This window comes from Phalacrocorax carbo, chromosome 27 (genome assembly GCF_963921805.1).
Source record: "Phalacrocorax carbo chromosome 27, bPhaCar2.1, whole genome shotgun sequence".
NCBI classification, from domain to species: Eukaryota; Metazoa; Chordata; class Aves; order Suliformes; family Phalacrocoracidae; genus Phalacrocorax; species Phalacrocorax carbo.
The window spans coordinates 1,164,810-1,719,379 of record NC_087539.1 but is presented as its reverse complement, the minus strand read 5'-3'; the positions used below and the strand labels follow the sequence as shown (position 1 = coordinate 1,719,379).

The following is a 554,570-nucleotide window of genomic DNA, read 5'->3' as shown; positions in this document are numbered from 1 at the left end:
GGGGCTGGCGGCAGCGCGGGCAGGGACCGGAGCCCACGCTGGCATCTGGGTGGCACCGGGCATTTCATTCAGCCCCTTCCCTGGCTGAGACTTGGGAGACAGCAGCTGTCAGGCACTGGCCACCACACACACACACAGGGCTGGCTTTATTTTTTTTTTTATTATAATACAAGTTCAGGAACCTCCCAGCTTAATCCCCACCAGATAAACTAACAGCGGAGAGATTTGGAGTTATTGACGAAGTCTTGCTGCTCGGGCGAGATTAGAGCTCGGCTTAATCTTGTAGCAGGAGGGTTTGGGGATGGTTTAATCAGAATTTGTACAGGAATAATCCTGTCTTTAAACTCGCCCCCAGCCCAATCCCTCCCAAGTTGTAATCAGGCAGGAACCTCTCACATGAAGAGGCCTTGGCGGGTGTTTCCAGCCCAAGTGATGCAGGAGGAGTCCCAGAGATGTGAGCCAAGGGCAGGCGGGTGCTGAAGACCCCGCATGCACCCACCCACGGCACTGCCACCGCCTCCAGCCATTCCCGGAGGGGGAAACTGAGGCACTGACCCCAGCAAACCCTGAGGCTCCAATTCTCTCTCTCCCCATATGTGGAGACTCAATATAGGTCTCTGCAAAGGCTTAAGCTTGCTGGATTTGGCCACGTGCCCACGAGATGCCCAAACCAGTGTCAGCCCTGGAATTACCTGGAGGCTGAGGGGGACACTGGGATGTCACTTGGCCAGGAAAGCATGTCACCCCCCCTGGATGATGGAATGGGCACCGAAAGGCGGGTGGCACCAGGACCGGCCCAGCCCTGAGGACTAACCCAAAGCTGGAGGCTCATCCTGCCTCCCTCAGCCCCACCATGCTCTGGATGGGTCCTGAGCCAGCAGCCGTGCTGGGCTATTGGAAGGAGATTTCCCAGGCAAGCAGCCCTGCACAAACCCTACCTGACTCACAAATAAACATTAAATCACCTGCAAACGAGGTTGCAACCAGCGTTGAGAGAGCCGGCTGCAGGCTTTTGCCCTCCAAACCCTGCCACCGGTGCTGCAAGCTGCTACCTTAACCGTACCGTGCCTCAGTTTCCCCACCCCGGCTGCCAGGACCGCTGGACCCTTGTGCAGCGCCAGCGCCCGGCGGGGACGCGGCTGCTTTTGTGTCGTGCCGGTTCTTTCAGGGAGCACAAAGACGGGACACGGCGGCACAGATGGACCCTTTCAGAGGGGAGCGGGCTCCTTTCTCCGTCTGCCGCCGGGCTCTGCCTTCCGTCGCAATCCCCCTTAATTGAATCCGCACTTTCATAGCTCATTACCCCCCTGATGGATTGGATTAGCCCGGGCTGCAGCTCGCCAGCCTCTGCGGGGAACAGTTGGCTGCTCGGCGTCCCCGCGGGGAGCAGGAGAAAGGTGCGGAGGGGGCCCAGCGGGCTCCCGGCCGTTAGCTGAAGCTCAGGGGCAACGGGCGCGACCTTGGCTTGCCTCTCCAACTGCCGGACCCAGCTGTGGTCCGGCAGCACAGGCATCCCTGCCCGCTCGCCGTGCCGTGGCCGGGGCGGAGGCAGTGCCGGCAGTGGGTGCGTGGTCCTCGCCCTGCTCCCACCCTCTGCCCCACAGGGTGTTGGACCCCCCCGGGTGAAACACTGTACCCTTGTTTTTCCCCGGCAGTATTTATTTGATCATCGGAAGAGCATCCCTGGGATGGCAGGGATGCAGGAGGGATGCAGGAAGGATGCAGGAGGGATGCAGGAGGGATGCAGGAGGGATGCAGGAGGGATGCAGGAAGGATGCAGGAAGGATGCAGGAGGGATGCAGGAGGGATGCAGGAAGGATGCAGGAAGGATGCAGGAGGGATGCAGGAGGGATGCAGGAGGGATGCAGGAGGGATGCAGGAGGGATGCAGGAGGGATGGGGGGACCGGCTCTGGATTGGAGCATCAACAACCTAAACCTGCGTCTCGGGTGGCTTTTGGCAGCACCAGAGGAGAGGGGGCTCTGCCACCCGAAACGCGGGGCAGGACGCCAGCACGCGCCGATCCCCCCCCGCCGCCGCTCGCGTGTCCATATGTGCCAACGGCCGCTCGTGGCCCCGCTCCCTCATTAACCTCTGCTCCGGGGGTGCACCCCCAGCCCAGCTGCCAGCGATGCTCCGCGCCCCCTCCCCGGCTGCTTGGGGAGGGGCTCTGCTCCCCCCCGTCCCTTTCAGCCTCAGGATGAATCTCTGTAAAAGGAGGATTTAGCGTACCTAAGCCCTGGCTGGCCTCCTACCCCGACCGCGGCAGGACGCGACCCACCTCCGCTGCGTCCCCGGGTGGGCTGGGGGACAAGGGGAACACTGCCCCAGGGTCCCTTCCAGCTGGTTGCTCACGGGACCTGCCGTGCAAACGTGGGCTGGGTTGTTTTGGGTCTTTTCCTCAGTTAACTTGCACTCAAGGCTGGGACAGGGGGTTTCTGAGCCATGCACAGGACATCTCCCTCGCCATGCGGCTGAGCATCGCAGCGCGCACGGAGCCGTGCCGGGGATGGGGCAGAGCGTGGGGCTCATCGGTGCGGGGCATTTCTGCTCCCCTTAAAGCCTTGAGCCCCGGCAAAGGGAGGTGGCCGTATCCGCACCAGGCTCTTCGTAGGAGCACCCCAGCGGTGCTTCTCCAGCGGCTGGCGGCGAGGAGGGATGCTGCCCGGGGTGCGGGAGCGAGCCGAGGGTCAGGGCCATACATCCAGATGGAGATCCCGTCCTGCCAGCTCACACATCTGATCGTGGCGGATAAAAAAGTGCCCGCGGCATAAATGGTTTAGCATATTCCCCTCTGCATCCTCATCCTCTTAGCAAAAGGTATAGCCGGGCGCTCCCGGCAGGCTCTCCTACCAGATGTGGCCAGAGTCCCATCGGGGTAGTTAGTGCCGTATCGTTTACGGGAGGGGATTAGAGAGCCTCCACTTAGAGTCACGGTCCCCAAGGCCTCTCGGATTAGGATATAATGCAGGAAGCTTTGCCTTACGGGGGCTCAGATGGAGCTGTAACCCTCTTCATCCTCACTTTGCAAAAGCTCTAATGGCTGGGAGCTGGCGGTGGTACCCAGGGATGCGGCTGTCCAGAGGCCTCCGTTGTAAAGCCTGGGCTGCCTTGGTCTGTGCCAGGATAAATCCTGGAGGGATCTCTTCAGAAAGCTCAGCTATTTCCAAGGGTGGGAACAAGGTGAGACGCAGCAGATGAGCTGGTGCAAGGACCTGTGTGTGACGGAGCATCCCTCCAGCCAAGACCCTGAATTTTCAGCATTTCTCCTTCAAAATGTGGGGGACCTCTCCTGCCTCTCCCCAGGGCAGTTCACCTTGCCCTACCTTGCCAGGGGTAGGAGAAAGATTCAGACACACACGTGCAGGTGTCCTGGGAGAAGCTCGGGGTGTCCCAGCCGTCCCCCAGCAGCCTCTCCAGAGGTGCCTGGCTCTGCCAGCCCTGGGGACGTCTCCCAGCACCCCGGGTATCTCGAAGGGAATCCCTCCTTGTCCCAGTGTCTGCACGCCGGCTCATCCAGGTGTGGTTCATCTTGGCCTCGCATAAACCTCGATGTATGGAGCCCAAACCAGGCTCCAGGGACGGATGAAGCACTGCTGCCCCTGGGCTGGCAGCGCAGAGGAGGGATGCTGCGATAGCCAGCCTTTCATTTCTCATCCTCCCGGTTCTCTGTGCCCAGCACAGCACAGGAGAACATGGGGAAAACATGCTTATGCAAGCAGCTCAAAATCACACCCGCAGAGCTGTGCCCAGGGTCCGACTGTCCTAGTATTGGTGTAAGTCAGGAGCATCTCCACTGCAGGGCCAAAGCAATGCTGCCTGGAGGTTTTGGGTCCTGGCTGGCCTGGATCAGGCAAAGAAGCCCAAGCCCTGGCCCTGGTTTGCAGGGGGCTGCTGCACCCACCCCTCCCGTGTGCAAGGAGGGGGCACCCGTGGCCAGGCAGTTTTAGGGGGAGCCCAACCCTGCAGGAAGCAGGGGGCCTCCCCGTGAGCTCAGCTGCGGCGAAGGCACCCAGGCAGCCCACGAGCCCCACCGAGGGAGGGCCAGCATCCCCCTCCGTAACTCCCCGGTGTGGCTGCGCTCAGGTGGGGGATGCGACCGCGCAGTGTGTCGTGTGTCCCCCCCCCGAGAGCGAGCGTTGTCCCCGTCAGGCACAGAGCTGGGGGGGCCCTGGAGTCCCCGAGCTGGCAACAGATGGCTGGAGGCAGCTTGCTGACACCTGCCCCTCCTCTCCACCCCTCTCCTGCCCTTCCCTTTCTTCTCCATTCGTTTTGTTTGATTTCCCAACACTTTGGGTGAAGCCAGAGGGTCCCGCTGTGCTGCCCCCCTTGGCCGAAGGGACCCTGTCCCGGGAGCTGGACCCAAGGGCAGAAAGATGCCGAGGGACGTGCTGGCCCCATGGAGGGTGATGCTGCAGAGGATGCTGTGCTGACTCTGCCAGCAGTGGGCAGGGAGTTTGGGCTACTGGGAGCCCCACTGATGGCTAGCTTTCCTCTGCTCCACTTGGCCTGGCTGGCTGGGTATGACCTGGAGCCTCCTGGCCCTGGCAGGCTGCTGCCTCACACCCTACGGCCTGAACCGGCAGGCAGGGGGACCATCAGACCAGCAGATACCCACAAAAGTGCCCACCTTGTCCCTCCTTGCTCCCCCATGGCTTGCTGCAGCCGCGGGGAGGGTCCTTCTGGACGCAGACAAAGTGCAGAGCAGCTCCCCAGCATCACCTGAGCATCTCCAAGCACTGGCCAGTCCCCCAGCGCTACACCCACCACCACGGCAGCAACCGGGACCGGGGTGGGAGACTTTTCTCTGCGAGATTTTGTCTCCGTTGACCCCAGAAATGGATGCTGGAAAAGCAGCTTCCCAGCCCCTGGGTGCGGCGCTGGCAGCGACTGTGGGGCGCAGGGGACCTGTGGGCAGGGGACTGGCTCTGTCCGTGATGCCGAGGGGCACCGGGATCCTTCGAGACAGAGAGCTTTGTCATCAGGGAGGCTGGTGGCGAGGCGGGCAGGAGTGGGAGTGGGCTGAGGCATGTGGAATGAGGAGGAGGAACTGGGTCCTGTGCCAGTGCAGCCCTGCAGCGAGCAGCAACCACCCCGCTGCCTCTTGATAGCTCTGGTGAAACCCTTCAGGATGGGTTCCAGCAAGGACGAAGGTTCCCGGAGCTTCCTCATCCCACCGCCGAGCCATGCCCTGCCCCGTGCAATCTGCCCCTTGCAAACCACCTTGCTGTGAGAGCAACTACCAGCTGGCACAAGGCGCCTTGGCCAGGGCCCTGAGCTGCCCTGCAGTGCTTGAATCTGCAGCTTAACCCCCCACAGGTCCTGGAATCCGCCCCTGCCGCACCCCAGCTCGGGGCATGGGAGAGGAGTGACGCCCACGCTACCGAGAAGGGAGCCGACCCGCACCCATCCCAGGTCCCTCTGAACCGCCTCTTCCCCAGTTTCCCAGTGCATTTCTATAAATCAAGCTCTGGCATGCCCCCCTCCCCCGCGGCGGGGTTTGGGGGTCACCTGTGACCCCTGGCAGATGGTGCGGGGACTCCCACCCCTTCCCCAGGAACTGTTGCAGCCGGCCATCTGTCAGGCAGCTCAAATCTCCCCGGTCCTGCCTGGGAGCTGCCGTGCAGCATCTCCACCCGGGGACCCCGGCTGCCGCCTGCCCTGCCAACGCAGGGGGTGCAGGCAAGGAGAGGGGGGGCAAGCGGCTGCCCGGAGCTGGTGGCTGTCCTGCCTGCTGCCCACCTGAATCCGGAGGGGGGGATAAGCAGGAGGGGGCTGAGCATGGAGGGCTGATGGGATCCCAGTGCCCTGGGGGAGCTCCTGGGCAGGGCTGGAATCGTTGGGCAGCTGGCAGGGGTCTTCTCCTGGGCACGGGACCCCATTTCCCTGGACCAGCCTGCGGGGGGACAGTGAATGGAGTTACAGTGGGTGACATCATGGGGGTCCCGATGCCAAGCTGCCTGTCCTGCTGCCCAGGGGGCTCTGGATTTGTCCCCCAGAGCCCAGCGTTGAGAAAAGCACCTGGAGCCCTGAGCAGCCCCAGCTCTGGGTGCAGAGCTGAGGGGTCTCAGGGGCCCCACAGCCCCCAGAGAGAGCACAGCTGGGTGAGGAAGGAGGATGCACCTAGCGCAGACCCTCATTTCCTCGTGATGGTCCCCAGCGAGAGGCTGCCTCTGGGACAGAGGCCCAGGGGCCCAGCAGCTCGGCCGTCTCCTCGGTCCCCGAGCGGGGTAGTTCCTCGGGGCAGGACCCCTGAGCAGCCCCCCAGGACCCAGAGGTGGCAGGCAGCGAGGCTGAGCCCGCCGCACCCGCAGAAGCTGGATGCAGGGGTAGGTAAAGGAAGGTCGGGGACAAGTTTTGGGCACTGCGGTGGAGGAGTGGCGCAGGTGGTGGCACCGACCCTGGCCGGCAGAAGCTCGCTTTGCCCAGTATCCTCACCCCTCCAGGGTCCCACACCAGTAGGCTCAGGGCAGTGAGGGGCCTCTCCCTCAAAGCAGTGGAAGCAAATGAGGATGAGAACCCTGTCTGTTAACATGCCCCAGTCCTGGGGACTCTCAGCCATCCCCTGTCCCCTGGGATCCCCGAAAGTGGCCGCTCCCCAGTGGGGTGCCCTCCCCTCGGGCAGGCTGCAGCACCGCTGCGAGCTGCAAGCACGACTTTGCGGCTGCGGGACCAGCTGCCTGCATGCAATGGGGAGGGGGTTCAGCTCTGCAGCCTCCCCACCTGCTCCCCCACCTCGGGCAGGGCTCCTGGAGGGGTGGGGGGATCGTCACCCATCGGGCTTTGCTCCGTGCCCCTCACTGCATTACCCTTCCTCGGGAGCTCTGGGGGTGGAGGCTGCAGCAGGAGGGGAAGGGTCTGCACCCCGACCTGCTGCACGCCATGGGCTGGATGCGGCCCTGGCAGCACCCAGGGTCCCACACCCAGCCCGGGCCAGTGCCTGGCACAGAAGTGATGGGGAGGGGGAGCTGCTGATGGGGCAGAGGGTGGGCTGCACGGCGAGCAGCAGCTCTGGCACGGAGGAATCAAACGCTTCTCCATCCAGGGTCAGTGTTTATTGCGTTCAGGGGTGCTACTTTCCACTGCAAGCGTCCCCCTTCCCCCTGCTCTTCTGCTGCGACTGGGGAACACGACGCTTGATGGGAATGGGGGGTTCCAAGGCTGCTGCCTCCACCCCCTCGTTGCCTCCATGCAGGGCATGGCCACCACCATCCTGCCCAGCTCCCTCCGGTACCCTGCACTGGTCCTGCAGCACAGCCGTCCACCTCCCACAGCAGGAGCAGTCCTGCCCAGTGCCATGGGCCCCTGCGGTGGGGCAGCCCAGGGCCCCAGAGTGGGGCTGCAGTTGTCCCCCCTCCTCCCAGCCTCAGGGCGAGATCACGTAGGCAGTGGCGATGTACTTCTTGCCGTTGCCGTAGGTGGACTTGGTCCAGGCGTAGGTCTGGATGCTGAGGCTGTAGCCGCCCAGGCTCAGATGACATCTGTGGGGACACAGACTGTGTCATAGGTCTGCCCCATCCCTGAGCCCCACAGTCGCATCTCCGGGACGTTCTCAGTGTCTGCCCACCAGCCCTGCCCCATCCCTGAGCCCCACAGTCGCATCTCCGGGACGGTCTCAGTGTCTGCCCACCAGCCCTGCCCCATCCCTGAGCCCCACAGTCGCATCTCCAGGACGGTCTCGGTGTCTGCCCACCAGCCCTGCCCCATCCCTGAGCCCCACAGTCGCATCTCCGGGACGGTCTCGGTGTCTGCCCACCAGCCCTGCCCCATCCCTGAGCCCCACAGTCGCATCTCCAGGACGGTCTCGGTGTCTGCCCACCAGCCCTGCCCCATCCCTGAGCCCCACAGTCGCATCTCCGGGACGGTCTCGGTGTCTGCCCACCAGCCCTGCCCCATCCCTGAGCCCCACAGTCGCATCTCCGGGGTGCTCTGTGCATCCCCACACCAGTGCTGCTCCCTCCCCAGCCCTCCCACCCGCGATGCCCCAGACCTGGGCTGGGCTCAGGGGCCGGTCGGCCGCTGCTCAGGCTCAGGAGGGCACTGCTGGCTCCACGGCCAGGGGACAGACAGACGGATGCGGACAGCTACAGTACTTACGCCCTCCCGGGACGCGCAATGAAGCACAACGTGTACAGGCCAAACTCGAACTCGGGGCTGCAGCCGATGAAGGCAGAGCCCACCTCCTTGTAAAAGCCATCCCAGCTGAACTGCAGCCCCAGCACGTCGGGGTAGGTGTCCCACTAGAGAAAAGGGGTTCGGGGATCAGGCCCCTGCCTCTGCTTGGCTCCGGGCGCAGCAGGGCAGGGAATTCAAGCAAAGCCAATCTGCATAAGAAGCCAGGCATCCTCACACCCTCCCCGGGGACAGATCCAGAGCAGCTTTCAGCTGGCCTGAGTAGCTTCCAGGCAGAACCCCCCAGTCTCAAGTGGTCTGGGAGTTCCTTTTGCCTATTGCATCGTCTTTTCTGGGCCTTCCCACCCTGCCTCCATCCCAGGGTCCACACAGGGAGGCAGAGGGGACGTGGTAGGGTGAGCATCTGTGATGCTTCTGATTCACCCCCTTTGGGATGCGGCCGATTCGGGATGCCCCCCGCTGGCTGCGGACCCCGCAGGATCACTCACCGGCCCGTTGAAGTTGTGGCTGAAGTAGTTGACGATGCCCTGCTTTTCAAGGAGGTAGAAGCGAATCCAGTTGTGAAATCCAGACACTTTCCCTTTTTTCACCTCCCCTAAACACAAGCGAGACCCTGGTGTGAGCCCCCCCGGCCCAGCGCTGCCCAGCACCCCCCACCCCACCGGTGCGGGCTCTACCTGAGAAGACGTGCTCAAAGCCACTGGAGTCCCGCTCGCCGTTGCCTCTGGAGTAGAGGCCGAACCACATCTCCTTCAAATCGGCGACAAACTCCTGCTCGGAGCCGTAGCGGTCTGCAGGCAAGGCGGCATGGTGGAGGGGTGGGAGCCGTGTCCCGGGATGGGAGCACTGGGAGAGGCAGAGCCGGGGTTCCCCCCCAGCCCTGACCCAGTCCTCTCCCTCAGGAGCAACTGGGCTTTGCCCTGCTCAATTCTCCCATGTCCTGGCAGCTCTGGAGAGCCCGCTCCCGTGCTCCTCCAGTCTGCATCCTCCCAGGTCATCTCCCACCGAGCTGGGGCTTTCCTTTTGGACGCCCAACGTCCAGGGACCCCATTCCCCCTGCCCAGTCCTGCCCCGCTCCACACTCACTTTTTTTATGGAGGAAGGCGAAGAGTTTCTTCATGAGCTCGGTTTTCATCACCTCCCTGAGGAAGTTGTCCTGCTCCCACAGCTCCTCCGCCGTCACATCCTCCTCCCTGCCAGTCACCCTCTGGTAGTTGTCCAGCAGCTTAATGAAGCTTGCGTAGGTGGGTTTGGAGAAGAGCTCCTCGTTGACGTATTTGTAGAGCCTAGGAGAGTGCAGAGTGCAGGTCCCCTCCAAAACCAGCCCTGCACCCCGCGCCTGGATGGAGGGTCTCGGCCATGGTGGCCCCCGGCCACCCCCCCGAGGATGCTGGTGCACACTCACGGCTGCGGGGAGCGATCCTCCTGGTCACCCGTCTCGTCGGGGGAGGCCTGGTACTGGGGGTTAATGGCGATGTCAGTCGGCCGGGCTTTGTTGTGATCTGCCTTGTAAAGCTGCTCGGAGATGTGCCGGAGGTCCTCGTCGGTGATGGCATCCCAGCTGGTGGAGAAACCCTCTGCAAGGAGAGGCAGGAGGCTGGCAAGAGCCGGCAGCAGCTCCTGGGGCTGCAGGTCAGCTGCCCACGGGGAAGCGAGGGTGATGCAGCCCCTGATGCTGCACCGATGCACGGGCGTCTCGATCCTGGGACACCGTGAGAGGCGGCTGCTCAGCACGGAGGGTCCAGGGGTGCAGGGGTGGCAGGGGGGTCCCAACCCTCACCAACCCCACGCCGTGGGGGGCAGGCTGGCCACAGGGCTGCAGGCACAGGACCCTTCCGTTAAGCGGCGGGTGAGCTGGGAAGCATCACTCCCCATCTCCCAGGCACAACGCTGCTCTTCGCAACGCGCCTGCTGGGATCAGCCCCATCTCGAGCTCCCACATTTTAGGTGCGCGGTGACCAGGGGGTGCAAACACCAGCTCGCCCCTGCCTTTGGCCGCTCTGCACCTGCCTGCTTCGCCCAGCTCTGGTGACGGGCGATAACGCTGCCGATAGCAGGCAGGCGACGCCGGGGCTCTCGCTGTGCCCTCTGCTCAGCAACGACGCGCAGCGGCTTGGAGCGGCCGGCGACGGGGCGCTGCGGGCACGTACGCGGCCGCAAGCCAGCATGACACCCCGATGCCATTGACCCCCAAGAGCCACGGCGGCAGAGGAGCGAGCGGCCCCGAGGGGCGCGGGGTGAAGCCGGGCGGTGGTTTATCGCCCTCGCTCAGCAGCGGAGCTACTCACCGCTGGCGCGGGCGCGCGCTGACTCCTCGGCCCATTCGGCACCTGCGTGGAGCCAGAGGGAAGGAAAAGGAGCTCAGAGTGATGGGAGTCACGGGCCGGGGGCTGCCCAGGGCCGCACACGCACAAAGGCGCAGCGGCACAGAGACGTGCTTGCAGCCAACCCCTTTGCACCCCGTGGCTGGGCTCCGGCAGCCTCGGGGGGCAGAGCGGCCCCTGCAAGCCTCCCCGTCGCCCGAGGATGCTCACCGGGTCGGCAGTGCCAGTAGTAATCCTCGCAGCAGTTGTGGTGCCTCTCGCACTCGGCGTTGCAGTGGCACTCGTCCTCCTCGCTGTAGGGCTCCCCGCAGCGTCCCTTGCAGGAGTCAGGGGCTGTGTACAGGTCTTTGGGAGAGAGAAACAACGGTGTGGTCAGCAGGACAGACTGACCACCCTGCCCCATCCACCCCGCGAGCTGGGTCCCTCTGCCTTCTGCCCACGCTCCCCTCCTGGGAGAGCCTGAAGGACCAGGCTCCTACCCTGGAGCTATTTGGGATCCTTTGTCAGGGTTTGTGGGCGGCATTTTGACCGGCTGAATCCTCAGGTTGCACATGGCCATGGGTCACGGCTCTTCGACCGCGGACATCCACCACGTCGGGGCCACTTCACGCCAGGAAACACGTTCTTGGCTCCCACCATTAATTGCTCCTTCTGATTCACCTGTTTAATGCCAGGCTTCGCAGGAGCGCCCCCGGTCCTGCTCTCTCTGGGCCACAGGAGTGCCACATTCCAGACACCCTTATTTGCAACCTGACCGTCACCCTTTCTGCAATGCTGGGAAAACTGGGAACTGCTTCCCGAGCTATTTACATCACAAATGTGTCGTCGAGCATGTGCTTCATTACACATGGTGGCAAAGCTAAAAACAACGCAGCAACTCAAGCCGTGCTTCGAATTGGGCAAGTGCCGTGCCTCAGATGGACGACGGACACTTGCTGTCAAGAAAAGAGGGGCTGTAGGAGACCAAGGTGTTGGGTTTGTACTAAGAGACAGCCCGGAGGCTGCAAGCTTAGGGAAGGGGAGTTATTCTGTGCTGCCCATCAGCTCCTGGCGGGAGGAACGGGGCAGCCCGGGCATGGCTTTCTCGGCGTCCCTTTGCTCCAGCCACAAGGTGACCATCTCCGAGGACGTGCTGACAAGCCCTGTCCCAGCCAAGCCGCCAGCCTGCGAAGCGATCCCTGGAGGAAAGGGTGGTGCTTTCCCTGGCAAACTTGCAATCACGCAACATCTTAAACACCTCTGGGTTGCTTGCCTTGAACTCCGGCAGGTGAAACGTGCCCTCGGGGCAAATCCTGATACGGCAGCGCTGAGAGTGACCTCCCAGCGTCATGCCTGCTGGCCTCTCTCTGCACCCACGTTGCTTGCGCTGTGGTCTTGAATTTTATCCAAACTATTTGTGCTTTTCAGAATCACATCATCAAGGTCCCACATGTGCTGACGAGAGAGGAAGAACCTCTTCCCCCCACCAGCTGACCCAGCCCGGGCTGGTTGACCGTGCTGCAAGGGCACGTCGCTGACTCCCGTTTGGCTTCTCGCCACCGGGTCCTTCCTCGGCAAATCCACTTTAGAGCAAGAGGAGTAGGAAGGGTTGCTTGAGGTGCTCCTGGAGGCCACCCCACCTTTGCTCCTACTGATGCAGGGAGAACTAAGAGGGGCTACAGAGGGAAGGGGCACCCGCGGTTCGGGTGGTGAGTGATACTCGTGGTGTCCAGACACCCTGGCCTCACCAGTCCACGCAGAGGAGCAGGTCTGGAGCTCTGACGCGGTTGGCAGCGAGATCCCTGATCCTGGGAGGGTACCCCATTCGCTCCCAAAGCGGCGGCTGGGGTAAGAGAGCCTGAATCACGCACGCACCCCGTTTTCCAGCAGCAGTCCCGGAGGGATTGTGCAAGGCAGGAACTGCCCGCGCATCAGTCACCGCTGAGATGTTCCCAGTCCTGGGGCACGTGCTGCCGGAGCGTGTCGCAGCAAAGCACCAATACCGGGGCGTGCAGTGACTCAGGCGAGGCCGGGAGCCTTGCAGAGGCCCTGGGGGCGCGAGCTCAGCATCGCCCCGTTTCCAGCGGGGCTCGGCTGCAGGGTGCCGCGGCTCCTTCCCGCATGGGGAGCATGAGCAGGGCACGGGCGACGGCCGCAGGAGGACGCTTCTCCTCACACAGGCGTGAGCTTAAATACCTGCGGAGCAGCTGGCCACTCGTGATGGTCAAGTTTAGAGGGGCTGCTGGAGGTTTTGGAGGGAGGAGGGCTGCAGCCGTGGCATGGCGGCCGGAGCAGAAGGACGCGGCCAGCAGCGCTCCGCACAGCGCATCCGCACCCGACGACTCCGTCGGTATTTGGCTGGTCCAGCCACTAGATATTTTCTGGCTGCACAAAGCCAGACAAATATTTCTTTCTCATTTTTAGCCCTTCAGCCAGATCCATCCCTCCCCGAGCGCAGGTTTCTGGACAAGAACAAACCCATTTTAATTTCTGCCAAAAAAAAGATTTGACCGAGAAAACGCGGGCAATTTCCTGAGCAGCTCCGTTGAGCAAGGTGTGGGGAAATGTCTGAGACATGACGGAGCCCTCCCAGCAGCTCTCAGCTCGGTTTCGTACACGAACGTGAGCTACGGCTCGTGTCAGAGCAGCGTCCGTGAGTCCCTGGCCTGCCTCAAGACCTCGCTGCGCTGTGCAAACCCAGACCGAAGATCAGCCCTGCCTCTAAAAGGGCCCATTTGGAGGACAAATGAACGTGCAACAAAAGAGCTATTGATAGCCTGAGCTCCCCAAATATTAATTTACACGCTCCTGGCCCCTGGAACCACACAAACCCTGGGTGCGAGCTGCCTGTGAGACGATGGGGCACCATCTCCCCCAACGTCCCGCCTAGCCGAGGATGAGCGCAGTTATCACACGGCGGAGCTGTTACAGCTCGGACCGGTCCATCGGGGCGATGCTCTGGTGCTGCGGTCCGAAGCACGCGCCGAGGACAGACCACGACACAAGCCACGGTAAGCCCAGTTATTCCTTCAAGCAAGAATAACCTTGCACTTGCATTAAATAAGAGGAGACCACGGCAAATCCTCCTGCTTTCAGGGCAACGGGTTTGCAGCAGAAAAAGCTCCTCTTCTGCTCTGGCCTTGCAAAACTCCTCACCATTAATCCCGAGGGGAGTCACCTGCTTCTAAACATCAGATACAGCCTGCTGGCAGCGTCAGAAGTGACGAAACTATTGCAAATAGATGACAGTTCACATTTTGTGCAAGAAGATGGCAATAAAGCGATCTAATCACCTGCAGGATCCTGGTCAATCGAGAGCCAAAACCTGGTGCCCACAGACCAGAGGCTCCTTGTTGTAGCATCTGCTTTAAAGACAGAGCTATCCTTTATCATCTCCCCAAGTCTGTCCCCTCTCGTAACAACCGCAGAGTCGTGAAGGGCAAAACACCCGAGTTCATGTTGCATTTTCCATCGCATCTGACCGGCTCCTCCGCTCACCTCCAGTGGCCACGGGGGGGGAAGGGTGGATAGGTATTAGAAAAATATTTCCCTTCGTCCTCCCGCAGTGTGGGAGGATGGAGGAGCCAGAGGAAGGCGGGCTTGCATGAGGAAAACACACCAAGATGCACCAGGAAGCAACTGGTGGACAAGGCTGAAGACCAGGGGAAGTCTCAACCCATCAGAGAGAAGGACAAGCCACCCTCACCACGAGCTGAGTCCCCCAGAGCTCGAGGAAGCCCTCCAGCATGAAAACATCCCTCACCCTCTCCCCTGTGAAGCTCTGCTGGATCCATCCTCGCAAGGAACCAGCTGCCCCAGTAAAGCCGAGCTCCCGGCTTATGGCAGCGCCCTCAGCACCGCCTGCTTCCAGCCCACCATCGGCCCCTTCCCATCGGATGCACCGGCTGGTTTAGCCCCTCCACCAAAGCAAAGCTCCATTACTCACTGCCAGACACGCAGCCCAGGGCTATTCCTGCCCCGACAAGGAGGACCCAGGACTTCATCGTCCCGTAGACGGCAGGCTGGGCGTTTCGGAGCGTCCCGGAAAGCAGGTTGGGAATGACGGTGCTCCCTGGCACTCCCTGCTATATGTGGGTCCCCTGGGAGCGTGGAGGGGAGGGAGGAGCATGATGCTACTGAGGGCTTCATGGGCAGGCTGCGCCCAAACCGTGCCAAAACTTAATTATAGGCTGCCCAGAGTGGGAGGAGGGCTGGTAAATCCAGTATTGCTCTACTCCTCACATGCATGAGCCCCAGGGGCGGTTGAGGAGCACAGGGAAAGCTTCTCAGCAGGGTCTTTGCCCACCTAGAGCCCAGCAGGTCCATCAGAGGTGTGAGCTGGTGCCACAGCTTGGTCCCTCGATGTGCCACATGCTCCCGTGCAACCGGTGCTAACTGGGGGCAACTTTCTGCTCCCAGGTTAAATGGGAGTAAGGATCCCTCCTGCCTCAGCTGCTGTCTCTGGAGGCTGTGCCCCCCTTAAGGCACAGACCAGCCTTGGTGGAAGCCTCCAGGTCCTCCAGCAGCACAAGGAAATCCCTGAGGCATAACCACAAGCCAGGCTCCAGCGTCAAGGCTGCTCAGGGAGTTGGTTTTGTGGGCTATCCCAGTGTGGTCTCAGTCCTGGGGCAAGCCCAGAGCTGGTCCTTCCCCACCCTGCGTGGGATTGCCCTTCTCCAGGGAGCCTCCACGGCCCCGGGTAATGCCGAGGGGCACCTCAGCCCATGCCTGGCGTGGTCACCAGCCTCTTCCCTGCCCACAGCAGGGCCAGCCCCGGCTCAATTCAGCGCATCCCAGTGAAAGGTGTTCCCAGGTGGTGGGTGTTCTGGTGTACCTGGCAGGAGAGACAGATTTCCGTGCTCCCACACCCCAGGGGGGACCCAGCTTCCACTGGTTCCCAGTCCTGGAGCATGTCATACATGCTGACCAGTACACTCAAAGGCACGGGAGTGACCGGACTGGAACAGGTCAGCACCCATCCTACCTCCAAGGGCACCTTCACGCTGCCTCTGAACCATGGAACAGCCCCCCTGTTTTCAAAGGGGCATCGCAATCGTCCCTGAGCGGGTCTCCATGCGCACCCCTCCACTGCCCAGCTCAGCCGCTCACGGGGCTGCACTCAAAACCGCAGCAGGAAAATAATCCGGACCTAACTCACCATCCTTCTTGGCTCAAAACCTGCTATTTTCCCGTTCTGGTTTGGAGAGCAGCGCACCGAGGTGAGCAGGAAGGAACCTCCTCAACCCATTTTGCTGCTGGAGGACATTGGGCAAGTTCAGCTCTTCCCCACGCCTCCCCATCTCTTCCCAGCCGCGGTCCCGGCATGGGCTGACCTCAACTCATCCATCAGGGAGCATGGTTGTGTTCTCCGCAAGCATCGCCCTTCCTCGTCTTTCCAGGAAAATAACGGAGAGACCAACAGCGTGCGTTGGTGCTGCACCTGCGGGTCCGTCGCAGGCACTGCCTGGTTTCTGGCTTCTCCTCTCGTGGTGACGTGGTTTCTCACGAAGCCTCATCACAAGCCTTGCCCAAAGCCCAAACGATTTACACCGGCCACTTCTCCGCTTCCTCACCGGTGCGCTGTGACGGACCCGCGGATGCCCAATGCTGGCCGGTCCCTTGTGCTCCCTGTCCCTCTGGTTTGGCCAGGCTCTTGCCTGGTGCAATGCCGGGAAATTTCCCTGGAGCCTCTGCAGCCAGCGCCGGGCTCCCCTGGGCTGCCTGCCACGGTGGCTGCCAGGCGGCCACCCTTCCCATGTTTTCATCACCAGAAGCAGCAGGTCCGGGACAGGATCTCCCCACCAAAGGAGGGGATGGCTCCCCTCCACCTCGGCGGGTGATAAGTGACCTCCAAACACCACCTGAGCCAAGGGGAGGCAATTTCTAACCTCCACCAGCGGCCACCTGCCATTCATCCTACTGACACAGCAGCATTGCAACAGCCTTAACCCCCCCGGGTGCGTTAGCTGGCACACGGGAGCCGCGTTTGGTGTAATAAGGACCAGGTTTGGCTTCTTTCTCACCCCTCAGTCATTTCCTACCCTCCACCCCGGGTTGGTGACCCTGCTGACCTGTTCTACCCGAAAGCAGCCTTGTTTTTCCTGACCTCTTCGTGCCACCCTGTGCTGAGGCTGCAATTCGAGTCCATCAACTGGCTCATGCACAAGCCAATCTTTCCCCAGCTCCAGGCTGTGCCTCAAGCCCTGCTGGGGGTGAGGAGCTCACATCAGCGGGGCTGGGTGTTGGATGGGTGGCTGCAGCCATCGTGCACCCTTCTTGCCCCTCTGAGATAGCCGGGAGCTGGAGCGTGTCCCACCACGCTCAGAGAGGGAGCTGGATGCCCACCACGGAGGAGGATGGAGGTGGAGCCCATCTCTTCTTGCAGAAGGTTGCTTTCCCAGCCTCACCGTGGAGGATGATGCCTTTTGTCTTGGGCTTCACTGGGAGCGTCAGCTCCACCAGCAAAGATGTGGCACAGCGTGTTTCTCCCTGTTTCTCAACCACACCTTCCAGAAGCTGGTGGCCGGGTGTGGGCACTCCCCACCTGCCATCCTCACGCACCCCCGTGGTCCAGCACATCTTGTTCCCATCTCTACTTTCCAGCAGTGCTGGACCCCCAGGCACCAAAGCCCTCCAAGCTCCTGGGGACAACCTGCCTCTCCTTGCCCAGTCTGATGGTTTGCAGGTCCCAGGACAAGAGCAGGTAGGTGTGTGCGGGGCCAGCGTTCCCTCTCAGTCACTGGTGACAGAAGGCTGTCACCAAACCCTGTGACACGGTTCAGGGTGCTCGCCCATGAGGGGTGTTGCAGGAGGGTGGTGAGTCAAGCACCCTTAGGCTGGCTCTCCATCACTCTTGCATTAGAGATCCCGGCTTTACCCATGGTCTTGCTCGAGGAGGCAGGCATCCAGCCTCTTGTTTTTGCATGGTCCAGTGTTTTCTACAAGCAGGACGACCTGACACCAAGCTTCATCCCCATCCCCTCCTGCCGTCCTCCCCTCTGCTTCCCCCTGGACTCACTGCCCTTTTCCAGAATATTTCTCCAGGATTTCCCTCATCCTCGGGACATCTTGGGGCTTCTGCACCTCATGGGAACAGCTGGTGGGGCTGGACCTTCACGCTCATGCTCTTCAGGAAAACACAGCTGGTGGAGGATAGGGGTTGGGGAGGTGCACGGGCTGTGGTGAGCTCCCCAGCGGGATGCTCTTCACAGCCTGCACCGGGGAAAACAGACAAGGGCCAACTTTTCCACTCCAGTGGAAATTTCTCCAGCGGAAATTTCCCCAGCCAAGCCAGCCAACCGGGCCAGCAGCCCGCCTGCAGCCAAGGAAGGGAAAGCCCCGAGACACATCCACCGGACCCGGCCAGCCAACCTGCAGCTGAAGGTAATCTGCAGGCCCAGAAACAGCTGGAAAACATGCAACGCCAGTTTAACCCTTCCTTCTTCCATGTCAAGGCTCCTTTGGTCCTTTAGGGCAACACCCTGGGAAAGGCGGCTGCGGGAGGAGGTCTGGGCTGCTCGGTTTGGTGCCAGATGCCAAGGCATCGCCATCGCCTCTCTGCTTTGCCCTGGCGTGCCCGGGCACGCACGCTGCTGGGACCATGCACGGGGCTGGAGTCAGAAACCTGGGAGGTGCCAGGCGTCAAAACCTGCTCCCCATCGAGCACGGCCGCTCCCTGCCTTGCAGGGAACCACAAAGCCAAGCTTTGCACTGGGTGGGGGGCGGACCCGGGGGTCCTGGGATGGATGTGGTGCTGGGAGCTGCAAGGAACCCGTGCTCTGTCTCATAGCTGGCGGCATCGCTTGAAACATGAGGTGTGATGGGGACTTTTATTTTAAGCAACCCATTCATCCGCATGGCGAGATTGAAAAGAGCAATTAATACAGCAGTGCTCTGGGCCCTTGTAGCCCAGCCGTAACTGGGGCAAGGCTGGGGGGGCTTTGGCTGGGGGCTCTGCGCTGTGGCTCCGTGGTGTCCTGGCTGGGGCACAGACCTGCCAGGGGCTGCGAGCCTCCCCCCGCGCTGGTACCCTGCGAACGTGGGAGCTTTTTAGGGTCTGCGACCTCCCCTGAACCCCGTGGCTTCATCCAGGCCTGCTCAGAGCGTTAGGAAGGTCGTTGCTAAAACTGCTCCGTGCGCACACAGAGATGCTCTGGGGGGAGCGATGGGGGTCCCCACCCCGGGGTCTGTCAGCTCTGCCTCCTTCAAAGACATCTCGCCCAGACCCCTGCTCGCGGCCCAGCAGCAACTGGTCATGGACTGGGAATGGCCAGAGCAGATCACCGTCTCCATCACGAGGCCACCACAGCTTCCTTCCACGACGAACGCTCCTCTGCCTCCGCGCCACGGCTGTACGTGCCTACCCCCACCCCATCCATGTGGGGAAACTGAGGCACGGAGAAGGCTGCGATTAGCCCAAGGTTCGGCAGCACGGGCTGGTTTAAGCCCACACAGTCCGAGGGGGACCAAGATACTTTCCCCGTGGCTGCTGGGGTCATGCGGCTCCCAGAGGCTGGGACAGGGGACACAGCCAGCACCTCCCACGGGACGCAGAGGACAGAGGGAAGGGCAGGTCCCCCCTGGGGCTGCCCCCAGGATCCGTGGGGCAGCACAAGCCAGACCCTGAGCTCAGCCTGGGTGTCTGCACCCTGATGGAGACAGACGTGGTGTTCCCTGCTCATAGGGATGCTCTGGCTTGAGACCCTCCAGGAGGAAGGGGCATCTTCCAGCCCAGCACCTCCAGGGCAGGCTGCGTCAGGAGGCAGCCAGGGCTCCTTCCTCCCCCCTGGCCGGTGCAGGGAGTGAATCCAGGCTGCTGCACTTAGAAGAAAGGGGAGTGCAGCCTTGCATACAAAAATACCTCTATTGCTCACTCCGCTGTCCGTGGCCGTCACCTGCCCGCAGCCCACACGGGCTCCGGCTGCCTGGCGGTGCCGGACCTGGCGCCCGCAGCCGGCGGCACAGCCGAGCACAGCCGCTCCAGCGCAGCCCCGCGCCCGGTGCTACCGCGAGCAGCGCCGTGGGGCTGCCCCCGCCGCCGGCAGACAGGCTGCGGCATCCCTGCTCCGGGCCCCCTCCGGCCCCATCAGGACTCCAGGTCGTGGGAGAGCCGCAGCAGCTCCTTCTGGCTGTCGATGGCTTTCAGGTGCTGCAGGTAGGCCCAGGTGGAGACGGGGCTCCGCACACTCAGGGACTGCTCCGAGCCTGCCGGGGAGAGCTGAGATCAGGTCTGGGCTCCTGCCTCCGGCTGACCTCGCTGACCCCCTCCATCGCCTCTGGCTCAGCTTGTCAACCCGCTCCATCACTGCCGGCTCATCTCAGGGATCCCCCTTCACTGCCTCTCGCCTGACTCACTGATCCACTTCCACTGCTGCTGGCTTGGGTCATGGATCCCCTCCATCACCTCATCGAACCTCTTTATCACCTCTGGCTCGGCTCATGGAACCCTCTTATCCCCTCTTCCTCAGGTTGTTGAAATCCCCTCAGTCGCCTCTCCCTGAGCTCACGGACCCCTCCATCGCCTCTCCCTCAGCTCACAGACCCCCTCCACCGCCTTCCCCTCGGCTCACGGATCCCCTCCACCGCCTCTCCCTCGACTCACGGACCCCTCCACTGCCTCTCCCTCAGCTCACGGATCCCCTCCACTGCCCCTCCCTCGCCTCACAGACCCCTCCATCACCTCCCCATCAGCTCATGGATCCCCTCCATCACCTCCAGGCACCCGCTGGAGCTGAAGGAGCAGGAGCAAGCAGGGACAGACTTGCTCCATGGAGCAAAGTGATGATCCAGCCTGCTGCCTAACAGCTAGAGTGCTCCAGACGTGCTGGAAGTACTCCGTGACTCTCTTCAGCACGAGGAGTTGCTGACTGGTGCCTCCAGCTAAGCAGCTTGGGACCCACGGGCTTGCACCTCTCAGGACTGGGAGCTCAGCCTCCGTCCCTGGGTACCCCGAGGCACCAACAGCATCCAGACCACTTTTCACCCACTGTAGCCAGGCTGATGCCCTCAGGATGTCCCCACGGGACCCCTCTCCCCAGGGATGGTGGGTGCATGCTCCCCCGGGCCGGCCCCACCTAGCCCTGAGGGGTGGGGGTCTCCCAGCGCAGGGGGTTGGGGGGCGGATGGGTGAGCCCCAGACATACACGTGGAGATCCTGACGGCCTTGGGGTCCTCCGGCCGGTGCGGGGAGCGATTTCGCAGCGGGGAGAGCGGAGCTGGGTGTGGACAGAGAGCAGGAGCTCAGCCCCCTCCCCAGAGGAGCGCTGGTGCCCGGCCCCATCGTTGCCCCCACCCAGGAGCACTCACCGTGCTCGTGGCTCCGGCAGCGCTGCAGGACACGCACGGTCTTTGCCATCATGTGCTGTGGGCAATGCACAAAGGTCACTTGCTGTCACCTGGCCCCATTTTGCTCCCAGGCTGGTAAAACACAGTCCCCTGCGGCTTCAGCGGCGGCTGTGGCTGCCCTGTGCCCCCCGCGAGGGGCCGGCCAGGGGTCCTGGCTGCCGCGGGGGCCGTGCTAATGCCGCGGAGATGCGCTGGAGCTACCTGCATCCCAGGGGGACGGGGGGACAGCAGGTCCCCCGAGGTGGGGGTCCACGGGGAGCCAACCCACCCCACTCACCATCTTCTCAAAGTTGATGAGGTTTTCGGCCAGCGTGCGATTGCCCTCGTGGATGAACGTCATGTCTGTGGGGGGGATTTGGGGATCAGAGTCCCGGTCCCTGGGGAGGGCTGGATGTGTCCAAAGGGGTCCCTGCCACCCTGGTCCAACCCATTCCCACCTGCACCCCCAACAAAGGCCCCGCAGGTCGCAAGCCGAGGTACCCACCTTTGAGGAGGAGGGGCACGAAGGGGATGATGGGGGGGCTCAGCTTGGCGACGGCCAGGCGATAGACCCTGTGGTTCCACGATGGGTCCTGGGGGTGGAGCGGGGTCTCAGCGCAGGGCAGGCAGGGGACGCAGCCCTGGCTGCCGCCTGCCCCGGGGGCAGGGGAGAAAGCGGGGGCCGCACCTCCACGGCACAACTGTGACCTCGCACCCTCTGGGCAGCGGGGGCAAACCCTGCCGGGAAGGGGGATACGGGGTGGGAAGGGGCTGCTCTCACCAGCATCCGCTCCAGCGCCGAGTGCAGCTTCCGGATCTTGTGGGGCAGCCTCTGCGCAGAGAGAGGGTCACCGCTGCTGGCACGCCGGCTCTCCCACCCACAGAGACCCCCCCAGCTCCCCCGGCACCTCCTGCTCTCCACCTGCCCCACTGCACCTCGGTGGGCTCTGCAGCACCGCCTGCTCTGGGTAGTCATGAGTAATAGGCTTGGAGTCTGTCGCCACTCCGGTACGGGGGCTTTCGGCCCCCAGCTGGGTCTAACCAGACCCAGGGGCTGATCCTGGCCCCCTCCTTGGTGGGAAATGCGCTCCCTGCCCTTAGCAGCTCCCTTGCTCAGACCTTATAGGTGCAGGGTCTACCCGGACCCCAGCGCCTGGCCCACCCTTGCCCGAGCCCGGGGACCCAGACCCATCACTGCAGACCTCGGGGGACCTCACAGGGCTGGCAGCAGCCCGAAGGCGGTTACCTCCCAGGTCTTGGCCAGGCGGCTGACGGCTGTGTTGCTCACACCAAACATCACCGCAAAGAAGGAATTCAGGTTCTTCTGCTCCTTGAGGCTGCAGGCGAGGACAGAGTCAGGCGAGGAGGCCACCACCGGCTCCGTCTTTGCAGGACTGGGACGTGGGCGGCGAGGCACTCACTGCGCGGCCAGCTTGATGAACTTGCGGAGGAGCTGGGCTCGCCTGCCCACCTCAGGGCAGAGGCACAGCTCCGTGGCCACCCAGTACTGCAGCTCGTTGAAGCGCCGCATGACCCGCTCTAGGTTGGCCGTGGTCACGTCGTGAAACTTCTGCGGCCCGACGATGTAGTGGATCATTTCCACCTGCAAAGCCCAACGCAGTGGCTGAGGGGTGTCCCAAGAGCCACCCCGGAGGCATCTCCTGCCCCGGTCTGGGGTCTGGCCTTACCTGGTGGATGCTCTTGAAGAGGTTCCAGTCGTAGTCGGTGAGGTAGCTGGCCAGGTCCTTGGAGCTGATGAGGTCCAGGGTCTCCGAGGAGCTGACGTGGGGGCCCAGCTGCTCAGGGTGGGGGGTCTGTGCACAGGACAGAGGATGCCTGACCCCTCCTGCCATTAGCCACCACAGCAGGGAAAGCAACACCAGCCCCTTCCCCGGCACGGACACCCCCAACCCTGAGCTGCTATGGAGGCCACAGCCCCAAACCCTTCTTGGGGGGCCACCCCGAGACCCCCCTGCCCCGCGCTCACCAGGGTGCCCAGCTCCTCCACGCTCACAGCAAAGAGCCTCTCATTGAGCCCCAGCGCCGTGAACACCCCCACGGCGTCCAGCTGCAGCCCCACTTTATCTGCGGGAGAGAGGGCGGTCGGTGCCGGGACGGAGAAGGGGGCCAGATCCTGGATGGCCACGGGGCACTTGCCACCCTGGCACGGTGGCAGCCCATGGGAGAGACGCCGAGGACGTGGTATCCCCGGGTGAGCCCGCTCACCTCCGGCCGAATTCACCTTCACCAGGATGTGCTCCCCATCCCGGCCGAGCCGGGGGGCGAGGGACCGCAGGATGTCCCGCACCGAGGCGTTGACGGGCAGCACCGTGATCAGGCATGAGTGGTCCGGTCTGTAGATCTCGTAGGGCACTACGGGGGGGCGTGAAAGGGCTTTAGTGTCCCAGGCGCTGGGCAGGAGACAGTCCCCGCCGTGCGAGGCCGTACCTTTGTCCTGGGCTCTTAAGGCACAGCCGCTGTTCAAAATCGCCTCCTCCTGGCTTGAGAGCCAGTTCACCGAGCTCCGAGCCTGCGGCCAAGGTGGGAGAGAGCGGGGAGGATGCCTCCCCAGCGGCCGTCCCTCCTGCTGAGGGCCCCCAGAGGGCAGGGGTGACCCGGCTCTCCCCCCTCCCTGCCCTGGTACACCCCCAGAGCTGCCCCTACCTTGGGCTGGGGAGAAACGCTGCCGTCTCCATTCTCCAGCCTGCAGAGAGAGGATGAAGGTGCTGTTAGAGCCCCACAGCCCACCCCTCGCGCTGGAGGCAGAACCGGGTCCTGCAGCCCCCAGGACCCAGGCCACCACCAAGTCCCCCGAGCACCCCTGCCCCACAGGGCACCGGGGAGTCTCAGCAGTGTTTGACACCCGCCCTGCGGCTGGGAAACCCCCGCGCTGGGGACGAGGTGGCCTGAGGGCTGCTGGCATCCCCCCAGCCCTGGCAACCACTGCTTCGCTGGCCGAAAGCTCAGCCCCACGAGAAGTGCAACCCCCCGTGCACATGAGGGGGGCACGATTTGGGGACGTGGGCGCCAGCAGTGGCACGGGGGGTACGGAGGCAGGCTCTGTTTCAGATGAGGACACCCCTCCTTCCCCGGGGGACTCACGCTCGGGGCCACCGGCGGTCCTGCGCTTGCTCCTGGACCAGCCCGCCCAGGCGGGGGTCTTGGCTCGCCAGGTCCGCAAGGTTCTGCAGGAGGAAGGTCCCCGGTGGTCAGCACGGGATGTCCATGGCCAGACCCCCCTGGGGACATCCCCCCCCGCCCCTCGCCCCGCTGCCAGTACCTGCAGCAGCGCCGTGGTGCTGCGGTCGCCCTGCAGCAGCCGCCCGTAGAGCAGCACCCACTGGCTCACCAGCCGCAGGATCTTGCGGCGCTTGTGCAGGGAGTAGGTGGCCTTCTCCTGCTCCGAGCCCTCCAGCGGCTCCGCGCGGAAACTGGGACCAGTCAAGGGCACCAGCACGGGCGATGCGGGGCTGGGGAGTGGGCAGGGACCCCCATACGTGGGCACCCAGGACAGGATGGGAGATGGGGATGTGCCCCGGAGCCTGGGGATTCAGGGCTCCCCTGGCCAACCCCTGAGGTCCCACCGGGGTGACAGGGACCAAGCCGAGCGCGCTGGTCCCGGGCAGGGGGGTGGGTGGTGCGGGACAGAGACCGCTCCCCCCCCATAGCTCCAGCCGCAGAAGGATATTGGTGCAGCAGGGCTCTGCAGAGCTGCGAGGTCGGCATGAACACGGTGTAGGTCAGCAGGAAATCCCCCAGCAGGGTATCTGGAAGAGACCAGGCCACCATCATTCACCCTTTGCCACGTCCGGCGGGTTGGGGACACGGTGATCACAGCCAGGCGGTACAGCCGCTCCGGGAAAGGGGCACCCGTGCCCTGCGTGGGGTTGGCCTGTGGTCTACCCCCATGGCGACTGTGCTCATTGTGGGTCGCTTTTTGCTTCTAAACACCACAGAAAGGGCTGGCAGGGTCGCGGGCTTTGGGGATGAAAGAAAATTAAAGGTTTTTGCTAGAAGTGCAGCGATCGGCGGAGAGATACTTCCAAGGCAGCCGCTGACGACACCAGCTCAGCAGCTCTGATTTTTTACCCACTGGGGACACCTCCTGGTTCCCGTCTCACCCAGCTTTGCTCCTCTCCGAAGGCAGAGGGAGTTGGAGGAATGTGGGACAGCAGGGAGAGATGTTCTGGGCCCTGGAGCTGCCTCCCTCTCCTGCCCTCCATGGGGGATTTTAGGGCAAGAGGAGCAGCTTTTGGGGTTGAACACTGGGAAGAAGGCAGCCTGCTTGGTGCTGGGTCCTCCTGCCAGCCACCCTGCCCATCTCAGGGTGGCTCTGGACTGTGGTCCCCAGACCAAGGGGGTGACCCCCCCCCACCTACCCACGGGGTCGTAGAGCGTGGCATCGAGCCTCATGAACTCCAGCAGATGCTCGAGGATCTTCTCCGGCGTCCCGGCCATCACCGAGTACCTGGTGGGCAGAGCACCAGGCACATCAGGGAGGGACGCAGCACCCCCGCTGTGGGCAGGGCCACCACGCCGGGCCAGCGGGCTGCTCGACACAGCTGGCCAGCATGGCCTGGCATCCCCGTTCCCTCTCTGGGGACATGGTCCTCCCCGCAAACTCCCCCGAGGGCAGCCGGAGAGTGGCAGAGGAGGAAGAGGGAGAGGCAGCATCAGCTGGCATGGCTGCAAGGAGGGACAAGGACAGTCTGCTCTCACCTGCTGCTCCGTGCCGCGGCTGGCTGGTTGCTGCCACCCTGCAGGTTCTTCTGCAGGACCAGCACCACCTTCCCGTGCTCCTTCAGGCGCATGGTGTTGGCCTCCACGTCCTAGGGCGAGGAACCAGCCATCAGCCCAGCTCGGCTACGCCTGGCTGGCTGGTTGCACCCCAAAACCCCATACCGGTACGCAGAGGGGCCCCCTCCCCTGCAAACACCACGGAGGGTGGATGGTGCGCCCCGGCTCGGACCCAGCGCCCCGCGGGCCCCCTGCCCACCTTGAGGATGTGGTTGAAGTCCTGCTTGTCCACGCGGAGGAAGTGGCAGTTGTCCTCCCGCAGGATGATGGTGGCCGCGCGGGGCGCGTCGTTCACCAGCGCCAGCTGCCCGAAGTCGTCCCCCTCGTGCAGGGTGGCCACCAAGCCCTGGGTGGGGGCGCAGAGGGCGAGGGATGGGGTGGGAACCCTTGTCCCCGCTGGCAGCCAGCGATGTGGGGTGTCTGGAGAGACCCGCTGCCGCAGGGACACACCTACCTTGCCGTGGGTGACCACGTTCACCGAGCCCTTCCAGATGATGTACCACGACGTGCCTTTATCTCCTTGGCTGAACACTGCAGGGAAAACGGCAGCATCCAGCGGTCGAAGAAGGGGAGCCCCCCAAGCACCCCTCATCTGTCCCCTCACCCCGAGCCCTCAGCCCAGGCGAACGCAGCGAGTGCCTGGTCCCCTCCATCCCTGCTCCACGGAGACGCAGCAGGAGCATCCACACTGAGGACAACGGCTCCAGTCGTCCTCCCTGGGCTGGGGACCCTTTCCCGGGGGACCGGCCAGCCCCGCGTGGCTCCTGGGGCACACGATACTCACGCACGGTGCCTGCTCGCTGGTGTGACTCGAACATGAGCACGGACGCCAGCTCCCGCTTCACCTGCGGCAAGAGGCACCGGCCCTTAGGGTGAGCCCAGCCCGGGGCTGAGCGAGGAGGGGACACACGCGGGATGGGGTGGGAAGGAAGCCCAGGGATGCTCTGAGAAGACCCGAAGAGGATGCCCAGCCGGGAAGCGATGGGATGCAGGAGGATTTGGGGACCAGGAGCAGTTTTGGGGGGGACACACGTGCCGCGGGGGAAGCAGGGCGCAGCCACACTCACCGAGTTGGAGAGATGAGCCACAGCTTTGATGTGCAGGAGCTCCTCAAATATGAGCTCCAGCTCATCCTCCGTGCGCTGGGCAGGCCTGGGAGGGGAGAGGGGGGTGAGCGGCCGTCTGTGGCCCCTCTCCCTGCCACATCCCGGGGTACAGACACCCCTCTCCAGGCACAACCCCCTGGCCAGGCAGTCTTTCCCTCCCTGGTCTGACAGCCGTGGAACAGATGCTCGGATCAGGTCTCCCCATCCTCAGCAGCCCCTTTGGTACTCCAGACTCCCCTGGAGCAGGGTCGAAATGAGCCCCGTGTCCCCCCTGGCCCCTGGGGAGCACCCAGCCACTCACGGCTTGCGCAGGGCCATGGTGAGCAGCGCATCGGGACCCAGCTGGGCCAGGAAGGCCAGTGCCTCCAGCAGCTCCTCCGCATCCCGGAGCCCAGCACTGGGCTCGGGGCTCAGCTCCAGCTCAGCAAAGCGGTAAAACTGGGTGTCCTTGTCCTGGAAATGCCATTCCTGCTTCACTGCGGGGGGAGAGCACGCGTGAGCTCGGCCGTGCACCCGTGGGAGACACACGGGGTGCCACCTGCACCCACGGGAGACCCCAGCAGCCCCCAGCGCACCCCGTCTCGCCCTGCGAGACCCCGCCGCCAGGCGGGGGGCTGCCACCGCCCGCCCTCACCGTGCGTCAGGACGCCTCCATCCACCAGCACCTGGCAGATGCCGACAGCCTGGCTGCGTGTCTGGACGGCGAGCCCGGCGCTCAGCAGCCAGTCCACCAGCTCCTTCCCGGAGCAGCACTGCCTGCAAGGGGAGAGGGCGTGAGAACCACCCAGAAACGGGGCTGCGGCGCCCGGAACCCCAGGTGAGCCCTTGCCCGGGGTGGGCAGCACAAGTCCTGCCCTCCTCGGAGCGCTGCTGGGGTCCTCGGCAGCCCGCGGTGCCCCCCGGCGTGGCAGGGGTGCTGCTGGCCCACCTGTGGTGCCGCAGGTGGTGCTTGTGGTCCCGGATGAGGCCAGGACGGGTGCTGGTGAGGTGGGTGAAGAGGAGCTTCCCGGCTCGCCAGATCTTCTCCGAGGATGCCTGGGGGTGGACGGGGATTTTACAGCTGGCAGGGGAAGTGGGGAGGGCACGGGCAGCGAGGCACGGACCCTGACTGCGCTGGCACCTCACATGGTCAGCCGTGCCCCCAACACCCTGCCCAAGGTGTGACACACCTGCACGCCCGCCCCAGCACCCGGGGTGTCCGTCACCTGCCCCCAGGAGCAGATGAACCCAAGGGAGCGAGCACCCCAGAGACGAGCCGAGGACCCCACGATATGGGGGTGATCCAGCCTCCCACCCCTCACAGCCTTCAACACACATTTATCCATCTCCCACCTCCCCAAACTCAAGTCCTTATGGATTTTCCCAGCCCACCCACCTGGGTAAGGCTGTGGCTGTAGTCCAGGGTGGATTCAGTGTCCAAAAGTGGGGTCTGGAAAACCAAAAAGAAGGAAGTTGTGGCCTTGGGGGGCTCTGCCATGCCCCCCCCTCACCCCAGGGAGGGTCCCACCTCCCCCAGGGCACAGTTCAGCCTCAACCGCTCTGCGCCAGGCAAGGAGGCAAGCATCCCTGCGTGCTCACCAGAACTGATCTAAAACCAAGGCAAAGCCTTTACTCTGCCCCATCCTTGCTGAAAACAGACCTGTGTACTGGGGATCTAACCCCCAGAAAGCCCCCCGCGGTTATGTTTAACTTCAGAAAGGGAAGTGCATTCAATGAGGGATAAAAGAAGGAAGTTAAAAGTAAAATCCTTGCAAACAGGGATCAAAGACATTGTATTTGAGACACAGAGCTTGCCACTGGGGGAGAAGGACTTCAGAAAGACCTGGGGAAGCTGGCGCAGCCCCAGGGGAGGGAGAGGTGTCCAAAGCCTGGGGGTTTTCCTCCGGCTTTGAAGCCAGGTTCCAAACAAAGAGGATGGAAAAGGTGCCAAACTCTGGCGGGTTACGGGAACAGCCCAAGGAAGCCTTGGGGAGCTGGAGGATCAGCTTGCAGAGGACATCAAGGACTGGGCTCGTGGCTAGCCTGTCCCACGGCAGATATGGGGAGCAAGAGCTCTCATGGAGGACGATGGTAGCGGAGAGCCATGAGAAACGTGTGCTCCAGCCCTTCCCTGCAGGCAACGTGTTGGGGGACGGGTCTCAAATCGCAGCACGGCCAGAAAAACTCATGCGAGAAATCCTGAAAAGTCAGGTGCAACAAACCACCGGGACGCGAGGGCCCCGGCGCCCAGAGGGGCACGGCAGCACAAGAGCCGAACTGGTCAGGGGGATGTGTAACCTCGCGCTTCCCTTGGCGCCAAGCAGGTGGCGAATATGAAGTTGTTTTTCCAAAGGATTTTAAGGGAGATCCTGGAAATGATGGACCAGCGAGGCAGAAAGTCACCGAGCATGTGCTGGGCATGGGGAAACAGCACAGCGGGTAAAATTCAACGTAGACATGCCTAAAATAAGGCATATTAGAAGAAAACGAGCCAAATTTTCCCTTGCTCGTGGTCAGAGGATCTGAGCTCAAGCAGGAGCCCGTGGCAGTGACCGAAAACATGAACTCAGGCCTCGACAGCGGTAAAGAAATGCAACTAGTGGGATGGGTGTCAGTGGGAAGAGAGCAAAAAAGGAACCCTTGCTGATCCACAGCGCACCCGGTTCACCAGAAATTCAGTGCTGCCTTAGCCTAAAGGAGAAAAAACGCGTCTCTTGGGGATGGAAAAGCCCCGTCACCCACCGAGGCTTTTGCTTTATTTAACTTAAATCCGCACGTGATGGGTTGATCCCAGGCTGTTTTCTAAACCGGTTCCTCTATGCCATTTACTGGTCCTAAAATAGGTCAGGGATCCTAAAATGGCTGGGGAGTCCCTCCTGGAGCGACCTCTCACCGCACCGTCGGGAGTAGCTGGGGACCGTCTCCGGTGTCCCCGGGATGGACCAGCTGCCGACCGCCACGGCACAGCCCAGGGTCGGGCTCGGCTCCGCCGGGAGCGATGCCAGTCCCTGCCAGGCCACGCTTGAGTCTTCAGATTCTCCACAACCGCTCGTCCCTCTGGATATCCCCCATGAGCAGGTGCTTTTTAAATTCCTTATGCTTATTCTTCTCCCAGTTTTTTCCCCTCGGGAAGGGGATGCTCCAGGTAAAAGCAGAGCAGCGAAGGGATGAGCCGTTTCCCACCCCAGCTGCAGCCCTAATCCCAGTGCAAAGGCGGCCACGCTCCCATCCAGGTGCTTCCCAGAGGGACAAGGGCTCCCTCACGGCCAAGACTGGCCCTGAATAAACAACCTTTCCACCCGACCGCGTGTGCTGCCTAAACCACAGGCTGGGGGAAGCCGAGAGCACCCGTCAGACCTGTTCTCCACGCGCTGCCCTGGCCGAGGCAGTTAATGCACTTCAAGAATTAACACCGAGACAGGGTGAGGGCCATCCTTCCTTGCGGTGTCTTCACCTCGAGGGGAAGGTTTTGTGGTCCCCCCTGTTTGTTTCTGGCTGGTAAGGTGTCTGCAGCGCTCCGGGCTGCTGTGGAGGTGGTGGGCACTCAAAACACGGCGTCATCTGGGCCAGATCCTCCTCGATCTGCTGGTTCTGGGCTGGTTGGGAAAGTCCGAGCAACCCCAGCAAGACGGATGGCCAGATGAAAGCCTCAATTAAGGAAGCCAAGGGCAGGAGTAATTAGCTGCAGAAACCTTCTTTGCAAATGAATTCAAGGACAAAACCACCCACCAGGAGCTGAGTGAAAACCAAAGAGCCCTGGCACCTCCTGGCCCAGGCAGCAGGGTGATGGAGGCGGACACCCACTGCTGGGTGCTCGGATGGGTGCTCTGCCCTGTGCTGCCTGCTTGCCTCTCCCAAACCCTGCCTGCTCACACCCTGCCCGTTTCAGGCTGCTCCCTCATCTCCTCCAGCCCTTTCCACACCCCCAGGGCTTCCCCATCCTCCTCTGGGACAGCCCGGGCAACTGGAGCCACCAAGCTGCCCCCAGCACTTTGCAACCAGCTTACGAGAGATTCGGGGAGTGGATGGAAAACAAGCAGCTCCGCGAACGCAGCAGGTCCCTGGGGACGCTCCCGACCTGGCCACGCTGCCACTGAGGCTGGGACATCGTGACTTACTCATTCTGCAAACTTTCCTGAGCCTCGTGACCGCCCCATGGAACAGGAAACACGCCGGCAATTGCAGAGCAAATGTTTGCAAATAGGAGCCGGGCTGCAGCCGGAGCGTGGAGCTACCTCCCATGGGACCCGGAGGTCGATGTCACCCCCTCGGGCGCAAGCGAAAGCTGCTCCGGTCCCCAAACAGCCTCTGCCGTCACCCCGTAAGCGAGGCCTGTCCTTGAGGCAGAGAGCCAGGACGCGCCACGGTCCTGCTGCAAGCTGTGCTCACAAGGACACCCAAGGAGACTAAAAAAAACCCTGCCCAAGGATGAGCGCTCGGAGCGATTTCTCCCTCCTGGGGTTTTCTCATTGCCAGACCAGCTCTGAACCACATGCAAAATCTCATGGCTGCCCCCAAAACCCCCTTCCTGAAGCATCCTTGCTCCGCAGCTCCCGGGTCTGGACCCACAGGACTCCCTGCCCACCCTCACCCCCGGCCTAATTGTCACAGCATCGCGGCCATCGTCTCCAAACAGCTTCCTAAGGAGTTGCCTCTTTCCATCTTCCTGCTTACGGGACACGCGGGCGCTGAGATCCTGCCTGTCTCCAGAAATCCGGTAGCAGCGGGCGGCCGGCCAAGGCCGGCAGCGACCGTTCCGCGCTCGCGCGCTGCTTTTGTTTGGGATCCCAAGGAAAACAACAGGAGTTATTTCAGGCTTTACAGCTCCGGAGAAAGTCCTCGCCCATCCGCAGCCTCCAAAAGCACGGCAGCCAGCCAGGGGCTTGCTGTCCCCTCGGGAGCATCAGCGGGGAGGGAGGCGTGGGGGACCCGCTCTGTCCCCTCCGACATCTCCAGGGATGCGGTGAGAGCTGGCACGACGGCGCTGGTACTCCAGGAAGGGTGAGGGACAGAGCTGCTTGGGGACGCTGGGCTGCGGTGTCCTGCTGATGCCAGGGAACGGGAGCCTGGCGGCAAGGAGCCGAGCTGGAAGGGATTTGCCGGCACCGGGATCAGGCAAACAGGTCCCCAGGAGGGATGAGACAGAGCCACCGCGTGCGGAGGAGATTCCAGGAGCCGTAGGCATGCAGCGATGGGGACGAGGGACATTATTGCTGCTCCAAGGCACAGCAGACGGTTCCCTGCTGTGCGACTCTCTGGCACCTGCCCCAAGGAATGGGTGGACTGGGAGCACCCACAAACCTGCAAAAAGTGGGGAAAACACCCCCTTTCCCTGCAAAGATCAGATCCGCTCCCCTCGAACGGCTGGCGGGTGTCCCCACGCACAGCGGAGCCACCTGGGGAGCGGATGCTCCTGCCACACCGCATGTGCCACCGCGCTGCCGGCTTTCATCAAATTTATCCTAGTCTGGCAGTTTCACACAGTCCCGCTCCGGCCTGACGCTTTCCCCACCTCCCTGGCTTTTTGGCGCTCAAAAATCCTCCCCGTAATTAAGTTCCTAAAAGTTCCGTGGAGAAAAAAATCCGGAAGAAGGAGAAAAAAGAGAGGAAAGTGTTCTTATTTGTGAAGGAGCTCGCATGCTGCACAGAAATGATGAAAGGGGGGTCGTTCCCTTAAACTAATTTCACTTTTTTCCTTAAAAACGTACGTCTGAGGTCAAGCAGTGTGGGAAGGGGAAGGTCACAAAGCTCAGCTGGGGCAGATGAACAGGCTCCAGGGTCATCTCCCAGCCCGAAGGGGACAAAGAGGAGACTGAGAGCGGGGACTAGGTGCTTTTCACACCCTGGGGACCCCCAGGAGACCCCCCAGCAGCTCCTGGCCTGGGGACAGCATGGACCTGGGGAGGAAGGACGTGACGCTGAGCATCGTCCCGCTGCTGAGCAACAAGTGTCTTCTGTAGAAACGGCTTGACCCGGCGGGGAGGGAACGTTTTGAACCCTGCGCGTCGCAGGGCCGCAGGGAAGGTCTTTCCTGTTCACACGCTCGGGGTTGGGGTGCGCTGCCCGGGCGCCGGGCGCTGGAGCACAATAGCACCGGGCTCGTTTCATGCCTGGCTGCCAGCTCCACCTGGAGAAGGGGGTTAGGGCAAGTGGCTGCAGAAATACGCTCCCTGCACGCCTGGCCTCGCTCCCTGCACGCCTGGCCCCGCAGCCAGCAAACCCGAGGGGGGGGAGCAGGGTGCGGGTCTCGGATCCCCGCTGCCAGGCCAGCGGGGGAGGCAAGGAAGGGCCAGTCCTGCCCTGCAAAGCCCTGCTCAGGAAGCGGGGCTGGAGGTGGCGATAAGCCCAGGGTGGGGGGGCCCCAGCTTGGCTCTCGCAGTGCCTTCACCCAACCCTGTCCCCCCAAACCCCTGCGGCTGCCCAAGCAGAGACCCCCGGCGCAAGGAGGGATGCTGAGAGGGGTGGCAGGGAGAGCCGGCAGCGCGGGGGGCTCCTCGGCTCGGGGTCTGTCTCCCCGGGCTCTCGGGGGCGGCGGGGGTCCCCGGCAGGGCCGCCCCCCTCCCGCCCAGCCCGCACTCACCCAGCGGATGCCCTGGATGCGGGGCAGGCTGCCCCCCTCACCCTCCAGCCGGATCTCGTAGCTGGAGCTCCGGAACAAGTGCATCTTCTTGAGGAGCACCGAGAGCCGGTTACCGTCAGCCCCGGGCCCGCCGGGGGGCGGCGGCGGTGAGGGGGGCCGAGCAGCACCGGAGCCCGGCTCCAGCCCGGCTCGCCGTGTGCTCGGCCGGCTCCGGGCTACCGGCGCTCCCGGGCCCCGCCGCGCCGCCTCCCCGGCCGCTCCCGCCGCCGCGGCCCCCCGCACCTTCATTGGCGGCGGGGCGAAGCCATGGCGGCCGCAGCCCCGGGGCTGCTGCGGGGGCTCGGCGGGGCTGCTCGGGGCGGGACGGGACGGGACGGGCGGGACGGGACGGGACGGGCTCGGCGCCGCCGCCGCCGCCGCCGCCGCCGCCGCCGCCGCGCCGGGCTGGGCGCGCCCCGCCCCCGAGCGGGCTGGGACCGGGAGCGGGGCCGGGGCACGGCGCACCCCGCCCGCAGCCCCTCCCCGGGGTCCCGCGGACCGACCCCTTTCCGCCCCCTCCCGCCCTCCGGAGCGGGACCCCTCCTCCTCCTGGGGACCCCTCCCCGCCCCACCCCCCCGTTCTGGCCATCCCGGGAGGGGTCCCAGCCCGCACCCCCACCCACGGGACCCCCCACCCAGTCTGAGCCGTGTGCGTCGCCCTGGGACCCCAGTCCCTGGGACCGGGGCGTCTCAGGAGCCCCTGCCCTTCCCCTGCGCACCCCACCAAGGCCCCAGGGATCGGGGTGTCTCAGGAGCCCCCACCAAGACCCCAGGGACTGGGGTGTCTCAGGAGCCCCCACCAAGACCCCGGGGACTGGGGTGTCTCAGGAGCCCCCACCTTCCCCTGCGCACCCCACCAAGATCCCAGGGACCGGGGTGTCTCAGGAGCCCCCACCAAGACCCCGGGGACTGGGGTGTCTCAGGAGCCCCTGCCCTTCCCCTGCGCACCCCACCAAGATCCCAGGGATCAGGGTGTCTCAGGAGCCCCCACCAAGACCCCGGGGACCGGGGTGTCTCAGGAGCCCCTGCCCTTCCCCTGCACACCCCACCAAGACCCCAGGGACCGGGGTGTCTCAGGAGCCCCCACCTTCCCCTGCGCACCCCACCAAGACCCCAGGGACCGGGGTGTCTCAGGAGCCCCCACCCTTCCCCTGTGCACCCCACTAAGACCCTGGGGACTGGGAAACCACAGGGACCCCCCTGCCCTGCCCAGTCCAGCAGGGCCCAGTCTGGTGCAGGGGCACAGAGGTGCTGGAAAGTGGGAGGTGATTTGTACTGGGGAGGTGGCCCTGAGCCTCCGACCAGGGAGGACAGAGGCGCAGACCTGGACCATGGCCCAGCGGTCCTGGGAGTGCTTGTGCTGGGGCTTTTGGCTAAAAAGAAAGGGGTTTCTGCCAAAAGGAACTTTTACTTTTGAAATAAACCCTGGGGTTTTTTATTAAAAAAAAAAAAAGATGTGAAAATATATATAGTTAAATAAGCCCCAACCAGCAAAGTGATGAGGAATGTCAGCTGGAAACAAGCAGTTTGGATACGCATCCTTGACACACTCCTGCTTCCTCTTTTGATCAGGCACCCCAGGGGTTTAGGGGGCCACGCCAGGCTCCCCAGCACTGTCACTGCTCAGGGCCACCCCACGTGGGCCTGGGGAGACAGGCTCTCCTTGCGTGGCCTTGGGCAAATCCTTGAGCAGCCGTGCAGGACGGGGACAGCAATCCTTCCTCCCACCGTCTGCTTCGCCTGCGCCTGCTCGGAGGCAGAAAAGGCATTTTCCTGGAGACCTTGAGGCTTCGGGCGCCGCTGCAGCCGCTGCGCTCTGCTGCAAGCAAGGATCACAACAACCACCCACGCGCAATTACGGCGCCGAAGAGGCTCGCGCTGAGACCTGTCACCACTTACATCGTGCCCGGAGTCCGCTCTCGTGTGCGGCTATTTGGTCCAGGATCTCCAAGCCAAAGCAGGGGGGCTGCTGCGTAACCGTCCTCTGAGCAAATCCCTCCCAGGAGCCTCGCTAAAGGGCTCCCGGCCTGTTTCGCTGGCAACCCAGTATGGCTACTGGTCTGAGTGGGTCCCAGCTGGGCAGGGAGAGACGGAGCAATGCAGGGGCTGGATGAGGCTGGGTGCTGCCTGGAAAACACTTCAGCAAGGGGCATTTTAAATGCACGGTGGAGCATTTCCCCGTCCTACAGGTCCAGTTTCCCAGCTGAGGCCCCACGGACAAAGCAGTCGTGGGTGAGTTGGATGGAGGCGGCATGGCCTGGGAACTCGGGACACTGTAGAAATGGGTGCAAAAGTACACGTTTGATTATTCTGCTGTAAAAGATGCGTCTTCTGCATCCCTGTCTTGAAGATGGCACAGTGGGGTGCACGCGCAGACCATGCCCGGGAGGTGCAGGCTCCTCCTGGCCCTTCGCACGGCGTTTTTTCTGTATTTATAACATTAAACGCATTCCCCTGTCCCAGGAAACCACCCGTGCCAAAAGCTGATCCCCCCTCAGCCCTGCGCCGAGCCCCAGGCTGCAGGCACGGACCGCAGAGGGGAGGTGACCTAGGGACGGTGGCACAGGGTCTGCCCCAAAGCACGGCTGCGAGTGCTGCGCCGGTGCCTTGTCCCAGCGAGCCAGGGCTTCTCGCTTCGAGCCCCAGCTTGTCCCTCGGAGCTGTGCGCGCACCTCCGCTGCCCGCGTGTGCATCTGCCCTGCCCGCCCTCGCATCTCCTCCGTCGGGCCGAGGGCCCTGGGAGGGCTCCGAAGCTGCTGCTTCCCAGGCGTCCGTCCGCTCTGGGTGGCATCGGGTGTGTAACACGCACAAACTCTGCACTAAATGAGACTGGGCTCCCAGCTCAGCGTTTTCCAGCCCCTCCCAGCCCCTACGGCCCATTAGAAAGGAAATCTCCTTGGCTGCAGCCCGCTCCTGCTGCAGCCCAAAATGGGGCGTTGTGGAAGCAGAATTTGGTACTGGCAAAGGCGGCTCAGGGTTCAAGCAACCTCCCTCCTGCTCAGCTGCCTGTTGCTGGCTGGCAAAGCCCATCCGGGAGCGATTCCCGAAAGCTGGTGCTGCGATGGAAACGCTCGCAGGGCAGCGGGCCAGGGTACGGCCCCGCCGCTGCGCCGAGGGAGGATGCTGGCCCGGCCGCTGCAGGGAGGAACCTTTGGAAAGCTCCCCGGCCTGATGGAAAGTGCTCTGGGCTGCCTTGAGCTTTGCACATCAAGGATTCGCTCACCTTTGACAGGCCCCTGGGTCTCTGCTGCCATGGGCGAGGGAATCCTGCCTTGCACAGACATGTCCCCCATGCAAATTAGAGCCAATTAAGGGAAGGAAGAAGAGGTCTGAGGAAGGCAGAGGCTCTCGGAGCAGCGTTTCCCGGGGCAGCCCCACCCGAGCGGCTGTGTGCGGATGCAGCACAACGCACCAAGGACGTGACACCTGCCTGGGCCCCACCAAGGACCGGGGGCGGTTCCTCCCCCTCTCCCCACATCTTGGCTAATGCTTCCACCACCCCATCCCATCCCAGTTTAGACCCAGCGGTGAAGGATGCCCCGCCACCCTCACCAAAGCACTCTCCCTGCCCCTTTGCTGCCATCTCCTCGCTTCCTCCCACCCTGCATTCCTGGGAACGGCTCCCAGCCCTGGCGGAGTTTAGAAAACTTTTCAAGGTCATGGCTGGTGCAGCTGTGCTGGCAGGGAACGGCACGGGGCAGCCCCGCTGTGGGACGGTGCGTGGGGAGCCGGGGCGGCAATCCTCCACACGGACCCCGCGGCCGCTGTGTGCTGCGGGTGCTGCTGGAGGTCCGAATCCCTCGGGAAATGGGGCATTAGCGTCCCATCATGGGCCGATGGGTGGTCCGGCATCTCCAGGGAGGGCAGCTCTGGAAACTCTGATCTGGCTCCATCCAGCCCAGTGTCCTGTTTTTACTGGACCAGTAAGATGCTTCAAGGACGGGGTGTGAGGGCATCACGCAGCAGTGCTGTACGATGCACCCCCGCCGGAGCCAGCGACGTAGGGCACGGGGTGTCACTGAGCTCTGCGGGATGGCGCTCGCCCCATGGCAGACGTCCGCGGGCCAGCGACGGCCAGCGTGGGATCCCGCTGCCAGGCACGGAGCAACCCAGCATCCAACAACCCTGGCTGCTCCTGCTGCACCCGTGCACTTCCCCCACAGCTTTTCCAGGTGCAAACCCGGCGCAGGAACGGCGGAGGATTGCCGCCGTGCTGCAGCCGCGTGCCCAGCCAACGCGCCGGGTCACCGGCTCCAGCCGCAGGGACACGTTCCCAACAGGCTGCACCAGCTGCCCGAGTCTGGTTAACTTCGAGCAGAGATCTCCTGCCTTGCCATAAAATGCAAACAGAGCAGTTCTGCTTTATCTAACTCCTTATCACTGTATTTAACTTGCTCATTTTATCTGCACTTGAATAATAATTAATCTCCCGGAGCAGGCAGGCCTGGCCCCGTGGAAATGCACCTTTCGTGTTTGGCTTATGGGACCTGCTGGAGCCGGGTGTCTTGGCAGAGGGAGAGTTTTCGGTTGCTGCTCCCAGGTCTTTCCCAGTGAAACTGGTGGTGCTGGTGTCAGCGCGAATGGCTGTTCGACCGCTCAGATCTCACCAGTGCTCAGCCCTTCAGTGGCGTGGGCTGGGAGCGATGCACATCCCTTGGCAAAACCCTCCAGGCTTTGATCTATGTGTTTCAGGACTCAGATAATTTGTAAGAACAGCTGTTTTGGTGAAAAAAAGAAAAAAAAAAAAGATTCCCATTTTTATGGGTAGTTCAGGGGACAAACGATTTAGTGTTGCTTTGTCACCTCCCGCCTCCCTGCAATTTACTGCCCGGCGGTGGTGCCCCTGGCGCGGGTACCTCAGCCCCTGCGGACAGGCTGAGTCCCCCCTTGCAATGCTGGAGCCAAGGGCTCGCTGCTGCTGGTCGCCTCCCTATTGTTCGTTAGCACAAATCACTAATTTCAGGGCTGCGCTGACATGCACCCGCCGCCCCCGATCACCAAGGGACTGCGGTGGCAGCTACCCGGAGCCGAGCCTCCGGCAAGGCGTGCTTGTTCCCTGGGAGATGAGAAGATCCCCGAGGTCTGGGAGCCACGGCCAGCGCTCCCGCTCAGCATCTCTACAATAAACCCCGTCAGCAGGATTGGGAAACCCTTCCTGGCCCCTTCCCAGGGGCTGTAAATCAGAGCAGGGCTTGCAGGGTGGCAGGCAGGGCTGGCGTTTGCTCCCTGGGGCTCACCGCAGCCCTGGCTACCCAGCTCCGGGCACCGGGCAAAGCCGCCTCCCTCGGCGGTGGAGACGGCAGCGGGGCTGGGGGCAGCGGCTGTATTTTGTGGCCGCTCCCCTGGTTGAGGGACTGGTCATTCCCAGGGCGAGCACCCAGACGTTGCCTACAGCTTGAAGCTTTAAATAGCTGAGCATAAATAAAGGTGGCAGCAGAAATAGTCTATCCTGGGGCGATGCGGAGGACCAGGAGGACGGGGTCAAAATCAGGGAGTTTTGCCATGGGGTTGGGGTGCAGAGGCCCTGCAGAGCCCCCAGCTGTGCCCGCACCAGAGGCTTCTGCTTCGATGGGGACCACTGGCAGCTCAGGCCCCTCCAGCCCGCCCCAAAAGCCTCACCAGGCATTTTCTGGGGTATTTTCCCAGCCTTTCGCCTGCGCCTGCAAGACCTACGAGGCCAATTTAAAGCCCCTTCCATCTCCAGGCTCCTCTTGGGTTCTTTCGTAAATCAAATGGGGGATAAAATAGCATTCCAGGAACGCAGCGGGCTGGCCCCGGCTTTCTGTGGGAAAAGCAGCAAACGCACAGTGTCAGCACTGAATAAAGCTCACGAGATGTCAGGCTAATTCTCTTTATAGCTCCAGGGCTGGCCTTTCCCACCGAGGACTGGGTAGCCGCGCCGGCTGGCAGCTCCCAGGGGATTCCCCCGGCGTGCGGCGGGGCCGTGCCAGCCCGGCGCCGCGGTGGGCGCCTGTCGGGGTTCAGGTGTTGGTGGGAGCGGGGCGATGGGTTTGCACGTGCAAGCGTGCGCCGGCGCGCGGGCAGGGAGCCGCACGAAGGGGTGTCTTGCGGCCACCATGGGTAGGTGGCATGGCGTTGGGTTGGGCAGCTGAGTCTGCTGCTTGTCGGCCGTGCAAGGATGGGGCTTATTTCCCCTGGATGAAAAAAAAAAACATCACGGGTTTAGGTTCGATTTCCTGACTGTGCTGCATCTTGTACCATCCCCTGGCCAGCCATGGGATGAGGAGCCATCGAGCTTCCTCCTGCCGTCCCCGAGCGCACACGGGATGGCACGACCTCGTGTCCTCGCCTTTCGAACACAGCTTTGTGCTGGCCTGATGAACAGGAGTTAATCCCTCACAGTTAGGGGCTAAGCTACAGCCCCGCAATTGCTTATTAAATTACAGGTGGGGATGCTGCCCCCAAGATTATTTAATTGCAAGTTTTTTAGTGATGTGCTCACAAACCGGGGTCCCATCTCATCAACACAGTGTGCAGCTGGGGAAGGGGAGGCTGCGGGGAGACCTTATTGCGGCCTCCCAGTGCTTAAAGGGGGGCTGTGGGAAGGGTGGGGGCGGCCTCTTTGGCAAGGCCTGCTGTGGCAGGACAAGGGGGGATGGTTTAAACTGAAGGAGGGGGGATTTAGACTGGATAGAAGGAAGATATTTTTTACTCTGAGGGTGGCGAAGCGCTGGCCCAGGTTGCCCAGAGCGGGGGTCGGTGCCCCATCCCTGGGGACATCCAAGGCCAGGCTGGCCGGGGCTCTGAGCGACCTGGTCGAGCTGGGGATGCCCCTGCTCAGGGCAGGGGGTTGGGCTGGATGCCCTCGAAAGGTCCCTTCCCCCCCAGCCCATTCCATGATCCTCTGACGGACACAGGTTTCTGGAGCTGCTGTTTCAGTCTCGTTGCAAACTCAGGGCACCCGGCCGCCCCCGTGCCCGGCGTGCCGGGCTGTCGCTGCAGCAAACCGGAGCCTGGCATTAAAACCCGAAGGGGCTTTGGCAGATGAGACAAGACGCTGCGAGCGATGGGTTGTTGAAGCACCTGACGGGGCTCGGAGGTGCTGAATCGCAGCACCGGAGGTGGGGAGATGCGCGGGGGTAGTCAATAACGCCAGGGCCGTCCTAAAGAGGAGCCGCAGACACGCGGGGCAGTGAAATGCTGAAGCCTCCGTCCCCTCCTGCGACCGTTACCCAAAGGTAGGACGACTTAAATGCTGTTTTTTCCATTACCCTGCCTATTTTGGCACCGTTCCATGAAAATGAGCAGTAGGTCCTAGTGCATTTGCACGGAAGAAACTCAAGAAGAAATGGCTGAACTCTTTGTATTGCTGATGAGTGTATTTGCTGGCAGATGGTTGTAGAAGAAATCTTTTATATTTATCATCTCTTCGGCTTACTGGGACAAGATAACAAATCAGTGTTGAAAATACGATTCTGGGGAAAATGGCTTTAAATTACTGCTCTCTAAGCATGTTGTTTTATTCTTTAATGTAGCTACTTTATGTATTTCTTTTCCTCAAACTATATATATTTCCTTTTTATTGGCTAAGCCTTTCCTAATTTATATTTTCATTACTTTGATTAATACTACTTCCACAGTGACATTATTATTCCAACGCAGTTTTGCAAGTGTCTTACTGAAACACTTGGTGTTAAATAATCTTCGGATTTAGTCTGCATGATTTGTAATTTAATAAGCAGTTCCACTCCTGCGTTTTGTCTCCTAATTGGCACAGAATTAGCGGCTATTCTGGAATTAACACAAGCTATCGTATGCTCTTTTTTTCTGTTGAAGAGAAAACAGCTATAGGTATTATTTTAGCCGCAGTTGGTTAGCTGAAACTCCAGCCACATTAGCCATTTTAGGATCATGGATTGGATTTACCCTGAGCGGGAGCACGCTGCCATGGAAGTGATGCTGCTCCTTCAGGAAAGAAGGTTTCAGTCTCCCAGGCAGTTGCATGTCCTACTCCTTTAATTATCATTTGGTGAGCGTGAAGCATCTTGTTCTCCCGGTATTTCCATACCCAGTTTGCTTCTTCCAATTCTTCCTGAAACATGATTCCCAGATTTGCGTCTCTGAAGAGCCGTAAACACTTCAGATCTGAGTCCAGCAAGGGCTTATCATCAGCCCTCCAGAACACGATGGCTTTCACCTCCCTTCGCAGACAAAATACCACTAAATCATGAGCAATTAACGTTATGGTTGGTCTGGAGGTGGCAGGTTTCACTTGGGAAAAGCAAGATTAAATAAAGTCCCCGGCTGCGTTGCGTTTGGCAGGCAGGCGGGGGCCGGGGCGATGCCGGGCAGGGTGGGCAGCGGCGCACGGGCAGCAGCGGCCACCAGGTCTGCAGGGCTGCAAGGTGTGTGCGTGCCTGGCACAGAGGCCAAAGGGGCGTTTGCTAATCCAAATGCAGTCCTAAACCCAACCCTAAGCCTACCCCTAGTCCTGAACCCAACCCTAAGCCTACCCCTAAGCCTAAACCTAAACTTAAGCCTAACCCTAAGCCTAACCCTATCCCAGTCCATCAACCAGGGATGTCAGCACCCCTGCAGCAGTGGGTCTCGGTGTGGAGGATGGTCCCAGGAAGGTCTGATTGATGGACATGAGCCAACCTAAGGAAGAAAACCAGGCTCAGGGTCAGTTTCCCCTGCTGCAAACGCAGCACACCATCACGGCTCAGCCCAGCCGGGCTCACGCCACGGCTGCAGCCCCTTGGAAATGTCCAGATTAAGAAGAAAGTCCTTTAGACCCACAGAAGAGACACCAAATCAGAGACACCGAGTCTCTGAGGCACCAAATCACGGGCACAGGCACCGAGTTGCCGGGAGACTGATATGGCGAGACAGGGAGACAGAGAGGCACGGCGCTTGGTGGCACCTGAAGGGCCACGTCCCCGACACCCAGCACCAGCACACCGAATTACACACCACTATGGGTTTCACAGGGAGCAGAGTTGGTCGAGAGCCTGCAGAGCCCACGAGGAGTTGGCAGGCAGCTACGGGGGGGGGGATATTAAGGAAGGATTAATGAGAGGAGAAGGAAAAACAATAGTTTCCCAAAAGGCCATTTTAAGGCAGCACTTGTAATCCTCCCTCAAACCAGGAAGGGCTGGGACGTCCCCATTTCCTTAACTTTTCCTTCTTCCTTTTGCCTTTGAGCCTTTAATATTCATGGGATCTAAAGCATTATTTTTCCCAGTTATTCCCATATATGAAATGCTTCTTTAAACGAGGGAAAAAAAAAAAAAAAGCCTCAAGGACAAATTCTCAAGAGATGAGTGGGATAAAATACCAGCCTGTTCCCAGCTCTCTGAAAACAAACAGGGCTACCCCCATCTCGAATGATTTTCCTCCTTTTGTTCCCAGATCCAGCCACCATCCAGCTTTCCCACCTACGGCACGCTGGGCGGAGGGAGGAGGAGGAAGACGATCCCTCATCCGGTAAATCCGGCTGTTTCCCAGCTGTTGCTGTGACTTTGCAGGCAGGAGCAATAACCAGGGGAAAGACTCTGCTCTAGGCAACCTGGCGACCAGGTGCTGGTGGTGGAGAGAAGGGCCAAGGTCCAAATCTCTGCAAAATTAAGATCCCGTCTAGGGTTGACCGTTTCGTGGGTGGGGCCACAGCTGGGAAGCCTGTTTTGGGTCTCGGGGTGAAAAAATATCATTAGGTTGAGAAATGCAAGCGGGCCAAATCTGAGCTGTTGAACAGGAACGTCCGTATTAGCATCTGAAGCGGTTACTCCTCCTTTCCCCGCTTGCTCATTTCCATCTCATCCACCTTCGCCTGCCGGAGGTTTCCACCCCTTGGAGCAGGACACCCACGGCCACTCGGGGTGGGGATGTCCCCGGGTGGGGATGTCCCAGGGTGGGGATGTCCCAGGGTGGGCAGCAGCCTCTGCTGCGGGCTCCTGCTAACACGGAGCAGCCATAAACCCCTTGGAAAAGGTCTCTGCCGGCTGCACAGGGGCTGGCAGCCATCCCTCCCCTGCCTGTGGCTCCAGCCCCCCGTGCGGTCAGCCAGGACACGAAGCTGGGTTTAACTCAGCCTCAGGCCGCTTGCAAGGCAAAATGAACAGCTCTGCAGTAAACTGGGCATTAAAACACTCGGCTGCCCCCTTCTCCAGGGCTATCATGTCCCCATGTGCCTGGAGGACACAGCTCCCACCTGGTCCTGTAAAAGCAGGGATTCCCTAAGTGTGCGATGTGCATCTTGCCCTGAAACCCGACCCAGAGCAGCCCACGGGGAAACACGGAGCTGCTCCGGCTCCAGCTCCGGCTTATTGTGTTTGCTCAGTGAATCTTTAATTAGGCCATGCAAATTCCAGCAGCTTCGGATCATCCTAATCCCGGAGCCAGCTTGAGGTAGCTGTTGCTTCCAACATTTTGCTGACTGCCTGCCCCTCCTGAGGACGAGGCTGAGGATGCTCCAAACTCATGGACAAGGGTGATGCAGAGGCTCAGGGAATTGTGGAAACCACATCTCCTCTAGTTTAGCATCCCCAAAAAGCTGGTGGTCACCTGGATGCAGGGCAGGACTCTTGTCCAGTGATTGCTTATGTCTCCTGGGCAAGGAAGGAGGTCCTACAGACTGATGACCCCTGGGCACCACCATCCCACTCAGCTTCTCGTCGCCTCCTGCAGATTTGGGGTTGCTCTGTGGATGCAGAGAATCCCCTTTGCTGAGGGGGTGTTGCGGGGATGCTAATCCCGTTGGCACTGCCTTTCCACCCGGGCATCAACATGCTTTTGCACTTTAACACTGAACCGCTCAAAAAGCTGCTTGCTGCCCCAAACCAGACTCTTCAGGCATCGAGGAGCATGCTCCTGCCAGCTGCCAGACCTGCCTTCGTGGTGCTGGCAGGGATTTAAGGTGCAATCGCTTCCTAGGTGCATTTCTCCTGAGCTGGCTGAGATCTTTACCTCGGGACGAGGTGACTCATGCCCCGAAGTGCCCGTTTCTCCCCGCGCCGGCTGGCCCAGACACGCACATCTGCACGGCAGCAGCCTGCCGAGGGTGATGTCAACCCTGCCGGGCGCCTACCGCAGGCAGCGTCGCCGCTCTCATCCCGTCTCTGACGAAGGGACGCACACGCTGCTCTCGTCTTCATCAGCTTTTGGTTGATATCCGCTGCAGCCCAAGGTTCTGCTGCGTGCTGGTTCTCCTCCCGGGTGCTATCACACGTCAGAGCTCACACCCGCACCCCTGAGCCCAGCTCCGCGGCAGAGCCGTCCTCAGGACCTGCCCCGTGTCTCAGCACCTGCCCCGGCGCGGAGCTGGGACACACCGACACAGGCTGGGGTGTCTGGAGGGGCTCGGCGCTGGTCTCCCACCGGCTCTTGAGTCTCGTCTGGTGGATGGTTGTTAACGCAGGAGAGTAATTTCCTTCCCATCAGCAGAGGTGAAGGAGCGCAACAGAATGGATTTCTTTAGAAATCAAAGTCCATTACGTCCACGAGGCCACTTTATTCCACTTTCCAAAGCAGCATTTACTCTTTCCCGGTATTTACCCATTGTCACGTCCTGTTGTTTTCTCTGGGAACAGCCCAAGGTCTCCAGAACCCATCACCCAGCCTGAGGACAGATCTACCCGCTTGTGGCCTCCAGATCCCTCCCGCAGCCTTTTAAAAGACACATTGGCCACCTCTGAGGTCGGTCTAAGCGATAGACCTGCTCCCCAAAACCCGCTCCCCTTACTGTATCTCCCAAATTCCTTCTGGATGACTTTCTGCTGTGGCCTGATCTTCCCTAAAGGATCCATTTGAACCGTAATCATGTAAAAAACACAAACAACACACTTTCTGTTTTTTATCAGGTCAGAGAGGTTTACCTCTACAAAATTATTCCACAAAATCTTTTTGCCTTTGGCACCAGCCGTGCGGGCAGACTCAGCAGAGTTGGGATGACACTACAGAAGTCGTCTCCAAATTTCTGCTGGGTAATTGGCAGAAAGTAGGGGTGAGAAGAGTCTGGGCAGAGAGAACGGAGATGGAGCTGATTTTTCCTGTTTTGGCACAGAATAGCCGACTGGTGTTTGCTGACGCCGCTTATTGCGCTTTCAGGTAGGCGCATGCAGCATCTGAATTCCTGCGATCGCTGCAGGAGGCGTCAGGAAAGAGGGGGGTTTTTTTGCAGATCTCAAGGCTTTGACGCTAAAACCCCACTAACAGCACGTCCCTCCCCCAGCCAAAGGCACCCAGGACAAGCAGCCACCCATCCCAAGGGCACCTGATATTTTATTAGTGTCACTGAGTCTTTCAGGACTGTGCTTGGCCCCGGGACCCGTCAGGCCGAGACTCGGCGTCGCTGAACCCAAACGAGCTGCAAGATTACCCGTGTTTTCACCAGTGACCGTGACCGATGTGCCTTCAGCATCTCAGGCGTGAGGTGTGTGCGGAATAATGTCCCACGGCGCCGTCCAAGAAACGCCGCCTCTCCTCCAAGCCCTGCGGTGAGCTCCCCCGTGAATTTTCCGATTCTTCAGCCAAGAATGTGATAAGGCTTCACGGGTCGGTCACACTGCATAAACATTTTCTCCGCTCCCAGATTCCATGACCTGCTCTTGAACTGGCGGAGCCGAATCCTCAGCCACATCTCTCAGCCCCAAAGCGCGTCAACCTTTACAGGCGTGCAGTGCCTGTCCTCACCATCGCAGCCTCCAAAAAACCGAGGGTCCTCATCATCCTCCCCACATTCTCCGATGGTTTGTCGCTTGTTCCGCTCCACTCAGCGCTCGTTGCACCACACCTGGGTGCTGTGCCCAGTTCGGGGCCACCGATATGATACAGACATCAACGAACTGGAGTGAATTCAACGGAGGGCCACCAAGACGGTTGGAGCCCGGTTGGAAGCTGGAGCTTCTCCATGAGGGAATGGGGCTTGTTCAACGCAAAGAGAAGTTTTGGGGACACGTAACAACAGCCTTGAGCACCTACGAGGAGGTTATTGAGAAGATGGAGCCAGGTTCTCCATGGGGGGCCATGGCAGGAGGCTGAAATCGCAGAGGTTCACAGGGGATATACAGAGATACTCCGTCCTTGGTGGTTTTCAAGCCCTCGCTTGGGTAGAGTGAGGGAGGGAAGGGGAGATGTTGTTCCAGCGATGTCTCAGGCTGAAAGGGAAGGAGGCTGCTGCCATCTAGAGCAGGGACTCCTCTGCGTGCGGGCGCGGCAGCCAAACTGCACATTCCCAGGCCTGGAAAGATCGTCTTGGTAGAGACTAAACCCGGAAAATTAAGGAAAAAACATTATGAGCTGGAACAGAGCAAGTAATGGATTCCCAGGCTCTGGGCAGAGCATCCGTCCCTGCTGTCCTTGGGCGGCAGACGATGCGCCGCTCACATAAGTGCAATTAATAATTAATTTGAAATAGGTGGAAAAAGCCCATTCTCGTCTCCATCCCTGCTACAAGTTTCTGCCCCATGGGTTTAAACACAGCCAAACCCCGCCGGCAGCTCAGAACATGGGAAAAAATTTTTTTAAAAAAAGGGGGGTGGGTGGAGAAGAAGAGAGTGGAAAAGCCCCAAAACTATTTAAGAACTTTTATTAGGTGTCCCCAAACCACAATCCCACAATCGAGCAGGATGGTGCTGGTTGGAGAAGGAGAACTCCCTGAGGGAGGAAGCGAAAGCCGCACAGAGAACGTCCCCAGCCCCACGTGCTCCCTCATCGCCCCATGTCCTCATGCCTCCCACATCCCCCCACCTAACCCCATGTCCCCCTGTCCCCCCATGTTCATCATGTCCCCCCCATGCCTCCATCCCCCCAACCGTGTGTCCCCAACCCATGTCCCCATGCCCTCCATGTCTCCCTTGTGTCCCCGCCATGTCCCTGTGCCCCCACGTCCCTGTGCCTCCATGTTCCGTGTCCCCATGTCCCCCCATGTCTCATGCTCCTATATCCCCCGTGTCCCCATACCTTAACCTCCCCACACCTCCATGTCCCGTGTCCCTCATGTCCCTGTGTCCCCACATACCCCTGTGTCCCCATACCCCATGTCCCCCCGTGTCCCCACTCATGTCCTCATGCCCCACTGTGTCCCCACTCCCCTATGTCCACCTGTGTCCCTTACGCCCCCATCTCCCCATGCCCTCCCATGTCCCCACCCATTCCCACTCCCCAATATCCCCATGTCCCCTACACCCCCTGTGCCCCCACACCCCTCATGCCCTCCTGTGTTCCCACGTCCCTCCGTGTCCCTACTCCCCTATGTCTCCCTGTGCCCCCCATGCCCTCCTGTGTCCCCAGTCTCCTATGTCCCCGTGTCCCCACTCCCACCTCCGTGTCCCCACTCCTACCCTGTGTCCCCACTCCCCTATGTCCCCCCGTGTCCCCCATGTCCCCACCCCGTGTTCCCACTCCCCTATGTCCCTCCGTGTCCACAATCCTGCCCCGTGTCCCCACTCCCGTGTCCCCCATGTCCCCATCCCCGTGTCCCCACCCCCGTGTCCCCACTCCCCTATGTCCCCCCGTGTCCCCACACCCCCTACCTTCCCGTGTCCCCACTCCCCTATGTCCCTCCGTGTCCCCACTCCCCCCCCATGTCCCCACTCCCCTATGTCCCCCCATGTCCCCACCCCCCCCGTGTCCCCCATGTCCCTATCCCCGTGTCCCCACCCCCGTGTCCCCACACCCCACTACCTTCCCATGTTCCCACTCCCCTATGTCCCCCCGTGTCCCCACACCCCCTACCTTCCCGTGTCCCCACTCCCCTATGTCCCTCCGTGTCCCCACTCCCCCCCCATGTCCCCACTCCCCTATGTCCCCCCATGTCCCCACCCCCCCCGTGTCCCCCATGTCCCTATCCCCGTGTCCCCACCCCCGTGTCCCCACACCCCACTACCTTCCCATGTTCCCACTCCCCTATGTCCCCCCGTGTCCCCTGTGTCCCCACTCCTGCCCTGTGTCCCCACTCCCACCCCCGTGTCCCCCATGTCCCCACCCCGTGTCCCCACTCCCCTATGTCCCTCCCTGTCCCCACTCCCTTGTGTCCCCCCGTGTCCCCACTCCCACCCCCGTGTCCCCACTCCCGCCCCGTGTCCCCACTCCCCTATGTCCCCCCGTGTCCCCACTCCCCCCCCGCCCCCGCCGGCCCTCGCCCCGGTCCCCCCGGCCGCCAGGGGTCGCGCTGGCGCTGGGCGGGGCCGGGGCGGCGCGGTGGGCGGGGCCTGCCGCCGGCGGGAGGCGCGGCGCCGGCGCGGCGGCGCAGCAGCGCTCCGATGGCGGTGAGCCGGGCGCTCGCGCTGCGCCTGGCCTACGCGGCCGCCGGCGCCCTCATGGGCTTCTCCGCCTTCTTCACCTGGAGCCTGGCGCCGGCCTTTCGGCAGCCCGCCACGGCGGCGGCGGGGGGGCTCTCGGGTACGCGCTGGCGGGGGGGAGAGCGGCGGGGGGGGGGGCGGACACCGCCTGAGGTAACTCCCGCAGCGGGGCCCGGGGGGTGCTGAGGGGGGCGGCGGGGCGGGGGGGGGGCGGCCTCGCCTCGGCGCTGCTGCCGGTGGTCCCTGGGCTGAGGGGGGACAGGGCGAGGGGGCGAGCACCCGGGAGGGTGGGTGAGCCCTGAGACCCCCCCGCCCGCGGTCCCTGTCAGGGTGCGCGCTCTGAGCTCACCAAAAATCACCAAACGGCCTGAAAACGGAGCGGGGCGAGAGTTCGCGCCCGGGCGGTGGGAGCGCGGGGACGGCGTCGACGCCAGGCCGCTCCCGCCACGCGTTGGTGTTCTTGGGATCTCGGCGGCAAAACTGTGACACGAGGGGGGTAAAAAAGCTCCGGGTGGCAGCGAGGGTTGGTGGCAGGGAGGTTTGAGAGCTGGCGAGGCGGTCGGCGCCGGAGCATCTCCCTTGGGAGGAAAGGCTGAGAGGGTCTGAGGGTCTGTTCAGCCGCAGAAGAGGAGGCTGAGGGGGGACCCCATCAGTACCTATAAATATCTGAAGGGTGGGTGTCAGGGGGCTGGGGCCGGGATCTTTTCAGCGGTGCCCAGCGCCAGGCCAAGGGGCCACGGGCACAAGCTGGAACACGGGAAGTTCCCCCTGAACATGAGGACAAACCCCTTCCCTGTGCGGGTGCCAGAGCAGGGGCACAGGCTGCCCAGAGAGGCTGTGGGGTCCCTTCCCTGGAGACATTCACCCCCCGCCTGGATGCGGCCCTGTGCCCCTGCTCTGGGGGTGCCTGCTCAAGCAGGGGGTGGGACGGGGTGAGCTCCAGAGGTCCCTGCCAGCCCCCACCAGTCGGTGATGGTGGTGTCACCAGGCTGCCGGCGTGCGGCTGTTCCCGTACCGCCGTGCGCTGGTTTTCTTGGAATCTCGGTGGCAAAACTGGGTTTGCGACAGGAGCGGGGAAAAAAGGCTCCTTGTGGCAGCTGGAGTAGGTGACAGTACGTACAATTTTGGGACTTGGGTGGGCTACGCTCCGTTTTGGGAAGCCTTCACGGGATGCTGCTGCGACCTGCCAGGAGCTCCTGACCCCCTGGAAGGAGTTGTTGCGCCCTTAAGAGAGTGACTTTTGATAAAAACTGTTGGGGAGACTTTAGCTCATGGTGTCTGGCTGAATTTGAAACTTGAAATGCAAAACCGTGGTTGGTGGGACATGATAACTGCATCTGTTCATGCTCGTCCCTTAGGAAAAAGGAAGTTTGTGTGTTTCATAACCTCGCTGCTAGCGAAGACAGGATTCTTCTAGCCTTCACCTTGGTCCCAAGGAGGTTTTTGCAACAACGTCTAGAAAACTTACTGTTTGCGGTAGAATAACTTTAATTAACGATGTTGTATAACTCGCAACGTTATACCTTTAGAAGTTGGAGGCTTAAATTGCGTGCGGCCGCCAGAGCAAGCGCTGTGCACTCGCCAGCATCGTTACTGACAAGAGGGTTCTGTTTCAAAGTTACAATGGAAAGCTTTGCTGACTTTCCTGGTCAGTTTTTGGTCTGGTGACCTATAGCTACGTATGCGCTGTATTTTCAGGAAAGACAAGGAAAAAAATGCTAGCTTCCTGACGTTTACACCCGCTGAAAGCATCTGTGCCAGACGCTCCGAAATAGGCATTTGGGCGGCTTGTTGAGGGGCCAGAAGCCGTAAAACGCATCTTAACATCCACTGAAATCAGTGCGATTCTGATGCCTACGTCAGTTATGGGTCTTAGCAGATGATTAGGTTGGAGCCGAACATAGTCCTCTCTCGGTTTGTCAGCTTAGCAGCTCATGAGTAAGAGTAACTGCCTGGAGGAAGAGTAGAAAGTGAAGTTAAATTTTGGGAAGGATCTGGTTTACTTCTGGCGCGCGAGCAACGCCAGCGCCCCCGCGTACCTGCCAGTATTTGCTGCGCTGTGGGGCACGGGGCTGTGGTTGCCTCTCTGCCTCCTCTCCTTCCGAAAGGTTTTAATCCCAGCTGGGTTTGGGATTAAGCAGAGCGCTTCCAACACCTTGCAGTGCGGGGTGGCAGAAGGAAAGCTGGACTGTTGGACCCCAGAAATGCGCAAGAAAATAACAAGCGCTATTTTATGCCGCGTGCACGTGCTGTCTTTGTGTTCACAGAGGAATTTCGGAAGCCCATGTTCTAGGAGGAGCTCGGTGAGAAGGCAGAGAGGAACCCCCTTGTACTTTCTGTGCTGAAGTTATGTAGATTATTGGCTGCTGGGAGAAGGAGGTTTGTGTGTTGGTTAATTAGCAGGTAATTCAAGCTAGTTAAAGTAACGAGGAGCAAGGTAAGCAAGAACCAAAGTCAAGAAAATGGTCATTTGTTAGGTTGGGCTCTGTGAATTTGTGTGCTCTCAAACATCTGTTGAAATGTAGAGTGGCAGCAGGGTCGCAAGGCTTGAGGCACAGGTTGAGAGATGTGTGTTTTGGTGTTAGATGAAGCTGATTTAAGGGCTTCCTGTCATCTTAAATTCATGGCTGCTTTTTCCTGCCCTTCTGCTTTGCTTTTCTACCTCGTCAACGTCTCAATAGGTAAAATATGCTCCAAACATTTGAGGTGAGGCTTTTATTTTAGGCTCCCACCCCTGAACTGAGGACGTGTAGCGTGCTGTCTCACAAACGTGGTTATCCCCACGATGGAGGGGCCAGGAAGGAGTGGGAATAAAACCACTCGTGTATGGGGAGGACCTTTTACACTCATTCTGCTGCCAGACAGATGTAAAAGGCAAGGTGTTCCCTCAGTTCATTGCCAGCCTTTACAAACTGACCTTTCGTGCGCTGGGCGTTGGAGTCTGCACGGGTAGAGCTGAGTGGTCGCTTGTTTAGTTGTGGAGGAGTAGCCAAAAAAAAGAAAGTGATATTTTTTTCCATGCGTTGAAGCGAAGGCGACTTGCTGAAGTAAGATTGTTCTAAGGAAAAATCACGGTGTGTAGGAGGAGGTTTGCATTATGCTTAGACACTGTGGATGCTTCGGTTTCAGGTAAGCAAGGGTGTTCACTTGGCTTGTTTCTGGCAAACTTTGTTAAATCATCCTTTTTTTTTATCGTAACACGCTAACTAGTACTTCTACTGGCAGAGAGCGGCAGGAAAGGAAGTGGGTGAGCTTCTGAAATTTTCCGCTGTGTAGACACTGCGAAGTTAATTGTCAGGCATTGTTTCGTGCCCTTTAGTCTACTAATAAACCCGTTGCGACTCCCTGCACGTCGTACAGGGTAACACAGTGCAGAAAGACGGCTTCTCCCCCAAAACGCGTGACACGGCTCGAGCGCTGGGGCCCAGCGCGCGCTGCTGCAGCAGCTGGCGCTGTGAAATCAAAGCCCTGTGCTGGAGGTGTGCGTGTGCTGCGGGGGTTCGCTGGCTTTAGCACAAATCGGGGGGGTGGGGGGTTTTTTTTGGCCCATATGTGCCTTTTTTCATTCAGAAGCTTCAAAGAGCGATCGGAGCACCTGAGAGTGAGGTGCAGGTCGGGCTGTTGTAGCTGGGAGCTCTGACACCATGTGGGGGTGTGTGTGAGAATTGTTTAGGCTGGTGTATTTGGCAGCTCTGCAGCAGTTCCTCGTTAATAAGCCTCTGATTAAGCCGAGGCTTTGCCTGCCAGCCTTCTCTGCGAGTGTGTGTTTGTACATGTTTACCTAGCTTTAACTATCTTTCTGGTTTTGCCATCACCTCCTGTGTGTTTGTCATTGCTTTTCTCTTGCCTGGGCTGGCGAGATGGATTGCAGCCTGCTGCAGCTTTTGTTGACGTGCCTTTGGTTTGTCAGGGCCGTGTGTTTCAGGATGTTTATCCATGTACTTCCTCTCTGTAAGGAGTCCTACTGATTCCTGTCTCGTTAGAAATCTATCTCTTTCTCTTTGTAATCAGTTTATTTATCTTTTGCTTATCTTGTAGAGGACCTTTCCTGCTACATGATACATTGAAATCCACCCTCCGCTGCTGCTTGTACTAATTTTCACTTGCTCTGATACCTCTCCTATAATTTAAAGAGCTAGATATTTGCTCCAAGTTCTAGCATTAAAGTTCTGCGGAGGGAAGATTGCCACATACTGATGAGCCTGTAACTAGAGCCCTCAGTCACCTCTAGTTATGAAACCAGAGACATGTAATTTAAGGTGCTGAGCAAACTACCTTTCCAGTCTTTCCTGTTTGCTTTCATAATATACACCACCCCCCCCCCCCCAATGCCTAGGAGAATCAGCTCACTAATCCTCAAACTCTTAATATGCCTCTGGGCATGCATACTTGGGAATTTTGGGATCCTCTTAAATCAGATACAGACCTCGTGTATCATATCCTCGTTTTCAGCAGAAACACCCCATCGAGTGCTCCTGATAACCGGAGGGACAGCCACTTAACCGACTAAACACAGGATGCAGAAAGTCGTTCCTGAGTTAATACTGGCTGTCTCGGTGGTTTGCTGTTTAATTTTGAGCTAGTCACAGTGGCTTTTGTAATTTACTGCTTGTTTGTATGTTTGACCTTCTCCCCTCGCTGCCTTAAATTAATATTTTTTTGTTTAAGTAGGCCATGAATCTCTAAGCAACTCTGACGTTTTCATTCTGCCAGAGGCAGTTTAAAAGAGAAGAAAGCAATTAAATGTTTTCAGGATGTATCCAGCCCTTTCCTCAGTGGCTTTTAATGTTCTTGTGTATGTATCTTCTCTTTTTTTTTTTCCTGCTCCAAAGAGTCTTTATTGGCTGTTTCCAAGCTGCTCTGATATTTTTGGCAAAATATAAAGCTTGTGCTTTGCGAATATAATGTGGACCAGATATTAAAGCAGCTGCAAAGAAGATGAAACACAAAATGTACTTTTCTGACATTTTAAAAACCTCTGATAAGTGAAAGTAGTAGAAGCTGGTTTATGCTGAACACGGTATCGGTCGCATACAAAAGCAGCGCTTCCCTGAGGACTCCGATAACCAATCTGACTTGCATATATATGTATACATAAATGTATGCAGGTTGGCTTGTTCCCTACCCAGGGCTGGAAAAGCACGGCCAAAAAGCATCACAGTTCTGGAGAAAAGCATCCTTAAATGTTTGGATTTGCATATAGAATACTACATGTTGTTCGATTAAGGTTTGGCTCCTGACTGCTTTGGTCCATCGTCTTAAGAAAGGGAGAAAAGGCCGCACGTGGCTTAAGCTTAACCATAATTTAAATAGGCTGCGAGGAGAGAACGAGTCCCTCGTAAGTGCTGCCGATGTGCTGGAAACTGTGAGGTTGGTTTCATCTTAAATGCGAATGGGAGAGGCCCGGAGCATCTGAAATCTGGAAGTCTTGTTTCCTGCTTCTGAAAATGGCCGAGCGGAGCGACTCGGCGCCGAACAACCAGCCGAAACGCCAGGCTCTCCTCGCACGTGCGCGGCCCGGTCTGCCTTCCTCCGAACCGAAACGCCCTGGGATAGTAAAGCCCTCGATTGCACGTGCCCAGAGGGAAACGCTGCCAAGTGAGAACCGGTTTTCACTAGAATACTCCAAAGGCTCCTCTCCTTCGAGAGCTGTTTGCCTAAAATATTTCAGTGTTGATCCCCAGCTATTTTGGCAGAAGAGCTGCTCAAGAAAACCCATTTTTAACCTCTTCCAAAAGCAGCTGAGGCTGAGCTGGCTTGGCTTTAGCTCCCGGAAGAAAATATTTTACCCTTTCAGGCAATCAGTCAGGGCAAAGTTTTCAAAAATCAGAAATGGCAAAACGACCTTAGATTGGCAAAACTGGGGCTCGTTTTAGAGTAGGTATTTCTAATGCTCCAGCTGGGGTAACAGAGCGTATAAAAGATTGTTTAGGTGGAAAATGACTGAAGGCTTTGTAAGCACTCTGAAAAAAGAAGTCTTCTAATTGCTCACCATAGACTTCATATTTTCCAGGGCTATGCAAGTAGTTTTTAATACTGTTTTTCATTTTTATTGTCATCTTGTTTGCCATCGTCTTCGCCGGCCATCATCAACACGTGTTTTGAGCTTCGGAAGGCTGCAATGAGAACGGTTCTTGGAGAATAGCTTCTGTGTGTACGCGTTCGCTTGGGTTTTTTGGCCTCTGTTGCACATCTGTTGTTTTTTTTCCTAGAATCTGTAGCGCCCGTAGTGTTGTACCCAGTGTCCTGCCGCGGCGTGCAAACGTGGCCTGACACGTTTGGCCTCTGGCTGCTGTGACCTCAGGGAAGGCAGCTGTGCTGTTATTCCCCGTCAACAATGCGGCTTGTTTTGCTGGGACTGAAGACTCGGGCAGTGATGAGCAGGGGGCTGAGAAAACCTTTTGTTTGTCGCAGGTTTTTTTTTTTTTGTTGTTTTATGTTTGGAGAAAGGGAAAGTTTTGTTTCACTTGAGCTAAAGTCTGCCAAACTTTTGAAAGAGCTTATAAAAATATTTAGATATTAGTGTTTTTCTGTACCAGGTTACAGGAGGACGAGCCTGCTTTTGAACTTGCCTTTTAGAATTTATTTAAACCCGTTCCAAGTATGCTGTAAGTTTTTGTACTTTAAATACGAATCTGTCTTGCCAAAATACCTGTTAACTTCTATTTAAAAAGACTGCCTCTGTCAGTGTTGTTGCAGATGCGCTCACGGTTGTTTGATCGGCCGGTTTCCTTTTCCTGGAGCTTTGTGTACTTGGGATAATTAGTTTTTGATTCAGAGGTAACTTTCCCGTTGCTGTACGTTGCAAATCCCTTGATTGTGGCTTACGGAGCAGCTCTTATTTTAGGGTCATTCCAACCATGAAGTGTGGGGTAAATCCACCAAAGCAAATGTTTCTCTGAAATGGGCGCAAGATTTTTTTGATGATATTTTAAGCGGGGGATGTAACTGGAGCCCAGAACCACCGTTGCTTCTCCAGGGCTACGTCTGCAGGTTCAGGTTGTGCCTCTGTGTAAGGTGCGATTCCACTGGAGACCACGGCTGTGGTTGTGGAGGAGGAGGGGACTGGGGAGAATCGCACTGAAAAATCAAAACTGGAGGTCCTGCAGTTAATCATTCCAGACTGAATGAGACAAAACCTTTCTTTCCTATTCCAGTAGAGCCTGTTTCAGCTGTGCAGCGAATGAGCTAGCTGTTCTTCTGTTACCTCCATATAGCTGATAGGTTTGTGTTAAACCTGCAGACCTTTTGCTCTCAAGGTCTGCAAAGTGAGAAATTTCACGTTAATTGAAAAAGACTAGTATGGTTTTAGCTTCTCTGTGTGATAATGGAAGCCTTTTCTGTAGATCACTAGAATTAATTTGTTCTTCTCACCACTTAGCCTATGTACATTGGTGAATAGGAGGTGATTTTCTTTTCCTGAGCCCAATTTAAGTTGAATTAAACCCGAGTCAAACGCTCCATTCCATCATTCACGGACACTTTTCATCTGGGGTTAGTTACAAATAGCGTGGGTGTTTTTTTTTTCCTGCTGAATGTCGCGTGTAGAGAAGCAGTTTGCTTAAAGAAGGCTTTTTAGCAAAGGCACATGCTCTCATGTATTAAACGTTTATTTAGTGATAACTGTAGTTAGCGATATACTCTGCTTAAATGCGATTCCCTGCAGTAAGTGTTTGTTTTTCTCAAGTGTTCAGACTCGGGGTTCGATTTGCCGTGCCCTACCGTTACGTAGCTTCATCCCGCTTGGGATGCCCTTCCTATTCGCCTGCGTTTGTCGCGTCTGGATGGTGGTTTTGCTTCCTCTGGTGGCTGTTCCCTAGTTTTGAGCAGCGCTGGCGAGGTTCGGGCGCCCACCTGAGTGTGATCGCACAAGCTCTGGGTAAGCGAATGAAGCAATTGAGAAAGCAAGTCCTGTTCTCATTTCTCCTACCTGTCCCTGAGTGCCTAATGCCAAGGCTTTTATGCCAGCATTGATGTTTTTCAGACAGTGTTGTGAGCTTATTTAACTGGTTGGAATTCTGTTCTGCCATTTTAGGGGGGGAATAAAAGAGGAAAAAAGAAAAATCAACTGCTGTGCAAGCTGGGTAGCCTCACCAAAGGGTCTGAGTGCTGTGGGGGCGTAAGGGAAAGGAGGCAACGTATGGCTGGAGCTGGAGGAGACTCCTTTCCCCTGTTTTGCGTGGTAACGAACATGATGTTGGCTGAGCCGCCTGTAAAAGGATACCCTCTGTTTAATGACCTTGTGACCAAACTTGGGCCGTCAGCACGTGGTGAGGTTGTCAGGAGGCTTTTTTTTTTGCTTAGTCACGTATGAGGCAGTTACTCTGGATGTGAAGAATTAACCAAACGCAACAGTTTGCCAGACGGCTGCCTTTCAAGTGCTGCGTCAGGCTGTAGAGTCAGGGGAAGGTGCAGGGTCGGGCCCGGCGGTGGGGCGAAGATCAAGTGACAGCTCACGTGCTGCCTCTGCTCTCCCCACGGAGACCTTTCGGAGCATCAGCAGCACTTTTGGTGTGGAAACGCCAGCAACTTGACTCAGCAGTTTAAATAAATTGTGCCAAGTCATCTGAAGGTGCCTGAGGGGAAGCAGCTTGTTTTGCTGACTGAAAAACCCGAGTTCCCCATTTCTCTTTCTTTTTAATAAAAAAACGTGGGTTGAACTCGCTAAAGCACAAGCTTAAAGGTAATATGAAGTTGAGGAAGTGGTGATTTGATAGGCTTTTCCACCAAATCCCGTGACAGGCTGTTTGAAAAGCATTGCCAACGCGGTGGTTCTGCATCTGCAGAGCTGCACGGTAGCTCCCGCCAGCACAGCGGTGGTAGCCTGTGCGGAGTCAGTCGTGGAAAAGCAGGACCTGCAGCTGACTTGATGAGAGTCTCAGAAATAAAATCCTGACTGCCAGGAGCCAGAAAACACGCCTGGGTACGGCGGGTCCGACCGGACAAGGCAATGTTCTCATTCTGCCTTTCGTGTTCGCTGTGATAAAAAGTCCGTGAGCTCCATCTGTCTTGGATATCAGCACTTCACCCTCGGGTTTTTAGCTCACCCTGAGTGCTTTTGCTTTCTCTTTCATGGGGTTTTTCTTTTGAAGGTTGTCCCTTTTCCACCCACCTCTTTCATGGGCCACCGCGGAGGGTATTTTAACTTTCTTTGCCCCATCCCAAGACACTGAAGAGGCAAAAAAGCACTGCCAGGGTTCTCCCGTCCATTCTGGAACTGACTTTGTGTATATTCAGCTTTGTTTGATGTGCACCTGCAGTGCATCCGTTGTCCGTGTGTCCGGCGAGGTCAAAAAACCTGCTAGCAATGAGCTGAAAGCTGCTTGGGAGGCGCAAAGCAAGCCCGGCGGGTTTGCGGGGCGACTCTTGGCCATGCTCATCCATCCGTTTTGACGCAGTTGTTTCCCTCTGTGCCCATAATATGTTCTTTTAAGCCTTGGGAAGCGTTGTGTGTAATGACCGTACCCAGTAACAAACGAGCTCTGGCAAGACTTGCGGCTGTCCTTAGCATTAAACTGTTTATCTTGTAGTGGACGAGGCTGGTGTTTTTTGTCCTTTGGTGTTGAGAAGTAGCTGCAGAGGGAGGTCTGTGTCGTTGCAGGGTACCGTATAGAGCAGCCTCGTATTTTAGCAGTGGTGTCTTTTTTTTTTTGAGTTATTTTTTCCCCCCTACTGCCCTTAAAATAAAATCTGGAAAGGAGGTGGCAGTGAAGGAGAAACACCAGCCGCTTAGTTGCACCAGCGGAGGTTCGAATTTCAGAAGTGCCGCAGAGGTCTTTGCCGAAATGAGTCAAACGGTTTAAGTCTGTGAAGAGGCACTAACTATAGGTTGAGCTAGCGGCTTAAGGAGATTTAGTCATACTCTTCAGCGCTGCGACCTCAACAGAGGGGCAGCCTGCTATAATTGGAGTTGACGTCTCTGGCAGCTGGGGTTGTATAACGGGGAGCGACGGTTCTGGTGGGCTCTAAAAACTTCGCCAGGCTTTGGGCATGTGAACGGGCAGCTCTTAGATTGTCTCTTCCAATTTTTGTTTTCTGGAGTTTGGTGGAAAGGTAGCAGCTTTTAGAACGAGATTAGGGAAGGACGCGTTGTTTTTCTCTACGTCCGAGACTGTTCACAGCTGTTTTTTGGATGGTTTCATCCCTTTTTTCCTCCCTTTTGACAAGGGAGTTGAAGCTTGGTTATGGACTAGTCACCTAAGCCTAGGGAAATGCCTTTTGCTGTTCCTAGTAAAGACGTAGTGAATTTGGCTGTTCTTAAAAAAAAAAAATATATATAAAAAATAAACTGTATGTGCTCAGATATTTGCCTGGTTATGTAATCCAGATGTTTTGGGCCAGACCCAAAAGTACCGAGTTAGGTTTAGGCCACCTTAAAACCTCAGCGAGCGTGCTTTGCTGTAAGGGGGAATTGTGTGGGTATGAATCATCTGGGAGCTGAACTTCTACGCCCTTTTACTTGAAGCATTTGAAGTGTTTGGAGGGGATTTGTATAAACGTACTCTTTGTGACGTTAACGAGGGGTACATCGGGGGCTACGTGACGCGAAACACTGAGTACTGGACGGGTCCTGTGTATCTTCACTTAGGTGTTTAAAATCAGCGTCACGTAGTGGTGCTCTTCATCGTCTCCATGCGTAAAAGGGGCTGCCTGGCCCCTCTGGAAAGGTGCGCTAGCTCTTGCCAAGTGCTTGGCTTGCCACGTGTGATGTCCTGAAAGCTGCATGGAGAGCTAAATAAAACTGCACAGAGCATGCGTTACACGGGTCTATCCAAAACAGGAAAACGAACGAGTTATTTGGGGGAATCCATACAATGAACGAAGCCCTTTCTGCGCCAGCCCACAACCAAGATTGGTGTCTTCGAGCCTGTGCGAGGGCAGGGGTCCGGGGTGGCGGCGGAGCGCGATGCTGGCACAGGCAGCCCTCTGTTCTGGTATTTCCCCTCTCTTTGCGTGGGACATGGCCACAGGGCGGTTCGTGGCGGGGGGGTTTGATGAGATGTACTTTTATTAGACACCTTTCTGTGTTGCAGTGTGATGCATGGTACTGATTCCCCTTGCTGTCTGATTGAGCAGGTGTTCTGGCGCTCTGGGCCCTAATCACGCATGTGATGTATGTGCAGGATTACTGGAGGACCTGGTTAAAAGGGCTGAGGTTCTTCCTCTTCATCGGGATCCTCTTCTCAGCTCTCTCAGTGGTGGGATTCTGCATATTCCTTGTTCTGGCCATCACCAACCATCAGTGTAAGTACTTTGTTGCAGTAGGCAACTGGGAGAAATGAATAGCGCTGCTGGGATTGCTGGGGTTGGAGTGGAAGGAATAGAGGAGCCTGGCGAAGCAGAGCTGGGCTGTGAGCCTGGGGGTGCTCCTGCCATCTCTTCTGAGAGGTGTGGAGAGGCTTTTGGGGAGGGGGTACAAGAATGCCGTTGCATTTCATTTTTCTCCTGTGATATCCTGATGACACAAGAGTAATTCTGCTGCCTGACGAGTGCCACTCCCTCGGGGCATCTTCTCATATTTGATGGCTGCCCTGCTAGGCCTGGTCTGTAGCGCTGCTGGCAGGCAGTCCGTATTCCAGCGTTGTTTCCTATAGGAACTGGAATTATTTCTCTGACAAATAAAGGGAGTGCTCTTAAATGTTGACTCTTCAGCGCTCATAAAGCAGGAGGGTGAGGATCCTGAAATCCAAACGCGAGTCAGCAGGGTGAAAATGCCCCCTACACTTGGTCGGTGTATAAAGCTGCGTTGCCATCAAATATCTCACGTTGCCTAAGGAGGGTTCACGTAACTGCTCTCAGCATTCGGTTGGCAACAGACCAAAGAGAGAAAGCTTGGGGTTTGTGTTGTTTTAGAAGTGGTCTGTGTTTGTTGCTCGCTGCATTTGGGCTGATAGCCGCGAAGAGTCCTGTTGTGGTGGTGGGCAAGCTGTGGTGGGGTCATAACCCCCCAAAAGCCCTTGGCTTAGCCTAAATACAATCCCCATGGAGATTCGAGTGCTTCAGCCTAGCGGAAGGGTATGAAAATACTCGTACGCAATCGTTAGAAAAACAAATGTAAAAAGGAAAACAAATATTTTTCATCACCTCCTTTCTTGGAGACATGAAGAAAACTGGTTTTGGAAAATGTTGGTTTTATTTTTTTTTAGGGAAATAGTGGTTTTTTAGGGAAAGCCCTGATTTTGGGAGTAACTAGAACATCTGCGTAGGTTATTTATGTATGGAATGTTTAGGACTGGTACATTTAATGAGTGGGATTTGCTGAGCGAGTATTGTTTTATATATTCTTCCAAAAAATTGTCTTTGCTTTTTAATAATGACCTAACAGCTTGTACTTAGAGGTGGAACTGTTTTAGGCAATAGGTTATGTAAGTGTATTTCAAAACTGTTGACATCTCTAGAAAAAAAAACAACCCTGAAGGTTGAAAATAAATATGAAAACTGCTGACATGCACTCAAAAAGCAGAACCGTACCCACTTGACTTCAAAGTGGTCCCTAAGCAGAGGCAGTTTCATACTAGATAAAGAAGAAATGTGTCCATTTGCAAAGCCTCTCTAAAAAGAGCCTGTTTGTGCCACTCACAAATGCGTGATCATCGCAGCACCGTGGTGAAGGCCTGCAGTGCCGGTTGAAAGGCACAATATAGTATATTAAACGTTGGTTACAACGATGGGTAAAAGCATTTTTAGAAGGAGGATCTATTGTATTTCCAGTTTTCCCCCCCTGAGATGTGCAGATTTCCTCTCTCCCTGCCACGGTGGGGGAGAAGGGAATAGTAGTGAGGCAGGGTGAGAGAAATTAATCACTGCAGGGTGAGGTCCTTTTCTTGAGCCGTGTGTTTCTGCCATCCAGGAACTCACACAAACTCCATCCTTTGGGCCCTAAGCAAGGAGAGTTTGGGGTGGCTGAGTGGTGACCTGACAGCTCTTGGGATCTGCCTCTCAGGAGATAATAATCACCTTCTCCAGACTGACCAGGCTAATCTGGGGCAGAGAGGAGGAAATCTTAGTCTGAGTCAAGAGAGCTGGGAATAAGGCACTGGCTAAGCCTCGCTCGCAGAACATCATCTTTAGGTGCAGGCTGAAAAGCTCACAGGAACTGGGGGGGGTGAGCTGGCTTCTTCCTGACCCATCTGCATGAGGGATAAACGGGATTTTTAAACGTATGTGTATCCTTTTCTCTCCTAGCCCTGACTGATCCCAGAAGCTACTACCTGTCGTGCGTCTGGAGTTTCATCTCCTTGAAATGGGCCTTCCTGCTCAGTCTGTACGCTTACCGGTACAGGAATGAGTTTGCAGACATCAGTATCCTCAGTGACTTCTAACGCTTGGACTTCAATCCTGTCTGAAGGTGCTGGATGTTTGAGTTGCCTCCCAAAGGCATGGTACACGCAAGAGATGTACGAGAGGCGGCGAAGGAACCCACCCAGTGCTGCTTGGTTTGTCTGTCTGCAGTAGGGGTTTTTCCCAATTGCTTTTACTCAACCATTTGAAGTTTGGCTAACGATGTCAATCTAGTCTTTCTGTAACTTCCCTGGGCGTCCCTGTGTCTGGTAGCGAGGTGAAAGACTCCATGTGCTTACACAGAGCAGGCCTAGAGCCACTCCGTGTTGTCCCGAAGTCCAGGGGAGCTTTCGAGCTGGGGGGAAGCCCTGGGCCCTCCCGGGGGCTGTAGGTTCAAACCTCGTGGATGCAGCACCCCGACTTCTTGTCCTTGTGGGGGCATCACCAGCTTGCTTCGGGCGGGTGTCCCAGATGTGTGTAGCAAAGAACCCCGCTGTGTGAAAGTCATCTCCTTTTGCACTGCTCTGCTCCTCAGAGAGGGGGAGATGAGCCTTTCTTTTGCGGCGGAAGCCCCTACGTACCTTCCAGCCACTACCCCGCATCTTCCAGTGTTTTCTTTTTACACATTGTACACAAAGTCAGCTCTCTCCTGTGGTCTGGATGAGCCCCAAGGGGCAGGCCAGCGGCAGAGAAGCACTAGTCATCTCGAGGCTCTGTCAGAGGTGGGGAATGCTGATTCTGGCCGCTATCCAGGATCATTTTAAAAAGGAACTTAATACCATATTTAACACTCAAATTCATAGCACGTAGAATCGGGTGTTTGGGTGAAAGATGTGCTGGGCAAAGGCTTGCCTACCTGAACCGCTGGAGAAACATGAATAAGATTCTTCTAAAAAAACCAAAACAAAAACCCAAACAAAAAACCCAAACCTTTTTGTAGGCAGTACTGCGTGACCTCGTCTTTGCTCAGCTCCCCCGTAACAGTCAGCAGGAGGAGAGAGGGGAGGAGACGTGGTACCCAAAAGGAAGGAAGGTACCCAGAGCCAGCTTCCACGGTCGCCACCGGCAGAGCGCAACCGTGGATAAATGGCTGGGCTCTCGTGCAGCGCCTTAAGAGGTGACAGGTCTGCGCTTGTGGGCTGGAAACAGCTGGGCTTGACCGGCACGTCTGTTGCCTGCTGGCAGCGAAGCCCTCCCTCTGCATTTCAGCCATGCACGGCACTGCTCTGACAAACCTAAAACCTGAGTGGGTTTAGTGACCTCTCTAATCCCTGTGTTTTGCTCGCTGCCAGCAGCTACCCTGAGAAGCTTGAAGCTTTCAAGCGTTTACATCTTTCCTTGTTAACTCTGGGTACCCCAAAGGTTTTGAGCTGCTGCTCTGGCACAATCCAGGCCGCTGTTTTGCCCCGTGGGGCAGATGGTGCTGACTATTACAAACTGGAAATGGCAACTGCCACGAGTAATTTACAGGTGGGTGTGGAGAGAGGCAGGAGAAGCCCCCCCTCCCCTTGCAGACCGATGGAAGGTGAGCAAGGCAGGTGTTCGAAGGCGTCCCCCAGCCACCGCTGTCCTGCCGCTTCTCTCGGTGCTGCTGGAGCCTCCCAGAAGTGCCTTTCTGGCAGAGGGTGGGCGGCAGGCCCTGCTCAGGGCTTTGTGGCCAAGCAGGGTGCGAGTGGAGGGTCCTGCGTGCTCCGTCAGCCCAGCTTTCTCTCATGCCGCGCGGAACTGGCAGTCTGGTTCCGTGCAGCTGTCCGCTGGGGAGTACCGTGGACTGTCCTGTCTGTACCCCACCCTAGCGGCGCGCTCTGCCTCGGCTGCGATCCAATCCCTCTCCACGCTCAAAGGCTCCATCCGCACCTTTGTTGGTTTGCGTTTCGCTTCGGAAGATGGTTCAAGCGCACGGTAATTCATTTGAGCCGCTGAGGGGATTTTGGAAGTGTTTGACGACACCTGATGGCGTCCTCCTGTTTCTTGGGTAGGAAGGTCCTCGTGCGACTTAACTAGGTCGAGGAACATCTTTGGGTCAACGTGTAAACCGAGGTTATAGCCAGCTTTTGCCGGGGGATCTGCTGGAGTCACTAAACATAGATGGAGGCCGCGAATGTGAAATGCGCTTACTTATGAGGTTAATACTCAGGCTTTTAAATACTCCCGTCTCCCTTAGCGCTGACATCAGGCTGCCAGCATGCCTGGCAGGGGATGGAGTAGCTCATCTCGCTTCCCTGCCCCAAACCGTGGCAACCACGGCGCAGTTTGCCAGTGGTTTTAGCGTCGGTCGTTTCAATAAGCCACCTCTCACGCTTCCCCAGCACGACGCTGCCCGCGCGCTTGCTGCGCCGGTGCGAGCCCCAGCTCCCATAACCGGGCTGCGGCGTGCTTGGGACGCAGAAATGCTGACGCTGGTCGGACTGGTGGAGCTCTGCTATGGCCTTACAGCCAGACGTTGTCCCCGTGTCGCGGAGCTGCAGAGCCCTCCTGTCTGAGCGCCGCTGGCACCTCGTAGCAGCACATCAGGGGCTCCTCCCTTGGGCACGTGTCCATAAGTCCTGTCAGCTCACGACGGTGTTTTTAAAAGCTTATTTTTGTGACTGTAAATTTGCCCACAAACAGCTCACTGAATCTAACCCCTGTTTTCTCCCCTGACATGTTTTAGCTCTGGAATTTATACTTGCATCTCGGCTTTTTAAAAGATGGTGTATGTAAATATATAATATATTTTTACATTGTTTTTTGCTTCGTTTGCACGCTTGGTGTAAGATCTGGTCCTGCGGTGGGATGGTGTAATTCACAGTGGGGTTCATTTGCGTGTATCCCCGTGTCTCCTTGTACTAAACCACACTATAACTTGTATGTGACACCGGAGTAAGAGCAGAAATACAGCCGTCTTTCTCACCAAACCAGTGTCGGGAGTGATTTTCCCTATCGAGTTAAATTCTCTCTCCCTCTCTCGATGACAACCTGGAGGAGGAGGTTGTGGGAAGGACAGGGGTGAATTTTGTACAAAACATTTTGCTTTTGGGGCTGATGTGGAGCCCCAGCACCTAACCCTGTCGTGCCAACCCGCGTGCATCTTCCTCGGCACCCTCAACATCTGGATCCACAGGTAGCGGTGCCTGATGTGTTCCCCCCCTCGCCCCAAATCCCATCGCGTTTTGGGACTTGAGCACGCGGGAGTTTCTGAGCAAGTGATGTTGTTTCCAGCCCCTTTATTTGAACTACGCCGTGCGCAAACGGGCGGGGGGAAGGGATGCTTACGGGTGGGGGGCGGCTGGACAAAGGGCTGCGACGGGAGCGCTCCTGATCTCCCAGCCCTTGCCGTCCCCATCCCGGGCGCGCCGCTGCTACTGCCTGCAGAGCCAAAACTCGGCCACCTTTTTAGCAAACCTGGCTGCGACTTCCAGCCTTGTCTTCGCCCCCGTCCCTAAACCCTGACTCTGATTTGCAGTATTGTGTTTGAGCCGCAAGTTTTCCCTCCTAAGAGACCCCGCGAAGGGCGGTTTGTGTACCGGGCTCTTGATTTCCTGCGGCAGCCGAAGCCCGGCCGCGGAGGTCAGAGCATCGCTCGCGTACGCGTCGCGTTGCTGGTCGCAGGATTAGGCGCGGGGTGGGGGTTGTGGAGCCCAGCGGCGCTGCCCCTTGCAAACGAGGCCGTCTGGTGGCTTGAGAGAGCTGCAAAGCTGCAGACTTCGGTGTAACGGGGAAGGGTGTGAAATAGTCCGTGGGGAGGGGATGTCTCATGTTCTGTGCAAAGCCATATGCCGACTGCCCGGGGACGGGACACCGACTTCTGTTTTTCTCCTTTGGGACACCCAGATTTTATTTTTACTGTTGGAATGAGACAGTCCTGCTCTCTTTTAGCCTTCTCGCAGTCCCTCTTACCCTCTCAGCAGCTTGGTCTTGCTGTCAGCTAATTAGCCTGGTGGTGAGCTCAGCTCTCTGAGGCAGCTCCTCGGTTTATTTTCCCCTGTCGGCCTCTGATTTCTCGTGCCTTGTCTGCAGCCTGAGGAGAGACAGCGCAGGCACTCGCGTACCTCCCCTCGCAGGTGGGTCAGACACGCTTCCTCCAACTGGACGGGGAGAGGTTTGGATTAAGCCATTGCTTTCCTAAAGGATGGAGAAAAAAAAAGGACGCTGTAGCCTGTGAAGACCCTCTTTGTGGGATTTGAGGCGTCGCTGGCCGCAGCGAGGGCTTGGTGACCCTCTAGGTACGGGCCGAGAGAGACGAGCAGGGTCGTTCCTCTGCAAACGAGTCCTGGTAATCGGTGCGTGTGCCTGGGCTGGAGGGGGGACGAACGCCCCGCTGCTTCTGCGAGCGGCAGATTTAGGGTCACAGAATCATGGAATGGGCTGGGGGGGAAGGGACCTTTCGAGGGCATCCAGCCCAGCCCCCTGCCCTGAGCAGGGGCATCCCCAGCTCGACCAGGTCGCTCAGAGCCCCGGCCAGCCTGGCCTTGGATGTCTCCAGGGATGGGGCACCGACCCCCGCTCTGGGCAACCTGGGCCAGCGCTTCGCCACCCTCAGAGTAAAAAATATCTTCCTTCTATCCAGCCTAAATCCCCCCTCCTTCAGTTTAAACCATCCCCCCCTTGTCCTGCCACAGCAGGCCTTGCCAAAGAGGCTGCCCCCACCCTTCCCACAGCCCCCCTTTGAGCACTGGGAGGCCACAATAAGGTCTCCCCGCAGCCTCCCCTTCCCCAGCTGCACAACCCCAGCTCTCCCAGCCCGGCCTCGCAGCAGAGGGGCTCCAGCCCCCGGAGCATTTCTGTGCCCCCTCTGGCCCCGCTCCAACAGCCCCGTGTCTGTCCCGTGCTGAGGAGCCCCGAGCTGGAGGCGGCGCTGCAGGGGGGTCTCACGGAGCGGGGCAGGGGGGCAGGACCCCCTCCCTCGCCCGGCTGCCCGCGCTGCTGGGGATGCAGCCCAGGGCATGGCTGGGGGTCGGGGCTGCCAGCGCACGTTGCCGGCTCGTGTCCAGCCTTTCCCCCCCAGCACCCCCGAGTCCCTCTCCGCAGGGCTGCTCCCCGTCCCCCCGTCCCCCAGCCTGTGCGGGTACCGGGGGCTGCCCCGACCCCGCTGCAGGACCTTGCCCTTGGCCTTGCTGAACCTGCTGAGGGTCTCACGAGCCCACCTCTCCAGCTTGTCCAGGTCTTGCCTAAGTCTAGCTTGTTTCATGCCATGGACAGGGCGAGGGTTAATGCTTCGGTGGTGTCTAACCAGGCTCAAACCAGTGGGGACGATGCATTTGCTCTCGCCAGCTCCAAGCGTGAGTAAGCACTGCCCGGCCTCTGCCCAGCCCTCGGCGGAGAATCCAGGGAGCAGCGAAGGAGCGGTGGGCTGGGGGGGGACGTCCTGCGTGGAGGCATCATCTGTCCTGCAGCCCCAGCGCTGCCGCCACACGCTCTCAGCGCCTGAGCAACCTCGCCTGGATTCGCACGGGAGGTGTAAATCCCTGCACCCGCAGGTGAGATTCCCAAATCCCCTCTAGCTCTGGGCGCAAGGAAGCTTCTCCCCGTGCTTGTGCTGCTGGTCTTAGGCCTGTCCGAAAATGGGATGAGCCATTAGCTCTTGCCTGAATGCCAGCGGCGGTCTCGGAGCAAGCTGCCTGTCCCCCCGTGTGGTCTCAGCTGTAAGCGTGCTCCAAGCAGGCTCCTCCAGCGCCTGCGCTTGCGGCATTCGCCGCGGGCAGGCGAGGGGGGAACGGGAATCCCGCGCCTCTTCTTCCTCTTAGGCTTTTGGGAGAGAGCAGGCAGTTTTCGGAAGCTGAGCAGGGAGGGGAAATGCAACTTAATTTCTTAAATTTAGCGAAGTTTGGCTGGAAGCTTGGTGGGAACCGCTCTGCTCTTCCAACCAAGCACCTGCCACGGAGGCGGCTGCGTGTCCGCGCTGTGGGCTGATGCCGAACCTCGCCGCAGGCTGGGCGTCGCGCTGAGCGAGCCCCTGAGCGGCTCTTCCCCTCCCCATTCCACCGGGTGGCAGATGGCTGGGACCAGGACCCTGCGCCCCCACCCGTGACCGGGTCCCCGGGGTCAGCGAGGTTTGGGGTAGGGGAAAGCCCCCTGCCTCTTGATTCCTGATCATCTGTTTTCTGCCGCCCCCGCCGGCGAGCGCGGCGGCTGGTGGGAGGCCGCAGTAATTACAACATTTGGAATAAATTTGGGAAGCGCTGGGACAGCGTCTCCCCTTTGATGGTTTTCCTGCAGGAGGGGAGAGTCCAAGGCTCCGCAGCCCCGCGGTTGGGAGCGCCAGCCGGCGTTGCTGCGCGCCGAGCTCCGCTCCCGGCTCCGGTTACAAATGAAATGAGTTTGCCGGGCTCAGCCGCATCCTCGGTGGCGTGGCTGGCCGCCTTCTCCGAAGGGACCCGGAGCGGCTTCGCTGGGGGCTTCTGGGGTGAGTGGCGAGAGGTCTTCTCCGGGGAAGGGGAGGGGGCAGGAGGGGTCCCCCCCACCCCAGCTGCTTTGGTGGCAGCACGGGAGGGAGGGATGTGGGAGATGGGGGCTAAGCCCCCCGCCTGGCTGGGAGCACCCATGGGTGCAGGGTGGGCAGTGGCCGGTGGAGGGCAGCAGTGGCCCGGCCATGGCTGGGGCCTCCCCAGGAGCAAGATCCCGCACCCCCACAACACCCGCATCGTGGGGATGTGCCTCCAGCTGAGGGTCTCCTTGGCGTTGCAGTGGGAGGACGAGGCTGGACCCCTTTGGGGACCGCCAGCTCCCACTGCGGTGACCCCGCTGTCCCGGCCCAGACCCCGATTTTCTTGCAGGCTGAGGTCTGCACAAGTCCTTGGTTCCCACCTACGCTCTGCCCCAGGGTGACAGGAGGGTCTGGGGAGGTGATGAGCTGCGGCCAGCAGCCACCATAGGCTGGTTTGGGGGTCTCCCTTCCCTCGCCGGGGTCTTGCAGACAGCTCTGGGAGCTGCTCCTGCACCGGGAGGTCGCTCCTGGCACCGTTCCTGGCTCCTTCGCGCTGAAATCCCAGCTGGTTTTGTTCTGCTGAGGGGCCACTGAGTCTCTGCCATCGACAGGGAGGTGGCGAGGGCTGACAGCCCTGTGGCACACGCACCCGGGGACGCCACTGAGCCCTTCCTGGGATGAGGGGATTTCTCCTGCTAGCCCTGTGTCAGGTCCAGCGCTGTGTCACCACGCTCCAGGCTGTCCCCTGGGCTGGGGAGGCCACGGAGGGGCTCAGCACAGTCCTGCGGTGCTCAGGGATGAAGGTACCCACTGGGCATCACCAGCGCTGGGTGTCACATCATCCTCTCTGGGCCTCCTCTGGGTTTGTAGCTGCAAAACTGCCTCTCAGGGGGCTGCAAGGGCCAAAGCAGAGCAGGTATGAAGGGGAGGGGTCTCCCTTCTCTGCTTGGGTTGCAGTGGGGAATCCAAGCCCTCTGAGTGGCAGTCTCCCCCCGCCTTATGGGGTGGATTTTGCAGCTCGGTGGGTCCAGACGCCCTCCAAAGGGAGGGTAGAACAGCCCTCGACTGCCCCGCTCAGGAGGGGAAAAGCCGCCTCCTCTCCCAGGGAAAGGTTTCCAGTCCTTGCTCTAAACCAGGCAGGGCAGGACCCCAGCCCACATGACCTGCTCGTCCCTCTGGCGTTAGGCTACGAGGGGAGCAGAGGTCCCGTGTGGCTCTAAAGGGCCAGAGCAACCCCGCGCAGACGCGCGTCCATCATCTTGCCATGAGAGCCCTGCTCTACCTGCTCCCCAAAGTCCTGGCGATCCCAGCCCCGCTCTCAGGGTAGACCAGGCTTCACCATCCAACAGGACCTTTTTCATGCAATGGCCCAGTTTTCACTTATTCCGAGGAGCAGCGGCGTTCGTGTCACCCGGCACCCGGCCGCCTGAGGAACTCTTCAGAAACTGGGCAGCATCTGCTGGATTTGGCACGTGTCTTGGGGCTCGCAGAAGACCTTTGGGGTTAGAAGGAGCCTGCTGTGAAGCACAGCTCTGCCTGCAGCCCGCTGTCACGCCACCGGCGCGGGTCTCCAACTGCTTGCCGAGACCCGCTGTCGGGGTCTCGGCACCCTCCCAGAGGGTCTGTTGCTCGCCCATGTCGGTGGCCCTGATCCCACCTTCCTGCCTGAGCAGCGCTTGAAGATATTCAAAGCAACATTAACAGAAACAACAGATTTTTTGCATTTTAGCAATCTGCTTTCAAGATGTGGGGAAGACGGAAGCGGCGTTTCAAAGGCTTCGAGCGCTGCAGCCCCGCCAGACGTGGAGGCCGCTGCAGATGAGCCTCACTGGAGCTGCTGAACGTGGGCCTTCAAAGGTGGGTCTGGGTGGGGAAGGATGCTCGGTGCCTGCTGGCCAGGGTGACGCCATCCTCGGTGTGTTGGGTCCATAAAGCTTGGCTCTGCGTCCTCTAAGTGGGCGCCGGGGCTGCGCTTAGGGGTGTCCAACAGCTCTAAGGCACGAGGCAGAGCCCGGGGCTCCATGCAGCGGGGGCGAAGGGGTCTTCTGCCATCCTTGAGGAGACCACGGATGGTCCTAAGAGTGGCTGGGCTGGGAGGGTGGTGCCAGGAGGGACCAGCCATGTAGGCAAGAGGGTCATCGATCTGCCCAGGTGCTAGGTCCCTGTTCCCTCGGGGACGTCCACCATCCAGCTCGACGGTGCCACGTTGGGTCTCACGCTGCCGCTTGGCCAAAGCTGCGCTTGCAGCACCCGTTGCCTGCCAGTGCGGGTGCTGAGAAGGGGGAATGCGAGGGAGAGGGGCCCATTTTACAGGCCTGGCAGGAACGGGGGACCTCAGCCGCGCTCGGCGGCACCGCTCGGCAGAGCAGCCCCGCCGCGCAGATCCGCCCGGACGCGGGGTTTGCTGCGAGCGCGGTCCCCGGTCTTGCAGCGGAGCCGGCCCGCCCTGCGAGCAGGGAGCCGACTCAGCACATATTTGCTCTTTGTTTACTGGCTGTTGCTTGTAAAAGAAAAAAAAAAAAGAAACAAAAAAGAAGAAAATCCCCCAAATACCATTTTAATAACTGCAGCCCTCGCACGCAACGTCCTCGTCAGAGCAGGAGGGAGCTGTGTGCCGTCGTGCGCTGGCTGGAGCGAGATGTAGCAGGCACGGGGTGTTTCTGGACGTGACTGCGAGGCTGGGGTAGCGCTGCTTCGGAGGCGTTGCTGGATGAGGCCAATAGAGCCATGACCCAGCGGGCGTGGGGCAGCCCCGGGCACGGGACTGTGCTGGACGTGATGGGTAAAGGGTAGCAGTGGATGTGGTAAGGTGGGGTGACCGTGGACGTGGCAGGCGGGGATAGTGTGGGTTAAAAGAACGGGTTAAAAGGATAAAATAATGCTAGAAGGGACCTTTTGGTAGTCTTTGGTCTGGTGCCCTCCTCACGGCAGGGACAACTGCGAGGTCTCACTGCATCCAGCCCCAGTTCTGAGTGTGGGTTGGGAAAGGGTGGGGAGGACAGGACAACCTGCCCAAAGGGAAGCACGGCAAGGAGGAATCCCTGCAGAAGACCTCCTCGCTGGAGCGAGCAACCCCAGAGGTGTCTCCTTGCTCCCAAGCGCCGTACCTCGAGCTGGGTGGACGCTGGACTCACGGACGCGAGCCCAGACCAGGTCCTGCTTCGGCACTAAGTCCTGCCAGGGTGATGCTCTTCCCAAGGGAAGTCGTTGTCCTGCCTTGGGCTTCTCACGAGCCGCCAGGCAGAGGTGGGTTTTGGTAAAAATTAGCAGTGGGATTAAAAGCCCCCAGCTGAGCTGCTTTAGTGTTGGGATAAGCTGACCGACGCACAGACGGAGCTGGGAGGCAGCCATGGTCGGGGGGGGGGGGCTGAGCATCACACGCAGAGCTGGGAATAGTTATTTTTAGGACATCTTTCAGTTTGGAGAACAACCAAGTGCGTAAAATGATTCAATATGGTTCCAATATTTAACAAGGAGGCTGAAAATTGCCGGGTTGAAGTGGAGTATCTAGGAAGAGCCTTTGAGACAATATTTATGGCGAGTGGTGATGTGCAGCCAAAGGGAGCCTAAACCACAGCTTTGCAAAGAGGTTATCGGATGGTCCTGGCACCTCCACGGAGGTTACTCTGCAGTTTGGAGCTGGCTGGAGGGCTCTGGTCCTCTCCTGGGACAGCCCGTGCTGCAGGCTTGGAGCTGAGCTGGGCTGGCAGCAACTTTTCATGGAAGGGTCGTTGCTGATCCTCCTCCTAAACCAGGAACGAAAGAGCAAAGAAATGAAGAAAGGGCTGAAAAGCCAAGAATGAACTGGGAAAATCATAGCGGATCAAAACACGACTGCAAAGAAAGAGGCAAGCGGTGACATGGGTGCCCTTCTCCTCCTCCTGCGAGCGCTTGGGCTGTGAGATCCTCCACCAGATCCTGTTTACTCCACGCCTGATGTGGCTGGAAACATCTCGCTGAGCCAGCGCCGTGCCAGGACATGTCTCTTGGCCCACAGCTCCTTGACACAGTTCAGTGGTTTAAAGGCCTTGTGGGGGAGAATTTATTCTGGGAATAATTATATTAAAAATCTTTGTGGGTTGGTAGCTAGGGCCCGAAGCCGAGGGCTCCAAAGCTAAAAATCAACCCTCAAAAATTAAGAATTTCTCCCTTATCTGCCCAGTGCCGGGAAGGTGGGGTTGGTTTGGGCTGCACGTGGTAGGGGATGTGCAGTGTTTGGGCTGGGCACCCCACAGCCCAGCAGGCCGATGCACGCTCCTCCTCCTCTCCAAATTGGGTTTATTGCTGTTTTTCCACCTCGGGGAAGATTTGCTTGGTGGGGTGGGTCAGCCAAATTCTGGTTGGGAGGCAGCTTCACCCAGGAAGGGGACTGGGAAAAATGGGATGGCCGCAGTGCAAGTGCCAGCGGCGGCAAGAAGGCTTTGTCAAGGGTTTTATATTTCTAAATGCTGAATTTCCATTTGATCTTGTTCCATCGTTTGTTACGTCAATCTTTTAATACATCCGGGTCTCGCACACCGCTAGCCCGACCCTCCTCTCTGCTGCCAGCGCCCTGGCGCTGCGCTGACTTTGCATCGCTAGCAAATTGCTTTTACCTTCCTCCTGGCTTTTAGGGACACGAATACCTTAAGGAAGCTGGTCCCCAACCAGTCCCTGAGGCACCCCAAGCTGGTGGGAGTCCTTCTTCCACGGCAGCCCCACGTCTCCCCTTTTAGCCCATTCCTTCCCCAGGCCAAACCCCCTTTTCCCCAGTTTACCCACAAGTGCCTACGGAGCAATTTATCAAGCGTGTTAATAAAGCCCAGACAGAGGAGATCTACTGTACTGCCTTGGTTCAGAATATAATTTTTGATCAAAGACAATTACCGAGTTAGCCCAAGGTGAGCTTGTTCTGCACCGTTTTAATCCAATTATCTCCCTATCTTTGATAGTTTTTGCTCTCCAGATTTCCTCCAAGCCCTGCACGCCGCCAGGGTCGCGCTCCCTTGCTTCTCTTGCCCTTCCGACAATAAAAGCTCCGTATTTACTGTCTTTACTCGGTCGGTTTTATTTTCCAGCAAGCCATGATATTTATTACAGATGGGGGTTTCAGTGCTCCAGCACGCCGCGCTCCCGCGTTCGCCTTCGCCTCCAAGGTGCTCGCTCCGTACGCTCCTCCTCGAGCAGCACCCTTCCTGTGTCCTCATCCTCCTCGCTGAATCGTGGAGTTATTTGGGGAAATGTCTAAATTATCTTTAAGCCCAATTCCATCTGCACTGCGCAGATGTAATCTCTTTTTTTTTTCCCTCTCTTTTTATATATACACCTAAAGGACTTTCTCGCTGAACTTCCTTAGCCAGGTCTAACTCAGCCTGGCTTAGGACAATTCTGGCTTTATCCCTACAGACGTCTCTAAGAAAGAGATGTTTTCTCTGATTCTTTTCCTTTCTACAAGTAAATGGAACTTTTCAGTGGGGTTTTCCCTCTCTCCATCTCAAAAAAGTGGTTCCCTAGCAAAACACCGTAGCTAGCCATTCAATTTAACCCAAGCCAGCTCACCATCACGCATTTCAGATCACACGTTATCATGGCCTCCCTTGGAAGACAGTCCGTTGCCCATGTCCCCCAGCTCACGGTGCTCTCTCCAGTCCTCAGAAAAACCAGAACTTCAGTGGAACCTTCCTCGTTCCCCTGAATACACCTAACCCTGCGGTGCTCTGCCTCACAGGACACGTTCCCTTTTACGTTACGGCCGGTTTCAGGTGGCGGAGGAGAAGGTCGGGAGCCAGAGGCCTCTCGTTCCTCGATGGGGAGGAATCAACCCTTTGGCAACTGAGCCTGGGCATTCAGCTGTCCAGGCAGGAGGCAGCCAGCCAAGCCCAGCCCTACAAGCAACCCAGCTCACGACGAGGCGGTGATGTGGCATCTCCTCCTCTAGGAGTTTTTCCGCCAAGGTGATCATCTTCCCTCGCCCCCCCTTTCATCCATCCCTGCTCAACTCTACGTGCCCGCACTCGCCAGGGTCTGTGCTTAGTGGCAGCAGCACAGAGACCTGCAGAGAGCAACAGGTACGGCGGAGCGGCAGGTAGGGCTTATCTAGCAAGGCAGAGCCTAGGGTGAGCCTCGGAAGTGTCTCTGTTGCTTGGTCTGGAGAAGGAACCATTGAGAGAAGACCTGACCATGGTCTTTGGGGACTGATTTACGGAGGAGAGGGACGATCTGCTCTTCTCGTCTGGCTGGGAAAAGAAGTGATAGGGTTAAACTACAGCACAGGTGTAGGTTAGGTCTTGGGAAGGATTAGTGAGGGCAGCGGGTTGCTGGTGTGGGCTGCCCGGCCCCCTTTGCTGGCGGGACAAACTGGGTGGGCGTTTGCAGACGTGGCAAAGGAGCGACACTGATCCATCCTGGGGACAGAGGAATACATGGGGTGACCTCTCCAAGTCCTCGCAGCTGGAGTTTTCTATGCCTCGACCTGTTATTCTAGCCAAAATTGCTGAATTTGAACTGACTGGTTTGGGAGCGGATGCCGTGGGATGCACCAGCGTAGGAAGTGCTCGCTGGAGACACGGGGTAGGAGGGTCTCCGTGGCCAGCCCCGCTCCCCGGCCAGTGCCTTTCTGCCTGTTGATGCTCAAATCAAGCCCGTAGCAGCCCTGATCTTTCCGCTGCCTCGGGCTCCTCTGCCCGGGACGGCGCGTTCAGGTCTGTCCACGTTTCCCCAGCTCTGACGTTATTTCTCCAACCGTTACCCAACACCTTCCCGGCCTTTAGTTCTGTCCCTCCGGCAGCCACAAAGCTTAAGACACGCTCATAAACCCATCTGATATTGACTGTCTCTACATCTTGGGCCCTGCTCAGGTTTGACACCGGGTAACCCCGTCCCAGCGCAGCGATGAGATACAGGCGGAGGTGGGAGGAGAGGGCACGGCCCCGGGGTGTTGGTGCCATCAGCTGTGGGTACCGGGGGGGCCTGGCTCTGCAGCCCGCCTGTACACGTGGCCCTGGACGAGCGGCTTGATACCTTCCTGCTCCGTGCTGTGCAGCGCATCCCTTTTTTTATTAAGCCCCTTGAAGTCATCTCCAGATTTTGCAGCTCATGCCCTTGCCTTTCCCTCCTTTAAATCTTGCTTGGAAGCTTTTAGTTGATACATTAGCCCAATAAAGCCCAACAATTGGAGAGAAACCCAATCCTACCCCCCACCCTACCCCCCTTCTCCATCGAGATCAAACGGGTTTTAATCGGAATAGAATTTCCTTTGACAAAATGAGTAAAATCTGTCGCTCGCATCCGCCCGGCCAGCCGCTCCTCAGCCCTGGGCTGTGTATCTGTGCTTGGTGCCGGAGCTGGAATCTCCCCTTTCTGCTCACCCCGGCTGGACGGCCCGTCTTCACGCGTGGCTTTGTCACTCCTGAGGGGTGCCGGGGTCCCGCTGAGCCGTGCCGGGACCCCTCCCCTGCGGAGATACAGAGGGCGTGAGCACCAGCCCCAGCTGCTGGAGCATCCCGGCTGCCCGTCCTGCAGAGCCCGGCGTCTTCGCGGTGTGCTCGGGGACAGGGATGCGCCCAAGCGCCGTGGATGACTCGGACATCTGCTCTCACGACAGCCCCGTGGCTGGTTAGCAAAGTCCCTCTGCAAATGAAAGCTCCTGCCATGGCGCTCAGGAAATGGGCCTCAAACCCGACTCCAAAGCACCAGCAACTCGTTCCAGCCGCGGAGGGGAGAGTTTTCTTTCATCTCCAGCCAGGAGTTTAACCGGCCTTTCATCTCGCCCCAGACAGGGCTTTGAAGGCTTGCAGGGTCCTCCCACATGTGCTGCTGGGGCTGGGAGTGGTGTCAGCTCTGGGACCGGGAGGGAGGAGAGGGTGGAAAGCAGCATGGGAGAAAAGTGTTCTTCCCTTTGGGAGATGCCCAAATGGGGTGACTGGAGGGGCTTCTGCAAACCACCTTCACCCCGGAGGGTGATGAAGCGCAGGGGACCCCCATGGGCTGGAGCACGGTGGGACGTGGTGTCCCACGGGTCTCCTAGTGGGGTTGAGGTTCTGCATCCTCTTCCCCAGGCATCTTAAAAGAGGTTCTGGAGCTCCACAGGATGGAGGTGGAGATGATACCCTCTGCTTCGCCAGGCTTTTGGCAGGTCTGCTTTCTGCCCAGGGCTGAAAGGGAGAGCAAAGTACACAGAGTGCAGAGACGGAGTTTGGTTCTTGCTGGCAGCAAAGTATCAGTGCCGTGGGGAAGGGTCCAAGCTCCCTCCATCCCCCTTCTCCAAAGCCCTTCCTCCTGTTTCTGGCCCTCTGTGACTTCCCTGGTAACAGACCAGGGCTCGGGGTGATGGTGATGGAGGGTGATGCTAATGTGTCTGGAGGCTGGGGGTGGGAGCGGGCCCAGGGTGGCCTCTCCCATCCCACCCAAGCCTGTCCTAAGATGTTGCTCGTAACTCTGCTCTGCCACGCACGAGCCCGCCGGGAGCCGTGGGAAGCCACCAGGCTCTGAACGGGAGCTACTGAATCGCGCCAAGACGCTGGTGGTTTGCATGAGCAGGGACTCTCACGCAGAGCCGTGTGAAGAAGACCCAGCACGTTGGCTTTTCTGAGACCCCCTTTTCCCTCCATCCCTTGGGTTGGCGCGGCTCCAGCTTGGCCCACGGCTCGAAGGGAGGGGATGCAGAAAAGTGAGTCAGCTTTGAGTGCTTGCAAAGTTGCTCACATAAAAATAACGCAGCGTTCTTTGGGATGTGCATCAGCGCTATCATCCGTCTGGCTGGCTGCTCTGTACTTCTGTGGCCTTATCCTGCTGGTAGGCTTTGTGGCATTTAATAACAGCCCAAGGAAAACTGCTATAAAATGCGCGCACTTGCTGGTGTCTTCCTTTTTTTTGCTTCTCTGGTTGCCCCCGGGAGAAAACCACATTTCCCCCCTCCCCCATTTTCACTCCCTCCCAGTTCCTGAACCTGAATCTCAGGTTGATTTGCTGAGAGCAGGCGCCCAAGGGAGCAGGACAGTTTGGTCACTGCTTGGGAGAAACACCAAGTGAAACGTCTCCTCCCACCCGGGGAAGACGCTCTCGGACAGGGATCCCCTGGGGCAAATTCAACCTCTGCCCTTCTAACACCTGCTCGCACAGATTTTTCCAGAGGCTGTTTTGCTCACAGATGAAACAAAACCTACCATAAATGTTTGCCTTGTTGCTAACAGCAGTTTTGAACTTTGCTTTCCCACAAATACTTGAGCTGCTGTTGGAGGCTCGCGTGGCGCTCTGCATGGGGCAGATGGAGGTCAGGATGCCTTGGACTTACTGGATCCTCTCCAGCTCTGCGCAGAGAGAGGTAACCGCACACACAAATACATATTTGCTTCAGACGGATTCATTTTAAAGCAAAAGACTGGGTTTAGTGCACTAGGGGAGAAAAGAGTCAACTTTCTGGGCTTTATTGGGGTTTCAGAGTCTTGCACGGGGGAGAGCGGAGGGATGGTTTCGGAGCAGGATGGCAAAGTCGTGGCCAGGCCCAATGTAGCTCAGGGGAAAAGGTGTGTGGAGGATGGATGGGTAGACGGCTACGTACGTATGGAGAGGGAGTTACAGCTGGATGCTGGACGATCTGAGCCTCAAACAGAGGGATGGGCACGGGGTGACCCACAGATGAGCCATCCTGAGGGTCAGGAAAAGGCAGAAATGGGCTGGGCTGGAGCCCAGGGGTGCAGCTTGCAAAAATAAGAATGACTGTATTTCCTCTCCTGAGCCCCCACGCTTCAGAAATTCTGCTTTTCGGGGGTTGATAGCTGCACGGGGGGGCTCTGATGCCGTTGCAGGGGGGAAGCAGGCCTGGAGGAGGGGGATTAGGCAGCGTTTACACATTCAGAGAAGATTAAACCATGAAACTCCCTAAGAGCAGAAGGCGACCCTTTGGTTTCCCTTCTCACAGGCTGGACCGAGGCTGTAGGATCTCCTGGCTGGAAGTGACTCACCGCAGGAGTAGCTGAGCTGATGCACAGCGTGATGGAAAGAGGCTTCCTGCTAACCTAGCCACAGCCGTCAGGATCCTTGCTCCATCCAACGGTGAGTCACTGGCCTCTCATCCTTGGGTTACTGGTGCTAGCCCAGGTCCAGCGGGGAACTGGGAAGCACTGGGATGAAATGCAGAGCTCCCAGTCAAGCCTTCGCCTGCAACGTGCCCACAGCGCATCTTGTTTCCTTCCCCTCGAATGCGTCAAGCACCTCTGTGGCATCGCAGCGCCCCGGTCACCACCCAGACCTGCTCACGAGCCACAAAGGTCGGTGCCTCCGGCTGGAGAGAGCCGGGAGGAGGTTGTCCTTGGCCGGATGGGAGCAGCGGCGCAGGGCGACGCGCGCGGGGGTAGCGAGGCGGGGGGCGGGGGGGGGGCCTGGCTTTGCACTGGGAGAAGGAGCTGCACTCCTGGAGCCAGGGTCGGGTCCTGCAGGCAGGCCTGCGGAGCCGGGGGGCTGCGGTAAGCGGGGACGGGCACCTCACAGGGTTTCTCTCTGCCTGGCGTTTAAATCCAAGGCAAGAAATTAAAGGCAAGAACGACAAGAAGGTTTTTATTTGCTCCTGAGGTGCAAGACAACAACAAGGAGAAGCACAACTACTCGCAAGCTACAAAGATGATGAAGCTGTTCTCGGTAGTGTTGGGTGACACAGCCAAACACCTCGCATCCGGGCAGAGGAGCTGCTCCGAGAAATGTTTGCCGAAGGGCTGACGTAGATTCAGGGTCAGCAGGCAGGGCTGGGTTGGCCGCTCGCGTTATTTCTGTCGCAGGAGTACCTCGCTATAGGGCTCTCGCTCCCTCCTCCCAAAGAGCCTCTTTGCCTGCAGAGACCGCATTTGCCCTCCCCATGCCATCCCCTGGGGCACCGCTTGGTCAGTTATCTGCTGGCCACGGCACGCGAGACCTCCCCTGCCCCATCATCTGGGGCGCCCTCCCAGCGTGGCTTCGTGTCCGCGAGGCATCGCGCGGGACGCGCCAAGCAGCGGGGTCCTTTGGGGGAGAAACCTGGAGTAACTAGGAAAAGCAACTGCTTTGTGATGCTCTTTCGTGACTAGGAGGGAAGCCGATCCTAGGGGGATCGATCCGCTTCGGCGCTGCCTGGGACTGGTGTAAATTCAAGGGCAGAGCAAGGTCGCAGTCACAGGCAGCGCCTGGTCTCCCGGGAGGGCTGCCCGACCGCCTCCGTTAGCAGCAGTGGCCGGGGAAGGGCTCGGCTCGGCCGCTGTGCCCCGGCGTGAGCCCGTCACGCTCGGCTTCCCCCCAGGGCTCGGCTCGTGCAGTGCCAGGGCTGGGCTGGAGGCGGCTGCGGTGGGAATTATTCGGCTCACGGGGAGAGCGGGGAGGCTCTTGGCAGCGAGAGCCAGAACATGGCGTTTTGCTCCTTTGATGGCCAGATGGAAACAGATGGGGAAGAAAGGGGAGGGAGGGGAAAAAAAGCCCCAGACTTTCACATGTTAAAATTAACTGGAACGGGCTGGCCGTCGGCGCGGGGTGGTGGTTGGCATCTGTGGGTGGCACGCGGGGCGTCCCTCCGTCGCTCGGCCTCGGTGCCGGGGCTCGTCCCGCCGCCCCATCCCGTGGCTCCACGCCCGGGGAAGGGGCGAAGCGAGGCAGGAAAGCACCGCAGCTCACACCCGCTCTCACCAGCAACACCCCGTCCGCCACCCCGAGTCCCTTCTGCCCCCCGCTCAGGGAGGGGTGGAGGGGGCGCGTTTTGGTGGGGAACATCTTTTAGTTCTTAAAAAGTTCAGCAAGTTCCAGGAACATTATGTCACTTTGACAAGGAAATGAATTGCGAGGCCATCAATCAAAGCTGCAGGCGCACAGATCAAAGGACCCCGCAGCGCTCGAGTTCCCTTTTACAGCCAGAGCCCTGCACGATCCCCCTCGCCCATATTCCCTGCGGTTGCTGCAGCAACAGCACGCTACAGCGGATGCTTCGCATTTTTATTCGCACCACACATGTTTCCACTCTAACGCTGCAATAACTAGAAAAACCTGCGAAACCAAAGCTGCTTCCCCAGCCTCCAGGGGCAGCGGCTATTCCTGGCTCCCTTTAATGTTCTCAATTTATTAGCGTTATCCTCCTTTTTTTCACGCAGGATAAAATAGAGATTATTTTTGTCCTCTCTAACAAAGAAAAGGAGCTTAAAAAAAAAAAAAAAAAAAAAAAGAACAAAACCAAAACCAACCCCAAAACCTCCGCGTTGAGGCTCGGCCTCTGATTTTGTGCCCGGAATTATTTGCAGGCATAATCAGGTCCTTGGCCATCAAAGCGATGGTATTGACAGCACCGGGCTCACACATGGCCCGTGTTATCCCGGTGCAGCCCCAGCCCGTCGCAGCGGCGGGCAGGTTCGCAGCCCCGTTTTACCAGCCTGCAAACTGGTGGAGCTGGAGGGTGGAGCTGGGGGTGGGGGTGGCACGTCCTCAGCCTCCCTGGACCAAAATGGGATTTGCACCCAGACCGTGGTGTAAGTCCTGTCCCACCACGGGCAAGTCGTGGCATCTGCGGAGGTTGTTGGGGTGGCGCCCAGCTCGCCCAGTCGCTCCTCGTGATGCTCTTACAGCGGATGCAGCCCTGGTTTATGCCACACCCCACAAGAAAAATCATGGCTTCAACCCCACAGAACCCAAGGATGCAGAAACCTCCCGGGCACCTTCCTTACGCCCGTGGTGGCGGAGCATCAGCGCCATTCCGAGCTCTTCCCCAGCGTGCGTTAACCCGAAGACCCCATCCAGCCCCCCGAGACCTCCCATCACAGCCACCCAGCTCGGTGCGGCTGATGAGGTCGGGGCAGAGCCTCGTGCTCCGGCTCCAGCTCAGAAAAGCCAAAAGATGTGACATCACCAGCGAATAAGAAGCAGATTGATAAAATGAAGGGGATTTTTTATTATTATTTGAGGTATTAAGCGGTTGTTCCCCTGGTGAGCGGGACCGAGCTGGACCTGGGGGCACGGCAGTGCCACGCTGCCCCTCAGACCACCCACCTCTCGCTCCAGCGGACCGTCCCCGCGGGCGTGCGGCAGGCGGAGGGAGGCCGGGACGCCTCGGGGGGTTTGCGCGAGCCTGTGACTTGTACTGAAGGGAGGTCGGTCCGCGTCTGTGCCAAAGCTCGGCTCTCCTGGGAGCAAGAGGGAAGCCTGGTCCACCATGGGGACAGCGCGGCGGGGCGCTGGGACCACCGCGGGGTTTGGAGAGGTCTTACGGGGAAGAGACTGGGAGGGCTTGGTTTGCAACCACGCAGGTGGCAGAGATGGGTCAGACCCCTCCAGGACCGGTGAAGAGCATCTACAGGCGGTGTGAGGCTCAGCGGCAGAAATAGGCTCGGCCTGACCGAGACGTGCTTTCAGCCCACGAAAGGATGTGGTTTTGAGGGGACGCCTCAACCCTGGCGCCCACCTCGACCCCACAAAAGCGCTTCTATTTGAGGTCCTACAGCCTCTCTGAAGGTATTGGTGTGCCTCAGCCCTGCGTTCCCACGTGATGGGCTCCCTCGCCCTCTGCCCGTGCGTGGTTTGGTAGTGTCCTTGCTGTCTTTGTTTCACCTTTTCTTTCTTTCCAAAGCGCTAACTGGCCCCGCAGGAGCCCTGCAAACCCCCTTCCAGGCTCAGACCTGCTGAGGACACCCCGGCGCTGGGGACATTTCCTGCCCAGGCCGAAGAAAAGCTGCTCGGGAAGGGTGGATGTGGGTCGCGAGAGGGCAGGGGAGGACCAGGAGGGGAGGTGGGCAGAGGGAACGGGACATGGTGGCGATTCAAAGCTCCCATCTGGTGGCTTCTCACTGAATCAAGAGAGCTAGGCTTTTTTTTTCTCCACATATTTAAGGTCTGAAATTTTCACTGATCTGTCAAAACGAGCGCTATAAAACCCCCAGCTAGCTGGAAAAGCAAAGTTATTGAAACCAGTTTGGTGACTCATGACCTTTCCATGAAAAGTTTATATTAATATTCCTCCAAAAAAACACTCACTGAAAGAACAAATTGAAACGTTCAAGGGAAAAATACTCTTGCCACAAAACAGCCAAATCTGGGTAAAAAAAAAGCCCGCTCGAGCAGTGCGGGGCGCTGAGCTGATCCTTCCCGCAGATCAAAGCTCATTGTGTGGCTCCTTTTTGCTCAGGGATCTCAGCAACACAACACCGAACTTCACTTCCTCCGTCCAAAACCATTTGCCAACGAAATTAAATTAAACGTACTTTTTAAAAAAGGAAAATAATAATAATAATAATAATAATAATAATAATAATAATAATAATAATAAAAAAAATTAATAAAGAACTAAGCCCAGGCGCAAGCCCGTGCCCCAGCTGGTGTTAACTGGCAGCTCCCCAGCCCTCGGCAGAGCTCCGCCAGCTCCTCCAAGCGAGGGCCCTGGATCCTGCCTAAATCCTGCCCTCCCTGGGGTATTTTTCCCTCGCCCTTTGTTTTCGCTCGCTTTCCCAGGCCCCTGTGATCTATTGTCTTTCCGCATTATGAACATCTGACATTCGTCGCTGCCTCGACAACGCTCGCGTGTGAGCAACGCGTTGAGCCGATGCCCTGCCGGCACCGCGGGCTTCGGTGCGGAGGAAGGCGCAAAGTCACCGCGCTCCGTCCCAGCGAGTCTCAGTATCAGCCTGTTTCTGAGCATCTTTTCCTTCTTTCAGCAATAGCGGGCGTTTTTCAAACGCTGGCTCCCGTCCGCGGCTCCTGCCACCCCTGACGAGTTGACGTGAGCGGAGGGAGGACGGGGCTGAGCCGAAGCTTATATTCAAAGTCCTCATCCTGCATCGCTCGGGTCTCCCTGGGACGGGGCTGAGGTGGCTCTTTGAGGTTGCCATTCCACTCAGGCCCCCACCCGGCATGAAGGACGGGCGCGAGAAACCCGTGGAAGCATGCGAAAACACACGTTTCCTTAAAATAGACAAAAATCCTCTCTACGGTGCCTGCGTCCTGAGTGAAACGGCAGCCTCTGCGTGGGTGTACGCAGGGAGGCGCGGGGCGGGAAGGGGTTTTGCCGTGAGCGCTGGTGGACAGCGGGATGCGGGGATAACCTTGTAGCTGAGCTTGAATTGGGGTTTTTCTACTGGAAACGGGGGTAGCTTGCTTGAGCAAAGTTGGCCGAGTCACCTGCTTTTCTTCAGCCCCACCTCAGAGAGCGGAGAGGACATCCTCCTCCTCTCCAGGCTGCAGGGAGCGGCTCAGAGGTTCCCGAGCAGAGGTTCAAGAGAAGCCTGCAGTACAACAGTATCGGTTACTCAGGATGAAGATCACACTGACAAGACGAGAATATTAGTTTTTTATCTGCAGCAAGGCACACACAAAAAAAGAAGGTCGTTGCCTTTTAAAGGACTTTCTCCTGCAGCCTCCTGGTGATGCTCAGCCTGAGCTGCCGCATCCCCATCACTGCCAGTCCGGGGTTGGTGGGGACCCCTCCGCCGCACGGGGCAGGCTCAGCAGCGCGGGAGGACTCTGTAGTACGCTATAGATGTCCGTTATATATATTATATATGGGGACTTGTTACGTGCCAGAACAAGGAGCTAATTTAAAAAAATATCTAAAATATCTATATAAAATATAAAAAATATCTATACAGACACAGGCGCAGGTCAACTCAACAGTTCATGGTTTATTGATATTATTTTAATGATTTTGATGAATTACTGACACCGCTTTAAACTGTATTGTTCCCATAATACCCCTTTGTGCTCTTATTATGAGCCAGAACAACAAAGCGTGATTTTAGCAAGGGCTGTGGCGCCCTGCCGGGGATGGACCCCAATATCCCCAGGGAGCGTTGTGCCAGGGCGCCAGTGTCCCTCCGAAGGGGCTGAGGGCGAGAGCTCCCGGTGACAGGGAGCAACGCCAGGGGAGCGTGGTGGGCAGAGACGGCTTGGAGACGAACGCCGTGGAGAGGCAGAGAGGGCACAGGCAGGAGATGGGCGGGTTATAGGGGTCCCCAAAGGTGTAGGGTATTTTTAGGAGTCGTGACTGGGCATGGGAGGGTGGTGGGTCACCAGTGGGTTCCAGTTTCATGTGTCGGTTCTTCTGCTGTGATAACAGAGGGTTGAAAACTATCCAATGTAAGAAAGGTCTTGGGCAGGATATTTTATGCCTTGGTGGTCTGAATCTGGACCTCCAAACTTGGCTAAAAGAGGATGCAGCTCTCGCAGCATTTCTGCAGGGGGGAGGAAGGGCCTTGGTAGGCAGGCTCAGGCGTGGTGTGAGGAAGCGACGCTGCTTATAGTGCTTGATTTCCTGGGGAAAGCAGGGGCAGAACTGGCTGTGGCTCCAGCCTGGACCTCTTCCAGCCCCTCTATCTTCAGTAGCTGCCATATTTATTTGAAGGGAATTTGATGGTGGATGAGTATTGGCTTCCATCTGTGTAATAAGGGCTATCGTAGACCACCAGAAATGTAGACAGTGGAAGAGGGATGGGTGGGTGGATGGATGGATGGATGGATGGATGGATGGATGGATGGATGGATGGATGGATGGATGGATGGATGGATGGATGGATGGATGGATGGATGGATGGATGGATGGATGGATGGATGGATGACTGGGCAGATGGATGGATGACTGGGCAGATGGATGGATGGATGACTGGATGGATGACTGGGCAGATGGATGAATGGATTCAAACTCAAGTTCATTTTGAATTATGCCATTTCTCAAGAACAACATGGATGCCTATCACTGTTGCTTCTTCCCCTGGACTCCGAGAATACCTTGTATTGCTCATTGAAACATCCATCGCTCCACATTTCCACCTGAATCTCTCATAGATAAGAGTCTCTTGTTCCAAACTGGACAAGTGAATATTTCTGACTGGCTTTTGCAGGGTCAACTGGGCTTTTAAAAAATTTTAAAAAAAGGCTAAAACCCAAAAAAGTCTGCCCTGAACTCCACGGCTGGTGCTCACGTTAGCATAGGCAATGTCCCCTGACATCCGGGCAGCAGGCAGGAGCATCTGTGCCGGAGGGCTTGGGGGTGTCGGTGGAGGAGGGAGGAAGGAAATCTGGAACCCATAAGCTCCACTGATGTTTGCATTACCTTGCACGGCTGCATTGGTCTGTGCCTGGTCCGCCCACGGTCCCCCTCGCCCTATCAGCAAGAGCCATTCCCCAAAGTTATTCGAACGCCCTCCTCTCCGTAGCCCAAAGGAAAAACCAACCGAGCTCCTTGGAGGGCTCCGCAAGGCTTGGGAGGTTTGGGGAGGCTGGAGGGTGGATGCTCCAGGCTGCACCTCTTGCGTGGGCACCGGCTGCTCTCCAGGCCGCCTCGCCGATGTGCTGTGGCCGTCGCACCTCGTGAGACCCCGGAGCCCTTTGCCTGCAAGGTGCCCAGAAGATGAAAGAGGAAAGCATGTGCCCGGACTCCCCCGAAGGCAGCCTGGTCACCAGCGAGGAGGAGGGCGAGCGGCTGCACAAGAAATGCCTCCGCAAGCGCGGCCAGGGGGGCAAGGCGGCAGAGGACTGCGGTGCCCCGTCGCCGCAGGGCAAGCGGAGCAAGCGCAGCCCCGTCCCGCAGTCCTTCGACGACGTGCACACGCAGCGCGTGATCGCCAACGTGCGGGAACGCCAGCGGACCCAGTCACTCAACGACGCCTTTGCGGAGCTGCGGAAGATCATCCCGACGCTGCCCTCCGACAAGCTGAGCAAGATCCAAACCCTCAAGCTGGCCGCCCGCTACATAGACTTCTTGTACCAGGTCCTGCAGAGCGATGAGCTGGACCACAAGATCACCAGCTGCAACTACCTGGCCCACGAGAGGCTCAGCTACGCCTTCTCCGTCTGGAGGATGGAAGGGGCTTGGTCCATGTCGGCGTCCCACTGAGCCGGGGTACGTATCGCCACCTCCCCGCTGACGCCTCCGCACATCCCTCGCTCCTGCATCCTCCGTGCACCTCCCCAGCCCGGTCCTGCGGGGGAAACGCACGGCAGCCGCCCCCTCCTCGCGCTCCACGTGCAAGCGATTTGCTTTAACGAACCCCAGACGCTGCCAAGGCCGGCGGTCGGAGGAGTTGGCGATTCCCAACCTTGCCGGGGCCGGTAGGACGTTGCAGGGGGCCGAGCAGCGGAGCCCTGAAGCAACTGATCTCATTTAGTGGGGTATGGTCTGGGCAGGCTAGTGAAAGGTTTAAAACGAGGGCTTAAAAAAAATAAATAAATCTGATTTATCCTCCCATGGTAACCCGGGAGGGCACGTAAATCAGCAGACACCCTCCTGAATGTGCTTGGGTTAGCGAGGTGTCAAAACGGCACGAGCAAGACCGGCGGCAGCCCTGCAGACATCGGCCGGTGGCTGCTGTTGCTCCCACCGCGCGAAGAGCCTTGTGCTCGCCTCTCGGGCGAAACTCGGCAGCCGGCCCCCGAAGCCGCTGGGTGGCCCCGGGGCCCCCATCCTGCCGGGCTTTCTCCTCTCCCGCTCCTACAGCGCTGCAGATAAGATGGGATCCGTAATCCCCCCGGCTCTGTAGGCATCCTACACTGCAGGGACTACAATACTGCGTGAGGGTGCGGGGGTCTGCCCGCCCGCTGCACGGCACCCCTCGCTTCGTGTGCTCAGCACCAGCCGGCCTCCACCTGAGCATCTTTTCGGTCACTGGCAAAGCTGCTGGGACGAGAGGGGAATAATCCTATTTTCACTGCTTTAGGTCTCGTTGGGCTGGGAGAAAGGGGGCACGGGGGGAGATGGGTCACGCTAACGTTCCCGGCAGCCCGTGAGCGGGAGCAGAAAGCTCCGGAGGACGTTCCCAAGCTGTGGACTTTGGGGGCACTTCGTGGGCGCCCAGCCCAGATCCCGAGAGTCCCCGTTGTCCCCTAAGCAGGCTCAGGGCTATCTGGCTTCCCTCGGGCACTGGCTAACCCCTGCCTTGTGTCGGCCCCGGCGCCGGGGGTTAGAGACCACCGGGTCCTCTGGAGAAGCCAACTGCAAAAGGACTCATTTTTCTTGCACCCACCACTAAGGGCTGCGACGTGGAAAACCCTTTTCTTTATATTTTTCTGCCAGCTATCTGAGGTCAGCCTTGTGCAACCTCCTTACGTGCCATTTCTCCTCCTGGCCAGACTTACTGAAGTCCCAGTTCAGTGCAGGGACCCGCATGCCCGCGCCCAGCCGTGGTCTCCCTGCAAGCAGAAGCAGCGTATTTATAACACGAGACAGGCCAGACCCTGTGGTGGGAAGTGCTGAGCGGGTGCAAGACCCTAATTAAAGACACCCCCCCCCCTCCAGCTGGGGCAGGGAGCTGGTGCGATGCTGCAGGCCGGTGTGAGACCGCCGGTCCCTGCCCTGTCACGGCACAGCCTGGCGAGGACGACGGGCTCCTCGTGCCTCCACCTTTAGAGTGTATTTTGGGGAAGCCATAGTGCAAAAAACCAAAAGTAATCTGCTCGCCACCCTGGTCTCACGTTTCGAAAGGCCAGAGGGAGTGGGAAAGGGAGGAAAGAGGCCTTTCTGAGACAAAATAAATCACAGCAAATTCCTGCCAAGTGGCCCAAGCGATGCCCGGGACCCTCTGCCACCGCCCACATGAGCACTGCTGACCTGCCTGCATTTGGGTTTTGCCACTTAACCGCCCTGAATTTCAGGTCAGATCTGCGGATATCGGTGCAGCCGCCGGCTGAAGGTGTTGACCAGCTCCCAGGGGGATTTCATTTAAGGTTGTGCTACATTTAAACTCTCGTTTTGCTGCAAACCTTGCTAAGAGCTCTTCTAGCCAACAGCAAACCTGCCAGTTGCCTAAATCCGTGTATAGATTTCCATTATTTGGGGCAGACAATAATTGTTTAAGACCTGGATGAGAAAGACAGCCCTTGCTAGAAGCCGGATTGCTGCCCCTTAGCCGTGGCAGGGTGCTGCCAGGGACACCGTCCCCTTTGGGACAGCCAGAAGCAAAGCGTGTGGTTACTTGTTCTCACTTTGAGAAGCCAAGAAGCTGCCAGGGACGGTCGGGATGCTAAGCCTCCCGAGCAGAGCAAGCCCGTATCCCTCCCCAGAGCCTCTCTCACCCTCTTCTGGGCATCACATTTTAGCAGCCCTGTGAGTTTTGCAGTAGGCAGCTGGGTTATCCTGTTTTGGGGGAGGCAGGGTGCTCCGTGCACGCCCCCAAAAGATGGGAGCTGCTCGGCACAGCTTGGCCCCGCTCCTGGGGGTCGCAAGAGAGGTGGGATCCGCCTGGCGGGCGCGTGGGTTTCTTTGGTGGGTGGTTGTTAAGGGCTTCGGCACTGTGCTGACGAAGGCCGTGCTGTGCGCGTCGTTCAAGCCCAGCTAGAGGCATGGCCACCTTGAGGAGATGTGGGGGTTTTGAGTGCCCTCCCCATCGCCCCCAGACTCGAGGCCGTTGCTCTCGGCACACGCGCGGCCGCTCCCGGTTGCGTGTGGGGGCTGACGTGCAGCTCTGCGTCCGGACGTTGACTTGTAGACCTGTTTATTTAAGCCGAGTGCTTGGCAGGAGTCGCGCTCCCATGATAAACAGAGGCATTAAAGACCCTTAGTGATCTTAAAGCTGTCTCTGCTAAATGAAAAAGCCTCCGTGTAAAATCCCTCACGTCCTGTGAGCGCGGTACTCTCAGTGTGCTTAGCCTTGCTGGTTAATATTCATCCCGAGCGGCTCCGGTGCTTGCCTTGAGGCAAAGCATCCTTCAGCTGAATAGATAATAATCTGCTTTGTGCCAACCTGCAGCGGTATTCGGGTACCAATTAGCATCTCCCAGCCGGGCAGGGACGTAAGGGGAGGAGGATTTGCTAAGCAAAGACCGAGAAGAGGGAACAGCCACAGGGGAAGCGATGCCGGAGTTGGAAAGGTTGCGTCTCTCTCCCGTAAGTGAATTAACCCAGCGCTTGCAATGGGACTGTAATTTTATAATGTAAAGCAGCTAATGGCTGCTGCGAGCGCCGGCGTACTGGTCTCCACTGAAACCCAGCCTATTAAATATCAAAGGGCGCTGGAATAGCGGGATGTGGATATGCCCTTGTTAACCAGGAGACATCATCCGGGGAAAGAGGGATTGAGCCCTCAGGCAAGAAAAATAATGTTTGAAGTCCCCCAAGCTCATGGTTTTTCAGCACAGTCTTGAGCACATTAAAATGGTTTCTTTTCCTGCTGGAGGAGAAAATGAGTCTGGAAGCTGAAACTGCTGGGGGGGAAAGACTGGTGGAGTTGTAAGGGGTGATATTCCTCGCCCTTCATTTGTCTCCCTGGATTTATTGTCTTTCTCGCATTGCCCTCACTTAATTGTCTATCCTGAAAGACCTTGGATAAATCTTCCCTTTGGGGACTGTTGCTCTTGCTTGGAGTCTGCTTTGTCGGGTGGATGTTTCATTTTCTTTTATTTATAAATACGTCTCATTGCACGGTATTAAAGCACCAGGGTACTAAAGGAGCTTGGGGAGAGCTCCCTTCCCTCTTCAGATCTGCTCAGAAAATACATTTAAAGCAGCATCTGTTTCAAAAAGCCGAGATCCCTCTGCAGCCTGGCGAGAACGCACAGCCCTGGCCGGCTGAGCTGCACGCCGCCTCCGTCCGTCCTTTGAAAGCAGCGAGAAGTGGGTCCATTCGCTCCCTGCTGGTTAAACTGGCCAAGCTGGCTCAGGGTACCCCGGGCTGGCTTAGGGCAAGCCCGGGCGCTGGGCTCCTCCTTAGCCAGGTCCAGCGGGCGAGGAGTGGTGCTGGCAGCAACCACCTCGCTTTCACTTTTGGTTTGAGCTCCCAGAAGAGAAGAGGAGTTGCCCAAATCCTGGGAAATCCGTGATTTCTCTTTTTTCCATTCGGGTCAAGGAATACGCCACGTACCAGCCGTGCCCCGTGCTCCCATCCACGCGCCCTGGCAGGACGCTTCTGGGATTTGCTCCTTGATCTGGCGTGGAGAAGGTTCAGGGGCTGCTCTCTGCCCCACAGGCGCAGAGCTGGGGCAGCATTAGCCACGGGGTCTGTAGGGTGCACAGGTAGAAGGAGAGATGTTTGGTGCCTTGAAGGCTCCAGCTGGGGTGCCCTGGGGCAGGAGAGGCTGCCCTAGGTGAGGGATGCGGGACATCCCCCAGGACCCCAGGGCTGACCTCGCGCCCTGGCTCTGGGTAAGGGTGCGGGACTGGGTGGGCTGGGGATGCTCAGTCTGACCACAAGCAGCTCACGCCGTGCCCGGGGATGCCCCGACTGCTGTGTAGGATCAAGGGGCGGCATCACCTTGATGTTCCCGGAGCCCAGCCTGAAGCAGAGAGAGCCACAGGCTGTGTCCAGCCTTCCCTCTCCAGGTCTCTTGGCATGAGACCATCCAGCACAAGGACATGCCGAAGAGGAGACTGGGGCTGCCGTTAATTTCACCATCAGAAAAAAAACCTTTTTCTAGCAAAAACTTCCATATTTGTATTAAAGCCAGAAGAACTCAACCTGAAACCTGCCCGGGGGGACCGGGTTCCTCTCCATCGCAGGAAAGCAGGTTCTCAGCACTACTCAGGATTAGTTAAAATTAAAACAGAGATAAACCTACAGAGCCAGTCTTCACGAGCATTAAAATGTCTGCTGGTTTACGATCCCCACGAGGAGCCGGGCTCGCTAGATCTCAGCTGTGTTCGCTTAGCCCAGAGGAATGCCTTTGAAACGAGCCCGTATTTCATCGCCAAATGTCATGGGAATGCACCTGGGATCTGAGGGGGAACGAAGGAGATGCGTTAACGAGACGGGCTTTGCATTTAATTTCCTTTTATAGGGCTGTACCTGAGCAGCGACGAGGGCGTTAATGCAGCGGAGGGAGGGAAGGGCAGCCGTCGGCCGGGGCGCTGAGGACAGGCTCGCGGAGCGCTGTGTGTCCCGGCTCTGGGGTCTGCTCCACGCCAGCCCCGGGAGCCTCCGTCCCCAAGCCCTGCGCGCTCGGGGCAGGGCCGCTCGCCCACGGAGGCTCCCGCAGCCCTTCGGCCGCTTTCAAAAATCACACCGTGAGCGCGTTGTTTGGCGTCAGAGCTTGTTGGCTTGAGAGGTTGATGTGCTGTGGGGCGAGGGGAGGTTGTTAGCGTTCACACGGGCTGGGCTGAGAGGCTCGTGGCTGTGCTTCCCACCACCCCGGCCACCCCTGCGCCGTGCCAGCCTTGCTTGTGGCAGCAGGCATCGCTGCCCTCGAGCACCGCGGATGCGTGCAGCGCCCGGCGCAGACCTTTCAGACCACGGTCCCAAAGGCACAGCAACGGGATGCGTCGGGCTGCGGGGTTTTTTTCTCCTCTCTCTGCCGCCTGGCTCGGGCAGGCTCCGTCCCATCTGCAGAGAGGGTGGGCAGGGGCTGCCCCCAGCAGCCTGCCGGCCCCTGGCCGCATTACCTCAGCCAGTGCCCAGGGGTGAATTACTGGAGGGCTTGATTTATTCCTCTCCAGGCTCCTCTCCAGAGAGGTAAAGGGCTCAGCTATTGCTCAAGGAGGGACTACAGAAGCAGGCGTCAAAGCAGGGGGGATGAAATAAAGCCGGAGACCTGGGGGTGACGGGGAGGAAGCCCAGCGAGTGCCAGGGCCAGCAAAACGAAGCCATTGCCCTACAGGGCTTGATTCCCCTCTTCCCCCTCCCCATGCCTGGTCCCTCAAGACATGCTGGAGCCGTTTCCAATCTCCTCCAGCCCTTGCAGGAGTCGTTTGCCCCTGCCCAAGGTCCGGGTCCGGCTGCCGGCTTGGCTTGCCCTGCTCTTGTGCTCGGTTCACCCGCACCACGGCCCCTGGCTCCAGGCTGGCGTCCGGCATCGGCTGGAGGCGCCCGGAGGCTCCACGGGGTCCCCTCTGGCGTCACCCACCCTGGGGACAGCCTGTCATCCTCCGGGCTGGAGAGGGACCAGTTCATCACAGGATAGTGCCAGTCCTCCCCACGGAGGGGGCGGGGTGAGTGGTTCGGCTGCTTTCCTTCTCCCTCCTCCCGGAGAAGCATATTTGAGGTAAAAGCTGTGATTTTAAAAATGTTTTTCTGAACGCTCCCGGTCCCGGGCTCAGGTGCGAGGGCATTTCCCAGCACGTCCCATGCAAACGCCTGTGGCTGCAGGGAAGCCTGCGAATGCGAAGCACGAAGGCTCAAAGGCCAGCAACCCAACGCGGCTCGTCCCCCCGCCGGCTTCCCAGCCGAGCGCCGGGTTTTGCATGATTTTGGGAAGCCTGGGCTGGCCGTACCGAGCCAAAACCTCGGTGACTCGGCAGCTGGGCTGACCCTGCCTGTCTCCCTTAGGTCTTCCGCCTCCGCCTCGATGGAAGCAAGCAGCAGCTCAGCAGCACCCGGGCACCCAGACCCCGCCACCCCGCTCTCCTCCAGCACCCGAAAAAACCGACAGCAGCCTCCCCGGCGAGCAGGAGAGCGCGAGCCCCGTCCCACCCCGCCAGCCCCCTCGCCCGGGGCTGCTCTGACCCCCTCCAAACCCCGGGGCTGGGGCAGAGGGACCCGAACCGGGACCTGAACCAGGACCCAGGTGGTTTTGCTTGGAACGAGCTTGGTTGGATGCTGTGTATGAAACTCTTTTAGGGTGTAATTTATTTTTTGACTCGCAGGTAAGAAATAGTCGAGTTACCTACGCCGGTAGTAGCCGCCCGCTTCCCGAGCCTGCAGGGACGCCGATGTCCTCGGCTCAGCGGGCTCGGTGCTCCCCGCGCCCCCCCGCCGCCTGCAGCCAGCCCCGCAGCCAGGACGTGCAGGCAGCTGCCTTCTGCCAGGACCAGGCGGGGACAACCCCTCTCGGGGCGATGGGAAAGGCTCGAGCCGTCCCTCGCTGGCCTGGTGCTCACCGCTTCCTAACGCCTCCCCAGGGACACGAAACCGCAGCCACCAAGGGTTTGGGCCTCTTTCACGCCGCTCTGGAGGCCCGCACCGCGCTGGCACCACGCTCTGTACTGCTGCCTGGCGTGCAGGGTGGGTTTTGGGGGGCTGCTGAGCCCCCCAGTGAACCCCGCGGCTCACGACGCCCTGCGGACGTGCCTCAAAATCACCCGCCCTGTTCGAAGAACCCAATTTCTTTGAAATTATTGGAAAACGAGGCTGGAGACGCTGAACGCAGCCCTTCCCTCTTCCTCGCGAGGGTGCGAGAGTTTGGGGACCCCTCGGGAGCGGTGCTGCCCTGGGGGGATTCAGGCTCTTTTGGGGGGATGCAGAGACGCTGGGGGGGGGATGACGGAGGGGCCTTGGGGTTTTCGGACAATCCCGTTAAGTCCAGGGGGAATTTTCCAGGGTTCAAACGTCTTGTTTCCTAAGGAAATGGTGCTGCCGTAAGCGCGAGGCAGCGTGGCCGCGCGCCCGCCCCTGCACCCTCCGTCAGCGCTGGTGCTCGGCCAGTGGTATTTAAATTGGGCAAAAGAATCAGGTATTTTTGCTCGTTTTAGCAGAGAAAGGGAGGAAAAAAACTCCCTGTAAGCGAGGCTGCAACACGCGTGTAACCCAAATACCCCATGTGGGAGAGAAGCGGTACCAGTGACTCAACAGCAGAGTTTCAGTTAGTGATCACGCTTTATTACACACCAGAGAATCCAACGAGAAGCGACAGCAAGGCTCAGACTACCTTTTTCTGTATAATCTTCAATTTTTATGTACACTGTGAGTGGATTCCCTGCTCCGGGGAGCTGACCGCAGCCTTTAAAAAGACCTGAATGTGCTTAAAAAAATAAAAATTCCATTAAAAATAGGGTTGTGGATGGCTTCATTAACCGCATCAGAGGAAGTATTTTACACGTGAAAAATGAAACCACCTTTAGAAATATAATTTTTTTTTTCAAAAAAATAAAATGTGCTTTAAAAATAAAGGGGAAATACCTCTTTGTGAAGCGGAGACTCAGGCTTCCAACCCTAATTTTTTTTTAAAAAAAGCGCTTTTAAGTATCTTTTAAGTATCTTTAAAAAAATTATTTTTAAAGTAACATGTTGTTGAGTCTTTTTTAAAAAAAATCCTTATCTCGACTTATTTTAAAATGAGCAAAACATCAGCCCTAAGGCCCGAACAACAGTGTGAACGAAGAACTTTGGGTTTTTCAATGTCATGGTCATGGTGGTTGTTACCAAAGACACAGAGTTTTGGGGGGAAAAGCTCATTGGGGCAAGGAGGGACGGATCTGGGGGTGTCATGGCCGTTACCGTCACGAGTCTTGGGGGTCATCCCCCCCCCCCCAAAACCCCGTCCCCACGGGCCGGTCACCCCAGCAGGACACCGGGCGTCCCGCAGCGGCCGCCGCACCAACCACCCACCCCATGGGCGGGGGGCCTCTGTGGGTCCCGGCGCCCATTTTTGGGGGGTGTGTGTGTCCCGTTCGCCGCGGGCGATGGGACGGAGCGCGCTCAGCGGCGCGGCGCGGGCACGGCGCCAGGGACGGCTGCAGAGCCCAGCTCCAACCGCTGGAGAAGCCCATCGTCGGCGTCACGGTGGGACGTTCAGCTCTTAAAACCAGGCAGATGGGAGGTGGGCGAGGACCCTCCCTCCAGCCTGGGCGAGAAGTGACGCACCCACCCAGACCTGGGCGTCCACATCACCACGGCAGGACGTCCACCCATGGGACCCCGCCACCTCCTCCAGCCTCGGCGCTCAGCGGACACCCCTGAAAGGGGTGGTTGGGGGGGAGGGGGGACCTGGGGATGAGGCGGTGCCACCCCACCCTTCCAAACAAGCACGTAACCCCGCTAGGAAAGAAAACCTCGCACAAACACCCGCGTTTCACCACCGCGGTGTTTGGCCCCCGTCTTCAGGGTCGAACCCTCAAGCGACCCGGTTGGGAGCTGGGGCCGGCGCGTCCCGTGAGCCGGTCGGCGCCCGGGCCGGGGGGACGCGACAGGGAGGCGAATGCAGAGGGGCTGCGCGGGGTCTCGGCTCCGGGTTGGGGTTACCCACCACGCAGCGTGCAGAGGGTGACCGACTTGTTGGCCGCCCACCCCAGCCCGGGCTGGGTGACGCTCAGGAAGGTGTCGCTGGGCGCCAGGCTGGAGGCTGGGAAGGGCCAGCCCTTGGATTCATGAGCTTAATTAATCACAGCTTTTTTTCCATTGGTATCTTGCCCTGATAGACCCAGAGGAAAACTGAAAACGTTAAATACTAAAATAGTTAAGGACTGAGGCAAGAGGCCGCTTGCTTGGGGCACGTCCCTCTGTAACAGCTCCCACAGCTGAGCTCACCCAGTTGCCCCCACAGCGCTCGCGCGATGGCAACTGGGGCACCAGCGCCCCTCGGCTGTTGAGCTTCGGGCTGCCCCGGAGGCGAGGAGCGGCCGCGGGCCACGTCGCAGCACGACGGCTCCAGCGGGGCGTGAGTCGGGCTGGGACCCGCCGGGAGAAACGGGAGCGAGGGTGGGACCGAGCAAGGAAGGGAAACTGAGGCCGGTGGAGGGAGAGGTGGTGGTTCCGGCAGAGCCGCGGCACGGGGCCGTGGGGGGCCCGGCTCAGCCGAGGGGTCTGTGGGGTCCCAGCTCAGCTGAGGGGATGGAGCCGAGGGGTCTGTGGGGTCCCAGCTCAGCTGAGGGGATGGAGCCGAGGGGTCTGTGGGGTCCCAGCTCAGCTGAGGGGATGGAGCCAAGGGGTCTGTGGGGTGACCAGCTCAGCCGAGGGGGTGGAGCTGAGGGGTCTGTGGGGAGCCTAGCTCAGCAGAGGGATCTGTAGAGTCCCAGCTCAACCGAGGGGTCCGTGGGGGTCCCAGCTCAGCCGAGGGGGTGGAGCCGAGGGGTCCGTGGGGGTCCCAGCTCAGCCAAGGGGGTGGACCCGAGGGAAGGGGTGGCAGCACCAGCCTTGGCTCAGGGACACCAGAAACCCTCAAGTGGCCCAAGGCTGGAGAAGCAGGTCCTTCCCACCACCCCGCAGCCCACCTCAGGGGGAGACCCACACCATGGAGGGACGGCAGCTACTAATACCAGGCTCTGGAGAAGACAGTGAAAGGTTTTGGGGGGCTTTTTAACCCTTTCCTGCCCAAGCTGTCCCACTGCAACGTGACACCCTCTCTCCTGTCCGGCAAGATGCTGCTGTGGAGGGGTCCCAGGACCACCCTGCAGGGCGAGCGCAGGCACCCGAGCCCCGGCAGCAAGGAGGCGGCCGTCAGGGCAGTGCTGCAGTGCGGCCAGGCCGGCTTCTCTACGTGTCACCCGGCTGTAAGGACACTCACAGCCTCCCCGGTCTCTGGCCGGCACTGCTGGACCCCAGCTCTGGGCAGTCGGAGACACAGAAATGTTTTATTCTTCCAAGGTCCTTTTTTTTTTTTCTCCTTTCTCTTTTTTTTTTACAAAACCTCCTCCCTGTGCCTGCTGGTCCTGGCCGCCTCCCGAGCTCAGCCAGGCCTCTGTGTCCCGGCCACCCCAGCCCAGCTGTCCCCAAACCCCGCAGCACCGTGACGCCCGAGCGGGGACCTGTCCTTGGGGGGGCAACCCAGGGGACACGGGGACGACACGGGGAAGGCTCCCGGGGTGACGAGCCACATGCTGCCCTGTTGCACTATGAGATGGGAAGAAGGCAAATCTAGCCGGACACGGCGTTTTTGGGGGGCCTGACCCTGCCTCTGTCACCCAAGACAGCCTGGACAGAGACAGGCACTGTATTGCTGGGGCTTTGGGCATCCCTGGGGCAGCGGAGCACCAAGCAGAGGGGGACAGGACTTGAGTTGAGCTCAGCTGGAGAAGAGGGGCCCATGGGGGTGCTGGGGGTGGGCTCAGGGGGCTGACTGGAAGACAGCTGGGCTGCCCCCTGCTTTAGGGATTACAGGGGTGGGCACTGATACAGACCCTCAGGTCAGCGGGTTGCTGAAAAGGGCTCAAGGCACCTTGGTAACATCCACACGACGACGTGTTTGATCCCGGCATTCCCACGGAAAGAAGAGTACGTAAGGTTCACATTAGCACACGTCAATTGTATATAGTGCAAATCAGAGCCCCAGCACCAGAGGGTTCGCGCTCTGGTTAGTGGTTAGGATGTCCCACGGGTGCAATCCTGGGCACTGCAGACACTCCAGCCCTTGCTCTTCCCCAGCTGCAAGGTGATCGGCGCATCGTGCACAGCTGTCCAAACGCTTCTCGTGCAGAACGAGGTCATACCCCATCTCACTGTCATGCTCACTCCCTCCTTGGGCCCTACCAGAGGAAGGGGGGCCAGGGAGCCTTCGCGAGAAGACACAGACAGCCCGTCCCTCCCGAGCAAAACACCGGGCTGCTTCTCAAAGGCAGCGCTGCCTGGCCGGGGAGGAGCTCTCGGTGCAGTCCCGAAGGCGGCTCTAACCACCCGCAGCTTGGCCACAACATCCATCCCAACACCCACCCCCTTTCCCCAAGGGTGAGGAAGATCCCAGGAGGAGGGCAGGTCTGCGTCGGGCTGCCAGCGCAGCCAGAGGGGTGGAGGCCTCTCACGCGTGTCCCCAGAGGGGCTGCAGGTCCCGAAGGTTGGGGACTGATAGCACGCACGGTCTAGGTTCGCAAGGCCATGCCCTGCAGAGGGAGTCTGTGGTTTTCCATCGGTCCCGAGCAGGAAGACATCTTCCCGGTGGCTGCAGGAGCATCCTTTCTGGGAGACCTGCCGAGGCGGCAGCCAAAGGTCCAGGCCATTTCAGGACCGTGACTCGGGGAGTGAGGATGACGTGGCAAACGGGAAGCCAGGAGTGAAGAGCGAGCGCTGGGCTCAGGAGAGTCCAGCCACATCCTGGAAGCAGGGGAGCAGAAAAATGTCACTGCTCGTCACTGGTTCATGGGCTCCTCTTCCTCCATCGGCTCGTCCTGTGGCCTGGAATGGAGAAATAAGACACATGAGAAGGAGGAGAGACCTGTGTGACACAACACAACTCTCTCAGCATTGAGGAGCCTTCTGGCAAGCCCAGCATCTACACGGGCCTCCCAGTGCTTCCCGCTCCACTGAGACCTACGTAGACTCTGGCTGAGTCCTGGTGAGGATGGGAAAAGGTGGTGGGCAGGCAGGACCCCGGCTGAAAGGAGGTGATAAACCCCCACGCCTCCAGCCTCCAAGGAAGGAGAAAGGATTTGGTCTCAGTTTCACCTTGTTTGGGAAGAGCCCAGGACTGAATCCCCGAAGCCAGCCCAGGTCCTGACCACGTGGATGCAGGAGCTCACCCTGCCGCCCACCAGTGCTGAATGCTGGGGCCAGGTCTGTGGGGGCTGCAGGATCTGAGCTCTCGAGGGGGAGGACGGTTGTAATTTCTATCTCCCACAGCCCAAGACCTGCTTAAAACCAGCAACGTCCTGGCCTCCCCGAAGCTCATCTGGCTGGGGGGACACGGCCTTTCCCTGCTGCCACCCCTGCGATGGCAAGGCTCGGAACCAGGCACACAGGGAGCGAGGGGCACCCACGTCTCCCAGCATCAGTTAAGGGCATCACCTCTTCTCCACCATCACGGCCACCGAGAGGGAGGCCAAGGCTGTGACCGTCTCCACCTCTTCTGCCTCGTGGTGCTGCGCCTCCAGGAAGGAGCAGCCCAGCTTGGAGGCAAAGCGCTGCACGGCCACCCAGTATTTACCTGCAGGAGAAGCAAAAATCAGGAGGTGCCAGGATAGGGGTGCCTGAGGTCTCCAGGCTTCCCTTGCAGAGAGCGCACACATGGGGCGTCACCCTCCCACGAGGAGGACGATGATGGAGGGCTCCGCTGGGGTCTTTTATGCCAAATGTTCCCTTGGAGGTCATGGGATTTACTGGAGAGGGGAGGAAGTGCTAACACTTGGCCCTTCCATGGTAACTAACCGAGCCCCCGGCCCTGGGACACTCACTCTGGACCTGGATCACCGTTTCCAAGGAGCGCACAGCGTTGGCGTTTGGCTTCTGCCTCATGCTTTCTTCTGGGAGAGGGTCCAGCTGCCAAAGGAAGACAGAGGGGGTCAATAGGAGGGAGCTGCGCCCAGGGCTCGGCCCACAGCACCAGTACAGCCCCACAGCCACGACCCGCTGACCCCCAGCCCTCACCTCGTTGCCCAGCAAGGCTGACACACAGGCCTCGGATGCATCGCAGATGGCCGTTAGGTCATGGCCACCTTCTAGCGCGAGGACGATGGCTCCACCAGCCAGGCTCATCAGCTGCTTCGTCATGTAGCCAAAGCCTGGAGGAGAAGCCCAAGGGGTGGTTGTCAGACGCCCTGCCTGAAACGCTGGGGCCTCGATAGGCCGGTACAAGCCCAAAGATCTCTCCCAGCTCCCTGGAGAGCTGCCACCCCCAACACCATGACCCAGCCCGGGTGGGCGGTGGGAACAACCCGCCCTGAGACAGCGGCGCGGCTTCCACCTCCTTACATTTAGCAGAGACTTTGTAGCCGCCCAGGGGTGGCGGGTGGCCGTCAGCCGCGTCGAAGCCGGCCGACACCAGCACCACGTCGGGTGAGAATTCGTGTGCAATTGGCATCACCACCGTCCTGCGTGGGGAAAGAAAAAAAAACAAATAAGAGGTGTTAAGTGCTGGCTCAGCCTGACACGGACGGAAAGAGATGAGCAGAAACACGGAGGACGGTACCTGAAAGCAGCCAGATACTCAGGGTCACCCATCGGGGGGTCGAGCCCTCCAGTCCAGGCTACATTGACATTAAATCCCTCGCCGGGGCCAGCACCAACCTGTGAGAGAGCAAGGAGAGCAGTGAAGGCCTGGGTGCAACCTCCAGGGACGCTGGGGCAGTGCCCTGAGCAGGACCCACCACTGCCAGGCTCCGGGGAGGCAGGGCTGGGTGTCCCGGCCCCCCCTTCCCTGCGTCAGGGCCATGGGAGCTGGGTTTGCAAAGCTTGCTGAAGAGCAGCAGAAGCTGTGGCATTTTCTGGACGTTTCCCAGAGCCTTGCAGCCATCAGCCACCATCCCCGTGCTGCTGGCTGCAGGCAGGACAAAGCCTCGCTCCGCAGCCAGCTGGGTGAAGCAGGCAGGATCAGGCCCAAAAGGGGAAGGCGCAGACCCACAGCCACCCTCCGCTCAAACCGGGCAGAGCCCCGTTCTGCTGGCTGGCTGCCACCTTCGCCACCAGCGCTGCCCTCCCCGGGCAGAGCTGCACAGACCTCGCAGCCTGTCGGCACGTTTTACCTCGTCTGCGGCCCCGCTGCCGGGGAAGAAGTTGCCATCATCATGACGATGCAAAGAGATGTAGAGAACGTCAGGGTCTCTGTAGAAGATCTGCTGGGTCCCATTGCCGTGGTGAACATCCTAAGGGGAGAAATTGGGAGAGCGCTTTTTTTTTTTTCCAGCCTTGAGTGTGGCCCTACAGCCTGATGGAGCTAAAAGCAACTGGGTCTCTACCCTGCTCCAGGGCTTGGTCCCCCATCTCCAGGATCCGCTCCTGCTCCCCCACCCTGACACGCTGGGGGGTTCCCAGCCACGGTCCTGCAGCCGGTCCCCGAAGGAGGAGGTTTTGCTGCTCTCCGGTCTAGCTCCAAGCCAGAGCTGGGAGGAGGTGCAGACGCCTGCTCCTGGGGACGTCCTGGGGAGGAGCAGGGACACGCTGGGGGACACAGGGGACTTACCCAGTCCACAATGAGGATCTTGTTGAGCTTCCCCTTCTGCTGCAACTGCCTGGCGGCAATGGCCACCGAGTTAAAGAAGCAGAATCCCCTGCAAAGAGGGAGTTGGAGCTGGTTAACACTAGGGCCCTTCCCGAGCACCCTCCTCCTGGCTCATGCCCTCACCAAAGGGCGGGCTCCCCCTCCCCTCTCCCTCCAGCCTGGATATGGGTCCTGGGGGAGGTTAGCATGGAGCAATCAGTGATTTTGAGCCCAGGAGATGTTTTCTGGGGCTTCCCATGCGCCAGCCCAAAGCCCTGCAGCTTCCAACGGGGCCCTTACATGGCGGTGGAAGGATCTGCGTGATGTCCGGGTGGCCGCACGACAGCAAAGCCGTTCTGGGGACAAAACAAAGGCGAGGCGATCAGAGCTGCTGCCCGCAGCACCACACACTGCCTCCAAACCCCAGCTGGCCAGTCCTGCCGCACGGGGACAGCCGGGGACGGAGCCCGCAGCAGCGCAGGGCTGCCAGCTGGCACCGGGCGCTGCCCAGACCCCACAGCCCCGCTCTTGCCCAGCCACGGGGCGATGCACAGCTCTGGGACGGCCACGTGAAGCCAGCCTACCTTCAGCTCCCTGGTGGCCACCTTGAAGGCCAGCTCAGTGACGCTGCCCGCAGCCCAGCGGGCAGCGTTGGAGGAGTGCAGCTCGTTCCAGATGGTATCACTGTCCACCTGGAAGCAAGGGGATCGGTCACACGGGGACAAGGCACCGGTGGAGATCTCAGTCACGGGACCCACGCTCTCTGCCAGCCACCCCGCTCGGGGCCGGGGGTTGAAGTCCTGTGCAGGCTGAAGGGCTGGGCACTGTGGAGCTGGACCGCCTTGCACGCAACGGGGCAGGCTCGCCAGCGGCTCCCTGCTGCCGAGCAGGGTGGCAGCTCCTCCGCATGCCGTCAGCCCCAGCCCCCAGCCGAGCTCTGCATGGAGCATCTCACCCCGCACCCCGGGGGCTGGAAGGAGTGACTGAGGAAACGCTTGTTACCTTCTTTATCTTATTTTATTGTTTAACCAAACATCTTGGTTTGATCAGGATCACGTCAAGGGCTGAGCCAGAGCCGGAAAACTCAAGTCTCTTCTGATCAACGCCATGTGTGCAACTCAAAGGCTCCCCTCTGCCCACGGAGAGGGGCAGCTCCAGCCCCGCTGCCTTCGGGGCACGGGCGAGAGGAGGGCAGGGAGGGGGAGGCAGAGCAGGGAAAGTAGATGCAAACGGGGCTGAGAAGAGCTGGCGCCCAGCAGCGGGGGCAAGGAGAGGAGAAGAACCAGAAGAGGCAGCAGGAAGGCATGGAGTGAGACCCTTCCTGAAAGAGAGAGAGAAGGACAGAGACAGGGGGGAGAGAAGAAGAGAGGAGAACGCAATGAATGGAGAGAAACGAGGGTGGCAAGCTGTGGAAGGAGAAGCCACAGAAGTGTCTGGAGGGAAGTGGCGAGTTGCTGTCCCATGACACCGCTCCCCTCCCTCAGTGGGGGCCACGGCTTGTGGCTTCCCCAAGCCGTCCTGCCAGCTCGCTCCCTTCTAATGCCCCAGGCTCTTAGAGATGGCTGGTGGGGGCTTTTGGTTCCCCTTCCCTTAGAGTAAGGAGGCATAAAGGATCCCCTTTGAAGGCAGGATGCTTAGGACCGTCCCAAGGACAGGGGGAAGTTCTGACACAACATCTTGCCCACAGGCAGAGCGCTCCCACCTGAGGCTACCCAACCGTGGCAGCCCAAGGGCTTTGGGAGCTCCCTCTCCACTCAAGCCCGTGAGGAGGCCCTCGCTGGGGACAGAAGGAACCACCCTGTCCAAAACCGGCCAAAGCAGAGATCGAGCACTTACCCCCACCCCTCCGCAGGGCAGCATGACGAACATCCGCTGCGACAGGATCCCTGCAGAGAGAGGGGACGGCGAGGACTTCAGAGCCGAGACACTGAGGGATGGTGGGGGGACAGGGCGCATGGCACAGGGCTACCAAGGAGGGAGGCTTGGCCAGCACTAGGATCAGCCTCCAGGGGAGCTGCTTGGTGCGGTCCCCGAGGCTGAGGGTGCTCCAAGACCCGGTGAGGATGTGTGGGCAGAAGGCGAGGGCACGGATGCCCAAGGAGCGGTGTGGATGTAGACTCACCTGCCAGCTTCCCGTTGTCCAGTTTCAGGCGGTTGAGGGGATTGGTGCCGTAGAGGAAGACGTGGCGCTCCGTATGGACACACTGCAGCTCTTCCAGGGTGGCCTTGCGTCCCCGCAGACACTGGGGCAGACAGGGTCTGTGACCAAGCTGCTCCAGGTGGGAGACGCGGGCTCTCCCACCCCACACACCAGCCTCCGAGGGCGGAGGTGGCACGCCCTGACGTACGGGTACGGCCACACCTCGTGTCACCTGAGGCGGCAGCTGCAAGGCTGAGCGCTGCGCTTCTTGCATTAGATTTGAACTTGAGCACCCCTCATTTGCAAGCAGAGATCAGGCAGGAAATGCCAGCACCACCTTCCTACAGCTGCAGAGCCCTGTGTGGACCAGTCAGCCCAGCCAGACCAGGGGCAAGGTTTCTAACAGACTGGAACTCACACGGATCTTCCCCGAATTGGCAAAACACGCCGTTTCAGTGGGGATCACGCCTCACCCTACGCCCATCTTCCAGCAGAACAGACTGCTGCTGCCATCCGAAGCTGGATATGGTCACACCAGCGTGCTCTGACCTGGCACTGCCAGCAACGGATAAGTCCAAGCCCTCTCCCAAAGTCTTTGTTGCCTGGATAATGGTGGCAACAGGCTGAGAAGATCTGGGAGGCAAAAGGGATGGAGGCGGGAGCAGGATAAGCTGTCACACCATTAGCAGATGTGCTCGTACCGGCATCGCCCTCCCAGACAGGCGTCCCACACTCACCTCGCACTGGCTGCGCAGCCCTCTCTCCTGCAGACGGGACCAGATGCTCTGGATCCTGCCCGCATGCTCTGGGTGGTTGCTGTTGTCGCCGCAGGAGCACTGGTGTTTGAGCATCACTGAGTCGTAAACCAGCCCTGCAAGGCACAAGGAGGGCTGCTGTCTTGAGACTGGACTGGACACCCAGGCCTCGACGGTGCTGACCCTAATTCAGCTCCTTTTCAGGGGCTGGTCGAGACCCTAAATGCCTGTAACTATTTGGTTTGACTGAAACGCCTCCCTCAAACCACAGGAGCCTCTGTCCCAGCGTGCTTGAAGCAAATCCTGCCTCAGATATGTAAGAGAGCTGAACTTTGCCAGCATCACAGGACCAGGATGGCAGTCAAAGGGCCAGATGGGAAAAGCCACCTTAGGTAAGGGTGAAGGGGCCCCTCGTGGCTGGCTCTGCCCTTTTAGCAGCTAGCCAGAGCGCTCCCAAGCATTTACGGGTCCGGGAGTGACTCGGACTGATGCTAAGCTGCCCCTGGGCATCCCCACCTCCCTTCCAGCTCTTGTTCCCAGCCCCTGCTGCTGCTCCAGCTGTGACAGCCCCGCACAGGGGCCGGGCCGTACCTGTTGTGAAGTGCGGCTTGGCTGGCTGCTCCTGCACCGGCAGGGAGAGCGTCTTGGAGGCCGTGTCCTGGGCAGGAAGGGAGATGGTGGCGGTGGCAGGAGATGACTGGGCCCTGGAGAGGGGCCTGTGCCCCGCATGGATGGTGGGGACCATGGGGGAGTCGGCCAAGGGTTGCCGCTTGAGGAGCTGCTGCTGCACGCGCTGGTAGGAATCCCAGAGGTACGCCTGACGGAGAGAGGCGGCGGTGAGCACGGCATCCAGCGCGAGGCACCAGGGCGGTGGGAGCAGCATCAGCCGGCCCAGGGAAGGGAGCCCCGCACTCTGCACCCTCCCAGGGTCTGGATACAACAGACCCCTCCACGCTGGGGGGCTTGGAGCCGGATTGCAGGAGCTGGGACGCGTCACACAGCATCTGCTGCTCTCTGCTGGCTCAGCCCCGCAGCGCTGCGGCAATTTGGGGGTGACACCCAGCAATCTGGGGATGACGGCCAGCCTTGCTGGCACCAGGGGTGGCTGCAGCTCTCGGCCCTGTCCTAGCAAACTGCCCCAGGCTCGGGGAAACACGGAGGTGGCTCTCAGGTTCTGATTTGAATCTTCCCAGGCTCAGAATGCTACCAGCTTTACTGGGTTTGTGCAAAGCCTCAAATAGGAGACACCAAGGGATGAATTAAAAATTGCTCCAGATTGCAGGGCAGGGATCTCTGCGTGCTGCCTGCCCATGACTAACACTCAAAGCAGTTAAGCCGTGACTGGAGACAGGGACAAGGCTGGAAACTCCACCTCTTACAGCCCACTCCTGAGCTTGTATGAAGGCTTCAAACCACCCCAAGGGCTCCCTGCAGCTTGGGACAGCCAGAGACGCCATCGTCCCTTTTTCCCATGGGCTCCTTCATGGGCTGCTTCAGGCTGGCAGCCCCCACCCTTCCTCAGGGCTCTCCCATCCCTGCCAGCCCTCAGCTACCTGCTGCAGGACAAGCTCCTCTTGAGGCTGCATCATCTTCTGCGTCCTCTCGGGCTCCTTCACGCTACTCCCCGGCCGTGTGGGCTCCACGCGTGCCCTCGCCGGGTCGCTGCTCTCAGCCCCGGCCTCTGGGAGCGTCCCCTCAGCCTCCATGTCCTCCGAGGAGGGGATCTGCCGCAGACGGGGCTTCTCGCTGGATTTAGCCATGCGCTGCGGCCAGAGGGGTCACAAATGAGCCCAGGGAGGTGGCAGGGGCCAGGCCAGGCTGAGGTGGTCGTGGGGGGTGGCAGGAGCGCGATGGATGTGGGAGCCAGGGATGCCGAGCAGCTACCCTCAGCTTGCTGTTACAAGCCTGGGCGAGGCAGAACCTTGCATGCCTGCCCTCTGGCTTGGCCCTGGACATCTGGTACTCACTGCCCAGCAGGTAGGGTTGCCATCTTGCACCCTTCTAGCGTCTGCCTCCCATCACCTCCTACATGCCTGGCCTGGGCCTCCATGTCTTACCTTGCCCAGATGCGTCTGCTGCTTGAGTCTCTCCAGGAACTGGGTGTGATGCTGCTGGTACACCAGTTGCTGCTGGATGGCCTTGGGGTTCTGGGGCAGCGGCTCCGAGCGGGTCCTGCCCAGCGGTTTATGGTGTCCTGGGAGCGACAGGCGCTCTGCCGAGATGAGTGAGGGGGCGAAGGAGATGGGGACCGTTCCCAGACCTGGCACTGCAGGGGAGATGAAGGAGAGGTGAAGGGTGGCATTGTCGGCTGGGCAGACGTGACACCCTGCAGAGCTGGGCATAGCAAGCAGCAGCGCTCTCTGTACCCATGCAGACTGTCTCCAGGCAGCCCTAAAAATGACACTGATCCAGCCCTGGAGCCAAGTATCTGGTAGGCTAGGATGGGTTGTCTTTATGGCTCCCTTCCTCCTGTCCCCATCACTTTGGCATCGCACAGCCAACAGGGGTCTGGGAATTAGATCTGGCTGACTTCAATCATCCTGCCTCAGCTTCATCCTCAATGGGAGAAGCTTCCTTCACTGCAGGTATCACAGGGCAGGGAGAGATGGAGCCAGGAACCAGCATAAAGGAGCCACTTCTCCTTCTGCTACAATTAGAGCAGATTACGTGAAGGGGCTGGGGGGAATAAGTCAACCAGAGGCACAGCCAAGAGGTCTGAGCTGCCCTGCTCAGTGCAGGGTCTGCAGTGAAATCTACTGGCACAAGAGTCTAGCAGAAAAGCAGGAAAGACCCCTTGGAGGGAGGCTTCTGGGCTGCAGGAAAGGCGCACGGCTCCACCCCGGCCCAGCTCGGGCTGGGCAAGGGGCAGCTGGAAGGCAGAGCCAAAGCTATGGCGCTCTCTGCATTGCTGAGGCCATGGTACACGCAGAACTCTCATTTCATCCACGGCAAGGACATGCTTGCGGGCTAGCCAGAACCAGGGTCAACAGCCTGCTTCAACATACTCACGGAACAGTAACGGAAAAATCAAGGCCACTGCACTTTCCCAGCACCCAAAAAACCTGCCTGCCCTGAGCAAAGCTCCACGCTGGGCCCTGCCAGCGCTGACACAGCCTCAGTGCCCGTCACCGAGCTCGACACTTACCTGCCACCAGCGGAGTGTGGGTGACCGAGGGCTCGAGGATGATGACGGGCTGGAGCCGAGGGGATAAGGGGCTCCCAGCCTCGTGCTGCTCCAAGCCAGCTGGTATGAACATGGGCGAGTGCGTGCCTGTGAGGACGGGTCCGTTCAGCACGGGCACCCGGTGTGCCAGGCCGGAGAGGGGGCGGCGATCTGCCTCTCCCTGCGGAGAGGAGGAGGACTGGGTTAGCAACCCACGGGGACACAGCACGGGGAGGGGACGGCATGGCATATCCTCACCGTGCTCACGGGCAGCGCCTATTAATACTCAGGGCCAGTACACGCCTGGTGTTACCCCAGGAACCCCAGGCCCAAAGGAAAGGGCTTCCCCTGCCCCACGGGGACCCTCTGCCCAGTTCTGGGGCTACCTACAACCTGGCTACCTACCCTGGCGCTAGTGGTAGCCGGCAATCCCAGTGTGATGGCCGGAAGGGAGGTTGCACTCTGCAGGGCAAACTGGGCCAGTGAGCTCTCCTGCATCATCAGGCGCTGGGCCAGGGGCGTCTGCACCAAACACAATTTATTAGTCTCCTGCTCTGGCAGCGGCAGAGCTCAGCGAGGGACAAGCAGCTTGGGTGCAGGCAGCAGAAGAGGGTGGCTGAGCCCCAGCTGCCTGGAGGAACGCCTCGGGCCAGGGCAAGGGGTACTGGGGCCCAGTGGGGAAAGCACATACACCATGAGACGAGAAACGCACACTGCGAAGGAAGGCAGCGTGTGCCGTGAGCAGCACTGGGCCAGACACAAGATCCCACCGTGCAGGGAGAGCAGGGTTAAGGGCAGTTCCTGGGCAGCGGGATTGAGGGCTGGGGTCCCCAGGGGTGGATGCTACCTTTGCCTGAGCCTAGGATGGGAGTGGGAGATGAGGGCACCCGACCCTGGGGTCACAAAGCCCCAAGCTGCAAGACCTCTGGCTGGGAGGCCGCCGGAGCTCACCTCGTGGGCCATGCCGGAGGCAGCAGGAAGGGCTCCGTGCTCGGCGGGGAGGCTGTCGTTGGGCGAGCTGCAGCCGGACACGGGGGTGCTGCTACTGCTCGGGGAGGAGTCTGCACAAGGAAGAGAAATGGGCATGATGGGCACAAGCACCCAGAAAATGGATTCACAGCCCCTGCCCCAGCCCTTCATACCCCTCCCTCCCTCTCACCGCTGCCCACCGCCCTCCAAGGGCCAAACCTCCCTTCGACTGCACGGCACAGTGGAGGCAGAGCTGCCCTCCCAGCATGGGAGGCACCACACCACAGTGAGAAAAGCACGACCAGCCACATTTCTTCAGGACCTTGGACCCACTCAGCCTTGTAGGTCAATCCTGGGCCCAAAGAGCAGCAGGATACAGCTGTAGCAACATCCTTTCCTGGCTCACCTACCCCTGCACCATCACGGCAGAGAGTTCCCTCCAGGGGCTCTGCCCCAAGCACCGATAACGTGCCGAGCCCCAGAGACACGACCTCCAGGCAGATGTGGTGCAGGATCCTGGACAGAGCGTAGCTGCTCCAGCCTGGCCCCAAGGTCTCTCCAAACCCCCGAGGTATCACCGCCCAGGTAAAGCCCTCACCAATTGCCTCGGGCGGCCGCCTCTTCAAGGAGGGAGGAGCGCTCTCCTTCCGCGTCAGGGGGTTCTTGCGTCGGTCGAGGCACTTCCTGGGCTTGCAACGCACCTTCAGGTTGGGCTCAGACGCTGCAAGCGGACCAGGTGGTTAGTCCCGGCCTCACTGCTGATCGGGGTGAAGCTGGACTGGCTTTGTGGGGCCAGGCCACCCCGCTTCTGGGCTCCAGCCACCCCCTGTGAGCGAGCTGCGAGGGTATCGCGGCGGGAGGGAGATGGCATTGCCCCCACGGCCTTACCTGTCTTCCGCAGTGGAAAATGCTCTGGGGGTTCAAGAGAAGTGCTGGGGACAGGGGGCAAGAAGGTGCTGAGCACAGGAGGGGAAGGGCCCTCGGGATCCAGAGGCTCCAGAGACCTATGGGGAGAAGCCACCTTGTTAGAGACCTTTCCCAGTTGGCAGCCACGTGCCACCCACACTACGCCCTCCAACACAAGGGTGGCCCGTGGGGCTCTGCCTTTCCTGGGCGTATACTAGCTCTTCTGCCAGTGGCCAGAAAGGCTTGTCCCATCCACTACAAGCACCTACAGAAGGGAACCAGCTGGTGGTTTTGTCTTGTCTTGGGACAAAAGACAAGGAGCCTAACAGTACTTTTTGGGTCAAGAGTGAGACAAGCCATCAAAGTCCAACAAGGTCAGGGAAAGCAATGTGGGAGCTTCATCCACCTCCTGCAAGCAGTTAACACAGAACCAAGCTACCCCACCCCAACAGACATTAGCTAAACAGTATCTCTACAGACCAGGAAGCAGAAGATAACGGTAAGCTCTTGCCCAAGACAAATAGCCACCTTTTCTGGGTCCCAAGCAGATGTCCTGCCCAGGGCAGGCCAGAAGATGCCCTTGTTTTACCTGTACGGCATGGCTGAAGGGTTGGGGTTGCTGGTCCTCTCCAAAGCTGCCTGCTGCTTCTTCAGAATGACCTCAGCCAGCTTCTGCTTCACCACTGTGCTGGCCACAGCACCTGCAGAAAGACCAGCAGTGACCACACAAGGCTGACAGCCAACGCAGAGCACTTTAAAGGATCCCTGCAGGCATGAGCGGCCCCATGGCTCCACAAATAACACCGGGACAGCTGGAGACCCCCTACAAACACATAGACGCTGTGGAAGCCCTGCGGAGATGCTTGGTGCAGTTCTCAGGTCAGATTGGCTCAGGGAGAGAAAGGCCAGCTGGGGCAACCAGGGTTTCCCAGATGGTCAAGGAAGCATCCCTGTCGCACCCTCAGCTCTCCCACATCACCTCAGGAGCCCAATCTTTTTGCATGCACCCTGTTGAGCACTGGGAATGTGGCGGGTGAGAGGCAGAGCATCGCCAGCGGCGCGTCTCAGCTGCGGAGCTGCCTGCTTCATCTGAGCCAGAGGGAGCAGGTATAAGTTGACACCCACAGCATAAAGAGGGCATGAAAGCACAAATGTGGCTCGTACAGCAGCGACAACACTCCCGCGGCTGCATGGGATCCTTCTGAAGCCTCTCCAGAGGCACTGTGCCCTGAGGCTCTTCGAGCATTGGCTACATGCTGATGATTTCCAGTCGATGGCATACAGCTCAGTCGTCCTGCACCTCAGCCCCCCCACAGCCACACTCTGCCCCCCAAAACAGGGACAGCTTGCATGAGGAAGAGAAAGAAAGCACCTCCAAACAAATCAGGGGATAGCTTTGAGGCTCCTGAATCTCTTGATGGAGCTGTGCTCTTACAGAAGAGCATGAGACTTACCATAACCCGCTGGCAGACAAGCAGCCGCGACCCGCATTCAGCACCTGGCTCCACTGTGGTGGTGAAACACCCACACACAGAGGTCTGACTGCTGCAGGGTGCTGCAGTCACCGGCTGCCGTGAGCCTCCCATGGGGCTTCCCACCTCGGGCTAGGGCCCGTTCCCATGCTCCTACCCATGCCAGGCCACGTCCCCCCCCCGTCCATTCTAGCAGGAACGCTCTGCGCTTACAACGGGTCGCTCCACACTCCTGTGCCAGCATCTGGCACCTCCGAGCACAAGTTATCGATCAATTCATACTATTAACTCCCAGATCGCATAAAGCGGCCGTCACGCTCAGCCACGCCGAGCCAACCGCGTTCGCAGGAGCTGCCTGCTCAGGAATGGCGTGGAAAGGGCAGGCACTGTGTTTTCAGCATCGCAATGAGCCCCGTCAACCCCGGGAACCGCGGCAGAGAAGCCTGTGCTCCGCAGCCACACGGGAGCGAAGGGAAAATACCAGCGTCCCAAGATTGCTCAGGCTGGACGAGGAGGCGGACAGTAGGCTCACGGACACTGGGGCGGGTGCAGCGCATCCAATGCACGCTGCAGCTGCATCTTTGGGGTGCGATGCAGAGCTCTGCGCATCCGAAAGCTCAGAGCAAGCTCCCTGTGAGCTCCCTGCGGCGACTGGCACTAGATGGCGCAGGGAGATCGCAGCCGGCCAGGGTTTGCAAACCTTTCTGCCCAGCGTGGAGGGGAACCCACTAGCCTCTCCCCACTGCCACCAGTGCTCCAGCCTGGGCTTGCAAGCTCAAGAGGCAAATTCACGCCCTAGCCAGTGCAGTCACAAGCACCAACGGCTCGGGCAGCGCTGCTGCAGCGGCCGTAGGGCACGATGCAATGTTAGCATGGAGATCTGTCGTGACCGGCTGGTTGGCATCGCTAGGAAGGACACCAAGGACAAACACCAGCTAAGCCCGGGCCAAAAAAAATCTCTTGCCAGCTGCTTAGTGCAACTTGCTGGCATTGCCGCTTGCTGCTCAGAAGGACTGCACTTCCCCACAGACACTAAGTTGCTCTCTTGGCCCCAGGCAGGCACAGAGCCCGGCTCAGTTTGATGCACAGGACAGAGATCTCAGTGGTGTGGATGCTATCACACGCCTTTAGACCAAGAGAAGGCAGAGCTTGGTCTGGATAAGGGCAGAACCACCCGCTGAGCCCTCTTCTAAAAGCCCCTCTGATCTCCCTCCCTCAGTGAGCCGAGTCCCCCAGTTTTGGGGACTCGGCCCCTCGGGCAGGTACGCGGCACCCGGTGCCACACGCCGGCAGACGCACGGAGGCTCTTACTTCGCTTGCTCTTGTCCTTGTTGAGGATCTGCCGCAGCTCCTGCTCCTGCTGCCCAGGCTCGGCTTCGCGGTGCGGGGACTCCATGGTCACCTGCGTGGGGAGAGGGACATCAGCGCCAGGAGACCCCAGCCTCGCCCAGTGCAGACCAAAGCCCTCTTACCCCCTCCCCACACCCAAAGCACGACTGCACGGTGATGGAGCATGTCTGCAACGGTCCGTTATGTCATTTTTGGAAACCTGATGGGCAGCCCTGGCCAACAAGAACGTGTTAACTTGTTTCATCACAGCAAACCGGACGCATCTTTGTCTCTAGAGACGCCCTCCCCAGGGACACTGTACAATTCAAACAAGTCCGTTTCAACTTGATGCCTTTCATGGTGTTTTGACATATCTGTAGCTAGGGCATGTTGTAAGACAACCAAAAATAAAAACCATAGTTGACTAAAAAGGGGAATAAAGGAAAAAAAAAAACTCTACTAGTCTTAAAAGTTTTGATCTTGGTGTTTTCCAGAGCTGAGGTTTTCAGAGTTGATCCCGTTTCCCAGGGAGGTCAGAAAGCATCACATCTGCACAAATGCCTCTAAGCACCCATCAGTCGTGGCAGCAGCATCTCAAACTCTCCTTGTGTGGACCAAGCTGATGCTCAAGCCCCTCCCAGAAAGCCTCAGCGTGATTCCCTCAGGGCTTCCAGACGAGGCAACTGGGACCAGTGAGCCCGTGCCAGCCACCGAGAGCAGAGCTGGTGCCCAGGGGCAGAGCACACAGGACGTGAGAGAAGCAGACGAGGCTGGCCTCGTTTAGTCCCGACAAGAGGTGGGACAACTGCGTCTTCCACCACCCAAAGGCAGTTACGGAGCAGATGGAGCCAGGGTCCTCCGAGGAGCGCAGCAAAAGGATGAGCAGCAACGAGACAGATGTGCCACGAGGAAAATCCTGTCTATGGGACCGATTCCTGCCATGAGCAGGGTGCAGCCCTGCGACTGGGACGTGCAGGGGTGATCTCCGTCCTCAGAGATGGTCGCGGCTCGCCTGGATGTGGTCCTCCACAACCTGCCCTACCTCTGAAGTCAGTCCTGCCCTCAGCGGGGGGCCTCCAGAGGAACCATCCAAGCTAAATCTTGCTGTAATTTCGTGACAATGCAGTCTGGCACCAGAGGCTGTGCAGGGCAGGGGTGCTATTCCGGGTGACACTAGAGAATTTCAGTGAAGACTTCCCAGAAAAGCAAATTAGCTTGTAAAGTGAGTAAGCCATGCCTTTAGGGCAGAGAAACAGCGGTGGCCAAGCGGAGTGGCAGATCACAGACACCAGGCATCCTGTCCAGTCGCTCTGGCTCCTCGCTCAGCACACATGGTATGCAGCTGAAAACATTTCCCTGCTTCGCACATCCCAGGAGGCCCCAGCCCTCCTGCTGGCCTTGGCAGAACGGAGATTTGGCCTGAAAGTAAGGCACGAAACCCCCCCACCTGACTCCCTGACTGGTCACCTTGCGTCAGAGAGGTCTCAGGGCTGGCTAAAAAGCACCACAGACTCTCCACCTCAGGGGAAAGAAGGAATTCACCTGGGAAGGTTATTTTGGGGATGGGATTTCCAGCCTATTCCTTCTAATCCCTGCCAGAGACGGGAGCTCAGACAAAGCCAGCCCCGACGCAGGGCGCTGCTGGCAGACACGCATGGCACCATGAGCTGTGTGCTTTGGGGGCAAAATTAATTCTTCAGAGTGTCCGGTCCTCACCCAACTGCTATGGAAAGCGGGTGCAGGTCCTGCCCCTGCACCCCGGGGTGCCCGTACCCTCACGTGCTGGTGGGCGAGCTGCTCCACTTGCTGCTGGTGCAGGCTGGCGAGGAAGAGCTGGTGCTGCAGCTGCTGCGTGTGCTTCAGGGCCAGCAAGGTGGTGTCAGAGCCGGGCTTGACGACGCGCTGCCCGATACGCAGGTCCATGGGGGCGGTCTGGGGCACCCGTGGGGAGGTGCACGGGTTCACAGCAGCTGTCAAGACACAAAACGGAGCACAGGTCAGTCCCAGTCCGGCTCAGACTGCCCCGCTAGGTAGGTAGGGAAAGCATCGGGATGGGGCCCGGGTGTACCCCAATGCACGGGTGGGCACTGCGAGGAACGTGTCCTGCCATTGAGAAGGGTTTGCCACGCACCACCTACTGCCTGCAAAAGCCTCCTCCATCATCCGGGCAAAAAAAATCCTGTAAATCAGACACCCTTGGAGAGTCTCCAAGGTGCTGCAGGCATCTCTCCCTGACACCACAGCTGAGAATTGCTTTACAAACTTAAGGCGCTCCCACCCTGCCTGGATGCCCGGCCTCCCCATGTGCTGAACCCCGCCATCCTCATGGGAACACCTAAAATAGTCCCAATTACACAGAGCTTCGGAGCGCCCACCGAAGCAGGGGATTTTCACCAACCAGGTCCTAAAGCCTCGCTTAGTTTATCCTGCACGTGCCACGGGCCAGTGCAAAGCAGAGCTGGTTGCCTCCAGCTGTGACAAAGAGCAGACAAACCCACAGAAGAGCCACCCAGCCGAGGGATGCCCGCAGCTGCGGTGCTCCTCCTGCATCTCTGCAGCAGGATGCTCCAAGCAACGCAGCGAGAAGGCAGCGAGCCAGCCAGGCACAGGCAGAAAGGGGATGAGCGAGCGTGACAGCAACCGAAGGACGCACGGACAAGCCCTGTCGCGTCCCACAAACCACGCGCAGCCAGGTGCAAGGCAGCCCTGGCCGCTGCAGCTTTGTGCTTTGCCATGGGAAAGCTGGAAACATGCAGGCGGGCAGGAAATTGAGCATGAAAAGACGCTGCAAGGGGGATGCTCTTGCAGGACGCAGGGCCAAGGCCACTGCAGCCTGAGAACTAATTGCCTTCCAAAAGCAGTTTCAATTTAAAAAAAACAAAACAAAACACAAAACAACCACCTAATGCAAATGTTATTTTATAGACGGAGAACCGCACCCTGCGCTGCTCAAACGCCAACCTCAGCGGCATCAGGGAGCTTGTGCTGATGCGTGCGATATTGCAGGAGAAACCTCTGCAGGCTCCTGGGCCGTAACGCAGCATTTACCCAGCTCTTCCAGGGGGAAACCCAGCAAACTCCCAGCCCAGCCCGCGCCTTCCTGCAAGGCAAAGGAGCACGAGCGTGTTCACCCGAGGAGGGCACAGGGACTATTAATAACCGCAGGTGCACATCCGTGCAGATGACAGGGTGCACGGCCCTGCTGAAACAGGGCCAGCTCTGGCTTCCCTCCGTGGCCCCGGCAGGGAACACTCCCTCTGGCCAAGGGCAAACGCTTGTCGGCACCAGCTCAATTCTCCAGGACAGAAATGTCCCCGATTTCAACCCATGTTGGAGAAAGAAACGTTGTTCCCAGGAAACCCCATCGCAGGGTTTATCCTGCCCTCTCTATCTCGCTGATAACTGCCTGGGATTTAATTTGTCTCTGGCTAATTGGCTCTAATTGCTGCACCCTGCCTGCCCCACCGTAACCGGCATGATACGGAGGTTGAGGAAGATTAACAGCCGCAGCCTGAAAGCCGCTGAGCTCCTCTGCTCCGTTATCACCGAGGCCTCGGGGCTGGACACGGTGCGATGCCACGAGGTGGGCAGGATGAGACACGCAGCCCCCTTTGAGGGTCAGGCATGGCAAAAGCAGATGAGCACATTTCAGCTGCGTTTTTATGAGATAACAAGAGTCCAAGTGAAGTTACCCTAAGCAGGAAGACCCCAAGTGTTCTCTCTATGCGCCCTCCAACACCTGCAAGAAGCCAGGAGGTCCCAAAAAGGCTGTCGTCCTCCATGGGGCTGACAATTCACCCCAGCACGACCCGAAAGGCTGCAGCGCTTGGTCCCGTCTCCTTGCAGCACGGTGCCAGCACCAGCACCCTGGGAGGCCGTACCTGCCTGCTGTTCCAGATACCTCCCAGCTTCAGCAATCCCCAAAGGGCCTCAGAACTTGCTAAACATCACCGATTTTGAAGGATGCAAGTGATAAGCTGGGCTGTCACCTCCTGCTTCTCAGCTCATGGGTGTTCCCACCTCCCCGTGAGGAGGAGGAGGATGCCAGAGGAACAGGCGCTGGCCAAGCCCCTCAGGGATGCTCGGCAGGAGGAAGGCTGGAGGGAGGCAGCGGCACGACATGCACAGTGCTACCCGACGGGCCGGGCTGCTGGCAGCCACGCAAGGACAGGCTGTAACGAGCAAATCTAAGGATGGGAAACGGGGACTTCTGACAGCTCCCAGCCGAGCCAAATGCCCGCCACGTGACGCTGCCTATCTGCAGGAGCTTGCTGAAGCTCAGCCACCCCTCGGTCCCCTCCAGCCAAATGTCACTGTCCTGCTGTATAGCACGAAGGGGCAGGAGCTTGGAACCGCAGAGGGGCTGCCGGAGGACCGCAGCCATCAGGCTCTGCTTTGAGACACTGAAAAGGGCTGTTTACATGCAGAAGCATCGTTCGGAAGGGAAAGCGGGACTACGAGGAGGAAGAGACCAGCCCACCAAGCCACAGCCTCCATCCTTGGAGCTGATGGCATCCAGAGAGTTGTCACAGCTCTCTACTTGCGATGTGAAAAACACCCATGGGGAGCTCCCACCAGCCAACGCTCAGCAGCAGCAGTCACGTTCTCACCTCCCCATCAGCAGCATCCTCGGGCCCGACGCTGCCCCTCCAGCACCTCCATGGGGCAAAAAGGGGCAAGAAGGTCTTGGGGGCAACCGCAGGCACAGGAGGGGGTATTACAGGCACCTCTGGGGATGGAGGGGGAGACACGGACAGCAGCACAGAGCCGAGGGTGAAGGCACTGGCGGGGTCGCTGGGAATCTCTCTACCTCATTTGTTTTAGTCTTTTTAAAAACAAACTCTGAAGCAGCGGAAGAGAAGTGGGAGGGAATGCGTCTGCTGGGGGAGAGGGAGGACGGGCAGGCCAGCGGCCAGCAGCCAGAAAAACAACTCCTCAACACTCGCCCAGAGCCAGGAAAAAGGCTGTCGAGCATCCCCATGGCCAAAAGGCACCAGAGCCAGGGGGAGCAGCCGCCAGCAGAGGCTGCGCGGACCCTCCTCCGGCCACGGCCCCCCAGCTCTGCACATCGACGGTGCATGGAGCACCCCGCTACGCCAGTCCCCGCTCGGCTGGGGACGTTTTGGCAAAACGGGGCTGTCCAGGAGGCGGGAGAGAGGGAAGATGGGATGAGAAAAAGGTACCATGGGAGCATGGACCAGCCCGAAGTGCCCCGGGGCGACACGGGTGTCCCAGCCTGCGCAAAGCCCCCGCTTACAGCTCCACACCCGGCCAGCGCAGGCTAAAGCCACAAAACTCAGGATGGTTTTTCAGAGCTTAGAAACACGATGTTTTACACTCCGAGTGCCAGGGAAGCGAGGGACGAGGACTGGCTGAGGGCAGCGGTGCTGGGAGCGCAGCCCAGCCCCTGGGCAGGAGCCTCGGCCGCTCTCCCCATGCTGGGACGCCTCTGGCGTGTGGCACCTGCGCACGGCAGCTCCCCGGGGATGCCCTGCATCCCTCCCGCTCCAGCCAGACCCCGCCAGCTCCAGAACCCCTTCGTGAAGCCCTTCCTGCCCTGGGAGCTGTTTGTTTCAGCCGTGACCTCCCGGTGCAGCTTGAATTCATTTGGGGTTTCATGCCGGGACCTGCGCCAAGAGTTACAGTAAACAACTCCCCTCCCCGGCAGCCTGCGATGCTCACACATGATTCAGGGGGCAGGCAGCCAGGCAAGCAGCTCCTCCTCTTCCCCTCACCCAAAGAAGGCCAAAAGCACGGCTCCATGACGGCTCTTGGGGGGCGTCTGCCCTACTCCCCAACCCAGCCCAGGTCCTGCCGGTTCCTAGCGGACCCTCGTAAGCCACCAGCACCACAGCCTGTGGCCACAGAGGGGCTGGGATGCTCCGCTGGCCCCGTGCAGCCTCAGCGGGCTGAATCCATCATCCTGCCCTCCTCAGCCGCACGGCCAGGAGCGGGGCCGAGCGCTGGGGCAGGGAGAAGCGAGCTGGGAGCACCCACCCAGGGAAGAGGCGGAAGGTTTCTGCGACAGGCTCCTCTCCCGGCTGGATGTCCAGCTGCCAACATTTTTTTGCGAATTATTTTTAGTTCGCAAGAACATTCGCATGGGAAGGCCGGCACTGGTGGCAAGCTCATCTTCGCACGAGCGCTGGGGCTGGCAGGGGCTCAGCAGCCACCATCTCACCAGCAGCAGCGTGCTGGGACCGGGGCAGTATTTGCAGAGCAAATGGCTTTGCACATGACTCTGCTATTAAAACGCAGCAAAACTCAGCCTCTGTGCACAGATATCCCTCTCCTCCTTGCTTCTGCTGAATAAATCAGTAATTGCAAAGCTCCTCTGCTCAGCCCAAACAATTCGGGATGTGTTTGGGGTGTGAAGCAAGGCAGCATCAGCCCCTCTCCTGGACAGGGGGACACAGGGAGCACCTGCTGCCTCGTCCCCGCTCGCACCACACGGCCCCGCAGTAAAGCAGAAGCACCCAGGCTGTCCCGGCGTTGCGGCACCGAGCGATTGTTTTTCTGGGTCACCTCGCGCAGCCAGGTCGAGGGGAGGAAAACACGCCGCTACGGCAGCGCGCGGGGAGGAAGCCGAGGCGAACCGCGCCGCGGTCCCGGCGCGCGGAGGCGACTGCCCCGGGGCTGCCGAGCCCATTGCACAAACCGCTCCGCGCCTGGGCAGGTAAGAGCCGCTGCCACCCTGCCTCCACGGGAAGGGGAGGTTGCAACACAGCGAGAGGAGCTTCGGTGCGGAGTCTCTCCCCGGCGTGCCCTGGGAAAGCCTTCGGCGGTACGAGCACGAACGCAAGCTCTGTGCTCAACAACCCGGCACGGGTTACCGGCGTTTTCCAGGCTGCAGCACAAGGAAAACAGCCGAAGCGCTCCAAGGGCCCGCGTGCTCGCCGGCGAGAGACACGGAGCGAGCGTGCAGACGGCGACGGGCTCCCCGCTTTGCGCACAGTCAAGCGCCTCTTGGACCCCTGCTAAGCTTTTGGCCAGGGTGAAGCGTGGTGGCAGCGAGTTTCCCAGGCTGGTGGTGGTAATCCAGTGCTTGTATCGCTCTCTCCCCAAAGGGGAGATCACTGGTCGTGCTGCTGCTCTCAGCCATCCAGCCACCCCCCCCCCCCCACTCCCCCACCAGAGAAAAGCGGCGCAGAAATCTTTGCTTTGGCATTTCCTGATTTTTTTATGTTTTTAAAGAGGCAATATCAGCCGGCAGCGAAGAGCTGCGCTTATGTAAGAGGGAAATAAAGCACGAAGCAAACAAACCAGGGCAGGGAAATTATTAAGGAGCAAACCAGTCGCATCTGAGCTACGCCTTCCCGTGCATCCCTGCCTTCAGCCCTGCCTGCCATGAAGGCAGGCGGCCGGGTCTCGCGGCACGGTGCGACCGGTCCATGTGCCAGCACTGCCCGGGAAGCGATCGCACACAGCGAAGAGCTTTGTCTGAGGCTGAGCAGCAGTTAAAGGCAGGTTTTGTTAGGTGTTTTGTTTTGTTTTAAACCCTTTCCCATCTTATGTTGATTAGCTGTGAAAGGTTCAGAGTTCAGCCGGGTTGAAGAATGCGTGTGATTAAAAACATTCCTCTTTAATAAAAGGAAAAGGTCTTCTCCAGAGCCACGCACAAGTAACAAAAATTAGCTGGAGGGAGTTTGTTCAAATTAAAAACACTTAAATAAGAAACCACACAAAAAGGACTATGTTGAAATAACATTAAGATCACAAAGCCAGAACTCGAGAAATAGGAAATCCCAGAGTCGGGGTACCTTGCATAACCTCACCCTGGCCCCTGGGGTGTATGCACCAAGACGCTGGTTTTAATTACCGGGCTAAACAGTATGCTCCCCTCAAAGACAAGTTAAAAAAAAAATGACAAAACCAGCATCACCCCGCTATCTCTGCCCGGCTGCACCAGTAGCAGGGACACAGGCGCTGCCGTCGGGTCTCGCAGCTCTCTGGGAGATAGCGGGAACCCCGAGCCGGTGCTCCACGCGCCCCCCTGCCCCCCCTACCTCCATCCGCTCTCGCGTCCCCGGGGGGCTTCCTCGCAGGGCCCTGCGGAATCTGAGCGTTTGGGGCATTTTCCTCCTTCCTCGCCTCGCCGGGCGGCTGCCGGGGGAGCGCAGGGGAGCTGCCACGCAGCTCCGGGGAAAGCCCTGCGCCGCCGTCCCCGCGCCGAGAGGCCGTACACAGTGTCCCGCATGAGCCATAAGAGAACAGATGATGCTCAGGGAAGATGTAATGTTTGGAGCGGTCAGTTGCCAAGTTGCGATAACTCTTTATGGAGCATGTTAACTGGGAGTTTCAAGGGCTTTATGAATTGGCCAGATGTGGGTGGATCCCTCTCCCTTCTACCAGACATCAAATTCCTGCTCCACAACAAGAAAAGGCCGATGCTTCTCTAAGAAAAGCCCCCGAGAGTTTTTCCACAAGGGTAAAACCGTATTTTTCTACTCTGGTTTTTGAAAACTTTCTTCTGCACAAAGTTTCCAGAAACAAATTTGAGACAGACGATGATGAAAGTTTGGCAAAGTCGCACGTGCCCCACAGAACCCTCTCCGCAAAGCCACGAACCGAGGTTAAAAGCAACACACCTGAAACCACCCAGACTACGCACATACACCTGCGAGCGAAGCACATTATTTCGGTATTTCAAGCACATAAAGCAGAAAATACTCTGTTCGAGCCTGTAAACGAGGTCCACGTTGGCCTCGGGAAGCAGATCAGGGCGAGATCCTTCCCCTGATTACTCTCGCTGGTTATTTGCAGCTCGTGACCTTTGAGTCAGACATTTAATAGCCCTCCCTGGAATTTTCTCCCCACAAACGCGCGTAGTTACATTTTAAAACTCATGACTCCGGGACCCAAAAATCTCATGGTGCGCCGAGGCCAGCGTGAGCTACGGCGACACGGAGCAAAACCCTTTGTACCTGGATCTACTGCTATATTTAATGCCCTGTGTTGCAACCCACACCCGCTGGTGTGGGTGTTCCCGTATGTCGATGTATCTTATATTCCCATATATCAGAGTATCGGTGTTCCCACCCAGGCCCGTTGGAGGCACGGGATCACGCTATACACTCCCACAGCATCCATACAGAGCTGAAGGCAGGACTCCGCGGCCAAAGGAAGAGGTATTATGTACTAATGAAACTTCAGCACTAACGAAACGTTCATGGAAGCGGTGCAGTTGCATCCGCAGTGGAAATCCGGGTGCCTGTGCTCTCCCTGAACAGGGAGCCCCCTCCGCGCTGGCCCAGCTCTGCCCCGCAGATGCGAGCAGATCCACACAGGTGTGTTTAGGAGCCTGTTTCAAGGCAGCTTTTCCACATGCCCTCAAATCCGCATGTTCAGATTGGCCTTGAAAGCATTCTGCCTGCAGGGCGAAGCTGGTCAAGAGGATCCCAAGGTAACCCTGCATCACGCTCAATTACCCCAAAGCCCCGAACCTTAATACCAGACCCAAACTTCCCCACAGGTGGTTCTCAAACCACCAAACAACTCCTTTCACGCTCACATCCAGCTCCCAGAGGAGCTGGAGGAACTTGCAAGCTTGCCAGGGGCTCAGCTCCCTGGATCCTGCCCCTCTCCCAGGGACAAATCTTTTAAAGCCTTCAAAGCACGCAACCATGAATGTGCAGAGGCAAAACCTGGCGATGGGTTTCAAGACTAAATTTGAGACTGTTTGGTCGCAGAGGACACACGGGTACCCAGCCATAGGAAGAGCCGGGCACAGGCAGGGCTGAATCACACCACCAGCAGGCAACACAGTGGCCACTGCTTCACAAATAGCTGCTTTCGATCCCAGCGTAAGGGATCCCAGTCCCCGCCGGCCGTTCCTCAGTCGTGCCGCGGTACACGGCACCAGCCGCCATGCCTACGCGGGCAGGTATACGTGTGCTTGTGCGTGTCTAAAGCAAGTAAGTAAATAAAAATAGTGTTTTTACCGGTTTCTCTGCAGAAGGATCAGGTCCCTGCGCCACACGGTTTGAGCGTGGGCAGCACGAGGTGCAAGGTGGGACTGAAGAGCTGCAACCGCAGCCGGGGCATGAGGCCAGAGGGACAGCAAGTGGGCTCCATCCCCGCCACGGCTCTGGCACAGCTGGAAACCTCTGGCAGTCATTTCCTGCCAGCAGTTGCATCCTCCCACCCCCACCGGTTGTAAACCCCATCCCAAATAGCAGCACAAGGCCCCTGGGGGAGGATGCTGTGCGGGGGAGTGCAAGGTATCCCCAGGAAACCTCGCAACAGCTGCTATTTCCTCCGAAACAGAGGGAAATTCATGACCAAAGGGCTCTTTTTGAAGGAAAGCCAAGGTTGCCTGGCAGTGCCTCACGCTCCCCAGAACAGCGTAGGCAGCTTCTGCTCACAGAAACTCCTGAGATTGAGGGAAAAGTCCTCCCCTCCCAGAAGAGAAACATCCCCCATAGCACAGCCCACCCCGCTGGACTCCTTCCCCTCCAACCACCCTCACCTGGTCGCACAGCCCGGACAGGGTCTGCCCGCTACTCCCTGCTCGAGAGCCACCAGCGGCAGGTCGGCATAGCCCCACGCATCGCGCTATCCCGAGCCATGCGATGCAGAGGCAGAGCCGTTCCTCCTGGTCCTCCCCCGAAGCCTTTCCCTGCAGCCAACACCAAGCTCCACCGCTCCTCCTGCCCCTCCGGCCCCCCAAACGTGCCCCACGGAGGGCTGCTACGGATCTTCACCGCCCGTGCCCTCTCTTTGCGGGCACGGCTACGGGAGCAGCCGGAGAAGGGGCGAGGGTTTGCGGTGTGCTCCTGAAAGCTTAAATACTGCCAAGGCCCACAGCCAAAGTCAAACACGGATGACAGGCAGCAGCTCCAGGCAAGCAAGTCCCCTGGCTCTGCCAGCACTGGAGCAGCCCAGTGCCTTCTAACAGTCCCATCTTCTCCCTCGACCAGGCTTCTGGCAAGAGGCAACAGTCCAGTCTAGAGCCCCAGCATCATCGCCCTGCCTACCGCCAACACAGATCATCTTTGGAGAGAGGCTTTGGCACCAGCCCGAGCAAGATAAGCTCCTCCGGGTCTCTGTTCTCCAAGCAGGTAGATGCCAACAGAGGCAGAGCTGCACGGCAGCCCCGCGGATGCAGCCGAACGCTCCCGGGAAGCAAGCGAGCACCCTCTCGGCGCAGGACACCGCGTCTTCCCGCACCGGGTTTGATTACATCAGCATGAGAGGATGCGGCCTCCGTGCCAAGGGAAGCAGAGGAGAGATCAAACGATTATACGAACCTCTCCTCAATTAGCAGCCGTTTGCATAAGCGGTGGAGAGCGTTCCCAACTGGTTTGGACAGCACGCCGATGGGCCCGTCGGCACCTCTGCCCCGCACCACGCTGCTGCCCGCAGCCCGCCTGGGGGCTGCCGCAGGGGGGTTCTCACTGCCGCCGCCCCTGGCACGCACGGAGCTGCTGTTGGGAGCACCCCGCCGTGGCACGGCGCGCCTCGTGGGCACGGCGCGGAGCAGCGCCTCCATCCACTTGGCTCGAAACAACAACCTGCTTCGTCTCGCACCGCCCGCGAAGGGTCACCGCTGCACGGGGGCTGCTGCCACCAGCGCTGCAGCTCAGCCTACATTTTTATATTTTTAATTGCTGTGTGCAACACAGCAAGAGCCCAGCTTGACTCATAAGGCCCCAGGGAAGAGCTCAGGGCTCCACAGCGGTGTCTTGCTTGATCTGGAAGTGCTGAGACAAAAAAGCCTGGACTCCCACAATACCCACACTCAGCGAGTGACTACTCAAGGGGACCTGCCCATTAATTGGAGCCTCTCTGCATGCTGCAGAGAAGGAAGTCTCTTTGGCAAATGCTGGCTGAGATCCAGGGCCGGGCTGGAAGACAGATTCAGCCATGAAAAGAAAATTAGAAATACCTCAAACCCAATACCATGCAGAGAGCAGGAGAAGAAGGAGCTGGGAGAAACACCGGCAGCCCCAGCTCTAGGGGAATAACACACATCCCAGGGAAAGGGGCACAAACGAAATTCCCCGTGCAGATCTACGGACTGCTCAACTGCCACCAGCAAGGGCACACGCGGCGTTCACGCCAAGCCTTGCTCCAGTGCCGCCCATCAGGTGTTTGAGCAAGCAGGCTCCCAACGCCGAGGGGACTCAGCTTCGCCCTGCGAGGCCCGGCGACGGCGCGTGGTGGTCCCCGACCCCTGCCCACCCCATCGCAGCGTCCCCTCGAGCCAGTGCCAGAGGTTACCAGCACGCAGAGCGGAGACTCAGGTTTTAGGGCGAGAGCTATTTCTGTCAGAGGAAGGAAGCCGCAACCTTTTCAGTTTCCTGTACAAATACTCTTCTGGTATCTTTTGCTGTGGGCTGTCTGGCACTGCCTCCCATACCTGGGTGCTCATGAAAAAGCACGGCCTTTGGTTCAAAGCTGGCATCTGTGCAGCTGGGAAAGGCGCCGGAATCAAATCCTTAAGGCAGAGGAGGCTGAAACGTGCCTGGATCCAACAAGCCCGTCTGCCACACCAGTGACAGCTGCCCTGGCGCGTAAATCTGGGTTAGCACTGGTGCATGCAAGCAGCTGGGGGAGATGCTGGGAAGAGATCCACGATGTTGAAGCTGGGGAATGCCACCCGGGCTGGAAAAGCTAAAAGAAATGGCACGGCCAAGTCATCAGGCAGGATTTCTGGGTCTCCACAAGCTGGAGGTGAAGAAATGCAAGGAGGAACCAGTGTCCTACATGCAGCCGGAGCCTGCCCAGGGAAAAGCAGTCAGCAGGGAGAAACCTTGGAGGAGGATGCAGGCCAGCTCCCAGCTGACGGCTGCAGAACACGAGTGCCCCGAGGCAGCCAAAGCGCCTGGTGGGGACGGAGGGTGCGGTGGGGTGTGTGTGCGCTCCACACTCATGTAGCAACACTGCCCAGGGTGTTTAACCCAGAAAGCAGGGTTAAACCTGCCGCTGAGCCACTCAAGCATGGCCGGGGAAAAGAGGAAAATAAATAAACAACCCCCCAGCGAGCCCAGCGCCGCACTGTTAGCCTCAATGAGGAATCGGTGCACGTGGTGGGATTTGAGCCCTCAGCACCTCTCAAGGCCAGACCTGGTGTCAGCTCAGCAAAATCACACACCTATCCAGGTCCCTAAAGCTCACTTGACAATCAAACGAGCAACGGCGCCTGGCTGGGTGCATGCTGCGGAGCTGAACTGGACCCAGCTCTAGATGAAAGGATGCTCACGGTGCATCTAATACAAACCCATCTTTATAAGCCCCCTGTCACGTCTGCAAGGGATGCTGCCCACCCGCTTGGCACACTCACCTACAGATGTCATCATGTCCCTCCGAGTCCTTGGGGGTCAACGCAACCGTTGGGCTGAGCCCTGCGAGGCGGGCTGGGCCGATGGCATTGGGCGAGCAGCACAACGGCCGCGGCGAAGGGTGGCGGGAGCTCTCAGATCTTTTCTCCCAGCGGTTGCAAAGCCAGGCGCGGTCGTGCACCACACCCTTGCAGTTCTCACGGGCAAGTACGAGCCTTGGCAAAGCGCTCTGCTTGCTGGCAGCCAGCCCCGTCAGATTCATTAAGCGCAATTAAGCCAGAGCGGGTATTTCTCCCCCCCCGCAACCCCACTTTGGGGGATATTGCTTTTAGACAAAATAAACAGGGAGGCTTTGCGTGGGCTCGGGCAGGTGGCTGGCACCCAGGCCCCACGCAGCAGCAGGTGGAAACGCAGAGAGGTCTCTGTCGGGGAAGCAAAAGCCACAGCGGAGCGGAGAGGATGGGCCACGATGCCCGTGCCACTCCTGCACGTGCCCGCTCCAACCCCCTTTGCTGTGGCAGCTGCTGGAGGCGAACACAAGACCCTCTCCGCTTTGCAAAGGGGAACACGCAATAAGAGAGACCATAATGAAGCACACATCCCAGCTTGCTCGTGTTTTTTTAAAAAATAATGGGGGAAAAACTCCTGCCTCAGCCTAAAGTGGTATTTTATTGCATCAGCTCCTCCAGCATCATTTCTGAGCTGGTTTACAGAAGAATTGCTCCTCTGCTGCGTTCTCCACGCTCACAGCCTCCCTACAACCACAAAACCATGGAGGAGGAGTGAGGCGATAGAACTGCCCATCTCCTCCTCCTTCCACACAGCCTCCGTCTCCTCGCTTACCCCACCGCAGGGTGGCCAACACCAACGCACGCAACGGGACGCGCGTGGAAGGCTCAGACCACCAAGGACACACAGGCGAGGTCGTTTCCCCGACCCCCCAGGGACAAACAGCACTTTCACAAGCCTGCACATCATTCACATTTTTCGTTAACGCAAAGAGCTGGCTCCGACAGACGCCAAGTAATTGCTCCATCGCCCCGGCACTGCCTGACACCTCCTGCCAGCAGCAAAATCCGGGAGCTCCCAGTACTCCTGGCAGGTGACGTGGGCTGGTCCCGACCCGGGGCTTTGTCAGAAATGTTTGGTGGCTCCAAAGCGGGGTATGGAGGGTGTCCCCGAGAACGGCACGTGACGGGTACCACGCGCGGCGGATGCGGTTCGAGGAGGGCGACACAACGCAGCCGCGCTGCGTCCCGATCCACTTCGGGACAGGCAAAGAAGAAAGAGATCCTTAAAGCTTTCTGCTCCCCTATGGAAACAATCAGCGGCGCTGCTAAGTCTTGAGGCTGTCCCAGGACAGACTGAACGCCAGCACACGTGAGATTTGAATTTGGACCTTCTGGCTGTCCTGGGGTGATCCCAGCCGAGCTGCGATCCCATTCAGCAAGAGATGGGCTTCTCCCAGTTTGGCTGCTACCCAGAGTGACAAGCCTCCCAGTAACACTGGTAAAACTCTCTCTTATAGTCAAACCCTCAGAGATGTGTCACGGGCAATTTCTCCACCTCTGAAGGACAAGAGAGGTGTGGCTGCACTCCAACCAAAGAATTTTGCTTCAAATGTTTGGGGTTTACTGGTGCTAAAGGGATTTAGCCCGAGCAAATTAAGATAATTTCCCACCTTAATTAATTCTGCTTTCACTTCCTGGCACGTGGGAGCCCGGACTCCTCCGGCGCAGCGAGGAGCCTCGACTTTGCACAGCCACAGCAGTTGGAGCTGTGCAAAAACACAGGAAGGATTTTGCAGCATTTCTTTGTCATCATCAAAGCCCTGTCCACGAGATGAAGAACTAAAAACATCCCAAAAAAAGGCCAGAACCCGCTTTCATGGCCATATTTCTCTATCACAAAGCAAGAGGTGACCTTCCCCATTCCCTTTCCCCACGACACCACTTTTAATGCTTTCAGAGCTCCTGAAACCATCCCTGTTGAGGGGCCAGGGGTTATCTTCCGACGCCCTGCAGCCCTACCATGATACCTCCACACACATGTCCCCACCACAACACGGTGCCAAAGGTGTTTATAACACCAGGATCCCACTTTGCCTTCCCAAAATACCTTACGTTGCGCACCGGCAACCTCACCACAGCCTCACCCCGCCACTGGGAACACAGGGCGTGGGTGCAGCATCTCCCCCAGCACTGCTGAGCACCACGAGTCCAGCCACGTCTGCGCGTCCACTAAAAGCCACGCCGCAGAAGCATCTCCTCCGATGGAGCGCCGAGCCCCCGCCTCGCACACGAGGACGCGCCTGAGCCCACCGGCTGCCAGCGAGGACATGGGACGAGACGCACCTCCGCTGCCAGGACCGCAGAGGAGGGGAGACCTCCGGGACGGCTCAGGCCAAGATGCGTCACCCCCCTGACCTGGGCGGAGCAGGACCGTGCTTCGAATAGCAGTAATCGTGCCTATTGCACAACTGCCAGCGAGAAAAATCCCCTCCCCTCCCCTCCCTGCCCACCCCACATCCCTTTGAGGCAAAAAGGAAGAAGGCTGGAAACATCCTTCCTCTCCTCCGGACAATGCGATGGAAATAGCAAGGGAGGAGCGGCGGCGGAGGCAGCCTCGGCTCCGCGAGGATGCAGTGCCTGGCCAGCAGCAAGGCGCTGCACGCAGCTCCCGGCTTCCTGCCATTGTCCCAGCCAGGGGCCGAGCCCCACGCGGCTGCCCGCCCCGTACTGCAAACCCAAAGTCGCCTCTTTGCCCCAAAGGACTGGCCCCGAAACGCAAACCTGCTGCCACGTCCAGGAGGGGCGGCCGCAGGTACAGGCGCCACCTTCAGCCGGGACCCCCAGGCACAACGAACGGCCAGGTCTGGGGTTTAATCCGAAATCCGCTGGCGGCCACCAGCTGCTGTGGAAACAGGGTGATCGCTGCGCGCAGCCCTGCAGAGGGGCTGGAAACCAGAGTCCCTGCAACAGGCGCAAACACCACGATAAAATCCACTCCTGAGACCGGTGGGATTTTCCACTGCGGGGGGGGGGGGGGGGGAAAACCACCAAGACAGCAGAAGACACTTTCTCTGGGCCCAGCCCGGAGGGTGAAACAGAGCCCCTGGGGAGCAAGTTCCACCCTAAATTCCTATTTTCTCCTCCAAATGGGAGGTGCACGTGTTCAGGCTCCTCCAGCACGGACGTCAGCAGCCAGAAACCCTGCAAGGACCAACGCAAGCCCATCCTGCTGGAGGAGGGCTGCTGACGGCAGCTCGAGTAGATGAGGGTGGCAGAGGGACCTGGCCAGGGCAGAACCACTCAAAGTTATGAACCAGCCCCCAAACTTGGGATTGCGACTCAAGTCGGTACCAGTATTGTTATTCACCTCCTGTTTTGGAGGTCTTTGCAGGTTATCACTTGCAGCCCTTTTTCAAGATCAAGGTGGTGATGGAAACTGGTTTTCTTTTAAAAAAAAAAAACAAACAAAGAAAAAAGGAAAAAAAAGCCCATATATACATATATAAGGCTTGAAATGCTTTCAGGACCTGAGCTGGGCTTTCAGGACCTGAGCTGGGCTTTCAGGACCTGAGCTGGGCTTTCAGGACCTGAGCTGGGCTTTCAGGACCAGCACCACCCAAACAAGCATCACAGAGCCAGCAACAGAGCCAGACCCACAAACCCTTCATCGCTCCCCACCACCTCCACAGCCTCAAACGGCCACAGCAGGGAGAGAAACAGGAGGAAGAGGATGGCCTATGCCTCACGTCCCTCGCTTCTCCCCACCACCACCCAGCCCTGTGACCCTGAAGCGCGGGCTCCGCGGAGCCCACCGGAGCAGGGAGACGAGCCCTGCGCAGACTGGCTTCTTTTTACCTGCCAAAAAGCGGGGCCAGGCACTCTGAAAGCCCGGGCTGCTCGCTGAGCTGCTGGCGTCGCTCCCGAAGCCTGGCCGTGCAGGCAGCACTCCGGGCAGAGCTGCTCTGCTCCCTGAAGGCTCCCAACTACATTTTTGCCCCGCTGATGTGTTAAAAATAGAAAAATAGAAAATAGAAAGCATCGGCATTATTGTCCTGCAAGCAAATATAGAAACATTACGTGCTCGCCATTAAAAATCTATGCAGCGGCGACTTATTCTAATACAGACACATAGGAAAGCTCTATTTCTGGAGCAAATAACTTGGGAAGTCAGCGCAACAGCCTTAAGACTATTTGTTATACTGACGCACCGTGGCATTAAACCCTGGTGGTGAACTTGCCTTCCCCCTCCTCTCCTCGCTTCCCTGTTTGTTTTGGTTTATTTTTTTCTTTTTTTTTTTTTTTCTTTTTTTCAGGCTTTTACGCATCTGCCGCGGGCCGCCTGCCTGCGCTGGCCTCTGAGAAGGGTGCACAGGCTTGCACGACACTCCCACAGAAGAACATACTGCCCCGGTGCTGCCCTCACAGATGGGAAAGGAAGCGTGATCCAATTTGGGAGTGGTCTTGTCACCATCCTCACTTAACACTTTCCAGCTCTAGGGAAGCACCGCTGCAGGAACGCGGGGGATCGCCATCCCTGCGGCACGGGGAGAGGGGCTGCGCAGAGCGGGAAGCTGGAGGCAGCCGGACTCTCCATCCCAGCTCCGGTTCCCAACAGGTAAAAGCGGTTTGCATGCTCCTTCTGCAAAAGCAGTTTGCGTGCTTCCTCCTGAAGGAAAAAGCCACCGGTGACCTCAGTGGCAGGAGACCTGCTGAGCTTCCCGTCCCCCCTTCCCTGCTCCTGTCCGTCATCCCTGCTGACTCTGGAGGGAGGGGGGCCTCCGCCTGAACCTCATTCTTGGAAAGGGAAGATTTCTACGCAAGCTCGGCCTTTCCATGAGTGTTTGTGCTAACACACTGGACCGCTCCCACCCAGCTGGGACCGGGCTCTAGATCCAATTTCATTTCTCAGGAAATCACACGGGAGATGAGGAATGTGTCGGGTCACTTCCAGCTCCAGGCAGGAACCCTGCCTTCTACAAAAGCAGCCCTAGGAGAGAAAAAGAAACCCATCGGCAAGGGCATGCCTGCCCTTCCAACGGCTCCCTGGAGAGGTGCCTAATGCGGAGACGCACCAGCAGGACCCACCGCCCAACACCGAGCCGGCTCTGCGGGCTGCCACGCTCCAGACTCCCCTCGCCCCGCAGGCACCCAGACACCGACCCACGTGCAGCGCCGCAGGCATCGCTTAAGGGATCGCTCAACTCCCAAACGAAACAGCCTCCGGCCTCCAGCCTTCACCCGCCTCGCCGAGGGCAGCAGCGCCCTGAGGGAGGGCCTGGGAGGAGGCTGGGGTTGAGAGGTCACACCATCATCCCCAACACACGGCAAACATCTCCCGCTCATCGCCTCTAAGGCGGCGAAGCTGTAAATACGCTCCTGCAGACGCAGCGAATAGACCAAGCATAACTCACTTCACCCCCCTCCCCTTCTCCCCAAAACAAAACACACACCCAGAAACAGAAGGAAACCAGTCAGGAAAAACCCAACAGTAATTCAACAACTATTTCAAGCGTTTTCATTCCCAGGAGGAGGCTGCCGTGCTCTCTGCCACATCCCCCAGCCGTACCGGAGCTGCCCGGTGCCCCCTTGCGATCCCGTGCCAGGTGCCGGTGGGCCAGCCTGCCGGGGCCATTCCCTCCTCATTTCAGACCGTGCGCATCTCAGCTGGCATCCCAGCGCGAAGGCAACGCCAGATTTCTCTCTGCTGAGCCAATGCACTTGGAAATGCATGACGACTTCAGCAGATTAATTGGAAACACAGCCTGGGTGTTGCAATCCCAGGAATGACTCCAATTTCAGGAACAAATGTTTTCATCTCTAACTGGGAGCAGTCACCCAAGTGGAAGGGCGCATTTTTGTTGCTGTAGCTCACCCCTCCCCTGGTGCGCGGGCGGGGGGAAAAGCGCTGCATCTCACCCCGACGGGGCTGCTGCGCCGGCGCTTGCATCACCGGGGAGCTGCGGCTGCTGCAGGGGTTCCTGACGCTGCCAGCCGGCACCCGAGAGGGGCAGCCCAAGGTTCTCCTGCGTCGATCTCCTCCTGCAGCGCTGCATCATTCCTGACAGGGTCTGCAGCCTCCTCTGGCAACAGCAAGAGGTGGGAGAACAGGATGGGGCGTGGGGGTCCCCTGCTGCAAGTCATCAGCTCCCCAGGGATGGCCGTGGGGCCAGTGGAGCCAGCACCACAGCTCTACAGATCAACAGCTAGCTCTTCCACTGGGTCCCGCTGCAAATCCGCACGCATCACGACGGCAATGTTTCCAGGTGGTTTCCCAAAAGGCTACTGCCCCCCCCAAAGCCCCGGGAGGACCAGCTCCACGGCTCCTTCCAGCAAGGCTGGAAAAGATGTCCTTTCTCTGTGTGACTCTTGCACCTTCCATACTCACACAGGGAAACTCTCACCCCAAAGAGTCCCAAACCGTGCTTCTGCTGAAGGACAAGGGCTTCGAGAGCTCAAGGATTTGATTTCTGTGCCCACAATATCTGGAGGTGACTCTTCTGCTCTACATCCAACGGGTGGCGACAGCCGGGACCACCGTGCCACGCACCCCTCAGCCATGCTGGAGGAGACGCTGATGGGCAGCTCAACTCAGCTCCCAAAGTCAAGCCAAGCAGTTTGAGGAAGAAGGGACATATTCCCACAGCAAAGGTCCTGGACTGAACTTGCCAGAGGCTGAAGATAAATCCCCGTAAGACCATTCACTCCATCTAGTGGCAAGCCATTCCCATACTTCCATATTATTCCGCCCCCCCGCCTTCTACAGCAACAACTCTCCCCTTTCCAGGAGTTTCAACATCAGTTGCCATTTCTTTGCTCAGCCGTGTTTGCTGCCAACCTCCCATGCTCTCTTAGGTGGTCCCTCTGCAGCCATCACAGCTCTTGATGTTCTCCCTTTGCTGCCAAAACCAAAAAGCTCTTCTGTGGCGCAGCAGCTGTGCAGCGGCTTCCCCGCTCCCGAAGCTTAAGGTGATAAGGGAAGGAGAAGAGCTGGTCTATCCACCCTTGGAGCCCTGGCAGGGAAGTCTGCTCTGATATCCTGCTGCCAGGGCTCCCGCAACCCAAGAAAAACTGTGTGGGCTGTGGAAAGGGCATGTAGCTGCCGCTGGAGGGAAAAAACATGGCAAGCTGGGAGCCCAGGGACAGGCTCAGGGAGCAGCCAGCTCACTCGGCTCCGGCGAGCCTGCCCAGGTGGGTCAGCAAGCACCCAAAAGGGAAGGAGGGACTGGCTCCGGAGGTACCGCGGCTGTTTTTACCGATCCCTGTCTCTGCTGCGGACAGACGTGGAGCAATGCCTGGGTAAATGCCTGATTTGGCGAGCTGCAGCAGGAGACGCTCCTACAGCGAGTGGCGGGGATCTGGAACTAACAGCGAGCAAGCGCAGCCTAGATGGAGGCCATGATTTCAGCTAGATAAAAAGTATTTTAATCTTCTCAGATAAATCAGCTCCTGCAGGCTTCATTTCTGCCAGCTTCACCTCCTCTCCCAGCTGTTTGGCCTCCTCTTTCAGCAAAGCCATGCCAGAGCTGAAGCCTGACTCAGGAGCGGGTGCATCCAGCAGCAAAACAGCCCTGAACTGCCCAAGCCCTTCCTGCCTTGCCCCAGGCTTAAATCCACCGACCCCAGCCCCAGATCCAATCCCCTTCTTAGCCTGTGCCTCACAGAGCTCTTTTTTCCTGCCTGAAAGCCACAACTCCCAGCCAGACCTTTGGGTTGTGATTTCTATTCCTTGCCATAAAGTTCCTAACCCTTTTCTTAGTGCAATAAGAACTTCTAGACACAGAGGAGCTGCAAACACCCCCTCCCGCTAAGCCACCGCCGCCCCCTGCTCGCGACCGTACGCACCATGCGGTGCCACTCGCTGCTCTCACCCAGGTCTCCTGCTTCCCGCATCAGCCACCTTCCAGCCACGGCAACTTCGGCACACACTTCAGTCGAGACTCTTGAAAACAGCCCATCAAATGGCTTCCTAAAACACAAATCTACTGGAAACTATTCACCCGTGACCAAAGCCTCGCCTCAAAGTCACAGAAGTCATAGCTTTTCTGCCGTTAATTTAGATATTCTGTCAAAATAAAACCATCAGTTTTTGTAATGAGATACCATTTACAGAGCATTGCTCATCCCAGAGCCTGCTGTGAGATCGTTATCCGGGGTATCCCTATCTCTCTGACTAGGAGATCTATGCTAATGCTAAGTACCTCAGGAAAGCAACCAGCAGCACATAATTGGGAACCTCTCCTCTGAACCGGGCTACCGGTATCAGACTGGTCGGGGGGCAGGTGAGCTCTGGCCAAGCCTCATCTCTCATTCCAGGGTCCGGAATGCCAAGAGCTGCTGCGAGGAGATGAACATGGAAGTCGCATGGACAGGGGGGAAAGCCGTGGGGTTTTGCAAGGATCTCCTCTGGCAAGCAGCACTGCTGGGAGGCCTCCCCCACCGAGCCAGAAGATGGCAGAAGGGAGGACATGCAGATTTGTGCAGATACAGCACACACCCAAGCTCAAACCAGGCCTAGCCCACAAATCCTTCTGCAAGTTTCTCTGTCCCACCTCCAGATGTGCCAGCACCCCATCCTACACCCTGCACCCCTCCCAGGCTTCTCCTCAGACACACCCTCCACCTTCTTCGTTCGCTTGGCACATTGTCCCAGACACGTCCGCGTGGTGTGAAATGGCCTCTCCGTGCCAGCATCCCAACCTCTCCAGCAGGGAAGCAGCCAAGCGCTATCACTTGTTCCCATCGCCGTCACAGGCTATCATCCAGTCTGGGCTCCTGCAGAAGAGAGCGCGAACCTCCACCCAACCAGCACAGTTACTCATGAGTAAGCTAGATCCAACAAGACATCCAACCCTGACAACAAGGTCCCACCAAGAAAAAAAAAAAACTTTAAAAATCCTCCCAGTTCCTTGATCTTGACAGATCTTTCAAGGGTCCATCATCAGCACGGTTACAAATCCACACCTCAAAACACAAACAGAAGAGGCAGCCAGTAAAACCGACAGAGGAGCTGCAAACGAGACTTACAGATCTTTGGCCAGGGAAGGAGCAGACTCCAGACGCCTCCCCAGGGACTGCCTTCTGCTGCGATTTGACACAAGAAAAGGTCAGATGTGGCACTGCTAGGACCGGTCACGTAAGGTGGACAGGGCCAACACAGAAACCGCAAGCTAACCTCTGCCTCCAACATCGTTGTCTTGGTCCATCAGCCAAAGGAGCTGATGCTTTGAGTCTCCTTTGCCAAGATAACCAGCCTGAGCCTCCTCCTCATCTCTCCCTGCAAGGCAGGTCCTGCATTTTTGTAGTTTTGAGTCTTCCATTGAGTCACTGCCCTTTCTGAAGTAGATAGTACAGTGCTGGCCACAGCATTAAGACCACTCAAGTCATGAGCTAGAGAGGCGATGATGTCTCCTTACTCCTACTTCATGCTTCTTGGCATCACTCAGGAAACACAGACTTGGAGCCTTCAACCCCGTTCAGTTGTTTTTGAGGACTCGGAGCACAGCCACCATGGCACTGCCCGAGCAGCCCAGCACCGCCTCTCTCCTGACAGCTCGGTTCCTGCTCGTGGATATGGATGCTGTTGATTTGTGACAAATACACCTCTACTAGCAAAACCAGCAAGAAGTACAAACAGTGCCGCATGCGCAGGGAGACAGAGGGCAAAGGACGCCCAGGAGAGACAAGCTGCAGCATCTTAACTGCTCGGCCGCATCCACGTCAGGAGCACTCTGCAGCTACAGACCAATGCAGTGCTCCGAGTCTTCAAAGTCTAAAGATTAGTTTATCCTGCCAAGGAAGAAGGTTAACATTCAGCTGCAGTATTTACAAGAGCAAGAGGCACAGAGCTGACGTCTAGCTCCCCGACTCTGCAAGGCTCCTACCTGTCAGTACAGGGCTCCTCGGGTTGCTGCTCGCCCCAGAACTGGGGGTGCATTGCAGCAAGCTCTCTCGGTGACAGACGAGACGCAGAACAGCCACCCCCTGCTTGGTTACAACCCACTATTGGTATTTATTTTAATCAGAGTAACCATATGGTGCGACCGAAGTGCGAAAGCATGTCTCACGAGCCCCTACAATCAGCATGGCAAGCTTGGGGGGGGCAGGAACAGCCTCTGCAGGATAGGCTGGGAGGCGTCTGCAGACAGCACGTGCAGGGCTGGCCATCACCAGAACTCCCCAGCCCCCCACACCTCATCTGGGATATACGTGATGGTGCCCTAACTATCTCCCAGTCGGTCCTGAAAAATAAAACTCTGGATCCTGACTTCAGGGTAAGATCCAAATCCACCAGCTACAGCTGCGATTCATCTGCCAGAGTGGACGTTTCGGTGCAGATGTCTGAGCTGGCTGCAGTGACACCAGCAATAATCCCATCACGGACATCCTAAAACAGTGCGGGTTTTCTGCCCCAGCAGCGCGGCAACGTGTGGCTCGGGCTCAGATGTAAATGCCATCATTGCAGACACCTGAAACTCAGGGAGTTAAACCCGGCCCGCATGCTGCTCCTGAGAAGCGAGCGGCAGCTCCGCCAGCTGCGCGGATCCGCTCTCTCCCGAACCTAAGCGAAGGCCAGACGACTGGTTCAGCCCCCTTTACAGGAGCCCGAAAGCAGAGTCCCCGAAGCGCCTGTCGAAATCCCCCGCGAAGCATTCCCACTGCAACGGGTTCGTTTGTGCCAATTTCACAACTTCTCTGAGACACGAGTTTAACAAAAACCCTTCTTACAAGTTAAAGGAACTTTCCAAGGCTCTGTGTTGCGTGTGGAGGCTACCTGAGAGCCACTGGAAAACTGAGTTCATAGCTTAAAGATGACAGCATCCTCCAGGTGTGCAAAACCCTGGGGTGTAACAGCACTTTGGGGTCTGAGCAGGAAGATGCTCCAAGCACCTTTGAAAGCTGCAGCCAACTCAACCCCAGATGACACCAAACTCCGCCTGGTCCCTCTCCCCGAGCACCCCCAGATTCTGGGGCAGCGCACAGCCCTACGTGTGATTTTCTAGCACAAAACCAGGCCCAGTGCTGGTCCGGCAAGCGCCAAACACCCGCCTAGCTCAGCTCTGCCACCCCAGCAGGACGGGCACAGCCACGCGGCGGGCGTTTGCAGGTGCTCCATGTCCGTACAGGTGTACGAATTGGATGTTTGCCTTCCTGAGTGTTTATCTCCGGGCTGTGCCTGCACACAAACTTATCTCCAAGGGGAGGGGTGTGTTGCTCCTGCACACACTGTTATCTCGAGGGATGTGGGCCTTCCTCCGGGGCAAATGCCGCGTGGGTGAGCTTAGCCGCAGGCCCCACGGCTTGGTACCTCAGTCCCTGGCTGCCAACAGTGGTGCTGGGGCCCGCAGGAGCGCTCCTGCTCCTCTCCATCCCTCCTGCCCTCTCCCTAGCTCAGCCCCAGTCCCCTTTTTACTGCCCAAGCAGGTGATACTGGAAAATGCAGCAGTTCTTACAAGGAAAGGGAGGGAGACGTGGGAAGGGCAGAGCAGGAAGGAAGGAGGGATGGTGGGGTCCTAACGGAGGAGCACTGATCCCCTCTGGACATGTTTGGGGTCTCCCCACAACTCCTCTTGACAGAAGAACATCAGGAAGAGCCCCATTTCAATGTAAATACCTCGTCTCTTCATCACCTCACCCCAGCCCTCTAGTTCACGGAGGGGACAGTTAACTCAGCCATTTCTAACATTCATCTAACTTGGCCAAGCCTGCCCTCACCACTGGACCTGTCTGGGCCCAGAGTGGTCTCCCTGCTGCAGCCCAAGGGCATCAGCTGTCCGGAGAAGGGAATAACTTGCTCTCACATCACCGCAGCATCACTTGGGGCCTCAGTCCCCTCTGCATGCGCTGGCACTGCTTGGCTTCACGGGGTGCAGCCCTACCACACGTGCTCTGCGGTCCCTCTGGTGCTCCTCTGTCACTCCACAACTTTCCAAAACACCCAGAACAAGCTGTGGCAGAGGCTCCCACAACACAGCAGGAGGGAAGGATGGCTCCTGGCCTCCCAGACAGCGTTCTCGGCAGTGCCCAGGGACATTTGCTTTTTTCACAACACCAGGATATTGAGTCACGGTCAGCCTCCCCGAAGCCTGCGCTCACCCATGCAATCGCCCAGCTGCTGGGGCGCACATCGGTGCTCGTCCTACCCAAACCACGGCTCCGTCTCCAGGCTACCCCGCGCACAACTTGCCCCTCTCCCCAGGCTCAGCGGCTCTGAACCTGCCGAAATGGGGAAGCTGGGAAATTCCTCTTCTGGCAGAGCTCCCGAGCGAACACAGCTTGTGTATTCATTGCCTCAGATCTACCCGGTCTCCTCTAATTTGCCCAAGAGCCCTCGGCCTCTTACGCCCGCAAGTTCAGCTGTCATGGGCTGTGGGAAACCTCAGCTTTGCAAATGCTGCATTTACAGTGATGCAACTCAAGACATCTGTCATCCAAAGCTGTTTTTAAGGGGGCGAGGTTGATTAACCAGCCTGGATTAGGAGTTGACCCTTGATGCGGACGGCAGAGGCCAACGGCCCGCGTCGCAGCCTACATGAGCTGTAACCCTACCTCCCTTCCTCTCCCTCCCCCACAGCCCTGGTCCCTTTGCTCACACAGTTCCTGCAATTCCCGGCCCTTGGCTTCGATGCATTGCACAGCTTCCGCCACCATCTGGGCTCCATTTAGGGGAGCTGATGTTTTTCACAGGGCTGTAATCTAAACTTTGGTATTGAGTTTACATCTCGCATACCAGTGTCTCACCACTGAGCCTGGCCACGCAGAAGGGGTGTCTCGGCTGCCAGGCTCTGTCCTACCGCAGGAGGATGCGGCGTGTCGGCGGCTCCACGTACCTGGGAGTCGTGCTGCCATGAATGCGGGAAAGGCAGACCGAGAACTGGGGATCCATATCCACAAACCACCTATAGATCCAGTGAGGCCCCGAGCCTGTGAGTAGGCATGAGCTGGGAGATCCCAAGCAAGCTGGGAATCTGGTCAGCTTCCCCTGGGAGCCCGGGGAGGCTGCAGATGGGAGTCAAAACCCTAAATCAGCATTACACAGGCTCCATCTCTAGCAGCAGGAAATTCTCCTAATTTTTGGCCTTAAACCCTTATCTCCATCCAGACACTGCAGAGTCTTCCAGAAGCGTCAGGTCCTGCAAGCGGTGATGGAGGTTGCTCTTTGGAGGGGGGCTTCTTCCGTGGGGGCAGGGAAGGGACACCAAGAACCGCTGGGAGCAGACAAGCGTCCAGTGTAGCAACACAGGCCTGCTGCTGCTCTGCTTGACCCAGACTGAGCAGATACAGCCTTTGAAGCCAAGTTCTACCTCTGCCTCCACCAGCAGCAATCCCAGACTGCCCACAGGCTGCTGCCCGAGCCCCTGCAAACCACGCCTGCGGAGCAAGCGAGGGAGAGGAGACGCAAAGGGATGCAACACCACCGTCTCTGGTCAGCTGGCAGAGGCCAGCTTGAGGCTTGCCCTTGTGACGCACAGGCACGCTTGTCCTCTCCAGCTGCAAATGGACAGCCCAGAGCACGGCTGCCAACCTCTTTTGAAGCAAAGTTTGATTATAAATACGGCCGAGTTAAAGAGGTTTGAAAAACCATGAGCGTCCCCCAGTTACGCATCACATCAGGTCACGCTATGAGCGAGTCAGTTATGTTAGCGCAAACACCACATCACCTCCCACTTCTGTGGGAGATGGGGGTTGGACAACCCCTTGCTACTGCCACCTCCCTGACACCCTGCCTCATCTCCCATCGCAGTTTCTCACCTCCCGTACCATAGGCTCCTCAGCTCTGTCCCTACAGCCCTAACCAGACAGCAGGAGGCCAGGCTTATGCCAAGCTCCTGCGGGTCCCAAGTCTCACTTGCCGAGGCAGCTGGACCCACGCTCCACCTCTAACAGCCGGAGCTTATGGAGAAGGAGAGCAGAACTCCATTGCATGTTATCTCCGCTGGCCAACTGGGAAACCAAGTTCTGCAAGGGCTTTTCCGGGTGGAGAAGAGGAGGGGTACACCTGGGAAAGCCTGAGTAGCTGGAGATGGGAGCCTAGGACGCAGGGATGCACAGCGGCTTCTGCACTGCCTGGTCCATCACTGCTTACATCCAAAGCAGAGCACAGATGCAGTCAGATCAAGCAGACCACAAGCTGCCGCGCTGTTTAGAGAAGGAAGTGGTCTCTGCTGGGCCAGGGCCCAGAGCCAGGGGTCTTTCAGCAATGCCATACGCAGCACCGCCGAGGCTGTAGGCACCTGCTCTCACAGCAGCCTGTCCCACAGAAGTGAGACACGTCGGGTGTTTCGGGCAGCAAGATCTGCGCTCCCAGGAACGCGCCAGGACACCTACTTAGACTGGGCTACTACCAGACTCCTCTCCACCCTCTTAGGCTCCTGCTCCAGCATATATTACAGACATCAAAACACACAAAGAGTCTTTAGCACAGAGCTCTGAGCGAGCTCTCCTTTCCCAGACCAGCGCCCTATTAAACAACAGCATCTCCCACCTCACATCCACCTATTCGCTCCAAACCAACAGCAGAGTTGACTGGCCAGGCTGCGACAGAATGACGGACCCACCACACGGTTCAGCAAGGCTCCTGACCCAGCTCCAGGCAGGCAGGGCTGCCAGCGACGACCAGCCGCTATCCCAAGATGGACCGCCGGAGCAGCAAGCAAATGAGGGCAGCACACAGAAACCCCAGCTGCACGCAGGCCCGCACCGTGGAAGCGCACACAAGAGAAAAGCTAGCTTCAAAGCCAAAAAACGCAGGCAAGGTGCTGCCTTTGCACAGGGGCTGGCACGACAGCTCCTCTACGAGACACCGGCCCGGCTCTCCAGCCCCCACAGCTATTTACGAACTGCGAGGGCTTGCAGCTGCAGCACCGCCCTCCAGCCAACACATTTTGCCAATGGGCACAACAATTTTTGCAAGAGCGCTGCTAGCAGATCCCAGGCTGTAAGGCTGGTCCGAGCACCGTTGGGGCAGTGGCATCCCCCAGGCACTGCCCTGCGCCCCAGGACCTCGCCTGCTCCCCGACACGTCCGCACCAGCCTTCCTCCACCCTCATCCGCCAGCTGCAAGGTGGGCAGAGCCCCAGCCAGCATCCAGAGGAGCGGCTCTGCTATCCCGCCGGGCAGCCAAGATGGCTCGATCCCAGCAATCCACGAGGCTCAGCCAAAACCAAAAAATAATGTTTTCATACTTTGACTTTTCAGGCAGGATTTAGTCATTTGTGGACACGAGGGCTTGGCGGGACTGCGCTGCCTCCACTTACCTACTCCAGTAAGCAGCTGTTTACGACAGCAGGGCCTTGAAGATGGAAGGAGAGAGAAGGCTTGTGATTTAATCCAGGTGACTAATTCCTGCTCCGTTGAGGAGGCACCCAGCTGATGAGGAAGGGGGGATTTAGCATCCCTGCACACCCATTGCAGCCGGTGCACAGCCAGGGACGGACCCGCTGCACGAGACAAGGCGTCACAACACAACCTCCACCGGCTCCGCAATGAGCTGCCCGGACAAATCCAGCAGGGACTTTTGCCCCGTCTACCTAATGGCTAAAAAATTAGTTATAGGCAGAAAAGCCAAACCCTCTCTGAGTACACTTGCTTTAAAGAGGCAGAGTGGCTGAGACCTGGTCTGTCATACTAGAAAAGCAGGTTCCATCCCCAGATTTGTAAGGGTTGTACAAGCCCTCTTTGCTTATCCCTGCACTGGGACACTCAGAGTCTGCCCGACACAGGCAGGGAGACCTGAAGTTAAGCAGTAATCGATACAGGCTCATCCTGGCTAGCTGGGGGTATCCCTCAGAAATCCTCCGTGCGATGGATCCATGGGTTTGGCCCCAAACTGGCCCAGCCTGGGCCTGACAGGCAAGTCACCGAGCCAGCTTAATGCCTATGAAGCTCTTGGAAAGGCTGAAAAAATTCAGTTTTAAAAAGAAACTGCATTGGCTGAGGATCCATGCTGCTGTGTCCCCCCACCCTGGCTTTCCCCTCTCCGGCACCACGTGCTTGGTGCCACCTTTTGGGCTCTCCTCCCCTGTGCTGCAGCTCTTCGGGCTCAGAGCAAGACCCCCCTGCATCTCAGGAGCCAGTCTTCATGTTCGTAGTGCTGAGGTTTGCCTCCTTACCCCCCTTTCAAGACCCCTCTCCCACCGAGTCCCTGGGTCTGGCCGTCCACAGTTTCACGCCTGTGCTGGAAATCAAAGCATGGAAGAAAACCCTCCTGCCGATGACCAAGCTTGATGTGCCGCCTCCACACCAGACAAAGACAGAGGTAATAAACAGCCGAGCTCACCATGCATAGTGTGGCTGTCCCATCCCAGCATCCTGCAGACCCCCTTCAAAATTCTGTATTTGAGGTGGAAAGGGTCTCTGGGTTATTTTTCCCAACCCAGGATATGCAGCCCTGCATCTCCCCACTCTACTCAAGCTCCCAGACCAGGTCACAAGCACCGCCGGGTGCCGCCAAGCTCTGGAGAAGAAAGCGATGCAGTTTATCCATTGGGCTTTGCAGGAAAGAGCTCACATGGAACTAAGGAAACAGCTTCTGCCACAACACAACCTTATTCTGCCACCACTGTTACGAGCACCTGTTTGGTTCCTCACCCAGGACTTACCTTAGTCCTAAAATCACCTTCCAAGCACCCCAAGAGCCTTGGCCATAACGGCTTCAGAGCAAGCCCAGCTCCAGGGAGCCCCACGGAAGTCACCGCCAGGGCAGGAGGAGACCTTGCAGACAACGCACAATCCTCTGTACTCCTCAGTACGCTCTGCTGGGGCCACAAGCCCAGCTCTGAGCAGCCAGGCCAGCCTGCAGATCTTCTCTAGAGGAGTCAAAGTGCCAAGAGCCCTTGCACTCAGGAGCCAAGGTCTGCTTTAATCCCCTCATTCTTATTGAGTAACAGTAAGGTTTGCAACTGCTGCCATGCAAAGGGCAGAGCCATCTTCACCTTCCAAGGCCTGGCCCTCTAGAAAGGATGGACTTCCGTCTCGCAAACACGTCCTCAGTGCCCGGCGGGACCGAAGCCACCAAGCCACCACATCCCTTTCTCGGTGTCAACGCAGGGCCTTCGGCGTGGGATGAGACAAACTGGGAAGGCAAGTTACGAACACACGAAGGAAGCTCCACCAATGCCTCCAGTCTGCAAGAGCTCGACGGCTCCCAGCATCGCAAAGGCAAATGGTTTATCCAGCCGCAGAGCCAAACCTCCCTCCAGCATCTGCAGAGGGTGCCGAGAGATGGGCAGGCTCTGCAGCACACAGCCTCTGAAAAAATTGAGAGAAAAAAAGGGAAATTGCAAGAAGCTACGAGGAGTTTGCCACCACTGCGTCACGTGTCTAAGCCTGCTGCTTCTTCTGATGAGCTCTGACGACCGGAGGATGCGAGCTGGGAGAAGGACTAGGCTGCAGGAGGGTGGGCGAGGCTCACCGTGTGCTGGCACTTCCTCCGAACCGCTAAACAACAGCACATCTGCTGGCGAGGCCTCCGTTACGGTTAGACAGGGCCTAACTGCGTGGCCTCTCTGCACAGAAAGAGGATAAACCAAGTCTAATCTCAAGTGCCAGAAGACAGGGACAGCAGGAGAGGGAGGGAAAGGGAGAAAAAACTGGCCTGTTCATCTCAGCAAAATATTAGCTCTGGTGCAACTCCCCACCTTAGCGTCAGATTAAAACCTTTTAGGCACGAGCCCAAGGCTTATCTGCTGCTCCCCTCCCTTCTCCCACATTTCTGTTATTAAACCAACTAACACTACTTATCTACAAATCCTGCCTCTTAAACCAGCAAAGCCACACCGCGGTTCCTGCAGTGTCAACACTCTGCCGTGCCCACACTCCGCCGTGTCCCTTTGCTTAAGCGGGGAGCCCAAGGGGATGCCAACAGCTCGCTCCCCACAAACCACGCGCTGTCTGCCTTCAAAGCTCATCCACGCCGCGGGTCCCACCGCGATGCGGCTCCCACCACGATGCTCTGCAGCCAGCGTCTGCATTTTCACACGGCGATCAAACCACTCAAAGCATCCCAAAGGCTTCATTTCCGCAGGAGCCTACAGCAAAGCTGGCGTGGAGCAAGGCTTCAAGGAAAGGGAGCTATTCCAGAGCTGTGCTTCGTAACCAAGTGTGGGATAAAGCTCGGAGAGGCACGCAGAATTCAATGAGGCAGCCCACGGATCAGCAGCACAACACCCATTAAGCCCAGGCCACTGGCGGGAGAAGTTCCTCACCGAGGAGCCTCTGTGCCCTCCAGGCAGACTCCACACAGCAGTTGTACAGCTGTCCCGAATTTGAAAGACAGATAAGGCTCAAATGATTCATTCAGTGTAAACCTTTATTTCTTCTCGCTTACCCAGAAGGAGCCAGCAGCTGCTAATGCTAAACTGGGCCAGCTCCCAAGCGCAGACAAAGGCCTGCAAAAATGGGTTTAAGGAGGAACTGATTGTTCAAAAAGCAATCCTAGAAGAGGGAGTTAGAAAGAGGGAGTGCAGCGCAGCGCAGGAGGAAGAGGAAGCCAGAGAGCACCTAAAAATAAATTTTAAAAAAAGCAGTCAGGCACAGGACAAAGGCCTCGCCTGCACGTGACCGTTACCCGCAGCGTAGGCAGGATGCAAACTTGGTACACAACACTCGCTCCCCAGCAACCCCACGTACAGAGCCTCAACCACCTCGCAGCACACAGCGAAAGCCATGGCCGACACCTTTCGCCCCCAGGACGGGCTCGTTTCTCCTGTGCCATAAACCCCTCGGGTGCAGGATGCTGCTCCTGCCTGTGCCCTAACCCCAGCACGCTGTGCCTGATCCACTCCTGGGTGGGAAACCATCCAAGCCCAGCACAGCTGGCATCAGCCAGCTCCAACAATAGTTTGAAAAGCTAAAGGAATTTAAACAAACTCTGGAAAACAAGATCTCTCTCAAAATGCACTCTCAAAAATAGCTAAGTCCTGCTGAAGGACTAGCGAGGGGTCCCTCTGCATCCATCTAGGCAGCACCTTCATTACATCTGAGCAAGAGCTGGTGGGTAAATGGTGAGTTCCCAGTGAAACAGCCAGAAACGGCTGAGCAGGTAACAGATGAGCCTGTCGTGTGTTTGCTGGTACAACTGGGACTGATGCTACCTGCTCCTCTCCCTTGGCTAACAGGGCTATGGAAAGCTCACACGTCGGCACCAAGCTGGGACCCTGCGTACGGGCGATCAGAACCACAAAGCCCTGCCCCAGCGGTGGCTGTGTCCACCAGGCGCAGCTTAGAGCCTCAGCTCAGGCCCACGTGTCGTACAGAAGGATGCTCCCGTGTACACCTTCAGCCAGCCCACCCGACTAGTCAAGATTCAGAGTCATGCAAGGAAGGAGGAAATCTCCCAGGGATGGGAAAGGCACTTACAGGACGGGCTGAACATCACCAGCGCAGCAGATATCTTCAGCCTCGGTGCGACACTCTGAGAACATCCAGCTAGTTCCACTCCCGGGAAGCCGCCGCTCCGCATCCCACATTCACTTCTGCTTCACTCCTGCCACGCATGTATCTGGTCATCAGTGCAGCAGTAAGATGCATCTGATAAGGCTGCTCATAGATGGGTCAGATGCAATAAGCCACTTAACAGACTCGCATATACTGAGTCATCCCGTCTCCTGAGCCGTTCGCCGCCTCCGGAGCATGTACCGGCTCCGGCAACTCTTATTTGTGCTCACATAAGTGTGGCCTTCTTGTTGAGCGCACAAGTCTGAGGCTGCCGGGCAGGGCTCTGCCCAGGCTGTCCCTTCGAAGCTGCCATGAAACGCAAACAAATCTCCTGCATGGCATAAGTTTGCTAGTCTTTACCCTATGGTCCTTGAACTCATGACTACTGAGTAACGCGGCTTGCTCAGCTAACCAGCAAGCTAAGAATAGAGACCTTGAAGTGAAACCTACTGGGATTGGCAGCTATTTTGAGCGCACTCAGCCGGCGGGGCAGCGTGACATAAGAGGATATAAAGAGGAAACTCTGCACAACAACTCTCACCTCACCAAGAAAGATTTGGGTAACAGAAGGTAGAGCCACTGCGTGTGCTTTTGAGGCAAAGCAAACACTGTGGCAAATCCGCGAGGCCATCTCTGCACCGCTTTGCCAGCTCATTCCTCAAAACCCAAGACACGGGGTCTGTGTTTGCAGCAGCACGACACCAAGCAGGTCGTCCCCTGGCACAGCACGAGCCCCACAGTGCCCTGAGTGTCCCCGGGACCGGCCAAGCCCACCAAGAACTGCACAGCTGGACCCCAACGGGCACCAGCCCAGTGTGGCTATTGCTCCTCCCCACCTGGGATCCGGCAAAACCCCAGCAAACCGCCTGCCGTGCTGCCCGCACCGCCGCCGCGCAGCCCACGTCGAGCAGAGCGTGTTGCCGCAGGTTCAGCCTGCCCAGGCACCTGGGTGAAGCAGGGCTGCCAGAGATCCTGACCAGGCGCTCGCAGCCAGCCGAGCCGAGCCTCAAAGGGAGCTGACGTGACCAAAGCAACCGGACAGAGCACCCACAAACCCCAAACCTTGTCTTTGCTTTCTAACCTCAAGCGGACCCTTGCAGCCCTTCAGCAAAGCACACCCTTAGAAGAAAGGGTTGCGATCGTACGCAGTCGCCAGATGTGTTTAGGAAAGATCTGGTCTCGGTTAGCAACCAACATTAAGGCTAATGTAGGGAAATTTAAATGGCAACACTCAGAGCGTATTTCATTTCAATCCTTAGATACTGGGAAAACAAACATACAAGCTACGGTTTCTGGAAATCAAACTCGCCACCTGAGACCGGTCCCTGCAGCAGCTCTCTGCTAGCTCACAGCGCCCGGTCAGCATGTGCGTCTGAATACTCGCGATGCCAGTACATTCTGCCAGCTTACTCAAAACCTAAAAATATATTTTCTACCATTTTTCAGAGAGGAGTAAGCCATAAGCAGGGACTGACAGTCTTCAGTGCTACATAACTGAATTCCCCACACCCACCAGCTCCGTCTGTTATAAAAACATCCTCCAAAACTTACACGGGGCGTCTGAGGGAACACGGCACCTCCAATTCCAGTTGTCATCCAGACAGCAACTGCTTATTAAGGCCTCTGTCAAACCGCCTGTATTAAACCACTGTTTCAAAGAGGCTGAGCGCTCTGAATAAAGATCACCGGCCGCAGATTTGCTTAACGCTGCAGTTCAATTATTACAGCGGCGTGAGCCAGTGCTGCTGCCCTCTCTGCCCGCCCCACGCCAGCAGGTGACAGCCACGTGGCTGCAGGGACCCACAGAAAACCCAGCCACCCTGGCACTGTGGCAGGGACCATCCCCCAGCGTGGGGAACCCCTCTTCTGGGACATGGCCACCTCCGGCTGGCAGCAGCTCTGTTCTGCAGGGATTGAAGTGCCACCAGCAAAGGCAGGGAGGGTCCAGCCTGTCTCAGCCCCAGAGCAGAGGGGAGCAGCAAGGCCACGAAAGAGGCTGACAACAGGTAGATGAGGAGTACCCGGTAGTTTCATCAGGCTTTGATGCATCCCTGAGCCGTGGAGAACTGCATCCACTCGCAGGCTTGGTCTCTGTGGAAGCAATTTTCAACGTGTACGGACTGTACGGCAAGTCTGTCCACCAGCACCTCCACATCCTCGCTTGGGGACCCCTCTACCACCGCAGCAACGTGTTGGTGCAGTCTTGGAAGAAGGAGAACAAGGAGGCAGGCATGATCCTGAGCATTGCAGAAGCCAGAAGATGAAGCAGAGGCTCCTGCATCCAGGAGGAGTAGCATCCGCAGAAACAGTCAGCCCTCCATCCTTGGCATCCCTGGGACAGCAAGGACCCGTATGCCAGCCCTGCCTCAGCCCTGGGACAAGGGCAGAGGGGCCAGAGGACCAAGGGTGAGCCCACACAGCTGGCAAAAAGGACACAGCAAAAGCTGGGACTAAGCAAGGCAAGGGAAGTGGGAGAACGGTGCTTCTCCTCTGCTCTGCGGCAGCGAAGGGGAGGGAGGGAGCAGGGACACACTCCCACCTCCCAGAGAGGCAGAGACAGCCTCTGTGCTGTGAATGTTCCCACCCTACAGCCACTAGAAGATAATACTGGAAAACAGGCACTTTCACTGGCCTCGTAAGTGTTGCTGAAGGCAGCTAGATCAAGAGAATAGTCTATGGCAGGAACAGAAGAGACTGTTTTCACTTGGTAGTTGCACCCCCAGGCTATGTATGGAAACATATCCTCTGCAACATAAGTGTATCAAGCCCTGAGCAAACCTGGAGAATTTACATGAGCCTTGAAGTTTAGGATACGCATAAAGGAAGAAATTCAGAGAGCAATCCTCGCTTTGTCTTCAGCGATGGCTCGGAAGTGACGTTCTCCACATTTTCTGTGCTGCCCAAGGCTTCGCTCTTACGCAACAGCGGCTTTTGAAAAAGCTGCCTCAGCACCAACACTTGCGTAAGAGATTCTCCTCCTGTGAGGGCTCAAGAACATTTCCCCCCGCCCTCCGCCAACCGCTCCCAGCACCACGTCCCGACTCCTTCCTGCAGCATCAGGGAGTCCACTCCTCCCCGGAGGCTGCCGCCGTGCCTGCTTCCACCCTCCGTGGAGCTGAACTCCAAGGCGCTTGCAGGACCGCGGGATGCTCCAGAGGCTCCTCGGACACGCCGCTCTTTCGGAGAAGCAGATGACCCAAGCGACAGGCTGATATCCTTCCAGCTACAACTGGAACACAAACCGGATCAGGACACCTTCCTATTTTATTTCTATAAGCGGCTACCACGCTCCGTGTGGAGGGGGAGCTGCGGGAGAACTGGGGGTACTCGAGTACAAGGGAAGGTGAAGAAAGGGAATAAAAGAGGCAAAGTAGGAGAGGACGGTGGGAGAGCAGATGGATGAAAAGTCCAGGATCACCTAACGTGACCCAGTGAATCAGTACAGGCATAGGCAACCTTGTCAAGAAGCCCAGCTGCACCGGGAAGCCCTACCTGCTTATTTCATGCCTTATAACATCGAGGCATTTCTAAAATAAACAAAAGTTTGGGTCTTGGTTTTGAGGTATTACTTTAGGATAGCTACAGTAAACCAGTAGAGCTTTTCCGACCCTAAGTTACACACCGCGATGCACAAACAGCCCAGAAGAGCGATCGGCTTAGCAGTGCCAAAAGCTGGGAGCCATGTACGGGCAGCAGCGGCTGCCGCTCCTGTCCCACTCATGGCTAGACACCGGGAGGATGCTCCGGGCAGGCACCGCTGAGGGGGACATCCTGCACAAGTAAATAGTTCTCCATCAAGAGAAATAGGTCTCTTGTGGAAGCCAGCACAGGATACTCCCAGTTTTCAGCTCTTTTTACCAGCTCCTGCGTCTCCATCCTCCTGTTCCCTCCCCTTCGCACCCACCTTCCCGGTGCAGAGCCTCCGTCCCCCTGAAGCGCACGCTGTCATTTACTGCGGCAGAGAGGCCACGGGGTGAGCGTGACCGCGTGCCAGACCAGCAGCAGTGTTTGTTTTGCACTGATGTGAGCAGTATTTTGATCCAACTGTGCAACGCAATCCCGTGGAAGAGCTAATTCTCCTGCTGGCATGCGTTCCTGCTCCTGGAGACAAACACCTCACGGGACGAGGCCTAACGTATCTGCCTGTGAGCGAGCGGGGCGGTTCGTTACGGTGCTGTGGTGCAAAAGGCAAGCCAGCCACCGAGCAGGACTCCAGCCTCGGAGACGCCTTCGTAATTCTTGCGTTGACAACAGCACTGACACACTGAGAGCACCATCCACCACGCTTAGCCTTGAACATGGACGGACTAAACTTTTAGGATGAGGGAAGGTGAACAGATACACGTAATGGATGTGCTAAGGCGTTGAAGCGTAACAGATAGCCACTATCTTGCTCCAGCCCGTCCTCGGGCTCAGGACCTCCATGGAGATCCTCACTTTAGGACACTCCCTCCCTGCTGAAGACCTCTCTGGGTGACAGCATGGCACTGACTCAAGGCTCTTTCCTCAGCACCCTCAGACATTGCCCAACAGGGACCGCAGTGACACGGACATACGGCACTCGTACCAGCTCTGCCACCTCATCGACTCGCTTACGGGTACTTCTGCATCATCCTGAGCATTCACCGCCTTCAGCCCCGCTGTGCCAAGGGCTGATGTGTCTTGGCACGAATTCCTCCCCCAAGGTGAGTCTGGGAAATTTCCAAAGTCAGTTCAACAAGCGCTTGGGTTCTGTTTGCTATTTATAGTTTGGCAACTGGGACAATGCCACCCAAGCATACCAGCTTCGCTTGCTCTGGCTAAGCTCAAACGACTGAATCCTGCACAACACACGGCAGCCTCAGAGCTGCCTAAATTCAGCACGCATTCATTCAGTGTTAGCAACTGCTGCTATATTGGGAAGACAGTTTCAAGGGAAGAAGGAGCTCTCCAAGGCAGAGAAAGAAAACAAATCCTTTGCCTACGTTCTGCAGGACAGCGCTGCTCTCCTCAACTTCCTCGGCTCAGCTTAACGAGACCCAAGTTAATGTTAACAGCATTAGCAACTCACACCACACACCACCGGCCCCTACGTGCCTCCTGAACTGTGTAGACCCCCTTGAAGGCTTCACGGCACCATCACATCATAAGCAAATGTCCCAATTCAGACCTTTCTTGAGTGACCTGACACAGTGCAGGCCCAGCCCTGCTCTTCGGGGAAGGCAATTCAGCAGAGCAGCCCGTACACGTCCGAAGAGGTGGGAGCGGGGCGACCAGGAACAAACCACATAGGTTAGGCATCAACAAAGGCAGGAAAACATTACAGGCATTCAGCGAGGCTGCTAGGCTGCAAGCAGCAGGGGTTTCTGCAGTATTTTTAGGGCAGTCAGAGCAGCAAACGAGAGACCGGCCATGCCAGCCAGGAGCTGAACCGTGCGGGGCTCACAAAGCCTCGGTCACAGAGGGCCGCTCAAGTCTGACACAAGCCCACCCAGCTGCAGCCAGACTGTTCAAACTCAGCAAGGCCAGGACACGCTTCTCTGGCCGCCTGTCATCTCCCCCATCTTACCAACAGCACAAAAGTCAGCAAAGAGGCTGTTAATAGGAAGCCGGCAGAGCCTGAACTGGGGAAGGATGCATTCCTGCCTTCAGGGAGCATTGCGAGGTAATGAGACACAGACGTCGGGAAGGACTCAGCAGCTCGCAGGACTGACTCACCTACCCATCCTGTGCTGTCCCGTCCCGCTGTAGCAGAAAGGAGCTACGGGGCTGGATGGAGATCAAAAGGTAATAAATCAGATCAGAAAAACTAAGGTCTTGATGTCTGAACCAGAGATTGAAGAGGAGATTCGCACACCTCCACTGCAAGAGTCAGGCAACGGGGCAGAAGGAGCTGCCTTGTTTCGGAGCGCTGCCAACACACTTGTCTCTGTTTTCCCCTCCCCAAGGTCCCAGCTGTTAAATACATGATTGCAGGATCTCCCAGACTATCTTAAAAAGCACGTATACCATTGCATCCCACTATTGGAACAGGAAAAAGCCTGAAAATCTGAGCCACAGACTCCAAATACACGATGTCTCCTTAGTACTGACATTTTCAAGCCTCATTTTTCTTTCAACAGTTTCTAAATGGTTAGGGTTTTGTAGCACTGGCTTAGAGGTTCCCAAGAGCTGTTCCTATCGCAGTGCCCCACGGTGGGAGAGCTGTTTGGCTTAAGCCACGTATCCCAAAGCCATCGGTGCGGCCACTCACATCCCTAGAATCACCTGCCACAAAAGACTTTAAGCAACCAGCCTCCCTTCCCCAGACCAGATACAACCCAGGTCTTTACCCCAATCCCCAGCCCAGTGAAGTGCGAACACAGAAAGCAGGGCCAGAGCTACGACACACAAGCTCCGGCCACCACAGGCCTGAATCCCCCACCTCTGCCAGAGGCACAGCACAAACCCAGACCCACGATCTCACGAGGGCACGAAGTTCATCCCTTTGCTAGCCCAGATATAAGACTGCGTCGCACTGAAACGCCAGATCAGAGCTGCACTGGACAGCACCCAGCACAAACCCAAAGCACAAGCCTCTCCCTGCCCTGGGGTGGTTCCCGTCCCAGGCCCAGCAGGATGCGACAAAGCTGTTTAATAAACTACAGGAAAAGACACACTCACATGCACTCACGCAGCACCTCCGCCTTCCTGCTGTCCCAGGACGAGATAAGTGCCTGCAAAGGCTGGCCCTAGCATTGTGACTTGCCCCTTCCCAAATGACACGTCCAAAGGGTTCAGGACACTGTTCAGGACAGGTCTAACCTCATGATCATCCCATGTGCTTACGCCTGCTGAGCTTCCAGCCTCGCTGCAAGCACTTTTGCTGCCATTTTCATGCTCCCACTTCCTGCTCGCCTCCGGCAGCTGAGTAGGAAGTGCTGAAATCCTCCGATCCTCACTGCAAACCAGGAAGCACTGGAGATCTCCTGAGAAAGCCTGTGATTTCCAGGCTGCAAATGCTCTGCAAACATCTGGTCAGAGGTATCGCATCCGGACCCAAAGAGAGTGGGGCCCACCCTCCCCATCCTCCCCATCCTCCCCATCCTCCCCATCCTCCCCATCCTCCCCATCCTCCCCAAGCGTGCTGCTTTGACCATCTGCTAGAACAAACACAGGGCAGAAACCACTTACAGATCATCCAGTTGGGCAAAAGCTACTGCACGGTCCAAATCCTCGGGCCATCCGCTTCCCCTCCTCTCCCACAACAAGCGACACCTCGTCCCTCCTGCACAGCCGCCCTGAGCCAAGCCTAGCCCGGGCGCACATCTCAACACCGCCTCTGCAGGAGCCTCCCGACGTCCCATTACTCAGCAGAGCCTCGTAACATGCCCAAACCCTGGATAATACCTTTACCATGGAAAAAGGTGTGGGAAGATCTGCTTTTTGGGAGCCTGGGGATTGCCAGCAAAGGGCAAATCTTGGACGAGTCACAGACCTGTGGGCTGCATTGGCTCGTACGCTCAGTCTCCAGACACATCCGGGCTACTCGGGGTATCAACAGCTCTTTTCCCAGCGCAGCTGCTCACATCCTTTCTCAACAAGGGATTTAGTGAGAAAGGGGAGATGCCACTTCAGTAAATACACCCAAGGAGGATGCAGCCCAGTGCCATCACTCCTCTGCCCTCAAAGCCTCAATTCCTGCAAGTGTCAGCTGGCCTTCAGAAGGGAAAGGCGACAGGATCAGAATAAAAACGTTCCAGCAAACACCAGGCTCGGGTTTACCACAGCTAAACACCCACTCTCGAAGGCAGCCACAGGTCTGCGGACCTCGTTCGACCCAATGAGTCGGGGACTCATGAGCCTGAAGTTTCTCCCTCAGCTCCGGCAGCTTATCTAGGCTTACACCCACAGCCACACGCACACATTCACATGGGACACCATCACCTCCCGGGGTGGATCAGCTGCTCCCGAAGCCGCCGTCACCTGATGCTTCCCCAGGCACCAGCTCCAGCCCATGGTCTCAGCTGTGGCCGGGGCTACTGGGCTGTCGGATGCTCCCTGGCCCGCAGCCGGGCACGCCATGCACGCAGTATCGGGGCGAAAGCACAGCCAGCGACTCTCCGTCGATACGGGGTGCACCAGCAGCCCCAGCGGGTGCCGCGGGGCTCCAACACCCCCAGGAGCGATCGAGACCCTCCTGCTCTAGACCAGCCGGCTCCCTGCTGTGGAGGGGGCTCCTCCATCCCAGTGCAGCACAGGGCACCCCTTCACAGGGGCGTGCCAGCCCCAGGGGCTTTGGGGAGCAGGGAGGGTGCAAGGCCTGGGAAGGGGGGGCAAGCAGAGCCCTTCAGGGGGCTCGGCTGGGGCTGCCCCTGACAGGGGGAAGGCATCTCCCCCTGGGAATATGGGGGGAAATGGGGCCAGGCCTGGCCCAGGGGAGTCCCCTCCTGCATGGGGACGCGGGACCCGGCCTGCGGGGAGGCCTCTAACACCCCCTGCACGGGGATGGGGGCTCAGCCTGGGGGAGGCCTCCGACACCCTCCCGGGGGATGGGGGACCCGGCCCGGCGGAGGCCTCCGACACCCCCTTCATGGGGATGGGGGACCCGGCCCGGGGGTAGGCCTCCGACACCCTCCCGGGGGATGGGGGACCCGGCCCGGGGGGAGGCCTCCGACACCCTCCCGGGGGATGGGGGACCCGGCCCGGGGGGAGGCCTCCGACACCCTCCCGGGGGATGGGGGACCCGGCCTGGGGGGAGGCCTCCGACACCCTCCCGGGGGATGGGGGACCCGTCCCGGGGGGAGGCCTCCGACACCCTCCCGGGGGATGGGGGACCCGGCCCGGGGGGAGGCCTCCGACACCGCCGCAGGAATGGGGGGCCCGCCCCGGGAAAGGCCCCTCCGACGCCCCCTCCGGGGGTGACTGAGCCGCGCCCGCCCCAGGCCGCGGTGGAAACGTCCCGGTGCCTACCTCGGGCGGGGGCCGGGCTGAGGCCGGCGGCGGAGCCAGGCGGGGACAAAGGCGAGGCCGGCGCGTCCGCGGCGGGCGAGGGCGGCGGCGGCGGAGCGAGGGCGGCGGAGCGGGGGCGGCCCCCGGCCGGGCCGCGCTGGGCGGCGGGGCGCGGGGCTCCCCTCAGCGGCTCGGCTCCACCTGCGCCGCCGCCGCCGCACCGGAACCGGGCGGGGAGGAGCGGCCGGGCCCGGCCCGGCCCACGGCGCGTTGTCTGCGGGCCGCACCGCCCCGCCGGGCCCGGCCAATGGCGCCGCCGCCGCCGCCCCCCGGGCTGGGCTTGGCCGGGCCGGGCCGGGCCGAACCGCGGCCGCCGCCGGCAGCGCCCCGCTCCCCGCGGCCGCCGAGGTGCCGAACCGGGGCCGGAACGCAGCTGGGAACCGGGGCGCACGCGTGGGGCGACGCGGGGCGCGGGCACCGGGACCGGCCGCGGGCGTGTGCGTGGAGGGGGGGGCGGTTCGAGCACTCGGGCCGAGCCGGGGATCCCGCGCGTCTGGGCAGAACCGGGATTCGGGTGCCAAAACGGGGCTCCCTGAGCCGCCCCCCGCACCCTGCGGGTGTGCAAAGGCGGGTCCCCCCTCGGGCTGGAAAAGCACCTGCCACGCACGCAGACCCCGGTGCGGCGGGATGCGCCGTGGTGCCCGGCCGCGGCGCGCTCCCCGGGCCACGCGGCACCCGCAGCCCTCGGGGGCGCGCCGCGGGCGGGCGGCGGGGCGGGGGGAAAAGCCTCGCCTGCAGCCGGAGGAAGGGCAGCGCTGGGCCCCGGCGAGCGCTCAGCGGGATGGAAAACCCGCCGCCAGAACGCCTGAAAGCGTTTGCAGGTGGCGGCTGGAACTGCTGGGGCGGCTGCCTCGGGAGGGTGGCTCCGAGCTGTGTTTTGCTTGGGCACGTGATGCCATCCTCGGTTTACGTGCCTGCTTCAAATGGAGCCTATTTCGGTTCTGCCTTAGCATCGCTCTTTTTTTTTTTAACATCATCAAAGAGTCGCACGGTAGGGTGCTGGCTGAATTGAACCTCCGCAGGGTTCAACGGCTCCTCCCCACCGACCATACCGTGCTTGGTCCTACCGAACCGATCCCGCTGAGGTCAGTGAGCCGCAACAGAAGCTTTGCCACGGCTTATAAATCCCAGATACAGAAAATGTTACACGCAGGAACTTAAGAAACTCGCCTCTTGCAGCAAGAGCTCTTCGGTAAGAAGTTCTGCCGTTACTGCAGCTTTTTATCTTGCTTCCCGAAGCTGCCGGCTCGGGCAGGACGCGTCTCGTTGCTACAGAGAGTCGGGTATGATTCACAGACATTTAGCGAGGAAAAGCTAGGAATTGCGCATTTAAAATCTCTTGCAGCTGGACCCTGAGCCCAGACTTATGAATTAAGTTTTGGAAAACATTGCTCTGCCCTGGATTTCCTTACAAAACCTGAAATCCAGCACGGTCCGCAGCGAGAGCTGTACGGCAGCGCGGAGGACGCAAAGCCGAAAGCACAGGGCTGTCTCTGGCAGATTGGTGCCGTTTCCTGCCCGTTCCCTTGGGACTCGGTCACCAACGACAAGTCCTTTCAAGTGGCCGCATCATTTGGATTTGATGCATCCGGCTGGTAAAAATAAGGGTGGCTCCAGAAAGATACGGGATGTGCAAGCAGGAAGGAGCCGTGAAGCTTGCCAGCCTTTTCTACTGCTATTTATATTACTCTTAAGTGTATTCTCTTTGAAAATTAAATACTATTAATCCAGAATATTATGCGGATCACAGTCTTAAATTTAAGGAGTGTAGCAGCTCTTTAATTGAAGCTGAGCCAAACATTCCTTTTCAGAGAGGTATTTTCAGGTGCTTCAAAATCCACATGAATATTTAGGTTGTCTTTCAAACACCCAGCGTGTAGCCTCCCAGGTTTTTGACACTCTGGTCAGGCTTCAGTACCTCCAATCTCTACATCCCATTGGGACTGGGTGAGTTTTCTTTTTAAAACGCTGATCCTGCAGCCACCCTGGGACAGGCCGATGTCTCGGGGGTTGCAGTGCCGGTGGGAAGGGGTCTCCAGAGGCTCCGGTCCGGCCTCCTCCTCAGAGCACCACCCTCCCCAGCACGGTGCTCGTGGCCCTGCCTCGCTCAGGCTGGCCATCTCCAAGGATGGAGACCTTCCACCTCTCTGCAGAACATCTCCGCTTGTCCAGCCTGTACCAGCAAACCACAAACTGTCCCAGTTGCCTTTTGTCGTGTGGGTGGCACCACTGGGAATAGGCTGACTCTGCTGTCTCGTGCTTGCCCTCAGGTTGTGGTAGGCTGTGGTTAGACCTCTCCTTCCTCCCCTCTTCCCCACCCTAAAACAGAGCGGCTCCCCCCACTTCTCCTTGTAGCCCCCTTGCTCTCGACCCTGACCGTCTCAGCAGATGCACTGCAAATGCGGTAACCATCAGAGCAAGACCCAAACCTCAGGTCGCTCACCCATGGGAGCCCCCGGGAGCCCCCTCGTCTCCAGGAGGAGGGAGCCACATCGTCTCATACCTGATAAATATGGTATTATACAGAGCAGACCTGCTCCAACAGGAGGGACGGCGACTAGCTCGTTCCAGCAGTCCCTCAGTCGCATGCTTGGAAAGACCCAGGGCAAGCAGGAGTAGGGTTCAGATCTTTGTCACTAGAAGCCAAACTGGACCCTGAGTCCCTCCATCCTGAGTGAATGTCCAAGCCACCAAACTGCTGAGAAAAGGGGCAGCAAACACGCTGGCAGAAGGCCCTAACCCGAGGAGAGCTCTGCAAACCTAATTGGAGATAGGCGCTTCCGCATAGCCCCGAGTAAAACTCCTAAATTACATGAAATTGCAGGTTTAAGACACACCTTTCCCCTGCGTTTCCCAGTGACTTGCTCTGCTCTCGGCGCTCTCCCGTCACCCCGCTGTGGGAGCTCACCCACGGGCCCTCCCGAGCGGGGATCAGGGCCGGGACAGGGCAGGTCCCGTTGCAGCTCCAGTGGAGAAAATTAACTCTATCCCAGCCAAAACCAGCACAGGAAGGGAGGAGCTGAGGGCAGGACAGCGGGAGCATCCCCACGCAGCGCACGGTGGGGACCTAGCACCTCCAGGAAAGAAAATGAGCCCAATTCAGAGCGAAGGAGGTGACGCTGAGGGGCTTCAAATCTTGTTCAAAGGCTGAGTGATACCACCCGAGATTTCCTTACTGACCGCGGGGTGAGCCGCCTGCGACGGCGCTTATTTGGCCACAGCTCCTCTGCGAGAGGACAGCTGCGTTTCCAGGAAATCCAAAGCGTGGGGGATTCTCTGACCACTGAATTACACTTCTTTTTTCCAAAGAAGAAATCACTTCAGATGCAGAGCAAAGCCCTGCCTCCTTCCAGAGCGAGGAGGCCTGGAGGAGCCGCCGCTCAGCTGCGGCGCCCGGCATCTCCGGAGGTCAATCGGTGCAGATGCGGTGAGATAAACACCGAAACACGGGTGGGTAGTGGCTGTGTTTTTGCTGAGCTATTTTGCTCACTCTTACGATACCAGACCAGAATATGGGAAGTTACATATCAAGCATGCATGCCTGCACACAGGCTGGCACACAGTTGTAAGCCCCACTTACCAAGCGGTTATTTTCGGCCCTCTCTGAAGCTGCAGCCGCTCACCTTTGGGGCTTTCTCTTTCCCTTTCATTTAAGCCAGTTTTCTTCTGGGTCAGCCTTGCCTTCCCTTTCATTTCCAAACTCTCAAAACCTTATTGATCCCCGGTCTCATCTTGGAAATGCTTGGCAAAAGCTCCTCTGGGACCATGCGTGACCCCCAAACGGCGCCTGACAGAGGTTCACTCCGTAGCAAAGACAGAGGGAGGGACAACGGCTTTTTTACTAACTCATAATTACGGAGGTTACACTTAATGCCTCTCTGATTTGCAAAATAACACCAGAACAGAAGTGCTAGACATTTAAGGTAGTTGCAAATGAATCCCAGGCTGAACCCAGGGGAGGCAAGGGGGAAACCTCAGCGTCGGTGTCAGTGGAGGAAGCCAGCCGGCGGGGGAAGGAACATCGATATCCTTGATGTCGTGAGCTGCCAAAGCGTTGGTGATTTCCCAGGCTGGCGAAGGAGCCAGCGCGTGGCTGGGGGCTGCTGGAGGCTCAGAACCCCACCAGGACGGGGGTCCGTGTGTGCGCCGGCCTGAGCGGTGCTTTGGGATCACTCTGCAAAGCAAAGCGGTGCCGAGAGGGACACAATGAGGCGTAAAGCCTTTCCGGCTGCACGAGCAATGGGAAACCAGGAATATGGGGTAGGTGAGCTGCCTCGGCCCCGCTGGCGAGCACCACGCGGACCCACAGGCATCCCAGGGCCTCGGGCAGCCTCATGAGGATGTTGATGTGCTCCCAGGGCCCCAACAACACCGAAATTGCCATGGCAATGTTTTTATGACTAACAGCTGATTCTGAGAACGGTCAATAACTTCACAATGTAAGCCCCAGCAGGCCCCACTCTGCATAAATTTACATATTACTCAGTGAAACCAACCAAAGGTGCAACTGGTGGGGAGTGTTCTCAGTGGTTTATGTTGGTCAGCAGCAGGAAAAAGGGCTTCATCCTCCCCATCTAGCTCTTTCCCCTGTTCAGTGCTCTAAATTCCCCTAAATTCATCCTTCAAAAAGGCTCAAACGTGCTGGGAAGGGCAAGCTGGGGGTCGCTCCTCCTGAGCCCAGCCAGCCCCATCATTCCTGCAGATTGCTCCCCATGCCGGTATAACCCATGGGAATCTACCCCGGGGCATCCTGGAGGAAGCCGGTGGTTTTCTCTTCCAAAGTAATAGCTCAAATAAAAGGTCAGATTCAGGGTGGGCTGGAAAACCAGAGTATTTCTGGTCTTTGTGTTCAGCTTTGAAATCTGTGAATATTTTCATGTTCACACTTCAAAAAAGAAGCGGCACCCCGGCTTCTCCCGCTACATCCCCATTCAGAAATTACCTGCACACGAAGAGTAAAACCCACCTCCAACGGCAAAGAGATCCCACTGAGACCTTCCTCCATCCAGACGGCCAAAGCTCAGGCTGAAGTTATTGGGGAATTGAATCAGCCATGGAGCCTGGGGTCAAATGAGATCATTCAACCAAGATTATTTTGGAAGCGCAGCCAGTATTTTTAGCCTGGAAAGCAAGGCACCGCTTCCCTTTCTTGAGTCTCTCCTCCCTTAGAGACCGTCGCCAGCAAGGCTGGGGCTCTGCTGCGGCCGGGCAGGGGTACATGTGCAGAACCCACTGCCGGTTGTGAAAGAAACGTGCTATTTTGATCGGTGGAGATGAATGCGCTTCACCCCCGCGCGTTGTGCAACCCTCAGACTGCCGGTGAAGGAGACAAAGACGCTCAAGGCTGCCCAGGCTCGCTCAGGCTCCCCGCGTTCGAGCCAGCTCGCAGCAAGCGGGGAGGCTTCCCGCAGCACCCCCACGCGGGCTCGGCCCCGATGCTCGGAGCTGGAGGAGAGCCAGAAGAAGGTCTTGGTCTGCCTGGGAGGGGGAGGGAGGGTGGGCAATGGCAGCACATCCCAACCGAGGTCTTTGCTGAGCGGCTGGATGTACTTCTCTAGCTCCCACCCATCACACCTCAGTCCTGCAGCAAGACAGAGCGAGCAGGAAAAGGCGAGGATAAAGCTGGGAATGTGCCCAGGGCTGGGGACAGCCTGCAAGCTGGGGGTGTGCTCCTGGCCCCCCAGAATGGCAGGAGCCATGAGGATGGGCATGGTTGGCATGGTGGCATGGGCAGCCCTATTCTCGGCGGCTCTCCTGGCCTCCATCCCCCATCCAGGGGCATCTCGGGGACCCCCAGCAGCCGCCTCCTGCCCGCCCGAGCTCCCCTGCCCGTGCCCGCTGCCTGCGGCCTCCCTGCCCGCTGCAAGCGGGAACGTCTGCAAGAGCAAGACGCCACGTAGGTGGTGGCTGCGGCAGGTGAGGAGTGACTGCGGTTTCGATCAGACGAGAGCGATGCTCCCCGGAGGAGAGCGTCCTCTGACGCGCGCTCAGCTCCCCGGCCCGCCCCAGTTTATGGAGCCGTGCTGGGAACCTGGGCTGCAGCCAGCTGCTTCTGGCACGGGGCTCTCCTAACTGGAGCCCTGGGAACAGCAAGCTCCCCAGTATCTCCACGGTGGCGACCGGGCGAACACCTGCTGTTGCCGGCATTGGGAGGGCTGTGTTCAAGCATGGGGGTCCTGCTGAGGACAGGGAAGAACCTGGTAAAATTAGGGGCACAGCAGCCAGCATTCCCCACCGGGACCGACTGCATCCTTCTGGCTCCGTAATTACCTGAGCAAAACAAGGGCTGAGTGACCATAAGAGGGGACCGCACAGAGCTGCAGGAGGGACCCGCAGCCTCGGGGACAGCCCAGTATCCTCTCCCCTGGCTTTGTGCTGGTCTGTGTCTTCCTCCCTCCATCCACAAACTTTCCATCCCAAAAACATAGCTCCTTCCACGTGCCTCTCCTGCAACCACAAAGCTCTGCTCTCATTTGGGCTGGTGCAGGGCTGTGCATGGTCTGAACCTTCCAGGTCACCTGTGGGCCTCGCAAAAATGTGAAAAAATGAAGGTTTCTCCTGCTTTCCAGGGGGAAATGGTGGTGTGCTTGTTTCAGGTATGTTTTGGCCTCCCTGGGCTGCAGCAGGAGCTCACAGGCTGGCAGTAGGATGCTTTAGCCTCATTATAAAATGCTGAAAACCACCATTTGCTCCCACTCAGTAGCTGCTGACCTCCTGCTACTGCTCCAGCACATAGCATCTGCTCCAAGCATGCCCTTATCTTCCACCTACAAACCAAGGCAGGGTCGTTACCTACCCCAGCGGGCTGCGCGGCAGAGGCGATAACGCTGCCTCTGCTCCCTGCATCCACACAAGCCCCATCACGCCAGAGCGGGGCCACAGCTAACACGGCGCCCAAAGCGGCACGTCTCAGCACTGGTGGGTTTGGAGAGGCGACTGCAAAGGAAACCAGCTCCGTTTCCCCAGACCCTATCTAAAAACCTCCCTCCTGCTGGCCTCGACTCCAGCCTCGTGCCGGGGACACCGGAGAGCCCTGCACGGTCCTACCTCTGCAAACGGCTCGACCAAAGCCACCCGCAGCTGCAAACGCAGCGGGGAGCCTGCTTGGCGCACAAGCAGGGATTAAAGCCTTCCTCCCAACCCCTACTTTTCCATCACAGAGTTTCTCCTTCTCCCCCTCCCCGCCCCGGCCATTTCTTCTCCGCTGGGGATTGATTTTGGGATGCTTGGGAGGGTTTGAGGGCAGCCTGGTGAGCCTGCCAGCAGCAGCAGGGCTGGCTGACCCAGCAAGCAGGTGGGCGAGTTGCTGACTTGGGCACAAGAGCGCTTGATGCCTCTTTTTATTTGCTGATGTACGATACGAGGGCAGCAGCTCACACCCTGCATTGGGCAACGCGCAGCTGGGCTGGGAAGGAGGCGCCGAGCGGCGCTTTGGGGAAACAGGCGGCGGGCGATCGATCGGGTCTTTGGGATGTGTCCCGGGCACTGAAGGGTTTGTGTTTCGGGGTCTCAGCTGCACAAGAGAAGGAAGAGGGGCCAGACCAGGGGCTGAGCAGGTCCTGGCCATGCTGGGCAAGTGTTAGCCCACTCCCCATGCAATTTTGGCCCCAGTTGCGCCCTGCCTGGAAACGCGAGGCACAGCTGGAGCAGCTCGGCGGACCTACTGCTCAGCATTTTAAACTTCCTGACTTCCATTCAGTAAATGTAAAACTATTCATATTTAAATGCAAAACGCTGGCGGCGTGCAGGCGCTCTGCATACAGGAACTTGTATGATACATCGCTTTTCTCCTCCGCGGGCCCTCGTCTTGCACCGCCTCCGCGTACGCAGTGGTGGGTCCACCCTCCGTACGAATACAGCTGGGACTTGGGCTCCGAGGACCGTCAGAGAGCTCACAGCACCCATCCGACAGCCCAAGTGGCAGAAGCCCTCAAGGGGCTGCCACCATTTCTCCACAAGCCCCATCTTCCGCCTGTGCTTTTAACTGAACAATGACATTTGCTTGTCAGCCCAGAAGTTTGTTTTAAATAGACACTCCTTGAATAAGACCTACAAAAATACCTTCACCATCCTGCTGCCGAGCGTGAAACCACAGCTCGGTAAAGAGGAACCATCAACTTGAAAATAAAAAAAAATAATTAAAAAAAAAATTATCACACTTCTGCCTGCCTGTTTCACCCTCCCGTTGCTGTTGGTGCTGCTGCGCGTTGCGCAAAGCAAACGGCAATTAGAGGGAAGGGGCGATGGGGGGGTTTGCTGCAGCTCTGCAGCCCCCGGGCGCAGCGCAGTCCTGCGGCCACCTTCCCCTGCTGCTCTCGTGGGGGTTTCGTACAGCCCCAGGGAAGAGAAAAACATTTGTTTTAAAAACAGGAAAATGTGATTGTAAAACCACAACAATGGGCTGGGGGGGAAAGAGCAGGAGCAGCTCTGAATTTAGCTTTCGAAACAGCCTTTGAGTTGACTAAATGTTTCTGTAGCAAATCCTGCCCGCGGCCCCGCACCGCACGCCCTCTCCTGACTCCGGGAGCAAATGCAATAACTCGGGGGCTTTGTCGTTTCCCTCAGCGCCGGCTGCCAAATCCGTGCCTCCCATTTCAAGCCCCTCTGACGGGATCTGCAGGCACAGACGCAACCTGGTGGGTTCCTCACTGCTCGCTCCCTGTGAAGCAAGGCGCAGCCCAACTTATACAGGAGCTTCTAGAGTCCTCTGCCTTTTTAATAGATCCTTAAAAGCGACTCCAGTGTGGCAATTACATGAAAGCCCATCACCTGTATACGCCAACCGCTACCTGCTCTTGCTTGCCTTTCTCGTTAGAGAAGCTCAGGGCAAACAGTTTCACAGAAAAGGGCTGTATAAGTCTACAGCAGTTTTCAAGTGCCACCACCTGAGCGACTGGAAATCGTTTATTTCCCTTTAAAATGCCCAGAGGGTTTGTATTCAGATAAAGAAATAATAGCCGGCAAAACCGTGTTTTCCTAAACACCAGGAGAATGAACAAAAGCCTCTGGCTTGCTCTGGGCACTGTTCTGAGCTGCTGGGCACGTTGGCATCGGAGGCTGAAACCCCGCCGTTATGGCACGACCCCCCCCGGCCACCGGTCCAGCGTCCACCCTGGGTCCCCGCTGCGACCTGTCCCGCACCTACAGCAAAAGTCTGGCTCCTTCTACCCTCAGGGTGGGTTTGGGAGCATCCTGCGCTCCAAGGTTAAAGCACGGGCGTGCTCAGGGGTTAAAGCCAGCTGGGAAGGGTTTGGGGTCCTGCCCTTCCCACCTCCCCTGGCCCCTGCCGCCCGCGTGCCCCCCGCAAAAGGCTGGGGCCAGAGGGCTCCCCAGCAGGGAGGGGGTTTGGGTGGCTCACCGGGCTCTGCGGGTGCCTTTCCCTTTCCAAGCCTGTGAGGCATACACAGCGGGTCTTTGATTATCAGGGCACAGAAGAGACAGTTGCACCTCATCTTAAAGCTCCTCAGAGCAGGACACAGGAACCACAGGCACTTTCTTGACCTGACACAGGCAGTTGTGATTTTCTCATCAAGCCGGTAAGAAAAAGGAACTATTGATCTGAAGCTAGCAGCTTGCCATAGGTTGGCTGATAGAAAACACAACCGAACCGACCTAGGAGGACAACTTTCCGTGGGCACCGTATCAGTCACACAAATGAAAAACCACACGCGAAATCCCTGGGCAGAGCAGGTACCGTTCGTCTCCAAAATAGCCCGGATGACTCATGCCCTAGAAAAGCTGTTCCCCTCTGTTGACTTTAAAGTGATGTTCAGGTGAAGACATCTAAAGGTAGGTGAGATGAATTCACACCTTCAGGAAAGTCCCACTGTCAAACCTACGTGCTCGGCTCCTCCAAAGCCTAACGCACCCCTGGAGGCACAAGGACGGACGCTGGCTCTGGCACCTGCCCGTGAAGAAGGGTGGTAAAATGTCACGGCAGGTCAGTAAAGATTCAGGCTCCGTATGTCCCGCCGTGGAACGAGAGGCTGAAGAGCGCTGTGTGCATCCAGGGGAAGGCTGTGGGATGACCGAACTGCGATCAGAGGTATTTGCAAGGGGCAATATTTCTCAGGGCAGAAGGACCTTTCTGGTCCAACAGCAGAGCAAGATCTAAATGGAGATAAACAGATTTTGAGGAGAAATAAGGAATATTTAAGGGATGTTACAATCCATCCAGAGCAAGGTGCTTTCTCCATCAATTCAACAGCCTGAAGCAATACCTGCTCTCTTATTAGTAAGAATGCGGAGCTCACCCAAGTGCTCCAGTCCTGGGAGAGGAAACACCGTGAGGCTGGATTGGTCTAGAGAGAGAACACCAATACGTTTTAAAGCTTTGTGACAGCAACCGCACCGTCCCCTTCCTGGACAGGGTCTACCTGAATGGCCAGAGAGCTGTCTCCAGACTCGGCAAAGCAGCTGTGCTACCAGGCTAGGCGGGTCTGCAGGGGAAGGTGGATTCCTGCCTTTCAAAAAGGCTCAGAAAACACATGAGGAACAACCGTGCTAGTAAATCTTTCCACCCAGCAAGCTATGACCTCAGCTGCCATCCTGCCTGCAGAGGCTGGAGGCAACGCTCAGCTCCGTGGTGCCGATTCACCGGCGAACACGTCAGCAGCACAAACAGGCGATGTGGAACGGATTGTATCATGCTGGGAGCCTGCTGAGAGAGACACACTGAGAAAGCCAGGAGCCGGACACCCCGGTGGTCAAGGAGGTGCGTGGGAGGAGGACGTGCCAGCCACTGCCAGCAGATGTATTGAGGTGTAAGAGCATAAGCAGCGAAGTTCCTACTATAGCCAGAAGACTTGTCATAGGATCATAGGATAATTCAAGTTGGAAGGGGCTTCTGGGGGTCTCCAGTTCAACCTCCTGCTTGAAGCTGTGAGATCAGAGTGGGTTGCCCGGGGCTTTGGTCTTGAAAGGCTCAGGGATGGAGCCTGCACAATCTATTCCAATGCTTGACTGTCCTCGTCGGGGAAAAGTTCCTCCTCGTATCCAGCCAGAACCCCTCTTGTTTCCGTTCACGCTCATTGCCGCTCCTGCCAGGCACCACGGCGAGGAGCCCGGCTGCAGCCACGCCGCGCAGGTACCCAGGGCATCACCGCTACCGCTCACACCAGGTCGCTCCCTGAAGCATAACCTCATCTGAGCATCCAAAAGCATCTTCCAAAAGCAGGTCAGGCCCCTCACCTGCAGGAGCCAGGGCAGACACACTGCCACCAAGTGGACACAGACACACGTACAGATGCCCTTGCAACTTGCTCGGAAACATCCAGAGCTCACGGTCCCTGGCAGAGAGAGTGAAGAGAAGCACCTGATCCAAGGTTAATTCAGCGAGGTAAATAAACCCACCAGCTCCTGACAGTCTGGGAGCCCCAGGGCTCGCTTTCACCAGCTTCTCCCCCTAGTCCCGACAAGGTCTGACAGCAACACTTCTGTCAGTGCCTCAGCACCTCTGAAAGCCACAGAGGAGCCCGAACTGACTTCTGAGATCTGCAGAACGAGCACATTCAGAGAGCTAAAGGTGACAACCCAAGATCGGCAAATATAATGAGCTGTGAGGGTGGGGATGCCTAAAACCCCCGGGCAAGAATGTGCCCAAAGGCTGCTGAGCAACCACATCCTACCCTCAGCCAGGCCAGCCCTGGTGGCTTCTGCTTTTGAACTCGCCCAGGTGTCCCTCGTGAGGGAGACTGTTGAGAAGAACAGCTCGGGCTGGCCAAGGCATCACGAGCTCCCCGGGGCCACCGGGAGCGGGGCCGGGGCGGTGGCCCCGCCAGCAGCCTCGCCGCAGAAGGGGCCAGACCTCCAAGCGAAGGGGAGTTTTGCTCTCAGGCTGAGGTCGTGGTTCCACTTTGTGCTTGGCAGCGCTGCTGGCAGCCTTTCCACGGCCTCCCAGCCCTCTGGGTGCCGCGGCAGACGGGGCCAGGTCTGCCAGGGACTCCCCGGCCGGCTCGCAGGCTGCTGCCTCGGCTCAGCCTTCCCTGCTCCCAGGACATGCCCGTATCGCTGCCGTCCCAAAGGAGACCTTCTCCGCTGCGACACTGCTCGAAGGAGCTTCCAGCAGCGGCAGACAGCGGGTGCAAAGGCAAAACCTCTGAGTGTGGGGACATCCCTTATGGCTTGGGTTTCCTCCTGGAGCTGGGGCATGGGCCGGCTGTGGTCAGGGCAGGGAGGATTTCTGGGTGCAGCTACACCAAGTGCTCTGGAGGTGCCAGTGGAACCCTCCTGCGACGGGGTAGGATGGAGGAAGGTGCCAGCAGGGGCGAGGGGAGCAAGCCGGGATGCCTAGATGAGCAACCCAGCGCTGCTCACGCGACACATCACAGAAATCCCAAGAAAGTGAGGGGACGACCCAAGGGGCCTTGGCAGGGAGGGTGGCCAGGAGACAGCGGAGGCTGCTCCGCAGCCGCTGGCAGGGACCCAAGCCTGCCTCTGGCCAGCTCCCTTCCTCTCGGAGAGTTTCCGGGACAGACTTTAACACTTTGCTGGCTAAGCCAAGCCACGGCTTTGGTTGCGGTTGATGGCATCTTTGAAATGGAGCTAATAACTCTGATGGGTTTTTCTGTTATGAGGGAGGTAAATAAAAGTTGGAGGAAGGAGGCTCTGGGAGAGGCATCACAGCCAGATGCCTACGAATTTTTCCTGGGACAGACATCAGCTGGATCCCACCAAAAAGCAACTCATTTTTGACACCGGCCTCGTCAAGGGCCACCTTCCCTTGCAGGACAAGCCGCTGAGGTCCCAGCGCAGCCTGGAGTCACTTGCCTTGGGAGCGGCTCCGGAGCTGCAGCCCTGCGCTGCCTACTCACCCTTCCCACTGCTGCTCCCCGTGCCCTGAGCCCTTCGTAGCCTCTTCAGCTTTGACTCAGGGTCCGTTTCCTTTCCACCTCCTCTCGCCGAGAGCTGAAGGTTTCTTTTCCTCTCCTACAGAGCTATCCCAAAAGCCAGGGGCAGAAAATCCTGCCCGTGCACATTTCCAGCACGCACCCCTGCAGCCGCCCGGATTTTCTCTTCCGACCTTCTCTACTGCAATTGCCCACGATGGATAGGAACGTTTCCAGTAGAGCTATTTTTAAAAACCAATGCTTATACAACAAGCAGTCTAGTTTGAGGTTTCATTGAGCAACGTTTCAGCACGTTGTGGTCCCCGTTACATGGGTGCTGCCCTTGTGCGAGCTTTGAACACAACACCCGACAATTTTTAAGGCTTCCTTTTAACAATTGTAACCTCACCATCCCCATGACCACGCGATTACTCATCCTTCAGATTCAAAGTAATCATTTGGAAATCATCCTGTTTTGGTTAAAAAGAAAAAAAACAACTCCCCACCCCCCCACCCTCCTAATTATGAGATGTGGCTCGTTCTCTGCCATTGCTACAGGGCTTTGGCTGTGCCTGCGATTGCAGGGCAAGGAGCTGGGCCCATCGGCCTTTTCTGAACAGCAAGAACAATTTCTCTAAAACCATCATATCCCTATTTCCCAGCAAACACAGAGAAAGACCAGGTGAATGTGGGCTGGGCATAAAGTTCAAAAATTGCCACTGAAAGAGCTTTTATTTGTCAAGTCTGGAGTTTTTCAGGTTTTCTTTGCCCAACGTCAGCTCCAGACTCTAAGCTCATGCTCAGCCCTAGAAGGGCTTTCTCTGACACACGGGATATCAGCCCATCAAGAAAGAGTAAGAGAGACCTTTTACCCTTTGTAGCCTCCTGGTAGGGAACGTTCAGGTGTGCGATACAGGGCTCAGAAACACCCATGGTAAGGATGACCCCATTCGTGTGGTGTGAGCTTTAACCACCAGGCTTCCTCACTTTACTGCTACAAGTGGTTAAATAACTTAACTGTGCGTGGCTGTGCCTTCAACAGCCCTGCGAGTTAACCCTCTTCGGCCCGCAGGATAGGTAAATTCTGCTCCTTTTGGGTATTTTCAGTCGTCAGTTGAAGGCATTTGCAGTTTTCCTCCCTGCGAGGGCAGCAGCTCTGCCGTGGGTGCCTGTGCTTTCTCGGGCTGCGTGAAGCCTTCCCGGCTGCTTCTTGTGACCTCCCTGTTTGCATGTTCACAGTCCCATCCCTGGAGTTTTCACTTTTTCCTCATTTCTCTCACCTCGGGCTGTTACTTGCGGGCCGCTCAGCCGGTGGCATTGCCTCGATTCCCCACCAAACCCCAGACCCAGCCTTTTCTCTCTTGTCCCCACTCAAGAGTTTTACTGCTTGAACAAGACGCTGCCCCCCAAGGGTCTTTCTTCCACAAGGTCTCATCTCTGGTCCCCTTTAGTCTGGCCATGAACTACAGAGTCCACAAGGCCCCCAGAATTGCCCATCAGGCTCAGCACAATCACAGCTGTTACAAATGCCACAAAAGAGCCTCTTTTTCTTTGAGTTCTTACCTGAAACGTGGACCCTTCAAAAGTTTCAGTCCGTCTAGGACTGCGCTGTTATCCGAGGGTTTGCGCCAGCATCTGGTAACTCAAGCGCAGCCTGTTAAAAAAACCTGGCAACCTCTGATCCAGAAGGATTTTTAAGCAACTGTCTTTTGCTCCTTTTGTCCTTGCATCTTTCCTTGAAGTCTTCAATTACCCCGGAACATCCTCAGTGGCTCGGTGCACTTTGGCACCTGCCTCGCAAGCCTCTCTAGCTGCTTTTCTCACTCAGCTCCTTCCCTCTCTCCTCCAAAGCAGCATTCGGCCTCGCTGCCGTAGGCGGGGAACAAAGACAACCCAAACCAGAGCTCATAACTGATGAAGCTTTAATACAAGAGGAAAGAGTGGGTGAAAGAGGAGAGGGTCTGCTGCATCTCTCTCCTGCTGCCTGCTAACCAACTCTAATTAACTCTAATTTGCACTAACTGTTGGCCGTGATCAGACGGTGCTGTCTCCAGCTGTAGAGAACAGCCCTGAAGCTGCTTTCTTGGCCTTCAAGTGGTTGTAGGAAGCCTGGGGTTGAAAGCCCTCCTGCCGCACGACGTCTACACAGTTCCTGCACTTTCTCACTTCTCAGCAAGATCCCATCACGTGTAGGGCTCAGTTTTCCTTAGTGCTGTGTCGTCTCCCTCTCCTTTCTTTCTGACTCTCGCCCTCAAAGCCAGGAGACGAGGTGCTTGAAACACAGTGGTGCTGCCAAGGTCAACCATCCAAAAGTCATGCCAGATGCTTGTAGAACATGAGATTTGGCATTAAGGGTCCCGATACTGTAAAAGTGTCAGCTCTTCCAATGTGCATCCTGGTTTCTGAAATAACTAGGGCACCCCGAGCATGTGCTCAGCTTTCTCTACAGCCCAGAGAACCAAAACCACTTGCTTTTAGCTGGAAATTCCCAGGCTGGGGTGTGGGAGCATAACGCCAGTTTCAGCACTTTTGAGGTAGGACAAAACTCAACAAGTTCTTCCATCACAGCTTCCCTCCTCCTAACCATGGTGTCATCACCTGCACATCGCTATTTTGATGCAATTTTCCAATGTATTCACAGAAAGAGAGCAAGGAAGTACCGGGGGGTGGCAAGAGAAGAGAGAAGAGCTCTAATACATGTCTTGGGATGAAGAAAGTGGGGAGATGCTCCCTCCTCATGTCCTGGCTCCGGTCACTTGGTCCAGGCCAGGGCTCTGCAAGGCGAATACTGGTGTACAGAGAAAAAGTCATTCGTGTAACGTAAGCAAATGCTGCAGCTATTGTGTATCATCACGGTTTAACGCCACAGAGCTGCCGTGTCAGGTTAGCTCGTGTCCAACAGAGCCGTCCGTGCTGTGGGTCACCGGCAGCACAGCGACCGCGGCGCAGTGCACCCAGGAGGGTCCTGAGGAGCAGCAACGAGAACTTCATGCTTTGAAGGTGAAAACCTGTAACTGAGCATCTGGCCCGGCGGTCGGAGAGCTCTGGTGTCCCGCGAGAGCCAGCGCTGCTCCCCACCACGCTAAACCTAATGCAACGCCTGCCTTTCGCACCTGAAAGAGGGGAGCTACCCCCATCCGCTAGGAGCTCGTCACGTGCCGTGTGGTGAGCAACCGATGCCGGCATGAGCGAGAACCCCCTGCCCTGTCGGCCATTCCCTTCCTGGCCGACGTCCACCAGGAGATCCTCTGTATTAAGCCCTTTGCTACGGCCCGTCTATCAGAGCATCTCTCGGCTACTTAAAATACAAGAGGCTGCACCAGCTGCGGGGAGGGAGCTGCTGGCCCGGGGTTATCCCAGCAGGAGCAGGAATAACACACCACACACCACACAAAAATGGATCAACTGGACTAAAAATCCCTAACTCCCTGCGTGGGTCTGGGTGACAAGGCGCCGGAGCTACAAACACAGAACACACCGACCGTATTTCCTGACAAAGAGTACCCAGGCTCCAGAGCAGGCTGGCAGCTCGCTCGGCAGCTCGCGGGGCAGGCAGCCGCTCGGAGCCTCCTCCTCGCCGTGCCTCGCCATTCGCTCCCCTCCGCCTCCGCCTCCCCTCGTCCTCCCGAGCAGCCCAGGCGAGGGGATGCCTACAAGCGCCCAGGCACCGATGGTGGCGATCGCGGCAACACGACGGAGACGTTGAGCAAAGAGCAGAGGATAAAGAAAGCCCAAAGACACATTTAAACCCAAAAGATGGGTTGGACGAGAGTAGCCCGGAGAGGACGAGAGTACCTTTGTTGTCAGTGCTCATCTGCCCGGTCAGAGCTGGCTGCTGCCCCTTAGGTTTCTCTCTCCTTTGCCCCAGCACATGTGACAGTCCCCAGGCAGAGCAGCTCTTTAGTGTGGTCTGCACCCTGTGTGGCGAGGAGCCTGAGCCCTGCTCTCTAGCTTTCTTCTCTGTGCAGTTTCCATGCTCGGTTTCAGAATGACGACCTCTGATGCTGCGCTGCCTCGGGCAGCGGCTCACTCTCTCGCACAAGTGGGTTTATCTCGCATCCTTTCATTTTACTCTCACACCCAGCTGGGGGCCAACTGGTTTCAAAATAAAATGAAGCTGCCAGAAGCTCTTGGGACTCTACCAACCTTTTGCAAACACTTTGAGCCGTCGCAGAGAGTGGCCTGTTTCCATGAATGCTCCCGCTGGCATAATTGGTCACCTGGGGATTCCCGGACAATGAATATCCCGGGACCAGATGCAGCAAGATGCCCAGTTTTATATCTGGGTGGTGTGGGGAGACTAAAATTGGAGCAGCTTCGGAGCCACCCACACTCACCCAGGAAGGGAAAAATCCCTCCCTTCGAGAATTTACAACCTAAAGCTCAGATTTCCACGTGGCAGCAGGCATCCACGCGAGCGAAGGGACGGTCCCAATTAACAAGGCAGACGAAAAGAGGGAGAAGACGCTGTCGCCCCGGATCTGCCAGCAGGGCAAGCCGATGCCCAGGCGGGTAACGGCCTTGCTCGAGGGCACCAGGGGAGCCTGTAACGAAAGAAGGAATTGCCCCAGCTCGCCATTCAGCATCTCAGAGCACCAGAGTCGTCCTCCCCGCGCTTGGCAGCCTGTCCCTCCAGTGCAGTATTTACTCTGAGCTGGCTGTTTCCGCAGTCATCCCTGCCGGGCTGCGGCTCTGCTTTTGCACTGGTCGAGAGCAGATGGAGCAGCCTGGTCCTCCGCTGAGCTAATGAAGCTTTTTACATGGGCAGCTGTCGACGGGAGGGCCTGGAGGTATCGCTGCTGCCGTAGCAGCCAGACGGCCTGTGGCGGGGCTCCAAGAAGGAGGCCAAGAACAAGAGGATGAGTTCACAAACTATCGTTATTCAGAATAGCTGGAGGCAGAGAACCTGGACCGGTTCTTCTGCTGGGAAGGACACCGCGGCTCAGACAACGTAGCAGCGTCTTTCCCCCACCATGCTGGTGGAAATTAGTTTTCTCCCTGTAATTGCCCTTCTGTTCACAAATTGCTAATGCCTGCTTTTAGTCTAAATAACTTTTATTTTAGGTTCAAGGCAAATGGCAAATCAGGAGAGAGCCCAGGTGAACTTCCCACGAGGCAGAAGACCTCTGTCTGCCTCCCCTGCCGTGAAATGAACTGGCTCCCACTAAGTGATAGCTGTTACCTGGGAAGGTCCGTGGGACTGGAAGTGGTTCCCAGGGCCACCGAGTGTAGGGCCAACATCTACACGAACTAAGTAACGTGGTGCAAAATTGTCCACAGCCATCCAGGCCGCACGTCCCCCCTCCTGGAGTATTCCCTGCTGCTCTGTTATTGCTTAAGACCAAAAGCCACCGGCGATAACTCGGTACACGAACAGGGCAGGAGAAATTGAGAGCACGTGCAGCAACGGAGCCTCTGTTATTCTGGGGGGGATGCAACTAGCAAGGCAAAGCGGGCAGTGTCCCGGGTAAAGCTCAGGAAGACACAAATCCAGCACTGCCTCCAGGCTCCGAGGGGATTCACTGTCATGCATAAGATAACCTGAGCTGTATGATATTCCTTCCCTTTACATCGTCAAGGTATCAGGCGTGCAAGAGGCAGATAAAAGAGTAGATGTCGCCCAACAGAAAAAGTTTATAAGAAATATGGGGTCAAATTATCTTCTTATGCAACATCCCTGCAACTTATAAAAGCTAAAGCTGTAGGACATAAATCAACCACTAACTGCCTGGGGTTAAAGAGAAACTTCCTCTCGTAGCAACCTATTGCATAAGTGCCTTTTAACGGGAGCCCCCATCTTCTGAAATCCCTGTTAGAGAGAGGTTGACTGGGCTATCGGGCTGTTGGCCTGAGTCTTTATGATCCTTTCTGGGCCCTTTTGCTCTGATCCATCTTATTTTCTCTTCCTCAAGCTGGCGAGCATCGGGGAGGAGGTGCAAAGCCAGCGGCAGTCTGCTTTGTGCCGGGGCTACCGCAACGCGCAGCTCAGCTCCAGCTGAGGCTGGTCCCTTCACCATCGCGTGTCCGTTTTCTGAGCCCCGCTCTAAGGACCGGCCACTTTAGCACCTTCCCCTTCCCTAGCACTAACTCGGGCCCTGGAAAATTTCGTAGAGGATTAATGAGCGCTGTTGACCCTTTTTCACGTGCAGTCGGTGCCTGGCGGCTGCTTTGTGGGTGCCGTCCCTGAGGAAGGCTGGCAAAGGGCTCTCAGGTCAGGCACTTGCTTTCCCTGGGGATGCAAGTGGGAAACCGCAGCGGGACCCCTATGGAAGCGCACAGCAGCGTTACCGAGATCACCCTGCAGCCGCCGTCCGGGGGGACCGGAGCGGTGCCGCGGCGCTGGTTCCCCCCCGGCTGTTGGGAGCATTTGCTATAAACCCCCGCCCTGAGCCCAAGTGGGGGGTCCCTGTGGGAGACGTGTTCCCAGCGCAGACATCGGATGAGAAACAGCAGCTCGCGCTGCTCTTTGAGGCTGTTCGGCGTCCCCGGGAGCCGGCCGCGATGACGCATGCCCACCCAGCCACTGAGGCCCAGCAAAGTCCCCGTCCTCGCGGAGGCTGTTCTTGCCTCGCTTCCCACCCTCCACGGCTTCCCCCAGCCCATCAGCAGGCTGAACCAATTTCCACTAGCCATTTCTGGCTGAAACTTGTTTTATTTATATTTTAACCCTTGCCTCGCTCTCCCCTCCCACTAAATAAACCAAAACCAAAGAGAAATCACTGCAAGTGGCAGCCTCCAGCCTTTCCGGCACCATGTTATGCCAGAAAAACCCCAGAGGGGTAGGGAAAGCCGGCGCTTTCGGTGCCCCTCCGCCTGCCGCTCCCCCCGTGCCAGGGATACGTGAGAGCTCGGTGCCAGGGCTGGCGTTAACGTGCTGTTTGTTTGGTGACTGTTCTGCTACGGTTATTTTTAGCTGGTGACGCCCGGGGTATTTCGCTTCAGGATGTCCGGTCTGAGCCTCTTTCTGGGAATCCCATGTTCTCTAATTGTAAACAGCCCCATTCAGTTGCTTGCAAGCACAAGAGGCCCCGACTTATGCAGCAGGGCTGTCAGGTGTGAGTCAAACAGGAAGCCGCTGCTGCGCAGGCGAGCGAAGTATTAGCCGTAAAAAAGTGCCCTCGATTAACTCGCAGGCCCTGGCCCCACAGCCCACCCCTTGCCAAGCCGATTTACCCGGCCGATACGAGGCCGGGGCGTTTGGGATGCTGCCCGCGCTGGGGTTTGGCTCTGCACCTCCTCCATGTCAAGGTTTATTTGGAGGCTCGGCGTTGCCTGTGCCACCCCCTCTGAAAAATGCGGTTTGGGTAACTTTGAGGCCCCAGCTGCTGGTTTTGAAAATGTCAGTGTAGGAAAAGGGCTCCGGAGCATCGGAAACCTCCTTGTGCAGGGATGCATCACTTCAGGGACACCGAGGCGTCGGGGTCTGGATGGTGCCGGCAGTCTCTGGGTGTCGGGGATGGGAGTCAGGAGGTGTGGGAGCACAGGAGGGGAAAGGCTGGAGCCAGGGGGTGGTTTCAGTCTCGTCCCCCTCCCCACGGGACCGAGACAAGGCACTCCATCAACTGGACCTTAGACAACCTGCAACTGACCAAATGACAATTTGGTCTTCTGCCAGAACCAGCCGCACGCTGCTGCCCGTGTGCATTATAACCAGACTCAAACACGCCCCTCGTGCCCCAGCGCCAGGGCAGAGGCTGCAGCGAAGGCCCCATCACCCCCAGTGAAGCTGGTACCGGGCAGAGGGCAACACAGGGTCTGGGTGACCATGCAAGCCTGTAACCCCATGAAAACATGGGCTGGTGCCGTGATAACTGTCAAGAGACAGTGGAAAGGCAAAGGACATAAAGACAGCGTCCTGTGTCTTTACGTTCAGGCATCACTGGATGATGCACATCAACAGAGGTCCCAAAAGCGGCACCAAAAATGTGCTGTTTCTGTTCCCTGTGGCGCTGCTCAGCCCTCCCCGCGGTGCTGGCAGGCTCCGAGCACCCGGGCTGGACACATGGCTCCAAAGAGCAGCGATGACACCGCGTCACTCCCACTCTCCTCCCTTCGCAGCTGCTCTAGAGGTCCCAAACATTAGCAACGTAACGGCGGCCGCAAGCACTATTTATCCCATTTCAGCAGTTCATCCCAGTTTGCCACGTTTGGGAGCCCGAGAAAAACCTTGCAACAGCAGCTGTGTTTGTACAACCAGACTTCACCAGTGCTTGTTCAGCTGAAAGAACCTGGGACCCCTCCAGCATCTCCACGCCACGGACTTTGCTACCTGCACCCCCCCTTGCACGTGGGAGCCCAGCTGCCCGGGGAACAGGGACAGCGAGATCCTCACTCGCGCTTCCCTAAAACCCAAGGATTACAGAGCTCCAGTTACGCAACCTCCACATTAGAAGCAATTTTTCTGCACGTGGTAGAAGTGTCGGGGTGACGCCTGCCTGGCCCTGCGAGGTGCCGTTGCATCCCCGGCGGCTGGGATGCCAGCGGAGGCCGGTGCCTCGCAGCCACGCGGGTCCGCTCAGGACACCCATGCTCCGCCGCCGTCCCCGCCACCCGCTCCTCCCCTGCTACCGCTTTGGTGAGCTCAAAATACAAGTAGAAATTGAGCCAGGTTAGAAAAATAACTCTCTCATGGCTGAGGCATGTCAGGTTGATGGCAGAGCGCGATGTTTTCAAAAGGGGATGAGGGTAGGATGCTGCAAAGTATCTAAATCTGGTAGGAACATGACTCATACCGAGCATCCACAGGGACCGCGGCTTCCAAGGCACCTCAGCACATAGAAAAAGTTCCCGTGCGCAGAGCAGCGCTGCCGGCCCCAGCGAAGTAGGGCATGTGCACAGTTGTGCCCGTCTCTTATCTGACTCATTTCAGTGTCTCAGGGGAAACCCTGGCATTGATAAACAGCTCTCTGCTCCCTGCCTCCGCATTTACTAACCGAAATCTGGAGTCTATTTTTAACCCCGAAACACCCACTGCCAGCGGTGGGGAGCTGCAGCGCAGCGCAGCGGGTCAGCCGGCACCGTCGGGTTGGGACTGTGTCGCTGCCAGCCCCGTTTCTGAGTCTGAGCTGGCTCGTGCTGTTGTTTACCGGGGTAATTTGACTGCGGCATTGGCAGGTTATCAAGCAAAGTGAGACCAAAAAGAGTCACGAAGGCACTTTCCATGCTCGGTGCCAGCACCGTGCCCCCGGATGGGGTATGCAAAACCTAAAGGCTCCAACTTTTTATTTTCCAGCACATCCCCCGAACACGCACGCTGTTTAACCAGCTCATCACCCCCATTTTCTGGGCAACTGGTTTCAGGGGGCAACATGGCAGAGGGGCAAGCGAGGGGGACAAAGCCTCCAGGTTCAAGATGAGCGTGCGTTAGGCAGCAGAAACCAGATTCAGGCCACGCTGCTGTTTGAGGGTCATTTTCTTCTTGTTATTTACTTCCCTCGTGCGCAGGGCTGCGGCGGACACGGGCAGGCGCCAACCACAGGCCAGCCAGGACTAACGCAGGGATGCACCCGCGGGCCTGCCTGCGCCCCCCAGCCCAGCGGCAGGACGCAGCGACACGAAACGGCGAGACCTCGAGGCTCTTCGGCTCTCAGACTCTCACGTTACAGCTCGTCCATCCGGAGACGCTCAGCTGCTCTCTCTGGAAACAGCAAGAGAAGCAGCGTTTTCGTTTCCCAGCCAAACTGAGAGCAGGAAGGGCAGGGGCGAGACAAACCGTGTCAAAGCCCAGGCTGCTGCAGAGCCGTTGCATCTGAGGTGACGCACGTCCGAGCCGGGTGACGAACTGAAGGCTGGCCCTGCCGTGAATTTGGAAGCGACGCTGAAGCTGGGGTTGGCAAAGCCCCCGGCTGCTTCAGGTGTTCGTGGGAGCTTTTTCTGCTCTTTCTGCACAGAAGGAGTGGATCCAGCCTGGCTTTGTGGCCAGGGCAGGACACCTCGTGCTTTCTCTGGCCTGGTTTCGGAGGAACCATGGGTACGGCTTCCAGCTCTCCCGCGGGGAAACACCTCCACTCCCAAACGTTGTGGGAGAGCAGAGAGTCTGGTTGCAATTCCTGCCTAAACAAAGGCTGCCTTTAACAGCCGCGTTGCGTCCCTGCCACGGGGTGACACCTTTCTAGAGCCCCCACACCCTCTGCGAGGGCTTTGGTAATCCTCCATTCTGGGACAGTTTTTTCCGGCTTTAGGAAAGTTTCTGTGGCCAAGGCTCCCAAGCGCCTTTGCTCTTCTCCCTGCACACCACAGCCCCTCCAAAGGGGTGCGAGAGACATTCGGTGGGAGATGCTTTAGATCGCCTCTGACTTCTCCACCCAGCCAGGAGCCCCCTATGAACCATTTTCTCCCATTTTCTGGCTTTTCTCAGAACCTCACACAGAATTTCTGCCTTATTCCTGGGCACCAGCTTAAAAGCTTCAGGTCACCTCTCCTCCAGGGCATTTCACACCAAAGCAGAAAGCTCAGCAGCCCAGAAACAACTCAGGGGGCATCGATCAGACTTGCAACCCCAAGAAAGGGGTCCCCGTTGCCCCATGGGAGATGCCACCGGGGAGTCACGGGCCGGGCAGCCCGCGGTGACGGTGGGTTACGTGCCTGTCCCCGGGCTGCGGTTCCTGCTCCGGCTGTTTCTGCTCCATTGCAGAGATGTACTATAAAACCTTCATTTCCTGACACACATGGGATGAGGCCAAGGGGTCGTGTTTTGGACAACCTGGCTTTTCCATGGCAACCGGCAGTGATGTCACCAACATGCAATGATTGGAAGGGGCCTGGGGAATGGCGAGCTCTCCAGGAACGAGGCGGGAGGGGAGGCCGAGATGGCAGGAGACGCGCTTGCCGAGGGCCGGGGCCGTGTGAGAGCAGCCCGGGCAATGTTTTCCTTGGATGGCCCCGAGCACAAGCTGTGGCCGAAGAGCACGGAGGCTGGAGCCTGGCGCGGCAGCTGTAGCAGAGCCCGTCCTGCCCTCTCCTTCCTCCAGCTCCCATCCCTCTGTGCATCCCCCCGGCGTTTCGTTCCCCTGCGGCTGAACGGCCCCAGCCAGCTCCTCTTGCACAACGCTGGCTAAAACATCCGACCATCTTCTTTCCCGTGCACGGGCATTTGCAGGATTAATCCCCCCACCCTTCCCCTCCGGGGCTCCGAGCTGCCCTGCTCCCCCTTCCCCTGCCATTTCTCTCCCCGCTTTGTTCCTACAGCCGTTCTCCTTCCCATCGCAAATTCCCTCCCTGCAGGGGAGCCCCTTTACGACAGCAAAATAATTAAAAACTTGGCCAGACAAGTATGCGCGGCCCTGACGGTTGGCATCTGTCGCTGTGGGGCAGTTTGAAAGCGCTCATGCAGCGGTGTCCGTCTGTCTGTCCAGGCTTCCTGTGGCTGGAGCCATCTGATACCGCAGAGCTTCACCTCTGGGCATTGCGCTGCAGCGAAACCCTATCTGGGTTAGCTCCTAGATGCTACCAGGGTAAACACCACCGAGTAAGAACATCCCTGTGCGCGTGGAGGTGCCAGGGAACTGCTGCCCCCCTGTTTGAGATACGACAGAAAAGGCCAAGCATCTCTCTTCCACCCCAGAAACCCCTGTGTAGGTGCGAAGCATCAGCTCTAACCCCATCCCTGACCCCTCTCTGATGCTTCATGGGACTGACCTGGACGTGCAGGGAGGGAACAAGGCCGGCGCGGTATTGCAGACATGAGAAATGGGCTGCCTGCGCTTACAGAGCAGCTGGGAAACACCATCCATGGCGGGCAGAGACGGAGAAGAGCGGCCTATCACTGATTTAATAGGTAATAACATTTTCACCTGCTGCATCCTCAGAGCATTCACATGCCTAAAGGTCCCTCTAGCACAGCAAGCAAATAAGCAGGTAAACCTGGCAGATTTGACCCAGGTCTCAGTTTTAACTCCTTGCTCAAGTGCTGAGCGTTTATGTGATACTGGGCGAGTCATTTAAATGACCTGTTACAAATATACCTTCCTCAACAGTAAGAGAGGAAAAAAAACCACAACACACCCCCCCAACCAAAACCACCGCAGCGTTTCACCCCAAGGCACACATCAACAAAACAGCAGTTAGAGACCAGCGAGACTCGCGAAGGAATCGGGTGCTTCGGGACGCGGCTCTGCGCCGAGGGGGGTCCGCAAAAGCACGAGGAAGACAGGCTCGTGCTGCCTGGAGTAACGCACGGCTATCGCCAAGTAACTGCCAAAACCAAATGAGTTCGGTAGCAGGAGGCTTGGCGGCGGCGTGAAGACGGCACAGCGACCGTCTTCCCTGCGAGTTGGCCATCACCAACAGATTTCAGCCTAAATGGAACCATTTTCAGCAAATAGCATCATCCAGCGCACTCGGCCCGACGCGCGTTGGCTCGGGGCTGTCTCTGCACGTCCTTCCTACGGAGACCCAACACCACCAGCACCGTTTGTGGGGATGGGGCGGGGGGGGAGGAGAGAAAACAAAACAACAACACGAAAGACCTTCCAAAAATGTTGCATAAAAAGTGAACACTCAGCAGAGCGAGGTTTCCTGCGCAGTGAGAGTTGGCCAGCGAACGAACAGGAAATCACTGCTTCCTGCCTGCAGAGGAAGCGCCTATCTCATGCCTGTGATCAAAAACAAACAACACTTCAATTAAACAAACAAAGGACCTCAAACTTCAACAGCTCGCAGCCTGGGCCAGCTCCAGCAGTAGGGAAACACATCCAAAAATAAGAAGCTTGTAACCTTGAAAAAGGCCCTCATCCCCTTCCCCTTGCAGTGACGCTGCTCACACTGCGTGTGCAGAAAGCAGAAGGGATTAGGCAACCCCTCGGCCACATCCCTTGGAGGGTGCTGCCGTCCCAGGAGCCAGCCGTGCCGCCCCGGGAAGGGGGAGCGGTGGCCTCCAGGGACGTCCCCAGCTCTCGGGTTTGGTGACGGACAACTGCCGAGAGCCGGAGCCGCGCCTGGGCTCAGCCCCCCGCGCCCGGTGCCGCAAGTGCGCGGGACTCCCGGCCTCACTGAAACAACCCCCTCCTGCTCCAGCCTTTCAGCTCTGAGGAGGAGCTCGAGAAGCATTTGCCCAAGGACAGCGGCAGGGGCTCGGCGCCCTCCGACCCTCCGCGGGAGGCGAGAGCCAGCCCCGCATCTCCCGCGGCCGCAGGGGCTGTTTGACTCTCGAAGCTGGCAGGCGGCAACTTCTTCCTGCGCAAGACCCATCTCGGATGCCCGTGACTTCGTATGGCTTTAAGCCCTGTGTCTGGTCTCTGCTTGTCTCAGTTTTGGTTTGAGATTTAGTTTCACGTACAGGAATGTTTCCTTTCTGATCTGCTACAGAGATTCTTTTTTTTTTTTTTTTTCCTTTTTGTTCTAACGCAGATTTCACTTGTCTTAAATATCATGAATTCAGGAAATGGGAGGAGGGATCCTTTCTTATTACATCTGAGCAGAGCAGGATTTATAGTCCCTGGACTATAAATCATTCCTAGGAGCCACACAGCAACATGATCTCGAGCCTCTCACGATTTCAGGGTTTCACCTCCGTAAAGGGGCCAGAGGACGCCGAGGGCTGTGAAACGCTCGGGAATCCCGCACTGTTTTTTCCAAGTTGCTGAAAACCTTCAGTCTAGCCAAGTCACAGCGGAGAGACTGATCCGAATCCTTCTGACTCTTCCACAGCCAGGCCCTCCCCGTGGCGGGCTGTACTGTCGGCGCTCGGATCGGCCACTGTGCCTGGGAGAAGCAGAGCCTGCTGCAGCATTTATCGAGTGAGTTATGGGGTCTGGGTCTCACCGAACGAATGACCAACACCAAGCACGTGCCGTTTCCCAGATTTAAAGCACAAGCACGAAGACATGGAGGAAATAGTTCTGCTTCAAACCCAAAGCCTCAGGATGTCTCCAACTCAAAACCCAGCTCTGGAAAGCCTAGATTCCCTTCAAAGCCACGTTCTGTCCCCAGAACGAGCCCTTTCCTCCTGTGTGAGACTATCTGCCTGCCAGGTCCTCCAGCCTGGTGTCCATCCAGCCAGGATCTTCCAGGCTGAGCCCCAGAGCTCCAGCATTGCTCATTCTGCACGTGTCCGGCGCTCTGGGCTTTTCCAAAGCCAGGCTGGCCGGAAAAACTGCTCTCCCAGCATGAAAGCGAGCACAGAAAAACAAAAAAAAAAAAAAAAAGAAACAAAAAGGCTGGGGCTGTCCTGGGTCTTTGTGTTCAAAAGGGAGCGCTTTTCTCCGTCTCGCTGAGCGCGCTTGACGACGTGGTGAGAAATATGGTTCAGGAACAAAGGCCGGCGAGCAGTTACCAGGGAGGAGCAGGCTGGCATGAGAAAAAAAAAGAGGCTAAAGCAGGCTGAACCGCAGCGTTACCTGTCTCCCAGCCTGCTGAGGACTAGCAGAAGCCATGGACTGGCAGCCCAGGGTTGCAGCAGCGCCGGAGGGACCTGGTGACCTTCGAGAGAGGCTCCGTCTCCTCCTGTTCCACCCTCCGTTCCAGGGGCGCAGCATCTCAAGTCCTGACACACTCGCTCTGCTGTAGGTTTGCACCAGTGCTGCAAAGCTCAGGATGGGTTTTACAGACCTGCTCGCGTCTGCCAGCCACGGCGCAAAGCACAACACAATCATTATTTAGTTTTTTTCATCAGCGCATTTTGCATTTGAAAGATGCCAAAGCAACAGCGAACTAGATCCGACCACGGGCTGAGGGAATAACTATTCCAGAGTCACCGATAGCCCTGCAATGGTCTTGGACAGCAAATTTCAAGGATGTGAGTGGCCACAAGGGTCTTCCTGTGTGGCCACCACACAAAAACCTCTTATTTAGTGGTTTGTCTGGTGATATTATAACCATCAGGTGCAGCCATCACAGATTTGCTAAATGCTTGCAGCTCAGGCAAGATTTTTTTTTGCCTCACCCGCCTGGTTTGTTCAGGGGGGGAAGAGGGGGGGATGTTTACCTGTTTCCTGGCATTATAGCTGCTCGCTGCTTTTATTTGCTTTTAAAGTAAACTTCCTGATGAATTAACCGAGCCAAGTTAATACATATTTAAAGTGCATCTTCCTGACGACACACACAATGCAAGGCTGTGCCTGTCCAGGAGAGATACCAAGGGGAAAGTGCCACTGGAAATAAGGTCACAGCTGGGTACCTGTCACTCCCCATCCCTGTGCACCCCGAGGGTGGTCACACACGTCGTATCACCTCAATCCCAATTTACCAACTGCTCCAAACGGCCATTTCTACGGGCTTTGTCCCAGGTTTCCCTTCTGCATGTGACAACCCGCACTGAGCGACCCCAAGCCCAGCTTCACCAGGGGAACGGGGCCCTAAAGCCAGGGGGAGGAGTGCCGGAGTCTCCCATAGTCCATCGGGATGCCAAGAAGCTGCGTGAAGTGGGACGAGCGCTGCCACCCCCCCGGTCCCTCCCGCCTTCGCCCAGCTGCCCACTGGCCGCGGCACTGGGGCGGTCGGGGGGAGCGGCTGGGCCGGGGTACAGCGCCAGCGGTGGCAGCAATCACCGGGCCTCGCCAAAGCATCCCAGCAGGGACAAGGCGTGAGGGCCAAGCGCCAGGACGCGGTCTGAATACAGAGCTCCTGTGCCGCGGGAAGGGCCTCTCTGGACGTTTGCACCCTGCAAGCTCTCGTCCGAGTCTTTGTACAACAATGTCTGGTCCTTCCTACTGCAGAATCGCAGCCCTGGCCTGACGGATAAAAGGGTTGCTGATGCTGTTCCATCCCTTGCTGGAAAATACATGCAACATCCCTGGAAAGTTGATTGCTAATATGGAAATGCTGGCCAATTTCCTCATTGTGTAAGTGCCAAGAACACAGATGAGCTCCTGGAGGCTGCTATGGAGGGGACTATGGGCACAGAGGTGGGGAAGACTTTCCGCGGCAGAAGTGGCAGTAAAGTTCTCATCGCCTCCTGAAAAAATCAAGGGAACGCGATTATGCCTCTGAAAAGCTCCATTAAATCTGAAGGTTTCATCTACATTTATATTAACACATGTCAGCTCCTGCTGGAAAAGTGCCTGTCCCAGGCAGTAGCACAACAGCTTTGGAGGTTTCCTCCTGCCGCAGATCTGAGATCTGTTCAGTATCAAGTCTGGAGATGCTCATTTCACCTCCCTCATTCCGCTACTTTAAAGCCCAGTTGTATAAAAAACTCCTCCAACTTAGTCAACGGGATGTAAGGTGAATGTGACCTCTTTCCTTATGCCGATAGGCTCTGATCCTCCCTGGACTAATCCTGTTCTTGTCCACCCAGCCTCGCGTCCGTTCCTGAGCCGTGTCTAACTCCAGCTCCTAGCCCACCTGCACAGATAGCAGGGCGCTGCCCGAAGGTCAGCAGGGGTCTCTGGTGAGAGCAGATGCCACAAGCACGGCTGCACTGGGGTGATGGGAAAACACCCGATGTGTTGGACTAGAAACGCGATTTTAAGGAGAAAAGCTCAAAAACAAAAAGTTTATCTAGCCTACTCGGACTTCCCGTATAACGGACTACACAGGCTCTCTAGATGACTTTTGCACAAGCCACAAGTTCTGCAGGTCTCTTAGAAAACATCCAGTCGTGTTTTGCACAGTTTATATGTTGCAGACCACGGGACAACTTTTAGGTTGTTTATAGCACAAGAACACACCGTGCTCCAGCGGCGGCCCGAACCAACGCAGAATCCCAGTCTCAGTAATGCTTTAATGAGTAATAGAAGTGTTGTTTTATACCTTCTTTGATCGTCCCCTGTTTATAAGGCCCAAAATCATGCTTGGTTTTTAACTGCCATTTTATACTGGCGACAGTACCAGTAGATTTCTTCTTTCAAAGCCTCCTAGAGCCCCTTCAAGGCATTGCTTCCTCAGACAGAGCCCCCCATTGCAAATACGCCCTACATCTATGACAGGAAGCATCAACATTTATATTTTAAAAAAAAAAATTAACTCTAGTGAGATTAAAGGACACAGCTGCTCATTTTATGTGCCCAGGTATCACGTTGGGCCTTACGGGAGAAGCGGGGCATGTCCTCCTGCTTACCCAGGTGGTGGCCAAATCCTGCCCAGGGTCTGTTTCCTAGAATAGAGCCAGCAGTCAGCATCTGACCTACTTTCTCTGTTCTCAGCTGTAGTCTTGCAGTGTTTTCTAACACAGAATCCCAGCCTGGCGGGGGCTGGCAGGGCCCTCGGGAGCTCACCCCGTCCCACCCCTGCTGGAGCAGGCACCCCCAGAGCAGGGGCACAGGGCCGCGTCCAGGCGGGGGGTGAAATTTCTAAACACAAAATCACATTGTTTGCACGTGCTCAGGTTTACCCTGTTAAGCTGAATTTCCCTTTGTCAGCTCTCTTTCCTCTGTTTTTCCTGTCTTCCATGTCCAAGTCATCAGCTGCTTCTCCTAAAGCCCCTACCAGAAGGATTCAATTTATCCAGATGAGAAGCGCACATCAAATATCTACTTTTAGCTGAGATGAACAGTCCCCAAAAGAGGCTCCTCCTCCCCTCTGCCTGCAAAGGGAGCCAAGGCTGAGCAGCTCACCTGGGCTCATCCACCTTAACTTGGATGAATTCCACCCGACAAGCCTCTACATGGCATGAAGGAGCCCAATAAAGCCATTGGAAACCTTCTTAATTGCAGTTATCCCAGACTTTCCTTCCTGTTCTGGGGCAGAAGGCAGAAATTTGGGAAACTCACCTGTAATAGCGCTGTTAGGAGAATTTATCGGAGGATCAGTCATTATGGAGGCTTGCTATGGGCTTTCAGGGACCAATCTTTTCCATGCCCCATCCCAAGGACCTCGGATACCCTGTGGTATTTCCTAGGCTAAGATAGTCTTTCCTACGAATCGTATTTCGGCGCAGGCAGCAGATACTGGAGACAGATGGAGATGAAGAGGAGAAGCTCAAGGGGGGACACCGAGACACGGGGTCATTAGATAACAACATCTGGGCCGTATTTAGTTGCATGCAATCGGCGACTCAGCCTGGGAGTCGTTTCACTTCACGGTGTCTTTGGCAGCGAAGCCTTAACGACGTCCCACCAAGGCCACTCGATCCCACCGGCGCGTTGCCGTTCACGGCCGCTCTCGGCAGCGGCACGGCTATCGCTTGTGGCGTTGTACTGTTAACCAGATCACTCAGCTAATACCGAGCAACCGAGGTTAAAAACAAACCCTTCGGGCCCAGTCTAACCACACTGAGTCACGCGAGTTCAGTGGCAGAAGTCAAGGGGCACCGAGGGACGAGAAAAGCAGCAGAACTGCCGGAGCACCTTCCCCCCCGACAGCAGCTACTGCTGCATCTCGCTAGCTCTCCCCTCCCCTGCTTTTCCAGACTCAGGCGGTCACCAGTCTGCTAAGGAAAACGCCATAACACAGCAACATTTCTCTTAAGCACGCAGTATTTCCCACTTGCCGAAGTCCATCTAGTCCCGGTGTCCTCAGTCCATCCTGTCCTGCGGGCTCCTGCGCCCACGTGCATCGCCTGCACTTACTCTGCACATTGGTTTTCCCCCAATTCCCCTAAGTAGCATGAAGGTAGGGGACACATTCCAAGTTATTCAGCAACTAGAGGAGCCGGTACAAGTGAGAGAGGGGACTTTTTGACCTCAGAAATCATTCAGAGTCACGGCGCCTGCGCCTGTGTTCCCCTTGTCACCTGGCCACTGCAAGCAAGACAAGCCTGCATGACAGTGGAGGCAAAGAAAGGGACCGCTACACCAAGGAGTGCATCAGCGCATGCTGGAGCTCGCAGAACGCAAACACCTCGCAAGGAAGGTTTCATGAGACGAGCGTATTTTAGCTGTTTGCAAAGGCCTGACGGCAAGAGCAGCGGGGACGCGCCAGGAGCGCAGGGCTGGTTTGGTGCCCATCGAGCAGAGCAAGTGTCCGGCGAAGCTGCTCTGGAGGAGGAGCTGGCGGGTTTACAGTGTGCTTTTTTGCAGCACACAGTCCCTTGAGAAGATCTTAAAGCTTCATCTGGGATAGATGCCTTTGTGTCTGTCACCGTCTCCCATGTGAATCAGTTTCAGTTTCCCGGGAGGATGAGACTGGGACCCTGTACTGGAAGTTGCAAGTTAGGCAGCAGCTTCATCACTCGCCCCGAATTCCCTTAATTAACATACATCACGCTGCTGCCGAGACGTTCTGTATTTTGCCTCCTGCTTTTCTGCGCACGAAACGGATCCCTCGGGCAAACCTAGACTCCAGATAACGCTCTGCAACGACAACAGGCGCTGCGCCTCTGCCTGCTCTCTGCGGTCCCCAGCACGGAGCGCAGCAAGCCCCACCGCCACGCTCCCCCCCGGGACGCAGCAGTCGCGAGCCGCCGATCCCCTGCACCAAGCACAAGCTCCCCCGTGCTCCAGCCCATCTCTCACTTCGCCATTTAAAACAGACAGGAAAATTCCTGCGAGGCTGTTGAAGGCAAGAAATGCCCCGGACACCGGCAGGAAGGTCTGCAGCATCGGCGTGACGCAGCCCTCGCCTCCGAAACCAAGCGCCCCTGGATCGTGGAGGTGTCTCCCACCTGGTGCCTTCCCAGGCTCCTCTCTTAGCGTCGCCCCAGGACTGCACAGCCCCAGAGCTGCGGGGAAGATGTCCCTCCCGCAGCCCAGCTCAGAGTCACGCCTGGTTGCATCACGTTTGTTTTTCTTTGCCTTTGAGATCAGGATTCCCCCCGCCCTGCCGAGAGCCAGGTTTTGCCCCGTTTCCCAAGGAGGGGAGCCAGCGGGTGACCCAAATCCAAGCACGCAGCTGGGTGGCAGAGCCTTCTCCAGCACACGGGTACGCCGGGGGCAGCGTCCGGCGGGGACGGCGTCGGCTGGTTGGGTTTCCGAGAGCTGTAACGTTCCCAGCATCTGCTCTTGCGCTACGCGACACCTCCGCAGCCCGAGCGCGGCGAGGGGACCCCGGCGCCGCGGGACAGGCACGAGCGCCCACCGGGAACGGCCGCGTTTGCGGGCGCGGTGACCGCCGGGGTCACTAGCAGGCTACTCACCCTGGCTTTGTCCTTGCATCCAGAGGAATTAAAGCCCTTGGAGATGAGGTCGCATTGTTCAAGATGTGCTTAAGGGAGGCAGCTGCTTTCTTTATATCTCAAGATTCACTAAAGTTCAGGAAGAGAGAGAGAGAAAGAGAGGGGACGGCGAAAGGGGAGGGACTGAGCGAAGGGCCCAGAGGCTGTATAGAATGACAATGGAAGGAAATGCTTTATCAAACCTAGAAAGCCAACCCTGTCCTGGGAACACAGAGGGAGGAAAAAAAAAAAAACAACTTGCAGAAGAAAAGCGAGTTCAGCTGCCCCGGGTTCCTCCCTTGGCAGCGCAAGCCCGCCTCCCCCAGCCCCTCTCTCCTAAACACAATGTGAGCCGGTGAAAGCCGTCAGGCTCAGACACTTTTTTTTTTTCTTTCATTAAACAGAGAGAAGTTTCAGTTCTTTTTAAAAAAAAAAAAAAAAAAAAAAGAATCCAACAACCAAACCCTGCCCGGGAATGGGAATGTGACGCTCTTCCCCCTCCCCCGGCTCCAGCCTTCCAAGTTTCTATGAGTCAAACGTTTGCAATGTGTTACCGAAATGTTACCAAGCTGGAATGCAGCATCTGAGAGGGTTCAGCTAATAAAACGTTTGTTTGTTGGCTGGGAGAAAGTGTCACCGGCAGAGAATTCGCTGCCTCTTCTTCCTTTTGTTTTTCCCATCTGTGTCTTACGCGGAGAGGGTTAACTGGGCGTGCAGTGCCGACACCCGAGGAGGGGGGCATTAACCCAGCGCTCCCTGTCCCAAATGGAAAGGGAAATCGCGCCGTAAAGTGAGAGACCGAGGGAAACAGTCCATCTGATAGAGCAGGTGGGAAACAGGGGGCTGGAGAGAAATTAAATTGTACAGGCACCCTCGGGCACGGCTGGGACAGACCTCAGCTACTGAAGCACAACTTCTCAGACACAGGCTGTGGGATTTTGGGGTCGGAGAAGTACTATTTCCTCATCTAACACTCCTTAGGTTTGTCCCAAGATAGGACCTTTCATCCAAGACAACGACTCACTGGGCCCGACGTCTACAGCGTTTGCCAGGAGCAGCTGCTCTGGATTTGCACACAAACTCCTCAATTTTTTCCTCAATAATTTAACAGCCTAACAAGGAGCACTTTAATTATGTTAACTCACCACCAAAACCTGTGTCTTTTCTTGTTTGGCTGCGCCTGGCTTTAACTCCTGGAAATTGATTACTGTTATGCAGTTTATCACTTTCAAATCTAGTCAAATCCAGTATTTTCCAGTGTCTCTAAACACACCGTTGAATAATGGATCGAGAGGCTGCTGGGTTTTGATGCACCGAACAGACGAAGGTCCTTCGATAGCTCACTGCAGGCCACGCTCTCCTGTCGCCGCTCCTCTGCGACGAGCTGATCTCTGCCCTGCCTGAAGCCATCCTTCCTTTCAAGAATTTGTCGAGGGAAAAGCACACAGATTTCAAACACAAAGTCAGCTGCAATCAGGGAAAAAAGGTCCAGCCTGAGGATTTCATTTTGAATGTGTTCAGAAGAGTTAAGCCAGCTGCACTCCAAGATGCTAAACCCTCTTATAACGCCGGGTAAAGGCTCCGAAAGCCCAGATGCCTGTATCTAATCTTCACCTGGAGTTTTCAGCACTTACAAAAAGTAGTGGGAGCTGGAGAGGGCTTCCTCGCTGGCTGCTCAGGAGAAGCTCTCCAGGGTGAGACTCTGTTGTACGCCTGGTCTTGGCTCCATTCCCACCACTGCTGTCCCCCCGACCCTCGAGGATCTTGGCCACACCATTACCTGCCCCTCGCTCCTCCACCTGGAGGAGAAGCCACTGGCGGTGGTGCAAAGGGCTAGCGGGACCTCCCGCACGCTGAGGGACGCAGATGTAGCATCTTCCACTAGATCTACAGGGGAATTTGGGCCATAGCACGGTAATTTCGCACCTCTGAGTTTCTGAGCATCTCACCCTCACTTGGGAGCACACCCTAGTCCAAGAAGAGCTCACGAGGATGATGGGTGCGAGAAGGAAAGTAGGAGAATAGGGGAGAAGCTGAGGGACCGTCCTCCTTCAGTGCTTGCAAGCCTTAGTCTTTCCAGGAGGTGGCTCCTTCCACCTGGGATTCCAGCCCCAAACCACTTCCAAGGCTTGTAGCCTTCACCTTTCTGAAGGACCTTGTCTTCAGGGTTACAGCTCCAGGAGGAAGACAGCAGTGCTCTTCCTGCCTCACCCATTGCCACCCCAAGCATCCCTCTCAATAACAGCAGCTGGCCTAATGCAGGGGGCCTGGCTTCAGGTTTTGCCTCTGAGGGAAGGAAAATCTCCAGCAGGCAGGAGCATCCTCCCAGGAGCCTTGCGAAGGGATGGGCTCCACCTCTTCCGCCGAAGTTGCCCTGCTTTGTGCAGGGAGCACACAAACTCTCCCGAGAGTGGGGTCTGGGCTCCCCGCCCTGCTCCTGGGCTGGAGGATCATGGTCAACCTGTCCTGGCTATTTCCAGCCCAAGCACAAATTATCCTTCAGTGCCAACTGGAGCAATGTCAGTGGGCAAGAGGGAGCGTGGTGGACCTTCTCCCACCCCTAAAAACCAAGCGATGCCCGTCCCGCTCTAGCAGGGATGTGAATGCCTGAGACTAGAAACAGCTGAAGGCTTCTCAAAAGCAAAAGGTTAGTTTTGCTGTCACAAGGATGAGGGAGAAAATCGCTCATTTGTCCCCACAGCTGGCAGCAGCAAAATTCATGGTCATGGCAACAGCAGGACAGGTTCTGGAAGGGGGCTGGGAGGGATCCGTCGGGCCGCAGAAAGCTGCGACTGAGGGCTGCTTTCTCCCCCAAACGAGAAGTCACATCCTGGGGTGGCCCAGGCGGGCCCGGCCTGGAGAAGTCCCACAGGTGAAAAAATAACGTTCCTGGGATTTTTCTGACTCTGTTCTCAGATAAAAGAACCCGACAACCTGAAAGAGGGAAGAAAAAAAAAAAAGAAAAATAAAAAAGACCATGGGGAAAGATCTGAGGGGAAAGGAAATTGCCGCGGTAAAGATGTGCTGAGGAGAGAGTTTGGCAGTCAGCCACGCGGAGCCGAGTGCCCCCAAACAGGGTCACTCCTGCTCCGGGTCCCAGCCGAGTTTTTATTTTGAGTTACAAACTTTTACCTAGTTGGGTGTTTGCATCATTTGCATGTTAGGTGTAAGGACGCAGAAGGAATTGCCAAAAGCAGAGCTGTTTAAAGGCCAGGCAGCGATAAGAGATACTGCCTTGTTTAACAAAGAGACATTTCCATATCTAAGGAAGTGAGGCAATCCTGTCTAATTAGGAAGACTGACCGAAGCCTGCCAGGAGGAAGAAAGAGGGTGCAAGATTAAAATCCTTGTGTTTCAAGGGTGGAGGAGACCAGCCGGGAAAGCTCACGTTCTACCAACTGGAGAGCCCAGAAGACGTTGTGTGGCAGCTCGAGCCCTGGAAATGGTTACGATGGTGGCTCTAAGGAGGTTCCTGAAGGTTTGTCTGAAGGGTGGCCATCCAAGATAAGTTCTGTCCCAAAGAAGCTCTGTCGCTCTCAGAGGCACCCGAGGCCAAAGGGAAACTCTGAACACTACCCCGCGGGACAGACAGACAGACAGCTGGATGAGAGAGAGGAGGATTTTGGGCGCGTCTGCACCCCGGCAGTCGGAGGGAGCGTTCCCCGCTGTCGCTGGATGGAAAGACCCTTGTCCGAGGACCCGAGGCGCACATGGCTGCTTTGGCACAGGGGCAGCTGGAGTCTCCTGAAAGGGTCAGTTCTGCCCCGAAAGAACAACACGGGCCGTCAGGGAGAGCCGGAGGGGAGAGAGCCCACACGGAGCTTTTGGGGTACAGCGGTGGCACGCGCGTGCGCGGGGCTGCGAGCGCATATAGACACACACACACACACACACACACCCGCTGCAAATGGGGGCGGCGGGTTCACGCTGTAGAAGGAGTCGGAAAGTGGCACCCAGTGGACTTCGGGGTGGGAACGCCCAGGGATGGAGCAGGCAGAGAGCGGGGCTTTCAGAAACCACGCCGCAACCCGTCATCTGAAGGAAAGCATACGCCTAGCTCCTTTGAACTTCTGCAGTTGTGCAAATGCTAAGCCCCAGCGCTCTAATCTGCGCTCGCATTATCCAAGAGCACTTCTTCAAGGCTTTATCATGGAAAAAACAAACCTCTATACATTCCAGTGGGCTCCTGAAATCCCTAGCTATGAACACTGCTCTCTCAAAGGGAAATCTTCACGTAGTCCACAAGCGCTTATTTGCCCTTCGTACCACCGCCTCGCAGGCACGCCCTGCTCATTTAAGGAGGTACACGGAGAGGAGGAATTTCAAAATTTCAGGAAATTTCAGGGGAACTTTAGGCCAGCCCAGAGGAACGTAAAGACATACTTGGAGAATGCTCACACCATGTGGGAATGATGTTCCGGGACACTCCCAGAAGACGCTGTGCGCACTGCAAACTTGCAATCTGCACAGCAGATTGCTTTGGAACAAGGGATGAAATAGCTCTGAAGGGACTACTTTGGCCTCGTTCTGTGCTATCCCTCTTTTCTGCAGATGACGGTCCCACTTAAGCCTGGGATGTCTCTTCTCGGAGTATATCTGACACTAAGAGCCATCCTCCCGAGCCCTGCGTGGCCCAGCACACCAGGCACGGTGGCTCAGCACCGACTAACCCGGGCAGTTCTCCCTCAGCGCAAGATTCCCCCGCTCTGCCATCCCCTGACGCTGGTCCAGCAGCCCAGTAAAGAAGCCCCAACATCCCCATCAGCGGGAGAGCTGGTGGCACGGCCGTGCCACGTTGCCTTCCGCGGTTACGTGCCAGAAGGCCTGAGCGGCTCCGGCGGCAGCGTTTGTTGGCAGATGCTCCTTCCCCGGTGGCCTCTCGAGCGTGGCACAGTCACATCAGTGTGGACAGTTCATTTAGGGCTGGGAAAGCTGAGGCAGCGTAGGGAGGAGAGGAAGGGTCCTTTAGATTGCATAGATACCGCCAGCTATTTCTGCAGCCTTTTCGGCTAGAAACTACTTAAAATTTGTACGCTGGAAAGCTACAGGCTGATGTTTCTGTAACAAATGAGGCCAGGGCAGGTCCAAGATGGTGTTTAGGAGTATAAAGGGGCAAATGGACTTTGTAAAACCTTTGGGTGACAAGGAGCACAAGCTTTGCTGAAGATCCTACTAGGTGCCTGTATCTGTGCTGGACATGCCGTCAGGACCCCATCTCTTCCAGTCAAAGCACAAAGACCTAAGCTGTGCTGTGGGGTCCCAGGCTCTCGAGCTAAGTCAGGTGCATCCCACCTGCCCTGGCATACTTTCAAGAGCTTGGTCTTTGCTTCCAGCGGCCACGAGCCTGCTCTCACATCACCCGAGGTCCACCTCCCCCCCCCGAAAGGTGAATGGAGACGGGGACTGCCAGAATTGCCCTTAGACACTGAGCTGGCCATCAGGGGCTTAAAGCTGGAGGAGCAGCAGCGTGGGTGCAGGCAGTGGATGTGCGAGGCAGGGGGAGGAGAGCCGCCTGGAGCCGCATCTCTCTCCATAGAAGGCAGGAAACGAGCAGGTTTGTTTCTTCAGGAGGAGGAGAGTTACGTATGCAAGGCACGCTGCTAAAAATACTCGGAGCTGTTGAGGACCAGGGCGTACAAGAGAGGTCGCGCAGGAGAGCACACCACGGGGAGCCCCGTGTTAGGGGAAGGCGGTGATGCCTCCTGTGTGGCACTACGGCCTTCCTTACAGCCTCTGCAGCGTATCCTGATGTTCAGGATACCCAAGGGGCAGGACTGGGGTGTCCGAGACCCACAAAACTGGATGTTCTCTGAATCCTGCCCACGTACTTTGGCTTTTGTTTTAGGCGCTGAAGTGAACTCAGCAGCCCAGCTCGGCCTGTTCATTAGCAATTAGTACACAAAGCAATTCAAGCCCCAGCGACGCTCTGCAGGTTCTTCACATCCATATTGCGATGGTGCAGGGAACAGAGATATGAGCCCCCCACAGGTCACCCCGGGGGAGCCGGGGCTCCTGCACAGCACAGAGCAGCACCCAACACAGGGGAGACCAATGAGGCCAAAACCCCTCGACGGGGGACAGCTGTACCCAGCCTCTGTCCATGTGACAAACAGGCAAGATATCACACACCAAGAACGTTTTAGACACCTGACACAGAACAGGGAGGGGACACGGAATGGCAGAGCCTCACACCTCTAACCCCAGGGTAGACCTTCCCTCTGGGGTGCACTAATTGTCTGAGAGCAACTCTAACCATTCCTCAGGGGGTGCTTCCATTAACAACAGTTCAGCCCCCCACAAACCCCACTGAAGAACAAGGGCCAGGTTAAACTCACCCATTTTCCCAGCTCCAAGCTTCTAAGGATGGAGACAGTGGCACGTCAGCATGCACGATGCCCCTCCGCATCACACCACCATCTCCCTGGAGACCTCATCCAACAGCAGACCTGCTTGAATCATTTCATATCTTCTCAAGTTTCAGCTAGCAAAAAAAAGGCATTTCAAATAATTTTTCCCCTTTTGAAAAGGCTGGTCCCTTGCGGACAACTCCACAGCAAGGGCGTGAGGAAGAACTCGCCTGGCCTGGGTCCCAGTAAATCACAGTTCAGAGACAGCTGAACTCCATTTTGTGATTATTAACCCCAGCCCTGCTCCATTTGTTTGGCCTGTCTGAGGCTATATATAGAGATGGGAGCAGGCATGGCCAGGGGACAATTGTGTGCAGCTGTTGAGCACAGCCCCCCACCTTTCCCCCAAAAAAAGGAAAAAAAAATATTAAAAATTCCAGCAAAACAGGAAGACTATGGCTGGGAAATGAGAAGCAGCTGTGAAGAGGAGGGATGAGATGTCATACAGGGAGGTGACTTCAAAACTTGCAGGAAATTCATGAGAAATTTCACAGCCATTTTTCTAATCCACCATCCCACCCATGTCCCGCGGTGGCCCTCGGCTCCAGCGGCAGACTATGAGTGCCAGGGGTAGAAGCATCTCCAGGGTGCAATCAGCAGGAAGACCTACAGGAATGGCTGTTTGCTCTTGTATTGCCATCAACAATCTCTTGCTGTGCCTTTGTGATAGATCCTGATCGCTACAGACAGGTTAAATATCAAGAGCAGGCAGGTGCTGAATCAAGGGAGCTCCCATATTGATCCTGCGCAGAGCTGGTAGTGAAAAGCTTACCACAGCAGTGGTGAAACCTCTGAGCATCACATACCTGATATGTAACCTTGGTGCTAAGGGAGTGAGGGAGAGGGCCAGGATGAAAATTAGAGGTGGAGAAACATGGGGGTGCCTTGCTGAGCCCACTGCCTCCTCACGAGCCAGGGGCCTCTTGGCATAGATGAGCAGAAGATGCTGCCCTTCCTCACAGCGATTCATTTTGGAGCTACCAAAGAGGAATACACCAGGCAGGACAATGCACGCAAAAGCTTCCCTTTGGCCTCTGCACCAGCCTGAAAAGCACCTAACGATTAAAAAGAAATGCTTATAATAGCATCCAGGGCTCTGAACTTTTAGTGTCTGGCATAGGGAAGTTGCTTCTCGGTGTGCGCAGGCAGCAGAAACCTGCTGGAGCTGTAGATGCATTTAGTTTGGGTAGAAGCTGCTCTTCAATCAGCGCCGGCATTTTTACGCAGGTATAACCTACCTGGCTTTTGCTGGGTGCACGTTTCCTTAGGCATTTGTACTATTTAACATCTATTTATTTAAACCGAATGTTTTCCCCTCTAGACTTTCTCTGGGCAGATATTATTACAGTCGAGTGTATCTCACTGCAAAACAGCTTTTATCCGACTCGGTCACACTTCCCTGGGCACATACTTGCTCCTGTCCTCTTCCCACCAACGTACAGACAGACAATCCCCGTCTCCTGTGACAGTAAATTGCAATAAAGGAGCCTCGCAGACATGAGCCTGAACACCCTTAGCCGGGGCATGACAAGGAGGCCGTCCCTCCTAGATGGACATATCCCACGTTCCTGGAGGAGCTCGGAGGTGGAAAGAGCATTGTGGGGGAGGAAAGCCCTTCCCTCTCCAGGGGAGGATGACTCTGAAGCCCTGGTGCCAGCTAGTGTGGTGCTGGCACGGAGGAGACTCGTTGCTGGCCACTAATCTCTTGGCTCTTCATCAGTTGTTCTCCCTGGCTATAACGGCAGCCCCGGCCACAGCCGCTTGCACCTGAACTGCTGCTCTGGCAGATGGTGCATCAGTTTAACGTTTCGCCTGAAGACAAAGCTCAGGGAGGGGAATGCAAGTGCTCAACTCGTCCCCCCTTTTGGATACAGATGTCGGTGTATCAGCTGGCCAGGTAAACCCAGACGCCTGTGTTTACCTGGAAAGCACTTCTTTCACTTTGCTGCAGGTGGTGTCTGGGGTATGTTCCTGGTGTTACCCACAAGCCCAGAACCTTGCTCTTCCACCCTTGCTCGTAGCTTCCTGTTTGCCAGGGGAGTTTAGGGTGAGAACAGCCTGATTCAGTTTTGTTTTCATGCAGCACAGTCTTCTCTTGAGCAAGGGGGAGGAAGGCTGGCTTCACTGAAGCTGTGGTTTCAGCAGCTGCTGGCACCAGGCACCCCGCAGTCAGGTGCGCTGCTCTCGAGCAACCGCACAGGGCTGATTCGGTGAGAAGGAGAAGATGGGGGAGCTGAGATCAAGGTGTTCATCTGCAAAGGAAGGAGCTTCCAACCGAAGTGCTGCCTGCGTGGTAGGCTTGTGGCTAGCTAGCTCACCCCTCCCTGTCGAGGCTCAGAGAGCTTCAAACTCGACCCGACGCTCTTGTTCTGCACCTGCTGCTGCTGAACTGCTCACCCGATGGAGAGGTCTCTTTTTTTCTTATTTTCAGCCAAGCCCAGGCAAAGGTCTGGGATGAAAATGGGAGACCAGTATCTCTCTTTAGAGCGTGTCTCAGGCTTACCACATTTTTCACTCTTCCAGGATGATAGGAACTGTCGGCCTCCCTCCTGTAGGCCCTGGGGAGAGGGTGCTGCAGTCCAGGTAGAGCTCACAGAGGCTGCGCCTCCCACCCACATCTCTAGCCAGGACCCCGGTGTCCTGCTTTGAGTCTCTAAGTCCAGATGATTTTCCTGAAGAGGAAGGGATGAGCAGAACACTCAGAAAAGCCACCCACCCCAGGCAAGGGTGTTTCACGCTCTTTGATCTGTTCGCTCCATCCCTCTGAATGTGCCGTTGGACACAGCACAGCGCAGTTCATTGGAAAACAACCCAGAGGAGGTAATTCAGGCATGGGAGCTGCCTGGAATTCCTCAAAATTACCCCCTGCACACTCAGTTTTGCCCCTGGCTTTATCGTGCCAGTTTTAAGACAAATGCCCTATCCCATCTGAGCTGCTCGGTCCACCATGCTAGAGAACGATGCTTCTCAAGCGTTCTTCTGCCAGCAGCCTCTGCTCTCACCAAACCATTGTGCCCATCCCATCATAAATTCCTGCTCCAGAAATGACTAACTCCTCTTGTGAAACCGGGAGGATGGGGACTCTTCTGAGCATCTTCATCACCCACAGGGGAAGCTTGATGCCTGGAGGGTCATCAGGTGGCTTGGTAATGGGATATTTGTCTTTTGAAACCTCAGGTCCCACATCCCATGTACTCTCTGCGCAGCGGGCATTAAACTCCTCTCCCTCTTCTGCCTGCTTCAGTAATAGATGTTTTTCCAGCTTCCTCTGAGTCCTGAGAGCTGCCGCATGGGCACAGGCAGCCCGTGGGATGCAGAAAATACAGGACAGAACCTGGGTGGTACCAGGAATGTGGACTCAACAGGAGGAGTGAGAGGGCAGAGAAAGGGAAGGCTCTCAGAGCAGCCTCCGTGAGGTTCTGGTGGGCTCCCTGAGAGGCACTGATCCTGATCATTCACAGAGTGAAATCTGACCATTAATAGCTCATATTTTCCCTACCAACCACCACTGCTTCAGGGCTCATTTTCTGCCAGCTGCTCTTCATCCATCTCAGCCAGGCCCTGGGAGAGACGGGACAGTGGCACAGACCTTGAGAAACTCTGGCTCTGTGCAAATGCATTTGAAACCCAGAACTTCTTTTCCGGCCCCCCAATTTGCACCAGTCAGTAGGGATTTAACCCCTTGTTGTTTTGTGGTTTCCACCTCGATCCTGTGTGCAGGCATGAGAGGGAGAATGGGGCGAGAGTGCCTGACTGATCGTGCAAATCCCCAGTCAGGAGAAGAAGTTTGATTTACTGGGGCCAGAGGTACTAAACAGCTTGGCCAGGAATTTGCACTAAACCTTTGACACACAAGACATTTCCCTTTCTGGCCAAGACAAACAAAGGAAGGAAGTGTCTGGGACTTTTAAAGCGACCTAGTGGAGACAGGTAAGGGCAGATAAGGGCTGAAGGAAGAATGGGTTGGGTAAGGGAAGTATCTAGTTTTAAAGATTGGTTTGAGTCCTTAGTACTCTGCGAATCAGACTCGGGGGAAGCGAAGCTGCCCGGGGAAGAACTGCTTGCAACGCGAGAAACAGGCTAAACATCCCTGAAGTGCTGAGTACAGGGTTTCTACTCCCCCTCCACGTTTTCTCTTTTTCCACATACTTTGCAAAGCTCTCTGTGCCCAGTGCTTATCCCACGACTAAGGCTTACAGGCTTCCGATGCTCGTTAGCCGACCACCGTCAGGCTCTGTAGGGTCTCCTGGCAGACGACGCTCAGGTGCGTGGGTGATGTCTGCCTGCACCATTCCTGTAGCATCCTACGATTTCTCAGTTTTATTGCTTGGTGTAAAAGAGTATTTGCCCCTTTCCAGCACCTGTTCGATTCCTCTAACAAAAAGAAGAGCTGGAGCTGTTCCTGCCCTGCAAAAAGTAGAAAAACACTATATGATGGAGGGATTGGAAAAAAAAAAACAACAACACAAACCCATCATTAATGGAAGGATCAGCTCTTCATTAATGCTGTTCTCTGTCCCCATACCGCTTCTACAGGGGACACAAGGCATCCTCAAGCCTCCAGTGCTGCAAGTGGGACCAGCAAGAAGTCTTCTGTGGGACAGCAGTCAGGATGAAGACTGGCTCCTTCTTAGCCGTGGCATCTCTGCCTGGCTCCAAGAGGACATCCTGCCCCGGCGGCTGCTGTGGGAAGCCAGGCATCCCTCCAGCCTAGAAGCAAACAATAAGTACCTTTCCCAATTTAACGTCACTGGTCCCCCAACCCCAGCAGCAAACGATTGCTGGAAGACTGTCGCTGCCGACAGACATAAAATGCAAGGGTTAACCTTGCCTTCATAGGGTTAATTTTACTGTCAGGGTTTCGGTTTCTCCTTGGAGTTACCTGCGTGGCGAGAGCTGACTCCACAGGCCCCTGCACACATCCCTCCATTAACATTTTGCTCTTTGACCTCAACTCTTTCCATTCTCCACAAAACCGCTCCAGTTTCTTTTTAACCCTTTTTATCACTCAGGCTGCAACACAGCAATATCGAGTAGCTCATGGGGAGGCTGCTGATGGTTCCCTCTACGGTGCTGCAAAACGCAGTGTGGATGGAGGGTATATTTTGGCAAGATCCGGGGGCCAGAGGCAGCAGGAGGGTCCTCAGTGCCCGCAGCCCTCCCACGCCGCAGAGCCACAGATCCCGCTCCTTGGTCTTATCCTGTTGGGGTATTTTGCGTGTTGTGAGTCATGAAATAAAACGCCTGTCCCGGGACTGGTGTCCCTGGGCATGGCTGCCAGGGCTCGGCAGGCCCCCTGCTGCGGCCCCTCTGCACCTCCAGTCCGAGCTCGTGAAAACAAAGCTGCTGCTTTCTGGGTTATTTATAAAGCAAGTTGGACAAATAAACTTTTCCTACCCAGACCGGTCAAGGTTATGAATCCATAGTTCTCCTTTCCTATGGGGACCTTGTTTGTAACTCATTCCCGGCAGCTGCTCGGGGCTTCCAGACCGTCAGCTGGAAGCGAGGAGCCTTTCAAAGGGACGAATGGCTTGGCGGAGACGGCTGAAGGCTCCCTGCAAGGACTGAGCCGGGTCCATCCTCGCTTGTCACTAGGAAGCAAAGACCTGCACAGAAAAGCCATCTGTAATGCATGCAAATTCTTCTAGAACCCAGAAAATTGGCTGGAGCACCATCTTGAGGCAGCTTCTGGAAGCTGTGGCCAGACTGGCTCCTGTAACACCTTTCACTGGGCTCGGGGTGGGGGGATGAAGATGGGGGTGTCCCTCTGCGAGCACTGCTTGGGGCAACACGCACACATCATCGCTCAGCCTCCGGCCTGCAGCTGCCTCCAGCCAGGCTGGGGAGCTCCCGTCCCACCTATAACTACAAGGATACAGCAGGACCTTGCGATTCACGGTCCTCGAATAGCAGGTCATCATCCTGTTCTTCCTTCCTTCAGCCGGGTACGCTTGGATAAAGTCTCTGTTACTGGATATTCTGCCATGTCGCCCGCTAATCTGGCAGGTGGCCCCGAGATGAGGGGTTTTTCGGGGTCAGTCTCTCCCTAGAAACCACGAGGGAGCCCCTTGCATCCTACTTTTTTTCCTCCACTGACTCTCATCTGTGCGTTTGTGTCACCTGCGGCCATGGCGTAACTTTTTGCCTGTTTCTCCGCTCTTCGTTAGTGCCCCTCGCCGGCGCGCGGGTGGGGCTACCCGACGGCAGGCAGCGCGTCTCCGTTGCTTTTCCAGAAACGCTTGGTTTGTTATTAATAAGCTTGATTTGTTATCGATTTTTCTAAGATCTTCTTTCAAGAGCCAGACTGCCTGAGTCTGCCTCTATCTTCTGCTGGTTTTGACCACAACGTTATTATCCCACTATATCTTTTTGATAGTGTTTCGGCAGTGCAGAGTGCTGCTTCTCTTTGCTCTCTGGAAGCACTTTTTAGTTCTGCTGATGCTGGAAAGAGCTATGATTTCTAAGATCTTGTGCGTGCCCCGACATGTTTCACAACTCAACGCCGAGCAAGCTGAGCTCTGCAGCGTTCAGCGAAGACGCTGGAATTGGGTTTTTGTGGGGATTTGCTTTCTGTAATCTGACCATTCAGGTTGTTCACAAAGACAACCTGATTTTTCAATACGCCCAACTCCGTGATCAGCTTTCTCCATGGCTGATCAAGGTTTCCTGCACAATGAGTTGACTCTTTGTTGCCGATTCCAGAGGAATTCTTACCAAATACTGCACGGGCTTAGAAAACCTTCAGCCTTGCTGCGCGTGCCCTAAGCTCCAAGGCCGCTCTGGGGACGCCCACCCTTGGCAGCAGTGGGTTAACAGCTCAGGGCGTACGGCTTTAAGGGCGATGCATCTTGAAATGTTGTTTTTCTCTATATGTCCTATGTTCACAATATTAAATACTTCCTTCCCCTTTGGCCCTGGAGGCTGTTCTGAAAGCTGGAAGCCCAGTGTCTGTTTGAGCAGGGCCTCTCTATCACCAGAATCTGCTTATCTGCAGCTCAGAGGAAATTCTGCTTGGCTGATGTGTTCCAGCTCCGGATGAAACGCCTCCTGCCTGCACACGCTGAGAGTTTCATAAGCGAGGGGCTGAGATGCTGTGAGACCGCTTCTCAGGAAAGCCGCCTGTGAAAATAATCAGGGGTTCTCGTTTCATGCAGTCAGCGATTGCAGGGCCAGAGTTGCCGCTGGGATCAGCTGAGCACCACGGGACCCATTCAAAGCCTCCGGGGCAGGAGACTTCAGGACTTGAGCGCTTTAGGGAGCGGGGTTGAGGGACTCAATAAATACTTATATGGAGAGCAACGTCTCGAAAATGAAACATCAAATAAAATCCTGTCAAATGAAATATGATCACAAGGACTGAATTAAGCCACTAGAAAGTCTGGGCAGATTTAAGAGCTCGCTTCTGTTGAAAAGGGGGAGTTTTATATTTTCAAGTGTCTTTGCATCACCTAACAGCACGCCTCAGGGCACAGAGCATGCTCTGGGTGCCGTGCTAAAAATAAACCACTCGGGAAGGCTCTGACAGCCTTCTCAGTGCTTGAGGTACTTTGAACTGAAAAAGGAAAAAAAAACAGAAGAAAAGAAAATCTTTGTGAGCCACCTGGGTGCCATGTGACCCTGGAGAATCATAGAATCATTAAGGGTGGAAAAGACCTCTAGGATCATCAAGTCCAACCGTTAAGCCAACGCTACCAGGATTCCTAGACCATGGCCCCAAGGGCCACGTCTGCACGGTGTTTGAACCCCCCCAGGGACGGTGACTCCCCCACCTCTCTGGGCAGCCTGTGCCAGCGCCTGACCGCTCTTGCGGTGAGGACATTGTTCCTAATACCCAACCTAAACCAACCCTGACGCAGCTTGAGGCCGTTTCCTCTCATTCTATCGCTAGTCAAGGTGACTTTGGCCAAGCAGTTGACAGCACATACAAAGCCAGTGTCTCTGTGGCTGTACCCAGATGTGGGCTACAGCGATGCTATAAACCACACGGAGAGCACCCGTTTCTTCTTGTCTAATGCAACACGCATTTGAAGGCTCCAGCACAGCTGCTGGGGCGGTACTGGCAGATACACGCAACACCGCGCCTTTGCCATGCACCAGTGGCAGTTGTTGGCCGAGATACGTCCTGGATGAGAACAGGCGGGCGAAGCAGAAGCGAAGCCTCCCAGAGGTGCTGCTGTGAGCGGCTGAAAGCAGGTGGAAAACCTGCCGTCCCGGTGTGGTCTCACATGCAGGATTCGGCCATTGGACTTGCCGAGGTGAGAAATGGCCAACTTCAGCTCCACTTGTAGAGAAGTGAGCAGGGAGCTGTCTTCTCACCGGGTGGAAATTATGGTTTATATAAAACAATTTCACCTCTGTCACTTGGTTTCCTGAAAGCTGTTGGAGGAAGAGTCAGAATTAGGGAGTGAAACAGTTTGTTTTCTTTTTCTAGAAGACGCTTTCTTCTTTTTTTTTCTTTTTGTTTAGATAAAAGTCAGGACAAAAAGACTTGGTTGAATTGGTTCCAAGTTAAAGCCCAAGAAAACAAGCTTCAGCCTTCAAGGCCGAGAGGTTCAGAGGGTCGTCAAACCCAGTTTTTCTCGCACAGGAAATCACATCACGCAGTCTCGGTTGTGACTTTGGCCAAGGGTAAAATCCTTCTCAGCGAGGGTGTCCTGACACTTCAGAGAGTTAAGTCCCAAGAGAAACAGCATTTGAAGCATTTGAAGGAATAGGAATTGTTCAGGAACAGGCAATACGTTGGAGATCTGTTTGTAGAAATATCCAGGTTCCATCGCTGGTCGGAAGAGCAGGCGTCCAGGCTCGGCTTGACCTATTTCTTCATGAATTAACTCTTTTAGAAGTGTCTTTCTGTCTGTAGCTACTTCACACTACATTTTTGTTATCTTAAATCAGTTAAAATTGCTGACAGCTTCTTGTTTCAAGGTACTTTAGCTTCCTGCTTGCAATAAAAAAAAAAAAAAAAGAAACAAGTAATTTTTTGTTGTTTCATAGCAATTAAAATTACATTATTTTCCAAAATATCTATAGAGGCCCCCATTCAGTAGAGGTGAGAGGGAAATATCCTCCTGCCCCATCAAGGACCAGTCACATTATTCCCAACCCATTTCTTTAACCTGCTCTTAAAAAGCTTGCTTTGCTTCTACTCTTCCACTTTGCAAGGAAGCCTCTGAAAATGCTCCTCTGCACAGGGCTCATCACTCAGTCTTGGATCCACTCCGGAGTGATTTTATCTGAACTTTTCTTTAACTTGCTCATGTACCATGTGGAACAGTGTCAAAAACCATAAAACTGTATTTACTGCCTCTTCTTGGAGTGCAGCGCTCATAACATCACTGTAGAAGTACATTATCTTAGCTTGGGGTGGCTGGATCTTGCCAAATTACTATTGCCTGTTACTCATTTTCTTTGGTGTTCTTCTTTAGGTGCTGACAAACAACACGTTTAACTGCTTGTTCCACTGTTTTCCCAGATCCCGACACCACATAATTCTCTCCGGATCATCAGTCTCCTTTTTAATAGAAACCTCTGGCATTTTTCTTGCCCATTTTCCATCCTCCCCAGGTTAGTAAGGCTCCCTTCTTAGCTTTCTCCCAGCCATTGAGGGAATTTAATCTTGCCCAGATCACCTGAACGTATATAATGAATATAAGGGCATTTCTAACTTGGTTTTTCCTTAATGTATTGAGATTTCTTCCCTCTTTACCACTTGTCAATCATGATGCTTATCTCATCAATCACCCTTTGAAGTTAGACTGACATATTTCGACCCTTGCATTACCCACTATTAGCTGCTTCTCTTGAGAAAGACTTAGATCTACTGTTTCCTTGGTCTTCCCTCTCCACATACAGGAATTTCTCCGGTACTTACCAGTGAAGTAACCTCCTACCCAATACCCAAGGAAGAATCCAAGGAGTCATGGCACCAGCTACGGTTCATCTCAGAAACACCCAGAATAATGGCTTATCCAGAACTGACCAGGCGCAGATGTCCGACGACCCTTTTCTTTTATTTCCATGGGACTTTCTGTGAGTCCAGCCACATTTCAGAACTTTTACATTCTTTAAAGCTGTGCAAAGCACCGAAACATTTCACTCGGGAGGATCTTCTTGCCTACTCTTGCCCACAGCTGCTGTTAACTAGTCCAAGCGTATCATGTTTTGGTTTTTTCTAAGTTGTGCAGGAAACAGATTCATCCTTCAATATCTATATTATTTTAATTAACACATTGTTTAAATCATCCACTGACTATTATTCTTTCTTTCTACACATTATGTTGCGCTGTCATCGCTTCAGCTTCTCTTCTTTTCCCATTGCTCTCAAAGTTTAGCTCAGAACTAGTGCAGCATATTACTGCTGCAATCTTATCAATCTTATCAAAAACACCACAATTTCTTATTACTTTTGTGCCACGATAGTAGGACCACGTGCCTTTGGACCAGCAGTTGGCTGCTAGAATCAGAGGACCTGATTTTCTCTCGTGCTCTGGCTTTCATTAGTTAAAAACCCTGCAAAGCCCATGAATCCTCTTGCACCCTTTCCTGTGGTCTGGAACTGGGATTTGGTCACAGCCCTTTTGCCAGAGTTCAGGCCATTTGCTGCCTCCTTCGGCAGCCACGAATGCTCTCAACGTGGAAGGCTGCCAGTCCTGGTCATCTCAGGTGCAAGTCACTGCTCACCTGGGCAGCTCTGCTGACCTGCAACACACTCCGAATCCAGAAAACAAGGCGACCCTCCTTGTAGCCACAGAAAGATCCCAAATGCAGCGGGAGAAATACAGAATTAGACAAACAGTGGGTTCGGAATAAAGAAGGCTGGAACATCACGTCCCCTGCCCCAGGCGGTTATTGCTGTGGGAAGAGCTAGGACCAGATAGGAACTCAGATTTCTGCAACGCCTTGGCATCTGAGAAGTGTAGGATTTGGTCTTATTTCTGAGCTATTGCAGCCAGCTGCCTTCCCCACATGTTCTTCTCCCATCTCCTCGTCAATTGTTTCTAAATAACAAACCAGGCACCCTCTCCGTGCCTCTGTTACACTCCCAGCTGAATCATCCTCAGCCCCTTCGAGCGATACCGCTGGGGCCCGGCCATTCCCACCACTGGACAACCTCTGCTCCACAAAGCTCACATCCTCGCTGGTGCTAAGAGCCACCCGAATTAAGCGGCAGGTACCACGCACAGCTCACGGTGCATCAGTAAGAGCCGCTTTCGGCTTCTCCCGCCTGCGCTTGCGAGGTAGCTCTGCACTACCCGGGCTTCGGAGACAGCGTGAAGGCTACAGGCCCTTGCAGGGAACGAGCTGGGTCAAACTGGAGAGTTGTTAGAAGCTCTCTGGATCCCAGCTATTCTGCTTGCTTACGGCAGGGCTTTTGCTGCTCTCCACTGCCAAGCTGCCTGCCCTAGCTCAGACCCCGGTGCTCTGGAGTTTCCCAGCCTCGCTGAGTAGCAAACGCTCTGGGCTTATCACCGCATCAGAGCAGTTGGAAGACAGTTGAGTGTCTCTCTAAGTGCTGATAGAAGGGAAGGCTTTGCTCTTGGAGATAAGAAGCCCTCCCTGAGGAGCCAGGGGCGTTCGTTGGTATCAGAGTGTCTTCCAGCACTTTGCAGACATACCCTTTGTACGTGCGAGATGGTGAGGCGGTCACGTAGCCGGCAGGCAGCGAGGGCTGTGTTTTTGAGGTCAGTTAACTGAACCCCTCGCTATCATCTATTTTCTTTTCCCTAGAATTATTTTTCTCTCGTTGATCAAGCTTTTGCAGTGATCTCATTGGCTCACCAAGCCGTAAACAGACAGTCAAATCCTCATATTTTTGGAGATAGGTTAATTCAGGAGAGATAGGCACTTCAGGAAGGTATTTCAGCCTAAGATTTTGAACTGCTTAACAGCTCCCTTTTTCTGCTCTCTGTGCGTGCTTGAGAAGCTGCCCAGCTCTTGCTGCAGGTTATAGAAGACACAGTTTCACAAGCATCCTCTGTTCAGAGGGGAACCAGGAGTGTCCGGAGTGATGCTACTCACTGCCATCTCCAGACAGAGCTCCCTGTGTCATCCCACGGCAGTAAATCCAGTCTGTGCTGGTCACACATCACCTGATGCTCACGTATCAGTAAAGCAGAATGCCTAGGCCACCTTTCGATAGGTCTCATGCCCAGTATCAGGTAGTTTAGGTGAGTGTAAGAATCAGGGCACGCAGAGAAGCTGCTCCCTGCTGTGCATTCAGAGCGTTTGAAAACAAGGAGGCCAAATATTTTGGTGAGGCAGAGGCTGGTTTTGCACAACGTTGCTCTCCGTTTCAGTATACATTATATGGAAAAAATATGTCCTTTTTCTTTTTAAACTTGCTGCCCTGTCATTTTCTTGGGCCCTTCATAGCTCAGTTGTGAAGAAGGATGAACGCCCTCCACAGGCAGCTCACGCTCTCTGAGGTCCTGGTCTGTTTTCCCTCCCAGTTAACACCCAAGAAAAACCACCACTTTTCCAAATACAGGGGTTTTCATCCAAATAAGGAGGCAGGGAGGGAAATCGGAATATTGTTAAAAATAATCCAGCTGCGAGGCAGAAATCTAGAAGCGGTGCAAAAGCATGGCTGCTTACCCACAGGCTGGAGAGAGGAAGGCCATGAGACCCCCCACCCTGCACATACAGCTCACTGGTGGAAATCCTCTGCCACCTACTGGTACAAATGACTAAATCTGGGGTTAGAAGCAATTACCTTGTGAAATACAGTAGGAGAAAATAGGCATCTTTGAAGTATATAAACCCTTGTCTAGGAAAAAGGTCTATTTTGGTCTAGTAAGACTGCAAACCTCTGCCTATCCTCTAGCTTCTGAACAGACGGAGGCCACGGGCTTTTGTCAGCGTAGCTGTTGGCCAGGGATTTGTACAGCGACCGACGAAGCTGCACGAACCAGACGCCTCTGCGCGAGTGCTGATGCACTGGCCAAACTCCGCTTTTGCCACCCTCTTTCCCTGGAGGAGCGCGTACATCCGCACGCAGAACCGCGAGTAGCGCAGCCCATACAATCTGGAAAGGTGTAACAGCGGCGGAAACCACCTTTCTGCTACCTGTCTGCTTACTCATAGAAGCCTCACCTGTACTTCGATGCCAACAAGGAAGTTAGATGCAAACAACAAGCAAAAGACTTTAAATATTCAGCCAGGACTCAAACTTTGTCAGGGAAATCCTACTGCCGCACCTCTGTATTTTTAGTTTTGGCTTTTGCTGCTCAGCTGAATCTCCTCGAAATGCCCTACCCCTCAGGCACTGTTTTCAGGAGAACAGCATTTCCAGGCTCTGTCTTTTCTGCTTCGTGTTGCAGACCACTGTGGGGGTTCAGAGCCCCTTCATTGTGTCCGAGAATCAAGCCGAGAGTCTGGATTTCTGTGCTTCCTTTTCCTGCTTGATAAAGGACCCTGAGCCCAGTGGCCTGTCTGTATTTCCTAACCAGTTCATGTGGTCTTATAAAGATTATTTATTCTTACAGAACGTGCCTCATCTCTGCTCACAAGCAAAGTAAAATAGCTATTCACTGCAAGTAAAATAGCTATTACAAAGGAAGATGAAAACCAGGTCTCAGACAGACGGTCCTGCCCAGTGACAGCAGCAGGCGGCTGGGGGCAAAGGAACAAACTTCAGAAAAGCAGCTTCATTTCCAAGGCATGGAGGGGGTTGGAGCGCCAAGCTGGTCCAAGCCCTCTGCATTCTTGAGTAAGCAGCAGAGGAATTTTATGACAGACGGTATTTTTCCAAACTCAGGAAATCTCTGGGTCAATAAACCAGGATTTCCTTTCAACCAGCTCAGAGAATTCAATAACCATAGAATAGTTTATGTTGGAAAGCACCTTTGAAGAACATCTTTTTCCAACCCTCCTGCCATGGCCAGGGACATCTTACACTAGACCAGGTAGCTCAAAACCCCATCCAACCTGGCCTTGAACACTTCCAGGGATGGAGCATCCTGTTCCGGTGCCTCACCAGCCTCACAGTAGATAATTTCATCCTTTAAGCTAATCTAGATCTACCCTCTTCCAGTTTAAAGCCATCACCCTTTGTCCTATCACTACATGCCCTTGTAAAAACCCTCCCTCCAGCTTTCTTACAGGCACCCTTCAGGTCCTGGAAGGCTGCTATAAGATCTCCCTGGCGCCTTCTCCAGGCTGAACAACCCCAACTCTCTCAAGCCTGTCTTCACAGGAGAGGTTGCCCAGTCCTCTGATCCTCTTCCTGACCCGTCCTCTAGGCTCGCTCCAACAGATCCATGTCCTTCTTATGTTGGGGGCCCCAGAGCTGGATGCAGTGCTGCAGGGGGCTCTCACAAGAGCAGGATCGTCTCCCTCTTTTGATGCGGCCAAGGGTACGGTTGGCTTTCTGGGCTGCAAGTGCACATTGCCAGGTCGTGCTGAGCTTCTCATCAACCAACACCCCCAGGTCCTTCTCAGAGCTGCTCTCAATCCATTCTCTGCCCAGCCTGTGTTTGTGCTGGGCAGTGTCCCAACGCACTTGCGGGACCTTGCACTTGGCCTTGTTGAACCTCAGGAGGTTCACACAGACCCACTCTCAAGCCTGTGAAGGTCCCCCTGGATGGCACCCCTTCCCTCCAGCGTGTCAACGACAGCATACAGCTCGATGTCATCAGCAAACTCGCCGAGGGTGCACTCAATCCCACGGTGCATATTCACAACAAAGATAAACAGCGCTGCTCCCAGTACCAAGCCCTGAGGAAGGCCACTCGTCACTGGTCTCCACTTGGACATCGAGCCATTGACCACAACTCTTTGAGTGCAACCATCCAGCCAATCCCTTATCCACCAAGTGGTCTATCCATCAAACCCACATCTCTCCAATTTAGAGACAAGGATGTCACGCAGGACGGTATCAAATGTTTTGCACAAGTCCAGGTACACGACATCAGTTGCTCTTCCCTTATCCACCAACACTGCAACCCCATCGTAGAAGGCCACCAAATTCGTGAGGCACGATTTGCCCTTAGTGAAGCCGTGTTGGCTGTCACCAATCACCTCCTTATTTTCCTTAGCATAGCTCCCAGGAGGATCTGCTCCATGATGTTGCCGGGCACGGAGGTGAGGCTGACCAGCCCGTAGTTCCCCAGGTCTTCCTTTTTTCCCTTTGTAAAAATGGAGGTTACGTTTCCCCTTTCCCAGTCAGTGGGAACTTCACCAGACTGCCAAGACTTCTCAACTACGATGGACAGTGACTTAGCAGCTTCATCTGCCAGTTCCCTCAGGACCCACTGATGCATCTCATCAGGTCCCGTGGACTTGTACACCTTCAGGTTCCTTTGATGGTCTCAAACCTGATCTCCTACAGCGGGCAGTCCTTCATTCTCCCAGTCCCTGCCTTTGCCTCCTGCGACTTGGGCGGTGTGGTTTGAGCACTTGCCCATAAAGACTGAGACAAAAAAAAAAGTCATCGAGTACCTCAGCCTTCTCCATATCCCAGGTAACCAGGCCTCCTGTCGCCCTCCAGAGAGGGCTCACTTTTCCCCCTAGTTCTCCTATATAGAAGCTTTTCTTGTTGCCCTTGACATCCCTGGTCAGGTCTAATTCTCTCAGGGCTTTAGCTTTCCTAACCTGATCCCTGGCTGCTCTCTCATTTCCTCTATATTCCTCCCAGGCTACCTGTCCTTGCTTCCACCCTCCATAGGCTTCCTTTTTGTGTTTGAGCTTGCCCAGGAGCTCCTTGTTCATCCATGCAGGCCTCCTGGAGTTTTTGCCTGGCAACTCCTTTGTCAGAATGCACTGCTTCTGAGCTTAGAGGAGGTGATCCTTAAATATCAACCAGATTTCTTGGGCTCCTCTTCCCTCCAGGGCTTACCCCATGGTACTCTACCAAGCAGATCCCTGAAGGGGCCAAAGTCTGCTCTCCTGAAGTCCAGAGTGGTTCAGAGTAGTAGGAGAAGTAGTCCAGAGCAGTAGGAGTTGCTGTTCACCCTCCTCAGTGCCCTAAGGATCTTGAACTCCACCATTTCATGGTTGCTGTAGCCAAGGCTGCCCTTGAGCTTCACATTCCCCACCAGCCCCTCCTTGCTGGTGAGAATAAGGTCCAGCATAGCCCCTTTCCTCATTGGCTCCTCTATTGCGCAGAGAAGGAAGTTATGAGCACATTCCAGGAACTTCCCAGGTTGCTTATGCCCTGCTGCGTTGTCCCTCCAACAGATATCGGGGTGGCTGAAGTCCCCCATGAAGACCAGGCCTTATGAATGTGAGGCTGCTTCTATCTGTGTAATGTGGACCTCAGGCTTGGTCTCCCTGGTTGGGGGGCCTGTAGCAGACCCCCACAACAACCTCACCTCTCCCTGCCCTCCCTTTCATCCTGACCCTAAAGCTCTCGGTCGGCTCCTCACCCGTCCCCAGGGGGGCCTCCCTGCCCTCCAGCTGGTCACAGGCACAGAGGGTGACAGCCCGCCACGCCTCCCCTGCCTCTCCTTCCACTCCGGCACTGCAGTCACAGAACCATCCCACCTCGTGCCCACGAGCACAGCCCTGCAGGTGTGCGCACATCTCTCCGTTCATTCCCCACGCTACGTGGGTTTGCATTTAAGTCGGGCCCCCGACGGAGCCGACTTACTGGCTGGAATTCCTTTAATCTGCTCTTCAGGTGCTCTCCCGCTGCCCTGTGATCCTTCTCCTGGCTCTAGGCATCTATGGATGTAAAAATCTATTTACATCAATTTGATGTGAAATAACTGCTTTGGAGCCAAGGACTCTTTTCAAGCTATCCCAAAGCTATTTGTATTTTTCTGCTCTGCGTCTTATTGCAGCTCTTTTGCTTTGCCTTCCCACCGTTTATCTTTCACAACACCAAGCCTTACCCGGACTTCCTGTTTGGCTGCGTGGTTAGTAGCTTTCTCATTTGCTGTTATTTTTGACTTCCATCCAAGCTTTGTATGATATTAATAGCTATTTCACAGAACCATATTCTTCCTCAAACCAGTCCTAATATTAGCAGGAGAAAGAGCCAAGAACCACTGCTGAGGCCTGAGGGACTCGAGCTCTGAATTTCTCCCCCGTTCTGCCCACAGCCCGGCTCAGCCCCTGCCCCCAGGAGTTAAAACATCTCTCCGTCACCCAAATCACACAGCCCCGTCCCGGCCACAACAGGCAACGGAGAAGCAGCTTGTGCAAGCCAAAGCACACAGAAAAAAACTGCTTACATGAGGATTTCAAGAATTAGAACTTATTGATGGTCTAATTAATGCCTCAGTCTAATCGAGATACAGCAATCACTCACCATTCATCCAGTTACAGCAGCGCTAACAACTAATATCCAAATTACTCAATTTCTATTAAAGGTTGTCAGCAATAGAAAAAAAGAAATAAACACAGTGAACAAAAGTATCTACGCCATTCCTCTAATGATAAATTCTCCCTACTTCCTTTGCATTGCTGCAGTGACTCATCAGCATCCTGAAGGGGAAAATTATATTGATGGGTTTTTTCTTCTTCTTTGCTGGGAAGAATATGATTATGAGGTTGATCATTTCTTCCTCCTCGGTTTAGGGTGTAATTGGGGCTATTGTATATATTTTCTCTTACCCTCCGTACTTGAATCTTTCTTCACAGAGCTGCAGTTCCATCTTACATCCAGATATACCCCATATCCTGTGTTTTACCTATATTTTTTCTGTTACCTTTAAGACTGGTTTCTGTCACCTGCCAAAACCGTGTTCTTCAAGGATCAGTAACGGCTCGCTGCTGAGTTGTTAGTAGCCCCGGGCCCATCCTCTGCTCAGGGACTGTAGGCTGACCCTGCTTAAGGAAGTACATCAGATTTATCACAGGCACAGCCGTTGTACCTTACAGTTACACAAAACCACGCAAATTCAACTGCTAAAAGATCAATTAGGTAACAGCCACCTTGTTGGTAGGCAGTTGCTGTTACGGGTAAACAAGCTACACAAACTACAGCAAGGTTTCCGGCAGGCCAGGACAGATCCAGACAAAACCAGCCCGATAAGCCCCAGTGCCAAGGTCTTACAATCACACAGAGCCTTTGGCCTTTTAACGATAACGGCAACGCTGTATTTACATTCTGTAGCCCAGCATCCTTCTCTTCTGTCGCCTCAGCCCTGCTGCTTTCTAAAAGCTTTGATGCTAACAAAGTCCTTTCAGTGGGGAGAACATCTCCAGGGGCAAGTTCAGATCCTGCTGCTCTGACCACTGGGTTTCCTTTCCCGTTAATCCAGACCCCAGTCCTGTTTTGGGAAGGGAAGGCAGTAGCTTTAAGATAGGGAGACCAGGATACTTCCTTTCCTGGTTTAAGCTTTTCTCTTTCAGTTTTGCTTCCTCTGAGACAAGCTGTTTAATCAGATCGTGCCCAGAAGGAAGTATGTTCTCTATTTAAGGATCAGTCAATAAATTAGACTCTGCACTGCCCAGTGTATCTGCTGCAGTGTGGAAGCGGCGCAGCCCCAGCCATCGCTCCCTGACGGCGACACTATGCTCACAGCAAAAATGAGGTAAGCACACAGCATCCGTTCCTGTAGCGGCTCCCAGAAAGAGTGGCTTTGGGTTGACAAGGTTGGCCCCACGTCTTGTTCTGAACCACAGAACAGCTGAGGTTGGAGGGGACCTCTGGAGGTCACCTTACCCAACCCCCTGCTCAAGCAGGGCCACCTACAGCAAGTTGCCCATGACCACACCCAGATGGCTTTTAAATATCTCCAAGGATGAAGACTCCACAACCTCTCCGGGCAAACTCTGCAAGTACTCTATCATCCTCACAGTTAAAAGAAAAGTTTCCTGAAGTCCAGATGGAGCCTCACGAGTTTCAGTTTGTGCTGGCCGCTTCTTGTCCTGCGCTGGGCACCACTGAAAAAAGCCTGGTGCTCCCTTCAGATGTTTATAAACATTTCTAAGATCCCTTTGAGGCTGCTCTTCTCTAGGCTGGAGAGTCCCAGCTCTTTCAGTCTTTCATCATGTAAGTGATGCTTCAGTCCAACATCTTCATGCTCTTTGCTGAGCCACCTCTTGTTGCATCCTTCAGATGAAGGCACAGCCCCCATTACCTCCCCATGGGGAGCAAAGCAGTTTTCATTGTGTGGTTTTGGCTGGTTCTACTCTCCGTTTCTTGCAGTCCATCCCAGGGCCTTTGTCTTAGGTAAGAAGAGCCAGCAGCCCTGGCTCCAGGCACTGGTAACTCCCCTTTGGAGAACAGCAAGCCAGGAACAAAGCCTCCCAGATGGTTCCCTGAAAACGGGCTGATTGGAACAAAAGATTTACAGGTTCTTTAGTAGCTTGAGCACAAGGGACTTGTTGAGGAAATGGGGAGAGCCCCCTCCTCCACCCCTCTCTTCTTTTTGGTTTGCGTACAGCCAGGAGCTCCTTTGTGCTCCGTGTGGGTACCCCAGGACCCCACCACACCCCTCCACACGCTGCCTTTTCATAACCCGTGTTCTCCTCTTTGTTACAATGAGCAACTGAAGGAGAAGTTAGATGCCCTTCAATACCACTTCACCCGGTATTCGGGTATAACAGACTGTGCTGAACCTACACACGTCCTGCAGAAGCTGACTGTTGAAATCAAGCACCAAAACCAGGCAGCGCTCCTGGGGCTGCAGGCATGCCTGTACCAGCCGAAAGGCCAGAACAGAGCAGCTCTGCAAAGCCATAAGGATGCTGAAGAACAAGAGACAAGAGGAGCATCTGCTGGTTCTTTGATTATCTATGCAAATTATGCTTGGATTCACTACCTTCAGGCCTCTTATCAGGAGGCTGAAAGCTCCCTGGAATGAATTCGGCAGCTCAGCTCCTTGGGATGCATGGCTGACCCCGTACACAGGCCCAGAAAGGCTGGTGTTCCTCTTGGCTCTCAGAGCCCTTAACAGGGAACGGGCAGGAGAGCACTTTGAGGTGGCATTGATACTTGAACTGGGGAGGAGATATTTCCACACTGGGCTCTGAATGGATCTTTATCCCTCCTGCAGTTATTTCTGCTATCCTGATATTGGGAGGAATTCCACAATCCAATTGGAAAGAGCTGTCCTTGAGCAGCTGAATAACTACAAAGCCAAAATACATTTACCCAAGCTACTTGAACAAGTGGATATAGAAAGGTCAATTGGCTTGATACAGAAAGTGCAGAGAAAAGCTCCGATCCTGATGTTCTCAAAGCTTCAGCTCTGTTCTGGCTGCAATAGCCTACCGAGCAAGTCACTGAGATAGTGCAGTGAGCCCTGCAGCAGGAGGCAGGTTACCACCTTCTCTACTGAGCCTTGGCCAAGTGCTATAAAGACACAGTGGCTTAATGCAAAGAAGGAAACAAGAATAACATATTGAAGGTGGCCAAAGGCCTCAAGCAAATTCTTCAGAAACCTCCAGACCTTGACCTAGTATTTGTAAAGCTGCAGTTCGCAGAGTTGTATGGTGCAAGAGACCCAACACAGGATGAGATGATCTACAAGGAGCTGCAGGAGAGAAAGGACAGCTGGACCCCCAAAGGCCACACCCTTAGCCTCTACTGGGGAAAGTTCTTACTCTACAAGAAGTCACTTGATGTAACCTGCCACAAACTTTGATTTGGCTTCAAAATTCCCACGCTGACGGAAGGGAGGAAGGTGGGCGCGCAGAGGCTGACAAAGATGGCCAGCACTGCCACAGCGATCGTGCTGACACAATCCACTGCTTCGCCCAAGAGACCGACCGCCACCTGCGGTGGAATTTGCTGGTACCGATCTAGACCAGGGGTGGGAGCGCCAGTCTGGAGAAAGCAGGCTATCCTTTTTGCAAAGCTAGAAGGCATCAGGGGCTAGTACCTGTCTTTCAACAGCAGGCCCAGTGTCGCTCCCTTGGAGGTGCTGTAAATCAGAACCACGTGCTGATTAAGGCAGCGTGAGAAATTATCTCCCTTCAACTATCAGAATTCTATCATTTGCAATAAAAAAGAAGGTGGCTTCCTCGCTAACTGCTGAGGGGTCTTAATGAGGGTGAAGCACTTGCATGCACAGCAGAAAGATGCTCTCTGCATTAAATGCAAACGCAGCAAGAGGTAGCTGCTGATTAAGGAACATACGTTATATTGGCGTTAATCCTTTGAAGCACGTGCGTGCCTGCCCTGCCTGAATACAAACAGGGGGTTTGCTTTCTTGCGCTGGTACCCACTTAAAAGGAATTACTAGGACAACTTACACATCACTGTTTCTGGGGCCAAAGCAAGGCTTTTCATATTCTTTGATCAGTAAATATTTAAAATTCTTTTCCACATGATTTCTCCTTACAGCCTAAAGCAACCAGCGCACAGACTGCCAAAGATACACCCTTTCTTCAGTTTCCACTGCCCCAGGCTTGTGTTAGGTACGGCTCTTTCCCTGCCATGTCCTACCTACTTGCACATCCCACTGTGGGGGCGGTGTCCTGCCCTGCAGACACCCCCCCACCCTGTCCCAGCATTGCAGACACATTTCCAAGCACTGGCGGGGCCACCCCCACGCCCAGCAGTGAGTGGGGTGACATGCTAGGGTGCTCCCAAACTCCATCTGTCCCTACGGAGGGGAGCCATGGGGACCAGGGGAGATGTACCCCTGCAGGTCCCTCTGCAAATCCCCCAGTTTCTGCTCCAACAAGGAGCAGGCAAGGACCCAGTCTGGGAGAGGATCCTCCAAAAAACAAGGACCAAGGCAACTGTGTCCAAGACACAGGATCTAGGGAACGGGAACATGCTTTAGTGCCCCCTTCGTGCACATCTGGTGTGCCTGAAAGCACTAGAGGCCAGAAACACCCACCTGCCCTGGGGCCCCAGCCCCACTGGGAAGGGGGAGCAGCAGCCCCCAGCTGCCCCATGCCCTGCAGTGGGTCAGAGCTAGGGTGCAAACATGGCAGGAGAGGGCTTCGCCCTCCAGACCCTGCAACCAAGGGGAAGAGAGACAACCCAGGCCACCACACACAGCCCAGGCTATTTCACCTCCTGATATAATACTGGGAACCAAAACTGTTATTCTCCTTCCTCCTCTAGACTCCCGAGCCACAGCCCAGCCCACGATCCTGCACCGCAGAGGCTGCCAGGTTCATTAGCCCTTGGGGCAAGAGCTACTCGGAGCACAGCACCTCAGCATTACAGCACCACAGCCTCCTGTAACGCTACACAGGCTCTAGTTAAAACGCTATAGCACAAATAAGAAGCATTAGAGCACAGAATCATAGGTCACATAAGTCATCATGATTTACTTAACTGCACAGATCATGACAGTTTTTCAGAGCTCAATGAACGGCCGCTTTATAAACTTTTGTACATGTTCCACAAGTCTCTTCACACAGCACTGGGCAAGGTCACATATCCCGATTTGGGAAAGCAGGGACTCCCAAAGGCAAGGGTGCTATTAAACACCCTCATTCCCCTCGCCAGTTTGAGCAGCACTAGTAACTCCTTTAGACTACCCAGGAATCCTTTGGGTTTGCATCTACAGACAACCCTCTACAAGTTTTTCCCCTTGTAACCACAGCATCAGGAAATGTTTCTTTAGGACAAGTTGCAGTCCCCTCCGGCAGTTAGAGCACCGTTTGCCCAGACAAATGCAACACTGCCATCCTCAGGATTAGAGGCTGCACAACCACAGCGCAAGTCAAGAACTGCGGACCTGCGTGCGGTTTGAGAGAATGGATTCTGACAGAGGTCAATTGGGGCGTCACTGCTGTGTGAAGAATAACTTACGGAGTCTTTTCTTAAAAATAAAAAATAAAACACCGTAAAAACTTAGGATCCTTGTACAACTGTTCCACTTCACATGGGTAGAAGACTGGATGCTAGTGAAAAGTGCCAGAGAGTTCCTCTAGCACTTTTTTTTATTAACACTTTGAACAAAGCCTGCTAGTTATTTTCTTCACCAATACTAAATTCAGCACAGCATTAGTTAATAAAAATACATTGCACAATAAAATCCCATTAAAAGTCTGAGTTAATCTGAAAGATAAAATGAAAAGGATCTTATTACATAAGCTGCCACTGCCCGCAGAGAGGACTTGCGTTTACTGTATTCATGCATATTGGTGTGCAAATGCTAGGACGACACTAACTCCCAGGTCCGCTTCACTTCAGCATAGGAGAGGCAAAGAAGTTGCCCTGATGCCCAAGCTGGGTTGTTGACTTGCTTTTGCTCCCAAATCTAGTTCAAGAGAAGTAGAAAATATCAGGTTTGGATTTGGGATTAGAGGTCTAACACTCTCCCTTTCCCAGGGGTCATTCACCCAAGTTTTAGCCACCTCCCAGACAAAGTGTTTCTCCCCCTACCGTAAGATGATGCTCATTAACCATTATGCAGCTTGCGCTGTTACTACAGCGTTGATTAAGTGAGAGTTGACTGAGTAGTAAATCCAGGCTGCTCCCAGAACTAGGTTCAAAAGTCGATTTTCAGTTCTCCCTGAACACCCAAACCACCAGCAGTCATCCCAACACCTCCATGACAGTGCCTGTTGGCACTTACTTGGGGGTGGTTTTGCTGAAGGTAGACCGGACCCTCTGGGACAGGGAGCTAGACGATGGCGTCTTTGAGAGCTGCTGTTCCGGAGTAGTGAGGGGTCCAAGCATGCTCACTGTGGAAAAGGAGGCAGCAAAGTGAGCAACATGAGGACAGCTGAAGTTTTCATTGCCATGCAAGGAACATTAGACATTCCCTAGCATCTGTCAGAAATACTAGACAAATCTGGTATTTCCTGGCACACTTTTCTTTCCTCTTCCTCCATAAAGCATGCCAGGAATGGCTAGCTCCAACAGTCTCGCAAGCAGCTTTGATTGAGGGCCATTGTTTTTGATTCAGCAGCTGCACAGCCAATAGAGCAGAACCTAGGGGTTACCTTTAACATCTGGTGTCTGTGGAGTGGAGCAGGCATTGACATTCTCGATTACATGCCCTGGGTCAATGTTTTCTTGCTCCACCATCACCAGCTGGCTCCAGTAGTCCATAGGCAGCAGCAGAAGTCGTTCTACTACCTACAGAGGCACACAGAATCCCAGACTGGTGGGGGTTCAAAGGGACCTCTGGAGCTCATCCCGTCCCACCTCCTGCTGGAGCAGGCACCCCCAGAGCAGGGGCACAGGGCCGCGTCCAGGCGGGGGGTGAATGTCTCCAGGGAAGTGACCCCACAGCCTCTCTGGGCAGCCTGTACCACTGCTCTGGCACCCTCACCATGAGAAAAAGCTTCTTCACTTTTAGATGGAACTTCCCATGTTCCAGCTTGTGCCCGTTGCCCCTTGTCCTGTTGTTGGGCACCACTGAAAAGAGCCCGGCCCCATCCTTCTGACACCCGCCCTTCAGATATTAGAAGTATTGGCACCCATGAGTAGCCAATGTTACAAACCAGCACACAGCTTTGACACAGCGACACCAGGCAGGCATCGCCTCAGCACCCTCCAGCAATCCGGTCGAGTTCTTTAAATGGGATACTTCACCCAAGTCACTCTTTTCTGCTGACCTACCTTGGGTTGCCGCTTAGTGTCGTGTAGGAGCATCACAGGTTCAGGATCGGGTACCGCATGGCCAACTATTGTGGGGCCAAAGACTTTAGCCAAGTTGGTAACGTCCATTTTAGTCTCCGGGCTCTGAGCCACCCTATATTTAAAAAAAAATATTAAGAAAGAGAATGTAGCTTCTCCCCTTCACTTGTCATACAACTCCCCCATCCCACACACACACTTCAGCATCTGAATAAGCAGGTTTTTTTTCAGAATGAAGACTTTATGCTCACAAGCAGTAACAAGAGTCAATTAGAGAAAGCACCAGTGGCAACATCCCCTTTTCAGAAGTACCGTTTGAACATACCTCTGCAGGTGAATCATGAGGAAAGCTAGGGTGTCCCTGTTGGCCTGAGGAAGCTCACCAACTGCTTGGTACATAGCAGCGACGCTGTTGTCCTCATCCAAGATTTCTGGGGTGGGGGGGAACCAAAAACATTTAGACCTCAGAAAGTGATCCCAGAAGCACAGCTCTAACAGTCCCCTCTAACAGTAAAAGCTCGTGTGAGAAACAAGCCAGAAGCTTCACGTGCCATTGTAATAGTTTTGTATCTATATACAAATATATATTTATATTTTGTAATAATGTATTAGAAGAGAGCCCTTCCCAGCCCATTGTGCATCATCAACACAGCCGCAAGCACGAGGGCTCCAGAGTACTGTGGTCCACCAGTAAGGAATTGCTACTCCTTACCTGCAGCTTCCATAAAAGTCTTGTTTAACCGGAAAGTGAGAAGGGGTTCTTTCAGGCTGCGTAGGAAGTCCTTGAGAAGGCCGCAGATAGCATGGATATCGTCCACTTTACTGAGCAAAGGAACATTTTTTGCTCTAAGAAATTTCTCTTTCAGTTCCCTCACTGTTTTGTCACAGCCAGATATCCGGTAAAGGCCTGTCTGTTAACAGAAAGGATTGCTTAGAGGCAGGATATCAACTGCACGTATAAAGCTGACATTCTCCCACTCCCACCTTCTCTCCACACATGAGCACTCTGCACAGACACTGTTGCTCACTCACGGAGTCACCCACTGAGCAACACTCTACACACCATCCGTAAGAGATATTTGGGTTAACAATTTGCTTCCCTAACACTGCAACCCATTTCATTAGCACCGTTTCACACCTCATTTTCTTTTTACCTCACGCAGCCCTCGCTGCTCGATCTCACTAACACAGTGCACTATGATGGAAGGGATCATCGGAGGAGTAGAAGGGACAAAGTCCACCAAGGTCCCCTAAGAGGCAGAAGGGAAAAAGAAAAAAAAGAGATACTCAGTCTTCAAGACATGGAAAATATTCTCTCAGGAATGCACAGTGAGATCTAGACTTAAAAAGCAAGGATTGTTTCTTCTTTGTCAGCCCAGAGAAGAGCCACGCTGCATCCATCAGCACAAAGCTGCAGGATTGCTTACCCAGAGCTGCCATGTTCAGAGCTCAGCACCCGCCCAGCGTTGCATCCCTACCACCCACTACCCTGGTTACTGAACGATCCATAGCGAGCTCCTTTGTGCTTTGCTGTGCAGCTGAGCAACAGGAGCTCTTCTGGGGAGGGCAGGCTTGTGGGAGCCTAAGCACGTTCTAACTCTAGCCCAGCATTCACCCACTTGTGCTGGCAGCTCAGCCTACAGACCTACCTCTCCAATTCTGACAGGGGTCCCCGTCAAGGTGGGGATACAGGGAAGAGGACAGCGGTCCCGACACTCTGGATGAGCGACCACACGGCAGTCTCTGCACTTCAGAGAGATTTTTCCAAATTTTACTCTCTTTCCACATGGAACACACGATTCTGGCTTGATAACCTAATGATTCAAAGCATACAGGTGGGAAAAGGTTAGTGCAGTGTAGTAACTCTGCAGGAGTTAGACTGGATAACCACGTAGATAACACATTCCCTGATCCATGCAGGTAGCCAGTACGGTTAATATTGACTTGAGACATAACGGCTGGTAGCCTCTTCTTGATAGCTTGATATCACATGCATTTAAAAATGGAAGGTGATGCTCTTTTAAGTTCTTCATGCCTGTAGACATACCGTCTTTGAAACGAAGTCATGCAGCCTCACTCCCCCGTTGCTCTGCGGGGTGCCAGAGCCATCGGTCTCCGATTTGGATTCCAGCTGCTTACTGCCCATGCTTGACTCGCTGCTCCAGGGCTGCAAAGGACCTGAAAGACAGAGGAAAAGGAGCATTGACTGAATGAAATCACCACCCCTGCATAACCTTTGCTTCAGAGCAAGTGCATTATAAACCACAGGCAGCTGCCTGGGTCCTGGAGGAACCATTTCAAGATTGCCTCTGGCCCACAAAGTAGTTGCTTCAGGACTAGGACGAACGGAGACGTGACACCTACCACTCTTCCTCCGGTTTCTCAGACTATGAGGCACAGTCTGGATAGTAGAGATAGCTTCAATTGGGCCACCGTCATTGGGGACCATGAGAGTTGTCTTTGCTACTATGGATTCATTTCCCTGTAATGAGAAATATGCAGTTAGTGACGGCAGCACTGACAGGACAGGGGATTTCCTAGTTTGTTGGCCCTAGAAGCAGGAGTGCAATATGACCAACTACTTTAATGCACACAAACCTAGCTGGAACCACCATACCTGATCCACTGTGGAGCCAATTGATCGGATTTTCTTCTGAGGACCTGGTGGGCCTTCAGTGAACTGCCTGGAAGACCGCTGAAAAGACACGGTATATTTTTGTCTATGAGGCAGGTGTGCTGGTAACTTCGTGTTGTAATAGTTCAGTATAACCAGAAGGACTGAACAATTGTCCACACACACCCCACACGCATTCAGTTCTTCCACAGTAACCATTCTTCATGGCAACCTTGAAGAGGATCAGGAGCGCTCAGTATACTCCTCTTTCAAATAATTTTCCTAGCCGGCTTTATAATCCAATTCAGAGAAAAAGGAAGGAAAAGAGAAAAAGAGAGGGGCAGCTAAGCAAATCCAACTCTGCTAAGCTAAGCTAAGCATCCAACTCTGCGAGGGATGATTTCAGGCCACCCTTTCCTACCTGTGCCTGCTGCACAGCAGACCAGAACAAGCACAAGCTCCTTTACAGAACAGAAAAACCATTAACTTCCAACATGATTTTCCCTAATCTGGTTGCTGTTAATAATTTCCAAGTGCTTTCTCGCACACACTAGGCCACACGAGAGCAAGATATGCGGAACTCCACTCCAGTCATTTTCAGTAGACAAACAACGACATCAGAATTAACTTTCAATCTAAACCCACACAGCAGGACTGAATTATAGTAGAAGCACATCCATCTGAAGTTTGTGATTAGTAGCTCAGACATCATTATAGGTGGCTGTGAGATGGCAGATGGTGACATTGTGTCAGCCAAGGCTAACAATGGAATCTATTTGAAGGGGAAGAATTGAACATACCCGCTTCTCTCTCCTTTTCAGTCTAACAGCTTTCACCACAGACGAATCCCAGTCCTGTGGGAAATACACAACACTGGTTAGCTCAGTGCAAATACCGTACAGCCTCTGGCCAGGGCTTTCATTAGGCTTTGCATTTCTCTGGTGTGCTATTGGCTAAATCAGCTCTACCAGTTTAATACCACAGCTCTCTAAACACATGGGGCTCTCTAGAGATTACCCCACAGCCCTAAGGTTTTGCAGTGGAGGAAAACTTAAGAACTTGGAGTTACATTACCAGTGACTCATCAGTCTTGTCAAAGCTGATGTCTGACAGAATTGAGCCAGATTCATCTATTGTAGACAGCCTGAAAAAATATAAAAAATTAGAAGAAACCTGTGTCAGTTTGGCTTTCAGTCAGCCGTGGTTCCAGAACAATCTTACTGACTCAGAAGAGCTGTATTTCAAACTGGAATAAAAAGTAAAACTCTGTTGATACGGGTGCAGTACTTATCACGGAGGTTCGCGATTGGTATTTGACACTGATGTTGCTCAGACATATGTCGCCTACCTTTTGTTGCCTGAACCCCCTATAGAAACCTGCGGCCTGTTAAGAAAGGCGAGGGCAGACTTCTGCTCTTCACTTAGCTGAATGCTCCCAGATGCATCGCACATGAGCAGCTCTCGAATCAGTTGTATTTGCCGCTCCTGTAAAGGTAGATAACATCAGAAGCTGCCACAGGAAAAAGTGCGTTTAATTACTGTATGAACCGACCTGAAGAGATTGAGATACCACACAGACAGGCTCTTGGAACTTGTGTCAATAGACTGCTAATGGCTGCAAAGCCCATGCTCTGACAGGTAATGGCAGCTCGGCTCCAGACAGCAGCCAGTCGCCTTTTTCCAGACCAAAGCAGAAGGCTACTACAAGGAGCCAAGCCAATTTGTCAGTGTTGAGTTCTTTTACCTCCCCAGGAAAAAAAGTTATCACGAATGTCAGTCTTTATTTTCCATAGATCAATGCAGTTTAATCACCTTGTCTCCACACTCTAGAGAGCTAACCGGTAACAAAGGCATTACTCACCAGCTTTTCACAGTCTGTTTCAGCTTTTTGCCTTCGTTTGATCTCCACATCCACTTGATTGCGAGCATGTTTCAGCTTCACATCCAAAGCACTACGCTCAGCTTCAGTTTTCATGAGAAGATCTTTGTACTTGCCAAGCTCATGCTCCGTTTTCTGCAGTTTTCTCCGATACTCTTCAAAGTTCTTCGCTAACTGAATAAACTCTGGAGACAAGACATGTACGCCTTTAGCTACCCAGGCAAGCAGACAAGATGCAGCAGCCCTCCTTTCGCTGACAGTAGGTATCTATTAATATAACCTGCTCCTGACTGAGGGGTGGAGAAGCCAGCCTTTTGGCAAACCCACCTACACTCTCCATGTTCATGAGATCTGGCAGTTTTTCAGACCAAGCCCTTCGTGTCAGTACGAACCAGAAGAGCTAGAACATGAGACCCTGCATGGACGAAGTACAAGCAGAACGTGACCCTGCCTGTGACTTCGTATTTCTTGACAATGAAAAAACCCTCAAATCTGATTACCTGTAGCAGTCCTGTCACCCATAACATCATCAACAGATTCTTCAGTAACAGCCAATGTTTGTTTGCATGTTTATATCCTTACAGCAGCACAACCCACTTCAGAAGCAGAACTTACGGTATTCGTTTCCTTCACTTAAAGCTTCAGCCTGGCGCATAAGTTGATCATACAGACTCCGTAAGTTCAGCATCGCAGTCTCCATCTTCCTGCCAAGAAACCTGAGCTAAATAAAAAAACTCCAGCCCTTTCTTCCCACCTCCAAACAGAAAACATGTTACCAGACCAAAGAAAAGAGAATCACCTTCAGAATTAACGATTATATTTTTAAGGTGAGTTTTAGAAGCTGCACAAATAAAAATACATTAAGAGTTATGTTTTATGGAGATTTATGCATCTAAATTCTTTCCTAGGGAAAGAACATCCTCACCCCTCCACAGTTTATAGATAGCAGAGCCACAGAGAAAGGCAGCGTAGCTCCCCACTTTATTACTTCAAGTAATCTGCAGTACACCACAGAGGCTCAGAGGCCAAGGCAAGATGAGGGATCCCAAATCATTCTCCTTCTGAAAGGCTGCAGAACACAGCTCATGCCCTATCTACGAATAGCTTGGTACTATATAGGCCACTAAAAATCTGCAAGTTTTCAGAGCTTCACAAGATAAAAATAGGAGCAAGTGTTCTGGGGAATTTTAATACAGTTTTAAATTTAGCTGCATTTTAAGTTACAGTTCCTACTGCAAATAGCTGTTAAAATTCAGGCAGTCAGCACATTTTCCTCAAACAGTAGCAACAACAGCATAAACAGAAGCAACGAAGAGGAAAGTCTCCAGCTCAGCAACACCGAAATTACTTCGCTAATGCAAGAGGTTGCTGGGGCACGCAGGGCAGCCTCGACTAATAAATTAGCACCAGAAGCAGGTGCAGACGTAGCTGGGAGAGGTGCCAGGAGGGAGTACAACACACCGCCGCAACACTTCGGAGCCCACTGGGGAAAGCTCTGAAGTACTCTATTCACAGTTCCAGACACACAGGTATCTCTTTATAGAGATAAAACCGTAGGGACTTTCTATGTTACGCAGATTACAAGGTGTGGGAGCGCTCTCGGCTAAAAGCCGCTCCTCTGTTCCTTGTAGTCAGCTTAATTCATGGCAAGGGGCACTTCAACAGCTCCGTGCCTGAATCACCGGCACCACGACCATTAGCCCCACGCCCGACTCGACAAGCAGAAGCCGGGAATCGTGAAAGGATTAAGGTTGGAAAAGACCTCTAGGGTCATCAAGTCCAACGGCCAACCCAACACCCCCAGGCCTCCTAAATCGTGCCCTGAAGTGCCACGTCTGCACGGTTTTTTACCCCCCCTCCCCCCCCCCGAGGGACGGTGACTCCCCCACCTCTCCGCGCAGCCTGTGCCAGCGCCTGACCGCTCTTGCGGTGAAGAGATTTTTCCTAATATCCAGTCTAATCTAACACAATATCGCCTGGAAATGCGAAGGAACAAGGCCAGCCCGCAAAGCGCCCCCAGCCGCGCTCCAGGGCGCGACCCCCGCCCGGGAGACAGCGAAGGAAGAGACCTCTGAGGAAAGCGGCGCCGGGAAGGGCAGCTCCCCTTCACGGGGCCGCTGAGGGGGTCCCCGCGGCCCGGGTGAGGCCCCGGTGCCGGAGGCCCGCGACCCGGACGAGACCCGGTCCCGGGGGGTCCCGCCGCTCCCCCACACTCACCTGGGCCGCCGGCCCGGCGCGAGCTCCAGCTCCAACCGCCCAGCCTAACCGCCCCGCACTTCGGTTTGAATCGCTACTGCCAGCCAATCCCAGCGTGCTCCCCACCCTCCCGGCCTCTCATTGGCTCTATTCTCTGGGCGGCTGAAGCCAAGCTGGCGCCATGTCTGCTGAGGGCGTGGCCTCTCTGCTCCACTCCTCAGCGCGAGGGCGGACGGGGAGCCGGACGACGGCGTGGTGAAGCCGGTCAGGCGCCATCTTTACTATTGGTTGCTGGCTCCGAGCCCCTGTTGCTTAGCAACAGAGCAGGCCGGCGACGCCGGCAGGGCCTCGGCCCGCCGCAGCCGAGGGCTGCTGCTTCTCGGAGAGCTCAAGGGCAGCCGATGGCGCCGGAGGGGCTGTTTTGGGGAGAAAAACCTGTTCTCAGGCCGAGCCCCGGGTGCGATTTTAAGCAACGCCCTCGGCACACGGCGGGGGTGGGCCCAAGCCCCCCAGGCACTGTTCTGCAGAGCGCCCTAAGGCTTGCGCGAGGTGCTGGATGCAAGCCGTAGCTGGTTCAGAGCATTGCTGCTTCACCGGGAGGCCGTTTCTTAAGTGTTCTCAGATGAAAAACCATGCCTCGACTGATTTTTTGTCTTTGAAACGTCGATCTGAATAACAGCCGGCAATCCATCCCACGGGCCAAAAGGCGAAACCCCGTTTCAGGCCGTGCACAAGCCTTCCATTCCCAGACGTTTAATATGCAATCCGCTAAAACGCAAACCCAAACCCAACAATTACAAGAAGCAAAATCACATAATCATAAAATAACAATTCGCTTTAATCTTTTAAATCTGAAAGAAAACAGCGGGTAATTGAAGAATGGATATTAGCAATTAGAAAGCGGAACTAAGTGCTTAAAATTGCTAAGTGGAAAAGGGAGTTTGTGAGGCAGATTGCTCTCTACCATCTAGCTGCTTTGTCAGAACTGCTTTATTTAGGTTATATAGTCTGCTTTAACTTAATTAATAATAATTAATTCATAATAGATTGTAAAAGGCCTCAAGGTCCTCTGAAGAGTAAACATTAATGAGGCTTCCTTGAGGAAGATAGTCAAAATTATCTATATTTTATAGAGGAACTGAGGCCCAGAAGAGACACGGCTCATCCTCCAAGTCAATGGCGAAGCGAAAGAAAGTCACTGACCTTGATATTTGACCTTGTGGCACGGGAAATCATCCACAAGCCCAATTTGCCCCACTCTAGAAAGCAAGTTGAAGGCTGATAGCTACACCTGGCTCTGCTGAGAGCCTCTTGTGCATGCACAGCCCATCCCAGCACTTCTTGCACACCCATTTCTGAGGAGGTTCAGCTGTTTCCCTGTCAGCCCCGGGGCCTCCCGCAGCTCCTGCCTGTAATTAAATCTTCACAGCTAAATGTCTTTATTGGCAGATCATATTTATAGGCAGGCGAGTTGTTTCAGTGTCATTCTGAAGAGTTAAGGAGGCTTTTGCTCACAAGCAAATTCTCTTCTCCTTTAAATTGTCATCTGCAATCTCGTGCCAATAAAAAGGCACATTATTTTAGATTATTGCCCCTGTGGTGCTTGTAGTGAGTTACTGTGTTAGGTACTGGGCTTCAGTGTTACGCAAATTAGATTTCTTCTGTACGTGTTCAGAGGGCGTACTTCCAAATCCTCCTCTGAAACGTGATGGGTAGGAGCTCGAAGGGCGTCAGGAACCGAGTACCCAAAAAACGCCACTCGGTCCCAGCCCGGGTCCCTAAAAGATTTGTAGAGTTTTTCTGTCCTCCTTCCTGACTGATGCATGATGAGAGCAGTGAGGTCAGAAGCACCTTTCATATATAGCTTTATTCCAAGGGAGAAGAAAGGGAAAAGGATTGAGGGCCTTTTCAGGAGCCGCTTTATTGCAAAGTAATTATATTCTCTTTTGTTTGTGTCGGGGAGGGGAGGGAGAAGCCTTGAAATGTCTCATCTGGGAAACCGTTAATAGAATTTATGCTAATTTGATGATTCCGGCGATTACTGGCGGAAGCACTTCACATTTTCAGGCAGCAGAAATTCTCCTCCAGTTCCTCCTGCTGTCTCGCTCCGTTTCGCCTTTAGCCCATTCGCCTCCTCCAGCCGCCGGAGACTCCCTTGCTGGGCAGAGCTTGCGGACCCCATGATGCGACCCGGATTTTTGCTTACGATGATGCTGATGGGCTCGCTGGTGACCCCGTGCCTTGATCTTTTGGGGCAGGATGCAAAGAAATATGCCCTGGTTCCTCGCTGTGCTAGCAAGCAGCCCTGCAATAACAAATCTTTCTCTCCTAGCCTCATCCTCTGGTTGAGCTTCGCAAACACAAATCTCGCTGCCCAGCTCCTGCCTAATTAACTCCAGAATTGCAAACCCATTTGTGCAGCTTTGTGCTCAGGGGAAGCCTTTATTAAGTTCCTTTTAATCCAAAACCAGTTAGAGCATGATGGTCTTCATGAACAGTCATTCGGAAAAAAAAAAGGGGGAAAAAGAAAGTGGAACTAGAAACTTTAAGGCAGCAACCTTTCTCCAGGGGAAAAAAAAAAGGAGAAAAAATTATCATCAAGAGTGCATTTCTCTTGATGCATTAATACAGCACTGATTTCAGAGAGGAATGATTCAGTAGCGTGAGGAAAATCCCTGGCAGGCTGAGCGGGGAGGGCAGCCTGGGTGTAGCCAGAGGAAGCTGGACATTTTGGGGAATTAACTTCTAATTTCTCGGTCCTGGCCCGAGCCACAGGCCGGCAGATGGCATCACGCTCATGCCGTTGGGTGGGAGCGGGAGCTGCGAGGCCTCAGCCATCGCTTGTCTGTGCAAAATATTGCTCGGCACATCACTGGTACGGTCTGCGAGGAGAGTACCAAAGGAGCCGTGTTTGTGCCGTTGGGCCGAACAATGAACCAGGCTGATCTGTGATCTCCTGCCTGCCTGAATCCGGGATAATTCCTCCAGCAGCCCCTGGCATCGGGGTAAAGAGCACTTGGATGGGATCCGCCAAACCTGTCTGCAGCAGCACGAGGTCCACCCTCTCTGCTCCTCGTAGCAAAACGGTGCATTAACGTCAGCAGAGAAGCCATGGCCTTATCCTGAACTCGTTAAAAAACAATGGGAGTCTCTATTGCCTTCATCTGGCTTTTAATGAATGACCTCTTGTCGCCGGGAGCTGCGTGCAGTGACAAAGGACCTTTGTGGGCTGATATTTATGATTTCATTTAAGCCAGGGAGTAAGCTAAGGGAGAGGGCTAGAAAATAAGAGCTGAGCTGATGTTTCCTGCTTTAAACTCAAGGGATCTTTATCTAGTTTTTGTATTAATACAGTTGTCGTCTCTTAAATATTTGAGCAACTTGCAGCCGTGAATGCTCCCGCACTGGAAGGACACGCAGGTCACACTCGGCGGCAGGGCAGGGAACGACTCCTGCTCTCTGGAGCCCCACACATTCCTCTGGGCCCCAACACCGGGGCAGGAAGAAGGTTTTGCATTTTCCTAGTGCCCCCCTCAAATTGCACATGGATCAAGCACGCCAAGCCCTGCTGTGAGAGCCCGCGACCTGCTTGCGGGGGGCCAGCGTGCAGCCCGGGGCTCAGCGCGGCCGCCGGCTCCGAACTCCCCTCCTCGTGCCAGCAACTTGCCAACACTGATAAATTTTTGCCTTTTCCTTCGGCAGGCCTCGGCAGCGGATTAAGCAGCTGGGCGTCTGGAGTGAGAGCGCATCCCCTCTCCTTTGCCATGCAAACAGAGAAAATTAATCTCCCAGCTTCCTCTGATATTTGGGCTGAATTACAAGCTGGGAGCAGAGATAAAGCGTGGGCAAAAGGAAGGTACAGGTACAGTGGAAAGCCAGGCTGCCTGGCACAGGCCTTTGTCCGTGCATGTCTCATGCATAATTCACCAGCACTGCCTCCCTCTGTCCCGGTCATCCCTCTCTTTGCTTTCACTGCTCTTCTCTAGCAAAAACTGGAAGCCTTCTGTCCAAGCGAGCCCCTGCGTGTTGGCGGCACGTGTGGGTGCAGAAGCACGCTCGGGCACGGGGAGTGAGCACACACGTGTCCAGAGGCACAGCACCAATGTGCGTATCTCAGCTGCAGCGTAGCTCTCTTTGCAGGCTCGCCCCGGGATGAGGTACGGGGACGTTGTCCCCTCTACCCAGAGGCTGAGGGAGCCGGGGTACGACGCTGCCGCAGCCTCGGACCACCAGAGCCCCGCACACAGCCTGGCAGCACCCAACACCAGTCCAGCTAAACCAAACCAGCGCATCAACTTCTGCAAGGACATAGGGTGCGATTTCGTATGCCCATCACATTTCAGCTTCACTAACCACGCTACTTCCCTAAATCCCTCTGATGTTATAGTTGGACAGAGGTTACATCCTTCGGGATACCAACCCCAGCATTAAGAGACACTAACTGCATTTTATTTGGTCGATCATCTGGCGGCTTCTCTCTACTGTTCTTGACAGAACTGTGCCACACAGAGCAGAAAAGCCACGGAGGTTTTCCATAGCCACTGAGAGTTTCTTTCCCAGAACAAAGCAGAAATAACCCCGGTCACTCCTAGCCAAACAGTGAACATAGACACCTGCTTAATTATTTTTGCTTTGTAAATGAAAGCGGTGCCGTGAGTTTAATAACCACTGCTTGGGAGTAATTGGGGCGATTATCCTATGGCCCACAGGGAAAATTGCAGCTTGTTATCTCCAGGGAGTAGCATTAGGATCCAGCAGATAATCAGAGGGTTATTTCTTGCACTTTAGATGACATTTCTTATGGATTTAGGAGTGATAGTGATCAAACCACGTTGTCAGAGCCAGCCCCAAACTGGGGAATCCAGAGGCCTGTGAGCTAAATAGCATCTGAAGCTGCCCGGGACAGCTGCTTTTCCAGCAGGACAGCACAAATGAATGAGAGACCTGCATGCCACATTTGAGCTCTAACACTTCCAGACCTGAGCGTCATTCATCTCTTTTTTAATTTTGTCTTCTCATAAGAGAGGTGAGACCGAGGATGATGCATGAGAGGATGCAGAGGGGGGTATCAGCTCTAACAGATGCTGCCAACCAGATCTATACGCAGCAATAAGGTTGCTTGAGACCTTCCCTCCTCTTGTTTCTCCCTCCTCACTCCAATCAATAGCCTCTGCCTGTCCTCTCGCTTAAGCAGCCCTGAAATTTGAGGCTCGGTCAGGAGCAACACTCGCACGTTGCTGCAGCATTAGGACTTTTGCCCACGTGGTCTCACGGAGACCATCAGCGCTGGGCCTCCTCCCCATGCATTCCGCAGTCGCCCCCCATCACGCAGCTGAGCAGCTCCCGTTGGGGTTGCGCTCTCCCTAAGACGTTTGTGCACCGTCAGGAAGCAACTTTCGGCTCCTGGAGGGTTTCGGAGCTGGGGGAACCAGTTCCAGCAAACTCAGACTTGGTGGGTGGGCAAGATACAGGACAGATCCCGGCGATGACCCCCAAATGCAAGCCCTTCTCTTGGCACCTCAAAACGTGGTCGTCCAGCCTGGCCAGGTGGAAAGAGGAATTTTAGCAAGGCTAAGCCCAGCCATACCCTCTGGTGCGCTCTCTTTTGCAGGCTTGCTGCACAGGAGCATCCCCAAATGCTAGCTCGGGCTCTGCTCCCAGGGATGGGCTCGTGGATGACACAGCAGCACCTCAGCACCCCCACGACGCCAGCGGGGAGGATCCCGCCAGGCCTGGGAGGGCTCTGCGCCGAGGCAGGCTCCACTATCGATCCCCCCAATCAATGCCAATTCAAGGCCTGGAAATGACAGTGCCTGTTCTTAGTCCTCAATTCCCACCCAAGGCTGGGCACGGGGAGGAGGGGGCTCACTCAGAGCTTTAGCAATAATCCAAAGCAGGAGCAGAGGCAGGAAAAGCCTCTCTTTTAGCAGGCGGGTTGTTTAGCAAATTCGGCACATAACAAGACAAAAGGCACAGAGGAAGGAGATCTGGCGGGACTGGACCTTTATCTCCAGCACGTTGGCAGCCAAATCTTTGTGCAATATTTATCAAGGGTGAGCGGGCAGGAGAATTGGCAGTCAATGCATAAGTGAGGAATTAAAACCACTGCCATCCTTATCTCTCAGGCAGATACGCAAGGGGAGGGGGTGGACGGGAGCTGCGAGCCAGCCCAGGGCAATGGAGTTTGAAACTGTTTGTGGATTTAACGAGTCCAAACTTTATTAGCTCAGCTGATGGGGAGCAGAGCAGAAGCACCAAAGAAGGCGAACCAGCACATCCACATCCTCCAGCTGCCAACGCCAAGCACGCTGCCTCCAGGCAGGCATTTCAGCTGGAAGGTCCCTCACATCACTGGACAGGCATCGCACAGCCGGGGGGGCACGGCAAAGCTGCCCCAAAGGCACCAGGTAAGGGGCCAGGGGTCTTTCAAGCTCAGTTAAAATTCACTTTAAACCAGTGAGTTTCGGAGCTTCTACTCTTTCTCTCCCAATTTTGCTCAGCAGTGAGACAAAGGCAAAAGATGCTCTGCCCTCAGGTATATTTATATTTTCACAGTCAGAACCACAGCTGTCTTGTGGAGAGCAGACACTGCCTGGCACTTTGCTGCTACCCCGTGAATATGCCTCACGAGACACAGCCAGGAAAACCACAGGGGAAGGGACAGATACGACCTCGATAATATCCGCAGAGCTCTGAGTCAGTCCGCCGAGGGTTTTTGCGGGCGAGGCGTCCCCAGGGGGGGCAGCTCGGCTCCCTTGGTGGCCAGCCGGGTCTCCCGGCCCCTCGGGCACGTGCGGCTCCTGCAGCTGCGGATGGCAAGCAAAGGGCTGCTTCGTCTCCATGATCCCCTGGGAATCCCCAGCTCTCACATAACATGCTGGTAATTAACTCACTTATTGGCTTTGCTTTTGCTGAGATTGCACATTCAAGATGGGCTCCATCTGCTCCTTGCACAGGCTCGGCTGCCAGGGGGAGGGTAACAAACCCCCCCATTTATAGTGAAAGAAACATGTCATTTCTGTAAACGGGCAACACGATAAGGCCACACTGGGGACCAGCAGCAGCCCTCCAACAACGGCTACAGGTCCAGGCTGCCCAACTCCACCAGCCCTTTCACCACGCACCAACCTCGTGCCAACCAGCCTCCTCCCCCAGGCATCCACCAGCCCTGGACCTGCCTCTGCCGGGGCCGCCACAGCCACCAGCTTCATTCAATTGTTTTAGGGGATTTGCATCTCTCTGTTTAATAAGAAGGCACCAGAAGCCAAGTGGGACCTCATTTTTGGAGATGCTGGACTGCTGCGTGTCAGGTGGCTCCTGGGAAGAAGATCTCTATGCCTGGAGCATATAGTGCTATATTCCCTCCCTGCACGACACAGTTACTCCTGGAGGAACAGCACACAGACACTGAGAAGCAGCAATACCAGAGTAACTCCCAGTTACAGCCCTCCCCAGGCAAGTTCCACCTTTGGCCCTGATGTGGTTCCCATAAATCCTCCCTAGGTTATTCCAGCCGCTGTCACGGAGCTGTAGCAGCAAATCTCAGCTTAGCTCCGAGCAAAGCAGTGCAGAGCACGCGTGGCGCTCGCCGGGTCCCCCAGCACCCATCTGCGCTGCCTTTGTCTCCTCAGCCTTTGAGCGGTGCTTTTCCTCCCCTCTGCTGCAAAGAAACGCATTAGTTGCAACATTGCTCTAATTTGTTTGCCAGCTTTCCAAGAGCAGAGAGGCTAGCTGCTCCCATCGGTGCTGTTTGGAGGATGTTTGCACGCTGGCAGTGTTAACCCTTCGGCTCCTGCGTGATCGCTCAGGCTGCTGGAGCGTGTTTGCACGCCCAAGATACACGAGCTGCCTTCTCCATCACGGCTCCGCAGTGCTCGGGGCCACAGCAAGCACGTGCCGCTGGCCTGACCTGGCACTTACCAGATGGGGGGGATCCGTTTCCCCTTCCAGCTATCCTCAGCGTTCCCTTAATGAGATGAGTTTTGTTGTGACCACAACCAGTGTCAGAGGGAATAAAAGAAAATGTGATCTGAACAGGCTCTGTGGCGGTGACAAGGACACGGGGACAAGCAGCCGCTAGCAAAGCCAGGCCGGCACAGGCAGAGAAACGGGATCAGATGAGCGGACGCAGCACAGGGGGCCGGGCTGTATCTGCACCCAGGAAAGAGCTGGGGGATCCTGATGCCCTGCTCTGCCCATCCCAGCACCTCCCCTCCGTGTGCAAACACACATGTTGGTACCCATGCACAGGCTGGGGCTTCAGCGTGGCGTTTGCCTTTGCTGGACACGTCTGCAGGAACACCGGCGCAGCCACCGACGCCACGGGGTGTTTCTTCTCATGTAGCTCCAAAACAGCTTCAGCTTCTGATACAGAAATTAGAGCCGTGAAGCGAGCGAGGAGCCAGAAGGGATGGCCTCGGGCAGCGCTGCAGGACCACAGGCAACGGTGCAGATCCCTGCTTGAGACAGCCGCGGACCAGCATCCTGTGAAATGAGCTTGTTTGGTCTCTGCCCCACACTTCCAGGCACGGGTCCTGTCCAGCCTGAGCATCGTCAGGCCCTCCAGAGCAGCGGAGCAGCCACTGGGCTGAGCGTGTCCCAGATGAGAGGCTTTTTCTAGACGCAGGGCAAAACCGGTGAGGATGGCAGGAGCCGGCCAAGGGGGAGCCGGTGCATGGGGAAGGTGTTCCAGTGGTTTTGCCTAGCCTCATGCTAATTGCTCAAGCTAATGAAGCCACACGCTCAGCTCAGTGACTTTCTGCAGGGTCTCCATCTCCTTTGGTTTGCGCTGTGCCATTCACAACTCTGGGAAGCTGCAGCTGATCGATCACAAGATTTCCAGAATGGCAAGAAGAGTAGAAACAGCCCTGAAGGGACTGTAAAAAACACGGCAGCCCCGAAGCAGGCGAGGGGAACCCAGATGCAAGGGCGATGAGCAGCAAGAGGAGGAAATCCCAGATATTCAGACCCAGGTGTGCAACGTTGGTGCAACACAGACGCAGCAATACGGCTTTTCCCGAGGCTGCTGGCGAGGAGGTATGCCTGCCTTCCTGCAGGAGACGGGCCCCAGGGAGTTTGTCTCCTGGCCCTTGGGGACGGTTCCCACTGACGAAACCACAGGAGAGCCTGAGCCACCTTCCCCAGCGCTCTCCGCGTCTCCAGGTCCCCCGCACCCGCGCTGCAAGGTGCCTGGTTGTTAAGCTATTCAGCCTCCTTTTTATCCCGAGCGCGGTTCTGAAGGTTTAAATAGAAAGATATCAAAATAAAAGATAATTGTTGAGAAAGATGAATAGGGGGGAGGAAAAAAAAAACCATCAGCACGGAGGAAGTCTTGTCTAATTTCTCACCCACGCAGAGCACAGCGATATTAGTGCCTTCAACTCTGGTTCGTAAAAGCTTTCATGGCTTTATTATCAGCTCCCTGAACAGCTTGTCCTTTTAATAAGCCAAGGCCTCCAGATAGCATATCTGCCCATGGGAGATCCCATCAGGACGTGGTTAATCTGGGCAGAAATAGCACAGAGCATCGTTGTGCTCACCTGACCAAGGAAGCCCTCATCTGAGGCAGGAAAAGGTTAAAAAAGACCCTGAAACACAAGGGAGAGAGGGGAGGGTGGGAGAGAAGAGCCACATCCCTGCCAGGGCCTTGCTGCCGCGCGGTAGCACCCCATTAATCGGTGCTGCTGGGTGTCCTCGCCTTCCCTGTCAGCCCTGCTCTCCACAGCCGCCGGCTTTGGCCACGAAGGCCTTTAATTATCCAAACTGCTGCCCCTCACAAAATTAAATGCCGCTGAGGATGACTCAGTGTTTAATGGACTGGCTGCTCCTCGCGCCGGGAGAGCCAAGCGGGTGCAAGCGAGAGCACAGCACAACACGGCATAAATCAGATGGAGACACTCTGCACGGGGGCGAGTGACCCAGCAGCTCGGAGCAGGGAGGCAGGCAAACTGCTGATTTTAAACAGTTGCGTTTTCACTCAGGATAACCCTGTTGGTAACTCCCGCGAGCAGCAGCTCCGGGTGCTGTGGCTCGACCCTCCACCCAGGCTGCCTTTGACCCTTCACATCTACCGCCGCTTGGGCGACTGGGACATGCTTGATTTAGAAATCCCGTGGTATCACCGAGCTGCTCGTGCTGGGCTCTCGTTTCTCAGGATTTAGATACGGTGGTTTCCTTTGGAAAGGTCTCAGAAGTGATCAGGCATGGTTTAAATGGCAATAGCAAATAGAAGCCAAAAGATACAACACAAAGCTTATCTCCTCCTCCGTTTGCCGACCCGGGACGGCAACATGCTCCAGGCCAGCCAGAGCCAGCGATGGCAAGAAGCAGCTCTGCCAATAGTCTCGTTAGTCTCACCAAGATGCCGAGGCTTCGGCTTCCAGCAGATAATTAATGATGTGCTCATGAATTAGGAAGCCCTGGACCTCTACCAGGGCCTATGTGGAGGCAACAGAGCTGCTCTTGGTTCAGAGCTGGAGCAAAGCAGTGCCTCGAGGAGCAGCCCGGAGCAATAGGGATGGCCAACAGGGACTGGCAGTACCCCCTTCAGCCCCCTGGAGCTACCCCGCCAGCGAGGAAGGCACATGCAAGAAGTCCTAGCAAGGCCTCACAGTACCTCGTCTGAATACAATTTACTGTTACTAATAATGCTGATGGTTATTTCCCCAAGCTAGGAAGTGTTTGGCCTCAAAATGGAGCCTGGAAACAATTTCAGATGAGCAATTTGCAACCCATTAGCAGAGATCAGCTGTGAAGATATTTTACACATCACTCAGCCCGTGTTTGAGAGGAGCTTGAATTTTTCCCCTTCTCCCCCAGAATTTCTGCCCTGAGTGGGATGACGGAAAGGGCTGCGAGGCCAGACGCTGCACCAGCCTGGCAAACCCCACCGACATCGAGGGTTAGAGCAACGCCAGGCTCACAGCGAGGGGCAAGCAATGGCACTGTCCTCCCAACAAGCAGCTGAACACCAAGGTGCTGCCTCCGTGGCCCCGGCAGCGAGCAGAAGGGGCTTTGTGGCTTGCCACGCTGGCGGCCTTTTAATTAAAACTCTCACCTTAAATACACAATGCAATCCTGGAGATTGCAGGGCCAGTCACCCCCGGAGCTGTCACACCCTGGGAAGGGAAGCTGCGGCGCCCAGCACCCACAGTACTTAATAGACCATTATGAATTAAATTGCCTCCTGTACAGCAGCTGGGTGGCGGGTGCAGATAAAGAAGCAACTTGCAAGCCAGGGCTGCCTTAACAGAGGGAGCGATAGCACAGCATAACCCCAAAAAAGCACAGAAAAGCATCTCTTACCTATCCTTGCAAACCCATCCTTGCCCTGCAGATGCTTTCCCAGGTCAGAAGTTTGTCTCCATGCCAGAGATGTACCTGGTGCAGCAGGGACAAACATCGCTCCGAAGGCGAGAAGTAGAGCCCCAGGGCTTGAGCAATGCCTTGGCCGGAGCTCCCGAGGCATTCCCAAGACATGCCAGTGCCTGCCTGTCTGCTGGAGCCCGAGCTGGGAGCCTCAGCACTGCAGCACCTTCCCTTAATTACTTTTTTCCCCGCTAATTGGATCTGTGGGCATGCCTGAGGGGAGCCCTGGCGACTGGATCCGAGCCAGGGCTGAGCACCCATTTTGCACAGGAAGGATGCAGCCACAAGCTCACACAAGCTCACCTCCTCTTCCTCCCCACACCCCACTGCCCACCACTCGCAGGTTCCAGCCCACCCCTCGGCTACCTGCCTTTAAGCCTTGGTGCCTGGTGCCTTGCTGCTATCAGTTATCACCTGGGGCTAATTGTCAGCTCCTCACCCATCCCACAGCCCTCAGCTGGCCACCCCGCCTCTCCTGGCAGGAATTAACACAACCCTCACGCGGCTCCCCGAAAAATAGCGCGGAAATGCTCGTGCTCCCCACGCCGCACTCGACTCCAAGGATGCAGCTGCATCCTTCCTGGCGGGGGGCCAGTGGCAAGGAAGTTTCCTCCAACCACTCGCCTCCTCCCCAGCTCCCGCGGCAAAGGGTCCCAGGGCGTTCAGGGGCCTCGCCAGCCCCCCGAGGCCCCCAGGAAATCCCCTTTCCAGCCAGTGTGGCTTGGAGATGCAGAGCCACTTCACTGGGGTTTCTTGTGCGGTGGAAAGCAAGGGCTTGCAAGTACGTCCATGCGTGCATCCGCTCTGGCCTGAAACCCCATCCCTCCCTGCGTGCAGCCTTGCCACTGCTGGTGGATTTACTGTCAATAAAACCACTGCAGAGAATGACTTCTCATCTAAAATTAAAAAAAAAAAAAAAAAAAGGAGGGGCAGGGAGGAAAAAAAAGCCTTTTTAAATGTCCTTATCCTTTATCCAAGCAGCACATCCTTCTCCGGGTTTCTATCAGGAGCCCTAATGGAGAGACGGCTATCAGCAGGCTGCTGTCGTCCAGGCAAGGAGCAATGCCGACGCGCTGCAGAGTGGAGCGGGGAAGGGAAAGGCAGAGCTGGTGCCAACTGGAAACGCTAACACCGCTCTTCTGGCCTTGCAGCCGCATTCCCAAGCGCTTGCCGGGTCGCCCCTGTGCCCAGTGGTGAGCAGGGAGGGGGCACTGGCGTCCCTGAGCCCCATCTCTGTCCCCCGCAGGTGTCCCGCTGCACAACCCTGGGTTCCTGCTCCAACAAGGAACGGGCAAGGACCGAGTTTGGGAGAGGATGCTCAAAAAAAGGACCAAACCAAGCGTGTCCAAGACACTGGGTTGGGGGACAAGGTACATATGCCTGACCCTGCTGTACCCCAAACCGCCCATGCCCCTGTTAGGCACAGTTCAGGCAGGGATGGCGCACTGGGAAGGCACCTTTGGGCAGGGACACAGCTTGTCGGAATGACCCCGGGGTCTGCCTGTCCCTTTCCAACATCACGCTTGTAAAGGATATTGAAACACTCTTTTCCATTTGACTGCAGTCGCCTTACCGGGAGCAGCGGGCAGGCTGCAGCCTCTGCTCGCCGTGCTGCTGCCAGGCGCAGGTCTGCAGCGGGGTGCACGTCCCCCGGCGCGGCTCGGGTGACGAGGGCACCCTGCCCTCCAGCGCAGTCACGGGGAGCAGATGGAGGTGAAGCAGGGCGGGAGGTGCAGCGGTGCTGGGGGGAGGCTGGGCAGCCCTGGGCAACCCTCTTGCTCTGCCCTGGGAGGAGGGGAGCACCCAGTGCCTCATGCACGGGGAGTGGGGAGCACCCCGGGGACAACGGCAACTTTCTGATGACTCTGTAAATGGCAGAAGGTGAATAGTTGGGAAAGGGGCAGCACGACTTGCGCGGGGCAGAGGCAGGAGCCCCGCGCCTCCAGCAGCATCTTGTCCCCACCGGGGTGAGCATCGTGCTGGGCAGCCAGGCATGGGGCTGCACCCGGCGAGCCCGGGACAGACGCGTGGGACGCGGCAGAGCCCCGCTGCCACCCCGAGCAGGCGTCCAGAAAGGGCTGGAAGGTGCCCCTCTTCAATCCTCCCGTAAAGGACCAACCCAAGTGTGTCTGAGCACCTGCCCTGGCACTGGGGCCACCCGTGGGTGAAGCCTGCGAGGGCAGTGGAGGCCGTGGCAGGGAGAGCCGGGTGAGGGCTGCACAGGGGGCTTGGTGGGGGGGGCTCTGGCGGAGCAAGGAGCTGGAGCATCGCTGGCAGGCGCGGGGGGATGGGAGCGGCACACGCACGCACACACACACACATTACCCACATGCACACGCCAGCAGCACCAACAGCCCCTGCCAGCAGCCTGCAGTCGCTGGTGCGCCCCGCTCCTCCGCCTCTCCCTCCTCCTCCTCCTCCTCCTCCTCCTCCTTCTCCTCCTCCTCCTCGCTGCCCACCGGCCTGCGGCACCCCTCCGCGGCCTCCGGCCCCACCAGCGCACAATGACTTCATGCGGATTATGCATCTGAAGAAATCACCAGCTCCCAGATAGCCACAGGGGGAGGTATCCATGTGTTTGGCAGGGAAGCAGCCTCCTGCTCTCCTTCCTTCTCCCCTTCTTTTCTCCTCGCACCCGGCAGCTGCCTCCTCTCCGGCGATGGTCGCCTCCAGTCCCCCCGCACGGCGCTGAGCGAGGCCCCAGCGCATCCCCGCTCCCACGCTTGCACCAAGGTACCGCCGAGGCTATTTTTATTCCCCCCCTTCTTTTCCGGTTCTCCCGCTGCTGCCGGGCTCGGTGCCTCTCGCACCCTCCGTGCCTGCACGTCTCCCGCTCCCGTCTTCCCACCCAACAGCGAGAGGTGGAGGGAGGCTCGTCCCAGCCCCGGCACCCGCGTCGCAGCGGCAGCCGCCGTCGCGAGGCAGAGCGAGCCCAGCTCCGGCCGCGGCCGCCAGCCCTGATTCCAGGTTTGCATCCTCGATTCCTTCATCTATTTGTCGATGCGCCGGTGCCATTTGGGGGAGGCGGAGGGGGACCGGGGAGGGGGGAAGGTGGGAGGGGTGGATACAGCGGGGTGCTGGGGGGGGGTATGGCACCCCAGTCGTGCCATGGGATGGGGAGGGCAGAGAGGAGGTGGGAGGGGAAGAAATGCAGGAGGCTGTACCCAAATAAATATATATATATATGCACACACACACGTATGTGTGTGTATAGACACAGGCCTGGGGGGGAAGAGCAGGGCACAGCAAAGCATCTGCCCCACGCGAGGGCTGCCGGGTGCACCCCCAGCATCCCTGCGTGGGGATGCCATGGGCCAGGCAGCGGCAGCACCCACAAGGCCACCACGGCACCGAAAACCCACAGGCTCCCTTCTTGGCAGAGTGGCCACCCCGGGGTGCTGGCACGGACCATGATGGACCTGAAGGTGGACGAGGAGGAGGTGGACAGCGGGCAGCCGGTGAGCATCCAGGCCTTCGCCAGCAGCTCCACCCTCCACGGGCTCTCGCACATCTTCTCATACGAGCGGCTGTCGCTGAAGCGCGTGGTCTGGGCGCTGTGCTTCCTGGGCTCACTGGCGCTGCTCGCCCTCGTCTGCACCAACCGCATCCAGTACTACTTCCTCTACCCCCACGTCACCAAGCTGGACGAGGTGGCGGCCACCAGGCTCACCTTCCCCGCCGTCACCTTCTGCAACCTCAACGAGTTTCGTTTCAGCCGGGTGACCAAGAACGACCTGTACCACGCCGGCGAGCTCCTTGCTCTGCTCAATAACAGGTGGGTGCTGGCGCTTTGAGGTGGCCCCAGGTGATGTCTCCGTGTCCAGGGCAGGCCACCACGCGTGGCGCCGGCCCCACAGCACGTGGGGCAGCGAGTGCTGGAGAAGTGCACTCCATGACTGGCGTGGGTGGCATCTCCTTAGGCTCCGTGAGGAAGCGGATCCTGAGTTAGTTCAGCTCTGCAGCTGGATGTGGCCAGTGCACGGCAACGCCGGCAGCTGAGAGCTGCTTCTGGGTGCGTGGGTCCCATGCTGGGCTGCCCTGGATGGATCCGCACGCATGGCTCCCGTCCCCAGCGTGCAGCACTTGCAGCAAGGGCAGGGCCACCCTGGGATGCCTGCGGGGCAGATCCAGCACCCATGGCTCCAAAACCATGTCCTGGGTGCCTGACATGTGCAGCGAGGCCGGGGATGCCTCCCTGCTGAGCATCACCCATGAACCAGGACCTGAGGTCCGTGCCATTCCTTGGGCTGTAGGACTCTGCGGTGGCAGGGTTCAGAGGGAAGGCCCTCGCCCGCCCTCCCCAGCACATCAGCCCATCCCCATGGCTGTAGCATCTCCTTGGTACTGCCAAGCCACTGCCGTGAGCCTGGTGCCAGCAGCAAGGCGCGCTCCCTGCCCGTGCCGTTTGCCAAGGGGCTTCACCGCTGCCCCAGCTCGCGCTGCAGGGAGGGGTTTGCAGCCACGAGAGCAGGGGCTGAGACCCAGCACACTCAGCCCACGTCCCAGCGAGGCCACTGCTGCAGCTGAGATGCCACCAAAGGCACAGGGCAGTCAGATGTGCTGGCCTCAACCGGGGCTGGTGCCGCAGGACCAGCTCTGGGGCAAGTGGGATGGGTTTGGCACGTGGCTGCAGCCGCTGCCCAGCTTCCCCTCGCCCATCGCCCTGCCGCCTCTCACGTGCCTCTGGGTCACTTTGTGCCATTGAATGCTCTGAAAATGCCACGTGCCAAGTGCCTGGGACTTTGATGAACCTGCGCCGGGGTCAGGGCAGAAGTAGCTCGTGTGAAACCCAAATGGCTTTCGCCAGCAGGAGAAGCCACCACAGTCAGGTCTGAGCTTCTGCCTGCTCTTTTCCCTAAGATACGAGATCCCAGACACCCAGACTGCCGACGAGAAGCAGCTGGAAATCCTGCAGGACAAGGCAAACTTCCGAAACTTCAAGCCCAAACCTTTCAATATGCTGGAGTTTTATGACCGAGCTGGCCACGACATCCGGGAGATGCTGCTGTCCTGCTTCTTCCGTGGGGAGCAATGCACCCCTGAAGACTTCAAAGTGGTGAGTGCCCCCACAGCCCCAGCCCAGTGCTGTGTTTCCCCCGTGCGAGGTGTTTGTCCGCCTGTAGCCGCTCGTGCCTCCTTCCAGCTTGGGAAGGACTGGCAGCATCTTCATTAAGGGGATGCCAGGGGATGCTGCTGGGTTTTAGAGGTACAGGTGCTCCCCAGGAGCGCTTCTGCTTGGCGCGGCTGTACAGGGTGCTCCCACGTAGGCAAAGCTCCCCGGGATCACCCAGCAAAGCAGGGTTGTGGATGCTGGGCTGGAAACCTCATGCTGGAAACTGCTGTGCGGCGAGGAGGCACCAGTGGAAAAGCAGGGAGAGCCGCGGCAATGGCCGGCGGGGACCCAAGGGAGCCCTGCAGTCCCTCAGGGCAAGCAGGTCCTGGTGACACGGCACGGCGTTGTGCCCCACCACGGAGGTTGCGTCTCACGCTGGTGCACGGATCCGGCGCACAATAAAGCCTTTATCCCCCTGTGGCTGCCTCTCCCCCATCCAGCTGGGAATTAAACAGTGCCGGCTATTCGGGTGCTGCCTAATAAATTCGGCAGCCAGGGTGGCTGTTCCCGAGCTGGCTCCAGCATGGAGCGTGCGGCTCCGCGCTCTTCGGGGTCCCTGTCCTCGTCCCCAGCCTAGGGATGTCCCACTCGCGTCCCATGCCGAGCAAGGATGAAGCTGCCGAGCATGCCAAGGCACCGGCTGGGCATCCGCGGAGCTGCTGCCCAGGTCCCAGCACAATTCGGGTGATTTTAATCATCTGCAGTTAAATTCCTTTGACAGGCTCTTTACATAGAGCAGTTCTCTGTTGTCAACCGTCAAGCATTTTATTTGTTAAATGGAGGCAAGTTTCAGCCTGGAGGGGGCTGGATCCTCTCCAGTGGGGCTGGCGAGCGGGGCCGGGTCCCAGCCTGCGTGTGGCCACCGGCTGGTTTCAACGCCGGGCTCGTCCCAGTGCGTGGTTGTGTTCTCTGCGCTGAAGCATCCTAGGGGACCCTCATCCCGGCCCCCTACCTTCATCTGTTGGGGTCCAAAGACCCTGCTTGCTGCAGCCAGCAAAAGCAAAATAGACTCGCAGCTGGTTTGTTATTCCTGCCTGGATTATTCCTTGCAAGCAGGTTGGGATGATTTAATGGATTTGATTAGAAAAAGCTGGCTCTGTGCTATATTTATGTTGCTCTTCGGATTCCTCTTGCAGTCTTGCACAGGCAGGTCTGTGTGTGGCAGGGCTGGGGATGGTGCTGCCCGCGCGCGGGGTCCCAGCAGCCGCCCCGTCTCGCTCAGCTGTTTAGGAAACCTTTGCCCCACCCCTGCGTGGGGGTCCCAGGGCTTGCAGAAGCTTTTAGAGGGCTTTGTTTGACAGGTTAATTCCTGCCGCTTTGCTGCTGCCTCCTCCCAGCTCGGACCGCATCCACCCAGGCTGAACCATGCTCGGTGCTGCTCTGGGCCCGGGGGCACTGGTCAGGGCTGGGGGGTGCCAGGGACCATCACCCAGCAGCGCACCATCATCCCCCAAGCCTGCGCCGCCCCAGCGGGGGTCCCACCACCCCGCGCAGGGGCTGCGTTCACCTCTGCGTTTCGGGATGCCCCTTGCACCACCCAGGCTAGCGGGATGCCCCGAGCAGGTGTTTTGCAGCCAGCGCTGCCCCTTTCCTCCCGCTGACATGGAGGAGAAACTGTGTCCAGAGAGGGGCCTTCCCACGGAGGATTTTTGGGCTGCCCAGAGCCCACAGGATGGGGGGAGCTGCCTGCAGGCAGGCAGGGATGCCTGGCGGTCCTCTCCCTGTGCCTGTCCCCGTTGTAGCCGTTTAACTTCAGTGCCGTGGCCAGTGGGGAGAGCTGGGGGGCCGGTGGGGAGAGCTGGGGGATGAGTGGCCGCCCGGGCGATGCTGGCTGCATGCTGATGCCGGCCAGCACAGGAGGCAACGGGAAGAGCCGCGGCTCTGCCGCCAGCGCCGAGGCCCCGCCAAGCCACGGCTGCCGTGTTATCTGGCCCTGGCAGAGGGGAGGGCTGGGGGGAGACGCGGCAAATGCAAATGAGGGGCTGCCATAACCAAAATATCTGGGTGTCAATAAGGCATCGGGGGCTGCCTCCTGCCCGCATGCCCCCTTGCACTGCCGGACAGCGGGAGAGCATCGCCGGGGGGCAGCCGCAGCAGCCCAGGGCCCCTCCCAGTGCTGGGAGCACTTCCCATGTGCCCCCTGTGACGCACCCACCCACGAGCATCCCAGGGGGGCTGTGGGCTGGGTCTCAGCCCCAGCGCACAGCCTCACCCCGCAGCCAGGACAGGATTCCCCAGCACGCAGGGCTCGTGCTGGATGCCGTGGGGAAGCCCATCCTGGGATTGTACAGGCTTTTCCCACCCCTCCTTCATCCTGCGCCGTCACCAGGCCCACGTCAGGGGGTCCCTGGCATTGTTCATTCCCCTCCACCTCCACCCACCCTGGCCAGCGCACCACTGGGGCTGGGTGCTCCCCAGCAGCAGCCATGTGCAGGATGCAGGGATGCTCCAGGGACAGAGGTGGAGCTGACTGCGCTTGGCCTCATCCTGTGCGGGGGATTGAACCCTCTAATATGACCCGGGGGAAGCAATTGGCCCACCCCAGCTCTGCCCGGGCTCCTCACAGCCCCTCCAGCACCACGGAGGGGGCTGGCATCCACCGAAGCTCCCCTGCTGCAGCAGTCCAGGATGGCAGGAGGATGCACAGGGAGGTGAAGCCATATCCTCTCCCCAGCCCCAAAATCCTGGCACGGCCTTAAAGCCCGGAGGGGCAAACACAAGGCTGAGGGGCAAGTCCTGACGTGGGCTGAGGATGTCCCCATCACCGAGGCTGTGCCCAGCACCTCACCCCCACGGGGCCACGCGTGGAGTGGGCAGGGGGCGGCCGCCCAGTTCCCCTTTGCGGGTAAGGGGGAATTGCCCTCACTGTCGCCTCCGTTTCGGGGCTGCGCTCCCCGACGTGCTCGTTAGCAGCAGAGATCAATGTTTCACACGTGCTACTTCATTATTTATAAGCTCCTCTGCAGGAGCGCATGGCCACCGGCTCGCAGCTTGCATTCCCTCTTCTTCCCCACACCCGCAAAGGGGCCCCGGAGCCCTGCTCAGCCCCCGTGGATCTGCTCCTTGCCCAGCAAGGGAAAGGACCAGGAGTCCCGTCTCTGGGCTCTAAACCCCATTTTCTTTCCATCCCAGGGAAAAAGGAGAAACCCAGGGGGTAAGCTTCCTCTCCATGCCCCAGTGTGGCCCATGGGATGGGAATTGGGCCTGCCGCGTGTAAAACCAGCATTAAACCTCGGGGCAGTGCCCGTGCTCGCGAAGCCCCTTTTCGGGGGCCAGCGCAGCCGGGGCTGATGTGAGCAGCCGTGCCTGGCGCAGTGCAATGTGCATTCGCAGCTCTTCCTTCTCACACCCCGCGAGCCCGTCCTGGGGCAGAGCCACGTCCCCAACCCCTCGTCACCGTCCCGCTTCAGGGCACTGGGGCTGAGCCTGGCATGGGAGCTGGGAGCCCTGGGGCAGAGCGCACGGGACATCCTTGATAAACTGCAGAGGATTAAGACCTCTGGACCATTTCCATGAGGCTCCAGGGCTGAGCTGGCACTAGGGAGAATTGAGTTTGACATGGAGATCATGCAGCTGCCTTTTGCATTGGATTCTGCATCCTCTGCTGTGGAAATATTGAGTGCGTGGAGGAAGAGCAAGGGAGAGAACAGGAAAGGTCGGGAGCATCCCCGGCAAACCCCAACCACATTCCTCCTCTCCTCCTTCCTCCCATCCCTGGAGCGATGCAGGAGCTGCTGGGATGGAGAATGGATCCAGCGGCATCTTATTGTGCCTCACTGCACCCTGCTGAGCCTCCCCACCGCCCTTCTGAGCCCCACTGGACCCACCAGACCCTGCTGTGGCCCTCTGCACCCTGCTAAACCCCAATTCATCCCCCTCTGCACCCCTCTGAACCCCCTGCTTCGCCCACCTCACTCCAGCTGGTGCGCGTTGGGGGTCAGCTCCTGCCACCCCACGAGCGCCGTGGCTTTTCCTCCTGCAAAGAGAACGCTCGTGTCGTTCAAACCTGCCCTGTTGGCGGGTGCCAGGGTGGCCTCCAGCACCTATGGGAGCTCTGAGGGAGGGGTGCAAGGGGCACGCTCAGGCTGCTGGCCTCAGGGTACTCAACCAGGGGATGCTGCTGGTCTTCCTGGTCTACCTCGCCCCCACGGGACCCGTGCCCCAGCACCCACCGGGGGAGCCTGGAGTGGGGCCCACAGCACCCCACAGCCCCGTGTGGAGCTGCAGCAGTGACAAGCCCAGGAGCCCCACAGCGAGCAGAGCTCCCCTGCGGCGCAGCGTTAGTGGATAATCATAGAGCCTGAGTGAAAAGCATCTCCAACACAGCTGGAGAGACCGGGCGCAGGAATTACTGATACCCAGATATTTCCTGGAGCTTTAGACAGTTAATAAACAAACCGCATGGGCCCATCCGGCTCTGGAAAAACAACTTGGGGACCACGCGTGGGCAGCAGGGACGGCCGCCGGCCCCAGACAGCATCGTCCTGGTTTGAGGCCAGTCCCCAGTGGCACACCGAGCCCTGGCACCTCCCGCCACGGTGCCCAGCGGAGACGGCACGTTTATATATTCTGTAAGACATGCAAGTGATTTATGTAAATCATTTTTTAAAGCAGCACACGGGCTCCTAAATAACTTATAAGCATTTGAAACTGCTCGCATGTATCCGTTATTTCGGAGCAGCAATTCACCTCCGGCATCCTGGCGCTTCTCCCCGGGGCCCGGCCGTACCATCCCCGCCTGCATCCTCTGCAGATTCCCGACCGGGCTCCCCCTCCGCATCGGCCTCTCTCTGCTGTTGAACAGCAGCATTGTTTGACCCCAGAGGTTGCATCGTTTTCCAGACAAACAAAGCAAACCCAGCGGGACACGGGCTGCCTGGCGTACAATAATTGGAGGTGACGGAGCAGAGGCGTAGCCACGCACGGGACCACAGCCTGGACAGGACCACAACCATCTGCTGTTAGTGACTCGGCTCTCCTGGGAAGCACGGCGAGTCGGGAGCACCCCGACTCTGTCTGCTCGTCTGCAGCTCGGAGGCTTTCGAGTATCATGGTATTTTGCTCAAAGCAAATCATCCAGAAAGCAGCCGCGAGCTGTTTAGCCCTCAGGCGCGGAGCAGAGGCGCCAGCGAGCGTTGCTCCTCTGCCGCCTCCTTTCCCCAGCTTCATCCAAACTTTTCCAGTCACAGCCACTCACGGGGTGCAGCCTGGAGGACTGGGGATCCCTCCGCTGCTTGTGGCGTGGCTCACCCCACGCTGCCGCTAACGTGGAGAGAGCAACTCTTGTTCAAAGCCAGTCGCATTTCACAGTCATTCTGCAGCAGAACAGCGATGCCATGGTGCCACCCCGGCACCGTTGCTGCACGGGAGCGGTGCCGCTGAACCCGCCGCGATCTTGGCCAAGCCGGCGCAGGAGAGGGTCAGGAAGAAGCAGGCCGAGGCCATTGGCACAGGGCAGGGCACGGCGGGAGGCTGTTGCGTGCCTGTGCCTCACAGCTGCTTCATTAGCAGCTCTGCAACAGAGCAGGTAAATCATTTAGCGCCTCAAACCTCTAAGCACTGAACAACATCGCTCCCACCCTCCCCGGAGGGCGATAAGGGAAGGAGAAGGATCTGCAGGATCAGGATCAGGCCCAGGCGGGGGTCATTTAGTCGCTGGCCGTGCCCAGGGGCGATGTCCAGCCTCAGCAGCAACCGGCGGTGGCCAGAGCCGCGGTGCACAGCAGCACAAGAGCTCGGAGTGCCTCAGATGCACCTGAAGCCATTCCTGCCCCTCTTGCGATGCCTTTGCACACCAAGAATCATTAACAAATGAATTATTAATTATTATTAATAAGCTTTAATAGCATCTGTGGCTGCTGGAAGAGATGAGGAGGCTTTTGAGTGCTATCTGGCCGCTCTGGGGGCAAGGATGTCACAGCTGCAGCCGGGGTGCCCTGGGCACGTGTGCCCCACGGATGCCGGCCCCCAGCGGAGCCACAGGCTGGAAATGCAGCCCCAGACCACCACTGGCATATGGTATTTGTCCAAATTGTTCCCCCTCAACTTCCCTTCGGTCCTTATCCACGACCCAGCCGAGCAGCAGCGAGGCACATGGCGCCTTTGCCACCTGTGGGTATTTCAAAGCATCTGCCCAGGAAACCTCCTGGTGCCGTTTTCCGTCTCTCCCCACAAAGGCAAGTGGGGAGAAGCCGGGACAGAGGGGGCCTGGTCCCCCAAGTGTGTGGAGTTGCGCAGGAGGCAGAGATCTCCACAGGGAGATCTGGGAAATTAACTGTCTTGTGGCCTTTTGCCTTGGTTTTAATTTATCTGGCTTTTTATAGACACCTTTGTTTTATCGCCTGCAGAGCATTTGGCCGGAGCCGGGGCTCTCTAAGCAGCAGGCATCACTGCAATTCCTGCAACAGCCATGACTCAAGCAGCTCCTCACCATCGCAGGCTCTTATTTATTTATACAGGCCCCGACACTTGGATATTATAACCTCTTATTTATTTCTTTGGACTTGGTGTTTTTTTGCTGTATGGAGTGTTTGGTGCATTTGCATCCAGGCTCTTACCAGAAGGGCCGGGAAGGGGCGCAGGACAGCGCTGGGGCAGTGCTTCCCACGCCCCCTCCCATATCAGGGATTTTAAGCCCCCTGCTCCTCGCTCTCCCAGCAGCCTCGTGGCCCAGCAAAGCAACAGGGAGACCCAGCCAGAGCAGCCGCGCGCCGGGGCTGCACAACCACCCTGCTTGGATTAGATTAGATTTGAAAACCGTGATGCGTGCAGAGCCCGAGCGAGCAAACACAGCAAGAAAACCAGATAGGAATACAGTTTTTTTTCTCCCCCCTGCCAATAAAACCATCGGCTTGAATCCGCTTGCACAAACCGTCTAAGCAATTGTGAAGGATGTCGGAAAAAATTGCAACCTGCTTATGGGTAATTCGCGATCGGCAGAAAACACGGAGAGGCACTGGGATAAGTGTCCACACAGAATAATCCCAGCCGCCTGGGAATTAGCGGCACCTCGGCAGCGCCCTCCGCATCCCGGCGGGGCAGGAGCCGGCACAGCCCCGGTGACCCCCTCCATGGCACAAAGGGACGCCACCAACGGGAAGATCGCCCACAAAGCTCTCAGCGTTACAAACTGTTTCAATTATAGGAGCGTAAATAGAGCCCTGGGAAGAAGGATAAGGTGGCTGTGGGAGCTGTCACAGCGGAGGCACGGCAAAGGGCCTGGCCGCAGGTACGCGTCCAGCCGCCCGCGGAGGCGCAGGGGGGCCCGGCTGAGCCCCCCCGGAGACCCTGAGCCACTGAGGCTGCAGGTGGCCTCTGTGCCCCAGGGCAGCAGCACCAGCACCCGGCTGGGCTGCCTGGGAAGCATTCAGCAGCGGCAGTGCTGGCCCAGGGAAGCTTTGAAAGATTAATGGAATTTAAATGGAAGCGTTTGGAGAGGAGATAAGGCTCATCTGATATGAAATCATATGGAACAACGGGAGCCAGGGAGGCCCCGGGTCCATAATGAAGTCCACTTAGCGCATTACTCACCATAATGTGCTTTTTATTAAAGTCCTGTGCTGCAGATGCTGGGTCTGCAGCCCATAACCCGGGGCAGGTTGGCGCGGGCACCTGGAGCACCCGGTGCCTCCACGCCGAGCCCTGCCACCAAAAGCCTCTGGGGTGCAACGCGCCAGCCCTGAACAGTCCCAAAAAGGGACCTTTGGTTTCCCATCGCCGTCACGAGCCAGGGACGGGGCTCCTGCATCACCCTCTGCCGCGGCATCACCAGTCCCCGTGGCTGGGGCTGGGCTGCCTGGGCCCGCAGGGACGGGGTGGAGAGGAGGCGGAGGTGGGGAATAATACAGAGGAAAAAACTCCTTTTTAATCATCAATTTTTCTGCATTAGAATGTGACATGCTAATCCACTGTGAAGCGTCTAATCTGGGGGATAAAGGGCCGGATAACACAAGCTGCACCCGGCTTGGCTGGTGGAGCAAGCAGAGGCAAGGTGACAGCATCTGATAAGGGGCAGCAGGATTAGTCCCAGCAGAGATCCCGGCCGCCCGGGCAATCCCACCTTGCTTGGCTGCCCCGACTCTGCCTCTCACCAGGGTCGGGGGGGGGATCTCAGCCGCAGAGCTGTCCTAAAGCAGCTCATCCTGGCCAGAGCAGCAACGGAGGCACCGCAGGTGCCACCACCATCATCTTGGCAGCTCAGGGAGCTGCAAAGCACCTTCGTGGTCCGTGGCACCTTGCAAACCTGATTTTTCTCCCCTCCAATGCAATGCACCCAGCTGCACCGTGGGAGCAGGACAGCCCAGCTGCACGGTGCCCATCTGCCCCACCAAATACCCGTCCCCCAAATCCCGCTCCTGGCTGCTGTGGGGCTTCACCCCATCTCACCCCTTCGCACCAGCCACCTCCGGCCTCCCGGCACCCCAAGGGATGATGCTGACAGCTCAGCCCCGGCTCCACCAGTCCCTGGCAGGGATGGGCAGTGCCCCGTTACAAAACTGAGCGGGTCCAGCTCCCAGGGCGCATTCTGCAACAGCCTCCCCGGGGCTGGGCTGCCACTTGCAGGCCTGGGATAACAGAGCTTGCAATGTTGTTTTCTCCTCGCCTCCTCGGGGATTGGTTTATCTCTATGAATAACTCCATCCCAGCTTTGATCTCCTCTGCCATTAAAGCGTGACAGGCTGTGAAATGTGCTGTTGCTGCCGTCAAATCCCCCTCCCGCTTCCCCCCCGCCGCCTCCGTGCTCCCCCGCTCCAGGGAACCTCCTTTCCCAGGCCCATGACGAGCTGCAAAGCAGCAAGCGGGGCCGAACTGCCCCAGGACAGTGGCCAAACACTACTCCGGAGGCAGGAAAAACCAGGCTCCTTCCACCATCCCGCATCCCTTGCTGTGGCAGGGAGGAGGGCATCGAGCATCCCTGGTCCCCAGCGGTGGGTCAGGATGTGGCGGCATCATCCCAGCACGCGCCACCACGGGGGCTGATGTCACGGCTAATTATAGCATCCCCCGTCCCTCTCCCCCACCAAAGCTTTACCTGAGAGAGGGTAAAAATAACTCCTGGCAAGGGAGGAGCTGGAACGAGCCCAAGGACTCCTCCAGCATCTCCAAAACTTGCACAAACCAGGACGGCACCCCGCTGCGTGCAATACGGGGACACGGCCACAGTTTGTCCCCAGTCGTGGAGTCAGGACACGCTCCCCTGAGTGATGGTGCCACCGTGCTCCTGGCTGCGACCATCCCCGGTCACCTTCACCCCAGCTCGAGTGTCAGCTCTGAGACCGGCGGTGGTAACTGGAGCCAGGGCAGTGCTCGTCCGCACCGCCCCGCACCGCCGCCGGGAACCAGCCCTGGCACTCTCCGCAAGCTGTTTAAGCCAAGCAAGGCAGGTTAACGGTCCCAGCCGATGATGGAGTGTTTTCATTACAGCATCTCCCTCTCCCTACTGCAATTGCTCCCAAGAAGACACATTAAACCTCCCCACGCCACGGCATCGGATCAGCCCCTCACTTGCACCATCAGAGACTGTCCCACAGGGCCCCGGGCAGCACCGCTCACCTGTCACTGCCCTGAGAGGGCTAAACAAACCCCTTCAGGCTCCTCTTCCATTTCTCTTCTTCTCCTTTTCCTCGTACAGACATTGCACTCCCTGTCCCAGAGCTGGGGAACACCAGAAATCCCACCCTGACCTCAGCCAGCTCAGAGCAGCTCCCTGCCAAACCCATCCTCCAGCGCCGGTCTGCTTGCGCCCACAGGGCTGAGCCAGGCCTACGCCCCAAACCCCCTCCCAGCTGAAGCCCTGAAGCCTTTATCCCCCAGCCCTGCCCATGGTGCAGCTGCAGCTTGTCTCCATCGAAGGCAACAGGCTGGGAAGTGACCTGGTCCCCATAGCATGGTGACTCCCCGCCTCCCTGATCCCGTTTCCCAGGATCAGTTTCCAGCTCAGACTCTCTGGGTTGCTCCCAAAAAGCACGACCTTGCTCTCAGCTTTATGAAATTTCATCCTGTGGCTCTGGTACTCGTCCCCAAGGTCATCCTCCTTTTCTCCCAGGTGCTGACAGCGTCCCCAGCTTTGTGGCAACCGCTCGGGTCCCTCTTAGGGCCCAGTGTCCCACAAGGGCCCCGCTGGGAATATTGAGCTTGGGGAGCCCCAGGACAGCCCCTCGAGGGACAACCTGCTGTCACGTCATCGGTCGCCATCTCGGCTGAGCCTGCCCTGGCGGGGCTCCCCAGTGCACGCCTTGCCCGTTACCTCGGCGTCACTTGCTCGGGAAAAGCAGATAACTTTGCACTGGTATCACATCAGATTTGTGCAAGTTTCCTGGTTGCATTTGTTCACCTGGTTTGGTGGTGCCCGTGTCCGCGAGCCAGGATGTGCTTAGGGACGGGGGGGCCCCGCAGTGCCCGTGGGGAAGGAGGCACAGCAGCAGAACTGGTGGGCTGGGCGTGCTCATCGCACCCGAGCATCGGTCAAAACCTCCCGTCCAGCTCTTGTGCATCAAAGCGCTGCTGTATTTAGATGCTCCCCTTCCCCTTGGGCCAGCGATGGCGGCTGCGGTGCTGGGATGGGGCTGGAGATTGGTCTGTGGTCGCATCGGATGCTTTTATGAAGTGCTGAGTGCAGGAAAAAAGCAAACCGCAAGAAGGGGCTGTGCTGCTGCAGGACTGCAGGGAGGAGACGCCTTTGCTCCCGGCAGCCAGCCCGGCCGCCGGCCCCAACCCACCACCCCACGTCGGGGCTGCCTCCCCAGGACCCCCAGCCCCAGCCGGCTCAGCAGCACGAGGCCCGAACGCCATCCCCCAGGGGAAGCGGTGGCTCCTCGTGCCCCGTGGGCATCCAGAGCATGAGGTGATGCCGCTATGCACCGGCTGGGCTCTGCAGGAGGAATCATCACCCGAACCATAGCACTGCCCAAATCCTGCCGAAAACAGCCCTGGCTTGGAGGAGGACGGAGCTCGCGCCGCTCGGGCATCGCCTTCGCCGGCTGCTCCCGTGCACATGCTGCTGCCCCGCGGCACGGGGAGGTGAGCCCGCAGGAATCGCTGCTGCCAGGGCAGGATGAGCACCGCGACAGCCTGGGGACACCACAGCGTCCCTCCACCCTCGCTGGCACCTCCCGGGCGGGCGCTGCAGCAGGACAGCGTCACAGGCATTTTGGGAAAACCTCTGGCTCCAGCTGCCCTGACGAAGAGCCCAGAGAGCCCGGCAGGCATATGGTGGCTCTGGAAACAGCCTGGCAGCCGGCGGGGAGGGCCTGGCTGGAGCAGCCGGCCGGGCTGGCAGGGCCACGCTGCCCCGCCGCGGGGATGGCGGACGCGGTGTGGGTACGCGGCTCGGCGGGTGCCTGCGCACACCCGTGCACACCCGTGTTCGCGGGACCCGGCAGCCCCTCAGGCACCCCAGGAGGCACCGGGAGCTCCCAACGGTTTGGTGGAGCCGTCGATGAGTCTGCTTCGTCCTGCAAGCCGCAGCCAGCCGGTCCCGGGGGACCTGGGGAGTCCGCAGAACCGCCCCTCGCTCCTCCTCTCCTCCTCCCTGCTCCTGATATACCCTCCTCTCTCCGTCCCCTCTGAGCATCCCTCTGCTCCTCTCCCTTGCTCCCGCTCACCTCTCTCTCCTTTTCCCTTCTATTTCTCTTCTCTGAACTTGCCCTTTCCGCCTTCCCTGATCTCCCCCAGCCCCTCTCACCCACACCCTGAGGAACCAACCCACCACTGAAGACCCCCAGGCTGTGGCAGGGACGGGGCCAGGACCCCCACGCCAGAGCCAGGACCCCCACGCCGGAGCCAGGACCCCCACGCTGCAGCAGGGACCCCCACTCTGGGCAATGCCTCTCCAGATATTCTGCACCATCTCCTTCTCCAGCGAGGAAGGACCACGAGATGCTGCAGCCACCAGGAGGGAAGAGGATGGAGCAGACGTGTTCCTGTACGGGCAGGAGGAGGATGAAGAGGAGGAGGAGGACACTGGAGCAGCCACGGACTTCGTGGCCTTTGCCAGCAGCTGCACGCTGCACGGGCTGAGCCACATCTTCGTGGAGGGCAGCCTGGGCGCTCGGCAGGCACTCTGGGCGCTGGCCTTCCTCCTCTCCCTCTCCGTCTTCCTCTACCAGGTGGCCGACCGCATCGTCTACTACCTGGAGTACCACCACATCACGCTGCTCAGCGAGGAGGACAGCCCCGAGATGACCTTCCCCGCTGTCACCTTCTGCAACATCAACCGTGTGCGGGTCTCGCAGCTCAGCCACGAGGACCTGCTCTACCTGGGCCCCCTGATCGACTACGAGCCTGGGATGGAGCTGGGCTTTGCCCCGGCCCGGCCCAGCCCCGGGGATGAGGACGAGCCCCTAAATTTATACGTGTTTTTAAACCGCACTTGCCACCAGCTGGAGGACATGCTGCTGAGCTGCAGCTACCGGGGCGAGCAGTGCGGCCCCAGCGACTTCGTGGCGGTGAGTAGCCCCAAGGTGGCCAGGCACGGGGAGCAGCTCCGGCCGGCGCCGTGTCGGATCAGGCACGGCGGGTGACGCTGTCCCTGCCAGCTCGCTCAGGGACAGGCTGATATTTCAGCCCCATCCACCGGCACCTGGGTGTCTCGCTGGAGTTGGGGGCGGCAGCGGCCGTGCGGAGACCCGCTGGCAGGACGCAGGGAGCAGCCCCAGGGCTGTGCTTGCAGGGCAGGTGCCTGGCACCTCCGTCCCGGCGTCACCACCGCCGTGGGGCACCGTGAGCTCTGCAGCCCGCTGGCCTCACATGCCCCTTGCCCAGGCTGGCAGCAGCTCCGTGGCGTGGAGACAGGCCATCTGCCGGAGGTGGTAGCTGGAACGGCCGAGGAGGGATGGGGGGAGGCTCAGGATCTCGTCCAGCCCCATCCTCTGCAGGGACAGAGGAGGGCTTGGAGGAGGTGCTCGTGCAGGTGTAGGGCTGAGTGCCGCCATCTCGGGGAGCTGGGGCTGTCGGGGGCTCTGTGGGGTCGAGGTGCTGTAAATCTGCAAAGTCTCCTCCGAGTCCATGCCATCCCTGGGCATCGGTGGGGAACGTCTCCTCCTCTACCGGGGCAAAGACAGGCAGTTCCAACAGTGAGAGGCACCCTGTAGGGCAGGAGCCCGGGTTGGATCGTACCCCCCAGCTGGGGATGGCTGTGCTTTGGGGCCAGTGATGCCCTCCCGGCTCCATGCTGTGGTGCCGGCAGCAGTTCGGTGCCGGCAGAGGGGCCCCAGCCTCAGCCCCGTGTCCTCTCCTGCAGGTCTTCACCCGCTATGGGAAGTGCTACACGTTCAACGCGGGGCAGGACGGGAAGCCCCGGCTCATCACCATGAAGGGGGGAACCGGCAACGGCCTGGAGATCATGCTGGACATTCAGCAGGACGAGTATCTGCCAGTGTGGGGGGAAACAGGTAACCCACTGCCCCAGCGGCTCTGCCAGCGGGTCCGCTCGGTCACCAGCAGCTCCCGGGGACCTTCCCAGCCCCTTCCCAGCTCCCCACCCCACAGGTACACGTCCCTCAGGCTCCCTCCTCTTCCCTCCTTCCATTTCTCATCACTTTGGGTCTTTTTCTTTCCTTTTTCTTCCCTGTCTTTGCTCTTCGCCATGGCAACTCCCCATCGGTTTAGACAAGCAACCATCGCTTGTTTATAAATAGAGGCAAACACTTTCCCTGCCACTGTCCCCGGGTGCTGGAGCAGGAGGGTCAGAGGCGGAGGGGACAAGGACATGGTGTAGCAAATGGATGGATGGATGGATGGACACGTGAACAAATGAATTTGCCCAGGGGAAGGGTGGGAGACAGATGTTTTGGTCCCTCTCGCAGCAGGGCTCGGCACAGCTCTGCAGAGTGGGCTACAGCCATGCTCACCCCACTTCTCTCTGCCGCAGACGAGACCTCATTCGAAGCCGGGATCAAGGTGCAGATCCACAGCCAGGACGAGCCCCCACTGATCGACCAGCTGGGCTTCGGGGTGGCACCCGGCTTCCAGACCTTTGTGTCCTGCCAGGAGCAGCGGGTAGGGACTGGGGGGGTCTGGGACGCTCCCTCCCACCCTGCAGCTAAACCTGCTGCGGGGCGCCGAGCCTCCTCCCCGTGCCGGATGGCGAGCGGGACGCGGCCCTGGGGACCGATGCAGCAAAGGTGTCTGTCCCCCCCGCCGTGCCGGAGGCCGGTGGGCTTCTGTCCTCACTCCTGGCTTCTGCTCCCTCACAGCTCATCTACCTGCCGCCTCCCTGGGGCGACTGCAAGGCCGTGGCGGGCGACTCGGAGTTTTACGACACCTACAGCATCACCGCCTGCCGCATCGACTGCGAGACCCGCTACCTGGTGGAGAACTGCAACTGCCGCATGGTGCACATGCCAGGTGAGCCTCGCGCACGGCAGGATCCGGCCCCTGCCGGGCTCCCGCCGACACAGTCCCACCGGGAAAACCCGCTTTCTCTCTCCTCCAGGCGATGCCCCTTACTGCACCCCGGAGCAGTACAAGGAGTGCGCGGATCCGGCCTTAGGTGAGGCTGCCCGGCCCTGTGGGACCGAGCGGTGGGTGGTGGGTCTCTCCATCTCTCCAGCTCCCTCTCTCCCTGGCCAGATTTCCTGGTGGAGAAGGACAACGAGTACTGCGTCTGCGAGATGCCCTGCAACGTGACCCGCTACGGCAAAGAGCTCTCCATGGTGAAGATCCCCAGCAAGGCCTCCGCCAAGTACCTGGCCAAGAAGTACAACAAGTCGGAGCAGTACATCGGGTAACGCGCTGCAGCCACAGCGATGGGGCGGCATCTTGCCCCTCCATCCCAAACCTCAGCCTGATGCTGCTTATCTCCTGCACAGGGAGAACATCCTGGTGCTGGATATCTTCTTTGAAGCCCTGAACTACGAGACGATCGAGCAGAAGAAGGCATATGAGGTGGCTGGCTTGCTGGGTGAGTGTTGGTGGCTGTGCCAGGGGTCCCGCGGCAGCACCCAGCCGGCGGCCTCCAACAAGGTGCTCTCATGTTGGCCCCGTGCATCCCTGTTCCCAAGGCAGTGGGATGTGCCGACGGTGTGGGTGCAGAGCAGGGCACCCCGCTGCCGTGGCCACGCACCAGTCACAGCAGCGACAAGTTCTGCCCTCTCTGCTCTCTCTGCCACCGAACACTGGACTCGTGCCACCCTGATGGCTTCCCTCTCCCCTGCAGGTGACATTGGAGGGCAGATGGGGCTCTTCATCGGGGCCAGTATCCTCACAGTACTGGAGCTGTTTGACTACGCGTATGAGGTGAGCGTCTCTGCCGTCCCACGGCTGCCAGGGCTCCCAGGCTATCCTGGAGAACCCAAACGCTCACGTGGGACGTGGGAGAGTCACCCGTGAGCCCCCACGGTACTGAAACCTGGCCCTCGCAGGTGATAAAGCACCGGCTGTGCCGGCGGGGCAAGTGCCGCAAGAACCACAAGAGGAACAACACGGACAAGGGCGTCGCGCTGAGCATGGACGACGTGAAACGCCATGTAAGTGCTGGGCATGCCACGGGAGCTGTTGGGCCCCTCTTGCAGCTTGGAGGCTGCCCCAGATGTGTCGTGGCGTTTTGGGAAAGGAGTAGAGACACCAGGCAGAGATGCTGTGGGGAGGAAGGACTTGCTCTTGGCAGGGGTCTGGGTGAAACCAGCGACCCCAGCATCCCGTCCATCCTTTGCCCCACAGAATCCCTGCGAAGGTATACGGGGCCACCCGGCAGGCATGACGTACGCAGCCAACATCCTACCTCATCACCCGGCCCGGGGCACCTTTGAGGACTTCACCTGCTAACCGACGTCTGGATGTACAACCTGAGCTACCAAAGCCCTCCGGAGAGCTGCCCTTCTCCCTGCGAGCGCCAGCGGAGAGACACATCTAGGGGACCTTGCTCCTCACCACGGTGGGACACGGACAAGAGCGACAGCCTCGGATTTCGGGTCAGGCGGTCGGGTCTGGTCGTGCTCGAACCCGGCGCGCCGCCCCCGCGGCAGCTGCTCCGCGCCTGCCCCGCTAGTTCAGAGACTCGAGGACGCTCCAGCCCGGCCATCCTCGCGGCGCGGGGAGCGATACGCACAGCGGGCTGGGGCACGGGCCTGCCCCGTCTCCTCCCCTCGGCTCCCCTCGGCCTTTTTAACTAGAAACCCAGAAGCCAAGAAGAAGCAGCCGTTTGGCTGCAGAGTCTCCATCCACAGCCCTGTCCGTCTGTCTGTCCATTGTCTCCATGACCATGCTGCTCCAACGCCTTGGCCGGCGCTTGCTGGGACCCCCGTGCCCGGCAGGAGGGATCATCGGGGAGCGCCACGGCACGGCCGGCAGGCAGGGCGGCGGGTTCGGCAGTCCCAGGAGAGCCTTGCTGTCCCCTGGGACCGCGGGGACCCGCAGCCCACCCTCGCCTGGGCCCTCCCGGCCACTCCATGCGCACGAAGACGGGGCACCTCCGCTTCTCTGAAACGTCTTCCTTGGCCCCCTGCCCCCGGGACGGCGGTGCCCAGCCGCTGAGCTCGCTGGCCGGCCGCGAGCACCAGAGGGGACTCGGCCGGGGGGTGCCACCGCAGCACTGAAGACCCCGACGCCTGGGCGCTCTCCCTCGGCCGCATCAGGTCGGGCGACAGCGTGGTCTCCCTGCCCGTCTCTCCTGGGCTCCGTGCAGCCTGGCCAGGCACCAGCCCTGCCCCGCAGTCCCTCCTGTCCCCCCAGGGAACCTGGGGCTACCCCGTGCGGCCCCCAGAAACAGCCATCCTCGGGGAGAAAGGCAGAAGGAAAACTCCTGGCCCCCATTTCAGCTGCAGCCACCGGCCTGGCTCAGCCGCGGCACCACGAGGGTCAGCCCCTCGGCACCGCTTCAGCCAGGAGCCCCCACACCAAAAGGGTTTGTAGGTCGAGGGACACCCCACGGCACAGGGTGCTCTGGTCCACGGGACCGCAGGCTCCCGCCCCACTGAACCCCCCGCCAGCAGCCGCCCCCGGGCACCGCGAGCCCTGGGCGTCCTCGGGGCGCCTGCCGGCTCGCTGCCCCGGGACCGCTGCTGCGCCCCTCTCGCCGGCACGCAGAGACCTGCCCCCGCAGCCGGGCTCCGGCCGGCCGGCACTGGCCGAGTCTCTGCTCCCCGGGCCTGCAAGCGCGCCCCGTTTCGCTCTAGGGCCAGTGACAGTGGCCTCCCCCAGCCCTGCCAGCCCCCAGGCCCCACACATCAAGCAAGAGCCCTCCCAGGGCTGAAGTGCTACTTATCTTTAAGAGCTTTTGCAATAAGTCTTTTTGGTAATTATTATTTCTAAACTGCAGTTTTGTTTTTATTATTGTCATTATTATTATTATTATTTGCTTCCTGACCAAAATTAGGAACTGGGGGTCAGTCCTTCGTATCCAGCAATTGCCCAAAGATGACGGGTCGGCCACATCCATAAATTTTCTTATGGATTTCTCCTGATGTTCCATTGCGTTTCATTTATTTATTTTCTTTCTTTCTCTTTCCCATTAAAGTTTTTTAAGATGGGGCTGGGATTTGACCTTGACGCTCACCTGTCGAAGCATACGCTTTTTTGTTCGTTTCTATTACGTCATCTGCATTTTATATTTCTTATATATAATATATATGACTATATATATATGTGTACATATATATATATCTCTCTATATGCATCATATCAGTGTAGATACCCATCTAGTAGCATTTAGGCCTTGTTCTTGTGCTTTTTTTTTTTTTTCTGTTACCAATCTCTGAATGCCTTCAAGTGTATAAAGTGTTGAATTCTCTCTGGTATCTGTACTATGTACACACATTTTCATAGGAAGCACAATAAGATGACAGATGCATTGTACATCAATACCTGCTACTCTTAACGATGATATAAAGAATGATATAACTCATGAGCGCTGATCCTTTCTCTCTTGCTGAGCTGCTGGAAACGCTCCCCAAGGAGGCAGTGGGGAGGCATCATCCCAGGGTGTTCGTGAAGGCATCACCGAAATCCTGGAGCCAAGACCAAACGGGGGCGGGGGAAGGGTAAAGCTTTGGTCCAGACTCCCAGTACGGTCTTTAAACGCGCACACGAGCACCAGCAACGTCAGAGAGGACGGGGAACAGGGCCACAAAGCGACCCTTTGCTAAGCGCTGTGCTAAGGCGGCGATCGCTCGCCTGGGGTGCCTGCGCGAGCGCCGGCATCGCTGCCTCGTCCTGGTCCTGTCCGGCCGTGTGAACGCGCCCCGAGGGACGCGTAGGACTGGAGGATGGGAACTGACTTTTGCTCTCAGGCAGGGGGAGGAGAATTAACATACGCACAGCTGCTCAACTTTGACAACTCTAACGCTTCTGTGGTTTGGGACAGACAGCTGAGATTCAGCAGAAATGAGTCACTAGCTTGAATATCACCTGGTTTTAATTTAACCAAGTTAGTAGCAGTTGTAGCACAGCCACATGTAAACACACTTTTTGTCCTAAAAATTTACGGCTACCGAAAGTAACACACCAGATCCAACACCGGGCTTCAAAAAAAGCCCTCGGGACCCCACGGAGACTGAATAATAGTGAGTGGGCAGTGGGCAGGGAACACTGAAATGCCAAGCTCCCCCCGGTCACTTGTCTCTGGCCGCGTCCCTGTTACTCCTGGAAACAGCAGACGGGTGTTTTGCATTTAAACTAGAACGGTCTTACTGCTATTCTGGTCCTTCTCCACCAGAGCTGGTGCTGCAAAGGCCACAGGGTGGGCTTTGAATAGGAACAAGATAATATAGCTAAGCCCAGCAGGGAGTTAATGAACCTAAATTAATTGCAGCCAGCCACTGCTGAGTGGCCAGAGCAGGTGACCGCGCCTGCTCCCTCCACAGTGGCAGTCCCAGCAGCTCCTGTTGCAGGGGGCAGGCAGCGACCCCATCTCTGCAAGCTGTAATCTCTCCCACAGCTCCCCATTAACCTGCGGGGCCGTGCCGGGAGCAGGTCGCCCCCTCCATCCGTCACGACCTCGCGTCGCGTAGGCGCATCCCCCAGCCTCAGCACGGCTGCCCGAGGTGTCTGGGCACGACGTCTGTGAGCCACAGCCTGGAACGGACTCGCGGAGGAGGTGCCTGGACCTCAAGGGCAGCAGAGCCGACGCAGTCCCGCGGGTGTACGGCGGGTAGCCAGGCAGGACACCGGCGTGAGCAGCGCGGCGATACGACGCGGAAAAGCCGCACGTTTTCAGACTCAAGGCTCTACCGCGCACGCGATCCGCGCCTGGCGGCGTACGCGGGCCGGGGGGCCCCGGCGGCTCACGGGTGGGCGCACCACGCGTAGGCGGCACGGGGCGGGCAGCCGGCAAGGTGTGCGGGCGCAGGCAGCCCGTGCGCCTCTGCCCCGCGGCGGCGCGAGACTCGCGCTGTGCACGAGACAAGGAGTTAATTACATTTCACTGGAAGCATCTCTGACGATCCACGCGAGGACGGGGCGTGACACACCTAGGCCCGAGACGCTGGGAAGCACCTGCTTGCACGCTGCTGTGCTTAACTTGCGGATTACGTGGCTGCTGAAACCCCACGGAGCAAGGATTAATCATGCGACATGCATACGACCACGGCAGAGATAGCATCACCTCTTCTCCTCCCTGGCAATAATTCCCAGTTACCACTTGCTCACTGCTAAAGCTGCCAGCAGAAACAGGCGCTGAGATATAATCACACAGTCCTGGATGCTGTTCGGCGGCCCGGAGCCAGAGCCATACTGGTTGGGGAAGAAGGTTTCAGAGGAGCTGCCTTGTGCCAGCAGGTGCAGCAAAATGAAGGTGTGCGGGGTCGTGTTACACAAACCATTTCCACTGGGAGAAGCGAACCAACCAAACCCTCAGGGCAGAGTCGGGGAGAGAGGACAAGCGTAAGGAGACACCGAGCCAAGGAAGCTGGGATTATTCTACCCGTGTCTCCTACAAAACATAATTCGTATCGGGGGACAAAGAGGACTGTCAGAGAGCATCCCTGGGGACAGAGGGCTGGGGTCACTCTCAGCTCGGCTCATGCAATGTGGGGTCTCTCAGGACAGCTCATCCCCCCCCGTGCCAAGCTGAGCAGCTCTCCAACCCTCACGTCGCTCCCTCCGCTTCTCAGGTTGGCCCTTGCTGTCTCTCGCTCTCACCCCGCCTCACTCTGTGTCCCTCCCGGGGGGCCAGGCAGCTCTCCAGCCTCCCCGAAAGGCTCCTGCCAGGCTTTAAGTCTCAGTCAAAGTTGCACCTGAACAATACGGAGCAGATAAGTTCCACCGCTTTTCCTCACCATGAATATTTCATAAGGCTGCTGGGCGCCAAGCCTGTCGGAGGTGGCATTAAATTAACTGCACGGACACATGGATGCTGGGACAACAGTTAATGGCTCTGCTCAAAGCTTCATGTTGTCATCAAGGATAGGAAACGCCATATCTGGCGGAAAAGGTGCCAACACATCCCTGCTTCTTTGCTCAGTCAACAATGCCATGCGCTGTGCAGGACAGCCTCCAAAACGACCCGTGCTCATCATTAATTGCTTAATTAATACTTGCGGTGTGACTGCTTCCTTGGCTTGCCTTCACAGATGAACGCTGGCTGGGTTTGCGTCCCTTTTTCTCTCTGAGCAACCACAGGGGTAGGTGCTCCAGGGAACAGGGAACTTAATGCTAATACTTGCAGAAAGTGGCCTTTAACGTCACGCTTTCGTTAGCAACCCAAGTCGCTGCACGGGGATCCTTCTCCCGGGTGCTCAGCCGAAGCATGAGCAACCTGACGCCATTCACGTCCATTTATACCCCCATAACCTTACTTCTCAAGATGCTAAGGACAGCAATCTGGTGAGAGGTGTCACCGACAGGTCTGCACGTTGGCATCCTCCATCCCGGGGCCGGGAAAGCCGCCTTCCTCCGAGCAGATCCCAGAGCAAGGGAGGCTTCAGAACCAGCAACAGACACACATTTATATAAATAACAGCGAGTGCTACAGTTACGGCCTGGCGAGCACGGGGCTGACGCCCCAACCCTCAGCCCCTGGGCAGTAACTCCGAGGGCTGCGGTGGAAATCAGGCTGAATTAGGGCAGGAGAGCTCAGGCCGAGCACGGTGCCAGCTGAGGTGGGTAGATGAGTCGCTGAGCACAGCTGAGGGGCGCTCGATGGCTGCCCGCCTGAGGATTCCAGGAGCTGCCAATTCTCTCACAGGTGGTTTCGCGGAGATGAGGGGCCCTAGCACACCCTGCCGCCTCTCCCACCCTGCTCTGAGCACCCACAGGACCCCCCGCTGCCCCACAGTGCTTGCATCCCCCAGAGGCTCCCCATGAACCCTGCCCCCTGCACCCCCAGGGGCAACCCTCATGGACACTGTACCCTTCCCTAATCCCCCAGGACCCTGCCCTGAGACCTCACACCCCCTCCCATATACCCCCACGGCCCCAGCACCCCTGAGACCTCACACCCCCTCCCATATACCCCCACGGCCCCAGCACCCCTGAGACCCTGCACCCCCTCCCATATACCCCCACGGCCCCAGCACCCCTGAGACCCTGCACCCCCTCCCATATACCCCCACGGCCACAGCACCCCTGAGACCCTGCACCCCCTCCCATATACCCCCACGGCCACAGCACCCCTGAGACCCTTCTCATACACCCCCACAATCCCAGCACCCCCAAAACCCTGCACCCTCCCATATACCCCTACAGCCCCAGCACCCCCCCAAACCCCTGCACCTCCCTTATATTCCCCGAGACCCCCGCCCCCCTGGCGCGGGCCTCCAGCCGGCAGAGGGCGGCGGTTGCGGGCGGCGCCTCTCTAGCGCAGCACCCGCGCGCGCTCTCTATGGCAGGCGTCCGGTTCCGGCCCGCTCCCCTTTGTGCTGGAGAAGATGGCGGCGCGGGCGGGATTCCAGTCGGTGACTCCCAGCGGCGGCGGCGGTGGGGCCGCTGCCGGGGCCGGCGCGCTGGGACCGGGCACGCCGGGCGGGCCGGTGCGCATGGGCCCGGCCCCGGGACAGGGCCTGTACCGCTCGCCGCTGCCGGGAGCCGCCTACCCGGTGAGGCGGGGGAGGGGCCGGCGGGGGCGCGCGGGGCGGGGCGGGAGGGAGCGGGGGCGACGGGGACGGGGCCGGCCCCTCCCGGTGGGCACTGGACCGGTTTTCTTCTCTCCGCAGCGCCCCGGGATGATACCGGGCAGCCGTTTGGCGCCGCAGGGCCCCTCCATGGGGCCGCCCGGTTACGGCGGGAGCCCGGCGGTGCGGCCCGGGATGGCGCAGGCCAGCCTAGACCAGGCCCGCAAGAGGCCGGCGCCGCAGCAGCTTCAGCAGGTGCAGCCGCAGGCCGTGCCCAACCGCAACCACAAGTAAGGGCCGGCGTCCTGGGGCATCCCCGAGCAGTGGGGACATCCCGGGGCATCGCCGGGCATCGGGGCGTCTCAGGGCATCCCTGAGCATCGCGGACATCCCCGGCTATCGGGGCACCGCCGAGCATCCCTGGGCACTGGTGCATCCCGGAGCATCCCTGGGCAGCGGGGACATCCCGGGCATCGCCAGCTATCGGGGTGTCTCAGGGCATCCCGGGGCATCCCTGGTCACTGGGGTGTCTCAGGGCATCCCCAGGCAGAGGCACAGATGCGTTGCCTCTCTCCCCAAAAGCCCCATGGGGGGAGACCAGGTTTGGGGGTTGCGGGCAGGCACCCCCGAAATTGGGAGAGTGAGCGGCGAGTCCTCGCTGAAGCGAGGACCATGCGGGGCAGCGGGAAGCGTCAGTCACTGGCTCGGGGTAGTCGGCTGCCTGCGCGTAGGGGCACAAAGCTTTTCTGTTCGGCTGCGGCTGGGGCGCTTTGCCTTCACGCTGCGCCCGGGCTTCTCACGGCTTCTTTTTGTTGGGTGGCTGAAAGGAACATCAGCCTTCTCGTGCAGCTCCTTCTCCGGGAGAGGGGAGCTGCCGGCAGATAAAAGAATAACGTCCAACTGCTGGACAAGAGCAAGTTTATGTAACGTTTCTGGCAGTATAATGTGATTCCCCAGTAACACCGGTAATTCATCCCTTGATTTAAAATGCGTCTCCTAGAAAAGTCAATCTAAAGCTAATTGAGGCTCAAGAGTCACTTTGATTAGGCGTTACATCAGTACGCCCTCTTCAACTTGACGTAACCCCGCTTTCTAAGCTCTCGTAGGGGATATGAAAGGTTCAGGCAATCAGTTAGTCACACTGCTGCAGGGTTCGTCAGCTCTGCAGAGCTGGAGGCCTGGCAGGGGCTGTGGGGAATAAAGAGCCTGACTCTGCATGCGCTGACGGTAACCATAAGTGCCTCTGAAAATGAGAGCCTGGGCCTGAGACTGGCATCCAGGCTGAGAGCACTGCTAATGCCTCAGTACTAAACCAGAGAATAAACCGTTGTCTTGCTCCCTTCGCGAATGCCTACAGTTAATTTGCACAAAGTGGTTGCCATTTTAATGCCCGTGTGTGCATCTTCTTCCTTGGCAGCGCTAAAAAGAAGAAGATGGCTGACAAAATTCTACCTCAGAGGGTGAGTGGCCCGGGCAGTTGCAGCCTGTGTTGATACGGAGTAGGCCGGGTAGGTGCGGGCGAGCTGATGGTGACTTGCATTCTTGATTGGCTGTAGATTCGTGAACTTGTACCCGAGTCTCAGGCCTATATGGACTTGCTGGCCTTTGAAAGGAAATTGGACCAGACGATCATGAGGAAACGCTTGGATATCCAGGAGGCTTTGAAGCGACCCATTAAGGTAGGAGATGGCTGTGTTCATGGTTATCATAAGCAAGGTTTGGAGGCTCTTACTTTAGTTAAGGCAGCAGGAGGGCACTGAAGCTTGGGTCGTGTCCCTGTAAGCGTGGTGTATCACAAATCTTAATACTCTAGCCACAACCAAGGGGTGGAACCAGAAATGCCTCTTTCCTTGCTGTCTGCCCTGGGAGAGGGGGAATGTGAGGCAGTGAAAAACATTAAGCATAGTTTTAGCAGAACATAAGCAAGGTAGTCAGCCCTTTATTTCAGAATTAACACTGAGTGATGCTTTTTCTCTTAGCAAAAACGAAAGCTACGTATTTTTATCTCCAATACCTTCAATCCAGCCAAGTCGGATGCAGAGGATGGTGAAGGAACAGTCGCCTCCTGGGAGCTTCGCGTGGAAGGACGGCTGCTGGAAGATGTAAGTGTGAAATACCCAACCACTGAGGTGACTTTATGGATCTGGAATTGGCAATGGAACCAGTTTCTTAGTGTCAAAGAGCATAGCTAGGGGCTTGATACCCTCCTTCATCTCTGTTTTCCAAGGAGTCTGATGGTGATGAGACCGAGAGCCCAACTTGGAGACCGATGGGTATCCCCATGGCAGGACATGAGTTATACAAAGTTCTTATAGCTATCAGAATTAATGGTGAGAGCAGATCAGTGGCACCCGTGTCCCCTGGCTCTGAGAACCAGGGCACTTGCATTGTATGTAATTGCTGAGTGATTTAATTCCTGCAAGCTCATCTTTAACTCTAGTCTTTCACTTTCTGACTTGGAACTTGATTTTCAAGCACATGTAGGTGAATTTAGGTGGTCAGAACTTAAAGGAACGCTGTCATGCACGGTGGCTGTGCTTGAGTGCTGAGACTTGCTATCCTAACGCTTTTCCTTCCTGTGTTGCTTGCAGTCTGCTTTGTCCAAATATGATGCCACCAAGCAGAAAAGAAAGTTCTCATCCTTCTTTAAATCTCTGGTCATTGAACTTGATAAAGACCTGTATGGCCCTGACAATCACCTAGTAGAGGTGAGCTGCTTTTTCCTGTGTTACCTCTAAAAATGGGTTGGTGTTTCAGCAGACAGGGTTTGTATATCATTTGTAACTTGAGAGGTGGGGATACTTAAGGCTCGAAGACATAGCTAGGAGCCAGGGGCTCTTGAATTCTTGTCTTAGCTTTTCCTCTGACTTGCTGGGGGTCTGAACAAATGTGTTAACTCTTGTTTGAAGCTGTAAGTGGGAATAAGGTGAACTTTCTCTAGGTGGGTGGGATGCACTGGCAAGCTAGTTGGGAGCCAAGTATGAGGGTGCTTCTAAATGCCCTCTCCTGTTCCAGTGGCACAGGACTGCTACAACTCAGGAGACAGATGGCTTCCAGGTGAAGAGGCCGGGAGATGTAAATGTGCGCTGTACTGTCCTTCTGATGCTGGATTACCAGGTAAGACGCTGGGAGTAACGGTGCTGGGCATGTGCTGTTAGCTCTGGCTGCGGCGTCTCACCTTCCTGTGCTTTTCGTTCCAGCCTCCCCAGTTCAAATTGGATCCGCGCTTGGCTCGTCTCTTGGGGATTCACACTCAGACCCGTCCAGTGATCATCCAGGCATTGTGGCAATATATCAAGACCCACAAGCTCCAGGACCCCCACGAACGGGAGTATGTCATCTGTGACAAATACCTCCAGCAGGTAACAGTGTGACTGGAACAAGCGACCGCTTCAGCTTTTCCATGTCAGCAGCCAGCGACCGCTGGCACTGAGCTCCCATTCCTTTCCTTAGCCCTGTGTTTCTGTCACAGATATTTGAATCTCAGCGGATGAAGTTCTCTGAAATCCCACAAAGACTTCATGCGTTGCTTATGCCCCCAGAGCCGATCATCATTAATCACGTCATCAGGTGAGACTGGTCCACTTCATATTTCTAGGAAGAAGAGTGGAGGGGATGGATGAGCCTGGCACAGGAGGGAAACGTAGTATGTTCTGATTTTCAGCAGCAGTTCCCGTGTTGCCTGTCATTTGTTTCTTCGTACAAGAAGAAACAGGCGCCTCTTTCATTTACCACATCCCTCTTTTCCACGAGGCACTCCCATGTTCATGCTGTCCTTTGCATTACACTTTTGTAGACAGAAATCTGCTTGGAGCAATCACTTGGTCCTTCTGCTGCAAAGCCATCAGTGGAGCTTTGCTGCTTGGTGTTAGAGCTGAAGCTAACACTAGCGTGGCTTGTCCCTGCCTGCAGTCCGTATGCTGCATCATCCTACAGGAGCTACAATTTGGTGCTTTCTTGAGCTACTTGCTTATTTTGGCTTCTTTCTTGTGGATGCCCCTAGTGTTGACCCAAATGACCAGAAGAAGACGGCTTGCTATGACATTGATGTGGAGGTGGATGATACCTTGAAAACTCAAATGAATTCCTTTCTGCTATCCACAGCCAGTCAACAGGAAATTGCTGCTCTGGATAACAAGGTAGGAAGAGCTCCTCCCGGTCTGCTCTCCTCATTGCTGGGTAGGAACGTGTCTCTGGAGCAGGTGAGCCCTGAACAGGACAGGAGCTCAGTTTTGCATTTGGAAGCTGGAGTGGGGTCAGCCATGCTTACAAATGGGTGGCTTTACCTGGAAGCGCAGTTTTAAAGCAAATGGCCAGTGGGAAAACTGGTAATATTTAAAGAAGGAGAGTGGGAATTGGAAATCCTGTCTGCTAGGTATAAGTCAATCCGGGAGTATAGGAATTTGCCTTCATGTGTTGGGCCTCTTGATGTTTCTGTCTGACTTTTTCCCCTATTCAGCAGTTTAGTTGTTGTGCTTATCTCCTTCAGATTCATGAAACAATAGAGACAATTAACCAGCTGAAGACCCAGCGTGAGTTCATGCTGAGCTTTGCCCGAGATCCTCAGGGCTTCATCAATGACTGGCTACAGTCCCAGTGCCGGGATCTAAAGGTAAGAGCTTTGTCTTGTGTGGAAGGTGGATCAAGTCACACGCTTCCCTCATTATAACCAGCTCCCACAGAGAGGCAATTTCCTGCTCAGAAAGCGAGACTTGGAGTCAAGCATAAGAACCTGACCCGACTGTACTGAAATTTCTTTGAGGAAAGGAGAGGAGGGGTGGGTTTGCTCAGCACAGCCAGAGCTTTTGCACTCCCTGAACTGTTTTTGTCCTTTGTGCTCTCCAGACGATGACTGATGTTGTTGGAAATCCTGAAGAGGAGCGTAGAGCTGAGTTCTACTTCCAGCCTTGGGCTCAGGAAGCTGTGTGCAGATACTTCTACTCCAAGGTGAGCATCCCCGAGCGGGGGTCCCTCTCCATACCCAGTGGCTCAGAGCACCTGTCACTCCTTGCTGATGGTGGAAAGTCCAGTGCTAAGCTTCACTTGTAGACATGGCTGATGCATCTTGGTCCCAGTTTTGAGTTCACCCTTTTCCAGCTGGGTCCTGGGTTACTCAGGTGCTGTGGTGCTGCACCATCCGAGTATGTAACGCTGCGATTCTGGCTTCTCTTGCAGGTGCAGCAAAGACGGCAGGAATTGGAGCAGGCCCTGGGAATTCGTAACACATAGGCTGCTCGGCTCCTCCCCAGCCAGAAGGCATCACAGCTATTTGTGGAGACTGAGAGCTGCAGAGTACGCTGTTAAGGCTCGCATAATCCCACTCCGGCAGCGAGGCCTGCATCATTATTCATCCTGGCATTGTCCCTGTTGGGGCAGCTCCAGGACACCCGGGGTCTTCTGGGGTGTGGCAAGCAGACAGGCTCCAATGAGTACACATTTCTACCTGGTTTTCTTCCTGACTGTTGCCTTGTCAGTCCCAAGGCTTCCCAGAGCCTCCCCTTGACTCCGCACTGCCTGTAGTGTCCCCAGTAGCCAGCACGACTGCTGACTTGGAGCCTTTCTCAAGTTCAGAAGCCACAGCCCATTCCTCCCCAACTAGCATCTAGTTGTGGCACGTGAGACCTGGGTCTGGGCAGCCTGGATCTGCTGTAAGGCTGGAATTCTGTGGCTGGTCTCTTCCCTGCCTCGTTTTATAGCAAGGTGCGAGGAGATGTAGCGGGCGGGATGCCATGAGCTGACATACCTCCCTGCCCTTACTCCCTCACTCGGAGGGTGCTGCTGCACTGGGCTGCCTCACAGGTCACACTCCTTGAGGAAGTTACTGGACTGTGTTGAGAATTGCTTCTTCCCTTGTCCCTTTTCCCTGCCCTGTTCCCTTCATGTTCTGTCCTAGGCTGGGGTCACAGGGGAGATGAGGCGTTGGCTTACTGCAGGGATGTGGAAGCATTGGAGTGGTGAGACCTCTGCACTTCAGAAGGCCTACCCGTGCAGTTCCAGCGAGCCATCTGGCTGCTTGTTTTCCCTGTAGCAGGGAGAGGGGATGCAGCGACTGCCTGGTGGAATTGTGCAGGGGCGCAGTGATGTAGGCTCATTCCTTTGGGACAGTTATCCTGTGTCACTTGCCGTGGGGACCAGAGCTCCTTTGTGTGCATCTGAGGGTGTAACAGGACAGCCCTCGGGAACGGGCGTAGCTCCAAGCATATGCGAGTTAGCAGGTGTTCCCATGCCGAAGCTCCTGTGGTTTTTAGTCAGTTCTTAGGTTCTGGGGCTCCCGTAAGGCCCAGCATGGTTCAGGAACGTACAAGTAGATTTTCCTCTACTGCGGGGAGTAGCAGCCCGGATGCCTCTTCATGGAATGAATTACTAGTGAACTAGCAGTCAGGCGTAAGAGAACGGCTTCTCTTAACCTGGATCTCAGTATTTCTGCTCGGGACTGTAATGCAAATGGACTTGAAAGTTGGTCATATTCTCTTGGCATAGCTGCAAAATCCCGTTACTGACAAGCCCCCCTCATCCCCACACCTGGCTTTGGTGTGGTTGGGAAGGTTGCTATGAATTTGGGAGCCTGGGTGGCCCTACTCCTTGTGTCTGTGTTACTACATGTCTGTGAGTAATAGACTCTCGACTTCCCTTCTCCTTTGCCCCCTTATGAAATGGCTCCTCTGTGGTACTGGGGTGAAGGTCTTGGTGCTGATGAAGCAGCCCACTGACTCCTCAGGGTAATCACACATGAAGGATGCTGAGTACTGCGTAGGCAAACATAGCTGTTGCAGAGTAACTGCTTTTCTTAACTGAATATTATGGTTTTTTCCATGGACCAAATTTTTTTTTTTTTGTACTGTATCCTTGTAGATGTCACCCAGTTTTAATAAAAGCCTCCTGCGAAGGAAGCTGTCCTGCCTCCTCCTGCGCTGACAGCACGTTTCTCTCAGCAGCTGCCTGGGATGACACTTCATGTACTTGCCTGGGAACAGACAGGATTACCTCAACTTTTTTTTTTTATATATATTTTAAAAAAACAAAGACGTCTGGATTAAGAGACTGGAGAGAAAATGTTCTTCATACTTTGGCCTTCTACAGAAAGCCTTCCATGTAAGGATCTCGTGGCTTGCAGAGTCCGCTAAGCCTTTGCAAAGTGCTTTTGTGATAAACAGTAACTTGAGCAAAACTGGAAATCCAGTGGCCAAGCTGCTGCTACGATCCCTGCAGCCCAGTTTCCACAGTGCTGCCTTGCAGAATTGTGGCAGCCTGTTACAAGCCCCATGGGAGTCGGGCATAATTTTGAGGAAACTGTATTAAAGTTTATATACCAGGGTTTAAAACTATGCAAAAGGGGCATTACTGCCTTCACCCTGCCTCGTTTATACAAGCAGAAGGGTCATGCGTTACAGAAAACCTGTAAGCCCTTGGTGCAGGGGAAGGAGATCCTCTGTATGGACGAAAGGGCAGTTTGCCTAAGGTCAGGCACTTAGTGCTGCTGCTTAAAGCTGTGAGATGAAGGCAGGAATTGTGTCCTGGGTCTGCAACGGGATGGTTCGTATTTCTTAATTGCGGGGGGGAAGGGGGAGGGAATGGCACTTCTTAGGAAGGGAGCGAATAAAATGCTTTTATGCAGGACAAGAGCAGCTCAGCAGTCACAGCTCCCAGTTCTGCTGAGATTTGGGATCTGAGCTATTACACCTTTGCTTTAAGGAGCAGTGTGCACCTGCAGCACAGCCAGCCCGAGCTGCCAGCGCCGGCTGTGCCCGGGGCAGCGGCGGCTCTGCTGCCCCGGGGTGCGGGTGCCCGGTTCCCCCCGGGGCTGAGGCGGGGCTGGGGGCGGGACGGGGCCGCCCCTGCTCCGGGTGGCCTTGAAATACCAGCAGCGGGCTCAGTGCCGCGCAGTGCCCTGGCTCCCCGCACCATGGGTGGCAAGAAAGTCTGCATCGTGGGCTCTGGCAACTGGTGAGCACCCGCTGCCTGGGCACTTGGGTCCCTTCTGGAGCACAGCGCGGTCCCTGCCTCCTCGGTGCCCCACGGTACCTGGTGTGAGCTGTCCCCGCTTCACCAGGACCCCTTACTGGTGGTGCACTGGGCTCCCTGGTGCATACAGCCTCGGTGCCCACCGCCTGTGGCTCTGCTCTGCCCACGCAGGGGCTCGGCCATCGCCAAGATCGCTGGCAGCAACGCGGCGCGGCTGAGCACCTTCGAGAATGAGGTGAAGATGTGGGTGCTGGAGGAGGAGGTGGGCGGCCGGCGGCTCACCGACATCATCAACACAGAGCACGAAAATGTCAAGTACCTGCCAGGGCACAAGCTGCCCCCCAACGTGGTGAGTGTGGCACACCGGCGGCCTCTCCGTGGAGTGTGAGCTCCGGTGCTGGCAGCTGGGCTCTCTGGTGAGAGGTAATAAATAGCTCTGCTGGGAGCTGCTGGAGCCCTGGTGTCCTGGACACCGGGCGTGCGAAGGTAGGGGATGCACTGGGCTGAATGGGACACAGTTACGCCCTCCTGGTGACCTTGGTCTGTGCTTGGATGAGCTGCAGCCCTGGCCGCTCTTGCTGCCCACCTCTGTCCCCGCTCTGGCATCCCACAGGCTGGGCTTGAGGCCATGTCACTGCCTCCGAGCTGGCATCGGCTGCATGCAGAGAGCCCGGGGGCCTCCTGCCCCATGCCAGCACGCTCAGCCCCTCAGGCTGCTCTGCTCCAGTCCCTCTGCCCTGCCTGCCCTGGAAGGGGACCTTCATGCCCTTCCTTCCCTCACAGGGAAGGCCCCAGCAGTTGCTCTCAAGCTCCTGCTCCCCTTGTTGTGATTCAGGATACACTCGCACAGCTACAGGCACAAGTCCCTGATGACGGTCGTACTCTCCTCAGGTAGCAGAGCCAGACCTGCTGAAAGCCTGTGCTGGGGCTGACATTCTCCTGTTCGTGGTGCCCCATCAGTTTATCGGCAAAGTCTGTGACCAGCTCAAGGGCCACTTGAAGAAAGATGCTGTTGGGGTGTCGCTCATCAAGGTGTGAGCAGCGGGAGCGCTCCCCAGGCAGCTCGCTGGGGCACGGGGCCGAGGGGCTCAGCTGGAAGCAGCCCGGCTCGGAGAGGCTGCAAAGGGAAACCTGCGGTTTTGGAGCAGAAACTGGGCTCCAGGGTTGGGCAGGGGGAGGGTGAGTGGGAAGTGGGGGCAGCATCTTCGCGTGGATTTGGAGGCATATTGGTGGAGGAGAAGGGTGAGGGCATGTGGGGGATCTCGAGCACTGTGAGGAGCGGGGTGCAACCGAGCACCGGGGGGGCCGTTGGGATGAGAGCCGAGCATTGCGGTACAGGGAGTGATGGGATCGGGGCAGGTGCTCACCTCTGTCCCCGGTTGTCTCCCAGGGGGTGGATGAAGGACCAGATGGGCTGAGGCTGATCTCGGACATTATCCATGAAAAACTGGGAATAGAGATGAGCGTCCTCATGGGGGCCAACATTGCTAGTGAAGTGGCAGAAGAGAAGTTCTGTGAAACAACCATCGGTAAGGAGCCAACAGCCCTGCTCGTTAGCAGCCTTCGTTTCTGATGAGCAGGGAGAGGCAAAGGTGTGAGCATGGTGCAGCCTGAACTACTGCTGCCTGGGGTAAGCCAGCCCTTTTCCCTGGAGAGGCAGTGAGAGTCCACAGGAGCTGGATGAACCCATTCACAGGGGTTTACGATGTGATTGCTCACTTCATTAACAGTTGCGTGTCTAAAAGTTCCTGCCAGCACGGACTCTGGGCATCAGGCAGTCTGCCTGGCACAAATTAAAGGGGTGGACACCAAGAGCCCCTTTAGAAATAGAGTTCCTACCTTCGTTTCCTTGGGGCTCACCTGGATCTCATGTCATTGCCAGCCAGGGCTGCTCGAAAGTTCATCTGGTGACTGTTCCTAACATCCTTCACACTGTTTGTGAATCACACGCAGCAGCCAAAACCAACACAACAGTTTGCTGGGTTAGAAGTTACAAGCTTCAAAGTGTCTGTGTTTTAAACAAAAGCAAACATGCTGCGCAGGAGGCTGCTGAGACTGGAGAGGTATAAGCAGAGCACCGCAAGCACACAGAAACGCTCTCGCGCAGGATGCTGCGGGAACGGGGGAGAACAGCGGTCTCCAAACTCAAATTTGCAGCCTTTTAACATGCCTTTCATCTACTGGGCATGTCATTTCTGTCTTGCTTGACACAGCAGGTGGAGATAGTCCCTGCCTTCTGGGAATTCCAATGTTGAACCTTGCTTACCTGCCAGGCGATGTGTGCTTGGCACTTTGCCGACCCGCAGAGGTTTAGCAACGTCCATCAGCTGGGCAATAGCTTCCTCTCACTGCACTAGCTGCAAGGGCTATGCTGCAGGAATGCACCACTGGGCAGGAGAGCAGCACAGCCCTACCTGAGGGTCTCCGTCATCATCCTCCTCCTCCTCCCTTTGTCTCATCAGGCTGCAAGAACAGGCAGCATGGGCAGACGCTGAAGGAGCTGATGCAGACACCAAACTTCCGTGTGACGGTGGTGCAGGAGGCTGACACCGTAGAGATCTGCGGGGCTCTCAAGGTGGGTGAGCCGCTCACTGGGGTTTGCAGGTGCGGGTTAGCAAAGCCTGCGGTTCTCCAGGGGTCTGCAGGCAGCTCTGGGGAGGAGGCTGCCGGCTGAAGGAACCCCACTGGATATTGCACTGTGGCTCGCTGAGACCTTTGGGTCAAAGGCCAGACTGTGGAGGGAACTGTGGCTGTGTCCTGTTCAGCTGCTTGGAGGGATGGTGATCACTGGTGCAGGCAGGAGCTGTGCTTGGGATTACAGAGGCAGCTCATGGACGCAGCAAAGCCCTGAGCCCCGCTGGGAACAAATCCCTCCTCACGGCTGCTGTTTTCCAGAACGTTGTGGCGGTAGGAGCTGGTTTCTGTGATGGGCTCGGCTACGGAGACAACACGAAGGCTGCCGTGATCCGTCTGGGACTGATGGAGATGATCGGCTTTGCAAAACTCTTCTGTAAGGGCCCCGTCACCTCCTCCACCTTCCTGGAGAGCTGCGGGGTCGCTGACCTCATCACTACCTGCTACGGTGGCCGCAACCGCAAGGTGGCTGAGGCTTTTGCCAAGACTGGGAAGGTAAGCAGAGCGGGGATATCATTGATATCTGCATCAACCTGCTGAGCTGGCAGCAGGATGGTCCCAATTTGAACCATGGCAACCTGCCTTCAGTCGCTGAGAGCCGCAGCCTGGCTCCAGGGAAAGAACGTGGGGCAGCAGATGGGGTTGCGGGGTCCAGTTCCCTCACTGCTGGGTTGTTTCAGTCTATCGAGCAGCTGGAGAAGGAGATGTTGAACGGGCAGAAGCTGCAGGGTCCCCCGACATCTGCTGAGCTGCATCGCATTCTTAAAACCAAGAACGCAGTGGAGAAGTGAGTGCTCTCATCTCCCTTGTCTGCTCTTTTGGGGTGGGGCTGGGATCTTTCCTGCAGCTGTGGGAGGGGAAACCCACCCATAGTGTCTCTGCTGTTCAGGTCAGTCTCAGCACTGCCCACATCAAACCAGCTGGGCAGGAAGGGCCTGTTGGATGAGGCACCGTACCACTGTCCCACCCGCTCCTGCAGAAGTTGAGGTGCTCTGACTCTGCCAGCTGCGGTGACAGGGCAAGGGGTGACTTTGTTCATCTGCCCACAGGTTCCCCCTCTTCACAGCTGTGTATCAGATCTGCTACGAGGGCAAACCTGTTACTGATATCATCAGGTGTCTCCAGAACCACCCTGAGCACATGTAAGCAAACTCTGCCTGCAAAACCGCTGATCCTGCCGAGATGAGCAGAGAGCTCCTGCCCACACCAAGTCACTCTGCTGCTACGGCTTTGCAAAGAGCCTGGATTTCCTGGGAGCCTTTGCAGAGTGCTGGAAGGGCAGAGGTTCCCTTTCTCGGCCCTGGACACTGCCAGCCTGAGCCCAGCATCTGCACAGAGGTACCTGCTGACCTCCCTCTCTCTTCGAAGGGCTCGTTTAGTTTCTGCTGCTGTCTAGGGTCTGCCCTGAGCAGGGCTGAGCGTCTTCCTCCTTTCACTTTCTCTTGCCTCGATGAATTCAGTTCTTGGAAGGACTCTGCCAGGTCATCTTGATCAATGGGGTTGTGCAGGAGGCACTGCCTGGGAGGACAAGCTTTGCTATTAGCCCTGTGGGGCCACTTGGCATGATACCTGCCCTTTCCTGCTTGCTGCTGCTGCTTTTGGCTTAAATGTTTCATGAAGAGGGCACAGTTCCCTGCCAGGCTCCACCAGCACAAGTAAAGCTCCTAAGGACTTTCAAAGGGGGCTGAAAAGCACTCTTCTTTCTAAGAAGCACCAGCCACAAGCATAGAAGATAGCAGTCTTTGCCACTCTGCCACCAGCTGCTCCTGCCGAACGGTACGGCCAATGCTTAGTGTGTGAGGGCAGCCCCAGACCAAGACTTTAGAGCTTGTTTATTTAGCTTTCTTGCTTTTGCAGTCAAACCTGGCCCCTGCACCCAGGGAACTCTCCTGTTGTCACAGATTCGTCTGTGCTAATTCCATGCCCACTGACTGTCCCCGGCCCGCCTTTCTCCTTCGTATCGGGTTGTCTTCTGGCTGGCTTTGGCAATGCAGGGACCAACTGCCCCAAAGTCTTTCTGAGCAGCGGGCAGGCTGTGTAGCCCTTGGCAGTGTACCTGACAAAGCAGCTGGGCCACATTGCTTTTAGATAAATGATCCACAGCAGCTTTTTGCCTTCTCTCTGGCTTGCTCCAGTCTGTGCCTTGGCCCGGTCTTTGCTTCTACGTGGCTTTATAGGATCTGAGAAAGCAGGTTCCGCACTTTCCCTGCTGCCCCTCCTGCAATGGTGCTGGGAAATGCCCGCTAGCACAAGGGGCAGCAATGGGCACGGGATCGACAAGAGGTGCAAGGAGACCTCCAACATCACAGGAGAGGACAGAGGTCTCATGCCTCGTGCTGTGCCTTTGAAACTTGCCCCTTGTCCAGCCGGGTGCCACGTGCCCCTCTGGTCCGCTGAAGCTGGCTCACTCTGCTCATGTTTGCTCAGGCCAGCGTGTCCAGCAGTTCACTGATCCCTGTCTGGGTTGGCAGGCTGGAGCTGCTGCAGGTCTCGCTGTCCACCCCCATTCCGGGTCCTAGTGCTGCTGGGTCTCTGACTAGCAGTGTACTTTATGAACATTTGAAATAATAATAAACTTGGAGAGGAGAGAGGAGACATGCTCTTTGCTCTGTGGCTCCAGTGCATCATTGTCTTTGGGTTGGTGCCTGCTGGACTTGCAAAGAGAGCAGAACAGGGCACTGTCCGTTCCCTCCTGGCTCTGCACCCTTGTGTGCTGTCCCAGAAACAGCATGAATGCCCCTGCAGGTCACTGTTCAGTCACACCAAAACACGGTGTCCCACTTGCTTTTTCTCAGCAGCGGTTCCAGTGTTAATGTTTGGCTGTAGGACCAAAGAGGGTTGAGATTGCAATGTTCAACTGGGTACAGAATCCTAACTCTTCTACCTGGGGCCTGCAGGAGCAGGGCCAGGACCCCGCTGCGCCCCATGTACCCCAGGCCTCCCCTTCTCTGATGTCTTGGCTTCTTGGGACGTGCTGTGTTGTTTTATTCATCTCTTCCCAACTGCTTTTCCCAGACTTGCCTTGTCCGTCTTTCTTTGAAATTCATCTCTTACTGAGTGACCTTTCTGGGACTGTTAGCCCTCTGCTCAGCCTCTTGCTAGGGGAATTCAATCTGCTGGCACTGCAGTTGTTTCTGTGCCTTTTATTAGACATGCTTTCTCACCAGGCACCCTACGACCTTTAAATTCAACTGAGCTATCCTACAGAAAGTAACCAGCATTGGCTTCCTCTAATGAGGAATATTACTGAGGTTGGAGTGAGGATAAAGGAAGTCTGGTGTGTTCCTGCCGGGCTGGCACAACTTCCAATTCCCTTTGTCTTAAGTGCTTTAGGAATCCCAGCTGAAGTGTTTGGATGTGAGGCTCATATAGGAGGGAGGCTCTCTGAGCTCTCCCCCCTAGACACATGGCAGCCTCTCACCTTGCCTTGCTAAACTCTTGCCAGCACCTGCCTGGAGCTGCAGCAGGATCCGGAATTGTGTTTCAGACTTGCATTCAGCTGTTAGCTCCTCGGCCATGGAAGTGCTTTGTGCATCCCTCCTCGTGCGGGTTGCTTTGACAGTATGCGCTGCTGGCAGGGCCGAGTCTCTGCAGGCCCTCCCAGCGTTTGCCGAAGGTCCTGAATCCCACCTGGGGGTGGGCAGCGCACAAGTCTCTTGCTTTTCGACACCCCACGCCTTGCACTAGTGCTGGAGTTCATGAGCTATAAAAAGTGTTCCCTTTGCCATTTGGAGTTATATTCTGCAGCCTCAGCACAACCAGGCACTGCAGGACTCTGCAGCCGCGGGAGCTGCTGCTGTGCAGCGGCCTGGGGAAAGGACAAGGGAGAGGGTTGGCCTGGCTCCTGCAGCCTCAGTGCTCGGCAGAGTGCACAGAGCAGAGCAGTGCTGTGACTGCAGTGTTCAGGAGCTAGCAAGGAGCTCTGGGAGAGCACCGCTCGGCGCCAACAGCTGCCCTAGCACTTTTGGAGGAGTGTGGCCTCCCCAAGTCTTCTTGAAGGAGGCCCGCTGGCAGCGGGCACAGGCTGGGCCCGCGGGAAGTGCCTCAGTGCTGGAGCGGGACTTGTGCGGCCTTTGCTCCATCCCACGTGCAGCTGAGGACAGCCCGCCCAGGGCTGCTGGTGCCTCAGCCCGACACAGGGTGACCTGTGCCTCACGGTGGAAAGCCCAGCTGAGGAAAGGCTGGTATCAAGGGCTGTGCTGAGGAGAGCAGCGCCTGGAGGGGCCAAGCAGCGGCCCAGGGCCACCATGGCCTGAAGGCTCCGGTGGGCACCAAGCACCTGAAGTGACTCATAGGATCAGAGAATGCCCTGAGCTGGAAGGGACCCGCAAGGACCATCGTCCCTGCACAGGACACCCCAAATTCACACCGTGTCTCTGGGGGCCGTGTCCAAGTGCTCCTGGAATATCGCCGGGCTGGTGCCGTGATGCCTCCCTGGGGAGCCTGTGCCAGGGCCCCACCACCCTCGGGGGGAAGGACCTTTCCCTAATGCCCAGCCTAACCCTCCCCTGGCACATCTCCCTGCCGTTCCCTCGGGGCCTGGCGTTGGGCACCAGAGAGCAGAGACCAGCCCTGCCCCTCCTCCTGCCCTCGGGAGGGGGCTGCAGAGCCCATGAGGCTGCCCTCGGCCCCCTCTGCTCCAGCTGAACAAACCCAGGGACTCCAGCCGCCCCTCGTACGGTTTCCCCTCTAAACCCTTCCCCAGCTCCGTGGCCTCCTCTGGATGCTCTCCAGTAGCTTTATACCCTTTATATTCTCTATATCCTTTATATCATTGGTATCCTACGCCCTGTGGCACCCAACGCTGCCCGCAGCGCTCGGGGTGAGGCCGCCCCAGCGCGGGGCAGAGCGGGACAATCCCCCCCTCGCCCGGCTGCGATGCAGGGCTCGGTGCCCCCCAGGGCACGGCTGGCCCTCGGGGCTGCCGGGGCACGCTGGGGGCTCGTGTTCAACTTCCATTGGCCAGAACCCCCGGCTCCCTCCCCGCGGAGCTGCTCCCCAGCCCCTCGTTCCCCGGTCTGTCAGTACGGCCAGGGTCGCTGTGCCCCGGGTACAAAACCCGGCCCTCGCCCCTGTTCGACTTCGCGCGGTTTTATCCTGAGGTGAAAGAGCGGCGGCGGCGGCGCCTCCCGCCAGGGGGCGCCCTAACCCTCCGCGCGTGAGCTTCCCGCCTCTGCGGACTACACATCCCAGCAGGCGGCGCGGCGGAGGCACCGCCCCCTCACGTGACGGGCGGAGGCGGGGCGCTGGCCGGAAGCGGAAGCGAACGGAGCGGGACGCCGCGCGGGTGGTGGCTGAGTCCGAGGTACGGGGATGGAGGGGCGGGATCCCGGCGCGGGGGGCGGCGGGGGGAGACGCTCCCGGTCCCGCTGACCGTTGCCGCCTTGTGTTGTAGGTGCAGCCATGGTGTCCGGCAAGCAGCTGGCTGACTTCGGTTACAAGGCCTTCTCCGGCTCCATGGTGCTGCTGACGGTGTACGGCGGGTACCTCTGCGGCGTCCGCGCCTACCGCCTCCTCCAGCGCCAGCGGGAGCGGCAGGCCGCGGCCGGCCCCGACCCCTGAGCGCGGCCTGGGACCCCGTGCCGTCTGTCCCGGCTGTGGGGGGAAGCAGGGCACGGCCACGGCCACATGGCCTCCCCAGGCTGGGGGAAGGGAGCTGGGGCATAATAAAAACGCTGTGGAAACGCCGAAGCGTGGTGCTGCGTGGTGTCCGCCCCCCGGCGCAAAAAGAGGGTCCCCTAATCCTAAAATGGTGCTCGGAGGCAGCACCTGGGGCTAGCATCAGTCAGCAGCCCCGCTGCTCTGAGTGACAGCAAAGGGACACCATCCTTGATTTTTGGGACCCGAGGGAATGGCAGGGAGATGTGCCAGGGGAGGGTTAGGCTGGGCATTAGGAGAAGGTCCTTCCCCCAGAGGGTGGTGGAGCCCTGGAACAGGCTCCTCAGGGAGGCATCACGGCACCAGCCTGGTGATATTCCAGGAAACACTTGGACGAGGCCCTCAGAGCCATGGTGTGAATTTGGGGGTGTCCTGTGCAGGGACAGGAGCTGGGCTCAATGGTCCATGTGGGTCCCTTCCAGCTCAGGGCATTCTCTAATTCTGTTCTATGATTCTCAAGATGAAACATGTCAACCAAGTTTCTGAAGCATGTTTTAATCATAGATAAGAGTAAACAATAGTATAAAACAGTAACAACTCAGGAAGTTTCCAAAATTCTGCTCATGATTGACACACGGGTCTTCCCTTGCCCCCAAGTACCATTTAGTAACAAAAAAAAAAAAAAAAAAAAAAAAAAAGAAGAAGCAGAGCCTCTGGTGCGGCTGCCTTTCCAGCCCAGTGATTCTTTCACCCAGTTACAAAATCCAAGCCACAACATTCCCGTCTGGCTTAGAGTACAGACAAACAGGACTGAAACACCTTATTCTGTGGAAAGTTAAAACAGCCCACCAGTACTGGACAGCTCTCAAGTCCAAGCTTGGATAGCTGTTTCCAGCAGGCCTAGAAACATCTTCAAAACCACAACTTGCAACAGGAAAAAAAAATTTAAAAGACAAGTATTGTGACAGTTATCTCAGGGGCAATAAACAACCCCCCTCCCCCGTTTCAGAAGGCTGTAGTCAAGACTTCAGAGGGGTTTGCAGCACCAAAGTAGGCAGAAAACGCTGGCCTGGTCCCTCGTGACAGCAGAGATGTAAGCTAGAACCTCCTTAGCCCACAGCACCCCGATGGCGAGTTAGAACAACGTTTCTGTTGTAGCGCAGTCCAATTCAAAGCTTGGCTGTAGTCCAGAGCGCTCACAGCAGGACTGAGAAAAAGAGTCTCTGCTACAGCCAGGGTAGCTTGGACAGGGAACCATGGGACCCTGCGTTCTCCGTGCTCTTAAGTGGCTTCTGGAGTGCATCAAGGAGAGATGCTGATCCTGCACTGGAGCAAACCATCGCTGAAATGGCACCGTAACCCTCCTGCGGTCGGCAGCCAGCCTAGTCCAAACTTGTTGTTTTGAGTTGATCCTCGTAAAAACCAGTTTGTCACAAACAAGACACCTTTACAAATATCGACGGGACTAAGATTTAAGTACAAAATGGCTTAAAGTGAAATCTGCAGCTTTGTTTTTGCCCTAGTCATTGGCTTTATCTCTTCTGTTGTGCAAAGCCTCTGACTGGTCTGGATTGTGCCCATTTCAGATTTGCTGGAGGTTTCTAGGGAAGGGGTATCTTGATTAAAGATCACTTGGGAATGTGGAGCACAACACATCTAGGTATTTAAAGATAAGTTCGTGTTTGCTCAAGGCCAACCCACAGCCTTACTCCTCTTCCACCCACTGGCCACTAGCCACGTGGCCATTGATGCGGTTGGAGCCGTTACTTGAAGTGCTGAGAACTCCTTTTGTGCTGTTGGAAGTCACATCCTCCTCTTCAGAGCTGCTCTCTACATCACTGCGGTCATCTTTTGATACCTAAACATTTCAAATGAGATTTGGTAGTGGAAAGGGGAGAAGGGAAGTTGAAAAACTCACAGAAAACAACAGTTAGAAGGTTGTGTCCATCTGAATAACCAGCTTCAGTCCATTACATTTACATCCTACATTTGATCCTGAATCACTTCAAACTCACAAGGACGAGCATGTCATCGCATACAGGATGCAAGACACAGACACTGAAAATGACAATTTGGAAAGACGAGTTCCATTTTCCAAATACTCCGTGCATGTGTGAAAGCACTACGCTTTCTTCCCTCCTCTCACCAGATCCGAGGACACTGTAGATCTTTGGTTGTTCTTGTCTTCCAAGAGCTGCATTCTAGAGTGGTTAAAGGCCGCTTTTCCAAACAACAAATTTCAAATTTGTTTTGAATCAAAAAACTACTCACACCATAATTATCAGTGAGTATGATAACCAAAAGACATGTATATATCAGTTTTAGAGAGAACATTTTGTCCTGCAGGGAGCTAACCAGCTATTTTTATGACATTACTGTTTGCACAAAGGGCATCTCATTTTTGCAGCTTGTGGCTCACACAGGAGAACTCATTTACAAGCAAAAGCCTGTGCAGTGGGCTGTAGAACAAAGACAACTATCTAATCCAGCAAACACCTGTTCAGGAACAGGAGCATCTCAGCCCAGAGGTCTAGATTTGCTTTACAGAGTTATGCCTTTAATTAGAAGACTGACTGCAAATCCAGCTGAATTTGATTTGTACATGGGATTTAGAAGCTTTCGAAGCAGCTCCAGGCGCACTTTGCTGCCGGCTGCTGCGAGTGCCGCGGGAGGGCACTGTACCAGCACCACAGAGCCAACCACGCCAGAAGGTGAAGGGAAGAGATCCTAAGCCCGGCCCTAACTGCAAACAAGCGCCTTGGTTGGCGGCGGGGTGCCAGAGCCATAAACTCACCAGCGCGGAGCAGTGACTGCCTGAACGGCCCGCGCGTTGCACACCCCAAGGCAGGCTCTCCACGCTTCTGCCTCTGCAACTAATAGCCCTCATTTACTTGATGTGCGAGCATTTCACAGCTAGCACCTTTCCGAGGATTTCAGGATTTCATTCTGCTCTGCTTGCTTCGAGTCAGGGTTAGGGCTTTCAAACAGCACCAAGCAGGAAGTTTTTGAAGATCTGGCAGAAAGCCAGGTAAAGTTAATGATCTCCAGGATTGATTTTGAGAGGCCTGTTGGATGTTCTGGCTTCTGTCTGTTGCCAGACCTTTTGATATCTTTCCCCACTCTCCTGCTATGTTGGAAGTTCAAACGGTCACTGGAAGGAAGCAGAAATCCCTTCAAATTTTCCCCATTATTTGGGGGGGACAAGCGGCTGTTCTACTCCTTTTTGCAAAAAGCTTTGCATTTCTCCTGTCCTCTTCCACTCAGCACAGTGTTAGTGAGCACTAAAGACAGACATCAGAGTCTCTGTGGGTGTATAAAAGCAGAAAGGTGAAGGTCACTCAGCCAGCTGGCAGCAGATAAGAACAAACCCCAGGACACTGCTTTGACCTTTGGAAAAACCTCCATTTTAGCATACTGTCAGAACCAGCACTGTATCACCAGGGGAAGAAACATCCTAAGAGAAAGCACCAGCCATCTAAAGCCCAAAGACCATCGCTTTGCTTCTGTCTCAGCCTTGAAACAGACACAGGTGTGTTTCAGTGAACAAACAGGAGGACAGATCACACTTACATGCAAAGGATGAAACTGTCCAGCTCCAATCTGGCACAAAGAAAAGGAGAAAAGAATGAAGAAGACAGAGCTTAGAGTCCTTTCTCTGCTTAGGTCACCTGGACAGGAGAGAACCAAGGAAAGGAAAAAGATGTAGACCTCAGGATTCAGAAACAGCTGCACAGACAGAAAATAAGACATTTGCAGTAGCAGCTGTGGGGAACAGATTGAAAGATGATGTGCATACTCTGAAACATGCCTTTCCCTAACGATCACTGCCACAGACAACTACGATATAAATATTTTTCAAGGTTACATTCCATGCATAGGGGCAGCTAATACGCCAAACACAAAATAAAGTAGAGCCATGAGAGAAACTCAGACCAGAATACCAAATATCTGATAAAAACCCCCACTTGTGCTATGAAATCAGCTGTTGCTCTCTGGTAGCTGCAAAGGAAGTGGCTTCTCTTGATGCACAGGCTGGGTGTCAAGTTAGTTCCTAGACTGGTGTGACCCGTCACATGCTGCTTCAGCTGAAGTTTTGCTTGCAACTGAGGTTGCAGTCAGAAGTCAGCATCGTTCACTCTTAGGGCGATACCTGTTGCTAAGCAGCTCCTGTAGTCTCACCCTCCCTCTCCCTATGACTCCCAACGCAAATTACAATCAGAATACCCAGGTTCCTAAGCTAGACCCTGCATCCCATTAGCCCAGTGACAACCAGCAACCCCCCCTGCGTTTCTGATAACCCTTTCTCCTCTGCATGCTGCAGCTCAATGCCTGGCCTGCACTGACAGCCAGAAGCCTGTGTTAGCGCTAACAAGTAGAAGATAGATAACCCCCATCACACCCCAAGAACCAGCTGGAGTTGGACATCTGGAAAACATCCTATATGGTTGTTCAAAAAAGAGCCTACTACCACCTTACACTCCGAAGTACGTAAGTCTGCCATCACCGCTATTATTACAACATCTGAATGTACTGGAAATGGTGTTATTTCCTGCATTCCCAGAACAAAGAGGAAAGCATCCCTGGCCTTTGCATACACCCGGCAACTCAAGTCTGCAGGGCAACCAAGGTTAAAAAAACCCCTACCGTTCTACAAAGCACTCCTGGTGCAAGTCCCTCGAGAGCTAGTACCAGCCCTCACTGAAGGGCCCATTTTCTCACAATTGCTTAACAGAGCTTGTAGGAAAGAGGACCCAAAACAGTCACCAGCAACCTTACCTTTCCCCGCACGAGGGCCTTGTAGGCAGTGCGAATGATGAGATAAGACCAGATGATATGCAAGAACTGCAAGGTTATCAAAAGCCCGTTGAATAGCCACCATGAAGGATAGGGACCAATCAACTCCCAGCTTTCAAACAGGGTTGTATTCAAAATCCTAAAAGAGATCCAGACACACATTACAGATCGACTGTGCTGGTCACATGGCTTCCAGCTCTAAATTAAGATGCCTGGCCAGATGCACGACTGTTTGCACCTCATTTAAGCATCTGTTGCTTTGCTCCTGTCAGAGCAGCGATGCGGCTACTCTCTTGCCAGAGTCAGGAGACAGACTAAAGCTAATTAGAAACATTTGAACTGAGCAACAAACAGGAGATGTGAATGTTCTGCAATTTGGTTACACATACAGATCTGCTGCCAATTTCCTTCTCAAAAGCATGAGCATTTATAACAACTTTACAGGAAGTGATGTCAAGCTGCACTGGTCATCAAAACAACCGTTAACACATTCGTACTCGGGCAGTCTTCACCCATATTTAAAGATCAGGAAGGAATTTTGCTCCCAGTAGGCCGGCCTCCCTCCCTGTGCGCTATTCTCTTCCCTCTGATTTTTATAGATTCCTCCTGCCAAGCTGGAGGACTAAAAAATGCTTTATGGACAAAGCTTTGTGCTTTCTTTCATTACTGTTTTGCCGCTCTTGTCGCTGGGAGTTACTGCCAGTACTTAAGTAATTTAATAAATGCTTTAGATTTTATGAAGCAGAGGTATGGAGAGACCTTTAAGAAGTCATTAATTTCGCATAGATTTTCACATTTCACAAGAAAAGAAAAACAAGCCTTTCAAAGGAGAACCCAAGTCCCCCAAAATGCAGCTACAGAAACATCTAACATCCAGTTTATGGATGAATTAAATGCAATTCCACAGATCTGCTGATGTTTTATACTACTAATTAGGGAAGGGAATATGCGTGAACTGAAATAGCATAGGGTCTGCAATACCCTGGCAAGCTTGCCAGATTTCTCTGCAAAAGTGAGGAATTACATTACAGCCAGTGGAAAATACATTAAAGATTTACAGGACTGCTGAGCAATAGCATGATGCAAGAGCATCACCTCATGACAGACAACAGTAATAAAACCAATGACAGCTATCTCATCTGTCACTGGAAGGAGCCTATGAAGACATAAGAATTAAAGCTCTTCCTTATCCAGACTCCTTTGATGCATTTACTAGAAAACAGGCAAGAGCTTTAATTGTAACCCTGATAGCAAAGCGTAAATATTGTTTCTGCCTACTGTTCAAGGCACACAAAAAGAATGGGAATGCAAGCTATCCATTGCCTAGGAAATACATAAATGCAGAAAAACTGAAGTAAACTGAGTAATTACCAGGTGTAACCAAATTTTCACCACACTCAACAGGAACAAGAAGTGGATAACAGCTCATCCACAGAACCACCTCACCAAGCCTGACCCACTGAGGTGAGAGGGAATCTCATTATAGGATGATTAGTTATAAGCCATTTAGCCAGTGTTTTACCTCCCAAGAAACATAAGGCCTATTTCAGGCTCTGAACAGTCACGACACAAGGAAAGGACACGACTGTCATAAGAATCAGAAACTGCAACGATGACGAAGCCAGATACTCAAAAATCAAATTTGCCTCAAGAGACCGTGCCTCATTTGTGACTATTTCCAAAACTTCTTAAGAGAAGCGAACAGCCCTTCAAGTCTTTCAGAGCAGATCCCGGCTGACTTGGCTCCAGCTAGTAAGCACTGTCATCACTTTGCAGTATGAGCACAGGGGCCAGCTGTGCATTAGGATTCTAGTCACTTCTCACACTCCCTCAGCTGACTGTGGAGAGGTTTCTTCATGTGCCTAGTTGAACGCACTGCTCCAAACCGTGGGCTGTCTGCAACTTCAGGCTGCCTTGAGGTACAGGCTGGAATGCTTACAAGAAGTCTAAATACAAAGGCCTTGCTTAACGGATTGGAAGAACAAACAAGACCTTACAGCTCAAGGTGCTTACCAGAAAGGATAAATGCCCAACCGTGTAACAATGAACACGACACCAAAGAGCATGAAGAAAGCATCACAGAGACGTTGGTACTTGGCATAATTGGCTAGCTTTGCAGCCTAAAAGAGACGAGAAACACGAGACTATTATTCCCTTTGTGCACTCATGTAATTACCAGGCTGTAGAGCTTCAAAAGCCCTCAAGCCATCATATTTGTAAGGCATTTGGAACATTTAGGGATTATTCTCAGCTCTAAAGCAGTTATGAGGAAAAGCTGACAAGGCAGGATCAGCAGCACAAGTTTTACGGCATAGTTAATGCAGTTTATCAAGAATGGAAAAGTCAGCTTGCTCCCCTGAGACCACACTAGCATTAGGTATGCCAAGATTTGAAAGGAAACTCACCTCTAAAAGGAAATCTGATGCATCATGAAGGCACAGCACCAGAGTTCCAACCCGCACCATATTATTCATGTAAGAGAATGTAATGAGTCCAATTGTAGCCAAATGATGGACGAACATGATCAAGAAGTCCTGGAAACAGAATAAAAAAAAAAAAAAAAAAAAGAATGAAGACTCTTTGGCTCTTACAAGGGTTTGGAACAGAGCCACAAAACTGACTAACTGGGGTCATAGGATTACTTCAGTTCAGACTCTGACTCCACTTTATGTAAGGCACAGCTCATCACACATCATCAACCATCATCGCTAAAGGTTCCAGAAAGGTCTCTCCCAGCATTTCTGCTCCTGGGAAGTCAGAACTCTGCATAGGCAGGCACAGCACAGTCTCTTTGGCACACCCATGCAAGGTACAGATAAGAACACCTGCAGACCCCACTGAGAAGATTGACAGGACAACACACGGCTCTTATTTCTGGCTCCTTTTGGTTTTACAGTCATGTTGCTAGTCCTTTCAGCTCTCGGCACAAATTTTAAGTACGCTGCTGCTGCTGCTGTCAGTGTGCAAAAGCCTGCCAGAGCATAGCAGGCACAGAGCACAAGAGAACCCAACAGCAAGAGCTAGGCCACTTCATTAAAAGAACGTTTACAATGCGCATACATTCAGGGGCGGTTTCCAGGTCTGGCCTCTGGGTACGCCGCTTCCACATCGCCGCACCTTACCATGCTCGCAGCGGGGAACGTAATCCGCTTTGTTCAAGTCAGAGTACAAAATTAAGCATTATCAACAGTATCACGGATGCTGTTAGTCACTCCCTTTCTGCAGCTCCATGATATTCGATAGTGCCTCACCTGCTGATATTTCAGTACAGAGAAAAAATCCCAGGCAAACTTTTCTTTCTGAACAGTCAATCCAAGGATTGGGATAATTTGCTACTTTGCAGCTTGCATAACAGAAGCAATAAACCATGATTTACTATGAACTGTTTTCCAACAGCAACAATAAGCCAAATCCTAGAGCGCAGCACAGCGGAATTAGGTTCTGGCAATTGCGACCAGTCATCATTCTGCTACGCACAGAGATGAAAAATTACTTTCAAAAAAACATTTATTATTGCTTTAGCGCTTGCCATTTTCTAACCCAGCTCAGCAAGGTACTGCTTTGAGCATCTCATTTTCACGGTTTCATGCAAGCCTTCTAATTAAATCTCTTTTTACGCAATGATTTGATAACTTTTTATTGGGAGGTATTGAGTGATTCTTTTCTTTCCCCTGGAAGGTGAAGGGGACTCTCAAGGATACACCAGGTTGCATATCAGGCTTGCTCCTCCCTTCTTCCCAGGACTGGGTAGTGATTACAGAAGGAGGCAGGCTACGCAAAGATGTGCATGAGGAAGAAAATACAGTTATTACTATGCTTTAGCTTTACTGGCCAGGCACACTCCCATTTTTTGTTAGTCCTATCTATTTAGCAAAGTGGTTAGTGCAATTCTGGTTAATCTCACCTTCCGTTTAATGTCTGTAAACTGAGAAAACATGAGAGACCAATAGAAGGCCAGCTCCAAGATATAGTAATAATAAAGCCTGGATGTTAGAGGCTGGAAAACAAACAAAGATAGCACAGTTAAAGGACAAAAGTACTTTAAAATTTGCCTTAAAATCAACATTTTCCTTCCCATCCCACTCTGTTCCTCCAGAATGCTGACGCATAAGTTAAAAGATCCAGAATTAAGGTTTAGTAAAAACAAGCTTAAGCAACGTACATCTTACTCTACGCTTAGTCACACAAACATACTTCAGTGCTTGAGCTTCATTCAAAAGGAGTAAGATTCCCTTGTCAATATTTACAACTCATACTGCAGCCTCTTGGATTAGGAAAACCAGGCAGTGAAATGCACTGGTTGCCCTCTGTACGGTCATACTTGCTGCATAATGAAAATACTAAGTTACCAGTATAATTTTATGCATTTTTTTTTAACTTCTAATCATCTCAGCAGCACGTAAACATAAAATGAATATGAACTGAGTCAGTTCTACCTGAGGAAACGCTGCTGTTGACAAACCCAACCAGGATCTGAAGACAGGAAGAGTAAATGCCGTCTTTGTGCCTTCCAAAAGGGATGGCCATTCACTCACTAGAATGCTTACCAGGTTGCAGCCTGTGCAGCAGCCACCCCGCAGAATAACGAGATGTGCTCAAGTCTACTGAGTTGCAATCTGCTATCATCAACAGAAAATAAAGCCTGAAACTGTGCAGAAAGTTGGAATCTAGTAAGTGCTTATCTCCTACCTGAAAAGGGTAGTTGTACCAGCACTGTCGTGTGTCCCAAAACCAGGGCGCCTAAAGGGGAAAAGATAAGTTATTATTCTACTGGGTTTTTATTTCCCAGTAGGCAGTTGACCACTACAGTACTGTTTCACTGAAATTTCATCTTGATTCTACCAGTCAAGCTCAAGTTATTGTAAACCATCCTAGTGATTCAAAATATTCTTTCTGCAGTCAAAGGCAAGTTATACTGTGATGGAAATTCAAAGAATAATCATACAGCTCTAATAAAGACCCAGAGATGAATCTGTATTCCTTCAAGAAGGGGATGAGAGGAAAAAAAAAAAAAAAAGCAGTTTCCATAGCAAAAAAAAAACCACCCCACAATAAAATCCCCAAAAAGCCAAAACCAAAACAAACCCCAGTTCTGCCCCACTCTGAGGTAACAGGACAAATAAGTTTCTAATATTTTCATTATGACAGATCTGTACAGAAGCTTTCCTGTAGTGTAAAGAAGGTCCTTAAACAGAAACCCCAGGATCTCAAATAAGGGAACATAAAGATGACTATAACAGCTACGCCCCCTTGTTTTAAGCTAGGTGCAAGCATGCAAGAAGTGACACCGTAGGTCAAACCCCCTGTATTTCAGCAGGACAGCCGTAACCCAGCCGCACGTCACACAGAACAGCAAGGCGGGGGGGATGACAGATCAACTCACCGTCCAGAGAAACCTGATTCCATAAAAAAATATACTTAAATAAAATGTAAATCTCCACCTAAAAAAAAGAAGCAAAAATTAAGCTTATGAAATAGAAATAGCTTCTGGTTAACATTTGTAACAAAAACTGGAACAACTGTGAAAAAGCCCAATTCTGATACCTGAAAAGCTTTCACCCACCAAACAGTAATCCTTCATTTGTAAATATTTCACGTAATAAACCTATTTAAGAGTTTTCACACCACACACAAGTTTGTATCAACCGCCAAGTTTGAAATAAAGCTCAGAGTGAACATGCATCATCCATACGCTTTAACAGACAATAACAAGATAACAACAAGATAAGTCATTGTTATCCAGAAGGTATCCTAGTATATATATTTGTCCCTCTTACCTTGCGGCTTTAAGCAGACAAAACCATACTGGGGGGAAGAATTAATGTGAAGAAAGTTACTGGAAAGGAAAGAAACGAGCACAGAAGAAATAACAAGTCAGGAAAAAATATTCAGATGCTACTACACTAACAGAGGTAACTGCAAGCATTCAGAAAGAAACAAAGAACAAAAGAATGAACTGAAATGAAAAGGAGAGGAATCCAAGAAGTGTCTGTATAAAAGTATATACACCCTTGTGTAAGCCACAAGGTCATTCTGTCTGGGAAGAAACGCTGCTCTACGACATAACTGGGCAGGCAGCAGACTTGTCTTCAGCGTCATTAACTCAAGCTGTGCACACGCATGTGCATACGTGCACACACGCGCTGCAGTGCTGTGTTTGCAGTAAGGACCTGGTCCGCTATCTGAAGCTGCTCGTTGTTGACAGGAGTAACTCCTGTATATGTGTGCTGGTCTCTCATGTACGTATACAAAATATTTCAGAATGCTGAATTTTAAAAAGCCCTCCTACCTTCCTTCATTTGCTTATAGAAGAATTTATCTTTCACCAGCCAACCCCAAGTCACTAGTTTAAATGAGCAGCTGACCACAGTTTCAGTTAGAAAAGAGAACATACAGCTGGAGCTTTAAGATGAAGCCACATCTTGGCCTCTGCACAAACATACATGCTCTCACAAAATTTAGTGAGGGTGGTGGGTTTGTCCTGGTTCCTCCGATGACGAAACCAGCGCTGGATCTTTCGAACATCCCAGTCTAGCTGCTTTGACAAGCCTTCTAACCTTTTTCCATCTGGAGACTGAAGGAAAATGAAACAAATGTCATTTCTCCGACCTCTCAACCTACTTGCAGTCTGAGATCCCCTCTGTATTATGATAGAAATGATGCACAGGTAACAAAAAATCCATACTAGGAAGGTGCTACATATAGACTAGAAGCAGGAACCCATTGCCACAAATGTTCATTCAAGTTTAACCTTCATAAGCTACTAATTACTTAATTATTCAGAATGCTTTTGATTTAATATTTCCTCATCTATTTCGTCATTTGACAGCACATTATGACAAAGAATGCAATTGTTCGTTTTCTTAATTTGGGGCGAGGAGCTTTTAAAATGTCCTGTCCTACCTGTTAAAACTTGCACATCAATTCAAACAGCCCATGACTCAGGAAGATTAAAGCTGAATACATTTAAGTGTTGCTACTCACTGCAAGTTTAGGGAAACTTTCAAGTAAGAGTTGGTTTAACACATTAGATATTTGTATATTCCAAAAGGGCATTGCAGAGATGGCACTATTTCTGTTATCAAAGTTTATAAAGCAAGTTAAATTTGAAAACTGAAATAATTGTACAATAAAGAACGTATCACTGTTCTCTGACTGGAAACTCTACTGGCAGTTTAGCTGGTTGAAAAATGACACAAATGAATTTATAAGAGACAAAGCGAACAAAACCTGATAACTACCTCTAAAATGGCCCAGTGGTGAGATAAGGCACGTTAGTTTCAGACCAGTGTCCTTTAAACAAGCTCTGCCAGGGAGCTCTTACAACTGAAAGATGATAAACACATTTTACTACTTGAGTTACAGACAAGCCCAAAAAACTATGCAGAATGCGGATTTCATAAAGAGTCACCAGACTGTTCAACTGAAAAGCAAAATCATCTGTCACTTGATTTTCAGTTATGAGAGCATGACTTTGCTGTAATTCCATCACGACCGGATCTCTCTGCACTTCACTAGGCTTTAACGGGTCGGGCTACCTGACACTTCTGCGTTGGAAGTGAACCTGCCTCAAAGGAGAATTGACAGAGCTCCGATTTCAGAACAGCAATGACATCTTTCCCCTGCATCAGTGCCACCCCACATTCTGGTCCTCCACATCCAACAGCAGACACAAGCCGCCTGGTACAGTTAAACGCAGCTGTTTTCATAAGCTAGATATATTTTGCACAGTGTGCGTCCTCATGGGTTTTCTAAACATTAATTTCAAGGACACCCCCTACATAAGAGTCCTCCAACATCAAATCATAGGGACTTTTCAGCTCACATGTCATTCCAAATACCTCAAAACTTCAATGTTCCCATGAGACGAGTTTTAGTAAGGTTTTATAGAATTTCCCTTCCATTCCCCGAGCACTTTATCTACTCAGCTCAGAATGAAGTTCAGCATCACCAAATCAGAACATAAAACCTTCCATTTCATTATCTTTAATGAAAATCTATCGTGTTGACTATGGATTTCACTGGCAGCATTCAACAGAGTACAGACAGTGTGGAATTCTGTAATTCTGGAGCAACGGAGCACTGTCAGCTTAAGTGAAAGAAACACCATGAAACAATCGGAAGAAACACCTACTGCCAATGTTAAACACCCCCCCCCTTTATCAGGGCACACTTCCATTGATGGAACGCTTCCCTTAAATAGCTGACTTCCACTGTGACAGCTGTTGTCCAGTTCCACAGTAGAGAGCAAAAGTAAGAGGAAGGCATTCACGCAACTGGCCAATGAAACCAGCAAAGGAAGAGATGTCAAGGAAAAGAGCAGCACTTTTACAATAGAAAGGGAAAGATACTGGGAAATTTTTTATTAAACCAAGAATTACCACCTGTTACAATTTGGACAAAGACAGGGAACTAAAGAAAGAAGCCTTTCTAAAAAGAGAACACTTTTTAATTAAAAAAAAAACCACACCAAACAAACAAAACCAAGATTCTTCTGTGCACAAAAGCATAGGTCAGCCATAAAGAGAATTTACTTTGCTACAGGAAGGACATGCCAGAGGCAAAGTAAAATAAGGAAGAGCACACTCGATGTGCACGCACAGAGTGAAGTGCACTTCTCTCAAACTAGAAGTGTGGAAGCAAAAAGCCCCCCCCTTACTTATAGGCCTCCATTTCTAAGAAATTTGAAGCATGACTTACCTTAGTGATAGATGTAAACACTTTCTCTAAAATTGCATTGGGCTGGGCTCTGTGAGGTCCACTGTCTTGAATGCCAAGGTTTATGGCACACGGCCTGGCAATAAACCTGAAAGAGTTCCGAAGAAAGAGCTAGATTAAAACAAGATATCTGTTTCCGTCCTCTGCCTAAATAACAAGGACCCTGACATTTCACCAAGTGCAAAACCGATCCAAAAAGCTTTTGAAGATCTCCACTCGCTTTGCTTAAAGACACTTCACAGGTGAAGTGATACCAAATGGTAATGGCAGACAGCACAGACATCTGAAGTGAAAAATTAAATCTTAACATCCTTGGCTGGTAAGGATCAGAATGTGTTCCCCCAGGGTGATTCTCATTACCCAGAAATAAAATAATAGATTGCTAAGAGGAGGCCTCTGCAAACATAAATGCCAGAGCCCTTGGAGCCCTTTAAACAAAACGCCTTATTTCCAGAATGCACCTTGGTGTCACATAGCTCAGAAAAAAGGGAAGATCAAGTGAGACAGCTCCTAAAAGACACACAGTGGGTTTTTTTGTTGTTGGTTTTTTTTTTTGGCGGTTTTTTTTTGTCTTTGGGAAAAACAAAGTGGTTTGTTTCCTTCAGGAGAGTGAGGAATACTTAACAAGTCACTCGGTCTGAAAGCCCCAAGACGTCAGTATCTCAGTCCTATATGTACTGCATATTCCAAAAGCTGATCTAATGTTTTGTGAATTTTATAGCACAGACACTCTGAAAACAAAGCCTGGCTTTGCAACTAAAATTAATATATAGATGTTCAAAAGTTATTAGGCTTTGCTGTACCTTTGTGTCAAAGTGGGCACAGGATTCATTGGAAAAACGCATATTCACGTGCCACCTGAACACGTGAATTGTTTTCTCTCCCGTTGGTGGGAAACAGGGGGGGTTTCAAGGAGCGGCTATGATTTTTTTTTTAATCAATCATTCTGAGAGAGTGAGCAATTAACCTGTTTCTCAAAACCAATTTTGTAAAGGACCCAACATTTGCATCATTAAATCTATTTTGCTTTGAAACAGAGATTGTTTCAGAGACAACTGAAGACAACAAATTACATGGATGTATTGCAGTTAGCAGGCTCAGAGTGCCATCAAGCAGAAAACGCTGCTTTTTCCAACCGCTACATCTGTTACCGTTTCTCCTTGTGTTTTAAAGGAGAGATTAAAATTCAGGAGAATCACAACTCCAAGTATTCCAACAGCAACCATTCGTGGGAGTACACTGTTAGTACTTCAGTAACAAATAACTATGGCTGTGTTTAAGAACAGACACAGGTTGTGGGGTTTTCCCTTTGAGAAATTACAGATCAGTTCGTGACTAATCCCAAAGGAACTCCCCTGCTCTCAGAAAATACTAAACATGTAATAGCCGCTGTGGCCCCAGGTTTCACTGTCCTACCCCACTTCTCCATACGTCCTGTTCATTTCAACAGTCATAGCTTTAAAAAAAAAAAAGAAAAGTTATTTCCTTTATTTCCTTTTAGCTTGGCTCAAAAGGCTCACTGCTTCCTCTGTAATACAGACCACCAGCCAGAACTCATGTTCTGATGTTATGAAACATTTGGCTAGACCCCCATAAAAGCGTACGTCTTTATACTCTTCTTTCCTACAGGATATACCACAACAGCAGCAAAGAAGCAGACACATGCAATCGCAGGATGCCAAAGATTTTTATTTCATTTGCTGGGACACAGTACTTACAGCTCTATTAAAAAAAAAATCCTGGCCTGAAGATACTCAGTCTGGGTCAGTTTCCTCACATAAGAGAGGAAACCTGAAACATCTAAAAATCTGCACATTCAATTAATTTATTGTTCAGGAGAGCTGCTTTTATTTTAAGAACACATAAGGAAGAGAAAGAATTGTTAAGAAAGCTCTAGGTGATTCATACAAAGTTTTGGCATTATTCTAGACTTCAAAACCTGAAGCATCAAGGAAAGAAGAAACGGCATCTCCTCAGAAAAAAAAAGATGCAGAAATAATTCACTTTGGGATCTGAAAATTGCAAAAATAAACACACACACACACACAAATTCAAAATTTTGTAAGAAGCTCTTCCTGAATAGTAGGCTTCCTTCACTAGCAGGCTTAGAGAAAAAATACAGATGCTTCCAGAAATCGGGGGGGGGGGAAATCAAGAGTAATCCTCAGGCCACAGCTAGAGCATAGGACACAAGTTACTCAGTCAAGCATGCGTGTGACCAAAGAGCAAACCAAAAGAAAAACCACAAACATTTCTAGGTGCACAGAAGCAGACAGACATGAAAATAAACAGACAAGTCACAACAATGGAGGCAAGGGAGGTAGTCCCAGTCACAGAAAGAGGAAGGAAAAGGATGGCAGCAATGGATTTCATTACTTTTAAGGAAGTCTAACCCAACGCCGTAACGCAGTTTCTCTAACTCTGCAAGTAATGGCTTCGTACAATGGAACTGCAAATGACAACTCTCCTTCCGCAGGGCTTCCCGGCTAGCCACGCCAGGTGCTTCTACCTGGGCTGGCCATGGCTGGCTCACTCTCATGCGTCCACCGAGCAGCCACGGCCCAACTGCCTTCACCAGTTACCACCTTGCAGGTGGAATACGGAGTGAATGATCAATCCAGAAAAATACCAAGACGACACGCTCTTTCCTTTAGGTGTTCATCAGGGAAAACTCACACTTAAAAACCCTGGCATTTTGTGGCGCCAGAATAAGTGTCAGATGCGCAAGTTGTGCACTGTGTCCCCCCGAGAACAAATTCAGCATAGCAATAGCAGTGAAGCACCAAAAAACCCAGCTGCCCAGACAGTAGTTTCCATTCTTGGGGATATTCAAAACTGAAAAGCACAAGACCATGAGGCAACCCGACTTGACTAAAACATCGGCCTTGCTTTGGGGAGAGGACTGGACAAGGTGACCTACAGAGGTCCTTTTTAATCTAAATTATTTTATGATTCCACATAAATCTTAACTGCAGCAACTATTCACAAGGTCAACTTACTGCCACACCTTCCCAGCAAGGAATTATCACCACTTAAGTACTTCTATTACACTTTTCTGAACAGGTACCTGCTCATTGGCTTCAGTCATACCTTCCAAGCTACCTTTTTCCATGTTGGTTAAGACAGACTGCTTTTGAAACCAACACCAGTTTTCAAGTACACAGACTCATATGTTATAACAAATATTTCTCAGGCACATTGTACTTCTCAAACCCAAAGGCAGAATCCTTCTTTATAGAACATCCAAGTTTGTCTGGTGGCTCCCTATTAGACCTCCGAAAAGGAAGAACGACCTGCAAAACAGTAAGACTTATAAAGTATGCACTCAAAGCAAGAGTTCGTCTTTCTATAGTCTCTCAGTTTCACTGTGTTAAGATAAAGCCACCTCATTCCACAATTGTCCCTAATTTTCCAGACAGACCTGATGAAGTAACATCTAAAATAACTTTTTTTTTCTTCCTCCCCCAGCTTGAGCACAAGATGCTGCGGATCCTTCCTCAGACCTGTAGAGTAGCAAGTATATCTGGTGCTGAAGGGCTTTCCTGTGTAATTATAAACACATCATATGAATAACAGGCTCCAGGTTTTTGCAGATACCTGGGAATTTTTTCTGTGCTTGCAGTGGGGCAAGATATATAAGGAGAAATAACACCAAGTATAACCAAGGGAAAAAAAAAACCCAAACAAAAAAAAGAACCATAACTTGTGGGCAGAAGTCCTTCTTTATCTTGCCTGCACAAAAATTCACTCCCCCAACCGAGTCAGGACTTCACCTTTCTCTGTAGTCACGTATTTCCCACAGAGTCAGCCTAATGAATATTTTACCAATATCGTGATGAAAAGGTTAATTTATAGGAGCATTCTCTAACAGAAATATGTGTCAGCATTACAGGTGTCAGTGTCACAAAAGCACTTCCTCACACTGAAGATCTACAGCAAAAAGAGAAAAGAAACGAAGAGAAGCTAAAACAAAAAAGCTGCACAAGTATATAATTCAAGTGCTGAGTCATCAAGTCCAGCTGCCAGTTGTGTGGCAAGGAAGACATCTGACACAATCATCCCCAAAGCCTGAATAAGGATATATGCACACTGGGATTTTATTAAGACAAATCTGAACTTTTATGACATGTTCAAAGTGGCAGGAGGAAAGAGAAAAACATTTCTTAAAAAATATGGTCTTTTAAAATAAACACACTAGAAACTGCCCCGGATGTTTCTCTCACAATCTGCTTTCACTGCAGGATACCACCATTGAGACACACTACAACAGACAGCCAAAAAAAAAAACCCCAACAACCACCCTCCCAGGAAACAGGTCTCTAGGTTTTCCTGTGTAGGTGGAGGGCTTAATTTGTCATTTGACACTTCCCTAAATTAACACTGCAAAAGAAACTTCACAAACCAGGTAGACACTATCAGGATAAAGTAACTGCTATCAGAAGGACGGTGTTACTCGGTGCAGCAGGATGCGCTGTATCTCTCCTCACATCTCACACTCCAGAGAAAAGAGAATCTTCTGCACTTCTTCCCCAGGCTAAGATACCTGGACTAAACCGCGCTTGGAAAGTGAGGACACCTTCCTACAATATCCCTTTCATTCTATCTCATGACTTCCTTTCCTTGTCTGTTGGCAAGCGTGAACGTTTGGCCAAGACCAGCACAGCAAGCTGAGATGACATTTTGGCACTGCCACGTGTGTTCCTGGGTCCTCTGCACTGGTCTGAACTGTGCAAAACCAAACAGTAGCTCCCTGAAGCTTTTTCTGGTGGGCAGAAAGATAAGATGGAGAAAAAAAGAGCCTCTCAAATTTCTCTCCTACTCTGCTAGCCTGCCTCATTTCTCTCCACAGTTTGCTTACCTTTTTACTTTAACCTAGCCCCCTCTTACTGATTTCTGAAAGCTCAAGAAAATCCACACTTCTTACAGAAAACCCACAAAACCAACTCCATTCCCGCTCACTTTAGCCCTACAGCCTTTTTCATGCTTTAGAAATACTACTGCCCTTTCAATGGAGAAATTTAAGATTAAATCAATCTTTAATGAACTACTCGAACGGAATACAAGGTGTCTTGGGCTGCTTCACCTAACTGTTTCCTTAAATAATCCGCTTTTCTCATTAACATCTCTGTCAGCCATACAGCATGCCCTGCGCGTGGCTGTAAGAGATACACATCGTGGAAAGGATAAACCTCTGCCCCGGGGAAGAGTTAATATCATGTTTATGGGTGCTCAAGTAAATGAGAAGTACTGTGTTACACCTGTTTAGGGGCAGATACGACGATCTGCACGTACTCTCATCGCGTCCGAGATGCGGGGGATCCACAAGTTGGTTAATAATATCCCAGGCCATGTGAACAAGTCCTGTTTCCTCATCCAGGAACTCGCAAGGAAAGCACAACAAAGGCAGAGATCAGCAACACACGCAAACCACCCGCAACTGTCCCTCCCTCGCCCGGCCGCGGCTCTCCTGGACAGGAGGAGAAATAAAAGTGCATCCCCCAGGCTTTTTCCCTGCGCTGCCTCAGGACGAGGTACCGCTAGCTCCGGAGGAGCCTCTGGGCATCCAAAGCCAAGGGAGAGAGGAGCCCGACGGGCTTGCGTATGTCGCGACAGACACCGAGCGGCTCCCGGGAGAGGTGTTCCAGGGTTACACAATATTCCCTTTCCACACAAAACGAGCCTCGGGAGATGCCGCAGGCGGAGAGCCCGCCCCGGCCTCCGCGGAAGGCCTCGGCGCTGCCCGAGGGGCGAGCGGGGGGCCCGGCCCGCCTCGCCTCCGGCCCCGCGGCCGCCCGCCGCTCTCCGCAGCCCGTTGCTAAGAGACACCGGCCGCCTCCGCCGCCCGAGGGCCCCGCGGCACCGGGGGCGCCCGGCGGCGGGGGCGGTCCCGCTCTTACCTCTCGAAAAGCAACCGCACGGTGAAGATACCGAGCGCCAGCGGGAAGGCGGAGAGTACGTGTCCCGCCCGCGGGTACTGCAGCCCGCTACCCGGCGGGCCCGGCTCCCCGGCAAGGTCCGCCCACGTCACGTTGTGCGGCAGCCAGAACCGCTCATTCCAGAACCAGGCCCGCAGCGCCGCCGCCGCGGCCGCCGCCATCTTCCACCGCCTCCCTCCCGCCGGCCGCAGCCGAGGCGGCCACCGCAGCCGACAGCGGGGCGGCGCCGCGCCCCAGCCCCGCCCCTCCCGCCGGCCACAACGCATGCGCAGACCGGGAGCGGACGGGCGGGGCTTGGCCGGGCTGCGCCCCCCCCGCAGACCGTTAGCTCGGAGCAGGCGCAGTGCGGGACCCGCGCGCACGGCGGCGGGCGGGCTCCTGAGGCGAGCGGCGCTCCCGCGCTCGCCGAGGGGAGGAGGCGGGAAGGGGGCCCGTTAGGCGCTTCCGAGCCCTCGGGGGGATTTTCCACGAACGGAGACGAGTTGTTCTGACTGAAAAAAAAAAAAAAGAAGTCCTTAGGAAAGTCTCTAACGGGCCCGAAAGCACGCGCTCCTGAGGGGCGCCCTGCCTCTTCCCCCGGGAAGGCCCCGGGTGAGGCAGGCGCCGAGCCCAGCCTGAACCCTGTGGAGGCGGTTGCTACTCAACTGCCGTAGATAAACCACCTCCCACTCAGCCCCAGGAGGCAGGATTCCTCAGGCGGGCTCGTAGCCCGTTTCACTCACTTCAGAAGGGAAGGGCCGCAGAGGTGCAAGCAGCAACAGTGCAACTTCTCGTGTGAAGAGTTTTTGGTAAGATACCAAGGATTAGTTTTACTAATTTTAATCGTGATGTGGTTTAACATTTAAGCACAAAACAGAGACCGAGAGGTGCACTGGGTGGCAAATCTTAAAGATATTCCTTAAGAGATTTTAAAACATTGAGAAAAATTTGTGGTTTAGCTTGACGGTCTTGGTATGACGGTTACCAAGTAACAAAGCATAACCTTTGTGTAAGCTTTTCAGTTAGGTTCTTAAACTCTCTGTAAAGGTGGTCAGCATCAAATACCTTGTACGTTGTAGCAAGCGATCCATCTTGCACGTAATAGCTCTTCTAGCGTCTGTCTAGTTAAGAGCGAATTAAACGGCCCATTAAGCACTCAAATACTATAACAACTAATAGATTGAAGCACAGGCTAGTTCATGGTCTGTTCACTTTTTTTTAATCAACAACTTAATTTTAAAAGTACCACTTGTGCTTATTTCTCTTGAAGATGTTCAGCCAGTCTGAGTGAACAGTAAGGGTCCTTGTATCTCAGAGCCTCACAGATGCCTCAGATTTAACTAGAACTAATGATGTATAACCTTAAAGCCTCTGGTAACAGCAGCCAGTACTGCTTTAGTACCATGTAACTGGGGATGCATTGTACGATGATTCAGTCGCGTTTCCTAAGAAACAAGTAGTAGACATATTCAATAAATCTGAGTCCACAACAAATATTCTTCCCTTCCTTAGGGAATATACTTAGCACAATTTGCAGTCAGAAAGATCTCCAATTGCTTAGTAATTTGAGGAAATCTGATACGAACTGGATTTTGTTACAAAGAGATAAAGGTTACAGAAAGCAGCATGTGCTTGCACATCAGCTTTCTTAGTTTTGCAATACCTCTATCTAGACAAATCAAGTCTTACTTCTCCCTTAAAAAGAAAAATCAGCAGTAGGTTGTACACCTCATGATGTGCAACTGCTAATCCCTTCCAGCTAGATAGCAGGCTGCTTTTCCCTTCTCTGTCCCTCCTTCCCCTATATACCTGTCATACACACGTGCATTTTCTCCTGCTGCTGCAGGACATTCACTGCATTTCTTCTAGGCCTTAGCCCCTCTCTATCCCAACCAAACTCACCTCAGGCTTGAGTGAAGATAAGTGCAATACAAAGAAGCTTATAGGGAGATGGGAAAAAATAAAAAAAAAAACAACCCTCAGTTGACCTCAGCTACCATGCCTGAGAAGCACCTGAAAGCCAGAAATGGGAGTGTAAAATACCCATGCATCCTTATGTCTTTTGGCCATGTTCTAACCCCTCTTCCACATGCTCTTGCATAGGAGAGCGCAGTCTGCCCGTTTGACTGTCAACCAGAAAAAAAGTGGACACACAGTGTCACCTAGTGGCACCACAAAAATCACTGTCGGTCTCCAGCTTCCATTAAGAACACTGGTACTTCATCCACCTTTTCCCAGGATTTTTTTAAAATGCCGCCTCTTTGTGTAACACAGAGTATGAATCCACTCTTCAGACTTAAATTTTAATGTAAATGACCAAACTTTATTGAAGGTTTTGTAATTAGCAGGACTGTTAAGAAAGCAGAATATTTTACACCTCAAGTATAGTTATGAGCTAATTCTCGTGAGAATACAGTACAAATAAAAGCTAATATAAAAAGGGCATCCTCCTTCCACTGTTCAAGATTTCATTATTTGTAAAATAAATGAAGTCAAGTTTAAAAATGTACTAAGCTTCAATGCTAGCAATCAGAAAGTTTCACTGTTCAGATGGTCTTATTCCAGAGATTTTTTGCAATGCAGCATAATTTCACAGCCATAATGAAAAAATTTATGGCAGCTTGATACAAGTAAGATTTCAAAGTTGTCAAAAAGCATTAAAAATATCTGCAGTTTAAAATGAATTCCAAGTTTAAAAAAAAAAAAGACCAAAAAACCCAACAACCCACTTCAAATGCATATGAAATGCAAAACTAATGCCCTGCAGGCTACTGCAAAGTGTTGAATTGTCCTCAAAGAGATCTGTCAGTCAGCACAGCTTCTGGATAAGCACCAAAACACATATGTTCCAGCAACGGGCACATCATTCCAGTTGCACAGAGGAAAATAGAAGAGTAGGGAGTCTTCAACTGATCATAGGCATTCTTGAGAAAGAAAATCATGTTGCACTCAGTTTAAGATGCTTTAGTTGTTGGATACCAAGCACAAACATGAATGTTTTCATTATTAAAAAAAAATCCCAGTTGTGCCCTTTACATGTATTAAAGTGCATTAAGTCACCATCTTAAAGCAGGCCAGAAAGTCCCTTTGAAATTGGTCCCTAAGCACTGCAGTAGCATTTGTAGTGGTGAAAGTAGTGTGTTACAGAAAGCCTGTTTCACACCACCATTGTGAGTACAGTGAAATTCTGTAAATTGTTAGTGAAATACATATTGAAGCTCAAAAAGGATAAGACAGTGGGAGTACAGAACAGCTCCGTTCTCATGCTGTGGACAGAGGTTACCTGTTGAAGCTATCCCACAGCCAGAGACTTGTTTCCATGCACCTAAATACACTCTTTGCAGGCTTCCAGAGTATTTTTCTAGTTGAGATAATTTGTATGTAGGATTCCCTTAATGTCGATGTGCAGTATAGCGTCGCTTTCATGGAGGACAGCTGTTTGTTAAAGCTAAAACCACTGATTTATAAAGGCCCAGCACCTTGCAGCACGTCTTCTAGTAAAAGGCCAATTTATTCTTCATCGTCATCTTCATAGTAACGATTCCTTTTGATCTGTTCTTCCACAGATAGATCTTCCATATCTTCACCCTCCCAGAAACCAACATCTTGGGATTTGCGATTCTGGTTAGGAGACGATTCCTTAGCAGTCACGACATTGGCTAAGCTGGAATGCTTAGGAGAACTTGGTTCAAGGAATTCTTCATTTGGAATTTCCTGCTCTTCCATAGTGTGTTCTTCCTCATCTGTCTCTGCATTCACCTGGCCATTTTCTACAAAGTTCTGCTCTACTGTTTTGATACCAGACAATTCCTGTTCTTCCTCTACATTTTCCTCTTCAGCGCTCTGGATGTTCCTGTTCTCAACCTTCTTCTCCTTTTGCTTTTTGTCTACCATGACCTCTCTCTCCAGTTCCTCACTTCTTTTCAACATGTCTCTCTCTGCCTTAGAAGAAGGTGAATTCTCTGTTTTATGGCCTTTAACAGACATTGTTCTAAATGAGGCTGCTACTGTAAAGGGACGACTTCTTTCCTTCAGCGAGGAAGATCTTCTCAGCTTTTTGAGATCCAGATCCACATCCTCCAGCACATCTGGCTTGGAAATCTCTTCTTCCGGGGGCCATTTGGGTTTGAATACTTTGATGCCCTCATCTAAGGCACTTCCTTGAATACTTTGGTCAGATGGAGGCGGCCATGCAATCCTGAGCTTTTTTGTTTCTGCTGGTCTCTCTTCTCTTTCAGGCAAAGCTGAAGCTTTTGCTTCCATACTTGCTGCCAAAACTCCTACTTTTGCAATTGGGGCATCCTCCACTCCTGGGCTTTGCGAACTTTCTGTTGCACTTACACCGTGGATGGTTTTCTCCAGGGATTCTTCATATTCGGTTTTGCCTGCCCATAATTCCTTATGCTGTTTGTGTCCAAAGCCTTCATCATAATTGCCTTTTGATTTGAAGAGCTGATTGAAGTGAGGCTTGCAGTAAATATTCCCACGCAGAGATGCATATGTCCCAAGACTGTTCAGGAAAATATCAAGTCAAATGTTAGCATTCTGTGTCTCGGCCACCAAGGCAGGTGTATATTTTAGTTATGTTACTGAAGAGATTCAGTTTCAGTCTTCCAACACGTTTAGAAAAGCTTAGAGCTTTCATGAGTTTGTATGGCCCTCTTTTCAAACATCAGGAATTCTTTACAAAGTTGGACATTATCATTTTACCCCACAAAATTACATTAGGAGTTTACAAATAGACTACACCAAGTGCAAGAGCCACTGGCAGAACTAGGACTGTATCTCCACTCCCACACTCCTCCCCAGTTCACTGGATCATGGTTGCTCAGCTAAGGCTGAACCACATCTTACTCAGCTGCCGCAGAGGAAAGCTACACTTCCTAGACAGCAGCCAAATGGAGCAGTGTGTTTACCTGAGTTTACTGTTGCAATAGGAACAGCGGAAACAGCTGATGTGAAACACCTGCTGGTTGGCAAAGAGCCTTTCCATCGGGTACACAGTCTTCTGACACCCAACACAGGTTTCCTTCATTGGCAACTGAAATTTCTACGGGAAGAGAAAGCTTGTTAACTGGAAAATGAATCAACTGCTTGGGGACTTGGCTTGGGTTCATGCACGGCTTCCAGAGTTCTCAGAAAAATTGCAGCAATTCACTTTCTGCAACTCAATGCTAATTATGGTAGAGTGGGTTCTGGTGGGCACCGAGTGAGGAAGAGGCTACGGCAGGCCCACAGGGTTGCTGTGGCTTGACAGGAGCCAAGACTTTGCCTCAGTGAATTCCACAGCTGAAGCATCACAAGTTGAGCAATGGCTGAGAAGGAACAATGAAAATACTAGAACTCAGTTATAACTTTGACTGAACCAGTTCCCAAAAAGCTGCCTAAGCTATTTCTGCAACCTCAATTTTTCTTTACAGGAAAATGATGAAGAAATGTTCACATAGATTACAGTCAGTATGAGACTTACCAAAATAAAAACCAATAGCATAGAAAAAGAGCTGAAATAACCTCAAAATAAAAGGTAAAGGTGGGAGGGAAAAGGAATGGAATAGGCTGCCAAGTGGTTTGAAATTATCCACTTTTGTTAAATGCTTTCCCTCTTAAAGAAGAGGAAATAGTCTCAGCATAGATGCAGGCAGCAGCAAACACTTCAGACTTCATTTGCAAGCAGTTCCAGTTCTGTCACAAAGAAACTATACTCAGGTTTCAAGACCTGCAGCCCTCAAACTTGCTCAAGATTTAAAGTGAACAGGGCTTTGAGGTTAAACAGCTAAAATTGTTTATGTGCTCCCTAAGAGAATTTCTTGAGAGTTTAGTGCAAGGGTAAGCTTAAACGCTACAGAGTCGAGTGTCACTACTGCGCTGTATGGGAACGATTTCACATTTTGTTTTCTAACAGCATCAAGGAAGCAAATACATTGCCCATGAGAAAAGGTCACTTGATGCCATTTGCTTCTTGGAATCTACTAAGCTTGGCCAATAGGGAAGACACTTTAAAGGAAAAATTAAATAACTTACAGTTGAAAAATTGGCAGTCTCAGGCTGCATGTTAATTACAACTACTTTAGCAGCAGGGTAAAGAGTGCCTAGGCTTCATACCATGGGTCTGCAGAGACACATTGATATTGTGGCTTTCCTTTGACAAAGAATTACCTGCTACAAACTTACTAAAAGCCTTGAGGAAAATATGATGGCTAAAGAAAAAACAGGAAGGTCACAGGAAGACATAATTACAGCAATTTATTTATAACAGGCTAGAAACAATGGTTAGGCAATGAAAGTTACAATACGTGAGGGACAGATTGCTGAAGACAGGGCCAGCTGAAGCCAGTTTGTCACAACCATAAAGTCTGCTGCCAATTTAATTCCAGTTTAATAGGTACTTCAATTTTGTTAAGTCATAATTTTGAAGTCATAGTAGATTAAAGTTCTAAGTATGATGACAGCTTGACCAACAGAAGTTCAGAGTTCCTTTTGAAAAAAAAAATTACAATTTCTAGGTGCTGCCAAAACTGCATATGAATTCTGAATTTTGAGTCACTAAATGAAATCTCAAAAAAATGAGAGTTTACAGATGCAAACAAAAATCTAAATCAGCCATGCTTGCCACAGGGAGCAAGGCAGCAACAATCTGCTTGCCCACCAGAAATAGCTCTCCTGGAAAGCTTAAGTTTTGCACGATGACATTATGGTGCTGGCATGTGCTTCTGCAGTGCACATCCCCATCTAAGAAGAGGGACTTACTTGTATAACAATGAGCCCTATGTCTGATGGAGAGGCGTTTTGGGGTGTGAAGAGAAAGAAATTCCTTTCCAGGCCTACTACAAATAGGAGCTACAGAAGGAAGGTGAGGCCCAATAAATATGAAAAAACTTGAGAGAAAGCTGAGAGTTGAGCTCACATTAGGAGGGAAGCAGAAGGCAGGAGTAGAGGTTAGGAACCAAGAACAGGAAGCAGAAGCTGGAAGAGACAAAAAGGAACCTTACATGAATAAACAGCATCTGGGTTTCTATCTCAGCAGTGCAGCATCTAAAGCAGTACCAAGGTAGAGGACTAAAATGGTTCTAATTATCTAAAGAGATAGCACAGAGGACCAAAACACACAACCTGTGTGTATCTTGTATGCTGTAGCAGACTGAGAATACAAAAATTTACAGGCAGCTCTAGTTTCACATGCTGGCATTTATACTCCAGAACACTAGGAAGCCACATCTCACTGGTCTTCATGAGGTCAGTGCAATTCCTTTCAAAGATAGTAAAAACAACAAAAGCACAGTTGTTTCCTCAGGAGGGATCCAGGAAGTCTGTGGCAACCCAGGGAACAGGCATCTAACTCCAGACAGCACACATGACAAGAAAGTACAGCATGATCAAAATGTTCAGCACTGCCATTTGTGCGTCTAATAAGATTAGCAAATACATTCCTATCCAAGAAGTTCTTCATCTGCTTTAAGCTTTATAGCTCCTGCTCAAAAAAATGTAACATTAAGGACTTGTTATTCAGAATGCCAAACTCAGTCTTTGTGGAGTCAGTTACCACAGTGCCCCTACTAGAAAGTTGCTACCAGTTGCAGTTACCTTGGGAATAGCTGGAAGAGGAGGGTGGAAAGCCAAGCCCAGGCCTACTAAAGGCTCTGAAAAGCAGTAGCAGGACCTCAGGGGCAGCCTCTAGGAGCACTGACTTCCCAAGAGGCACAGACCTGATATGACCCCTTTCAAACAGCTTTCCCACACTGGAGAGAAACTGCCTCTGTTGCAGGGGCACACTGTTGTAACAGCAGCAGGGCAGCTCCCAGCAAGCAACTCAGTCTTTGAAGAAAAACTAACAGTTTTGAGATGCTTTTCCATTCAAAATTAAAGTTTCCTCACGAACACAGTCTGCTCAAGACAGATCAGATATTGATACCGTTACTGCCAGACCCTTCGTGACCACATTGGTTGCATTAAGGCTTTTCAATATTAAATAGAGAAGTTAGCTGGTTTTAACCATTGCCAGTGTTTGAGAATAAATAGCTGCTTTACCTTCACTGCTTTTGGCAGAGATGCATCGGTCTGGCCACCTGGTTTAGAACCAAAGTTTTGCTGCTTTGTGCTGACAGGTTTCTGAACTTCTGTCTTGCTCTCCACATTTTGTCCAACTAAGGGAGCACAGGAGTAAGAAAAGGTATTACAATGACTTTAAAACCATGGAAAGCTTATGCTCAGAAGACCAAGCAGCAAGACTACCAACTAAGGGCTAACACATCTTTTTCTTGAACATCTGCTATTAAAACTTTAGATCTAGATAAACACCATTATTCTACTTTTCTAAATTACCAGGAAAGTTAGGTTAATAGGTAAAGGAAACTAATATATGGGATCCAACATCTAACTTCCAGGAACTATTCTTCATTTCTGCAAAGTGCTCACGTGTGGGTTTGAATTTAAGCATAAAGCTAAGGCAACCTGGGAATGTGCTTATGTACTTCCCTGAACAGGAACTTGTCTCTCTCTGGACAACACCAAAGACATCTAGTAATTGTCCTGCATTAATAAGTACTTCAGCCTATTGACTGATGTAGCAGTTGCCACAGCTCTAAGTTTAAGTCCAATTGGTGAGGAGGCTACACTTAAATATGTTCAATCAGAGCAAACGAGTTACAGATGTCTTAGAATTCCAATTGCAAATGAACTGCTAAACCTGAAAGAAATTCTTATGAAGTTTGAGTTAGGCACAGGACAGATTTTTTAGTACAAGACAGGTTTTTATTGGGTTGAATTTGTCATTTGACAGGACTGATCTTAGACATCCTACACAAAACTGAGCAGAGTTAGTGCTTTTCCTCAGCCATGTGCTTTACTCACGTTGAGGCAGGAGAATGAGTACTTACCATTGCCATCCTCTGGAAGACCAGAGTAGAAAGACAGGTTGTTCTCACCTACAGAAACCTGCAAGAGAATATTAGACCTTGAACACCTTTGACCTTCTGAAGTCTGAATAACGATGGCCTGAGTAACACAACAGGCAGCTTAACGCTGTAAGCACTTAAATAGGGAGACACTGGCCACACTGAGGTGCACATGAGGCTACTTTTTGTGTTGTGAGGCAAAAGGCAGAGTCCAGCTGACTGTCAAGAATGTTAGTTGGGCTGCAAGGTAGACATCCTCCTATTACTACAGCTCTTGCAACATTCAGATCATCTACCATAGTGTTCACACACACAAACATCATATTTTTGTTTTCCCAAACACCTGCAGCTTGTCCACCTTTATCTGTTAGTCTTCAGAAATCCTTGTTGATGTACCTCCCAGGTTTTCTTACTTAGAAATACCTTGACACCAAGCAGGACCCATTTACTGCAAATATCATGGCTCCCTCCAACATTTGACAGATCTCTGACATTTAAACATCCAAAGACAGTGCTTTTGGGGAAAAAAATTTTTTTAAATAACCAGCTGTATTTTAAAAAAGCTTTTGTAGAACCACAAGTCTGCTCTTCCCAGGTTGGGACAAACATGCCTGGACCTATCCTGTTCATCCTCCGTCAGAAACAGATTCATATTTAAAAAAACAAAAAGCAAACCAAAAACTTTTTTTAAGAGTTGGATATAAACAAGTTTCAGATACTAAACATGTTACAGATAAAGCTCTTAATGTATATTTCTTTATTAAACTTGGCACTATTGCTATTATATCAAATAGTTGTAAATAGGTGCCCTGAGAAACTAAAGTACTCTAACAAGATTAACTGCAAATCATCACTAATTCACTTTAATGATTGGAAGGTCCACTGCAAGCAACTGAAGTTGGCAAATTAATGAGGTAATGAGGAAACAAGTTACATATATTAACGTACTCTGGTCTGCTGAAAAAATAACTAACACTAGGATACTGGGAAGTGCACTGGCATGTTCTGTGGCTGTTAGAGAGTCACTCATGTCTGGCTACTAAATCTTTCACAGATTCAGTGTGAAAAATGATAGAGAAGGCTAGCAAGTTTCTTTTGTTTCCTTTTTGCCATAGGATTCCTGTTTCTGACATTATTCATGGTAGTTTTAATTAGGCTTATTTCCAAGGTTCATCATGCCATTTCAAAAGGACAATCCTGGCTCTCAAACAATGTTCTATTCAGGTTCTTTATTGCACCTGGACACCTCAACAAATAACTTCACAATTACAGCTGAATACAAGAAATTTTCTTCAAAACTTCCATTCAACAACAGGGAAACCTTCTGATATAACAGGTGTTCTTTTAATTAACTCACCTTTTAGCAAAAAGCAGCCTCCACCAGTTAAACATGAAGCTGCTCAGCTGTCAGCGAGGAACAGCTGAAAGCAACACTTTGGCCCCTTGCCCAAGGAAGGCTGGAAAGCTCTAAAAGCCCTCCTGGCATTAGGCTGCCACGTGTTCAGAGTGGCTGGAGTACACAGTACCCCAATTATTATTCAGCTACTTTTATCCCATCTGCTGTCCCCAGTTTAGTATACAAATGCTTGAGCGTGCTTTATTATCTCTAATTCACAGAGTAATTTAGTCTCAATTTACAGCTGAAGCTCAAAACCAGGAACAAACCCAAACTGGCATTCTCAGTTACCTTAATAAAAATTTAGCCACTAAATGCAGAAGAAACAGTGACAAACTCCTTTTACTTGCGTCACACAAAGATTCTCATGGGGTTTTTTCCTGCTGTGGTTTCTTTTTTTGTTTTATTATATAAAAAAAGGCCGCAACTCACAAACAAAAGAAATACCTAGCTGTGAATCATCTTTTTACAGTTAGGGAACACAACACAAAAAGTTTAGGTGGCTTCATCATAGTCATCAAAAATTAATGGCAGAGTAAAAAAAAGCCCAGAACAAAAAACCCCTACAAAACCATCAGAGGTTTCAGCCCTAGTCAAGTACTGAAGCCATCAGAAAATACCTAAGTATGATACTGAAGGATTCTGCCACACTACAGGCATGTCATTACCGAGAAAGATATTTCAGGGGAACTCTCCAAGAAAACTTAAAATGTCTCTAGATATTCTCTGCAGCTGCTAAAAAGTCTTCCACAGAGACTTGCTAGCTTGTAATTCAGATACAGTCTGAAAAAAAAAAAAGAAGTATCAGGAATTCTGCAGCATGTAAGTGCTCTGTGTCAGCTGCTTGTATTGAGTTCCTAGATGGCATGTAGAACAAGCATATCAGCTGTGCTTCTACAACTAGTTCCACTTAAAGTGAAGTCCTTGATCTTCACCAGCATGAGCATCTTACCTTCTCCCCATCCTGACAGGAAATGGAGTCCTCAAGACTTGGTGGCATATTCTCCTTCTGCTCAGATTTGTAATTCTGGAGTTCACTTTCACTGGCTTGAATCTCATTCTATAGAATAAAGCACTTAAAGTTGACAGGTTCTTTTCCCCTGGGAAAGTACTTGCTTTCTGTTTTTCTTAAAATCGTTTTTTAAACTGTTTTCCTAGTACATACAGTGATCATTAAAGGAAGGGGCATAAAAATCTATACAAACTTGGTAAGCGATACATTCTAATGAAGATAAAAGATGGGGCTGTAGAATTTGACTCTATAGAGGTAATGCCAGCATTTTTCTAAACAACTCTTTCCCTATTGTCAGGTTCCTGTTTAAAATCAACTCTCATTTTTTCCCTGCTCAATCTGCATCTTCCTTTTCCAGAAATGTTAATTTTTCATTTTAAATTACAAGTATTTCAAGACAAGCACTACCTAAAGTACTGTGTAACTGGAAAATACAGTTCGACATAAATGCAAATCCTACCCTTGCTTCAATACTAGTCAAAAACCTAATTCAGTTATTTGCCAAGACTTTTGTTCTTGACAAACTGACTTGATAAGGATTTTTACAAAAGAATCTTTCAGACTTAAAAAAATCCAGTGAAACCTCGTGTTTCTTTCATTGCCACAGGATACAAGATAATTGGAGACAGACTCGTGCCTTTCACAGGGCATCTTCTCTGTAACGTGAAAGAGAAACAGCCAAATGCCAACACCAGCATCTTACTGGATTTTGTAAACAAGTCTGCACAAAACCAACCACATCTAATAAGTATGTAACAATGTTAGAATTTTAATGTATTGATGTCCAAATGTGCTGTCTATCACCTCTCCCTCCCCTCCCTGTATCACTTGCAATGCATGGAAATGATTGCTTCCCACCCTTACTCTAACCAACTGTAGAAGTGTCTATCAGTTTTAATCCAGGCCTAATTACACCACAATGCCCTCAAAATAGTTGTTCCCAGGAGAGATTATGGCTTTCCTTTGTAGCACAGATGTGGCACATTTTAAGAGAAGGGAAGTACAAATACCACACTAACATATCAAAAGAGCCCCAGTTGCTTTGTCAGCAGGGAAGGAGAATATCCACCAGTTATGGCTGCTGTTGAAACACAGAAGTACTGCAAACACTGGCCTCGGAAACCCTTGTTTGCTCCATCCTGTATGCTGCCCTTGTCAATGTGCCAGGCCAAAACCGGAAGAGATTCTGCCAAATGGGACATCCTAAGAGCACCAGGCTGGACTGACACTTAAACTGATAGCGCTGGGCATTTGCAAACAAGAGTCTCAAGAGACATCTATGGTAAATCTCTTGCCATTATGACATAATTTACTGGATCAGCTACGACTCTGAGCCACAATCTGGGAAAGGCAACCTAGCAAACCGAATCCAGGTGAAAAACAGGATGCAGAAATCAGCAATTAGCAGTTAATCAGATTTGTTGCATTGGCTGCAATTACTTTCCACTCATGCAGTGAAGTTTACTCTACTTTCCTCCCGAGGGCTGGAGAATTAGACCCACACTACATATGAAATTCAGAAATCAGGTCAGCTGGGTAGAGACTTTTGCCTCTCTACAAAGATACCCAGGAAGCATGCGCTCTTCCCAAGCTCGAACCATCATTTTTGGCTTTCATTTGCAGTGCAAGCTTCCCAACTTAAAAAGGCCCTGCCTCTTAAAATTTATTATTCTGGTTAATAAAAGTCATACTTAAGCAATAAACGTTCCCATCATTAAGCAAAAGTATCAGACAGTTCCAGGAAATGTACTTAAGCACTTCTTAGCAAAAGCTTGGATTCTTGCAATCTCTTCAGCTGCGATACTGTACCATGATTCATTAATTGCTCATTTCCTGATCAAATATCTGCAAATTGGCACAGGGTTCATTCACTGCAAGAGTCTAATTGGATCCAGATAATGGGTGAGAAGACTTGAAGGGAGGTGAAAAGCAAAAGGGAGGAAAACTGATGGGAGATCCCAAAGCTGCAGGCCAAGAGATCTAGGCTCTATGCGCTGTATGACATTGGAAGTCACTCCATCTTACTGTGCCTCAGTTTTCCCGAGCTTAGAGCTAATGTACAACACAGAATGGAGTTTGGTTTTAAAAAAAATACACACAAAAAACACAACAACAAAAAAACCCCAAACATGCAGGGAGCTACAGACATGCAGAAGGAAAAAGAATGTCAGCTATGTTTCAGAAGGACCTCAGTCAGTGCCAGCAATTAATTCCTGGGAAAACTTTCAAGATTATTCCAGGAAGATGCAAATTCTTCTTTCTTCCTGCAGTATGTAGAGGCAACTCTTCATTACAAACTACTCCTATGGGCACAAAGTTATTTTCAAAGAAGATGGCATTATCTTCAGAAAGCCTGGTTTCTATAAGATCTTCTTTCCAGTCTCAGGCTGGGACAAAAATTCACTTCTACACAAGCCAAAGAACAGACTTACCATGGTACTGGGGCCTGTGGAACTGCCCTGCTTCGACACAGCTGCCTGATACTTCGCCAGCCTATCCTTTATTGAAGTTTCTGTTAAGCGAGGCATGTCCAGGCTTTTCTTGGTCTCTGCCTTCTCTGGGCTGAGTGCTGGACTAGTATCTACAAGAATCCATGGAAAAAGAACTCTGTGAATAAAGGGTAACTTTCAGGAACACCAGAAGACCTGTCTACAGAAAGAGGTAAAAATCCTACCCCTTCACCACTCCCAAGACCACAGAAATTCCAGATCTGGAGAGCACAGAAATACTTCAGTCAAAGATTTATGCTCCAAGTCTCATAATTAATCCAGCTGGTTCCAGACATAGTGTATTCACTAGAGGCAGCATCCAGCCAGTGGGCTCCGTCGTAGTGAGCAAACAGTTTTAACACTGAAGGTTGTTTTGCTGTTATTGTCAAATGAAAGCAGCTGCTACAGTGGTTAAATAGCAATACACATCATTCCTGTAGTGGAATAGTTGTCAAAGTGTTTTGGGGAAAACATGGGAAGCAAGGAAGGAAGTCTCACCTGCCATTTCCACCCTTTCCATGACAATAATTTATCATATGACATGTACAGATGAGGAGCTTGAGAACAAACATGAAATAATTCCGTTTAGTCTTGCAGGATCATTTGAAGGATGTTTTTAGCTCAAGAGGAAAGAAGCATTTGGGACCTTAAGTCTTTGCATAGGTGCAGATCTCCTGACTCTCAGAACTATGCCCCATCACTTGCCATCCATCTTTCATTTTTGCTGTCAGATGTTAGCCAAATAGGTTTAAAAAGCCAGCTCCTGTGACTGCTCTGCTATCTGAGTTCCTCGTATAATGGTCAGGTCTTCAGTAATAGCTTAATTGTTCAATAAAGAATAATAAAAACCCAACCTTTCACTAGCTAGGGGCCTTGAATGACTAAAAAGTTGTATGAATCATTAAGGTCCCTCTGGAGGACAATAAGCAAATGTAAGTAGTTTTTGCTGTTCTCCCCAGTATTGCTCAAATAAGGACACAATGTGCATCACTAATTAGTGAGATATAATATTAGCCATAGGCTGAAAACACAAAAGATTGTGACTGCTTTGTTAGAAAAGAGTCTCCAAACATAAGAAAAATACATCATTTTGCTCAAGTCATAAGGCTAGCTGTAGTTACCCATGTCTGGACAAAGTAGGAGGGATGAGAATTAAAGCAAGAAGGCATATTGTCTTGTCTGTCTGCTCACACTTTCTAAATTTTACTATTAACTACTTCAAGGATTGTCCTAGGATTAAGACACGGAAAAAATGGGTTCCATTCCTTAACTTGCTACTTATCTCCTGTGCCTTGGTTTGCTGTGCTTAAAAGTAGAATGGTTTAAAAGTCACAGCGAGATTTAATTAATTAAATTCAGTGCTCGCATGGACTTTACAGATGGAAGATGGCTGCAGTTTCTTCCATTTCTGAAAGGCAAAAGTTATTTCCATTATATTGTATAAAGTAGTTTTATTTTATAAACTAGCCCACCCCCAAAAAAACCCCAAAAATCAAAACATAAACCATGAGGTTTACTCACCTGATGTATTATAGCTCTTCTCTCCTTGGCCAAGATCAAAGTCCTCCGAAGAGAGGCTGTTTTCAGAAATCCTCCTACCGACTGCTGTCTTCCTCTGGTCTCTAGGGACCTGTTAGAGACAAGACCCACCTATCAGCTGCCTGGACAAACAAAGATTGTTGCGTATAATCCTTTAAGATGCACAGGTGTCACTAGCAAATCTGCTTTACTGGAATAAACAAGTCTAGCAGGTGACATCTTATTTAACCAATATAAAGTTTGATCACAGAATACTTGACCCTCTGTCACCTGGAAAACCTTCCTTGAAGAGGTCAGTAGATGCCCTTTGACTAGTTATCTTTGCTGAAGTCAGAGAACCGCAAAGACCAAATTTTTAAGCATTTACCACTGCAAATAGAAAACTTCAGCCTAGCTAGATCTTTGTATTTCTTACAATTTCTTTTGAAGCCGATGTTCAAGGTCATTTTATGAAGATTTTAAATCAGAAGGATGAAAGTAGTGAGCTATCAAAAATTCGCACTGATTTTCAGCAGCAGAAAGAAGAATAAACACTATTGTAATGAAAGTTATCTACAGTTACTTGTTTTGATCTGGATAGCTCGTGCATTTGGTACCAAATAATTCCCTAATTAGGTCTGATAAGGCTGAAGCTTAAGCAGGAGAGTGCTAGAGATAAATATTCTCAGATATCCAGGATAATCGCTACCAGCAATGCAGTGCTGGACAGGGTGTTCTGTAGCGCTACCACACAGATGCTCTGGCTGGCTCTATCAGATTTGATACTCATTTGGTGGGACCAACTCCCCAAAAATCTAATGCTCAGTAAAAAGATTGTGAAAAGAAATTTCAGCAGCTTTGATAAATGCTTATGAAGATGAAATCAAGCTAAACTCTGCACAAGATAGGAAGTTTTCACAGCTGAAGGTCAACCTATAAAATATTAGAAGGTGATAGATCTTTGTTCCCTCCCTAGGAAGAGTTAAATCACAGAGCCAGTTGGAAATTAAGATTGAGGCTAATGTAGGGAAAAAGGCAGGTCTGGCAAGATGCTCCAACCACACATTCTCCCCCAGCCACCCCCAACTTCCAACAAGTTTCTTATTTGCTGGTCACCAAACTGAAGGAAATTCCAAAGTTTTGTTTTAACAGAACTGCACTGTAAGATAATCACTGTGAAAAATCAGGCTACTTTGGCGTACAAAACGACAACTTTACCAGGAAAGGAAAATGCAGCTGGAAAACCTCTTTTTCCATTAGCATGGGAAATATTTTCTATTTCTGTGGTTTAAGACTTTGGTAACTTTTCTTACTGGAAAACAGCTTAGCTATGACAAGTCTTTTCCCTCGACCGAGTGCGTTGATAGGTTCAGTTTGGGAGTGTCTGCACACTTGTAAGGACTTGCAGATTCCTCGTTCTGTGCAAACTATCCTTAAGATGATTCTTATTCAGCCTATGTCCACTTTAACGTCACCCTGAGTCCACGAGTCTGAAGTTCTTACAACTCAGAAATTTGTTGCTCAAAGGGTCTAGCTTTTGACTAATAAGCAAAGATAACTGTAGGCAGAATACACTTGAAGACAAGAACGTTTGAGTATGCAGACGAGAAAATATGTTTATTAGCCCACTTGAAACCCTTGACTATTTAATCACTGCCCTGGGTTTGGTTTGGGGTTCCCCCCCCCCCCCCTTATTTTGGATTTTTTGTTCTTGGTTGTAGGGAGTTTGTTTGCTTGTTTTAATAACATGGCACCACACACATTTTTCTTGCATGCAGCAGGAGCAAGAAAGCTACAAATGAAAAAAAAAAAGTTTGCAGGATAGACACATAGGAAGTTTAACTGGCAGCAGAGCGCATAAGAAGTTTTCACTACTAGGGAACAAAGTCTTAAGTAATTTAGATCCAGCATCTGGGATTCCAGCCTCACTGAAAGAAACCATCAGCACTTTCCAGGAGAAAAGGGCAGTTACAAATCAAGATTGGAAACTTGTTCAGGTTGCCTCCTCTCATTCTCCTTTGCTTCAAAATCTCATTTCAATTTATTTTCACTGTAGTCTTTCTCTAGTGACATCATGCTGAACTGCCCTCATGTTGAGAAGACAAAGAATTCTCAGTTATCACTGAAATGAATTATTAAACAAATTAAACCTCTAAGTAAGAGTTGGTGAGTGGCCAGCGTGTTGTCAAACAATTTTGACAAGTGTTCAATCGGCTGCCATCAACAGGAATTCTGGAGCAGGGTCCAGCACCTCATCTAGACGCATGCACAAAATCAAGGGCTTCTTCCAAGCAACCAAAAAACTCCGTATTTTTACCAGCAGCAAAGGATTCAATATTAATCAGAAACAGACTCTCCTGCTTGACTCAATAGGACCTTCATGAAGGCTGGAGAGTTCTGACTCAAGAGAAGAGGGCTGTCCCTGCATTGTACCACCTTGCTGTGGAATCCACTGCAGCAGGAAAAGTTCAGTTACGGGAGGCAGCCATCTCACGACCAACTAGAACAGACCAAGTTAATGAGTACTCCAACTAGCAACTGAATCACCTCCACAGTCCTGCCAGCTCCTCCCTCTCCTCCTGTCCGCTTTGCCACCTCAGACATCTACAGGTATTACCATTTCACCCAGAGAACTTTTCTGTAGATAAGCCGTATAACACAATTAGCCTAAGTCTTGAAAGTAAAAATCCAAAACAACAAAGTACAAAAGCTTTAGTTAGAGTTCAGAGATATTTCTTTACATGTCCTATAGTAAAACCTACAAAGTCAACGTTGTGTAGATTTTATATCAACCCTTTTTTACTGGGAGGGAAAAGCAAGAGTAACAGAAAAAAAATGTTTAACAAAGGGAAGATGAGGGACTTTCCCCATTGCAGTCAAGAGACTGACCAACCACAAGTAATCAGGGTTATTACGGCTCACCAGAGGTAACACCATTCACATGAAGGAACCCCTGACTCCCAACCTTATGCCAGTGCCACTCGGTTCCCTTTACAGCCCTGGCTGGGCCACACTTCCCATGCCACAGCTTCTGCTACTCGCAAAATGAGAGAAAGTATTCCTCACGCCTGGAAAGCCTCAAGGTTCTAAGACAAAAGAGGTGAGCACAGAGGTACCACAAACAGAGTTAGCAGCATTTCGCCTCAGGCACAAAGAGTTGTTGGGCAAAAGACCAAATAAAAGTTACACCTATTTCATTCTATGCTAACTGTGTCAAATGTGACCCCACACATAAGGTTAGCTACACAAGGCGGTAAGTTTTTGCCTTAAAGGAAAAACACAAACCAGCTTGGAGACAATTTTTTAAGAAGTACTGCAGATCAGTCTTTTCTTCTGATCTTCCTTGTGTATGCTTTCACTATCACTTACAGGAAGAATTCTTTGAAATTGATAAAAGACCTGATGTTCAGTCTTTGCTTAGTGCTGAACCGATCTAGACTGACGTGCCTGCCTTTAACGTGGTTAGAGCATTTTTCTCCATGAAGATGCAATAAAATTGCAGAAGACGGAGCAAAATCTGAACAAATAAATGAATAAACTAGGAGGTTTTGCTTATAACCCTGAAAATGAGTATAGGTTTGTTTAGAATGGGTGACTTGAGTCCGGAAATCCAGGCTCTAAGCTGGATTCTTGCCAGAGACATGCCCAGCAACCAGGCAAGTCGTTTTACCTTTACTGCCACAAAGTTACAGCCATGTCACTGCCTATCTTATACAGATGTTTTGTCAGCAAAGCTCTGAAGCGCTTATACCTTAAGGCTGAAGTAAATGCCAAGGAAAATTGCCATCTCTCAACTGAAGCCTTGCTTGCACTTAAACCAGGCGTTTATCAATGGACAGAGTTCAGGAAAAGCATAAATGGAGGAGGCAGTTGGAGAGGTTGCAGTTAGCCAAGCTCACACCATTGCTGCAGTTGCTTCCTACCTTAGTGAAAAAGGTCTGTGTCCCCATAGTGCCTATCTTCGTTGTACGTGACAGCATGACATCATCCTCCAGTCCTCAGATAAATTCCCAGACCAGAAATCTCACAACAGGGCTTTCTAATTACAAAGACACCCCCTTCCCCCTACAGTTCAATTTCAGAGCACTTCCTGCCTTTTGCCTCCTAAAATTAAAAAGCAGCCACATGAACTTGGAATAAGAACATAATTCAAACCTAAGCTGAATAGTTTCGTACCTACTGTATGGTATTTACTGTGTTCAGTCGGCTTTCAACAATATTTAAATTACTAAGCTTGACATAAATATCAGTTCCAGATTCAGTCAGCTCCGAAACAATTTATTCCCCAGGCTAAGATAAAGTTACTTGAAGCCCATCTGCAAAACGGTACTTTCCTGTGGAATCCTGACTGATTAATCCTACAGCAAGAGTTCAGAGAAGCGCTATCGGGAGATCACCCTCCACAGCCCGCCCTTTCGCTGGACCTGATAGTACGGCCAGCTCTTACATAATGACAGAGACTACAAAAATCTAAAGGTGTGAAATTACTACATACAGACCCAAAACTCACTTTAACACAGAGGTGCTCCTCTGAAGCCCTTAATTGTTACATATTTAAACAACTTTTGCCCAAAATGTGTTTGTTTTACTCAATACTGCAAGAAAACCATCCGCAGTAAAACAAAGCCAGAAGTGTAGGAAACTATGAGAAAACTGGAAAATCCACCAGCATCAAGGCCTCCGGACTATGTTGCAAGTCACTAGCATATGCAACTCATTTTCTAGTTAAGCAATTCTCCCCGGGGACACACAGTCTGCAGTCCACATGCAGGATCAGATTTCATGAGCAGTTGTAGGAAAATGCAAGCCCTGTGCATTTGCAAGTCAAAACTAGTGAAGGCAGGAGCTTGTCTGGCTATCTCTGCTTATTTTTCCCCCTGAGGATTTTTTTTTCGATAGGAAACATTTAAGATACAAAGATGAGAGAACAGCAAAGAAAAGAGGGGAGTATTTCACAGGACTTAGATGTCTGTCTCTGTGTGCATACGTGTGACTCACATACTGATACATATATAAAAAACCCCTCTTAACCCTGGCAGTACTTCCATCTCAATTGCAACCGCCCGAGACTGTTGAGCTCACTTCAAACAGTTACTTTTTCTTTTATACACATATATAAATATACAAAGATAGAATTTTCACACAATTCACGTTGGCATAATTCATCTTAATCTAAAGGCAAGAGATAAAAAATCCCAACTTGCTTATAAAAAAAATCTTAATAAATTCCTTACTTATTTTCCTCTCTTAAACTGTACCCCTTTCACAAGCAAATTCGCTTTACGTCTCCAATGAGCAATCACAAATAACCACAAATCTAAGCACTCTGCACATATTTGTATAGCTCAAGTAAGTTATTAACACCAGCTACATTATGTTTCAACTAAAACAATGAATACAATTATTTGCAGAGTCAATAGTTTGGAGCCACTCCCTCCAGGGACTTTTCCTGATGCCCAAGAGGCAGCAGAGTTTTAGTTTCTCTTACGATTTGAAGGGACAAATCCTTACCTTGGTGTGAGTCGCTTCACCCTTTTCAAACATCATCTTGAGTTTGTTCAGCGGAACGTTGTATTTCTCAATCTTCCCCGAGGAGTCGGTGTTTTCGCTGGTTTCAGGCTTTTCCACTTCTCTGGACTCTCTCAGACAGTTTTCCATTTTACCGCTCTCTGGCGACTGGCTTTTAAACTTTCTGCTGTCACCACCAGGGCACTGCAGCTGGTCAGGGGTGCTGGAAGGGGCCTGGGCGTCAGAGGTAGCACCAGCCCCCGGGCTTTGCTCCGTGTCTGGGGAAGAAGCAGGGCTGCTCCCGCCTCCTAGCCTGGGGCTAGCGACCTTGTGCCTAACCTCAGCACAGCTGCTTTGTAGTGTTTCCTTCCGAGACTCCGCTCCCAGCACTGGATTCTCCCACTTCTTCTTTAGTACGCTCAGATTCCCCCTTTTAAAATGAGGGGGAAGATTTTCTGTGTTCTACAAAGAACAAGAAGTTAATTCCAGTTATATGCCCGATGAAGCATTAAAGCACTTCCTTTCTATGCAAAAGGAAGCTAAAGGCTCAGTACTGATCTCAGCTCTCTGCTTTTTCAGACAGCTGTGAATAGTTACAACTGTGCCACATGGAGAAAGCATCCAGGATAGGAAAGGAAGGAGGGGGGAGAAAAGTCAGGAGCTAAAGCAGGAAGTGAGCAAACAGGATGGCCTTATAAGGAAAAAGGGAGTCAAGCTCTAATGAGTTAAATGACACACAAAAGGCTTGAATCCACACATGAAGGAAAGGGGACCGAATTCCAAGCAACAAGGGTCTCTAGTCCGAGAACAAGCAAGCAATAGCAAAAGCAGCCATATGAGAGAGAGGTGGGTGGTGTGCCAAACATTGCAATGTCTTCCAGCTGGTTCAGAAGACAACAATTAGTAGGCCTTCCAAAAAGCTACAGATTAGCTTTCAGGAACCACTACTTTTTTGGAGCTATGTATTTCTACTGGCAGTTAACACCAGCGTTTTAGTTACAAGAGATCTGTCTTCAGTATTTTATACCATGCGATGTAAGGCTCAAGCTTAGCACTGACAACAAATGCCTTTTTGCTCCCATTTACAAATACCAGATCAGTTGCTGGAAGTTTTTTTCTATTTCACTCAACACACTGAAAGCTCTAGGCAGGAAACATGCACACAAGTCACAAGCGCTGCCTTACCACTGAGAGTTAGACGGTAATGCACCGGACAGTAGTACCCCTCGTTCTCAAGTGCTTTTCAGACCAGTTTTGCTTACAAGTAGTTACCTCTCCCCATAGTAAGAGACCAGATTCAAATCTAATACCTGCCACCATCGCATTTTCGCTGTCTCTCCCTTATGGAGACCACTATGTATCAAACTCATTGCAAGTGGAGCAGGTCTGCAAGGCTTACAGGAATTAAACTGGATTAGCAGCTATATTAGGATTTAAGTCTCTCACCCTATTACTCTTCTGGTCACATTTTGAACACTGCTTTGCAAATTAACTTGAATCCACCTAGACTTCAGAAAAGATCAGCCTGCTCGCTGACTGTGTTTAAAAGAAAGTACTAAAGTTATAAGGCAAATGTAACGTAACAGAAATACTGAAAATTGCGCAGCAGGTTTCCACCGGGACACCTCTGGACATAACGCCTATGGAGTCCTGGCATACTCCGTAAACACACGTCATTCTTGCTTGGGACTTGCCTGTTCCCTGATTGCACAAGCACTGAAAAAAATTTAAGACTGAAGTGTACTTTTTAGAATGCTAATTTTATTGCACCTATATCCCAAACAGAAAAAAAATTTACTCCCAAGCATTAAAGAGGTCAAGGCAGCATGATCTAACAGAGACTTACCTATATATCCTGAAAACATTGCCAGTCTTCTTAAATAAAAATTAAACTAAGGATCTGTTTCTACAAAGACCTGCAGCCTTAGTGCCTGGTATTTCAGGCAGGGTCCCCTGGCCCCAGAACAGTAAGTGCAGGGTACTTTACAGGAGGGAACTCGAGGCTGTAACAGAGCCAAAAAGGATGGTTCTGCCTCATGCAGGGGCATTTTGAACCCTGTAAGCCACTTCAGAGAAGATGCCCCTAATGGATTCTCCAGCTATCTACACATTAGAGTTCAGAGAGGCTGGTAGCTTCTTTTAAGCAGGCTCTTAAATTTAGTTAAGAAAGGAAGAGGTACCACACAACTGCCTACAGCTAAGAACAAAGAGGTGGATATTCATGTGTTGTGGTTAATTCGTTTTGCCTTTTGCTTAGGAGAGAATTGGTGATTCACCATATAGCTTTGGGCAAGGCACTCGCTTTTCTTTCATTCCACTGGGAAAGGGTAGGGGGAATGAGTCAGAAGCAAACACTATGTCTAAGCCAAAATTTCTGTAGGACACATGGCAGCAACTTTGATATTCCAAAAATCAACTGTCACAGAAACATTGCACGTAGGTCATCCCTTCTGATGGCAGGCTGTTGCTTATTGCCTAGGAAACAACTACTTACACTTCTTTTCTTCTCAGTAGTGGCTTCTTCAGCCGCTCTCTGATACCTTTGAGAAAGAGGAAAGAGAAAAAAAATACCCCACCACAAACAGTTTTTAACCAGAATATTGAATACTCTTGAAGACAGCTGAGATTTTTTTCCCCACCAAGGATCCTGTACACTTCCCAGACCCACCAAATAAAACCAGAGGCTGCAAAAATAGTAGCAAATAGTACCAGAACAATGCAAAATGATAGACACATTTCAAGTCATTCAGTTTACAACAATAGCACACATTAATATATTTCATTACCTAAGCACTCTGATTCTCAAATGTAGACCGTTTACCTTGGAATAGCTGTATTGTTTCTGCCACCCAGCTGTCTGCTGTGCCCCCTTGCAGGAATAACCCAGCTATTTATACAGCAGCTGCTGAACCGTAACAAATTACAGCTTGGCATACGCAGAAAATCTACATAAGTGCCAGTTTATTTTACTATGCTGGGTTGTAAACGGCACCAATTCAGCAGTTGCTTCATGAGCAGCTGAACCATCCCAGCAGTGGAAACAGTAATCACAGCCCTCTGAAGATAAGCCACCCCGGATCATGAATCAAAGTCCTTTAAGAAGCGTTAGAAAACTCCCAGCAACCTGCACACCCCTCCACTGGGCTTAAGTACATCCACAGCTAGGAGCACACCCACTGCGCTGATGACTGAACTGCGCAAGGCGATTGAGCTTTGCTTTTGAAACGCACAAATTAGGCAGATGTGACAAATTTTGCCATTTGTAAGTAGAGCTCTGCTCTTCAAAGAGAAGAGACGTCACCCAACGTCTGCTTGAGCAAACGATATTTCTGTCTTTCTTATCTGTGCAATTCTACTTTTGATACAACTGTGAACACGTTGCAGGCAGTAAATGAGATACTAATGTCTTAATAGTCACCAGCTTCACACTTTAAATAATTGCTGGTATCAAACCAATAACTAATATATATCGTGGGCTCCATTCCTTCCAAGAAAAAAACCTCTTACATGCGGATACCTGCTCTATTACTCATTTTTTCTTTATAACAATTGATTTCTTTTCCTGCTGTGAATGGTGTGCTCCTGTGTAGATTTCTCTTCGTTGCACTAGAGTAGACAAATTGTACCTGTTGACCAATTATAATTGTTACTTTTTTCTGCTCTACAATCTGCGCTTACTGCCCAGACTGAAAGCTGCTGAAGGAATATAGCCGGCCTCTTTAATCAATACAAACATATTAACCTATGTCTCTGTACTATAAAGGTTCCAAAATTTGGACAAGACATGCTGAGGAAGTACATTTATGGAGGAAGAGAGATCAATACTGGATGAAGCAACAAAGAGAGGCATGGGCATGAAAGTGAAACACCACGCTGACAAACAAACAAGGATTGAAGAGTCCCAGACAGCGCACACTCTGTAAGTCAGCCCACCACGGCGCGCTGTTTACATCTCTGCTGTTGCAATTTGCATGTCTCTGACCTGACAAAACTGATAACCTGAATGCTACGTGTAATGAAAAAAATGTTTTCACACAGAAATATTTAGGGAACAGCAGTTTAGACAAATCACGCTCCTCACTGTGAGTGTCAGTGTTGGCAAAGCCGGTAAGTAGGACCGTGTCTTTCCAAGGAGCTGACACTGCTTATGTAGAGGGACCTTACTTGATTAGGAATAGCCGTTTGGATTACTTCCAGTAAGCCCTTTTCAAAGGATTATCAACATTTAGCAAGATGACCAGGTTTTGTATTCAAGCTTCAATGGGTGAATAAATTACCTTAACAAGAGCCGCCAAAGCAAGCAGCTTCTCCTTGGGACGGAGTACTTAGAGAGTAACTCAGAGGGCTGTGTTTGTGTAAAGTCCAGATTGCAATTACCCTTCCCTATCGACTCCATAAAGTTTCTCCCGCACTCAAGATTTAAATACTCCAGAACCTTGCTACACTACTAAAGCAATAGCCTGGGAGGCTTGGTTGCCCAAATCCCGCTAAAAATCCAAGCTGTAGTCTATAATTTCCTTAAGGAAATAAAAGCTGTTCTAGAAAACATGTACAGGCTGCCACCACTAAGTGTATGAAATATTACTTTATGATTTCACTGTAACCCATCATCCATCTCTCAGAGAAAAGGGAAGGGTAATACTCCTTTTCTGCACATGTTTTGTGAAACTTCTGGAAGGGGGCATCTGTGAAAAACGTGGCTACTATGAAATTCCCTGAGGGAGCTCTTACTAGATGGCTACATCTATCACCTGCAGTTGACAAAACTACTGTTTCTCGCTGGTCTTCAATTAACTGATAAAGCACTACTGCTACTTTTTATAGTACCAGGCAGGAAATGCCATGTTAGCAGAGAAACCCATGCAGTTCGTGCTTAAGCAGTTCAAGACCATTTCTGATGAAGTAAAACCCTAATGGCAATACCCGCCTACATCCCAGCACTCTGCCCTCAAAAACACATTGCAGTTTGTAGTTTGACAGAACACGTTCCCCTTTATTTTCTGACAGCAGAAAAAAGATATTATAATTCTGATTGCTGAAAAAATACAATGTCGGCAACTAGAAAAACTTTTGCCCAGCACATACTAAACCAGAAACTTAAATGCCTATGGGGCTGTGTTATTTTTAAGAAGCAAAGCAACTGTCAGTGAAGCAGTCGTCGTTCAAGGTACCAGCTGTCAACCTACACACAGAGCTTGTGTTCAGCAGCCTCCCGGCACTTACTTGGAGAACCTCTCTGCAAGAGCCGATGACTTGTTCTTGTTGACTAGAGAAAGCTCTTTCGCAGTGATTTTCAGAGACTGTGAAGTCCATTGATTTCTAGTAAACGGGGAAGGCTCCATCGTATCACCACAACTACCTGCTCAGGAAGAAAGTACAGCATCAGTCAACGTGAATTATGTGAGCAGAAAAGTAGTTTCACAAAGTGATTCCATACTAAGTCGCTGTTCAGGTGCTCCCGGCGTACATGTGTCGCCAGGTCCTGATCGGTCAGGATCTTGACCACCAACTGACTTAAGAAAAAGGCATCAGGTTAAAATTATAAATATTCTCTGCAGATGCCATTGAGACGGTGCCCTGGATAAAAGCCACAATGAACGGGGTGAGAGAGAAGCCGTAAGCCATGGAAGGAGTAAGAAGCAAGCGGTGATTGAAGAGGGCGCAGCCGTGAAGCTCCGTATTTCCCACACACACGGGCCCCAAGAAGCCCTGATATGCCCTCTCTCATTCTGGTTTCTAAGCCAAATGTGCTGGCATTTGTGTAAGGCGGCTTGAGTTATGAAACCTAAGAGGATGTAATTCCTATGCAAACATTTTTCATTCACTCTTGTGCTGGCCATTCTTAACGCAGCAGCCGTTTCCTCTGTGAGCTGAAACAAGTCTTGTGTTCCTGGAGGCAGCTGTAAACCTCACGTTGCAGCAGTAGCTATCGGTTACCTAAGGAATAGCTTCGGCTACCCCATCCTGCTGTAAATGGGAAGAGATTTCGTACAGCTTTTCACCACAGAAACCAACAAGACTATATCAGATTTTTTTTTTTTTTAAAACATACTTCGTTTTCTTTTGTGGAAGAGGAAAGGAGGGGAGATTAATTTAAAGAGCTCTCCGATAAGACAAAAATAAAGCTTGTGGGGCAACGCCTTTCCTTTTTTCCTCTTTTCTTCTATCCCAGGTCTCATGTCACACAATGCCTGTAGCAAGTGCACTAAGCGATCCTACAATGCTAACATCGGGCAGGCTGATCTCTTTCTCATATCTTCCATCAATTTCTTTAACTGATTTGCACCCTTAGGTGACAGAAGTCTGAGTACAGCTCTGCTTCACCACTAGTTACGCTGTAAATGGAAGCACCGTAAGACAACTTGATATAAACAGTCAATCAAGAATAGGAAAGACCACGTTTCCAAAACCCTCACAGGCATATAATGCAACCGCTCACAAATGACAAAGACCCGGCATTCTGCAACGCCTCAGTCCACAAGAATTCAGCTGCAGCAAGCAGCTCACTGATTTCATGAGCTGTGAGCCTCAGCAATTCCCCGTGCCGAAGGGGAGCTCTGGGTCCGGGAGGTGCCCCGTGGGCGCTGGAGCCAGGGGAACCTCTTGAGTGCTGCACCCTGCTGCTGCCTGGAGAGAACACAGGTGGCAGACGGACACGTTGCTGCCTTGGTAGATGCAGTCGCACAGAACGGGGCTTTCTCTAACATTCCTTAATTCACCTGATGTAATGGAGAGGACAACGCACCATGCCAGGACATGTGTTTTCAAGATAATGATTTAGATGGTGCTTTTACACGCACAGGTAGAACCGTCGTGGCAGACAAGAGTTATGCCAGTTTTTGTGGTGATGTTGAAACACACCGAAGCTACTTATCAAGGTTACGTTCCCAGGCGCAGGTTGCTGCAGCTCAGACTCGCGTCTCCCACATAAGGCAGTCTCTGAAACGCATCCCTTGCCCCTTCCGACTGGCAAGAGAAACTCAGGCCGCAGAGTTACTCCCTGAAATTCATGCCTTCCTGAAAACACTCTGGACCCTGTTATCCTCACCTGTTAACCTGCGAACTTCTGCCCAGACTGGACCAAGAGAAGGCAGCGCTCCATTTGGTGGTTAAAATAGTTACCAGAGTCTTTGCCAACTGCGCAGACGATCATCCACAAAGAAAAAGGACCTGATTAGAACAGAAGCGCTCAATTTTCTCCCTTTTTAAAAAGCCCGTTGCACATGCAAATGAACATGCAGTTCTGTATTGCAGGATGGAGTCCCTGGCGCTGATGCCCAGCAGCAAACATTTAGCCTATTGATTTAATAAAGCCACAGAATACACACGCAGAGATTATAGATCCAATTTACACCCAAAAAACGTAAGTCCATGTTAAAGAATTCTGAGCCATCCGTGTAATGCCACAGTTCAAACTTTTATGATTAATCTTGAGCCAAAAGGAGATCACCTGAAGCCCCACTTTGTGGGTTAAAAGGCCTTTCACAAAACAGAGGCTGTTTTGCCCAGGAAACAGTAGCTGGGCATTCATTAGAAGCCTCCCTTGGCAGAGACAACAGGTTGCGCATTGACATGCACCTTACACGGAAGGACGGTTTCAGTTAAATACTGAGAAAACAAAATCTGGTTTAACTGTCCAGAAAATAAGTCCGGTTTTGATGCCCGGGCATTCTGCCGCAGCTTGCAGGGATCACCGCTTGCATTTTTGTTCAGTTTCCCTACCATTTTCCCCAATAAAGCGCCAGGTACGTTAAGACAATGCGGCCTGCTTTGGCAAAAAGCTCTTTACGAAGGTGCCAGCTACCGCTGGGATGGTCAAACGGAAAGTTAAGCAGCATATTGGGAATCTCAGTCGCTAGAAAAGCCACAAACCAGAATGCGAGGATGCCCCGAAACTTGCGCTCCCGCATTTCTAACGCCGTTCCACATTCTTAGCGCCTTCCCATACATTTATCGCGGTCTCAAGCCTCTCCACGATTTTTGTGTGGTTCCTTCCGAAGAACGTATTCCAAGCCGTTGCAGGGAACAGCCCTTTATCGTACATATTAGAATTTAAATGGGATCGGGAGCACTCTGCACATTGCGATAGAGACAGGTTACGCCGACACGGGTAGCATGGCGTCTGAGCAGGGAGCCCAGGGTTGTGCAAGATGTGAAGGAACGGAAGGGCTGTGATTTAGCCGCTGTCATGCACCAAACCTCGCTCCGGTAACTTTAACTGTTTAACGGTAGAATAAAAATCCGTATGCCCGGAAAAGTCCCGAACGCAAAACTTTTTATTAACACCTGCCCCAAAGTGGAACGGGCTGACTTACGGATGGTTCCGGGGGCTGCCGAACGGGACATCTCGCCAGCTCAGAGCGGCCCGCCCGCGGAGCAGGCGGGAGCGGGCGCAGGCGCGCAGCCCTCGCCCCGGGCTGGCCCCGACCCCCCGGTCCCGACGGCACCCGGCCCCGCTGTAGGCAGCGGCGGCGGGGCAGGACCGGGGCTTCTCCTACTCCGCGCCCGAGCGCGGCGCCGCTCCCCCCGCCCCACAGGAGCCCTCGGGCCGAGCAGCGGAACGCCGACGTCCCGGTGCGCCACGCCGGCGGTGTGCCGCCGCCAGCCCCGCACCATCCGAGCCGGCGGTGGCCCGGTGCCCCGCGCCGCCCGGGCCGGGTACCGGGAGAGGGCGAGGGGAAACCCGGAGGGGCGCGCTCCAGCCCCCCTCCGGGGCGGGTAACGGGCTACGGGCACCTACACAACCCCGCACCCCACCGCCGGGCTGCCGTGGCCAAGCCCCTACACCAGGAGTCCCCGCAGCGGGTCCCGCTCTGGGCGGCCCCGGCCCCGCCGTCGGGGGTCCCACCGCCACGGCTCCTCCGGCAGAGCCCCCCCCGGGAGTGCGACCCCCGCCGGTCCTGCCGCCCCTCCGCCCGTCCTGCCGCCCCGCGCGCCCCACGCACCTGCGGCGGCCAGGAGGCGGGTCCCGCACGCACACCTGTCGCGGCTGAGGCGGCGACTGCTCCTCCGCCCCGCCGGCGGCACCGGGCAGCCGCGCCGGCCCCGCCCGCCGCCCCGCCTCGCCGCCGCGGGGCACGCCCCCTCGCCGAGTTGGGGGGGGGGGGGTCTTCCCCAGCGCATGCGCACAGCCCCCCCCCCCGGCTCCACAGGGTCTTCCCGCGCGCGTGCGCGGCGGGCGCTTCCCGCCTTTTCCTCGGTGGTGCTGAGGGCTGGGGCTGCTCGGTGGCCTCCTCTCGTGCGAGGAAACGGGACCTGCCCGTGTTTCCCGGCCCCCTCTCTGGGCTGCGCCTCACGCAGGTGTGTCCTGGCTGTTGGTATGTACAGTCCCAAGCACCACAAGGGTGGGCTGGGGGCACTGGGGGCCCACAGGCTCCTCCTGCATCTGGCGAGGGTGGAACAAAGGGCCTCAGAGCCACGGCTTGTTACCTCTTCCAGAAATGACCCCGTGCTCTGTGATTTACTGGTGTCAGGAAGGCGCTAGGTTGTGTGACAGGACTGTGTGCTGAGAGGAAGGAGTGCCGGCGCTAGGCGTTGGGGTCCCCGCAGATGCAGTTTGTTTGAAAACAAGAAAAAGGGTTTTCAGCAGCTGAACTAGATAACCTGCATTCCTGAGATACTGGAAAGTTTGTGTATCTTCATTAGCGTGACACGAGTGCTTGCTCTCCAGCCAGCGCAGTGGCTCCTCGAGATGTTTATCTGAACAATGTACTTTCAGGAATAGCTTTAGGTGTTTCTTTCTTTTCTTCTCTCTGTTATTCTTTATAATGTGTAAAGCACCAAATTCCTGAGTTAAAAAAAAAAAATAATTGCATGTAATCAGTGCTGTAACTCAGTCTCCTTGCTCCTGCTGTTCATCAGGCCAAGAGTTTAACACGGCCTTTGTCATACCCACAGCTCGCTTCTACTTGGAGCTGGCCCAAATTCCCAGCCTTCTTGTTCTGTGCTTGCTGAGCGGCTCATGGGCCTCCACCAGATCCCCTGACCATTAAGACAGGAAGTGACTAGTTAAAATTAATATGCTGGTATTACTTTTAGGGTAATCTCAGCATTCACATATGAAATTTACTCATTCCAGTAAAAAGCCTGAATTATGGCCCAGAAAATACATACACTTCATAAATTACAGGCTTTGTAGCTTAAACAAATGGCATAGCGATCTGCGTACCGGAGGGCTGGAGGTACGTCCATGTGGAGCCGATATGGCACTGTTATTAGAGCATGTCAGATAAACTTACGTGTGCTGTTATTAAATGCATGACTTGTACAGGAAATTGCATGTTTATCTAGGTTACGTGCAGGACATTTCAAGCTTGATTCAGTTGCCTAAGCAGAGGTATCTGCTGCCATTTCAGACACCCTCGACTGCCTGAGGCTTCAGCACAGGGCTGGCTGGTACAACGCAGGAACGCTACAGGCTTGCACCCCTCTGGACTGGCGTCCCCCGCCTTTCAGGTGAGGGGGACACTGTGGGACATCCCAAACGATACCAGATGCCAATGCTGAGGCACTTTTAGTAAGCCTTTCCCACTTTACCGATGTGCAGCCTCATCCGTAGTAATGCTGTAGTGATTTGTTTTGGCTAAGGGTCATAAGGAAAATAGTATTTCAATAAACTTAACAAAGATCTTTTGAAGTGAGAAGTCGCCATCCTTCTCTATGAATGCATTCTTACAGAAGTGGTCATTTTAAGAGTTATGTATGATGGAGTAGTTCTTTGGAAACGTTGGGAATACAAAATATACTGGGGTAGCGCGTGCAAGTTTAATTATCTAAGTATCAAGGATAAAAGGATGTATTTCTCTACTTGCGTACATTACAGCAGCTCGCAGATTGCTAATCAAAATCAGTAATGAATAATAGCATAGAAAAAAAAGTCAAACCGTGCATCAAAGATAGTCTAAAGCCTCAGCCTCGGTGCTTGTGCTACATGTGCAGCTTCCTCTCCCCAGCGGCGTCTGGCTGGGCTGGATTCAGGAGAGCTCCGTGTGGCCAAGGGATCTGCCTGTAGGATTAGTGTCTAAATGAGGCCATGCTGTAACATGAGGCATTGCTCGCAACAGCAACGTTGGGCTGAGAGGCAGATGAGAACAGCAGTTAGAAGATACCACGTTGCCTTAATTCATTGTGTGTTAGGTTTTCAGGATTTAATTTAGAATGTTTAAAACATCCTCCTGGGTCAGAGCAGTGAGACCTCTAGCCCAGCAGCCTGTCTCCAGCAGTAGCAACAGGAGATGCTGTTTGGGCGAGTGTGGGAGCCAGGGTACTTGCTGCTGTCCATCTCCCTCTCCAGCATCCTGAAAGTAGCAGAGGTGTTTCAGGGTGCGTCTTTGCCCTTTTAGCAGCCATTTATGGACCTGTTGCTTGTGAATTTATGTATTCCCTTTTAAACTTGTTGATGTTGTCTCTGCAGTCTTCTGTGACACGAGGTTCCAGACTTGCATCAAAAAATACCTTCTGTTTTAAACTAATCATGTGGTTTCAAAGTGTGCCTCCTTGTCCTTCTGTAGCAGGAGTCTGTGAGTATCAAGTCTGTGCTCACTTCTTCTGCTGCCTTTGTGACTTCATAAGCCTCAGTAAGATCCTTCTCGGCTGCCTTCTCTCTTGATGGAAGTGTCCCAACCTTCTTGGTTGCTCCTTATTAAGGCAGCTCATCCTGTCCTTCCCCTGGACCCTCTGTAACTCCATCACATTCTTGAGCAGTTGGGCCAGAACCACATTCCAGATGCGAGTGCACCGAGGATTTCCATAACAGCAAACTGAGAGCTTCGGCCTCGCGTCAGTATCCTTCCTGAAAGCAGCCAATGTTCAGCTGGCTTTTTTTGGTGCTGTTGCACCCTGAGCCAGTGGCTTCAGAGAACTGCCAAGGGCAATGCCGTGACCTCTTTCCTGAGCTGCAGCTGACAGCTCTGAGCTCAGAATTGCTTTTTCTGGTGGTTTGGTAAGAGATTGTTGTGAATTGCAGGTCTAAAGGGTAACAAGTCAATAAGACATGAACAACCTGTTCCAGGAAAATAATCTCAGGTGTAATTATTAACACGTTTATGGTGCTGGTTTCTTTCAAGGGATGGCATCTTTCCTAGTGTTAATCTTAGAGCAGTAGAATGCAACTCCACTGGGAGATTTATACCAGAGAGAAGAATCCAAAGAAATATCTTCTGTTTTCTCAGTCCTCCCTTTCTGATATTTCATTTAAGTGTCTAGCTTTTGGCATAGCAGCGCTTCCTGAGGGAGTCTGCATTCTCTGCCCGATTCTCTGATTGTCGGGGCTGCCGAACTTTTGACAGCAGGGGCCCAGAAGTAGCAGATAGGGTAAGGCAGCTGCTGAAGAAACACTCAGTGGTAGGGACACTGCTCAGACACCCACATGGCTTTTTTTTGTTGTTGTTGTCGAGATCTCCACCCAACCAGTGAACTTCATGTGACCCCTCCCAACAGCACCACTGGTTTGTTTAATCAGTGATTAAACTGGAATTTTACTTCCATTTCCAAACATATTCTGCCAGTCCTTACATTCCCTTTTTGTTTTTTTAATAAAGCCTAGGCACTAGAAAAATACAACAATAATTAAAGTACCGTGGCATAACTTTCCTAAGGAGGCATCACTCCTCTGTATTAGATGTGGTGACTTTAGGGCTGAAGAGCAGAAGCTTTAAGCTCTACAGAAAGCCGCTATTCCAGAAAGAAGATACGACCTGGTATCTCCTAAACCTAAGTTACTGTACCAGTGCCCCTGTCGGGTCCTGGAGCCCTTGCTACGCTCTCCTTCGGGCAGACGGGTTAGTCCTCCAGGACTGCTTCTTCCAAAAGCACGTGCATCTCCTCTCTGAGCGTGGAGCACACTCCTGTGGTGGTGTCCTACGAGATCAGCACAAGTTTTCTCCATGAGGTGTTCATTTTAAAAAGTATTTCTTGTTTTCTAACCATCAGTGAATGCGGAGCTGAATACCCCGTAATGACTCCCTGAGCTCTTTCCTGAGTGGGAATAGCTGACTTGACCCCATCATTCTTTAATGACAGTTAGGCTTGCCTTGCCCCTGCCTCTTCATATTTGTTAGCATTTCGTTTTGCCTGCGGTTCGAATGCCTGCGTACTTGGTGTCATGAGACCCTTCTCTGGCTCTTCCCAGTCAGTTTGGATACCCTGAATAATTTTGTGTCATCGGTAAACTTTGGCACGTCATTGTTTACCTCTTCTTCCAGCTCATTGATGACCATATTGTACAATTCAATTGTACAATTGCACATGCATCAGCACAAATGAGTGCTTTATTATAGCTCTACATAAAGCAAGAGCTGCTGTTACTTCATGATGAAAGAATCCCAACCTCCTTCCAGTACAGCAACGCCATTTCCTAGCAGTACCAGCAGGACAGCTTCATCTCTCCCCCAGTGTGCTGCAAGCCCCTTTTTGTTTGCAGGTAACCTTAACCACGCGGTTGCTTGCTGTGAGCTCTTTCACTCTTGGGCACTCAGAGTTGCTTCTTTTTCTTGAATTACAGAATTCATTCTCACTCAGCCCTCTCGGGGACTGAGAAAGATATTGGATCTACCTGATGAACACAGTTATGGATTTTTTCCCTTTTGTACACATTTCAGGTTATTGCAAAGGCAACAAATAGAAGGGATGAATAAATTCCCTGCAGGTTGTATGTTCTCTGTGGAACAAAGCCAGAACTGCTGAGCCCTTCTGGTAGAGCCTTTTCCTGGCAGCTCATGGCTATTCTTGGCATCGGTGGTTGGAGCTCTAGCCTTTAGAGCATGTAAACCTGGGTTCCCAACTGAGAGGCTCCATTAAGCAGCCCTCAAACAAGTGAGTACTTCATAGCCACTAATGTAGCGATTTGGGTTTGGATCTTCCTAATTAGCGCTCATTAGGTGACTCTTGCACTAGCAGAAGTTCAGGAAGCACCATCCCCACTTTATGATGGCTGAAGCGAGGAACAGGAACCTGAAGTGGCTATTGAGTAACCAGTACGAGCGCTGGGATTAAAGTCTAGGGTTCTAGCCCTCCCTTTTAGGTGTATATGTTCTTTCTTACCGAGAATCATACCAAGGTTTAAATGCCCTTTGGGAGAAGAATGAGGGGAGCAAAAGGGCAGAGTGGCAGGCAGCTTGGCAGTGCTCCTTTGGAGGTCATTGATAACAATATTTCCCAAACAACTAATGAGCTTTTCCTTATTTATGGGGTCAGTCTATCTTCCTGAGTTGGTGTTCTCTGCGAAGTGCAGGGCTGGGGAGATTAACTGATTCATGCCATTGGTTTTATCCATCTCTTTCCTGGGGCTTATCAGATGTGGTGAGGCCCTTTGGACTTGCCTTTTAAAAGGCACAATTGCTGACCTGACCACTGAGGTACTGTCACCAGCACAGCTCCTGGCAAAGCAAAAGGTCTCCTGCCAGAAGCCGGTGAGTCTCAGGTGCCTTTTGCTGAATAGGGGACTTTTGGTGGAGTTAAACATTAACATCCTTCACAGCTCCCTTCTGCTCAAGGTTCAAGAGGGAACCCATGCTGAGTCAGCCTGGCAGCTGTATTTCCTGCTCCAGCTCTCTCCTCCTGTATGATTCACTCGCTTCTCTTCTCTGCCAGGAAGTCTTAGTGCTGGATGAAACAGTAAGAAGGTGGCAGAGGGATACATCAGATCTTGCTCCACGTCACCGGAGATCGGCTCCTGGTAACTCGATACCCTGGTGGGTTTCCTGGCTGGCCTATGAGTAATCTTGGTGCAACAAGAAGGGGAACTCGTGGCTCCCAAAAGACCCCCCTGAGCTGCAGAAGAATTTCCTTCAGCTGTTAGCAGCGCCATGCTCCTGCCACACAGCAGGGCCGTGCTCCTTCCAGGCAGTGCTGGGCAATGGGCTGCGAATGCACAGGGCAGCTTATTCTTGTCTTGCTGTTCCCTGCATGGATTGCTTTTATATGGGCACTTTAAATAAAAAGCTAAATCATTTTAACTGTGGCAGTTGCAAGAGAGTGGCCCAGTAGCAGGGAAGGAGGGTAGGCAGACAAGAAGAGCTGTTTTATTTGATATTATTGCCACAGCATATACACTCCAGCGCTGCCAAGTCTTTGGGCGTAGCCGGAGTCTGACATGGGAAATGGATTGTTCAGTGCTGTTGCCTGGCTGCCTCTTGGAGCTGGAGCTCTGTGCTGTTTGCCTCGCGCTGAAGTGTGCTGGCATGGGACCCAGCAATTGCTGCTCACCAGCTCAGAGGCTGCCCGAGGCACCTATCCCATGCTGGTGGGACTTAGTTTTGCCTGGAAAGCAAATCGTTTACTTCAGCATCGATGGAAGTTTGTGAAAATGCAACTGCATAATCTCTGCTGAGCTCAGACCTAGAAACAAAGCCAAAAGTCTCGCTGGCTTTGGATAAAACTTTGCTGTGGTTACAGGCGTTGCGGGATCACGTGATGGTGCAGCTGATCTCTCCAACATCCAGCGCTCTTGCTTTAGGCCTCCCCTCCTGCACAATAACACGTTTACGAGTTCGAAACCTTGCCTCCTTGCTAGGGTTGTCATTTATTGATACCAGAATTATCGGTCAAGAGTTGCTGAGAAAACTCCTCTGCCTCTGCTTGTGTTCCTGCTTCTCCTGGGCTTCTTCCCAGTGTGCCAGCCCATCCACAAAGGCTTCAGCATCCTCAGCTAGAGGGATTTCTGAATAGACACAGCTTCTCCTTCCAGCACAAAGGCGCTCTCTTTCCTACTCAGGACAGCATGCCACGTCTATCTGTTCCTCAAGTGCTTGGGTTCTCAGTCCAGTGAATTAAGGGGGAAATCACGCCTAAGCTGGAATCTGAGCCCCTTTGAGACATGTTGACAGGGAAATGTATGCCTTGAAACAACTTGAAAAGAATTCGAGGGAGGAGGAAGAGCAGGAAAGTGTCAGTTGTGAGCTGCCGCCCTCTCCCGAGATCTCTCCTGCGAAGAGCACAGCCCTAGCTCTTCTGTGACCTCTTTCTTCCTGCAGGATAATGCAGGGTGATGGCAGGCAGAAAGTCAGCTGCTCTGCCACAGGGTTAGTCCTCCGGATAGATGAAAGGAAAGTGGTTTGGTGTCCAAATGAATGTCATGGCTTTAAAGAAGAATTAAAGCCAGATGTTTCCAACAGGCCTGCTGAGACCAGCCTTTTCTGACATATTTACCAAGCCACCAAGGAGGCCCAACCAGTGCCTGCAGAGCCCCATCTTGGGAACAGCCTGTAATCCCAAAGGCTCCACCGCGGTTGCTGGAGGCACCCTGCCTGTCTGGAAGGACGGCACACAAGAGAGAGTGCTGCCAGCTCCATATTTATTCAGTGTTTAAAAAATATTTATTCCTCGCTGATAATGCTGATGGTAGCAAGGGTGTAGTAACCAGACTAGATTTATCACCTTTGGACAAACCACTGGGGCCAAAAGCTAGCTGGGCTGGCATCAGCTCTAATTTCAGCTGGGGGCTTGCAGGCACGGGGCAGTGCATCGTGCTTAATGGAGTCCAGAACATCATTCCCGACCCAGGGACTGACCTCGGACCCCTTTGGACAGGCTGATGTTCAGCCTAACAGGCAGGTAAAGCTTTTGCTGTGCAGGGACTTCATCAGAACCAGGGAGAACGCATTTATTCTTGCATCACATGCGCGGTGTTTGTATTTGGCTGTGACTGATGCTAACGGCTATTCCAGTGAGGGAAGAACAGGGGTAAAATGCTAGGAAGAGGGAAACTGAATCCTTGCCTTAGCGCGATCAGGGAGAGAGCAGCGTCTCCCACTTCGCTAGGGAGTAACCAAAACCTGAGGACTGCTGGGTGTGCGGTTCCAGCTCACACCCAGAAGTAATTAATCTCTTTGCCAGTGTAGCTGCTCCAGGCTTCTGACTACAATAGGTATTGCTCTTTTGCATTCATCAGGTCTGCCTGGTGGTTATAACATTCAACTTCTGGCCTCTTAAGGACAAATTCCTAACGCTGTGCCCTCGGCACTACCTCGAGGTGGAGTTTCCTCTTGCGAAATCACCGGGTGCTGAAAATGTCCTGTTGGCTCTGATGACTGGGAAAGGCTTAGTTTGCTGTTTTAGATGTGTGTGCCACAGTGCTCGTCTTCCTCCTGCCCCATCCCGACTGCTGGGATGCCCGCTGCTCTACAACAGCACGTGAGGGGCCCTTGAGATCCATTTTGCTGCTGGATCGCTGCCTTCTGCTGGGGAATAAATGATAAATTCAGAAGGTGCACCCAAAGCAAGCAAAAGTAAATAGAGCAGAGGAGAGGTAGGTAACAGGAAATCCCAGTTTTACTGGCACCCGCTCATATCAGATAATTTGACCTGTAACAAAAAATAAATCCCTCTCTAGTCCAATTCCACAGAGCTGGGCAATGACTGCCATAATAAAGGAGCTTTCTGCCATGCACTCGTTTGTTCTTACAACACGGCATCTCGTTTCAGTGGGAGCGTCAATCCGTTCTGCGCCGTAACACCACGGACAGGCGGCACGATTGGTTCTGCTGCGATTCCAAACCCAACCGTCGAGGGGAGGCCTTTGGGAGCAGAGCAGCGAGCCGGGCTGCAGGCTCCTCGGCAGCGCTGGACGGAGTTCGAGGAAGACTGTGTGCCTCGCCACCTCCCGTAAGTTAACGGTAGTTGGTGACTAACAGGAAAGAAACTTCACTGTGGTGTAAACACAAAAACGTTTGTCTTTGCCTTCCAGATGGGTTATCTGATTATAGTGCGTTCTGCTTCTTTAATTGTGTCGCTTCTGCATCGCTCCCTTAGAAGACAGAGAACGATTGTTATGAACCATGAATTATTTACTAGCTCTATAGACTGGGCCTGTTTTTCCACCCCACCTGCACTTAAAGGCAATGAGGCTGTTGGCGTGTGAGAACCCCGCCACAGTGGGAGGGGTCTTCCCTGATGCCCCTGGCGCTGAGCGCTTTACCAGCCGGGCACTTGGATTAACGGGGCGATCTTGCGGGAGTATCTCGTGGGATCTTGCAGAACCAACTTCAGGAAAATGATCTAATCTGAGCATTAGGGATAATTTATATCCTGTCAAGGCCTGGTTTCAGAATCCTGAGCTCCTGTATGGTCTCCACAGCTTTGAAAATGAGGCTTAGAAGCATTTTGTGCTGCAGTTTCTCTGTTCCTTTTTCTGTTGCTACTATTTCTCTTGGCTTTTTGCTAAGCAAGGTTAGTTTATGCTGCCATAAACTGATATCTCAGTTTAAAGCGATGAGCAGACTAAAAATTAATGAGCAGATTTGGAGATAAAGAGGGCTGTAAAACAGGGATAATACTTAACTGCTTCGCAGGGGGCGTAAGGATTAATGAGGTAATGTTTGCAAAGTGCTTTGAAGATGAAAAGTGCTAAGTCTGATTGCATCTGGTGGGTGAAGTAGAGGAGAATGAAGGAGAGGTTCTCCATTCCATCCTGTAGCTGCCAGGTCTTGCTAAATGTCACAATATATGAGGATCTGAAGGTGGTTTGTCCCCACGCTGTCCCTGGCACTTTGTACTCGGGTAGTCCCTGGCACAAGGTGGGTTTCCAGAACGACTCCGTGGTCAGTAGTCACTTCTCGTTAATTCTGCTCAAAGTTACTTGGTTTCTACTATAGTTTGCTTTTCTTTCATTCGTGCGTGTCTCGGAGGTGTGGTCAGTGAAAAGCCCGCAGAACCTGCCAGCTGAGCCGGCAGTCTGCACTCCAGCTTGTACTGCTCTTTCTAATCCTTTCGATGGACCCTGATTATTGCGCCAGCTCTAAGTTAACCCCCCGCCAGCTCGCTGGCCCCCGATCGCAGGCAGTACCGTTAGGCCGGGCCTGGGTTCCCCTGCAGGAATGGCAAGCGGCAGAGCTGTCCACGGCAGCGTCCTTCTGACAAGGACCCCGAGGGCCGAACACCGCATCCTTCACCCAAACCCACTGCAGAATGTCATTGTTCTTTAATAGAACCCTACCTGCTCACCTCATGCCCCCGAAACAACCCTTGTTCCCCTAAATTGGCTGTAGTAAGTTTTGTGGATCTTCCCCTAAAGCAAAATGGTTTCCAAGTGCTTTTTCCTTGCGGGAATCCCTGCGGAGCATCGCTCTCTGCGGCTGCCCCTGTGGGCCTGTGTAAGGCCAGCGAGCTGAGGCGCACATGCAGGGTTCTCGCGTCCGGGGCTTTCGGTGGGTGAGAGCTGGCCCCTTCTCCGTCTGCCTGATGCTCCGTGCTTGGGCGCGCCGGCTCTGTGATGGGAAGATTCAACATGTAACATGCAGAATAAGTGATTTGGGCTCTGGTGGGCTCAGCTGAGCCCAAACCACAGGGGTGAACCAATACTATGGCCTGGCCTTACAAAGGCACTCCGGTGGGCTTCTGCCCTGGCTATACTGGCGCTATCTGGAGGGAATCCTGCATCCTGTGACAGTTTTCACCGGAGCAAAAGCTTCCCTCCTCTCCCCAGCCCACTCCTGGTGCTGGATGACCTGGCAGCCGCCCCTTGTCGGATGTCCCTGTCTGTGGCGGTGGTGTCGCGGGGGCACAGTGGCTGCAGGGTGTGCGAGCAAGCCGGGGCAAAAGGCGTGCGGTGCCTGCCAGAGGGGGACGTTCCCGCCTGGGTGCGCTGGCGGGGGCTCGTCCTCCAAAACCTTCGCTCTCCTTGCCTCGCCCACTTGCCTCCACCCAGCACATGCTGCAGGTGCTGCTCGGGCAAGGGAAGGGAGCCGGGAGGTGTGGGGAGTGCCTGGCGCTGGCCTGGCCCGCAGTGACCCCCGTGGGCCGCAGAAAGAGGGAAAATCGGGGGGGGGGGGGGGGGGGGGGAAGAAAAACACACAAAAAAACCTGCGGGGAGGTGGGTGCAAAGCTGGGGAGGGAGGGTGGAGGCCCCGGGCGCCTCTTGTGTGGAGAGATGCTGGCCCGCCGCGGGGTCTCCACCAAAGCGGGCGATTCCCCCTTCCTTTGGCGGAAGAAAAAAGTATTTTGGGTTCTTTTATTTTACAAACAAACCCAAACCCCTTTAAATTGATCTAATCCCGCTCCCGCCGTGGTTGGGCCGGGCGGAACAGCCCACTCCGGCCCGCGGGGGGGCGCCGTCACCCCCTCCCCGTGCGCAGTGGTGTAGCCGCCGCGCCCCCTGGTGGGGGGTGGTTCTTCCCTCCCCCCCGCCCTGCGCAGGGAATGGGCCGGCCCGGCGCCGCCCGTGCCCCGGTAGCGCTCGCCGTGCTCCGGAAGAGGCGGCGGGCGGAGGGAGGGAGGAGGGGGCCGGTCCCTGGCGGCAGCAGCCGGAGGCGGAGCCCGGGTGTCCTTATCGCTGGCGCGGCCGCCGGCGGGCAGCGGGGAGCGCGGCGCCGATCGCGGGCCCGCCGGCCTGGGCGCGGGCGGCAGGATGCTGCTGTTCGTGGAGGTGAGGCTGCGGCGCGGCGCGGCGCAGCGGGGCCGGGCCATGTGGCGGGGAGGCCGCGCACGCCGCGCCGCGCCGCCGCCGGCCGCGCCGGGGGGAGGGGACGGGGCTGACACAGCAAATCCGGGGGCGGGGGAGGGGGGGCGCTCTGGAAGGTTCCGCCGGTGCCGGGGCCGCGACGGGGTGGGGGGTGGAAGGCGCGGCGGTGACCTTCCTGGGGGGCCGCCGCGCCGCGGCCTTGCCCTGAAGGTTACGCGCGGTGCGGGCCGGGGCTGTCGCGCCAGCTCCGCTTGGCGGCCTGGCGGGGCCTGCCTGGCCTTGGCGGGGAGCGCGGCGGGCCCGGCCCCGCGGTACCACACGGCCGCCCCGCGGGGCAGCGCGACGGCGCTTTCGGTCGGGCCCGGGCGTGGCGGGGGCGTTAAATACGTTAACTAAACACCCGGGGTCGGTGGAAAGGTGGTTGTTGGGCGGGGGGGGCGGGGAGGGCTTGGCCGGTGGGGCGTCCCCACCGTCCCCGAGTTCGGCTGCCGGCGCGGTCAGCTCGTCCCCAGGCGGGGAGGTCACCGGGGGGGGGGGACGACGAACGGACGCACGCACGCGTCTGTGTCCGTGTGTCCCTCCCTGAGCCAGACAGACGCCTTGGGAGGTGGGCGGCCCGTCGGCCGCGGCCGGGGTCTGCCGCCGCCGCCGCTGCCCCGCGTGCCGGTGCTTCACCCCTTTTACGGCATTTCACGGGATTCGGTGAAGCAAACCCAGGCGGCCGCGCTGCTGCTTCTTTACTCTTTGCAATAATTTTGTCCAAAAAACGTGTAAAGTGAAGACCTGCTGGGTTAATGAAGAAATGACTGAGAGAAGCCAGTTGAGTGCTAGTGGTGCGTTCATTCAAGGGTGGTGGTAGTTTTTTACATGAATACCAACCTTATTCTGCAGTTAAGAACGTCTAAAGAAAAAGATTTGGGAAACACCTTTCTTAAATTAATTGCTTCAGTTCTGAACTAAAAGTTACTTGAGTTGCGCTGAGAGGGGGGAAAAAAAGATGTCACGAACACAGAATGACAGGTCTTAAGATTTTGGTTTTAAAGTATTTAACTTGAAGAGGAACTGTTCAAGCTCATCGGAGCTGCAGCCTGCTGACTGCAGCCAGGAGCTGCGAGCAGCCAACCTCGTCCAAGGCCAAGCGTGGCAGAGAGGAGCTGAGCCTGCGAGGTGGAGGTGGTTGCTCCAAGCGGCAGGTGTGCGAGGCAGGTTCTGGAGTCCACAGCAGGGACATAGAGCAGTAGTGTAGTGGATGGGGCTTGGGCTGCTCAAAGGGAGCCGAGGCAAATCAGGAGCCTGCGAAGCCAGGCAGCGCGCGTGTGGGTGCTTAGTGAATCCTTTTAAAGTACAAACTTGACTTACTTTGGTTGCTTTGTCTGATCTCCTTTCTCTTCCGCTGATAGTCTGGCAGGTTGGCTTCTGTGATCTTCATTCAGGAAGCATCAATAATGTTTAATTTTGAGCTCCTGAGGACAATCCTGACTTTCTAAAGGTGCCTCTTCACTGCCAGCACAGGGAACTTGAGCTTCTAACCAGGTGTTCAGAAAGGAAACACTGTAGTCAGATGCTTGAAAGCAGACAGCAGCTTTTACCTGGGAACTTTGGGGTTGCCTGAAAAATAAAGTACAGAACCAGCTGGTGTTAGAAGTCCTGAAGCTTTCGGGAGGACTTGCTGTAGCTGTCAGCGTTGTGTTTTAGACTTAACTGAAGTGTGCACACGGTGATTGTGAATTGATTCCTTTGCAGTGTGCACAGCAGAATTCTTTTTTGCTTTAACATCTTCTAGCCCAAAAAACTTGCTGCACCGAGGGAGTGGTGTAAGGCTCATGCTCATTTTCGTGTGCTAATGTTTCGGGTAGGTTTTGTTTTTCACTTGCAGCCAGAGCAAGCGTGCTGTTAGCAATCGATAATTAAGGTGCATTGGGAATATTATTAAACACATTGTGAAAAATGTAACTGATAGTGGCTTGCTGTGCCTGCTTTGGGTTTCGCTTCATTGGAGTATGTGTTCCTAATTCAGTATATTAGTAATTTATTGGGAAAATTGAGATCTGCGCGTTTCAGGTGGGTGAAACGCTGCCCTAATTGTGGCCAGCAATGTTTCCTAGCTAGAAAACCAGGACTCTATGAAGCGCTGAGTATTGCTGGCCCTCTTTTTTATCAGGCGGGGCTTCCTACTTCCCTTTAGGTGACAAACCCCCCAGACTGTTGCGGCTCACACAGAAGCGATGGGCATCGCTGGTGCAGGCGAGGCACAACTGTGGCTTTGCTTTCCTGAGGGATGAAGGAGGCACCCCTAGTCCCAGGGCGCTCGTACTGGCTAATGAAAAAAGCATGCTGCATTCAGGGGAAGTAACTCTCCTGTGACCTTTACAGTTAATGTGTGTTTTGAGAATTACCCGGGGTGTTCAGAGCACCGAACCGCTGTTACATGATACCCTGCAGCCAGTTCCAAAGCAGTTCTGCATGTTGCTCTTGGTGTGACACCAGCTTTCTCTCTTCGGTTTGCTTCACAGCCCGGATAAGCTTTGAAGAGGTGACAGGTAACTGCGCTGGCACGTGCCTGAGGCCGCTGCAGGTGCCTGTTTCCTTACCTGTCACGTCCCCTGGCCAGCGCAATGCTTCTCTCTGCCAACCTCCCTTAAGGTTGCTGACCTTCGGGGTTTTATTCCCTCTGTTTACATTTCCACTTCTGGAGAATGTTTAGATTCTCACCTCACAAGTTTTATTGAATTCCGTTCTAGATTTTTCACTTGGATTCCCTTTCAGAGAGTCGGTCTGCTCCAGGAAATCTGTCACAAGCTCAGTGTTAAGAGGTTGGTGGCAGGATAATTTGAATTGCTATTAAAATAGAACAGTTTAAAAGAAACTGAGCACTTTCATTTCTGTTGGCTTAATTGAATCTGTTAAATGTAATTCAGACTGTTACAATAAGACAAACATTCTTTGCTGTCCTTTCAGAATGAGATAGGTGCTTCGATAGTCAATTCTGAGGAATTGCTCGAGGAGAATCTTTGATCCACATTTGCCAAAAGCAACGTAAACTAGAGGGGAAGCTCTGCTGAGGAGGACAGCTTTGTCAGCTCATGGATACCAGCGAGTGTTCCTAACCTTTGTAACTCTGTAAAGCTTTAACCTCATCATGAAAGTTCCCGATAGCAGCTGGGAGGATTGTTCTGCAGCCAATCAAATGTGCTCGTTATTTGTTAGCCTCAGTTAAATAAGCAAGAATTGATATTTTGGCCTTCTTCAGAGGAGCCGCTTGCCAGAATGGAGTAGCACTGCTTCTGGAGCATAGCAGGCTGTGTTTTCAAAAAGCTTATGTAAATTGGGGGCTTTTCATCCTCTCCAAGTCCGTGGTGTCTTGCTATTAAGATGCATGACATCAGGGCTGGGTTTTGCAGAATTGCATTGCATGCCATTAAGTGTTTCTAGAACAAAGAGGAAGTAGCCCACGCTCTGTTTCAGGTGTATGTTTCAGCCGTTGTATTAATAGCTCCATTCATCACTTTATCAGCCTGAATCTATTTCGTTTCTTAGCGCTTTTCGCTTGGACCTGTGATTTCTGAACTTCCGCGTTACCATGTGTGTCTTTCGGTATATGCTAAAGCGAGTAACATCATCTGCCACGCTCAGGATGGCTCTTTACTTCTGATCGCCTCCACAAGTGTAGTGATCTCCCGAAAGTGTTTCAGTTTCACTTTTATCATACTTAGTCCTTAAAATTACTTTCAGCTTGCGCTAAACGCTAACCTCAAAGGCGTAGGGTAGTGAGGCAGTGTTTATTTTTATAAAATAATGAATCATCTCCTGGATGTGTCTTGTCTTTTCTGCTTTGATGAAAGGTAAATTCAAGGAAATGGGATCTGCTGGTTTGCAGTTCTTGAGCAGGTGCCCACGCTGGCAGGTACACTGCGCCACGTCACAGGAGTCACCAGCAGTTGAGCCGAGTTAAGTTTTGAACTTGCTGAACTGCATTGACAGTAAGAGCATGCGGGTGCAACAGGTTATCGGGGTTTTACTTCTAAGGTTGTTGTGTTGGGGAACAGCTACTTGGAAAACTAAGAAGGGAAAAAGTACGTCTGTCCCTTCCCACTGAACCGTTTCTAGCTCTTCTTTCTGTTTCCAGCTATATTCTTCTGCAAACAGGAACGAAAGGGGGAAAACTCTGTTGCTGTGTGGATTACATCGGGGGGTGGGGGGGTGGGGTGTGTGCATGCATGCAGGTTTTGAATCCCAAAGAGGGCCTTGCAAAAATTGTGGTCTCTGTTTTTGCTTCTCTTGTGGTTGTCTTGAACCTCTCCAGTGTTTGGAGGCTTTTTGTTACTGAATTTGGGCTTGTCCTTGTAGCAAATAGCTTTGGAGCTAGGTGTGACCTTGGCAGAGGAATTATCTCTAAAGCTATTGCAACTGCTTCCTTATCCTTTTGCGTTTTGTTTGAAGCCTGGTAATAAGCCACTCCTTAATTTCAGAATCCAGGAGCCTGGCCTCTGAAATATCAAACTTCCTTTGTTGTGAGATACGAGCTAGGATTAATGACTTTCGCATTTTAAATTCAAGCAAATGGCATGAGTGAAGCAGACTGTCCTTCAATGTCTGAAGGAACCTGTTTGGAGGAAACTATTATTTGCTTGTAGGGTGTTAGGAATTCTTGGGAGGAGAATTTTTGCAAAAGCATAGTTTTCTTGCCTGTGTGGAGGGAGTTTGTTTTATCATGGTAGAGCGAAGGCCATTGCAATGCTTATCTTCTGTGCTGTTGCTGGATTATTGGTCTCCTCGCCCAAATGCCTTTGAGCTTCAGGGCAGTTCTCAGAAAGGGGCTTTGGAGGGATCTTTTGCTGCAGAAATAAGTGTTTCTCTGAGTCAGGCTCCAGGCTGGAATCCAGCAGTTTCTCCTGTCTGTCGCCACGTTTACCCTCTTACTCTGATGACGGTCCTTGTTGCCCAGTCTCAAAGTGCCACGATCCTCTTCCCCCCGTCCCCAGCAGGCTGTGATGGTGTGTATGTCTTGGCACTTCAAAAACTTTAATCTCCTTGGTTACAGGTTTGAGGAAATTACTAGTGAACATCGATGTGTGTAAGATGTAGGTAAACTCACGGGGAAATCAGGTAGTGCTCAGGTAAGTTCGTGAGGAAATCTGACCTAGCGTAGGTGGCGCTTGGTTAGTATAGATGTCACTAATTCAGTAAGGCGTTAGTTTCTCTTCCTTGAAATATGTTTTTTTACCTTCCTTTCTAGGAAGGGGTCTGGAGGAGGGAAAATTGCCCTTTCTGGTGAAAGGGGACTGGAGCATTATGACAGTCAAGTCTTTAAAAGCTTATGAGTTCCCAGAGTCCTTGACGGCTAGCCGCTTCCTCTGCTGATGTTGTCGGATGTCAATAAAGAGAGGTTGAAGGCAACACTTCTAATGGAGGTAGAAATGAAATACTTGGAAAATACCAAGGATTTTCCTGTTTTGATTAATGAAAAATCACGTGGGTGTTTAATAGCTGGTTAGATACTTGAGATGTGGAACTCTGTAGAAAATCACTAAATTCACCTGTATTGTCTGGCTTGACTTCTAAAGCATCTTTGGATTATCTTTTTCCTAATAAAAGTGTTCTGGTCTCTTCAGCAGGTAACATCGAAAGGTGCTGGCTTAAACCCTAATGCAAAAGTGTGGCAAGAAGTACCCCAAGGGAGCGCTGAGGCTGTGCCACCAACAAATGGCGCAGAGCACTCGTGGCAAGAAGCGGCGGCCGCGCAAGGGACTCATACCGAGGGTGAGATGTCGCGGGCCCATGTTTAAACGGTTGCCGTGATACACCCCTCGCTAGGTAGCACTGAGGGTTCTCCGCAAGAGTTCAGCGGTGAGAAGCAGCCTCTTAGTCTTGTCCTTGAGGTTGTTAGTGCTGATGTAGCAACAGGTATGAAATGAACATAAGAAAGCAGTACGTGGGTTGTAGAGATTACATGTCTGACCAGTGAGCTTTGGTTTAGGGATTGAAGGAGGTGCCCAGAGCCATGCTAGGACAGAGTACTTCAGCACGTAACAGGATTCAAGGGGCCCGGTGATGACTGAGTAACGCGCTAAGAGGGAAACGATGCTAAATGTGTAGAAATGGATTCATGACTTGTTCGCCATTGCTGCACTTTAGTATTTGCTTGACCCTGTGAACAGGAAATGAGATCTGAGGGCCACCTACAATCCTGGTAGATCACTGAGGTGCTGCCAAGAACTGTTGGACGGTAGCCTTTGTATTGGAGTAGAAACGGCGAAGCATCTACGGTCAGCCCCTTTCGGTCCGTATTCCATTTCAGTCCCCATTTTCCATCCTTACCATGTGGTAAATCCTGTCATCCAGAACTAAATACTCAAATGGTTTAATTCTTCTGATGTGGCTTGGAGTTGATGTGAAGCCAATTGTATAGCTGAGGTAACCCGATTTATGGCAAAGGCTGCTTAAGTAGGAAGCAGAAGATTCCCTGGAAAAAGGTTTAGGAAAACTTAGGGATAAAAAAGGGAGGATTCCGTTTGTGTGGCCCTGTCAAAAGTTTCTGGTTAAGTCAGCAGAAGTGAAGAGAGTACTGAGTTTGTCCGTTGGCTGAGAGAAACTCATTTGTCCCTTCCTAACAATAGGAACCTTGTTTAAAGATTTCAAATTTCAGACGGAAAGCCTGTTTTTTAGGTCTTCTGCCACTTTGGGGGATCTTACAATTTCACAATCGTATTATTTTCTTATCCCTGAGACCCTGGTGCAAACCAGAAGATCTTTCTGAAATTGGAGAGGTAGAAAGTGTTATCCAATACAAAGTAGATGCTGAAAGTCTAAGAAACACAGACTGAGTCTGGATGCCTCCAGTTACGGTGTTCTTGAGTATTTGTTTTAATGTTGGTAGCCAAAATTTTTCAAAAGGAAAATATTCCGAAGCTTATACTAGGTTTTCTGTTGTTCTTTTGCCAGGTAACCTAGAGATTTCAGACGATAGCTGCAAGCAATATGAAGTGATGTATTCCCCGTCTTGTGAAGCCACGAGAAACGGCACAGGAGTTGATGAAGCGTCTGCAAATGGAATTGTCCTAGCAACTGAAGATCTTGGATACCAAATCTATGAAGTGTCTGGTGTGTATTCAAGTTAGAACAGCACTGTCAGTATCTGCAGTCCTCCGAAGTCTGCTGCAGTTATGATGTGACTTGTAAATGCAGGGTAGGAACTTTGAATGTTCCCATTCCGTGCATATTCGAGAAGACCCAAGCCAGCCGTAGCGCTTGGCCAAGCAGGTGAAAACTGTGGGGTTTAAGTCATTTTGAGAATGTGGTCTGGTGGTCTTTAAGCATGTTGCATGACCGTTTCCTCTCGGTCTTACCCAGGAGGATTCACGCTTTTCTTGTACAATGAGACATGTTCTTGCATTGCATTCTTACCGTGAAACTTGAGATCTGATGGTGAATGTGGTACCTTTTAGGTGAAGGCAGTTCCACTGTGTCCACAGAAGACATTAGAGAATGCTTGAAAAAACAACTTGAATTCTGCTTTTCACGGTAAAGTCAGTTCAACTTTGTATAAACCCTTTATTAAAACCATTGACAAATTTTTCCCCTTTGTGGCTTGATACGTGCTTTCATCATAAAAACATTAACTGGGAGTGAGAGTTGGTTGCGATAGGAAACAGGGTTTACTAAAAGGCTGTAGAAACCCTGTGGTAGCTTTCAGCTGTTTCAGTCCTGTCCGGGCATCCTTGTCCTTTAATGAGAATCGAGCATGACATCTGCACTTCAGTTGTAAGATGTCGAAATAGCTCAGCTGTTTATTACCAGAAGAGGTCTCTTTGGCAATATCCTTTCTGCAGACCAGCGTGCAGAGCACTGTAACTTCCATTAAGTTGTTTAATTATCTTCTGCTTTGTGTTGATGGGCTGGGATTTTTTCCAAGAGAGAAGATCTGAGTTTTGGCTAGAGTTCGCTGTGAATGGTATTGATAAATACTTAATATATATTGGTATAATATTGGTAAATACTGGTGTTTTGAGGCTTCTGTAAGTAAAGTTCAGGATTTTTTATGAAACAGTTATATAAATAGACTAAAACTTATGTCTTTTTAGTGAGAATCTTTCAAAGGATCTCTACTTGATGTCTCAAATGGATAGCGACCAGTTTGTTCCAATATGGACAATTGCCAACATGGAAGGTATTAAGAAGCTGACAACCGATATGGACCTTATTCTTGACGTTTTGAGATGTAAGTCTGGGTGTTCGTTGTCTGTGGTAGCAGAACAAAGAAATGTATTAGTGTCTAGCTGCTTATGGCATATTGTTCTGGTAAATGGTGATGGGAATCTTGTTCTGTGGAGGTGTTTGAATAAGTCGCTGCTCCAGACTCCTGAATTCTAGTTGTGCTTTATAATAATCTGCCCCAGTAAGAGGCTACCCTAAGTTATTGCTAGCGGTGAAAGCCTTACTCTGGGAGTAAACCTAGTCTTCTGATTGAGTGAAAAAGTTCACTAGAAATTATAAAACTAGAAAAAGCTTATTAGAAAAAGTTAGCTGGAATTCTCCTGGCATACTGTCCTGTGCTGATTCTGCACACGGCTTCTTGTGGAGGCAGTTGTAAGTCTTTATTCTAACTTGATTTCCTTCCTCTTATTTGAACTCTTCCTATGAGGGCTCTGTCTAGGAGTGGTTTTATATCCTCTTGAATTTGAACTGAGAGAGAATTGAATTTGGGACTGAGCGTTTTTAGACATCTGAGCTGTAGGTGGAGGCAGCATCAGACAATCAGCTAAAATGTGCTGAAGATCTAACAGCCTGTAGCTGATCGAACAGTTCTTTACCCTGAATTCAAGAAATCTGGTTTCTGAAGCGGTCCATCGCAGTTCTTTGTTACACGTTGGACAATGGAGTCTGGTACTGCCGAGGTGTTCTGTGGCGCACAAAGTCCAGTATTAAGCCACCTTTTATATTTTAATTTCAGCTTCTCCAATGGTACAAGTGGATGAGAGAGGGGAGAAAGTTAGACCAAACCACAAACGATGTATTATCATTCTCCGTGAGATCCCTGAAACAACACCTATAGAGGTAAATAAATAGAAAAGAGAGATAAAAGCCTGGTGATATTTTTGGAAGGTATCTTCGACAGTGTCAAACAGCAACAGGAAGTGTTGCTTAAAAGGTCAGCTGGTATTCATTTGATTAAACACAGATGCTCTTCTTGTAAACCACATAAGTAATTTTTTCTGCCTGGATGTATTGTCAAAAAAGCCAAAGGGAACACTTGTTGTTGTTGTCCCTTCCCGTTATTTACTAATGTATGAAAGTGCTCTTAAGTAAACTTTTTTCCACCCAAAACTGAGCTAGCTGGGCTTTTCTGGAAGGAAGTTTGAACTGATCTCTTCTCAGATCCAAAAATAAAACCAGTTCAGGGCATAGCTTGGAATTCGGGCTGAATTTTTGTCACAGTGGTAACTTCACTTGAAGTCAGACGCCTGTTTTGGCAGCAAGAAATGTTACTAAACATTTCTCATTCATTGTGACCCAGTGTGAGCTGAGCTCATTGTGTTCAGAGAATGGAGGATAATAAAATTCCTACCGATATTTGGCTAAGAGAGTGATTTAGTTCTTTGTTTTTTAAAGTTGTAACACAGGGTGTTTGTCTACTAGCATTTTTAATTAGTTCTTTCAATGCAAACGCTGAACAGCTGCTTTGCCCTCTCTTTAAAATCTGATTATTGCAAAGCTGTCGCGTCGCCCTGATTTAGAAATGTTTCTCAGAATTGTTCTTGTCTGGATGACTTTTCTGATATAAAGCTGTGTTTTTGCTACCTCTTTCATACAGAAATGTCACCAGTTCTACACTGATCTTGATTTTTACTTACCAGATGAGCCTGCTACTTATTATTTGGGGAGCTTGGTAGGCTGGGCTAGAATTCTTGGGCTCAGAAACAGGTAGAGGGTAATTTGGTGTCTGGCAGACCTCTCAAGGGAATAAAAGAACATCCCTAATCAAGGGAAGAGTGCAGCTGAGGAGCTGGAGTGTAAACTTCTGTTGGTTTAGTGTTCCATTTACAGCTTAGAGCTAGGTCCCCTTAACTGCCTGACTACTTCTCTCCCTCAGGAGGTGAAGGCTCTGTTTAAAAATGAAAACTGCCCCAAAGTGATAAGCTGTGAGTTTGCTCACAACAACAACTGGTACGTTACATTCCAGTCAGATACAGATGCGCAACAGGTAAGGCTGCCTTCAACTGTTAACGGTGTCTCAATTTTGTGATTAGTTCTTGCCCTGCTCTCAAGAGAATTGCACACATGCTTCCTGCAGCTAAAAGACATGTTTATTTACTGATCCCCCTTTTGTTATTTTAAGAGGTTATTGGCAAGTTCTAGTTGATAGAGGAAAAAGCTGAGAAATTGTAAGGTTATAATTCTCTTGTCCGCCCCTTGCCTCAGTGCTCTCTGGCCATAACTGACATCTCATGTCCTGAATTTGAAGCGTTAATGAATTTAGATGGGCTAACAGGGAAGCACATTGCTACATTCATGTTAAATCATGTCATAGCCTTTGAGAAGTACCATTTTATCAAGATATTCTGATGTTAATCTTTTTTTTGTATCCGCAGGCATTTAAATACTTAAGGGAAGAAGTGAAAACCTTTCAGGGCAAGCCAGTAATGGTAAGGCTGCATTAGATGAGGCTTCTGTTTGAACTGAATTGTATATTGTTCCTATTTGAATGGTAGCGTGAGTTTTGTTGGGGAATGTAAGGGATCAGCAGTGGGATGGTTCATAGCACTTGCTCTGCAGGCTGTTAACTCGAATGAGGTCGTGGGTAGCTCTGCAATATTACAGTTCAGTGGCTGAGGTTGCTCACAGTGCTGCTTCCCCTGAGGTGTGAAACACGTTCCTGTTTCGTCTTTCCTTCTCCACTTTCCGCAGAATCTGGGTCTGCAGAGCTCAGGAGAGGGACTCGTGCCATCACGAGTCTCTAGCTTGAGTCTGCTGCGCTACAAATAAGGCTGAAGCAAGCTGTTCGTACTGTGAGAGGAACTGTCAGAACTGGAGTCTGGACAGTTACCGCTGTAGAAAGCAGTGTTTATCTTCAACCTGACAGATTCTCTAGCTAAAGCAGCGTGCGTCCCCTTCCCTTTAGCATGCTGTAAGAATGTCATCGCATTGATTTTTATCAGAGTTCTTATTTGTAAGCAGCAATCAACCTACTTTGTCTTCGCACCCCTTCTGTATCATTTCAGTAGCCAAGAAAGATTTCGTGTTCTGCTTCTCCTCTTCTCCCAACTAAAGCATGTGGTGCGATTTGATGTCTTGCAGGCAAGGATAAAAGCCATCAACACGTTTTTTGCTAAGAATGGTTACCGGGTAGTGGATTCCAGTGTCTATACTCAGCCAGTTCAAACACAAGCACAGTTTGCCTCGCCACTGTTTATGCAGCCTGTATATAGTCCTCAGCAGTACTCTATTTACAGCATTGTGCCTCAGACGTGGTCTCCAAATCCTGCACCTTATTTTGAAACACCACTGGTGAGTAACAGCTGATGGAAACGAGGGGAGGTAGCCCAAAACATGAGCAATAACTTGGTTAGTGAATCAACAGGGTTAGTGGGCTTTTCAGCTGTAGAATGCACAGGTTTTCTAGTCAGATCCCTCTGTGTCGTGATACTTCACGTTATGTCACGGACCCGATAAAGCAGGGCTGTCAGAGAGGCTGCATGTCTCACCATTGGCTGCCATTTATTTCAGGAAATTTTGGTCTGAAATTCCATTAGCCAGTAGCTATTGTTACTGGAGGAGCTTTGTAGCTCCTTGTAGAGGACTCTGATGCTAAAGTACACGTGAAGACCGTTAATCTGGTGGGGTTTTCTCTTCAGTACTGAGTTTACGACATACCCGGTACGGTAGCCCAGCATAAAAGTACAAACAGACTAGATGAATAACTGCCGAAGCTGATCTGATAAAACTGCAAACGTTTTTCTTTTTAGTTCAGCCATTGAGACTGTTCTGTCTGTTGCAGGCCCCCTTTCCTAACGGTGGATTTGTGAATGGCTTTAATACACCAGGATCATATAAAACAAATGCTGCTTCTTTGAGTATAGGTCGCCCATTCCATAGAAATCGGTAAGATAGCTCTGTCAGTTGTTTGCGCTCTGAGAATTACAGTATTGAGATCCTGCAGTGTTCCTTGCACTTGTAAAATGCAGTGCCTTCTGATGGGAGTAGGTTACTTGTTTATCAAATATGCATGACGTTTTTCAACTTGATTTATAAATCAAAATTAGAATCAAGGTGGCAGCTTAAGATCCTAAAATAACGGACATATGTGCTGGAGAGAGCAAAGGTAACTCCTTTAACAGCCTCAGAGGAATTTCTGCAGACAAATAAATAACTTCCTCTTAAGGTAACACTTCTAATTATGTTTGTTATACACAGATTATAAACTCCTGCAGCACAAATGTAAGCTTTTCCTGTTGTGTGATTACTCTTGCGGAGAGCCATTCGGTCTGTGCAGCTGAGAGTCTCATGCCCTGACTGCTGTATGCTAAAAATGCTTGATGCTGAGTCTTTACCATAATTTATTTGCTTTATCCCCATCTTTCCTGATAACTAAGGACTCCGGTATAAACACTGGGGAGGAGGACACAGCTTTAAATTTGCTGGAACAGTTCTCTGTAAACACAATGGAGTAGTAATCCGTTTGTGTGGGTGGAAATTGTTTTATTTGCAAGCTCTTTCACTGTATTCGGCATGCGGGCTGGTAGCATGGGAATTGCTTTTTATACCGTTTGAGCAATCGGCTGACAACTGCCAGTACCTTAAGCGGGTTTGTGATGCAGTTAGTTTGTGGCTGTTGGCAGAAGGTGAGCTTCAGAATTCATCTGCGGTGACTCAGCAGAGCCTTAATACAGGCTGTGAAGCTGGAAGTAGGACTCGGCTTGGAAGACTGGGCAGCTGATTCGGATAGAGCTGCTCAGCCCTCAACTCAGATCTTTTCATAAAGGGTTTTGGGGTTGTTTTTGCCTTAAATTATGCCCAAACTTAAAGCCTGTAAAACTCTCATGTATATGGGTCCTCTCAGAAGTGTGGATGCTGAAATTAGACAAGAATTGTATGTACCCAAATATTAACATCTTGAAATGCCCGCATGTTCACTGCTGCCTTGTAGAAAACATCGGTGTAATCCTTAAGCTTTTAAAACTCTTTTGGTTATATTAAGACTTTGATTTGTGAAACTTCAGTCATTGTGAAGTTACAGCTTTAGGGTCAAGCGTGTACAGGTTCTGCTGGTCTGTCTTGGTTGTCTTATCTTTCCTGCCAATCTTGCTCAGCCTTTGTGCTAGTACAAAGCTCTGTTTTTGCAGTAATAAATCTTCATATTCTGGAAGCAGACATAGTTCTGCTTCAGCAGGATTCCTTTGCAAACAGGAGGCTGCTAAGGCAACAGTGAGGCACAGCCTCAAAGGTTTGGCCCAGTGATGATCAAGTATCGCGCTAAGAGAGAACAGGTCCAACAGTCGGTTGTCTGGGCAGCCTGCACTTCATGCTTTTCCTTCTTTTGGCTCTCTCACATCACCTCTCCTTCTCTCTGCTTTTTTCCTTCTTTATCTTTCCTTCTTTTTTCTGCTTTGCTCTTCTGCCCAGACAAGATTGTGGCCTTCTCAATGACGGGTAAGATTATGAGATCTGAGGGCTGAATAATGACTTGAGAGTCTTCCATTTTAAGAACAAACTGAACAAATGGAAGAATTTAGTTAGCTTACCTCCTCGTCCCTATGGTCTTTGCTGAGGGGAAACTTAACCTTACTGGAATCTTAAAACTGGTTCTTAATGTTTCTGGAAGCTGTGAAGTACAAATTAATCTTTGTTCAGCGTATCTTCTCTTGAACTGCAGAAAAGCACATTTGGAGAGGTTCATCCAGCTGCTGCATTTGGGTTTCTGTCCTGGCTCATTAAACTTGATTTGTTTTGTCAGACAGGCAGTTAATAGTTAAGTACTGGGGTTTTTTTCTCTGTAGCCAAACATTTGTTTAAGCCCCTCATATTTATTTTGCCCTGATTTGTTGCAACATCCGTGTGGGAAAGGAAGATTGAGTCTTTGTAACAGAGAATCCGCAGTGCTGATATAGGTCAAATTGATGTTTTTCTATCTAGCCATCTATAAGGTAACTTAAAATGTCTTTGGTAAAGCAGATGAATTTGACCGCTCAAAATTGGGCTATTAAAAGGTGATTTTTTTTGTTTGTTTTTGTTCTGCTTTCTGGTTACACATGAAAAGCTGAAAAACTTCCAGCTGTTAATTGAAGGCTATGGAGAAATCCAGATAGTGGCAGAGCTGATATTTTTTTAAATACCACAGGATGATGGCTGAGCAGAGGGAGGAATCCGCTGCTGCTACAGCCGCATCACGTACTGCTGTTCTGATTTAGTGCTGACAGATGATGACTTGTCACTCGTTGAATTCTCCTATTTTACCTGCTTTTCCCCCCAGCTTAAATCCTCTGGCCAAGTGGGAGAGAACAAGTTTATTGGTGGAAGCTGGACGGAAACTACCTCTTTGTTAGGCAGTCTAGGGTCTGTGGCATCCACAACGTGCCTTTCCATATTTGCTTAGCTTAGAGAAAGCAGAAGCCATGTGGTTTATGGTCTCTTGAAAGAAAGGACCCTTTTTTCAGGCTGCAGGCCGCTCCTTGATTACTCTCTAAGAGATGATGTAGTCAATAGTCAAGTTGACTTCTCCTCCCGGGCAGGAATCCTACTTCAGCTGGCAGTGGGAGAATTTCTTCTGATTGCATGGAATGTTACCATGAGATTGTTTAAAAACAATAAGCATGCAAAATCCTCCTTCTGTCCTTAATTTGTGAGATGCGCAGGGTTGACTGCAGGAGAAAGATAGAGTTTTAAGGTCATTGCCTCGCTTGCCGAAGCTGGTTGGTGCTGTGTGGAAAAGACAGCGAGGTGCAGAAGTGGAAAATAGTCTAAGGCACCTGAATGCTGCTCCAGAAAACTGTTCCATGTTCTGGTAGGTCAGAGTTTTTCTGGGTAATTCTGCATTTAAGACACTGAGCCTTAACTTGCAGAAACACTGAGCGTGCACGGCTGCATCTATGTTCAATGGAAACACAGCTTCAATGCTGAATAATCAATAACTGTGTAAAATGTCGGGGGTGTTGTAAACTGCAGAGTCAGCATGGTGGGTGTTTGGTAACAGGAGCCGTGAGACTGAGATCTGGCGTTTCAAGCTCCTGGGGAGGTCAGCTCTCAGCTACCCTCGCCTTATCTGCCTTGTTCTCGTCAGCCTACGTAGTCATCATCTACTCCTGCCTTCCTGTTTCAGTTCAGTGGTTTTTGCTTGTGGCCAGATGAGTTTGTTCCTCAGGCTTGGCTCTGTTCTCCAGCTCACTTTTCCTGTGCCTGTGCTGCAGGCCCAGACAAATGGGATCCCGCCTGGGGTTCTTCCGGCTCTTCTGCCACCCCTAAGTTTTGGTTTGGCTTTGGGTTCCCCCCCAGTATCTGTTGGGCAGTGATCTCGATGTTTTCTTCAAATGGCAACACCTGGCAGGAGGGGAGGTTGCAAGAAAGCTAGAACAAAAGGGATAGATGGAGGTAAGGAAGAACAATTTCTTTGTTCTTGACAAATGTACGTAGGAAACACCTTCTCTGGTGGAGTTCCAGTGCTTAGTGACCTCCTCCTTTCTTGTCAGCTACAAATAGTAGCTGGTGGTGGTAGTTTTGCACCTTGTTCTTTCAACTCTGGATTACACAGCTGCTGCTCTGTGTCCTGCAGTGTGAAGCCTCACTTCCGATCATCGAACAGCTCGGAACATGCTGTGGAGGGTCCAGCTGCCGTCAGTACCATGCCAATGGGGGACGGACCACTGAACAGAACCAGCTCAAGGAGTTTTGTTATGGAGCGACATAACAGTACGTTAACTGGGCACCAAGACCAAGGTTATTCCCCGAAGGATTCTCCTACAGTACAGATGGAGCAGAACGGAGATTACGGCATTGGCAGGGGCAGGTAAAGAACTGTGTGCGCTGTGTTTTGCTGTAACACAGCAGTGCAGTTGGGACACTCAAATGACTTGTGAGCCAAGGATCATCAACCTTTGGCACAATCTGTATTCCCGTAAAGACTGGCCAGGAGGAAACTGGCATTTAAATAAACCAGGTGTGATAACTACTTCACTGGGAGCATGAATGCTTCCTGCTTGACTGTACAGCTATGAGTTACTCTGACAAACACCATGCAGTAGGACAGTGAGGTGTCTTTATTTCAAAATAACCACCTGATTTGTCCCCAGAATTAAAACAGTTGCTGAAGGAAAGTTGGTATTTGTATCGCTGTAAATTTAAGCAAATTGTCAGTTGGGGAATTTGATGCCCCTGAAAATTGTAAGATCAGCTGGTTTTATCTTTTGTCAGTTAATTCAGTGTTTAGACACCGAAAAATAAGTGACCACGACAGATATGTGAGAAATCAGGTGAATAAGTTTATTGCTGTAAAATTCTAGGATACTCTTCTATAATATTACAGTCTAATTGTCACTGTGCTTGTTCAGATACAATGCTCTAGGGAACCTCCTCCACAGGGAGAGAAAAGAGAAATTGTTTCCCATATTGGCTCTGTTCCAAGAGCGTAAGAGCTTTGACCCCTCCTGAAGATGGAGAACGTCCCAGAACTGTATCCTGAGAAGCGTCAGCAGGCTGCTGTAAATCCCCTGCCACAGGCTCCCCTTTGTGCAGATGAGTGCGCCCTTCAGCTACATGAATGCTCTTGCTGAGTTTTCTATTTTTTTGCCTTTAAAGGAGGAACGTTTTCAGAGGTCGGAGGAGACGAGAAGATGACCGGGTTTCAGTAAGTTCCGCTTCCCTTGTTGCAAGGAGTTGCGCAAAGTGCAGTGTGTTGGCTTTGCATTTGTTGGAGGAATGGCATAGTCCTCAAGTTCAGGTTATGCTGTGGGTATTCAGTGTTTCTAGGACATTCGGTGGCGCTTACTCAGTGTTTTTAAGGCTAGGCTCTATTAACAGGTATTTTCCTTCTCTAGAGACCTCAGCCTTCAGCAGAAACAAAGACTCAGACACCAAAGTTTGACTTGCTAGCTTCAAATTTCCCACCTTTGCCTGGCAGCACAGCAAAAATACCGGGCGAGCCTGTGCTGGAGAGCAGGATGTCCGATATCGTTAAAGGAGTCTGCAAAGAAAAGGTACCTGCTCTTCCCTCTGGCACCCACACGGTAGTATGCGTATGCTGTGTCTCCCTCCTCCCCTGCTTAAAGAATCAGTTTGTTAGAGCCGCATGCTGGAATGCTTTAAGCCCAAACACCATGCTATATTTGTTAATATAAAAGTGCACTGTCTGTCTTTCTGCTCTTGGATTTCCTTGGCTTTTTGTGGGTACCCAGCTGAAGCTTCTGCAGTTACGCTGCTGTAAGCTTGGTGCTGTTTTGGAATACAGCAGGCAAATGAGGAGTGTTGGCTGTTGAAGTAGGAACAGTCCGCGTGTAGTGCAGGCAAGGGCTTTTCCCAGATGAATCTGTTGTTTGAGCTGCTGGGACTAGGCATCGATACAGCCTAGGGTGATACAACCCTAACTCCTCGTTTTATCTGCTCTTTGTTTTGTCCATGTGAAGGGTGAGTGCCTCAGAGGCCATGCTCCAAAAGGAGTAGAATTCCTGTAATTGGTACTTGAGCAGCCTTTGGAAATATCCTGCTTTTCAGACGTCTTGAACTGGCATGCTGAGGAGCAATTTAAGGACATCTGTGGTCTTTCAGTATTTTGCAATTTATGCTTTCTGTACAGGAAAGCAAAGATTTGCTGCCCAGCTGCCCAGCTCCAGCTCAGGAAGAACAGACGCACAGCACCGCCCAAGAGCCCGTGACCAGTGTGAGCTCTCCAAGTGAGGCTGAAGCTGTGGTGTTAAGGTATGCGGGCGGCTTGAATCAAGAATATTAGAATTTGCCTGTTCTAGCAAAGACTCTAGCTGGTGTCCGGCAAGGTGGCAGTCATGTTTGTTGTTTCGTCACAGTCTACGGTGGCAGCTTCTCTCGAGGCCGCTAGATGGAAATAACAAATCGTGGTGGTAATGGCTGTACAGTCCTGTTCCGCAAACAATGCAGCTGTGACTTCAAAGAAAGTACTTTCTCAAATATTAATCTCTGTGTTAGTAGGTTTCAATGTTAAACTGTTGATTTAACAGCACAGTTCAGCCAGACAGCAAACCGGAAGAAGTGTCTGCTCAGAAAGATGTCCCAGGCCACGCTTCCCCACCGGTGTCTGTCTCTCCTGTCAGCGCTGCGAAGCCCCCAAGGACAAATACCACTTCCCCGTCTCCTAATGCAAATGCAGCTCCTGCTTCGTCGGTGCAGGTAAGGCCGAGAGCCGGGAGCGAGCAGGGAGCATGGGGAGCTTTCTCTTGGGCATGCCGATGTAGCACTTGGGACCCTCTCTCGTGCGGTTTGCCACAGCTGTGGTGTAACCGCTCGCTGTACGTGTTCTCACTCTTGTGCCTTGTGGGCCTGGGTTGTCTGGAAGAGCCCAGTGTGGTTATTCTGGGATGTAAACCTCGCTCTTCTCCCTTGGTCCCAAAGGAGCCACGCAAGCTAAGCTACGCTGAAGTTTGCCAGAAGCCCCCAAAGGAGCCTCCTCCAGTTCCTGTACAGCCTCTTAGGGAACATCGCACCAACATAGTTCCCCCTACCAAAAATGAAGAAAACGGCACACCCGAGAAGGCTTCGGAGAAGGCTCATGACAAGGTTGACGGTCGAATGAAGGATTATTCTGGGTTCCGAGGCAACGGGCCTCCCAGGGGAGCTGCTGGGAAAATCAGGGAACAGAGGCGCCAGTTTGGACGCAGAGCATCGCCTCAGGGAGCACCTCGACGTATCGGCAAGGAGCAGTACGTGCCACCCCGGTCACCAAAGTAACACTTGTCCAGCCAATTATTCTCTATTTAATTTGAGCTGTGAACTAATAAGCAGCAAAGCAGACTGTAGGAGAAAGAAGTATTCATGAAGGGGAATATTGAACTGGAGCGTGGCTTGTGTGGAGAAATTGTGGAGGGTCCCAAAATTCATCTCTAAAAGTGATTTCACAAATGCTGGAGGATTCCAATCAATATAAATATAGAGATTATAATTTTTGTATTTTTGTTTTTAATTTGCAGAGGGTTTCCTGCTTGAAATCAGTTTTGGGGTTGTGAACTAGCATTTTGACAAAGTGAAAGAATATGAATTGACAAATTAACCTGTCCCTCAGCGTAGGAGGAAAAGGATAAGAGAATATTATTTTTGAAAAAGGAGCGTTTCTGTAAAATTAGAACTTTTTTTAACCTATTTAACATTTGGCTTGTCGGATGATGTGTCTGCCGTTGATGGCCGTGCACTGCAGAGCCCGTCTGCAGCTGAGGTGCTTGGTCGGCGTGTGAGTGGAGTGAGTGCAGCCAGATACTGTTGTCATGACTTAGTCACTGATGATAAAAACTGAATGTACTGCTGTAGTAAACTTTGTGTTTCCAGCTTGAAGTATAGTCTTCTTGACCTTACTAGTAATTCATTCAGCGAGCTTTTCAAACTATAATTTTTACAGGATACTGGATTGTAGAGCAGAGCGCGTGGACAACAAAACTAGTCTTCTAGGCACAGTCGGAAGGAGGTAGAGGGGAGCATGTCAGAATTCTTAATTTGCCCTTTTTCCTCGCCTCCCTCTGAGGGAAACCTCATAGATTTGTGGCTGGTTGGGTTTTTTTATTTCTTGCTTGTTGCTTTCTCTAATCTCTTTGTTACAGGCTTTTGTGCATTTATCTTGGTATGTTTTCCTGCGGCAGGCCCAGTGTAGCATTGACGGGTGGCTACACGGTACACGATGTTAGCTTCACGAGTAAGGAGCCTGGAATTCCAGCTGCAGGCGTGGAATTCTGCCGTGCCAGGGGAACTCTGGGCACGGAGTTCTGTGTGCCCCGCCAGCGTTAGAGTGACGTCTCTGAACGGCTAGCAGATGGGAGACGTGGCTGGGTGTTGGATGTGCTGACCTATCTTTGTGTTCTGGAGTAGGGTATTGGATGCTGTATGCTAGAAATCAGGGTTTGTATCTACTGGGAACTCACTGTTTACAGGTGATGTAGTAGCAACTGACTTCTTTAACTGTCTAAAGTGGAACTAAAGGTAAAGAGTTAAACAAAAGCCCTCGTGATCAGAGAAGCTACTTGAAAGGTAGCATCTTGCTTTCATATAGCCTAGCCGTATGCTGACAAAATTTGCAACACTATTGTGTAGTAAGTGGTTAAGTTTAAAGGTGATTACAGTAATGACTGAACTAGGAAAATTCAGTGCATTAATCTGCCAAAATCAGCATGCCAGGGTTCAAAGTTCTGTATAAAGTGTTAGGGAAAAGTAGCTTCCAGCAGGAAGAATCACACCTTTTTTTTTTTCTTTTTTTCGTGACTAGCAAGTGTACAAATTTAAAGTCGTAAGTTGTGAACACTGGAAAACTCAATTGTGATATATACCGTAAACATCTTAGTAATATATGCTAGTGTTGCCATTAGAATGAATGTAAGTGGCAGTTAAAATAACTGTGAAAATTTTCATCTTCTGATTTCTTAGCCAGATAACCCGTGGCGACTTCTTACTCAGTAGGCATTCTCTATCAACTGCTTTGAGAACACTCATATCTATTTTTATAAATATATATATAAAGCCAGAGTTGTCATTTCTCTAACTTATTATTCAGCTTGGCAATTGCTTTGATTTGATTCATAACACAATATAATGTATTTATGCAGTTAACTGTTCATTTCTACGCATGTTATATATATACACATATATATTAAAAAAAAAACCAAAATCATTATTCACTTTTAAACTACCTGTACTGGGTTTGGGAGGTTTTTTTAATTTAGTAAAAAAATCGTTGATCACATCTACAGTTTAGGGATGCGTACAGAGCCCTTCGCCGTTCATTTCAATAACGCTATGTTTGTTGGAATGATAGAGAAGCTGAAATATTTAAGTGTTCTGAAATGAAATGAGTTCAAAGTTAATTTTTAATCACTTTAAAGGCTATAAACGATTACTGCAGTCAAACTGGAAAAAAACAAAGCTGTGTGATAGTCACAGATATTTAGGATAGATGTGCGCTGTCATTGCAAAGCTGAGTAAGTGCGGGGCTGCTGATAGCTGCCGTAAGCTGTCGCTGTTCAGAGGAGTCGTCTGGGGAGAGGCTCGTGCAGATGCTGGTCTCTGGCCTCTGCGGTAAAGGCAGCGTGCTAATTCGGGTCCGCGCAGGCGTCCGCGCGCCGTGCAGTGCGCAGAGTAACCTTGTAGCGCTGAAAGCATCTGCATTTTTAACCGTTGTGAAATATAACTTCTTCATTTATTAGATGTGGAAAAGAAAAACCCCAAACTGCAGCTCAACCTTGCTTGTGAGGCGATTGGAAAAACTCGACCGCAGAAAGGATGCTTTGTACGTCCTGGGCGTGCATTTTCCAGCAGCAGATTGTGGCTCTTGCACAGTGTATGCAAATAAGTCTGTAAAGCTGTCGGCTCTTTCCAGCATATTCAAACTTTTATCAGATTAGGGCGCTCATAATTATTTATTTAAAACCTGTGTGCAAGGATTTAACAGTAGCGTTTCCCTTCTCCCCCTTCCCCCACCGCCATTTATAACTGTGGTTTTGGGCTTTTTTTTTTTTTTCCCTTTCTGTTCTTTCAGGGGTGGGGAGGGAATAACCAAGTAAATATAACGGCTGTGAAAACCATAGTTTTGTGTGCAAGTTCCCCTGCAGTACTCGTATTGCATGGCAAACATAGAACTTAGACGGGCTAGCTGCTACATTCTCATCCCCATACGGACTCAGGCAAGCTGCTGTGCCTCTGCCCGCCGAGTTTGCCTGTTCCGCCAGGCTGGGGGAGCCGGGGACGAAGCGATCCTTTGGGAGCCAGGCTGCTGGTACGGCTCGTTGATTTCGTGTGAGCATCAGCAGAGGTGAAGCTGTCCCTTGTTCAACAGCGATGGTCAGCGTGAAGCGACAGTTCTCTGTGGTCCCTTCTCGGTAGCTTACCGCGTGACGTAAAGACAAATTTTCCTACTCTGTTGATATTAAATACCAGAAGGTGCAAATCACACGTAACTTTTAGTTTTATGAACTGTGACTTGTTTTCAGAATTGTTGACTTTTGTTGGCTACAGAAGTATACTTCCCCAATTAAGTTCTTTTCCAAATTGTTGTGCATGGGAAAGATTGGGCCACTCTCTGGTACCTCTGCCAGGGAGTGAAGAGAGAAGTGTTTATTTGCATGTGATAGTAAAATTAAAAGTGCAAAAAAAATTATTTCTTTTTATTTCTAAAATTAAGTTAGTTTTATAGTATCTTACATTCCTGCTATCTTTGTGGTTTTTTTTTTTTAAAAAAAAAAGTTAGCCTGGCACAGTTTTAGCAGTAGGTTTGGGAAAAAAAAGAAAAAAAGAAAAAAAAGTAACCCACTCTATTAACCAGAAGAGAAAGATGATACTGTGGCAGATCAGTAGCAAATAAGTGACTTAATCGATGCTTTACTGTAGTTAAATAGCTATGGCCTTACTACTTTGTCAATATCAGCTTAATTGTCTTGAAAATGTCCGCTATTTTTACTGTTACCCAAGTGAATGTTCACCTGGGGTAAAATATCTGGTATGTACAGATGATATTTTAAATTTGTAAAATGCGCCATTGTATTACAGACGATGCAACAGAAATGCACTTCGGGGGGAAATTGCTTCTGATAAGTTTTTTTGTAAATCCTTGATTACTACAGATATGCAATAGAATTTTTGTTTCTAATTTTGATATTTCCTTCTGAAACATAAGATCGTTGCCATTAATCTGAATGATTTATCATGCTCTTCTTTGTGTGTATATATTACATATAGTCTGAGCTTCCTTTAGGATGGTACATAATTTTGGTTTGTTGTAGTATTTTAGTTGGCTCTTCTCTTAAGTGCCTTTAGCGTAGGCACTTCAAGAGGTTAAATGAGTCTGTTATTAATGTACAGTTGGGAGGACTTGAAATGGAGTTAAAGCAACTTATTTCTGAAAAAATCCATCTGCAAACTAACCTGTAACAACTTTAAAATTTTATATTTAAGAACCAGAGGTTTATTTTTATGGAGCTTCAGTTATGGATACAGTTTCCAAAAATGCAACTTCAAATGTAAACAGACTGTGCATAAATGGTTTTTGTTCTAATTTTTATAGAATACAAAATACTCAGATAATATATTGAGCTCAAGTTACTACAGACATCTTGTTCCTCCCGGATGAATCCAGCTTCCCCTTGGCATTTATGATCTTTCTTCAAAGTGGTAGGGCTTCAGTGAAAGGAGAGAAAAAAAAAAAAAAAGCAACCTATCTGGCTTCTATACTTTGTCTGTCCTGGTATATTCCTGTTGTCAAAACTGTCCAAAACGAATTTTGTGTAAAGTAGGTTCATGCTTTAAATGTTAAAATGATAATACATGTATTTGTATTTGTTTTTGACATTGCCAAGGTGCTATGGGAAATTGAAATAACAGTTAGAAAAATAAAGCTGATTTAAAAGAGAAAAAAAAAAAACCAAACAAAACACCAAAAACCCCCAAGCTCTTACGTGCCTGTGTCGCTGTTGTGTTGTAGATCTCTTTTCCTCCGGCTGCCTCGCGTCGTCCTTGGCCAGCGTGCCATTGCTGTAGCCCCTTTTCATCCCTCGTTGGCCTTTTGCCCCTGCTCTGGCCCGCGCTGCTGGAGGAGGCGGTAGGGCCGCGGGCCCCGGGGAAGGCCTAGAGCAGCGCCCCGCCAGCCCCGCCAGGCTCTGCGTCACCCCGCTCTCCCCGGGGAGCTGGCGCGGGCACCTGCCTCGGCCTGACCGGAGAAGCCGGGTTTGAGGTAAATTCCTGCTTAAACGGCACAGACAGAAAATGCTTTTTTGGGGTGGTTCGGTGAGGTGCTCCCAGCTGCGTCTGGAGCGCGGTTTGGGGTGGCTGGGGGCACCGCAGCTGTTCTTTGCCCTTCTCCGAGGCGTTCGCCGCTGAAGGAGAGGGGTGACCCCCTGAGGGGAGCGCGGGAAGGGGCGCGGGCGCGTGCCCTCTGAGGGGGTGCGGCTCGCGCCCGGGGCAGCGCGGGAAGCGGCGGCCGCCCCTGAGGGCAGCGCGGGGGCCCGTGGTCCCACCGAGGGAGCGTTTGCCCAAGGCCGTGCCGCCCCGCAGCGGGCGGAGAAGTGGAGAAGCCGATCCCGACTCCCGGCTCGGCGGGGAGCGGGCCGGGGCCGGCGGGGGGCGCAGGGCGAGCGGCGGGGCTGCGGCGCGGGGCCGGGCCGCCCGGGGGCGCGCGGCGGCGGTGAGGCGAGGCGGGCGGCCCGCCCCGTCACGTGAGGGCGGCGCTGGGGCTCAGCATGGCGGAGGTGGCGGCCGCTCTCGCTGCGCCCGCGATCCGGAGCCCCCGGCGCTGAGCCGGAGCCGCGCCGAGCCGGCGGCCGGACCTGCCTTCCCCTTTCCTCCCCTCTGCCCGCCATGGCCGAGCCGGCGGCCGCGGGCGTCTCCTCGCTGCCCCGCGAGGTCCGCGAGCAGCTGGCCGAGCTGGAGCTGGAGCTCTCCGAAGGTGAGGAGCGCCGGGGCCGCGCCGGGATCCCGCCTGCCCTGCCCTGCCCTGCCCTCGGGGCGCCGGCCCGGCCGCCGCGGCCTCCCGCCGCCCGAGCGGGGGGAGCCTCCGTGTGAGGGGGGGCCGGAGCGAGGCTCCGTGTGGGTTTGTGGGAGAGGAGGCCCGGGGCGAGGGCTGGGGTGTGCGGGGGGGCTCCGTGTGCGGGGGCGTGAGCGTGTATGAGGGGTATGTATGTGAGTGGGGGGCTCCGTGTGTGAGGGGGCCGCTGTGAGCGTTTGCGGGGGCCTCCGTGTGTGTGTGAGGGGCTTCGGGGGACTCCGTGTGCGGGGGGTCCCGTGTGAGGGGGCTGGGAGCGTGCGTGAGGGTGTGTATGTGAGTGGGGGGCTTCGAGAGGCTCCCTGTGAGGGGGGCTCCGTGTGCGGGGACCACTGTGAATGTGTGTAAGGGGGTGCGGGGGGCTCCGTGTGCGGGGGCGGGAGCGTGTGTGTATGTGAGCGGGGGGCTCCGTGTGAGGGGTTCGGGGCCGGCGGTGTGGGGGAAGGAGGGGCCCTGCCAGCCGGTGGGGATGTGTCTGGAGGGGGCCCCCCGCCTCACCCCGGGAGGGGACCCCCTTGCAGGAGATGAGCCCCCCTGGGGAGGGTTTGCCTTCTTGTGGCCTCTCTTCTGTAGCTCCCGAGCGGAGGACGCGTAGCGGGAGGGAGGAGCTCTGGGGAGAGCCGGTGGTCCTGGGGAGGGGGAGGCGAGGGAACTTCGGGTACATGATGAAGGCGCATCCGATGTTCTCTCCACTTTCTGAATAAGTTCTTTTCCGTCGCCATCGTCGGGACGGAGCATGCGCTTTTTTGTGTGCATGTGTGTTTCCTTTTTTGCATGGGTATGTCTTTGTTTCCTAGTGCCTAAAATGCAGTTTTCAATATAGCTTTGTTGTAAAGTTCCCCTGTGAAGCCGGAAGGCGAGGGATGAATCTGAGGTAGAGGGTGAAGGTTGCAGAGCAGGTACCTCTGTTTTGCATATCTTTAAAATTTCCTCCCTCCATCAGGGTACGAAACCTGATGCCATGATCAGTGGCTTGTTGGGAGGGCTTACTGCACGGCTGCAATAATCCCCGAGCGTTAAAACTTATGGAAAAATCAAGTCGCTTTGTCCCAGAGCACGCAGCGTGCAAAGGAGATCTCTTCCCTATTTTGAAGCTTAGGAGTTCGTTGGCCGAGCTGGGTGCTGTCAGTCCCCGCTGCCCACCTTGCTATACTGTGATCGGTATTTGGCCAGATGAAGAGGCTGTGGTAGTGCTTTCTTAATGCAGCTTTTTTTGTGGTCAAACTGTTAATGCTAGCTGGGTTTTCTTTCTGTCAAATGTTTTTCAGATATACTTTCTGTAAACATTCAACTAAAGTTGCTATCTGCTGTTTGATTTTGGGTACTCCATGGTAATAAAGGACTGAAGAACAGTCTCTCGTGTTGCTCAAAATGTAATATGAAGTAATTTTTTGATGTTTTTAAAGAATTTGCTGATTGTTTTAAGCATTTGCTTGTATTTTCTGAAACTTGTTTCTTGTGATACTGAAAGCCTGTCATGGTTTGACCCTGTAATATATTGTAGTGCAAACTATTTAAAATAAAATTAAATCCCCTTGTGAGAATGGCTGGCTGTGGCATCGTACTAATCCTTAACAAGCTTCTCTAATAGCTTAAACTTCAGTGTTATAGAGTGAAGTTTTCTATCTTATGTAAGTAATTCTCTGAACATTAAATCCATTGCCCCTTTGTGGATTTAGTACTCAGATTTCTTAATATACATATTATGGATTTGTTTGTGCAAATCACTTTTTCTGTCCAAAAACTACAAGTACAAAGACTTTTGTGTGACTGTCCCCAAGCTCTTGGAAACATATTTGACGGTATCTTGTTGCTGAGATAACTGAGGTCTGACCTGTAAAGGCGCCGAGTGAGTCAGTGAGGTAATGTCATTGTATAGTTCTTGAAAAATACGCCCTAGTTTGAGGCTTAAGCTTAAAGATTTTAAGGCGTATGTGTGCATTGTTCAACTGAACATAACTATGGGCTCTGTATAGTAAACAATATTGAATAGAAGCATTTCATTAAAAATGGCAGCAATGCTTCATGTGTAACTGATTAGTTGTTGCTCAGATAAGAACACTTGATCCATTTTTTCCCACCCCCTTATTGCAGCTTTATTTGTCTCTGGGCTTGACTGTTTACTATGTAAATGCTTCTGTTGGCTTTTCTGTTGGAAGAGGAGGGGAACCGCACTCACAGTGAGTTCATACAGGTAGCCTGGGGTCCCTGACAGCGGGAACGGGGAGAGCGCTCTGCCCTTGCTACCCGGCCGCATGGTGGGGGGTACCTGGGCGCTGTTTGGAAGATTGCTTCGGGTGCCGGAGGCTGCAGGCTAGGAGCATAAACCAGTTGTGTGCCAAGCCTCACGGTGAGTTTTATGCAGGGCTGCGTTACCAGTGACCACCACAGTGTAGAGAATTTGTAACAATATGGGGGAAATATAGCATTAAAATCTTATCTGGCGTTAGGCTTGGGAAAGATGCTGTGTCAGCAAGTAGGATGCAAAGTGGAGCAGGATTAGTTTAACGTATGCTTAAAATAGAAGTCATAGTTTGCAGTGATGAGCCGTGAGACTTTCTTCAGGAACAATCTGTGCAGACAGAGCAACAGGACTAATTATACCTCTGCCATCCTTGGATTATTCCTTACCGAGCCTGGTGGTCAGCATGGAAGTAAGAGTAGTCCCATTGCTAAGTACGCTTAAAATGTCTAAGTGAAACAGTGGAATGTCTTTCCGGAAACAGTAGTTGTTTATTAATCAACAGAGATTGCATTTCTTTTTTTAGTCTTTTACTGTATGTCTTTATTTGGCCTCATTGGTTGATCTGAGTCTGACTCATGTATTTGTAAGCGTACATAAGAATTCAGTCATCTTCTATCAGTGCAAAGCATGTTATACCCAAATCTTAAACATCGCACTTGACAGAGACACCTCATTCCTTTACAGAAGGGATCGGTGTCATTGCCTCTAAGTAAAAATGTTAAAATAACAATAACTGTGCATAAGCAGTGAATTGGGTCATGGAACTGTGTGAAGCCTGGAACCTGCTCGTTACTCATGTTTTCCTTCTTTTCTCACTTTTGGGGTTTTTTCTTTCTAGTGCCTCTCTTCATACGTCAGTTTACACCCACATGATGCATCACTAATGATGGGAAGGGCTGTCTTTGTATTTGCATCTGCTTTTTCATGAGTAAAAGTGCCAGGGATATTAACTTTAAAGAAGATTTTTATCCCCGTTTTCACATTTCTTAAGTGTGGGGCTCAGTTTTACGCCCTTAGGGTTGAACTGCAGCTGCGTGCCAAGGTGACTTTGTATCCAGTATAGGATGCTGTTTCTTAAAATGTTTGCAGTGTGTGCTGATGCGCTCACAGAATAAAGTAAATGCCTGAATTTGTCCCATATTCAGCTGAAAATGTTAGTATTAAAGCACTTCAGCACTCAGCTTGGGGGTGTCTAGGTGCTTTTATACTTTGGGTGACGTTTTCAAGCAGCTCCTTTCACATTAACCTCATCAGAGCTATGTTAATAGAGCTGCGAAACTCTGGAATAGCCAGATTCAAAGGTTCTCATTAAGCACGTTCAGTGGATTTGTTTTATACAGCGCACATTCTGAGCCTATTGTGCCGCTTGTGTGGCAAGGTTCGCTCTCTCAGTGCGATGGGGGCTTTCGCTTTGAAAGTAGGACGGCGGCCTCCCAGCGGCACTGAATGGGCCAGCTTGTCTCTGAGAGGGTTAAGCGCTCTCGTAAAGAGCTTGTTTGGCTCCTGGTTTTTGTTTGACTATGGTTTCTCTCTTGTCTGATGCTTTTAACTAGTAAAAGGATGTTAGCAGAGTGAACTTCAGCTTGTGATATCTATGAAAGTATGAGGTAAGGGACGGGGGGAACTCCACCTAGTAGTAACGAGGAATTCCCCTGGCAGTTCAGGCCTCGAACATAATTTCAGTCGCTTCTGGGTTATGTGACAGGGTTATCATATCATTGCTCTTGCCTCATGTACAGAAGGAGCTGGTTTCTGTTTACTTTTCTAGTTAAACATATATTTGGCTGTCTGGTTTGTGATCTTCTGTGGGTGTTTCTGTGAATGGCTTCATGCACCTGTGTTTGTTCCTTCTAAAGCCGATCATCTCTTACTGAAGAATTGAGGCTCTGTCTGCAGAGGAAAGCTTTGTATTGGGTTTTTCAGAAGCTGAAGAAATAGCAAGGATGGTGGCATGTGTGGAAAAAGTAGTATCAGCAAAACAGTTGAATCCTAGGACTGAAGGCCAGCCAAATAGGATAGAACCTTACTGGAAGAAAACATGTTGACTCAAGCAAGTGGGTAGAGTCTTTATTTTGTTTGGCTTGAAAACTTCCTACAGAATCTGGTATTTTTCTGTTCTTTCAAAAATTGTGCATTTTGGTTTTCATTCTTTTGATTGCCAGGCGCCTATCAAAGTAGGTGAGGATCTTTTTTATAGATTAAGTAGCTGAAGCATAGAATTTAAATGGTTTGGAGAAGAGTCAGAGGAAGTAATTGTCCAAGTAAAGACTGGCTATGTAGTAGATTTTGCTGAGTGAGCAGAAAGGTTTCACTTCAGTTTCTTTCCTCCCATTCAGAGGGGAACTGTGGCTATAGCACAGTTCAAAAGGTTGAAGAAGAGCTTACAAACATAAGCAAGTCAGATCTGATCGTCTTGTAGCTAGCAGGACTTACAGGTGGTTTTTGTGCATTTATGCAGCATCTCACCCACAAGTCTTGCATTAAGCAAAACTAGTAATGGGAAAGCTTTTATGTTGCTTCCTTAATTTACCTGCCGGACTGACAGCTGATGGGTACCGAATCTGCTGAGAAATCTGCGTATGGCTTTGACACAGTCTTTCTGTATGCAGCCAGCAAAGGTGCAGTTCTGAGGGAGTGCTTTGAAATGCATAAAAAACCTTTGGGAGCATGTCATAGGGAGCTGTTTACGCAAATTCGGAGATGATCGTTCCTGCCTTGTTTGGCCTTACAAAGCTTCTGATAAGAGCCTTCGCTTCAGATGATATTGTATTTTCTTAAGCCTCACAACCCAGGAAAAAGTGATGCAAGCATGGCAGCGCATGGGTTCCTTGCAATGTCTGTGCCTCACAGGAAAAGGAAATACGGCTCAAGTCATGATCAAAAGGAGCAAAGTAACGAAAATGTCACCAGTGCATCAGCCAGAAGATCCGTACGATGATCACAAATTTCTACGATGCAGATGGGCAAAGCAGAATGATTTAAACGATTAATGGCTTGTAGAGAGTGAGTTAAACTCAAATACTGACAGAAGTATTTTGGCTACTGTGAGCGGCCCTAGATTTTACTGTTGGTATATGATTGAAGCACGTAAACATGGTGAAGAAAAGGAACATTTTTGGAGGATCCAGGCTGGTATAATACAGAAAAACCTGGAGAGTTAAAGAATGTGCATATTTTTGTGTTGCCCCTTTTGCACTTAGGACATGAGGAGCGAGTTTGGGGCTATCTTTAAAAGCTGCAGCTCTGACCCTTCGCCTTGGGGAAAGGAGGAAATTAGAGGCTTTAAAGAGAGTTCTCTACCTCCTCCCTGATTGCTCCTCTGAAGCTTTGCTAGAGTTAGAACGAGTTTTCCTCAGTTGGGTGGAGGGGACATCTGGTAGCAATGATTCTCGGCTTGTCTTTTATGGTTCTTACTACTTCTAGTATGGGTGGTATTTGCAGTTTCAGCTGGATACTTAGGCTGGAAATGTTAATCAGACCTGTTAGCCTGACACATCTGCACTAAAGCCGCGTTTGGTGTTCATTTTGTGGTGTCCTAGATAACTGATCTTCAGTTTTCTATTTTAAATTCTGTAGCATGAAATATTAAGTAGTAAATGTGATGGACGGTAGCAGAACTGCATGGAGCCGGACTGCTGGTCTTTCAAATGTGCATCTAACTAGCCAACGCTTGGAGCTCCATAGGAAAGTATGCATGCAGAGGACCCCTTGTGTTTCTAGTTCATTGGTAATGTTGTGGAAAGGGTGATGGGTTCCTTCCTGATTCCTTCTGTCTGGTTAGTTTTTGTCATGAAGCTTTCTGTTCATTGGATTTATCGTGTTTATTCAGTGGCAAGTTTCAGAAGCCAAAGAGTGAACTAATGGTGAGAAGTCCCAGAGGTGCGAGCAGAAGCTGGAGAGTATCCTGTTTTCATTTGTTTCAAATACAATGTTCAGATAATTTCTTTAAACTGTATGTCTCAAAGTTATAAAAAGCATTTCCTGAATCTCTCAGTGAGTTGTTCGGCTGCTTTTTGTGCCTGGATTAATGGAGAGAGGAATTGAAGCATTCTTCTGTTGAGGTTGATTCAGTCCAAAATTCTTCCTAGAGCTTATGAAATCAGGGAAGAGTCATCAGGCTAGGATGTCTCATTCTATTAATTAGGATGGAAGACACTTAAATTTGCACCATGTGTGAGGAAACAGTGATTTATAGCTAACGGATGCTCTGCAAGCAGCAGCATTCCATCTGCTACACAAATTTTCCCATTACATTTTGATGAAAAGTCTCGGGGAAAAGCCTCACACCTGTATTTCTCATTCTGAATAATGTTTGCCAATGCTAGGTTGTTACTCTTGCCTGGATGTTTTCTGAGTAAAAAGCCTATTTCTATCAGCTTGCATTTTTTCCAAACTTCAAAGCTGAGAGTTTCTTAAATACTACTTAGAATAAACAGAGGCAGGAGAGATTATTGTTATACCAAAGGCAGTGAGTGTAACAGTAACTTAACTTGCCTGCTGCTCTTGTGAGCAAACACCTTGTTTTATTTAGGGAAACTTAAGCTGATTAAAAGAAAAACAAAAAAAAGCAGTTGCTTAAAGTTTTAGCACCTCTGTGCAAACATAAACTCTTTCTAATTCTTGTTGACTTGAGAATTGCTGATACAAACTAGGTCTTTCTGGACTTTGAATTCCATGGGGATGGGAGCCCACAGAGCCTACAGGGCATGCATTCATATATTTTGGGAACCCAGGATGTGAGTTACTGCCTCGGTGATCAGCAACTGAGCCTCTCAGAATTGTTCCCCAGCAGTCAAGCAACCTGCTTTCACCAGCTCCATGTCCCTAGGGAGCAAAAACAACCAGGAGAATTGTATCCCTGCCTGATAAAATTAGGTCTTCTGTAATCTCTCTCAGAACAGCCGGATGGCTAGCTGCCTTGAAAAACATATGTTTTAATGCAGGAATAATGCATTCCATTTAGGATGGCTATAGCCGTGGGAGCTGGTTGACTTAGTGGATAAAGCACTCCCATTTTGCCTCTGGGATCAGGACTAACGTCAAACATCAGGTTTAAAGTGCAGCAGTAGAAAAGAATTATTCAGGATGTTTTTCCTGTCTTTTGCTCTTAACAGGGATACTGTTGCTGTACCTTCATCCTAAAGGAGTTTGAAAACTAAACCATCCTACTATTGGAAATAAAGCATAAATTGCAAAGAAGAGGAGTTAGTGCATGTATTTCTAGATTTTAGCTCACCCTGCGTTAAGAAAACTTATTTAGGAGAAGCAACATTGGTGCTCCCCTAATACAAGTTTATAATAAATTTCTCTGAGAGCAGCACAGGTAACTTGCTGGAGGAAGCTCTGCTTTATTCCTGCCTCTCCTGGTAGAGCTCCCCTGCCCAGAGGGAAGTCACTGCTGTCATTGCGGCCACGCACAGACAAAGCCTGCTGTCCTGTTGGGAATCGATTGTCATGTGATACTCAGCTCCTCCTTCCAGGCTGCTGAATTTCATGACAGGAAGCTAGGAATCAGTATTTTCCCATTAATAATTTTCCATACGAGCCTTTGCTGTATTTGCCGCAAGGGTGGACTGTGGGTGCCTGGGTGGGGTGTTGCGCTGTGCTGCTGGGAGTGGGAAGGGGTGAGCAGGAAGACAAGCTGTTTGTGTGGGGCGAGCCATGTGAGATGACAGAAGTGCTAAGCAGACAAAATAAGTTGTGACGGGGCGTTTGGTTGGCCATAGATTGGAAGGCCGTCATCTAAAGTGGGAATGATACAGCAGATAAAGGACCAGATTTAGAGCGTAAAGATTTTGTTTCAGGTCCTATCTGTACGTGTTGCTTCATTCCGTAGCTGCATGGCAGCCGTCAGATGAGGATGTGTTAAAGAAGGTTTTGTGTTGCCTGCTGTCCCGCCTCTACCTTCGGTGCATCAACTCTTCATTTAGGGTGCTGATTAATCTTTGACACAAGGAGCCGTTGCAATATGAAGCACCTTTTCTGGAAGTACTGTAATTTGCTCACTGAGAACAGCAGCAAATGCATGTATGTCAGTGTGGATGTCCTGATAAGGCTGTTTTCTTTGCCTAGTGGTTGCGTCTTCATCATCACCTTTCACTGTAATTACCCACTGTGGAAGCTTTGTGTGCTTCTCTGGAAACAGTGATTGCACAGATAAGCTGACCAGCTGAAAGAAACCCTGGGGAAGGGAAGGTGGCTTTGAAGTTTTCTGCTTACTTTCTAGAAGGAGGTATGAGCAAAGTTAACAGTTATAAAAGGTCACTCGTCGCCTTTCTGTCAAGAAGGCAAGATGTGTAGCGAGCGTGGCTTTGTGCTGCACAGCCGCCGCCAACATTCCTGCTCACAATGTGCATTGTCACTGTGGTAAGGAGAAGGAGAGTTACTCTGAAGAGCTGGGAAGTGACATGGCAAATTCCAGCCTGCGATTATTCACCATGGGATGGAGAGCCGAGTCAGGTGATCTGAGTAGGAGATAAAAGGTCCTTGATCCTCAGCGGCTCTGGAGAGGAATAAACAGATCTGCAGCTTATTAAACTCTGTTGTTTTTTTTTTCCCCTTAATTGAATATAAGCGGAAAATGCCTATTAAAGGTGTTCTATTTCTAGTATTAAGAAAAAAGATTGTTATGTGTCCCATAGCGGTGGTTCTACCAAGGTACTGAAGGCATTTGGTTGGGTAGATGCAGGGCTTCTTCCAGTGCTGTTTGTGCATGTGAAAGGAGAGGGTGTTGCTGAAAAGTTTGCTTCAGGTGACTCCGAAGCTGGAGAAAAGCTTGTGTGTTCCTACGGCGTGTCCTCAAGAGCTACAGTCCTGGTTTCATAATGAAGCCTTTGCCAGCGGTATTGGCTCAAGATACTCTCACCTCTTAGCACCCTACTGTCTTTCTTGGAGAGCACAGGCGCCTCAGCTCTGCGTTTTGTAAAGCTGTGAACTTTGGCAAACTGGAGAGGGCGATTGATTAAACTTTTAGGAATGTAAGCTTTGTTTCTTAAAAAAATACTGAACCATTCACTTCATGAGCAGTGAAAGCCTTTGTAGGTAGCCAAGTTCTAAACTACTTTGATACAGGTGTTTTTTTAAGCTTTTGTGGCAATCCTGAAAAAAGTACTAAACAAGACAAGACTGAAGCCTGTCTTGTGTTAGCAAAAAGTAGATCTCATAATAGTGGAGTGCTCATGTAAATGTGGGGTTTTTTTTTTTGAGACTGAGACCCGTGTTTATTCTTAGGGCAGAAACTTTAAGTGATCCCATGTGGATTAAGAAAAAAAAAAGAACAATTCTTATTGTAATTGGAATGAAAGCCTCCATACTTACGCAGTTTTGGATTGGAAGTTGCTACAGTGAAAAGGGGGAAGTATTGTTATTTTCAGTTCACAGACAGGAAGCTGAGATGCACAGAGGTGAGGTGAGTGGCTCGGTCACACAAACCAGCAGCAGAGCCAGGCGCCGAGCTCAGCCCTCAGCCCTGCACATAGGCGGGGTGCGCTGTCACTTACAAAGGAAGAGACTTTGAAATGTGCAGCCTGATAGCTAGGAAATGGGTGTCTGTACAGTGTGCTGGGAGTTCACCCGTTCTACATGTTCAGGTAATCGGAAGTTTAGCTGTGACAGTATGTTTTGGTGAGCACATACGCCAAGTGTAATTGTGGAATTTCTCCTCTCTGCTTTAAATTCTGGAGTCCTCCTTGAAAACATCCTGCATCTAAAAAATTCTGTGGTGCAGGAAAAGTCAATAATTGAGTCTCAAACTGGGAGAATCATGGATAAAGACAAAGCAAATGAGTCAGGTATAAATAATCTCATTATGTCTTGGCTGCAGCCACACCTAGAAACCTTGAGCAAACATTGCTGTTCTGTTTAGTTATTCCTGCGTTTGATACACTTTACTTGTTAAGTCCTGTTTTAAACTTGCCACATGTAAAAGTTGTGTAGGGCTGGTCACCATTAGTGTTAAAGGCTTACAAACGTTGTTTTAGTGATTTTGACCAGAGACATGGATGCCTGTGCTAGAGCATATTGAATTTGCTCTCCGATTTCCCCAAAATCGGAAAAATACAAAACCTTGGAGTTGGCGTTGCCTTGGAAGGCTTTCAAGGCAATTCTTTTAGCAGTAGGCCTTTAAAAAAAGTCTGGCTAGAACAGCAAACAGGAAGATGTAATTACCCTTTGGCTTTTGTGTATCAAAACCTTGGTCATTGTACAAAGCTTTGGTAAAACGCTTTTAGTCGTATTATAGGTATAACATGGAAGCCATAAAGAAAAGCATTTGGATCTAGCAAAATCGTACTTTATATATTATGATTACTGTCATGGATCTCACTAGGTAATTACTTACCTCATAGCATGTGTCTCTTTCTTCCCTCTTTAGTGGTGGATAAGCCAATTTTTAATAAATCTGAATGAAGCTATTTTTCAGATGAGGCTTACAGAATAAAGAAAAGCTGGACCCTTCACCTCCCTCCCTCCTCATTCTTCTGTTGTAGCTCCTGTAAAGGGGGGCCCAAATTCTTGTCTGTGAAGTGTGGCTGTCACTAAGTCCAAGGGGTTTTTCACAGGGGTTAGGGTTGGGTTTTGTTCTTGTCCAAACATATACCATTTGCTTTGCATTGTTCTTTTGTAGTGACTGCTATCCTTTGGGCTTTGTACGTGGCCTGTGAACTGCAATCCTCTGGCTCAAAAGAGTCATAGAGATTTGTCTCTACACACGTGTACCTGCAGTAATCCTTCTCGGTTTATCGGTGTTGCAGTGTGGCAGCTCATGATATTCAACCCATTCATTTCCCTGGGATAAGAAGGTAATTTCTCGTGTTGAACCTGATGGTGAAGGCCAAACAGAAATAAAGGTTCATGTACTGGCAGCTTTGCAGGGCCTTACCTATGGATGCTCATTGAGTCTGTAGCAAAGGTGACGCTTGCTTTTTATTCATGTTCTAGAGATTTCAATGGATTCAGCAAAGCAGTGGGGGCGGGGGGGCACAAAGTAAGGTAGGTGATGGTGACAGAGTTCTCTGTGCCATGCAGGATAACTTGGCCCCTTCTCTTAGGGAAATAATTACTGGTTTTGTTCTCTTGTTTAAAATTACAGAATACCTTCCTGTGAACAATAAAATGGTGTGAAAGACACAGACGCGTTGTACGGCACTGCAGGCACACTCCTCTTCCAGCACAGACAGAACTATTTGGGCAGAGGGATAAAAGGAAAGACTTGGCATGGAGAACTGGGGAAGGAGTAAATAGTCTTCTATTAGAATTGAGTTTGGCTTCAGGTTATGAAAGATCTGGCAACAGCACAGCTGAGAGCGTGTTTGCTACTTTCTGTTGCTCTTGCTGTGCAAAGTGACAACCTCTCGGTCGTACTGGTGCAGCTGCTCTTGGGTCTGTCTTGGGACCTGGATTGAGGAGCTGACAGGCTTAAAAAAATTAACAGTATTGCTGTTGAATACTTGCCATCATGAGAGGATAGCCTGCAGAATAGCCCAAGAAAGGAAGGATGAAAGGAACTAGTGAAGTGGAGACATCTGGGAGATGTAAGAGCTGTTTTTTTGCTGTAATTCTTCTATCAAGAATAGCTATTTAAGAATAGCTTAGATTTTCTGTGGGTGAAACGTGACAAAAAGTCTCCAAGAGTTATTGTCGCATTGAGTAAGCTAGCAGTTGTTGGATTGTTTCCACGTTTTAAAGGGATTGCTTGAAGCTGTTTCATAGATTCCTAGTTGAAAGGTAGATTTCTGCTCCTTCAGCACATTCTGCCCTAAGCAATTGCAGACAGCATCTCTCCTCTTAACTCACTAAACCAGTTAATGTTTGAGCTTTGAACATATTGTCTGCTATTTAAGTGTTACATACTGTTAGATACGTAAATGAAAAAGACTCTGCTGGTCGTTCCAGGGAGTTACCTCATGGAGGGGAAAAGCTGACTTGAGTTTCCTGTGATATCCTTTACCTCTGATTGTGCAGGGTGCAGATTCAAAGCCGCCCTGCCTTATCTGTGGATGGAGGCACATATGAAAAGGAAGAAGGCAGCTAGGCGAGGGCAGCTTGCCAATTGCTTTAAGCCTTTGTTAGAGACTAAAGGAAACCTGCGCCCATTTAGGCACTAGTACAGCCCCAGGGGCTTTCTTGGCCTCGTATGTAAAGATGATGAAGGCAGCCTCATGGAAACGATTGCACACTTTTGCATGTCAGTCTACATTAGCTCTTTAGGCCCTGGTTGTTGTGTTTGAATGCTAAGAACTTGTGCTCAATTCCCAGGATTTTCATCCGGTGGGTCTGTCAGCATAGCACTTAACCCATCTGTTGAAACTAAACTATGAGGAAAGTATCTTCTGTGCAAGAACGCTTGCAAAACCGGTCTCTTATTGAACTGCTCGGAGCCCGTACATGACTTCATTCTGATCACAAGGAAGGAGATGTCTCCAGTGGTCAGGCTTTGCTGCATTACCTCTGGGAAAGGTGGCTGCCTCTGTGATGACTGTTTTCTCCATATGACAGATTTCTCATTTGCAGCTTGCTGTGTGCTGAAATAAAAAGGAGAGAGAAACTCAAGTATCAAAATAAACATTAAACCAGTGCAACCAAGCAAATCAGAAATGGGTACACTTTCACTCTTAAATCTGTGCTGCTCTGCCATTTCCCTTTCCTCTGCGTGAAAAGAAGATTTTGGAGTGATTCACAGCTGTTACGCCAGTCTCATCGGGGCTGCTAGGTACAGTACTGGCTGCTGCGGTTGGCTTCTGCAGGCTGCATTTCTGGGCTTGGGACTTTTTTTCCTTTTAGAGCTTTTATCATTAAATAATCAGATCTGTGCACAGCACAACTGATGCAGTTGTCATGCTTCAGAGAACTGCGATGAAGGTGTCGGGGTGTGAGCACATCCTGTGTTTGTGGCTTCTGTGTGTTGTGTATTTTCATGGAGATGGTAGCTACCCGAGTGTGACTTTGGGTTTCAGGGGGAATTTTGTTGTGGCTTCCTCCAGCAGAATTGGCATGGGCTAGAGGGAGCATCTCTCCAAGTCTGAGGCGCTACAGCCTACAAGGTGTTTTCTATGGGCACTCCAGATTGGCCGTCAATGAAAAGGCAGGTCGGTGTTGTATCTGGTAGGCAGATCTAAGCTGGGGTGCTCCCAGGAACTTATTTTGTTTCTGTATTTTTTTGTCCAGTGCTGTCCTGTGCTTCTGGAACGCCCAGTGCTTAAGAAGAAGTTATTCTGTTGTACAGGGGATATTGAAGAGAAGTGGTTGCTTTCTTTCCCAAACATCATCATTTCTCTTAAGAGACTATTATATACCATGGCACAAATTTCACTTATATGAAACATACGGAGTCAGCAGACAAGTCTTACTGAACAAATTGGAGGGCAGCAGTCCAAACCAATGCCTGTTGTCTACAGTCCTCCTTTTTCAGAGTTGTTGCCTAATTGCAAGCTTTCTATTTGGACTTTAATTCTCTAGTTTCTCTTTCTTGGCAGAATATCTTGTCTTAAATTATTGCTGTCGACACGTCCTTAGCCCTTCCTGCTCTCTCCCATCCCCCTAAATTTTGTAGTACTGTCTGTGTGCTTCAGATTGCTATAAAAAGGCCATAATGTTTTTAGTTGAAAGCAAAGCCTGCTGTGAATATAATATTTTTATCAAAAAGATACAAGCTTCTCCCTGTTAATATTATTACATTGACATACTGGTTTTATAAACATTTTAGTGTTCTTTGAAATGGTTGGTATCTAGTGATTATGGCTCCATTAGGCATAGTAACAGATGGTTCATCCACAAGTACTTTTCATGTTGTCATCTCTAGCAGAAATATTGAAATGAAAGGGAGTGCTGAATTCTCATCTCTTCAATGGTGAGGCTGGGAAGTTAGCGTGTAGTGTGGAGGAGGGTCTCCCGTTAACGTTAGGTTGTTGACCAAGGAGGAAGTCAACTACTATCTAGAATGACGCAGAATAGACTAGAGAGGGAGACTGAATCATGCTGGAGCACGACAGTAGAGAGCACGGATACTCGAATGGATTGTAAGTCAGTGGAGCAAGACTACAATTAGGATGGTCTTTGGGTGGGTGGACCACAGTATCCTCTAGGATTTCCAGGTTTTAGGAGAGGTAGGATCCCTGCAGTTACTGAGTTAGAGGGAGAGGTCTGAAAAGTCCCTGCCTTCTTTACCAGCCAAAAGAGAGGTGGAATTAGGCCACGGACATCGGATACCTGCCAAGGTCATACTGCGGAGCTGAAGCAGCAGCTTTGCCAAACATCTGCAGTTGCCCTGTGCACCTGCATTCATTTCTGGCTTCCATCATGTTTTTTTCAACAGCCATGATGTGGATTTGGAGACCTTTGTGTCCCTAAAAATGACTCTAAGTCTAATTTAACACCCTCTGCAATTCTTAGCTTGCTTTTTCACGTGATGCTTTTGTTCAGTTTTGTCTTGGCTCTTTGGCTTGTTGGATTGGGGTTTTTTTCTGGACATTTTAGAGTTGCATATGCTTAAATTTTGCTCTGTCCATGCCTAGAGAGAAATGAGCTACCACATCAGGGTTTTTTCCTGCGAGAACCAGAGTGTTCAAAGTCTTGGGTGCCTGTTTGAGATGAGTGAGTTGGAGAGCTTACATGTTTTTTCCATAGTAATAAAAACAGGCTGATACTGTTAGAATTAAGTGCTAGTGGGAAATAAAGCAGCAGTAATTCTCCTTACACCTTTGAGGGAGATTGGCTATTGAAACTGCACAGTCACCTTTGCTTTAAATATATTGCAGAATGAAAAATTACAATATGATCTCACGCTCATTAAAATTAAGTAATTGATGTCATCATTTAATTAAAAGATTTTTTGGGAGCTTTTGGCAAGTCATTCCAGGTGGCTATTAAGACCTGACCAGCCAAGCGTCCTTAAGCTGGAGGGAAGGAGGGATAGTTCTGTGGTAAGTAACTGAAAGATAAGGGAGCATCTCAACAAAATGCCCAACTAGCAAAGCCAACCAAACCAGCGACCCCTAAACGCCTGTAAGGCAATGCTACCAGCGCGCTTCTCCTTCGTGGAGATTTCTGGCATGAGGTTGCTTAGAGTCAAAGCACAATTCTGGAGTAAAGTTGAATAGATTCCTCTTAACGTGCTTGTCCCTCCAGGTGCCTCGCTTGAAGGTGTGTTACAAATATGCGTGTGCCTCAAAAGCAGGCCTTTGAAGGGAGCGATTCTAACTTTGTCTTCAGCGAGTTTTTTTCATCATGCTAAACGTAACTGTAAGGCCGATGCAGTATTGATAACCTTTTGTCTCTGCTTTTCATTAGCTGGCATTATAACAATTAACTGTTGTTACTAGTTTACTGTGAATACATTTTGCTGGATGCTGCTTTTTCAGATAGCTCGCAGCTCCCAACCTGTGCAGCTGTAGCCCGGGGTTTTTTCTGTTTTATTCATAATTCCATCTAGGCATCACTGTTTGCAAGAAATCTTTCATCTCTAGCTCTGGGCTGCACAGTACTGGAGTGGCAGGAGAGACTTGTGTTTTTGTGCTGGCTTCATCATTTTCAGAATATTAATATTTAATTTAGGCTTTTTAAAGCTTTTAGCAGATTTGTCAGGCTTTTTTCCCTGTGGTAGTGTATGTGAGGACAACTTGAGAGCGCATTCTGATTAACTTACAATATGCAAAGTGGTTTTATTTATTTTGATTTATGACTGAAATACTTTTAAGAGGCTCATCCTGTTCTGTAAGTAACTTTGCCATGAACTTAACCATAAAGTAGATCCAGCAGTTTTTCCTTTTCTCCGGCTAGAGTCCAGCCAAACAAATGCTGTATCACATCCAAATAACACTTCTTCTTGCCCATAAAGACCAGTTTGTGTTGTCAGTCTCCAGTGAAAAACACGGATGCTGTCAGCTGTGCTGGCTTCAGAGAAAACCCCAGTGCCATTTACTCTGCCCCTGCTTGTTCTCTGGCTCCGTTCCGTACAGAGCAAGACACTGATGCTGGACTTCTGAATGTCAAAGTGATTTTGCCGTGACAGAAATCACTCTGTTCTCAGCTCGAGCCCAGTGGCGCTTTCATGCGAGCGAGCAGTGCCAACACGGGTGTTCTGGTGACAAGGAAGCATGTTCGACTTTCACTTGGTTAGGGCTGGAATGTGGTTATTGACACTGCTGTTAGGTGTTTAGAAGATTATATAAATGATGTTTCATTATTTTTCACCCTTTTTTACGATAAACTTGATCTTGGAGAGATTGCGGCTTGTCAGCACAAATACACCGTGACATTTTTACCTGCTACTAGAAATAAAGTTTATTTTCTTCCAAATTCAAGATGCTTTATTCAAGCGAAGAGCACACGACATGATGGCAGATCTGGTGCTGGTAGGTTGCCTTTCAGTGCCTGAGATAATTCGGCCTGAAAAACATTTGGAACCAGTTTAGAGATTGATTGGTTTTGTTCACTCTGACGGTGCAGCTGCCTTCAGTACACGAGCTCAGAGTTGTTTTGCTTTGTGCTAAGTCCTTGATTAGGCCTGCGCAGGAGTTTATGCTTTTCAGCTGACAGCCCTCTGAGCTGTGACTGAGTCCCGCTTTGAGCCTCCCGAAATCTGGTGTTCGTGATGCAAGATGGAAACATCAGAGGGGAAGCGCAGCCGCCATTCTGGCCTCTGGCAGAGGCCGGTTTTGTTTACCAGTTAATGTTTCTTTCCAGTTGGCCAGTGTTTGCTGGGTCAGTCGATCTGTTGTTTAAACGAATCTGTTTACAGCTAACTCTGGCTTTTGATATTTTGATGCTGAATTTACCAACAGGACTTTTTCATTTACCTGCTGAAGGCTGTGTCATTTCTAGAGGAATATGTTTGTTTTTCTTCCCTTTTTATTATAAATAAGCCCCAATGAGTTTATTTCCACTGTATCAAATGTCTCTCGCCTTCGTGAGAGCAGAGTTCAGAAGCGTCTAAATCAATTTGGAGAGTAATTGTATTTAGGTGTTTGCTCATCCAGCAAAGCAGCATTCGCTGGCTGTTCGGATATGCCAGGTGCCAGATGTAAAACTCGCTTCCTTTTTCATTGATATTCAACTCTGGTGTGTAGTTAGAGGGCTGACTCATTAATATTACAAGTGTCATACGTATTGTGTTAGGGCCAGTCCCTATTTTGCAGTCCTCTAAAGTGGAGACAGTGATGTTGGAAGCCGTCCAATTTGTTCTTCACGAGGCTTCTGTCAGTGAGATGATTAGGCTTTAATCTGTCTCATGGTGATAGCTTTGCTTTTCCAGAAGGGAGTTACTTTTTGTGGGTAGATCAGGCCACGCCAGAACCGGTCATTGGCCTGTTAAGAGGGTGCCTGCTGCAACGAGAAGAGCTTACCTTTCAGAGAGGGGTGAGCGCTGGCAGATTTTCTGAGCAATTCAGAATACTAAAGCCGCTTTATGGAAATCCCAGCCTAGGTAGATCAGGGATGTGGAGGAATTGAGATCTTTTTTTCAGCCTCTCTATCTAGACTGCTGCAGAGATTGTAGTTGTTGTACAAACAAAGCAGCGATTGTCCAAAGCTTTGTGTCGTCCTCTGGCTTTTGTGTTATCAAGAGCCCCAATTCCCCACTCAGGGAGAATTTCAGGCAAGGTGTTGTGGAGTCATTTGCTGTGATTACTCTGCTGTTATTGACTGCTTTATTTTTCAGTAATGAAAAATTAACAAGATAGAAATTTTCTCATGTAGAGTTTGGTTGTGTGAATGTTTGACAAGAAAATGTGATCTCAAAAGCAGCTTTTTAACAAGGTTGCAGTGACAAATGTAATAAACACACAGTATTTTGGAAGCATATTGTGTTGTCAATAGGTCCTGTATTTGCTGTCAAAGACTTTGTTTTCAAACTAAATCACACCTGTAACAGTAATATCTTTTTTGTAAGCTCTTTTGTTCCTTTTGTTTGCATTCTTTTTCTTTTTGTTGAGCTGCTGATTGTGTTTTTAAATAATCCTGCTGATTTCTCCGTACTTCCTTCCCTCTACAAGTAAGACACTTGAGAATTCAGTTTATTTAAATTGGAAAAGGAAATATTGCACCCATAGAGAGGCCACGTAGGAAAATTCACTCTAAGTAGTAATTGTGGTTTTGGAGATAGCTTGTTGAATAAGATCTTTCTTAATTTTAAGCCTGTTTGTTTAGGCTCAGGGTCCACAGATGTCAATGTAGAAAGGATATTTGTCCTCACGGTTTTGTGAAAAAAGATGATGGCAGTGGTGACGTACTGACACAAGGCAAGAAGAGCCCGTGTGTTCTTGCCACTTTGGAACGACAGAAATATTTGTCTGATATTGCAGTATCCTGCATATAACAAGGCCAGCAAGTGGAGATGGACTGTTCTGTCTCTCTATGACAATAGCATGGGTTTTCTGCTTAAAGGCTGACAGAGCAAGGGCCACGTTGTACCAAAAGTTGAATGTCGTTCTCTTTAAAGAGCTACTATCATGCAGAATTAGGAGGGATCGATGTGCCAGGGGAGGTGCGGATTTTCCCTTGAAGTAGCGAAGTTCAGGAACTTTGTGGTAGCTTTGCAACACGCAGCTGGATTGTTGAGCTGTGCTGCGAGGGTTCTCATGTTTGCTGCCGTAGTACGTTTTGCCTATTATTTTGATCTTCCACGGAGCTTAAAGGCTTTCACATAAGAAGGATCTTGCCACATACTGCTATCCAGCCTCTGAACAAAGTGCTTCTGAAGCGGGCATTGACTCTTCTTTAGCATGCCGAAAGAGCCTGAACAGAAGTCGTTCCTTGCATGATCTTTCTTGTAAAGAGCACTGCAGCTGACAGAATAATGGGTTTTCTTAGGCTTCCTGGTGACATGCCAACATGGTTTCCTTAGCAGTGAAATTCCTCAAGAAGCCATGGTTGCTGATGTAAACATAACTGAAAGCTTAACACAGCCCATACTGAGCTCAGGGTCTGAAATCTGCTTCTTATGCCATGCTGCACAGTGCGTTTTTCTTCTGCTCCTTCTATTTAAATCTGGCTTCCCAAGCTCATAACCAACTTGAATGGGTTGTACTCTTCAATCCAGAAAAGATGGCCTGGTCTCCGCACAGAGGAGCAGCCTCCCATGGGGCAGCCTTCCATTAACTTGGATGTAGCTCTGGTTTGGTGGAACTGTGTTTGGGACGGAGGTGGGGTTATTTTAAATTACCATGTGCAGAGCAGGTTTAAGGTGATTTAACAAAGTGCTTTGGTTCCCACTCGTCAGGCTTAAAAGAAATGACTAGCAAAACCAAGAACAGTTTCGGAGCTGGTCACTGAGTCTGCCTCCTGTCTCTGTCAGGTACGCTTCTGGAATTTGGTGGGAGTTTCCGCAAGTCAAATTACTAGTGTTGCACGCTAATTTGAGGCTGGGTAAAAGATTAATAATTGTATTGCTTTAACTTCAAGTAGTGGAATCCTACTATGGTGACTAATACTGTTTAATGGTAACTATCCTAGAGTAAGCACTTGTTAGTGCTGCAAAATGACTGTGGTTTGTGTTTCAGATTTCAGTGCTTTGGGAAAAACAATGGGGTTTTGCTCTCTTGAGCAGCTATCATTTTCTCTGCTGCTTTTTTCTGTAAGATGGGGGTGACATCCTTATGAGCACACGCTTCGTACTGCCTCATTGGGAAAGCCAAGGCAGGAGGCACGTGGGAAAACATGTCGTGATAAATGGCTCACCTCTTTCATTTTGAAAAATTAATTCTTGCGATTGATTTTATATTTATATATTTATATATATATTTATATATATAAAGCTGGTTTTTCTTTGGGGAGTGATCTTTTAAGTGCTAATGCTTTCATCAAGATACCGATCTTTGTTTCATCATGCATAATCATCGAGCTCATTGCACTATGATTTGGAATAGCACTTTCCCATCTGGAAATACGTACTTATTGTGATACCATGCAGTATGAGATGCCAGCTAGGTTAGTGCTCTCTTAACACTGTGTTTAAAGGAAGGTAGGAGTTGCATCTCTATGAATGCTTTGTGTTTGATCAATAGATAGGGGAATAATTGCTCGTAACTTCTTTCTTCTCCCATTCTTGCATCTTATTCAAGAATCTAGAGTTTAATTACAAAAAGTAACTTCAGGTACAGTTGAACTGAAGTGAGCTGCGTATCCGAGCTGCTTTTCGGGATGGTTTGGCAGTGTGTTGCTATGGCATCAGGTTTGGAGGGGAGTCACCCGCAAAGAGTACCTGCGGCAGTCAATTTATGTAAGAAAAATTGAAGCCTGTTTCAAGAGAGTTGTTAAATATTGACATCCGAGAGCCATGAAAGAGCAGGCGATAGGAAATGCGCACAGGATTAAAACCCATAGTAACTTCTATTTTAATCTTATCCCAGGTGGATCCACTGTGGTAATATTCTGATGTTTTTGTTTGGCCACGTTCGCTGCTGGAAAAAAAGGCTGCAAAAATACGATCGGGTTTCTGTGCGAGAGAGCTGAGAGAAAAACAACCCAGCGAGGGCCCGTCCTCCCCTGGAACCGAGGTGCAGGATGAGTGCCAGGGACTGCTTGCTTTCATTGAATACCTCGGACTGGAAACTGGCGTCGCCGACGGCTGTGGGTGGGGTAAAAGCTCCGTACTTCTGACTTCAATCGATCACCGCGTGTGCCAGAACCCCAGACCGACATTGGACGCTGTTTACTGCAGGTTGCGTTGAACCCGAGGGGAGATACCATTTGGCTTTCTAGCTGTGGGTGGCTGTCTACGTGAGCCTTAAGCATTTTGCAGCAAGATACAGAGATCTCTTTGGGTGCCTGCATGTTTTTAGTTTTATTCCTGGGCTAAAACCAGGCTTCACTTAGAAAATCATCTGTCCACGCTGGTCTGCCACGTGGAGAAAGTGCATACTGTTTAGAACAGGCCAAGAGTTTACGTGTGTGTAATCTTTTGTAGTTGGGCTGGACGGACAACTCCTAGGAGAAGGCTATCAGCACTCACTGTTCTAATAATTCAGTTTCTACCTAGAGGAAGACAATGATGTACCTACCTACTGAATAAGTGCTGAATCACAGGGTTGTTACTCTTGCATAAAGTTTAGTCATTTCCCGAGAAACTTTTGTTTTCAGTCTAGTGGTAGAGGGCTAGGTCTGCGTTTGTGCTGAGGCTTAAGTACGTGTGAATTTCTGCTAGAGTCTGTGGCCAGGAGGTTAGTCAGAAAAGAGCATTATTCAGGGCAGAATCCCTTCCTCTGGGTGTTTTTAAATGCGTTGTGAGTTGTCTTGCGTTACTCAGCTCAGCCTGTGAGTATAGCTAGCTCTTGTGCACCTGTGTATGACTCTTTCTGTTTCTCCTTGTTTAAATGCGTTGTTTGCGACTAGTATTACAAACACTGTTAAGTGCTCCTACATCTAAACTCACTTTCTTCTCACTGACTGCATATTAAAAATAGATGAAAACGTTTCTCTTTAATAGATTTTGTAAAATCCGATTTGTGACAAATCCTTGGTTTCGTGCCCTTTATAGCATTCAGAAGGGAAGATGCATTTTTTAACCCGTGACAAGTTGTAGCTATTTAAAAGATTCCCCGCCCCCGGATGGGGTTACATGCAAGATTTATTATTTGTCTATGGAATTAAGCTATTTATGTGCATGTGCTGGTTTTATGGGTAACATGTAAAATTTATATGGCTGTACTTTGCAAGGTAATATCTTCTATAAAGTTGACTTCAGTGACTGTATTTTGCAGATGTTTGTCAGAGGCAGTGAGCAGAGCCTGCATTTAGTAGGGTTGTCGGGGCTAACAGAATTTAGTGATGTAGTTAAAGGTTTGAAGGGGCTATCTTCAAGGGTTTTTTGGAATCTTTTAAAAAACATTTTACCTTTTGTAAAAGTAGATGCCACCCGCACATTTGCAGCATGATTTGAGTTGCTGATGCACAAGTGCGTCGTGCATCCTTTTGGCACAGGTAAGGATCTGAAAGGCAACGTGTTTCTGGCCTTTTAGTTCTTACATACAAGTGAACTAGAGGTACGGCTTGAGGTTTGGCTTCATGGTCGTTGGAGCAACTTACCTGGGGAGATCCTCTAAAGACACTAACTGCTGAGAATAGCCGGGTCACATTGATGCTGTGTAAGCTGCACACACGGTCACATGGGAGAATGTTCTCATGTCTGCTGCAAAGAGAAGAATCAACAGACGTGTAGTACACCGAGAAGAGGCTCTTTTATTTGCAGTGGTAAGCTTCCAAGTGTTTCTCCGTGTCCCAGTCTTGCGAAGCCTTTGAGAACTCATTTTGCTGACCCTGGGTAGTGCCATTTTCAGCAGAAATGGTAATGATAAGTTACTATGTCGTGTCTTTTTTTGTTGTGTTTGTGGGGAAGTGGATCTGGTGACACCTCCTTTTTGTCGGTCACCCCCTGCTCACGCACACAAGGAAAGCTGAACTCTGTCCTTAGCTCACCCAGTTTGGTGATGCATCACATATGGCATTTAAGATTACTGCTTGTAATACACAGGCCCAGACGGGTGAATCGAGGACAGTGGATCATCTGGAACTCTGAAATGCTGTTGTAAGATGAAGAGGTTCTTCAGTATAGTTTCAGTAGTTGGATTTATTGTTTAAAGGTAAAACAACAAAAAATTAAAAAGGCTTAAGGCAAACAGCAGTGACTTGTGGTCAAGCACACCTTGTGACCTGAAATGACCCAGAACCAGACCTCTGCAGGGAGGAAGTCTGGCAATGACCGTGTGCCCAGGGTAGACCCACAAAAACCTAGTCTTGAATTGCATTCTTTTGAAATAACAAATGTGGAGATTAAAAGAGTTTTAATTTGGTAAAGCAACATTTATAAGCCTTTAGAAAAGATTTTTGAAACTGGAACAGAGTCCCCACAGTGCTGGAGCCAAGCAGACTTGTACTGTGTATCTAAATTAATCTGGAGCTGATCTGTCTGTGAAACTTTTAGTACTGAAACTGTAGCAGTATAATGCTTGTGCTTAACAAACACAGCTTTGTAAGACTTGCTGTTTTTTTCAGTAGCCTATTCACGTTCTTAATGGGAACATAATGGTGCTGTTACAGGGAAACTGCTAAGCACAAACCTGTTCTGTTTGGTTTTGGGGTTTTTTTTTGGGGGGGGGAGGGAGGTGACATATGGAATGAGTAAAGCTTTATGTCTTTCAAGAAATCAGTGACTTATTTCTGGAAGACTTTAGTTTGCAGACTTTGGTATTGTCTTCAAGGAGGAAACCTGATATACAGCTTCACCAGAAGGAAGGAGGAGGGAATCTTTGAAGCTGCATCATCATTTGGCCTCAAACAGAAGGAGGCAATTGTCTAAACTTGTTTCAAACATAGTTTTTGTGCCGAAGTTATAGCCAAAGAGTGTCAGGAGTGCAGGACCATTTAACAGGTATAGTCCGTTTGAACAGACAGCCTGAAGAAAAAAAGGGGTTTAAATGTTATCCTTTGGGTTGCTGAAGCCTGGGATTGAGGACATCCTGGCTTTAAGCCTTGGTAAAACCATCGGGGTGGGGGTGCCCAGAAGTTGTCAGGTCTCCAGCAAATGGAAGAGGATACTGTCTAGCTGCAAAATAAATAAATGAGTGGCGACAACATTTCTTACCAAAGTGCTGAACTGATTGGTTTGATACCTGTTTTCTGCCTAGGCCATAGCCGAGGCAGTCTTAAGTGCTAAAGTACATACCTTCCTCATTTTGGATTTCTCAAACATACCACCCAACACTTCCAAACACACTTGAAAGACCTTATCTGGAAGTGGCATGCAACAAAAGAACATTTTGGACTTTGAGCTGCACTTCTGGGTTTCAGGATCTCCAGTTTGGTGTCTATTTTGGCCAAGGACAGAAAATCCAAAATCAAGCTCTGCAAAAGCATTCTGTATTCTTTCAGAGCAAGTTTGAGATGATAAAACTGCAGGGAGACATTGCCTGTCCTGTGCCTAGAGATCAAGCAGGGGAGTAGGCAAGAAAGGCAAAGTCATCAGGGTCACTTATAAGGGTGAGACCGGAAAAGCAGGTGCAGTGGTGATAATGGAATCGATTTCCTTGGTTTTGTTATAAAGTTGTTACGCTATTTGCTGTTCCACAGAGGAAGTAGCTTTCTGTGTTTTGGGGCTAATTTCCAGGATTGTCTGTTACCATAAACCAATAGAAACATCATCGTATTTTTTTTAAAAGCATGCAAACATTTTTTAAAAATGCGTACAAACTGCTTTCAAATGTGAATCTTTTGCTTGATACAGTCAAGTGTTTGGAGGCTTTGTTGGGGAGATGCTGTGCACTACGTGATCATTTTCCTTAATTTCTCCACTGTAGTAATTATGGTTTTGTTAGACAGTAAATGATTCAGTGTTCTCATTCCATGGGGGGAAGGGGAGCGAGGATGTTGAAAGAGGAGTATTGTCTGAGCGTAGCAGGATTAGCTGGTGTTACCACCTTGCACTGATTGAGCACCACTGTTTAGAATAGATCATCAACTCTAATTGCTAAAAAGCAGCCTGGCGTCACAGGGCGGTGAGACTCCTGAAGTTTCAGGCTTCTCTATTGCATGATTTGAATATAGGTGTAACATCCAGGCTGATCAGCTGTAGTTCACTGGACTTGTTCTGCTCTGTGTAAGCCCGTACCCCTCTGTTCTCGGTCATTGCCAAGGTTGGCGTCTCCCTTGCACTCTCAATGGTCAGAACATCCAGATTGGATTTGCATGATGAGGATCAATTCTAATTTCCTCTCAAGAAATTAAGAGAATCATACGAGAAAGGAATGTCAGAATCTATTTTTTTGCATTTTTCTAGGGAATTCTGTTTCCCGGATGCATGCTGCAAGCAAGCAGGGCCTCTTGGATTTCATCACAGAGGTGTCTGCAGGCAGGATTATTGTCCAGGTGTTCCAAGCAAGGAAAAATCGTTGCTCCTTGATTGAACTTGTCTTGTTTCTGCAAATATAAATCTAGAATTCTTTCCTACTCTGAATCCACAGAAGGGCATCTCTTGTGTATTTGCTGTCTCTTGAAAAGCAGGATTTCTTTAAATTCCTCTCTTGAAACTGGCAGAAGAAAGATTAAATGGGGGGAGGAGAGGGTTGAAAGAGGGGAACAGTATTGTGATACATAGTGAGATGAGGAGTTACTGAAGCATTGCAATACCAGTGCCGGCCTCCTGCCAGAGAACCTGTTCTGTGAAGCTGGCCGGGGCTGGTCCATGAAATGCTCTGCAAATGAGCAGGAAAACTGAGCTGGTGGCTCTGCAGGAGAAAACTTCTCATGTGTTGGGGTGAGTTAACCTTTGTGAGTAGCGCAGGTGGCAGCAGAGCTTTGCATTGGTTGGAGGGATGAGCTATGAGCTTGGGTAGCATAGCGAGGAAAACGGTGGTGTGTGGAGCTGATGAATTGGGTTCTGGTGGCAGGCTGTATTTATACTCCTGTCTGTTCTGATGTGCTGATTATCTGTGGAAGGTGAAGACATGACTGCGCCTGAGCTGATGGTTGCTGTCACTGCAGCAGAGGTGTTGGGGAAGGAGAGCTTGTTCCTCCACTGCATCAGTGATCAGCAGCTCACCTCCCTCTCACATGTCCTTCATTTAAAAAAAAAAACCAAACCCCAAACCACCACCACCACCGCAAAACTCAAACCAAAACCCTAAAGATTCCTGACATCACATTTTGAGACTCTGGGAAAGATCACTATGTACAAGAATCTTATGGCTGTTTATAGCGAAAGGGTCTTGGCTGAAAAGAAACTGAAGCTTTGCTTTCTTTTGACAAGAATCCCACTTCCTTAGCAGGGCCTCCTCAGCATGTGGAGGCACAACCCATGACTAGCTTCGGATATAGATAAATATAGACTACAACTGCACAGAAACAGTTGTAGCTGGGAGAGGGCCAAAAGAATGTCTCAGCAGTAAGTGTTTTGGTTAGGAATTTTTTTCCTCGGAATGAACAAACACTAGCACCATTTTAAAGCTAAATTGTCAGCTCTCATTTGCTTTGCTAATGCTTTCTTTGTAGTGCTGTGTCTTGCATCTGTGTACAGAAGGGTTGTGGCTCTTGGGTTGTTTTTTCAGCAAGCTGGAAGAATTCAGCACACAAATGTCCCAAAGTGTTAAGTTTATGGAAGTGGCGTTGATGATTTACCAGGTTTATGTAGTAGGAGTGAATGGTTCTTGAGATTGCAGTCCTATTGTCTTGGTTCTCTTCCTGTTGCTGTAATTTATGATATTCAGTGAGGAAGTCCACATTTATGTTCAGATCTAGCCATTTCCATTTCCTGTAGATTGGCAGGAAAGGAATAGGGTGAAAGAAAACTTCTCTCTTAATGAATCTTTGGTTTCTGTCTCAGTGGATTGGTACCAAACTTGGAGCAGAGGGAAGAGGCTTTATGCAATAAATTCATTCCACACATGCAGCCTATTAAAGGGACACTTGCTTCCAAGATGTAAGATGTCAATTTGGGCATAACTCTTGGGATTTTAGTAACTGGATCACAATTTTATTGCGATGACTTTACACCTGTTGCCTGTGCCTACACACAAGCTTTTTTCTGAGCGCCTTAGTCCCTGTGTCCTGATGGAGCTTATTTCACAGAATCCCAGGTTGGAAGGGACCTCAGGGATCACCTAGTCCAACCTTCCTAGGAAGAGCCCAGTCTAGACAAGACGGCCCAGCATCCTGTCCAGCCGACTCTTGAAGGTGTCCAATGTGGCCAAGTCAACCACTTCCCTGGGGAGATTATTCCAATGGTGACTGTCCTCACTGTGAAAAATTTCCCTCTCGATAAATTTCAGATAATTTTGCTCTGTCTCTGACCAGCATGGATGGCTATTGTTAAATAAAGGACTCTTAATTTGTCTGTTCCTTGTAATCTTTTCGGTCCCTACTGCCCAGTTCCACTTCAGTAGGGCTAGCCTAAAAACGTAAGCATTATGCTTTCTAATCCTGTAGGCAGGTGCTTGAGACTGTCAACCGCTTTGTCAAAGTAATGGTTGGGTTTCTTTTTTAACTTTTCTTAACAAACCCTGCTTGGAAATTCAGCGATGGGAAGACACAGCGCTGCAGGGAAGTCCCAGGAATTTATCATCATTATTTCTGTTGCTTGAATTTTGCTACTTGGAACTTTCCTGCTTTTGCCAAATAGCGTTAGGCTTTTTATATTTTTTTTTATTAGCTAATGCTCGGACAATCCTTTTTTCAAGCAATAATGTAAATAATCTGCATCGTGTGATAGTTAAGGTTGCAAATAGGCAACTCGGGCCAAGACACTTCTTGGTTTTCAATAGTATCTCACTTCAAATTTACAAATGCAGATCTGTGAACCATAAGCCTTTCGTTGTTGTGAGGGTAGGTTTGTTTTATTGGGAGGACATTAGTGTAGAGCAAACGCTTAGAGTTCTTTGCTTCCCAGTAAGTAAACCAGAATGGGATACTTAAATGGAGAATGCTGGTATTTGTTCGTAATGTGCTGGTATTCCTTAGTAATTCCAACAATATGCTGTGGCAAATGTTTCATTGTATGTAGTATGTAACCACCAATGTCAAGAGTCCAATTAAATATTGTGGAGAAATTAATCACAAAATAACGAGCTACAAACAAATCTGTGGGTTGGCTTCGAAGGAGAAATCCCTCCCCTTTCTGTGCAGGTTTGTTTTTCCTGAAGTGGCAGTCGCCCCGGTCTATTTGCTACCCAAATGAACAAACGTGGGGAGTTAAAACTGACTCTGCAAATGGAGAGGCAAATCACAGAAAAGTTGGTGGATCTGTAGCTTGTGCAGTGGGCCAAAGTATTACCCTTTTGTCATATAGTCTTTGTGTAGCTCTTTTTTGGAGGTGTACTTTTCTTACATTGGCAGCATACCTTTCCTGTGAGCTGGATTAATTTAACTGAGCTATGTATTGCAATCAAGCATTAAAATGAATGCTTTGCTTGGCATTTTAGTGCTTCATGGACATTCTGCTTTTCAGCTGCTGGATTTGTTTGGACTTGCTGGGGCCTGACTCAAACACAGTGCTAGAGGAGGGAGATAAAGTTTTGTGTGCAAATGCATACCCTCCGCTAAGCGGTGTAAGTACCCATTTCAGCTTCGAAACTCAGTCTAGGTGTTTCAAGTGACACTGATGTTTGACTCTCCAGCACAAAGGAGTGAAGTCTGTTCCCTTTCCAAGCATTTCAGTACTTCAAAATCACCTCTATAACCCAAATGGCCTGTTAGCTGGCATGTTTTAGCAGAGGGGCTGGTTGTGTTGGAGGCTTAGAGCCTAAACCCTTTAATCACCTTTTCTGATGTGGCCCTCCAGATCAGGCTGGAAGTGTCTGGCAGAAGGATGCTGGAAGGCAGCAAATACAGTGGCCTGTGCTGCTCAGTGTCTAATACTCTGTTGTCTTGCAGTAATCAGGCTCGTGGCAAAGCAGACACACGGTTTGCGATCACTGGTTTCTTGTTGTAAGACAAATGTGGGCTTAATTTTCGCTTGAGAAGTAATACCAAATAATTCTGTTTTCTTATTGCTATGCGTTTGATCGCTTCCTATCTTTCAGCCCCAAGAGATAAGAGGTTACAAGTGCAGGTCAGGCTACAAAAAGGCTTGAAATGCTGCAGGGCTTTTTGCTTTAATCCCTTCAAGGTTTCAGCCTTTCTTGTGGTTCTGATGTAACGTGAGAAATTAAAACAAAAGACAGCAGCCAGATGGTACATCTCCAGGATCAGACAGATTAGTTTTTTTTAAAAAGGGAAAAGTTTACTAATACTTATTCTCTTCTGGAGTTCTTGCTTCTGTGGAGCTCAAGCGTCTGTCTTCTGTATGCTTCTACCAGTAGGCAAACAGTGGAATTACAGCTACCAGGTCAAATGGACATGATTAAAAGTCTGGTTTTCTGGATTGGAGGGTGCGCTTGCTGGGCAGTAGGCTAGAAGTTGACTCTCCTTGCCTCTGTTTTCAGAGGTGCCCCAAACAGCTCGTGCGTGGGCTCACTTTAATTGCTAAAAGCTGTTCGCAATTTGATTAGTTTAAGACGAGGTTCTGAATTTGCGCTTTCCCTTTGCTTTGTGGTTTAGGAATTATTCTGTTTTGTTAGCCTGAGTCGGCTTTGGTTACAGAATATTTTCGTGTGCTCCTAGTTTCCCTTTTTAGGTTTTCATTGCTTTGATATTCCATTTAGATAGCTGTTCTGATTCAAATTATTGCATTTAAATAGTGCACAGTGTATATCTCTGATCCCAAGGGAAACTACAGAAGTTCTGTAATACGGAGGCTTTGAAATCATAATGTACTTGCACGTATTTGGTTTTAGGTTTTCTTCAGCATGTGCGTTGCTGTGTTCAGCTGAAACCTTCACGTGGCTGAAAAGAAAAGCAAACAGACCTCGAACTGAAAAATGAGGACACGGTTAAATGAGTTTTCTTTCCTTGGTTTTAGGGGACATCACACAAAAGGGGTATGAGAAGAAGAGAGCAAAGCTGCTGGCTCCATATGTTCCACAGACCCAAGGTAGGTACTCGTTTCAGCTGGCGTAAGAATTCTGCATAGGCCTGATGTTGGAGGGATCCGCGGGATGGCGGTGGAGTGGAGCGCTGAGGCTTCCTTTGCCAGCTCTCGGCTATTCTGTTTCGTACGTGTTTCCACGGCTATCGGGTAGTTACACTGCGGAGCTGCATGGGTGCCGTGAAGTCACGGGCAGTATTTTGCCTCTAGTTCACTCGTTCAGTTGAACTCCAGGGATTCCTGGTAGTTCCAGAGCTGTTTGGGTCTCTGTAGAGTGCTGTTATTTCTACACTTCACATGCCCTGGCTTCATCTCCCACGTAAATAAATCACGTCCTCCTCCCTTGTCAGCTGAGAACTCAGGGGCTTTGAATCAGTCATGAAGTGTGAGGTCCTCAAGAGTCATTCCTGAAAGCTGCTTAAAAAAGGCTTAACTGCAGAGCTGCTCTGTTCTGCGTCCTCCTTTCAGCCATCTTAATTCCTTGTTGGAGAAACATTAGAATTTTCATAATTTGTTGGTGTATTTTACCAGAGTAGCTGAAATCATGTGCTTCGTTTACATCTGTTTCTTTTGGTTCAAAGATCCTTAGCAGCAGAGCTGATTGTATGTAGGATAATTATATATAATTGTAAACTGAAGGACATGGCTGAAAGTACGCCTAATAATTATTATGAGGATGCTTACCCAAAATAATTGCACTACTGATACGCTGAGGTGCTTAACCATTACAGGCTAATGTGTCTGGCTCTTAGCAGTTTGGGCAGTGAATGGGTATGACAGGCAGTCGTGACTGGACTTACTGTAATTTACTGAGACTGAACTACTGCCAAAAAAAAGAAAGAAAGAGTGAAGGCTAAAAGTGCATTTATTGACCATCCGCACTGCATCCGCTGGGGGAAGATCGTGTAGGGTTTTTTCTGCTGAAATTACAGCAGTTCACGTCAGGCAGTTGCTTGAGGAGCACAAAAAGGGCTCTGACACTGTCATGTGGTAACTTCGACTCTGCCACTCCAAAACACTTGATGGTTGCACTCCTGCTCTCCTCCATCCCAGTTGTTTCTCAACTTTGTTTTGCTTGCGTATTCAACAAAAGCTGGTGCCTGTTCTCTTGTCCGAGGCTTACTGCCACAGCGGGTGCTTTCTACACAAAAGAACAGCGTATTCTGTCTGGGCTAACGTACTGAAGGTAGCAGGGCAAGCAGAAATTGTTTCTTAGCCTTCAACGTTGAGATTTTGTTACAAATAGCTCCGAGTACTGAGCCCTGCCTCCCGAACCAGGATCTGATAGGAATTGCTTAAGAACTCGGTCACTACCTTTGTATCAAATCTGCTTCTGTTATTTAAAGAAACCAGAAAGTAATACACATGACTAATCCCTCTTTATGGTCTTTATAAGTAGATATTTGTTCAGCAGGTTTTACAGTCTCTCAGTCCAACGTGTATACCAGTGGGGATCTCGAGCCTTAGAAGGAAATGTGGGCTGCCTTCGTGTGTTCAGGTGCCGCCTTGGCAGACTTGCTTTTGTCCTGGAGGCCGGTGGAGGCTGGAGCTCTACAAGTTGCTTTTCATCTGACGACGTGATCTTGTGCCTCGTGTGCCTGTCACTTTGCACGCATGTTTGGTTTGTTTCAGAAAATGTTGTTTAATTAGGAGGGGAAAAAAAAGGTCTGGCAAGACACTCTGTGGCCCTGCTATTTTAATTGTCCCTCTTTTCAAGGCTGCAGAATGAGCCGAGGTTCAGGAAGAGACACAGGCTGATAGGAGGTCACCAATTAAGATAGTGTTTTGACTGCCATTCTGGCTCAGCCCTCCGGCTTTTTATATATCTTATTTCCAGCTGCCCTTGTATCTGGGAATCTCCTGCTTGTGAAAATCCTGTTGAAGTCATGCATGAGGGATTCAGAATCAGGTCACCTTGTTAATGAGAAGAAAATTCATTTAGTCCACAACAACAACAAAAAATATTTACACCTGGCATTTAGTTCATTACACCTCTCAAAGCACCTTCCTGACGTTAGCTGGTGTATTGTCTCCATTTCACAGATGTGAAATGAGACGAAGGTAGGTATGATGACATGTCAGGGCATGTCAGCATTGTAATTTCGGAGATTCTTATTGCTAAACCCGTGCTCCATTCGCATTGCCTCTGGGAGCTTGCCTCATTATTTTAGAGTTAAGGCAGCAATGTTAATTACCTAAAGATACATGTTTTCCTGGTGCAGCATCCATTTTTGTAAATGGAACGTACCGAGGTGATGGAGCTGTGATACCAGAGCTGTTGCTGCGCTGTTACGTGCTGGCTGCTGCACAAAAGGCTTTGAAGAAAGGATTTTGAACAGCTTCCCAAGTTGTATGTGTTAAGTAATGCTGCTGATTTCACTGTTGCCCGAACCAAAACAGGGAGGACAGGCGTGCTCATTTCACGTTACACTGCTGACTAACCTCCTGCGAAAATAAAGGCAGGCCGCGCTGCTGTCAGGCCATCCTTGGTGTCCTTCTGCGTGTGATAACTGTAGCTGAACCATAAGTTCCCTTTAGAAACAGACTGGGGTCCCAGTGCTTTGAGATGTTGCTGTTATTGGAGTAACGCCTACATTTTCCAGTCACCTTCAGAGTCATTTGTGAGGACTGAGTGTTTTTATGCCTACTTTAAAAGATGCAATACAATGCTATTTTTTCTGTTTTGAAAAATGATTTTTGGATGGACGGTGGAACTGCTCTGCTACTCAGAGATGGGAGAGTAACTCGCCACCTCTGGAAACTAGTTTTTGCTGCAGACTACAGGCAAACTTCTGCCGAGGGAAAGAGCTCCTGTCTGTATTAGTTGCTGCAAATCTGGAAAAGCATTTACAACTCTTCAGCTCAAACAATGCAGACGCAGGAATGCCTTCTGCCGAAATTAGCAGCCCTTGCACATAGACTGTTGGCAGAGTCAGTTTTCTTGCTATTTAAGATAATGCGTTCGGTTCCTCTGCTAACGTGTAAAGGAAATTATATTCGTTAAGCACTGATTCACTGTCAGAACTTTTTTTTATGGACCTTCCAGAGTGTTCTTGCTCCTGTTTTCTACTCTCATGATGATGGGGGGGAAGAAAAAATAAAAAAAATTTAAAATTTAAACAAGCAAAGAGAATGTTGGAGTGCTTCACTGTTTTTATTGAAAAGGTAAGATGAATGTGGTCTGGTGTTCTTTGTATTCCAGTACCTCAGGGAAAAGTGTTGGAAGGCAGGAGCAATATGCTGGTAAACCTGTTGAGGCTGATAACATTTGAAGCTAATTGAATTGATTGGTGAATTTCAGCTGTTACTGTATGTTTTGTTGATTTTCCTGCTCCATGTTATGCATGGATAGCACAAGGTGGGAACGTTACAGATACTGTTACTTTAGTGCTTCATTTCTTTGAAATCATGGCGCTCGCTTTGGAAAAGAAGCATTTCTTCTTTGCTTCCTGAGTGGGCTGTCATGTATTTCCTGTCTCGGAAGAGTTCTTCCTGCCACCCTGTGTTATGGACTGCCAATAAGCCGGCAGAACTCTGCCGTAAAGTTTTGCTTCTTTTTAGTCTTTTTTCCTCCCGTCTTTCAGCATCGTGTTATTTCAAATGGGAGCTGATGTGGAATTGTAACCAGTGATAAAACAGCTTTGTCTAAACCTGTAAATCACGCACACGCGCTCCAGCTTAGCGCTGTTCAGAGAGTTTCACCCATTTACAAGATCTGACTTGCAGCTACCACAAATGGGGACTTATTTTCTTCCTTATTCAGTCTGAGGGGTATCACAATTTCAAATAAAGCTTATTGATTGACTCTAGGAAATACATTTCTTCATCTTTGAAAAATATCCAAGACTAAGTCAATGGAGAACCTGAATTCTTCCTTCATGTCCTGTACAATGCAGAGTTAAGATCCATCTAGCTAGTAACTCCTGCAAAAGTCTCTGAATCTCCTAAACCCAGTGAGTTGTCGGCCTTCTCAGTGCTGGAAGACAGCAGCAATCATGCAAAGCTTGTGCAGCCATGCCCGCTGCTGAGCGAGGCTGTCCCCTGTGTTCTGGAAGTGCTGCCCAGGCTGACTTGTAACCCCGAGATACTTGAGTTTGTTATTTATGTGATTTTTACAGGCACGTAGCTTGAAAAAAATCCATCTTGTTATATAAGGAATAGCCAGTCCAACACTAGCACTTCTGTTTAATTCCTTATGCAAAACAGCAGAATAACAGGTTTGCCTGCTGCTTTTCTTCTGTCAGATGAATCTAGCACTTACTGTCCTTGTTATTAATGTAAGCATTTATCCTTGTTCATCATACGTGATGCTTGTAATGATTCTTTTAATCTAAAAATCTTTCTATGAAAAAAAAATATCTCTGAATCTCTACATCCTTGAACCTCTTTCTTCTACAAAACACAGGGATCACAAAGCAGTCAATTCTGCTTAAAAACTAAGGACAATTTTAAAATGCACAGCATCCTTCAAAAACGAATGTAAAATAATTTCTTTTTCATGCCTCTAGATGCGGATCCTGCTGGCAGAAGCTGCAGCTACAGCAGGATTATTCCAAAGGGAATGCTGCATAAGTCACCTCTCACCTGCCGGGCTCAGCTCACTTGTGCTGCGCTGTTGTATAACCATTTGCGATTTACTGTAGCTATACACTTCTTCCCTCATCCATGCTTGACTGCTTTGTTAGGCTACTGTAACATGTTGTTATGTCATAGCAAAATATTTAAACAAAGAGCTTGCTCTTGGCGTGTCATGTCACTTTCAGACACATCTGATCGTTTGGTAAATGGAATGTCATGTTTGCCTTGCAATGCCCTGCCGAGCAGATGAGATGCTTTTGCAAGACTTGCAGGAGAACTGAATACAAATTTAATAATTCATTTAAAATAGTGTTAGATCTGCTGCTGACATCTAGTGGGTACTCGAATCTGTAAATACTCCAATGATCAGGAAGCACTGAGCTGCTGTTCTCAGTCTGTGAAGCTGTCTTGTCTTTGGATCAAAATGAAACTGTCATTTTTGATGAGGGCAAATATGTGCTACACAGATGTTAAACTAGTTATCAATGAAATGTGTGCCAGCACGACAGCAAGGGGTCACAAACGCTGATTCTTTTAGACGTGGGTAAACTGAGATTTTGAACTGAAAATCTTGCTCTGAAGCCCAGGTCTTCAATTAGCAGATCCCGCACCTAAACCACAGAAGTCTCTCTTCCTTTTCCATTTTACTTCGAGCTGCTGGCATCTTTGTGCGGGTGATGGTTATGTTTTGATAAGTGAATACGGAACTCTGTGTTACATGTTATGATATCCAGAAACTGCCAGTGAAAATGGGGAAGAGTTGTTTGTCCCCCTAATACGGTTTGAGAATTTCTGGCTAGCGGGGTACATTCTTCTTACGTAGAAATAAAGGTTCTAATTTTTTGGCAGGATAGTTTAAAGAATCATTAATACGTAGGCTCGGTGGCTTGCCTTGTTGAATGTTGATATCGGAAACGAACTACTAAAAATTTGAGTAAGAGGTGAAAAATTTTGAAAAGGTTCCCAGGCCAAATAGTAATGCTGGGGTTAAGAGAGAACTTTTTCCAGGAGTGTGTTGCCCCTGATTCCCAAATTTTTTCCAAAGCACGTGATGCTGGGCTAAGTGGATAGTTAGTTTGCTGTAATGTTCAATTAATACTCTGCTCTTTAGGATATTGGAAGGTGTAAGATATGGTTGAAGATTTCTGTAACTAGTTAGGTGTGATTTGCTGGTATTGTCAGTTCCCTGAGCTTGAGGCGCTTGCCTTAAGTTGTTTACCTAAAACCACACACTAAGAAAGTGGTATAACTGGAATTGGACTCTAGGATTTGTGGTTTCCTCCTCATTTCTCTAATTCTTTGGTAGTTTGTGAGAATTCATAAGCGGTGCATATTTAGGTGACACAATTGCCCTCCTTTTTGCATGACTTCAGGTGACAACCTGAAGGTAATTACAGCTCTATGACCTTTAGTTTTTAAAAAGCTCCCACTGAGGCACAATTCGTTCTAGAATTGAAACTCTGTAGCAGTGATTCCTAACGTCCCTTGCTGAATTATGTAAAATGATAATTTCTTACCAGATTATCTATTTAGCTCCCTGTATTCATGGGAAGAACAAACTTTGCAGGAAGATAAAGCCGCACACTGCTGAAAGGAGCCAGAACCTGGACATCCAGATGTCTGTTTGGTTTTGTAGTTAATGTGAACAGCAAAGGCTCTTGCCGCTGGTACATTATTGGTTTTCCTGTCAATAACGTGCACTGGTCAGTGGCACAGTGAGTAACGAACCCGGCTTCTCAACACGTTTTCCTGTGGGTTTGCTGTTCTTCACAACTCAAACTTAATTTGGGACAATGACTTATTGCGCCAGTCAAACCCCTTTACTCGTGCCCATAGCAGCCCTGTCTACAAGAGGCTGGTGTCAATGATCTCCAAAAGCAGTTTGCATACATCGCTCTACCACAAGTTAAACTGCTAATTCTCTTCCATCCTAGTGCAATAATGAGAGTATGGTGCAGTCCTGTCCCACTGGAAACATGGCAAAATAGGAGCAAACCATACAGATACAATGTCACAAAACACTGAAGTTCATGGCAAATGGCCCTGTTAAGTGTGTGGAAGTGCAGGACTTCCCTGCCTTATCTACTCTTTCATTTAACAAGATTTATCTGATCTTATCACCTTTGCTTTTGTATTTTGTAATGAATTCTTTAAAGGTGACTTCACCTCTGGTCATCACTGATAGTTTACTAAAATTGTGTGAAATTGTGTGTGTGTGTTATGTCACCTGCTTCAGATTTGCTGTAAATGGTCTCTTACTTGAAGTGCCCGACAACTCCTTAAAAAGAAAAAGCCTGGAAAAACTCTTATGAGTAAGGTCAGAGAAGGGACAGGTATATCTTAACTGGTTAGGGTGTAATTTGACAGATGTATTAATATAGTAATTAGATCCACTTCACTACAACAAAAAAAAAGGGGGAGAAATCCTGTAATTATATGGTAAAAGAGAAAAGTATGGTCTAAAAGTCTACTTCTATTTCCTGCTCTCAGAGAACTGTGGACTGTTTTCCAGGGGTTGATCCAGCATTACAGAAGGAATCCAGGACTCAGATGCCCCTTCCATCTGCAACTCCAGCCTCAGCAGCGTCAGCATCATCATCCTCATCCAAATTTCACCGAGCTCGCTCAGGGGGAGCCAGAGATGAACGCTATCGATCTGGTAAGGACAGGAGCAAGAGCTCACCTGGGATTCCTGTTAGTGAGGAAGAATGTACCGTGTCCTCTCAAGGAGTCGAGCTTATTATTTGTCCACTGATGGAAAGCCTTACCTTGGTGGTTCTGTATAAAGAAACATCAGACTTGTAGCTGCTGAATCAGAAAGAATGCTGAGCAGAAAAAGCAAATAACTTTTTGCCACCTTAATTTTCTGGCCTGAATGCAACGCTTCAGTGCAAGTTGTGCACAGAATGGAAAGCCTATTTTAACCATGTCCGTAGGTAACCAGATTCAGTGAAGTGACAAGTAATAATTTGTTCCTGGAATTGGTGATTGCTGTGCATATCTGCTCTAGGAGCTTGGGGAATGAAAGCTGGCTTTCTCTGTGCTTAAAGTACTTCCAAAGAGCAGCAGAAGTGGCTGACTAGTGCCCTGCTGGTTTCCAGTTCTCCACTTAAGGAAAGAAGAAGGTGGCAGCACCTAATTTTTGTTTCCTCCTGGCTTTGTCTTTCACCTTGCATGAACAAGATTGAAGTTTTCTTCTCAACAGGGACAAATAAAGTATATCAAATACACCTTCTCCATTGACACTTCTATCATATACCACCATTTCATAAAGCGTTAGAAGGGCCTACTGTTCTGGGTTTTGGAAAAGCATAACTTAAATACGTTGATCTGAGAAAATCATGTAGATGAGCTCTCCTTTGTGGCAGTTTTAAAATAAGCTGTCTTCTCGTCACCAGTGATGACTCTTCCTTTAAAGAGTTCTGGACATTTGCGGAGGGATGGAAGACGCCTGTCCCAGCCCATTCCAGTTACTCTCAAACACGTATTTACAGCCACAGCTCGTAACTTTCAAGATTTACACAAAATCTGCATCCATTCAGGTTTTTGAACATAAGGCTTTTCCCTAAACCAGACAACTGGCTCAGAATGTGTCAGTTTATAGTCCAGAGTGGCACCTGGGGCTGTATCCACTGTTAGCTTATGGGTGTGTTTTAAGTTATGCGCAGACATATTTTAGGATAATCTTTGGTGGAGGGGAACAACCTGGTGGGTTTGGGGTTTCTATAAAAGTTGCTAGAGACACAACAATATAATGACTAATCCAGAAGATTCCAGGTTAAAAAACGTGGCGCTGCTGTATAGCTTGCTAACTTTAGAAACCTCAGTTGGTTTCCCTGTTTGTTTTTTTTTTAAAAAAAAAAAGGAAACGTTACTCATGAGACGGCAAAATGTAGTTGTTCGGGAAGGTACTGGAAATGGCGAGTTGCATAAATGTGGGCAGCTAGCAGTGGCTGCACATGTGTAAGCCTTGTGTGCTTTTCTTCCTCCTCTACTGTTGCAAAACTGAGCATGTAAACTTCCATTTTGCAGATATCCACACAGAAGCAGTTCAAGCAGCACTGGCAAAACACAAAGAACAGAAGATGGCCCTGCCCATGCCAACGAAAAGACGGTCTACGTTTGTTCAGTCTCCAGCCGATGCCTGCACCCCCCCAGGTTAGGTTCTTGCAGCGTGCATGTCTGTGTGGATGTTAAGGTACGCATTAGTAACAGTTTCCAAATCAGGAGGCTGCAATTGTCAAAATATTCAAGCTCTTCAGCACATTGTAGGTAGTCTGTTACTCCTGTAGCTCTCTTGCTACGTTTGAGCAGCTGCTTGTTTTCATGGAGCTGCTGTTAGGGCTGTGAGAATGACTCCTCTTCTGGGAGCTTTTAAAGAATCAGTTGGCAAGAGCTGAGCAGGCTTTCTGGACTGAGGCTTCTTCTTTTGCTTCTTTCACACCTATTTCAGTTGCATAACTCACGTTTCGATTTTTTTAAGGTTTAATTCTCAACATACAGGAAAAGGATTTGCAGCGATGTACATTTCTGGGCAAGGACCTTGGAGGGTCCTGTGGGATTCCGTGACTTGCAGGACTTTTCCTTCCTAACCCCTCCCATGTAATGGCTGCGGCAAAATACCTGGATAATGTGGTGTCTGTTATGGTGCATGTGCATCAGATACTGATAAACCTCTCTGTTTCCAAGCAGCTCTGTGCACTGGCTGAAAAATGAATATGTGTCTTCTTCGGCAGTAACTTTTATGTTGTCTCTCATTGTGCAGAAGCATCACAGTCATTTGGATTGACGAAGTCATCTGAATATTATGAATTCATATCTCACTGTGAATTCATCTCTCTGAAACTGCTCTGCTAGGCCACTTCCCTCGTACCTATTTTTTTACCTCTTTTTTTTTTTTTTTATACTTCATTTTTTCTTTTCCTTTCTACTGGGGCCTACTGCATGTTCCTGGTGTCTGCTGCCGTCTCAGCTTTCTACTAACCTGTCCAGCACATCTGAGCTGTGGGTACTACACAAATAGAGGTTAGCGCTTAGAGTGTGACTGGAATCAGCCTTTCTCTTCCGCTTGTAACTGCATTCTACTTCGGCAAGTAGGTAGACCATTATTTAATAGGTTGATTTACTAGAGCGTAGGCAGGCAATCGCTTCGAGGAACATGTAAATTTTAGGCCAAAGCCTCACTGAGTGTTTCTATGTAGCACTGTACAGCTTAAGATACCTCGTTATGTGTGCTTTCTTCATGATAAGTAAATAATTAGTTCACAGCTTTAGGATAGACGAGGTGTCTGTTCTCTCAAACGCAAGATGCAGTTCCTTGTTGGAGTTTGCTCTCTTTTGTTTTGTTTTGGGGTTGGGTTTTTGTGTTTGTTTTCTGCAGTTGAAAGGGACCCATTTAGAACACCAGACAAAAGCATTTTCTGCGTGTGGCCTTGGCACATTTGTTTCCCAGCGCCTGCATTCTGCTTTGTTCCTGTGAATATTCAGTATTGACAATAATTCTGACCCCTCGCTTTCCATTTCAGAATTACCAGGGTTAGGCAGTGCAGCTCTGATACTGTAGAATGTGATTGGAAAAGTAGTGAGAGATAAGTTAATGAATTTGGAGAACCCAGGGGAAGGATACTTGTCTGAGGAGGTGAATCTGTTGTGTGCTTTAAACAGGGGCAGAACACCAGGGGTAAATGTGTTCACACTGGAGATGTCTGCTGCTTTAACTTCTGTTTTGGCCAATGTAACCATGTATGACACAGCCTGTGAAAAAAAAGACCTTCGTATTCCAAGCCTGTGCCGTTGATACGTGAACTGGAAAGAGAGCATGTTCAGTGCCATGTGCTTTTCCCTAAGCAGCTAGATTTTCTTTTCTGCTTCCACACAGACACGTCTTCTGCATCCGAGGATGAGGGGTCGCTAAGGCGCCAAGCTGCTCTTTCTGCTGCATTGCATCAGAGCTTACAGAATGCTGAGTCTTGGATCAACCGATCTATTCAGGGGTCATCCACATCTTCATCAGCATCTTCTACACTTTCCCATGGAGAAGGCAAAGGGACCAGTGGGTCACTAGCTGATGTATTTGCCAATGCTCGAATAGGTAGGAGATGGGTATGAACAGAAAAATTGCTTCAAGTTCAGATTGTATTAATAAAGCTGGAGTTGCTCATTGCGTAAGGGAAATTTGGATCGAGAGTTTAGTTAGTTTTGATGGAACTTGCTAGGATTTGTTGGAGTTGCACCGTCATGATGTTTTTTTCCCTGAAGAATTTCAGAATATTGAGTTGGTTGAAAAAGGGGAAGTGGGGAGCAGGAGCTTATCGAAGTAGAGAAGCCTCCAGGGGGTGATGACAGTATTGACAGGATCAGTAGGCACAACCTTCTTTCTGTATACTGTGTTGTTTACGTCTACAGCTACCTGAAGCTACTGTGTACAGAGCTACCGTATGCAAGTAGCATTTGGCATCTGTGTCCTGATGAATACCATAGGGGTGTCTTTGCCGATGGAGTGGGGGAAATGCTGTGTTTTAATGTTCTCATTTTGCTCTAAGGCCTAAAGGTTTATCGTTTGCGTTAAGATTTTGAAAAATTAAAAAAAAGAAAGAAAGAAAAAGAACCAAAACCAGCCATATATGTGAACAAACGAACATGTCATTAAAAAAACGGTTTTAGCAGAGTAAAGATTTAGCACAGATCTTTTACGATTAGTCTGAGAAATAACCAGAGCATCCAGGTGTTGAGAAGATGGAGCAAAATCTACAGATCTGGATACCCCAGGCTCAGTTTTTTGAGGCTCTGAGGTGCTCCTTGCTGCTGATGCTTCTGTATGAAATTGCCAAGTTTGTTTTTGCTCTGTGTGTGTTTGTCTTTTTTTTATCTGCTGTTAAGGATATTACTGCATCTTAGGAGGTGTCTGTATTTTGTGTGCTCTCTGCTTTTGCTTAACTGGTTTGGGGCAAGCAGTGCATAGAAGTGCTGGTGTTTTTAACTGTTTCACTTAATTTTTTTTTATTGCTACTATTTTTGTTTGTTTGCTGGGATGCAAGTTGTTTTCTGAAACAGAAAACTGGGGAAATTGCCCATAAAATGTAGTCAATATAATTAACGTGTCTTTGAAGCAGAGAGGCCATTTTAATTGGAGCATACAGAAAGCCACGTTACTTTTGTAATGAATTAAGGTAATATAGCTTTTTACCTACTATCTAATATAATTAATATTTTATGCAGAATAGAAGCCTTAAATCTGTGTTGGATTTATACTCGCCATGTAGATGTCACATTCACCCTGTCTTAACACCTAATTTAAATGAATAGGAACTCTCGGATATGCAATTTTATGTCTCTTTGGAGAGAGCAATAAAAAGCCCCGCAAATATTTAGAGTTGTGCAAAATCTAGGTCCTTCCTAGTGATCTTAGAAGCTCAATACATGAGAAATATTCCTTGCCACTGTATCTCCAAAGCTATGCAGAAATGGAGGTTTTTTGTTCTCCTTAGAAAGAGGGCAACAGAGAATCGACTGCAAAAAGCTTTCTGTGGGAACTCTTCAGTGTCTGACCTCCTTCAGGCTCTCACTGTGCATGCCAACATATCGTTTCAGAATTGTTAGGTTTTCCCTGGGTAAGCAAGAGTTGCTGGTTCTATTAAGCTAGAACAGAATATTCTTGCCCTATCAGATGATTGAACCTACTGTGTGGTATAAAGAAATCCCACGGAAGCAAAAATCGCTTATTTAAGAGAAAGCTGACGAGAGTATGCAGATTTACGTGCAGTTTTGAAGCTTACAAACTCATCTGAAAAGCAGAACAGTGTCTTGCAACTTAAAGCATAAGTGAGACCCAGCTGGCTCTGGTCATTAGATATTAAGTTTATTATTTAGCTGCGGGACAGGCTCATACTGTTTAGCCACCCAGCTGGAAGAAGTTTAAACCCAACACGATTTTTTGCTGATCTGCTTTAGTCAATAGCTTACTGCGTGTTTTGTTTTAGAAAGCCCTTACTGACAAAAGAAGTTAAATAGTATAATTCTAGCAAGAGAGATTACGGCATAGGTGATGTAGGTTTTTGTTCTGGGGCTTTGAATGTTTCAGAGCTCATGCGGATCTCTTACAGTGCTGAATGTTCAGAGGTTGAGCTTGATTTGAAGGTTACAAACCAAGAACAGGAATTCTCTTTTGCGAAGCACTTTCCTGACGTGGACAAAGCCACTCATCTTGTGCCTTTGTTTTCTGTTTTCCAGAACAGACAATGTGCACCTCCTAGAGCTACTTAATATTTAGGAAGCGGTGTGCTTAGCATTAATAAGAGCTCCCATACATTCAACCCATTAAATTCTTAAGATTGTTGGTAACAGGTAACTAACACTTTGCTTGTTCCATCTGACAACAAAAAGTATATGTTAACTGCCGTCTCAATTTTCTCCCTTTTTCTAGAAAATTTCTCAGTTCCCCCAGATGTCACAGCAACTACCTCCTCTTCCTCCGCACGCCCGGCAGCGATTGACCTTCCTCCTTCAGGGATTGTGAAAGGCATGCACAAGGGATCTAATCGGTCTAGTCTCATGGATACTGCTGATGGTACGGAACCTTTCGGTCTACCCAGAAATTAGAATGGTGTTAAGGAAGGGCTGCAGTCACATGATTTTTTTTTTCTCCTGACTCAAGTTTATCCCATTTAAGCACTTCACAAATTTGAAATGGCCACGGCATTAGCATTAACACGTTCCTGTGGGGCAGTTATGACACTGGTATTAAGACATTCCCGTGCTGCAGCAATTGCCTACTACGTACTGAACTGGAGAAAATCATGGGAGAGATAATAATAGGCTTTTCTCTACCAATTTTTAAGAAAAATATTACAAATGCATAGGTAGGCTTCTTGTCCTAGAATCCCCGAAAGGAAAGGTAAGATGAATGAAATAATGTAATTTTTAACTATAATCAGGCTCCTGTGAAGCTGATCATACTCCGAGGTGGTTGGCATAAACCTCTGTGCGGAGGGGTGGCATTAACGCTTCTGGTCTTGTTGTGTCCTCCCCCTGCTGGCAGTCCTGCACTGCAGCTGATGGATACTGCCGGCTGGCGCCGATCTGCGGTCTGCTTCACGGCAAGTACGCTGTGACAGGGGCAGGGGGCATCGGGCTTTGGAAGGGGGTAAATGCTTTAAAAATGAATTTCCATTACTAGCACTTTCTGACCACTGAGTTAATACAGAACTGATGTAATACTGGCTAATGTCATCCTGCACTGGCACAGCCTTTAGTAGTGGAAGCCAGTAGCTGAACGAGTGGGTGCACCAAGTGAAGTATCCTCCGGTGGAAGGAGGTAAGATGTAAGTGTTAATAGACATGATCAACACTTTTATTAGACAAGATCTTTCCCTCCAGGTGTTCCTGTGAGCAGTAGAGTCTCCACGAAAATTCAGCAGTTGCTTAACACCTTGAAAAGACCTAAAAGACCACCCCTGAAAGAATTTTTTGTGGATGATTTTGAAGAAATTGTGGAAGGTAATAGCACCAAATAATGGGTTTTATTAATCCTTTGTTACAAGTACACAGACATGCACGGTGCTGCATTTATGTATGCCATTGTTTTCGAAGTTGACTCTGATTCACTTACTTGCAGCTAGCAGGAGCCTTCGTGAGAAGTCTGATACAGCACCAATGTTTGAAGTAATTTACTGTAGCGTTGAGGCCACCCACAGCTCAGCAGTGAACTTCTTACAGTAACTAGAACTTAGTAACAAAAGTATTTAAATAGATTTTTAAAACCCCTTCATTTGCTTAGGCTACTTTAACTTCCCAGAAGGGTTTTTCTTCACTGGCAATTTCATTACAGCCTTATTTTATAAGATTGTTTTTTCTTTTCTCCAATGCTGTGTTACTTTCCTCACTGCTGTACTGAATACCTTTTAATAGCACCTTAGGAGAAGACTGCGTTCATGATGGGGTTTTTTTTGTGCAGGTCCTCCTAGGAAGTGGAATGCAATAGGGGTTGTTAAGCCTAAACGTGATGAGGAAAAGCATTTGTTTTCAGTGCGTCTTTCCAGCTTAAATGTCTGGTAACAAATGGGCAAAGATGAACTGGAAACATTATTGAATCTTCCTCAGTTCCGCAGCCTGACCCAAATCAGCCCAAGCCAGAGGGCCGCCAGATGACACCTGTGAAGGGAGAACCCCTGGGAGTTGTTTGTAACTGGCCTCCTGCCTTAGAAGCGGCACTGCAGCGCTGGGGAACCACACAAGCTAAATGCCCGTGTCTGACAGCACTGGATGTCACAGGGAAACCAGTTTATACCCTCACGTATGGTGAGTTGAGCCCTGGCTTCCATTGCTGAACTGCTCTGAAAGAGCAGTAGCGGACAGAACACAGGGTTGTCGGTGTTAGTGTGGTTGCAATACCTTTTGAGAGCTTTGGAGACAAAGCAGCGTAGCTGAAACAGAGGACGTGGCTGTAGATGGTAAAAGCCGTTTCAAGAACTGAAATATTCTCTTGTATGCCGGGTTGATTTAGAGTTGTGCAAGTCTCTCTTCTTTGTGTTCTAGGCAAATTGTGGAGCAGAAGTCTCAAGCTGGCCTACACACTGCTTAATAAACTGGGGACCAAAAATGAACCCGTGTTAAAACCTGGAGATAGGGTAATGAGTTTGGGACTGCCTGGTTCTCCCTCTGAAATAAAAAGAGGGTTTGGGGGGGCTGTAACTTACCACAGACGCTATAATCTTATTCTTTTAATAGCGAGACTCTTATCCCAGGGGCAGGCTAGTTGGGAGAGAAACTTTGGTGATTTTTCAGTCCTGCTGGCTGCTCTATAAGCAACTTCTTGGCTCTGGACTTTGAAACACATCTAAGGAAGAGCATTGCACCTCTGAGAGAAATGCAGAGTTTTAGATCTCTGCGTCTGGCTGTGTGTGCATCTTCGCGTGTGTGGGCATGAGGAACTCGTGTACATACCAGATACTCTGCAGAAGAAAGCGTGCTTAAAGATGCCCTGTAAAAAATGCTGTGGTAGAATGTGAAATAACACAAAGCTTTCTGACTTTTAGTCGCTATAGATCTGAACTTTGCAATTTTTCCTTGTATTTCAACTAACAAAACATTTTTGTGAATTGTAGGTAGCCCTTATTTACCCCAACAATGACCCAGTCATGTTTATGGTGGCATTTTACGGCTGTCTCCTAGCAGAAGTCATACCAGTGCCTATAGAGGTACCTCTTACCAGAAAGGTAACGTTGATGGAACTTAGAGGAGTGATAGGCTGATGTGGGATGAAAACCAAGTCAGACCATCAACCTCTGAAAGCGTTTCACAGCATCAGCTGCCGCCTTAGCAGCTCCGTATCAACGCAGTATGCGAGACCTTTGTGAGCTTGGAATAGCTGTTTAAAAATGGAAAAACATATTGACCAGAGCGCTGTGCGGAGTAGCTGGAAATGGTCGATTCACCTAAATGCTGTAGCCCTCGTTCTGTTATTGCAACTAATTTATACGGCACGGATGATATTGTGAATCTGCCCTCCAATTGCTGTGAGGGGGGTCTCATTTCCAGCCATGCTTAGCATCTGGCAGTCTCTTGACTTTGCTGGAGACTGAAGGTGCTAAGTATTTCTGAAGACTCTGGGGCACTTTTTGTAAGTTATTTGCTCCACAAAGTGTTTTCTTTACCCTTACCAGAATTTTTGCAGTGTTGCCATATTGTTGACACATCAAGACCTGTCTAAAACTGTAGAATTTCTTAAGAGGAAACAAAAGAAACAGGGTAATGGCAAACACGTGGCAAGAGAGGTGGTAATGAAATGGTGAGTTTGGTAACACCATGGGAGTCGCAGAGCTTTGCTTTTGTCTGCATCCTGGCACCTGCTACAGGAACCAAATACAAAATCAAAACTTCTCCCATTATTTGCCCAATCAGATTTCTTAGTGAGGTACCTCATTTCACTGTGTGTATCATTGTGCAATAGAAATTAGCTCCTGGGGAAGGAGAGGCCTTGTTACTTCAGCGTAAATATATGTTTTGCTTTTTTTTGCCTCATGATTCCTCTTTGAGGCATCTGGGCTTCCATTAATGAAAATAAACGGTGTATGCTTGATGCCTAGACGCTGGGCATGAGCACTTGTTTTCTGTGGATTTCACATCCAGTGCATTTTAGTCTTGCCAATGTAATATTTGTTTTATGGATAAAGAGTTCCCTTTGAGAATCACCAAATTTCCCTGCAATCTGTCCCCAGTTACATAATGGTTTCTTTCTTTTTTTTTTTTTAACAAAACTAATTGAAAAGAGCAGACTTGGTATGCAGAAGCTTCAGTAGCCCTTCTGCATTTTTGCGATGGCTTATCATTTTCCTGTGGACTTCTGTTGGCTTGTAGGTCTGTCTCCATTTTCACCCAGCAGGCATTTGTCCTGGATATAGATCATCTTCCAAAACGTGTGATGATGTAAGCTTAGAAGCTGTCATTTGAGTTTCAAACCATCGCAGACATTGGATGTAGGCGGAGAAGGACAAACCAAAGGAAAGCGTGTTTGCGGGCATGGGTTGTTTCTTCTTTTTGCTCCCCATGTGATCCCTGGTGTTACCATGCAGTTACCAGAGCATTACCAAACCTTGGCTTTTGGTAAGGGGAGAGTTGACTTACGTCACCTTTAAGCAGGAATGACGTTTCTCCTCTTCCTCCCTCAGGATGCCGGTGGTCAGCAGATCGGCTTTCTCCTGGGAAGCTGCGGTATTGCTTTGGCCCTCACCACTGAAGTTTGTCTGAAAGGGCTTCCAAAAACCCAGAATGGAGAAATTGTGCAGTTTAAAGGTCAGATTGGTTATATGCTTGCTTTTGATGGTACTTTTGCTATAGCTGAACTGTCTGAAAGCGGTTATCGGGAGTCTGAATGGATTTGGGGGGGGCAAAGTGAGCAACTTTCCTGATAGCATCACTGAACTGATGTAGGTTTATGCATACGGTGTAGATTGATCCACGTCTCTGCCAGAACTGTTTTGTTGTTCTGGGCGTCGCAATGAATCCACCTTACAAGCCAGCGTTGTCCTCAGATCCCTTCAGTGGCATTTGGCAGGGTCAAAAGCAGTTTTATTAATGATACAACAAGCTATATTTAGAAATACTGCTGGGATCTTTCCTCAGCAGAGGAAGTGCCTTGTTGCCCACTGAACTCCCCGATGAGAAACAAGATGAACCTTCTGGCTAGTGGCTTGGCTTGGCTTGGTATTTTGCTTGTGTAACTGAGCTTGGACAAATGATGGGGTTTTAGTGTATTCTTGCAGAATATAAATCCCTCAATAAATAAACTGACATTAATATTCTACTTTAATTTTGGCTCTAGGTTGGCCCAGACTCAAATGGGTTGTGACAGATTCAAAATATCTCTCGAAATCTCCGAAGGACTGGCAGCCCAACATCTCGGCTGCAGGAACTGAGCCAGCATATATTGAGGTAAGTAGTGAATGGGGAATAGAGAGCAGTTTCCGTGAGCTGAATTTAATGTTCTAATCACCAGAGAGATAATATTTTCACCTCACTACCTTAAGCTTCCCAGTTTCTAGCCGCTGAAACAAGCCTTCCACTGTGTACAGCCTGCTGTGAAGCTTATTTTAGTTTTGAATATCTTTGTGGCCTTGGGCGCTGCTCAAAATGAGTTGGAGCACACTGTTCTTGTTTCAGAAAGCTAGTAATGGAGACGACTGAGTTCTCTCAGATAGTGTACTTGATAACACAGGTTTCTGAAACTACTTAAGCCAACAGCATTTCGAGTTTTCTGTTCTTCCTAGCAGAGCTTATTTTCATTCGTACGCCTCAGTAAGGCAACTTCTAGGAGTTGCAGTGGTTTAAGTAGTAACAGTAATTCGGCTGTTCTAAGATTACAAATTGGCTTCTCAGTTTACTTGTGGGGGTAGGAAGAGATGCTGTGAGAGGTAGTAATAGTGAAATAAACACAAACACATTCAATTGCCGTCTTTATCTCGTATCTCTGGAGTTAGTTGAACATGTTTGCTGCCTGAATAGCTATATTTTCTGTAATGAACCTTGCTGACGCCTTTCTCTGAGCAGGTACTTTTTTGAGTATGTCTCAGCAGCTTTAGAGGAACAAAGCTTTATTTAATATGGATTCTGTGATTTAATTTCCTCCACATGTGGGATCCAGAGTCACACCCTGACTTTTTTTGTCTTCTGTAGTACAAGACGAGCAAAGAGGGCAGTGTCATGGGTGTTACGGTGTCTCGGATTGCCATGCTGTCTCACTGTCAAGCCTTGTCTCAGGCCTGCAACTATTCTGAAGGTAGGTGATGTCACAGAAGCATCAAAGGAGTGGAGGTTCAGCGACATCGTTTTCCATGGTTGCCTCTCATACAGTGGTCTATGAGTAACCAGTGCACAGTAGTACCTTCTTGAAAAAGAAAAAAAAAAAAAAAAGAAAAATGTGCCGATTAATTCTCCCCCGAAAGCGAAGATTATCTGTAATCTTTTCTGTCCAAAACACATCATTTTCATTGCCACAGTGAAGAGGAATAGAAAGTGGGATTTGCATCACGTCTAGAAAGTTAACAAGTGATTTCTGGTGAATCAAAAAGGGAACAGATGAATCAAAAGCGGAGCATTTGCCCACAAGCTTGAGTCTCCCTCTCGCTGTACTGATCACCTATTAAAATGTCTTTTGTTTTTCATAGTGTGAGTTAAATATCAAAGCACCTGCTGCATAGACTGGTTCTGTACTAGTCACGAGAGGCTTCTTGGCTAACCCAGAAATGGAGACTGGAAATTGCTGGTGGGAGTACAGAGAGCTCTGCTATAGGATATGGTTTTAGTCTGGTCTGCCTTGTAAATCAGGCTAATTTATATATCCATGACTGGAACTTTATTTTTAGAGCTGTATGTCATAGTACTTTGAAATGCAGAGTTTGCCTTTTGGAAGCCATCGCTTTAATTTCCATTGCTTCTGGGAGTCAGTGCTTAAATGATGTTCTCTCTTCCCCTGCTACTGCTCATGCATAATGAGGTTAAGACCCTTTCTCTTCCACTGATGAGCATTGCAGGCTGGAATGTAATTTTCTTTCAACTTTCTGGGATGCGTTGCTGCTCTTAAATTGATGTTCAGTTGTTATTTTGCATAACGAGAAGGTCTGACTGGTAAAACGTATAATCAGACAAACAAGGCTCTGCACTTGCTACCTGTGTCCCTCTTGGAGCAGATCTGACCGATTCCAACGAGGGATTCAAATGCATGCAGATTCTAGCATCCATAATGGTCACAGCTGTCCTGGCACATTTCACTTCAAATCTACAACTTCCTTTTCCCAGGTGAAACGATAGTGAATGTTTTGGATTTCAAGAAGGATGCGGGGCTGTGGCACGGCATTCTAACGGTGAGTTGGGCCTGTAAGGACTCTCTGAAGCATTTCATAACGCTCTTTATAATTGCAACATTTGAGGAGATGGTTGAGGACCATGTACCTATTAACTCAACCATTTCTCTCCCTGCTAGATCTGCAGTTCTCTGGAAGAAGTGTAGAAGCATCCTCAGTACACTTATGTGAATTCTGGGTGGGGTAGGGGATCACGGGGAGTGAGGCTGTCTCCCGTTTCCGCTACGTAACAGGTTTTGGGAGCCCTTTTCTAAAAATCTTTTTCTACTTTTCAGAATGTAATGAACAAACTGCATACCATCAGCGTGCCCTATTCTGTGATGAAAACCTGTCCCCTCTCATGGGTGCAGAGAGTTTATGCCCACAAAGGTACCTGTGTATGTTCTACAACTTTTAGCTCAAAGTTCTCAGGATAAGTGAGTGAGAGGCATTAAAACCTCAAATGCTTTAGAGCCCGTCGTCTTGCTCTTCCAAGACAAATCCCAAGGGCCAAAACTCTTAGTTTATTTCTAAATGTGCACAAAGTCCTAATGCCATGAGAATGTCAGTGCACTTGATGGGGACCTCATGACCTGTGTACTTGAAGCCAGTGCCTTTTACGAGACCAAGAAAATAGTTGAGCACAGCATGATCCATTGATCCTCAGTCCTCACCGAGGACATTCAGATGGTGATAATGATTTCTGCACTTTGGAGGAGGGGCTGCAATTGTGACAGACCCTGGCTCAGGTGGTGGGCAAGCGGCCCGTGTGCCACAGCAGGTGCTGTTCTGTGTTGGAGTTTGCTCTTACTGCAGGGCCAGTTAATTAAGGCTGGCTTGCTTTAGTGAGAGTTTTCTCATTTGGGAGTGTTGGAGTGTGTAGTCATATCAAAATGACTCATGGAAAGATTTTATTTCTCATTATGTATGTTTTTTGTGTGTGTTGATTTGCAGCAAAAGTTGCTTTAGTCAAGTGTCGAGACTTGCACTGGGCCATGATGGCCCATCGAGACCAAAGAGACGTCAGCTTGAGTTCTCTGCGCATGCTGATTGTAACTGATGGCGCAAATCCTTGTGAGTATGCACGTCCTGCTCTTTTCAGGAGAGGGGTTTCTCGGCTAGTCTCACAGGCTCAAGCTTAACTTCTTTTGTAGATACTTCCAGAAGATTTCAGTCAGGGCAGCTGTCTGGTAACGCAGAGCTGTGGATAGTGGTCCTTGAGCACCAGGACAAAGGGGGTTTCTGTGCTTTCATCCTTTGAGTATGAGTTGTGAGAGATGCTGCAAAGTAAGAAACAGGGGAGTTGAATGGGGAGCTCTCGTGCGTAAAATGGAATTCTGGCAGACACAGCGAGGTTGGTTTTAAATTGCTCACAGGGGATATGGCAAAGGCTTTTAAGAAGAACTTTGAAGGGGAAAAAAATCCCCAGAAAAATCTGCGAGGAATGCTGTTAGTGAAAAGGCTTAAAGAATGTTTGCCTAGATGGCACCAACTGGAAGGGAGACTTGGAATACCGTTAGACCTGTTCTGATTGTGTGTGCTGCGTGGAAACAGACCCCACGTGTGTGCACTAATTGTTGGAAGTTTGGGAAATATTTTAAGCCTGTTGTATCATGAGCATGTAACAACTCTGAAGCAAATTGGGGGAGGATATCAGACTTCTTCAAGAGAATATGCCGGTTTCCAAGTCACATTCAGGAGGCACTTAAGCTTCTTTGTGGCTGGTATCTTGGAAGATGATACCTAGAGCTTTTAGAAGAGATACCTCATATATACTCTGCAAATACACTGCACTTATTTCTAGGTTATTTTACAGACAATTTTAAAAACAAAATTATGTAAAGTCACAGTGGTACATTTTCTTTCTTTCCAGGGTCTGTTTCCTCATGTGATGCCTTCCTGAGCTTGTTTCAGAGCCATGGGCTTAAACCAGAGGCAATTTGTCCATGTGCCACATCTCCAGAAGCAATGACTATTGCAATACGGAGGTAATGGGCCTACAGCATTGCAGTCTATTTGCTAGATTAAGTGATCCAGGCTGAGGTTTGTTCACACATCGGTTGGCCATAGTTGACTTAAGCGTGTAATAAACTCCACTGACACTGTGTGTGCTCAGGTACTCAAGCAGCTAAGTTGTTAAACGTTTCTCCTACGATACAAGTGCTTTTTTCCCCTCTAAGATGTGTGACAGCTCAACAGCACCCGTAAGAACTGTGCGCTGCTTTTTCCTAATCGTGATTTACACAGCTCGCATGGTATTCCTGAATCTGAGATTAAAACTGATATCACTTTGGACAGTCATTTTCATAGTCTCTTTCTGTCCATTGCTGCCTTCTGTAATAAATAGCCCTGTAATCATCTGGCCTGGGAGCTAGTGTTTCACATGGAGGAAGCTAAAGAGCTGGAAGAAGAGTCGCACTTGCCCAAGAACACGGTTTCTTAGTTATTGATCAATGTGGCTCTTCTGGGAGGCAGCCTCTACTGCCATCTCACAGTTTTAAATTCATTATGCAAAAAAGAGACACTGAAATATGCCTATTTCTGTTGCTGCGATATCTTCATCCGAGTCTAATAACAGCCTGTATGCCTGATTTAGTGTATTGATTTTGTGTCCTTCAAAGGCCGGGGGTCCCCGGGGCACCTCTGCCTGGAAGAGCCATCCTGTCCATGAACGGGCTGAGCTTTGGTGTGATTCGTGTCAACACTGAAGATAAAAACTCTGCTCTCACTGTCCAGGATGTTGGGCACGTGATGCCAGGAGGTAAAAAATGTGCAGGAGTCCCCTGTAAGGCCAATGTTGTAGAAAAAGAACGGTTCGGTGTGCTCTGCCATATTCAGCCTCGGCGCTGGGGAGGTTAGGCAGTCCCCGTTCAGTGCTGTCATACCTGTCGCTGTTAAATGTGTTGGTCCTTATCCAAGGCAAATTGTGTGCTGTTTTAACAATGCGTAATTTGTCCTAGGAATGATGTGTATTGTGAAACCTGATGGAGCCCCTCAGCTCTGTAAAACGGATGAGATTGGTGAAATCTGCGTTAGCTCCAGGGCAGGAGGAATGATGTATTATGGGCTGACGGGGGTGACAAAGAATACATTTGAGGTACGTGTGGTAGAATGCATCTTTCCCCATTTCCTGTGTAGAACTGATAGCCTTGGATAATCTCTTGATTTTGTAACTTAAGCATTAATGTTTTTTTTCAAAAGATACCCTGGAAAAACTCATTACAATTAGATATATTCAGTGTTCCCCTTGCATAAAGGTCTCCCACAGTGCTAAAACAATGGCTGTACCAAGGATTCCCTCCCCTTCTCATCGCTTCACTCGCATATAGTGCAATTCTTGATGTGGGGAATGTTCTTCTATCCTCGGGCAAATCCACTTTGCCTCCAGTGTCCTCCCTTCTGTTGCAGGTCATTCCTGTGAACTCGGCTGGCTCTCCGGTGGGCGATGTGCCGTTTGTCCGTTCCGGCTTGCTGGGGTTTGTTGGACCCGTACGTAATACAGTATTTGAGCTTGCATTGCTGCATTCGTGTTTTCATGCTAATAGCCTAGAACGTTTAAAAGACAAGCACTCGGGTCCAGAGGCATGTGTGAGGATAGTTTGCTGTGGATAAGATAGCTGAGAGTTAACGGCTTTGCCTGAGCCAGCAGGAACCCTTCCTTTTGCAGCACGTTGTCGTTACAGTGCCTTACTGTGTTGCTTGTTATGTTTTTTGATTGCAAATTCTTCTAAAACCAAGCATAAGAAGCTTTTTGTGTGGCAGTTCTGCTACGCGTGCTGGAGTTCCTTGTCTCACGGCTGCGATGCTTCTGGCTTAGTCATAAATGACGTAATTTAAAGAGAAAGAAAACATGTTTTATACAAATTCCATTGATCTAGCCATAGTTATGAAATACGCGAGTCATCCGAGTCATCCAAGTCATCTGAATATCCACTTTATGTAAGTTGCTCACTGATACCTTTTTATCTTTCAGGGCAGTTTGGTGTTTGTGGTTGGAAAAATGGATGGATTGCTGACAGTTAGCGGGCGTAGACATAACGCCGATGACATCGTCGCGACTGGGTTGGCAGTGGAGTCAATAAAAACAGTTTACAGAGGAAGGTTAGCAAAATAAACCTTGCCCCTGCCCATAGGCTTCTGCACGTAATGTCGTGAAACAGGATCTTTAGTACCATCTTCGATTTCTCTCCAGTGACTGGTTGGTTTGGGTGGCTCGGTTAAAGTAAATACGGTTTTGGTTTAGTCAGTAATTGGCCTGATTCTGCCCAGCACAGGTTTGTGTTCCTCAGTATCCTCTCTGGCTTTTCATCACGTCTGTGTACTTGAGGGGAAGGAATCAAGTGACAGGATAAGTCAGCCGCACGGAGAATTTAGTTCTCTGTCTCTGTGGCATTTGCTTTTAAGTCTCTGTGGTAGTTAGCTGCTGGCTGGTGCTCTGCAGCAAGGAAGAGTTTCATTAATGTCCAAAGACACTTAATTTTATTTAGCAGTTGTGGATATAAGTTTCTAGATCCTCGGGCAGGGATGGAGCTCATGTCTCTAAGACTTAACAGGAGATTTTAAGCCCCCTACATCATGTAGATACTTTTAAAGCTTTTATTGCATTGGTGCATTGCCACAGGCTGGCACAGAAATGTGAGAGGACAGGGGGCTATGCTATATAGAACCTTCCTCGGAGGGTGGAATGAATCCCTTACTTCACAAAGTCTTCCCTTTTTGACTCAATTTTAATTCTCTAATGTCTCTTCTCTGTCTTTGCCCACGGGAGTTTTTTACGAGTTCTGTCTCTAGACTGTTGCCTTGGCTTCTCATTCCCAAGGAGTGAAACTGGAATTTGTGCCAGTATGGCTCTCCCCTTTTCCTTAGGATTGCTGTGTTCTCAGTATCCATCTTCTACGATGAGAGGATTGTGGTGGTTGCAGAGCAGAGGCCAGATGCATCTGAAGAGGACAGTTTTCAGTGGATGAGTCGAGTGCTGCAGGTAAGCCCGCTTACATGGGTGGACACAGTGAGTTTGTGCAGCATTTCGGTGCGTGGGCAGATAAGAGGCCATCAGCACGCCCCAGATGGAAAGAGCACAGGCTCACAATCCCTCTTGGCACAAGGTGTTTTTACAGGGTCACAAGCTGGGTACATCTGCTGCATACAAGCTGTTCTGTTATGTCCTGCAGGTCCTGGGAAAGCGGCTGCCACACAGAGCAGCGTAGGCTCTGACAAGGTGGTCAGCGTTATGCTAGCAAGGTGACTGTGTAGAGAAATACAGTTGTCTCTCAGCACTGCAAAGCAGATCCGATGCTCAAGCTTAGGAGTTCTGTTTTTAGTCTCGGATCATGCTGGTGCTCAAAGTTATGCTTTAAAGCCACCCTTACCTTTGGAGGTTCATTTTCAGCAGGGAGACAGTAAGCAGAGAAAGGTTAAAACAGCTGAATGAGTATAGTCCTAAGAAAGTAGAATGAGTAGCAAATACTTACTTTAAGAGCTGCCTGCGTTGCATGTACGTCATTCTTGGGAACGGCGTTCCAGGTAGTGAAGTATGCAAACTGGGAAGAAAAATCAGGGAAGTACCCGGTGGTCTGAATAATGTATTAGATGCCTGAATGCTGAGGCAGACAAAAAGGAACAGAGAGATGGTTCAGAGGAGACAGATGGATAAAATTCTGAGATCAAAATCATATGATTCATCAAGCAACTGTGTATATTTTGGGATTTTGGTCATGAAGGATTTAAAAGTGGATGTCTTGTGTGTGAAATGAACTATAAAGGCAGGGATGCGAACAAGCACTTCGCTCTTACCGTAGGGCGCTCTGACGTTACAGAGGTGAGGTGGAATGATAGCGACTGACTTGCTCCCCACTGCCTGCTGAATGCAGGGATTTGTTGTGCAGGATGTCAGAGCAGCCAGTAAGAGCAGACTGTCTCCAGTAGTACCAAGAATTCAAGTGACCATCTTTCCTTTCTCTAGGCAATTGACAGCATTCACCAAGTGGGTGTATACTGCCTTGCTCTTGTGCCAGCCAATACGTTGCCAAAAACTCCCTTGGGAGGGATCCATATCTCTCAAACTAAACAGCACTTTCTGGAGGGCTCTCTGCATCCGTGCAACATCCTCATGTGCCCACACACGTGTGTGACGAACTTGCCAAAACCCAGGCAGAAACAACCAGGTGAGACGAGCCCCTCTTATTTAATGTCAGTAAACTGAAGATCACGGTCTCAGACCTGGGAAGCTGTGTGATGCCTCCGATGCTGAGTGCCCTACTTACTGGGGACTAGAGCTTGGCTTGTGCCTGTGGCTGGGGCGTGTTTGAGGCCTCTCTTTGCGTGTGTCAGTCAGGAATTTTGATTCCTACCTTTGAACTCATTGGGATTCTCTCTGCTGATGAATAGGAGACTAGCAATGCCTTCTGAACTCTATCAGTGCGGATTCATTACCTCTCCTCTGGCACCCGAGCCCAGGAGCAGTGGGACGCTACAGAGAATCCTCGGACCTTTGCTGTCCTGCAGATTGTAGTTCTAGGCCAGCTCCTTCCTATTTGCATTAAAAGTCCAGATTTCACATGGCTGTTCTTTATCGACAGGCGTTGGCCCTGCCTCTGTGATGGTGGGGAACCTGGTTGCTGGGAAGCGTATTGCTCAAGCCTCTGGAAGAGATCTTGGTCAAATAGAAGACAACGATTTAGTTAAAAAGGTAAATCAGTATTTGCTACAACTAAAGAATGGGAAAAGAATTTATCCTACAGCCGAATGCAAAGCAACAACGTGAAGTGGACTTAAGTACTGCCTCTGACGTAGAAGCAGTAGTGTTTAATTACTGCCTCTCTGTTTCAGCACCAGTTCCTGACAGAGGTATTGCAGTGGAGAGCTCAAACAACTCCTGACCACCCACTCTTCCTTTTATTAAATGCCAAGGTAAAGTCACTGCTGAGCTGTTTGTTTTTAAGGTCCACAGCATGTTATTCAGCGCAAGTTTGAGGCCATGTTTAAGATCTTTTGCTCACTCCAGTGTCCTCTATTTAGTCTCTGTATCAGATTTTGCCCATGGATTTGTAACTTAAAATTTGAACCTTTGAACCAATAGGTCACTTCATCTAAATGACTGTCATGCTTCAGTGCTTCATTTTAAAACTGAGCGTGTTTGTAGGTCCCACTGGTTCCTGTATCATTTAATGGTGTATCCCTGTTGAGTATATTCTGGCAAGGTTCTGGTGCAAGAAGACCTGAACTGACTCCCTGGAAGGTAGAATTTTCTAGAGCAGATCTAACTCCATCTCTATCTTTTTGATAGTGTAGTGGATAAATGGCTCACTGAATGCCAGCAGCCTATAGCTATAGATAACTAGTAGCTATAGACTGACGCTAGCAAGCAAGTTGGGGTTTGGTTTTTTGCAGCCACAGCCATTTTACTGACACACGTGTTGTGCCAGGCCTTATTTAGAGCACGTTTGTCTCCTTTCAAGGGAACCACTGTGTGCACAGCCACCTGCCTCCAGCTGCACAAAAAAGCTGAGAGAATTGCATCAGTTCTGTGTGACAAAGGACATCTCAATGCAGGAGACAATGTGGTGCTTCTTTATCCTCCTGGTAAGCAAGTTTTAATAATGAGTGCATCCCACTGTGGGAACGCAGCGTGGTCTGTCTTTGAAATCTCATCGAGATCTGGAAATATAGGAGGGATCGTTGAAACAGCGATACCTGAGGGACTGCATAACTCACTGATCTAGTGTTGACTCCAGAGAGGGCTGTTGTAATGTCTTACAGTATCAGGACTCAAACTTTGATTCTCTAGAGTTTTGGAAAAGCCAATTTTTACCTTCTCGCTCCTGGCTAAATCTTGCTGTGTCGTCATGTTTAGAATAAAAACTCCAAAGGCAACGATGTGTTCACTGCAAAATTATTAGAAACTTGTGACCACACCGCATGTACTGGAGAGCTGCGCTCCTCACCCTGCCAGAGGCTCCTCAGCTCCCCGGTCTATTCAGATCTTGTTTGTCTGAGGTCATGGTGCCACTTGGCAGCTTTTCGTCCAGGGAAAGCACGTAGTTTGCGATGAGAAATGGCAGGGTGGCTTCTGGTAGAGACCAGTGCTCTCGCCTTCAGCTGTGCAGAAAACGGGCGCTTCATCTGAGACTGTTGGGTGCCTTTGCTACAGCGGGAGGCTGGGAACAGCGGGAAGTGCCGGCTGCCTGCTGTGGCTGGTAGCACACAGCTTAATCGCTTGGCGTGTGTAAGACGCTCACTGCTAGTGAGAGGTGCTTCCTGGTGTGTGTTCTTGCCCTGCCGGACAGTTCTGTTTTGTCCTGACTGACTTTTGAGTCATTTGACCCCTGGAACATTCTTTTCCTGTAAGATGGATATGGTTTGCCATGTGGTCAGTCTTCTCTACTTTCCCAGTCCCCTACCCAAAGCTTTCTTAGCTTCCTTGTTGTGCCACCCTCGGTGTTGGAACCGTTTATGTTGCACATCTGTGCTGTGGAAGTGACTAGTGCGTGTACCTTCTTCTAATGGAAATTGTGACCGATGCTTGGAGAAGAAATCCTCGGGGAAAGGCTGGTGTCACCAGGGTGTCCATCCACCAGTGTCCTACACTACAGCCTGTCGTGTCCTTGCAGGCATTGAGCTAATCACCGCGTTCTATGGCTGTTTGTACGCTGGCTGCATCCCCGTGACCGTGAGACCACCTCATGCTCAGAGCCTCACTGCTACTCTGCCCACTGTGCGAATGATCGTGGAAGTGAGTAACGGGGCTGGAGCTGAGAGCATGGCTGGAGCACTCTTGCTGCGGCCTCTCAGACCCGAGTGGTTAACACAGCTGTCCGCACTCCCATGCTGTTTACATGACAGCAGTGATTGAAGCACATCTTATGACTGAAGGACAGCGTCTACATGCATAAAATGCAAGAGAGAACCTCCTCTCCTTGTGTGGCGAGACAAATTGCTATGAAACGGGTGGTTTCTGAGAGATACTGGTGTGATGTTAGCACGTAAAATTTCACATTGACGCTCCTTACTGCTGAGCGAGTGCAGATCCTGCTTTTAGTCCAAGCCCAGTAAGCAGGAAAGGATGCCTCCCCATTATAACCATGGGGAGAAAGCCAGATGCAGACTATGTAATGTTCTCACCTGCTCTGAAGGTCCTGTTGTGGTTATTTGCATTTTAGTCTGCATGTGGGGTTTTAATGAACGAAGAGTAGAGAGCAGTGTTGCAAAAGGCAAAGAAATTAATGCAAGTTTGTCAGGGGAAGCTGGCTACAGATGGTAAAACACGCTCTCTGAACGTCAGATCTTGCAATGACAGTGCCCCTGGGACGTGCTTTTGTCTGTCTCTTTTTTTAGTAAGTGTTTGTCTTTTCAGGTCAGTAAAGCTGCCTGTATTCTCACAACCCAGACCTTAATGAGACTACTGAAATCCAGAGAGGCAGCTGCTGCTGTCGATGTGAAAACCTGGCCAACCATCATTGACACAGGTGCGGTCCATGGGCTAAAAGACTTATTGGAGTTCTGTGTAGGCGTTACCATTGACTTCCAAAGGGACTGTCCCCCATTTCGGGTGCTAACTGGATGGCTCTTCAGAATTTGTTTGAATATTTAGAAGAACAGTCCAAGATACAAGCTAGGTCTGCCCTTGTTCTCTGGCACCTCTTCTGCATTTCTTGAGGTATGCATGGAAAAGAGTTTTACTGCAAAGCCACGTTGCGGACAACTGTTAATTTCCTTAAGACATGAGCAAGTTGGTCTCTTCTCCCTTTTCCTGAGAATAAATAATTTTCTACAAGGGAACTTTGGCAAGAATCTGGTCATATACTAGTCTGTTGCTTTTAGAAAGAGAATTAATAGAAAGCTTTATCGTCCATCTCTGACTTCTTGAAAGTTGTGTTCTCCTTTCAAATACCAGTTCAGTAATCAAAAGTTAACCACGTTTGTTCCTTTCTTGTGCAGATGACTTGCCCAGGAAGCGGCTGTCTCAGATCTATAAGCCACCTACGCCTGAAATGTTAGCATATCTAGATTTTAGTGTTTCCACGACAGGCATGCTTACGGGAGTAAAGGTACAGTAAAATGGTTTCAGAAGACTGGGAGGGGGCGGGTTGGTGTCTTGTCTTTGGCTGATGCTCTGAACCACCTCTCCCCTCAACCTCCACCAAAGCTGGCTCTTGTAGCTTAAATGAAGACTATGCTTTTCTGCCAGTAAAGCTACGGCTTCGCTGCAGACAATGCAGTGTGACTTGTTGCAGAACTAATTCTTCAGCACAGTAGGAAGACGGGTCTCTACAGTGGGCATCAGGAATTCTGCTGCTGCCTCCCACTGGAGAGCTGCCTGTTAGGAGAGCAGCGAGCGATGCGAGTAGCGTAGCCGTGAGCTTCTGCCTCCGCCCCACCAAGAGCAGAGTAGGAATGCAGTTGGCAGAGAAGAGGATAAGAAACTAAAAAATGAAAGCCTTAAGACTGTCATTAATGATCAGCTGGGTTTGGAGTCCGAGACACCAAAGCTTTTAAGCAATAGCTATCGGTATCACTGTCTCTGGTTTGCTGTGGCTCAGAGGGCTCTGCAGCGCGCTCCCTCTGCTATGGAAGGTAAAGGAAGAAGCAGCAGAGTTCATGGAGAGGTGTTAGCAGGGCAAACCTGTCTTTATTCTTACCTACCTGTCTTGATGAAGTCTATTTTGAGTCCTTGAATTGCAGCGCAGTTTCTCTGTCTCTGCTGTTGCAGATGTCCCACGCAGCAGTGAGTGGCCTTTGCAGGGCAATCAAGCTTCAGTGTGAGCTCTACTCCTCTCGGCAGATTGCAATTTGTCTTGACCCCTATTGTGGACTAGGTTTTGTGCTCTGGTGCCTTTGCAGGTATGGCTTCTGAGGGAAAAAGGAAAAGATTAACTCTTGGCTGGTTAGAAATGGGAAATGGCAGTCCACATCTTTATCTGATGTAATTACAGACAGATTATGTTGACATTACCAAAATGACTAATTTACAGGAAGGGGAGAATTTGTCTTTGAACTGACAATAATATGTTCCCTTTTCCTGCAAATTAGCAAGATGTTATCCTATCTTGATTATGCGTATTTGTGCTGCCAAATATTACTGGCTCCAGAATGTTTCTCTTGCCTTTCTTCCTTGATTATATGTTGCAGTAAGGGAGTTTTCATTCTGTAGACTGTGTGGTTGAGCCTGTTCTCTTCCTTCACTCTGACAGCGCACGTGCACGTTTGTGTGTGTACAGATTGTTATTCTTGTACAGTAAGTTGTATTTTTAAAACGATGTTGCTACAGAAGGGGGGCACGGGAGCTGTGATCGGTTTGCCTCAGATGCAGCGTCCCACGGCCCGCTTTTGGTCTAGCAGGAGTGTAACGTGAAAATACAGTAAATATTAATGTAAAGCTAACTGCACACTGCACAAAAATGTTTTTCTCCCTTCATGTTCTTCGCAGTGTGTATTCTGGACACCAGTCAATTTTAATTCCTCCTATGGAGCTGGAATCCAACCTTTTTCTCTGGTTATCTACTGTCAGCCAGTATAAAATAAGGGACACTTTCTGTTCCTATTCAGTCATGGAACTGTGCACAAAGGGACTTGGAAACCAAGTTGAAATGTTAAAGGTAAGAAATGTTTCCTGAATGTTATGTTACATGAATTAAGGAAATTGTGGTAGTAAAGCAAAGCCGCGCGACAGTGAAATACGAGTTTTCGTGGTGCACAGGTCCCCAGTCCATGGCTTGCTCCAAAAGCAAAAGCAACAAAAAAATGTTTGCAGGCCCAGGAAATCAAAAGGATTGAAACCGAGCAGGGCGTATGTGTTGCAGTGTAGGCAGTGAGCGTCAGAGACTGCTGGGCAAACCCTGAAGAGAGGGTGCCAGCAGCAGAATGCGATGCAGAAGAAGTGCTTATATAACAGTCTGCAGTGAAGGCTCAGACCAGCGCATGATGTAAAGCACACGCGTTAGGCGATTTGCTAAATAGAGGTGTTTTCTCCTTGGAGATGAGAGGAAGGAAAAAAAAATAGCTACATAAAACACTTGAGCTGGCTTTGTGCATGGGGTTTGCTGAAATAGTGTGCCCCATCTATGGGATTACGGGTCAGTCTTGGTCTGTTGGTGGCGGAGTTCTGAAGGTGTCCGCTTTGCTGTGTGTCACCAGTTAAACAGAATGACGCACTGGTTCGAACAGCTGGCTGGTGCTGCTCAGTGCATTCATGAAATAATAACCTCTAGAAATAATAACGGATGCGGTCCCAGTGTTGTTGAAGACTCGGTGTAATCCCAGTAAATGTGACTTTGCTCTCACTTGATTTGGTTTCCATCTATATAAATAGGGAATAACAGGTGTAATCTTGGCTGCAAAGCACTGCAGAAGCGCGTGATGCTACGTTCTGTAGCGGAGGAAGAAGCGCTGTAAACGCGTATTTTGTTCCAGCAGTGTTTCTAGGCTCTGGTCAGACACATTTTATAATTACAAACAGAAGCTGAAGAGAAGCAATCACTTGAATACAAGAGCGGGGTTTGTCCTGCATTTCTTGAGTGATTTCTTTGGGATTCCAGGGATAAAAAGCAAATATCGCTTCTTGTGAGGGCGCAGATCTTGGTGTGGTGTGGCAGAGGTAATTTACACATACAGTCCTTTGCGCTCATTTCTGTCTTTCCCAGGCACGAGGAATTAATCTGTCCTGTGTCCGGACTTGCGTGGTAGTTGCAGAGGAACGGCCGCGAGTTTCTCTCACTCATTCCTTCTCCAAACTCTTCAAAGACATTGGCCTGTCATCCCGTGCTGTGAGCACCACCTTCGGATCACGAGTCAACGTTGCTATCTGTTTACAGGTAACGCCAGTGCTTTCTAGGGCACGTGCTGTCACTGGCATGGGATTTCCAGATTCGGTCAGAATCGGCCGACTTCCTGATCCGCACACGCTCCGCGTTGTTAGCGTAGCCCAACATCTGCGTTGTCGAGAAGAGCTGGCACAAGATTTAAGCAGCTTCTCTTGTTTTCAACTGTCAGATTATATCACAGATGCTCAAAACAACTGAAAACATGACATTAGCGAACGGTTTATTTCCACGTAAACAACGACTAGTTGCCCCAGGGCTGACAGCCGAGAGTGCTCGCTCGGGCTGTCCCCACAGCAGCTCCCCCCTCCCCAGAGATGCATCCCACACTGGTCTTACACTTGGCATGGAGAGAAAATGGCCTGTTTGCTGAAGTGCTTCCCTTGGTGCAGCTGCCAAGGCAGGGAATATGAATTTTCTTGCCAGTAAGAAACCCCTGGAAAGGTTTATGAGCTCAGACAGGAGTTACCCCGACCTCTGTAGATACATTAATTTTTTCTTTTAAATGTTAACTCTGCAGGGAACATCTGGGCCTGATCCCACCACGGTGTATGTAGATCTGAAATCCTTGAGGCATGACAGGTACAGTAAGTTTACTTAAACCTATTTAATGACTATAAAATGTTGTGACGTTACTGAGCTGTCACACCTCTCAGTAGACTCCAGCTCTTTTTTTCCCTGACAATGTTTTCTTTACCTCCAGAGTACGTCTAGTGGAAAGGGGAGCTCCACAAAGCCTGCTACTTTCAGAGTCTGGGAAGGTAATTTCACGTTATTACCTGGCACGCAGCATCCGATGGCCATCCATTTGGGTTTGCGCCCTTTGCACTGTAGGTGTGTAGCTAGGAAATGTAGTCCTGTGGCGTGGCAGGAGAAGAGGTGACAGCTGGTTACGCTGTTCCTCTGGAAAGCTAGTTCGATGTGTAGTAACGAAGCTGTTGATTGAGGAGCATGCTTTGCCGGAACAGTGGGGAGAACTGGTTCTGCTTACAGTGAGTGAACCGTACCAAAAGTGTCTGCTGACGTACCCTGAATCAGCATGCCTTTGAGATTTACTGTCGTTCTTATTCCCTTCTTTAAATGGATTAACAAAAAGATGTTTCCTGGTAGTTTTTAACATTGAATTCTTCAAAATGAAGGGGTAGCAACATCTATGGGCCCAGAATCCCTTACCTGCATGGCTCTTGAGTCACGAAATACCCCCGTACCGTTAGCGTACTTCAGGGTATGCGTCCAGGCACGTTTTGTACCTGTTGGTAATTTCTGTGGGTGAAAGCATGCCTTTCTGGGGGTATGAACGAACAGCCTTTGTGTTGTAGCCGTGCGGGAAGACACGAATTACATATTCCTTCTTGTGATCCTTAGATTTTACCTGGCGTCAAAGTAGTCATTGTTAACCCAGAGACAAAAGGGCCTCTTGGAGACTCTCATCTTGGGGAGGTAAGCGCAGATTTCGCTATTTGGGTAGCTTCTCCTGTTGTCGGCTCCTTGAGCTGAATTCTCTCTGTTTGATTATGTAAGTTCCTGGGTGACAGTTTGTGAGTGGTAAAACTTGCAGGGCTCTTCAAGCTGAATTCCTGCTGGAGTGTTCAGAATTTGGGTGCGTTATTTTACTGTCAAGTTTAAAGAAAAAGAAAGCCTGCTAGAAAAGGCGGCTTCTACCACTCTGACTGTTGCGTAACTGGCTTCCAAATAATCTCATTTACATTTTGCTCTCCTTATCTCGATGACACACCAGTATATTTGATCTGTTTTGATAGATTATTATCAAATTTTGGACTTCACGTTATAAAAATCCGCAGTTTATTTACTCAGTTAATCCCCAGTTTACAGGCAGTAGGACAGTAGATCCGCAAGACCCGTTTTTAAGATTCTGCAGGATATTTGGAGGTTTGAGCTAAATGCAAAACACTTTTTTACCTGGAAAATCTTAAACTGTAACAAGAAAGTTCTCTTTTTATCTGTCACCCCATCATTTTAAACCTCAACAGATGCTCTGGTTTTGTAGCGTGTGGACCTGACTGTGTTTCCACTTCCTGTACAGATTTGGGTTAATAGTCCGCACACGGCCAGCGGCTACTATACTATCTACGACAACGAAACCCTTCAAGCCGATCATTTCAACACTCGTCTGAGCTTTGGCGATGCTGCCCAGACGCTTTGGGCTCGGACTGGATACCTTGGTTTTGTTCGTCGGACAGAGCTCACAGCTGCCAGCGGAGGTATGGCAGAAATGGTTCTTTAGCTTCGAAATGAAGAGTTTTCTTTCATAATGTGCAGCGATTAAGTCCTGATCTGCATGTCTGGATACAGGAGATGCTTTGTTTTATCTGAATTCCACTTCTTTTCTGCCATTTTCTGTTCCCGTGGTGTATGTACGCTTTGTTTCCCGTCTCTCCTCTCCAGAGCGCCACGATGCACTGTATGTTGTTGGAGCACTGGATGAAACTTTGGAACTGAGGGGACTGCGTTACCACCCGATTGATATTGAGACTTCTGTATCTCGCACGCACAGAAGCATTGCTGAATGGTAAGGCATGACTTCGTCCTAACCTAGCTGAAACATAGCCGCGTTTATGCAAAGACGCAGCATTCGGTAGGGGAAAAAAAAAACCACCATAAGGCAAATTCAGATCCTTTTTTGTGTTGCCATCAGCAAGTCATGCACCTCATTTCCCACCTCTAGATCAGAATAATACTGGGCTGACTGACTCAGTGTTTTCTCACGAGCCTTACTTCAAAATAGAAACAAATATTTCCTGCTCTGTGGTGTAAAGAACCATTTGTTTCAGCCAGCGAAAGCAGCGCCGAGTTCGTATGTCGCCCCAGGTAGTGCTGCGATGCGTCTGAACTGATCTCTGACACACTGGGACTAAGTCCTGGGGTTGGGTCTCTTGGAAACGCAGCCCAAAGCAGGTGGTACGCTCCATCTGAGGATAAAGACTTGTAGACTGTGGGTCTTTGTATTTGTGAAAATAACCGGGTTTTCTGTGTGGTTTTTCTCTCTACCTCTTAGTGCTGTATTCACATGGACCAACTTGCTCGTGGTTGTCGTGGAGCTGTGTGGCTGCGAACAGGAAGCCCTGGATTTAGTTCCTCTAGTTACAAACGTGGTCCTGGAAGAACATTACCTAATTGTGGGAGTGGTGGTGGTAGTGGATCCTGGAGTTATCCCTATCAATTCCAGAGGAGAGAAACAACGAATGCATCTCCGCGACAGTTTTCTCGCTGATCAGTTAGACCCCATATATGTAGCCTATAACATGTAACGCGCGTGGGGACGCGACGCTCGGAACCTTTGCGGGACCACTGAATGACAAAGCGTGGCTATAGAAATGAAGCTGGTGAAAATTACTAATACTTGACATAAAGTTTGAGATTGCTGCCATATTCCCTTCATCTCATCCTGGGGTATTAAGATCGCGTTAACTACCGGCGGACAAAAGGAAATGTGGTAGACAATGGAAAACACTCGTAACAGTTTACTGAAATATTAGCTTTATAGAAAATGCAAAGTTGACAAGTGTGTGAGCTACAAAGTTCCTAAGGCCTTTACAGTAGTGTTACTTTTTTCATCTGTTGTACATATTTGTATTTTTATCTAATACTGTTCTAGGATTCTATAAGGGGAGGGTTTATTTAGTTAAGATAATAAACTATTAAGAAAAGGGTCGTCAGAGTTCTGCGGTTCCCTACTCCGTAATGTACCTGGCATCTGTACTGTAGCGATTCGTTCCATGGGATCACACAACTTATTTAAAATCGTGCCATGACCAAATCAATAACTTACGGAATCTAAGAGTTACTTATTCATATAGATATTTCTTGAATTTAAAAAGAATTTTGCCTATATTTTAAATATGTAAATATTATAATACATAATTCACTTAGAAAATTAACTTGGATAACGATGACAGCTGAAGGCAGGCGTTTTTAAGGACAAGTAACTTTCGCGGTCCTTGGCAAAATCCCGTTTGGTTGGACGACTAACGCGAGGCACACGCGTCTTCCGCAAGTTTCCTTATTTCAGTGCGTAGTCTTCTACTGCTGGCCAGAAGCGTGTCCTAGCGTGTAGAAACCCCCGATTTTAAGGCACGTCTTTCTAAAAGAGGCTGAATCTAAGCAGCAACATGGAATTTGGTAGAAATCGCAGTGCAAGTCCAAAATGCTTGACGGAAACGACGGACCTGAGCGACAGCCTCTGCCTCCGCCCTCTGACACCGCGTGTCCCAAGGGAGAATAAACCCTTCGGACTGACACAGCTAAATTCACCGTTCGTGCGATTCCATCATTATTCGGTTCTGTTCCCTCTAGGTAGAGCCAGAAGTACCGTAAATAGGCTTTAATGTAAACCGGGAGGCCACAGCCCGGTTTTGCTCAGAGCACTCGCAAGAAATGACAAGATCTTTCTGGGTTTTACGTTGAGCGCGATTTTCCTTTTACAGGAGGAGGCACAAAAGTGAGACAGAGCAATTCCGGTAAACGCTTCGCTGAACGACTTGGTGAAAATGAGTATCCCAGCGTTCAAAATGCTGTGTCGGTTTCCACATGAGCGAATGGAGAGCAACAGGAGCCTTAGAGTAGCGGGTGTAAGCTTGTGCTGTTAGGAAGCAATTGCGCACCGGGCTGGGAGGGACGCGGTGTTTAAGCTTTGACTCAAAATCACCTTCCTTTCGTCTAATACTTAATAATCTTTTAAGAACAATTAAATTCCAATGGGTGTTAAGAAAATGTGATTTGGAAGCAATGAGAGCCGATACCAGATATTGCAACAGGTTTTTTTGAGTCAAACGTGGTATAGAGTGTAAATAAACTTGTTATTAAGATGTCCCATTACCTCATTCAAAGTTTTTAGGCAGTTTTTAGAAGGTTTATAGTATGAACTCCGGAGATCCCCTGGCAGTTACCAGAGCAGAACCCAGCGTATCCGTAAGCAAACCCCGGTTTTGTCCTGGAAGACCTCCTGGTGCGTCCCGTTAGTTCTTCACTGAAGGCGAGAGTATTAAAACTCCGATAAGAAGTTCCAAAGGATGTTTTTGAAAAATCTTTGGTGGAGGAATAGATTTAGGAACCGGAAGCTGTTCTGGTAACTGCGGACGTAAGAGTCCTTTGCAAACACTTGGGTCTACGGGTGCGCGTTTTTGAACAATTTCTGTACCCGAAAGACAGCCGGGCCGGCGCCGCTTCGTGGCACTGGGCGCGGACGGTTGTTCCGTCAGCGCCGTGGATGCGCGTCCTGAAACACCCGCGCACGGAGCCTTGGCTGGAGTTAGTTTTCACAAACGGGCCGCAAAGCGACGGGTGGGCGACGGGCGTGGCCGTGACTGACGCGGTTGCTGCTGCAGCTGATCTAGGGTGCAAAGCGCGCAGGAGTTGGTCTCCCTTTTCGCCCAACAAGGTCGAGTTATCACCTGTTACGCGTGGCTGGTTTTAGGCTTCCCTGCGCAGCAGTGACCTGCCGTACAGCGCCGCTTCGTTGTTGCCCGTTTCAGAAAAAATTCTGATGGCCTTGACCTTTTTTTCCTTTTTTTACTCAAAGCTTGAGGTAAATTGCTTCAACAAATACTTTATTCATCCACCGAAGCTGATTTTAAGTACGATTCTAGGTTTGTCTGTTCTTTTTACTTGAGATTTTGCAGAAGTAAACAATGCACGTGTTAATTGGATCGAAGGTTCCCAGTACGTGGCAGATTTGACTTTCTGAAATGGCGGTTTGGAATGACGCTGGATTACGTCGCAGGCTTTTTCCCTTGGTTTTTGTTTGGCTACGTGCAGCGATAGTTTCTTACACTTCGGGGCTTTATCCCGCAGGTTTACTGCGTCCTCTTGCTCTTCATTCGGGCACGTCACGTTTCTCTGTGTTGGAGAACTGTGAGTGTCCCGTCCCGCCCGTAGAACGAGATGACGTTCCATTCTTGCTCGCAGCAAGTGGCGTAGAGCAGCTGGCCAGTTTTGACTCTCTGAATGCTTCTGTCCACGCTCGGCACAGTGCAAAGCAGCGTACCGGAGAGGAGGAGGCCTGGAGCTGTGAACCTGGGAACGCCCGTTTCCTGCTCCAGCTCTGCTGAGGACTTGCCACAAGACCTTCAACAGGTCGTGTCACTCCTTCAGTTTCTTCATCTGTAGATGAGGACATTATCTAATCCTTACAACATCCCTGTGAGGTAACTTACTGTACAGCACTACGTGCTAACTATTTTTCGTCGCTAGCCTCTTTGAGGTTGGGGTCAGTTTGTTCTCCCAAACTGACAGATGGCTATTTGGCCGCCGTGGGAGGGCTGTGAAAAGCGGCGGCCGTTCTGCTTTACGACGGCCGCCTGGTATCACCCCGAACAAACCGAGATACTTCAGAGGACGGGCAGGGCCGCTGATGTTGCGTGTTCAGGGTCAGAGTTGGGTGCTTTTCCGTAACCGCCCAGTCAAGCGTTGGGTCCCGGGACGCAGGCTCTCGGCGCCCGCTCGCCTTTGCAGCTTATCCGGCTGCAGAGGGCACGTTATCTCCTGCTGTCGCCCGTCAGACTCCACGCTAACAGCTGCAGCGAAACTTAAAAACTAGGAATTCTTAACACTTTGAACGAAAGTATTTTGTATGTCTTGCTGTTTATGAATATTCCCCAAGCAAAATATGTGGGTACAGGTAACTTCGAGTCCTGCTTTGTTAAAATTTGCACTGCATTTCTGATTTAAATAAATGTAATTAAGATGTGTCATACTAACTGTCCTAAAAATGAGGTTGTAAAAACAGGATGAATTTTAGCCCTAAATGCGATTTTTCTTTAATTTCTGTCAACCTACTTACCATTGTCAAATTCAGGCTACAGCATTATGTAATTATGTATAAAGTTTTTATTTATTTAAAATTAGATTAGATATACATTTTTAAATTTAACATCTGGCTGGACAGTGTTCCATTAACGCATTGATTGTGTTTCCTTTGTCTTGTGTTAATAAATATTGATGCCTGATTGCTCGCTCAGGTCTTCAGCTGCCGTTTCTCCGAAGGGTGTGGGGTTTAGGGGTTTTTAGGGAAGCAAGCGTTGGTTAGCATTCTTCCTGGTGAAGGGGAGAACTTGCAAGCATTTTTGCAAAGGTCACTTGTCTGCAGCAACCCAGGGGACCCGCAGCTGCGAGGAGCCGGGCCCCCCGCGCTGGCGGCCGGGCAGCCGTCCTGGGCCCGCAGCAGCAGGCCCAGTCGGTCGCCACCGAGCTCGCGCGCCCAGGATGAATTACATGCGGTTTCAAGCGTGGCCTACCTGTATTTAAGATTTTAGTGTAGTATTAAATACTCTTTATTCAGTCTCTGGTTAGGATTCAGGACGGGTATGATTCATTTTGAACGGGAATTCAGCGGGAGACGTGCAGACTGTTAAACGTCTGCGATTCCCTGCAAGACGTGAGGGGTTTGTGCTCTGGAGGGCTTTGTATGAGCTGATGAAACAGAAACTGTGGTGGCTTTTCAGGCTTAGCACCGGATAATTGCTGCTGTCCGAAACTAACTGGAGGTTTTGTGAAGATTTAAACATTCATAAATGTTAAGGTATCATTCGGTACCAGTGAGGATGTAATTAATATTACAATCTAATGCCTGCTGCCCTCTCTGCGCTACCTGTTCCTGGCTGCGTGGTCGGGTTTGGAATAGACTTGGACACATTATCTCCTACAAATGACAAGTAGTGATTTTACCGTGGTTTCCTTGGGAAACATTTCATTTTCAGTAAACCTTTCCTGTATTTTAGAAGTATTTGATTACTATTGAGAAAACATCTTTTAAAAAGCAAACTAACTTTGAATTTGTTCTATTAATCAAGGAACTTAAAATAGCCGATAAATCTTTCCTGTCCATAAAGGCATTTAGAATTGAGTGATCGAATTTCCCAGGTGTGTGAGGACTCTTGTCCTCGTTGCCGCAGTTTTTGGCCCCCCAGGCACCTTCTCTGGCATCGTAACTTTATACGGTGTGAGCTTCGTAGTAACTGGGTGGGTAAAACTCTGTGTGATTCTCAGGAAGGAAAACCTTGAGAATGTCGAGGGTTTCAGCAGTAGCCGCGGAAGGTATTGCCAGGGGAGCAGAAAGCGTACTCGGGATTTATTGCAAATCGCTCACTCATCTGCTACCGTTGATTAGCTTGACTTTGTGGGGATGAAGGGCTTGGTCAGCCCCGTCAGGGCGGGGGGGCCTCAGGGAGGGAAAACTAAGAAAACAAACATGGCGAAGGGCAAACAAAACAACGGAAGGGCTCGGTGTAACAGCACAGGATAAAAAGGAAGTGTATTACACTAACCCTTTAATCAAAGTCCTTTCCAATATAATTTTCTACAGTTTGTGTTACAATAACAGCCACGAGGCGCTAAAAATCACGGGGAAGGTTTTGGTTCTGATCAGTGATTACCTGGAGTTTGTGTTTTACAGGAAGGACCGAGTCTCCTTACTGGGACCCCACACGGCCTGGAACTGGGCGAACAACCGCTGGGCCGAGGGTCTGTCGCCCCGCTACCGGCCGCCGGCGGCTGCTCGGCTCTTCCTTATCTCCTCACGCAGAGGAGAAAATCCCGGGTCCCGCCCGTGAGGAGCTGTGGCCAAAATCCTCCCCCCTCCCTTTACATGCTTGACCTTTGTTTAGTCTAAAGCAGTCACTGTGCAATGCCTGAAATTCCTTTTCACTAATACAGCTGTTCTAAAGATTAAAAATAAAGGCGAAGCAGTTGGAGATGACGGAACAACGGCCCTGCCCTGGCACTGGAAGAGACTGGAAGCCCCCTCCGTTGCCCCTGTACGACCGTTTGGCGCTTTGCTTTAGGGGGGGGGCTGTGCCCGCCCGCGACCCCGCTGAGGATAAAGGGAAATAAATATGTTTTCCTCGGGGGCGATCGCTCCCCGGGGCCGGGCTGAGGCCGCGGCCGAGGCCTGCGCGGGCCGCCGCACCTTCCCGCCCTCGGGCCGGCGGCGGCGCTCTATCGCCACCGCCGCCTCTCTATGGTACCCGCGGTTGGAAACGGCCGGGCGGAGGCGGCGCCTAGAGCAGACGCTCTAGCCTCCGCCCGCGGCAACTCTATGGTGGGGATTTCTAGGCGAGGCCTCCGCTGGGACTCTATGGTCGCAGCCCGCCCACCCCGAGCGTCCCGCGCGGGCCCGCCGTGTTTACGATGCCGCCGGCGCCGGTTTCCTGAGGCGGAGACGGGCGCGGCGGCGGCGGCTCTCCCCACGCGCGGCCACCGGCGGGGCCTGGCGGGCCTCTGAGGTAAGAGCGGCCGCCGCCGAGGCACAGCCGGGCGGGGGAGGCCGCCCCCTCCCCCTCAGCCCGCCCTCCCCTTCCCCCCCCCCGCCCCCGCCGGGCCCGGACCGGCCGCTCCCGCCTAGGCCAGGCCTGGCCAGGCCGCGCCGTTCCGCTGCCCTCGGCGCCGGCCCTCCCCGCCGCCCGCTCTGCTCCGGGCCGCGGGGAACGGCCGGGCCCCGCCGAGTCCGCTCCCGGCGGGCGGCTGCCGCGGGGGATTCCCCCCGGGCCGTTCCCGCCCCAGCCGGGGCGCCGCGGTCCCGGTGCGGCCTGGGGCCGCTGTCGCCGCGGCGGAGCCCCGGGGGGCGGCGGGGCCCGGGGAGGAGCGGGGCCCAGCCGGGCTCGGCGCCGAGCTCTCGGGGGGCGGTAAAAGGGCGGCGGCGGGCGCCGTTCCACAGACCCTCGCGCTCGACCGACAGGAAAAAACAGAGTCTCGATGGCAGCGAATACCTTTATTCCCCATTAATTTTGACCGACCACCGCTTTCGTGAGCCGTGGCTTCCGACACGGCAACGAGCCTCGGGGCGGCCGGTGCCAGTCGTTTGTAAATGATCTCACCGAGGTTCTCCTCTCGCACGTACCAGGGTCGCCCGTGTCAGCGCGCCGTGCGCGGGTTCGGGCTGCAGGCTTTTCCTTCTGAAGCGGCTTGTCACGGCAGGGCTCGCTCCGCTGCCTTTCGCCGCCGAAGGCCGGGGCGGGGGGGAGGTGGGAGAAAAGGCACATGGAAGGTGCTCCTGCAGCTTGCAGGGGTGTTCGCGCGTGTAGTTGTAGAATGGGATCCAAAACTGTAACTGGGTACGTTGACTCGGGTCTCCTCGCTTGCTGTCTGGCGTGAACTGGTAGCATCTGCTGTCCTTTGCCTCGGCCTCTCACCGATTCCTGGAAAAAACTGGCGTTCTGTCACTCTTCTGCATGAAAAAACTTTCCCCAAGCGTCTTAACTGTAAAATTAAGTAAATGGTTTTTTAACTACTGTAGCTGATGGAGACGGCTTATTTTGAGACGTTAAAGAATCCAAAATTTCACCAGATTGCTGGCATATCGTTTCAGTCGATGTTTTAAATCGCTCTCTGCGATTTGTGTATGTCAGCGTTGGTCTCATCGTTTAGTAGTTGACAATAAAATTCCGTGTCCAGTATTCTTTGATTTCTGACTTTATACAGTCTTTTTAAAAAATCAGTTGCCTCTTATAATATTTCAGTACCAAACTGTCCTTCAGGCCTTCCTTCTGCTATATTTAAAAGGGCAAAACAGAACTTGGCTTCCTCCTTCGGTGCTCTCACATCACAGCTCACTTCTCTTTGCCTCGATGTACAGCTTTTGGGTTCTATTACCTTGTTCTTTGCTTCCCGATTATGCTTTAAGGCTTCATCCAAGGTGGGGAATCCATGATTTTAGTCTTTTTATGCGCATTTACCTAGAGCGAGTCGCTGTCTCGGTTAATCTGCGTGGTGAAGGGGCAAAGCCAAACAGCGAGGGCAGGAGAGCAGCGCCCTGTCTATGGGACGCTGAAGTAAAGAGCGATTCAGAGTAAAGGCTCGGGAAGCCGGTCGCTGCAGAGGCGCAGCGTGGCTGCAAGGGGACCGTCTCTTCAGGAGGTTTTTCATCGGGATTAGTGAAAGTTGTGGCAGTGGGTTATTTACTTGCTCTTTTTTAGTCGATAGTCCTCAGCCATTCCGGGTTTTTGTGGTGGTTCGAAGTAAGGAACGTGGTACAAGGAGGGTTTACGTGAACTGCGGGATGATAAATTAAGCTTTCCCACAATGAAACGCAACGTTCCTGTTTCTGTGTAAAAGGAAGACGTGTTTGAGACTCAGGCTCATGTTTAAGGTGAGATGAGTTTCTTTGGCTGGAGAGAGCCCGTTCTCAGAAGTTTAAAAGTCCTTCAAAACAAAGTTCCTGATGCTGCCACTGCAGAATCCTGTCATTTAAATTACATTCCTTTTGAGACGCAGCTGCGTGCAGGCATCACTTTTGTTCTGGAAAGCACCATCCTTACCTATCCAACGACAAAACCACGGTTTTCATACAGATTGGAACAGTAATTACCTCCTGGCTAATAAAACGCTGGGTGTTGCTTTTAGGAATTCCCTCCTGTCAGTACTCCAGGATGCGTAAAACTCTTCCTTCACCCCAGACTATGCAGCCGGTTTCAGCCAAATGTAGTTTTAACTGAGGTGTAAAAAGCTGAAACCCTGCTACGTTCTCCGTCTTTGGTGCTTCTTGTCAAAGCCTGAGAACTTGCAGGTTAAGGTTTTTCATTGGAACTCTCTTCCTACAAGCTGATTGATGGTAATCGCTGCTTCGGGTGTTCACGGGAGGCCATTCCAATGGAAAAATCGTGGTTTTCCAGGTAAATAAGTTGTTCTAACAAGAGAGAGGCACGTGAGGCTTCTCGTGGGACTTTGGTACAAGGCCAAATAGCCTCTCGCACCTCCTTTGTCCAGGGCAGGGGATAAGACACAGCACAGTTGTCACCTTGTTCAGATCGCTTGATGAATCTTTTTTTATTAATACTATTTTACTGAGATTCATAGATGTTGGGTGAATATTTAGTTAAATATTGCAGAACAAGCAGAGGTGAACTGAGCTTGAAAAATAATATTTATAATGGGAAATACATTAGCTTTTGTTCCTGTAAGTACGACTTCACACCCATGAGAGACAGAGCGGCAAAAGCCTGTGCGCGTTCTCCCTGCGTTTGTTTTGGGGGGGTCGCTCTCTAGCAGTTCTGTTGTTCCTTGCAGTCTGTTTTGCTGCTGTTGTGAGTCTTCCACGGGACAACGAGGCGCAGAGAAACAGTAAAAGGCGGAGGGGGAGACAGAATGCGGTTTAGCACTACAGAAATGAATTGGCTAATTCTGTAGCACTGGAAATTTATTTTAATTTTTGCTGTTGACTGGATTTCAGTTTGACAGTGCCCTATTTACTTGTGACACTTAGTACGTCTCCCTTTGCAGCGGTACGAAACGTAGATTTTCCTTCATAAAAACCCTAAAACTACATTAGAGGGTGTATAAAGTCACATCCCTTATGTATGCTTGTCGTTAATTCTGCTCTTAATTTTTTTTATGGCTTCAAGATACTTAAATTACTTTTGTTCACAGTTTTCTTTCCTTAAAAAAAAAAAAAAGCCCAAGCAGTCGCTGCGACTTTCAGGCGAGCCCTGCAGCAGCTGCAGCTGGAAAAAGAGCCTCTTAGGAGCGGCCCTGCTGCGCCCCGGCGCGGGGCTGGTGCCTCGCAGGCGTGAGCGGGGTGGCGGTCGGGACCCTCGGCTCCAGCTCGCGCTCCTGCCGATGCGCGGGGCAGCTCTGTTGCCCGAGCGGCAGCAGCAGCGACGCGATGACCTCAGCAAAGGCAGTCGGGGTAGGTTTGATTAGCCGAAGGTTTCCAGAAGCTGGGAACAGCTGAAGCACTGTCCTGCTCCTGCAAGCTTTTTATTCCAGAGCGAAGCCTTCGTTTTGCTGCTTCAGCTTAAACTATGGATGAATTTCTTAATCCTGATAGCCAAAAGTACGCTGGGAGGCTATATCCTATCTCAGAGAACGCCTGTTCGTGCCGTAGGGGGATACAGTTTCATGTACCATCCGACCATCGGTTTTCTCTCCACAAAGCCCCGTTCTAGTGACATATTTGAGGAGTTCTGCAGCGGGACTCCTCGGATGAGTAAGGACTGCAAGAACAAGATTCTGGTCTTGGTGTACATTGACTTTTTACCCTCTAAGTATACGTCAGGCCGCAAGAGCTGTGGTTTATCTCAGTAGGGAAAAATCAATGACTCACATTTCCACAGAAAGAAATGTAATTTCCAGTCTCATAGCAACTGTCCTTTCAGCAGTTTCAAACCTTCTGTGACAAAATGTTTAACACTCACCAATCATGTTTTAATGCTCTAGGCTGGTCCACCCACTCACCCCACCTAAAAGCATGCATTTTACATCACTAAATCCCCCAATATTGGGGGGGGGATGCTGTCAAGACACGTCGAACTGTTAAATATAAAAATCTTAGAAATGAGAGAAGCGTTACTGACTGTGTTGTATGGAGACGGAGCGGCTTTTGCAGGGTTGAAAATTCAAAACTGGGTTCTGTGTGCTTTGATTTGAATCCCCGTTTTGTTTTTATACACCTTCAGATGTTTTAAAATAGGTTTGGCTGGTAGCTTGGGTGAAATATTTTGGAAAATTATATTACTTAGAGCAAAATATTCTTTGGCATAAATGCTTCATCTTCCATGTCTTCCTAGATCTCATGGCCTGGCTTGTTTATTTTCATGAAAAAAACAGGAAATTCAATAAATACATTTGACAGAAACTTCGTCTTGGGGTGGGTCTGAGCCAGTGCCGACAGCCGGCTGGGCCGCAGGCGTCGGCAGGGTGGGACGGGACCCCTCTCCTGCTCCGAAGGGGGGCTCGTGCTGCCGTGGGCGCCCAGGCCTCGAGAGGCGGCGTGCGGGCGCTGGGCCCGGCCCGCCCAAACCCACAGGTGGGTCGGTGGCGAGGCCCCGTCCCCGTGAGAAGGCGTAACAACGCGCGGGGTATCGCAGGGGAGGTGACCAAAAATGCTCGGCTACTCCGTAATAGAAAGTGACTTTGAAGGACAAAGAACTAATTAAAAATGTCCAAATAAGGCTAAGAGCATTACGCACTGAGATTCCCTAAAACACCACTGGAAGTTGGGCACCTACCGGCTGTTCGCATTTATCATTAACTGAATTTAACCCGTTACTTTTCTTGTAGCTGATTATGGAAGAGGTGCACAAGAGCAGCAGTAACAGTTCAGTGACGCCTTCACAAACATCAGCTGTACAAGGTACAACACTACAGGCAGCTCAGCTCTCTCATATTGCTCAACAGGTAAAGCCTGGGCCAAATCTCAGCAAACATTTGAGGTAGATAAGAGCCATTTTTTATGTACTACAAACTGTATTGGTTCTTGAGTTTTAGAAACACACAGAGAAGAAAAAATGAAGGTTGAGAAAAATGTACTTGTTTGTTGATGGACGACACAAAATTAATAAAATGGATTGTATCCAAAAGACCAAAATGCAGTTTTGTGCTCGTACAATGCAAAAATGCAGCCCAGCATTTTTGTTAGATTGTACGTCCTTTGGAATCGTCGTCGGCCTGCCATGCAGGAGCTGCTTCGTAACGAGTCGAGGGCCTAATTTTCCTTTTTTTGTCAGAAAAAATGTTCACAGCTCCTTTTGTAGTAACGGCAATCCTGGGTGCTCAGCACCACGGAGACACTTGGATTTTAGCCCAACAGGAATGTATTTAATGTAATAAATCGCATGACGTTGGAAATTTGACATACTTAGTACAAGGGAACGTGGCTTCCAAAGCCCGATCCTGAATTCCTCATGATTCACCTTCCTGCTTGTGAAAGAGCAGCCCTTTCTAGGCCAGGTCTGCCCCTGCAGCCGTCCTGTGAAACAGCGAAGCTTTGCAGCTCGTCCACTGTTCGCCCTGTGGAGGCGATGAGCTTTTGATGTGAAATTTAGATAACTTTGTGAGGCGAAGGCAGGGCAGAACATCAGCAAGCATCCTGTTGTTTGTTTACAGGCTGTTTTTCTGAGCTGGTTTTATGCAAGATTGCCAATGTAACTCAATATCATGATGTGTGATCCTAAAGTAGGATTAAATGAAAAGTCAGCTGTATGAGTTTTAATGATCCCTTCAGCTTTTCGTATATTCCACATTAATGAAAACAGTGAAGAAATTTGGTGAGGAAACTGGTTATTTACTTATGCATCTACATAAGTAGATATGTACGACCTTAATCAATGCTGAAGTGCAAAGGCTTCTGCGAGTGCAACATCAAAACTAACAATCTGTTAGAACATAAGTAGTATTTTATATCGGAACAGGAGGAGTAATTAACATTTGCCAATTAAACCTAGATTCCGCCTACAACGTTTACTGAAATTGATCGTTTTAAAACATGAAAGAACAGATGCAATAATTTTTATTTGGAAAAATCTGCTCTTTGTTCTTCTTCCTTGTCCAGAGCTTGCATACCTTGTCTCCTTCAGTTCCCTTCCTGGTCTGGTGTCCTCCATGCAGCCCCCGGGCCTTGAGCTTTCTAAGTAGATTGGTCGGCTTTTGCTATACTTGACTCTTGTGATTTCTTCTCTGTGAAATCTTTGAATCACAGCCTCATACCGGTTGCTTAAAAATAAATAAACCAAGAACACCAAATATGTGCGTTATTCACGCTGCCTTCTGCATGACTTCAGTATTGTTAGTCTGAGCTGTCCTACGGCCTCAGTCTTGTCGATCTCTTCATCTCGATTTAGATTTTAGTGCCCTAAACTCCTATTAACTTTAGTGAGGATTAAGGCTCCTTATTAGGCACTTTTATTTCTGCTTACCTAAGTCTAAGACACTCCTAAAATGGAATCAAAGCTTAAAAAAACTGAACTGCCACAAATGCGGGGCTTTATCTGTGCACATGGATGGAGTTACGTGAAAGCAGTCATGCGCAGTTAGTCTCGGCGTCGTGACTCTGAAGAAGCCTGCTTCACTGAGGTTCATTCAGAACCGCATGTATTTAAGTTGCAGCATTTTAATCCTTTGCACATAATGCTACATATTTGATTCTCCCCATAGCCCGAGTCAAATAAGTAACTGTTTCAGCCTTTTTTTGTGTGCAGATACATATCCCAAAAATAGATATCTCTAAAGGATGCTTCTGTGACTTCATTAGACTTAAAAGTAGCTTTTGCTCATGCATGTTCCCCACTAGTTTCCCTACATGTCCATACGCTTTCTGAATACTGCAGAACAAACGCTTCTGTTAATGCTTCTTTGCTTTGTTGTAGATGTCTCTAAGAGGTCCTGCTCCCCTGACAGTGGTTCAGCTTCCTGGAGAACAAGTCCAGGTCCAGGGAGTCATTCAGACAGCTCAGTCCTCTTCCGTAATCCACTCACCCCAGGTGCAAACAGTGCAGGTAACTACAGAATGTCTGTTAAACAACCAAGAATCCTGCTTTATGTATGTGAAAAGGCTTGTAAAGGCTTGTCAGCCCCAGCTAACTCTGCCACGGCGCAGCCTTTCTGGCCCCGCTGTGAGAGCGAGCGAGCCATCCAGTGGCTGTATTTTGGGGATGCATCGTTCTTAATGCTGAAATTGTAGTGCTGAAGTCGCCTTTGGAGTTGGGATTAAACTGTTGGACATTGCCTTCCTCTATATAAAACCAAACCAAACCCACAGCTCTTCAGTTGGTGCTCTTAGCAGCCATGCAGCCGGTGTGCTTTAATAATTATTAATTAATAAGGAGAGTACAGAACAACCCAGAGAAGAAGAACGTGTGTTCGGAAAGGCAGACCGGCGTGATGGCGGGTGAAGTCCCCATCGCCCTCCTCACGAACGCTGTAGCCCCGATCGTGTGGTACCCAAGCGTTCTGCTTGTGTCTCCCACTCATCTGCCGTGTGATTTTTGCACCAGCCGCTTCAGAGGGGCGCCCTGGGGAGCTCGCAGCCGAGTCTGGTACGCTTTGTTCGGTTCTCGGCTGCCCTCTGGGCAGCGTGGCGTTGGAGTGACACGGCGAGGTGGCTGCACCAGGCAGCCGAATGACTGCAACAACTGCTAAAAGGCATTAAGCGTTTGTCACTGATCCTTTGTGCTGCCCTTATCTATTCATACAGCGTTAAATTGATAAATGACGAAAAGTAAACCTGTAATGCAGTTTCAGCTGTCGCTGTTCCTGTTACATGAGATCATGGAAAAGAAAACACGTTTCTCTTTTCTGAAAACAGCCAAGCATCAGTTTTAGTAGGTTTTCTTTACCTGAGTCTCCGTTAATCCCTTCCCTGTCATCGTGTTCTAGTTGCAGGGTCCCCGCTGACTGGATTCTTTCCTTTTGTTCTGTAATTTATGAACACTGTGGCCTTGGAGCTTAAAGGGGAAAAAACAGTAATACACAGGCAGCTCTTTTTTTACATGTTGCTAGCAGGTTGTTCTTTTGGTCTCTGTAGCAGCAGTTAAGCGAGGAATGCTCTTCCCAGAGCTGTATGCATTCTTGCCTTTTTGTTGCTGGCACACAGATAAGTACAAATGAAAGTTTTGTTAGCTTGTGCTTAATAAGGAGCATCAGAGAAGAGAATAACACTTGCCCAACTGGATGGGGACACAGCGGAATAAAGAGAAAATTATAGCTAATACTCTGCATATTTCCTCCCTGTTGCCCTAAATGTAATTTTCGTTTGACTCATATTCTGACCAACAAAATACACTGCTGCTCTGACCGCATAAAGGATTTCAGGTGTTTTATATGTTTGTCTCTGCACGTAAATGGTGTTCCTCTCTCCTTTCCCCCCACCTCCGTAGGCAGTTACACGTGGGAGTGGCTCACCTTCTCAGACCGCGTCAGCTAATAAGATAGTTAGGCTTGTATGAGCTTTATGAAAATAATAAACTGTTTGTATTTCTTCACACTGCTGTTTTAAAAGTTCTGGATTGATTAATCCTGCAGTTTAATCCAGCTGAACGGCAGGCTTCAGAGGGTGGACATCTTTCAGCTTTTAATGTGTTAAATAGTTTGGGAGAATCGCTTGAATTTTTTTGCATGTGTGTAGTTTTTGTGCAGCTTTAGCTCATACAAAATGAACATGTGTGATCTCTTCCGGGCATTTCTTCTGAAGGCTACCAGATAACCACATGGAATGTGTTCTTTAGGTATCTTCTCTGTCTGAGAGTGAAGATTCTCAGGATTCATCAGATAGCATAGGCTCCTCGCAGAAAGCTCGAGGCATCTTAGCTCGTCGTCCGTCTTACCGGTAAGCACTACGTGTAATATATTTTGTATTTTCATTTAAAACCAAAATAGCAACTTGTTTCAATCGCTTCGTGTGTTCTGTCAGCCTCTAAATTGTTTTCTCCCACTTGAAACATGCGTTGGATCTGTTCAGGCAGTAAACCTTCTGAGGACGCCGCGTTGGCTCTCGTCTGCTACAGGAGACTGTGACTTAACTGGAGATCAGCTTCAACGTGATGTGGCACAGGGAAAATTCTTTATCAGCTGTAGTTTTCCTCAGTTATATCACTGCACTGAAATGAGCAGTGTAGTCAAATGCCACGGCCTAGCTTTTCAAATAATAAATTTCTTAGAAGCTTAACACAAAATTTAGTATTTTTTACAATAACGTTCTGAAAAATAGAAAAGACAGTTTATGAACCTCCCCGATACTCCTACCTGTGGTGATTGTTCCCGCTTCCGCCGCTGCTTTTCATTTTTCGAATGTTTTATCCACTCTTCTTAGTACTTTCCGACGGCTTTATCTCGTCTTGAATTATGTACCAGAACAAATAATTTAGGCGGCATGTTGTTACTTTGCGTGCAGTCGAAAGCAGTGGTGGGAAAGAGCAATTCTGAATCTTCAGTTCAAGTAGCCAGGGTAGGAAAATCTGAGCTGTAAGCAGAGCTTCTGTGGGAGAGCTGCTCTGCCGCGCGGGTTCGGGAGCAGGAGTTGTCAGTTCTGCTTTTCTCTTCGTCTGACTGCCACCAATTCATCACTTGGCCTGCGGTAAGGTGCATAAAACTCACGCTCCCACTGGCTCCTCTTTTAAATAGAGAGGTGTCTGTTTTCACGGGGTGTTGTTACGCAGGACGCGGGTTGCTTGAGAAGCCGCGCGAGAGCTAAGTGAAATGCAGAAAAGAAATGTAAAGTCTTACTGTGGACTGAAAGAGCAGAAGATCTAAGTTTTAAACTTTTCTGTAGTGATCTTCCCCTTTTTCATTTATTCTGACACCAGACAGAGCAAACTGGTTTTAATTGGATATACAAAGCCTATTCTTGAGGGAATTAGAGGATCAAGTTGTAAAGCAGAAAAATCTCTTAACAGGCCAGTTACATATCCCCGGGAAATGGGGACGGTGGGAACTCCGATGCAGCGTTGACTGAAGTGAAACGACGCGGCTGCAGTGCTCGCGCTGGGCACGCCGGGTTTCTGGAGGTTGCTGACGGCTGCTGTAGATGGCGCAGGTTTCCAGCGCGGGCTTAACCAGTCCTAACAGCGAAGGCTTTTAGAGGATAGCGATTGAAAATCTGGGATTCATGCTGATCCGCACATGCGCACGCTTTATAAATCAGTAGCTGACTTGAATCGCTCTTAGCCAATAAAACGATTAAAATATTTTGACTAAAGCCCTAGTATATATAAACCACAGCAGTTAACAAAATTTTGTTAACTCCAAAGCTGTCGTACCTCCAAATTCTAGCGTTTCTGTAATACAGAACAGGGATGGGAGTTTGCGACTGTTGCAGTAATTTGTAGGTTTTGTCTACAATTAAGGCTGATAAAAACCCTCTTTTTTTTTTAGAAAAATTTTGAAAGATCTTTCTTCTGAAGATACGCGCGATAGGAAAGGAGATGAGGAGAGTCCTGGTGTCTCCACTGTTACCTCTATGTCTGTTCCCACGCCGATCTACCAGACGAGCACTGGCCAGTACAGTACGTTATACAAAATACGTGCCGAACTGGAGACTTTTTTCCGTTCACCTGTCCTCAAAATACAGATTTGCTTTTCGTTATATATCTGACTAACATAAAACTCAAAAGATTTGGTTATTTAGCTGACAGTTAATAAAGTTAGTACTGTTATTACCCAGAAATAGACTGGCATCTAAAGATTCCAAATAAAGTCAATGCTTCATTAACTTTTGCATATTAAGACATTCAAAGGATGTTGTTAACGAAGTGCAGAGCACTCTTGTAGTGTTAGATTTAGCCCAAACCCTAAGATCAGTGAAAATACCATTATTTATATCACAGGGCCGCACCAAAAGGTGCTCCTGTGATATCAGGGACATGGAAAAATAAATGATTTGTTCCTTTGATTTTATCACCCAGTATTGGTTCTGCTTGTGAACCAAAAAGCAGCCCGCTCCAGCACGCGGAGCACCTCCTCTCCATCCTTGTTCTCGGCGCTGGGTGTTCATACTGCCACTCCTCGCTTCCACCCGCCCCTCACTCCTTCGCCTCTCTGGATTTTTGCCCTTTCTCAAGTGTTTCTGCGGAGGAGCCGCCCGCTGCAGCCAGAGCGGGTCCGCGTGGAGCCGGTGTCTGGCTCGGGGCAGTCCCGGACCTCATCTCGCAGCGGCCACCCCCGCGGCTCCCCCGCTACCGCCACCTCACCACTTCCCCCAGTACGTTCAGTAAGAACCCAGTGGCAAGGTCTGATAGTTGAACGTGGCAGAGGAGAAAAAGCCTTTCAAAACGGGCAGTATTTCTCAGGAGTGGGAACAGATGCACAGAGTTACCTTCATCTGTGCGTTACAGATGCACATCTGTACAGCTACAAACGCTGTTGTGCCTGTTCTTTTTCCTTTAAGTTGCCATTGCTGCAAACGGATTACAGCTGGCCAGCCCGGGTACAGACGGCGTGCAGGGTCTGCAGACGCTAACGATGACGAACGCAGGCGGTGCTCAGCCCGGGACGACAATCCTGCAGTACGCGCAAACGTCAGATGGTCAACAGATCCTTGTTCCCAGCAACCAGGTGGTCGTGCAGAGTGAGTACGGCTCCTGGGAATGCTTAGAAACCCCCACCGCTAACGCAGGTGTGACGTTCTAACGCTCCCGCGGTTTGATGTCTTACGTTATTTTCACGACAGCTGCATCGGGGGACATGCAGACTTACCAGATCCGCAGCACGCCGACGACCACGTCCCTTCCGCAGACCGTGGTGATGACGTCGCCTGTCACTCTGACATCACAGACAAGTAAGACAGATGATCCGCAGTTGAAACGAGAAATAAGGCTGATGAAGAACAGGTATGTAAGTGCCCGGGAGCTGCTTTGATTTGTTACTTAAATATGCTGAAATATATCTTCAAAGGACAAATTCCGAGCCTTGCAAGCTAAGTGATTGTGCTGCATCCAGTGACTAAAAACTCGGGAAATTCTGACCAAAACACGCTACGTGTGTTCTGTCTCTCACAATTTGGAGAAAACAAATGGGTTTTTCCCTGCAGATCGGCTCCGGTGCGCGCTACCGGGTAGTGCTGAATTTCACGCGCTCCGCCCGGCGGCGTGTGCTTTTCAGTTTGTTCTGTTCGCGCCGGCAGCGCCGGCCCTCTCCTCTCACGTTGGTCAGAATCACCACGCGCGTGAAAGAGATGCCTCTCAGATCTAAAATAAACTCTGACTTCTGCTTGTCTGTTCCAGAGAAGCTGCTCGAGAATGCCGCCGGAAGAAGAAAGAGTATGTTAAATGCCTGGAAAATCGAGTCGCAGTCCTGGAAAATCAGAACAAAACTCTAATTGAAGAGCTAAAAACTTTGAAAGATCTTTACTGTCATAAAAGTGTGTAAGAAAAGAAGGTAAAACTTTTGTGGACTGTTTAAATTTCAGAGGAGAATTTTTTTTTTTATACTGAATTTTTTAAACTAGATGAAAGGTCAAAAAGGAAACTTTTCTACCTAGATTTCACAACTTAAAGACTATATAGATTTTATTTACAACATGTTGGTGACAAAGTACAAAAAGGAAACAAGAAAACCTCACCAAAATTCCTGCTGGCACAACTGGAAATTAATGAAGTCAAGATTGCGTCTACAGTAAGAGGACAGTCACGTTTTACGAGGCAGGTGATTAGAGTTTCTTTGAAAATTTCTACAAATACCTCTTGCAATGGAGGCAATATCTGGTCACAGTTAAGATGTGGATGAAACGGAATCCTTGCCATAGTTGACATTATTAGTAACATTTATAACCAGTATATGTTTTGATTTCTTACTCTTTTTCAATCCTTCCTTTTTCTTTCAGTTACTTGTATGTAAATATTTTTATTTTAACCTGTAAGTTGTTATTTACAGGTGCAGGTGATAAAAAATGCTAATACTCTGCTAGAGGTATAAATTATGTTTACTCTTTCTCGGCTGTCGGCTTAAAAAGTTGGGGGTTGTTTTGTTTTTTTTTTCCAATGTTTGCTGTATTTCTCAAATTTGGAAAGGATCTGCAGGGAGCAGCGAGAGGCCTAGTCCTGAAAACCTCTGAGGCACATGAAATAAGGTGTTGACTTCTCTTAGGAGAGTTCAGCACATCCGATCGCTTTGCAGCACGGCGTGGCAGGACGAGTGCTGGTGAACGAAAGCTTCTGAAGAAGGATTTCACAGCAGTTTGTTCTTAGTTGCTGGGCATGATAAACATCTCTAATTGAAAATAAATCGCGTGCTGATTATCCGTACAATTGAACATGCATTGCTTGTTCCGTCTGGAGATTCTACTGTGCTTTGGAACATTTAAGCCAAATAGGAGAACGATAAAAAATCGAAGATATATACCAAAGGGTTCATGAGGATCTAATAGACGGTTTATACGCTGAAAGTAGTGTGACATTTCCGGACTAATTTTGTAAGGTAGGCGATATTTTGCAAAGTAACGGTATCTTTGTAAGAAAATATTCTATTGAAAACAGGTAGATGGTTGGTATATTTTGTAGCTAAATTGTGATCTTTACAAATTCTGAAATTGAGTTTATATACGTATTTTGACAGTTTATATATTTCATTTTAGTAAACAAATGAAATATTTTGTGAACCAGATTTTCGAGCATATATTTTTATGGATAGTACGAAGTCAAATGAGATCGTCTTTGGTGTAGGAGATATTTGAATTAATTTTGTATGTCTGTAGACAACTTGCAAAAAAACAAAACAAAACAGGATCCTTAAAAGTACTGGGAAAAAAGGAAAAAAAAAAAGAGAGATCAGGGCTTTTTACTCCCCACCGTTGGTAGTATCTGCACATGAGACCTGATTGCTGTCAGAGATTCTAGTTTGTGTGATTTACATTTGTTTCAGGTGAAAATTAAACGTTTGACACGATCAGGACTCTTTTGGGTGTGGAATCTCCATCCTTGGAGATACCCAAAAGCCATCTGGGTCCTGGGCAACCTGCTCCAGGAGACCCCGCTTGAGCAGGGGGTCGGACGAGGCGGCCTCCAGAGGTCCCGTCTGACCCCAGCCGTTCTGTGAAATAGAAAAATGTGTATGCAGTGCTCATTGCATGAATAATAAATACACTATTTTCCATAGTTAGGATTGAATCCTGCTTCCAGTTATGTCAGCGGGAATTGCACTATAGACTATGCTATTAAACAGGTGTTAGAGCTACGTGTGTGTGTTGTGCTAGCTCAGATCCGAATGAAATTAAAAGGTGTACTCACTCCCTAGCTGTGTAATGCTTATCATATGGTCAGTCAGTATGTTTTATTTTACTCACTTCTGAATTAATGGACTTCTTGGCAAGCAGAGCTCTTCGCAAATGGTATGAGAAAGACTGCATTCCACAATCACGTTGTTAGCAGGCTACAAAAAAATGGGGTTTTTCTGAAGTTTCTCAGATTGCGGTTGTCAGGGACGTGCTCCACGATGCGCTTCCCTTAGGCCGAACGGGAGCGCGCCTTTGCGTTCGCGGTCACGTCGAAGCGCGCTTTTGTAGCAGGCCCAAAGCGGCGAGCGAGGCGGAGAGCGGCGTTACGTTAGGGAGCCGCTCCAGAGGAGCTGTCGGGTGCCTCCCGCTTCTGGTAGCGGAATTTCAGGAAAACCGAACACCTCGGAACGTGCTTAGCACCTCAGAGAGTTGGACCTTCCGCGCTCTCCCGTCGGGCGCGTGTGCGCCGCTCGGCATCTGTCTCAGAGGGTTTGACCTCCAGTGCTGCCACTACTTCGGTAACTCCTCCGTATGGCATTTTGATCCTCGCTGTGTGCTGTTGTTCCTTTACCTTCCTTTGTAATACGGAATAATAACAAAAAAAGCTATCAAGTGTTAAGACTGTAAGAAACAAATGGTGGCCGATTCTTTCTGCGTTCAGCAAGTGAAGCAAGCGTAGTGCTGCCAGCCATAACGTTAGTAAATTCTTATCCTCTTAAAATAGTCTTTCGGAAAGAGCGGCTTATTTTTCATCATGGAAATATTAAACAGTAACATGAGTTTGCTCTTTAAATAGTCACTTATCATGAAGTACTTATTTTGGATTTACTTCAAAATCTAGATTGTAAGAGAGTAAAATCTATATCCTGAGAGTAAGAGACGCAGTACCCAATGCTGTTCTGCTGGTTATTTCCAAACAAACGTACGTGCTTTATATGAATTGTAAATATTTGTTGAAACAATTAGATGGTTGCAAATTTTGACCTTGATAAATAAAGTCGCCAAAATATAATTCTGATGCTCCTTATTTATTTTTAATGAACGTAGTACTGCGGGGGTTCTGACCAAACGTGCCCCCGTTGCAGGGGACCGGTCTCGTACACGGGCCAAGAATAAATACCGAGTCTGAAACAGCGCCCAGAGATCTTCCACCTGATGCGTCCTTTCAGCAGAGCACTAAGCTGTGTGTGCATAAATTCCAGTCATCGCTAAAACTAACTAGTGGAGAATACCTTCTATCCTTCTGCAGGTTTTTTTTCCCCTGTTAGTTTTCCGTAACCTGAGCCACCGCTAAGGAGCAGCATTTTGTGCTCTGCTGGTGTTCGCCCAGCAGAGGGAGCGTCTCTGCCAGCTGCGAAATGGTGGTAGAATTCGCTAAGTACAAGCTGGAAAAGCAAAGAACGGGGTAGGAAGAAAGTATTTTCAGTTGGTAACGTTTCTATATTCGATTTCATTATTAGGGCCAAGGCTGTAATCTCCTCTGCCGTTAGTGTGGACAGCAAAGGCAGAAAACAAAAAAGATTACACAACTGCAAACACGACTTCTCAAGACCAGGTGTGTGTCCTTTGGCTCGTAGATTTATTCTGCAGCGGGCGTTAGCTCTCCAGGTTTTAGCAGGCAGACAAACCTCTCCGACGAGGACGCAATGGTTCGTCCCTGTAGGAGGCCTACGCAAGCACTACGCGTATCGCAGCCAGGAGGAGGGTAAGTGTGACGCGCCCGGGATTCGCAGCCTCGTTCCTCAGCAGAAGTTCAGATTCTATCCATCTTCTGTACTGAGATAAACGGACGTAGACCCCGGGAAACTTTGGTTGGCCACAGCCGACTCCAAAACTAGCAATCCCTAGGAGATAGTATTTGTTGGCACGAGGGTGATGGCACGCTAAAGGTCCACCGCTGTCTCCCTGTAAATAAATGATAAAAAAAGAGAGTAACATATGTTCCCTTCCAGGAGCCAACGCAGAATTCAGTCAGTAATGCACCCACTGGCTTTTTAACTTTAGATCAGCTAAGTTAACTGGACACTAATAACACCAGCCGTACACAGACAGTACGTAGTAGCACGCGGGCAAACAAAGGTAACATTCGGCGATGCCGGGTGCGACTGCCTGGACTAGGACACCGTGCCTGCGTTGGTTTCAGTGTCCTTAACTAAAGTTCTGGTGTTGCTTTTCCTTCTGCACTTTTCCAGGCTAAGGCTTGTCTCCCTGAACTTCCTCACTCGCCAGTTAATGCGAGAACCCACCGTCCGCACGGTGCGTAAGTACCAAGCAGCGCAGTGACGACTGCGCAGCCCCGGATCTTTGCTGTCTCACCTACTTAAAAGAAAACTGCTGAGTAAGCAGGAAGCGTGTCAGACAGTACTGCTGAATACATTATGGGTTTTAATTATAAATGTCTCCACAACGGGTGCCCCAGCTTTTGCATACGAGCGCTTCGGAGCCGAGAGCTCTCTTCAGAGAAAGCGATGCTGACGGGGCAGCGGTGGAATAAAAATCTTGCCGTACCACTGAACCGTATCGCTTTCCAACCCCGCCGCTCTCTTTCATAAGCATAAAACCGGGTGAGATGCTTGTGGGCTTCGCAGGCGACGCGTGCGGTGGCACGTGTGTGCGCACCCCTAGGTGTGTTTGTGTAATGTTGTGTCGTTTATTGACATCTTTGAGGCCTGTGTCGTGTAAATACAAAATACTAACGTGTTTGCGGTTTTTCTCCTTTAACTTATTCTTGTCGTCTTCCGAGTACCGTAGAGTCCTTTGCCTGTGTGTTTTTGAGATGTGGTTTTTCTCTGGAATCGCCATCTCACCTCTCTATTCATGATGCTTCTTTTGCAGTTTGACGTGTTTTCTGTTTAGCGCTCGTGCCATTTTAATCAATTACGCTACAGATGCTGCTCATCGTGACGCCCCGGGACTCTGCCTCTGTGGTTTCTGTAGTGGCAGGTCAGGCACAATGGTCATTCTTACCTGACAGGTATCGGTGCCTCCCGCCCAAGAGCCAGCACAAATCATGTTGTTGTTAATCAGGCCTCCGTACGCATCGGAACTGTTACAGATGCTAGAAGGAATGATTTCCACTTGCGCTTCTTTTAACTCGGCTGAAATTTTACCTTTAATGGAAGACAGCATATAGAAAGGTAAAATATTCCTGCTGTTGTGTGTGACAATTCTTACTGTGCTCTTTTTTCCCCATTTAACTAGCTGAGGCACGTTTCTGTACGCGTTCAGGCACGTACGCAATATCGACTGTGCCTACTTCGAATGGATTTAAACTTAAGCGGGCTAAGGATTTGCACACTTGGATTTGATGTAGTCTTTGCAGTTCTTACACTGAAGAAACATGGATGATAAAAGTACTGCTCGCTAGCCTTGCTCAAAATGCCAGAGGGGACTTAGCAAACAAGCTCATGCGATCCCCAGCTGTCCCTGAAATTTCCACGCAAGAAAGATGCACCCCAGCAGCTGATGTCCGACCAAGTTTGTGCTCATTGTGATTAAAGAGAGAATTTGAGGGAGTGCAGCCATTTGTGACATACACGGGGACCCCTGAGTTCACAGTGTACGGCATCAGAATTGTTTTTCAAGGAAAAAAAGCTGTTTATAGCAGACAATACTGAGTAGCTGTATCATGGATCTGAAAGTCAGGCTAGTTTCTTTTCCTTTTTTCACATTATACTTGTAAAAAAGGCTAAAAAATGTATACCTTTGTTTATGTCTGTGTAGATCTAGTCTGCTTTCAGTGGAAAAAATACTGAAAGCAGATATTCAGTTGCAGAAGGATTTAACAACGTGTGATGAGACAATAACCCGAACACATTCAGTTCTCTCTCAGTGAGCTTGAGGGACTGGAACCCGGTATCAGGGAATCACAGAATGCCCGGAGCTGGAAGGGACCCTCAGGGATCATCGAGTCCAGCTCCTGTCCCTGCACAGGATAGCCCCAAGTTTACACCATAAATTTAGATAACCATTAGTTATGTAGCTTATAATGCGGTCAGCAGCGCAAGGGAGTTTTTACCTTTTTCTGCCGTACGTCCCCAACCACTGATAAAACATTCTGTCGCGTTGTCAGGGTATGGGTGGAGGGCTGCGGGGGGTAAGCAGATGGGCTGAATGTAGTCACTGTAGCGTACCGCGGAGTCAAGTTCAAATAATGCAATATCATTCTCAAATGCTTCTCTGTTGAATTCTGGGTGCACAGCGATGCTTCTGATGTTTCTTTTTGCTGCGTGTTTGCCATGTTTCCAAAGGTTATGCACGCCCAAAACAGCTCTCCAGGAATATGGGTCCCTAAGAGAGAATTCATGGTACATTAAAGTAAACACGTTTCTTGACGGCATTGTTGTAACCGGTTGTTTTACTGTTGGCTTATTCACCTTTAGGAACATACACTGAAAAATTCTGTAGTAAATATTTTCCGGAACATATTTGGCTAATTACCATTTCGTCTGTTCTAGCGCTCGCTTGCCTAATGCTTGTTACGGCTGTTAAGGTGAATTCAGATTAATGATTTAAGCTGAAAGTCAGGTTTTGCTTCCCAGCCCATCTCAGCAGGGGCCACCCGGGAGATATTCTTTTGAAAAAGATAAAAACATGGATTTATTTTGCAGAAAGGAAGTAGTCTTACACCCACAATGCTTACAAAGACTGTGCTTGCAGTTAGATTTGGGAAATGCATGAACTAGAAGTTACAAATAATGAATATCAGCTTAATGTTAAATCTAGAAATAGGGCTGGAGTCATTCAGACCTAATTTCTATTCACGTGTATTGAAAAAAATCTTCACTGGTATTAAGTGAGAATTGAATTTGGCCTGTGATGGGCAGCAAAGGGCAGGCTGTAAAATTCAGGTTAACCTCCAAAATTCTCCAGACTAAGATAAAAATTAAATTATTTGTGATATAATGCCTTTTAAATCAGTGTTTGTCAAAGTGCATTTAAAGAAACAAGGAGCTGATCTAGCAGAGTCCTGATAAACTATAAAATTCCAAAGTTCAGAGGTTTTTACGGTTTAGTTTCCCTCAGGTCATGGTTATATCAACACAGTCGATACGAACTTGCCTGAACTAGTGGGCAGATTTTGCAGCTATGCGGAAGACTACGGAAAAGACAACAGCAATCAGATAGCTGCAGTGCAGGAGAATTCTGTAAGTACAATTAAAAGGCCTGTTCTAAGGAGTGGTTTTACCATATTGTCCAAAAAAAGGAATGTAGTGAAGTGCCAAATTGTTGGTTCTGTTAAACAGGAAAAAATGGAAATAGTGTTAAAACTAAAGAATTATGATGTTTCTAATCTAAGTATTGTAACATTTTCTTTTTGCAGTGAGCTTTACTAGTTTAGAAAAATCTGTTAATCAGAAAATCTATTAGAGCTCCATGAAGAAAGAAGCCCCCAACCTAATAGAAATGTCACCTCGATCAAAAACAACCAACCCTTTATCTATTAGCAGAGATCGTTCTGGGCCACGCCAGAAGCGCGTATCCAAGACTTCTTCATGCTGAGTTACAAAGACGTAACTTTGCGTCCTGTGCTGGGCTGGCGGCCGCCACCACACACGGCCGTGACAGCGAAGGTGACAAAGGGGACGGTCTTCGGTCCTTAGCGCCGCGACTGCTCCCTGCTACGGGCCGTACCAGTAAAGAGGAGCCGCGTGCTTTGGGTCCACACATTGTTTCTGCACTATGAGAGCCCGGTCCGTCTGTCCCATCGATTTCCCTTTATCACAGGTGATGCTTTGCTGATCTACCCCGTTCTCATACTTAATAAAAAGAGGTATTAGCATGAATACATACTTCCTTCCTGTAACGCAGTGGCCAGCGGTAAGTACTGAATTCTCATTAACTAAAACTCCACCGCACACGTGTGTGAATTGTACACCAGCCTGGAGAATCTGGAGGCTAACTGACCACGGCCACGCTCCGGCTCGAGTGTCGCGTCCCCCTACGATGCGGGACCCTGAGAGGCTGTCTACGAGCGGCCGTTGTCCACACTCTGCAAAACAGAACAGTCTCGCTTGTATCGTTCAGACTGGGGAGCAGAGCTTCTGGTGCGCGCACAGCGTTTCAGGACTTTGCTTTTAATTCGGTTTGGGGTTTGGGGTTTTTTTTTTAATCTACAGCATTACTTGCTGTGGGATTTTTGATGTTTTCAGCGGGAGCCCAGCTTCTGGAGATCCCAGGGCTGTTTTCTTAGGTTATATGAAATATGTGTGTTTCATCTGGTTGCATATGTGTTTTTTGTGTATGGATTTATTGTGTGCGTGGAGGGTAAGCAGGCTGCAGTCACTGCTGCTTTATGAATTCATCCCATTTAGGCAGAGGTGAAGTTTTCCCTGGAGTCCTGCGTCCAGCTCCGGAGCCCTCAGCAACAAGGACATGGAACCGCTGGAGCGGGGCCAGAGGGGGCACAGAAATGCTCCGGGGGCTGGAGCCCCTCTGCTGCGAGGCCGGGCTGGGAGAGCTGGGGCTGTGCAGCTGGGGAAGGGGAGGCTGCGGGGAGACCTTATTGCGGCCTCCCAGTGCTCAAAGGGGGGCTGTGGGAAGGGTGGGGGCGGCCTCTTTGGCAAGGCCTGCTGTGGCAGGACAAGGGGGGATAGCTTTAAACTAAAGGCAGGGAGATTTACACTGGATAGAAGAAAGAACTTTTTTACTTTAAGGTTGGACTAGATGATCCCTGAGGTCCCTTCCAACCTGTGATTCTGTGGTGAAGCGCTGGCCCAGGTTGCCCAGAGAGGTTGTGGAGGCCCCATCCCTGGAGACATCCAAGGCCAGGCTGGCCGGGGCTCTGAGAGACCTGGTCGAGCTGGGGATGCCCCTGCTCAGGGCAGGGGGTTGGGCTGGATGCCCTCGAAAGGTCCCTTCCCCCCCCAGCCCATTCCATGATTCTATGATTTTCCCGCGTGTCTGTGGGGAGCCGTGGGACACCCCAGCCCGGCCCCCTTCCCCCCCCCTCCCCGCCTGCCCCCTCAGGCCGTTAAACCGCCGCCCCCGGCCCTTCCCACCCCCGCTGCCCCGGCCCAGCCGCGGTACCCTCCGCGGGAGCCGCCGGCGCCGCCACCCCGGGCAGGGCGGCCGCCAGCAGCGGCAGCAGCAGCGGCAGGGCGGTGGCGGCCCGGCCCCGCCGCATCCTCCGTCGAGGGGGACAAAATGGCGGCGGGGCAGGAGCGCGGGGGCGCCGCTGAGGCGGCGGCTCCTGACTGAGCTGCGGCGCCTCCCCGAGAAACTTCCCGTTAAACGTTAAACACGAGTCTTTTAATGCTCCGGTGGCGAACAGTGTTAGAACCGATTACCGCGCAGGGGCAGGCAGGCAGCCAGCCAAGTGCCCGAGAGGCTTTGGTAAGTGTAACGTGGGGAGGCAGGGCGTGTGCCTCTCCTCCCCTCCCCACCCCCGTCTTTTGTAAATAAATTCTAGCCGAGCAAAAGTTAGACGTTAAGGGTAGATGTAAGATGTGAAGGGTTTGCATCGGACTGCTTGTTCTGTGAGGCTGGAACGTGAACAGCTGTGACAGAGCGTGGGGAGAGGGGAGCGGGTCGAGCCCGGTGCCGGCGAACAAGGGCTCACTGGGCCCCGGCTGCTTCCTGGGGTGGGGAGCACCCGAAGGAATCGCTTCCCAGTGTCAGCCAGGCATAGGCAGAACTTCCCTTGAGTTAATGCAATATTATTTCTGCCTGCTGGGCTGGTTTGCCTCCCGCAGCCTCCTCCTGGGCTCCTCCGTGGGCTGCGCTGGGGTCCGGCGAGGCACGGTCGGCAGCGCAAGGCCTTTAAAGACGTTTAGAAAACTGACCCTCTCTTCTCTTTTGGTGCTTAAACCAGGAACTTTAATTGAAGTCCTTCACCGCGTTACCTAAATTCAGATGTCAGGATTAGCCTATGCCGCGTGGTTTGCGTTGATTATGTCAAGGAATTTCTGTGGGGCAGGGGAGAGGGCCTGGCGGGGCGGTGGGTTACTTCACGGCGTACCCGATGATGTGGGGCTGAATGGGCGTCCAGGGCAGCGCTACGCTTATGTGTTTTAAGTTCAGCTCCGAGAAGTTGGCCTGTTCGAGATTCTTCCATATCTCTCTCGTTAGGCAGCATCCAGCAAAGACGAGTTTCCAAGTCGGATGGCAGATCTGCTGCCAAAAATACTTCCAGCTGGAATGATCAGCGGCCACGTGCTCCAAGAAATAAAAAGCGCCTCCCTGGGAAAAACAAAGCTGTCTTACAGAGCCGCAGCAGGTGCTGGGGTTATGCCGAACTTCTCCCCTCCATCCCACCTCCTCTCAAGCACAGACCAGCTCACGTGCAGCTTGATCGCTCGTCGCTATTCTCCCACCCCTTCCCTTCCCTGCCCGCTTTTTGCTTTTGTGGTGTCAGTTGGCATTAATCTAAGCAGGAAACTTGCAGAGATTCAAAATGCCTATTCAGAAAGCGTGAAGGATATACTCATCTGATCCCTTTTTTATTATAGCAATAGTTTGTTCTCTTTTTGTTTCAATCACAGTTGCTAGCATGTCACTTTTCTCGAAGGAAACCAAGAGAAATGTATAAATCCTACTCAAACTCATCAGTTTTTGACAACCCAGAGGATTGTCTGAAATGCCATTTTAAAGGCTGAAAGTCTATTGCAAAAAATACTCCAACAAAACAGCTGTTTTTAAATCTTTAGCTTCATTAGTATACTACAGGGAATTAAGGCATTTAATTAAACTAGTTGTACAGGTAGATCAGCCCCACTTCTAAGAGGCTAAAGCAGCTTATTTAAAATGCAGACTTTCAGTCTCCAACAGAGAGCTTCCCACCCAAAGAAAATCTGGTGTGTGTGGGGAGAGACACCACCACAGGAACGAGTTCTGCTTTAAATTATATACCATAATTACTTACAAAATTAGTGGCAGCTCTAGTTCCCAGACTATTTTTTTCATTTTAGGCATTTACTTTTAAGACTAGGACAGGCTGACCAGTGTGTTGCTGCTTCTTTGCACCATTTAGCAGTGGTGAGTGGTGGTAAATCTGATTTAACTACAGAAATACACTGGGTCTGGTTTGTAACCTCAAAACCAACTTTTTTCTTCCTTTTTTTTTTTTTCTTTTCTTTTGGTGCAGTGCCTCTGGAATAGATGATAAAGGTAATAACAAAACTGTTTAGTGAGATACTCACAGGTCTGAGCACTCGCAGTACCTCCTTCAGGGTGCCGTTCACGCTGTGCACAGAGCAGAGGACCAGGGTGCAGATGACTGCGTCCACAGAACCGCTGGGCACCTCGTGCAGGTCTTCTCCTGCAGCTACCAGGAAACTCTCGTAGTGGACGTGTTGGTTCTTGTTCATGCTTCTCAAAAGGCTTTGCTGGAAGTTGGGGTTTATGTCAGTGCAGGTGACTTTGCAGCCTGGTGGGTAATACTGGAAGTTAGCACCGCAGCCGGTCCCGATCTCCAGCAGTTTCAGCTCTCCTGAGGGGCTCGCGAAGTCAGGCAGATTACGAAATAGCTCCTGTTTCTGCTTCTTTGTTTTGCGCTCATGAATTGCAGAAATCTTCTCTAAGAAGAAAGGAAAAAATACCTTCCTGCAGAAAGGCTCCCATATGCCCAGGAACGATAGCAGGTAGATGGGCATGGCAAGCAGCGCCAGGCAGGCACGGAAGACGAGGATGCTGGCCTCTGTCATTTCCAGCGTGGGGCAGACGATCCGTACTCGGCAAAAGTAGTTCTTCTGTGGATTAGAGCCCTTGGAATTCAGACCGAGCCCCACTCATGTACTTGCCGTGTTCCTCTTGAAGAATATTCAGCTCCTTGGATTGATCTGGTAGACTTTTCTCTACAGCTGATTTTAAAGTCCGGTCACAGGCAAGGAAGGGCAAAGCAGGACCGCATACCAAACAGTTACCGTAGCGTCCCAGCGCTGGCGGCTGGCGGAAGAGGAGCTGCCAGTCTGTTACGCAAGCAGGGTAAACTGGGCAGTACAACTTCGTATGTAACCACTGGCAAAATGTCACAAGATACCCTAATTCCGTGTTCTGCAGTTTCAGGTTACAGTTTGTATCTCTTAAAGCAACCGTGTGTTGTCTCCAGCGAGCTGAAGGAAATTAACCTGAACTCTGGATTTGCTGTCGGCGTTTCATTAGGAGTTTGATTAGCATTTCATTTCAAACACATTTGTTTAAGAGTTAATTTACGGCGCCTTGTGAGTAGCTGGATGAGCCAGGCAGCTCTGTGCTCCCTCTGCAGCAGCAGTTTTCAGTCTTTCCAGTTTGTGGACACCTGAGAAGCTTTGGTATGCGCATATGGGCTCCTTTGCAGTGAATGAGCTTGCTTTTCTCAGTTATCTTTCAGACCTTTGATGGGAATTGTAGAACAGAGATAAAGAAATTTATTAATTCGGTAATCACCGCATGGAGTATATGGCTTAGTTTTACTACCTTTATACACTTCAGGCAACAGTGAACGGTCCATTCGATGCTAAATGCGTTCTGTAAAACTTTTTCAACTTTGCAGTCGCCGGTGCTTTTCCAAAGGCCTTGGCAGGATTGTAGATTAACCACTAGCATTTAATTGCCCTGCTCCAGGTGAGCCTAGTGTAGGGAAGGGAGTTCAGGTCCCTAATAAAGGCAGTTCTACTGTGAATTGTGTTGGAGAATTTTGTTGTTCTGTTGAGTGACAGGCAGTCCCTTTGTCGAATGAGTTATCTCCTCCCTCTAGCGGTAAGAAAGCAAATATAAAATCCAGCACAGGGCAGCATCGTTATTAGACTGCTTTATTAACGAATTGCGTCGTCGTACCTTCCTACCTCCACCTTGTGGCAACTACGTTAGAGAAGCAGATTTGAACAATGGGAATTACATTGTGTGTAGACTAATTGGATGTGTATGGAGCACAAAATAGAGATGTTAATGCATTATTTTCTTACAAATATAATCTGTACCAGGTTTTAATTCCTTGCTGCTATACTGCAGGAGGTCATAGATCGGGTTAAACAGTGGCCAAGAGAGCAGCACCTTCTCTTGGTGTCCTGGGGGAGTTTAACTGGACAACATTCCTGATCAAACTCCTGGCTTTTAGAAGAGGCCTCTGAAAGGCGTGATCTAGATTGGAGGGAGAGTAGACAGTGAAGAGTTTAAGCGTAGCTAAAACATGTTAGTAGAGGGAGAGTAGAAAGTGAAGAGTTTAAACATAGCTAAAACATGTTAGTAGTGCATGACCAGAGGGCTCTAAGGACATGGCTGATCTCATAACAGCGTCTCACAGCGCAGATGCGATTTCTGCCTATTTTCTCCCAGGGTAAAGAGAAGTTCCACTTTTTGCTTTGTAGGTGGCTGTTCAAGTTAAATCTGCGCTGATGGCATTAGCATCTAATGGCCAGTGAGAGCTATGCCAGTGAACGTGTGGTGTAATGAGCACTTCCCTGAATAAACAGTCCTGTCCGGGAGGACTGTACTGGCACGGCCAGGCGAACGCCTGCTCGTAAATATACTTCATAATGGGAAGCCTGAAATGAAAATGCTCATACTGATGCTGTATCTATTATGCAAGTGTCCTGTATTGGAAACATTAGAGGTTGGGCATTATTCTCTGCCCTTAGAAAAACATTAGCCCTCTCTACTTGCTTGCATGTGTCTTCTGTTCCCTTTCTGCCCTCTCCCCCTTCTCAGCTCTCCAAGATGCTGCCTCCTCCTTGGGTTTGTGTTGGACCGAAAGGCGTTTAGACGCCATTCCAGTTTGCCTGGTCCCTGCGCAGCAGCTCTATTTCAGAGCTCTGTCCAGAAGGGCTGTCTAACAAATGGAAGAACGTGACTCCCAGGTTGAATGTGCTGTGGATGCTCAGGAAATCTTCCATACCTTTATTCTGGGTAGCCAGCTGCTGTAAAGAGCTGACTGTAAGGGTGAAAAACCTTCCATAAAGCACGAAAGGAGTGCTGGAGGGTGGTCCTGCATCCCGCAGTGCTCATGGTCACTTATTATACTGTGTACCCAATGATGTGAGGACGAGTAGGAATCCAGTAAGGCGTGACATGAATGCGCCTCAAATTCAGTTCTGAGAAATTAGTTTTCTCCAGCTCCTTCTGTGTCTCTCTGCTCAAGGAACACCCATCTCCAAAATACTTCCAGACTGGGTCGCAGATCTTTTGCCAAAAGTAGGTGCAGCTGGAATGATCTGCAGCCACGTGCTCCAAGAAATAGAACGCTCCACCCTGGAAAACAGTGCCATAAAAAAACCCAGTGTAAAAGGCCTGAGGGCTGTTCACCCCTTAATGCAGAAACTTGGCCTGTGCATAGTGGTAAACAAGCAGCCTTTTATTGCCTCTCGGAAGACCAGCCTCCTCTCCTAGATGTTACGTGTGCTGGAGTCGTGTTTCATTTGAACTCTGAGATCTCTAAAAGTCCCTCCTGTACAGTTTTCGCTGAGGACGGGGGTTATGACGGGATGCCTGCACATTTCTGATAGGTGCAACTTCGGATTGTGCAAGAGGCCGTGCGGTTTGATGGCAGGAACTGCTGCCCCAGGTTTTTGTCTCTGCCTTGGCTGATCTTGGACAAACCACTTTAATTTCCTCTGTTTCAGTTTTTCTCATCTGAGAAATGGGAATAAACAATCTGCTCACCCTACATACCAGCAAGGATGTAGCCACGCGAGATGGCTTTAGCAAGCAGAAGTCCAGTGTCCCAGGCCGCAGTCAGTATCTGTGGCGCAGAATAGTTTTGTCCTTGTCAGTCGTGTGAACCCTATCAACGTTCAATTGTATCTTCCACTACCTCTGTTCAATGTCTTTCCGAGTTTATAAATAGCAGATAAAAAGCAAATCCAGGGTTGTAAGCAAAGCTTTCCTGTAAAACTGTGGCCAGTGGAGCCAAAGGGCTCCAAAGTCAAAGGCTCAGAGCTGATGTTTCCTTCCCCTTCTTACTGGAGTGTGTTGGGTGCAATCTTATTCCCTCTTCCCTAGTTCTGCTTTGTAGGAGTGCATGAGATTTCCTCCAGGAATTAATTAGGTTTTCAGCCACATGCGGGGCTGAAGTCTCATTTACACATGGAGGCTCTGGCCCGTTACCCAGATTTAGCTCATCTGCAAGGATAGGATTTGTGTTAAGTTTAAATTAAACTCTTCCCTAGTTATTCCAACGGGAGAAAAAAAGTATTGGGAAAGCAGCATGTGAATGCGGCGTTTTACAAGTGTCACCTTAGATTATAATGAAAATACCTGCTTAGGTGGACAAGTTTTAAAGATAAGAGAGAGACTCTCTAGAGAGTGCACATGGCAAATGAACTGAAACTGGAGTTAATAATTCACCCGTGTTACAATGTCCATCCCCTCCTGCTTCCCTCCCATTAGTCCCCCCTTGGGCTGGGGTAATCCTGCTTAGCCAGTACTGCTCTACTCCTCCTCCTCCCAGCACCTCCTGGGTTGTTGGCTTTGGGGGTTTTGTTTCTTCTTTGCTGCTTCTTTCTGAAACAGCTTTAGCCTTGGAGTTTTTGGAGGTAGCCCAGCTGTGTAAGCACGGGAGCCAGGCTGCCCGGATTCAGGAGCTGCATGTCCCACTTGCTGAGGCAGCCGGCACCCCAGCCCTTGTGGGTGCGTGGCAGCACACCAGTCGTGCTGAGGAGGGAGGGGGGAAGCAGGCCGAGCTGCTCCTTTCATCTGCAGGTGGAGCAGCACAGAAGAAAATTACTTGTGAGTGGATAAGTGGGTATGATGGTTCATTTCTGAGCTCTTGTCCTGGTGCAGGTGATTGCAATCTCCTAAATGTAGGTCAGTACACACAGCTTGGCTTATCAGGACACAAATCAGCATCCCCTGTCTCCCTCGAGCTGCCCCAGCTCACCAGCCCGAGCACTCGCAAAGCCTCTGTCAGGACTTCCCCGACGTCGGTCACCGAGAGCGGCACTGAGGGCGCGCACCACCGCGTCCACGGTGCCGCCTGGCGTTCGATGCAGTTCCTCGCCAGAAGCAACCACCAAACGTTCAAGCTTAAGCTGCTGGTTCTCCGAGAGGCTCTTGAGGAGGAACTTTCTGAAATCGGGGTTCGGGTTGGTGCACGTCAGCCGGCAGCCTGGCGGGTGGAACTGGAAATTGGTGCCAGTGCCCGTCCCAATTTCCAGCAATGTGAGCTGGCCCAAAGGGCCTGCAAATTTTCTTAAGGTGCTGAACAGCTCTTGTTTCCGCTTGTAGACCTTATGGTTGTAGATGGGCGTCCCCTTGGCCATGATGTATGGAAGGATGTAGAGAAGGAGCCCCATAAGCTGAAGCAGGCAAGGACATGGACGGGGAGGAGGAGGAGCTGCACGCATTGCTGGAGGAAGAAGGCGAGCCCCATCCCTGTGGGTGGCCGGTGTCAGGCCACAAGCACCCCCTGCCCCGTCTGCAGCCCTCGCTGCTGCCAGGGCCACCCCTGAACTGAATGTGTATGTCTGTCTGTCCCGTCTGTCTGGCCGGGCACCAAGTGCCCTCTTAAAGCAGCAGCACAGCAGTTGTGCAGAGCTGCTGGGAGCACCTGAACGAACAGGGAGCGGAGGGCAAGCAGTGCTGAGCAGGTGGGCCTTGCCGCTTAACGTACAACTTGCTTTGAATTTATTGCCTCTTTAATTGGATTGATTCAGAAAGCTCCAGTCCTGCCTGCCTTGAGCCTGTTCCGAACCCTCCGAGTATTTTGCTTATCAGTTTTGTGGCTGCTGTATCATCATCACACCTCGAGCGGCTCCGAGCGGCGTCTTGGTGTGTGGCGCACGCTCTCCACGCCTCTCGCCTCTCCCAGCAGCTTGAGGGTTTAGGTACAACCTCAGCTTATAGGCGGCACAGAACTTGCTTAAGAGCACCGTACGCTTGTGTAACAGGAGGATTACACCATGATACAGAAGTCTTTTAGACTGTAGCAACTCCTCTGACTGTCCACGTGTAACAACCTGTTTAAATTACCTCGGCATTCCAGCTCCTAAACTTTGTTTGGCCTCAGAGGGCTTGCGCGGTGCCTGTCCTAGCAAAGACACAGAGAAGCCCACCCTGCGTGCTCGGCAGAGGCGTGTGTGCGCCACGTCCCTGTCCGCACAGCCTAGGAGCTGACGAGGCAATGGGGGTCACGCCGCCGAAGGTGAGGGGGGAAGCGAGGGCTGTAGTGATGAAATAAGGAAAAGGCAGTATCCGTATCAAGCAATACTTTTTGCCCTGAGCAGCTTTGTGCTCCTTAAAGAGACAGCACAGTGCCAGGTGGTTATTGTCCAGATCGAGAATTACAGATTCATCTTAGTTCTGTTGCCCGAGTTCTGGGTAGTTTTGTTCTGTTTTAACCCAAGGAAGGGTTTTATGTTTTTTATCAGCTTTACTGTTCTGATCACAGGCAAGTGAAACTGTTAGCTGGAGTTGTGATATTTACCCGCTTTACAAAGCAGCGTTGTTTTGGAAATACTTTGAAACTCAGAGCGTGTGCTCCGAGGATTCCCTTTCAACCTGGATCGGGATAGAGAACGAGGCGGCTCTGACTGGTCGGAAGGTTGGATGGGGCAGCCTGCGCAAGTGCAGCTCTGGATGGGGACCACGCTGAACTCATGGCTCTCACCTGGGATCGCGGCTCTCCTAGGCTGCGCCGGGACCGCTGAGGTCAATTAGGAACTTTTAGTTTTGCTTTGTTATCGCTGTTGAACCTCCGAGGGCATTGACCTATTTATTTCTTTAAGCGCCTTGCTTAAAGATATCTTATACAAACTGTAATAACACCCTTGGGGCCCCAGAATGTCCTTGAAGTATTTCTGGTGCGTGGCCCAGCCCCAAAGGGCCCCGCGTGCCCACAGCTCCCAGCAGCTCTGTGGGTGCCCTAGTTGGAAGCCGGGGTGTGCTCCTGCATCTCCGGCCGGGGGCCGGCTTGCCCTGCCTCGTCCCTTCGGCCAGCGCCGGCAGCCTCGCCTGGGCCCGGCACCGGGAGCTGCAAGCCACTGGCACCGTTAGCTCCCTAGAGAAGGTATTTTTTCTCATGTTACGTGACTTAACTTTCATGTTTGGGCACCTAAACGCTCTATATTTGGGAGGTACTCTCCTGTTTCTCAGCAGTTTGTTCTCAGTGCATTTCCCCCCTATATCTCGGTGGTTTTATCTCTACTTATTTCACATCTGGAAACTTAAGCCTGAGTGAGAACCAAGCTATGGAAGGTCCAGTTTGGACTGAAAATTTCTCAGAATCCGCAGCTTCCTGTAGCAGCCTATTTCATGTGTGTCTGAGTGCCTTTGATTAGTTATGGCTTGAGATATCTACATTTTTTAGGTCGCGTCTGCCCTTGTGTTACACTAGGGTAGTCCCATAAAAGTCAGCGATGTAAAGTGAGGGCAGATTTAGTCCCTGTGTCATTTCTAAAGCAAGATAAATGAGTTCTCCAGCGCAGTGCTGTGTCCTGCTAGCTTGTCTGCTCAGCACACAGCTCCTAAAGCTCTGCTCAGAGGACAAAGATTTAAAATTCTATGAAGAGGACGTTTCTGCAAGGTGGATTTGTTGTTTGTTTTTTTTTTTCTAAAACAGCAACGTAATACAGTTTCAGGTTCTTACAGCAACACAGGTACAGTCCTATTGAGAACAAGAACTACATAACAATAATAATTGATCCTAAAATTGCAGTCATAAATTATAGGCATAGTATTATAGGCATAAATTCTATGTATAAAGAAGGAGGAGTTGTCTCTTGTACTGAAGAAGGGTAACTTGGGTCAATTATTAGCACTCTCTTATTCACTCTTTTACTGGAAAAAGGCAGAAATCTGCATATACGATGGGGTTGTGGCTGAGGACAATATTCCGCAGGAGGCTTCCACCTCTTCAGGGGGCTGCTGGGCTTTGGGGAGCTCCACAGCTCCCTGGGGAACCTGCCAGGAAGGTTCCAAAGAGGGACCTTGGAGAAGAAATCAAATAGCCCGGGTCACGTTTAGAAGGAAGAAGCCAACGCAGTGCCCAGATCTAGCGGGCGAAGAACGCCACTGCATCTGTGACATAAATGTTGTTTTGGCACTTTTCATTTCCTCTGTAAAATCTTACTGGTACCAGGGAGTCCAGGGACGAGGTCACGGAGCTGCTCTTGGTGATGCAGTCTGGGAGGTGCGTGGCCGTTTGAGGTTTTAGCTTATCCTGAAACTCTAAAAGAGACGGAAGAAGGAGAAGAAAAGGTGTTTGGCCGATAGAAAGTTTTCCTTTTGCTCTGGGGGCGCCGCCTGTCCCAGCTCGCGCTGTGCGTTTGTTACAGGGCTTTTCCACTTATTTCTGAAGCCTGTTCCGCATGGGCAGTAAATTAGGCCGAGGTGAAGCGCTGGCCTAAGCAAAGTTTGGTTCTAATAGCTGGGAATCGATGTTCCAGAGCCACGTTCATCGCCGGGGGTTTGTGCAGGAGCCGGCCGGTGCCGGGCTGGCGGAGCAGCTCCAGCAGCGTGGGCTCTTGGGGTTTTATCCCCGGGAACGGCGCCGGTTCCCGGTGTCACGGGTGGTCGCGGTGGGGCCGGTGCTGGGGGCTGGGTCTGTGGTACCGGTACCGGCTGGGCAGGCCCCGCTCGACCCTGGGCGGTCGCGTGAGCACCGGCGGTTGGCTTTAAGCTCAGCTTAAACCTGGCCTAGAGCTGCGCCTGGCGGCAGCGCTGCGGGCGGGGGGCCGGGCCGCCTCCCCCCCCCCGGGTTGGGCCCCGTGTCTCCCCCTCGGGCCGGGGGCTCCCGCAGCGGGGCGGGGGGTTCCCGGGGCGGGGGGCGGGGGTCCCCCCTCCCGGGCCGGTGGCGCTCGGCCGCGCGCGCTGAGCCCCCTGCCGGCAGGCAGCGCGCGGACGCCGGGGGGGGGGGGCAGCGCGGGCAGCGCACCAAGATGGCGACAACCGCAGTTCCTCCTGCAGCTCCCCCACCTCCGCAGTCCAGCAACGCCTTGCGGGAGACGCGCTAGTGCAGCGGCCACAGTAAGTTGCAGCCCCGGCGCGGGGGCCGTGCGGGGGGCGCCCGGGGTCTCCCAGACTTTGCTCCCCCCGTTTTTGGTTTTTTTTTTTTTTTTTTTCTTCCCAAATCCAACTCCCCCCCCCCAGCAGCACCCACTCTTCCCCATGCCTCCCTCCCCCCCTACCTCCGGCTTTGCGGGGGCTTTGCCGCAGAGCGGTTTTCCGCAGGTCCTGGCCCGCGTGGGGAGCGACCCCCGGTGCGGGCGGGGGCCGCCGGGGGGGCAGGGATCGCCCCCTGCCCAAATCCGCCTCTTGCTGCAGGGGTGGGGGGGTGCCCCGGCGGCCTCCGGAGGAGAGCCCGCCCCGAGGGGCGCCCGGGCCCTGTGCGCTCAGGAAGGGGGCACCGGGGAGCCCCCGCTTCCCCCCCCAGCCAACACCGCCCCCCACGCCCCAGCAGCGGCCTCGGGACTCCCGGGGCAGCCCCTGCCCCCCCGGGGGGGGGGAAGGTCCGTCGCCCCCTTCCCCCCCGCCCTCGGCCGCAGCCCCCGCGGGCAGGGGAGGGCGGCAGCTCTGCGGCCTGGGGGCCAGCCTCCCCCCGGCTGCGAGGGGGCCATCCCCCCCTACGCCCACCCGCGGCAGTGGGAGCTCCCGTCCGGCCACCTTCTCCATCCATCCCGCGACCCGGGGAGCCGCGGGGCCCTTCTCCCAGGCCCCCAAATTCGGGGCTGTGCTCTTTGTCTGCGCTGTGGGGAGGGAGAGAGGAGGGATCACTGGAGTTCTCCTCGGTATCCCTTCCCCCCGCAGCCCTAGCTGCAGAGCTGGTACGGCCCGCCACCCCCCCACCCCCCTTTTCTCCTGCTCTTCAGCATCCTCAGGCTCCTGCTGCCAGGGGAGGGGGAGAAGTTGGAGGACAGTTTGGGGGGGAGGCCGCTTTGAGGTTCCAGCCTGACCCAGATGTTGGCATCATGGTTTGCGCTCCCGCTTCCTTCCACCCCACGGATTTTGGGGGAATGGTGAGGGCAAATTTATTTTATTTTACTTTTTTCCTTTCTGGGGACAGGGAATTGCATGTTCATGAGCTTTTTGTATTAAAAATCTGGGTGTCTTCTTCCACTCCTTCCCCCCCCCCCTTTCTGGTGCAAATTATGCCCAGCTGATGTGGGGGTGGGGAAGCTGGAAGAGACGCTCCTCGGCAGTAGCTGCAGATGATCCGAGGTAAAGTCTAAAAGTCTGACGGGAAGGGGAGCGTGTGTGAGCAGAAAGCCTGTGCGTGAAGGCCACCAGAGCTGGAGCTAGTCCTCCGTAAGGGGCCTGAGCTGAATTTTGGAGAGAAATCCCAGGTGTGGTAGGTTCATCCACTGCTGGCTTTCTGTGTGTGCCATCTTGCAGGGGATCGGCATGAGATCCTTGAGGCCTTGGCCAGGTGGGGTCGGTTTCTGGGGCGCTGGTTGTGTTTCTGCTGTGCGTAGACGTGGAACCCAGTCCTTGTAACACTGCAGCATTCCACCCCCAACGGGAACCCATGACCCGTATGTCCTCATTTCACACTGGGGAAGATGTAATTACGAGGACCAGGGGTGTGCTAGGAGCCCAACTGCCCCCTCCTACTGGCATCTTTAGAGGCAGAAGGGGAAGAGAGTGTTACATCAGTGGTTTTCTCATGGGCGATGGCTGGCCGGCCTGTTTTGGAGGGAGGGGGCCTGGAAATATTCTTGCATAGGAATGGTTATTTTGTTGTGTTGGTGATGGCCGCTCCTCTACGGAAAGCTGCGGGTGCAGGCGGGGCGGCGTGCGGGAGGTAACCCCGGCGGTGGCTGCCGTGGGGCCCAGCCTTCTGCGGGGAGCAGCGCTTGGGGAGGGGGGGGACGGACACACGAGCTCCTCTCGGTTTCCCCGCACGAACGTTGTAGGCGACGCCGGCCGTGCCGGGAGGAGCCGCGGTGGCGCCGGTGGCGCCGGGGCCGGGCCGGGGGTGCTGAAGCGGACAGCTCCCGCCGCTCCGCCGCCCGCCCGGGGCCCGGCGACCCCTCGCCACCGCCCGGCGACCCCTCGTGTCCCGCCGTTTCTCGGGAGCAGGGTGCTGTTATGTAAAGTTCGTGAAGCTGTTTGTAAGCTATAAATAGCCTCTGGTGCTGTAAAGCGACGGGAGAGGAGTTAATGCCTTGTCGAGTAATAAACAAATGGCCAGCGCTCATAGCGGCGCTCCGTAACGCAATTTTCCGTACAAGTAAAACGCGAGGCCTCTCAGAGCTCGGCTAGTTGCGTTTTTCCATCTGCTGTGTGTTTAGAAAGTCCCCATTCTTAGCTTCAGGCATGTAGAAATAAGATGATGAACAACGTGACCAAAGAGTTGCTCGATCCTGTTTTTTCTCTTACGTGTTTCAACACTTCTACAGTGTCATTCATCCTGGGTGAAAGGGCCTGGACCTATTACAAATAATTTAACGAGTTATATAAGCTCGTACGTGTAGCTTATATCTAGACCGCGGTCTAGGTGTCGTGCTGCTCGTTGGAAATACAGTTTATGTGAATATTTTGTGAACAGAGGTGGAAAGCTAGGTTTTTAATAAACAGAGAGAGCGATTGCATGTTGCAAGAAATTGCGCATGGACGTACTTTCATTCTCAGTTAAAGGAGGTGAAATAAAACAGAAACAAAGTCAGTGTTGACTGAGAATGAGCAGATTAAAATCTAAATCATGGTATCACCTTCCTCCTTTTTGTTGTTATGTCTGCATTCATTTGTGGGTTTGCTTGGCTCGTCTAGCGTGCTTTTTCATTAAAATGAACAGATACGGCTTTACATATCAATCGATCCGTACTATTTTTCAATGACTGGGGAGGCTATTGGCCCCCAAGGCTGTATGCGACTCCGGGCCATGCCGTGTTCATGCGGTCACATGATTTCCATTCACTATTGATTGCCTTCCTCCTGAAGAGGCTGCAACTGCCATTGACATCAACAAATACACTAGAATCAATAATTTACTGTTATGTTCAAAGAAATGGTTTGGATTGAAGGAGGTGCAGTAAAATAACAAAACAAAAGCACTAGAGCTGAGAACAAGCATGGGGAAATTAGTTTAAGAAACCACAGAGACGAGATTGCATGGGATGGCTTGTGTTAGTGGTAGTCGGGTAGAGAGCTTGTCATCGCTGGACTGTTGGCTGGAAGCTGGCGGGGTTCAGAAATAACTAAGTGCTCGGACTTTCCCCTTTATGCGCTATTATTCCACTTCTGTGTGGAGTGGGCAGTTGCTAAGCTGGACAATACAAGTAAAGAAGAGGTGGCTTACTGCTGCATGAGTGCGTTAACACTCCTTGACATCAGCTCAGATTCAGGACTGGCTTTTAACACTTTGCATGAGTTTCTGTCTTATGAAAGACTGTCTTTAAATACTGTTCCAAGGTTAAAGTAACTTTGGCCTTCTCTTCCCTTGGTCTCGTCCTGTAACAAAGTATTCTTCCTGCCTCATGGAGCACCTCAGCATATGGGATATTTGACGTAGGAAGAGTAGCCGGCAGGGACTGGACTGTAGCAAAACTGTGAAATTGGTCCTTTCTGAAAATGGCCATTTCAAAATGCAAAAATCTTGCTCTCTAAGACCTCAGAGGCCCCTTCCGAGTTACTCCCACTGTTCCTGTGCTAGCAGGAAGGTCTGAGGAGTTATAAAGTATTCTAAGCAGTTAATTCCAGGAGGATTTTAAGAAAAGAAAAGAGCAGTAATGTGTTGCATTGTTGAAGAGCATCTAACGCCTTTTGAACTTTACAGGTTGGGGTCTTTAAGTTACATGACGAAAATCACCTTTGCTAGAGAAGCAGGGAGCAGAAAATACTGAAAATGACTAAAAGCCGGCTCCTTTCTCTCCTGCTCTATACGTACGCTGTTACTTATTTTTACAAGAACTCCCCATATGAATTTTAAACCCGAATAAAACCCACATGCACACGGTTATTCGTGTATCTATGTTTGGGCACACTTTGAAACCATTCAGCTTGACTCCTGGGGGAGGAGGTGGTGCTTGCTCAGGATCAGGAGCTCCTACAGCTTGTTGGGGCAAACTCAGCAATATCTTCCTGTTTGGCCATTGAGGTAGTATTTCTGGCACTGGGTTTTGAGGAGGGATCCTTGAAAAACAGAGCAGTTGAAGCTTGTCACAAATAGCTCCCGTATCTCTCCCCAGTGCTTCAACTTACCTAATTTTCTTTTCATGGCTAAGGGCATGCCCAGGCATAAATTAATTTGTTTCTCTAACTAATGCTGGACAGGAGCATTGTTATTCTGAAGACAAGAATAGTAGAAAGCTGTCTTTATTTCCAGGCACGTTGAATTCCCAGCATTTCTGTGGAAATTTAAGAGGTGTCAATGCTCATTATCGTTAAAAATCAGGCCAGTTCTAAGGACCCTACCTCTTAACTAAAGGAGCCTGGCGTTAGAGTTATGAAGGGGCAGAGCCAGATAGCTGATCCTTAGGCCATTTGTGGATTTAACCCACCTCAGTGATCTAATGTGACTTAAGCGATACATAGGCCCTTCAGTTTGAGATGTATTTCACCTGAGTGGGAAATACTCTAGAAAGATGAGGTTGAACAGCAAATGCTGCTGTTCCAGCGGTGTTTCGAGCAGGAGACAAACTTTTTATTGACCGATTGGTGAAGTCAGTAGCAGGATGGTAACATTCAGACAACTAGGAATAGCTGACAGTGGTGGTGTTGGCGGTGGGGTTTTGTCTAATCAGAGGAGGTATGCATGGGGTGATAAAAAGGTGAAGGCAGCATCACTCAGGCAGCCGTAGGAAGCCCCAGGCCTGCATGGGTTGTATTCCAGAACGTTGCAGAAGTTGAGATCTATGTTGTGTAAGAGCAGAGAGCTAGAAGGGGTTATTTATTCTCCTTCCCTTCATATTTGTCCCTATTTGTACCATTCGTAGTCATACCGTTTGAGTGCTCCGCAACATTAAATGAACTCCTCCAAAATTATTGTATAGGATAACTGTTTACTCGCTCCTATTTTATGGGTCACTGATAGGCTGAATGAATTGAGCAAGGCATTAAATCTGGGTTAGTGTCTTAACTGTTACACAACAGCTATTTTAAACAATTCTTTGTTCAGAAGTTGGACTGTGAAAAGGGGAAGCCGAAGTGCCGCCCTTCAGCCGCCGAAGTCCCAGTGAGTCTCCAAGTTCCTACGTGAGATTGGCGACAAATGCGAGCCAGCTTCGAGTCATGGCTAGCAGGGAACTGGAGAGCTGGGGTTGGCTGCTTTTAGTTCCGGTAAGTTACTGAGGGGCATTTCGGAAGTCACACTGCTACTGGTAGGGACTGAAAAATCCCATGTTACTGGATCTTGAGTTTCTCAGGTTTTATTAAAGCACCTCCACATATTAGTATGTTTTCTAATATTTTTCAGTTGCTTTTGGTTGCTTTTGTGCTTCTCTCTCCTCCCTACATGTCTGCTCAGTTTTTTACCTTTAGAGGCATGTGTTCAAGTTCAGTCCCGCCACCGCTGTTTCAAGAGCAGAAGCGCTTTCTTGCCCTGTCCAGGGTCTGCCCTTGAGCTCTGCCTCGAGACGAGGGCCTGGGAAGCTTCTGCAGTGTTTCACCCAGGGCGGGGAAAATGGCCAGCAACGAAACAATAAATATTGCTTGAAAGTGAAAATATTTCCTTTTCCTTCCGCTTTATAGCATCAGATGTGACGTGAGAGCTTTGCGGAGGGAAAGGCTCCTCCGGCACCTCAGCCGGTTGCGTTGCTGTACCTTTTCATTGATAAAATCGGCCTGTCCTAGACACACAGAATTTCCTGCAGAGGGAGAAGATCAGCGAGTTCTTCTGAAAGCTGTTTCTAGCCACGGATTTTCTCGTGCATGGATATTTTGGTTTGGCTTGAAGCTTTTTAGGCTCTCCCGCAGTAGAATTTCAGAGGGCTGTTCACCTACACTGTCTTTTCCTTTCTGCCCCAACCCTGCATGTTCTAATCCAAAGCCATGTGCGTCCGTGTGGGTTATGTAAAAACTCGTATAGAAGGGCTCTCTCTCGAAGGAACTCAAAGAAGTACTGTGAATGACTGAATCTTGCAAATTAATAAATGAAGAAATGTATTAAAGCTAAGATATTGCCTCAAAAGTGTTTTTTAATTTATTTTGACAATCAGCTTGAATAATTTATTAGAATATTTCATAATGTACCAGTAAATGGACTGCTGGGAACATTTAGGAAAAATAATTAAATCTTAGCAGCCGGGCACCTCAGTACAGCAGTTTTTTTCTGGTGTAAAATCTTTGATTGTTGAAAATGTGCATGTAAAGGTGCACGCTGGCCCCAGGGAGTTCTGTGCACCGAGCTCCAGGTGCCTGGGACGAACTCCTGAGTCCCTTGAAGTCACTGGGATCCCCAGCAGCGTGGCGTCCTTCCTGATGCAGTTACCCAGAGCTCCGTAAAGCACGTGCCTTTTTCTCCGACTCTACCATGGTGGAGAGTCTTTGTCACAATTTTCAGTATGTTTCTCTTGTTAGAGGTTGGAGAATCACGGGGGGAAGGGCCAAAATAAACTCTGGCATTTATTCTTACCAATTTCTGTATATCCCAGCAAGTCCATGCTCAGCTATAAAATAAAGTTTACGAGCTTTTTAGTCTCAAGAAGCTCGCCATGCAGAACAGCCCAGGCCGTGCCGCCTGCGCCCTTCTGGAAGTGTCGGTATTGAGAGAGGTGAGGACGAGCTGCCCAGCTCTCCCAGAACACGTGTGGGAAACAGGACAGGTGCTGGTGAGACCAAGGAGTGGTTTTGTTCCCAGGTGCAGAGCTGGCTGCACTGGTGTAGGGAGGCTTCTGGTGGCTGGAGACAGTATTAAAGGAGGCGGCTGTTATACATGGCCTGTTATTAGCAGGATTGGAGCCTGGGAGAGTCCCAGTGCTTGTGATCAGCTTCCAGTTCTGCCACTGATTTCCAGGTGACCTTGGACAAATCATTTTCCCTTTCTATGTCTCTCTCTCTCTGCAGAGAAACTTTTCTACTTAAGTCCTGAGATCTTCAGGATGAAGGTGCTTTAATATTTGTTCAGTCAGTCAGCATGTGGGTAAGGACTAAGTTTAGTAAAGGTCTTTAAGTAGTAGTTTTATTTTTAAAAATCAAATAATTAGATAATGCCTGACGTTTTGTGAATACCCTCTAAGAACTAATTTAAATACACAAAAAAGGGAAAGGGATGAAAACCAGCTCACCCCCTTGGTTGTGCTTCCCACACAGGCCTCCACAGCAGAAAATTTTACTGAAATACTGGAGACTGGAGCCTGAATTCACCCGAGGATCAGATGTGCTGACACCCTCGTTCTGGGGGGGGGAGATTTTGGGGTTTTTAGCGGATGTTCATGCGGTCTAAACTCATTCTGTTCTTCCAACGAATACTGAAGAACCCCTCCCACGGTGAATGCTGACATGCTTAAGAAATATTGTTGTATCCTCACATGAACATATCTTGTTGCTATTGAGGTTTTCTTTTCTTCCTGCTGCGAAGACCAGCAACTCTTGAAAGTGGAAATCCTTGGTGCTCTCACCAGGTTTAGCTTCAGTACCAAGTGAATGCTGCGCACGGGCAGTTTGAACCGCTGCTGCGTGCTGCGGAAGGGGCTGCAGGCGTGTTGGTTGCGTGACTCCGCAGGGCCTGCTCTGCTCTCTCTCCTGAGCCTGGAGAACCTGGGCTGCGTAACGGGGGCGTTCCAAACTATTTGGATGTTGTTTGGTTTCTTACCTAAAACTAGCTGTCTGAAATAGCCCGGGTAGTCAGTCTGCGTGTGCTGAGTGCAGGTGAAGGTTAGGGGTAGGCTGTTGGGGCTGCAAAGCACGACTCATCGTAAGAACATGTAATGTTGTGCTATCAAGGATAGAAAGACTGCTGTGTGGGTCTGACTTAAGGAATTCAATAAACATTCCGTTCCCATCCTTTCATGTAACGTCCTAGCTTTGTCCGTTAATTTAATATGGGACAATTTACTGCCAAAACAAATGAAGTCAGGACAGGCACGAACTTCCCGAGAAATGAAAGCCCTCGGTCGCTGTTGCGTGTTAATGTGAAGCAAGTAACAGCCCTAGGAGTCAGGACCAAACGCTGACACAAAAGCAATCACTTCTCGTAACTTCAGCGGCAGAACAGTCCGCAGAACAGTGAACACAAGGAGTAAGTGGCGCGAGGCAAACTCCTAACCCGGTTTATGGGTATAGCCTCCGAGCGTCGACTTGTTGATGGGCAGGACCTCTGCAAAACCGCTGTGACGTGCAGTTGTGTACTGGATTTGGGGGTGGGGGGTTGTTGGTCAGATTTTTTGTTGGTTTGGTTTGGTTTTGCTCTTTTTTTAAATGGCCATGTAGCAGGTTAGGTGGTTGCTTCCAGTTGCCAGTTGTGTAACTGCGTACGAATCAGGCATTCGTTTGTGCCTTCGGTTTTTTCCCTTTTTTATGCTGTGTCCCTGAGCTACTTTGGTTTCTAAATTCAGGCCTTACATATTTATCTGTGCCATTCAATTAGACCACATCCCCAATGCTGCTATATAGTTTCACAGTATGTGGGAAATTTGGTAATTAAATGCATGCAAATGCTGCAAGAATAGAATAAATTAATTTTTCCTTAATATCAGTGAGTTATTCTGTGATGTTTCTAGAGATAACGTGACCAAGGTACTGGCTTCTCTCTCCCCCTCTTGCCGTCTTTTTTGAGTCTTTGTTGTTATTACTCTAGAAATACCTGGTCAAGTTTATATGAAAAGAATCCCAGCCCAGGCTACGCTGTGTAGTTACATAAGGAGGAGGATCTATACGTAAGTTTTTGGATCTCCAAATAAAACCTGAGATGGAAACAGCGTTTAAATTCTACATGTGTGGTGCAGCTTTAGATTTGCATGTGAATCAGAGCCGTCGTCACCGCTAGAGCGAGGCAGTTGCAAGGAATAACCCGAAATCACGTGGAAGGATACTTTGCACTAGATGTTCTGGCTTTTGGAGGCACCCCAGGTACTATATTAAAGGCTGGGATCTTCAGGTATTCTTTAAAAAAAGGACTCGGTTATCTCTGCTGTATTTATCATGAAGTCCACCGCAGTCCGTAGAAAGTTGTGGTTCTCTGTTTCGGAGCGTGCCCGTTGCCGAGGCTGGGCAGGCGTGACCTTACGGGTGGGAGCGCGCCTCCGTTTCGGTGATGCCTCTGGCTTCTGTGAGCTCTTCCCGCATGAATACAGTACAGTCTTCAAAGCCAAGGGCTGTGGGGACCAGCGGTGGCTAACACCATGCTACAGTTTTAACGATTCAGTCCTATATCATAGTTTTCAGGGAATTTGAAAGTCATTCTTTCAAAGATTCCAAATCTTTAATAAGTATTTTGATGCTGTGTCGATGTTAGCTTAAAAGACCTGACCTTACTGATGATCTTTTTTCCTTACTTAGAGGACCTTATCCCGCATAGCTTTCAGACTCTTTGTGAGCCGTACACTCATAGTTATTTTGCTTTTCCTCTTGAATCCGGTGCCACTTTGGTGTTTGGGTTCCTCCCTGCCGTGCCAAGCCGTGTCAGGGCTGGGTTGTATTCCAGCCTGCAGTACTGCAGTGCTGTTGCATCAGTGCAGGGTTTCTGTAATTCCTCTCCTCTCTTGGCCTCCTCCTGGAGTGTGAAAAGCCTGAAGAGGCACCAGTGTCTCAGAAATGCAATATATTCTTGTCGCTGGTTCTTGAGCAAGAGCTTGGCAAAAGGCGCGGAGCTGCAGAGGGTTTGTAGGCGGCTGGATTCAGATAAACGAACTTCCTCGCAGCTCTTTTCTTTTGTAGGAGTCAGGAAGAGAGCAAGGTGCTCTTGGTAGGGACAGTGTAAAATCCTGTCCGAGGTCAGTGCTCCCTTGCAGGTGGGGAGCTCTGTGGGGTCCTCCTCAGCTGCGCTTCTGTACCGCGTCCGCTTCCCTTCGTATCACGGGGATGCTCGTTTGCGCTGCATCTGATGCAAAGTCAACTCTGCCTAACCCGCATATTACAGAAACCTAACTTTCAGAAATTACGATTGTGCTTGATGAAAGTCTCTTAAAATTATTTCATTCTTAGGGCCTGAAATGAATAGAAACCCCGATAATTATATGTACGTAAAATGAAAGGGTGAGATTTGACTTCCCAAAGTAGAGATGTTAGCGTGCTCCGGAGCAGGAAGGGTCGAGCCCACTGCCTAAAGCCGCGTTCAGCCTGCGCCCTGGCTCACCTGTTCCGATGCACGCCAAAGTCATTAAGGAAACTTCTCCTTAACTGCAATAATATCTGATAGGACACAAAGGAGTACTTTTTCTTCAAAAGAGCTCAGCGTATTCCATGCGTGTTGGCTCATAAACCCAGCCCCAAGTTACTCCTCTTTTGCGTTGTACTGAGGGGAGTGCTTTGCTAAATGCCTTGTTAGCAGGGTAAGGGGTGTGCTGATAGTTCCCAACCTGTTTTAGACACGGCTGAACACCGTGTCCCGATCCTGGGGATGGAGCTGACTTGGAATTTTTATCTAATAATCAGTTTTTATTTGATAAAGTTGCTTTTCCGAATGGTTTCTGTAGTCCGGAATAGAGTTTGTGTTCAGGAGAGACCCAAATCAGGATAGCCGTCAGCGTGGCTGTTGGGGCTCCAGGCGCGCGTGCGCTTGTGTTGTCAAACCTGGGTGAAGCAGGGCGGCGGGCAGGGTCACCCGCTGCCCAGCACTTGGTGTCCATCTGCCGGTGGCTCGTTGGGACTGAAAAGCAGCGGGTCTGCTTGCCTCACCCTGCGAGGGCTCGAAGACCAGAGCTGCCTTTGGGTCTTCAACGCTCTGTGCTTGTCTGTCTTGTTTTTGCAGTGACTGACTTTGTTCTGCCTGTGCTGTTTGCTCCCCTGCAGAGCTGACCTGTCCCGGCTGCAACACAACTAAAGAAGCTGCTGCAGGATGAAAAGATGGCAGCACGGCTGCTCGCACCACCAGGCCCTGATAGTTTTAAACCCTTCACTCCAGAGTCTCTGGCTAACATTGAGAAACACATTGCAGAATTAAAAAAGAAGCAGCGTCCAAAGCAAGACAGCAGCCACCGGGATGACGATGAGGACAGCAAACCAAAACCAAACAGTGACCTTGAGGCGGGGAAGAATTTGCCTTTCATCTACGGGGACATCCCGAAAGGCCTGGTTGCTGTACCACTGGAGGACTTTGACCCTTATTATATGACCCAGAAAGTGAGTCTGCAAGAAAGGAGTCGCTAAACCGCCTTTTTCGTAGGAAATTGCAGGTTTGGGTATGGTTTAAGTAGAAGACAAAGAATGGAGTCTTTGGATGGGGCTTGTTTGGTTGGTTTGTTTTGTTATATGTTTTTCTTTGAGGTTTAATAGAGATTATATGATCCATCTTTAAGCACCTGCTTGGATGGAGTTAGGAGAACAACATCTGGAAACTAAAAATAAGTAAAGTTGTGCTGATGTGCCAATTTTAACCATGAGGGCAATAAGAAGAATTTAACTGAGGGGTAATGGTAACGGTTTTAAGTGTGTATTTCATTACTTGCACGGAACTCAGCCTGAATTTAATTGTTATGAAGCAGTGGGATATAGAATCATCAAAAAAAAAGAAGTGAGGTAAACTAATTAAGTTGCTTTCGTCTTCATAATTTTTATTTCTAAAATATTTGTCTGTGGAATTAAGGTGATGTGGCAGGAGGCATTTATGGGTGCTGAGATTTATTAAGGAATGAAGTGGTATCGTGAAGGAAGTGGTGAGTAGGCAAATATTGTGCTGGAAATGGAGGGGAGGGATCTTCTACTGGTAAAATAAGGAAGAACGTGATCACTGATTTTCTTAGAAGGCTAGGTGACTTAAAACTGAGGTTCTTTTCTACTGTTTAATTACACTGCTTTCTTTGATAGACATTGAATTTGAATAAGCTGAGGTAATCACCTTCTAAAACTCAGGCTTAGCTGTGCCACTTGAGAGGCTGGAGGTTTGGCCGTACGTGTGACAACAGTTGTGATGTGGCCGGTCAAAAGTTGGCTAGAACGGCTGTCATGTAAAATCAGGAAGTTGTCACGGGTAACAAAATGTTTTATGGCGTTGTGCTGGGGCAGACATTTCTTGCCCTGCTCAGAAGTGCCTCTGTGACCGGCAGGGCGTTATTCACATGAAGTCATCTGAATTTGCTGCTAACGTTGGGTGTAACTGACCATCCTTTTCTGCACTTAGACTACTGAATTTAAGGCTTATTTGTGGTGGCGGTGGCGCTAGGAGTGCAGGCACCAGCTCAGGCGGCGAGTTGTGTATGTGGTGAATACCAGACAGGCTCGTGTTCGGGTGGACGTCGTACTTCAGGCAATGTGCTGACAGTTGCTGTTGCTGGGAACAAGGTAGCTTACCTTAACCCTCAGAAATATTTTCTCTTTATTAAACAAATATTTTCTCTTTATTAAAGGGTTCTGGTGGCCTTTGGTTTTGGCGTGGGCAGGCTGTGAAGGAGAGGCATGTAGCTGAAGAGCAGTTCCCGGGATCCCTTTGTACGTCCACTTGCCCCCAGCCAAAGCAGGCGTTATGAAATGTCGCTGCAAACCCAAGCAGGAGTGTTTTGTGCCCTCTTCCTGTTCACGTAGTTGAACGGACAGTGTGTGTGTGAGAATTGGGCCACGTTCTTTCTAGCTAAACTAGGAGAGCAGTGCGGAAGGGGCAGTGGCACTGCCACCTCCAGGAGCAGTGGGCAAAGGCTCTTGGTTGTCTCAATGTTCCACCAGAGGTAGGAGGCAGGGGAGAACCCTGGTAGCCCTCACGCTTTATCGGTCTCCATATTTGCCTCCCAACAGAATGCTATTAATAAATCTTTCATTTTTAGAGGAAAATAAGCCACAGTCCCAACTTTGAAGGCATCTGTCATGTCTCCAGGAGAGAGCCGTAGGTTTCTGCTCACTCAGGGTGCCTGCCATGCAAGATGTGAGCTCTCCGTGGAGCTGGAGCAGCTGCAGATGGAGGGGAAGGTTCTGGAGGCAGAAGACAAACTCTCACAGCCCTGCCAACCCATACTTGCTGTTCTGTGAAGAGAGCTTTCCTCTTCCCATAAACGCTGGATTAACGTTTTACTGGCTCCGTTTCTTTTGCATCCACTTCGCTGTGGCGGTAGCTGAGGTGTGTGCTACTTCTTTGCTGCTTCAAATAGTTGGTGACTTCCCACAAAGGATTTTTTTTTAAGGCCATTAAAAAAGGCCCTTCTCTGAATCATCAGGAATTGCGAATCTGCTTGAATCATGGGAAGTTTTCCAAGATTTTTTTTTCCCCCCTCTCCAGCACTTGCCAGAAGGCTTTGCATCATAGGTCTTTTCTTTTAAAGCTAGCCGTACATCATGCATAGGAACAAATCAGCTGGTTGCTTTCCTTGCAGTAGGACACAGTGATCTTAGTTTATCTAAGGAAACTGCATTTTAACTGAGAAGCTGAACTTCCCAGTGGCCTGTTAACTGATATTTAAAGGAGAAACAGTGTGACCCAGAAACAGAACCATGGTACAGGGAGTCAAAACTCCTGGGTTTGGAGCCCAGCCCCACAAGCGATGGTTTTGTCTGAGCTACTTCTCTCTCCTCTGCTCAGTTTCATTTTACAAAATGGGAGTAATGACTGGCAGGAGAACCAGGAAAGTCCCTTTGCTCACAGGTGGCAGGTTTTGGAGTTAATTTAGCTCTCTCGTGTCTTTATGTAAGTACCAGAGAGAATTTTTCCCTGATTCTTTGTTTTGCAAATAGTAATCACCTTCCAGTTCCTGGCCTGAAGCACGTGGTAGAAGCAGTACTCGCCCATGATATTTGTTGTGGAAACTTGAAACGTTTCAATTAAAAAACCCAAAAGGCAGGTACAGGAACTTCCTTCTTTACATGCACAAACAAAATTCAGGAAAGCTCCCTACATGAGCACCCGTAGCAGCGAAAGCAAAGCAGCTGATGGCCTCATAGTCTAGTCTCCCTTCGATGTTTGCTTAAGCAAGAGGTAAGGACCATCATCCTCTTTTCTTTCCGCAACCTTATTAATATTTCTTTTGTTTTAACCTTTTTCCATGTTTCAGACCTCTCTTGCCTTCTCTCCCACTTCCGGCCTAGGCTATCACTCCTACTGAACAGCTCCTCACCCTGGTCTTTCCCATTGAAGGTGACTTTTGCCAGGTTGTGGTCATTTTCCTCCCGTAACTTCCATTTCACTCAGCGCGAATCTCATACTTGCTACAGAACAAGGAAAAGGTGCTAATGCTCCTGCAATGGCTCCATTTATGAGGCAGGAGAAGGTCCCTGAACATCCTGGGAGTTGGAACCACGTATAAGCTTAGGTGGATTGATATCGATGGGAAAATCAGCCCTGCGGTTGTAGAAGACTGTCTATACATCCGTGAACATCTGAGGCTGGAGTGGGATTGCCTGAGGTCACCTATAGCTTGCAGATGAGCACCTGAGGATCTTTCTAGCGCGTATGTGCCAATGGAGTGACTTGCAACTTTGTCAAGTCACATGCACGGTTTGGAAGTGGGCCCTCCGGTCCGGAATGTCACCTTGGCTGCGTGGACCTGGGAATGTCGCAGGGACGTGACAGACCAGCTTGCGGGAGGCATGTCTGGCTCTAGCGTGTGCTGCAAGAAGCCTTCGCTTACGACTCCTGTAGGGCAAGGTAACGGCCCTACAAGGTCGCGATACCGTTAGTGGGGTTTGCATTTCAGTGAAGTCACTGAAACAGCGAAGAATTGGGACCACCTCAAAAATCAGCCTTTTATCCTTATTTCCAAAAGCTAATTGTCTTTTCCGGGTCTTGCGTGTTTAAGGTTAATTTTGCTTCCACTCCCTCTCTCCAGCAGGCTTAGAAGGAGCAGGGAAAGTAAGCGTTCCCTTCCTAGCCATTGTCCCTGCTGTCATGGTAGAATGAGGAAAGGAGAGCGCAGTCGGCGTCGGGCGCCTTCGCCAGTCCGCTCTGGGTGCCCGGTGGAAGGCACGCTGCAACGGAGTTGTTTGCTGTTGTACGGCTTTTCATGGGGCGGCAGATCGTGCCACTGCTTGCATCCAGTCGAAGGCGATGCCGTGGCAAGCAGCGCTTTCGTGCTGTGATCAGGGTATGCCGAGTGCGGCACGGACGGGGAGGCGAGAGAATCTCTGCTGCAGTCACCTAAATAGCTGCAACCCACTGGTGATGAGTGGAGGGAAGGAGAGTCATTTCCGCTTCTGAGGCAGAACGAATTTCCTTACATAGGCGGATTATGATGTCGTTAAAACTTAAATCCAGATCGGTGTCTCAATAACTGCACGTTGAACAGTGTTTATTTTTTAAAATGTATCTTTCAGGAATGTTTTATGTGATAAATTTCAAAATATGCCAAGGGTTTTTCCTGTGTTGGGCTCGAAACAAGAGACTCAAACAAAGAGCAAAATGTGGCAGATACTTTTTTATCCCGTAAGCTTTTCAGTGGCAGAGAATAAGTTGCTAAGAAAGCATAAATTTGTCCCCTTCTGGGAGGGGGTTGGAAAAATAAATATTAAATAATGTGTTTTCTGTACTAGGAAGTACATCCCTATGAGCCAAAACAGACTTGAAACGTATTTTTGCATTGACGTTTAATTCTGTATATACTTCTTCAGCCTACGGGGTGCCAGAGGTGCCTCTAAATTAATTTTGAAAATAGCTACGTTAAAGTAACTTGCTCAGGGTGTCATCAGAAAGCCGTTGCTCCCTCTTGCTTAACACCGAGAGTAAGGCAGTCATCAGCTACCACCGTCGGAATATGCTTCCATATGTTCTTAGGCTGTTCATAAAGCTGTTTTCTTCTTAAACCTTCTGCCCACTCCTCCTCGCTTTTCAGCCATTACAGAAGTGCTTAATGTAAAACCTGCAGGAAGCAAGTGTTTTAAATCTTCACGTAACTGGAACGCTTCTTGCCGCCACCTGATCAGGTCTGTCGCGCTCTCCAGCATCGCTTCTTTAATGCAGTTTTGCAAAATGATTTAGAGAAGACTGATCTTTTGTGATCTTACTTCTTTTTCTATGAGAACTACTTCTAAGGTTTCTGTGAAGTGTAGATTCCCGGCCAACTTTAAGAAAACTAAAGCGGACAGAGCCTTTTTTCGCAACTCTTTAACAACAAACCGAGACTTTTGAGAGTTCAGCCAGACTTCATCTCTTCAAGACGACTGCAAAATGCCTTTCTCCAGGTATCACCTTTCTCTGAGTTTTGAGCTTTGCCTCAGCAGATCTTAAAAGGGCTTAAGGATGTTCTTGGACCTGAACCAGCAAACGTTTTAAGGGCGTGCAGCCATTTTGAAATTGAGTTTTAATATGTCAGCAGCATAAAGAAAAACTAAGATAAGGTTTCAAATTGCCCGACGCTTTTTGGCTTTTGTGCTCTCCTTTCCGTTGACAAGGCCAAGCAGAGATTTACCCAGGACTTTCTAAGATACCCAAGAGAATTGGAGCAGCGGATCCTGGCACCATCGGAGTCGCTGAGCAGGCTGGGGTGTATGGCACCTTACTTGTGTTACGGTTCTGCTGAGAGGCCCAGTTATGATGGGCTTTATAGACAAGAATAAGTTCAACAAGCATTCATTCTGGTCTAAAAAGAGAAAGCTGGGCAGAGCACGGACGAGAAAGCAAGGAGCTGCCTTATGTAAGGTCGTGTAAGAGCTGAAGGACTGAGGTGGCAAGCAGAAGTGAGCTCCTGTCTGGTAGGCGATTGCGCTGATCATTGGATGAAGCAGCTTATATTACAGCGGGGAATGCCAAATCTTCTGGGTCGATCCTTGTGGAACGGATATTAAAAAAGTACATTTCCATGTAATCCCTCAGCGTGCCAAGGCAAACGGTCTCGGACCCTCCATGTGGAGCAGTGGACATCCACTCCCCCCGCCCGAGGCTGGCTTGCTCTTCTAGCAGAGGTCTGAAGTCTCAGCGTTGGTTTACACCTGGGAAGCAGCACGTGCCTGTGTCTCCGTGTTTTACGTCTGGCTTGCTGAGCTGTGTCTGAGCAAACCGCAGCGCTCCTGCGCAGGGATTTTTCCCGTGTAGGAATGGAGACAGAATCAAACTGAGCCACCTCACAGAACCACTGCATGGGGTTTGGGGGGGGAATTCCTGTCTTTATCCAGCTCACCTTGTGCCCTCGTGATGTTCAGCACAGTCACGTCGGAGATTTCATTGAAAGATGTAGAGTTGAGAGCTCGGCGTTGTGCGAGGGACGCAACCGAAGCCCGGGAGCATCCCAGTGCGACGGAAACCCTGCTCCCAAGCCCCTGCACGGGACAGTGAAAGACGATGTGAAAATGAATGGGGTGTGAGTCTCGGAAAGTGTGTGGTGTCAGGGAAGGAGGGGCAGCTGGTTCTTAAAATCGGGTGTCCCTTGACCGCTCCATAATCCGCAATTTTGAAAAACTTACGGCCCTTTAGAATATTGTTACGTGCCAAGGTAATCTCTTCATTAATTCTTGATGCTGCAATCTAAGAGCTGTCGGGGTTGTCTTTAAAGTGCCTCTGTTGGGAGATGCATTAGTGGTTATGCTAACTAATCTTTCTCACTCAGTGCTGAACCACAATCTGATTTTTATTTCCTTTTCAAATAATTTACTGCTCAATGGTCTAATTTAGCCAAACGAGCTGAAATACGTTGTTTCACTTGCTGGGAGGGAAATGACAAATTTCATAAGAGTGAGTCTCCTGGGGAAGCACAGCGACTGCGTTGGCAGAAAGCCCTTGTGGATTCCCTTGTGTTGGACTCCGGGAGGCTCGGGGCTGTGCCAAACGGTGGGCTGGTGCCGGGGACCGATGCCGCGAGTCCGGCTTTGCTCCGTGCCCCTGCAGCGGTCCGGGGTTCGTCATGCCTCGCTGACGCTGCAGCATCCCAGAGGGAAGGTAAAACAGGAACATGGTGCCAGGGAAAGGGCTTTAGCTTTTCAGTGCACACAAATTGCATTTTTCCCTTCAAGACGAGCGGTAGGTGCGGGGAGCGTGCTGGTATTAAGCAACCGCAGTTCTAATTTTGCCTCTCCAGATGGCTGCGTGTGATTCTCCCGGTGCTTTTTGATCTGCATGTTCGCTAGTGGGGAGATGAAATAGTGGGTCTGTATTTTAAGGCTGGTGATGGAGAGCTGAGATCGATTCTGCCTCACGTTTACATGATTCATTCCGCAGGTTCTGTATAAAGTAGCGAGCCTTAACATCTCGCTAATTAAAGGCAACGAGAGCGCATGACTGTGCCCGGGGTTGGTGCGCCCGCGTGGAATGTGCTCAAAACTGCCGATGAGTGGGGACGATGGGTGTCTCACTTGGTGTGTCTGCTGGGGTGGGGGACTCTGCCGTGACATTTGCTTTCTCCTCACCTCTCAATCTTTCTTTGCAGGTGAGGCGTTGGCTTGTAAAAACGCAATTTCTTGCGGTAGCTGTTAGTGAGGCTTGGGAAGGAGGCCCGGGCTACACAAACACTGGGTCGTAAAGGTGGTCTTGGGCAATGGCGTGAAGTCGGGGTTCAGCTGCTAATTCTGCTCCTGAATTTGTGGTCCTTTGTTGCTTTGGGCCTCGGTTCTTTTCTGTTAGGTAGGGATAATGGTGCTTCTGCCCTCGCGTGCAAAAATGTGCGCTCTTGGATGGGAGATTTTGCTTCTGCTCTGTCGGACGTGTAAAATGGATGGTTTGGGGTAGAATTGTTCGTAATGTACCGGTAGGTATGTTTTACCCTAATGGGAACTTCATAAAGGAGATTATGCTTTAAAAAAGCAGAAAATGCTATTTTTTACCATGGAAGCTGATCGTCTTTTTTTGTACAATTCATGCTTTGATTTTCATGCATTAACTCTCTCTCTCTCTTTCTCTTTCTTTCTTTGTTTCCCTACAGACCTTTGTAGTACTAAACAGAGGGAAAACACTCTTCCGATTTAGTGCCACACCTGCCTTGTACATTTTAAGTCCTTTTAACCTGTTTAGAAGAATAGCTATTAAAATTTTGATACATTCATATCCTTTTTATTACTGAGTTATTTTTGCCTTTGTATATTCGTTGAAAAATCTCCTACCTATTGTATTATTGCCCAATTCCGATAGTGTCTGTGAATCGTGGTTCTGCACCTGGTGAAGTTGGATTGGCCTCAGAGCAATCACAAAAACATGCTTTTTTGAATGAAAAAGCGTGGTCCTTTGGACGTATACAGCCATGTAAAGTTTTTGTTCATTTTCCCTGCTAAATTGTACCTGTCTGTGTCTGTCCTTCCATCAGCACACAGACAAGTTTTGGAACAGATACAATTTAAGGTTATGCTTCACATGCAGAGGAGTTGAGCTTTAACCAGCTGCTAAAATGGTTAAAGAGAATTAGTAGCTGGAGAAGGAGCCAGAGATACCTTATATGTAATTAGACGCTGACTAATTTCTTGCTCTTTTGGCATCACTCAAACTTCCTTCTACTGGCAAGGCTATTCCAAAATGTTCCACTGCAGGGCTTCAGACAGCTCTGATAGCTTCGGAAACATCGTCTGCATGTGTTATTAGGAGAGGGGAAAACAAAAGTAGTAGTATATTGGATGAGCTGCTTTGCCCTGTTTATTTATTTATTTTTAGAAAGCGACTCTAAAACAGAAACACGTTCGTTTGTTGTTTTAGAGGCTTCTGTATCCTTAGTTCCTGCATCTCGGATGAAGAAAAAGCTTTTCCATCTCTCCAAAGTCAACTTGGGGTCTGAGGCCGGGGCCGTTTTCTTTGGCTTGAGTGTTATTTCACGTAGACTTTCCTCCCCTCTGGACGTGCTGGGAGCAGCGGAGGGATGCACGGCTGTCAGGCTGAGACTGAGGTGCTGGCAGTGGATCTTGGGCCTTGATCTAAGATCCGTTCGAGTCTGCTTAGACAGTTTTGGAAGTCAAACAGCTTTGGATCTGGCTCTGGATTTCACCATTCTGCTAATAATTCAGTAGTTAAAATCCACTGAAACTTCTAATTCTGAAATTGTGCTGTCCCTGCAACGCTCCTCGATCCGTTAGTCCAGCGCCTTCCGTCCGCAAATGTGACTCAAGATCCTGAGAGATGTTTGGAGAGATTTGTAACACGTTCTCCAAGCTAAACCCTAGGTGTCCCTGGGTTGCAACGCTGCTTTCCCGTTGGATGCATTAGCAGACAATGTATTTTGGTGTTACTGAATAGCTGGAATTATCTGGGGAGGCATTTTCATTAAGGCATGTGATTTTTGAATTGCTAAGACATGCCAGAAAATACAAAATAAATTGAATGGTGATGCAAAAATACTACTTATATATAGTCGGCCCGGTCTTATTTCCCATGACTGCTGGAAGCACCTTGGCTCTTACTTGCAGTCCACAGAGAATAGAGTGGAAATTGTTGAATTTGATGGCAGCGCAGCGGTCCCTGGGGAGCTGTAAGCTGATGTAGAGAGCCACGCTAGTGTCCCTTTGATCCTTGACTTTGTTCTACAGTATTTAGCATGATCATAATGTGCACTATTTTGACCAACTGTGTATTCATGACTTTTAGTAACCCACCTGAATGGTCGAAGAATGTGGAGTAAGTAATGCTTCTTGTCTTTAAGAATCTCACAGAATGTTGTTTTTCTTCCTTTGAGAAATCCGTTCCTGCTCACGTTTCGGTTCGCATGAATACGAGTCCTCTTTTATATCCACTTCGTTTAGCCAGAAGTGTTTGTAATTCATTTTTTTTCATGACTAAAATAACATTTCTACAAACTTCTCAGTGCGGCTCTCTCTCTTCCCCGTAACAGGTATACATTCACTGGCATTTATACATTTGAATCACTTGTGAAAATTATTGCAAGAGGTTTCTGTATAGATGGCTTTACTTTCCTCCGTGATCCATGGAACTGGCTAGATTTCAGTGTGATCATGATGGCGTAAGTTGTGTTTTCAGATTATTTCAGGTGTTTGTGACGTACGGGAGGGGAGGAGACCTTAGGAGGAGGGTGGGTGTGTAAGGAAAAAACAAATCAAGGAAAGCTCAAGTGAATCCCTGAAAGATTTCTTTCTTGATTCTCAAAAGAAAGCTTTAGCCTGATACAGAGTCACAGATCTCAAATGCAGCCCCACGGAGTTGCTACTGCAAAAAATGTGGTTTTCTGAAAATGGCTTTTATTAATACAAGACTTTCTAATAGCGCCTAGCTTTTTAGATTGCTCCCGTGCCAGAGTGGCAGCTTGTTCTGTCACGCACAGGACTAGGAGCCAGAGATCTTCAAATTCTAGTCGCTGCCACTCCTTCCCCCCTTGGGCTTGCATGTTAACATTTCCCGGGCTGCGACCTGAGGTTGACCAGTTACGAACCCATTTCCGATGAAGGCGCAGCGTCAGGAAAGGAGACACTTTCTTTTCCTTCCTCATTCTTTTCTTTTGTGCCAGATCAGCTTACATGGGTCTGATAATGAGGATTCATGGGGATGTCTGAATCACAGCTGAACCAGGAGATGCACGCTAGCTTTCTGGTTTTTTCCTTATTGGCCGGCGTTGATCATTGCTTAGGCTTAGTACCGCTGATGGAAACCAGGTGTATGTCACGGGTAGTCTGAGTCGCCGGTGGAAGAGATCCTTTCTTTTCCCTTTGATATTTGGTTTTTGAATATTGCACGTGTGCATGTCTGGGCCCCTGCGGTCAACAACGGCTGATGAAAACTCAGAGACTCAGCAGTCTAATTTCCAAGGCACTTTAATTTAATTGTATAAAATGCCTTTTTTGGCTGGATTCTGCACCCAAGGCTGTTGATTTTCTGAGTTTCTGCTCTTTTTCTACCTGCCTTTTAGTTGTGTATTTAAATTCTGTGCAAAGAGTTGGACATTGTACACAAAAGGCAAATAACCAGTCGCTCACTGACAGCTCAGTTTTACTTCAGAATAGACGGGGATCTGCTGTGCACAGCGTAAACGCCTGCCCGGGGGAGGCTCCCGGTTCTGTGCACACAGATCGGATTCAGCCTGTGAATCGGTTATTTCCTTTGTTTCTTGATAAATTAACAAGGAGCCGCATGCCAGCTTTACAAGGCCCAATGCACTGGTTTTAACTAAATGTGCTAAACCTCTGGCTGATCTGACTGTAACCTCCTCATTTCCAGGGAGGTTGCCTGTAGACTTAAATACAATCCTTTTTTGTGTCGAGGGCTAGAGCGAGCCTGTGCGTTACTTAAACCCCACTGAGAGGGTTTAAGTTTTAGGAAGCACTTGAGGCCTTTCTGCACCAGAAAATCTCGAATATTGTGCATTTCTTTGTTTTTTCATACCACGTTTCTCCCCAGGCAGCACAGAGGAAATATTCTGTTCTTAGTTGTGGTAAAATATAACTCTGCTAACCTTGTGCTAAGCCTCTTACCCTCTGTGTACCTCAGGTTTATCCCCTTATAAAATGGGGATAATCGTACCTACCTGAGCTCACAAACAGGTAGTAAAGCTAAAGGATTAAAATGAAGGGTGCTAATTGGAGCAAAAGATGATCATGCTTTATTAAAAACATGAAGCGAATATACCTGAAACCACGGAGCCGAGGTGATGTCACCAAGTCTCCTCGCATATTTGACAGTTTTACAATTACCCCTGTAAGAGAGAGCATCAAATTTTCAAGTCCTCTATAGGCGAGAATGCAAGTATCTAACCACGCACCTGGACAAGCTGGTTGCAGTGTGGAGAGACTTAAACTGTGTTTTGGCTCTGAAATTTTCTCTCTCTCTCTCTTTTAAATGCCAATTCTAAAGCATTTTAAATTACGAGCTGTTTCCTACAAACAGACAGCTATATGAAAAGGAAGGTGACCCCAATGGTGCCATTAACTCTGGTTTAATTCTGCAGGTATATAACAGAGTTTGTAAACCTAGGCAATGTTTCAGCTCTGCGCACTTTCAGGGTTCTGAGAGCTTTGAAAACTATTTCTGTAATTCCAGGTAAGGCGGCCTCCGGTTGGTGTTAGCTGTTGGGTACAGGCCCCTGTGAGTGATGTATTGCTTTGTCTGTAGTTGTTGTTTTATTTTGGTGTGTGTATTGTCATTGTGTTTTTTGTGTGTGACCTCCCTCATTGCAGATATGTCACAGAGTTTGTGGACCTTGGGAATGTCTCAGCATTGAGAACTTTCAGAGTTCTCCGAGCTTTGAAAACTATCTCTGTTATTCCAGGTGAGAACCATTAAGCATTAAAGGCTGGTCTTGCGTGTATCTCTCTTCCATATCTCCCCCCTCCCGTCCCGCATTGCTTGTTTCTCAGAAATGGCACTGGGATATTTTTGATGGGCTTTGCAGTCTGTATAAACTGAGTAGTTTGAAATTGAAGCTTCTGGGCCATCAAATTATGGGATGAACAGTCTGTTGTTCCGCACTTCTTTGTCCCTGTGTACACATGTGGCTATCCGATCTCTGACATGAAAGCCAGGCCTAAAGTTTAGTTCCAGATGAATAAAGGATCAGGCACTCCCTTCCTCCTCAGGCTGAACGGTTTCTTGCTCAGCAAGTCAACCCATTTAGAAATAAGTCTGTAAAGCAAGTGAGCAAAACCCAACCAAGACTAAAACCTCTCTGTGTGAGGCTACTTCAGTTACTTGGAGTCAGACGGGATCTGGGGCAGGTTGTCTTCTAGGCAATGACAATAAGCTTGCCTCCCCATCTTCAGAATGGGTCGGTGCTCCTGTCTTTGGCATAGACTAAGCTGGGCGGAGCGCTGGCACTACCAGCCCTTGCATTTGTATGTCGTAGTGGAACCCGTTGTCAGCGATTAATGCAATAGCGTGTGGCCCAAAGCGCTGACTTTACCTTCAGTAAGCCAGAAGTCCGAATTCATAGACCTGCCCATTTCACGTGCCAGCCCCGGAGCTGGACTTGGCAGGACCGTCACTTGCAAAGCTACTTCTAGACTCTTAACCATCTGGGTGTCAAAGAGTAAGCAATGGCCCTTCCTTTATTGTCAGAGACCATGGAGGCGTTATGGACTGAGAATATGATTCTGATCCTGAAGTCTTGTATAGAAAAGTCTCGTGCAGGTGGTTTCTCAAAAGTATCCCTAATTTTAAGGTCAAGCTCAAGACTCAGTTTTCATAGGCACTGAAGCATCTGTAGTTTTCCAGTTTTCAGGTGCTTGACCTGTCTCAAGGTAGGCACCCTAAATAATCACTTGATGAGTTTTGGTCTTCTCGTTGCGTTTTGTTTCCTAACGCATTAACTGATAATGCTTCTTTTGCTTTCTCAGGCTACACTTGCATATACGTGTGCCAGAAAAGAGGCTATGGAACTGTAGGGGCCCTTCTCTTTTGTCCCCATTCCAGACTGCTAAACCCATCAGATGCACATGGCTGTTGTGCATGACGTTCTTAAGCGGCGCCTGCTTTCCTTGCACCAAATGAGAGTATGCTAGAATAATGTCCGTTCTTAGCCTTCCTTCAAGTTTGGCAGCGCACATACAAAGAGCGAACGATACTTGGTAATCGCTGTTAGCAGTGCACTAGACGGATCTGAAGGGCAGTTGCAAATTCTGTCAGCCTGCTACAGGTCTTAACCGGCTTGCTCCGAGAAAAGCATCGATGTTAAAACGAGTTTCGTATGTGTTTTGCTTTCATGATCATAGCAAAGTGAAGATGGTGCAACTCTAACGAGCTGGTTACTAACCGCGTGACAGCATGCCTTGTCTGCTGTGGAAAGGAGCAGAACCGTTCCGTTTTGTATCATTCTCTCCGTACCACCCAAAAGGAATGGGGGTTTGCCTTTTATTTCAAATGACAGCAAGGGGGGTGGATCCGAGCCCGCCTAAGTTCAGTGCAGCCATACTTTTTACTGAAGGGGCGATTTGCTGGACACTCGTTAAAGGGGTGATTTGCTGGACACCGAGGGGATCCCGTTCGGGTCTTGGGCCCGCTGGACGCTCCCCTGGCTGCAGCTGTAAATGGCAAAACTCTGGTTGGTCGCGTCAGGCAGGCTCTGGGTAGCAGAGCCCCAGCTGTGGCCCTGCAGCACGCAGGTAAAGCGCCCCGCTCGGCTTTGTGACTGACAACAGGAGGACTGTAAAGCGTTTGTGTAATTAGCCTTTTGGATTATTTAATATGAACCTAGGCATAGAGTGCTCTTTATGGGTTTTAGTGCTATCATGTCTCAGGGCAGAAGTGATTTTTTAGAATACACTTAATTTTAAAATATAAAGGGGTTCCCCTGCTACTTCAGCGCCTGTAATGGAATGGAAATTATAGCGCTGCGGTGAGCTAATGAGAAAATTGTCTTGCTGTTACGATGAGCGCTAACTACATCTTCTGTCAATAATTGGAATTGTCCTCGGTGTGTGTTTTAGACAAGATAAAAATGGGAAATATTACCAGAATATTACATGCCACAGGACAGAATTCCGTGCAGGTAGAGGGTTGGTATAGATCTGCGTGACGGGAACTGACTGCGGCACCTGTGACCTGAAGTATCAGAATATTGCTTTCATCTTATGGGTTGCTAGACCACATTAAACCCCGTGGTGGTCTAAAGCTTTTGAGTTATTGGTATTTGAACTGACTAATGCCACCAGTCTGCGTGCACGGCCAGCCGGGGGCACGCCTACGTTAGAGAGGACCCCCGGGTGAGCTGGGTCTGCGGTACACGAAGGCTGGAAGTCGTTGAAGGTGTATTTCTCCTGCGACTGGACTGGGAGCGCTCTTGCTGCCATTTTATCACCTTGGTTCAAAACCCATTCTCCTTAAACGCCTATGAGAGAGCAACACACAAACCAGAAACACAAGCGCTGGCGTGAATGGCTGCATGCGCAGAGGGGGGCGTATCGGGGCGGTGGAGACCAGCATGCAAGCGGGGGTTGTGACGGCTGTTTGTCTGCCAGAACTAACAGCAAACAACTGCTTTGTGCTGGAGTAGGGCTTTGGCATTGATGAAAAGGTTTGAAGGTTGAAGTAAAAGACATTTTTAAAAATTGTTCCTCCGTAAGAGGAATCTTTTTACTTATGTGTTTTTGCATCTTTATGTTTCTGATATGGATCCAACCTCGGTTGGTGTAGAAAGGTTTCTTACCCGAGGTTTATTGCAGAATGCTCACGTGGCCTCAGCCAGAGGCTTGGATCTGACTAGCCCTGAATTCACCTGCATCTGGGTTTTCTGGGGTTTATTTTTTTCCCCCTCCTTCTTCCCTTCAGCCTCCTTCACTACCCATTTATAAATGCAAGAGCATCCTACTTACATAGAAAGAAAGGCTCAGTAAAGGGCCCTAGTACTGCATTGTTCCTGCATCCTAAATTCTTGCTTGTTAGATCTGTCTCCTGAAAGCATTAGTGCTGCACTCCTCCCCCAGTCCATGGGCCGTTCCTCTTCCAGACCAGGCTGGTTTGGAAGTCAGGCAAGATTCTTGGCTTATGCCTGAGCTTTGTTTTATTGAGCCTTGCCTATTAACGATCCGGACGGCCTTGGTAAAACCCAAAGGGGCAGCACTCTGGGTGAAATCCTGCCCTACCCGTAACACAACCCATGATCTGAATGCTCCCGCAAGGAAGGGGGAAGTGCTGAAGCAGTTAAGCAGTAGAAACTTAAGATGTAGACAGTTCGAAAGGTATTTGATCTTTGTAAGTTTTCGTAGTTTGTGCCAATAAGCCAGGCTTAAACACCACTAAGCGTGTCCGTGGAGAGGTTTGTAACAGCGTATCTTAATTCAACGCCTCTGTTTAGACAAACCCTGCTTTCGTGGCAGTGACTCCCGAGTACGCCTTGCCTCCCCTGCTGCAAGGCTCAGATACTCCCAGCGAGGAACGCTGGTATTCTGTTCTGTTCTAACTACTGCTAGTTCACCTTCGAAACCGGTGAGCTTGGTTCATTCATCACCTTTATCGTACTCGGTGGAAAGACCCGAACGCGAGCGGTGGCTCCCGGGAACCCGGCCATTTTATAGCAGCCGTCTTTTGCCACCATATAGCGGTCGTAAGGTACTGTATGTGTTTGAGTTTTCAATGTCTCTTCATTCTACAGGAGTGATTTCTAGTCTTGTTTTCTTCTCTGCAGGCTTGAAGACCATTGTGGGGGCCCTAATTCAGTCTGTGAAGAAGCTGTCAGATGTAATGATCTTGACAGTATTCTGTCTCAGTGTCTTTGCTCTGATCGGGTTGCAGCTGTTTATGGGCAATTTAAGGAACAAGTGTGTGATATGGCCGATTAACGTGAATGAGACGCTCCTGGATAACGGCTCCAGGGGCTTTGACTGGGAGGAGTACACCAACAATATGTGTAGGTATTTCTGCAGTGATACTCGCTAAAACCTTCTTACTTGGCTTAATGCTGCTGGCCAGGATTTCGGACATGGCTCGTAATGCAGCGTGTCCAGCTTTGCCGTAAAACCCCCCTGCTCGGATATTGTTCGGTTTTTAGAAACCTGGCCTTGTTAAGGTGTCTCTAGTTGGGTTCATCCTTTAGAAGGTCTCGGCTGTGCTCTTTTCGCTATTTTGTCAAAAATGCATTTTTTTCCTGTTTTGGTTCCGCTTCAAAGCTGTTTAAATACGGTAAATGGGAAGTAACTCTAGCCATTTAAATCCCTGGGCTGAACATCAGGTCCTTCACTTAGTTTTGCCGAGTTCTTCAGAGAACGCACGTGAAGTCGTCGGTACCCGTCTCTGCTTTGCAGCATCCTGCCACGCAGGCAGCCTTTCAGAGCTGTAAATGATGGTGCGGATGATCAGGGAACCAGCCTCCAAGATTTTGTAACTGAATTTCTTCCTCCCTTCTCACTCTGAACTTCTCTGCTGTGCAGTCAGCTAGGTTTAAATCTGTATTCAAAATGCTATACTGACTTCCAGAAAGGTGTTTAAACTTGGGCACAGTTAGTGGGGCTGATGTTATTTAAAGCTGAGTTAGTTTACTGATAAACGTACCGGTAGGGGATCTAGAGGGCTCTTAAGCAAAGGTTTTTATAGTGCTGTAGTATGTTAAATCCTCTAACTCCATATGTGAGTGCACGTAATCTTTTCTTTTTCATCTTCTTCAGCAAATTTTTACATAATTCCTGGCGCCCCTGATCCGTTGCTCTGTGGTAACAGCTCAGATGCAGGGTGAGTGTTGAGCTTTATTAAAAGCGGAGACTCTAATTACCATTGATGTTGGTTAATGACGGCAAAACCTTTGGAATATTTCCTGTTGATTCCTTTCTTGGTTCTGGTGTTATTTCACATGTAAAAGGTTTCACATTTCTTAATGTAATTATTAATCCATTGTTACCGTTTGACTGCTGTAACGTAAGCTGACATTGTTCGTGTCATCTCAGGAGGCAGGTACGTCTAATGGTGATTACCAGTGGCACTTTTTCCCTCTGAATCCAGTCATAAGAATCATCAGAGAAGTAGGGGATGGAGGTTCAGAAAGGGCAGCTTTCCATGTGCTGTTGCTTCCAACTGTTTTTTCACCCAGTCCTTCACCTCTGAAGACGTTTACGGCAAAAGCCAGTCCTTTTGGCTCACGTTGGGTGAAAAGCCTCGCGTTGCCGCGTCTTGTTTCGATAGGACAAAGATAACAGGGCTCTCCTGCAATCCTGTCTGTCAGTCTCCCTGTCTGCCAGTCTTACCTGACACGAAAAGCAGAACGCATGCCATTTGTTACGAGACTTGTGAAAACCTCCGTAAGCGCGGACAACGTGCATGTTGTCAGCTTGCTCTATCCCTTTTACTGCCTTGGTGCCCTGACCTGGCTCTCGTCTTCTTCGCAGTCAATGTCCAGAGGGTTACACGTGCATGAAGGCAGGACGGAACCCCAACTATGGCTACACGAGCTTTGATACTTTCAGCTGGGCTTTTCTGGCTTTATTTCGCCTTATGACTCAGGACTTTTGGGAAAACTTGTATCAATTAGTAAGTAAACGCTTTGCTTCAGCATTAATACAAGCTGAGAATCTGGGGACAATATAGGAAAGGAAATCGTGACAAGCTTTATTTTATTCCTCCTGTCTGAAAGACTAGCTACAAGCGAAGCTGCCAATGAGATGCTGTGTTGCGGAGGAAGGGGGCTTCACCTGTAAGCGGGTGTTGTACTTCTAAGTCCAGAAGGGACGGAGGGTCCTCAGCGTGCGTACAGCTGAACTGTGAATTAGTTCTGGAAGAACCTGACTGCCTGCCGCAGAAGATCGTGAGCAGTTCTGCTCACAGAGGGTGCTCAGGTGCTTTTGGAGGGCAGAGTGTTTCCTTGTAACCTGAGGATGGTTTGGGGACCTTGCTGAAATGGCTTTTCTTCCATTTTGTTTTGTTTTAAGGGAGTCTAAGCATTGAGTTTCGCACTGTACTTCTGAATCGTTTTCAGTTTGCATCCGTTGGATGTTCCCTCAAGAGAAGAGGGATGTCACCTTCTGTGTTTATGGCTGACGGAGGTGCAGTGTCTTAGTGCTTTGCAGCGGAAGTGCTGAGATGTTAAATATTCAGCACCGCTGTATTTTCTTAGAAGCATTCGGGTCAAGAAACTTGGGATCGGTTCACGTGTCGGGTGTCACCCTGAAATTGCTTTCCCCATTCCTTCTCTCTTCCCTCTACCGTTCTTTTCTACTTCCAGACCTTACGAGCAGCAGGAAAAACCTACATGATCTTCTTTGTCTTGGTGATCTTTGTGGGATCGTTCTATCTGGTTAATCTGATTTTGGCTGTGGTAGCTATGGCTTACGAAGAGCAGAACCAGGCCACGCTGGAGGAGGCAGAGCAGAAGGAGGCGGAATTTAAGGCCATGTTAGAACAGTTGAAAAAGCAGCAGGAGGAAGCACAGGTGAGTGCTTTGATTGTATATTTTTGATGCATTTACATACTTTAAGATTGATTTGCCTGTTATCACAGAGCAGTGATGTATAATCAAAACACGCAGCAGTACCACGGCTGGCTTGCCCTGGCGTCACGTCCTCTGGTGGCTGGGGTTGACATTGTGCGCAATCCCTTTCCCGCTGCTGCTGGTTTTTCCTGAATTATGTGCAAGCTTGCTGTGTTTATCTTGTACTGGAAAACTCCCTTCTATTAAGGAAATTTTAAATGTTCCCAGAGTTCCTAGTTAAGTGTGGGACTCTCTTTTCAAGACAGACAAGTACATCTTTATTGGTCCTTTATTCAATGCTTATAAACAAAGCTGAGAGACTGTGAGAGATTTTACTACCTGCAAAAGCAGACTATAAAAGCTTTTACAAGTTCTGGTTCCAAGTTTCTTCCAGGAGAAGGAATAAGCATCTCAGTCCTGCCTCAGAGGCTTGTATTGACGTGCATTAAGCCACAGTCTTTCTTAAAGCAGAAAACTGAGTATGAATCGTGGTAAGATCTGATCTATTTTTCCCTTCTCTTGCCTACACCCTCAGGCTGCTGCTATGGTCACTTCGGCAGGGACAGTCTCTGAAGATGCTGTGGAAGATGATGGTGGGGGGAGGATGTCTCGGAGCTCTTCGGAGATTTCCAAACTCAGTTCCAAGAGTGCCAAGGAGCGTCAAAACAGGAGGAAAAAACGAAAGGACAAGGAACTGTCAGAAGGAGATGAGAAGTGTGACAATGAAAAGGTGTTCAAGTCTGAATCTGAGGATGGCATGAGGAGGAAAGCATTCAGGCTACCAGATAACAGGCTAGGAAGGAAATTTTCCATCATGAACCAGGTAGTTTTCATTTCCTTCGCTAATGTTTGTGCTTGTTTGCAGTCAGGATAATATTCTAGTTTAGATCCTCATTAGCATGTCAAAGGAATCTGCCCACCGTCTTGAACTTGCCGCGGATCAGGAGGACACTTATGGCCCAAGTTTACAGCCCTTGCACACACTTACCCTGGCATAAATTGTTCCTGAGAGCACTGAATCTAACCAGATAACTTCTTCACCGGCGTAGCTCGGCCAGCCAAGAGCAAACAACTCTTAAAGTGTAGCCAGCGACTAAGTGGCGATGGTTTGTGTAGACCTGGAGAGGGAGCGAAACCACTTTAGCAGCACTTGATGGCACCGCAGTGCTTTGTTTCCATACTATTCACGCTGTTGTCATTCTTTCTTTTCTCCCTCCTAGTCTCTCCTGAGTATCCCAGGCTCCCCTTTTCTCTCCCGACACAATAGCAAGAGCAGCATCTTCAGCTACAAGGGGCGATTTCGTGACCCAGGTTCAGAGAACGAGTTTGCCGATGACGAGCACAGCACAGTGGAGGAAAGCGAAGGCAGGAGAGACTCCCTCTTCATCCCCATCCGCGGTCGCGATCGAAGGAGCAGCTACAGCGGCTACAGCGGCTACAGCCAAGGCAGCCGCTCCTCGCGGATTTTCCCCAACCTCCGCCGAAACGTGAAGAGGAACAGCACGGTGGATTGTAACGGCGTGGTGTCCCTCATCGGTGGCCCGCCTTCCAGCATGCCTGGGGGACGCCTTCTGCCTGAGGTGAAAATAGATAAGGCAGCTACCGATGACAGTGTAAGGAAGGCAATGGGTAGATAGCACAGGCATGGCGGTCTGTCCTCTCCTCCTCTCCCGTATGCCGCCCTTCGAGTGAACCAGACTCCTGCTGGAATGAGAGTCGGTCTGTCTGGCCGCAGACGATAAAGTCTGTATTGGATCAAACGCCCTGCGCCTCAACTTCCCCTTTCTTTCCTTCTCAAGTCAATGACCCGCCTCCTCCTCCTCCTGGCTTCCTGGGAAAAAAAGGCTTGGAATTGAGTCCTTACTTAAAGGACTAATGATAGTATGTCGGGGCAATTCATAAGGAGCTGTTTAAAGCCTGGGAGTGGGGAAACCAGCCCAAGTTTGTTGCAGATGTTGTCCACTATAAGACAAAATATTTGGGAATATAAAGGGAAATACAAACAATCTTTTAGCCCTCACTAAACTTTGCAAGGGAAGCTGTTAGTAAAATAAGGATTTTTAAAAATTATTTTTTTAAATTTTTCAATTTTCCTTGACTGTGACTTTTTGTAATTAGTTGATTGAATTGGTATCGAGTAACCTTTTTAGTGGATCAGCATTTCCGAATGCAGGAGAGAAACAAAGCTCAAACACTAGAATATTAGTAGGGCGTAAAAGAATCTGGGTAAGATTGAAACAACTTCCTTTGAGAGATACCTAAATCAGTCGTTTCTGAGAAAAGTCCGGTTACTGTGCCTGTAAATTCCAAGCTATTTTTTTTTAAAGTTATTTCAATTCTTGCAACCTGTTTGACCTTAATTAGTTGTGTTAAGCATCAGTTGCTACCTGGCTTTTTTCTTCCCTTGTTAGCATGTTAATACAATGTTTTGCTTCAGTGTTTAACTCTCTTTCTAACGCAGCATGAATGGGGTAGGAATAGTAATCTGCATGACGCATGTGTGAAAGAGAAAGTGTTACTTAGCAGTTATTTTGCTAACTCTGTATGTAGAGAGAGTTCAACAGGCAACAAGCTATTAACTGTCATGGTGGGAGAGCCGCCTGGGCTGGCAGAGGCCTTGGCTCGCGAGCAGGTAGCAGCAAATACCTGTAATGAGGAAAAAAACCCAGCTGCCTGTTAGTACGCGAGATTGTCTGTGCCTAAACAGGGACTGGCATTTGCAGAGCAATCTTAGGAGGGAAGCTGTGAGGTGCCTTTAGCAGTGCAAGCTCTTTGACTTACGGGGAGCAAGGTGATCCTTCGCAAGGGTGAAATCGAGACGTGGTTTCATGTCCGTGTTGTGTTAGAAAATCAGCTTCGGAGTGGGCTGGAGTGGGAGAAACCCCTGTTAGTTCTCGGACAGCGATGTGGCCAAGCTTCTTTTATCCTAATTTTCAGGTGCAGATTTTGAAATAAATGTTGATACTGCCAAGTGCTTAGTTCCTAAACCTCATTCATTTGTGTGGCTCAAAGGGGGCTGGGGTGGAGTTCACGCTCTGACCAGATGTGTTGTAAAGTGGCTGGTTAGAAGAGTCACTGCCCGTCTGTGCTGTTTGATAGTAGTACAGAGTATAAACTCCTGTGTACTACAGCAGTCTGCGTTAGAAGTGTTCTCTAAAATATAGTCCTTAATTTGTCTAAGGCTGCAAAGTACTGGTACTAGTAGAAATGAGGGCTTGAGTTCTGGTTTGGCCACTCACGTAATACGGGAAAGCGAGAAGGATGGCAGGGGCAAGGATGGTTTTCTCCCTTGGGCGTACGTGCCATATTTCTAGGCTGATAGCATGTAAAATACTGGGAAGATTAAGGGTTTGTATTAATCATCATATGAATTTTGCAGGGTACTACTGAAATCGAAATTAGAAAGAAACCCGGTGGGTCTCTCTTGGTCTCGATGGATCAGGTGAATGCGTCCTATGGAAGAAAGGATCGAACCAACAGTGTAATGACAGGGTTGACCAATACCCTTGTTGAGGGTAGGTATGGCTCGAAGGTGGGCCTTTGGTATTTTCCAGTATGTATGTATCGATTGCCCTCTCGTGGTGTGTTGTAGGAAGACAGAGGACCTATCCGTAGCTCTTCACATGTGCCCTGGGCTCCCTGTGCTGGAGCCGTGCTGGCTTGGCTGTCCCTCTGCACGGCCAGAGGTGTGGCCGGCCACAAAACAGGTACGGACACACGTGTCCGCTCAGTTTGTCCGAGAGGATGCCGAATGGTAACGTTAAAACTTCATGAGATGGCTTCGTAGTGCCTTGGGGCATTAGCGCGATAGCTGGTCTGTAAGGGAGCAGGGTGAGGGGCGTAGCGGGCGGGCACAGGCTCTGGTCAGGCCCCGACTGCGTGGGCAAGCGCTGCACAGCAGAGATCAGTTCTGAGCCTCGGGTACCTGACAGAGGATGCCGGGCCCTTCAGACATACAGAATTTAGCTGTCCCTGCTTTTGAGTACATATTCATGCATTGGTTTTGCCTAAATCTGCTTCTTTTGAGTCATTATTGGTACAGAAGTATTTGTTAGGCTTTATTTTACTCGGTTTTGCATCTAAATTACATAGATACAGAGGTAAAGGCAACGAAGAGTTGTAATTTTACAATAATGAATAGTCAGTGTTGGAGATTATAGGGGTAGGACAATGTCTGATTCAGGCGTTCGGTCTTTGCCATCTCCCAAGGACCGGAGGGACCCTCCTTTGCTTATAGTCCACGGGAGAAAAAGATCTGGGCTACGCTAAGAGCTGAAATGTGAGAGCTGTCAGAAGAGAAAGGGACTTCTACATGACGGAAATTCTGAAACGGACAGCACGCGGAGATGAGATTTCCAAATATGTTATGCAGGAGCCAGCGAGAATTCATGAACAGCAGCCGTATGAGGTTGATGATCTCAAATTCCTGCTGTCTCCTGCAATAAAATTGTATGAAAACTAAATATACTTAGAAACAGAGCAAGGTTCTGTTGCTGCTTCCCTCCTGCGCAAACGCCTACAGGCTACAGTGCTACGGTCCTCTTTTTTAACTTTAGAAATTCCAAGGCAACTAAATACTAAGCAACCAGAGAACCAATGAGAAAGAGAGAGCAGTGGTCCTTTCCCTACCCCTCAAAAAATAAAACTTTGGCACGAACAGCTGTATAGCCTGAATGGGACCATTGCAAATCAAAGAATAGAGGGGGGGAACTCCTGTTTTTTTCCCACCCCCACTTGAAATAAGCCAGTTTAAAAAAAAAAGGACGCAGCATCATGTTTGATTTCTGTAGATGGATGTGGTTTGTCTTAATCAGGTTATTCCTGTTTAAAATCCTTTGCAGCATTATGTCATATATTTCCTCTTTTAGACCATGTCTGCATTCAGCACAGAATTCATTTAAGCTATTTAAAAACTGGCAGTGAAGACAGTTTAGAATCTGTAACTCTGATTTAAACCATTTTACCTTGATCAGTTCTGAGTTAAACACATCCCTTCATTTAAAACAATGTGGATTGAATCGCGAGATCCACACGGGGCTGTTGCACAGGTTTAGAACTGTGCTTCCCGGTAACCTCGTGCAGGTGTGAGGTAACTCCTGTGTAGGCACAAAGGAGAAGCCAGTGAAGCTCAGCGCAAAGACTGACTTGGCTCGTCTGTCGTGGCGATCTGTGGTTGGCCATGGCATCACAAGGTTCATGGCTGAGTGACTCTCTGTCTTAAGCTACCGCCAAGCATCCTGGAGCTCTTCTGGTTTGAGCGTAGTATGTACATAGGGCAAAACATATCTTTGGCCCCAGAATATTGAATTGTGCAATCAGGGAGACACAAGAGAGGTTCAGGACGGGGAAAATCAGAGAGTATTGTAGCTGTGCGAGGCCTCAGACAGATCCAGCAGCCTCAGAGGTGAAGACTGAACTCGTGCTGTTTTGTTTTGTAACCGTAGAGCTGGAAGAGTCCCAGAGGAAGTGTCCCCCTTGCTGGTACAAATTTGCCAACACGTTCTTGATCTGGGAGTGCCACCCCTACTGGATCAAGCTGAAGGAGATAGTGAACTTAATTGTCATGGATCCTTTCGTTGACTTGGCCATCACCATCTGTATTGTGCTGAACACTTTGTTCATGGCAATGGAGCACCATCCTATGACCCCGGAGTTTGAACATGTGCTCTCCGTAGGAAATCTGGTAAGACGCTATTGGTAAATATTCCTGACAGATCTGCTCCTGCTGGATAAATTGCTGGTTATTGTAGACTTAGACCGAAGGAACTGCTGCTCCAGACTCTAGATGACACCGAGAGGCATGAGCTTGCCCTCACGGCAGTCTGTGGCAGCTCAGAGATGTTTGCGAAGGGTGCGCTTTTCTTGTCACAATTTTTTACTGCTTAAAAATCCATCTGTTAGTTCCTGGTACGCCCGAGGGGGTCAGTGATACCTGTGCTGCGTCAGGGGAGAAGAGGCTATTGCAGACAAGCACATGGATTACACAGGCCGCATGTCTGAGTTGGCGTGACAAATTGCATTGTTTGATATTTACCCTGAAGATCAGAAAAAGAACTAAAGCGACATTTTGCCTGTTTTTTGCCTGTCTCCCTCTTTACCGCTGCAGGTTTTCACTGGAATTTTCACAGCAGAAATGTTCCTGAAGCTCATTGCCATGGATCCCTACTATTATTTCCAAGAAGGCTGGAACATCTTTGATGGATTTATTGTCTCCCTCAGTTTAATGGAACTGAGTCTAGCAGATGTGGAAGGACTTTCTGTGCTGCGATCTTTCCGATTGGTATTCCGTATTCCACTTCTTTTTGAATGTTACTATCGTGGAGCTACTAGAAATCTTTTTACATAAGGCAAAACCCACTCTTTTTGTTTGTTTGGTTTGGTTTGGGGAGGACAGAGATGGAATGGTGTCGTTTTTGTTGTCTCTTCTTAATTCACAACTGCTGTTTATGAGAGCTGAGCGACAGCGCGTAGGCAGTGAAGGATGGCCTGGGAGGTGTCTCGGTGTAGAGTGCTTAGTGGGGGTGGGGGTGGACCATTTTAGAATGTGCCTCTTACTTCACGTGGTCAAATTTGGAAGGTTGTATGTTACAGTATGATAAAAGTCCTGAATGCCTACAGCCTTCGTGTGCTTTAACTTGTGCTGTCAGTGGTTAAGCTTTTGAAAATTAAATTATGAAAGCCTCAAGGTTAAATTTTTGGGCACAGAGAACCACAACTGAGGTCAGATTTTCCAAGGAGCACAGTACTCAGAAGCTCCTGCTTATACCAGCTTCAGAAAGTCTGTCTCCAGATGAGATTCTCTGGAAATTAATCTTTGATTGTGTGTTCTGGATATGCCAGGAAGACAAGTCCCTTTTTCCAGAGGAAGATGAGAAGCATTCAGGAAAGAAAAAGTAAATTTTTGTGACGCACACCCTTCAAATAAATCTCCTGACTCCCTTGACATTGCGAAGTTGCAAAGCAAGATAGAGGCTCCGTACTTTTCCTTTGTAAAGGGAGGTCACTGTGCAGGGGATAAATAACTACAAAATATAGGAGGCCAAACCCAAGGAGAAGTAAAGTATTCTGCACTCCCACTGACTTCAGTAGCAGAACCATGGGCTTATGTTTATGTAAAATACAAGACGGTCGATGTTTAGAACGTTCTACCTGATTTCCGTCATTGTTTAAGATGGAATTAAGTTAAGTGTCGTTTTTCTGTTTTGTTTTTTGGTTGTTTTTTTTTTTTTTTTTGTAGTTGAGAGTCTTCAAACTGGCCAAGTCCTGGCCTACTCTGAACATGCTGATAAAAATCATCGGTAACTCAGTGGGTGCTTTGGGGAACTTGACCTTGGTGCTAGCCATCATCGTGTTCATCTTTGCTGTGGTGGGCATGCAGCTCTTCGGCAAAAGCTACAAGGAGTGTGTCTGCAAGATCAATCCGGAGTGTGAGCTACCCCGCTGGCACATGCACGATTTCTTCCACTCCTTCCTTATTGTCTTCCGTGTGTTGTGTGGGGAATGGATTGAGACCATGTGGGATTGTATGGAAGTGGCAGGACAGGCCATGTGCTTGATTGTCTTCATGATGGTCATGGTCATCGGAAATTTAGTGGTCAGTAAATGGTTACTGATGGTCTTTACTGGTTAACTCTGGGTGGGGTAGAACATGGGGAGACCACAGGACTAGGGAGTAACGATCTGTGCATATCTTGCGGTCCTTCGTGGCCTTTGACATATGAACGGTCCTGTTGACTTTGGTAGCACAGTATTAAGGGTGTGCTTTGCTTGATAACGACCGTTGCCTACGAGTAAAGCATCGAAGCGCTTTGTAACAAAAGCTGGAGGTACAAAGACCTTGGTCAAAGGGGACAGATCCACACCTTGCCTGAGGGGGTAAAAGAAGCTCAGAAGAACCAAAACCTGGCTCTTCAAATGCCAGGAGAGGAAATAATTTGGTACGCAGGGGAAGGTCCTGAAGTGTTAAAATCAGGTTGGAGGTTTCTTCTAAAATCTGCCCACTGGCTCAGTCAGGAGGGATAGTTGTGTGCAAAGATCGGCTGGTGAAATTGCAGGGCCTGTTGTGTGGGAGGTTAGACTAGATCATGGTGCTTCCTTCTCGTCTTAAATTTCATGAAGAAAAGTCTCTGGAGGAAAACATAAGCAAGAATGAAGCAGTGTAAACAGTTGCATATCTAAAAAGCAGTGTGAGCGCTCGCTGAGAGGACTTGTCTCGCCAAGGGTTTTTGACAAAATAAGTCTTGGGGACCATCGCTAGGTGTGGGCAAGGAAACAGAGCTGGGAGTGACCACTCAAAATGCCTAGATTTGGCCCGTTTCCTTTGAGCCAGAGATGGGACTAAACCAGTAGCACTGAATTTAAATCCCTTGGATGGCTGCTGCTTAAATCCCTCTCTCTAATCCCTGCGCTCTGGGTCCTGCAAGGGGCTCTGTGTCAGGGGCTCAGGGACCCTTTTACCTGCACCGAACCCCACTGACACCAGCGGAGTTGTGCGGGACAGGGCTTCCCTGTTCACGGAACGCGTGGCAGGATCCCTGTCTTGTTCCCTGAGTCCTCAGCAGGTCTGTGGGGCCCCAGAGCTGGTTGTGAGTGTGGTGTTTGGAGACTTCACTCCGCAGCCCTGTTAACGTCAGCAGGACTCGGGTGGCTAAGTACTCCTCTTCAGCTTTGGGAATATAACCCTGGGTGGCAGCTCTGCCAAGCGTGACCTCTTGTCCTTCAGGTGCTGAACCTCTTCTTGGCCTTGCTGCTGAGCTCCTTCAGCGCAGACAACTTAGCAGCAACAGATGATGACGGGGAGATGAACAACCTGCAGATATCTGTTATTCGCATCAAGAAGGGCATTGCCTGGACCAAGGCCAAAGTGCGTGAGTTCATGCAGGCTCATTTCAAGCAGAGAGAGGCAGATGAGGTCAAGCCCTTGGATGAATTGTATGACAAGAAGGTGAACTGCATCGCTAACCATACAGGGGCCGATATCAACAGAGACATTGATTATCAGAAGAACGGCAATGGCACGACGAGTGGAATTGGGAGCAGTGTGGAGAAGTACATAATAGATGAAGATCACATGTCCTTCATCAATAACCCCAATCTCACTGTCCGGGTACCTATTGCTGTAGGTGAATCCGATTTTGAAAATCTCAACACAGAAGATTTCAGCAGTGATACAGACCCTGATGGCAGCAAAGAGGTAGGATGGAATGCTAAGAACTCGTTCTAGTCATTTGACCCTCATGTGGGTGCTTGGAAGCGTCTCGGGAGGGAGAACTAGAGAGTTCCAGCACAAAACTTCAGTTTATATTGTGATGATGTCTTTGCACTCAAGAGGGAAGTTTCCTGGGCTAGTTGCTCTATGGAGAGCCACAAAGACTTATAAATATGTATAATATAAATACTTAAAACTGTCCGTCCTGTTAACATGAGATGTAAGCTGGGTCAAGATCTTAATGAGGTGAAGTGAGGAAACAACTTCCGTTACAGTAAATCTGATTAACGAATTGCTGAGTCATCATGAAGTTTGATATTTGTTGGGAACTAATTATAGATTGGATTGGGTTTTATTTTGTGTTCAAGAAACTCGATGATACCAGCTCCTCTGAAGGTAGCACCATTGATATCAAGCCCGAAGTGGAAGAGGTCCCTGTGGAGGCACCAGAGGAGTATCTGGACCCAGACGCATGCTTCACAGAAGGTAAGATGACTGTGAGTGTAGGAAGAAGGCTCTGAGCTGTTTCGGGCACCTGTCTACTGTAAGCTTACCTTAAGGTTAGGTCTCGGCCTGCATCAGGGCTGGCTGTCAGCTTATTTTGAGACCCTCCTGGTCCCTCCATCACAGGTGAACTAGCTTAGAAGCATTTGCAAGGTGAAGGCCTCGGAGGCATAGTTGCCATTGCAAGGATCTAGATGACCTATAGGTAGGGCAAGTTGATCGTTTGTACAGCTGATGCCTTGAGTACTTAGAAGCAGAAGAACCTGGCTTCTGGCTGAGTTTTTTTTCCCCTTCTGTCGCTGGCCTCAATGTCTTTCAGTAACTGATTCGTTAGAGGTATTCCCATGGCAAAGATATTTTAAATGGTTCAAGGTTATTTTATCAGTGAGTTTTCCATTCCTCTTCTGTCAAGTGCATGGATACCTCACCAAATATAACGAGCTTAATCTGTTCATGGACCGATGTTAATTCAGGTGCCCAGATACAGAAGTGGCGAAAGTAATCACAAAGTACTCAAGAAAGCAAGAGTTTTAACTGACACTCAGCGCATGTAATATCGTTGGCATCAAAGCTGCTTCTAGACAACAATTTCATGTTCTTAGAGTAGCTCATCTGTTATCTAACCGAATTTGGGCCCATCCTCCTTCGTGCACTGTCCCCATTCCAGGTTGTATGCAGCGCTGTAAGTGTTGCCAGGTGAATATTGAGGAAGGGCTGGGGAAGTCCTGGTGGACCTTGCGGAAGACTTGTTTTCTGATTGTGGAGCATAACTGGTTTGAGACTTTCATCATCTTCATGATCCTACTGAGCAGTGGTGCTCTGGTGAGTGAAATACAGAAATGTGCGTGGCTCAGTTGTGTGGCTAGGGGACGTTTAGCTGGGAGGGCCGCGTATAGGAAATGCGGTGAAAAAGCAAGCTGTGGTGATTCTTACTTGGAAAACAACACAGCTCCCTTGTGGCAGGTGCTGAACAAAAGCTTTTATTAATGATTCTTGTTTAGTTTAAATTAAGACTGAAAGCCTGCAAACCTGGGTTCTGATCGTAGCTTGGCTAGAAATATGAGGCTTTTGGACATCAGCCTTTCCTGAACAAGAATAATTGTATTTTCCTTTCTTCGCTTTCCTGTCCTCGCAGACCTTCTTGGCCTTGTGGTGTCACAGAGACACAAACAACGACTACCGTTGGTTGTTCTCACACAGTGCGCCGGCCGTTCAGCAGATAGGGTTGTACAACACGCAGCTTCAGGCGCGCGTTACTCGTGAGTTTTAGGACCGAAGTCCACAACAGTTTGTATCCCACAGCAGTAGCCTGGCTTTCCTGACAGGCACAGCTTTCCTAGCAATGAACAGTCTGATTGCCAGTGACTCGGCCCTTTTGGATGCGCTGAGCCGCAGAGAAAGCCTGCCTGTGTGCGTTACTGGAGGGATACCAGCTGCTGAACGTTTAGATATAAAGGCTCGTGCTCAGATCCCTAAAAGGCAGAGAAGTTCTTGTGTTAATTGATTCGGGTCTTTCCTTTTCCGGGGGTTGGGTTGGGGGTTTTTGGGTTGGCATTGCAGTGTTGCAACTACCAGGGCAGAAAAGATGCACCGCGGAAGAAATGCGGTTCCACTGCTCGTCTCAGTATGGTTTGAATAAGCTTCTGGATAACGACATGAAGTTATGGAATAAATCCGCTCTAATGACACGAGTACCTGGTTATTTCCCAGGCTTTTGAGGATATTTACATAGAACAGAGAAAAACCATCCGGACCATCTTGGAGTACGCGGACAAGGTCTTCACCTACATTTTCATCCTGGAGATGTTGCTGAAATGGTGTGCTTACGGATTTGTCAAGTTCTTCACTAACGCCTGGTGCTGGCTGGATTTCCTCATTGTGGCTGTATGTATCCTCTCCTCCTTATTTCTGGTTGGAAAAAAATGGTAGTTAGAAGCATGATGGGGTAATGTTTTCTCCTGAGAAGTGTCCTAACTGACTCACACATTTAATGAGGATTCAATCCCAGGTATCTGTAAGTTTCCAGAACTAGGATAAAACCCTTGAGCCCTCCGAGCGTTGCTGGTGTTTCCTGTGCAACTGTGGAATTTCTGCCCCGCAGGTCCTATGAGCCTGCAGAGACAAAGGAGGGGTTTCCAGGCCTTGGCTCTTTTGCTCCGCTGAAAATACTGTTTCTAAGAGGCTTGCCTGCACGTTGAGCTACGGGAAGGTGTTAACAGTGGGAGAACTTGCGCAGACGTGGTATTCCTTGGTGACACCCTCTTTCTGTAATCATTTTCTTGTGTTATTAATGACGGGGGCTGATGATGCAGGCAGAATCTTCCCCTCCCACCCCCTGACGAGGTCTGTTGTTCTGAACGTTGGGCACATATATTTGTGAGAATCTGACTACTCTGAAAGCTTAGTATGCAAACTGAAGTTGAACATCATCCTTCTTCTCTCAAAAAGACCTAATGCCCAGGAGAGGAAAAGCAGGACCGTGTCACAAAGCAAAGACAGCTGCTGAGGAGAGATCGTAGCATGGACAAGGCAGACGGTCGGTCTGGGCAGTTCAGCACACGATCGCTCTGGAATCCCCTGCTGAACGGCTTGGTAGGGAGAATAAATTTGAGAATTAAAAGAAGACAGACAATAGCGAGAAGTGTTAGCAATAAACTTGGTTCTGAAGCACAGCAAGGGCATTTAAAAGAAAGGGAATTTGTGCTGTCAAAAGTGGCAGAAAATGATGGAATTCAATAGGACTTGAAGTCCAAAGAATTGCAAAAAAAGGAACTTTAGAATCCCAAGTGCTTGGATTCTTTTAAAACGTGTCATCACATCCAGTTGTGAGTCAGTGACCTTAGTGAATGCCCCAAGAGCAAGTATGAAAAAAAAAAAAAAAAGACAAATTTTTCCAAGCTTCTCATTTGGAACATTTTGAATATGATTCAGTTATGCCAAGTTGCTGCTCAGTGACATTATCACTCTGGAAATATTTCTGAGTAGGAGGAGGAACTATGCTTGGAATTCAGGGGCAGAAGTGACTCAAGATGTCTACGTTTCCTGTGGAAAACTGAAATTTTAAAATTTTTAAAAATTTTTAAAGTCCTCTCCGATCTCCTTAACACCTTTCCTTGTAACCCACATCTTGAAGCAGTAACTCTTCTTTTCTGAAAATAACCCTGTATCTCTTTTGCTGCCTTAAGATGAAGTGCAAGTGCTAATGTGGAAACTAATGCGAGATACCATCTATTCTGTGCTGCTCCGAGAGTGTTTCAGCAAATGAAATTCTCTGGGGTACTGTATTGAAAAGACGACCAGCAGCTGAGCACAAAAATAGCATTCACAGTCCTTCTGCTTCGTGTTGTGAGTTGAATTGCAGCTGTTGGGAACAAGGGAAGTGCGGTTTCATTGACACATGTATTACAAATTTCCTTTGCTTCCCAAGTATCCGGCTGCTGGTGGAGTAAAGAGAAGCAGCTTCCCAGTCCGGTGGCGCACTGCAGGGAGGGACCGAGCGCATAGCTACAAAGAACCGCAATTCACAGTGCTTTAGGAGGAATTTCTCTTTTCGCTTGGTATCGTAGAGAGGAGTGTTGCACGTTTTTGTCTGCAAAAAATCTGAAATGTGAATTCGAGATGCCAAAATCTTACTCGACAGGACCTCAGCTATGCATCGCGTCCTGTATCCGTTAAATCACCTTTTTTTTTTTTTTAATCAAATTTTCTAAGGGGACATAGACGGGGTTCGAGTGAAGTCAGGATGGCAGCCGTAACTAATAGAGAATAAGCCTTTGCATCGTAACAACACTCTTGAATGTTATTTTTCAGGTTTGATAGCGTTGTCAGATAACCCTCCTCCTCTGATCCCCAAAGCTTGCTGGGTGTATTTGTGAAGACAGAGTCTTTTTCTGGGTAATAATGAAGGCTTCTGCTTTTCAGTCAATCTGGAATTCCTTTTGTCTGACATCGGTGCCTGCTGTGTCTTCTGTCGGAGCGTCCCAAGAGAATAATGCTGAAAAGGCCCCATGAAATCTAAAACAGCCTTTAGACGTTTTGCTGCCGTTGTGTTAGTTCCCTTCTTGGGAGCGAGGCGTTATCCCAAGGGGAAGAAGCTTGAAAATCGAGGATGCAGTGAAGCCTTGCCCTGTATTACATTTACAGGGTAAAATGCTGTAGTTCTCTGTATGAGGACCTTATAGCCTGGGCCTCCAGATCCCATCTGTATTTTGAAATTTGGGACCAGGGATTTAATGTCCCGCTGTGGCGGTGGGCTTGCCCCGGTCCTCGGTGGGCTGGTCACAGAGGCTTTGCTGTAAACCTCTGGGACGCCCCGGCATGTTTTCATCAGTGTAATTTTAAAATCAGGAAACCACATGGAAAAACCAAAGAGCTGTGTTGCCATATATTGTGGCCACTTATTTTGGGGCAGACAAGAAAGCGTGAAGCACACTCACAAACAGCAGAAGAGGGTCAAATCTCTGTGTTTTTCCGCATGTTCATGCGTTTGAAATCTGGTCCTGAGATTTCCCTGGAATGTGTGTGGAATCAGAATCGTCCTTGTAATGAATTTCACGTTATTATCTTAATATCCCTTCTTTTAAAGGGAATGATAAGTAGGAAGTGTCCTAGTCTGCGAATGAAGCTAAAAATCCCCACCTGTTGTAGGAGGAGGCCTCATGTTTTTCCATTATTTGTTACTGTATATTGGTGTCTTTTTTTTTTCCTTCAAAAAGGTTGACATATCTGTTCTTATCTGTCTGTAATGTGGTACTGGTCAAAAATGGAAGATAGTGCCATGCTGATGAAACGGTGTCTGTAGATACTCGTGACTTGGCCACACGTAAAGTCTGATCTAACCTAAAGAGTTTCCGTAGGCTCGCGTGGGAAATGGACTGCTGCCTAAACGCATGTGCCAGCTCAGAAAGTAGATGGCCCCACGCTTTCAGGCTTTTGGTGACACAGGGCTTAATCCTGCAGGACCCTGAGCTGCTCTCGGTACCAGCTGGTTCCGGATATTCAGTAGTTCACAAGTGTAGAGCCAAAATCCGATGCCAAGCTGCGAAAGAAAATAGGTTGTCTTTGTGGTTTTGCTGTTGAGAAATGGGTGTAAGAAACCCGTCCGCAGCTGCGTCGTGGTGTCGGTGTATGAGCCCGAGCAGCCACGCCATCGCTGCGCACCTCAGTTTGCCCTTCTGTAAGACGGACTTACCCATCCTCATCCTCCCTCAGAGGTGCTCGCAAACGTCACTGCAGCTTCGGGCAGGCAAAAAAAGCGCACCGGAGTTGCTCTGTGTTACAAGGAGGAAAAACCACACCCGTCCTTGGGTTTTCGGGCCGTAAACGTTGGAACCGGCTGCCTCAGCGCCGAGCGTGCCGGGGTCAGCGTTCACGTTTTTCAGGATTGTTTTGGCAGAAGCGAGCCCAGGCACGCGTCCCGCCCCTGGAGGCCGTTGCCACGGATGAAGCACCACCACTCAGCGTGAGCACGGTGGCTTGCGTTACGAGTTGAGCGCAGTTTGTGCAGTGTGTGTATTTATCTGTATTCTTTCTCATAGGTACCTTTAAAATTTGTCTGGCTTAAATTTAATGGGAGCCGCTGGGATCCTGCAGACAGTAAAGGGCGAGGGTAAGGTTTTTGTCATCGTTTGGGCTCTTCCTTCCGACAGACCCCTTCTCTGTCTGTGTGTCTCTGCCTCTCTCTCACTTATCTTTCCCCTATGTTCTTTTCTTATGCCTTTCTCAACCGCATTATTTCCTTCCAGGTCGTTTCAGTCAAGTGAAGTAGGCAGCTGGTGTCATGTCTTCGGTATTTATTACGGGGCCGCCCAGGCTGGCAGTCTGGGCTGGGCAATCAGTGCTAGGGGATTCATTCTAACAGTCTGGAACCTTTTTTTTCTTTTTCTTTTTTTCTTTCCTTTTTTTTTTCTTTCTTTTTTTTTTTTTTTTCTATTTTCTGTGTAGGTCTCTTTAGTCAGCCTTATAGCTAATGCCCTGGGCTACTCGGAACTAGGTGCCATAAAGTCCCTTAGGACACTAAGAGCTTTGAGGCCTTTAAGAGCGTTGTCCCGATTTGAGGGGATGAGGGTAAGATGCCATTAGCAGCTGATCCTTCTGCATGCCTGTGGAGCGGTTTTTTTTAAGCATGCTAGAACTGATCAAAACTGGTGGAAAGAAAATTCCAAACAGACTCATGATGCAGCTGCTGACTCGATCACCTCTACTGTGGATTGTCCCCTCACCCTGCCCACCGCTGCACCCTCCCCTCTTAAGAAAGGGAGATGCATTAAGCTGCCTCATTACATTAATTACTGGCCCAAACCACATGCCATTTGTAGACGATGTTAACACTTGGCTGTTCTCATTTAGCCTGGCTTTTACCTCTAGCATCCGAGGGGGCTTCTCAGCTGTAACTTTTTATCTAGGGAGAATCACCAGGTGCAAAGAAGCAGAATTTGAACCACCTCAGTGTCTCCAGCCCCTCTAGGTGTTCGCTGCTGGTGGAATTGGACTGAAAGACTATATCTGAGGGGCTTTTAAAAATGCAATCTGCCTGCAAGGGGTAAAAGGCTGCTTCCTTTCTCGGATCACTCAGGCCTTCAGGAAGGGACTGGCGGGGAGCTCAGCTGTTTGAAAAAAAGGCTTTGGTTTAATTCCTCTTGTTGCACCTTGTTGTTCTCGGTCCAGTCTGGTGATGACTGGAAGCCTTGTCTGATAGTGAAGCTTTTCCTTTCCACTCCCTCCCTTTTACCATGCTTTATGGTCCCCTGTCCTGTCACTGTGGAACTAGCACCGAAGCACAAGCAAAGCATTGAACTTAACAAGCTTTCCTCAAATTGTTAGACAGCACCACTCTCTTGGGGATTGGAAATTATTGCAGCGTCTCGTTACTTTGCCACTAATATCCTGTATTTTGGTGCTTTTTTTTCCATTTGGGATTGAAATAGAACATGCAAAAAATTGTATGTTTCTGTTAAGTAAAGGGTACGTTGTATTAATGGGTTTTCCCCATTGCTCTTAGAACAGTAGTGTAGGTCTTTTGTGCTAAACCCCAGTTAGCTCACAGTCAGAGATATTACAAGAGATAAAATCACATATTTTTTTAAAAAGAGGGGAAGGGGATAGCAGTCACAGTTTTACTTCAGGGTCTGGCTGGAGCAATTCCGCCTGGATCCTTCTGAGCTCCTTTGAATTTGCCGTCAGTGTAACTGAGCACAAAACACAGCGCGAGAGAGGTAATGAGCTGATCAGGAATCCTCAAATTCTGTAGGAAGGGACAGAAATAAGTGACATCATAACAAGTCCGAAGAGGGTCGTTTCTTCCCGAAGATGTTTCCCTGCTATTATTTCTTGGTGTCACTTAGCTTAATTCTAAACTTCATTCTAGAATGCAGGCACAAAGGATGAGAACTTTTCCATCGACGCAAAGCCAGAGCTTTTGCTGGGCTGGGTTCCAGCCCCACCTAAGAGCATGACCACAACGGGAAAGACCTAGCGCTCTGCCTGCAGATACAAACAACTATTTTTAAGCCGTGCTGGAGAGAAGCTGTGGTTTCTCATGCACAATCAGGACATTCTCGTGCTTAAAGCGGGGGATTTTCGCCACAGCAAAATTGATAGAGCGTTATGACTGCAGCCCAAGTTAGTTGCCTAAACCCAATTATTTTTCCTTTCTTTTGACTTGAAGACCAGTGTTGCTGCCCCATACAACCATAACAATTCTTCTGAGCCAGAGAACAGAGATTTGAAATGCCTTTGCAAAGGAAACATAAAATGTAGTTCTTTGCTTTTCTCTACTCCATAGTAATCTGCATTTTCAAGAGCTTGCTCTGCTCTTAAATTATTCAGGGAGTTTGACAGTAATGCTATGAGACGTGCATGCATTTTCGTCAGTCTGCACACAAAAGCCATGTTCCTTCTCTCGCATCTTTCTGAACGCTGTATAAATTTAACGTCCCGTAAGTGACCGTATTTCAGGAGGATAAGACACTTTTTTCGCTTCCCATGATGAACTGGAATAAACCAGCGCGCTGATATCCGAAGGATCTTAAATCGAGAAGGCGTACTGCTGTTGTGGTGGTGGTGGTCAGCAGCAGAGCATCCTGTTTGGGTGAAGGGGAGTGAAAGCAAAGGCATCCTGTACGGGAGCCCGTCTGGAGGGCCTGACTCTAACCTGGTATCCCGTGATGAGTTCACGACGTCATTTAGCAGGCGTAACGCTCCTTCCCGTCTAGATCCCTGTTGTCTTCAATTTTCCTTCCTGCCTCCTACGATGGAGGACGGGTGCTTGCTGCAGAGCTTATCGTGTGTGGGGCTTGCATCCAGCAAACTGATGTCGTAGGAGAGGGGCCGCTTGCCGGTGGCAGGAGCAGTTGTGGCTCAGGTGCTACGACGTGAGGACTCCCGAATCACCGTGTGACCGAGTAGTCTTTCAAAACTAAGGCAAAGGGGTAAAAACAGTTTAGATTCTGTTCATCTATTAAAGGAATCTAAATTAGGAGATCATAATAAAAGATTTAATATCCTGCTGACCTAACTCTATTAAAAGCCTGATAGCTTACATTTTGTCATGTGTTGGCCAGGGATGCTTAGGGACATGGTGCTCCCAAACTCTGAGAGGCTAAAATTAGGAGGTGGTGGAATATACGAGCTCTGACAAAACCCATCATCGCTTCCCGCTGTGTTTGCTGCAGTTTGGAGGAAGGAACATGGCTTTTCTGTCTTCTTGAGCCTGCATAGCTGCATGCTCAGCTGTCTGCCTGAGACAACATGATTGGCCTTGCTTGGTCACAAATATGATCTTGATGTTTACAGCGACTCACTGCTTAGTCTTAACAGAGCAATGCCGGGCTTGGTCCTGTCCCCACCGAAGTCAGTGCCACGCAGTTTGCTGGCGACCTCGGTGGGAGCAGGAGGCAGGCTTTGAAGTGATAACAGCCTTGTTTGAAAGTGGGGAATGGCCGTAAGGGCCACTGGCTGATACGACCCATCAAATCCGTGAGCAAAAGTGCCCTCAAACTTGGCTCTGAGAAAATTCTAGCTAGGAGCCTGTTTGTTCCTAAGAAGAGAGTCGGAGCCTCACTCAGTAATGCCCCCCTCTCCCTTTTGGCAACTAAAATTATCTATAATAATTGTTATTTAACTAAAGAAGTAACAATCCAAAATCAAACCCAGTAAATCGAACAGCCTGGCCTGTTTTATTTTAAAAACAGAGCTTCAGTAGGTGGCTTTTAAGTAGAATTTTTCACCGCTTGGAATAAGTTCACTGCCAACTTCTGCGTGGAGTAAACGCCACAGATCTGTCAGTGGCCTTACCTCCTATTCCCCCCCCAAAAACAGCTGTATTGATGCTTGCTGTTTCCTGCCTTGTGTTTTATACTGAAACTTTTTCCCACCCCTTCCAACACAGGTGGTTGTCAACGCCTTGGTTGGCGCTATCCCTTCCATTATGAATGTGTTGTTGGTCTGCCTTATCTTCTGGCTGATTTTCAGCATTATGGGGGTTAACCTGTTTGCCGGGAAATATCATTACTGCTTTAATGAAACAGCTGAGGAGCGCTTTGAAATAGAGGTTGTTAACAACAAGACAGACTGCGAAGCACTGATGCCACCCAACTCCACTGAGATCCGATGGAAGAATGTGAAAATTAACTTTGACAACGTTGGGGCAGGATATCTGGCTCTTCTGCAAGTGGTAAGTTTTGCTTTCACCATCTCCCTAGTAGTGGTAAATACAAGCTTCCTCCAATGCATTTTGTCTGCTTCCCTCTCTCCATGAAATACAGCATCCCATTAATCCCACGCGGGTTTGGGTCTGGAATAAAATTGTCATTTTATCATTCATCCCTTTGCCTAATATGGGTCTCCCACCACAGCAAGTGGCCCCAACTCTGCTCTTCAAAGAGCCTGCCAAACCTTCCATAAGCCAACAGTAAACCTGTTTGGATTCCTTTACCGTAGCATCATAGGACAGTTTGGGGGGGGGAAGGGACCTTCAAAGGCCATTCAGTCCAACCCCCTGGCCACGAGCAGGGACATCCCCAACCACATCAGGCTGCCCAGAGCCCCGGCCAGCCTGGCCTTGGATGTTTCCAGGGACAGGGCATCGACCCCCGCTCTGGGCAACCTGGCCAGGGTTTCACCGCCTTCATTGTAAAAAAATTCTTACATCTGGTCTAAATCTCCCTTGTTTTAGTTTAAAACCATTACCCCTTGTTCTGTCCCCGTCTTTCTTATAAGCCCCCTTTGAGCACTGGGAGGCCGCAATAAGGTCTCCCCGCAGCCTCCCCTTCCCCAGCTGCACAACCCCAGCTCTCCCAGCCCGGCCTCGCAGCAGAGGGGCTCCAGCCCCCGGAGCATTTCTGTGCCCCCTCTGGCCCCGCTCCAACAGCCCCGTGTCTGTCCCGCGCTGAGGAGCCCCGAGCTGGAGGCGGCGCTGCAGGGGGGTCTCACAGAGCGGGGCAGGGGGGCAGGACCCCCTCCCTCGCCCGGCTGCCCGCGCTGCTGGGGATGCAGCCCAGGGCACGGCTGGGGGTCGGGGCTGTGAGCGCACGTTGCCCGCTCGTGTCCAGCCTTTCCCCCCCAGCACCCCCGAGTCCCTCTCCGCAGGGCTGCTCCCCGTCCCCCCGTCCCCCAGCCTGTGCGGGTACCGGGGGCTGCCCCAACCCCGCTGCAGGACCTTGCCCTGCACCTCATGAGGTTCGCATGGGCCCACTTCTGGAGCTTGATTTGTTTCATTTATATGAAATGAAAGAGACATATTTAAGTAACATTAAAGTTCAGGATACAGGGCAATGAAGCGTGCCAGGGAATCCTTGGCACAGCTGGCACAAACGAGGCGTGGTTTTTACTTTGGGTGAATTCTGGCTAAGAGACCGTGTGTTTTCTGTGCTAGGCGACCTTCAAGGGCTGGATGGACATCATGTATGCAGCAGTAGATTCCAGAAAGGTAAAGAGCATGAGCACAAACTCACCTTCCAGTATTTCACTCTACTGTTTTGCATTGGTAAAATCAAGAGTAAAAATCGTAGAAATATGCTTATAGTATGTTTTTAATGCTGTGATTGGTTCATCTGCTCTGTTAGTGCAATAAGGTAAAAGAGGCTCAAGAAAAATCCCCAAAAGGGCAGGGTTCTGGTTGCTTTAGGGGCAGGGGAACTCCTGCTGGAGTAGAAATACTGAAGGAAGGAAGGAAGGAATACAGTGAAATCATATATTTCATCATGAGAACAACTTTCGGGGCGGCATGAGCCGGAAGGTCCTCCCTGACCCTTGCGTGGGAGCCCAGGTGTCGGTTTGCCTCCAGTTGTGCCGTTATGCCTGGGTTGGAGCTCTTCCTTCAGGCACTCCTGCCTGCTGGAATCAGGCGAATACCGTTACTGCCGGTTGGCTTTATAATTTTTTTTCCTTCTCTTCTCTTGCTTTTATATGAAAAGATTTTAAAATGGATTTTCTTGTCCTACACCGACTGCAGGGTGGGAAACAAGTAGCGTGGCTGTGTCAGGACAGTGTAAAAATGTTCTCTTTTTGATCAGCTGATGGTCTTACACGTCCCTCTTCAAAAGAAGGAACGATGCCTTCACTTTGACAGTGCTTGTCATTAAAATGATAATTTCCTTCGTGATTTGCAAATTACTATGTATTTTATGGGCACTGACCTCATTTACAGTGAAAGTCAGTTTAAACTGTAGCATATTTCTGAAAATCAGCTCACCGTCCTCCTGGTATACCCCTATGATGTACATGCATATACTGCTTTCCTTCAGACAGTGCGAGGACATGGTTTTCCATCTGTAACTACAGCTTTATAAAGCATGGCCGCTTTACGTGGGAATACTTGGAAACATGAGCAATCTCATTTCGACTGTATTTGCGTGAGGTCTTGGAAATGTCATTTATTTCTCTTCTCATCTCCCATCCAGCAAGAAGAGCAACCCAAGTATGAGGACAACATTTACATGTACATATATTTTGTTATCTTCATTATCTTTGGCTCCTTTTTCACCCTGAACTTGTTCATTGGTGTCATCATTGACAACTTCAATCAACAGAAGAAAAAGATAAGTGATCTGTGTTTGCTGATTAGCAGGGGAGCTGAGACCTGTTAGAGGAGTGTCGAGTCTTTGGGCTGATGGGTTTTTCTGCAAAATGAGGGCGACGGACCTTCAGTGTGGGCCACAAGCCTCCCCTCTTCGAGCTGCGGGCGGCAGACCCGCTGTGACTCGTAGTGCATCGCTCCCTACCCAGCCCCACTGAGAGCGGCCCAACAGGCTCTGGCAGCGCAAGGGGCAGCCCAAAGCTTAATGTGAAACCCAAGCCAGAGGAGACACTTCCCTAGACTACATTTTCCTGCATTTCTGGTGGCTTTTTGCCCTGGCTAAAGTATACAGACTGGAAGTAAGATGTCTTCCTTGCCTCTCCCTCCGTCTCTCTCCCGTGTACTGCTTTTCTTCTCCGTAAGTCAAGCGGAGGCTTTGCATGGACGCAGACCTGCTGAATGGCCTGACAGCTCTGCTGCCTGTTGATCACAACTGAGACAGAGGGGATGGGGAAGGATGTGGTGCGATAAAATAGGTTATTCATAGGAAAAATACTCAGTTTTCTTTAAAGGAAAACCAGTCCGCCTTGGGTATTAGTGTAAGTTATTTCTGTCTAAAATAGCTGCCACCAACTTCCCATATGGCAGGTATCCTCATGACTTAGCTAGGATGTTATTCCTTTCCCTTCTGGTGTATGAGCTGATTGTAACCAGTTTTCCTCTTGCCCCTTTACTTTGGAGGTCAAGATATTTTCATGACAGAAGAACAAAAGAAGTACTACAACGCCATGAAAAAACTGGGCTCAAAGAAGCCTCAAAAACCTATTCCCCGGCCTCTGGTGAGTATGTTATAAAGGGAACTGAAGGGAAAAACCTGCAGAGCAGACTTTCAAAGGAGCTTCGGCTCCAAAAGCATCCTTTGTTCTAACTCATGTTGGACTCCACATCACCATGTTCTTGTCATTATAATTCAGGTATCATCTGAGAAAGGTTAAAATGCTGCCGCTGTGGTTGATGTTAATCAGTTGGCTCACGTGAATCAGCAAAGCAACCTGAAAAGCCTGTCTGGCTGAGAGGCTATAGATGGAGAGTAGGAGGCCTCCTGGCATTACTGAGTGGGACCTGGGACAATTAGACAGCCTTGTGGATTGTATTGATCGAGACCTAAGCACATTTCCCTGCTTTCTGAAAGGCTTTGCATGTGGTATTGGGCGAGTCCCTTAGATACTGCTGTGGGTAAGGCATCCTGCTGCTCTGCCTGCTGCTGGAACTAGACCGCTGCCAGGATGCAGGAGAGGTAGTTGAAATCTAGTTCAAGTACCCTGCAGGCAGAGGCACCGCTCAAGGCAGACCTGGCTGCTTTCTCCAGTTGTGAATGGAAGAGCATCACACTGCCTTTGGGCTCAACAAAGAGGAAGACATGCTGGTAATAGGGTCGTGGTGGCACGTTTGGGGTATAAATAATAGCATTTTCCTACCTTTTGCATAAAGAGATTGAACTGTGGCTAGAGATTGCCTTGAAAGCTTCATAAGATACTGCAAAAACGATGTCCTCATCCCTGTTTCCACCAACAGTGAAATAATTTGTTGACGAATGGTAGATTCTTGTTCAAACTCGTTTGGTCCATTGTCTCTCTCTCCTGTTGCACAGAACCGCATTCAAGGCGCTGTCTTTGACTTTGTTACTCAGCAAGCGTTTGACATAGTCATCATGATGCTCATTTGCCTCAACATGGTGACCATGATGGTGGAGACAGACACGCAAAGCAAGCAGATGGAGGACATCCTGTACTGGATCAACCTGGTGTTTGTCATCTTCTTCACCTGTGAGTGTGTGCTGAAGATGTTCGCCTTGCGGCACTATTATTTCACCATCGGGTGGAACATTTTTGACTTCGTGGTTGTGATTCTGTCCATTGTGGGTAAGTGCGACACCGGTTAGATAGAGGTCTGTGAGTGCTAGGCTGCCTTGGTGTTTGCAGAGTAGAGCGCATTCTTGTCTTTGAAGGGGATATACAGGTACCAGGACTTCTAGGTGCTCTTCTTGGCCTTGTGAAGAGACTGGGGCAGAATTTGGCAGCTTGAAGTCCTGACTAATGCACCCTCCTCCCTCTGTTCTGGCATTCGTTTCCAGTTGTATGGAGTAAAACACTTGACAATTACTCTCCCTGTCTTTAAAACAGACGTTTTACTCACCTCATCAGAATGTTATAATGCTTACTAACCACTGAAAATAGCGTTGCAGTGCTTCCTACATCAGCATGTGATTTGCACTCTTGTATTCAGTTTGGTTGAATGTTGAATCAACCAGTTTCCTCCAACAGGGTTTTGATTTTTAGCAGCTAATCTGTAAAATATGTATAACCTCACAAATACAACCGGGTGACTCAGAATCCTTGGCTGGGTACAGCTCTGCCCAGGCACACTGACGAGACACCAACATTTAGAGACTGGCCTGCACTATAAAACTCAGACCCAGGTTTGTCTGCTGCTAGAAATAAGATGTATCCTACGTATTTTTTAGCGTCTTCAAAGTAGAGTCCATAGTCTTGACTCCCATGACAGAGTTAGGCACCAAGAGCTAGACACCTCCAAGAAACAGCTCACCCATCCTTACCCAGGTGGAACGAACCACTCTGCAGCTGTACCTCTCTCCCTCTCCATTGAGGAGAGCTACTTAGGGAGCCAGCGCAGCTAGCCAAGACTTAGCTGCCTGAAGGTGAGGCCCCTTGATCGCAAACCTCCTTTGAAAAAATCTGACCAAGGTGTTCTGTGCCCCCAGGCCCCCGACTAGGTTCAGAAGCAGCAGCAGCGCGCCTGTCGCCATTGTCACACTTGTCCCTTCTCTTCTTCTGTAGGAATGTTCCTGGCTGAAATCATTGAGAAGTATTTTGTGTCGCCCACTCTCTTCCGAGTCATCCGACTGGCTCGCATTGGACGTATCCTGCGTTTGATCAAAGGAGCCAAAGGAATCCGCACCCTGCTTTTTGCCTTAATGATGTCCTTGCCTGCCTTGTTCAACATTGGCCTCTTGCTGTTCTTGGTCATGTTCATCTTCTCCATCTTTGGCATGTCAAACTTTGCCTACGTCAAGCATGAGGCCGGCATAGATGATATGTTCAACTTTGAGACCTTTGGCAACAGCATGATCTGCTTGTTCCAGATCACCACGTCAGCCGGGTGGGATGGCCTGCTGCTGCCGATCCTAAACCGGCCCCCAGACTGCGACCTAGACAAGGAGCACCCTGGGAGTGGTTTTAAGGGGGATTGTGGGAACCCTTCGGTGGGGATATTTTTCTTTGTGAGTTACATCATCATCTCCTTCCTGATCGTGGTCAACATGTACATTGCCATCATCCTGGAGAACTTCAGCGTGGCGACAGAGGAGAGCGCGGATCCGCTGAGCGAGGACGACTTTGAGACCTTCTACGAGATCTGGGAGAAATTTGACCCCGACGCCACACAGTTCATAGAGTACAGCAAGCTCGCAGACTTTGCTGATGCTTTGGAACATCCTCTCCGCGTCCCAAAACCCAACACCATTGAACTCATTGCCATGGACCTGCCTATGGTAAGTGGAGACAGGATCCACTGTTTAGACATCCTCTTTGCTTTCACCAAACGTGTCCTGGGGGACAGTGGAGAGCTGGATATACTGAGACAACAGATGGAGGAAAGATTTGTGGCATCCAACCCTTCCAAAGTGTCTTATGAGCCTATCACAACCACGCTGCGGCGTAAGCAGGAAGAAGTTTCAGCAGTGGTTATCCAGAGGGCTTACAGGGCTCGTTTAGCAAGGCGGGGCTTTATTAGCCGAAGGCCGGTCTCCGCAAAACTGGAGAACGGAGGCGCAAACAGGGAGAAAAAAGAAGGCACCCCATCTACTGCGTCCCTCCCCTCGTACGACAGTGTTACCAAACCTGAGAAGGAGAAACAGCAGCGGGCGGAGGAGGGAAGGCGAGAAAGAGCGAAAAGGCAAAAAGACGTCAGGGAATCCAAGTGTTGAGGCAAGATAATAGAATTGTACAAATTAAAATATTTGCAAGTGGAAAGATTGTTTACAAACTTCATGAAATATATCAATACAGAACAGCTGTGGAGACACTTACCTGAAGATCTTATACCAAACATAGTCTGCTTACTGTGTGACAGCGTTGCATCTAAAGCAGTGACCTACCACCTGTATAAAGGACCCTTGTAAACAAACATTTAAACACAAAAAAAGGAAAAAAATGGATTTTCTATTGTTCGGGCAGGTGGATACTGCATGTTCCACATCAGTCAATGCAACTTAGGACAAACAAGCAAAATAAACCACACACACACAGAAACAAAACCCGCTGCTGGGATTCATATATTTTCCAAAGCAGCCAAAAATGGATTTTATTTTCCCATTTTGTTGATTATTATTGAAAGAAAACCCAGAAGTCACAATGTTAAAGGGTTTGTTCATGCAAAACTAGATTTGCATTTAGTTAAGCAGCAAAAAAAAAAAAAAAAAGGGGAAAAAAGGAAAAAAAAAGGAAAAAGTTAAAACAAGTAAAACAAAAAAAAAAAGGAAAATAGAAACAAACCACCCATTTAGCCCATGCCATTTAATTGTCATAGTTTATTTGATATTTATTATCTGCATTCTACTTTCTACATGGGCTTTACTTGGTTTGGGAGATGGGGTAATCGGGTACCTTCAGCCTGGAGCCAGCTCAGGCTGATTCCCCCCAAAAAAAGTGCTCGTTCAATGCATAGAACCGATTTGCATGATGGCATGCCGTGACCAGGAACCATGCATGAGGAACCATTAAACCACAAGGCACTCGGTAATCTGTCCACAGCGGTGTGTGAAGCCATAAATTCGAGGCACTCCACTGACTACCGTACACTGTATTCGGAGATTAACAATCCTCACGCCCTTCACCAGTACGTCCCAGTTCTTAGTGACCCTTAGAGACCTGCCAGTAGGAGAAATAAACAAAAACACACACACAAAAAAACCAAACCAACAAAAAGAAACAAGCGGATGAAATAATGGTGTGTGTATGTTTAACAACTTGTCTCTTTTTTTTCCATACAGCCATCTTTTTTTGCACACTGAAATATAACAAAACTAAATGCTGCTCTGGACCTCGTCCGAGGGGAGGCGATAAGAACTGAGAATGGCTTGTTATACTTTGTCACTGTAAAACCAAAATCTAGGGCTTAAATACCGGTCAGTAAGTTCATTTGTATCCTGCAATATTTATCATCAATATTAATTATTATCCAGCCTCCATCCTGCAGCGTAGACACTTTTTCTTTTTTTAAGAGATAAGTGCTAAAAACCGTAGCACGGTATCTCTACGGGTAGAAACTGGGGGAGCTTACCCAAAGCGATCCCAGTAGCGGGGCTGGGGGACCGGGGCCGGGACTCAGCGCCCCGGTGTCCCGCGGCCGTCGGGATTCCCGCTCCGCCCGGGACGCCGAGGCGCGGGCGGCTTTCCTCGGTACCGGCTGTGGCAGCTCCGCTCTGTGTCGCTGCGTGGGTTCTCGCGCGTCCGTAGCCGCGAGGGGTTGGACCGCGCCGCAGCGCAGGGCCGGCCGCGGCCCGGGGGGGCGCGGGGGGCGGGGGAGAGCCGGCCCTCGGGTGCCTTCACGGTCTTCCCGTTCCTTACGCTTTCACAGAGCGGTGACTGAAACGGCCCCGCAGGTTGGGTAGGACTCGGAGCTACCTCTTGCCTAGTCGCGCTGCAGCAGTAAATAGCGCCGCAGAACCATCGCGAGCCAAGTCCAAGCGTTTCTTTTTCTCGATGACCAGACTGAGACATGCCCAGCTCCTGTTTCGTGGTGTCCTCGTGACCAAGCCAGCTCTCAGCCACTGTGCTGGCTGAGGTGTTTTCTCTTCAGGGCCAGCGCAGGTCTTCGTAGCGGGTAGGTCCGCAGCGCCGGGGCTGCCTCCGCCGGCGGTTGGAAGGAGGAGCGAGGGGTCGGCGGCGCCGCTGCTCCCCTCCCGGGGCGGGGGGCCTCGGCGCGTGGCGCAAGTTAAGGGTACCCAGAATAGCGGAAAGAGCCGAGAGCCGGGAACGTGATGGCAGGGTGAATCTCGGTTTGCATACTCTCACAGCCCGGAACAGGACCGAAGCCGCGCAGGAAGCCATCCAGCAGCCATCTGTGCCGAGCCCGGCGGCCTCGCCGCGCAGCCCAGCCATCGCCATGTCAGCGGAGCACCCCTGCTGCCCCCAGGAACGCAGCAAGGAACCTTTTCTATCCTGTCAGCTCTTGCCCCAGTTGCTCCTAGGATACGATGTATAGTAACACAGAACAACTACATACATATGTACAGGCTACGTTGTAAACAGCACAAAAAAAGAAAAAAAAGAAAAAAAAGAAAAAATAGCTGAAAAGTGTGGTTGAACTTTTTAAGAGAATATTATAAATACTGTAATATATCATTTTATTTTATCGGCATGCCTTTTTGTAAATACAAAGAACTACAAAAAATAATAGAATGGCTTCTGGCTTATGCCATTGTCCATGTTTATTTTTATTTTTTTAATATTTTTCTGTTTTCCTTAGGACTTTAGATAGCCAGTGAATGTCCCCGAAAGAAAAAAAAAAAAAAAAGACAAACAAAACCCTACCCCCTCAAACTAGATTTAAAAAAAGCTTTATTGCAAATGATCTTTGCAACAGCAAAAGTATATATTTTTTGGGTTCCGATGTGCAATAAGTTGACCACTTCTATGCAAGATTTGGCTAAACTGCGTAATTGTTCTTAAGCTGGGCTCTTGACTCGCAGGCGAAGCGTGGTACGTTTAGCGTTCGTGCTGGCAGGTTCATTAAGCGACTCGGTTACTTCAAAGTGAAAAGTCCCTTCCGACTATGTATAGATATTTATTTTTTTAACATTAGATCTGTCTTAAATGCGAGAGGCCGGTGGTATTGTCCGCTTTGCTGAGGAAGAACAGGAGCGAGTCGCTTCTTCGCCTGGCCGTTGGCCGGAGTCAGTCCCTCTGCTCCGCCGGCAGGTCCGTGGGGGGTTGGGTCGGTTCCTCCGCCGGCGCCGGCAGCAGCGGGGCCGCGTTGCTGCGCGTCGCCGCGGGCTGCGGCCGAGGCCAGGGAGGACGCTTCGCTCAAGGAGCGTGGGGGCGGTCGTGCCGTACGCACCTCTCCAAACTCAGCGGCGCGCGGGGAGTTTGTAGTCCGGGTTCAGGGTTGCGGGACCAGGGCGAGGGTGGGGGTGTCAACGGAACGGGCGGAGCCAAACTCAAGACTACGACAAGTAGCCCTCTCCCCTCCCCCGCTTACGAAATCCTCCCTTCTGGGTTCGTTTGTGACTGTTCTTCAGAGAGCCGAGGGGAAGCGCGAGCAAGAAATACCAATTCAAGCTGCTTTATTCACTTTTCCTGTTCACCTTTTTTTAAAATAGAGAAGCCGATGTTGAACAAAACAAATCAAAATAAAACCGTGATGTTACATAGAGGCCACACCCGAGTTTGGATTATTTAATTTTCCGCCGCAACAAAAAAATTAAAAAAATAAAATGTTAAAGCTGTAAAAGCTCAATAGCGAAGATTAGTGTATTAGAAACTGCATGGTGGCTCATCCTGATCTTACCCAACGTGATTAACAATTACGTTACTATAAGCCAAAAGAAAATAAAATAAACGTTACCCGTTTCACCGTACAAGGTAAGGTTGTCTTGGTGTCCCAATTATTTGACTGGCCGCATTCTCCTTCCCCTCCAGCTCCTCTGGACTTCCTTCAGGCCTCTTCTAGAGTGGTTTTAGCTAAAGCACGCAGCGCGCGGAGCCCCTTGCCGTAGAAGCTGTTGGAAGGGAGTTCGGCGCGTTGTTCGGTGCCGCGTCCCCGTGGGCGCCCGGCGGGCACGGCTCAGCCCTGCTCCCCGCCCCGAGCCGCCCGCGCCGGGGACCGATGCCGTCAGGGGTCCGTGTCCGCGCGGGGCTCCTGCCTCCGGGGCCGGGAGGTGCCCTGCGGCCGGGCGAGCTGGAGCCGCAGCGGCGGGAGCCGGACGCCTCCCTTGCCGCACGCAGGGAGGACGGCTTCGCTGCCGCTGCCCGCGCTGGACCTGCTCTGGCGAGGGAGGACTTCACGCTCCGGTGCCTAACCCGGACCCCCCAAGCACTTGCGCTGAACGGCACTTAGACGCAGGAGCCAAAGCAGATCCAGAGCCGCCAGCGAGCCCTTCCCCAGCGGCCGCCTGCCCTCGGCCACGCGACGTCAGGGCAGGTCGGGAGGCAGCAGCGCCCGTGCGCGGACGGTGCTGGGGAGCCGCCGGCTGCAGCCCCTGCTTGGGCGCGTCGCTGCGGGAGCGCGCCGTCGCGGCCCCGTGCTCGCCCCGTGCTCAGCCTGCTTCCCCCAGCGCCGACACGTATCCCGCGGGGCCCGTGTGCGGAGACGAGGGCTGGTCCGTGGGGTCTCCCAAAGCACGGGGTCCTGCTGCTCCGTGCGGCCCTGGGCCGGGGCTGCAGCCAGCCGCGAACACCCACCATCAGCCCATCGTCCTGTCCCGCTTCTCCCGCTTTTGACCCAAAGGGCTGAGCAGGGCGGGCGCTCAGGCGTTGCCTCTGCCTCCGAGGGCAGGGTTTAACCTGAAGTTGTTGCAAGCCAGCTAGCCAAGGTATCGCCTTGAAGTGATTTCTCCTATTAGCGTTTTGGTCCAATTTATTAATGAGTTTTGCTGCTTGGTTACGGCCAGCTAGCTCAGCAAACCACCGGCACTGCGAGACGTGGCCCGCGGCCGTGCTGTCCTGCACCTCGGCGGGTCAATGTGCCACGCAAAGACGACACCGGTTTGAGATTTTAAAAACAATAAACATCCTTTCCCTGTTGACAGTTTGCTGCATGTTGCAATTTTATAGAGATGCGTGCGTGCCTGAGGTTGTCTCCTAGAGTCCCAGTGCAGCCTCATGCTCGGCACAGGGCGCGGGGAAGGACTCCCGCCTGTCTCCTGTCCCAGTTCTACCCGCCGGTGAATTGGGTGTCTCGTTCCCTACCTCACAGGGGTGTTGTGAGGCTTAATTAGCGACCGAGTGTAACGCATGGAGAATCACAGGCACAGAACCGCTGCTGCAAACACCCGACCCGGCACAGCTCCGGCCGCCCACCTCCCCGTCGGGGCCAGAGCTGGCTTCCCGCTTGGCAAAACCAGTTCACAGCACTGGGATTCTTCCCCCCGTGCTGTACTTGCTCCCCACTTGCGCTCCTAGGTTTTATTCTCTGTTCTGTTTTACATGAAGGAATGAGGGGGGAGAAGGCAGCCGGGGAGGGAGGGAGGAGGACCGTGCTAAAACAGCAGGCTGGGAGGTTGATGGCTGAACTTTTGAGTTCCTTTGTACTGTACATCTTTTTGCTTTGGAATTTGCAATAAAGGGGTACGTCCATCTTGTTTTAACAACCTCTCCTGGCTGCACTGTCGTTCTGTTACCTCTGCGCAGCAGCAGCCGCCCTCCCCGCGGCCCTGGACACCCACCGCCCTCAGCTCGGGCAGGTCATTGCTTCTGGAGCAGAAACCAACAGCGGAGGCAACCCCTGCGGTGGCTTTACGAAGTCAGGCTGATCTGAAGCGTGGCCATCCAGATCCAGCCCCTGCCCTGAAGGAGCTGCTAAGCTGGGGGCCAAGTCACGGCTTTGAAACCCACATGGTCTCAACACAAAGCTCACACCAGCCCGAGCAGGGCGTATTTAGGCTTTTTGTGCTTTGGGGAGGCCGAGTGCTAAATTGCATTAGGGGACGTATTCTGCCGCCGCCGCTCTGCGCATGCTTCCTTGCATCAGCCTGCCCCTGCAAACACGCACCACTCCGGGGAGATCTGCAACCCCCAAGCAGCATCTCTGGCCATCAGGGGACCATCCCTCCTTCCGCTCCAGAGTAAACGCCGTTGTCCCTTACAGCTCTAACCCCATCAGACGCACAGCATCCTCCGAGCTCCGATCCCCCCATCCCTCCGAGCCGCTCCTCGGGCTCCCTGTGGCCGGGGCAGATGTGCCGCAGCGTGGGAGGGCGGCGCGGCAGATGGCAAAACAGCCTTTCCCCCCAGGAGCTGCGACCCCCACGGCGGGGCCGGCAGCAGCAGGAGCGGGCGGCCGCTGAGCCCTGACCTTCGCTTACGGGCAGGAGCCGCCCTGAGAGGAGCATCTCTGTGCCAGGACCCGGCTGCGCCGGTGCTGCAGGAAACGGCCCTCTCTAAGGGCACTGGGTACAATTGCATTTAGGAAAAAAAAAATGTATTACGTAAATAGTCAACTGTTTCGCTCGCCTTTTAAAGCCACGCTCGGGTTATTTGCCCTTCCCTTTCTCCAGCGCTGGCATGCCACTGCTAGCTGGTTGGATTGATGCAAGCCATAACTTGATACCAAATACAGGCTTTAATTCTAATTACAGTGATGCAGATGGCTATAATCACATCCAAAGCACTTCTGGGCCCCACGCGCCCCCCTCTTCACTGCGCTGGTTTGATTTCAGCGGCGGGGAGAGGCCGCCGACACTCCAGGACAGCCGAGATGCTGCGGCGGGGCTCAGGGATCCCCCCCGGGTGCAGCCGGGCCTGGCAGCATCCCCTGGGGACCTCCAGCTTCTGCAGTTTTAGGACTGCGCACACACAAAAAGCCAGCGAGGCACCTCAGCGCCATCTGCAAATGCTCGGATATTTGCTGTTTTCCCTGTGTGGCCGTTTTCTCCAGCGGGTCGCGTCCTGCCCTCCCCGGCCCCATCAGCAGCACAAACCCCACCTGAGCCCTGCTGTAACGCACAGCCCGTGCCTTTGGGTTGCTTCGCAGGAGTTCCTTGGCTAAGAAATGTAGAGAAAAAAACTAAACCTGCAATAAGAGACAGACCAAGAGGGGAGTGAAGCCCCCAGACCGTCAGCAGCTCCGATGGCTCCTCGGCACATCCAGCTCCCACCTTCAGGAAAGCCAAGGATGTCATCCAGGACGATTCCAAGCAGCACAAAACTCCTCTTCCGCACCACCAAATCAGGCCACTGGTGTTATAATTAACCTCTCTCCCATGAATAATTAACCCCAGGTGCTGGCTTAGCATAATAACGCAGCAGAGAGGTTTTTTTCCCCCCCCGCCTGGGGTGGGGGGACGCCGGGAGTCAGGGACATCCCACGCTGGGGCACGTGGGGCTGCAGCGAGGCCGTGGCCATGGGGACTCTGCCCAGCTCCGTCCCTGCCATAGGGCACTCTGGCATCCGGGGACATGCCCAGCGCAGCCGGGGTCGTGGGGATGGCTGCTGGACATCCAGCCCTGGATGCTCCAGCAGGACGTGAGCCGAGGCTGGGACCCTCCCTGCCCAGAAGGACACACGGGGTCAGTCCCCGGCTCTCAGCCCCGCCACAAGGCTTTATTGAGTCTCGTTTTCCCTCCAGCAGCTTCTGAGAGATGCTCCAGTTTGGGTGACACCCCAATTTCAGGTAGCATCTGAGCCCAGCGTACAGCGGCAGGAGTACACGGCGGCCGCGGCGAAGAGGATGGAGGCGAGGAAGCCCCCCAGGATGCCCGAGACCACAGGGCCAACCCAGCCCAGGAGGCTGCGGGTGTACGGGGGGGGCGGCCGCCTCTCGAAGCGCAGGTCCCCCAGGTCTCCGGCCGGGGCCCTCCTGCCCCGCACCCCACCGTGCCGCTCGCCCTCCAGCAGCAGGGAGGAGGTGAGGTGCTGCACGCTGCGGCTGTACTCCTCCACGTTCTTTCGCAGCTCCAGGCTCCTGTCCTGGTTCAGGTTTTTCCCCAGCTCCCGGGCAATGTCGGGGCGCCCGATTTGGTGGAGGCCACGGGCCAGCCGGTCCCAGGTCGTCACCTCTCCCGCTGTCCCCAGCCAGTCCCGTAGAGCCTCCGAGCATCCCGTGGGGCCATGCAGGTCCCGCCGGCGGCGGGAGCGGATGGGGTTGTTCTTCTCAGAGAGCTGCTCCAACTCCTGCTCCCCCAGGTCCTCGTCGGGCCCCGCCAGCCGCCCCTGGAGCTGGCGGCACTCGGAGGGGGACAGCAGCTCGGCGATGCGGCTCATGGTGTGATGGCCCACGTTGGCCGCCACCGTGTCATCACACCAGCCGCCCACCGCCAGCAAGAGCAGGATGAGTCCCACGGGTGCCAGCATTGCTTGGGTGCATCAGGGTGGTTCAGGGTCACAGACACCCTCCTCCCCCCCCCCCCCAGTCTGACCTCACAAGCCTGCACATTCCAGGGACGCTTTCCCTGTCCCCCCAGTGCATCATCCCGTGTCACCCGCCCAGGACTCAGCATCTCCTGTCTGCACCGCTGTGCCCCAGCTCAGCCCCTCGCCTCCAGCATGGCACCCCTCCCTGCCCAGTTCAGCCCATCTGAGCAGTCCGTTTGGGCACCAAACGCTCACAGAACGTGGACACGGGGACAAGTGGTCCCAGCAGAGCCAAATCAACGGGCTGGAAATTTAATGCTGGGGCTTCAGGGCACCTGCACCACTGGTCTGTCCGTCCGTCCAGCCAGGCACAACAGCTTTTGCGTCTGCCATCCTGCCTGTGCCCACAGGACCCAGCTCGGCTGGGTCTGTCCGGGCCCAGCCGGTGCCGCCCCCCCATCCCTGCCGGAGCGGGGATGGCCGCTGCTCCCCTGGGAATTCTCCCCCACCCTCCTCCCACCTCCCCCAGGCCCCAGGGCAAAGGCAGCCGCTCCCCTTTCCCTCCCCAAGGAGGGGGTAGGGAGCCCCCGCACACCCTGCTGGGAACCTGCGTTTTTCCTCTCCCACCCCAAATCGATGGGGCAGAGTTTAACAGCAGCGGGTTTGCTCAGGGACCGGGTGAGGACCCCGTAACCACCAGGTGGCAATGCAGCCCCGGCCACGCACCGCCACGCACCCGCTTTTCTATCAGGGTGCGGAGAGAGCTGCGGTTTCCCCAGACCTCCCCGAAAAGCCCCAGCGCGGAGGGTCGGCCGTGGGGCTGCTCTGGGGCCGTGGGGCCGGAGGAAGCGGCCAGGACCAAAGAGCAGGAGAAGGGGCAATTCCCCAGCCGGGAGGTTGGCACGGGCTCACGGTGCGGGGCTCCATCCCGTGTCGTTGCCTCTCCCAGCACCTGCTCCCTCCGAGCACCCTCCAAGCAGCAAAGCTGCCGGACCTGCCGGTGCCCGAGGGCCTCATCCTGCCCCGAGGATTTTTAGGACCCCGATCAGGATGATTGTGGCGGGCAGCCCTGCTTCCAGGGGTGGAAAACTACAGCACCGCAGCTCTGAAAAGCAGCCCATCTCCCCGGGAGGGCTAACAGGGACGGAGGGAAGGGGCCTGTGCAGCTCCTTTGGGAGCATAAATAAGGAGAAGATGGGAAACCACAGTCGCAGAGCCCCAAACCCACCGAGCAAACACCTCCTGCTGCAGCTGCCTCACCGGGGTGGGGTCTTGGGGTGAGGACGGGTCCTTGTCCCCTGTGCCAGGGTCTCAGCCCCCCCAACCTCACTTCGTGGGGACCCACAGGAGGGTTTTCCAGGAGTTTCTGCCTTGTTGAGAGCTGAACCGTAGCATCGAAGGGAGCCACCCAGGCTCCCTTGTAACCCCCTGGCTACGAGCCCAGCGCCTAACCCAAAAATGAACAAATTCTGCATGAAAACACCAAACCCAGGCGGGGACAGCAGCTGTCACGCGGGCTTTTCTAATGAGACCACTTTTTCCTTAATACCCTATTAAAGCTCTCTACAGAAGGTAACTGTTAAACATACAAACCCCTGCTCTGCTCCTGCTGCCACGTGAAGGTGGGTTCCTTCTCCTGCGGCCCTGGTGGGAGAAGCAGCACCGACCACACGGTCCCAGATGGCTTTTGCCAGCCCCATCGTGTTCAACTTTGCACCGATGACAAGGATTTTTAACCCTAAGGATGCCAGATTTCAGGACTAACACCACTGCTGCCCCTCTGGAAACGCTCCTGCCCACCCTCGCTGCCAAAAGATTTGGGAGCACCTTGCAGGGAGGTCTAGGCAGCACCGGGAGAGCCCATGGGGGAGCCGGGACCATCCCTCGGGTCTCCTCAGGAGGAAAACGCAGTCAGGGCAGAGGCACCAGGCTGCCGGGGAAGGAGGAAAGGCCTGTGCGTGTCCCACCATCCCGGCGAAGGGGCCAAGCGGCACGTGTGGCCGGGCTGGGGAGGAATGCCAGGAATGCCGGCACCATTACGCCAGCGTGTCCCGCACAGGACTTGGCCTGGATTTGGGGAGAGCAGGCAGGTTTCACAAGTTTTCTGGAATTGAGTCTCCGAAAGGTCAGAGTCCAGCTGCAAATTCATTTTAATAACCTGAGATGCTGGGAAGCGCCTGCCTTGCCTCCCTGTGCCGGCACATCCCAGCCAGGGCCAGCCCGTGGGCAAGGCTGGCGTTGTCCCAGGCGGGGTAACCAGCTCGGATGCTGCGGCGACCCCGGGCGAGGGGCTCCCCATCCCCATCATCCCGCTGCCACGGGGCTTTGCTCACAGGTGGAGACCCCGCGCCGGCCGCCGCCGGGCCAAGAGGCCCCTCAAAGCCAAGCCTGGCCCGGTGCTGCCCGCGGCGAGCCCCAAACCTCGCCCCGGCACCGCGGCGAGCCCCAAACCTCGCCCCGGCACCGCGGGGCCGAGCAAAGCGACGCGGCGAAGCGCAAGCAGCGGCCGCGGGGCTCGGGAGCGGGGACGCGCACGGCGTCCCGTGCAGCAGGTGGAGAGGAGCCGAGCCGCCCTTTGCTGGAGGGGGAGGAGGAGGAGGAGGGAGCCTTCCTCCCGTTTCCCCAGCTCGTGACTCCGCAGCCCTTCCACCAAGTAATTTATTCATAGCGCAGTAACCTCAGGGGTCCCGATAAAAGGCCGGAGCTGCCGCATTGTTCCGGACGCGCCAGCGCCGGCACAAAGGCTCCGGGCTCCGTGGCCGGGGATGCCACCGCGCCCCCTCCCATGCGGGGGGCTTCGGCGCCCGATTCCTCGCCCTCCCACCCACTGAATCACCCTGAAGCCGCCACACTAATTGCCACAATTATTTCTGCTCTGGGCCGCAGGGCCCCTCTCCAGCGGGCCGCTATCGCCAATGGGCTTAACCCGGAGCTGGGGGCGGAGGCAGAGCCCGGGGGGAGAGCGGGGGGTGCCTTTACCGGCCCGGCCGAGGGGCTTGAGAAGACACACAAACCAGCAGCCGTGGGCTGGGAGCTGCTTCTCCCCTCGCTTCTACTCGTAACAGCGGCAAAAGGCAAAAAACTCCACCGCTGTGGCGCGGCCAGGGGCCCGCCGGGATGGAGGGAGGCAGCTGCGGTCCCCGGCGTCCCCTCCCGTGGGGACACGCGACAGCGGCGGGGCAGAGCTCGGCCCCGCGCCTGCGGCGGGGCTACGGGGGCGCCGGCAGGCTTGGGCGGCTGCGGGCCCGCGGCGGGGGAGGCGGGGAACGGGGCGGGGGGGCATCGGGAACCGGGGGGCGGGGGGGCATCGGCAGCCGGGGGCCGGGGGGGGGCATGGGCAGCCGGGGGGCGGGGGGGGGGCATGGGCAGCCGGGGGGCGGGGGGGGGCATGGGCAGCCGGGGGGCGGGGGGGGGGCATGGGCAGCCGGGGGGCGGGGGGGCGTCGGCAGCCGGGGGGCGGGGGGGGGGCATGGGCAGCCGGGGGGCGGGGGGGGGGCATGGGCAGCCGGGGGGAGCATCGGCAGCCGGGGGGCGGGGGGGGCGTCGGGAACCGGGGGGCGGGGGGGGGCATGGGCAGGGGTCCCCCACTGCACGCTCCCAGCGATGCCGATCGCAGCCGTCGCCGCAGCCGCGCGGGCCCCAGCTGGAGCCAAGCGCCTCACTCGGCATCGCCCCCCCCCACACCTCGGAAGCTACCCCGGTCATGGAGGAGCTGATTAACTGAATTAATTGATTTCAGGATACAAAATTGTCCAAGCATATAACTTAGCACACCAAAAAACCCAGGATGAAGATGCCACAAGCCTCCAGATAAATGAATACCACGTAATTCACGAGTTATATCAAACTTTGAGAAATAAATGGTGGGAGAGCAGCAAAGCTCGATACAAGTAGTTCAGCTTTAAAAAGCCGAAAATCCGACCCAGCTGACAGAGAAAATAAACGCAGACCCAACCCGAGGCCAGCCCAGGCTCCCCAGAGCAAAGCTCGCAGCCAGGCAGCGCAGGCACCCCCCGGCCCCCCTTCACCCCCCGCCGCCCCTCGTACCTGCAGGCGCTGGATGGGCCCTCGCCGGCAGCAGCCAAACCTGCCTCAGCCCCCCATGACCCCCCAGGACCTGTGGGGGGGCCTTTCCAGCAGGGACCCCCCCTCAGGGGACCTCAGTGCCCACTGACCCAGGCAGCTCCTCCCGCTGCCTCTGCCCTAATGAGGGATGGGCACACCTGGACCCCCCCACCCCTCATGAGGGATGGGCACACCTGGACCCCCCACCCCCTAATGAGGGATGGGGCACACCTGGACCCCCCACCCCCTAATGAGGGATGGGGCACATTTGGAGCCCCCCAAAACTCTAACGAGGATATGGGGCACACCTGGACCCCCCCAACATCCTAACAAGGGGATGGGGCACACCTGGACCCCCCCAACACCTTAATGGGGGGACACACCTGGACCCACACACTATGCCTAATGGGGGGGGGGCTGAGGCTCTGCCCTTCCCCTGGCTGCAATACCCCCCCTTTAATGCCCCCTCCCCATGCCCCACTACCCCTACAACATCCCCCAAGTCCCTCCTGCCCCCTGCTATAACCTCCCCCCCATGTACCAGCACCCCCCGGGGCTGAAACAGCCTGGGGGGGGGCGAGGGCTGGGAGAAGGCACGGCAGGCTCTCAGCCAGGCATTCGTGTAATCTCTTTAATACTGTGTAATACTTTTCTTTTTAAAATACAGCATTTCTTGAGGTAGACCATTACAGTTCAAAAGCATTTCTTTCTCAGACATTAATAAGACATGAATTAAATACTTTCATGTACAATATGTTGCAAAATGAGGTAGAAATGGTTACAGAGAGTGTACAAAGTCAAATATGATAATAATAATAATAAAAAGTCTTCAGGAACCCAGTACCACTTTTTTTTGGGGGGGGGGGGGGGGGAGGCGTCTGCCGCGGTAATGCCCTTTGCACGCAGGCAGTGCCTGCCCGCGCCCGCTGAAACGGGAAACTGCAAAAAAAAAAAACCCCAAACCTGGGAAAACGTCCCCAAACTGGCAGACGCCGCGCTCCTGCAGCGGGGGTGGGGGGGAGCCCCCCCCAAGGGTGCATCCCCAGACCCTGAGGTGATGGGGGGGCTGCTCTGAGCAGCGGCCGGTGCCGGTGGGCGGCAGCGGAGCAGCTGCCTCCCCCCCCGTACAATATATAGCTCTAAAAAAAAACCAAAAAAAAATTAATATTTTTTTTAATTGGACACCCCCCCGCGCGGCGACGCGAGGCGGATGGGGGGGGTCAGCTGGACGTGCAGTAGGGTCACGCTCTGTGCCACGCAGCTTTGCATCTGCAAGAGCGGGGGGAGCCGCGTCCTGACCCCAGCAGCCGCCGCAGCCCGGCCCCCCGGGATGGAGCGGGGGGCAAAGAGCCCCCGGGGCAAAACCCACCACCACGCTCGGCCTGCCAGACTTATCCTTTTTTTTTTGGTGGGAAGTGATTTCCCCAAACTTTGCAGCCACCGCCAGCCTCTGCCGGGGCTTCTCGGTGTTCAGAGGCGGCAGCGGCAGTGGGAAGCCAAAAATCCCTGATTTCGGGCGAAAAGGGAGCGGCACACCCCCGCAGCGGCATCGACGCCGGCAGCCTCCCCGGCAAAGCACGGGTGGCCCCCGCGGCCCCATCCCCAGTGCAGAAACGGCACCGGGAGGAGGGTCCCCCCGGCCCCAGCCCCGCACGGGGGGGGGTGTCCCCCCGCACCCCCAGTCCCCGGCCCCGCGATGCGGCGCGCGATGCTGGAGGATGACGGACCCAGCCTGGCCCCAAAAGTGGTGCTAACGACAGCTTCCAAACTACGGCACTAATACTCTTTCCGTTGAAGACACGTTACTCCACCAAACGCTACAATAACAATGTTAAAAAAAAAAAAAAATTAAAATAAAATTATGGCATAATATACGTGAAAAGCACCCAAAATACATTCAACTTTCATCTTTGTAACAGCTTCAAGTTTTTTTTCTTTTCTTTCTTCCTTCTTTCTGTCACCCTTTTTGGAAGCAAATGCGCGAGGCAGCTTTGTTCCAGGTCTGAAAACTCTTAAAAATCTCTTTTTCCTTTTCTGAGAAGATAAAAAGAGCTTTTAAAAACACATTCTTTTTTTTTTTTTTCTGAGGTAATTCTTTTCCTGAGTAGTTAAAAAGAAAAAAAAAAACCAAACAAAAAAATACTACATACCTTACAAAAATAAAAACCCAAGTCTAGTATATTAAACAATCTACAGCATTTTACTCCAAAACCCCCTGGTTTTGTGTCCCCCCGCCCGCTCCCCCCCTCCCCGATGAAGGACATCGCCGCCGGGCTGCTCGTGCCACGTGCGAAGGGGCTGCTTTGCTCAAAAGACGCCCGAGGTATTTCTGTTAGGAACAATCAAAGCAATCAACAAAAATAATAATAATCGAGCCTCTGGATCGACGGGGGAGCTCGTGCATCCGACGCCGGAGAGCCGGATGCTGAGGTGCCCCCGGCCCCGCTCGCTGCGTCGCTGGTCCAGGGACGGATGAACGGGAAAATAATAAATAGGTTATCCTGAGTTCAGTGAGCGACGGCTTCCGAAAAACCAAGGAGAGGAAAAGCCCAGCCGAGCCCGAAATAGTAAAGAAGAGGTACGTCGTGCTGCCGTCGGGGCTGTCCGGGGGTCTCCTGCACTTCAGGAGGAGGGGGGTCCGGCCCCGGCGCGGCTCTGGGGGAGAACCGGAGCCCCCGCAGACCCCAGCCCGGCCCCTCCAAACCCTGCGTTCGTCAGCCAAGTCCCACAGCCGGCCCCGAAACCTCGGGCCGGGGCGAAGGGCCCGCTCCCGCACCCCCCGTCCCCCCGACGCCGCGCCGTCAGTGCCTGGTGCCGTACATTTTATCCCACTCCAGGAACAAGTCCAGCTCCTTCTGGGAGGCGGCGGGGCGGACCTTGCAGAACGCCTTCTCAAAGTCCTGGTAGGAGGTGGGCTGGATCTGGCCCGGCAAACCGTGCAGCGTGGTGGCCCCGGCGTGCTGGCAGAGCTGGACCAGCTCGCTGCCCGAGAAGCTCTCCGTGTGCTGCACCAGGGAGGCCATCTCCCGCTCGCTCAGGCAGGAGCTCTGCTGAGCCAGGGCGTGATGGAGGATCTGCCGCCGGGCGATGCTGTCCGGCGGGGAGATGTAGAACCGCTTGGCGAAGCGGCGGTGGGAAGCTTCGTCCATGCTGCCAGGCCGGGAGGTGGTCCCGATGACGACCACGTTCTGCTCGGATGAGGTAGCCACGTTGTCCAGGTAGGAGAGGAGCTGGGACTTTAGGTTGCTCACCTGGCTGCCGTCCTCGCCAGCCCGGGCCACCAGCAAGGACTCGGCCTCGGTGATGAGCACCACCGCGGGCTGCCGGCAGCTGGCCACGAAGAAGACGGTCTGCAGGATCTTCTCGGCTTCGGCTTTCCAGGTGGAGAGCAGGGTCGTCCCACTGAGCTTCAGCAAGGTGGAGCCCAGCTGGGTGGAGATGCACCGGCTCAGCAGGGTCTTCCCCGTGCCGCGGGGACCAAAGAGCAGGACGGTTCGGGGTGGCCGGCTCGCCCCGGTGTAGGCGCCGGGACGCAGGATGGGCCACACCAGCTCCTCCTCGATGGTGGCCTTCACGGAGACCTGCCCGGCGATGTCCGTCCACTGCACGGGCGGGCCCCGCTCCACGATCTTGGTGTTCACCAGCTCCAAGACCAGAGGGTCGACGTTCTTGGGCTGCTCCTCCACCGGCGGGCTGCCAAAGACCGGCGCTTTGGGGGGCAGCCGCAGCGGGAAGGGGGGTCCCGGCTCGGCCGCCCGCTCCCCGTTGGCGAGGGGGGGGCTGAACTTCTCGAAGGGCTCTGCCGGCCGCAGCGGAGCATCCCCAGCGCCGTAGGGCGGCGAGACCATACTCTTCATCGGCTGCCCGCTGTACTTGCCGGCATGTTCCTCGGCGCTCCCGGCTCCCGCGGGCCGCTTCCCGGGCTTGAAGGCCACCTGGGGGGACTCGGCACTGCCACCGAACCCGTTGCCCCGGCACTCGCCGTTGTCCGACATGGGGTAGGGGGACTTTGGCTGCTCGTAGCTGTATTTCCTATATCTGCCCTCCCCCTCATCCTCCCCACCAGAGATGTCAAAAGCCTTCCTCTTCAGGGCGCCCGCTGCCTCGGTGCCGAGGGGCGGCACGGCCAGCGGGGCCAAGCCGGCGCCCTGGTAGCCGTAGCCGGGGACCCCGGGCGGGCGGGCGGGGGGCGGCGGGGCCGGGATGGGGGTGGGCGCCGCGATGCCGGAGGGCAGGTAGGAGGCGGAGGGATGGGGCGGGTGGATGGTCCCGTAGCCCGGCTGTGGCGGGTAGCTGCCGGCGGCGTAGTTGTACATGGGGCCGGAGGAGCCGTAGCCCGGCACCAGGGCGGGCGAGGGGTGCGGGGGCTGCAGGAGCCCCGAGCCGTGGAGGGAGGGGGGGTGCGGTGGGGGGAGCGCTGCCGCCGGCTGGGTGCAGTAGCCGGAGGGCAAGTAGGTGCCACCGTAGCCTGAGGGGTACTCCTGAGATGACCCGAGCCCGCCGGAGCTGGCGGCAGCTCCTCCGCAGGAATTACCGGGGTACATGGGGTCGGCGAGGTTGGCGGAGACCACGGGGGAGCCGCCGAGCCCGATGGCCCCGCCGCTGGGGGGGACGGCGGGTGGCACCACCCCCTTGGCGCCGGGGAGGCCATCGTGGATGGGGGTCAGGGGGTAGGCACCATCGGAGCCGTGCGCCACCGGCCAGGGCTCCCCGTCCCCCTTCTGCCCGTTAACCGGCCCGAAGGCTCCATCCCCGTAGCCGCTCAGCGCCGGGCGCTCGTAGGGCGCGTCCAGCACCCCCGAGTACTTCTCGGCGTACCTCTTGAGGAGGTTGGAGGCGGTGAGCGCGGAGATGTCGTCGTTGGCCCAGGCGTAGTTGAAGCGCTGGCGGGTGCTGGGGTAGAGGTCGGACTTGTGGGCTGGCGAGGAGGTGGTGGAGGAGACGTCGAGGTGCTGCTCCGGCCACTGGTTCAGGGACTGGGCATGCTCTGGTGACCAGTGCATCTTCGACAGACCTGCAGGGGACAGGACAGCACGGGGTGAGAGCAGCGACACAGCGACGGCACCTCTCTGCATTGGGGATCTCCAAAAAACAGCCCTGCTGCCCTGTCCTTCCGAGCCGCTTTGCACCTCCTGACTGCAAACGTGTGTCCTCAGTTATGCTCGTGCTCTAAATTTTCTGTGAAAAAATTCCCTTTGACCACCACCAGCGCTAGTATCCCCCGGGAACGGCAACCACAAGCACTCCAGCGAACCCAGACGGCTCAAGTTTTGACGGTCACATCATCCAACTGAATAAAATAGTCACGTTATCAAACCATGGCAAGCCAAGGCGACACAAACGGCGCAGCCCCCCCGTGCTGCCGGCAGCACCGCGGTGCCGAGCATGGCCACACACAGCCGGAGGACAGCCCTGGGATGCCCCTCCTGGAGCAGAGTGTAGTTATAATATTATAAATATAATGCATATTATATTAATGGCATATCAATAGCGTGCAGCCAGGTGGCTGGGGAGGCAGGGGCTGCATTGCACACACGCACGCACGCCCCTGTACGGGGGAAGCAGCTCTTCACCCCGGGCTGAGCACAAGCCTTTGCCGGCATCCCTTCGCTCACCCCCCTGGCATCGGTGCCGGTACCGACGGGCTGCCCGTGGCCCCACCAGAACAATTTCCCCGGCAAAGGGGAAGATAGAAACGCCACGGCCGTGTCCGGACCCAGCCCTGCCCTGGGGCTGCCGGGGCGGCGGGTGGGAAATGCACCCCGGGGGGGCTCTGCAGGACCTGCCCACCGGCTGATGCTGCGTCACCATCCCCCCCGCATCCCTGTCACCCCACAGCTCCACATCATGGGGGTGCCGAGGTCGGCCTCACCCTCTCTTGCTCCAGCCCCTAACACCAGGTAGCTCCCAGTGCCCGCGGAGGGCAGCGGCAGTGTCCCCCCACAGCCACCCCCGGTGCGGGTCCCCCCCGTTCCCCCCACCCTTATGCCCAAAGCCCTGGGGAACGGCTAAAGCAGGAGCCGGGAGGGGACCTCGTGCACCATTCACTCGCCTCTCTCAGCCTTTAAGCCACTTTGTGACCACAGCACAATTAGATTACTTAATGCTTTAATTGACTTATATGGCATTTGTACTTCCACTTTGGATATCAAACTTACACAAGAGGATTTAAATGGCGGCTTTGCGTGGCTTTATCCGGCATCCTCCCTGCATTTACTGGCCATTATTAAAGTGCTCCCGATAGATAAACGTTCAGACAGAGACAGCCACGACAGCCTGCGGGAAAGGGCCCTTTTTAATGAACACAAAGGAGAGCGCTGCCCAAGAAACCTGCGCTCCTGCAGCAGATTTTCCGTACGTGGGGTCTGGCTGGGCGGAGAAGGATGGGGGGGGGGCCTTCCTTGCCTGTGAGCCAAGGGCGTTGAGAAGCTATTAATGGGGGAAAAAATGAGGGTTCGGATGACTCCATGAGGAATAAGGCGTTTTTAAGCTAAAACCCACAACTTTTTTCTGAAGGCACTAAAGCACCAGGTGTTCCCACCCTTGCTCAGACCACTGCGCAGCGGTGCACGGTGTGCTGCAGGTGCAGACCGCAGCTGCTTCTGTCCCCGTCCCCCCCCCGAAATACAGACTGCAAATGGCCGGGGCTCAGGGCAGGAGGGAAGGGGTTTGGGGGGCGGCCGGTTGCTCCAGCAGCTGCCATCGCACGGGGCTCGGCGTGGAGCGGCACGGCAGGAAGGAGGTGCCACCACCATGGCCGGCAAATCCCAGCGGCGTTTCCAGGCTCTTTCTCCTGCAGCCGAGGAGCAGCCGCCCTCGCCAGCGGCACCGTCACCCTCACCCATCCCTCCTGGAGAAGGGAGGGCCTGGCAGCCCAACCGACTCGACATCTGTCTTCTCCAGCAATGCAGCACCTTGATTTCGGAGGACGATACACCCCGAGGACACGCACAAACCCTGCATGACAATGGTGATTTCTCCGAGGAGCGCCCAGCTTTTCCCCACAGCAGGACCAACACCAGCGCCCGAAGGCGGCTGCTCCGATGCCAGCTAAAAACTGATGTCTACAAACAAACCCGGTGACGGGAATTGCTTTTCTAAGAGCCTGCAAGAGGGTGGCCAACGCCGCAGCGTGCAGCTGGAAGCTCACCATCACGGTGCGGGCCGGGGCTGCTCCTCCAGCCTCGTCCCGGAGCACCGGGACCGTGCAAAATGGCAAAGCTGCTGCAAGAAAAGGGGCAGGGGGATGCACGGGCACAGGTTTGCACGAGCGCTGCTGCCACCAAAGCAAACCCGAGCGCGAAAAGGACCGGGAAGCGAACCCGCCTCCATCCGACCCCTTTAAAGACGCGATGGGTTTGGGAGAAGAAAAGCCAAAACCCCCCGGAAAGCCCCATCGCACCCTGGAAAACCAGGCAGAGGGGGAGGGCTGGCGGGCAGGGAGAAGTTGTCAGGGGTTTGAAATGGGACGTGAATGAGGCGGCGGAGCGGGACAGATGTTTCAATGCTCCCCTTGGCAGTGTGAGAAAATTACTGTCCAGTGACCAAATGGCCGGGCCGGTTCCCACCCTCGCTGCTGCCCATTATCCCCAGCGCAAGACAAAGGCGGCCAGGGGGGGCTGGGCAGGGGAGAATCCTATTGTTCCCGCCCGCCCTAATTATGGAAATCTTGTTAATCTATTCAGCAGCGACTCTGAACTGGGCTTTTGTTCGGGGGCTCTTTAGCGGGGCGCACCGCCGAGGGTGTCCAACAGCTCCGTGCTGGCGATGGGGTGCGCTCCCTCCCGCCGCCGCCCCCACCCCGGGAAAAGCTCTCGCCGGGGGATTTCAGGCACAGCCACGAGGCTGCGGGGACGCGGGGCTGCCCCGAGCAGCGTCCCGGCGCGGGCCGTCTTGGTTGGGGCACAAATATCTCATCCACAGCCCTCGTACGCTGAGCATGCCAGCAGGCGTGTACGTGTATTTTATCTGCTCCGGTGCCAGCCACACGTACACGCACCCGGCGCTAATGCTGGTGCGTCAAAACTCACAGCAAAACCTACGCAGGCGAGTACAGAGGTGACCCACAGGCAGCATATGCTGACGGCTGCAGCAATCCAGCATCCCTAGGGGGCAAGGAGAAGGTTGGAATGGATTTGGAGGGCAAAGGAGAGGGAGCACGCAAAAGCAAACGAGGATGCACTACAGCCAGGGTTTAAACCCAGCCGAGCAGCCAGGACCCCGCAGGAGGTCACCCCAGAAGCAGCCCGCACCAGCAGAGCGTAGCCCCGCAGTTGCAAGCGCTGGATGTGCCTCCACGTCCCCGTGGACAGCCCTTGCTGCTCTGCAGAAGCATCCCAGCCCTCGCGAGGGAGCAGACGCTGCCGCCCTTCGGCTCCCGGTGCATGAACAAGCCGAAGCGCTGCCTCCGCGATGCTTTGCCCGTACTGCCGCCGCCTTGCTGGTTCAAACGCTGGCGGCTCCTTTCTCTGCAGAGCTGCCAGCTTGAAGGATTTATGCCTTTTTTGAAAGACGTTGAGCAGCTTCGTTATCCCTGCAATCACCCGCAGCAGCGCAGCCCATTGCCATCGGTTTCCCGGACAGGGAGAGCCCGTCCCGGCTCCATGGGCTTCCCCAGTTCCCAGGTTTTTCGTTCTCCGATGTGCAAACTTCGGCCCCAGAGGGAGCAAACCTGGATGCTGGGAGTCCCATTTCACAGCCCAGCCTTCACCGAGACTTCTCATATCAGGGATGTTGTGAACGATGGATCTTCTGTGCTGGATTTTGCTACCAGCACGCGAAGGTGGGTCCAGCCCAGGACCTGGACCGAGCACCCACAGCACAAACGCAGGCTCACATCAATGCAACTCCTGCGCCGAAGCTTCGCTGCTGCAGCTGGGTTTGTGGCACTGAGGGGTATCTGCGACCGCGCAGAGATGCTCCAGGTCTTGCAGCAGCCGCAGTGATGTGCTCAAGGCTAAAGGCAAGCTAGGAAAAATAGGCAGGAGGAAAGAAGAGAATTTCTCAAGTCTGCCCAATGAATGGGAGGCAGGGGAATGACTTTTCCTTCTTTCAAATGTGCCATTTCCTGATGATCTTTTCGGCTTCTGCTCCCAGGAGCTCGTCCTGGGCTGGGGCTCGTCCCTGCCTCCTAAGAACAGCGCAGGCAAAGTGCAACAGCGAGTCAAATCGCAGCTATAAATGAGATTTATAACCCATGCAGATACTCCGTTTACACTCACTGTGGATCTGAGGGTTGCGGCAATGTTTCTGAAATGTTTTAGCATTAATCCTGTAGCTTATAGCAACATTTCTGCACGTTGATACACACATTTAAGCTAGATACCGGTCACCGCTAGTAAATCCCCACACAGCAGGTCCAGAATAGGCACAACCGCCCGCCAGTGATTTACACCGGTGGCAGAGCCGGTCTCAAAGCCAGGACCAGGGCAAGCAGAGCACAAATCCACGCTTACAGCTGACATAACCCAAGCGCAGCACCGGGCAGCGTTTGCAAGGGGTGAGACGTTTAAATCCCCCAGCCCTCCCCTGCGGGCCGAGGCCGGGCAGCCGGGGTTTTGGCACGCTGCCGGAGCGCAAACATCAAATTTTCCAAGGCAAATTTGGGTTGTTTGGCAGATCCGTCGGGGAGCTGCGTTTCTTTGTCCACCACATTCCCAGTCCCCTCCTCAGCAGTGCCGACAAAGCGAAGGATGGTATTGCAATCAGAGCAGGGTCAATGTACATATGTTAAAAGGATTTAGGCTAACTCCCACCGTGCCCTCTCCCCACCCCCAGGAGAAACAACCTCCACCCTGGCCGGCGCAAGCCGAAGGCTCCAGCGTCCGCTCTGTCCACTCATATATCAAGTGCAGAGCAGCTGGACACCAGCACGGACCGGGAGTGACCAACGGGCCATCGCCCATCTGTGCTGCTCCAGCACCCGGCCAGCAAATGAAAAATTAATATGGATCCGCTCAGCCTGGCAGCAGCTGAGCATCACCCATCTGTCACGGCGAGAGGGGAAACTCTCGGATAAATGTCACCGGGACGAAACTGTACCCGGCGCATGGCCCTGGGAATCCCCAGATCAAGGGGATATGGCAATAAAATCCAGATATTATTAATAACGAGCTGATGCAATTTCTGGATTTGAGGAATCTTGCGCCATGTTTCAATATAAGATGGACGGGAGAAAAAGGAGCAATAATAGGGACCTAAAAAAAGTGGAAAAAAATCAGCCCCTTCCTTGCAATTTGTATTTTTCTTAACGTCGCTGGTCTCCAGGTCCCGTGGGCCACTCAGGCCTGCTGGGATCTGGGCTTCAGCCTTGCACCCACCGCCACGAACACGGGACAAAACTGCTGAACTACTTGTTTGGGTCTAGAAAACACTGGAAGGTGGGACCCCCCCCAACTCCTCCCACACCACCGGCACACTCCCTCCAGTGCTTCGAAGAGGAACATTAACCCCAAAAGATTAATTCTTGCATCAATCCATCACCGTCTTGCCCACGCCCTGCCACGGGAGTGCCTCGGCGTGTGCCAAGCGTGGCTGCCTCCAACGGCACTCCCGCTCCCGGCCACGCCGCCGCTTCCCCTCCAGCAGACGCTCTCCTGCCGCGATGCCGCGGGACCTCGTCTGCCCTAGGACGTCCCCTGGGGCAACGCTCCGGCGGTGCCCGCCACCAGACCGCTGCTTGGGGGACGGTTCTCAGGTAGGAAGGAGGTTTTTAGCAAGAGCATCACTGAATATTCAGGTCATCAAAGTCCACCGCCCCTCAAGGTCAACTCGGGGCAGATGCTCAAGGTGCACGAGAAACCTCAGCACACCCCGGAGAAGGGTGCCACGGCCCATGGGTGCCGCTCAGATCCCTGTCGAGACTGAAGCCCGTCACCGAAATTTCGTTCCTTGATGCTGGACGAGCTCCCCAGGGCCTGGGGTTGGACCTGGCCCATTTTCGGAGGATTACATGAGAGAGGAAAATCCATTTCTAATCAGCAGAACCATTTCCCCAAACAGACGTGGCCACATAGAAAGGTCGGGAGGTCGAACGGACCCAATTTGCATGCAATCTGCATAACAAAGGCGAAGCCAGCCAGGGTGGCGAGCGTACCCCGAAGCCCCCGGCCCCACCACTGGTCCCACCAGTGCAGGACTTCACCTCCTGCCTCTGCCCCCGACCCGTGGCGAGGCCGGAGGACGCGGCGAGGTGAGGACGTTGCTTCTCCCGACTGGGCTGCAAGCCTGCGCTTGGCGGGGACGTGACCACGGCCAACTCCTCCTCAGGCCCATCTAGAAACCCGGCACGTGAAACCACCTGCAGCGACTTTGGCTGTGCAGATGCGTATTCACACGGTCTACAGGGGGGTGCAGAGGAATGTTCTGAAGGCATCTTTATACCGTCTCCGTCTCTGCTCCCACAGAAGGCGCTTGGCCGTGGCTGCCAGCAAACAGAGGGGAGCTGCTCTGAACAACTCCTTGTCCTGGCCTCGCTCCATTCAAAATCACTTGTTGAAACCCAACTCACCACATCCCCCCTGAGAGGGACTGTCTGACCCCACCTGAACCCCCAGAAGGAGGATTTGGGGGGCCATGCTCTTCTGATGGCCCCTGCCAGCCCCCAGCCAGACAGCGGCCGGGCGACCTGTGATGTGCAGTTTAAATATGATGTCGGTGGCCTGGAGTGTGCGACCCCTGGACTCTCCACTACAACAGCGTGAGAAGAAGCAAAGCCAATGCTGAGCCTGGCTGCTGGACGGCTGCTGCACCCCGGGGAGAACCGGGTCTGATCCACACCCAGCGCTGCACACGCCTCGGGGAGACGCTGTGGGTGGGGGGGTCTACGAACCCTGATACACACATAAACCCCAGGAGGCTGAAAACAATTTTAAATTACTTATTTTTCCAAGAAGAAAGCATTGCTGTTACATTTCATCTTCCCACAAGCACTTGGATGAAGGTCATTAAACGCAGGAGATGCTCTGCAGCTCAGGACGGAGCCTAGGGACCCGGCACCCCCCACCCCTGCCCAAGCCCTCTCCTCCCAGGGTGTTTTTCCCGATGAAGCTCCAGTAATGAACAGCCCCGGGGCCAAAAGCCAAGGCAGGAGCCACCAGCCCCTGGTCTATCTTCTCCAACATCTGGCCTTGGGCAGGGGTCAGTGGCGGGAGCGGCGGCGGACGCGGGAACTGGGCTAAAACAGGGAGATAATTTGCCCCGTGCACTAGAGCCTGTCCGCAGCGGTGGCAGCAACGCTCCAGCTCATCTCCTCCGCGGAATGAATCAATCTTAATTAACTCTAATTCTGGGGAGCCTCCCAGCCCCATCCAGCACCGCGCAACGCGGTTGTATTTTCCGCCTCGGTGCCCTGCCCGGCAGCATGCTCCCCGGGGAGCTGAGCAAAAACTCCTCTTTTCCTTCATTTCTGCATCTCCTTTCTCGCGGTCCCTGTGCGTCCCCGTCACCCGCCCTGCGGGATGACGGACCCCATCCCCTGTGGACCACCTCCCCTGCCCTCGGCACCCGCAGCTTCACTGTCCCCGGCCAGCCCCGCCGGAGCTGGGCTGGGGGAGGCCTCTCTCGGTGGCTTTTGTTTTCACAAGCCTTTTGACTCGCGGATTCTTTTTTAAACACCGCCTCAGCAGCCTGAAAAGCCCAGCTCCCTCCTGCACTCCATTCACTAATGGATTTTCCAGAAGTTCCCTTTTTTTGGCTTCTTTCTTTGCTGACACTGCTGCCCCCCCATCCACGCCCGGGGCTGCAGCTCCCCTCTGCCGTACGCCTGTGCTTGCACGGATGGACGGACGGACCCTTACGCTGGGGACCCGCGTGCCACGCTCGGAGCAGCCGCCCCTACGGCTCCCACCTTCTGCGCCCCGGGAGCTTGCACAGATACGTGGCTATTATAAGCCAGTTATAATTATATAGCATTATCCAGCACAGGGTGCGGACGTCTCAACCTGCTACGGGGTTGCAGCTCAAAGGAAAATAAAGGTTGAAGAATAATAAGGTGGCAGCAGCGTCGGGGTGAAGGCACTGCTGGGAAATCGGGGCGAAGTTTGGTGCCGGGCTGGCTCTGTGCAACAGCCTATCGATCGGGGCAGCGCCGCTCCTGTCTCCTAGAGCTAATCCTACAGCAGAAATAATTCATTTTCCTCCCTTTTCAGCAGCCACTCATTAAAAAGTAATCACCTTGTAGGAGGAGGATATGAACAGCCCAAGGTCAGATCCGTAATGACGTTATTTCTGGAGCGTGTACCTGGCACGTCCAGCGGCCACGCCGTGACCCCAGCCCTGCCCGCGCGGAGCCGGCAGCTTCGGCCCCACGGCCGGGCCCTGCCTCGCTGCTCGGCTGGTGGCGATTAACACGCAAATGGAAAAAAAAAATCTCTTTAAACTAGCAGATATTCACTTCTGTGAGCGCTGCCTGCCAGCGTCCGTGACCGAGCAGCCAGGTCACGCTGCACGGGTGTTGCTCCCCTCGGCCCCAAGCACCCACAACACCTAAGGTGGAAAATAGGAGCAATGCTTCAAAAGGTATCTTTTAAATCTCATTATTTGGCGGCATCTCCAATAAATCTCCAGATGTCCAGCTGCTGATTGATTTTTACATTGCTGGGACTCCACTGCAGCTGCTAAAACCTGTTTTTCTAAGAGTGTGAAGCTGCAAAGCGTAACATAAAGAAGCGTCACCGTGTCCCCGTCAGCGGCACACGGAGAGCCGGCACCGCGGCACCGCGGCGTGCTCTCAGGCTGCCACAAAACCATCCCGGGCACGACGTCCTGCCCATCGCTGATCCACCCGGGGGATCGGGGTGCAGCCCCAGGGCGTTCCCAGCAGGGAGAGCGCGGGCTCAGAGCCGTCGCCCCATCCCTGCGGCACAGCCAAGGGCTGCCAGGCCTAGCAAAGTCCAACCTGCTCGCGGCATGTCGGCATCTTGGCGGATTTATGCTTGCAACACGTGGCCTAATCCAGCGTTTGGAGGGAGGAGGAGGCGATGCTCTGGGAAGTGGGCAGAGTGCAGGGCTGGGGACGTAGCATGGGGGATGGGGAGGCAGGACTGGGCCGGTTCCAGGGATTTGGCAATGCCAGATTTAGCCAAACTATGGGAAGACAGCTACGGCGATGCCCGATTGGGTATGGAAACCCCCACGCCTAAACCCTTCCTGGTTACACCAACAGCGGGGATGCAGCTGCATGCACAGCTCCCTGCTGCCTCGCCACGTGGGGCTGGGTCAGCTGGGGAGCCCGGCGTCCCCCCACCGACAGCACAAGGTGCCGGGCACGTGGGACACCCCAAGCAGGGCAACCTGCCCTCCCACGGCGGGACGTGCAGGACAAGCCCTTCAAAACACACTCAACCTCTCTAACCTCCCGTGCACAGCACAGCCTCGCAGCACGTCACCCCTGGCCTTTAATTACACATTTCTGCAGCCATTAGTCCTCTCGCCATCAATTACACCCACATTATCCTGCTCCGGGAGGCAGCAGGATGCAGGGAGCAGAGTCAAGTGCTTTGCAGGCTCTTTCCAAAGGAAAGAAACAGCCTCCGATGGGAACGTCCCTTCGCCGTGGCAGGGCCAAGGCGGCAGACAAAGCAGCCCGGCAGCCGGTCCCGCTGCTCTTCAGAAGCCTAAAGCAACGCCGAGAAAGATTAATCACAGGGAGAGGACCCGGGCTCCAGCGTCCCCTGATGCCACGAGTCCCCTCCAGCTCGGTGCCGCCGCTGCACCTCTCATCTATTTACACAGCAACGTCTTTGTGAGGAGCAGGCTCCTCTTCTGAGTGCGGCCGGGGCAGGGAAAGGGGTACTTATTCAGCTATTATTCAGCTTTTTTTTTGTAGGCAAGACAAGTGTGGGTTAAAGTGCAATTTGTCTTGACATTAGTTTTCACTTTCTTGGGGGGGGAAAAGAAAAAAAAGTGGCTCTTTTCTCTTTTGAGGGAAAACACTCGCCTGGGTACCACACGCCCAGCATCCCACGCCAGGGCGCGCCCCAGCATCCCCGTCCAGGGAGAGGGGCCCCGGGCACCACCACAACACGGGCCATGGTGGCATCGCTGTAATTAAACATGCCTGATTTGTCCACAATTAACTTCTCCATCCTCAGGAGAAAGAGCCAGGAAGAAAACCTTTACTTTGCGTCCTCTCCTGCTCTCAACTATAAGTCGGCAGCATCTGCGAGGCCTTGGCCCGGTTTATTAGGGCCCCCATAAAGATCAGGGGTTGCTGATAAGCGACCCAAAGCATGCACCACTGGAGGAAAAATTGTGCTAGCGATCTGTACAATTTAACCAACATTAACTTCAGCTGATGACAGGCCACAAGGCCAGGAGAGAGATTTTACAACACCCTCGTTACACAGCAAAATAAACTTTGCTGCGAAGAGCCGGTGCTGACTTTAAACTCTTGCTCCCTTTACGAGGAGACCCGAGCCCAGAGCTGCCGAGGCCCCGCCGGCCCCGCGCAGGGCTGCTGGGCAGCGCAAATGAAGACGGGGGCTCACGGAGGAGAAGCAGCACCACGATCCTGCTCAGGGTTCAGAGCATGAGGGAGAAAAGCGGGGAGAGCCCTTCCCATCACCCCAGAGCACGAGGACAAGCCGAGTCCAAAGGAAAAACCAGCAGGAAAATGTATCACGGCGGCAACTCGCGGCGGCACATCCTTGCCGAGGGATAAACTGCTTCTCGGGACTGGGACTTGCCAGGGCTGGCACTGGGAAGAACTGGTTTATTCCTTGCTCGGCTGCTGATCCGGCAATGGGAATCTTCCTGCTTAATGCTAATAAAGCCCGATTTAGTCCAAACGGCTTCCTTTGATCGGGAGCTGGGTGCTGCCGGTGGCACGTGTGTCCCCTGGGACGAGAGCGCCGCACACCCGGTGACACACGCGAGTGACGGCGCAGCACCAGCAGCACCAGCAGCACCAGCAGCACCAGCAGCAGGGACGAGCTTTCTGGAGCCAGAGCACCACCACGTTACTAACCACGTGCATTAACCAGCCCACCCCTCCACACCCCTAAAAGGAAGAAAAACATCTTTATTTTGCTAAAAAGCTGTAAGAGGAGGACCCGCCTCGCCAGCGCCCGAGCTGGGGCTGTTTGCTGGAGCAGGGAGTGGAGGAAGGGAGCGTGCCGAGCTAATGAGATGCCCGGAGCCACGAGAATTAAGCTTTCCTGCACGCTGCAAAATTCCAGCTGACATTTGGCCAGATGCGATGGGATCTGCCCCAGGACGACAAGAGGAGCCTCCCCGACGGCCCTGTCAAACGGCAAAGCTCCGCTTCCAGCCATATAATCACTGGACCTCAAAAAATATAACAGAAACGTGTTTACAATGGCATAAACGCAAGGGTCAGTGTCGCGCAAGGGTCACTGTCGCTTCTCTAGATGCATTAATGTCATCTGTGGGGAAATTCCCTTTAGGAACCCTCGCTAAATCCGGTGCCCCCGCATCTGCTGCCATAAACTGTGGCTTGAGGGATTTCTCCTTCCCTACACACAACCCATCTCCTTCCAGCTGCAGGGACGAAAGCAGGGAGGTGCAGAAACCCCAAACCATCAGAAAAGCAGAGACAGAAGGGAAGAAAGGAGAATTTTTGGCTGTTTGAAGAAAAATCTGGCGTTTCTACCCTCGGGAATAACTAGGAGGATGCAAAATTAATTGATATGAATGAAGTCCGCGGCATCTGCCGATGCCGGCGAGGCACGGCACACACTTCCAGACTCCTTCCAGGAATTTTTTGCATCAGGCTGGAGACGCCGGCGTGACGGAGGGGACGATGTGCCGTGCGGAATCGTTCCATTCCTTCCAATCCGCTGGCGCTGTTGCAGGATGCGATGCCGGCTTTGGAGGCGAACCCTCCCAGAGGCTTTTGTGTTTACTTTTTCCGCGGGGGAAGGAGGAGGTGAATTAAGTGACCCGATGGCCACTCCCTTGGCCTAAGGTTAGGCCCTCGCATCTGTATTTGGGCACCCAAACTAACCGCCTTTTTCTTTTTTTTTTCCCCCAGCGGCTACTGAAATGCCCTGGAGCGGACGATGGACGTGGGGTGAGGGCTCAAAACTTTCAGCCCACTTTCTCAGACGCCTCGATAACAGCCCTGGGAGCAGCTCGAATGGGGGATTTGGGAAAACCACGGCCCCTGCTTGTGTCAGTCTGTACAAACAAGCAAAGCGGCATCGGGATCATCTCCTGGCCATCGACCTCCTCCCTCAATAAAGGCAAACGGCGCCTCAGCTGCACCGGGGGAGAAGCCCGTCGCTGCCCGGAGGCGGGAGTCTATGAACGCAGACACGCTGGTTTCTTCAATAACTGCTTTCTGTATTTCAGAGCATCCGCGGAAACCCGCTTTGGAGATTTCTCAGCATTTATTCCACGTTTTAACTTGGGGAATTAGCTCTGACGGGACTCACGGGGAGAGGTTTGGGTTACGGGACAGCGTCAAACCAGCACCAAACCTGAGATGCTGTTAAAGCCCCAACCCAGACCTCAGAGGGGAGAAAAAGGCCGGGGGAAAGGGAGGGAGGAGAAAACACCAGCTCCAGATAAGCAATTGTTAACATGATCCATATGGTACACAACTTGCCTTTCTGTTTAACCAAAATGATAATGGCAAAAGGGAAGAATGCGGCGGGGGCTCCGCGGGAGAACAAAGGCGGCTGCGAAACCCTTCCCCGCTCCGGGGAAAACGGATTGTGAGCGGGGAGAGCCCGCGGCTGCTCCCCCCGGGGCCCGGCGCCCCGAAACCCAGCCGGCTCGCTCCTTCTCCTCCGCGAAAGCTTTGCAGCTAAAGCACGGAGCCGGGAGTGAAACTGCAGCTGTCGGCAATAAAATTTTTTAAAAATATATATCTGACAAGTATTAACAGGGATGTTTTCATAATCAATAATAAACTTTAAATGCGAGCTGCGGCTCAGGACCAGCACTGATGTAAACACCAAGCCCATTCCTCTCAGATCTGGGATGAATTCAGCCCTGGGTGTTTATGTTATTGCAGGACCCTGCGGCTTTCCGAGGAACACAATACAGTACATGCCATTCATTATCCCCAGCAGTCCCCCAAGAGAAAATGTCAACACACTTCTGCTAAAGAGAGCTAAAACAAATGTTTAATGTGATAAACAACTCCTGGGCCTCAGCCCCCGCAGAAATGTTTAATTCAGAACCACCTCTAAGAACAAACAGGCTCCGGGGCCGCACGCTGGCATCCAGGAACGGCAAACGCGGCTCCCTGTCATCGCCGGCCGCGCGCCGGAGCGGCGACCCAGCTGGTGGGGCGCGCGTTGGAAGGAAACCGGGGGAAAAACCTCAGCAATTCCCACGCAGGGGATCAGTAAATCAATTCTGAGCCATTATTATTGTATTCACGCACCCTCCAGAGAGAGCAGGCATCCAAAAAAACATGCGCGCACCCAAGTTCTCTTATGAATTCAATTCAGCACATTCGCACCCCTGAAATCAGTTTGTTGCAAAACTGGGATCCAATTAATGTTCATTTTTGCGATCCCAGAGTGAAACTAGGAATGATGTAAACCAGCACACGGTGTCTCTGAAACCAGGAGAATTGACGCTGGAGGACACAGTACAAAGCTATTTAATAACCTTTCTGGGTTTTTTCCCCAAGTGCCTTTTGTCCCCAGAGTGGAAAAAGCACTCTCAAAGAAAAGAAAAACAAAAGGCCCTTTGGGGCAAATCTCCTAATTAAAAAACGCCATCGGCTCCTCAACGCCACGACTGTTTTGAAGGCGAGCGCTCCAGCGTGCGCTTGACGTGCGACAGCGGCCAAGGGGAGCGCGCATTGTTCCTGGGTGGTGGGTGGGTGGGTGGGAGAGTGGATGGGTGGGTGGGTGGGTGGGTGGGAGAGTGGATGGATGGGTGGGTGATTGGTTGGGTGGATGGATGGGTGGACGGATGGATGGGTGGTTGGGTGGATGGGTGGTTGGGTGGTTGGGTGGATGGGTGGATGGGTGGATGGGTGGATGAGTGGGTGGATGAGTGGGTGGATGAGTGGGTGGGTGGATGAGTGGGTGGGTGGGTGGGCAGACGGTCCCCCTGCCGTGAGCACCCCTCCGGGCGTGGGAGCTGCCCGCTGCGCTCCCCGGGCGGGCTCCCGGCCGAGCAGGCTCATGTCATGAGCACGTTTGCCCTGGGCTCCCTGCACCCTTTTTTGGGGAAAGGAGGGAGAGGAGAGAGGCAAAGGCCAAGGCGGCGGGGGATGCCCCGGCCCCCGGGAGGGGTTGGGTTACCGGGAGCACCAGCCCCCCGCGGCCCCTCCGCCGCGCCCCGCAGCCCCGATCCGGCTGCTGCTCCCTAAAACCCGGGCTCGGCGGCTCGCGGGCGGGCGGGAGCCGCCTCCTCCTCCTCCTTCTCCTCCTCCTCCTCCTCCTCCTCCTCCTCCTCCGCCTCCCGGAGCGGGGCATCCCCGCAGCGCCCCCCCGGCCGCCCCCCCGGCCCCGCACTCACCTCCTCATGCCGGCGGGCCCTAGCGCAGCCCGGCGGCGGGCGGCCGTGCGGGGCGCCGCATCCTGCCGCTGCCGCCCGGACAATGCGGGGCGGCGCGGCGGCCCGCGGGCGGCGGGGGCTGGGGCCGGCGCTGGGGCTGGGGCTGGGGCCGGGGCCGGGGCCGGGGCCGGTCCCCGCCCGCCGCCCACGGCCCGCCCCTGCGCCGCGGCGGGGCGGAGCGGGGCGGAGCGGGGCGGGGGGCGGCGGAGCGGAGCGGGGCGGTGCGGGGCGGCCCCCCGGCCGCGGCGGGGGCGGGCGGGAGGAGGCGGCGGCGGCCCCGCCGGGAGCGCGGCGATGGGGCCGGCACGGCCTCCGCTCCGGCCCCGCTGCCCGGCCGGGGCCGGACCGCCACAAAGGCGGAGCGGGGGAGCGGGCGGCCCAGACCCCGCGTCGCGGCATCCCCGTGCCCAGG

The 554,570-nt window shown here is 52.2% G+C and overlaps 20 protein-coding genes, 2 long non-coding RNA genes and 1 pseudogene across 48 annotated transcripts; 13 read left to right on the top strand and 10 right to left on the bottom strand.

Annotated features, from left to right (window-relative positions):
• Window positions 1-7,365: 7,365 nt before the first annotated feature.
• On the bottom strand, window positions 7,366-14,445 carry ENDOU (endonuclease, poly(U) specific). Its single transcript, XM_064474464.1, has 8 exons — window positions 14,394-14,445; window positions 10,667-10,801; window positions 9,538-9,709; window positions 9,219-9,418; window positions 8,810-8,923; window positions 8,621-8,727; window positions 8,097-8,239; window positions 7,366-7,480 (listed from the first exon to the last, which is right to left on the bottom strand). The coding sequence occupies exons 1-8, from the start codon at window positions 14,437-14,439 to the stop codon at window positions 7,366-7,368; spliced, it is 1,032 nt and encodes a 343-aa protein (XP_064330534.1). The 5' UTR covers window positions 14,440-14,445.
• A 4,834-nt stretch (window positions 14,446-19,279) lies between these two features.
• Window positions 19,280-33,671, bottom strand: RAPGEF3 (Rap guanine nucleotide exchange factor 3). 2 transcript variants are annotated; one of them, XM_064474372.1, is made up of 27 exons: window positions 33,221-33,670; window positions 28,037-28,090; window positions 27,590-27,696; window positions 27,296-27,417; window positions 26,963-27,137; window positions 26,623-26,707; window positions 26,340-26,400; window positions 26,010-26,086; window positions 25,755-25,901; window positions 25,478-25,587; window positions 25,138-25,226; window positions 24,447-24,525; window positions 24,039-24,189; window positions 23,861-23,943; window positions 23,423-23,462; window positions 23,207-23,288; window positions 22,985-23,131; window positions 22,746-22,843; window positions 22,447-22,572; window positions 22,180-22,361; window positions 22,005-22,095; window positions 21,540-21,590; window positions 21,264-21,351; window positions 21,057-21,121; window positions 20,741-20,795; window positions 20,578-20,649; window positions 19,280-19,639 (listed from the first exon to the last, which is right to left on the bottom strand). In XM_064474372.1, exons 1-27 carry the CDS (start codon window positions 33,506-33,508, stop codon window positions 19,521-19,523), a joined length of 2,844 nt encoding a protein of 947 aa, XP_064330442.1. In that variant the 5' UTR covers window positions 33,509-33,670; the 3' UTR covers window positions 19,280-19,520. The 2 variants fall into 2 exon arrangements, with proteins under 2 accessions (XP_064330442.1, XP_064330443.1); XM_064474373.1 differs by lacking the exons at window positions 19,280-19,639; window positions 20,578-20,649 and having other exon boundaries at window positions 20,741-20,851; window positions 33,221-33,671.
• Window positions 33,672-48,437: 14,766 nt separating this feature from the next.
• On the top strand, window positions 48,438-64,697 carry SLC48A1 (solute carrier family 48 member 1). The gene is made up of 3 exons (XM_064474493.1): window positions 48,438-48,619; window positions 59,596-59,763; window positions 61,705-64,697. The coding sequence occupies exons 1-3, from the start codon at window positions 48,481-48,483 to the stop codon at window positions 61,839-61,841; spliced, it is 444 nt and encodes a 147-aa protein (XP_064330563.1). The 5' UTR covers window positions 48,438-48,480; the 3' UTR covers window positions 61,842-64,697.
• Window positions 64,698-85,149: 20,452 nt separating this feature from the next.
• LOC135317887 (twist-related protein 2-like) lies at window positions 85,150-93,274 on the top strand. Its single transcript, XM_064474490.1, has 2 exons — window positions 85,150-86,015; window positions 92,365-93,274. The coding sequence occupies exon 1, from the start codon at window positions 85,524-85,526 to the stop codon at window positions 86,007-86,009; it is 486 nt and encodes a 161-aa protein (XP_064330560.1). The 5' UTR covers window positions 85,150-85,523; the 3' UTR covers window positions 86,010-86,015; window positions 92,365-93,274.
• A 3,473-nt stretch (window positions 93,275-96,747) lies between these two features.
• Window positions 96,748-192,284, bottom strand: HDAC7 (histone deacetylase 7). 9 transcript variants are annotated; one of them, XM_064474366.1, is made up of 25 exons: window positions 192,158-192,284; window positions 113,045-113,298; window positions 111,311-111,401; window positions 109,117-109,228; window positions 108,510-108,625; window positions 108,220-108,342; window positions 107,604-107,713; window positions 107,058-107,174; window positions 106,635-106,833; window positions 105,547-105,755; window positions 105,043-105,252; window positions 104,081-104,306; window positions 103,472-103,605; window positions 102,717-102,837; window positions 102,431-102,480; window positions 101,179-101,286; window positions 100,895-100,950; window positions 100,577-100,664; window positions 100,140-100,259; window positions 99,587-99,684; window positions 99,370-99,488; window positions 99,046-99,179; window positions 98,853-98,937; window positions 98,467-98,605; window positions 96,748-97,857 (listed from the first exon to the last, which is right to left on the bottom strand). In XM_064474366.1, exons 1-25 carry the CDS (start codon window positions 192,159-192,161, stop codon window positions 97,812-97,814), a joined length of 3,069 nt encoding a protein of 1,022 aa, XP_064330436.1. In that variant the 5' UTR covers window positions 192,162-192,284; the 3' UTR covers window positions 96,748-97,811. The 9 variants fall into 9 exon arrangements, with proteins under 9 accessions (XP_064330436.1, XP_064330435.1, XP_064330437.1 ...); XM_064474365.1 differs by lacking the exon at window positions 192,158-192,284 and adding an exon at window positions 185,805-186,054; XM_064474367.1 differs by lacking the exon at window positions 192,158-192,284 and adding an exon at window positions 152,988-153,125.
• A 19,116-nt stretch (window positions 192,285-211,400) lies between these two features.
• Window positions 211,401-214,312, top strand: LOC135317870 (uncharacterized; annotated as a pseudogene).
• Window positions 214,313-214,383: 71 nt separating this feature from the next.
• RACGAP1 (Rac GTPase activating protein 1) lies at window positions 214,384-223,472 on the bottom strand. Of its 2 annotated transcripts, none has more exons than XM_064474388.1 (17): window positions 223,385-223,472; window positions 221,783-221,871; window positions 221,150-221,352; window positions 220,637-220,773; window positions 220,363-220,432; window positions 220,089-220,142; window positions 219,292-219,369; window positions 219,039-219,156; window positions 218,722-218,852; window positions 218,324-218,488; window positions 217,829-217,924; window positions 217,387-217,585; window positions 217,000-217,105; window positions 216,657-216,789; window positions 216,035-216,170; window positions 215,665-215,773; window positions 214,384-215,346 (listed from the first exon to the last, which is right to left on the bottom strand). In XM_064474388.1, exons 2-17 carry the CDS (start codon window positions 221,865-221,867, stop codon window positions 215,271-215,273), a joined length of 1,896 nt encoding a protein of 631 aa, XP_064330458.1. In that variant the 5' UTR covers window positions 221,868-221,871; window positions 223,385-223,472; the 3' UTR covers window positions 214,384-215,270. The 2 variants fall into 2 exon arrangements, with proteins under 2 accessions (XP_064330458.1, XP_064330459.1); XM_064474389.1 differs by having other exon boundaries at window positions 221,783-221,867; window positions 223,385-223,442.
• Window positions 223,473-237,051: 13,579 nt separating this feature from the next.
• Window positions 237,052-257,685, top strand: ASIC1 (acid sensing ion channel subunit 1). Of its 3 annotated transcripts, none has more exons than XM_064474401.1 (12): window positions 237,052-237,463; window positions 238,111-238,505; window positions 239,591-239,786; window positions 253,084-253,234; window positions 253,714-253,841; window positions 254,039-254,189; window positions 254,278-254,334; window positions 254,415-254,568; window positions 254,654-254,745; window positions 255,001-255,080; window positions 255,206-255,310; window positions 255,504-257,685. In XM_064474401.1, the coding sequence occupies exons 2-12, from the start codon at window positions 238,141-238,143 to the stop codon at window positions 255,606-255,608; spliced, it is 1,584 nt and encodes a 527-aa protein (XP_064330471.1). In that variant the 5' UTR covers window positions 237,052-237,463; window positions 238,111-238,140; the 3' UTR covers window positions 255,609-257,685. The 3 variants fall into 3 exon arrangements, with proteins under 3 accessions (XP_064330471.1, XP_064330470.1, XP_064330468.1); XM_064474400.1 differs by having other exon boundaries at window positions 237,052-237,697; XM_064474398.1 differs by lacking the exons at window positions 237,052-237,463; window positions 238,111-238,505; window positions 239,591-239,786 and adding an exon at window positions 251,458-252,289.
• A 3,931-nt stretch (window positions 257,686-261,616) lies between these two features.
• On the top strand, window positions 261,617-268,715 carry SMARCD1 (SWI/SNF related, matrix associated, actin dependent regulator of chromatin, subfamily d, member 1). The gene is made up of 13 exons (XM_064474552.1): window positions 261,617-261,814; window positions 261,932-262,119; window positions 263,247-263,289; window positions 263,386-263,508; window positions 263,809-263,931; window positions 264,421-264,537; window positions 264,845-264,946; window positions 265,030-265,191; window positions 265,302-265,399; window positions 265,833-265,968; window positions 266,319-266,441; window positions 266,675-266,776; window positions 267,005-268,715. Exons 1-13 carry the CDS (start codon window positions 261,647-261,649, stop codon window positions 267,056-267,058), a joined length of 1,539 nt encoding a protein of 512 aa, XP_064330622.1. The 5' UTR covers window positions 261,617-261,646; the 3' UTR covers window positions 267,059-268,715.
• Window positions 268,716-269,676: 961 nt separating this feature from the next.
• GPD1 (glycerol-3-phosphate dehydrogenase 1) lies at window positions 269,677-275,018 on the top strand. Of its 3 annotated transcripts, none has more exons than XM_064474554.1 (8): window positions 269,677-269,773; window positions 269,963-270,140; window positions 270,683-270,823; window positions 271,182-271,320; window positions 272,254-272,366; window positions 272,687-272,920; window positions 273,106-273,212; window positions 273,315-273,449. In XM_064474554.1, exons 1-8 carry the CDS (start codon window positions 269,733-269,735, stop codon window positions 273,409-273,411), a joined length of 1,050 nt encoding a protein of 349 aa, XP_064330624.1. In that variant the 5' UTR covers window positions 269,677-269,732; the 3' UTR covers window positions 273,412-273,449. The 3 variants fall into 3 exon arrangements, with proteins under 3 accessions (XP_064330624.1, XP_064330625.1, XP_064330623.1); XM_064474553.1 differs by lacking the exon at window positions 273,315-273,449 and adding an exon at window positions 273,475-275,018 and having other exon boundaries at window positions 269,678-269,773; XM_064474555.1 differs by lacking the exons at window positions 270,683-270,823; window positions 273,315-273,449 and adding an exon at window positions 273,475-275,018.
• Window positions 275,019-277,623: 2,605 nt separating this feature from the next.
• Window positions 277,624-278,116, top strand: LOC135317914 (cytochrome c oxidase assembly protein COX14 homolog). The gene is made up of 2 exons (XM_064474557.1): window positions 277,624-277,730; window positions 277,821-278,116. Exon 2 carries the CDS (start codon window positions 277,829-277,831, stop codon window positions 277,985-277,987), a length of 159 nt encoding a protein of 52 aa, XP_064330627.1. The 5' UTR covers window positions 277,624-277,730; window positions 277,821-277,828; the 3' UTR covers window positions 277,988-278,116.
• A 446-nt stretch (window positions 278,117-278,562) lies between these two features.
• CERS5 (ceramide synthase 5) lies at window positions 278,563-297,718 on the bottom strand. Its single transcript, XM_064474556.1, has 10 exons — window positions 297,433-297,718; window positions 291,518-291,623; window positions 289,261-289,391; window positions 288,201-288,258; window positions 287,507-287,557; window positions 286,722-286,814; window positions 285,223-285,351; window positions 284,831-284,937; window positions 282,800-282,956; window positions 278,563-279,881 (listed from the first exon to the last, which is right to left on the bottom strand). Exons 1-10 carry the CDS (start codon window positions 297,630-297,632, stop codon window positions 279,729-279,731), a joined length of 1,185 nt encoding a protein of 394 aa, XP_064330626.1. The 5' UTR covers window positions 297,633-297,718; the 3' UTR covers window positions 278,563-279,728.
• Window positions 297,719-297,755: 37 nt separating this feature from the next.
• LOC135317915 (uncharacterized) lies at window positions 297,756-326,515 on the top strand. The gene is made up of 4 exons (XR_010376500.1): window positions 297,756-298,259; window positions 309,357-309,497; window positions 322,028-322,183; window positions 323,823-326,515. It is a non-coding gene; the product is annotated as an uncharacterized LOC135317915 (long non-coding RNA).
• On the bottom strand, window positions 299,752-327,327 carry LIMA1 (LIM domain and actin binding 1). Of its 3 annotated transcripts, none has more exons than XM_064474548.1 (11): window positions 327,210-327,326; window positions 323,488-323,623; window positions 320,759-320,804; window positions 318,268-318,726; window positions 312,760-312,868; window positions 311,182-311,330; window positions 308,690-308,797; window positions 306,324-306,381; window positions 305,476-305,591; window positions 302,367-302,500; window positions 299,752-301,960 (listed from the first exon to the last, which is right to left on the bottom strand). In XM_064474548.1, the coding sequence occupies exons 2-11, from the start codon at window positions 323,604-323,606 to the stop codon at window positions 300,961-300,963; spliced, it is 2,298 nt and encodes a 765-aa protein (XP_064330618.1). In that variant the 5' UTR covers window positions 323,607-323,623; window positions 327,210-327,326; the 3' UTR covers window positions 299,752-300,960. The 3 variants fall into 3 exon arrangements, with proteins under 3 accessions (XP_064330618.1, XP_064330619.1, XP_064330620.1); XM_064474549.1 differs by lacking the exon at window positions 327,210-327,326 and adding an exon at window positions 325,313-325,411; XM_064474550.1 differs by lacking the exon at window positions 308,690-308,797 and having other exon boundaries at window positions 327,210-327,327.
• An 8,361-nt stretch (window positions 327,328-335,688) lies between these two features.
• LARP4 (La ribonucleoprotein 4) lies at window positions 335,689-362,251 on the top strand. Of its 4 annotated transcripts, XM_064474545.1 has the most exons (17): window positions 338,465-338,623; window positions 343,896-344,070; window positions 344,272-344,419; window positions 345,602-345,760; window positions 346,105-346,180; window positions 346,741-346,877; window positions 347,610-347,713; window positions 348,750-348,860; window positions 349,249-349,302; window positions 349,955-350,164; window positions 350,655-350,758; window positions 354,423-354,656; window positions 355,445-355,493; window positions 355,684-355,842; window positions 356,439-356,560; window positions 356,836-357,004; window positions 357,227-362,251. In XM_064474545.1, exons 2-17 carry the CDS (start codon window positions 344,020-344,022, stop codon window positions 357,560-357,562), a joined length of 2,223 nt encoding a protein of 740 aa, XP_064330615.1. In that variant the 5' UTR covers window positions 338,465-338,623; window positions 343,896-344,019; the 3' UTR covers window positions 357,563-362,251. The 4 variants fall into 4 exon arrangements, with proteins under 4 accessions (XP_064330614.1, XP_064330617.1, XP_064330616.1 ...); XM_064474544.1 differs by lacking the exons at window positions 338,465-338,623; window positions 343,896-344,070 and adding an exon at window positions 335,689-335,865; XM_064474547.1 differs by lacking the exon at window positions 343,896-344,070 and having other exon boundaries at window positions 338,464-338,623; window positions 344,275-344,419.
• A 757-nt stretch (window positions 362,252-363,008) lies between these two features.
• DIP2B (disco interacting protein 2 homolog B) lies at window positions 363,009-432,721 on the top strand. Of its 2 annotated transcripts, none has more exons than XM_064474282.1 (38): window positions 363,009-363,245; window positions 392,963-393,034; window positions 400,119-400,265; window positions 401,639-401,764; window positions 403,485-403,697; window positions 406,029-406,172; window positions 406,982-407,101; window positions 407,705-407,902; window positions 408,140-408,231; window positions 408,709-408,801; window positions 410,272-410,395; window positions 410,925-411,034; window positions 411,776-411,878; window positions 412,898-412,962; window positions 413,238-413,331; window positions 413,896-414,015; window positions 414,815-414,929; window positions 415,563-415,702; window positions 415,902-416,038; window positions 416,350-416,430; window positions 416,915-417,042; window positions 417,808-417,922; window positions 418,904-419,105; window positions 419,520-419,629; window positions 419,770-419,850; window positions 420,399-420,522; window positions 421,551-421,672; window positions 422,294-422,405; window positions 422,878-422,987; window positions 423,650-423,780; window positions 424,367-424,535; window positions 425,580-425,750; window positions 426,277-426,338; window positions 426,460-426,517; window positions 427,122-427,196; window positions 427,801-427,978; window positions 428,163-428,286; window positions 428,773-432,721. In XM_064474282.1, exons 1-38 carry the CDS (start codon window positions 363,158-363,160, stop codon window positions 429,023-429,025), a joined length of 4,707 nt encoding a protein of 1,568 aa, XP_064330352.1. In that variant the 5' UTR covers window positions 363,009-363,157; the 3' UTR covers window positions 429,026-432,721. The 2 variants fall into 2 exon arrangements, with proteins under 2 accessions (XP_064330352.1, XP_064330351.1); XM_064474281.1 differs by having other exon boundaries at window positions 408,709-408,819.
• Window positions 432,722-434,798: 2,077 nt separating this feature from the next.
• Window positions 434,799-448,696, top strand: ATF1 (activating transcription factor 1). 4 transcript variants are annotated; one of them, XM_064474283.1, is made up of 8 exons: window positions 434,799-434,995; window positions 439,767-439,883; window positions 441,851-441,979; window positions 443,708-443,808; window positions 445,353-445,483; window positions 446,365-446,544; window positions 446,647-446,806; window positions 447,200-448,696. In XM_064474283.1, the coding sequence occupies exons 2-8, from the start codon at window positions 439,773-439,775 to the stop codon at window positions 447,342-447,344; spliced, it is 957 nt and encodes a 318-aa protein (XP_064330353.1). In that variant the 5' UTR covers window positions 434,799-434,995; window positions 439,767-439,772; the 3' UTR covers window positions 447,345-448,696. The 4 variants fall into 4 exon arrangements, with proteins under 4 accessions (XP_064330353.1, XP_064330356.1, XP_064330354.1 ...); XM_064474286.1 differs by lacking the exon at window positions 439,767-439,883; XM_064474284.1 differs by lacking the exon at window positions 434,799-434,995 and having other exon boundaries at window positions 439,767-439,839.
• Window positions 448,697-450,058: 1,362 nt separating this feature from the next.
• Window positions 450,059-453,527, bottom strand: TMPRSS12 (transmembrane serine protease 12). Its single transcript, XM_009500391.2, has 3 exons — window positions 453,206-453,527; window positions 452,155-452,297; window positions 450,059-451,092 (listed from the first exon to the last, which is right to left on the bottom strand). The coding sequence occupies exons 1-3, from the start codon at window positions 453,525-453,527 to the stop codon at window positions 450,856-450,858; spliced, it is 702 nt and encodes a 233-aa protein (XP_009498686.2). The 3' UTR covers window positions 450,059-450,855.
• Window positions 453,528-456,416: 2,889 nt separating this feature from the next.
• On the bottom strand, window positions 456,417-459,136 carry LOC104044193 (thiol S-methyltransferase TMT1A). Its single transcript, XM_009503978.2, has 2 exons — window positions 458,328-459,136; window positions 456,417-457,368 (listed from the first exon to the last, which is right to left on the bottom strand). Exons 1-2 carry the CDS (start codon window positions 458,829-458,831, stop codon window positions 457,132-457,134), a joined length of 741 nt encoding a protein of 246 aa, XP_009502273.1. The 5' UTR covers window positions 458,832-459,136; the 3' UTR covers window positions 456,417-457,131.
• Window positions 457,362-459,318, top strand: LOC135317818 (uncharacterized). The gene is made up of 2 exons (XR_010376460.1): window positions 457,362-458,163; window positions 458,273-459,318. It is a non-coding gene; the product is annotated as an uncharacterized LOC135317818 (long non-coding RNA).
• Window positions 459,319-460,312: 994 nt separating this feature from the next.
• On the bottom strand, window positions 460,313-463,394 carry LOC104044194 (thiol S-methyltransferase TMT1A-like). Its single transcript, XM_064474174.1, has 2 exons — window positions 462,980-463,394; window positions 460,313-461,408 (listed from the first exon to the last, which is right to left on the bottom strand). Exons 1-2 carry the CDS (start codon window positions 463,392-463,394, stop codon window positions 461,119-461,121), a joined length of 705 nt encoding a protein of 234 aa, XP_064330244.1. The 3' UTR covers window positions 460,313-461,118.
• A 3,534-nt stretch (window positions 463,395-466,928) lies between these two features.
• SCN8A (sodium voltage-gated channel alpha subunit 8) lies at window positions 466,929-523,506 on the top strand. Of its 4 annotated transcripts, XM_064474218.1 has the most exons (27): window positions 466,929-467,064; window positions 477,925-478,254; window positions 485,898-486,016; window positions 487,481-487,570; window positions 487,785-487,913; window positions 490,078-490,169; window positions 494,019-494,240; window positions 494,995-495,058; window positions 495,709-495,850; window positions 496,542-496,748; window positions 497,323-497,610; window positions 498,008-498,367; window positions 500,167-500,302; window positions 502,232-502,470; window positions 502,894-503,067; window positions 504,025-504,381; window positions 505,510-505,980; window positions 506,364-506,481; window positions 507,167-507,321; window positions 508,210-508,383; window positions 512,443-512,565; window positions 515,888-516,172; window positions 517,373-517,426; window positions 518,400-518,537; window positions 519,250-519,354; window positions 520,167-520,437; window positions 521,374-523,506. In XM_064474218.1, exons 2-27 carry the CDS (start codon window positions 477,979-477,981, stop codon window positions 522,519-522,521), a joined length of 5,937 nt encoding a protein of 1,978 aa, XP_064330288.1. In that variant the 5' UTR covers window positions 466,929-467,064; window positions 477,925-477,978; the 3' UTR covers window positions 522,522-523,506. The 4 variants fall into 4 exon arrangements, with proteins under 4 accessions (XP_064330288.1, XP_064330285.1, XP_064330286.1 ...); XM_064474215.1 differs by lacking the exons at window positions 466,929-467,064; window positions 477,925-478,254; window positions 485,898-486,016 and having other exon boundaries at window positions 487,462-487,570; XM_064474216.1 differs by lacking the exons at window positions 466,929-467,064; window positions 477,925-478,254; window positions 485,898-486,016; window positions 490,078-490,169 and adding an exon at window positions 489,849-489,940 and having other exon boundaries at window positions 487,462-487,570.
• Window positions 523,507-535,297: 11,791 nt separating this feature from the next.
• On the bottom strand, window positions 535,298-554,289 carry FIGNL2 (fidgetin like 2). The gene is made up of 2 exons (XM_064474219.1): window positions 554,120-554,289; window positions 535,298-539,687 (listed from the first exon to the last, which is right to left on the bottom strand). The coding sequence occupies exon 2, from the start codon at window positions 539,674-539,676 to the stop codon at window positions 537,475-537,477; it is 2,202 nt and encodes a 733-aa protein (XP_064330289.1). The 5' UTR covers window positions 539,677-539,687; window positions 554,120-554,289; the 3' UTR covers window positions 535,298-537,474.
• Window positions 554,290-554,570: the final 281 nt, after the last annotated feature.

Excerpts from the sequence above, each read along its gene's own strand:
- ENDOU (XM_064474464.1), bottom strand. The coding sequence starts at position 14,439 with ATGAAGTCCTGGGTCCTCCTTGTCGGGGCAGGAATAGCCCTGGGCT. Across the intron at positions 10,802-14,393 it reads GGCAGGAATAGCCCTGGGCT|ACCTGTACACAGCCCCTGAC; the intron begins GCGTGTCTGGCA and ends TCTCTCCCAAAG. Across the intron at positions 8,728-8,809 it reads CTTTGAGCACGTCTTCTCAG|GGGAGGTGAAAAAAGGGAAA; the intron begins GTAGAGCCCGCA and ends GCTTGTGTTTAG.
- RAPGEF3 (XM_064474372.1), bottom strand. The coding sequence starts at position 33,508 with ATGAAGGTGCGGGGGGCCGCGGCGGCGGGAGCGGCCGGGGAGGCGGCG. Across the intron at positions 23,944-24,038 it reads GCACCACGGCGCTGCTGCAG|AACCTTGCGGACCTGGCGAG; the intron begins GTACTGGCAGCG and ends TTCCTCCTGCAG. Across the intron at positions 22,573-22,745 it reads TGGAGGAGCTGGGCACCCTG|ACCCCCCACCCTGAGCAGCT; the intron begins GTGAGCGCGGGG and ends TCCTGTGCACAG.
- SLC48A1 (XM_064474493.1), top strand. The coding sequence starts at position 48,481 with ATGGCGGTGAGCCGGGCGCTCGCGCTGCGCCTGGCCTACGCGGCCGCC. Across the intron at positions 48,620-59,595 it reads GGCGGCGGGGGGGCTCTCGG|GTGTTCTGGCGCTCTGGGCC; the intron begins GTACGCGCTGGC and ends CTGATTGAGCAG. Across the intron at positions 59,764-61,704 it reads GGCCATCACCAACCATCAGT|CCCTGACTGATCCCAGAAGC; the intron begins GTAAGTACTTTG and ends TTTCTCTCCTAG.
- LOC135317887 (XM_064474490.1), top strand. The coding sequence starts at position 85,524 with ATGAAAGAGGAAAGCATGTGCCCGGACTCCCCCGAAGGCAGCCTGGTC.
- HDAC7 (XM_064474363.1), bottom strand. The coding sequence starts at position 144,081 with ATGCGGAGCGGCGGCTTCCCGGGAGTGGAACTAGCTGGATGTTCTCAG. Across the intron at positions 99,685-100,139 it reads GCAGCGGGGCCGCAGACGAG|GTTGGTGCTGGCCCCGGCGA; the intron begins GTAAAACGTGCC and ends GCTCTCTCACAG. Across the intron at positions 98,606-98,852 it reads AACGGTGATCCAGGTCCAGA|GTAAATACTGGGTGGCCGTG; the intron begins GTGAGTGTCCCA and ends CTTCTCCTGCAG.
- RACGAP1 (XM_064474388.1), bottom strand. The coding sequence starts at position 221,867 with ATGGAGACTGCGATGCTGAACTTACGGAGTCTGTATGATCAACTTATG. Across the intron at positions 221,353-221,782 it reads AAGTGAAGGAAACGAATACC|AGTTTATTCAGTTAGCGAAG; the intron begins GTAAGTTCTGCT and ends TCTTGTCTCCAG. Across the intron at positions 219,370-220,088 it reads TGAAAAGGAGAGAGAAGCGG|CGGTCTTCCAGGCAGTTCAC; the intron begins GTATGTTCAATT and ends GTGTCTTTTCAG.
- ASIC1 (XM_064474398.1), top strand. The coding sequence starts at position 251,666 with ATGCCTCTCCAGATATTCTGCACCATCTCCTTCTCCAGCGAGGAAGGA. Across the intron at positions 253,842-254,038 it reads TGTCCTGCCAGGAGCAGCGG|CTCATCTACCTGCCGCCTCC; the intron begins GTAGGGACTGGG and ends GCTCCCTCACAG. Across the intron at positions 254,569-254,653 it reads AAGTCGGAGCAGTACATCGG|GGAGAACATCCTGGTGCTGG; the intron begins GTAACGCGCTGC and ends TCTCCTGCACAG.
- SMARCD1 (XM_064474552.1), top strand. The coding sequence starts at position 261,647 with ATGGCGGCGCGGGCGGGATTCCAGTCGGTGACTCCCAGCGGCGGCGGC. Across the intron at positions 263,509-263,808 it reads CTTTGAAGCGACCCATTAAG|CAAAAACGAAAGCTACGTAT; the intron begins GTAGGAGATGGC and ends TTTTTCTCTTAG. Across the intron at positions 266,442-266,674 it reads CCCAGTGCCGGGATCTAAAG|ACGATGACTGATGTTGTTGG; the intron begins GTAAGAGCTTTG and ends TGTGCTCTCCAG.
- GPD1 (XM_064474553.1), top strand. The coding sequence starts at position 269,733 with ATGGGTGGCAAGAAAGTCTGCATCGTGGGCTCTGGCAACTG. Across the intron at positions 270,141-270,682 it reads ACAAGCTGCCCCCCAACGTG|GTAGCAGAGCCAGACCTGCT; the intron begins GTGAGTGTGGCA and ends TACTCTCCTCAG. Across the intron at positions 270,824-271,181 it reads TTGGGGTGTCGCTCATCAAG|GGGGTGGATGAAGGACCAGA; the intron begins GTGTGAGCAGCG and ends GTTGTCTCCCAG.
- LOC135317914 (XM_064474557.1), top strand. The coding sequence starts at position 277,829 with ATGGTGTCCGGCAAGCAGCTGGCTGACTTCGGTTACAAGGCCTTCTCC.
- CERS5 (XM_064474556.1), bottom strand. The coding sequence starts at position 297,632 with ATGGCGGCGGCCGCGGCGGCGGCGCTGCGGGCCTGGTTCTGGAATGAG. Across the intron at positions 285,352-286,721 it reads TTACAGACATTAAACGGAAG|GACTTCTTGATCATGTTCGT; the intron begins GTGAGATTAACC and ends TTCTGTTTCCAG. Across the intron at positions 282,957-284,830 it reads TTGGGCATTTATCCTTTCTG|GATTTTGAATACAACCCTGT; the intron begins GTAAGCACCTTG and ends GATCTCTTTTAG.
- LIMA1 (XM_064474548.1), bottom strand. The coding sequence starts at position 323,606 with ATGGAGCCTTCCCCGTTTACTAGAAATCAATGGACTTCACAGTCTCTG. Across the intron at positions 320,805-323,487 it reads CTTGCAGAGAGGTTCTCCAA|GTATCAGAGAGCGGCTGAAG; the intron begins GTAAGTGCCGGG and ends TCTTTCTCAAAG. Across the intron at positions 301,961-302,366 it reads TATTGCAACAGTAAACTCAG|TCTTGGGACATATGCATCTC; the intron begins GTAAACACACTG and ends TTTCCTGAACAG.
- LARP4 (XM_064474545.1), top strand. The coding sequence starts at position 344,020 with ATGTTGTCGGATGTCAATAAAGAGAGGTTGAAGGCAACACTTCTAATG. Across the intron at positions 349,303-349,954 it reads TTCAGGGCAAGCCAGTAATG|GCAAGGATAAAAGCCATCAA; the intron begins GTAAGGCTGCAT and ends GATGTCTTGCAG. Across the intron at positions 355,494-355,683 it reads GAGAAGATGACCGGGTTTCA|AGACCTCAGCCTTCAGCAGA; the intron begins GTAAGTTCCGCT and ends TTCCTTCTCTAG.
- DIP2B (XM_064474281.1), top strand. The coding sequence starts at position 363,158 with ATGGCCGAGCCGGCGGCCGCGGGCGTCTCCTCGCTGCCCCGCGAGGTC. Across the intron at positions 407,903-408,139 it reads AGTTTATACCCTCACGTATG|GCAAATTGTGGAGCAGAAGT; the intron begins GTGAGTTGAGCC and ends TTTGTGTTCTAG. Across the intron at positions 426,339-426,459 it reads AAATCCTTGAGGCATGACAG|AGTACGTCTAGTGGAAAGGG; the intron begins GTACAGTAAGTT and ends CTTTACCTCCAG.
- ATF1 (XM_064474283.1), top strand. The coding sequence starts at position 439,773 with ATGGAAGAGGTGCACAAGAGCAGCAGTAACAGTTCAGTGACGCCTTCA. Across the intron at positions 445,484-446,364 it reads GACGAGCACTGGCCAGTACA|TTGCCATTGCTGCAAACGGA; the intron begins GTACGTTATACA and ends TTTTCCTTTAAG. Across the intron at positions 446,807-447,199 it reads ATAAGGCTGATGAAGAACAG|AGAAGCTGCTCGAGAATGCC; the intron begins GTATGTAAGTGC and ends TGTCTGTTCCAG.
- TMPRSS12 (XM_009500391.2), bottom strand. The coding sequence starts at position 453,527 with ATGCCGTCAAGAAACGTGTTTACTTTAATGTACCATGAATTCTCTCTT. Across the intron at positions 452,298-453,205 it reads GGGACGTACGGCAGAAAAAG|GTAAAATTTCAGCCGAGTTA; the intron begins GTAAAAACTCCC and ends CTTCCATTAAAG. Across the intron at positions 451,093-452,154 it reads GAGGCACCGATACCTGTCAG|GGAGACAGCGGTGGACCTTT; the intron begins GTAAGAATGACC and ends ATTTATTTACAG.
- LOC104044193 (XM_009503978.2), bottom strand. The coding sequence starts at position 458,831 with ATGACAGAGGCCAGCATCCTCGTCTTCCGTGCCTGCCTGGCGCTGCTT. Across the intron at positions 457,369-458,327 it reads TACTGCGAGTGCTCAGACCT|GGAGGCGCTTTTTATTTCTT; the intron begins GTGAGTATCTCA and ends TGTTTTTCCCAG.
- LOC104044194 (XM_064474174.1), bottom strand. The coding sequence starts at position 463,394 with ATGGGGCTCCTTCTCTACATCCTTCCATACATCATGGCCAAGGGGACG. Across the intron at positions 461,409-462,979 it reads CTTTGCGAGTGCTCGGGCTG|GGGTGAACAGCCCTCAGGCC; the intron begins GTGAGCTGGGGC and ends TTCTGCATTAAG.
- SCN8A (XM_064474218.1), top strand. The coding sequence starts at position 477,979 with ATGGCAGCACGGCTGCTCGCACCACCAGGCCCTGATAGTTTTAAACCC. Across the intron at positions 500,303-502,231 it reads GACCAATACCCTTGTTGAGG|AGCTGGAAGAGTCCCAGAGG; the intron begins GTAGGTATGGCT and ends TTGTAACCGTAG. Across the intron at positions 512,566-515,887 it reads CCCGATTTGAGGGGATGAGG|GTGGTTGTCAACGCCTTGGT; the intron begins GTAAGATGCCAT and ends CTTCCAACACAG.
- FIGNL2 (XM_064474219.1), bottom strand. The coding sequence starts at position 539,676 with ATGCACTGGTCACCAGAGCATGCCCAGTCCCTGAACCAGTGGCCGGAG.